This window comes from Ranitomeya imitator, chromosome 6, assembly GCF_032444005.1.
Source record: "Ranitomeya imitator isolate aRanImi1 chromosome 6, aRanImi1.pri, whole genome shotgun sequence".
Taxonomy (NCBI): Eukaryota; Metazoa; Chordata; class Amphibia; order Anura; family Dendrobatidae; genus Ranitomeya; species Ranitomeya imitator.
Genome location: NC_091287.1, coordinates 39,825,193 through 40,312,779, shown reverse-complemented (window position 1 = coordinate 40,312,779; position 487,587 = coordinate 39,825,193). Strand labels below are relative to the sequence as shown.

Genomic DNA, 487,587 nt, shown 5'->3' with positions numbered 1-487,587 from the left:
CAAAAACAATAGGACGAGCTCTGAGACGTGGAATCTCTGTAGACTGCAGTACCTGATCTATCCTCACACAACTATAAGCAGCAGTGGATTGCGCCTAACAACTACTGCAATACCACTTGTGACCACAGAAGTGAACTCAGCCACAGAATTCACAACAGTGTGCATGAGGCTTAACATTACTATCATTTCCATTGACAGCTTTGGTTTATTTACATATATTGTTATGAAGTATGAGCGACCGATACTATCAGATATTCACACAGCGGTAGATTTATCTCACTTCCTTTACACTTGTACAGTTTATTTTCTGCAGATTCTTTTTAATCACACTGAAATTTTTGGCACAATTTCTATAGTAAATAATTGTGAGCGGAGTTTTTGTCGCTGCAGAACGACTAAATGGATGGCTGCCCGGAAGCCCTTGCTTTGTCTCCGTGCTGGTATCTGGTTGGCGACTTCATCATGTAAGCTCGGTACTTCTCGCTGCTATCGGCTGTGCATCAGGGATGCTGTAACTCATCGTTTCACAAATGGGATTGTTAATTCTTGGCTGTAGCTTACAGACTGCATTACAAACTGAGTGGCGCGTCACAGCAGGGAACAAATGTTCGTTTGCTGACAGCTACATGTGTACATGACTTTTTGGACAGTACTTTAAATAAAATGTTACAAGGGTGTTATATTTTAAGAAGGGAGCATTCTCCATGCGGCCACTGTGTAAACAACCAGTCAGTAATAGTTAGAAATAGCTTTGGCTTTTAGCCTATTAACTTGAAAAACGATAAAGGTTTGCACCATGATTTACCAAGAATGATTTCTCTAGAACATTGAAACTGTATTACTGCCATAGAAAATGGGAAAAAATAAAAAATAGACCACTATTTAATGTATACATGAAATATTCATCTGCAAAATTGCTATGAAAAATACAGTAAACAAAAAGGTACTAATATATGTGAGCCCAACTGCCACGTCATGGCGTCCTTCAAAAGTTGGGTCCCTGTCCTGATATGTCACCTATCCTGGGCAAAAAAACCTACAAAAAAAGCATATCACTTGAAAAATGATAAACAATCTATGTGCCAAGCACATTCTTTTGCTGTATTTTCCATAGTTATTTTCCAGATTAGTATTTCATATATGCATTATATAGCATTTTTTTTTTACTTATTCCTATTTTCTATGGCAGTAATGCAGTTTCAATGTTCTAGAGTAATCATTCTTGGTAAATCTTGGTGCAACCTTTATCATTTTTCATGTTATATGCTTTTTGTGGTTGACACCTATTCACACTAGCTTGGATGTCTTTTTCTCTATTTGTATCAAACCCTTTTTGGACATGTGCACTCCCACTCCCATCAGCCACAGGTGATATTAAGTAGTTAGCTGGTCCATTCCTGCCCCATAAATTGTGGGCTTTTTTTCCCAGGAGAGGTGACATATCAGGACCCAACTTTTGAAAAACTCCTTGACGTGGCAGTTGGGCTCACATATATTGGCCAATCTGTGTGCTAAGTATCTTATTGTCTACTGTATTTTTCATAGCAATTTTGCAGATGAATATTTCATATAGACATTAAATAGCGCTTTTTTTTTTCTTTTTTCCTATTTTCTATGGCAGCTATTAGCCTATTGCCAGGTTAAACTGTGCATATTTCACAGTTCGTATATGTTCCACAATGCCCGCTCTGACAGTGGGTCTCCAAACCCAAACCTTCAGCCACGTAGACCCCTATAAGGCTGGAATTTGAGGTTGGGATGCAGTCCGTCTACTGACCATGAAATATGCTCGCGTTAATCCAGCATTTAAGTTGACAGGATGGGGAAATGTGAGAACTACTAAGGATCCAAACAATTAGTTTCATTCATCCTAGGATTCCTATGCATTAAAAACATTTGTAACTTTGCAACTAGTCTTTACTTTTAAAATATGTCATCATATGGCAACAGAATAGATAACACAACATGCAACACAGGTCAGTGCGTTATATTACAATGAGATCTTCAAGGGAGGGAGTCAACGCTCAACAGCTCCTCTACAGGGACTAGGCCCCAGCAATGTCATTCACATGATGTAACACCTACTGACTATGCCTCATGCAATGACATGACATTGCGAGGCCTTATGATCAGTGGTCTTTGGAAGGAAACTTATACAAACATGGCGAGAACATACAAACTCTTTGTAGATGTTGTTCTTGGTGGGATTTGAACCCAGGACTCCAGCGCTGCAAATCAACAGTGCTAACCACTGAGTCACTGTGCTAACCCATATTAAATGTTAAATTCGACAAGTCAAATAGATAATTGGCGGTCCTTTAGCGCTCCTTGTTGGTTATTGTAAACCTAGGATTATTCTGAAATATTTAGTTGCTGCTGTGTGTGGGAAAGGGAGGGAGACTGTTCCGGCATAGACCATAGACAGACTGTCAGTATCATGGATGATCTGATTACTGATCCCATTATTAAGGCTCGGAAAACATGAGGGGTCATCATCAGAACACAAATGAAGACCCTCCGATTATTTTGTAGCAGCAGGCACAGAGCTGGGGATGCTTCGGTGGGGCAGCACGGTGGCTCAGTGGTTAGCACTGTAGCCTTGCAGCGTTGGGGTCTTGAGTTAAAATCCCAACTGCAAGGAGTTTGTATGTTCTCCCTGTGTTCCCGTGGGTTTCCTCCAGGTTCTCTGGTTTCCTCCCGCATTCCAAAGACATACTGATAGGGAATCTAGATTGTGAGCCCCATCGGGGACAGCGATGATAATGTGTGCAAACTCTAAAGCGCTGCGGAATATGTTAACGCCATATAAAAATAAGAACATCTAAGCCAGTAATGACACTCCTTCTACTGTAGAGCTGAGCTCCGGAATAATAGAAAAGTATAGACAAAGGCTACAAGGTTGAAAATGGCATAAAAATGTATTTGTACAGGTAACATTATGGTTGGGAATAACGCACAGGGATAATCGGTGCAGTGCTTCTGAATGGGGAAAACATATCCGCCAGGAATTCTGCTTCGACGGAAGCCGACCTCAGTACTAGCTGAAAACTATCGATGAAGCCTGTAAAAGGGGAAATCTGCATACAAAAAAAGTATTAGTAAATACAGAGATAATGACATCATATGCAATCTGGGGATAGGATGGCAAGGAAAAAGGGCACAACAATAAAGCCCAAAGGTAACCCCCAATATTCGTATGGACAATTACAGGTCAAACTGCATGACTCAATAAGAAAAAAATCAAAAGCACCAACAGTTTTTTTGTCCAAAATATCAAAAATACTTTATTATCATGAAAATATTAAACAGATTCAGGGAGAGCATAGGGGGACATGCAGCAATGCGGCACGGAAATGCCCAATGAAAGCAGTGGACAGCGCATAAATCATGTATGTAAACCAAGGGTTCCATCATAAATAGCCATAGTATGGCTGGTACACCGCTCAGCCATTACCAAATATATACCCATAGTTAAATATTCAGGTGACAATCTATATATAACAACACAGGCATAACACAGGGAAAAATATGGCTAAAAACATACCGAGATGTGCACACCAGTCACCGTGCCGTCCACAGCTGACCCCGACGCGCGTTTCGGATTGAAACCTTCCTCAGGAGGTGTATAAAAGTATTATACAGGTAATAATGTGGTAATAAGGCATACTGTATAGGAATACATCAGTGCAGTGCTTCTGAGTTTGGAAAAAAATCTAAGCCAGTAATGCTGCTCCTTCCAAAGCTGTGCTCAGGAATAACTGAAAATTATAGAGGAAGTCTGCAAAAGGAAAATCTGCATAAAAAATATTCCAAACAGGTAACGTTATTGTTGGGAATAATGTACAAGAATACGATGGCGCAGTGCTTCTGAGCGCGGGACAACATCTGAGCCAGGAATTCTGCTTCTTCCAGAGATGACCTCAACCTGAAAATTAAGTATGGTGCAAAATTGCTCTAAAAATGTATAATACGGGTCACACTGTTGTCGGGAATACTATAGAAAAATACAAGGGTGCAGCGCTTCCGAGTGTGGCTTCAAGAAACCCAAACCACACATGAAGGTTTACATAAGATTTATTTATTACAGCCTGTGCCATACCAATCCAATATCAACCATGTATAGAAATATAATAAAGGGAGATGAATTTCTTCCATGTGGTAATGTTTGGCCCCGAGAATATCTGCCAGTAACACATGCACTCACTGATGCCGGTGGCGTGTACTAATATCCGCCGCGCAGAAACCATTTATTACCTACTTTGTCTGTCTGGAACAGCAGGTGGTATTTACATTAACAATCGCCGGAGCTGTAAATGATATTATAATTTATCTCTCGGAAATTTCGACACGGAACGAGATGACGGTGACATGAAAATTACAGGTTTCCTTCTTTTTTGCCGTATAGAGGGTTGGAGAATGAGCAGGCCTTCACCTCTTTCCGAGAATCCTAGGAAATACAAGATATGAATAGAAAGAAGACATTTTCGTTAGAATGTCATACAAATAATATCTACAGTATATGAAAAGAGCGAACGGTGTATGATTAGATACTAGGAAAAAAAATAGCGCTGGTATTTCAGTAGTATTTGTCCTACTTAAGGAAATATTTATATTCCTAATCAAAATAATTCTTTAGTATTTTGTTCCTGTGCTATTCCTCCTGGAAATGTATTAATAAATTCAAAACCAGGGGTGAGGAGTGTATATTAATGTGAAAAATGAACTTTTTTTGAATTTACCAAATGGCTGCAATGAAACAAAGAGTGAAAAATGTAAAGAGTTCTGAATACTTTCCGCACCCACTGTATGTACGAACACGCTTTTTTTGCCCAGTTGTCAGTGTATTATTGCATTTCCAGGAGGAACACCAGAGGAATGTCACAAGTTCTAAGAAAATATACTGCAAAATAGATACAAGAATGCAAAAATATATTGAAACAGGCATGTCGTTTCAGGAATGGGGTCACCATGCCTTCCTTCAGCGAGTGCAGTGAAGCCGGAAACGTTCTCCCCAACTTCTACGGTGCATGGCCAGAAAGGCATAATGAAGCCATTCCAGAGATTACGTGGCCAAGACGTCGCTCATGGCTCAGTGGGCATGATTACAGCATCTGAAACCAGACTAGTTTGAGTTAAGTGACATTTACCCAGACTATTCCTAGCCAACACGACCGGTTCCCTTTAATGATCCCTGGAGGTCTGACTTCTAGGACTCCCACCGATCCTGAAGGTGAAGGGTCCACAGTGCTGTTTCATTGCACTTCACACGTTTTCCTAGGCACAAGAGCACTTACCCCACGGCAGCACCGCTCCATTAAAGGTTATGTGCTGCTGATTCCTGCACAGCCAGGATGCCGGTAGTGCCGCTGCGCAGGAAAAAACTATAAGGCTGCTTCCACATTGCGCTTTTTTCCACATTTGTGAGTCTGAGCTTGCGTCCTAACCCCTCTGCAAAATGGGATTCGGACATATGTGCCAACATCGACAGGGTTGTAGACTATAATGGTGCCAGCATCATTTTCGGCCATGTACACCTACTAGAGGCTGGCACCCAGATGAAGTCTACAATGAATGCGTGTCCACCTCCAGTAGGCGTGTACGCCAAAAAATGATGAGCGCACACTGGCTCTACCGGCACCCAATAGTCTATAGCCCCGTTGGCACATACGTCACGTGGTGGTTTGACATGTGTCACATACAGACCCGTGGAAGCGCAGAGAGAGCGCGAAACGGCCATCGTCCATACATTGCTCGCAGAGCTCCTTGTTCAATCTCCCGGCCATGATGTTTTAATGAACATTCAATAAAGACAAGTCAAGTTCCAGTTCAGTGAGTGCCTTCCACTCCTTTTTTCTCTTGCAACAAACATCTGCAGGATATTAATTTTTTTGGGGGAAATTTGCTGCTCATTTTCAACGCAAACTTCACCCTTTGCAAAAGCTGAGGTGGGATTCAGATCGTGCTGAGGATTGGCCTTACTCATTGCCCTTTGCATTGCAATAGATGGAAATTAAAGCAAATTTATAGCGAATATGCAAATCAAAATTCTCAACATATTTTCAGAAAAAAACGCACTAGAAGTGACTTGGATTTGCATATTATAATCGTACAGATACATGAGCACAAATGTGTATTTAGAGACTATAAAGAAGAGAACTGCCGGTGAAGAAGGACCCATGTCACTGCCCTGGGAATGGAGAGGTGGCTGTGCATGTGCGGCTCAGAAAATTGTTGCGCAAGCGAGAAACCTACATTTACGGCTCATCCTATATGTCAGAGTTTAAAAAAAAAATACTGCTTTTCTGTTTGTAGCAAAGATTAAATGAGTAACAAGAATGGATGTGGCTATGGAGTCGTTGCATCTATGAGTGGCTGATACAGTACAGCGAGGTGACCATAAGTATCACTCCTCTCCAGATAAGTTCTCACCATCATATCATTCCCTCAGGTTCATCATCTTAATCTGAGCACTGGGAACAGTCCCTGGGATACTTTGTCAATTACAATGTAAATGTAGCGGCTCCTCATGCAAACAGATGCTGCAGTAAAAGGGACGAGACGAGGACGTCCGTGTGTCACTGATCATGTTCTGACCCTATGGGAATGGGAGCGCGCAGAAAAGCATCCAGGGTTTGTATTCTGTAAATTGCAATTTTTACAGTGTGAAATTGGAGGAAACCTCCGTTTTAGTGTTCAAGACACAATAATGAGAAAATATAAGTCAGTGCATTTCAATGGTTTGTTTTCCCAGCTTAGCAAGACAGGTTTAGATGATTGCTCTCTGTTTCCCAGTGGCTAGTACCACTTAACCCCTCAACAACTGCCATATAGTGTCACGATTCCCCTGACCGCTGTCACCAAGTGGTCAGGATTCACACCGTGACCGTCACCCCTACGTCACGGGTCGGGGTGACTTTAGGCCAACAGACAACTATTACATGTGCAGGGGGGCTTATCTTAGTTATCCCTCCACTGCTAACAATGTGATGAGAAAACACACACAAGGCTATTGACCTCTTAGTTTACAGCAGGGGCTTATTTTAGGTATCCCACTGCTTTTCTATATACCACGAACTGCAGGGATTTATTTATATCCCGCTTACAGTTCCACTTAACACTTGCAGCTCTCTGGCGCCCCCCTTTACTCTCAGGTCAGATTAGCTACTGCACCCTGGGTAATTAGGCGCCAGAAAGGCTGCCTGCTATGTACTGGCTATTGGGCACGCTGCAGCGACGCGATAACTACTCCCACACAGGCAGGAACAATAATTATGAACCCCGCAGTCACTGCAGCATCACTCAACAGTCTGCACACGGTATTGCCGCCACCAGCTTCGATTAAACGGGTCCGAAGCTAACCCAACATAACAGTAGAGTATTTTCCCTTCAAGAGACTTAGGGTACGGTTTAGAACAGGAGAACGAACTAATATATAATAGTATATCCCATTAAAAATAATTAGGCAGTGCTTTATCAAAAATATTTTATAAAGAAGTTACAAATGAGACAATTGCAAATATGTACAAGGGTAATTATAACATAAAGGGAATAAATGAGAAAAGATAACACTCACATGTTAAAAGCAGTGCAGTGTCTTTTTGATGATGTCTGATGGGTTTATGGCTTTAGAGGAAGATCAGAGAGGTAAGTATTGTCAAGTCTCAATTCTCTGTCACTAACAGTCTTTGGAATTAAGTGATGATGATTGTTTACCCCAGGGGCGAGAAACCTACAGCCTGTGGGCCGTTTATGGCCCATGAAGTCATTTGCTTTGGCATTCCGGAAGAAGGGGTGGAGTGCTGGGGTCAACAGCACAGTTTTTCCAACCACCAGCCCTTTAATTCTTCCCTAGAGAGAGCTAGCATTCACTACTGAACTGCACACCTTCACTGACCATAAGAGCTTACATTCTATAGGAGAAAGATAGGACCCCACTGAATATAAGAGCTTACACTCTACAGGAGAGAGAGAGGATCCCACTGACCATAAAAGCTTATACTCTACAGGAGAGAGAGGACCCTGCTGACCATAAGAGCTTACACTCTACAGGACAGAGAGGACCCCACTGACTATAAGAGCTAACACTCTACAGGAAAGAGAGGACCCCACTGATCATAAGAGCTTACACTCTACAGGAGAGAGAGGACCCCGCTGACCATAAGAGCTAACACTCTACAGGAGAGAGAGGACTCCACTGACCATAAGAGCTAACACTCTACAGGAGAGAGAGGACCCCACTGACCATAAGAGCTTACACTCTACAGGAAAGAGAGGACCCCACTGATCATAAGAGCTTACACTCTACAGGAGAGAGAGGACCCCGCTGACCATAAGAGCTAACACTCTACAGGAGAGAGAGGACTCCACTGACCATAAGAGCTTACACTCTACAGGAGAGAGAGAGGACCCCACTGACCATAAGAGCTTACACTCTACAGGAGATATAGGATCCCACTGACCATAAGAGCTTACACTCTACAGGATAGAGAGATGACCCCACTGGCCATAAGAGCTTACACTCTACAAGAGAGAGAGGACCCCACTGACCATAAGAGCTTACACTCTACAGGAGAGAGAGAGGACCCCGCTGACCATAAGAACTTACACTCTACAGGAGAGAGAGGACCCCGCTGACCATAAGAGCTTACACTCTACAGGAGAGAGAGAGGACCCCGCTGACCATAAGAACTTACACTCTACAGGAGAGAGAGGACCCCGCTGACCATAAGAGCTAACACTCTACAGGAGAGAGAGGACCCCACTGACCATAAGAGCTTACACTCTACAGGAGATATAGGATCCCACTGACCATAAGAGCTTACACTCTACAGGAGAGAGAGGACCCCACTGACCATAAGAGCTTTTATTCTACAGGAGAGAGAGGACCCCACTGACCATGAGAGCTTACACTCTACAGGAGAGAGAGAGGACCCCACTGACCATAAGAGCTTACACTCTACAGGGGAGAGAGGACCCCGCTGACCATAAGAGCTTACACTCTACAGAAGAGAGATGACCCCACTGACCATAAGAGCTTACACTCTACAGGAGAGAGAGGACCCTGCTGACCATAAGAGCTTACACTCTACAGGAGAGAGAGGACCCCGCTGACCATAAGAGCTTACACTCTACAGGAGAGAGAGGACCCCGCTGACCATAAGAGCTTACACTCTACAGGAGAGAGAGAGAGGACCCCACTGACTATAAGAGCTTACACTCTACAGGAGAGAGAGGACCCCGCTGACCATAAGAGCTTACACTCTACAGGAGAGAGAGGACCCCGCTGACCATAAGAGCTTACACTCTACAGGAGAGAGAGGACCCCACTGACCATAAGAGCTTACACTCTACAGGAGAGAGAGGACCCCGCTGACCATAAGAGCTTACACTCTACAGGAGAGAGGACCCCACTGACCATAAGAGCTTACACTCTACAGGATAGAGAGGATCCCACTGACCATAAGAGCTTACACTCTACAGGAGAGAGAGGACCCCACTGACCATAAGAGCTTACACTCTACAGGATAGAGAGGATCCCACTGACCATAAGAGCTTACATTCTACAGGAGAGAGAGGACCCCACTGACCATAAGAGCTTACACTCTACAGGAGAGAGAGAGGACCCCACTGACCATAAGAGCTTACACTCTACAGGAGAGAGAGGACCCCACTGACCATAAGAGCTTACACTCTACAGGAGAGAGAGGACCCCACTGACCATAAGAGCTTACACTCTACAGGATAGAGAGGATCCCACTGACCATAAGAGCTTACACTCTACAGGATAGAGAGGACCCCGCTGACCATAAGAGCTTACACTCTACAGCAGAGGTCCCCAACGTTTCTGACCTTGAGAGCCACATTCAACTCTGAGAGGGGGTCGCGAGCCACATCCAGACTTGAGAGAGGGACGCGAGCCACATTCAGGTCCCTCACAATAATGGTAACCAAAGTTTTTCCACAAAAATCAATCACCCTAAAGCAGTATACAAAGATCCATGGGTTCCTACAATACCCCCATTTAGTATTCTCCTATAAAGCACTCTCAAGACACTGTCACATCCAGCTTCAAACATCTCCTCTGACAGGTGGTCATCTTGTCTCCAGCGTACCATACTTAAATCATCTCAAAACCCCTAAGACCAGTATATGTGCATCCAGATCTGCTCTTTTGTTCAGGGCTGCTCACAAAATTCACCATTTTCAGATGTGCTCTTCATAACTGTTTGCTACAACTGGAGTTAATGCACCAAGCTTACAGACAGCCGCGATCCACAATTCATGGGACCGCGAGCCACATGTGGCTCCCGAGCTACAGGTTGGGGACCCCTGCTCTACAGGATAGAGAGGACCCCGCTGACCATAAGAGCTTACACTCTACAGGAGAGAGAGAGGACCCCGCTGACCATAAGAGCTTACACTCTACAGGAGAGAAAGGACCCCGCTGACCATAAGAGCTTACACTCTACAGGAGAGAGAGGACCCCACTGACCATAAGAGCTTACACTCTACAGGAGAGAGAGGACCCCGCTGACCATAAGAGCTTACACTCTACAGGAGAGAGGACCCCACTGACCATAAGAGCTTACACTCTACAGGATAGAGAGGATCCCACTGACCATAAGAGCTTACACTCTACAGGAGAGAGAGGACCCCACTGACCATAAGAGCTTACACTCTACAGGATAGAGAGGATCCCACTGACCATAAGAGCTTACATTCTACAGGAGAGAGAGGACCCCACTGACCATAAGAGCTTACACTCTACAGGAGAGAGAGAGGACCCCACTGACCATAAGAGCTTACACTCTACAGGAGAGAGAGGACCCCACTGACCATAAGAGCTTACACTCTACAGGAGAGAGAGGACCCCACTGACCATAAGAGCTTACACTCTACAGGATAGAGAGGATCCCACTGACCATAAGAGCTTACACTCTACAGGATAGAGAGGACCCCGCTGACCATAAGAGCTTACACTCTACAGGATAGAGAGGACCCCGCTGACCATAAGAGCTTACACTCTACAGGAGAGAGAGAGGACCCCGCTGACCATAAGAGCTTACACTCTACAGGATAGAGAGGACCCCGCTGACCATAAGAGCTTACACTCTACAGGAGAGAGAGAGGACCCCACTGACCATAAGAGCTTACACTCTACAGGAGAGAGAGGACCCCACTGACCATAAGAGCTTACACTCTACAGGAGAGAGAGGACTCCGCTGACCATAAGAGCTTACACTCTACAGGAGAGAGAGGATCCCACTGACCATAAGAGCTTACACTCTACAGGAGAGAGAGAGGACCCCGCTGACCAAAAGAGCTTACACTCTACATGATAGAGAGGACCCCGCTGACCATAAGAGCTTACACTCTACAGGAGAGAGAGGATCCCACTGACCATAAGAGCTTACACTCTACAGGAGAGAGAGAGGACTCCGCTGACCATAAGAGCTAACACTCTACAGGAGCGAGTGGACCCCACTGACCATAAGAGCTTACACTCTACAGGAGAGAGAGGACCCCACTGACCATAAGAGCTTACACTCTACAGGAGAGAGAGAGAGGACCCCACTGACCATAAGAGCTTACACTCTACAGGAGAGAGAGGACCCCACTGACCATAAGAGCTTACACTCTACAGGAGAGAGAGGACCCCACTTACCATAAGAGCTTACACTCTACAGGAGAGGATCCCACTGACCATAAGAGCTTACACTCTACAGGAGAGAGAGAGGACTCCGCTGACCATAAGAGCTTATACTCTACAGGAGAGAGAGGATCCCACTGACCATAAGAGCTTACACTCTACAGGAGAGAGAGAGGACCCCGCTGACCAAAAGAGCTTACACTCTACATGATAGAGAGGACCCCGCTGACCATAAGAGCTTACACTCTACAGGAGAGAGAGGACCCCACTGACCATAAGAGCTTACACTCTACAGGAGAGAGAGGACCCCACTGACCATAAGAGCTTACACTCTACAGGATAGAGAGGACCCTGCTGACCATAAGACCTTACACTCTACAGGAGAGAGAGAGGACCCCACTGACCATAAGAGCTTACACTCTACAGGAGCGAGTGGACCCCACTGACCATAAGAGCTTACACTCTACAGGAGAGAGAGGATCCCACTGACCATAAGAGCTTACACTCTACAGGAGAGAGAGAGGACCCCGCTGACCAAAAGAGCTTACACTCTACATGATAGAGAGGACCCCGCTGACCATAAGAGCTTACACTCTACAGGAGAGAGAGGACCCCACTGACCATAAGAGCTTACACTCTACAGGAGAGAGAGAGAGGACCCCACTGACCATAAGAGCTTACACTCTACAGGAGAGAGAGGACCCCACTGACCATAAGAGCTTACACTCTACAGGAGAGAGAGAGAGGACCCCACTGACCATAAGAGCTTACACTCTACAGGAGAGAGAGGACCCCACTGACCATAAGAGCTTACACTCTACATGAGAGAGAGGACCCCACTGACCATAAGAGCTTACACTCTACAGGAGAGAGAGGACCCCACTGACCATAAGAGCTTACACTCTACAGCAGAGAGAGGACCCCACTGACCATAAGAGCTTACACTCTACAGGAGAGAGAGGACCCCACTGACCATAAGAGCTTACACTCTACAGGAGAGAGAGGACCCCACTGACCATAAGAGCTTACACTCTACAGGAGAGAGGACCCTGCTGACCATAAGAGCTTACACTCTACAGGATAGAGAGGACCCTGCTGACCATAAGACCTTACACTCTACAGGAGAGAGAGAGGACCCCACTGACCATAAGAGCTTACACTCTACAGGAGAGAGAGGACCCCACTGACCATAAGAGCTTACACTCTACAAGAGAGAGAGGACCCCACTGACCATAAGAGCTTACACTCTACCGGAGAGAGAAGACCCCGCTGACCATAAGAGCTTACACTCTACAGGAGAGAGGACCCTGCTGACCATAAGAGCTTACACTCTACAGCAGAGAGAGGACCCCACTGACCATAAGAGCTTACACTCTACAGGAGAGAGAGAGGACCCCACTGACCATAAGAGCTTACACTCTACAGGAGAGAGAGGACCCCGCTGACCATAAGAGCTTACACTCTACAGGAGAGAGAGGACCCCACTTACCATAAGATCTTACACTCTACAGGAGAGGATCCCACTGACCATAAGAGCTTACACTCTACAGGAGAGAGAGAGGACCCCACTGACCATAAGAGCTTACACTCTACAGGAGAGAGAGGACTCCACTGACCATAATAGCTTACACTCTACAATAGAGAGAGGACCTCGCTGACCATAAGAGCTTACACTCTACAGGAGAGAGAGGACCCCACTGACCATAAGAGCTTACACTCTACCGGAGAGAGAAGACCCCGCTGACCATAAGAGCTTACACTCTACAATAGAGAGAGGACCTCGCTGACCATAAGAGCTTACACTCTACAGGAGAGAGAGGACCCCACTGACCATAAGAGCTTACACTCTACAGGAGAGAGAGGACCCCACTGACCATAATAGCTTACACTCTACAATAGAGAGAGGACCTCGCTGACCATAAGAGCTTACACTCTACAGGAGAGAGAGGATCCCACTGATCATAAGAGCTTACACTCTACAGGAGAGAGTGGACCCCACTGACCAAAAGAGATTACACTCAACAGGAGAGAGAGGACCCCACTGAACATAAGAGCTTACACTCTACAGGAGAGAGAGGACCCCACTGAACATAAGAGCTTACACTCTACAGGAGAGACTTACTGAGTGACTCTGGAAATGGAAAACAACTCTGCCGCACATACTGTGCTCCACTGGGAACTGCTGATTTTTGTATTGACCACCACTGTACAAAATATGATAATCTGCTAGATGTCATAGCTGCAGGGCATCATGGGGAAATCCACACGTATTATAAAGTGACATTAGCCCGCTCTCTGGAGGTTCAGCAGTGAGGGAAATGGCGCCGGTCAGGTTATTTTAATGAATCTCAATGTTCGAATTCGACCTCTGCTAATATAAGTGATGGCATTTCCAAGTCTTATGTCATATTATGGTAAACTTATTAAGGCTTTATTATGATAGGACAATCCTTGTAAAAAATATATATATTTTCTACAGGAGATTCCATTTGACTGAAATAAAACAGGCTTCATTTTATCATTAACAATATACACTTCAATAATCACACGTACCTGGTGGCCTAATTTCCAGGGAAAAACACTGACTTGGACATTAGGATGCATCGTTTCAGAAAACTAAAAGGTGAGAAAAACAGTAAAGAAATGAATATAAAATATATGCAAATAATCTTCTTTGTATAAATTTAAAGGGAAAATGTCATCATGGATTCAGTATACCTTGTAATTTATTCATTGAAATCTGTGGTGTTTGTCTGTATAGGGGTCCAGTGGGCGGTCCTACTCATTGACTGACATCTCTGTTTTTCATTGACATTAATGAATTAGTCAATCACTGGTTAGGACCACCTCCTTGACTCTCAAGCGCAAAGTTATCAGTAATTTTAACGAATAGAATAAAAATTATACTGAATCTTTTCCAAAAAAAAACTATATAACACAATTTCCTCATCTCCTCCTGCTCTATAACATGATGCTGGCAGACACATTGTACGTGCAGTCTGATCTGTGGACAACATGGTATAGAGCAGGACAAGATACTGGTGAGATGAATTACATCCTAAAGTACCGATATTCAAGAAGTATCGTTTCTCCTTGTGGAGATTGACATGCTAAGCATGCCGAGATGAGGAGACTTAAAGCTGCAATGCTCCTCTGGGAAATATGCTAATTATGCAAATTGTCTTTTCAGAGAGGAAGAGAACTAGAACTCTAGTGCCACCTATTGGAAGTAGCAATCCTACAAGTCAATGTTGACCCTTTAACAGAGAAAATTGCGGAACCACTAGCCAGAATCTTTGAAAATTCCTGGAGAACAGGAGAAGTCCCAGAACATTGTAGAAGGACAAATGTTGTCTGTTGTCCCTATATTCAAAAAAGGGAAGAAGATGGAGCCAGGAAATTGCAGGCCAGTGAGCCTTACTTCTATGCCAGGAAAAATCTTTGAATAAATTGTTATAGTATGCAGGTACTGAGTATGTCACCACGGAACAGACAGACCAACAGATGCGGGGTTTAATAACAGGAATCAGGTTCTCTTCGCAGGGAGAAAGCAATGAAAAATAACTAGCAAAAATATGGGAGTCAAACAGTGTAACAGAAGTAAGCAAGATTTCTTGAGAAAAGAACACTTATCAGTCTGATGAGGACTTGCTTGAAGGGTCGTCTTCTCCAACGTAGGCGCCGAGAAACAGCGGCACTTGTCGTCCCTCTGTTGTCCGTGGGCTGAGTAGTCTCTAGGAGCCCGCTGCCTGGGGTTTTGGGAGTTAATGTGATATGCTCAGGCTTTGAGTCTTTAGCTTTTGCAGCACAGCCTATCCCGGGAAAACGATGGTCAGTCTATTATTAAGTCTCTCTCCAGGAATCAGGGTCTCTGCACTGTTAAGTCTCTCACCAGGAATCAGGAGCTCTGCACTGATACCGTGGGTACCAGGGGTCACAGTCTCTGTACTGATACCGTGGGTACCAGGGGGTCGCAGTCTCTGCAAGGGCTAATGTCTCTGCACGGGTCTCAAAGCGCCCCTCTCCAGTCACAGCAGAGTCCGCTTTCATGTACTCACAAAATGCAGTCTTTCTGGGCAATCTCCCTGTATTTGTCCTCTGACCGGGAGCTCTCTCTCTCTCCTGGAGCGCAGCTGCACCCTGCTCTGACCGCTGCTCACGCTGCTCTCTACCTTGCGCGCGTGCCTTTCCCGCTCTCTGGATGGCTTCCTTCCTTTCCCAGTCTCTAAGTCTGCCCCCTCGGGAACCTGTAGCACAGCTCAATGGTTCCAGGCACAGAGCCGAGAAGGTAACCGCCCCCGGACTCTTCTTGTGCTTCACCTCCTTACAAAATTATTATATTATTAACCAGCATGTATGTAAGGTGGTGCTAATCAGCGGTGGGTGCGGGGTTACACAGAACTCATGAATATGAGGACTACATGGAAGCAGGTTTGCTTGTCCTCTAGTGATAACCTCTTGCTGATAAAACTGCGATTTTACAAAAACTACAGCAGGCAGCCCAGTAAGTGATACATCCCTGGAATCAGGATCTGTTCCCCTACGTTATGCTGCTCTCAGATTAGGTGACATATTGACTTTAACATATATATGGACATTAGCTCCAATATATTTTGTATCTATCTGTTTTTCATTCTTTATATTCCCGAGGGTCCAGGCTTGACCAGATGGTGTTTTTAGCTGCCAAATCTTGAAGCGCTCCACCCGATTATTTTGTGTTATTATATGCTAGTGCATAACCAAACAACAGGATAAATCAGCCATAGGGAATTCATAGAAAGAAGTATCCCATATTTACCAAGGGGGGGAACATTTATCAGGTGGGTGTCTGTCTCTGCGTACACTAACATAGTCTACTTCACTAGTCCATACCGTGGATAAATAAGTATGCCGATGAACAGCAGATGCCAGAAGTACACACTTTGGGCATATACAGGTAATACTCAAAAAATTAGCATATAGTGTTAAATTTCATTATTTACCATAATGTAATGATTACAATTAAACTTTCATATATTATAGATTCATTATCCACCAACTGAAATTTGTCAGGTCTTTTATTGTTTTAATACTGATGATTTTGGCATACAACTCCTGATAACCCAAAAAACCTGTCTCAATAAATTAGCATATTTCACCCATCCAATCAAATAAAAGTGTTTTTTAATAACAAACAAAAAAACCATCAAATAATAATGTTCAGTTATGCACTCAATACTTGGTCGGGAATCCTTTGGCAGAAATGACTGCTTCAATGCGGCGTGGCATGGAGGCAATCAGCCTGTGACACTGCTGAGATGTTATGGAGGCCCAGGATGCTTCAATAGCGGCCTTAAGCTCATCCAGAGTGTTGGGTCTTGCGTCTTTCAACTTTCTCTTCACAATATCCCACAGATTCTCTATGGGGTTCATGTCAGGAGAGTTGGCAGGCCAATTGAGCACAGTAATACCATGGTCAGTAAACCATTTACCAGTGGTTTTGGCACTGTGAGCAGGTGCCAGGTCGTGCTGAAAAATGAAATCTTCATCTCCATAAAGCATTTCAGCCGATGGAAGCATGAAGTGCTCCAAAATCTCCTGATAGCTAGCTGCATTGACCCTGCCCTTGATGAAACACAGTGGACCAACACCAGCAGCTGACATGGCACCCCACACCATCACTGACTGTGGGTACTTGACACTGGACTTCAGGTATTTTGGCATTTCCTTCTCCCCAGTCTTCCTCCAGACTCTGGCACCTTGATTTCCGAATGACATGCAAAATTTGCTTTCATCAGAAAAAAGTACTTGGGACCACTTAGCAACAGTCCAGTGCTGCTTCTCTGTAGCCCAGGTCAGGCGCCTCTGCCGCTGTTTATGGTTCAAAAGTGGCTTTACCTGGGGAATGCGGCACCTGTAGCCCATTTCCTGCACACGCCTGTGCACGGTGGCTCTGGATGTTTCCACACCAGACTCAGTCCACTGCTTCCTCAGGTTCCCCAAGGTCTGGAATCGGTCCTTCTCCACAATCTTCCTCAGGGTCCGGTCTCCTCTTCTCGTTGTACAGCGTTTTCTGCCACATTGTTTCCTTCCAACAGACTTACCATTGAGGTGCCTTGATACAGCACTCTGGGAACAGCCTATTTGTTGAGAAATTTCTTTCTGGGTCTTACCCTCTTGCTTGAGGGTGTCAATGATGGCCTTCTTGACATCTGTCAGGTCGCTAGTCTTACCCATGATGGGGGTTTTGAGTAATGAACCAGGCAGGGAGTTTATAAAAGCCTCAGGTATCTTTTGCATGTGTTTAGAGTTAATTAGTTGATTCAGAAGATTAGGGTAATAGGTCGTTTAGAGAACCTTTTCTTGATATGCTAATTTATTGAGACAGGTTTTTTGGGTTATCAGGAGTTGTATGCCAAAATCATCAGTATTAAAACAATAAAAGACCTGACAAATTTCAGTTGGTGGATAATGAATCTATAATATATGAAAGTTTAATTGTAATCATTACATTATGGTAAATAATGAAATTTAACACTATATGCTAATTTTTTGAGAAGGACCTGTATGTGGTCAATGGTTCAACATCAGCACAACACCCATAATCTTCAATGGGGAGAGCCACGTGCATGGTCTCCTCTATTCTGGAGTGCTAGGCGGGGAGAAGAGGAACCCCATTTTCCCAATAGGTGGGAGTCTTAAAAGTGGAATTGGACCCTGCCAGGTATTTATGGCATGTGGTCAATGGTGGAGATTCATATAATGACTGGTAAGCACAGACGTTATTCTTGATAGACACTTTTATGGCCACGTTAGATGGTGTATCAGTTATTTAAAATAAATTAATAAATACATAATTAAATAAATATGGAGATCAGACGTTTCAGATATTTTGTTCCCAAACATCAAAACCAAAAATGACTTTAGGCATAACGAAGATGTAAAAGCATTTTACATTCTGCTAATCTGACGTGTGACCCCCTGGGCAGAGATTGATATATAGTATTATACACCCGTATGAACAGAATGTTGCCCTCAGACCCGGGGAACGCGGCTTGTTTGCTAAACAAAGAACGCATTTCATAAAAGAATAAAGTATGTGAATAAAGACCCGCGTTCCTCCATGGCTCAAAGCAAAGGCGCTGTAATGGTTGATAAAGATTTTATGCACCTCGTTCAGTGAAGTCGTGCTGCTGCCTGCATAATTTGGATTGGAGAACCCACTGGTGATTTTGCCTTTATGTTTCCTGTTGGAGAATAAAATGAAAGGAAGCATTAATTTTAATCATGAGATCATGAAGTTTTAAAGGGAGAGGCATCTAAATGTACGAGAACATAACAGCAAAATGTTATTTTCTTACTACTCACATATACAAGCGAAAATGAATGACAAAAAAAAAAAGAGTGCAAGACCGAAAGAGACTTTTTAGAAAAGCAAAACGGTATAAGAAATAATGTCCAGTCTGTGGCCGATGTAGAACTATAGATATACACTGTTCAAAAAAAATAAAAGGAACACCCAAATAACACATCCTAGATCTGAATAAATGAAATATTCTCATTGAATACTTTGGTCTGTAAAAAGTTGAATGTGCTGACAACAAAATCACACACAAATAATCAATGGAAATCAAATTTATTAACGAATGGAGGCTTAGATTTGGAACGATACTCAAAATCAAAGTGGAAAATCAAATTACAGGCTGATCCAACTTCAGTGGAACTGCCTCAAAACAAGGAAATGATGTAGTGTGTGTGGCCTGTATGACCTCCCTACATTGCCTGGGCATGCTCCTGATGAGGCGGCGGATGGTCTCCTGAGGGATCTCCTCCCAGACCTGGACTAAAGCATCTGCCAACTACTGGACAGTCCGTGGTGCAACGTGACATTGGTGGATGGAGCGAGACATGATGTCTCAGATGTGCTCAATCGGATTCAGGTCTGGGGAACTGGCAGGCCAGTCCATAGCATCAATCCCTTCATCTTGCAGGAACTCCTGACACTCCAGCCACATGAGGTCTGGCATTGTCATGCATCAGAAGGAACCCGGGACCAACCGTTTGTGCAGACACATGCACATTTGTGGCCTGCTGGAGGTCATTTTGCAGGGCTCTAGCAGTGCTCCTCCTGTTCCTCCTTGCACAAAGGTGGAGGTAGCGGTCCTGCTGCTGGGTTGTTGCCCTCCTACGGCCCCCTCCACGTCGCCTGGTGTACTAGCCTGTCTCCTGGTAGCGCCTCCAGCCTCTGGACACTACGCTGACAGACACAGCAAACCTTCTTGCCACAGCTCACATTGATGTGCCATCCTGGATGAGCTGCACTACCTGAGCCACTTGTGTGGGTTGTAGAGTCAGTCTCATGCTACCACGAGTGCGAAAGCACAACCAACATTCAAAAGTGACCAAAACATCAGCCAGAAAGCGTTGGTACTGAGATGACGTCTGTGGTCCCCACCTGCAGAACCACTCCTTTATAGGGGGTGTCTTCATAATTGCCAATAATTTCCATCTGTTGTCTATTCCATTTGCACAACAGCAAGTGAAATTGATTGTCAATCAGTGTTGTTTCCTAAGTGGACAGTCTGATTTCACAGAAGTTTGATTTACTTGGAGTTATATTCTGTTGTTTAAGTGTTCCCTTTATTATTTTGAGCAGTGTACAATAGAAGGAATTGGTCTACAGGTTTTTTTGCCACCTAATCTGAGAGCAGCATGCTGGAGAGACAGAGACCCTGATTCTTGCCATGTGTCACTTACTGGCCTACCTGCTGTAGTATTGATACAAATCAGTGTTTTATTGTCAGAAGATTATCACTGCAGGACTCCAAAGCCTGCTGCCAGCTAGTCCAACCCTGCCCCCCAGTGATAGTCAGCTTTATGTGTACACTGTGCATAGGCAGAAAGCTGAAATCAGTGGTGTGTGCAGGGTTATTCAGGGCTCAGTATTCAGTGAACTGGTAAATCAGCAGCAGATAAAATAGTGATTTTATCAAAACTGCAGCAAGTAGCCCAGTAAGTGATATATCCCTGAAATCAAGGTCTCTTCCCCTACTCCATGCTATTCTCAGATGGGGTAGCAATGAAGGGAAAATCAAGTTTATTTTGTAAGTTAGCTGGACAAGTGCCCCAAGAATAGTCTTAGGCTCATTCCAGCTCTCCACACTGGACCCGATGGCCTTAAAGGGGTTTTCCAGTTTTGGAAAACCCCTCTCACCCCTCTGAATTTTGTTTTAAATGTCAAAACTGTGCTTTATTCACCTTCTCCAGGTCCAGTGCTGGGTCTCCGCTGCTGCTCCATGTGCTTGCTTTTCTCCACAGCACTGTTGTCACATTCACTGTGCTGCATCCAATAACTGAACTCAGAGGCTTGTGTCGTCAACTCAGACAGCGCCGCTCTGAGCTTAGTTACAGGCTTCAACTCCGTCAATGTGATGTCAGCGCTGCAGACAATAACGGACACCATGAGCTACAGCAGAGACTCAGCGCTGGACCCCGGGAAGAGTGAGTAAAGAACAGTTTGGTTTTTTAAAACAAACTGTAACCAGGGATCAAGTGTTTTCTGAAACCAGATATCTAATTTAATGGACACCTGCCCGCTTGCAACAGCATTGTCATCTGTATTAAAATCCTGCTCATCTGGTTTGCTAGATGTTCTGCACAGTCTCACTATTGGGGTTCATGCACATAGTAGTATTTTTGGCTCGAGGACGATCCAACAAAAGATCGGATTGCACTCAGACCAATGTTATTCTATGGGGCTGTGCACATGTCTGAGTCACATGTCAAATGTCTGAGCCAGTTGGAGGCAAAAAATCCCAGCCTACTTGATTTTCATCCGATATTCGGACTGCACTCGGCCGCGCAAGTCAATGAATGGTTGGCAAAAAATCAGACAGATTAGGATAATCAGCCCAATTCTCTTAGATGGAAGACAATATGGTGGTGTGACCCTAGCCTCATGCTGCGCATGTCAGGTGCTGAACCAGTTCTTCCTTCCAAAGTCTAATGGTATCCGTGTCCTTGGTTACACTCATTGTACACAACTGTTTTAGGAGCTGGTAACATTCCATTGTTATATTCGTAAATGTTTTTATTCAACCTTCTCCCTTCTTGAGAAAGTCAAAGACCCTTGATCACCACCATGAGATAGAACAGCAGAGGAGTACCTGCCTTTTGCTGTAGCGTGTTGGAAAAGCCCCATATTTACGTCAGATGTTTTGATCAATGGCTGGGATTGGGTGGATAGACTCATTTTTTAAATGAAGGAATAGAAATGTGAATGTCCTCCGAAACTTAAGAGGGGCTCAATAGAAATGATATGAGTCCATCTTTAGCGTTGGAGAAGAACAGTGCTTGGCTGAGCACTTCTGCTCCTCATAGTACTCAGTGAGAACCTCAGCACCCACCGATCACAACTTCTAACTTATCTTTATGACAAGTCAAAAGTTTTCCGAAAGTGAGGTTCTACAGCTAATTAACAAAATCTGAAAGATTTACTAAGCCGCCACTGCTTTGGTTCTGATTTCTCTTCAACTCCCAGCAGCTTTCAATAGGCCACCTAGTCAGAAGATCATTAGCTGGCTGTAGTGCTCATGTGGCTACACAACCTCAAATCTGCTAAATGCAGATATAGAGACTGGCGAGGAACCAGGAGACATCAGAAAAACAGTGGCAAGGGATTGGCAAGGTGAGTATTTTATTTTATACCATTCTAAACTGTTTTCAGAGATGTTTTTATGACCGGACATCTCTCTGACCTTTTTTTTGTCCTGTATTTGAATATCTGGCATTCATTTAGGCCCCTGGCAAAAGTGCTAGCACAAAAGCAGTATGAATCGAAGTGGCTATATTGGTCTCCACTAGTGATGAGCCAGTGTACTCGTTGCTCAGGTTTTCCAGAGCACTCTCGGGTGACATCCGAGTATCTGTGACTGCTCGGACATTTAGTTTTCCTTGCCGCAGCTGCATTATTTGTGGCCTATAGACAGCTTGATTGCATGAGGGGATTCCCTAGCAACCAGGCAACCCCCACATGTACTCAGGCTGGCTAGCTGCTGTAAATCATCCAGCTGCAGCAACAAAAACTAAATCTCCAAGCAGTCACGAATACTCAGAGACCATCCTAGCATGCTCGGGAAATCCCGAGCAACAAGTACACTCGCTCATCACTAGTCTCCACCAGAGCATAAAGATCCTCCAAGAGCAACTGAGCCTTTTTTGGTTGCTTCTTCAAGGCCCACCAAACATGTAATATTGAAAAAAATGCTACAGCTTACAGTAGATTTGTCTGCTTCTCAGATTCCCTTAATAACTATTATTAAGATTAAATTATAATCTACCTGAACTTGTCGCCACAGGAAGTTTGGGAGTCTCGTAAGGTCCAGATGAAGGACCATTTATGGCTCCAGGACATGAAACTTACTAGTTTCATAGTGTTTAGCAGTTTTATAACATGGTGGGTGCTTTTATTTGTTTGCGCTTGTGAAACCAATTCTGAGCTGTAACCCTTGTGCCATATTTTAAGGGGCACATTCGGGCTAAGAATGAAAGTTGTATACTATTGATTTTTATACGTTCTCATAAAGAACATTTTGTGTTTGAAGTAAAAGCATCCATGGAGGCAAAGACACGCTGAACTCTTCAAGAATTAATCTTTTTTGTTTCCACATGTTTCTACTTCCAGATTATTTGTATTTTTTTCTTCAAAATTTTATACCACGTGTTGTAAATTAATGGTCCCTGAATGTCAATGTACGCGTAAAAGATAGAGGAGATATATTCTAGTTTATTCTAATATTTCATTATTGTCTACCTATTGTGATAAGGTCACTGGCAAAGTACTAGAGGAGAGATATGTATCACCGAGATAATTAGTTTCAGTGATATGCACATAGAAAAATGCTCCAGCACACGATGGGGTTAATGGACAATGTTTAGGGCTAAGTTTAGTGAACAGCTGAAGAGTGGGTGGGAGGCTGTTCACCAGGGTGGAGTCCAGAGGTCAAAATACACAGCCTTCTAGCTCATTGTGTGTTGGGTGTGCCTGGAGATGGGAGCTCCAGAGTTTTGTTTGAGAATAAATGAAGCAGAATCTTTTTTTGTTTGTTTCCTGATCGGGCGGATCCCCGCAGCAACACGGACTGTGCCATTTGTACATCTTTTGTTTTTCAGCTAGGCAAGAAAGGCTGTGTTTGTGTTGCTAACCCTGCCCTGGTTTATGTTGTACCTAAATAAACCAGTGGAAAATTTAAAGAGACAGCGTTCCTGTGTCTACCTCTATGAGCAGCTGTGTAGCCAATCTACAACACCATCTAGAAAACAACTGCAAAGCAACAGCAATTCAGTAAAGTGAGGGGCAAGTTCCTGGGCCACCGGACAACAAGATACTAAACACAAAAGTGGAAGTGCTGCATCTTTTTTATTTCTTGGGGTTATTTTGCACCTACTGTATGTAATTATATATATTAATATGTCTATATCCTTCTCTTTGTCTGTATGTCTGTCTATCTAAGGCTTTATTCACACACCAGTATTTCATTAGTCTTTGTATGCCACAATCAGGAGAGTCTCCAAAACACAGAACAGGTGTCAATCTTTCAATTATAGTTTTTCTCCATAAGTTCCACTCCTGATTTGTTCATACAAGTGAAAAATGCTGACTAAATACCAAAGTGTGAATAAGCCCTAATACAGAAATGTAGTCATCACTCCAAGCAACTTTTTAAATTAAAAAGTTCAAAAGCTTTTTATTGGCCATGTGTACAGTGGCTACATTTTTGCTTTTCTCATGTAGTCACAACCTGTGGACTGGCACCACCTACTCATTTGATAGGCTAGAGCATCTTATTTTTTAATTTTTTTTAAATCTATCTATGGAAGTCCTTCTCCTGATGGGAGGTAAACATCATGTAGAGTAGCAGGATCCCTTTAGTCTTCATTAAAGGTACATTAATAACTTGGTGTTTCATTGATTTGGGGGGAAACCAGTAGTACGACCATTCCTTCAAAGTATTCCAGAAGTAGTTTTTCATCACAACACCAGACCACATGTTACTTGTGCTACTGTGAACAGTCTCCATGGCTGAAACGTGCTACCATGGCCTGCAGCATCTCCAGACTTGTCTCCCAATGAGCACATCTGGGACGTCATTGGTCGGCAATTACAAAAGGAGCTGTCAACAGTCGATCTTGATGATTTGCCCAAGTCCATTAAGCGTGGAAGAATATTCTTCAGGCGAGGCGACCATAAATAACCTTAATTTTTCCATAATTTGCAGATCAGTAACGTGTCTATCCATCCTGTGATTTCCATCATCCCATGACATTTCCTTCTTGGTGGTGCCATTTCAATGTTGAGTATATATTCCACACTTTATACCTCCCTAATACGGCATACAATAAACCATGCCACAATTTTCCATCTTTCCATTTTTAGCTCAATAAGTATGACACATTTCCTGTTAAATAACCCTGTAAAACTGAGAACATTTTCTTACCTTTTATTGAAGTAACATGTGTAGACAATGATAACTTCTATCAGTAGAAACGTTAATCCAATGCTAATACCAATCCACAGACCTGTATGGAAAGAAGGCAGATGGCTCAATTTTAGTATCTATCAGTAGCAACAAAAAATTATTGATGCTATTAAAGGGGTTGTCCGCCTTTCAGTACATTTTCTGGGAGGATAAAAATCAATTTTGCAATAGGATTTCATTAAACATTTTGCACAATTTGCCTTCTACGGTCTCTTTTTTACACAAAAATGGCTCCACTAAAAATAATTATCCGTCAGAACTCTATGACAAACTGATAGAGATTTGTAACTCTTTATCTGTCTTTTTCTGAGCTCCTCTCAGCTGATATATGTGGAGCGCCCCGTCAGGGCAGTGGGGTACTCGGTACAAGGTCCGGTCGACTCAAAGGGGGATGTCACGGTGGCTGACCCGGTCTGTGGCCCTGGGACGTCCGTATAAAAGGGAAAGGTCTTTAAAGGGTTAAAGTTTATGTTCGTGACGCCACCTGTGGTATTCGGTCAGGGTGACCGACGCTGCTTTAAAGGGTCCGCTGGGGTGATGTTATGGCAACTAGGTTGTATACCTTCCCACAGGTGAAGTATGTCCCCAGGGCTTCCCAGAGTGTAGATGATGGATAGTGTGAGGCGAAGAGAAGAACGAGGACACAAGGTTGCAGTCTCTTTACCTTTACTGAAGACTTCAGCATCCACAGTCCAGAGCACCAGATTACAGGGCAGGCAGAGTCCAGCCGGTTTGGAGGCAAGTCCAGAGTCCCCTTGTCCAGGTGGAGAATAAAAGCCTTTCTTCTAGCGCCATGGTGGTGTTGTCCCTTACTGCTAAGCATCTCATAAGGTCCTCACAGATGTTATCTCTCTCTGTCCCCGAGATTGGATAGGACATACCCGTATGACTGGTGACTTGTGGCGGTTTATAGGGACTCTAGCATGCCCCAGCCTCTAAGGTTGTCACCGTGCCTCCTGGGTGTTAGGTTGGACAGATAACGTAGAGTTCAGCTGTCCTGCCGGTCTCTGATGTAAGTCATAGAGGTCCTTACAACCTCGGTGTTCCGGCTACCGGTCTCTGCGCCTCAGAAGGAGGCGGCCTGCTCGGGGCTGGTCCCCTTCTGATATCCTCTTCTGTGCTTCTTCACCTGCACGCTCGCTGCAAACAATTTGGCCTTCAAAATGTCTCTTTCTGGGAGCTGCAGCTCTTAGGACATGCACAGCTCCGTGAACCCTCTCCTCTGTCCTCTGACAGGAATTCGCTCCTATCAGGAACAGCTTCCCCGAAGGACTGACTAACTTTCCTTAGACTACCAGTTATATATATATGGGGAGTCACCTAGTAAATAGGATTAGAAGCTCCCCCTGGTGGCCTGGAGTGTGAAGTGTTGCATGTTTGTGGTACCTGGATGCAGTTATCCTTCCTTGCCTCCAAACGTAGCATCACTCTCCCTGCGAGCAAAGCAATACTACTGTAATGACCAGGACCCTGGGGCGCCACATAATTCCAAAGACTACATGTGCAAAGAGCCCGTAAAAACAAATTGGTGCAAAATGTCCAATGATACAAAACTGCAAAAATGATTTAAAATGTTCTAGTAGGTGGAAAACCTCTTTAAAGAGGTATTTTGATCTTATAATGTGATGGCATGTTGCTAGGATAGTTTTTTCGTTTACAATAAAGTATTTATCTAATTACTGTACAAGCTCATGTTAGAGTGCTGCTCGGAGACAAAGGGTTAAAGCTTCTTACTACCACTGTCAGCCATTTAGGAGATGGCAGAGAACTGATTTTGGCCAGTCGATAATCATTGCTCTGCCCTTTCCCTCCTGTCTATGTGGTATCACACAAAGTGTCCAACTCCATGGGATACTGGATGTATAGTGCATTCCATGAAAATATTGTGATTTGTGTGTAAACTATACGCTGTAACATATTGTGAGATTCATATTGGAAGGATTTCTATAGCATCTCTAAGAGGAAAAGTTACTTCAGAAGAGAAGCTCAACTTAGACCTAAGTAAGGTATACTGACTGAGAAACACCAGACTGGCAGCTGAGAATGAGTGAATTGAGTTGATAAGACAAATATCCCACAGAGATCTGCCTGTCTGCGTGTTTGGGTCAATTTTCAGATGTGATTGTAAACTTTATCACCAATTACCTACTATTTGACCCTAAGCACACAGCTAAAATAACAAAGGAGTGGCTTCAGAACAACTCTGTGACCATTCTTGACCGGCCCAGCCAGAGCCCTGACCTAAACCCAATTGAGCATCTCTGGAGAGACCAGAAAATGGCTGTCCACCAATGTTCACCATCCAACCTGACGAACTGGAGAGGATCTGCAAGAAAGAATGGCAGAGGATCCCCAAATCCAGGGGTGAAAAACTTGTTGCATCATTCCCAAGAAGACTCATGGCTGTACTAGCTCAAAAGGTGCTTCTACTCAATACTGAGCAGAGGGTCTGAATACTTATGACCATGTGATATTTTATTTTTTCTTATTTATTGAATTTGCAAAAATTTCTACATTTCTGTTTTTCAGTCAAGATGGGGTGCAGAGTGTACATTAATGAGAAAAAAAATGAACTTTTTTGAATTTACCAAATGGCTGCAAAAAAAAAAAGAGTGAAAAATGTAATGGGGTCTGAATACTTTCCGTACCCACTGTAAATACATTTCTTTACTGGCTGGCACAAGATTGTATTGAATTGGTATCATGAGAAATTGTATAACCTGTATATTGGGTGTATACATCTGGCTGTTATGAGCCCGAGGTGCCATCCCGTTTACTACTAGGTGGCAAATACTTGTGCAGGTCTCCATTCTCCAGGAACAGAGCAAACAAACGGTTTGTGCATTGGCCCACAGGTCACTAAAAATGTGTAAGGGGAAACAAACACCAAGAATGATAAATATCTAGCACCATACGGGGCCCCTTTATGATATTTCCATAGGTGCTCCATCAATTATGTCCATACTCCAAAGACATTAAAAATAGCAGCTAAAGCTGAGCGACGTAGCAGAGATCATCTCCTGTTAACCTTTGTGCATTTGTTCTTACCGGCAGTATCAGGTTCTGACTTGTGAGGAGATATTTCTGGAGACTTGAGATGACATCTTGTCCCCTGCCATTTACCATTGCATCTGAAAACAAGGTCGTGAGAAAAGCTACCGGTCAGAGATTGTACATACCGTAAATGGGGATTAAATATGTCAGATAATATGTCAGATATTTTGGACTCATTTCCTACCCTATATTTCTATTTACTACCTTATACCCGATAAACTGACTCCTGGATAGATCTTCACACACGCAACAACCAAAATATTGACACATGCTGCCTAATGTGCATAAGCCAAGTGCCCACTCTGGCTGATAGAGGCATGGATTCCACAAGACCTCCGATGTGTTCTGTGGTATCTGTCACCAAGATGTTGGTGTCAGACCCTTCATGTCCTTTAAGTTGTAAAGGTACCTTCACACTAAGCGAGGTCGCTAGCGAGATCGCTGCTGAGTAACAAGTTTTGTGACGCAACAGCGACCTCAGTAGCGATCTCGCTATGTTTGACACGTAGCAGCGACCAGGCCCCTGCTTTTTTTGATTGTTGAGGTCCCGCTGGGTAGCACACATCGCTGTGTTTGACACCTTACCAACGACCTCGTTGACGACTCAGACACCGACACATAGGCGTGCATTTGCGTTGCCTTTTCCGCACCCCTCCGCTCCGATTGGTGGTTGCTACTGTGTTCTGATTGGCGGTCATGCCTTCAACAGAAGGCGACATAGTAGCGCTTCCATCCTTTGTTCCTGACCGCGTGGTGGTTTGCAGATCGTTGTAGAGTTCTCCGGCCTGCGACTCCTCTTCGATTTATCTATTCTTCAACGGTTCTTCTGACACCTTTTGTGCACGGTAGGTATCGTTTGGGGTCTCAAATGCGTTCCCACCGAAGGGCTATTGTGTCGCCTCATAAGGCAAGGCCGCCACCAATCAGAACGCAGTAGCAACCACCAATCGGAACTGAATGGGCGTGGAAAAGGCAACGCAAATGCACGCCTGTGTGACTACAACGTCACACAGGACGTCCCTCATCGAGGTCTGAATCGTCATAATTGCTGCCATGTGACAGGGTCACAACGACTAACGACATCGTTGTACAGGTCGCTACAGGTCGCCGCATCGCTGCTGCGTCGTTGGGAAGATCTCACTGTTTGACATCTCACCAGCGACCACATAGCGACGCAGCAACGATCCCTGACAGGTCGTATCGTTGTCGGGATCGCTTTAGCGTCGCTAAGTGTGACGGGGCCTTAAGGTGCAACCTTCATGGATCAGACTTGTTTTTCCAGCTCTTCACAGAACATTGAACAGATTTGGATCTGGGAAATTCAGTGACAAGTCATCACCTTGATCTCTTTGTCATGTCCTTCACACTATTCGTGAACAACTTTTCGCAGTGTGGCAAGGGCTTCATCTACTGAAAGAAACCACAACCATTACGGAATCCCACAGCCATGAAGGTGTTCCTTGGTTTATATAACATTTAAATATGTGTCACATCCATCTGATGCCAAGACCTAAGGTTCTCCAGCAGGACATGAAGAAGATCACATTGCCTATCCCGGCTTGACTTCTTCCAATAGTGCATCGTGGTGCCATTTCCTCCCGAGGTAACTGATGCACATGTACTCAGACGTCCATATGGTGTAAAAGAAAATGTGATTTATCAGGCCAGGCTGCCCTCTTCCATTGCTCCATGATCCAGTTTGAGTGTTCAGGACCATGTAAGGAGCTTTTGGTGATGGCGAGAGAGATCAGTTTAGTCACTCATACGCTAGAATGGTTTGTGGCTACAAGTAGCTCCAAGTCTACACGGTATACTTGAGCTCTATATCAATTAAAAAATTAACAAAGTGATGCAAATAAAAAAAAACCTCATATAAATATACAGACATACTGCAAAATGGGCTTAAAGGGAATCTGTCGGTAGGGTCAGCCCTCCTAAGCTGTCTACATGGGCATGCAGGTCATAGGAAGTTGAATAAAATAAGACCTTGATATCTGTGATCTGATGAGTAAGGCTGGCTTCACACTAGCGATCGGCAGGGCTGCGGAAAGCAGCCTTCTTCTTCCGTGAAGCCCTGCCCACTGCTGCGCCTCTTCCTCCAGCTCCACCTACATCTGCATGCGTTCTGCGTACCTTATCTTTAACATTGGGTATGCAGGCGATGCGGATGTATGCGGATGCCTCTGCATGCGTCGTTTTGAAGCTGTGCCGACTGCAAAATCCTAACATGTTGCGTTTGACCCAGGTCAGCGCAGTGTCAAGACGATGCATGCGGAGGCAGCCGCATACATCCGCATGGCCTGTTTACCTGATGTTAAAGATAGGGTACGTAGAATGCATGCTGACATAGGCGGAACTGAAGGAAGATGCGCGGCAGTGGGCAGGGCTTCACGGAGGAACTACGCAGCCCTCCGCAAAGCCATCATCCGCAAATGTGAAACCAGCCTTATTCCAGAGAAATATACACTTTTCTTAATATGTGAATCAGCTCTTAAGATCTATGGGCTGGACATAGATCTCCATAAGAATCTGCCTCCAGAGCTTATTAAAAAATGAAAGGGGGAGTTACCAGTGTGAGACATGTAGATCAGGAGAGGAGACTGTCAGTCATTACATGTCTCACACTGGTAACTCTCCCTTTCATGTAAAATAAGCTCTGGAGAAAGATTCTCACTGAGATTTATGTCCAGATCAGAGATCTTAACAGCTCATTTACATATTAATTAAAACAAGAATTTCACTGAAATAAGTCATCGGAACGCAGATACCAAGCTATCATATTATTCAACTGCATGACCCGTATGCTCATATAGATGGCTAATGGGGTTGATCCTACTGACAGATGCCCTTTAATTAAAAAGGTGAAAATTTACACTAAAAGGCCTGTCCACCTTGGGAGGCATTTAAAAAAAAATCATGTATTTGGGGCTAAAAATCATTTTTGCAATTAGTTTTCATACAACATTTTGCACCGTTCAGCCCTTACAAGCTTTTTATTTTCCTACACAGTCAACTTGGATGTGGTCTGTGGTCATGAGTCAGCTGAGAAGAGATCAGAAAAAAACTAAAGAAAGAGTTACAAACTCCTGTCAGATCAATCATCGTAGGATTATTGTCAGATGAAAAGTAACCATCGTTTTCATTTTTATTTCATAATTCAATAGTAGATTTGAAATAAGGAATTTTGTAATATATCTGATCAGAGAAATCTGCTTCTTTCTCCTCCTGGACTAAACTTTCACTCTTGGTTCGGGGGTAAAATCTGTATAATCTGTATTCAGTATAGAAATATTGTTCCAATACTGAGATAAGAGATGATTAGTGCTTTTAAAATTCTATAGAATTCCATATTGAAGTTCTTCTGAAACAACAGTGACAGTTCTCCATAGAACTTTATGAGCACTAACTGTCATCTTCTAACTCAGTAATGGGAAATTTGTATTCAGTGAAGGCAGATTTTACATGAATTAAACATTTTGAGAATAGATGATCAGTCCAGGAGGAGAAAGAAACAGATTTCTCTAAAAATATATATTACAAAGTTTCTTATTTTCACATATAGAATTGATTAATGCAATAAATAAATAAATAGAACTATGGTTACTCCCATTCTGCAGCCAGCAATAAACAGTACAACATAGAGGCTATGGAAGACAGACAGTGCAAAATGTTTAATGAAACCCAAATGCAAAAAAAATGTTTTTGGTCCCAATTACTAAAATGTAAGTAAAACATTGTCCTCTTAAAGTTGGACAACCTCCTTTTCACTAGGCTTCATACTTGCTCAGTTAAACTCCCCCATACAAACACTTTTCAGCATTTTCATCCCATGAACTTGTTTAAATGACTGGGAAACACAGAACCGGAGATGTGCTGACTCTTCATGCTGCAGATCCCAGATGCAATACTAAATGAATTTGCCAATGGATGCGCCATGAGTTTATTTCTATTCTAGTGATGATGGATAAGTCATTAGACAAGCGCCAGGGGGCCTATAGGTAGGCTCATCTCAAGTGAAACAATTCAATGAGCAATACTCGGAAAGGTCAAATAGAAGACTTGTTGTAGGCAGCAATTCTATAAAGAGGAAAACAATACACAGTGCAAATGAGATGGAAAAGTAGGCGATGGTTATAGAAAGTGCTGGAAACATCGTAGAAGCTACCAAGCATTCTGAATTGTGTGAGGTTTGAGCTCCAACACATTTTTTGCATTTGTTTGTGCAATTAATACACACAGATTAGTTATTAGTCAGTGTGTGCAAGGTCAATCGTCGTGCAACAGATCTTAAAGGCACCAACGTATGTCTCAATGACTTACCAGTAACCTATTGGGGATTCATTGTGGTTTCAAGTGTTTGTGAGTGATCCAGCTCTGCTACATCAATCTCTAGCTCCATTGTTCCAACTCTGCTGTATCAGTCCTTATCCACTGGTCTAGCTCTGCTGCATCAGTTCTTATCCAATGATGCAGCTCTGCTGCATCAGTCTTCATCTCCACCACAACTCCACTTTACAGCTCTGCTACATCAGTCTCCTACTCAACTGTTCCAGCTTTGCAGCATGAATCTTTATCCATTGCTACATCTCTGCTGCATTAGTCCTTATCCACTCTTCCAGCCCTGCTGTATCAGTCCTTATCCACTGTTCCATCTCTGTTGCATGAGTCCTTATCCATTATTACAGCTCTGATGCATCAGTCCTTATCCACTGTTGCAGCTCTGCTGTATCAATCTTTAACTCCACAACTCCACTTTACAGCTCTGCTACATCAGTCTCCAACTCCACTACAACTGTGCTTTTCAACCCAATTGTCACAATTCCTCCATTTAGTGAGCAATTGTTATGCTGTCCTATGGAAACTGGGTCATGCTGAATAGCTAGTGTTTTGATTGACAGCTCAGCTGTCCAATCTTGTGATGGGTGTGCTGAGCTGTAAGTTCTTTGATTGACAGCTTGGATGTCCAAGCTGTGACTTGGAGATGCGGGACTTTCTCCGGGTGTTCTGTGTTCTGGAGATTGCCCAAGCTATTTAACTGAGCTGTCAGCCACTGATCCTTTCCAGATGTAGTTTGTGCCTCCTGGTGAATGTTTGCCTGATTCTGTTGTTCTGCATTCTGATTTTCTGCTGCCTGACCCTTTAGACCTTGTTTTGACTATCCCTTTATATTGTCCTTTTTCTTTGATCTGTTATCTCCTTGTATTTTGACCCTTGGACCATGACCAGACTTACACCTTTGTCATTTTCCCTTGGTTATCTACATGCCCTCTTGGTACTGACCCTGGAACATCTGACTTCTCTGCCTCACGGTCTGTCCGTGAGTAGTGACTAGCGTTACACCAACCACATCAATTACCCACTCGACTACAACTCCATTGTTCCAGCTCTGCTACATCAGTCTCCAACTCCCCTACAACTCTGCATTCCAGCCCAACCAAATTAATTTCATATTCGACTTTAACTTTGCTGTTCCAGCTCTGCTATATTAGTCATGTATTCAATAAGAAAAGTGAGAGAGACACAAAAGAGGTTAGTTTCCAGGCAGAATTGTCAAAAGGAGGGTAAAGGAAGACTCAGAGTGCAGTATGTACCATAATGGAAGCTCTTGCGGCTCTTACAGTGGGGCAAAAAAGTATTTAGTCAGTCAGCAATAGTGCAAGTTCCACCACTTAAAAAGAAGAGAGGCGTCTGTAATTTACATCATAGGTAGACCTCAACTATGGGAGACAAACTGAGAAAAAAAAATCCAGAAAATCACATTGTCTGTTTTTTTAACATTTTATTTGCATATTATGGTGGAAAATAAGTATTTGGTCAGAAACAAAATTTCATCTCAATACTTTGTAATATATCCTTTGTTGGCAATGACAGAGGTCAAACGTTTTCTGTAAGTCTTCACAAGGTTGCCACACACTGTTGTTGGTATGTTGGCCCATTCCTCCATGCAGATCTCCTCTAGAGCAGTGATGTTTTTGGCTTTTCGCTTGGCAACACGGACTTTCAACTCCCTCCAAAGGTTTTCTATAGGGTTGAGATCTGGAGACTGGCTAGGCCACTCCAGGACCTTGAAATGCTTCTTACGAAGCCACTCCTTCGTTGCCCTGGTGGTGTGCTTTGGATCATTGTCATATTGAAAGACCCAGCCACGTTTCATCTTCAATGCCCTTGCTGATGGAAGGAGGTTTGCACTCAAAATCTCACGATACATGGCCCCATTCATTCTTTCATGTACCCGGATCAGTCATCCTGGCCCCTTTGCAGAGAAACAGCCCCAAAGCATGATGTTTCCACCACCATGCTTTACAGTAGGTATGGTGTATGATGGATGCAACTCAGTATTCTTTTTCCTCCAAACACGACAAGTTGTGTTTCTACCAAACAGTTCCAGTTTGGTTTCATCAGACCATAGGACATTCTCCCAAAACTCCTCTGGATCATCCAAATGCTCTCTAGCAAACTTCAGACGGGCCCGGACATGTACTGGCTTAAGCAGTGGGACACGTCTGGCACTGCAGGATCTGAGTCCATGGTGGCGTAGTGTGTTACTTATGGTAGGCCTTGTTACATTGGTCCCAGCTCTCTGCAGTTCATTCACTAGGTCCCCTCGCGTGGTTCTGGGAGTTTTGCTCACCGTTCTTGTGATCATTCTGACCCCACGGGGTGGGATTTTGCGTGGAGCCCCAGATCGAGGGAGATTATCAGTGGTCTTGTATGTCTTCCATTTTCTAATTATTGCTCCCACTGTTGATTTCTTCACTCCAACCTGGTTGGCTATTGCAGATTCAGTCTTCCCAGCCTGGTGCAGGGCTACAATTTTGTTTCTGGTGTCCTTTGACAGCTCTTTGGTCTTCACCATAGTGGAGTTTGGAGTCAGACTGTTTGAGGGTGTGCACAGGTGTCTTTTTGTACTGATAAGTTTAAACAGGTGCCATTACTACAGGTAATGAGTGGAGGAAAGAGGAGACTCTTAAAGAAGAAGTTACAGGTCTGTGAGAGCCAGAAATCTTGATTGTTTGTTTCTGACCAAATACTTATTTTCCACCATAATATGCAAATAAAATGTTAAAAAAACAGACAATGTGATTTTCTGGATTTTTTTTCTCAGTTTGTCTCCCATAGTTGAGGTCTACCTATGATGTAAATTACAGACGCCTCTCATCTTTTTAAGTGGTGGAACTTGCACTATTGCTGACTGACTAAATACTTTTTTGCCCCACTGTATATGGACTCAGCAGAGAGGAAAGTCATTAATGGCGGATCGATGGGGTCTGACACCCGGCACTCCCATGATCAGCTGTTTATAGTTGCCATTGATACAAAATGAACACAGTGTACAGAGCTGGCACAGCACAGTTCCATACATTGTGTAGTAACCGTTTTGGGAACTTAAACTCAGCTACTATTGACTTCAATAGGAACTGAGCTGCAGTATCCAAGAACAGTCACTGCACAGTGTTTTATCCATGCTGTTCCGGCTCGGTACACTGTACATTTGACCATAGTGGGAGCTGCAAACTGCTGGTTATTTGTGGTCATCATGAGTGTTAGATCCCCACTAATGTAACATAGAGGACCTATGGTAATATTGGGAATCAATATATAATTGACGGGAAGAAAAACATTAGACTCGAACAAAGACGACCCAGGAAAACATACTCAGAAGGGAGGTAAGAACATTTCTAAAACAATCCACAGTGAGGAGATTGGAACAAAACAAAATCCTCTAAACTGCATGCTCGCAAACGCCAGAAGCCTGACAAACAAGATGGAAGAACTAGAAGCAGAAATATCTACAGGTAACTTTGACATAGTGGGAATAACCGAGACATGGTTAGATGAAAGCTATGACTGGGCAGTCAACTTACAGGGTTACAGTCTGTTTAGAAAGGATCGTAAAAATCGGAGAGGAGGAGGGGTTTGTCTCTATGTAAAGTCTTGTCTAAAGTCCACTTTAAGGGAGGATATTAGCGAAGGGAATGAGGATGTCGAGTCCATATGGGTTGAAATTCATGGAGGGAAAAATGGTAACAAAATTCTCATTGGGGTCTGTTACAAACCCCCAAATATAACAGAAAGCATGGAAAGTCTACTTCTAAAGCAGATAGATGAAGCTGCAACCCATAATGAGGTCCTGGTTATGGGGGACTTTAACTACCCGGATATTAACTGGGAAACAGAAACCTGTGAAACCCATAAAGGCAACAGGTTTCTGCTAATAACCAAGAAAAATTATCTTTCACAATTGGTGCAGAATCCAACCAGAGGAGCAGCACTTTTAGACCTAATACTATCTAATAGACCTGACAGAATAACAAATCTGCAGGTGGTTGGGCATTTAGGAAATAGCGACCACAATATTGTGCAGTTTCACCTGTCTTTCACTAGGGGGACTTGTCAGGGAGTCACAAAAACATTGAACTTTAGGAAGGCAAAGTTTGAACAGCTTAGAGATGCCCTTAATCTGGTAGACTGGGACAATATCCTCAGAAATGAGAATACAGATAATAAATGGGAAATGTTTAAGAACATCCTAAATAGGCAGTGTAAGCGGTTTATACCTTGTGGGAATAAAAGGACTAGAAATAGGAAAAACCCAATGTGGCTAAACAAAGAAGTAAGACAGGCAATTAACAGTAAAAAGAAAGCATTTGCACTACTAAAGCAGGATGGCACCATTGAAGCTCTAAAAAACTATAGGGAGAAAAATACTTTATCTAAAAAACTAATTAAAGCTGCAAAAAAGGAAACAGAGAAGCACATTGCTAAGGAGAGTAAAACTAATCCCAAACTGTTCTTCAACTATATCAATAGTAAAAGAATAAAAACTGAAAATGTAGGCCCCTTAAAAAATAGTGAGGAAAGAATGGTTGTAGATGACGAGGAAAAAGCTAACATATTAAACACCTTCTTCTCCACGGTATTCACGGTGGAAAATGAAATGCTAGGTGAAATCCCAAGAAACAATGAAAACCCTATATTAAGGGTCACCAATCTAACCCAAGAAGAGGTGCGAAACCGGCTAAATAAGATTAAAATAGATAAATCTCCGGGTCCGGATGGCATACACCCACGAGTACTAAGAGAACTAAGTAATGTAATAGATAAACCATTATTTCTTATTTTTAGTGACTCTATAGCGACAGGGTCTGTTCCGCAGGACTGGCGCATAGCAAATGTGGTGCCAATATTCAAAAAGGGCTCTAAAAGTGAACCTGGAAATTATAGGCCAGTAAGTCTAACCTCTATTGTTGGTAAAATATTTGAAGGGTTTCTGAGGGATGTTATTCTGGATTATCTCAATGAGAATAACTGTTTAACTCCATATCAGCATGGGTTTATGAGAAATCGCTCCTGTCAAACCAATCTAATCAGTTTTTATGAAGAGGTAAGCTATAGACTGGACCACGGTGAGTCATTGGACGTGGTATATCTCGATTTTTCCAAAGCGTTTGATACCGTGCCGCACAAGAGGTTGGTACACAAAATGAGAATGCTTGGTCTGGGGGAAAATGTGTGTAAATGGGTTAGTAACTGGCTTAGTGATAGAAAGCAGAGGGTGGTTATAAATGGTATAGTCTCTAACTGGGTCGCTGTGACCAGTGGGGTACCGCAGGGGTCAGTATTGGGACCTGTTCTCTTCAACATATTCATTAATGATCTGGTAGAAGGTTTACACAGTAAAATATCGATATTTGCAGATGATACAAAACTATGTAAAGCAGTTAATACAAGAGAAGATAGTATTCTGCTACAGATGGATCTGGATAAGTTGGAAACTTGGGCTGGAAGGTGGCAGATGAGGTTTAACAATGATAAATGTAAGGTTATACACATGGGAAGAAGGAATCAATATCACCATTACACACTGAACGGGAAACCACTGGGTAAATCTGACAGGGAGAAGGACTTGGGGATCCTAGTTAATGATAAACTTACCTGGAGCAGCCAGTGCCAGGCAGCAGCTGCCAAGGCAAACAGGATCATGGGGTGCATTAAAAGAGGTCTGGATACACATGATGAGAGCATTATACTGCCTCTGTACAAATCCCTAGTTAGACCGCACATGGAGTACTGTGTCCAGTTTTGGGCACCGGTGCTCAGGAAGGATATAATGGAACTAGAGAGAGTACAAAGGAGGGCAACAAAATTAATAAAGGGGATGGGAGAACTACAATACCCAGATAGATTAGCGAAATTAGGATTATTTAGTCTAGAAAAAAGACGACTGAGGGGCGATCTAATAACCATGTATAAGTATATAAGGGGACAATACAAATATCTCGCTGAGGATCTGTTTATACCAAGGAAGGTGACGGGCACAAGGGGGCATTCTTTGCGTCTGGAGGAGAGAAGGTTTTTCCACCAACATAGAAGAGGATTCTTTACTGTTAGGGCAGTGAGAATCTGGAATTGCTTGCCTGAGGAGGTGGTGATGGCGAACTCAGTCGAGGGGTTCAAGAGAGGCCTGGATGTCTTCCTGGAGCAGAACAATATTGTATCATACAATTATTAGGTTCTGTAGAAGGACGTAGATCTGGGTATTTATTATGATGGAATATAGGCTGAACTGGATGGACAAATGTCTTTTTTCGGCCTTACTAACTATGTTACTATGTTACTATGTTACTAATTCCAGCACAACCTCTTTAATGAGCTGTCGGAACCTCCACAGGATCAGAAGCTTCTATCACCGGCGGTAAGGATTGTGATCGTGTGAAGAAGGGATCTTGTTTATATTTATACTATGAGGCCCTTCATCCAAAAATGTAAAACATTGGGCTAATAGAGGGGGTTTGTGAAATTGAACCCTTCCACGATCCGTGTTAGCACCAGATTTTTGCGTTTTTTTGTCTTTGAATGCGTTTTTCAGGCATTTTTCCCATTCATTAAAATGGGTGAAAAATGCAAAAAAAATTTAACTGCTTCAAATCAGCAAGGAAAAAATAAGCAACATGTGCATGAGACTAGAAAATCCTTCAGTTTTTGTGACAAATCTGCACAGAAAAACAGCAACAAAAACACAGCAAATACTGAACGTGTGCACACACCATGGTGTATTATGCTGAATTTTTCCTACTACCACATCAGTATTTTCGTGCTGCAAATACTGAACGTGTGCACGTACCCTAAATGAGCAGCCAGGAGGATCCAAATGTGTCATGCCACATTTCCCCTGTGGAGGTGCTGCAGAAGAATTGATAACCTTCTGCTGGGTTCCCCTAAAGATCACAACTGATTGCTGGGGGTCCCAGCAACAGAACCTTCTACCTTACAAAGCAAAATAAAAAATACTGAAAGTGAGGAACATGTTTCTTCTGCAAAGTATTGGAGGACATGAGCACAAGCAACTGAAAGATATATTCTCATACATTACATGGGCTGAAGAATCAGGAGAGGAGCGCTGCCATTTAAATCTGATCGTACTGGGAATATTGCCAAAGTAGGAAAAATATTACAGGCATCGCACATTGGATGTGGCAAATAGCAAACTGAGAAGAGAGAAAAGACAGGGAGCGGAACGAGCCAAACGTATTGTTAAAAATGGAGACGTGATATCTGAGGAAGAAGGTACCTTCGAGCAAACCTCAGACTGCAGCAGATGCAATGTGCCTGACTTTCTGCCTAAAGCAAAGACCACACAGAGAGATAACACAATGTATCAGAAATTCTTCATGCCTGACTCAACCGATCCGCCAACGCAGGCAAGAACAAGACTAGATATTCTTATACAAACCTGGCAAAGTACCCACCGCCCAGCGAGGAAGCCCTCCTACCATCCAAGGGCTGCTACACTTAGAAAATCCAATCTATTATTATTTATTATTAAGAAAATGGCCGTGATGTTTATTTAGGGTAACCAAATAGACTTTATAATATGCAATAAACTAATAGCTAACATAGCAATAGAATAAACCTCAAATAATCCAATCCACCAAGAGGTGATGGGCGATTTTCCCTCAAATAAAAACATCACGACAAACCAAAAAGTAACCAAAAATCCAGACCTTTTATACATAAAATTTTCACTTTTTTTATGAAGCAGCCAATCAAAATCCATAAAAAGTGTGGCGGGAAAAGCAACTGACCAGAGCTGGAATAAACCTTAAATAGGGTCTGTGTTCCAATGAGACCGCCCTATATTTCTTTTCGGGGGGCTACCATTAACATCAAACTGATCTGTCATTACAGCCAGACAGATGTTGAGCTCTTGGATACTCACATCTTCAAGGGGGTGGATGGATTACTACATGCTGAAATACATAGGATAGACAAGGCAGCTATTATTATTTATTATTATTATAGCGCCATTTATTACATGACGCTTTACATGTGAGGAGGGGTATACATAATAAAAATAAGTACAATAATCTTGAACAATACAAGTCACAACTGGTACAAGAGGACCCTGCCCGCGAGGGCTCACAATCTACAAGGGATGGGTGAGGATACAGTAGGCGAGGGTAGAGCTGGCCGTGTAGCGGTTTGGTGGTTACCGCAGTTAATGCCCCTCTTCCTATTACCCGCTTATTCCTGCCGGCCAATTTCTTCAAACAATTCGTATCTGCTCCGATGACTTCTCGTTTAACGGGCAAGCCAAGGACCTCTTGACTAGTTATAAACAACGTAGTTAATTGAAACATATCATCAGAAGGGATTGGAGAAGGACTACCAAATCCATGAGGGATGATCTACTACATTTAATGAGAAATGAATACCACCAAAGGAACCAATGGGTTTGTATAATCTCTAAAATGTTTAGACTGGGCCTGGGTCTTAGTGATACTTGGGAACTTGCAGATCCCTCTGGTTCTTGCACCACCTATATGTGACAGAGGGAGATGCTTTAGTGTACTTCGACAAAAAAAGAATCATTTTGGAGAATGGGCCAGTATTTGTGAAGAGCACGTCTCACGTACTGCTGGCATTTCTCATTAAACACTACCAACACTGAAACTGCTGATTATGAAATTTCACTATTTTAGTCTTCTGAGCAGCCCCACAGTCACTCTGGATCCAGTTGTAGAAGTTCATTGCGATTAGCTCTGCATGCACCTTCTTGATTTGTATAGCTCTGTTATGGAGTGATATCCTTCTCCCTTTAGGATTTAACAGTTACCTCCACCTTCTGCTGATAATTAACACACATTTGCTGAGGATTCAAATACCTTCAGTGTCTTCAGCTAGATACTGGTGTGTTAGCTAAATTTTCTTCTATCTGGTTGGAAGAACTAGCAGTCGGCTTGTGTCTCCTTGGAGTACTCTTGAAGGATTGCTAGCATGAGATCTCGCTGTTCTTCTCAAGCTAAGTGTATCTCCTTGTTTGTCCACCCTCTCTGTCTTTAGTTGTAGTGGGGGCCGACTCACGTCATCCTGTCTCCTCCCTAGCCAGGGCATATTGCTAGGGTCAGGCCGATATTAGGTTCCTGCTCGGCGATAGGTGCGGAACCTATTTAGGGATATCATGCAAGACAGGGTGTGGTTAGATCTGCCTAGGAGTCTCCACTCCTCCCTTCCCTAGTGTTTGGTTCTCCCTTTTCCCGTTGTTGTGCACCTTCCTTCTCCCTCACCCAGCGTGACACCTATCTAACATCTTAAACTTGTGTTTTTCAGTCATGGTCACTTTTATGAAGCTTTATATTTCACAGATCTATATTTTCAATGTTACAGCAGCTTTAGTAGGAGAAGGATGTTCTACATAATGATTCATTGCTTAAATCCATCTGCAATTACACAAAGTCATTAGTCTGTGCCGGCTGATAGGGCGAGGATGCAATGTCAGCAAAACCACGGTCACATTTGGTCTCTCGTCATCTAACCATTTATCAACATCCTGTTCATGACGGCAGCGGCAAACGGCTGTTGTCTACTTACAATACAGGGAATATAGTCTGTACATGAGGCGGTTATTATTACATGGACTGATCCATGTCCCGCTGGCACTCAGTATTCACCATTGGCCAAGGACAATAGTGTCGGTAATGAGCGAGCATTAATTGGATTAACATCATCATAAAACAGCTCATCTGCATGCACATAAAGCGCGGTGTGATCTCCAATATTATCTGCCACATGTTTCGGCAATTCATAAAATGAACTTATGAATTATTTCCTGGCGCAATATCGTTGTTTTTTTTTGTTTGTTATTGTTTTTGTTTTACAAATGACTATTAAATAGTAATGAGTGGACAATACCGACACGTTACATACTGATCGGAAAATGATCTCATTCATTTTAGTGTTAAAAAATAAAAAAAAAAGTTCAAAAGATTTAAAATGCAGCCCCCGATATCCCTTACTTCCTTAAGTTTAGTGTGATCGTTGTTTCATTTAAAGAAGTTTATTGTTTTTATACAAATTTTTTTAAAATAAATAATAAAAAAGCTGAATTACTCCATGATGAATGAGGGATTATTTTATTGTGGCATGACTTGTAATTTTAATAGCACCATTTTGGGGGACAAATAATGCGAAAAACTTTTATTTATTTTTTATGTTAAAGAATGGAAAGAAAATAATTCTACAATAACGTTCAGTTTGTTTTTTGTGGATTTCCTTATTTTTGCATTCACCATGCTGTCGCATGTACTGATACTAATTGTAGTTTTTTTAATGCCTTTTTTTTTATTTGAGTAACAGTGAATTTTTTTCAGATTTTTGTTAACATTTTATTAAACATTTTTAGTCTCACTAGCAGCCTTTAATCTGGTTGACCCGCTCGCTCATATGATACAGTTCTTACAATACTTCTGTATTACAATGTATGCTGCCAGTTAGTGTAACGCAAAAAGGCATGCCATTAGACCCGGGTTTATATTAGTACTTCTAGGACAATCATGGGGGCCATTGCTAAGCCCTGTCTGCCATGATGACACATTGACACCCCTCAAACTCGTCCCATCTGATCCTGTAAATGCCCCAGTCACCATTGTGTGCAGGGGTTAAAATAAGGGGATCAGACTACTCATGAATCCTCGCAGTTATTACTGGAGGTTGGCCATGCCTGCTACACCACCCAGAATATAGACTGATACTTTGTAACGGTATTTATCTCACAGAGCATTGTCTAGACTCAATATAACAGTATCCGATTCTCACCTGAAAGCAGAATGAGCGTTCACGGGTTTGTAGATTTATGTTAAAAGGAATCTGTCATGAAGATCAACCCCCTTAAACTGCAAATATGGAAATGCAGATTTTTTAAATCTAAATCCATTGACACCTTTACATCTTTTATCTGTTGCTGCATTCTCAAGTAATTAGTTTTTTTGGGTTCATATGTAATTGAGATGTTAAGTGCTCCGACCGTGTCAGGAAACTTCCTGATCCTCTGGCTCCCTAGTTTGTTTTCCCGCCCTGTACCAGCCTCTTTAGCTTGATTGATGGTTCACTGTCAGATTTCCTTGCCTGGTGCCTGATGTCACATAGGCAGTGAGCTATCAATCTGTCAGTAATATGGAGTGCAGGTTTTTGAAATCTACAGTAAATCCATCAGCACCTTTATATCTTCAATATGTTGCTGCATTTTCAAATAATTAGTTTTTTAATTCTTATGCAAATGAGGTGTTAAGTGCCCTAGGCCTGGTAGGCAACTCACTGAGCTTCTGACTCCTAAGGTTGTTTCCTTGTCCAATACCAGCCTAAAAAGTGCTCTGTCACACCCAGAGGACTTACCACCTCATTTGTGTGTGAACTAAACTTAAATTAGACCTGCATCTCCATGTATTGAGGAGGGGGAGTGGGGAATGATAATACTGACTGATCCCCTTCAAATGCTCTCAATAGTTTAACAGCAAACAAAAATGTTGAAAATAGTAAGAAATTGAAACACAAAGTATAGAGTACGGATTGTTTGTCCTTTTTCTATAATTTCATTAAGGACTCCAGTTTATCATGAAAAATATTTAGTACAAAATCGTAACATTCTAGCAAAATCCTTGACATGCTGCAATTCACATCACTATTACTGGACGGTCACATATTTGCACATACAACCCCTGGCAAAAATTATGGAATCACCGGCCTTGGAGGATGTTCATTCAGTTGTTTAATTTTGTAGAAAAAAAGCAGATCACAGACATGACACAAAACTAAAGTAATTTCAAATGGCAACTTTCTGGCTTTAATACACACTAGAAGAAATCAAGAACAAAAAATGTGGTAGTCAGTAATGGTTACTTTTTTAGATCAAGCAGACGGGAAAAATTATGGACTCATAAAAAACAAACAAACAAACAAAAACACTCCAAAACACCACTACTATTTTGTTGCACCACCTCTGGCTTTTATTACAGCTTGCAGTCTCTGAGGCCTGGACTTAATGAGGGTCACACAGGACTCGTCATCAATCTGGCTCCAACTTTCTCTGATTGCTGTTTCCAGATCAGCTTTGCAGGTTGGATTCTTGTCATGGACCATTTTCTTCAACTTCCACCAAAGATTTTCAATTGGATTGAGATCCGGACTATTTGCTGACCATGACATTGACCTTATGTGTCTTTTTCAAGGAATGTTTGCACAGTTTTTGCTCTATGGTAGGATGCATTATCATCTTGAAAAATGATTTCATCATCCCCAAACATCCTTTCAATTGATGGGATAAGAAACGTGTCCAAAATATCAACGTAAACTTGTGCGTATATTGAAGATGCAATGACAGGCATCTCCCCAGTGCCTTTACCTGACATGCAGCCCCATATCATCAATGACTGTGGAAATTTGCATGTTCTCTTCAGGCAGCCATCTTTATAAATTTCATTGGAACGGCACCAAACAAAAGTTCCAGCATCATCACCTTGCCCAATGCAAATTCCTGATTCATCACTGAATATGACTTTCATTCAGTCATCCACAGTCACGATTGCTTTTCCTTAGCCCATTGTAACCTTGTTTTTTTTATGTCTAGGTGTTAATGATGGCTTTCGTTTAGCTTTTCTGTATGTAAGTCCCATTTCCTTTAGGCGGTTTCTTACAGTTCGGTCACAGACGTTGACTCCAGTTTCCACCCATTCGTTCCTTATTTGTTTTACTTGTGCATTTCCTGTTTTGGAGACATATTGCTTTAAGTTTCCGGTCTTGACGCTTTGATGTCTTCCTTGGTTTACCAGTATGTTTGCCTTTAACAACCTTCCCATGTTGTTTGTATTTGGTCCAGATTTTAGACACAGCTGACTGTGAACAACCAACATATTTTGCAACATTGGGTGATGATTTACCCTCTTTTAAGAGTTTGATAATCCTCTTCTTTGTTTCAATTGACATCTCTCGTGTTGGAGCCATGATTCATGTCAGTCCACTTGGTGCAACAGCTCTCCAAGGTGTGATCACTTCTTTTTAGATGCAGAATAACGAGCAGATCTAATTTGATGCAGGTGTTAGTTTTGGGAATTGAAATTTAGAGGGTGATTCCATAATTTTTTCCCACATAATTGAGTGAGTCCATAATTTTTCCCCTCTGCTTGTTCTAAAAAAGTAACCATTACTGACTACCACATTTTTTGTTCTTGATTTCTTTTAGTGTTTATTAAAGCCAAAAAACTACTGTTCTTTCTACTCAGAAATGTGTGACCCCCGGTGTCTCCATATGAAATTGTTGGACAATCCGTGTCCGTAGGTGCATGCATGGGCACTGAATGAAAGGATTCTTCTAATTACTAACCTTTTCATCAAACATTATCTCATAATTTTGTATCAGCTGGAAACAATGGGGCTTAACAACTATAAATAAATGTTTAATTACATTTGGCAGCGTTCCTTTAGAAACTAAATCGCCTTTGTGGCTGCAGCTGTTGTGTCGATTTTGCGGTTTGAGGCAAACAACGCATTTCTGAAAGTATAAAAACCATATTAAGGTAAAACTTTATGTAGTGCTAGAGGTAGATGCCTATGACTTAGTCGTAATGAGGGTGAATAATGATGCGCCATCACCATTGTGTAGGGGTTATATGTCAGAGGTACCTTCGAGGTATTGAGCCCAGGGGAGTGTTCATCGGTTCCACCTAGGTAGAAGGAACTTATTGGATTACTAAATGTAAATAAGGTTCTTCTGATCAGTCAGCAAACCAATACCACGGTGGTTCAATGGCCAACGGAGGAGTACGGTGCACTGCCAGGTATTTCATTGAATGGTACGGTATTCTGATCCGGCTCTCTACTACTCTTCCGAACAACTGATTGGATGTCATATTTGACTTGATTCCAGACTGTTTGACACCTGCTCATCTCTGTCTGACCATCTGAACATGACCATATTCTTTTCCCCTGACTACTTCCCTGGTCTCTACTTCTTTGATATCTCATTGCTAATACCAGGAGTTACTCTGTGTACGCAACCTTGGGGCTTGTGTTTCAAAGGTGCTTCAAAGGCCACATCTTTTTATAGGGGTGGACCTGTTAAATATAGTCACTTATACCAAATCTGGGATATAACTGCCAATATTGGGTTGAAAGTTTTGATTACTCTATAAAAAAAAAATAAGATTTGAGAGTCCTCAGTGGTTGATACCTTTTTAATGGCTAACTGAAAAGATGGTAACAAATTCCAGCTTTTGAGAATCCTCAGGTCTCTTCATCAGGCATAGAATAACACAAAATATGAAGAGACACATATTTATGCGCAAGAGGACACAGGAATAACACAATAGATAAGACAAGTGACAGGAAGAGGAACTATCAGTATAGGAAAGGGAGAAACATTTCTAGCAGTAAATATTGGAACAATTCATAGATAAGGAGTGTGAAAGTTTTATTGTCCTGTAATTGAGGTCTGGTCCATTGTTGTGATGACCCCAAATGGTCTGAAGAAGACATTCCTTAGTTGATGTACAAAGACATAAATCCATGCTACAGGAAAGATATATATCTTGGTACCGTGTTAGCCAGTAGATAGAAAAATATTTAGAATTGAGAGTCCTCAGTGGTTGATACCTTTTAATGGCTAACTGAAAAGATGGTAACAAATTGCAAGCTTTTGAGACTACGCAGGTCCCTTCATCAGGCATAGACTAATACAAATACTGAAAAAACACATATTTATGCACAATACAGCCCAGAAAAAAATGCCATAGATAAGACAGGTGACATGAAGCAGAACTACCATTATGTTGGAGTGCTAAAATGTTTATGTCCATAAATATTGGAACACTTCATAGATAAGGAGTGTGAATGGTTTATTGTCCTCTGATTGGGGTCTGGTTCTGTGTTATGATGCCCCCACACGGTCTGAGGAGCAAATTCCTAAATTGATGTAAAAAGACATAAATCCATGTGACACATTCATTCTTGCACTGAGTGTGTCAAAGGTCGTCATCAGCTTATACTCCCAGTTTTCAAAGTTTTCCCAGTTTTTCAGACTGACTGACCTTCATTTCTTAACGTAATGATGGCCACTCGTTTTTCTTTACTTAGCTGCTTTTTTCTTGCCATAATACAAATTCTAATAGTCTATTCAGTAGAACTAAGAGTTGTGTATCCACCAGACTTCTGCACAACACAACTGATTGTCCCAACCCCATTTACAAGGCAAAAAATCCCACTTATTAAATCTGACAGGGCACATCTGTGAAGTGAAAACCATTCCCGGTGACTACCTCTTGAAGCTCATCAAGAGAATGCCAAGAGTGTGCAAAACAGTCATCAAAGCAAAAGGTGGGTACTTTGAAGAACCTAGAATATAAGACATAATTTCAGTTGTTTCACACTTTTTTGTTAAGTATATAATTCCACATGTGATAATTCATAGTTTTGATGCCTTCAGTGTGAATGTACAATTTTCATAGTCATGAAAATACAGAAAAATCTTTAAATGAGAAGGTGTGTCCAAACTTTTGGTCTGTACAGTATATTCTGTAGAATGTAAGCCTGCAAGGGCAGGGTCCTCGCCCCTCTGTATCAGTCTGTCATTGTTAGTTTGTTTACTGTAAGTGATATTTGTATTTTCATGTAACCCCGTCTAATGTACAGCATCATGGAATTAATGGTGCTATATAAATAATAATAATAATAATAAATAAAATATTCACCCCTTTTCCTATGAAGCCCCCAAAAAATGTTGTGCAAGAAATTTCCTTCATAAGCCACTTGCTTAGTGAAATGAAGCGTCACATGTCTGTCAGTATATACATTTTACCTTTTCTGAAAGGCCACAGAGGCTGCAACACCATTAACAAGAGGTATCACTAACCAAACACCATGAAGGCCAAGGAGATCTCCAAACACCACAATGAAGACCAAGGAGATCTCCAAACACCACCATGAAGGCCAAGGAGATCTCCAAACACCACCATGAAGGCCAAGGAGATCTCCAAACACCACCATGAAGGCCAAGGAGATCTCCAAACAAGTAAGGGACAAAGGTTTTGCGAAGTAAAAGTCAGGGTTGGGTTATAAAAAAAATCCAATCTCTTATGATTCCCAGAGCACCATCAAATCCATTATCAACAAATGCAAAGAACAAGGTACCACAACAAACCTGCCATAAGCGGGTCATCCACCAAAACTCAGCCTTGGCAAGGCAGGCATTAATCAAAGAGGCAGCACAGAGACCAAAGGTAACCCTGATGGAGCTGCAGAGTTCCCAAGCAGAGACTGGAGTATCTGTCCATACGACCACAATAAGCCATCCACTCCATAGAGGTGGCCTTTATGGAATAATGGGCAGAGAAAGCCTTTATTTACACACAAAAATTGTATGGCTCATTTTGAGTTTGCCAAAAGACATATGAAAGACTCCCCAAATGTTTGCAGGAAGGTGCTGTGGTCAGATGAGACCAAAATTTTACTTTTTGGCCACCAAAGTAAAAGCTTTATCTGGTGCCAAACCAACACAGCTCATCACCCCAAGAACACCATACCCACAATGAAACATGGTGGTGGCAGCTTCATGCTGCGAGATGTTTTTCAGTAGCAGGCACAGGAAAAATGGTCTAAGTTGAGGGAAAGATGGATGGTGCAAAATACAGGGATATTTTTAAGCAAAACCTGTTTCAGTCTGTCAGTGTTTTGAGACTGGGATGGAGATTCACCTTCCAAGAAGACAATGACCCAAAGCATACTGCTAAAGCAACACTTCAATGGTTTAAGGGGAAACGTGTAAATGTTTTGGAGGGGCCTAGTTAAAGCACAGATCTTAATCCAATTCAGAATATGTGGTCAGACGTGAAGATTGATGTTCACCATGGAAAACCATCTAACTTGAAGGAGCTGGAGCAGTTTTGCCTTGAGGAATGAGGAAAAATCCCAGTGGCAAGATGTGGAAAGCTCATAAAGACTTATCCAAAGCAACTGGCAGCTGTACTTTCCGCAAAGGAAGACTCTACAGCGTACTGAGTTTAGGGGTGAATAGTTATGCACACTGAAGTTTTCAGTTACTCATTGTTTGCTTCATAATAAAAAGAAAACCAAATGTTTACAATTGTAAGCGTGTCCTTTACATGAACTGATGCAAACCCTTAAAAAAAACATGCTTTCCGATAGCAAAGCATGAAAAATGCCAAGGGGTGAATATTTTTGCAAGCCACTATATATATATATATATATATATATATATATATATATATATATATATATATATATTATGTCTCTTTTCACTATAATGGGAGCTAAGGTGTAATACGCAAGAATGGCCACTACACAGCTGTACAGCCCCATATACTGTGAACTTCTGGTGGACACTAAAGACGGTAATAGCTGAGAAGCTGGCCCACGACCCCGCCGATCTAATAGTGATGATCTTAAGGATAAGTCATGAATATTTTGGTCCTGGACAACCCCTTTAATATGAAAATAGGTTCGGTCCTCAAGAGGTTAATATCAGGCAATATTGAGCATGCCTTAGCCAAACAAATACTGACTATGATATATTTTGCACTCTTTGAGCTCTAAAGATTAAATCTGTTCTGCAAAACAGGATGCTGGGGATATGCTATTATTATTTAACAGGCTCCAGATACATCTCCCTTAACCCATGATTGTCTATGTGCCTCGCGCTTCTCTTTGCTTCTGCTTTGTGTATTATAGCGCAGTTTCTGGATTGTTATAAATCATTTTGTCATTTCCAGACAATCAAAAATTCATCTTTCCCCACAGGAGCCAACATTAAATCATAATCCTTAGCTCAGTTTCCAATGTATAATGTCGAAGTTGGGGGCAGAAGAGAAGCTGCAATCTACATCACGAGTATGTAATTTATTTTTTAGTAAACTTGCATTCAATGTGCAGTTCTGCCAATATTCCTCCATTTATTTATGAGTTTTATGCAGCATCTAGGAGTGAAAACAAAGGGAGAGATGAGAAATGGCTGGACGTGCGCACTGAATGAATATCGCAAAGATTTGACAGGTATCCAAAAAAAAAAAGGAATTTATAAAAGGGACCTTCTTACATCACGAGAAGTCTCCGAATCTTCTGCCAGGTAGATCAGACTGTATTGCATGGGCACATACAGTGAAAATAAAAAGTCAACACATCCCTGTTAACATGCCAGATTTTCATCATGTAAAAAAATAAGAAGAATTTCAGAACTTTTTCCACCTTTAATAAAGAATTAAAATAATGTGGTTGCATTAATATGCACACTCTTAAACTAATACTTTGTGGAAATACCCTTTAAATTTGTGACCGCATTCAATCTTTTTGAGTTGGGGCCTATCTGTTTGCCACGTCTAGAATTGGAAATCTTTGCTCACTCTTCCTTGCAGTAACTTCAAATCTTTCTGATCGAAAGGGTATCTCCAGTGTACAACGTCGTCTTTAGGTCACCCCCAAATTTTCATTTGGATTCAAAGCTATGTTCTGGCTGGGTCAATCCAAAACTTTAATATTCTTCTGGTGAAGCCATTCTTTGGAGGTTACTTAGGGTCTTTGTTGTTCTGAAAGGTTAAATTCCTCTTTAAAAAGTTAAAGAAGTCCAAACGGCGCTTTGGGCAGATTAAGGTGTGCACATACAGTATAAGATGACGCCGGTGTTCAGATGAGGTCCTTAGTAGATAGTCGCCTAAGTAATTGCTCAGTAGATTGGTATAACAGGTGTCATTCATGCATAATATATGTAAATATGTGTAACAAGATAATCTTCGGAAAGGAAGGTTTTTCACCTGCTGTTAAGTGACTGCATAGAAGTTGTGAGAGAAAGTGCCGTGATGCTCTAGTCCTGCTGTTGGGTCACTCTATGGGAGATGCCTGAAGCCCGTTTTCCCCGATCCTGGGAGCAGCGGGAGAAGGTGCCATGGTACACAGATCCTGTTGTTGGATACCAGCCCATTTACGAGATACTAAACACATCCTGCAACAATTAAATCACTTCCAATGGAAGGAAAACTACATCATAGGAACCCTGGATGTAACCTCACTCTATGTTATCATCGAACAGAAGAAAGGATACGAGGCCTCAAAATTCTTTTTAAACACTTTCAAAACAATTCCTACTGATCAGGTTACTTTAATTGGAAACAGTATGGAGTTTATTTTAACTCACAATTTTTTTTTTAATATGAAAACAGGTACTACTTACAACAGTGAGGTACAGCCATGGGGACCAGATGTGTGCCCAGCTACGCCAACCTATATGTGGGTAGGTCGGAACACCACCACATTTATCTTCAGGGCAACCTTGTCCTATGGAAATGTTTAATTGATGACGTGTTTTTTATCTGGTCAGGTGGTCCATTCTCCCTGTCCACTTTTTTAGATGGTATCAATTAAAATTATTTTTTATTTAGATTTCACCTCCACTTCTAGCAGGGAATCCAATAACTTTTTAGATCTAACTCTTTTTATCCACGAAGGACGAATATGCACTTGCACAAAACCCACTGACAGTAACAGTTACATAGCCCTAAATAGCTGCCACTTACCGCAATGGTTGCTTAATGGAGTGAAGGGACAATTTATTCAACTTCAAAGAATGACACCTGTTATACCAATCTACTGAGCAATTACTTATGCGACTATCTACTAGGGACCTTGGCTGAACACCGATCTCAACTTATACCTTAATCTGCCCGAAGCACCGTTTGGACTTTTGTACTTTTTATACACTTTTCAAGCAACGATTGGTAGTTGTTTACCAAATTAGGCAGCTGTGTGGTTTTTCATCATGTCTGGCGCCATTGTCTCATTAACTCTTTTTTATCCAAACACACCTTTTGGAATTATGGACAAAAAGTTCCGCCTTGGTCTTATCAGACAATAACACGATTTCCCACATGCTGTTGGCAGATTTAATTTAGGTTTTGCCAAAAAATAACCGAGCTTGGATGTGTTTCTTTGTAAGAAAATGCTTCCATCTTGCCACCCTGCCCCACAGGTCAGATAAACGAAGGATATCGGAGATTGTTGTTACATACATGTTACTGCTTGCTAGAGATGGGGTGCACCTTACGAACACTGGAAAACATGTATTTGGAAGTCGCCTTGCTACACTCATCAGGAGAGCTTTAAACTAGAACAATGTGGGAAGGGAAGCAAATGGCCAGAAATAGCCATACACCTGACAAATACTATTGAGAACTCTGGAATTAGAAGTGGATAGGAAGAACAAAGACAAAAAACCTAAATAATAAAAATATTGGAAGAAGAGAAAACAATCACGAACTAAAATGTTTCTATACAAATGCACAAAGCATGGGCAGCAAACAAGGAGAATTAGAACTACTAACACAGGAGAAGAAATATGATGTCATTGGAATCATTAAAACTTGGTGGGATGATACACATGATTGGAATACAAGACTAGAAGGATACAACTTATTTGCTATAAACAGACATGATAAACGAGGAGGAGGTGTCGCATTGTATGTTAGAAAAGCATATATCTGCACAGAGAATGAAGCTTCAGAGACTGGGAGTTCTGTGGAAACTGGGTAAGAATACAAGGGTAGAACAACGGAAAGGACATCATTGTAGGCATTACAGGCTGCCTGTGCAAGCTGAAGATATGGAGGAACTCTTTATGCATCAAATGGCCAAGTTCTCCAAAAAATATGACATAGTTGTCAGGGGAGAATTCAACTATCCAGACATTTGTTGGGAATCTCTCTCAAGCAAAACTAACAGATCAAGCCAAATTCTTATCCTCTCTTGCTTACAAGTTTATTTTCCAAAAGGTGGGGAGAAAACAAGGGGATCTGCTACCTTGGATCTAATCCTTATAAACAGGGAGGAAATGGTTGAGGAGGTAAGAGTGGCTGGGACCCTAGGTGGTAGCGACCATGCTATTTTAGAACTTTGGATAACTAGAGGAGGAAGACCTGTGAAGACTCAGACTTCATGGTTAGATTTCAGAAAGGCAGATTTTAAGGGACTCAGAAAGAGAATCGGAGGGATCCAATGGCTGGATATCCTTAAGGACAAAAATGTCCAGGAAGGTTGGGAAACCTTGAAAAATGAGATTCTCAAAGCACAATCATTAACAATTCCAAAAAGAGGGAAGAATACAAAGCATTTAAGGAAACCAGGATGGATGAACAGACAGCTTAAACACTTGCTAAAAAGGAAGAAAGAAATGTTTATCAAATGGAAAGAGGGATGCATATCTAAAGAAGAATATAATGCTGTCTGCAGAACCTGCAGGGCACAAATCAGATTACTAAAGCTGACAATGAAATAAGACTTCCAAGAGACTTCAAAAGCAGTAAAAAAGGATTTTGGGGATATGTCAAAAGTAAAAGAAAAGTCAAAGATGCTCTAGGATTTTTACAGGATGAAAATGATGAAATGGTAAGAAAGGATGTTAAGAAGGCCAAACTTTTAAATTCCTATTTTGCATCTGTTTTCTCTCAGAAAGGAAATGTATCATCAACTGATATTCACTGTCCTATTAAAGGAGTAGAAGAATCCAGGATATCTATAAACAGAAAGATAGGGAGGAAACACTTAGCTAACATAAATGAATTCAAGTCTCCAGGTAAAGGTGAATTACACCAAAAAGTACTGAAGGAGATAGCAGAAGAAATTTTTGAACCACTCTCCATAATCTTTGAAAATTATTGGAGAACAGGAGACGTTCCAGAAGACTGGAGAAGAGCAAATGTCGTTTCTATCTTCAAAAAGTGGAAGAAGGTGGACCCAGGGAACTATAGGCTGGTAGGTCTGACTTCCATACCAGGAAAGATCTTTGAACAAATTATTAAGCAACATGTATGTAAGTACCTGGATAAGAATAAAGTGATTAACCAGAGTCAGCATGGCTTTGTAACTAATAAGTCATATCAAATTAACTGGATCAGGGAAATGCTGTAGAGATAGTATATCTTGACTTCAGCAAAGCATTTGACAAAGTATCTCACACCATCCTTGTTGAAAAAATGACTAAGTATGGAATGGACAAGGCAACTATTAGGTGGTTTCATAACTGGCTTAGTGATCGGACCCAAAGAGTGGTCATAAATGGCTGCATATCCAGTTGGAAGAACATCCTGTCCTGGGCCCTGCATTGTTCAACATCTTTAGCAATGATTTAGATGAAGGAATTGAGGGTACACTGATTAGATTTGCTGATGACACAAAGCTAGGAGGGATAGCTAGTACTATAGAAGAGAGAGAGGATTCAAAAATATATAAATAAACTGGAGCAGTGGGCAGCAACTAACAGAATGTTTTTTAACAAGGAAAAATGCAAAGTACTACATCTGGGCAATAAAAATGAAAAAAGCATTTACAGAATGGGAGGAATAGGGCTAAACAACAGCACATGTGAAAAAGACTTGGGTATACTAATAGATCATAAACTGAACTTGAGTCAACAGTGTGATGCAGCAGCAAAAACGGCAAATGCAATTCTGGGATGCATTAACAGAAGCATACAGTCTATCACGTGAAGTGATTATTGCCCTCTACTCCTCTTTGGTCAGACCTCAACTGGAATATGTCCAGTTTTGGGCACCACATTTTAAAAAAGACATCAACAAACTGAAGCAAATTCAGAGAAGAGCGACCAGAATGGTGACCGCCGGTCTGCAAACCATGTCCTATGAGGAATGGTTGCAGGATTTGGGAATGTTTAGCTTGCCGAAAAGAAGACCGAGAGGAGACATAATAGCTGTCTACAAATATCTCAAGGGCTGTCACATTGTAGAAGGATCATCTTTATTCTCATTTGCACAAGGAAAGACTAGAAGCAATGGGATAAAACTAAATGGGAGGAGACACAGATTAGATATTAGAAACACTTTTTGACAGTTAGGGTGATCAATGAGTGGAACAGGCTGCAACGAGAGATGGTGAGTTCTCCTTCAATGGAAGTCTTCAAACATAGGCTGGACAGACATCTGTCTGGGATGATTTAGTGAATCCTGCTTTGAGCAAGGGGTGGACCAGATGACCCAGGAGGTCCCTTCCAACTCTATCATTCTATGCAGTAAACAACCAGTACTTGCCAGAAAATCATGCAGCTCCATTAATGTTGCTGTAAACTTCTTGACAGCCTCTCAAAGCAACTTTCTTTTTTTGTTTTTTCATTCTGACTAAGCAGGTGCAATTCCGAAAAGAGTCGTCAATATAACCTTCTTTTCTGTATCTTTCTGGATACATCATATTCTGGACTTGTCAGTGTTCGACATTACCACATTTCTTCTTTGTTTTCCATGGCAATGTTATGAGGGCACTGACTGAGAATGATAATATTACGAGGGCACTGACTTGCCTCACAGTGCAATGACTGTGGCTAAAATTGATTTAGAAGATGGCTGAGGAAAGCAGTGAAGGCACTGACTGTAGTTGGCAAACACACGTGGGCTTCAGAACCACTTTACTAAATATTTTCAGAATGCAAATTGCAATTTGTGACAATTTAGGTAAAACATCTTATTAGCAGGACTGTGGAGTTGGTAAGCCAAACCTCCGACTCCAACTCCTCAATTTCCATGACACGGACTCCGACTCCACCAAAATGGGCTCCGACTCCAACTCCACAGCCCTGCCTATTATCACCTAATGCTACATGTACTGGTCAATTGGGCATATCTACGTGGAGATCTGGGTAAATACTTAGATATTTATTATGAATTATGAAACTTTTGCAGTTCTGACATGTAGTATATATGACTTTTAGTGATGAGTTGCCCTTATTTCCTGTATCCCCACCTGCTCACAGAGAGCCGCCATATAATTCTCTACAGATAGACTAATATTCACATCAGGCTCCTAAGCCGCCTGCTGCCAGGAGGAAGGATTAATGACTGCAGGAAAGAAAGGATTGCACAGAGAAAGAGACGGGATAATTATATATGAAACCCATGTATAATCATTGCCACCAAGCAACCTTTAGTAAGCTAACAGTGCTCATTTTTCATAGCACGCCATTAAACACCTGCAAATCTGGATACAATGGTGGCTGAAAAACATGGAACAGCGAGAACCAAGAAATAAAGCATTGCGGATTTACTAAAGATAGCTAAAATATTACAGCTCATGTAAATCAATGGTGGGATGGTCATAATGGGGTCCAAGAATTGATTGCTTATCAGTCACTCCATGTGATTGGGAAGGAGGCATCATAGGACAATAATGGAGCTGTAGATGTTGAACTAAAACATTTAATGCTGATAGTACAGTAATCTGAGCCCGAAAAACTGCATACAACAAAACCAGAAAGATGTCGGGCATGATTCTTCATATGTGTTTATTAAGTCACTTTTTTTTGGCCTTGTGGCATTCGCAGATGTAGTTTCATGCCAAACTTATCAAAATGGTGCATGGATTTCATACATTTCGCACAGTCCATTTTTCGGTCTTTAACCATTCTTGTAACTTTCAAGTTGTACGTTTTGGAAAAATGGTACAAATATTCAGAAAAAATTACTGGCGTACATAAAATCCCTCCAATCCCTCCAAGGGAGATTGAAGCACATGAGACAAATTTTGCAACTATTTGAAAAGTCGAAAATTAAGAATTAGGCGAACACTTAATCACATCCACAGTGACAAACTAAATTAAAAAGGAAAATAGGCAAACAGATATATAAAAAAGTCTCAAACTGAAAGAGTTGGTGTCTCTAGGTTCAGCACCTGTTCACACTTAGTCTATGTTTGGATGTGATGGTCAGGTTTTTTGACGTTTTCAAACTAAAAGAGAAACCTGGTGCAAAAGGAGCAAAACACTAAAAACTCATTAAAATAAATAGGTGCAAATGCAAAAATGAATTAGGCCTCTGATGTTTTAATTTATCACCCAATATCATATTAGTAAAGTTCTAAGATTAAAAATTCAGCAGAAAGAGTATTTTAATGTTATTGGAAGTTAAGCCTTTCTACGCAGTCTATGAGCTTCAGTCTCGGCCAAATCCCGTCTCGAGACAAACGGCCCGATTCATTAAGGCCGGTGTTGGGCACACCAGTATTAAGGATCGGCGGGGAGTGAGATGCACCTAATTCAATACTAATCTCTAATTGATTTTGCATTTGATTGCATAAACGGGTTCTTTCATCTCATATATTCATGGCACATCCACAGGACAGGTGATAAATGTGGTTCCTACTAACCAGTTTGGGAGCTGCAAAAATTGCCCTGTGCATTTGGTTGACAGTTTTCAGACACTGTTACAAATTAATAGACTGATATGTGCATGCAAGGTCAACTCTCAGTTTTAGGATGGCACATGGCCCCATTTTTGTAGCATTTCTATTTAAATGCACAATATGGAAATTCCCAGTTAAGGCCCTACCATGAACTTTACAAAAAGCATAACTGATTTTCTATTACCCTTTTACATAGAATATTGTTATAGTTTTCATTTCAGCCTTCTTTCGATAGCCGGCGGAGTATAACTTGGGTTGACATCGGCACTAGAGATAATAAAACATTCAAGCATCAAACCGGAATTTAATTAGATGACAGATTGAAGAAGTTCAGGAATATGATTATTTCAACCCAATGTATTTCAGCACCTTTAGCGTTGGGTTGTCTAGTCATGATCATTGAGCCTCAAGCCAAACATCACAACAGCTACACGTAATATTCACGGGGGATCAGGAATGTGCTCGGAGGAGAAGATTTTATCAATCACGAGTTGTGCAACAAACCCTGCTGGAATATGGAGAACGCCCACGTATCGGCACTCCCTATACTCTTCACCTTTTATTCTTGATCTAAGAACTAATATCTTGACTTATCCTGCTATTATCAACCTCGTCAGTGCATCCAGATCTTCATATCTATTCTCGTGACTTTATGGCAAAAGAGGGTGAAGACTTTGCAGATTGCGGGTTGTTTGCTCTTCCTCAGTATTAGGCTTGGGTCACAAGAGCGTATATTCTCTCATTCGAGAGTATCGGGCCAATTATGCTAATCACGCTCTGATCACTCGGAGTGATATCACAGTGTGACCCAATTTTCACAGATGAGAAGAAGATGAAGAAAAATAAAACCTCCATCTTCTCCATTCTGTCAGATATCATCCAAGCGCAGTCTGATGTTTTCCATGGACTCATTAACTTTCATGGCAGAGTGCGATCGGATCAAACTCAGGCATGCTGTGATCGGAGACATGTGCATGGCCTCATAGAATAATATTCGCCAATCGCACTTGGGTCGAAAATACAGAATACAGTCGTCTGCATCTGCCATAATGCAAACTCTTTCTGACGCCCTTGAGGTAGCGTGGAAGAGGTAATGGTTCTCCTAAAAGAGACCACCTAAGTACAAAGTCTTCCAGGCAATGCATTATGGGAGAAAAACATGCAAATTAGCCAATCAGCATCTGCCTTCACTGATGAAGAGCTAACAGCTGACCCTTTGTTTTCCAAAGATAGATTTCTTTGTATGGAGATGTATATAGCCACTGTATTTCTCTGGCCTTCCATTAACCTGCATACCTTGTTATGACCGTGTTGGGTGTCGTAGCTGTCAGCCAACTATGTATATTTCCAGCATTGCAGAGTCTACCATATATCATGGCCTGGGGTATAATAATAATTGCTAGAAGTCATGCGACCATGCCCAGACCGATGGGGTTAGGGCCCTTCACAAGTGCTCAGCCACCGGGAAATACAGCAGCAATTCCGAGTCTTGCCTCACTCCCATGAGCATGCAAAGTACAGGCCCATGCCTAGGAGTGTGATGGCTACTAATTTAGGAGTAAGCCATGTAGGTGGGTGTGTAACATTGCATGTCCCATCTCATCAGAAGCACATAGTACCCATCGCACACTTGTGTCAACTCAGGCACGCCAAGTTTTCAGCACCTGCCTTGTTTAAATGAAATCTGTCCACCAGATTGTTGTCTCCTAATGTGAAAGCAGCATGATATAGGGACAGAGACCCTGAATGCAGTGATGTATACTTACTGGGCTGCTTGCTGCAGTTTTGATCAAATCCCTGATTTATCAGCAAGAAATTATCAAGAGAGGACTAGTAAACCTGCTGCCATGTAGTCCTCCATATTCATGAGCTATGTATAACCCAGCCCCCACCATTGATTGGTAGCTTTCCTGCCTATGCACAGTGGACACAGAAAGCCGTTAATCAGTGGTGTGGGCGGGGTTATACAAGGCTTAACATTCAGAGAACAGCTAGATCTGCAGGAAAGAAAACTGTGATTTTATCAAATCCCGGTCTCTGCCCCTACCTTATGCTGCTCTCAGATGGGTAGCAAAAACCTGATGACAGATTCCCTTTAAGACATGATGGCTGCCTAGACCAGCTGGGTGATAACTCGGGGTTATCAAGGGTGCGGATATAGTTATAAAATGACTACTGCAACAACCTTTTCTGCAGCCTCCCTGCTAACACCCTTGCACCTCTCCAGTCCATCCTTAACTCTGCTGCCCGACTAATCCATCTCTCTCCTCGCTACTCCTCCGCTTCCCCCCTCTGCAAATCTCTTCAGTGGCTCCCATTCCCTCACCGTATCCAGTTCAAATGACTAATACCGACCTACAAAGCCATCCACAACCTGTCTCCTCCATATATCTCTGAACTAATCTCCCGATATCTTCCCTCACGCAATCTCCGGTCCTCCCAAGACCTCCTTCTCTCCTCCACACTTATCCGCTCCTCATCCAATCGCCTCCAAGACTTCTCCCGAATATCCCCCATCCTATGGAATTCTCTGCCCCAACACGTCCGAATATCAACCACATTCGGATCCTTCAGACGGAACCTGAAAACTCATCTCTTCAGGAAAGCCTACAGCCTGCACTGACCCCGCTGCCTCCTCATCACTATCGAAGCTACCGCCTCACCAACACCGGAGCTACCGCCTCACCAACACCAGAGCTACCGCCTCACCAACACAGGAGCTCCCGCCTCATCAACACCGGAGCTACCGCCTCACCAACACCGGAGCTACCGCCTCACCAACACCGGAGCTACCGCCTCACCAACACCGGAGCTACCGCCTCACCAACACCGGAGCTCCCGCCTCACCAACACCGGAGCTACCGCCTCACCAACACCGGAGCTACCGCCTCACCAACACCGGAGCTACCGCCTCACCAACACCGGAGCTCCTGCAACCCTCAACCTACTGTCTCCTCCCCCATAATCCTGTAGAATGTAAGCCTGCAAGGGCAGGGTCCTCGCCCCTCTGTATCAGTCCGTCATTGTTAGTTTGTTTACTGTATGTGATATTTGTAACTTGTATGTAACCCCTTCTCATGTACAGCACCATGGAATCAATGGTGCTATATAAATAAATAATAATAATAATAATAAAATATGCTCAAGTTGGTGAAAGTATATTGTCCATGGGGGTGAGAGAGACCAATGCTAAATTTCTTAAGAATTAGAACACTTGTATTTTTAATCTTTTTACGTATTTTATTTCTCCCCAATAAATTCAGATTCAATACCTAAATGCTACAGGGATCGGCATGAGGTTTCAATAAAACACTTTTTTTCCAATACTCTGGTCACCCACACAGCAAAAAAGGAAGTTAAACTGTTTGCAGACATGTCTCTTGTGGCTTGGATGGACGCCTATTGTCTTGACGTCGTTGCCAAAACCTGACGGGAAGAGACAGATAATATATTGAGGCGGATTGTTTCAGTGCAAATCAGGAGCCACAGACTGAGCGTGAATTCTGTGGTGGCTGCAGGCCGACCGCAGCTGTGGGATCGTAATGAATACTTGTAGGCATCACAATCCCAGGCTTTCACTGGAGACACTAACGTTGTGGTTGCCCTGTAACAGAACCAGGCACTGTCTAAGCTAATCAGGGATATGGATGAAAGTTGGACGTTTCTTATAATAATCGACGTGAAAAGCCATCCAGAGTCCAAAAACTTGGCTCCACATGGACAATTACAAAAAGCGTTATTTTATTTCTATTGTTATTAGTTCTGAATGTAATAACAGCTCATAAATGAGGCTAACAGACCACGTGATCATTGCCCGCGCCGTGTATAATCATTAATGGTTGCTGGTAAACATTTCTTTATCTTGGAATATACAGAAAACTTTTTTAGCAATTGTGATCTGGAAAATGTATCAACCCAAATCTAAACTTTTCTACTTTAGCAAGCATCCAACAAAAACTCATAAAAGTTTCCTTTTATTGTTATGTCTTATGTCAGGAAAAGCTTCACTCACTGGATGTAAATTGGACGCTCGTAAAGAAAAAACAAAATCGTGTGTGGTCGAATCTCAAGTTGTCTTTATCCGAAGAGGAGCGGTGTCCAGGACTTGTTCTTGCCTCTTATTTTCACACCATATTTGCTAAATAAATGGAAAATATCGCAATGTAGATGCAGAATATGTCCCTAAGGTGCAGTGGATCTAACATATGCAAAGAATGTATCTTATAATAACATATGTTTTGGCTGTAATTTTATGCATAGTCCACTTGGGTGAGTCAATAAACAAGCTATAGATGTAGCAAATGTCAAACGGTTATCCTCCCCCCCCCAAAAAAAAAACCAACAAGTTTTATAAATTGGATAGGGAATAACTTGCTGGTCTCTGGGAATCCAACTGCTGTGACCCCCAGAGATCTCTAGAATGAGACTCTGCAGCCCTATCTTGCATAGAACGGAGGCTGACATGCTTGTTCTCTGCTATATTCATTGACTATGGCACTGCTGGAGAAAGCTCAGCACTGTATTTGTTTTTCTCCATCAGTACCACTGACCAATATATGATCCATATAAATATATACTGTATATATACAGTACAGACCAAAAGTTTGGACACACCTTCTCATTTAAAGATTTTTCTGTATTTTTATGACTTTGAACATTGTACATTCACACTGAAGGCATCAAAACTATGAATTAACACATGTGGAATTATATACTTAACAAAAAAGTGCAAAACAACTGAAAGTATATCTTATATTCTAGGTTCTTCAAAGTAGCCACCTTTTGCTTTGATGACTGCTTTGCACACTCTTGGCATTCCCTTGATGAGCTTCAAGAGGTAGTCACCGGGAATGGTTTTCACTTCACAGGTGTGCCCTGTCAGGTTTAATAAGTGGGATTTCTTGCCTTATAAATGGGGTTGAGACCATCAGTTGTGTTGTGCAGAAGTCTGGTGGATACACAGCTGATAGTCCTACTGAATAGACTGTTAGAATTTGTATTATGGCAAGAAAAAAGCAGATAAGTAAAGAAAAACAAGTGGCCATCATTACTTTAAGAAATGAAGGTCAGTCAGTCAGAAAAATTGGGAAAACTTTGAAAGTGTCCCCAAGTGCAGTGGCAAAAACCAACAAGCGGTACAAAGAAAATGGCTCACATGAGGACCGCCCCAGGAAAGGAAGACCAAGAGTCACCTCTGCTTCTGAGGATATGTTTATCCTAGTTACCAGCCTCAGAAATCGCAGGTTAACAGCAGCTCAGATTAGAGACCAGGTCAATGCCACACAGAGTTCTAGCAGCAGACACATCTCTACAACAACTGTTAAGAGGAGACTTTGTGCAGCAGGCCTTCATCGTAAAATAGCTGCTAGGAAACCACTGCTAAGGACAGGCAACAAGAAGAAGAGACTTGTTTGGGCTAAAGAACACAAGGAATGGACATTAGACCATTGGAAATCTGTGCTTTGGTCTGATGAGTCCAAATTTGAGATCTTTGGTTCCAACCACCGTGTCTTTGTGCGACGCAGAAAAGGTGAACGGATGGACTCTACATGCCTTGTTCCCACCGTGAAGCATGGAGGAGGAGGTGTGATGGTGTGGGGGTGCTTTGCTGGTGACACTGTTGGGGATTTATTCAAAATTGAAGGCATACTGAACCAGCATGGCTACCACAGCATCTTGCAGCGGCATGCTATTCCATCCAGTTTGCGTTTAGTTGGACCATCATTTATTTTTCAACAGGACAATGACCCCAAACACACCTCCAGGCTGTGTAAGGGCTATTTGACCAAGAAGGAGAGTGATAAGGTGCTATGCCAGGTGACCTGGCCTCCACAGTCACCAGACCTGAACCCAATCGAGATGGTTTGGGGTGAGCTGGACCGCAGAGTGAAGGCAAAAGGGCCAACAAGTGCTAAGCATCTCTGGGAACCCCTTCAAGATTGTTGGAAAACCATTCCCGGTGACTACCCCTTGAAGCTCATCAAGAGAATGCCAAGAGTGTGCAAAGCAGTCATCAAAGCAAAAGGTGGCTACTTTGAAGAACCTTGAATATAAGACATAATTTCAGTTGTTTCACACTTTTTTGTAAAGTATATAATTCCACATGTGTTAATTCATAGTTTTAAAGGGAACCTGTCACCCCGTTTTTTCAAGATGAGCCACAAATAGCGTTAAATAGGGGCAGAGCTGTGCTTTACATTAGTGTATTTTGTGAGCCTTTATTCCCCACCTATGCTGCCGAAATACCTTTGTAAAGTCGCCGTTTTGGGCTGTCATTCACGCTGGTCAGGTCATATGGGCGTGGTGACAGCGCTGTTTCTCCCCAGATCTTCGTTGGTGGCGTAGTGGTGTGCGCATGTCCAAATGTGCAGCTTGAAGGAAAATAGTGCAATCTGCGCTATTCAGCCGTTTATCGGTGGGCGCGGCCATCTTTGTGAGGCCGCGCGTGCGCAGATGGTTCTTCTCGGCGGCCATTTTCCTGAAGCCGAGATCGCCATCTGCGCACGCGCGGCATCCCGCGGCCATTTTCCTAAAGCCCCGGGAAGCCGAGAAGAACCATCTGCGCACGCGCTGCCTCACAAAGATGGCCGCGCCCACCAATAAACGGCTGAATAGCGCAGATCGCGCTATTTTCCTTCAAGCTGCACAGTGGATTCGCCAGTTGGACATGCGCACACCACTACGCCACCAACGGAGATCTGGGGGAGAAACAGCGCTGTCACCACGCCCATATGACCTGACCAGCGTGAGTGACAGCCCAAAATGGTGACTTTACAAAGGTATTTCGGCAGCATAGGTGCAGAATAAAGGCTCACAAAATACACTAATGTAAAGCACAGCTCTGCCCCTATTTAACGCTATTTTTAGCTCATCTTGAAAAAACGGGGTGACAGGTTCCCTTTAAAGCCTTCAGTGTGAATGTACAATTTTCATAGTCATCAAAATACAGAAAAATCTTTAAATGAGAAGGTGTGTCCAAACTTTTGGTCTGTACTGTATGTATATACAGTGCTCATCATCATCAATGAGCACACCCCCTTAGAATTAATATTTCACTGAATACAAAAATGATATCCAAAATTTTGACAAAACTCAGATTCATAGAACATTTTTAAACTCATAACATGAAAGTAAGGTTAATAATATAACTCAGTTTACAATGTCATTTTTACTCAATTTTGTTGTTGCAAAAGTGAATATAACCTACATCAAAAACTACTACATCTCATATTTTGTTTATCCCTGACACCAGCAGGGCTAATGCGGCCCCACACGAGGATGTTACCACCACCATGTCTAACTGTAGGCACCATGCACTTAGAAAAATGCATGGTGCATACAGCAAAACATGGTGGTGGCCGTGTCCTCATGTGGGGTCACATGATTGCGGTTCATGCTGGGAGCTACATCTCATTGATGGGCTTATGAATTCAAAGATGCACTGTTCAATATTGAAAGAGAAGATGCTTGTCATCACTCCGTGCCCTTGGTAGACATGCACTTTTCCAACATGAGAATGGTCAAAAACACACATATGTTGAATTCCTGATGACAAATGGGTTGAAAGTGATTGAGTGCCTAAGTGTCTCCTGATCTCACGCCAACCAAACAACTTTGGGGAATTCTGAAAAGACAAGTTATCACTGTCCATCCAGCATCCAGGCTCTGACAGAGGTTGTTCTTGAAGAATGGAAAACGGGAGATGTTGTATTATGTTGCCAAGTTGTTCATTCCAGGCCTAGAAGACTTGGTTTTCTCCTTAAAAACCATGGAGATCATACAAAATACTAGACATAGTACTTTTTCATGAGGGGGTGTATTCATTTTTGCATCAACTAATCTGGGTCAAACTGAAGATTTTATAATGAAAGTTCTATAACTAACCTTACTTTCATGTTATGAGTTAAAAAAATGTTCTATGAAACTCAGTCGTGTCAAAACTTTGCAGTCCATGCTTCTCTGGTGTTTTATGTTTCTGAGATACATGCACTCAAGCTAAGGGTGGTACAGCCAAACTGCCATTTATAGTAGGTAAGGTCAACAGGGAGCAGCTTGCTCTAGATTTACGCAAGGTGCAAGAATATAACTAATGGTTCTGGAACTCCTGAAAATGATTCTAGAACGATTCGGCAGCTCATCCCTTAAATACAAGTCAGAAAAATAAAGATGAATGTGCGATGGAGTATTAAAAAAGTGAAAGTGGAATATCTACTTAATGGAGGTCACATCGCCAGTGTCTTCTGCAACTCCAAAACAAATATTCTCTTGGACTTCCAAATTATTGGACTTCTAGCTTTGATCTGGTGACTGATGGTCACTAGTGATGAGCGAGTGTGCTCATTACTCAAGATTTCTGAGCATGCTTGCAGTATCTTGGGCGTGCTCGTATATTATGTTTGTGTCCCCGCAGCTGCATGATTTGCAGCTGCTAGACAGCCTGAATACATGTGGGGATTCCCTAACAAACAGGCAATACCTGCATGTGTTCAGGTTGTCTAGCAGCCACAAATCATGCAGCTGCGGGGGACACAAACATAATTTACGAGCACGCCCAAAATACTCGGAGAACACCTGAGCATGCTAGCAAAACTCGAGTAACGAGCACACACGCTCATCACTAACGGTCACCAATGTGCGTGCCTTTAAACCCATGTGTACATCAAGAGCTTATGGTCTACCTATTTCTCGTCATTTACACCATATACAGCCAAATTTTCAAAATATTGGCCTAGAATTCAAGTCACGTCAGGCATGAAAATTCTAAAAACTTATAAAACAAATGAATAACCCTGTTCATTAAAGCAGCAATTTTTTTTACCTATATTTTATTCTAATTTGCTATAAATCTGCTAATGTGTAAATGCAAAACAAGCAGGATAATTATCTTAAATAAATGGAAATTCTGCTGGTTATCACTATTAAAACTTCCCGAAAGTCATAAAAGTCATGAATAAAGCTGTTCTTTGCTGACAGGTTTGGATATTAATTGCATTCATTTTCATTTGTGTCAGCGCCGTGTGAATTAAAAGAGAGGAATGGCTATAGTCAAGATATATATCTAATTTACAAGAGAACAATAGGTATAATGAAACATTCTCCGCCGACGCTCGCTACGCCAACATCTAGTTAATAGAACGCTCTGTGAAGTTTAGTAATCCTATTATCTTTCATCTTCTCAAACAATGGAAATAAAATATATTCACAGACTTAAACTTATAAAAAAAAATGGACGAACCAGAAAGATCTCCAACTTGTTAAAGGGACTGTGTATCTTAAAGGGTAAGTTCTCTTTTAATAATTTGTTAAAGGGGTTCTCCAGGTTCCTGATTTTGTATAATCTTTTCTAAGAATAGTGAATTAATGTCAGATTGGTGGAGGTCTGACACCCAGCACCTCAACTGATCAGCTGTTATTAGCTCCACAGACGGTCGGATGTAATAGTTAATGGAGCTGTATTGTTGTATATCTATCTCTTGACTTACAGCTAGCATCTGGCAACAGGGTTCTAATTCTTAACCCCCGCCCCCCAAAAAAATTGGCAAAAAAATGAAGGACAAATTTCCAACAAAAATTTGAAAAATTTGGCTTTAAAAAAAAATGTGAAGAAGGTACAAATTTAAAAATAATTTCCGGCCAAACTAAATAAATGGCTAGATATTAAAATATCATGAAATCAGTGCATCAGTTAAGTGTGACAATTATATTTTAGATACATATACTTCCGAAGAAACTATGGAGTCTATTTTGTTTTGTGGCTACTTTTTTTTCTAATGTGTCAATAGAAAGTGTGGAATCATTTTGTTTCCTCGAAATCTGAGAAGTTTTGTCCACATTTTCCATAAGCTGCATCAGTTTCTAAGCAACCTCCTGTCCGTGTAATAAAAGGGATTCTCTGAGAAGCTATCCCAAATGGCCGTCATCTATTTGAGGCTATAATTTGCGCTAAGCAGGGGTTGGACGGGATGCTTGGAGAATCAGTGCACGAGTCGAACAAAGATGACCCAGGAAAACATACTCAGAAGGGAGGTAAGAACATTTCTAAAACAATCCACAGTGAGGAGATTGGAACAAAACAAAATCCTCTAAACTGCATGCTCGCAAACGCCAGAAGCCTGACAAACAAGATGGAAGAACTAGAAGCAGAAATATCTACAGGTAACTTTGACATAGTGGGAATAACCGAGACATGGTTAGATGAAAGCTATGACTGGGCAGTTAACTTACAGGGTTACAGTCTGTTTAGAAAGGATCGTAAAAATCGGAGAGGAGGAGGGGTTTGTCTCTATGTAAAGTCTTGTCTAAAGTCCACTTTAAGGGAGGATATTAGCGAAGGGAATGAGGATGTCGAGTCCATATGGGTTGAAATTCATGGAGGGAAAAATGGTAACAAAATTCTCATTGGGGTCTGTTACAAACCCCCAAATATAACAGAAAGCATGGAAAGTCTACTTCTAAAGCAGATAGATGAAGCTGCAACCCATAATGAGGTCCTGGTTATGGGGGACTTTAACTACCCGGATATTAACTGGGAAACAGAAACCTGTGAAACCCATAAAGGCAACAGGTTTCTGCTAATAACCAAGAAAAATTATCTTTCACAATTGGTGCAGAATCCAACCAGAGAAGCAGCACTTTTAGACCTAATACTATCTAATAGACCTGACAGAATAACAAATCTGCAGGTTGTTGGGCATTTAGGAAATAGCGACCACAATATTGTGCAGTTTCACCTGTCTTTCACTAGGGGGACTTGTCAGGGAGTCACAAAAACATTGAACTTTAGGAAGGCAAAGTTTGAACAGCTTAGAGATGCCCTTAATCTGGTAGACTGGGACAATATCCTCAGAAATGAGAATACAGATAATAAATGGGAAATGTTTAAGAACATCCTAAATAGGCAGTGTAAGCGGTTTATACCTTGTGGGAATAAAAGGACTAGAAATAGGAAAAACCCAATGTGGCTAAACAAAGAAGTAAGACAGGCAATTAACAGTAAAAAGAAAGCATTTGCACTATTAAAGCAGGATGGCACCATTGAAGCTCTAAAAAACTATAGGGAGAAAAATACTTTATCTAAAAAACTAATTAAAGCTGCCAAAAAGGAAACAGAGAAGCACATTGCTAAGGAGAGTAAAACTAATCCCAAACTGTTCTTCAACTATATCAATAGTAAAAGAATAAAAACTGAAAATGTAGGCCCCTTAAAAAATAGTGAGGAAAGAATGGTTGTAGATGACGAGGAAAAAGCTAACATATTAAACACCTTCTTCTCCACGGTATTCACGGTGGAAAATGAAATGCTAGGTGAAATCCCAAGAAACAATGAAAACCCTATATTAAGGGTCACCAATCTAACCCAAGAAGAGGTGCGAAACCGGCTAAATAAGATTAAAATAGATAAATCTCCGGGTCCGGATGGCATACACCCACGAGTACTAAGAGAACTAAGTAATGTAATAGATAAACCATTATTTCTTATTTTTAGGGACTCTATAGAGACAGGGTCTGTTCCGCAGGATTGGCGCATAGCAAATGTGGTGCCAATATTCAAAAAGCTCTAAAAGTGAACCTGGAAATTATAGGCCAGTAAGTCTAACCTCTATTGTTGGTAAAATATTTGAAGGGTTTCTGAGGGATGTTATTCTGGATTATCTCAATGAGAATAACTGTTTAACTCCATATCAGCATGGGTTTATGAGAAATCGCTCCTGTCAAACCAATCTAATCAGTTTTTATGAAGAGGTAAGCTATAGACTGGACCACGGTGAGTCATTGGACGTGGTATATCTCGATTTTTCCAAAGCGTTTGATACCGTGCCGCACAAGAGGTTGGTACACAAAATGAGAATGCTTGGTCTGGGGGAAAATGTGTGTAAATGGGTTAGTAACTGGCTTAGTGATAGAAAGCAGAGGGTGGTTATAAATGGTATAGTCTCTAACTGGGTCGCTGTGACCAGTGGGGTACCGCAGGGGTCAGTATTGGGACCTGTTCTCTTCAACATATTCATTAATGATCTGGTAGAAGGTTTACACAGTAAAATATCGATATTTGCAGATGATACAAAACTATGTAAAGCAGTTAATACAAGAGAAGATAGTATTCTGCTACAGATGGATCTGGATAAGTTGGAAACTTGGGCTGAAAGGTGGCAGATGAGGTTTAACAATGATAAATGTAAGGTTATACACATGGGAAGAGGGAATCAATATCACCATTACACACTGAACGGGAAACCACTGGGTAAATCTGACAGGGAGAAGGACTTGGGGATCCTAGTTAATGATAAACTTACCTGGAGCAGCCAGTGCCAGGCAGCAGCTGCCAAGGCAAACAGGATCATGGGGTGCATTAAAAGAGGTCTGGATACACATGATGAGAGCATTATACTGCCTCTGTACAAATCCCTAGTTAGACCGCACATGGAGTACTGTGTCCAGTTTTGGGCACCGGTGCTCAGGAAGGATATAATGGAACTAGAGAGAGTACAAAGGAGGGCAACAAAATTAATAAAGGGGATGGGAGAACTACAATACCCAGATAGATTAGCGAAATTAGGATTATTTAGTCTAGAAAAAAGACGACTGAGGGGCGATCTAATAACCATGTATAAGTATATAAGGGGACAATACAAATATCTCGCTGAGGATCTGTTTATACCAAGGAAGGTGACGGGCACAAGGGGGCATTCTTTGCGTCTGGAGGAGAGAAGGTTTTTCCACCAACATAGAAGAGGATTCTTTACTGTTAGGGCAGTGAGAATCTGGAATTGCTTGCCTGAGGAGGTGGTGATGGCGAACTCAGTCGAGGGGTTCAAGAGAGGCCTGGATGTCTTCCTGGAGCAGAACAATATTGTATCATACAATTATTAGGTTCTGTAGAAGGACGTAGATCTGGGTATTTATTATGATGGAATATAGGCTGAACTGGATGGACAAATGTCTTTTTTCGGCCTTACTAACTATGTTACTATGTATGTTACTATGTATGAGTCAGATATATCTGAGCAATGTTAGAGCAAGATCTTCTCAGGCTGAGGAGCAACATTGTGAATAAATATATCTGATCTGCTACCTCATCCTGGACAAGGAGCAGAAAGAAAAAAAGCCTTTTCTGCTCAGTCAACCGAGGAGTTCCTGTTCTCCTACTTTAGCCCTTCTCTGTGCTTAGAACCTATTGCCGTTTGAAATATGTGATGGTGGCCATTCTGGTCAACTTCCCAGAGAACTTCTTTGATATAGGTATTTTGTTTAGGCCTCATATACATGGAATAACTTGGAGGTTGGAGCATATGGAGTTCCTATGGAGTCATAGGCACTCTGTGAGCCTCTATATGGTTTCCTTTGTACCTTTGAAGAGCAATACACCTTATTATAGAATTTTGGGGGAGATTCTAAAAAACTGCCTAAATGACAAATGGTCTCTATATCCAGAAGGAATAAATCACAGCTCACCTTTTATTTTTCAAGAACAGAAAAAAAAAGTTAGGCTGTGATTTTCTGATATGGGCAGAAAATACTTTTTTTTTTAGACAGTTTCTGAAATCTTCCCTATTCTCTTCTATAAGCTACTAGATGGTGGCCCGATTCTAACGCATCGGGTAAATCTAGAATATGTATGTATGTATGTCGCGCTTAGCACAGCCACGTAGTATATGACACAGCCACGTAGTATATAAGACAGCCACGTAGTATATAGCACAGCCACACAGTATATAGCACAGCCACGTAGTATATAGCACAGCCACATAGTGTATAGCACAGCCACGTAGTATATAGCATAGCCACATAGTATATAGCAGCCACATAGTATATAGCAGCCACATAGTATACAGCACAACCCACGTAACACAGACAGCCACATAGTATATAGCAGCCACATAGTATAGAGCAGCCACGTGGTATATAACACAGCCAATGTAATATGTAGCACAGCCCATGTAATATATAGCACAGCCCACGCAATATATAACACAGGACACGTAGTTTATAACACAGCCCATGCAGTATATAACACAGCCCAAGCAGTATATAACACTGCCCACTCAGTATATAACACTGCCCACGTAGTATATAGCACAGCCCTAGTAACAAAGACAGCCACGTAGTATATAACACAGCCCATGTAATATATAGCACAGCCTACGTAATATATAGCACAGCCCACGCAGTATATAACACAGGCCACGTAGTATATAACACAGCCCATGCAGTATATAACACAGCCCATGCAGTATATAACACAGGCCGCCACGTAGTATATAACACAGCCCATGCAGTATATAACACAGCCCACATAGTATATAGCAGTGTGGGCACCATATCCCTGTTAAAAAAAATAAATAAAAAATAGTTATATACTCACACTCCGGCATCCAGCGAAACTGTGCCGATGAGCGCGATGCTGCCGCCAGCTTCCGTTCCCAGTGATGCATTGCAAAATTACCCAGATGACTTAGCGGTAATTTCGCAATGCATCACTAGGAACGGAAGCTGGTTGGCAGCATTGCGCGCATCGGTGGACATCGGAAGGTGAGAATAACACAATTTTTTATTATTTTTAACATTATATCTTTTTACTATTGATGCTGCATGGGCAGTATCAATAGTAAAAAGTTGTTCCGGGATGGGGCGACACACTAGCGCTGACTGGAGGGGAGTAGGGAGGGGGCAACAACAGGAGGAGAGTAGGGAGGGGCCAATTCGCGGCGGGACTAAGCCTGTCGCTGATTGGTCGCGGTCGGCAGGATCAGTGACGAAGGATTTCCGTTACAGACAGACAGACGGAAGAACCCCTTAGACGATTATATAGATAGATGGTCATAGGTGAGAATACTCTAATAATACAGCAACTAAAGGAATGGGGTGGAACATTGCATTCATGACATCATGAGTTCCAGCTCATTTATTTGGTTTTGTTTTAGTTTTTTTGTACTTTGTACGTAGAGGGGCGTGGCATCCCTCTTTTTGGGCTGGGCATCTTGTATCTATAACTTTTGACAGGCAGGTGAAAAATAGTCAGGTCTGGGTCCTGCTAGCCTTTAACCATTTTGAGATCTGGGGACATATAGAGAGGTGAATTACAAGAGTTAGGGACCATTGTGATTGGGTACACCTTGTCGCGGTGGGATGACTTTTACGCTTTTTGGATCAAAATAGTGTCAATTAAGTACCTATGTTATTTACGTGTACTATTATTACTATTTACTTTTTGCACGGTATTTGCTCATTATGTTTTTATGGAATATAAAAATGACAAAACAATTAAGCCCCTTTTATCATGGAAAAAGGTACAAAAATCAAGTGAGTATGGAGACGTTAAAATCGCTTGTATAATAAAGTTCAAGTTCCCTAGTGGGACTAAAATAAAAAGTCAGAATAAATATCATAAAATATTTTTAAATATAAAAAAAAAAGTTCTTCCCATTAAAATTCTTTATAATGAAAAAAATATAAAAACATTAAAAATTGTGCACATCACCGGCATCGCAGTCGTCATAGGGACTCGACTTACTCAATTACTGTATAATTTAACAAAATACAAAATGAAAAACAATTCCACAATTGGTGTTTTTGGTATTCGCACCTCTCAAAAAACTATAAAAAAATCTCAAATGAAAAAAATCCTATGACACATGAAAATACTACAGCTTGTTTTGCATGTTAGGGGTGAATAAAGAAATATAAATATATATATAAAATATGAACTGATTAAAACATACAGCAAAAATTTCTAATTACCGTATATATGTATTTTTTTATTTTCATTATAAATAATAAAATATATAATAAGAAAGAAAAAGTTCCAAATTCTTTGTAGATAAAATGTTGGACATTCCATGAAGGTATAATCATGTTTGTATGGATTACATAAAAAAATAAGAGCACTGGTGTAGTAATAAAAACAACTTTTTATTTAAAATCCTTCACGCTTTATTCGTTTCCTGGGATATAAACCTCCCCAGGGTTCTGCTTTGATTTCTGCAAGTAGAAAGAAATGCAGACAAAAAGATGCTGCACTTAAATCTCCCTAGCACCGAGACATAGCATAATCCTCAAAAGATAAACACTGTAATCTATGAGCACACAGACAATGATGCAACCGAGGTTTACACTTCTCCAGTCATCGCTTTAAGAAAAGTCCCATGTTTTATTCATTTGACCGTAGAATTTTTTCCCCCCCAAGAAGCACCAAGATTTACTAAAAACCTAAGCAAAATCTAAAAAAATATATAGTAAAATCCCTTAAAGTGGTATTCCCTGTCATGATTCCAATGGCAGGGAATCACAAAAGGACAAGCACCAACGAGCTCTAGGGTGATGGAACCTGAGCTGACCGCGACCCTAAACCTGAACACACAAATAACAATAGCCGGGGAACGTGCCTACGTTGATCCTAAACGTCTCGCACCAGCCGAAGATCTAACTTCCCCTATTAGAAGAAACACAGACCTCTCTTGCCTCCAGAGAAATACCCCACAGAAATAGCAGCCCCCCACATATAATGACGGTGAAATGAGAGGAAGGCACATACACAGTATGAAAACAGATTCAGCAAAATGAGGCCCGCTAAAACTAGATAGCAGAGGATACAAAAGTAAACTGTGCGGTCAGCAAAAAACCCTTCAAAAAACCATCCTGTAATTACTTGAACTCATGTTCCAACTCATGGAACATGAGGAGCAATTACAGCACACTAAAGCAACCAGCAGCAAAGAGACAATTATATGCAAGCTGGACAAGACAAAAATAAAGCAAAACGTGGAACAAGAAAATCAAAACTTAGCTTGTCCTGAAGATTACTGAAGCCAGAAGCTGAGGTAACAAAACACTCTGATAACCTTGATAGCCGGCGGGGAAATGACAAGAAAGCCCGGTTAAATAGGAAACTCCCAAATCCTAATAGAACAGGTGGACACCAGAGACAGCAGAACACAAATCACCCAGTACCATCAGTAACCACCAGAGGGAGCCCAAAAACAGAACTCACAACAGTACCCCCCCCCTTGAGGAGGGGTCACCGAACCCTCACGAGAACCACCAGGGCGACCAGGATGAGCCCTATGAAAAGCGCGGACCAAATCATCAGCATGAACATCAGAGGCAACCACCCAAGAATTATCCTCCTGACCATAACCCTTCCACTTGACCAAATATTGGAGTTTCCGTCTGGAAACACGAGAATCCAAGATCTTCTCCACAACATACTCCAATTCTCCCTCCACCAGCACCGGAGCAGGAGGCTCAAGCGAAGGAACAACAGGTACCTCATACCTCCGCAACAACGACCGATGGAACACATTATGAATAGCAAACGATGCCGGGAGATCCAAACGAAACGACACAGGGTTAAGAATTTCCAAGATCCTATAAGGACCGATGAACCGAGGCTTGAACTTAGGAGAAGAGACCTTCATAGGAACAAAACGAGAAGACAACCACACCAAGTCCCCAACACGAAGTCGAGGACCCACGCGGCGACGGCGATTAGCAAACTGCTGAGCCTTCTCCTGGGACAACTTCAAATTGTCCACCACATGACTCCAAATCCGATGCAACCCATCCACCACCATGTCCACTCCAGGATAATCAGAAGGCTCCACCTGACCAGAGGAAAAACGAGGATGAAACCCCGAATTACAAAAGAAAGGAGAAACCAAGGTAGCAGAACTAGCCCGATTATTAAGGGCAAACTCGGCCAGCGGCAAAAAGGTAACCCAGTCATCCTGATCAGCAGAAACAAAACACCTCAAATAAGTTTCCAAGGTCTGATTAGTTCGCTCCGTCTGGCCATTCGTCTGAGGATGGAATGCAGACGATAAGGACAAATCAATGCCCATCTTAGCACAGAACGTCCGCCAAAATCTAGACACAAACTGGGATCCCCTGTCAGAAACGATGTTCTCCGGAATCCCATGCAAACGAACCACGTTCTGGAAAAACAGAGGGACCAACTCAGAGGAGGAAGGCAACTTAGGCAAGGGTACAAGATGAACCATTTTAGAAAAGCGGTCACACACAACCCAGATGACAGACATTTTTTGAGAGACAGGGAGATCCGAAATAAAGTCCATGGAAATGTGCGTCCAAGGCCTCTTCGGGATAGGCAAAGGTGACAACAATCCACTGGCTCGAGAACAGCAAGGCTTAGCCCGAGCACAAACCTCACAAGACTGCACAAAAGAACGCACATCCCTCGACAAGGAAGGCCACCAAAAAGACCTGGCCACCAAGTCTCTAGTACCAAATATTCCAGGATGACCTGCCAACGCAGAAGAATGGACCTCGCAGATGACTCTACTGGTCCAACTATCCGGAACAAATAGTCTCTCAGGCGGACAACGATCAGGTTTACCCGCCTGAAACTCCTGCAAAGCACGTCGCAAGTCTGGGAAGACGGCCGACAAAATCACCCCATCCCTAAGGATACCAGAGGGCTCAGAATTTCTAGGGGAGTCAGGCACAAAACTCCTAGAAAGAGCATCCGCCTTCACATTTTTTGAACCTGGCAGGTATGAAACCACAAAATTGAAACGAGAGAAAAACAGTGACCAACGAGCCTGTCTAGGATTCAGACGCCTGGCAGACTCAAGGTAAATCAGATTTTTGTGATCAGTCAAGACCACCACACGATGTCTAGCACCCTCCAGCCAATGACGCCACTCCTCAAATGCCCACTTCATGGCCAAAAGTTCCCGATTACCCACATCATAATTCCGCTCAGCGGGCGAAAATTTTCTAGAAAAGAACGCACATGGCTTCATCACCGAGCAATCGGAGCTTCTCTGTGACAAAACCGCCCCCGCTCCAATCTCGGAAGCATCAACCTCAACTTGGAAAGGAAGCGAAACATCAGGCTGACGCAACACAGGAGCAGAAGAAAACCGGTGTTTAAGTTCCCGAAAGGCCTCCACAGCCGCAGGAGACCAATCAGCAACATCAGCACCCTTCTTAGTCAAATCCGTCAAAGGCTTAACAACACTAGAAAAATTAGTTATAAAACGACGATAGAAATTAGCAAAGCCTAAGAACTTCTGCAGACTCTTAAGAGATGCAGGCTGCGTCCAGTCACAAATAGCCCGAACCTTGACGGGATCCATCTCAATAGTAGAAGGGGAAAAAATATACCCCAAGAAAGAAATCTTCTGGACTCCAAAGAGACACTTTGAGCCCTTTACAAACAAGGAATTAGCCAGCAGGACCTGAAACACCTTCCTGACCTGCTGAACATGAGACTCCCAGTCATCAGAAAAAACCAAAATATCATCCAAATACACAATCATAAATTTATCCAGATATTCACGGAAAATATCATGCATAAAGGACTGGAAGACTGAAGGAGCATTAGAAAGTCCGAAAGGCATTACCAAATACTCAAAATGGCCCTCAGGCGTATTAAATGCGGTTTTCCACTCATCACCTTGCTTTATTCGTATAAGATTATACGCACCCCGAAGATCAATCTTAGTGAACCATTTAGCCCCCTTAATGCGAGCAAACAAATCAGTCAACAAAGGCAAAGGATACTGATATTTTACGGTAATCTTATTCAAAAGACGATAATCTATACAAGGCCTCAAGGACCCATCTTTTTTGGCCACGAAAAAAAAACCTGCTCCCAAAGGGGACGAAGATGGACGGATATGTCCCTTTTCCAAGGACTCCTTAACATAATCCCGCATAGCAATATGCTCTGGCACTGACAGATTGAACAAACGACCTTTAGGAAATTTACTACCAGGAATTAAATCTATAGCACAATCGCAATCCCTGTGAGGAGGAAGCGAACTGAGCTTAGGCTCCTCAAAAACATCCCGATAATCAGACAAAAATACAGGAACCTCAGAAGGAGTAGATGAAGCGATAGAAATCGGAGGTGCATCATCATGAACCCCCTGACATCCCCAGCTTAACACAGACATTGTTTTCCAGTCAAGGACTGGATTATGATTTTGTAACCATGGCAGACCAAGTACTAGAACATCATGTAAATTATACAATACCAGGAAGCGAATCACCTCCTGATGAACGGGAGTCATACGCATGGTCACTTGTGTCCAGTACTGAGGTTTATTCATAGCTAAAGTTGTAGAGTCAATTCCCTTCAAAGGAATAGGGACTTCCAGAGGCTCAAGACTAAACCCACATCGCTTGGCAAATGACCAATCCATAAGACTCAGGGCAGCGCCTGAATCTACATAGGCATCGACGGAAATGGATGATAATGAGCAAATCAGAGTCACAGACAGAATGAACTTAGACTGTAACGTACTAATGGCAACAGACTTATCAACCTTTTTTGTGCGTTTAGAGCATGCTGATATAACATGAGCTGAATCACCACAATAAAAGCACAACCCATTTTTCCGCCTGTAGTTTTGCCGTTCACTTCTAGACTGAACTCTATCACATTGCATTGTCTCAAGTGCCTGTTCAGAAGACACCGCCAAATGGTGCACAGGTTTGCGCTCCCATAAACGCCGATCAATCTGAATAGCCATAGTCATAGACTCATTCAGACCCGTAGGCGCAGGGAACCCCACCATAACATCTTTAATGGCCTCAGAAAGGCCATCTCTGAACTTTGCAGCCAGGGCGCACTCATTCCACTGAGTAAGCACTGACCATTTCCGAAATTTTTGACAATATATTTCTGCTTCATCTTGCCCCTGAGAGAGAGCTAATAAAGCTTTTTCAGCCTGAATCTCCTGGTTAGGTTCCTCATAGAGCAAACCCAATGCCAGAAAAAACGCATCCACATTAAGCAACGCAGGATCCCCTGGTGCCAATGCAAATGTCCAATTTTGAGGGTCACCCCGCAGGAAAGATATAATAATCTTAACCTGCTGAGCAGGGTCTCCAGAAGAGCGAGATTTCAAAGAAAGGAACAGCTTGCAATTGTTCCTAAAATTCAGAAAACTAGATCTATCTCCAGCAAAGAACTCTGGAATAGGAATTCTAGGTTCAGACATAGGAGCATGTACAACAAAATCTTGTATATTTTGAACCTTAGCAGCAAGATTATTCAAGCTGGAAGCTAAACTCTGGACGTCCATGATAAACAGCTAAGGTCAGAGCCATTCAAGGATTAAGAGGAGGAAAAAAAAAAAAAAAATCAGCCTGGCTGCAATTAAGGCTAGGCAGCAACCTCAGAGGAGAGAAAAAAAAAAAAAACTGCAATTAAGGCTAGGCAGCAACCTCAGAGGAGAGAAAAAAAAAAAAAAAAAACTTCCTCAGACTACTTTTCCTCCTACTTCAGCCCAAACATTCTGGCCGGCTATACTGTCATGATTCCAATGGCAGGGAATCACAAAAGGACAAGCACCAACGAGCTCTAGGGTGATGGAACCTGAGCTGACTGCGACCCTAAACCTGAACACACAAATAACAATAGCCGGGGAACGTGCCTACGTTGATCCTAGACGTCTCGCACCAGCCGAAGATCTAACTTCCCCTATTAGAAGAAACACAGACCTCTCTTGCCTCCAGAGAAATACCCCACAGAAATAGCAGCCCCCCACATATAATGACGGTGAAATGAGAGGAAGGCACATACACAGTATGAAAACAGATTCAGCAAAATGAGGCCCGCTAAAACTAGATAGCAGAGGATACAAAAGTAAACTGCGCGGTCAGCAAAAAACCCTTCAAAAAACCATCCTGTAATTACTTGAACTCATGTTCCAACTCATGGAACATAAGGAGCAATTACAGCCCACTAATGCAACCAGCAGCAAAGAGACAATTATATGCAAGCTGGACAAGACAAAAATAAAGCAAAACGTGGAACAAGAAAATCAAAACTTAGCTTGTCCTGAAGATTACTGAAGCCAGAAGCTGAGGTAACAAAACACTCTGATAACCTTGATAGCCGGCGGGGAAATGACAAGAAAGCCCGGTTAAATAGGAAACTCCCAAATCCTAATAGAACAGGTGGACACCAGAGACAGCAGAACACAAATCACCCAGTACCATCAGTAACCACCAGAGGGAGCCCAAAAACAGAACTCACAACAATTCCCATCTTCAAGATCCTATCCCAATATGTAGTAGATGTAATAATATTAGCAAACACCTCCAATTAGAAATGTAGGATAGTTTTTCTGATTAGCTATTTCTCTTTCTCCGTGTGCAGACATTGCAGGACCTTAGGTATCCATAGTTACAACCACTAGCAACTAGCTGTCACTATATCAGTGGTCGTATCTATGGATACCCAAGGTCCTGCAATGCCTGCACATGATGAAAGTGACATAACGAATCAGAAAAACTATACTACATTTCTAAATGGAGGAATTTGCTAATATTATTATTATTACACCTATTACATATTGAGATACGATTTGGGGGATGGAATACCCCTTTAAATCAAGCTCCATTGGGAGTTGATAGGTAGCAGATTTTGAGATATTCTGGATTTACAGTCATAAAAAGCAAAGTATAAAACTTGAAAAAAAAGTATAACGTCCAATGTAGGACATTTTTCAGAAAGAAAAATTTACCATGGCCTCAGGTTACAATATACAGTAGTCCACATACAATGGCCTTACCTGGGAAACTGTCATTTGTAGCCACACTCAGCATCACGGTAAGTCTGGATCAATAATGATGACCACAAATCCAACCAATCAGTATCAATATTTTACTGACAAAACTCCCTTTAGTACTGTGGAGCATTTATTTGGCTGCATAGTAGCGCCTTTCAGCAGTACAGTGCGGTACTACACGTCTACGTGTCCTGAACTGCCCTCTATTTGTGTCAAGATAAGCTGCCCATCTGGTACACTGCCTGCATGTGACCTTAAACTGGTAATGACCTGACCGATTCCCCCCATTCCTGGCAAGGCACATTTTCGAGTTTTATTATTCAAGCGCTAATTTTTGTACCCTTTTCCATGATAAAAGGGGCTTAATTATTTTGTCATATTTATATTCTGTTTTTTATTTTGCAGATAATCAGGGGAGAAAGTAAAGAAAAATAGAAAACAAGTGTGTATTTTTTACTTTTTTTTAGCCACAAATGACTAAATACATATTTTAAATTGCGTTACCCTTTCCGTAGAAATTATTTTAATAAATTGGACATATTTTTTTAATCAAGGAGGGGTGTGGCTGAAAATAGCAATTCAGACTGGCAATTTTTGTTTTTTTATTTTATTTACACACTGTGCCCCCTCATAAAGCCTTAAAAGATTTTTACATATTAATGCCTTTATTTATCTATTGCTGATTTCCCCTGTAACTGGGGCTGCTATGTTAGCTCCAGTTACAGGAGAAATTCAACCTCCTTCCTGCATAACAGAGCTGACTGGATCTCCTAGGATCCAGCTGTCCAGTTAATATTGTAACTTGAAGGACCACGATATATGTTAAATTCTTTCAGAGAATGGTAAATAGAATTCTCTGCTTTTTTACGGATTCTGAGGAATCTCAGTAAAGTGCTGTAATTCTGGGCTGCATTGAACAATAAGATCCCTGTAATTAGTATTATGCATAGTTTTGGTAATGTTGATGCCCCTGCTGTACCAGTGCTGCCTTCCAGATTATTCCTGGTGTTCCTTGTTCATAGAGCTATGGTTAGGCTGTCAAATCTACAACGATCACTGCTGTCAGCAGTCATCCCAAGGTAGACAGCACAAGACCACTGAATTTAGTACAGGAGTCACATGTTGTAGGTGTAATGTCACAACCGCTGCCCTCGTGTGATGGCAGGGCCATGAAGAAGTAAGTCATGCTTAGTTGTTGTTTTTTTTTAACAAATAATTGCATTATTATGAGTTTGCAAATGTATTTCTTAACTGCAATCTAAGGGGTAATGTCTCTCCTTGTGGAGAGTGACATCCCTAACATGCCAGCGTAAGGAGACTTATAGGCAATGCAATGTTCCTCTTGGAAATTAAATATGCAAATTGCCACTTCACAGAGGACAAGAGCAGGAACTTTAGAGCCGCCTACTAGAACTAACAATCCTATAAGTCAATAAAGGCACAGATGATTGGCCTCGGGGAGACCAAAACATCCAACACCGCGGAGACACCATCACGTGTTTCTCAACGCAGTGATACCAGAACACTGCCCCCATCCCTTATGGGAAATATGCAGACGCATGTAAAGAAGCTGCGGAGACACCATCACGTGTTTCTCGACACAAGCAGTGAATAGCCAGGCCTTTCCCCGGGAAGGAACAACCACGGGAAGGGCAGCATCCTATGAAGGAAAGCCACCTATGCCAAGCATGGTATCCATCCACAGACAGCTGTTTCGGGGTTTTTGCCCCTCATCAGTGTGGAGTAGGAATCTGGCTATTAGGAGCAGTGCCTAGTAAAAAGGCTATAAAGGCACAGATGATTGGCCTCGGGGAGACCAAAACATCCAACACCGCGGAGACACCATCACGTGTTTCTCAACGCAGTAAGTCAATATTGATCCTTTAATGAGCCTTGTCACATGACATAGGAAAGAGGAGCATTGCAAGGCCTATAAGTCTCCTTACACTAGTATGAAACTCACACCTCTTGCTTTAACTCACACCTCCTGCTTTAAACTGATGAAGGGTAAACATCCTGGAAAATGTGTCTGCAAATAGAGTATCAGGTTTGGCTTTTATACAAAGTCATGTAGGCTTGTTAGAGAGTCGATATTGACTTTTAGGTTGGTTGCTTCCAGTAGGTGGTACTAGAGATCCTGTTTTCTTCCTCTCTGCATATTTTCTAAACTGGAAAATCCTTTAAAATGCCATATTCTATACAGTACTAATCACTTATGGGATGCCCTATATATTAAACCCATGTATATCATATGGTAAATGTACCATTAAATAAACAATGATTCACTATATTGGTTACCACTAGTCAATAATGATCCCCAACAAATTTTTGGTACTAAAATAAATAATTTTATTGTTGTAGCTTTAAAATAAATGCTTAAAAAATTATGATAACAACAGTAGAAATTCAATTGTAAACAGGGATCGTTATCCCGAAGAAGCACAGCAAAACGCGCGTCGGGGCGAGGGACGCCAGAGGATTAACATACGGCCATACAGGTAACATACCTCATTGCTAAATCTAGTGTTATATAGTCATTGAAATTGAAGATACTAGGATTCAGAGGGGAACTTCTATCCCAACACCATACATATTATTATTCCATGACTATTATCACAGGCTTAACGCATAGGGAGACATTCAATGTTGCACTGTGGATCGGACATTTTCCTTAAGTAGGCACACTTGTTTTTGCAGCCTTTTTGGATTGAATTTCCTTGTGTATTGAATGGATCACGTTATTGTGTTTTAACTTTCTTGTTGTTTGGCCGTCATGCACAATTAGTTTTCCCCATGGCATAACGATCCCTACAATTGAATCCAACACCTTTGTCTAATGCTGTTATAATAATTTTTTAAGCATTTATTTTAAAAGGTACAACAATAAAATTATTTATTTTAGTATCATTATTGACTTGTGGTCACCAATATAGTGAATCATTCTATATATATATACTATGCCTGAAGCTGAAGTCTGGGCTACACTAAGGATAATCCTGGCTTATATTCAGAAACGGTTTTCTTCTTTACTGCTGAAAATAAGAAAAAGTGACAGAACACGCTTTCTAATTTACGGAATCGCTGTATAATGCTCCTAAACTGGGGAACATTATTAATATCTGGGAGAAGAACATTCAGATCATGCGGCACAGTCTACTGCCGGCCCGGTGCACAACAGGCCCATGTTTTCTATATCACATAACTGTCATAATGGCCACTGATTAGTTTAATAAATCAATGCACGTTGCCCTGAACCTCATACAATTTTCATACTCGGCCGCAGCGTTACATTATATTCTAGAGAGGGTTATTATGGAAAAACTGTGAATTATCTTGCAGTGTGAACGCATTGATGTCTACTAAGTAATCTATTTGAGTTCTGCTCTTCGGAGAGATGACATGTTCGGTTCCATAACTGCTAAAATTTCCACCTGGGATCTTAGGAATCAGGTCCATGAAATCGCATATGGCATCTCAGACAGGCCATTGCCGAGTGATTAATGACTACACTGCGCGGCAAAAAGTAGGTTGTAAAATATCATAAAAATTTTGAGATTCAGAATCGTGGACTGTCATATGCAGGAAGAAATGTGATATCTCCAGCTAAACACTGTGGTTTATCGCTGAACTAATGAATGAATGCATGTTGTTGAGAAATTATTATTTGTATGTTCTACTACAAAAATAAAGCAATTCTGTCAAATCTCCCATAGGAGGGTAGCAGGTGATGGAGGAGTAGGCACTAAGCTTATTTCATGTTAGTAATGATTAATGATGTGTCCATCTATTGCTTTGCTTAAGCAAAAGGCAAGCCAGCAAATTCCTTGGTAGACTGCAACTCACATTACAACCACTAGGTGGCTACCCAGTACATATCTAGCATAGACAACTCCAGACGGAGTAACACAAAATCGTGTTTTTTTACAAAGGTGGTCAACTAGTGCCTCATGTTTTAGGATATATTCATGCCAGAAAGGATACAGCTGTAGAAGAATGATTTCAAGACTCGTAGAGAAAGCCGGTGAGTTCTGCTTTCACTGCTTATACACATTGATTGGACAGTTAATACTGTTTACAAACTCATACAACAAAAGGTGTGAAAAGCTGTATGCCACAAATGGAAGTGACGATCCAGCTAGGGCAAGTAAAAAATGAAAATGTCTTTATTAGATCAATTGAAAATCATTGGCATTGTTGTGACGCACCAGTTAGTTGTAGTTGGAGTATAGAAGGAGCATGAAAATTACCTAACGCATTTCAACCACAGTACATGTTCTTAAACTGGGTCAGGACTGCATTCCTAGGCTTTCTCCTGAGAGTGGGCAGGGTAAGCAGCACTCATAGGCTTTGTCCTGTAAATGGGTGGGTGAGGCAGCACTTGCAGGCTTTCTCCTGAGAGTGGGCAGGGAAGTGGCACTCCTATACTTTCTCCTGTGAGTGGGCGAGGGAAACGGCGCTTGCAGGCTTTCAACTGTGAGTGGGTGGGTGAGGCAGCACTTACAGGCTTTCTCCTGTGAGTGGGCAGTGAAGTGGCACTCCTAGGCTTTCTTCTGTGAGTGGGCGGCGGAATCAGCACTCATAGGCTTTCTCCTGTAAATGGGTGGGTGAGGCAGCACTTGCAGGCTTTCTCCTGTGAGTGGGCAGTGAAGTGGCACTCCTATGCTTTCTTCTGTGAGTGGACGGCGGAATCAGCACTCACAGGCTTTTTACTGTGAGTGGGTGAGGGAAGTGGCTCTCCTAGGCTTTCTCTTGTGAGCTGGCTGGGGAAGCAGCAATCACAGACTTTTTCTGAGTGGATGGCTGAAGTAGCACTGGCAAGCTTTCTCATGTGAGTGGGTGTGGGGAACTGTACTCCTAGGCATTCTCCTGTGATTGGGCAGGGGACTCAGCACTTGCAGGCTTTCTTCTGTGAGTGGATGATGGAAGCAGCACTCGCAGGCTTTCTTCTGTGAGTGGATGATGGAAGCAGCACTCGCAGGCTTTCTTCTGTGAGTTGGTGAGGTAAGTAGCATTCTCAGGCTTTTTCAGTGAGTTGGTGGGGGAAGCGGCACTCACAGGCTTTTCAACGAGTATTGGCCTCATTTACTGCACAACGTTTTACATTAAAATCCTGAATCACATTATAGGCAACTATACATTCCTAAACTCAGTATCTTTCACTGTGAGTGGGAGGGGGAAGCAACACTTGCAGACTTTCTTCTGTGAGTGGGTGAGGGAAGCTGCACTCACAGACCTTTTTCTGAGTGGATGGAGGAAGCAGCACTTGCGGCAGGCTTTCTCCTGTAAGTGAGTGCGGAAGCAGCACTCACAAGATTTCTTCTATGTATGGGGAAGCAGCTTTTGCAAGGTTTTCCTGTGAGTAAGTGGGGGAAGCGGCACTCACAGGCTTTTTCTTATGAGTTGGTGGGGGAAGCGCCACTCACAGGCTTTTCCTATGAGTAGGTGGGGGAAGCGGCACTCACAGGCTTTTCCTATGAGTAGGTGGGGGAAGCGGCACTCACAGGCTTTTCCTGTGAATAAGTGGGAGAAACGACACGCACAGGCTTTTTCTGTGAGTAAGTGGGGAAGCGGCACTCATGGGCTTTTTCTTGTGAGTTGGAGGGGGAAGCGGCACTCACAGGCTTTTTCTTGTGAGTTGGTGGGGGAAGCGGCACTCACAGGCTTTTCCTGTGAGTAAGTGGGGGAAGCGGCACTCACAGGCTTTTCCTGTGAGTAAGTGGGAGAAGCGACACTCACAGGCTTTTTCTGTGAGTAAGTGGGGAAGCGGCACTCACGGGCTTTTTCTTGTGAGTTGGTGGGGGAAGCAGCACTCACAGGCTTTTTCTTGTGAGTTGGAGGGGGAAGCGGCACTCACAGGCTTTTTCTTGTGACTTGGTGGGGGAAGCAGCACTCACAGGCTTTTTCTTGTGAGTTGGAGGGGGAAGCGGCACTCACAGGCTTTTTCTTGTGACTTGGTGGGGGAAGCGGCACTCACAGGCTTTTTCTTGTGACTTGGTGGGGGAAGCGGCACTCACAGGCTTTTCCTGTGAGTAAGTGGGGGAAGCGGCACTCACAGGCTTTTCCTGTGAGTAAGTGGGAGAAGCGACACTCACGGGCTTTTTCTTGTGAGTTGGAGGGGGAAGCGGCACTCACAGGCTTTTCAACAAGTGCTGGACTCATTTACTGTATAAAGTTTTACATTAAAATCCTGAATCCCATAAAAGGCAACTATACATTCTTAAACTCAGTATATTTCCTTCTTTCCAATTCTACCCCTGGACAGGAGATATAATGGAGATTCTTTAAGGCACACTTCTTACTTCTAACAGGTTGCGCAAAGAGAAAGTCTTACAGTGTGCTCTCTATTCATTGTTCTCAAACCTCCTCTTCCTACCATTCAACACATCGATTTTTTTGTAGTGTAATATTGGATATCATTATTATTATAATATAAATATGAGTAGTAGTAAATTCTAAATCAAGAACATTTTTCAATATGGGCCAAGAGGCTGGAGTAGATTGGAACCTCAGCTGTCCGAGTACAAATAATCAAAGCTTAGATACCACTGAGGACTCTCAGTTTTTATTATTTTTTCTATCTACTGGCAAGCATGGTACAAAGATATATTTTTCTGAAGTACAAATATAAATGCGTCGTGGTATCCATTCTGCGGTGAGGATATGGTACTGCCAAGAAACACCAGTATTTGTGGTTTATGTGTTTGAATATCTCTACAACATTTCCACTATCAGTACTATGGATAAGCATATCTAGCGAGGCTCGATTTGGCCAGGCATGCAACATACAGTACATACTGTACTTTGGATACAATATATGGTAATTCTGCATTTTAAGCCATGATGGTTTATTTGACCATTACCTGCATATTGGAACTTTATTTTCTAGGAAACATTTTCCTCCATTTCTGCAGTATCTATCTGGACATTCTGGAAAATATCAAAGTGGTATAATGTGTAAATTTATACGTGGTGTTCAATTGATCCAGGACTTTTCTGTAGAGTCTGGTATTCTCTATTAGAAGCGAGCCCTTTAGTTGAGAATGCAGAACACCCATAATTAGGGATAATGTAGGAGGTGTTAAATCACAATGGACATTTATTACCTATCTACACTCTGATTACTTAGGACCCAACCATGGGAATAAGCACAATCATTAGTACATAGATCTGTAGCCAATGCATAATTGAATTGAAGGTTAATTAATTGGAGCGGCGGTCAAGCATGCCGCTCTAATTAATGTCCGTAGGGCTTACAGATATAACCAAATGTGGCTGTTTAACTGACGAAGAACTGGGGGTAAGGGGTAAGCAATGGGGCCGTTGTTTTTGCAATTGATGGGGTCTACAGAGATCAGACATTTATCTCCATCAGCTAACTGTGGATAGATGGAAATGTTAGTTGTGGGCAACAATTTTAATACCAGATGCCTCCTTAAAAAGTTGGCACATGCAAGAGTAGTATGGGATCACAACATGGATCCGTAAATTGTGGCTGTATTCTAGAGAGCTAAGTAATCCCTAAAAAGACATCATGACTTAGGATGTTCACCTAAACCAACACTACCATAGAAAAATACGTGTCCCAAGAAAACAGACACATTACCGTCTTCGCCTCATTCATTTCTGGCAGTGGCTGCCCCCATCCCATGCTACGTCTCTAGTAGGAGACAAAGATGGCCATCTCCAAGTCAAAAACAGAAGAAATCAGAAAGAAATTTTACCTGTGTAATTCCTACAAAATTTATACAGAAAATCCTACAGACTAAATTCTGGTTTTCAGCATGGCCTTTGACGGAGTATTTCCATCTCAGACGTATATGGCATATCCATAGCATAAGGGTTAGTAGCATAACCACATATTGGACCACAATTTTTTTGAGGGGTGTTCTGATTTAGTTTGTTGTACTTTGTACAAACAGTGGTATGGCTCCTCTTTCTTCAGCTGTTCATTTTGTTTATATACCGTAGCATTCCCCGGACAGGTGTCTGAACAGTCGAGACCCGGGTCCTACTCCGCCCTTACGTAATTTTACGTCTGCTAACTACAAGAGTTGGGTGCTGTCCCGATTTGGGAACACCTTGTCGTGGTGGTATGGCTTTTACGTTATTTTTTAATCAAAACATTAATTTATTTACATTCATTATTACTATTTATTTATTTATTACAGGGGATTTGCTCATTTTGTTTTTATTTTTGGATCCACAAATTTGGCCACTATGGCATTCTCTTGTTTTCTAAGTATCAATAGCTCTACAGTCTGAAGGCTCCATCTTGGTACCAAAATTATGGTTGTTCCAAAAGTACATCGGCTCTCTACACAAACGTTATCATTTTTATTAGGGGACAAGCAACTATAAAGCCATTAATCCATTGTGCTGACAGGTTCCCTGTTAAAAAAATGTATTTGTATTTATTACTGTATATTTAATTTAACCTTAGTACCTGAACAGCCGGACTCGTCAATAAGGTCACGGCAATCTGCTGATCCATCGCATCGCTTTTCAATAGTCACCCAGGTGTTTGAGGGAATGCAAAACACAGAGCCATTGACAACCATATGTGTGGCTAAAATAAAACAGACAGAACTATTACTTGGCTGAGAAAAAAATCTTGTACTTTAATTTATCATTACCTATTCAAGTACAACCTGTGTTAAAGGAAATCTGTCGGCAGGATTTCAACTTCGAAACTATTTATATGCAAATGTTACTCTTTCAACGATGAGGTCAGCAATATCTTTACATAGATCCTCCCCTACTGAGAAATCAGTATTTACAACTATATGCAAATGAGGCTGAAGAGTTATGGTAGATCTGAAGCCTCTGTCACTCCAGCTCTAAATCCCGCCCTGTGCAGCCCCCTCCTGCTTGATTGACAGCCTCTTCTTGTGACTTCAGGCAAAGGAGTCATCAGTAAAGTAGGGAAATAGAGCTGGAGTGACCAAGGCTTCAGATCTACCATAGTCATTTAGCCTCATTTGCATACAAATTCAAACATTAATTTCTCAGTAAGGGAGGAACGGACTGGCCATGTAAAGGTATTGCTGGACTTGTCTTTGAAAGAGCTAACATGCTCATACAGTTTGTGGTGTGAAATTCTGCTGACATTCCCTTTAAGGCAACATTCAAAGTGAGAGACCTGTGCAGTCCTATAAGATGCATTGTCTGCCACTGTTGAAGGACTGCCATAGATCACTCTTGTGATAAGCAAACCAGTAACATATCAATGTCACGCGAGCAGTGGGATATGCAGCACTGACTAGTCCGCGAGGTCAGTATATCATGATTTTATTTTACATGGGGTCTTTTTGTATTTTATATGTTGTTGTCCAATTATTGGACAACCCTTTAAGAATCATTATTTCAATATTATCTATATTTTATTTACTCTATTGAATTTCTATCTGGTCAATGTACACTGGTCAAATCAAAATTAATATCCCATGGAGGTCTGCATTTGGAATGATACTCAAAATCAAAGTGGAAAATCAAATTACAGGCTGATCCAACTTCAGTGGAAATGCCTCATGACAAGGAAAAGATGCTCAGTATTGTTTGTGGCCTCCACGTGCCTGTATGACCTCCCTATTGTACAACACCTGGGCATGCTCCTGATGAGGCGGCGGATGTTCTCCTGAGGGATCTCCTCCCAGACTGGACTAAAGCATCCGCCAACTCCTGGACAATCTGTGGTGCAACGTGCCGTTGGTGGATGGAGCAAGAAAGACATGATGTCCCAGATGAGCTCAATCGGATTCAGGTCTGGGGAACGCGCGGGCCAGTCCATAGCTTCAATGCCTTCATCTTGCAATAACTGCTGACACACTCCAGCCACATGAGGTCTGGCATTGTCCTGCATTAGGAGGAACCCAGGGCCAACCGCACCTATGGTCTCACAAGGGGTCTGAGGATCTCATCTTGGTACCTAATGGTAGTCAGGCTACCTCTGGCGAGCACATGGAGGGCTGTGCGGCCCTCCAAAGAAATGCCACCCCATTTGGGGGGGGGGGGAAATGGATGGTTTAAACTTTTATGCTTTAGGTTTTTTAAAATATATTTTATGTTTTGTGTTTTTTAGAGTTCTTGAACCTGTAATTATTTGATCACCTATTCAAATGCAGTGCAATACTACAGAATTGCTATTTATTTTGAAATTGAAGCTTTGATATGACAGTTATAGGAGTCATCACTAGGCCTTATGATTCGCCCGCCAGGGCCGTGGGGTTCTCGGTACTGGGTCCTGTGTTCACAGGGGGATGTCACGGTGGCTGTGACATGGTCCGTGGCCCTGGGTACCCATGTAAAAGGGAAAGGTCTTTAAAGGGATAAAGATTATGTTCGTGACGCCACCTGTGGTATTCGCTCAGTGGGGATCGATGCTGCTATAAGGGGTCCGCTGGGGTTATGTTATGGCTGCTAGATGGTATAACTTCCCACAGGTGAAGTATATCCCCAGGGCTCCCGGTGTGTAGATGGTGGTATGGTGAGAGCTGCAGAGAAGAACAAGGACACAGGATTGCAGTCTCTTTACCTCATTTACTGTTGGTTTCAGCAGCCACAGTCCAGGGCACCAGACCACAGGGCAGGCAGAGATGTCCGGGCAGTCCAGAGACAAGCAGGTTCCCCTGGGTAAGTCAGGTGGGAGCCTACCACTCTGCGCTTTCTGTCTCTAAGTCCCTGCTGCCAATAAGTGCCTCAACAAGGCCTTTAATCGTCCTGCTGTCCTAGGACAAGTATCTGTATGGCAGGCAGCTCAAGCCGTGTGAACTGGGGTCTGTTCTCAGTGACTCCAGGCTCCTAGGTGCTGCTGTGCCATAGGTAATTAAGGGCAAAGTCCTTGTAGAACAATACCCTCCAGTTCTACTCTGTGTTTTATAATCCACAAAAGCCTCGGGCTCCCGGTACCCGGATTCTTGCGCTGTAACTCTTCAGAGGCCTGCTCGTGGCCTCCTGGAGCTCTCACTTTCCCCTGTGCTCCACTCCTGTCTGTCCTCGCACACAGACTTCTACTACAAACTGAGCTGTCTCCGCCTCCAAACCAGGATCTTTATTAAGGGAAGCTGCCCAAAAACAGGGCTTGGAGCTCCCCCTCCTGGCCTGGAAGTGGAAAGTGTTGTGTGAGTGTAAACCTACCAAAGGAAACCTCACTTGTCTCTGGACATAGCACTATCCTACCCGTGAGAAAGACAGCACTACTGTGGTACCCGAACTCCTGGGGTGCCACACTTCCAGCAGCCGATGATGGTCAGAGCTAATGGCCGCCATGTTTGAAGTTTTTTAATTCCATTATCGTGCTTGACAGTAATATTTAAGAGGTTGAATTGATTAGATCAGAGCTATCTATGACGGCATTAGTTATTGTTGTGTGCTGTGTAATACAGCCAGCACCCGCACTCCATGATGCAGCCTCAGCTCCTGAGCCTTATCCAGAAAGTAGTAGCATGCGGACACTGCAAATATACTGCAATTGTTGCTAAAGGGTAAATGTATGGGTTACTAAATGGATTAAATGACCTTCACCAAACTGATGTTCATGGCCTATCTTAAGTTCGGGTGCACACCAGCGTCTATTCTCTCAAGAATATCACACTCTGATCAGATTTTCTCAGATGAGGAGAAGATGGAGAGAAAAGGTAGTTCTTCTTCTCCATTCGGTCAGTCCGTAGAAATTGGACTGCACTCAGATGACATCCAAACGCAGTGTGATGGTTTCCACACACTTATTAACTTGCATTGCCGAATGTAATCCAAATATCAGATCAAACTTAGCGATGCAGCAATTTTTTCCTCGGACATGTATACGACCCCATAGCATAACATTAATCCGAGTGCGATCCGATGTTTTGACTGATTCCACTCGACACAGAAATACCGTTGTCTGCACCTGCCCTAAAGGTGAACCATCAATTCCTTGTGGTCAAGTATGCTACAATGCTATGCCAACTTTGCTGCCTTTGGTCCAGTTTCACTACTCCAGCGGCCATTGTTACAGCTTGCCACATCTTCCACCGCTGTTCTAACTAGACTGCCTTGCTGCATCAGCACCTCTAGTCTGTGCTGCATTAAAACTGCTCATCTAGATCAAGGGCTCCAAGGTTCCATTGATCCAGGAGAGACAGAATGGATCCATTCCCATTTTTGGATAACAATAAACCTGATACTAACTGCATCAAAAAAAAGTATGAACTGGGTCTTAGAAGTAAATTTCGTATGAAAGATATATTCTGCTTTTATGCTCATGCACATGGATAATTGTAAAAAAAATGTTTTTTTTTTATGATAGATTTCATAAAACGGAATTAATCAGCTACAAGCATTTAGCCAACTGTTTGTACCATAAGGCTTTATAGAAATGCACCCTTGTTAGCCATCTAATGTGCTCCATTAAACAGCAGGGTGAACTATCAGCAGCGAGATCTCTAATGTGCAAAATCGAGTGGGAATGTGCCGCTCTCCACTCGCCAGACGGTACACGCAGGGGTGAATGCTGGAAATGGATTTTTAGGCTACAAATTGTGAAGAATAGTGCTTCTAAAATATAGATTGGAGAATTTCCTAAACTATTAAAGTGAGTTTTCTTGTAAGTTATTGCCGCATTGTAAAAGATACAAAGAGTTCAGTTAATGGCGGTAAAATTGGCATCGTCCCCAAGAAGCAATAATGGCAAAAGAGTCTTATCTCCAAGATAAGAAATGTCCTGAAATATTACATCTGGGACATTTATGACATATCCAGAATGGATTACAACGGATTAACATTCAATTGTACGGGAGTTCCAAAAAACTGAGAAGCACAACTGTTTGGCAATTTTCAGAACTCACATAGAAGTGAAAGGAGAGACCTGCAAAATTTGTGGCACTGGCCACCTCTCCATTCTCAGTGGTGAACAATGGGAGCCCCTTTCTAGAGATAGTTGTGGAACCTGTGGATGTGTCACAAAAGTCCCAGATAGGAAAAAATCCTTGTTATACTCTGTTGGAAAGGTTGATGTTAAATGCGGCGGTGTTTGTGGAAATTACGACGTCTCATTGTTTTGTTAGCACATCTCCTTAAGGTATTAAGATTGTATCATGCAAATTGTCTCTTCATAGAGGAAGAGGACTAGAATTCTAGTGCCACCTATTGGAAGTAGCAATCCTAACAGTCAATGTCGACCCTTTAACGAGCCTTGTCACATGACTTAGGATAATAGCCAAACCAGAATCGAGCACTAGAGTTCTAGTCCTCTTCCTCTCTGAAGAGACAATTTGCATATTTCCCAGATGAGCATTGCGGCTTTAAGTCTCCTCACCTCGACAAGCTTAACATGTCAGTCTCTACAAGGAGAAACGATACTTCTTGGATCCCGGTCAGACGCTTCTCAATCAGCCAAACCAGATCTCCGCTTTGCACTGACGAGGGGCAGTACCCCGAAACACAGTGTCTGCAAATTGAGATTCTGGTTTGGCTATTATCCTAAGTCATGTGACAAGGCTCGTTAAAGGGTCGACATTGACTGTTAGGATTGCTACTTCCAATAGGTGGCATTAGAGTTCTAGTCCTCTTCCTCTCTGAAGAGACAATTTGCATATTTCCCAGAGGAGCATTGCGGCTTTAAGTCTCCTCACCTCGACATGCTTATCATGTCACTCTCCGCGAGGAGAAACGATACTTCGAAGATTGTATCGTGAAATATTAGAAGTCTTGAATGTACATTTCTACAGGTAAATCAGAGAATGATATCCAGGGAGAAACAAGAAGGCTACTGTGTGTGATAGACATGGTGAGAAGAGCAAGACAATTCTCTGCTTTATCTCATATTAGGATTCAACTCTTTTTAAAGCCAGACGTGACTTCAGGTTTGTCCTATTTCATTTCCGGAAAAGACTATTGGTGCATTTACAATTTACAATCGGTAAATTTGTGTTTTCAGAAGTTATTCTTGCCATATTATAACTGTATTAGTGTATCAGGACAGTATTAGTTATTGTTAATAGTGCATTGAGGGCTCAAAATTGGTACATCTAACTTCACCATAAAGCTGACCATACATATTAGAGAACTATCGTTCGGCCGACAGCTGTCTCTACCGGCACCCACATACACTATAACACTCATCCAAGCATTTCTGGTTTTTCTATGGAGAGAGTAATTTATCTGCCTTGGTGGGGAGCGACTCTCTGGCAGATACTTCGGTATGCAAAGGCACAAAGTTCTTATGTCAAGCAGTTTGACTCGAGGAAAACAGTCCAAGATCACAACACAAAACAATCTTTTCTCGGCCAAACTAGTAAACAACAGAATAAACCGTCCATATAAAGACACATGCGGGCTCACCCATTCAGATAAATGTCCAGCTCTTAGTCTCTGGCGAAGACTAAACAATACAACAAATTCCTTCCCTCCTTCCACACACAGACAACTTCTCATGGAACTGAGCTGCCTTAAATAGCCTGTTGAGACATGGGAACAGCCAGTCCCACCCAACTTTTCTGCCTGCTCCTAAGTCCAGGCCCATTAAAAAAAAATGCTCAGAAACTTCTTTGCTGGAGCCTTCTCTCCGGGCTTCACATCACCAAGGCTAACCGACTCAGTGACACATATCTCCCATTCAGGACTTTGCCAACTGCATCCTCACAGCTTTTAAAGCAAAAGAAATAAGCAACAGGAGAGTCGGGATGTCCCTATACACATCAGATGGTCAGCCCATCCTGCTAAAACTCGTAGAGTTCGCTTACTTTTATGCATTGTATATGGAGGTTTAAACGCTCGAAACAATTTGACTCTTCAGATGGAAATAAGGTCCTGCCCACTTCAGCGGAGCTGTAAGCAGACAGCTGTGCCTTTTTGATGACACCGTATTAGAAAGTTATTTTTTCAAAGAACTGATCCTTGTGAATGCCATGTGAGGTTCAAATCATACAAGTAGATTTTAGTGCAATAGCCTTGGATTCTTCCATGAATTCCACTGCAAATACATGTCATTGCAATCTACACTGGAATTGGATCATGCAAGAAGAAGTATATGCACTTCTTTAATATTTCCTTTACGTTTTCAATCATGTATGAATTTAAATGTAAATATAAAAATTGTTTTTTTAGACTTTTTGGAGGCACAGCAAGTTATTTTGAAATTACTGTGTATAATGTTCATTCTTTTGTAGCACTTTTTTAGGTGAAATCCATTGTGTTTACATAACTTAATACATCATACTTTGGATTTCACATGAATATACAAGGCACCTTCGGTAGAACTGATATTACTATACGTGCCTCATTACAGCTCCATACATACTTCTCCAGAGTTATGATTTTGCAGGCATAATAATGAAAAATAGACTTCCATAGGGATGGTGCTTAACAAAACTACACTTAAAATGGGCATTCTTGGACTTTTTGGGGGCATTTTTGGAGGATTTCATGGTTTCATGAGAGCGGTGTTTATAAGTAATGAATTTTATGTACCGTAAATGTTGCTAAGTAACTCTATACAACTCTGGAGTTGTGCAGAGGATCAATATGGTCGTGTGCATGAGACTTAGATTAATATTTGTGTTTATTTTTCTTATTCTTGATGTAAAGTAGTCGAGTAGGAGCCACATAGTAAACTTAAGGAACACGTACACGAAAATCCAACTCTAAAATCCCGGATAAATTTCAGATCTCCGAGTCTCGTTAGAAACTTTATAGAATTATTTTTCCATCAGATTTCTAAGTGTATTTTATGTCTTTGTCCGTCTTTCAAGACTTATATTTTATCTCTGAAAAACAGATTTTTTTTTTTCAGATATTTCATCACCTACAAAGATTAATTTATCAGGAAAGTGTATGTGCAACTACAAAGTGAAGGCAGCATTTGTTGCTCTGTGATTATATTTCAAAGTAAATGAAATCATTAGAACAAAACTTTTGTGTTCTTTCAGCAAACGTGTTAGTACAATAGTTTCTATTCTATTAATTTTAGAAAAAAAGGGAAAAAAGGACTTTGTTAGAATCAGAACCCTTAAAAGATATTCCAAGGTTAGGTAGGGATAAGGTTAGGAGAATATCGACGCCTTCAGTGATCTCATTAACAACACTACATTTTCCCTGTAATACAGGGGTCGCAAACTCGGCAGGGTAAATGAGCACAGAAAAAAATTGAAGTTGAAAGGAGTTAGGCTGTGTTCACACGCTGCGGATTCTGCGGGTCCGCAGCAGTTTTCCATGCGTGTACAGTACAATGTAAACCTATGGGAAATGCAATCCGCAGTGCCCATGCTGTGGAAAAAAATGCGCGGAAATGCAGCGGTTTACATTCTGCAGCATGTCAATTCTTTGTGCGGAATCCGCAGCGGTTTTACACCTGCTCCATAATAGAAAACCGCAGGTGTAAAACCGCAGTGGAATCCGCACAAAAACTGTGGTAAATCCGCTGTAAATCCACAGGAAAAACGCAGTGTTTTTTTCCTGCGGATTTATCAAATCCGCTGTGGAAAATTCCGCAGTGGACCATTCTGCGTGTGCACATACCCTAATATTTCCTTCTTTTCTGAGTACGGCTTTTTAAATCACATTTTTGCAATTTTTTGTGTGTCAGTGTGATGACAAAAGCTACATTTTTTGTGTTTTTTTTCTATATACTAGTATATATATATATATTTATTTAATGGTGCTGCTGATCATATGAGTTATGGTACAGTTTTATAGCTTGACTTGTTACGAATGCGGCAATACCAAATGTGTACTTTTTTGCTTCATTTTTTCATAAAATAGAGATAAATTCTTGTTTTCTCATTTTTTTATTCATTTTTATTTATTTATTTTTATTTATTATTTATTTTATTGTTTTAAAACCTTAGCCAAAATGTATAGGTGCTTCTCACAAGATTAGAATATTATCAAAAAGTTAATTTATTTCAGTTCTTCAATACAAAAAGTGAAACTCATGTATTATATAGAGTCATTACACACAGAGTGATGTATTTCATGTGTTTATTTCTGTTAATGTTGATTACGGCTTACAGCCAATGAAAACCCAAAAGTCATTACCTCAGTAAATTAGATTAATTAATTAAAAAAACCTGCAAAGGCTTCCTAAGTGTTTAAAAAGGTCCCTTAGGCTGTTTCAGTAGCTCCACAATCATGGGGAAGACTGCTGACGTGACAGATATCCAGAAGGCAGTCATTGACACACTCCACAAGGAGGGTAAGCCACATAAGGTCATTGCTAAAGACGCCAGCTGTTCACAGAGTGCTGTATCCAAGCATGTTAATCAAAAGTTGAGTGAAAGGAAAAAGTGTGGTCGAAAAAGGTGCGCAAGCAACCGGGATAACCACAGCCTTAAAAGGATTGTTAAGGAAAGGCCACTCAAAAATTGGGGGGAAATTCACAAGGAGTGGCCTGCTGCTGGAGTCATTGCTTCAAGAGCCACCACACACAGACGTATCCAGGACATGGTCTACAAGTGTCACATTCCTTGTGTCAAGCCACTCATGACCAATAGACAACGCCAGAAGCATCTTACCTGGGCCAAGGAGAAGAAGACCTGGACTGTTGCTCAGTGGTCCAAGGTGTTGTTTTCAGATGAAAGTAAATTTTGCATTTAATTTGGAAATCAAGGTCCCAGAGTCTGGAGGAAGAGAGGAGAGGCCACAATCCAAGCTGCTTGAGGTCTAGTGTGAAGTTTCCACAATCAGTGATGGTTTGGGGGGCCATGTCATCTGCCGGTGTAGGTCCACTGTGTTTTATCAAGACCAAAGTCAGCGCAGCCGTCTACCAGGAAATTTTAGAGCACTTCATGCTTCCCTCTGCCGACAAGCTTTTTGGAGATGGGAATTTCATTCTCCAGCAGGACTTGGCACCTGTCCACACTGCCAAAAGTACCAATACCTGGTGTAAAAACTACAGTATCACTGTGCTTGATTGGCAGCAAACTCGCCTGACCTTAACCCCATAGAGAATCTATGGGGTATTGTCAAGAGGAAGATGAGAGACACCAGACCCAGCAATACAGACGAGCTGTAGGCTGCTATCAAAGCAACCTGGGCTTAAATAACACCTCAGCAGTGCCACAGGCTGATCACCTCCATGCCACGCCGCATTGATGCAGAAATTGATGCAAAAGGAGCCCCGACCAAGTATTGAGTGCATTAACTGAACATACATTTCAGTAGACCAACATTTCAAATTTTAAAATAATTTTTCAAGCTGGTGTTGTAAAGTATTCTAATTTACTGAAATAATGACTTTTGGGTTTTCATTGGCTGTAAGCGAGAATCATCAACATTAACAGAAATAAACACATGAAGTAGATCACTCTGTTTGTAATGACTCTATCTAATATGAGTTTCACTATTTGTATTGAAGAACTGAAATAAATTAACTTTTTGATGATATTCTAATTTTGTGAGACACACCTGTTGTATTTTAACTTTTACTTGTTTAATCGTTGATCTCCAATAGTTATCCTACAATAATTCTGCACTGCAGGATATTTGATCTGTCAGTTTTACACTAGCACTTCATTAATTAGACCCTGATTACTTCAAAGCCTAACAGACCACAGTAGGTGGCTGACTTGACCTAAAGGCCACTAAGTTGCCTTGGGTTGCCAATGCAACTTCAGGCACCCCAGGATAGGTGTTGATAGGCTTGAAGTGTGAACCACCTCCCTCAACCATCTAGATACCGCTGTCACTATTGACTGTTGACTAAAGGGTTAAAGTCATTACTGCTATATATATTCTACTTAATAACTTAAGCATTTTGTTTTGAAGAAATCATCCCCTTAAAGATGGTCTTGAAAAATAATGCAATAATGCAATTTTTACTAATACTTCCTATAAATAAAATAATAAAATAAAAGAAGAAGAAGAAGAATAACATGCCTACTGGATACTCATCACTCCTCTGTACCACTGCTGATGTCCCTTATCTATCTCCTGACTTCCTCATCTTTCGGGGGGAATCAGGTGACCACTCTAACCTATCAGCAGCCACTGATTGGCTGCAGTGGTCACATTGCACCTGAGCCAGAAGAAACCATCACCTGGAAGAAGAGAAGAGACTGTTTCTTCTGGACCAGACTAAATATGACTGCTGCAGCCAATCAGCAACACTCCTGGAAGAGTAAGCTAAGAGGTATCACTACCACTGATTAGTAGACATGACCGCCACTGATTGATGTTCCTCACTGGAAGAGGAAGTCATGAGACTGGTGGGAGACACCAGCAGAAGGATGGAGGAGTTGGAGAGGTCCAGAGGATCAGTCTTGTAACATCACTAAACCAGGACACAGTCACTTCCACTAAAAGTAAATTGCAGCAGGCAGAAATCTTTAAAAGTTGAAGAATTAAAATAATTAATTGGAAAATTACCATATATAACTCTTCCCAATTCACAGAATAACATTTGCTGAAATGAAATTACCCACGTAGGACATTTTCCCAATTGACCTTTCCACTGCAGACCGCCCATAGCAGAAAATCCCCACTGAAATCTGCAGTGGCAAATACCGCCGTGCATTTTGTTGCAGAAGAGTGCCAGATTTCCCTCACATTCACACTGTGCAGTGCTAAGAGTTTAATCTTGAGGAAGATTTACAGCATGAATTGATATGCTAGATTTTTGTCAATAAGTTTCATGAAAACTTGGGAATGCTTACACAAAGATTTTTATATCTCAAAATCTACGTAAAAGAAATGCTTCAAATCAGCCTGCAACAAGCTTTCCATTCATCTGCATGAGAAAACCCAACTATAGTGCACAAATCATGTTTTTTTTTTGCATATTTTAAAATGTCGCGTCAATTCTTTGATGTGTAAATCGCAAGAAAAGCTACATTTTTACGTGGGTTTATTGTGTTTTTTTGTGCAGTTTTTGGCAAGTTTTTTGCTACGGAAATTCACTAAAAACCACACCGTATTTATAAAAACCATATTATAATTAAAAAATGCATAAATAGAACACTTTAAAAAAGTACCAAAAATTGCATCAAGAGAGCAATAAAAATGAAAATCCATACAAAACTGCACCAAAAGGTACGTGATTTTTAGAATGAGTTTCTACACGTGGATTATTCTGGTTGACTGTACTATTTCTGCAAAACTGTGTTGCCATGAACAATAAGCAAACCAGGATCCTACCTTCCCATATGCATGTAGACTTCAGTCTAAGAGAAAATCCACATTAGGCAGGTCCCAGCAACGGGAATCGCCTTATCACGGCTGCTGGGTACATATGAATTGGCCAATTTATGAGCTACGTATTCTCAATTTTTCATAATTTCTAGAGCAGTAATGCACTTCAAACATCATATATTTCATGTTTGGATACTATAGTGCTACAGAGTGCTGCTTTATTTGTTGGTTATATATTGAGATGGCTACTCTTAGTAAGCACCAGTTCACACCTGATTTCTGTTTGGAAGTAACAGTCAGTCTTTTGATATTCATTTCAATAAGCAAACCATGTCAGATCATGTAAAATGCCTACTGCTGGGAGTCCCACCACTGATGATGAGATTTGCCCGCTCCTCTTTGGACTTCAGGAGGTCTCTCCGTTTCTCAGGAGTCCTCTGGATGTTTCGAGAGAATTGACAAGTAAAATGAACATTATGATGTAATGATGGTGTCAGATGCCAAACAAACTTTGCATACTAAAATATTGGGATCCTAGCAAGAAATTTGCACTAAATGGGAGCTACTCACTGCAGGCTTTTTCATCCTCCTCAAACAGACAATCTGTCACTCCATCGCACTGCATAATCAATGGGATGCATTTATCAGAGCACCGGTACTCGGTAGCACCGCACTGTGGTCCAGGGCTGGCGGGTGCTGATGGAGTAGGGCAGTAGATTTCATCTGTACCATCCCTACATTCTGCTGTCCCATTACATCTTGCTGATAAGGGGACACATTGCTTTCCATATATACAGGTGAACAAATCCTGGGAGCAGGAAGGTTGTGGTATAGATGGTCCTGAAAAAAACAAAAGATAAAGCAGCTGAAAATATTACCGGGAACATCAGTAAAAATTAAAGAACGTGAATACATGAAAAAATATACACCAAAACATATTTACTAGTTTAAATATTTGCCTTATGATTATGGCGTGACAATTTTGCCTGAGCTGCTTCAATGGCAGATTGAAATGTTTGCTTTACTGCAGCCATCTGGATATAGCAATGGCAGAAAACAACTCATTGATTTCTATGCAAGAGAGTTTTTGGTATACTTCGTGGCATGTGCATGTTTCTCAATAGTCCAGGATCCAACAGGACAGTCCTAGATGCAACAAGAGAGCCCTGCATCAAACAGGATACTCATGGGTTCAACAGGTGAGTCCAGGATCCAAAAGGATAATCCTAGATCCAACAGGAAAGTTCTGGATCCAACAAAAGAGTCTTGGATCCATCAGGACAGTCCTGGATCCAACAGGAGATTCCTGCATCAAAAAGGAGAGTTCTGGATTTAACAAGAAAGTCATGATCCAACAGGACAGTCCTGGATCCAACAGGACAGTCCTAGATCCAACAAAAGAGTCCTGGATCCATCAGGACACTCCTTGGTCTATCAGGACAGTTTTGAATCCAACAAAGGAGTCCTGGATCCAACAATTGAGTCCTAGATCCAACAATAGAATCCTGGATCCAACAATAGAGTCCTGGATCCAACAGCAGAGTCCTAGATCCAACAGGACAGTCCTGGAACCCACAGGACAGTCTTGGATTTGGGAAGCTGTTCGCTGTCTCGGGAGGTCAGTGGCAAGTCTCGCTTTTAACTGTAAATGCACCCATAGGATGCTGGTGGAGCAAGAACCATTAGTTTCCCATTCCACAATATAATCTTTATTTTTTATAATAATAATCTTTATTTTTATATAGCGCTAACATATTCCGCAGCGCTTTACAGTTTTGCACACATTATCATCGCTGTCCCCGATGGGGCTCACAATCTAGAAATAATTTGCTCACTGAAGTCTAAAACAAGGCAAAACCTAGATGAGTAATAGAAAGATGGTCCTCACAATATGATGCTCAAGGTCAAATTCTTCTTTGCATCATGATAGACGAGACCTCACAGCTACGCCTAACAATGGATCACACAGTTCAAGTCATAACAACAAGGTACAACCAGTATAGTCATGCTTTCATAACCAAACCTGTAATAACATAGAATACTAAGGTTCCCACAAGGAGTATTTGGTGAGTTTTTGATGTAGCAGACGTTCTGTACCTTTAATCTAAATTAGGTTACTTGTGATTTTTGTTGTTGCATTTTTGAGTGTGTTTCTTTACGTGAGTGTTATGCTATGATTTTTGTCCCCTTTTATTATGTCATGTTGTAAATAAACTAATTTGTTTTGTTGCTTCCTATTTCTTTGGTTTGATAAAACTTTAGGGTGCTTTCACATTGTGTTTTGTAACACGTTTAGTGAACCTGTCAGGGCTTACGTTCAAACCTTCCCGCAAAATTGGATTTGAGCATAAGCACCGTAGACTGTAATGGTGGCAACAGAGTGAACGTACGCTCTGTTGTGTATCATTTTTGAGCTTATACGTCTACTGGAGGTGGATACTCAGACATAGTAGACTGCTGTACTGTGGCACATAGAGTCGGTCAGTGAAAAAAATTGCTCGTCTGTACTTCACCATTGAATAGCATTGGTCTAAGTGCTGTCCGTTTTTTACAAACAGCACTCGGACTGAAAATAGAGTTGCGTACATGAGCCCTGGAAGTCTGGATTTTATACTAGTGCCATAGTTCACTCAGTTGATGCAAACCTGTAATAATATATTGCAAATAAACATTATTGCCTATTAATAATAAAATTAAATACTATGAGAGGTCCATGGGTGGAGGAGGTGATGGCACCCCGCTCCTATTACAATGGCACACGAGTATGGAGTCTCATTCATAACTTCTGATGCCAAACGACAGCTCCCTAAGACTACGTTCCCACGATGAGATTTTGGTGATTTTTTTATGATGCATATTTTCGAAAAAAATGGAAGTGACCTATTTTACTTAAAGGGTGCAGAAAATCTGCAACATCGAAAACTCACCAAAAGCTCATCGTGGGAACGTAGGCTTAAATTCGGAGCTTGAATAGAAGCATTATACAGTTTTGCACATGAGCTCATAGTTTGTACATAACTATTATCATATGTTCTGGCCTAAATTTTCTTAACAACATGAAATTGAATGGCCGTGCATTTCCAGATCAGCACATTTTTGTCAGTTGCGGTGTATCAATGACTTCCATCCAATAGACTAATGCATGAGAATCTAATTAGTTTTATAATTGCCTGTTCCCTTCTCTGACACTTGGCGTCTCCCACAATTATCGGTCAGGGGAGTTCACAGATGAAGTCCATTATTCATACATTGTCTTTGGAATGTTAACAAATTTTAAAAAAAAAATGACCAAAAAAAAAAGTGAACAACAAAGAGGCACATCCACAGGACTCCCGTTCTGCCGTTTCACTAAGCCCACTGTCAACATGAGATTATTATGCTGCTCTTCTAAAATTTGCTCGAGACAAATAAATTCCATTAAACTCCGAGTGGGAACTCGGGAACGTTTGGTGACATTAAAATCTACAGTTCAGCAGCAATTTGAGCATGTTCAACAAATAATTTGTAGAATATTCTCATTAATCTGCACGTCGCCCCTTTCACCTCCTTGTAGTATTTTCTGTTTGGGCGAGCATGCCTGGCATTTAAATGCATGACTTTATCATTGGGAACTCTTATTACAGCAGTGTGACGGTCTATGTATATTGAATTTCATCTTCCTTCTGATTGCCTCTCGGAGATTAGCATAACATATTGGGAGATCATTGATTTTTCCATGAGAGATTGGTAGAAAATGAATATGGCCGTTTGCATGACATGACATGGTGAAATTGATAAGCGTACAGTGACAGATTAGCGGCGTCTAATGGACTGTGCAACAAATATTGCGCAGAGCAAAAGAGATGAGGTGATAACAGAAAAAAAGATAGGAGGAAGACGAAAAGAAAGATGTAAGTGAGAAAAAAGTGATAAAATAATGGATCGGTGAGATACGGATTAAACATAACAGGAATTAAATAGATTTCAGGGAAAGAAGATCAAAAAATGTTGAAAAAAAATCATCAAACTGGTTACATAAATGACTACATATTAGACTAATACCATACTATAAGGATGCAAATAACCACTTTTGAGAGGAAAAGAACTAGAACTCTATTGCCACCTATTGGAGTTTATTGCGGCACGACTTATTAATGGGTGGTCCGGAGGTAATATTATAAACTCCTCTCTTTTCTAATATACTTTAATTTAAAATGACATTTGTGGGGGCAGCGCTGGTCTCTGCTTATCGTACATGCCGAGTATTCATGTTACAATGTGTACTAACAGTGCACTCGCTTGCTGGCTCCTTACTTTTGGTCAGATTCGGTGAAGGAGTGCACTGTCACTGTGCATGTTATATAGCAACAAGAATTTAGGATTAAAATAAATTTTAGTTCTAGACCACCCCTTTAAAGAGTCGCTATTGACTTTTAGGATTGCTATCCTCAGTAGGTAACACTAGAGTTCTAGTCCTTTTCCTCTCTAAAGAGGTTATTTGACTATTTAAATTCCCAGAAAAGCATTGCATGGCCTCTAAGTCTCCTTTCCCTAACTTGTTTCTCTCCACAAGGAGAAACATTTTTCTTTATCGCCATGTTAGAAGCCTCTCATCTTGCCAAATCAGACCACTTGCTATGCACTGCTGAGGAGCAAACACTGTGAAACATGTGGCTGCAAATAGAGTGCATGAGCAGTGAATTTGTTGAGGCTGAGATGTATACACTTTGGTTCACTGCGCATGCATAAGGCGTTCTGAGCCAAGATCATGAAAGTGTATGTGTAAGGAGAATTATAAGTTTAGAAGATGCACACAGTTAATGCCTAACACAGTGGTTGCAAGTGAACACCGTCATCTGCTGGTCAAAGACAATAGAGAAAGTGAAAGAAGAAAGAATTGAATTAGTAGGAACCCAAGAGTGAAGTGCATGTTCCTTCGGGGAATGGTTTAGAGAAGACACTAGGTCAGGTGATAGCTGTGGCGCAGTTAGTAATTATAAAAGGCCCAGGAGGGCAGTGAAGAGGAGGCACTGATGCCTGGATCTGTTGCAGGATGGACGTGCACTACAGCAAGCTGGCCTGTAGCTGCCATCATAAAAGACCAGATCCAAGTGAAGACTAAGAGAGACCAGACCTAAGTGACGACCTGAAAGGGACGACCTGAGTGAAGACCCAGGAAAGACCAGACCCAAGTAAAAGATTTGAGCGAGACCAGAGCTGGGAGAGCTGAGCCGAATAAGCAGAGTCAGAGCCGAGAGAAAGACGACTCGGTCGCAGTGGAGGAATGTTCGTGTGAGTGTTTGCTTCCAGTGTAGTGTAGATGTACGGTACAAAGTGGGGATCGGGACTGTGCTTTAGGGAATGATGGTGGCCAGTGTGACGAGTGGGTCATGTAACTCACCAAGCTGGGACTTGCGGCCTAGCGGGTAGCATCGTCAACCCTCATTGGGGCCTGTGTGAGGATTTGTGTTGCCAAGAGAGTGACAGTGGTGACGGGCCCTAAGACATCACTGGCGATTACAGTCATTTAATGGTAATAATAGAATGATAATGTGTAAATAGCATTTTGTCAATATCTTGTTAATCTGAATTACCGCATTCTTCTTGTAACATAACTGGTTTCATTGTCAGCATTTGTGCTATCCACTGATATTTTGCCAAAGGCACCCCTTTGATTGCGTCAATTGAATAAATAGTTGTTGGTTTAAGTACCACGGTCTTCTCATTGTCTGTGCTGTTACATCAGCGCATCTTTTAACACATGTGCTGGATTTCAAAGAGCTCTGCACTGGCGTCATCAAAAACTAAAGCAATAAATCAAAGACAATGGGCTTATTTTTAAAAGAGGACTTGGCCAGGGTACCGTACTACCCTGATGACTCGGGCAAATGATTTTACATGCACAGGGGCACATTTTTAAATTTATAACAATAGCAAAACCACAAAATACATATTTTATCTACAATCAGCATTGTAGTGATCATGTAATTGCCTGCAGTTGCATAGAGTTTAGGCTAATAGATGATTTCTGGATAGCAAGTTCCTTTTGAGTAACAAAATTTGCTCCAAAAATGTGTCCATATACTCTAAAGTGCCACAGGTAGTTGAGGCACTTGTATATACTCGTACATCAATGTGATTTCCTTGGCACTGCCATTGTTATTCCTTAATAACTAGTAGGAGGACAGCTTTGCTGCACAGCCATACTCCTGCACCAGTGGATACCTGTGCAACTGCCCTTCCAAACGGAATGGTGCACTGTATAAGAGGTTGAGACTTGGTAGCCTTGATCGCCAGTCCAATGCCAGTACTACAAAGAGCCAGAGTCACCATGCAAGAGTCTGGACCTGGATAAAATATCCCCAGATTCGACATTTGCCAAGCATGTTGGGGCATTGTATGCATTTTTTTTTAATGTGCACTTTCCTACATTTTTTACGAACAAGCTTGCAATTATATTGCAATTAGCACATTATAATCATCCATTTATGGTAGTAAAAATACAAAAATAGAATTAAAGGGGTTGTCCAAAACTGAAAAAAAAATCAACCATTAACCTTTTTAAAATAAAAAATTAAGACATATTCACTTACCAAAAGCCATTCATGTGATTGTCTGCAGTGGTCATCATAGAAACATCTAATCATATACTCTTCTAGTCGCCTGACCACTGCAGACAATCACCAGTTTCATAGATAATATGACTTCCTTAGCCAGTGCAGACTTCTCTATCGGCGTGCTCTGGATCCACAGGGCTGATAGTATATGAATATTCTTCCATTTTTTACTTTTAAAGTATTAATGCTTAAAAAAAACAACAATTTTTCTGCGTCACACAACCTTTAAAGTATTTTACAAAAATGTATATTTTTTAATCGCAAAACACACCTTTGGTATTCATATAACTGTTGAAAAATAAAGAACAAAAATGTTGTGTGTGCGCTGTCTCTCCAACATCAAAGTACCGTAATTAGAAAGATAACATAATGGCACATATAGAAACTACAAAAGATCCTGAAAAAATTAAGACCCCCATATTGCTGTGAGGATGAAAAAATTATTACTTTATGAACGGAGAAATTAAATATCTAAAAAATTGTGTGTGGTTCTGAATGCCAAAAACGGCCAGGTTTCTAAGGGGTAAGTCTTGGAGAAACCATTTAACAGCCAAGGAAAAAGAAAACCACAATAACCTTAGTTGACAAAGGAATTGTAACATAAGATGCACATGAATTATTAAGATGCCTGTGAGAATGAAATCTTCCCCCCTGAATTGCGGCGTGGATTGTTTTATCTCCGCAGTGGTCGGAATGTTCACAATTCCCAAAAGAAATAAGTTATTTTCACTGGAGACGGCCATCTATGGGAAGTGTTGGTTGAGTTTCTGTGTGGCTTCTGCTGAATTTTATAGATGTTCTTCATGCTAAAAACATTTTTTACCACTGTTAATAACTTCACAAGGATTCAGAGCCGCCATGTAAACATAAAAATGGAATGAGATTGAGAATTGATGCCTGAGGACGAAGCAGAGATTTCACTTCATTTTATACCCTGAGAAGTCCTTATTCCTGGTCTTGAATCGATGTCACCCCCTGTGGTGTAATGTTTTTTGTATGCCCTATAATAATAATAATTTTATTTCTATAACGCCAACATATTCCATAGAACTTTACATTTTAGAGGGGACTTGTACAGACAATAAATACATTACAGAATAATAATAATCACATACAGTAAATCAACAGACACCAAAAGCAATGAGCGCCCTGCTCGCAAGCTTACAATCTATGAGGAAAAGGGGAGACACGAGAGGTAGATGGTAACAATTGCTTTCGTTGCTCGGACCAGCCATAATGTAAGTGTGACGCCCAGGAGACCAGGATACCCAGCACCGGCCAATGGGGTCTGTCTCTTGAGGGGGATGTCACGGGTGGCTTGACCCGGTGCTGTGGCCTCAGGCAATGCACAGTGTAAGGGGTATCGTGAGGGGACAGGCACTTACTTGATCAGCAGCAGGTTCTCCCAGCGGTGACGATCCCGATCCTGGATAGATGGCTATTGTCCAAATGAAAGACTGAGGCACTTAAACGTTTAACCAGTTTACTTTAACATAAAAGGATTTACAACCAGTCCTGTCACCGGAGTCTGTATGGGAACTCTGAGTTACTTTGACCCTGCCGGGGTCTTCGCCTCTTATTGTGCGCAATTTCTGTGTGGCCCTGCTGCTGTATGTGAACTGGCTGCCGGCCCAATCTGTCCCCTCCGGGTCCTGGTTCGACGGGCAACCCGAGTCCTTTTATCGGCTTACCCCCTCCGGGAGTACCACTGAACTCTGTGTCTGTTGCTGCGTCCGGCCCTAGTGAAGCTGATATCACCTCACGTTTTTCCGGTTGCTGTATTATATATAATGAATACAGCCACGGATCCGGTATCCGTCTTTGCGCCTGTTCTGGGTAGTGATTAATGCTACCCGGTTCTCACAATGTCCCTTTTCTCTGTCCCTCTTCTCCTCAGGCCGGTGATTTGGGCCTGGAAACCGTCATAGGGCTGTTAGAAATTCAGCTGTATGACCTCTCACTTTCAGCTCCTTAGCCCAACTGCCATTTCTTCTCTCAGACCAGAATGGATTAAGGAGAGTCTCTGGAGGTGGTAGTGCAGTTTTGCTATTTTAGTATTTGTGTTTAGTGTCAGTAACTATTTTTGTGGCAAATACCCCTAGGGGTGCCACATTAGCAATCGGGTGTTTATGTAATGCTGCATGAACCGGTTATCAGCCTGAATATGTAAAAGTACAGACACAGATGCATAAAGCGTGTGAGAACATGATACAAGGAACCTGGTTACTAAGAAAATTTTGAATGAGCAACACAGGGATGGTTAGATAAATGTGTTGAGGTGGTAGGCCAGTCTGAAGAAATGTGTTTTTAGGGCACGCTTAAAATTGTAGGTATTGGGGATTAATAGAATTATCCTGGGTAGTGCATTCCAAAGAATTGGCACAGCACATGAGAAGTCTTGGAGACAGGAGTGGGATTTTCAGATTCTGATGAGGATGTCAATTTTAGCTCATTAGCATTTAATGGAGGGCATGGGTAGGGTGGTAGACTGAGGCAAGGAAAGAGATTTAGGGTAGTGTGAACCATGGAGTGCTTTGTGGGTGAGAGTGATAAGTTTATGTTGAACTCTGGAGTGGATGGGTAACCAGTGTAATGACTGGCACAGGGTAGAGGCAGCGGTGTAACTGATGGTGAGGAATATGATCCTGGCTGCAGAATTCAAGACAGATTGGAGAGTGGAGACTTTGGTAAGAGGGAGAACAATTAGTAGAGAGTTACAATAGTCCAGACAAGAATGAATAAGAGCAACAGTCACAGTTTTTGCAGAGTCAAAAGTAAGAAAAGGCCGAATTCTAGAAATGTTTTGGAGGTGTAGATAACAAGAGTGAGCCAGTGATCGGATGTGGGGGGGGGGAATGAAGATCTGAATCAAGTTTGACCCCAAGAAAGAGGGTATGTTGCTTGGGAGTAATGGTAGAACCACACACGGAAATGGCAATGTCAGGCATAGGTAGGTTAGTGAAGGGAGGAAACAGAAGAAGTTCTATTACTACAAAGGTAGTTGAGAAAAGACAACTGCTCTGAGCACATTTCTGTTGGGCTATTGTTGCCAATATTGCTAACACTGCCCTCTATGAATAAAAAATGCAAATGAGCTGTGCAACATTTTTATATCGAAATTAGGGATCTGCAAATGATTTGTAATGGATGTAATGTGGCACGGGGCAGTTGCCGTGCGTGAGGTACTCTTATTTTATGCCCCAGCATGTTATATGATAGTGGGGGTCTTGGCTGGGTGTATGGACTTCTGCTGTGAGGGCCTTACACCCATGCAGGCCACATGTAACCGGTCTTGCTGGTTTGCCAGGACCAAATGTTTTACAGTTCAATGAGGGAGGCATTTAACCCCTCAACCCCTGGGCCATTTTCCATTTTTGCATTTTCGTTTTTTGCTTCTCTTCTTCAGAGCTATCATTTTTTTATGTCAATATGGCCATGTGAGGTCTTGTTTTTTGCAGGACAAGTTTTGATTTTAACATATCATGTACTGGAAAACGGAAAAAAAATTCCAAGTGCAATGAAATTGCAAAAAAGTGCCATTCCACAATTGTATTTTGTTTTTTGGTTATTTTTTTATTAATGCTAAAAATGACCTGCTATTATGATTCTCCAGGTCATTACGAGTTCGTAGATACCAAACATGTCTAGGTTGTTTCTTATTTAAGTGCTGAAAAAAAATCCCAAATTTGTTATTAAAAAATGGCACCATTTTCAGAGACCGGTAGCGTCTCCATTTTTCATGATCTGGGGATGGCTAAGGGGTTATTTTCTGGGCACCGAGCTGACATTTTAATTGATACAATTTTGGTGTGCATACAATGTTTTGATCGCCTGTTCTGCATTATATTGCAATGTAGCGGCGACCAAAAAAACTGGTGTTTTGAATTTTTTCTTGTTACACCGTTTAGCGATCGGACTATTTCTTTTTATATTCGTGCGATTCTGAATGTGGCGATACGAAGTATGTGTACATTTGATTTTTTTTATTGTTTTATTTTGAATGGGGTGAAAGAGGATGATTTCAATTTTTATTATTTATATTTTTTTCAATGTTTTTAAAAACTTGTTTTACTTTTTGCATGCTTCAATAGTCTCCATGGGAGACTAGAAGCTGCAGTACTTTGATCGCCTCTTTTGATCCTCAGATCGCCTGTGTGTAGCAGAAATGCTCATTGGGTTGGTGCTCATAGCAATCAGGCAATGACAACAACACAGGTCTGCTGCAGACTTCTGATTGTCATGCCGCTCCATCAGTGACCCGCGATCATGTGATGGGGTCACTGATGGATGGAGCCAGTGACGCGCTTTCTGTAAGCATGAGTTAAATGCCGTTATCAGAGATTGACAGCGGCATTTAACTGGTTAACAGCCTCGGGTGGATCGCGATTGGGCACATGTCATGCTCACCAAAAACTAATACCTTTGAAATATACCTTTTAAATTTAACCAATAAAAACAGACACAGCAAACAAACCAACTATAGTACGTCTTTCCAGGCTAGAAAAAAAGGTAAAAAATCAATACAATGGTATGCTATGGGAACCACGATAAAAACTAGTTAACCCTGAAAATTAATAATACGTCCCTACCTTACCATGGAGTTTGGCACCCTACCTTGAACGCAAATTGGGACCCCTGCTCAATGATGGCTACCCCGAGATTCAACCTGTAATTCCCTTTCTGTTTAAGGATGTACCAAAAGAGCTATCCAAGATAGCCAGAGACAACGTCTGGTTTTTCACCAGAGCTAAACTGACATTGGAAACCAGTACATGAATAGAAACAGGGTGATAGGGACACAAACAAATGAGGGGTGGGGGTACGGTAGGAAGAACTGTGTTATGCCGCAGTGTAACACAGTCCGTTTAATGGACTGCTAAAACGCTATGTGGACGCTGACTGGAGGGGAGTATGGAGAGGGCACTGACTGGAGGGGAGTAGGGAGGGATCAATTTGTGGCCGGACTGTGCCTGTCGCTGATTGGTCGCGCCCAGCCGCGAAAAATCAGCAACGCGGGATTTCCGTTACAGACAGATAAACAGACAAACAGATGGAAGTGGACCTTAGACAATTATATATATACAGTTAAGTTCATATATATTTGGACAGAGACAACATTTTTCTAATTTTGGTTATAGACATTACCACAATGAATTTTAAACAAAACAATTCAGATGCAGTTGAAGTTCAGACTTTCAGCTTTCATTTGAGGGTATCCACATTAAAATTGGATGAAAGGTTTAGGAGTTTCAGCTCCTTAACATGTGCCACCCTGTTTTTAAAGGACCAAAAGTAATTGGACAATTGACTCCAAGGCTATTTCATGGACAGGTGTGGACAATCCCTTCGTTATGTCATTCTCAATTAAGCAGATAAAAGGACTGGAGTTGATTTGCGGTGTGGTGCAGCATTTGGAAGGTTTTGCTGTGAAGTAAACATGCGGTTAAAGGAGCTCTCTATGCAGGTGAAACAAGCCATCCTTAAGCTGCGAAAACAGAAAAAACCCATCCGAGAAATTGCTACAATATTAGGAGTGGCAAAATCTACAGTTTGGTCCATCCTGAGAAAGAAAGCACTGGTGAACTCATCAATGCAAAAAGACCTGGGCGCCCACGGAAGACAACAGTGGTGGATGATCGCAGAATAATCTCCATGGTGAAGAGAAACCCCTTCACAACAGCCAACCAAGTGACCAACACTCTCCAGGAGGTCGGCGTATCAATATCCAAATCTACCGTAAAGAGAAGACTGCAGGAAAGTAACTACAGAGGGTTCACTGCACGGTGCAGCCACTCATAAGCATCAAGAATAAAAAGGCTAGACTGGACTTTGCTAAAAAAGCCAGCACAGTTCTGGAGGAACATTCTTTGGACAGATGAAGCCAAGGTCAACCTCTACCAGAATGATGGAAAGAGAAAAGTATGGTGAAGGCGTGGTACAGCTCATGATCCAAAGCATACCACATCATCTGTAAAACACGGTGGAGGCAGTGTGATGGCTTGGGCATGCATGGCTGCCAGTGGCACTGGGTCACTAGTGTTTATTGATGATGTGACACAGGACAGAAACGGCCGAATGAATTCTGAGGTATTCAGAGCCGCCATACTGTGTGCTCAGATCCAGCCAAATGCAGCCAAACTGATTGGTCGTCGTTTCATACTACAGATGGACAATGACCCAAAACATAAAGCCAAAACAACCCAGGAGTTTATTAAAGCAAAGAAGAGGAATATTCTTGAATGACCAAGTCAGTCACCTGATCTCAACCCAATTGAGCAGCATTTCACTTGTTAAAGACTAAACTTCAGACAGAAAGACCCACAAACAAACAACAACTGAAAACCACCGTAGTGAAGGCCTGGCAGAGCATCAAAAAGGAGGAAACACAGCGTCTGGTGATGTCCATGAGTTCAAGACTTCAGGCAGTCATTGCCAACAAAGGGTTTTCAACCAAGTACTAGAAATGAACATTTTATTTAAAATTATTTAATCTGTCCAATTACTTTTGGTCCCTTTAAAAACAGGGTGGTACATGTTAAGGAGCTGAAACTCCTAAACACTTCATCCAATTTCAATGTGGATACCCTCAAATGAAAGCTGAAAGTCTGAACTTCAACTGCATCTGAATTGTTTTGTTTAAAATTCATTGTGGTAATGTCTATAACCAAAATTAGAAAAATGTGGTCTCTGTCCAAATATATATGGACTTAAGTGTAGATAGAGAATATCACCTAAATACCATATGAGCGACCAGAAGGCAGAATCCTGCCAAAAAGAAATGTAATAAACAAACAGTAAGCAAATGAAATCATTTCTGGCATTACCAATGGGGCTTTAAACTAGCATAGCTAGCCATCAGGTGTCCCTAATCAGTTGTCCCTACCTTGCTGCGGAGGTTTGCACCCCAACCTGTACGCAATATGGAACCATCTCAATGGTGGCTCACCCTCACTTCCTCTGTATACTCTCCCTTCAACTGTCTGTTAAATCAAGGAAGCAAGGGGAGTAGGGAAAAGAAAAAGGGTGAGAGAGCCATACAAGACATGGTGTATGGGAAAATAATTGTGATAAAAAGTGCAAAAGTGCATATATGATCCAATAAGGCGGCCTTGTGGTCATTTAACTTGGCTATGAAATTGCACTAAGCCCTAAAGTGCCAAAAGCCTGAAATTGTGGTAATTAGCATCTATGTTATATATGGCTTTGCTACCACATGGCAACAGCCATTTTAGCCTATGCTTATATATCCTATAGGAAGGGTTTTCAAAGTCAGACAAACAACCAGGCTGCCTTTGGTTTCTGATGTCTTGAATCTTCTGACACTGATTGTTCCATTTGCCTCTTGATGAACTCTTACCATGGGAGGGAAACGTGTAGAGGCTATTGCAGCATCTTTATGAAATAACAGATAAGCTTCATTTGACATGGTTTTTCTCCTGGGCATAGTGCAATAAGTTGTGTGTTTTGGTTTGACTTTGAAAACCCTTCCTATAGAATATATAATGCCTATATAATGATAGGCTGTTAAAATGGCAGTTGCCATGTGGTAACAAAGCTATATATAACATTGATGCTAATGAACGCAATTTCAGGCTTTTGGCACTATAGGGCATAGTGCAAAGTTCTCGGAAAGATGCGGGCTCAGCACCAAACAGGGGGGAATCTGACATGTGCATATTATTAGGGCACATGTCGGAAAGAGGTTAAAAATAAACTTTTTACTCAATGGAACTTGGTAGGGAAGACATAGTGAGTACACAGTCTTATGGAGAGCTATGGTGCTAGTATGCAGGTACTTATCTTCTTTAATGCTGATGCTCCAGAACTCCTGCCTGGGACACTGTATGTGTTTCATGCACTCAGTCATGTCTAGGCTTGTTACACAGGATTTAAAGTATAAATTCTGGGCCATACTGCTAGGCGTCCTTTTCTAGTACCCGTCTGCAGAAAATTACTCTGTCTCTCAGTCACTTCTGCTCAGGATCACTTTATCTCTTCCCTTCGGTCTCCTCTCACTTTATGGACACTTAATGATGCTGCACTGCTCACACTGGGCCTTAGGTCCTTTCTTTATGCCTTCCTGACAGGAACTGTCTCTTGTCCCTTCCAGCTCCAAACTTAATTCTAACTGTTCCTGTTACCTATCTGTTGCTGGGCAGAATTCAGCCTAATCACTAACAATACCGATTATTACACTTACAAACATCATAACATTGCAACATGTTCAAGGGGGAGCATGGGCAGCATTTCCATCTACTTACATGGATTCTATTTGGTGTCAAGGAGTGACAAACATTATTGATGTGCGTTGTGACGCATGTGGTCGTGTGGGGAGCGACACATGTCATGGACGTTAGTGACGTGCATTGCTCCCCACTGGATGGTGGGAGGCTTTGTGAAGAATTGCAGCACCACAAGCTAAGAAAGACAAGAAGCCAGTGGATAGAAGATGAAAAAGAGAAGATGGAAGATAGAGGAGTTGAGTGGAAGACCGGCGGTAGCAAGAAACTTATGGGGGGGGGGGGCTGATTCCCAGCTGATTCGATTCATGGCATTTATTTGAAGCAAACTTAATTTCCCATCTGGATTCTAGCAAATTTGAATATTGTTTGTTATGCTCAAATGTAATCAAAATAATTTTTGTGCTTTATTTTTTCATTATACTTTATTGTATTGAGTCTCCTGAATCAATAGTCCATGTATTATGCCATATTTTCCATCTTAACTATAGGAGGTGCAGAGGTGGCATTTAACTTGAGTCCTAGTGCTAGAGAAGAGCCATAGGCTCAGCACTGAGGAAAATGAGAGTGAGTGATTGCCAAACATATAGCACATCCTATCCACAACATACAGGAAAAATATTAGACTACATATAAAACAACTTTAAGAACACCTGCCATTTGCCATGTATCTTTGTTTTTTATTTGCCTGGTGCAAATGTCTTTGTTCTCCTGAATATGGCATTGTTTTTCTTTTATCTCAGTACCACTCTTTTCCTGAAATATTGTCCTTTTTCCCTGTATGTAAATCTTATATTTTTATCCAAGAGGGTGTGATCATCAGCTCTTCCTTTTGGGTGTCCTCTTGAGGTGTCCTCTTATACACAGGAAAGAGGAAGCCATATCTCAGGAACAGAGAAGCGCAGGAACAAAAGAAAATGTCAGAATCAGGAGAACAGAGGCATTTACATCAGGTAAAAATTAATATTTATAACAAAGGACAGATCCTGGTTTTACAATCCCTAATGTTATTACTAATCAGGACATTAATAAAAGTATCTGCCCCCTGCAGAAAATGATGCTTCTGTCCCTCACACAAGCATGAAGTGGTATTTTAGAGACAATTGCGTCCCTCCTTCCTTGTCTTCGCCTTGATGAGAGTCAGCGTACTGGTAGTTTTGACAGGCCGAATTCCCATTTACAAAGAACAATCTGGGAATAACTTCAAAGGTTTGTGATTGTGTGCTGCTGGCTGAAATGTTATAGATAAGCATATGTGATCTCCGGGATCGTCTGACATAATGCTGGCCTCAATGAGGAAACATATCATGCATGTAAACTTTCTGATCTAACTACTAAAGCACACAGTATAAAGCTACAAAGATCCTAAGCCGTTCATTCCGGGCATAAAAAGCATTCATCATCACCCACTCATGAGCAAATCCTTTCTATATGATAGCTTTAGAGTCTGGCCAGAATGCCCCAACTCAGCACCAGATGGCCACGCATTAATTTAACATGTGCTACCTGGAGGCAAAAACATATTAATGCAGTATGCTGGCAGTGTGATACCGTTGTTTTATACGAGCCTATAAACCTGGCAGCTTCAACATTCAAAATGATCCTCCTAATAAATATACTGCTGAATTATAATTTGTGCATTTATTTGTACTATTAAAGGTGCTGTAAAATATAAAAAATATATATTGTTTACTAAAACGTTTTCTAAAATACTTTTTTTTTAGCTTTTAGTTTAGTTTTCCCTATTTTAAGATTACCTTGCTGGCAGAGAATGAAAACACTCTTCTTTACCTCAAGGAGTTCTAAACAGATGTAACCTTGCTTACAGATGAAAGGCGGATCCAATTGCGTCCAGTCATGGCAAGCATTTGACCACATGTATTAATACTGTTGTGCCAAGTAGTCAACTACAGTGTATCCTGTGCCGTATATGCTGTATTTTTACATTTTTGCATACCGTATAAGGAAGGGGTTCATGCCTTCAGGCCTGCCAAATCTCACAGGGTGCGGTAATTATCATCAGAATTATTAGACTAGGGTCACAAGAGCTCATCTCAGAAAATTGGGTCGATTATGCAAATTACATTGTGATCAAACTTTGATCAGTGTGATCGTAGTGTGATCCCATCCTATTGGATGGGAAGAAGATGGAGAAAAAAAATTCTCCCATCTTCTCCTTTCTGTCAGTCCGTAGAAATCGCACTGCATGCAGATGCCATCTAAGTGTGGTCTGACTTTTTCTATGGACTTGCATGGTCGAATACTGGAACCAACTCTGGCATGCTCGGATTTTTTCCTCGAATCAGCTCTGTCTGAGGAAAAAAGTAGACATGTGCAGGGCCCCAAAGAATAACATTGGTCCAAGTGCAACCTCATGTTTTGCTGGATCGCACTGGGACCAATAATACAGTCATTTGCACAAGCCCTTCAAGAAAAGAACTGATGAGAGAGGTGTGACTAAGCTGGGTGCGCACAGGAAGTGTCATTTACTAATTATGCAGCTCTGAATAATGCTGGTAGTTATTATATATGAATGCTTATATTCCTAAAGGGTATAAAATACACGAACACTCCGGTAAATCTTGGAGATTGTTGGAAATACATGCGGTATGTGTTATTTTCTCCTGTTCGCAAAGACCTGAAATTGGAGTGAGATCGATACTGAGAAAAATCATATAACTTTTACATTATAAAACATAGAGTAATCAGTTATAGGAAATCATAGTACATTTTTATTGTGCAGCGAATACCTCTGCAAACATCTGATGTTTTATGTATAAATTCCTTCTAATTGATTTCTACTTGAAGCCATTGAAAGCATTTGAGAGACCATATCCATCAATCAGCCAAAAACCAAGCAACCAGATATCAATGTAATACAAATATATTGGCCACGCCACATTGGCTATTAAAGGTCCTCCTATCTTTTTGTGTATCTTTGAGTACATACATATATATATATATATATATATATATTTATATTACACACTGTATACCTTTATTATCATATGTAAACTTTTTGTATCTTGGGCTGCAGTCCTATGTAAAACTACTGATAACGCATCATGATATGGCATTTGATGACACACTCTGTTGCTCTTAATCACCCGCTGTTCTTTTGCGAAAGTGTAGGAATTATTTCAGCATCTGTTGCCGTCCTTTATATTTATTAAGTGACTCCAGGGGATATACTGTTCCAATCTCTCTGCTCATTGTACTAGTGTTGCTTACATTTGGAATAGAAAAGTGGATGAGACATGTTTTCTAGGTATTTCAATGCTTTAAAGGAGATTTTCATGCTCAGGAAAGGGGGTCCCAAACTGTGAAAAATGCATAAAATAACAAACGCAACAGGTGATCTGATCACCCCCCCGGGTTCAGCACCTATTTCCCTCCGCTGCACCGATGCTTTGATTACAGCGGTAACGTCACATCAGCAGCGTGAATCACCGCTCTACCCAGTCACTGGTCCCAGCAACCTCAGTGCACGAGCTCTGGGCTCAATGACTGGCTAGACTGGTGGCACCCGCTGTTTGCATGATGTCACCGCTGTAGTCAAAGCATCGGGGCAGGACAATCTGCAGGGAGCCAGCGCTGCACTCATGGAGGGTGAACACCTGCTGAGTTTGTCATTTTTTGTTATTTACACCGTTTCCTAAAAGTGAACATCAACTTTAATGTTTCAGATTCAAATAAAGTTTTGCCCCAAAATGCAAGTGCGCAGTCATGAAATCAGCTTCACGTATGCAACATCAGTCACACTTTAATTTTTGATAATTGGGAGTCCTGCATTTATTTGGAGTCTATTGGAAACGTAGGACCATAGTAGGCAAACCTTGTGCTACTCTCACCTAGAGTAAGATTACTCTATAAGTCAAAGTTTGACTGATTAACGAGCCTTGCAAAATAATCAGGGATATTCGTGAAGCCGGACACGTATCTAAAGACTTCTGTTTCTGGGTACTTGCTCCTCATCAGTGTAGAGTATAGTTTGCCTGCCTGAATTAAATGCCCTTAAAGTTGTTTTTTGGGAAGGACCGTCTCCTTAAAGGTGTTGTCCAGTCAAAATCAATAAGCCTGCAGTCACTCTGTGTGACTGAAGACTTATGAATCCCCCCAGTGCACTAACTCGGGATAGGATGATATGTAAGAGTTATACATACTTTTGGCGAGTGGTTGTGGCCTCACTCCATACGTCCAGTGGGTGTGGCCGACTAGAGTGCACGAGCTCACTCCATACGAGTGTATGGAAGCAAGGCCACGCCCACTGGACAGGCTCTGGCCAGGAGTATACAGTATATAACTCAAACTTATGCTCCAGTCCTGGACCAAAGCAGGTGAATCTCTGCAGCATACAGTGCGTGCACTGGGGGGATTCATAAGTCTGCAGTAACACAGAGTAACTGCAAGCTTATTGATTTGGACCGGACAACCCCTTTAAGGAGATTAGTGCTGTAGAGTTTTATTGGCAATGCATCATGGGAACAAAAGGGGCAATCATTATATGATGAGAGGAATTTTCAAAGTCAGTTTTTCCTTTAACTGCATTGCATTTATCTATAACAAATTTTTCAAAGCGTCGCACAATTTTTGTAAATTTGGTGCACATCTTAAGATGTTACACTTTTTTTGAAATATGTTACTTCACTGTTTACCACGTATACAGGCGAGAAAAAGTTCTGAGGCACCAGGGTACGATATGGTTATTGGCCTCCTGTACCTTCATTGTGGATGCCATGAGCATAACAGGGTTAATGGTGGTGTTCAGCTTAGATCCAGGAAAATTAGCATACAGCAAAGTTAGAAGACTGGCTCTCACCAACTCCTTTTCTTAAAAGTCCTTTATTCCAACGAGTGGGACATACTCGCGTTACGCAGGGGGTATGTGCGGGAGAGAGTGAGCGACAGATGTTTTGTTAAAAAAAAAATTGGGGGTAAAAAATTAGGTGCACCGCAATTTGCAATTTTTTTCATGTTAGAAAACTGACACACGAAAAATTAAACAATTTCCCAAAAGTATGAAAATTATGCCACTCCCAGAATGAAAGAAAACATTCTCACTAGTGCCATCTAGGATTAGACATAGAGTAACTATGTGGAAATATATTTAGAACTGAGAGTCCTCAGTGGTTGATACCTTTTAATGGCTAACTGAAAAGATGGTAACAAATTGCAACCTTTCGAGACTACTCGGGTCCGTTCATCAGGTCCTGATGAAGGGACCCGAGTAGTCTCGAAAGCTTGCAATTTGTTACCATCTTTTTAGTTAGCCATTAAAAGGTATCAACCACTGAGGACTCTCAGTTCTACATATTTTTCTATCTACTGGCTAACACGGTACCAAGATATATATCTTTCCTATATGTGGAAATAATATGATGGTAAGAGATAATTACAGCGTGGCTATACACTAGATATTTTTATTTTAAGAGAAAGATCATTTACACATTTTTCCACATGGAGCATTGCTATTAAGACTCCATTCACAACTGGTCTCCTTAAGGATAGCCGGTCCCCCTGCCCAAAGATAAGTGGAAAGAGAAGATATCTACCACCAGTAGAATACATGCACCATTCGAGGTGCCCTCAATGGAAAATGTAGAGAAGCAAGTGATGGCTATCATGACAGGTCTTATCAATAAGTAGTAGCGGTATATAGTTGTGACGAAAAGTTTTGAGACTGACACAAATTTTAGAGTTCACAAAGTTTGCCGTTTCAGTGTTTGCAGATCTTTTAAGGGGTAACGTCTCTTCTTGTCGAGAATGTCATGCCTGACATACACTGACATACTAGTGTAAGGAGACTCATAGGCCATGCAATGCTCCTCTGAGAAATTAAATAAGCAAATTGCCTCTTCAGAGAAGAGGAGGTCTAGAACTCTAGTGCCATCTATTAGAAGAAGCCATCCTAAAATTCAATATTAACCCTTTAATGAGCCTTGCCGGAGGACTTAGGTGGTTTTTGCAACTAAGTTAATTTTCATGGCAAGGAATGACTTTGCAATTCATCTGATCACTCTGCATAACAAACCTGAGTTCATGCAATTAGTAACTATAAAAACTGAAGCACAAAAGTGTAAAAACCAAAATTTGTGTCCGTCTCAAAAATTTTGACGAGTAATGCAGTACTGGGGTGAGCAGATGTTAAAAAATGGTAATTTGTGGCTCCTGAGTCGTGACATTTCCTATCTCTCTTACACTTTTAACCTTCATTACAAAACCATAGTCGCAGAATATGCGTCATTCCCATCCGACATACATCGCTGCTAAGATGTATCTAGTTTACCAGTAAACCAATTAAAGAATGTGATAAAACCACTCACCATCTCCTTGGCAGGCCAATGTAAATGATATATCATCCAATGCAATGTGAATTTTATTGTTCCGTCCTACTTGAGCTTCGAAGGCCACCCGGAAAGGACTGTGGCTGGCCAGAATGACACTGTTGTACATCCACCTTGGCTCCATGCTCTCGGTCGCTGACCACAGAAGAATATTCAGCCCATATTCAGTGACTATATATACCTGTAAAAGCAGCATATAAAACACAGAACATTAAATATTGCGTGTTATTAACTTATGGTAAAACCTCCATTAATCACAATTTACGGGATTTAGACTGATCTCCAGCGCCGCGGATGGTACGTGCTGATTGATGGTATAGACAGCGTCACCCAGACAGCAATTTATGCCGATGATAAAACCAATCAGTCTTGCTTTAAAGGACTCTGCGCATGATGCATGCAAGCCTATCATAAAAAGTGAATGACTTTGAAAAGCGGCAAAAGGCAAATGTCTAAATAATCAATTTTGTCTCATATTCCACTGACACAATACGGTGATGTGAAACAGGAAATACATGCATAAACAGGGCAATATGCAAAAAGTCCTGTTTATTCTATGCAGATGAGAGAAGCGGGAAAAGGTGACATTCAGGAATTTGTTTACTACACGGAAGCGAGAAGCATGAAGCTCTGACATTCACTGCAGCCATTGGAAAGAAATTGGACTGCGTTACCTTGTTGAATATTTGCTGAGATTGGAATATTAAAGATGTTGTCTGTCCTGAACAATCCATTTTTTGTTTAAAGGCTCCACCAATAATTAGCCGATCACTGGGTGCAATCCTTGTAAAGCCACCCCAGTGATCTCCAGTAATCTGTACACGCAAGGACTCGGTGAAGCGCTAATAGGCACAAAATGGCCGTCATCCACAACATGTATTTCATTCACTCTTGCAACCTGTTGTTTTAATGTTGTGTCAATAAAGAGAAGACGGGACGGTGAGTGCGGCCTCATTACCTCTACTTTGTATGCACTCACAGTCTGAAGTTCTGGTAGCCCTCGGAAATCCTTTTGTTTGGTATCTCCTGTTAGTCCAAAGTGTTGGGAAATCATTGGTTTTCAGATAGTGCTGGTATGTCTTGTTTGGTGGGAAACGTCCAATTTGCATTATACAGTGCCCACTGACTGCCTCTCTAAGGCTGGTTTCACATTTGCGCTTTTTGCCACTGCGTTTTAGCGCAAAAAAAATACATGCATTTTTTTCCCAAACTTAACATTAAAAACGCATGCTTTTTTTGCATGTGTTTTGCCGCGTTTTGACGACGCATGCGTCATTTCTATGCTTGCGTTTTGTTGCGGAAATGCAACATGTAGTAATTTCTAGAGCAGGTTTTTTGCGGCAAAAAAACGCATGCTTTTTTTGCGGCAAAAAAAATATTGCTGTCTATGTAAACGCATGCGTTTTTAAGCACATGCGTTTGCATGCGTTTTTAAACGCATGCGTTTCAATAGAAAAACACAAGAATACACACTGATAAGCCACCCCGAACCCTATCCCTAACCCTAAGCCTAACCCTAACCCTAAAGGGATCCTAACCCTAACCCTAGGGATCCTAACCCTAACCCTAACCCTAGGGATCCAAACCCTAACCCTAACCCTAGGGATCCTAACCCTAACCCTAACCCTAGGGATCCTAACCCTAAGCCTAACCCTAGGGATCCTAACCCTAACCCTAGGGGTCCTAACCCTAACCCTAACGCTAACCCTAGCTATTTCTGTTTATAGTGGGTTTTCTAGTTGATTTTGATGATTGGCAGCTGTCACACACTTCTCATCATGCGTTTCAAAAACGCAAACGCAGGAAAAACCGCATGTAAATGCGTCAAAACGCCGCGTTTTTTTACTACATGCAAAAACGCATGCGTCTAAAAAACGAAGAGTTTGCACGCGTTTACATGCATTTTTTTCACCACCTGCGTTTGCATTTAAAACGCTGCGTTTTTAAACGCAAATGTGAAACTAGCCTAAAGGCGCATATACACAACCAATTTTCGCTTGGGGCTTTTGTACATCTACTATTCTTTTCCAAGGACTGAATGATCTGCAGAAAAAAATCAGAAACATGTCCGATATTAATCGGAACGTGGGATCAAAATCGGCAATGCAAGTGCATGAGTCCATGATAAAAATCAGGCCACACCTGGATGAAATCCGAGTGTGGTCCGATTTTCACAGACTGACAGTGGAAGAAGGTGGAAAATCCTTTTTTTTTCCTCTCCGGGTCTAAGAAAAAATAATGTCCCTGTGATCAAACTCTGATCAAACTCTGTTCAGAGTCTAGCTAGGATAATTGGACTGTTTTTCTTGGATGTAGACAAATCGATCATGTGAACCTTCCCTAAGGACATGTGCACATGACGTCTTTCCAGGGTGAAATAAACCAACCAGGTTTTCATGTGGAAGCCAATGCAAGAAACATCGGCATTTCTTCTCTTGAAGCATCTTTTTGCACATTTTTTCAGTGTTTCCTTTAGCGGTTTGGAAACGTTTTTTCTTGGTCCTTTTCATAAGTGATTTGTGTAGTGTCTTTTTTAGCATTTTTTGCAGTTTTCTTTGGGGAGATTTTCAAGCATTTTTTAAAGGGAGTCTGTCTCCACATTTGACCTATCTAAACTATTAAGGCTTCTTTTACATTTGCCGTGTCTTTTGCGGGCCGTATTTACGCAATTTTCACGGTCTGCTGCAAAAACGGGCCGCAATAATCTTGCGGATCACTGTTTTTCTGGTTTCGAATACTATGGAAAAAGTATTGAAAAAGAAAAAGGGTGTTCTGCAAAAATGGTATTCCCGGTGATTGATTTTCAATGGGGACCGTGTCCGTAAGCCATGAAAAATATTGAGCAGGCTTGATATTATTTCACGACCGTAAACATGGCCATACGACGTATGGTGCTCCATTGAATTATTGCGGCCCGTTTTTGCGGTCCCACAGAAATCTATTGGGGCCGCAAAAACAGGACGCAAAAACACGGCAAGTGTAAAAGAAGCCTAACATGGGCAAACAGGTTATAGACTGCTCAAAAAAGTCATATCAGATGCCTTGTGGAAAAATTTTAAAAAATATCTTTTATTACATTGTGTAAATTAGTTTTTCCAGGCTATGGGGAGGACACTGCCTGGAAGGTAACTCTCCACACTCTCATTATCGTATGTATCGCCTGCCACAGCGTCACTGTGTCCCTCTGACATTGGGTTTTTGTCCTGTAATCTCATGCCTGCGCATTCCCACTACCATTGTTCCTCTTCAGTGGTTTGCTCTTCCATGGGCATTGGCTTCACGTTGCTTCTGTGCAGTGGAGTTCCAATGACTCGCCGGCGACTGAGCAGAATTTACGTGAAACCAATGCCCATAGGAGGAGATGTGTTGTTCACTACGGCCACCACAGATTGCATCAGTCACATGATGTCCCTGTAAAGAATAAGACCTAATGCAACACACAAGAGGCACAAGATGGACTCAAGAAACAAGTTATTTCTATCCGATATAGCGGGAATTCACAGTGGCTAGGAAACAGTTAATATAAAATAATGTAATAGCAGTAAACCATATGACAATAAACATATGATGAATTGAAGAATAGAATTTTAATAACTGAAATGTTTCTCAAGAACTATATTTGTGTCTTTCCTACAAGGGTGGTACACCCAATCCTAGGAGCTACTATGTTAGCTCTTCCTGCAACAATGACCCTAGCGGGGTCACCGGGTTTTCCCACTAGGCTACAAGTCCTTCTGAAAAAGTTTATCAAGTAACGTTGAGTTCTTGTGCACCAACCAGCCTAAACCTCACTTGTTGTCCTAAACCTCGCTGACCCCTGTATCATATATAATAGCTAGAAGTGACAGCCCAACTCACTCTTATTGTCCTGTTGTCTTATCGCTGATCTTCGGTGCTTGACTGACTGCTGGTGTCTCCTAGGCTTGCGGAAGCATGGGGTGGGTCCCAGCTCTTGATGGGTGTTATCTGCGCTCTGGATCTTGATCGGCGTAGGGCGAAAGTTCTGACCTTGACTGGCGCAATCTGGGCTCTTGGTCCTGACCGTCGCAGGTCGTGTCTTGGAGTCTTAACTGGCATGGTCTGGTCTTTTGATTTCAAGGGGCATCTTACCGGCCTTGTCTGACAGCACCCAGCACACTGCTGATGCCCACTTTCGGCTGAGGCCTGTCACACTGGATTCAGCGTCATCTCTAGCCTACGTCCGCGCCGCTCCTCTGCTTGGTACCAAATTCCACCACAGTTTGGGGAACAGGAGTTTTACATCTGAGACCTCCACACATGAACTGGTTCCCCTTGCAACTGTACTGGTGCCAGTTGACTCCTCCTGGTTTCAATCAGCCAGCAGATAGCAATCTAGTGGAAGACTTCTACATCCAGGTCCCAGCAGCATTATAGAGGGAACTAAGTAGGTGGGTGTATATATGTGTATATATATATATATCTATAATATAACGCTGGGAGCGTCACTCTGTCCGAAGCCTTTATAGACTGCGCAAGCGCAAGCGCCGGCGCAGTCTGGGCCTCACAGAGTGACGCTCCCAGGAGATCGCAGTATGCGTAAACACTGAACGCACACCGCGATCTCCACCGGATAGCAGGGACCGCCAGGAGGGTGAGTATATTCACCTGTCCCCCGTTCCAGCGCTGCGTGCGGCTCCGTCTCCCGGGTCCTCTGCTGTGACGTTCCCAGTTCAGAGGGCGCGATGACGCGCTTAATGCGCGCCGGCGCCGCCCTCTGACTGAACAGTCACAGCCAGAGGATCTGGAAGATGGCGGCGCGCAGCGCTGGAACGGGACAGACAGGAGAGTATAGCAAGTGCTGGGGGCCTGAGCCGCCAGGCCTCGACCAATCAGCGACGGGCACAGCGACGATGATGTCATAAAGGACGTAGAAATCCCACGTTTCTGATTCAGCGATGGGCACAGTATCGACGCAGATGTCATAATGGTTGCCATGGCGACGATGATGTCATAAAGGTTGCCTCGACCAATCAGCGACTGGCACAGTCTGCCGCGAATTCTGGAATCTACTACGGGGACATGCATATTCTAGAATATCCGATGCGTTAAAATCGGGCCACAATCTTCTATATATATAATTGTCTAAGGGTTTTTCCATCTGCCAGGCCTCGACCAATCAGCGACGGGCACAGCAACGATGATGTCATAAAGGATGTAGAAATCCCACGTTTCTGATTCAGCGACGGGCACAGTATCAACGTAGATGTCATAATGGTTGCCATGGCGACAATGATGTCATAAAGGTTGCCTGGACCAATCAGCGACGGGCACAGTCTGCCGCGAATTCTGGAATCATCATTGTCCATATACTACGGGGACATGTATATTCTAGAATACCCGATGCGTTAGAATCGGGCCACAATCTAGTCTATATACAGTATATATATGTATGGGCGGCACGGTGGCGCAGTGGTTAGCACAGCAGCCTTGCAGCGCTGGAGTCCTGGGTTCTAATCCCACTCAGGATCTGCAAAGAGTTTGTATGTTCTCTCCGTGTTTGCGTGGGTTTCCTCCGGGCACTCCGGTTTCCTCCCACATTCCAAAGACATACTGATAGGGAATTTAGATTGTGAGCCCCATCGGGGACAGTGATGATAATGTGTGCAAACTGTAAAGCGCTGCGGAATATGTTAGCGCTATATAAAAATAAAGATTATTATTATTATTATTTATATCCCCTTAGTGACCGAGCCAAATTTTTGAAATCTGACCAGTGTCACTTTATGTGGTAATAACTCTGCAACACTTCAACAAATCCCAGTGATTTTGAGATTGTTTTTTCGTGACACATTATACTTTATGATAATGGTAAATTTAGTTCAACATTTTTTGTGTTTATTTATAAAAAATATAAAAAATTTGAGAAAAATGTTAAAAAATTAGCAATTTTCTAAATTTGAATGATTATCCCTTTAATCCAAATAGTCATACAACAGCAAACCATTAATAAATAACATTTCCCACATGTCGGCTTTACATCAGCACCATTTGTAAAATGTTATTTTATTTTGTTAGCATTTTAGGAGGTTTAAAAATGTAGCAGCAATTTTTCATTTTTTCAAAGAAATTTACCACATTTATTTTTTTAGGGACTTATCCATGTTTAAAGTGACTTTAGGGGTCCCATATATTGGGAAACCCCCAAACGTGATACCATTTTAAAAACAGCACCCCTAAACATATTGAAAACTGCTGTCAGGTAGTTTATTAACCCTTCAGGTGCTTTACAGGAATTAATGCAAAATGGCATGACAGAAATGAAAATGTGTATTTTTACCACCTAAATGTTGCTAACTTCTAAACAGATTACTATAGCCGGCAGACTCTAAGGCCGCTATTTGGTCATGAATTGCCATCGCAAACATCAGGACAACAAAATCATGATCTGAGGGCACCAATTGGGATAAAGAAGAAGCCCCCACACTCTGTTAACCATTTATAATGATGTAGTCACTATTGACAGCAGCATCTAAGGGGTTAAACAGATTTAGAAGGCGCAGATACTGATCGTGGCTGGTACATCAAGTTGTCAGCTATAGTGTACAACCAACAGATGCTGCATTGTCATCTGTATGGGGAGGCTATTCTCTTATATCTCAGGTCAGTTAAAAGACGTATTGGCGGTCATTAAGGGGTTACATATATATATGTATATATATATATATATGTGTGTATATATATATATATATATATATATATATATACAGTACAGACCAAAAGTTTTGACAGACCAAAAGTTGGACAATCCTTCTCATTTAAAGATTTTTCTGTATTTATGTATTATGACTATGAAAATTGTAAATTCACACTGAAGGCATCAAAACTATGAATTAACACATGTGGAATTATATACTTAACAAAAAAGTGTGAAACAACTGAAAATATGTCTTATATTCTAGGTTCTTCAAAGTAGCCACCTTTTGCTTTGATGACTGTTTTGCAAACTCTTGGCATTCTCTTGATGAGCTTCAAGAGGTAGTCACCGGAAATGGTTTTCACTTCATAGGTGTGCCCTGTCAGGTTTAATAAGTGGAATTTCTTGCTTTATAAATGGGGTTGGGACCATCAGTTGTGTTGAGCAGAAGTCTGGTGGATACACAGGTGATAGTCCTACTGAATAGACTGTTAGAATTTGTATTATGGAAAGAAAAAGCAGCTAAGTAAAGAAAAACGAGTGGCCATCATTACTTTAAGAAATGAAGGTCAGTCAGTCCGAAATATTGGGAAAACTTTGAAAGTGTCCCCAAGTGCAGTTGCAAAAACCATCAAGTGCTACAAAGAAACTGGCTCACATGAGGACCGCCCCAGGAAAGGAAGACCAAGAGTCACCTCTGCTTCTGAGGATAAGTTTATCCGAGTCACCAACCTCAGAAATCGCAGGTTAACAGCAGCTCAGATTAGAGACCAGGTCAATGACACACAGGTTTCTAGCAGCAGACACATCTCTACAACATCTGTTAAGAGGAGACTTTGTGCAGCAGGCCTTCATGGTAAAATACTTGCTAGGAAACCACTGCTAAGGACAGGCAACAAGCAGAAGAGACTTGGTTGGGCTAAAGAACACAAGGAATGGACATTAGACCAGTGGAAATCTGTGGTTTGGTCTGATGAGTCCAAATTTGAGATCTTTGGTTCCAACCACCGTGTCTTAGTGCGACGCAGAAAAGGTGAACGGATGGACTCTACATGCCTGGTTCCCACCGTGAAGCATGGAGAAGGAGGTGTGATGGTGTGGGGGGCTTTGCTGGTGACACTGTTGGGGATTTATTCAAAATTGAAGGCATACTGAACCAGCACGGCTACCACAGCATCTTACAGCGGCATGCTATTCCATCCGATTTGCGTTTAGTTGGACCATCATTTATTTTTCAACAGGACAATGACCCCAAACACACCTCCAGGCTGTGTAAGGACTGTTTGACAAAGAACGAGAGTGATGGAGTGCTACGCCAGATGACCTGGCCTCCACAGTCACCAGACCTGAACCCAATCGAGATGGCTTGGGGTGAGCTGGACCGCAGAGTGAAGGCAAGAGGGCCAACAAGAGCTAAGCATCTCTGGGAACTCCTTCAAGATTGTTGGAAGACCATTTCCGATGACTACCTCTTGAAGCTCATCAAGAGAATGCCAAGAGTGTGCAAAGCAGTCATCAAAGCAAAAGGTGGCTACTTTGAAGAACCTAGAATATAAGACATAATTTCAGTTGTTTCACACTTTTTTGTTAAGTATATAATTCCACATGTGCTAATTTATAGTTTTGATGTCTTCAGTGTGAATGTACAATTTTCATGACTACAGACAATACAGAAAAATCTTTAAATGAGAAGGTGTGTCCAAACTTTTGGTCTGTACTGTATATATATATATATATATTTATTTTTTTTATTTATTTTTTTTTTAAATGGCCATGCAGGAACGATTTTTGGGGAGAAAAAGGTACTGAACAATTTCTTTACTACTTAATAACCAGGGCTTTAATGATTTGCTAAATTTTTTTGTTTCTACCGTGACCTTTTTTTCTGACATGGTTATTTGAGCCAAGAAAAGTGTAATTATTATTTTGAGCTCTCATACATTACTGTGTAATTTATATACATTTTTTTCTGTTTATCATTTTTTTGTATAATAATATTTTACATAAATTGCCCTGGTAAATTATGACTTCAGGTTATTATAGTTGTGGGAACATCTAATAAGTGTAAGTTTTTTATTTTGTATGTAATGTTTGAAAAAAAGTGTTTTATATTAATATTTAGCCTAAATATGTATGCTAGTGCAGCGCCCCAGAGATCTGGTCGTTGCAGTAGTATCGCTCTGCCACTAAGGGGAGTGATGGTACGTCTGATAGCACTAAAGGAGTTCATCTGACCAGGTATCACCAGCACACAGTACACTTCACACTCCGGCCACTAGGGGGAGCAAAAGGTTTTATTTATTAGGCCACTCCTCACACTGGTAAAACTAGGGGTTGGATAGGAAGTTAGGGAGAAGCTGACTGGGTTTGTCCAGGCAACATCCCGTGGCAGGGGGTGTTGCGGGGGAAGATTCAGGGGGGTACCTAGCGACGCAGGTACCTAGCGACAAGAACAGAACTTACGGAGCCGCGCCCGCGCTATCTGCGGCGGTATCCTTAAAAAGGACACGAAGCGATGGATATTGTGGACAGTGAGAAATGAGATCAAAGCACAAAGGAGAGCCAGTAGGAGTCATGCCCAGAGAACGGCAACATCTTACTGAGGCGCGTAGCCGGTGCCCGGAACACCAAGGAAGTAACTGACTTTATGCCTTACTTCAAATACCGCAGGACAGTTAATTATAGGTTGGCTGTCTACCTTACATCACCTAAGCAGACATAGGGGGCAACGCATGGAGAGGGGCGTCTCTAGCGTCCCGAAGAGCTCCGAGCCTTCCCGTCAAACGGGTGCGTCCTAGCCATAACAAACCTGGGGGACGAAGAATAGAAAGAACTAGAAACAACTGGAACGAACGAGAACAGAAGTTGTGAGGACTATCCCGAATGCTCAGCAGGGTAGGACTACAACACACAGGCGCTAGTGGTAGGCAACGATTTCCACCTGCAAAGGGAACTCTGGAAGTGCCCATCGGAGTGGCCTGTCTCAGAAAGCCCTGTTAACTGTGCTCTGGATTGAGGATCCTGAAGTCTTCAGTAAAGAGGTAAAGAGACTGCATCCCTGTGTCCTCGTTATTGCCTGCACCTCACACCATTACCATCCACCTTACTGGGAAGCCCTGGGGACATACTTCACCTGTGGGAAGGTATACCATCCAGCTGCCATCACATCACCCCAGTGGTCCCCAAGCAGCGTCGGTCACCCTGACCGAACACCACAGGTGGCGTCACAAAACCTTGACAAACTTACATCACCTTTATTGGACGCCCCTTAGCAGGGTCACGGACCGGGTCCAGCCACCGTGACAACCCCAGGATTGAGCCAGAAAGGCCCGGTACCGAGTAACCCACAGCCCTGCGTCTGGGGGCGCTCCACTTATATTTTGGAATATTATGTGCCACATACAGGTTGTCTTACTAGCACAGCGAACAAAAAAAACAGTTGCTCGATGGAACTTATAGAACAAGGAGTCCCAGCTGGGGCTGGCACTTTATTTCCAAAGTTTTCATGTTTTCCAATAATGCTGTATATATTAACCCTAGATGTCCCTGTGGCATAGCTTTTATGGGTGTATAGCATTGAACAGTACATACTGTACAGCACTTAGCAGAACATTGCACAGCTCACTTTCTATTGCACGTGTACATGGTGCCTAGGTTTTGGAAAATGATAATGATGTAAGGTAAAACCATCATTAAAAAGTTACTTTATCAACTAAAGGAAATGAATAAGTCTAAATTTCAGTTTTATTTTTACCTTTAACATCCCAGACTGTGGAGGTCCGTACATGTAATACCAAAATCGGACTCGGCACTTCTCATCGGTGGCTGGAAAAACTTTGCTGGTAAATATCCGTGCAGAATCTCCATCTTTTGGTTTGTCTGCATTGGCATAGAGAAAGAATCTTCCTTTACCTTTTAATGGAGAAATAAATAGTAATTAGTCTCACTGAATGAAGCAATGCATCACACCATTATCCCACAGGCATCTTAAAATTCTTTCCAGCTATGGTATACTAGATGGTGGCCCGATTCTAACGCATCGGTTATTCTAGAATATGCATGTCCACGTAGTATATTGCCCAGTCACGTAGTATATTGCCCAGCCACATAGTATATTGCCCAGTCACGTAGTATATTGCCCAGCCACGTAGTATATTGCCCAGCCACATAGTATATTGCCCAGTCACGTAGTATATTGCCCAGTCACGTAGTATATTGCCCAGCGACGTAGTATATTGCCCAGACACGTAGTATATTGCCCAGTCACGTAGTATATTGCCCAGACACGTAGTATATTGCCCAGTCACGTAGTATATTGCCCAGACACGTAGTATATTGCCCAGACACGTAGTATATTGCCCAGTCACGTAGTATATTGCCCAGACACGTAGTATATTGCCCAGCCACGTAGTATATTGCCCAGACACGTAGTATATTGCCCAGCCACATAGTATATTGCCCAGTCACGTAGTATATTGCCCAGACACGTAGTATATTGCCCAGCCACGTAGTATATTGCCCAGTGATGTAGTATATTGCCCAGCCACGTAGTATATTGCCCAGCCACGTAGTATATTGCCCAGACACGTAGTATATTGCCCAGCTACGTAGTATATTGCCCAGTGATGTAGTATATTGCCCAGCCACGTAGTATATTGCCCAGCCACGTAGTATATTGCCCAGCCACGTAGTATATTGGCCAGTCACGTAGTATATTGCCCAGCCACGTAGTATATTGCCCAGACACGTAGTATATTGCCCAGCTACGTAGTATATTGCCCAGTGATGTAGTATATTGCCCAGCCACGTAGTATATTGCCCAGCCACGTAGTATATTGCCCAGCCACGTAGTATATTGGCCAGTCACGTAGTATATTGCCCAGTGACGTAGTATATTGCCCAGACACGTAGTATATTGCCCAGCTACGTAGTATATTGCCCAGTGATGTAGTATATTGCCCAGCCACGTAGTATATTGCCCAGCCACGTAGTATATTGCCCAGCCATGTAGTATATTGGCCAGTCACGTAGTATATTGCCCAGCCACGTAGTATATTGCCCAGACACGTAGTATATTGCCCAGCTACGTAGTATATTGCCCAGTGATGTAGTATATTGCCCAGCCACGTAGTATATTGCCCAGCCACGTAGTATATTGCCCAGCCACGTAGTATATTGCCCAGCCACGTAGTATATTGCCCAGTGACGTAGTATATTGCCCAGCCACATAGTATATTGCCCAGTGACATAGTATATTGCCCAGCCACGTAGTATATTGCCCAGTGACGTAGTATATTGTCCAGCCACATAGTATATTGCCCAGTTACGTGGTATATTGCCTAGTGAAGTAGTATATTGCGCAGCCACGTAGTATATTGCCCAGTGACGTAGTATACAGCACAGAGCCACGTAGTATATTGCCCAGTTACGTAGTATATTGTCCAGTGACGTAGTATATTGCCCAGTGATGTAGTATACAGCACAGAGCCACGTAGTATATTGCACAGCGACGTAGTATACAGCACAGAGCCACGTAGTATATTGGCCAGTCACATAGTATATTGCCCAGTTACGTAGTATATTGCACAGTGACGTAGTATACAGCACAGAGCCACGTAGTATATTGCACAGCGAAGTAGTATACAGCACAGAGCCACATAGTATATTGGCCAGTCACGTAGTATATTGTCCAGCCAGGTTTGTCACAGGTTAAAAAATAAAAAATAAACATATACTCACCTTTCTGAGGGCCCCTTGTAGTCCACGGCAGCTTCCGGTCCCAGGGTTGGTATGAGCGCAGATCCTGCGATGACGTCGTGGTCACATGACCGTGACGTCATGGCAGGTCCTTCTCCCATACGATCTTTGCCACCGGAACCTGCAACGGAAGATGGCGGCCGGCGCGAACGACTACGGAGGGTGAGTATAGCAGGTTTTTTTTTTGTTATTATTTTTAACATTTATAACATTACATTTTTTTACTATTGATGCCACACAGGCAGCGTCCATAGTAAAAAGTTGGGGACACACAGGGTTAATAGCGGCGGTAACGGAGTGCGTTACCCGCGGCATAACGCGGTCCGTTACCGCCGGCAGTAACCCTGTGTTAGCGGTGACCGGAGGGGAGTATGCGAGTGACAGGCACTTACTGCAGGGAGTAAGGAGCGGCCATTTTCTTCCGGACTGTGCCCGTCGCTGATTGGTTGTGGCAGCCATGACAGGCAGCTGGCGAGACCAATCAGCGAATGAATAACCGTGACAGAAGGACAGACAGATGGAAGTGACCTTTAGACAATTATATAGTAGATAGTGAAAATTACCGTGCACTACTTTACAACCTGTATTTGGGGTAATTTACTAAGACTGTGGGTGCCAATCTAACAGGAGAAGACAGGTATGTGCTCAATGTTAGGCCGGGGTCAGACTAGCGATAAAACATCGCATAGCACTCCGACCAGTATTCATCTATGGGGCAGCTCACATCAGCGTTTTTTTCTTGGCCGTTTTCAACGTGCAAGTGAAATCGCAGCATGTGTAATTGTCACGGATACTCGGCTGAGTCTCGGCTCACTCGCACCCATATAAGTCTATGGAGCGAGTGACACAATGCACAGCACTCGGATATCATCTGAGTGATGTGCGATATACGCTGACCCCAGCAATGGAGGAGATGGAGAAATGTATCTCTCTGCCTCCTCTGCAGCTGTGCTCCTATTCTCTCTGTGCGAGAGGCTCGGAGCCAAGGGTCATTAGCTCTCGCATCGGATACCATACGCTAGTCTGACCCCGGCCATATAGGGAAAATTACGTGATCGTTTAAAACAAGATTTTATGTTAAATGTATTTTTTCCATTTATAATTTTTTTTTAATATCAGTATCTACATAAAACAATCTGAAGTATTACAATTTTAACACTAACCACTAGGTCTGATATTAACTAAACTCACATTTCCTGTCCACTGACTATAACACTGTAACTCTATATACAGTAGATAACACAGGATCCACCATTCACAATAGCTGATGTCACAGCTCACCTCCTCCTCCTGTACAATGACTGATAACACCTCTATATACAGTAGATAACACAGGATCCACCATTCACAATAGGTGATGTCACAGCTCACCTCCTCCTCCTGTACAATGACTGATAACACCTCTATATACAGTAGATAACACAGGATCCACCATTCACAATAGGTGATGTCACAGCTCACCTCCTCCTCCTGCACAATGACTGATAACACCTCTATATACAGTAGATAACACAGGATCCACCACTCACAATAGGTGATGTCACAGGTCACCTCCTCCTCCTGTACAATGACTGATAACACCTCTACATACAGTAGATAACACAGGATCCACCACTCACAATAGGTGATATCACAGCTCACCTCCTCCTCCTGTACAATGACTGATAATACCTCTATATACAGTAGATAACAAAGGATCCACCATTCACAATAGGTGATGTCACAGCTCACCTCCTCCTGTACACTGACTGATATCACCTCTATATACAGTAGATAACACAGGATCCACCATTCACAATAGGTGATGTCACAGCTCACCTCCTCCTCCTGTACAATGACTGATAACACCTCTATATACAGTAGATAACACAGGATCCACCACTCACAATAGGTGATATCACAGCTCACCTCCTCCTCCTGTACAATGACTGATAACACCTCTATATACAGTAGATAACACAGGATCCACCACTCACAATAGGTGATGTCACAGCTCACCTCCTCCTCCTGCACAATGACTGATAACACCTCTATATACAGTAGATAACACAGGATCCACCACTCACAATAGGTGATGTCACAGCTCACCTCCTCCTCCTGTACAATGACTGATAACACCTCTATATACAGTAGATAACAAAGGATCCACCACTCACAATAGGTGATATCACAGCTCACCTCCTCCTCCTGTACAATGACTGATAACACCTCTATATACAGTAGATAACACAGGATCCACCATTCACAATAGGTGATGTCACAGCTCACCTCCTCCTCCTGTACAATGACTGATAATACCTCTACATAGGGTAGATAACACAGGATCCACCATTCACAATAGGTGATGTCACAGCTCACCTCCTCCTCCTGTACAATGACTGATAATACCTCTACATAGGGTAGATAACACAGGATCCACCATTCACAATAGGTGATGTCACAGCTCACCTCCTCCTCCTGTACAATGACTGATAACACCTCTATATACAGTAGATAACACAGGATCCACCATTCACAATAGGTGATGTCACAGCTCACCTCCTCCTCCTGTACAATGACTGATAATACCTCTACATAGGGTAGATAACACAGGATCCACCATTCACAATAGGTGATGTCACAGCTCACCTCCTCCTCCTGTACAATGACTGATAACATGGAGCAGTGGAGAGGTGGGTAACTATCCCTTGTATTACTGTAACCTAGTGCTGACCGATAGGCTGATTACCCCTATTCCCGTAAAGTGATATTCTGGATGTGTTTCCAATATAGTCATTGCAATGAAAGACTAATGCAATCGTATACATCTCCAATTACAAGTCCGTTTATTGATTTGATCATCGCACTGTAGTTTACGGTGACAGTTGCCATGTTGCATTTATAAACCCCATTCATCAATACATCCAATACAGATTTTTTTTCCATTCTAAATCAATTTTTCCTTTGTGTTGTTTTCTTCTTTATACTTCAAAGAGAAGTAATCCTTTTATGGACAATTTACAATTATCTTGATAACATGGTGACATTGACTCCGGTACATTGTGAAAGTAGACAATTATTTTCTTTTCATGTCTCTTCATTGCAAACTGTAAAACAAAATGGTTTTCCTACATTCCCTAACTTAGTCTAAATAACTGCCCTATATTTGTTTCTAGATAGATAGATCGATGATAGATAGGAGCTAGATGATAGATAGATTAACTGTTTGTATTAGGCCGCCATCACACTACCGTAGAATACGGGCAAGTGCTATGCAAGAAAACATCGCATAGCACTCGGCCCAGTGTTAATATATGGGGCAGTTAATATCACCATTTATTTTCTAGGGCATATTCAGCGTGCATGTAAAATTACAGCATGCTGCGATTTGTCACCGAGACTCGGCCAAAACTCGCCGATGCAAGCCTATGGATGCGAGAAAAAAAAAATCGCACAGCACTCGGACCATGCGAGTGCTGTCTGATTTTTACGCATCGATGTCCTTTGAAAAGGACAGGTTATAATAGAATAGATAGAATAGATATATACACATAGAATACATATATATAGATGTCAGTGGCACACACACATATATATATACTTGTATTTAAATTACATAGCTAGAATAAAAGCCTGCAATTCATGTGATGTGCTGTAAAATCACTTCAGGAGCCGACAGCATAGAAGAGATGGATTACATACAGTGTGTACAAACAGAATAGGTAGATATATAGCTGTCAGTGATAAATACAATTAGTACAGTGTGTATGCAGCTTACTGTACATGTATTTAATAAAAGATTATTTTTCTGAAAAAAATGGTGTGGGCTCCTGTGCAATTTCCGTAACCAGCAGAGGGAAAGCTGAATGCTGAGGGGCAGATGTTTATAGCCTTGGAAGGGGGTAATACCCATCGAGCCTCCCAGGCTATTAATATCATCTCACAACTGTATACTTAGTCTTTACTGGCTAATAAAATGGGGGACCCTAAAAAAATGATGTAGGGTCCCCCTATAATTAATAACTAGCAAAGGCTGTGCAGACAGCTGTTGGCTGATATTAATATACAATATACAACAAAAGGTTGCACTCTATAGTGCCAAAACACGTCAAATATGAAATACATGAAATATGAATAGCAAAATGGCTTTTTGAACATTAGGAAAACATTTTTTTGAGACGCTTAGCACAGAATTTGGCCAAATAGTAATTAATAGCCTAGGAAGGGGCATCAGCTTTCAGCCGCCCCAGAAAAGATGCATCTCTAAGATGTGCCAATTCTGTCACTTAGCCTCGTTCTTCCCAATTGCCTTGTAGTGGTGGCAAGTGGGGTGATATTTGGGGGGTTGATGTCACCTTTGTATTGTCAGGCGACATCAAGCCCCGAGGTTAGTAATGGAGAGGCGTCAATAAGATGCCCCCATTACTAACTCCATAGCCACATTGTAAGAAAACAAAGACACCCAGAAAAAAGTCCTTTAATTGAAAGACACAGAGTCCTTTAATAATCTTAATTAAACCATACTTATGACCTCGCCCATTCCCTCGATGCCCTCATCATCAACTGGGTGGAGTTTTTGTAACTCCTGTTAGTGATGAGCGAGTGTACTCAGCACTTGGGTTTTCCAAGCATGGTCGGGTGTTCTCCGAGTATTTCGGCGTGCTCGAAGATTATGTTTGAGTCTACGCAGCTGCATGATTTGCGGCAGCTAGACTGCCTAAATATATGTGGGGATTCCCTAACAAACAGGCAACAGTACCGAGTACACTCGCTCATCAGTAATGCCTACACATTACCTTTGATAGATTTTATGTATTCCCGGGGTGTGGTGGAGTCAGAACACAGCTGAACTCTCTGAAGAGAGGCGCCTGTGCTGTGAATTTTTTTGTGTTCTCTTCCCTTTATAAGACTAGACAGGGCCACAGTTGCTGACCGTCTAGTTTCCAAAAGTGTTAATCTCAGTCACGTGTCTACGTCACTGTTATATTGCTAAAGTATTAGCCATTTTCCCCTAATGACACTAAGTAGGGGGGGGGAAATCGGCATCTTCTGCAGATGCACTCTTCTGCAACTCTTCCGCCTCTTCTGATAGCATTACTGGCATCACGCAAGTGGAGAACTAGAAGATGGAGAAGGTCCGTTTTCTCATGACTCTTGAAGTGACTGTGGGGTGTAGTCCTGTTCTGGATTCCTCTGTAAACCAAGCATTGGAATTCATGTATGTTGGGATATTGACATATTATCTCATATGGAGGTTTTGCATGTTTCTTACAATATTACAAGAGTTACATGACACTTTTGCATATTATATTTGATTGTAACATCATAAGTCTATATTGCGAGTAGCACTGATGGAATCAAACCGACACCTTCCATAAATGCTAATAATGATGCGGTGTTTTGAAGCAGAATACGTAGAGTTCTGAGCCCCTGGCTGACTTTTCGGAAAGGGAATAGATAGTCCCGGCTTCCTAAAGCTTACGTGGCTTACAATCGTCTCTACCTAATTAGTTCTCAAGGACAAACATGCTAAGCGCCAAAGGTCTGACACCAGTATGTGATCCAAATGCAGAAAATAAATAGAAGGACGCAATGTTCTCCTTTTTTCGGAATCTTCTGTTCTCCATTCATTAAGTGGTCAGAAAACTAATTATAAGCCAAGAATAGACAGAGGTACAACGAGTCAATGTATAATGCTCTGATTCAGCCACAACTCTCAACTTAAGAATGTAGAAATCCTGAATAAATACCATGACAACCTTTTACTCACCCGAAATACTATAAAATGATGGTTGTCATAAGGGTTAGTCTGGGGTAAAAGCGTTTTGCTTTCCTTTTTTAATTTAACTCTTCTGCCCATTGGTTGTATCTTTTATTGCAGCTCCGTCCCATTCAATACCAGACACAAGCAATGAATAAGTGTGGTGCAGTTTCTAAAAGAAAAGTTTTTATTAAATCCTGGCCCTTTCCAAGTTGTGTCTTTCCAACAAAGTCATTTAAAGGGGATGGTTACTTTATCTTTACAAGGATGAAGGGTCTAATCAACACTGATGATTCCAAGAGCTGGAGGGAGATACTGAGGAACTGGAGTCAGGACACACCAGACCAAAAAAACAAACAAACACCAATGTAGACCTGCGGTGGGGACAGGACAGATGAGGACCGAGTATTTTTTTTTCATTTTTATCCCCTTCCTGACACTATATGATTCCAGCAAAATAGCAACCAGTTTGCCACTATTTTTCTAGAGAGAATAATAAAAAATTAAAGTTTGACATTTTTCCATATTCAAGTTTTGTTTTTTTATAAGGCAAATTTGATTTGCCTTATTTTCTTATCTCTACTCACTAATTTGCATGTATTACAGGTTCTCCTTCTTCCTCAAGTCTCCAAAGCTTTTCTGGTCTAAAAATGGCTTCTGATGGACAGGTCTGATCGCCTGCTTCTCCATCTGCCCCCTCCAATTATTAAACTTATTTCCTATCTGCATTATTTTAGAGGACCCTGATGGACAGGTCTCGTCAGGTGCTACTTTATCAGCAATCATTCCGACGACAGGAGCCGTGCGGTCCGTGATGAAAGCAGCACTAACAAGTTTTGGAGGAGAGCCTGTAACACTTATAGTAAGTGCTACAAAAGCATGTCCCCAACATATTTGTAAAGATAAAGTGGACAGTCCCTTTATGGCTTGACTAGGACTAGGATCTACCTTCATGCTTTTCCTGGATGCAACCAGCTTGGTAGTTAAAACAACGGTCATTGGATATCTACTCTCATTTAGATGGAAAAACCTCTTTAATGACACGTAAAGTTTCTAATTAGCAAAATATACACTGCTCAAAAAAATAAACTTATGTGAAATCAAACTGTCCACTTATGAAGCAACACTGATTGACAATCAATTTCACATGCTGTTTTGCAAATGGGATAGACAACAGATGGAAATTATTGGCAATTATCAAGACACCGTCAATAAAGGAGTGGTTCTGCAGGTGGGGACCACAGACCACATCTCAGTACCAATGCTTCCTGGCTGATGTTTTGGTCACTTTTGAATGTTGGTTGTGCTTTCACACTCGTGGTAGCATGAGACGGACTCTACAACCCACACAAGTGGCTCAGGTAGTGCAGCTCACCCAGGATGGCACATCAATGTGAGCTGTGGCAAGAAGGTTTGCTGTGTCTGTCAGCGTAGTGTCCAGAGGCTGGAGGCGCTACCAGGAGACAGGCCAGTACACCAGGAGACGTGGAGGCGGCTGTAGGAGGGAAACAACCCAGCAGCAGGACCGCTACCTCAGCCTTTGTGCAAGGAGGAACAGGAGGAGCACTGCCAGAGCCCTGCAAAATGACCTCCAGCAGGCCACAAATGTGCATGTGTCTGCACAAACGCTTAGAACCCGACTCTATGAGGATGGTCTGAGTGTCTGACGTCCACAGATGGAGGTTGTACTCACAGCCCAACACCGTGCAGGATGCTTGGCATTTGCCACAGAACACCAGGATTGGCAAATTCGCCACTGGCGCTTTGTGCTCTTCCCAGATGAAAGCAGGTTCACACTGAGCACATGTGACAGATGTGACAGAGTCTGGAGACGCCATGGAGAGGGATCTGCTGCCTGCAACATCCTTCAGAATGACCGGTTTGGCAGTGGGTCAGTAATGGTGTGGGGTGGCATTTCTTTAGAGGGCCACACAGCCCTCCATGTGCTCGCCAGAGGTAGCCTGACTGCCATTATGTACCGAGATGAGATTCTCAGACCCTTTGTGAGACCATATGCTGGTGCGGTTGGCCCTGGGTTCCCCCTAATGCAGAACAATGCCAGACTTCATGTGGCTGGAGTGTGTCAGCAGTTCCTGCAAGATGAAGGCATTGTATCTATGGACTGGCCCGCCCGTTCCCCAGACCTGAATCCGATTGAACACATCTGGGACACCATGTCTCACTCCATCCACCAATGTCACGTTGCACCACGGACTGTCCAGGAGTTGGCGGATGCTTTAGTCCAGGTCTGGGAGGAGATCCCTCAGGAGACCATCCGCCGCCTCATCAGGAACATGCCCAGGCATTGTAGGGAGGTCATACAGGCACATGGAGGCCACACACAAGACTGAGCATCTTTTTCTTGTCATGAGGCATTTCCACTGAAGTTGGATCAGCCTGTAATTTGATTTTCCACTTTGATTTTGAGTATCATTCCAAATCCAGACCACCATGGGATAAATCATTTTGATTTACATTGATAATTGTTATGTTTTATTGTTCTGAACACATTCCACTATGCAATGCAATTCAGACATATCTAGGATGTGGTATTTTAGTGTTCCCTTTGTTTTTTTGAGCAGTGTATATCGTAGAAGTGGTTGGCAAGTAGTCAGCCCACAGTGCTCAATCTGCAGCCTGACTTCCGTTTAATTACTCTACATGATCAGCATTCCTCTCATCCACTTTGCAATCATTCATTGACTTTTGTCATAACAAATGGGTCCTGTGTCCCCTAATCTGCAGAGGATATTATTATTATTAGTCATTTATATAGCACCATTAATTCCATGGTGCTGTACATGAGAAAGGGGTTACATACAGAGTTATAGATATTGTTTACAGTAAACAAGTTTACAGATGCGACAGTATATGTGGCCATACATGCACAGACACCATCCGGAGTGGACCAGAGATATGCACCCAAGGGCATAGACATAGGAGGGCTTGTTTATTTTGCAGGATGAGTTGTACTTTTGAATGACACCATTAATTTTATAGCAGAATGAACTGGAAATGGTGAAAAAAAATTCCAAGAGGGGAGAAATTGTGAAAAAAACCCACAATTCTGGCATTGTTTTTTGGGAATTGTTTTTACATTGGGTGGTAAAAATGAACTCGAAATGATTATCCTCATCAGTACGATTATGGTGATAACCAACAAGTTCAGTTTTTTTATTATTTTAATGGTGAAAAAAAAAATTGAAGTTTGTCAAAAATAATGTGCTGGTTGTCTCTCTATTTTTCAGTCAATGGAGCTGTGTGATGATTTCTTTTTGAAGGGTAAGACATAGATGTGACATTTTGATCACTTGTTACAGCATTTTTTATGGCATCGCAGTAATAAAAAACCATAATTTTGTCATACTTGAATTTTCTCAGTTTACGGTGTTTATTAATTGGGTTCATTATTTTTATATTTTGATAGATCAGAGTTTTCATATTTTTTAAAACTATTTTTTTTTTACTTTTCACAGTACTTGTTAGTCCCCTTAGGGGACTATAATCTGCAAACATCTGACAACTTTTGCCACATATAGAAATACTGCAGCATTGCTGCATATAGTAAAAATCACGGTCTCTCTCACGGGGCTACCGCGACAGAGAGGTTCCAGAGAACCACAGCGCTCTGGGCCTCGTTCACACACGATGAACAGAAGCTCTTCTCCTGAATTCTGGCCTGGCTGTCTAGTGCCAGCAGGGCATGAGTTAAACCTTGTTACTGAAGTTATTGAGAGCTATGTCTCTCAGCTGATTTGGTTTTGGTAATCTCCGCTCCTATATAGACTCAGCTTCGTCTACAACTGTTGTCAGTGATCAGTTCTGCTGCCTGACTTGGAGTGAGAAGGAGCGTGATATTAGGAGCTTGGAGGTTTATTTACAGAGATTGGTGTCTGCTGTTTAGGTTGTATGTTAAACCTGTTTTCCTTCCTAGTTTTTTCCTTCTCTTCCCTTCTCTGTGTTTCCTCTGTGGTTTTGTGAGCATTTGGTGAGTTTGAGACTTTTAGTTACCTTGTCTGTATACCCTGTTTAATTGTCGTATTTATACACTGGTGCAGTCCACCTTCCTTGGGGGGAGAGGGGGCCACTGATAGGGCCTGCACAGGAGACAGGGATACGCTGGCGGCTCAGGCCTCCTAACCATTATAGGTACCCCTGAGATAAGGGAAAGCCAGGGCCCCATTATAGTGGCAGGGACAGGTGCGGGTCCCGGTACGCCGTCCTGCCCCTTTATCGCCGTAAACGGCGTGACAGTCTCCTTTGAAGCCCGGTCAGAAGAGGTCTTCAGGATATCCCCAGATGTCAAAGCAACCCATCGGCAACCAGTGATCACAGTCCGGGTGTGCAGATAGGTATATGGATTGATGCACCCCATGTGGAAACACTAGGGTTAGTGGGAGCTCTCGTCCGCTGGCCTGGCTGTCTTTACAAAGACCACATGGGCCGGGACTCGTCCCACTATATGCAAATTTGCGTGCAAATCCTATGAGCATTGAATCCCTAGTCCCCTGTTATATGCAGTATACCATATGCAATCTGTCTGAAGAAAGTCCTTTCGACCGAATCGTCAATGTTTTTTAATTGCTTTTATAATAAATCTGTTATTATTTTCTGCACCTCGATAAGTGCTGGATTCTTTCTTCATTGAGTATATGGCGTGGTTTCCTATCCTGACACCCCATTTTTATACATAGTGACATACATTCTATCTATACCAATGGGTTTTAGAGTCAGGTCATGGCTGCAATACACAGCCATAACCTGCCGAGCACGGGGAAAGCTCTCCCTGTGAGCCTGCTCCATACATCCACTTCCGCTATACATGTGCGGCAGATGTCGTGGATGGGTTAAGTTTGACAATGGGGGACCTAGGACCCTATTATTGTGCTATTTTTTTTATTTTTTTTGGTATAGGGTTTATTTTACAAAAACTCCTTTTCTGGCGAGCACTAGAGGACATTCCAATATTTTAGAAGTTAAACTCGCCTATTCCAACACTCAATGATGCCAACCTTTGTTAGAAACAATGGAAGTCACTCTAAGGTATCGGGTTCCTACATAATTTTTAGGGAATTTTTTGTGACCTAAGGATTGATAACGTAGATGGCTACTTACCTGGAGTGTGGTCTGTATGTAGGTGATCGGCGACTTTGTGTTCTACCGTCCAGATAAAATCATTTGTGTCGTCTTGAGAGAGATCACATCCAAAATGGGTCCCATCTGAATTCTCGAAATTACAGCTCCCAGGAATATTGGTGTACTCACCTATGTATTTTGGAAATAAAGTTATTTTTTTTAATGGAAAAGCACATGGGAGAAGTTCGCTCAATATGTTCTCAGAGATTCACGCAAAAAATCACTTTACTATGAAAGCAGAAAGATGAATGCATAATTTACTTAAATCAACGCCTGCTTTGCCCTTCTCTCCAGCTTCTCCATCTTCTGCTGCTGGAACTATGGACGATTTCCTATAAGTCTATTAAGGGATTAGCTCATCCTGGCTTAATTTATTTACTTAATTTCACAAAGGAATTCCTACTCTTCTTATCAGTACTTGCTTCAGCGCCATTTAACCGAGTGTGAAAATTGTAACTCAGATCATTTACATTTCCAATTAAATATATCCCTGACACTGAAACCAGTAAACTTGACACACAATATGGTTGTTATGATGAGGACTTTTTCTTTATTTCTTATTTCAAATAAATTCATATAACAATATGGCAGATTTAATGTCAAATAATAGCGGCAGACCACAAGGTCGCTATGGCCCAGCACCCCATCCGCGCCCGACATCATACATTCAACTGTATCTGCATCCTGGATCAACTATACTGTTTAGAGGGCTACGTTGGGACCATTACAGAGGGGCCATTATACGGTGGGCGAACCATTATACAGTGTGGAGGTTTGTGTGGGGTCCATGAGACTGTGTGGAGAATTGTGTGGGGGCCATCATACTGTGTGTGTGGGGATTGTGGGGGCCATCATACTGTATCGAGGTCACTATGGGGGCATGACATTGTGTTGGAACCACTGTGGGAGTATCATACTTTGAGGGGGTACAGTGAGGTCATCATACTGTGTGTATGGAGGGTACTGTGGAGGTACTCACTGTAGAGGCATCATACTGTATTTGGGGAGCACTTTTGTTGGTGTAGTACTTTATGGGGGCCATGAAAGAGGTATTTTAGTGAGTGGGAACACTAAGGGGCTTCAAAAGGAGCAAAATTACTTAGTAAAGCTTGCAAAGTTGTAAGATAAGCTCTTCTGCGACACCGCTGAATATATATATATATATTTTGTGTTGTGGCCCAATTAGGACTTGTACTATGGGGCTCCATGATTTTTATGTACACCCCTAATGACAGTGCTGTGAGATGAGAGCTGTAGTGTGTGAGAAGCAGGTCACATACAGTGCTCGGCCTCTATCCCAAGTACCATGGCACCGGCAGTGAGCTATAGTTTGCAAATGGCATGTGACAAACTCTTGTGTCCGGAATTGATGCAGAACATTGTGTGTTACAAGTGCTGCTCTCACACTACGCCTGTCATTTCACAGTCTGACAGTGCTGTGAGATGAGAGCTCTAGAATGTGACCAGCACTTGTCATCTATCCCAGGAACAGGGGCATTATTCCCCGATACCTATGATAGATGCAGAGCAGTGCTTCTAATGCCACACAATTCTGCTCTCCTTTGCCTGCACCGTAATCACCGATCACCGGCAGTTAGATCTATGTGACCTACATAGAAATGACTGTTACCCCTATAGCCAGGGTTAGATGAGCATGTGTTCTCTCATGCAAGAAAATCAGCTCAATTATGTTAATGACACTCATTTCAAATTCTGTTCCGAGTTTGAACCGAGTATCATCTCAGTGTGATGTGATTCTCTCGCACAGGTGTTGAGAAGATGGAGAGCTTAATTTCTCCATCTTCTCCATTGTCTGAGTCTGCGGGTGTCGGACTGCACCCATATGACATCTGTGTGCAGTCTGATGTTTCACACGCACCCATAGAGTTATATGGGTGCGAGTGACCCAGATTGCAAAGCCACTCGCAACATGTTGCAATTGTTTTCTCATTCCAAATCAACACGGGAAAAAACCCAGCAGATCCGCACTGCCTCATACAACACTGGGCCGAGTACTATGCGATAAAACAACGGATAGAACTCATCCGATGAATAGAGCGAGCCCTTACACACAGAAAAGCTGCATCTTACATTCTCAAAATGGCATTTACCTTTTTCTCTCCTTATGATTAGGCAACACCATGATGGACTGGTCATTGAAAAATAAGTGACCTGTCAATCAGAGACTGGGGCAGGCAGCAAGAAAAGTGAGAGCGCAGGTAAACTGTAAGTGCAATGCCCCTCCCTGTTGCACTTGCATCTCATTAGCGTCAAATTTCATGTATAGACTTCTCTAAGGCTACGTTCACATTTGCGTTGTGCGGTGCTGCGTCGGCGACGCAACGCACAACGCAAATGTAAACGCATGCACAACGCAGCGTTTTGTGACGCATGCGTTCACTTTTTCATGGTTTTTGGCGCAGAAAAAACTGCATCATGCAGCGTCCTCTGCGCCCTGACGCATGCGCTGCAGTGACGCATGCGTCACAAAACGCAAGTGCAACGCATGTCCATGCGCTCCCCATGTTAAATATAGGGGCGCATGATGCATGCGTCGCCGCGGCTGCGCCCAACGCAACGCAAATGTGAACGTTGTCTAACAGCTCACTCACATGTCAATTGTTCTCATTTTTCTCATATGCGTGCTAGCTGTGTTTTTCATGGATGGGGTAGTTCACATGTCTGATTCTTTCCTCGGACCGAGTGGTCCGCACAAAAGCACAGAAACCGATTCGATATTGATCCGAGTGTCGGATCAAACTGCCCAATGCAAGTCTATAGATCTGTACTACTCCAATGTCTTCCGTCTGCTGTGTGTTTATCATGGTTTGTTTGATAGGAGAAGCTCGAGAAAACTTCCATCATTTTTATTTTTCATCTGTGAAAAACTGATGAAATTCTGACCAAATTCCGATGTCTAAGCTAGAACTCTGATGACACTGATCAAAAAAACTAATGAAACTCAGGTCTTTTTTCGCATACGAGAAAAATCACTGACATCTGAGTGGGCCCTAAGACAGTTAAAGGGATTCCTACAAGAAAAGTAACGATGTACCGTAATCAGCATTAAGGAATCTTTACATAAATGCCATTATTTTGGGTAAAAAAACCCGAAACTAATGTATATACTGATGTTACAATATATTATGGAGATGCTGGAGATACAATAGTTACAGGACAAATATACTCAGGCAATAAGTGCCACAACAAATATCTCAGCACATAGGTAGAGTAAAATAGTAATAAAAAATAACAAAGTAGTAATAGTTACTTTGGTAAAGTTAGAAGACGAGATTTACTTACTGCAGTCAGCTTCATCTGACGAGTCCTCACAGTCAGGCTTGTAGTCACAGACAAGGTTGGATTCAATACATTTTTGGTTTTTGCATATAAAATCTGTGTCTTCAGGGCATTTTCCAGGCTCCTCTCCAACTGCAACCAACAAGACATGAAAATCAATACTCAGCCGAATCGATGTATGCTCCATTTCATTTGTTGATTTAAGTTTAGTAACACGTTGTTTCCATTAACATCGTGTCATCTCTTTACCATTACTTGTACTGGTTTTAATACATGGCTTTTCTGTTCTAATTTAAGAATTAAAGGAGAACTTAATGGAGACAGCAGCTCATGAAATGAGAGACAATAGCTCAGGGCCCATACTGTATACTGTACATCATTCATAAGAGTATGTAAGAGGTGCATGTAGTAACGTTGTAGGATATAACCTTGTGAAACATTCAGGAGGGGCACAGGTTGGAGATTCCCTTTCAGGGTGCTATGTAGAAACCCCCCCCCCAAATTGCATAAATTGGTTTGCAGATCTTTGAAATTAAAATCCATCAATACCTTTATATCTTCTATCTGTCGCTGCACTCCTGAAAAATCAGCATTGTAAATCAAATGCAAATGAGACATTAATTGACACAAATGAGGCACAGATTAGATATTAGAAACAACTTTTTGACAGGGTGATCAATGAGTGGTGAGTTCTCCTTCAATGGAAGTCTTCAAAAGAGGCTGGACAGACATCCGTCTGGGATGATTTAGTGAATCGATGACCCAGGAGGTCCCTTCCAACTTTACCATTCTATGATTAAGTGCTCTGGATGGGCTCAGTGGTTAGCACTGCAGCCTTGCAGTGGTGGAGTCCTGGGTTCAAATCCCACCAAGGACAACATCTCCTAGGAGTTTGTATGTTCTCCCCGTGTGTGCGTGGGTTTCCTCCGGGTTCTCTGGTTTCCTCCCACATTCCAAAGACATACTGATAGGGAATCTAGATTGTGAACCCCATTGGAGACAGCAATGAAGCGCTGCGGAATATGTTAGCGCTATATAAAAATAAAGATTATTATTTATTTATTATTCCTCTGCCTCCGGAAGATGTTTTTCCACAAAGCATCAGACTTTTTTTTGGCCTGATCAATAGCTGACTGTCTATGTGCCATCAGGAACCATGCACAGAAATCAGACACTGAACTATCAATAAAGCTAAGGAGGCTGGTGCTAGGCGGGGAAACGCCCTCAAGGAGCAGAGGCTTGGAAAGTCCTCTGCCACACCAAAAGCATTTATGTCCTCATTTGAATATGAATTAAAACACTGTTTTTTTCAGGAATGCAGCAACAAATAAAAGATATAAAGTTGTCGATTGATATAGCTTTTAAAAACAACATATATTATATGCTGTTTGGGGTGGTTGATATTACTGACTTTGACTCTTCATAAATTAAACTTATTTTGCTCTAGCTAGTATTAATAAATGTGTAAAATCAAGGCGAGGAACATTACCTGGATTATACTTTAAGCCACATTGCAGAAGTAAAGTATGGGTCAGAGGAGAAAGATGGTTAGTATATCTGCATATATTTATTGGTTAAAAAAATTATGATTGAATAATGAGGCAGTTGTGCAGGGATGTAGCTATAGGAGATGCGGAGGTGGCATTCAGACCAAGGATCTGCTGCCTCAGGGGCTTGAAGGTCCCACAGCCACTATAGAGGTAGTTGGGGGCCCAAGAGCTTCAAGTTACAAATCTGTAAGGTTCGTTTTATTTTCCGTGTATATATAGAGGTAAAAGGGTGCACACATCGCCCTCTTCAATGACATATGGTCGACATAAATGTTTTCGGCAGGTTATAAAAGCCCAATATTTACTGCGTCAGTCAGCGATATAAGTCTCATTGGTTTTCAGTTACGGAACAAGGTCAGGAGAAAATGAAGACACAAGGAAGCTACAAGGTGTCTTCTATCTGTTCATCAGATTCAGGACAAGTCAGTTTCATCTATTTACCCAGAAGTCAGAAGCCTGAAGGTGAATTGAAATGAGCATTGCGGGGTCATTTGCCCGATGATAGTCTCATTACTTTAGTGACCTCTTACGTGTGCTTCAAAGTCAAACTCTCCGCTCTTCTGCCGCTCTCTCCACCATTCTTTAAAGTATTTTTGTAAACGGCATTAAAAGTTTTGTGCAACTCAAAGGAAAGGTACAAAGTTTATGGGAAGGACACGATTCAATTCTGTCTTCATATGTTACTTAAGGGATGATTTTATAGTTTTACCTTTTTTTATAACTAAAGGTTTAGGATTAGACTTATATTTAGGGTTAGAATTAGGGCTAATAATTGGCTTAGAGTTAAGCTAAGGGCTATGGTTAGTCTCAGGTTTAGGCGTAGAGCTAGAGTAAGAGAAATTGCTGCATAAAAAAATAATATATTACTTTTGATTTGTAAAATTTCAGTAAAAAGGAGAAAAGAAAGTAGGACTACAAAGCGCTGACTATGATTACATCAGCATTTTCAAAAACTACATATGCTTTCGAAAAATGGGGTTCAGTAGTGGACTGGTGGAGGGAACTCTGGGAGCGTTAATAGATCACAAGCTAGGTAGCCCAAAATACTTGCCTTGTCCCAAGCTCTGGCAGCCCACGCTACGCCACTTACAGGATGTCTCTGGCATTGCAACTCCGCTCCATTGAAGTGACTGGACTGAATTGTAATACTACTACATAACCTGGGAACTAACACACCACGTAGCCAAGCAAAAAAAAAAAAACACATTAAACAATGATGCTTTTTTGGAAAGGAATATATATACATACTGTACATATTGTGGGAATTTACTTTCTCAGGTAGGCATTAGGCAGTGTTCACACAGGCCATACAGTTTGGTCCAAACAGGTGCAGTTTTAGTGCTTTCATAAAACTCCAAGGGATTCAAAACCAAAAACAGCGTCTTCTCGGCAGAAGGGTATAATAGCAACAAAACAGTCCATTCAACAGGTCACCTATGTCAGTACGGGCTCACCCAAACATGTTACAGTCCTTTATCCCATAGTAAACTTCATACACAGAAGAGGCTTGATCCCACCATGTCTCAGTATCCCCTTCAGCCTCAGCTCCAGCACCCTCCAGCGCCAAACAGAAGCATTCAACTCCATTCACAGTTCACATTGAACAGGCTGCAGCTTCCACATGTTATTCTGTAACTCCAACACACAGACTGCTCAGCTTTCCTAGATGACCCATGCAGTCTCCATGTAGATCCTGGTATGTCTCTCAGCTATAGGTCACATTTTGACTGGACACTCACCAGCAGCACACTTGACTCTGCTCCATCCTACAGACTGATTCTAGGCCCTGGTTCTAGCAAAAAGCTAGGCAGATGCATCTAATTAAGACCTGCAGTCTTAACTAAGTGATCCAAAGAACAAACATATGGATTTCTATGTACTGTAAAAATTATTATTTATATAGCATCATTAATTCCATGGTGCTGTACATGAGAAAGGGGTTACATACAGGGTTATAGATATCATTTACAGTACACAAATTTATGATGACAGACTGGTACAGAGGGGAGAGGACCCTGTCCTTGCAAACTTACATTCTACTGGATACTGGGGAAAGACAGAACGTCGGGGATGCGGCAGCTCTGCTGGTGGTGAGGCGGCAGAATGGTTATTGCAGGCTGTAGGCTTTCCTGAAGAGATGGATTTTGAGGTTCTGTCTGAAGGATCTGAGGGTGGTGAATAATCGGATGTGTTGAGGCAAAGAATTCCAGAGGATGGGGGATATTCGAGAGGTTGTGTGAGGAACGAATAAGTGCGGAGGAGAGTAGGAGGTCTTGGGAGGATTGAAGATTGCGTGAGGGAAGATAGTGGGAGATTAGTTCAGAGACATAGAGAGGGGACAGGTTGTGGATGGTTTTGTAGATCAGTGTTAGTAGTTTGAACTGGATTCGTTGGGGAATTGGGAGCCAGTGGAGGGATTTGCAGAGGGGAGAAGCAGGGGAGTAGCGAGGAGAGAGGTGGATTAACTGGGCAGCAGAGTTGAGGACAGACTGGAGTGGTGCAAGGGAGTTAGCGGGGAGGCCAAAGAGGAGGGTGTTGCAGTAATGGAGGCGGGAGATGATGAGGGCATGCACAAGAGTTTTAGCAGATTATGGGGTTAGGAAGGGATGGATTCTGGCAATATTTTTGAGCTGGAGGCGGCAAGAGGTGGCAAGACTTTGGACGTGCGGTTTGAAGGACAGGGCAGAGTCGAGAGTTACCCCGAGGCAGCGGATTTCAGGTGCGGGAGAGAGCGTGGTGCTGTTTACCATAATAGATAGATCAGGTAGGGGGATACGCGAGATAGGGGAAAGATGATGAGTTCGGTTTTCTCTACATTGAGTTTTAGGAAGCAAGAGTTGAAGAAGGAGGATATGGTTGATAGACACTCGAGGATTCTGGACAGCCACAGGTACATTTGAACAGTCTCCTAACCTGCAATACCCACTGCACCCCTGAATCCATGCACCTCTCCCCCTCTGTTTCTACCTGGTACATTTGAACGATCTCCTAACCTGGAATACCCACTGCACCCCTGAATCCATGCACCTCTCCCCCTCTGTTTCTACCTGGTACGTTTGAACGGTCTCCTAACCTGGAATACTCACTGCACCCCTGAATCTATGCACCTCTCCCCCTCTGTTTCTACCTGGTACGTTTGAACGGTCTCCTAACCTGGAATACTCACTGCACCCCTGAATCTATGCACCTCTCCCCCTCTGTTTCTACCTGGTACGTTTGAACGGTCTCCTAACCTGGAATACTCACTGCACCCCTGAATCTATGCACCTCTCCCCCTCTGTTTCTACCTGGTAAGTTGCAAAAATGACTTGCTATGCATATGTTCAGTCTTTTGAGCTTCTTTTAACCACTTCAGGTTTAACAAGATACCAAACGGCTAAAGAAAAGTCTTCCACTCTTAAGATGCTCTATCTTATACAATTCATGTCAATAGGAAGGCTCAAAAATGCCCAGAAGACTCATGGCTGCCTTTTTGAGCATTTTTTCATAGTTTTTGCTTTCAAAATCAAAATATGTTTCTGCATTGTTGAATGGAAATGAGGAAACCACCCAGAAAATACCAGTACAAAAGATGACCCAAAAATAATGGAAAAATGCTAAAAAAAAAAAACCTTCAAAGTGGTCAAAAATGATGAGCAAGAACTAAGAAAATGACCAAATAGAAGCAAAAACAGATTCTTCAAGACAAAAAAAAACACTGACGTGTCCTGAAGCTTCATACTCTTGGAAAACTAGGTGGGTTCGCACTTGTGTAAATGAGGTCCTGTGCACACATACGCTAAAACAGTTTTTATGTGAAATCTATTACCTATAGACATAACCGGAGACTCAAGGGTCCAAAGTAAAATCTGTAATAAATCCCCCCACCAACCCGCAATCCACTATGTGCAGCACAGTATTCTGTGACAAAGGGGCTTTTGGCCCCATCATGCTCCAGGACAGCTATCTCTGTTATAGCAATACCCTTGTGGATTGAAATTTTAGTAAAACTATAAGTAAATAATTTTATACCAGCAACAACCTTGCAGCATTGCTCTTTCTCTTCCAACAGTTCTAAAACGATGCAGGTTTTTTAGGTTAGGAAGGAAAGTTAGAGGACATCGAATGCAAATGTTGAGAGTCAGACGTAAAATTTGATGCTGGCACTTGGGTTTTGAATCCTTCCATTAACACATTTTGGCTCTTATTGTCTAACCGCTCGTCTTCCATTGCGTTGTCTCGGGATACTTCTCATTGACATTGTAAATGTTAATCCTGCTGGAGTTCAACCTTCTGCTCCTTCTCTCTAATGCGATATTCTGCGCTTTGCTCCAAATTATATTTCCATAAAATTGTAACCTTATATAAATAAGTCATCTTACGGACCATCTTCACTTACTATTGTCTTCCTGCACTCAATTCCCCTTTATTAACAGCGTTAGAACTTCTGGTTTTTCCTTTCTGTAAAATTCTAAATCCGTGTTATATTTTTCAAAATCTATTTTTAGTCTATTTTTTTGGAAGAAGTAGGGAGGCGTGCATGACCTTATATAACCACAATACTATTTTATAGTTTGGGGGTTTTTTGACAATTTTTTTACTTAATTGAACTGCGATTTACAGTTATTCAAAGTGCCACCGTCATGGTCCTTTCAATCAAGGTACTGCACAATTTTTCTTCTTAAAAATTGAATTCGAGGCTGGTACTTTTTGGATAACCATATCATTAGATGACCATCCTTAAAATATGCTGAAAGCCGGGAACGGTAATGAAACATTGAAAGAATCTGAGCTCAACAATTTATTATCCTCCCGTTTCGGCACTGCATCTCCTGCCCTCTTGGCGGTCTGTGGTTTACTTGGCTATAGCAATGACGTCCCATGTTCTCCACGTTATTCTGCAGCCAATCACAAATCTTAGCGGTAAATAGCAAAACCACTGAGGCCAGTAAATGCACCGATCACTAGGGAAATACATTAGTAATGCAACTTTTTTGGTATTTTCTTACTATTTCTGGCTATGGGTGCATTTTCCTTCATATGTTGGGAAATCAATATAAATAAAGTGCTATTTTATGAGACAGTGAGGGGTTCAAAAAGGTCATTGATCCGATGCTTATGAATTGGAAAGCAAATTAGAGTTTGGGTGGGTGAGGAGTTTGCAGTTCTGATCAGAAAAGGATTATTTGGATAACATATTAAGAGGTCAGTAATTGGTTCTCACAAATCCGTGTTAAGTTCCTGGCAACACCATCTGGAGGAGTTTTGCCAAATGAAATAGTTTTCCACCAATGCAGCACCATTTGTAATATAATTTTTAGGAAGGGTATATATACAGGAGATTAATGCTGCATCCGTTTTAATCAGGAGTGCTCAACTCCAGTCCTCAAGAGTCACCAACAGTGCATGTTTTAAGGACTTCCCTAGCATTGCACAAAGTGTTGGAATCATCACCTGTGCAGGTGATTAAATTATCACCTGTGCAATATTAAGGAAATCCAGAAAACATGCACTGTTAGTGACCCTTGAGGGCTGGAGTTGTGAACCCCTGATTTAAACGAAGACCATCAGAAGGACTAGAGCCATGGATGCAGCAGTGGGAAAACTAATTGGTCTATACGGCTTCATTTGATATTTTTTATCATTTCAGGAGATAGTCTGAAAATCCTTTTAAGAAGTCCTTGGGTAGGTACCTTCCTTGGTCAACACAGATGAATTGAACATAAAAATGGATGACTGGACCCAGTAATTAGAATTTTTGTTGTTATGAATTTAAAATAATCCAAAAAAGTTATGTGTCTGTGATGCATTTTTAGTTTCATTGCCTACTGGAATTTGTTGAACTCTGCCATAAAAACTCAAAGTTGCTTCAACTGAAGTTGGCCCCAGTCTTGTCACCATACACTTGAAGTAAAACATTTCCTATTGTGGGAAGGCAATAGAACCCAACCTTCTCTCTTTCATTGACCAAAACTACTACTAAAGGGCTGGGACCATTTTAGCTAAATTAAAGGTGTCGTCCACTACTCGGACAAGACTTTCTCAGTCAGCAGTGTCGGCATTAGCTCTCCAGGGGATCATGTCACATTGTTATGTCCTGGCATCTTTGTGCCCAATCAATGCTAACTTCACTCTCCCCACCTTCGGAAGAATTGGACATGAAGAGGAAGTCAGAGCTGTGGTTTGCTCTCTTCCTCATGATGTCTGTTACATCCGAGGGTGGGGAGGGAGAAGTTAGCACTGATTGGGTTTAAGGATCGCGTGACATAACAATGTCACAAGATGCACGGAGAGCGAGTCCTGATTAAAAAGAGTTGGTTGGGCAGTGGACAACCCCTGGAAGATGACCAACCCTACATCCCTCTCTGCGATTGTTCCACCACCAACTGGAGAAATACTATAGGTTTGCTAAGTCTATTGAAAGTCAAATCAGGGAATCACTGGTCAAAATAAATTGATACAGTAATTTTCATCTCTTCTTAGACACCATAGGCCCAATTCATTATCGCATTGGCGCCTTTTTTGTCCAATTTTTGGCATTTTTCAACAGTTTTTCATGTTCTCCTTACTCTCCTTTCAGTTTGCTCTGACCTTTTTAAAGTCTGGTTTGCATGTCTGCTCCTGTATTTTTGTATGTTTGCCATTGTGCGTCTAATAAAAGTCACAAAATTTGTTGCAAATATACTCCCCCTCCAGTCGGCCCCCCATCTTCTCTCCCTGGAATGATTTTATGTATGCCTGAGGATTGCTGCTCAATTTTTGCAACGTTTTGCGACATTTTGAGATAAAGTTTCACTATAAAAGGTTAATTGCCCAAAATTCTTGAATCGTGCCGACATTTTGAAGCATTTGGTGCAAAAAAAAAAGTCAACAAATTCCACAGGAAAAAAAGGGAATCTGTCCGCAGGTTCTTGCTACCCCACCTGAGAGCTGCATTTTGTAGGGGCAGAGTAATATATATCACTTTTTGGGCTGCATGTTGTGTTTTTATAAAAATCATTCTTTTATTTGCTGCAGATATAGCAGTTCTCTGAATGTTGAACCCCGTATTGGTCGCTTTCTGTGCACACTGGATACACAAAAAGCTGTCAATCAATGGTGGAGACAGAGTTATGTCCAGCTCTTGAATATGGAGGACTACATGGCTGTAAGTGTACTAGTCCTCTATTGATAATCTCCTGATGATAAAACAATGATTTTATTAAAACTATAGCAAGCAGTCCAGTAAGTGACACACTGCTGCAATCAGAGTATACAGTATGTCTCTGAGATTACGTGGAAAAAACCTGGTGACAGAATCCCTTTAAAAAAAGAAAAAAAGCAAATGATGAATCGGAGCCTTTGTGTATTGTCATCAGGTTGTTCACTTTTATTCTGACAGCAGAAAAGAAGAATTGACTGGATAAAAATACGGGATGGTTACCGGCACCGAGTGATGTATACATCTTAGTCTAGACTGAAGACATGTCCGGTATGTCAGTTCACTACGTGGACGCCTTGTCCGGACAAGGTCAAGTCAAGGCAAGTTGAGATGAAAATGATGGATAGCTCTAGACGGCAGACGATAGAGTGTGTACTCAGTGTCAAGGAAAACGCACTACAGACAAACAAAAATATGTTTTTCGGTCTTATTGATCACTCAGGACCATTTTTGCATTCTGTGCTTGGTATGTACTGTCAAGGAGCCCGGCCGAACATCATCAGGTCAGCTGAATTGTAATCTAAGCCTTCAATTTTCCAAATCCGGTTTGATGTACATGAAGTATACAGAATATTAAATATCAAGATCTGGTATCTTTTTCCAGAAGTAAATATTACTGACAGAAATGGAACAAATAGAAAGTTTAACGTAAAGTGGAATGTCATAGAGACACGAATTCGCCCTTCATGATCGGATGGAATCATTAGGAGCCTCTGCATCTGAACTTTATGGAGAAATAATATAATCCTAAATGTCTAAAATCAAAGTCCAGGCAACATTTGTAGCAAAAAGGAATGTAGAATAACATAAAATAGGGGAATAAATATTTAGGATATGTTCGCATGGGGTGGTGTATCCATAGTACAGTATGAGCAAATTGGGCCTTTGCCACACTTAATGGCCGCAGTGCTAACCAGTTAAATGCGAGTAGCAATCACTGATGGCAGCATTTAAGATGCGCCGGCAGGAAGCGCGTCATTGACCCGGCTATCAGCGTGGCCATCATGTGATCGTGGAGTTCCGATGGGTTGGTATGACAGTTAGCATGTGCTGAAGACCTCTGCGCCAGTCATCACGATCCTTTGGTGAACGTTTTCAAATATATATATTAAAGGGAACCTGTCACCCGCAAAATCGAGGGTGAGGTAAGCCCACCAGCATCAGGAGCTTATGAATGCTGTAGATAAGCCCCCGATGCATCCTAAAAGATGAGAAAAAGAGGTTAGATTATACTCACCCAGGGGCGGTCCTGATTCCGGTCCGATGGGCGTCACGGTCCAGTCCGGGGCCTCCCATCTTCTTACGATGACGTTCTCTTCTGGTCTTCACGCTGTGGCTCCGGCGCAGGCGTACTTTATCTGTCCTGTTGAGGGCAGAACAAAGTACTGCAGTGCGAAGGCGCTGAGCCCCTTTGACCTTTCCCGATGCCTGCGCACTGCAGAACTTTGCTCTGCCCTCAACAGGGCAGACAAAGTACGCCTGCGCCGGAGCCGCAGCGTGAAGACAAGAAGAGGACGTCATCCTATGAAGATGGGAGGCCCCGGACTGGACCACGATGCTCATTGGATCGGACCGCCTGCCCAGTTGAGTATAATCTAATCTCTTTTTCTCATCTTTTAGGTTACATCGGGGGCTTATCTACAGCATTATAGAATGCTGTAGATAAGCCCCTGATGCCGGTGGCCTTAGCTCATCTTCGATTTTGGGGGTGACCGGTTCCCTTTAAAAAAAAAAAAAATTAAAATCACCCCCCCATTGTGACTTTTTATGCAGTTGCACATTTTTTGCACAACTGAACTCTAGTCTCCTACTGGAGTGATCTTTTTTGCACAAATGTTAAGAGACACATGTAACATTTTAACAGATCATACAGTTTTACTTATTTTGTGCAAATATGGAAACCTATGTGCACCATTTTAAAGAATTTATGCAAAAACTAGTAGATAAAAAAGTGACCAAAATGTAAAATGCAATTGGGCAAAGCCCCTAAATTAGGAAAGTTTAGGTCAACTTTCAAATGTGATGCTTTGTCCACTGCGTGTTTCATGTCTGCAGGTGTCCATAGCAAAATACGCAATCTGCTGTGATTCCATTTTTGATATGTTTTTGCTGCTTTTTTAAGGCTTTTCCGCTTATGAGATTTCATACAGTGTTTCCTAATTTAGTTTTTATTTTTGATGCAGAAACACAGGGATTTTTTAGGCTTCCCTAAGAACTCTATGGGGAATAATCATACCAAAAATGCACAGTTCAAAAGCGCCTTTAAATGCACAGTGGACATGAGTTTTCCTCAAATCATGTCTTCTTTGCTTAAAGGGAATCCGTCAGCAGTTTTTTTCCCTGTGTAATCTGAGAGCATCATCATATAGGGCAAAAGACCCTGATTCCAGTGATATATCACTTACTGGTCTACTTGCTGTAGTCTTGATAGAATACCTGTTTTCTCTGCTGTAGATGTCGCAGTGCTCAGAATGCTGAGATCTGCATAACCCCGCCCACATACCTGATTGGCAGCTTCCTGTGTACAAGTTGCCAATCAGTGGTGGAGGCGGGGTTGCACAGATTAATCTGACTGGTCTGCACATGACACCTAGCCCTGTAGTGATAATTTTCTCCTGATGAAGCACTGATTGTATTGAAACTACAATACAGAGCCTAGTAAGTGACACATCACTGGAATCAGGTTTTCTTGCTCTATATTATGCTGCTCTCAGAATAGATAGCAAAAACCTGCTGACCGATTCATTTTAAATTATTAAATTCAGCAGATTTTCATGCACAAAAAAAATCCAGCAGAAAATTTGCAGTATTTATGCTATGTGGGAACACAGGCTTACAAATTTTATGCTCTAAAAATAATAATAAAAAAGCAAAAACAGTAATAGTAAGAAAAAAAAAGAAAAAAAAAAAAAAAACGGTCCCAGCTACAGACTTCCCACGAAAGTACAATGCTGAAGGCCCTATGTAATAGTAAAGATAAACTACTTAAAAGTACAATCACCGTGCGGGTTCACACACTTCTATAGATACTGACAACAGATAAAAGATGGGTTCTTTACACATTGCTGACCTGGAGGTTAACTGAACAGTACGTGACCTGAAAACATTCCCAGTAACGATACAATAAGCCGAACTGCGGCCGTATCCTGCGAAATGCAAATCATCTCACAACACGTCCTGAGTCGCATTTACATAGTGTAACCTTGAATAAGCCCATTAGTTGTGTTGTGGGAGAAGACGTTGCCCGAGAAGTTGTCTGCCTATATGATGGTAACGGAATATTACAACAGTTAACGTATTATCAATCAATCTGAGCATCTGTGGGAAAAGCATCTATGGGATCTCGTGTAAAATGACATATTAGGCCGGATGGAATGGTTGGAACCTACCTCGGACTTTTTTTATCAAGTAAATGATACAAAAGCTGATAATCTTGTTGTTATAATATGTATTTGGGCCCGATATTCCCCTTCTCAGGCAAAGTAGGAATAGGATCACCAGCACTGATAAAAAGAGAGTTTATACTGGAATACGGACTCTAACGGGACTCTGCCAGAGGATTTCACCCAACTAAAGAAATCATAGTGTCCAGTTACCTGATTGTAGACTTAAATACTAGTTAAACATACTTGTTATACACCTGTCCCGGGTATCCCAGGCTCTACTTCCTTCACCTCGGTCCGCTGCCCTGTGTTGTGCTCCGCGTCATCTTTTGCAGGTTGCCCGTCGTGGATCAATAACATCATCTCCCCAATCCTAATTAAGGCCCATTAGGACACAATCTTGTGTCTTAGGATAGAGACACCAGACCTCTATGTTTGGCTACTCCACTTTAGTGGACACTGCACCCAAGATTCCTAAGTGTGCCAAGTCCTCCCTTCCTACGTGCCTTCCTGCTTGTCGCACCAACGCCCGGAATCTGTGCGCCCATCCAGACTTGAGGCTTGGAGTATCCACCTCACCTTTCTTGGTATGGACAAGCAGAGCAAAGTACCCTATATTCTCTAGGCAAATTAGCAGAGGGCATTTCCAAGCCAGGTAGCTGAGTCTTGTAAGTGAGCCCTCCCTGATCCATATCCCTTCATGTTAACTGATGGATCCAGTCTTTGTTTGCAGTACTGAAATCCTCTTCCTGTCACTCGAGTGAGAGTTGACTTTGCAAGCTGTGGGAAACATCTTAAAGGCAATCTGCCACCATGATTTCACCCCTTAAACTATTTGTATCTGCCTATATCTCTCTCACAGACATGTTCAGTAATACCTTTACATGGCCGGTCCGTTCTTCCGAGAAATCCGCATTTGAATTGATATATAAATGACTATGGAAGATCTGAAGCCTCTGTCACTCCAGCTCTATATGCTGTGTGACTTCAAGCAAAGGAGCCATCAGTCAAGCCGTAGGAGGCGGTGCTAGGTGGGGAATAGAGCTGGAGTGACAGAGGCTTCAGATCTACAAATAGCTCTTCAGCTTTATTTGTATATCCATTCTCCTGCCGATTTCTCAGTAAGAGAGGAACAGACTGGCCACGTAAAGGTATTGTTGGACTTGTCTTTGAAACAGCTATATGCACATATAAATAATTTGGGGGGGGAAAGCCTGTTGACAGATTCACTTTATGTCATATATTGGTATGATATACGAAATGCATCATCAATTTTTTTAACAATGAAAACCAGACAGTGGTAAATATTTATTTTTATCAACAGTTTTTTCCTATATGATGGTAGTTTTTTATTTATTTTATATTACCGTAATTTATTTTCTATACATAATTACGGCCACAACTATATTGCTAGAGCTGCTAATAACAGTGTTCAGAGCTCAGCAGCCACAAGGACATAAGAAACTGGTGTCTAAAAATGTCCATTGACTTATATGTGAGAACATTGTAGGCATGCTCTGTGAGCTGCGCAGAGGTCATTGTGCAGGGAGGGGAGGAGGTAAGCTGTGCTCATCATCTATTATCAATGGTGGATCCTGGGATATCTTTTATATTACCTGTCATTGTGATCCTGTCTGTGATGATAACGAGTAGGGATGAGTGAACCGATAGAAGTTCGGGTTTTGTAACCGGAACCATACCGAACTTGAATCTGAAACCGAACCCCATTGAAAACAATGGGGACCCAAACTTTGCAGCTGGAAAATATTTTCTTTGTCTGGGCTCAGAGTGAAAACTGCAAGATTGCAGTGATTTTTTTTTTTTTTTAAATTGTAGTTTGTAGTGACAGAAAATAAAAAAAATTCCAAAATGTAGACAAATACTTTGTGTTAATTATATGTTGCATTTTTCATATAGAGAATTAAGAAAAATAAAATAAAAATAAAAATCTCTATATTTTGCATTTAGTCCCATTCTTGAGGCTGCGGTTAATGTGTGATACTTTTCTACACACGTGCACAGCGATAAGAGAGGACTGAGTGAAAAAAAAGGAACAGAAAATATTTAATTAATGAAAAGTGGAGATTCCTACAAGGGACGTCATATCTCACAAAGATGAAATATCTTAAAGGGCTGTGATGCAGAACTCAGGGCCTGGCTTGCATTGTTGTCCTTTCCCCTATAACTGCAGGATATTTTCCAATATCTTGTAGCCGCTGAGGTTGATCCCGGCCCGACGTGTTTTATCTCTGCAGGTTTTTCATTTCATTCTGAGCTTTTCGCCTACATCTAGAACAGCAGAGCTGATACCTTTCCCTCCAACGCATGCACTGGAATGAAGTTACAATATTAAAAAAAAAGAATAAATAAATATTTTATATCCCGGGCTCTTTGATGTGTCTGGGTCCTCGATCTCTTTAACCCTCTTCTGCTCTAGTTGAAATAAGTATATGTTTTTCTGCCACCATGAAGAGTAATGACTGAGAGGTATTTTCATCGCAGACATTTAGACCATGTTCACACCTTCAGTATTTGGTCAGTATTTTACATCAGTATTTGTAAGCCAAAATTAGAAGAGGAAAAATCAGAGGAAAAGTATAATAGAAGCATCTGCACCACTTCTGCATTTATCACCCACTCCTGGTTTTGGCTTACAAATACTGATGTAAAATACTGACCAAATACTGAACGTGGACTTCCAGGGTATCCACAAGATGTGAGTCTCAATCATGGGAATTGCATCTGCCTCCGACTTCCATTTTGCAGCTGTTGTAAATTGAGGTTCAAATAACTTTTGACCACTTTTTTTCTGGACCAAAAGAGCTCAAGTCTCGCCCGCAATTAGGCGTGCCCACTATACAAACCTCAAACTGAGAATGACACACACAGAACCTAAAGTTTATTATCTGGCTATCAGATTAGGACAGATATGGTGTATGCAGTACTTAAATGGGCTATCCACAAGTTATATATAGATGATATCGGTCACGCCGCAAGCGGCGTTAAAGGGGCAGGACGGCGTACTGGAACCCGCACCTGTCCCAACCACTTAATGGGCCCCTGGCTTTCCCTTATCTCGGGGTACCTATGATGGTTAGGAGGCCCGAGCCGCCAGCATATCCCTGTCTCCTGTGCAGGCCCTAGAAGTGGCCCCCTCTCCCCCCAGGGAGAAGGACTGCACCAGTGTATAACACAACAATAAACAGGGTATACAGACAAGGTAACTAAAAGTCTCAAACTCACCAAATACTCACACAACCACAGAGGGTACACATAGAAGGGAAGAGAAGGAGAAATCTAGGAAGGAAAACAGGTTTAACAAACACCCAAACTGCAGACACCAATCTCTGTAATAAACTTCCAGCCCCAAATATCACTCTCCTTCAACCTCCAAGCCAGGCAGCAGAACTGATCACTGACACTAGCTGAATTCAGGACTGGGTCTATATAGAGGAGGAGATTACAAAAATCCACTTCAGCTGAGATACCCAGCTCACAGCAACTCAGCAAATAAGGTTAACTCCTGCACTGCTGGCACAAAGCAGCCAGGTCAAAATACAGGAGAAGAGCTTCTGTTCACTGTGTGTGAACGAGACCCAGAGCGCTGCGGTTCTCTGGAACCTCTCTGTCGCGGTAGCCCCGTGACAATATCTCATTAGCTTTGGTCTGACTCATGGCACCCCCAACAATTAGCTGCTTGCAGCACCAGTGGCAGAAGCATATACTTCATTAGGAGCCGAGGTTTCTTGATTAGGAGCTGAGCCTCCGCACCTGAGAATGATGACTACACAACATTCCATGTTCCAGCTCTATACCCTGTGTAAATCTAATCACTACGGCAACTGCAAACAGTTGATCTGTGGGCGTCTGACATCATATTTGGTTGACCTATCCTAATGATCGGTCACATAATATATAAATCCTTAACAATCCCATGTCACACTAAAATGTTTAATCTGTCAGCCACATGTCTGAGACGATTCATATATAATTTATTGATCTTAATGCCTACTGATATTTTTCCTTAGAAGTCCAGTGGGCGGGACTACTTGATGATTAACAGTCTTTCCAGTATAAGCAGAAATATTGTTCTGTTAGTTAATGTTTTGCAAAGACTTTCAGCTATTACAGGACATTATCTAATGTTTATGGTTTAATTCTATCATCTATTGTATTTGTGCACTTTGCTGCCATCTACTGGCTGTTGTTATCTTATGATGTTCATGTATTATTATTGTGCTTAACCCATGATACCTTTCTTTCTGCAACTCTTCCTATCTTTATGTCACTTCCTTCTTGTGGTCAGTGCCATCTTGGAAAACACATGCTTCAGGATTGGAGAAAGGATTCTCTTCTTACCTCTAACTTTGTGCTTCTAATACCAGCTCTAACCTGCAGCACTAACTTCTACCTCATCTTCATCCCTTCATCATCCCTGATATCTCACCTCATCGCATCAAGGTACTGTAAATAAAACCTGTTGAATTCATCACTGAATCATCCTTCTGGACTAGTCACGTGCAGTTCATCAGGAATAGGGGCACAAGTTAGTGAGTAACGCTATCTGCCATTGCTTATACAGAGAACCATGTTCACATCCCTCAGACCCATCTCACCCATGTAAATCGGTGGCAGAATAAATGTCAATCCCCGAAGTATCCCGCCCATTGGACTTTAAAGAAAACATTTAGCAGGAATTTAGAACAATGATTTACAAGGTTTCATAAACTTTTTGTGTCAGTTTAGCTATGATGAATTCCCCATCACAGATGGAGAGAAGCTATGATGGCTAATTTCTTGGTGGTAATAAGTAAAATTTTGGAATATAGACAAATTTTCTGAGAAGATAAATTTAAGAGCTATTGAATATATTCCTTACCTGGAGAACAGTTTATAAATTCAATGTCATCAATGGCCGCTCCTCCTCCAAAGTCTTTTATCCGTACACCTTCGAATATGACTTCAAAGTTTCTCAACTTCCCCAATTGAATTTCCACTTCATTCCATTTCCCGTCTTGATTTTCGGATTCTCCCCATACTTTCGTTAAGTCGTTCTCCGTCTAAATATAAAATAACATAAATGTTAAAGCATACTTGTCGTTTTAGGTAACAAGCTGTCCTGTATGTGCACATGAGAAATATCACCATTTGTTACAATTATACGATGTATAGCCTTCATTTTCATTATAGGGAATTACCTGTTAGGGAATCCCCACATGTATTCAGACTGTCTAGCAGCCACAAATCATGCAGCTGCGTCCACAAAACCTAAATCTCTGAGCACGCCAAAATACTCGGAGGCCACCTAAGCATGCTCGGAGAAACTCGAGTAATGAGCATACTCGCTCATCACTAGGTCTATAGTATTCCAGTTAAATACATCTTGTATATCACCTTACATTATACATGACAACGCTTCTAAAACTTCGGGGAGCATCTTGGGAAAAGTTGGAAACCTCTTGGATACCTGAACAAGTTGACAAATTTCCTGAGCACCACAGAAGCTTCCTGATAACCTGAGCTCCGTGAAGGTTTTCTGTGCATGTCATATACATTGAGCTTGATCCATTATTATTTTTCTTTGATAATTGTCAATAAAACCATGATGATGGGTTTTCATTGACTGTAAGCCATAATCATCAACATTAACAGAAATAAACACTTGAAATAGATCATTATGTTTGTAATGACTCTATATAATATATGAGTTTCACTATTTGTATTGAAGAACTGAAATAAATTAACTATTTGATGATATTCTAATTTTGTGAGAAGCACCTGTATATGAATATGGAATGGGGGCGTTAGGTGTTACATTTACTGTGGGTGGCAGCATTAGATGACAACGGAATGGCAGTGTAGAGCATTAATTATACTTTGGATAGTAGTATTTGTCATAGTAGCATTAAATGAGGATGGATTGGTGTTGTAGAGCATTAATTGTATTGTCAATTGTAACTGTAAATGAGGCTGGAATGGCAGTATAGAGGGTTGTATTGTAGTTAATAACATTAAATGAGCATTAATGCATTAATTGGACACTGCATTGATGATCATTTATTAATAAATGTGCAGATAAATATTAATTGTGCACTAGGTGCTAAGTAGACACTAAGTGTTAATATTAATTGAGAAAACCTGAAGCTATATATTGACTAATGAATGACATCAACTTTTTTATGCATTTTTAGGTCAACTGTAAAATTTATACTTGAAATTTGCACTAACAACACTGCACCTAGAGGAGCTTGTCATGCATGTGGCACATGTGGTTCATGGACCCACTATGTGCTGCAGGGCCGAGCTTGCCTAGCAGGGCCATAGCTAAGTGGCTACCTGGTGTACACTGGAGCTCCTGTGTACACCAGGGGTTCGGGTTCAGGACCTAGCCACACAAGGATCACTGGACCTAACAACTCACTACTAGCACACTTTGCTCACTAATGCCACAATGTTGCTTAGGCTAGGTCCACATTGCGTTAGTGCCATCCGTTTAACGGATCCGTTAAACAGATGCGCTAATGCTGATGGCCCAAATCTCTTTTTTCTACAATCGTGCTAACGCATGCTCTAACACAAGGTATTATTGCGTTGGCATGCGTTAGCAATAGAGGTCTATGCACAGCGAACACGTCCGTTCACTGTGCCTTAGAACTAACGTTCCCAAAAACGAGCTAGACCGCGTTCGAGGGTTAGACACAAAGTAACGCATCATCGCTATCGCATGCCGATTGTGACAAGCGTTAGGATGCGTTACGATAATGTATGGCAATGGGTGCGTTAACGGATCCGTTACATAGCGTTAGTGCCGTTTAGTAACGGATCTGTTAAACAGATCGCCCTAACGCGATGTGAACCTAGCCTTAGGCACCTCCAAATTGGGGGGGGGGGGTGCCTTTTATACAAGATGCCTTCCAGCTATTAGCATTGGGCAACTTAGCAGGTACCCCTCTAAGAACAGGGGAGTGTGGGAGGGCACTAGGCTCGACGCCGGGAGACAGAGGCAGTAAGGAGAACCCCGGAGAACATGCCTTGCAGCTGGGGCAATGAGTATGACAGCATCAATCAGTGGAACAGGCTGCCACGAGAGATGGTGAATTCTCCTTCAATGGAAGTCTACAAACAGGACAGACATCTGTCTGGGATGATTTAGTGCCTCCTGCTTTGAGCAGGGGCTTGGACCAGATGACCCAGGAGGTCCCATCCAACTCTACCATTCTATAATTCTCTGATTCTATGATCCTTGCATGGAGGGAGAAGGAAAACTATGTACGGGTGCCAGCATAGGTGACACAGAGCTCTCTTATTTATTCATCTACTATTTTTCAGCTTTTCTAGCTTTTTCTATTTGAAAAAATATTAAATTAAAGTAATTTTAGCAAATTCTTTTTTTTTATAATTTAGAGTTACATACATGAGACATTCCCTTTCAATAAAGTTTTCACCAGCTTTAATAACAGTACGGATTCAACAAGAAAAGTCTTTTTACTTGTACCTTCGGTGGAGGACATATATTGCACATTGTCCCTGTCTGGTGCTAAATGCTATACTTTATATACCTGACCACCCTCACAATGCATTTTCCCTGTATTTTCTCTGCATATATAAAACATAATGTCCTGAGCAGTTACATCTGCTGCATCATTAATCCTCAGATGAGCAGATTTTGAGTGATGTTAATTAATTTGTCCTTTCATGTTAGTTACAGAAACGGCTAATATGGTTTCTACTGGTCAATTTATTATGTGGAAGGTATCTCAAGGATCGGAGGTCAAGCAATAGATAGTCTGTACGGACAAATTGTACATTAAACTATGCAAGATGTACCCTGTTATTATGCCTTGTTAAACTTCTCAACGTATCAAAGAAATGCACAGCATTAATGTTCTTAAGCTCAGGAAATTCAATGTGACTTTCCACAAAGTTAAGATAGAAATATACAGCTCTGGCAAAAAATAAGAAACCACTGCAACAAAACCCTGTCATGGGCAGCCCAATCTCCAGACCTGAACCCCATTGAAAACCTCTGGAATGTAATCAGGAGGATGATGGATCGTCACAAGCCATCAAACAAAGAAGAACGGCTTACATTTCTGCCCCAGAAGTAGTGTGAAAGACTGGTGGAAAGCATGCCAAGACGCATGAAAGCTGAGATTAAAAATCATGGTTATTCCACAAAATATTGATTTTTGAACTTTTCCTGAGTTAAAACATTAGTATTGTTGTTTCTAAATGATTATGAACTTGTTTTCTTTGAATTATTTGAGGTCTGAAAGCACTGGGTTGTTTTTTTAAATTTTGACCATTTCTCCTTTTCAGAAAAAAAAATACAAAATGTATTGCTTGGAAATTTGGAGACATGTTGTCAGAAGTTTATAGAATAAAAGAACAGTTTCTCAGAAATATACCTATAAAGAGAAAAATCAGACAAACTAAACATTTTGCAGTGGCCTCTTGTATCTGTTTTGATGGACAACTGAGATTGTCGTTGCAGTGGAAAGAGATGTGCACTTTGGACAATCTCTTTTTGTTAAGTTGGTTAAAGGTATATTCCACTGAATTGATAGTCAATGTTTGATCGGAGGGGTGTCCTACTTCTAAGGACAATTTCCTGAATCAGGAGACCTTCGTATGTTTTCAATAAAATGTGGCAATAGAGTACCTGATTCACAACAACTCAATCCAAATTCTCCTTTGCTGTGGTTATGTATTTACAGAGGTTTGGAGATCAAATTTTCTTGTTCGAGAGAATCAGTTGAGGTCCCATTGGTCAGGACAGCAATGATCTTGCATTTATCACATGTCCCCTGGATAGGTATTAGATGTCTGTGGCTAAAACACCCTTTAAAGGTGTTTAAAGGTTGTCCCATTGCTAGAAACCCAAGTTGTGAGAGAGCCAAAGAACAAAAATTTGGTTCTCCCACACATTACAAAAGACGAATTATGTAATTTTTTACTAAATTTAATGCATAGCGCACATTAGGGCCTCCAAAGCTAGAAACGCTCTTGTATGGCAACTCTTGGCTTTGACTAATAGGTGAGGGTCCTTCGAATCCTTTAATAGGCATTTTGAATTTTTTTTTCATTTTTAAATCAATTTTCTTAAGTGGTAGTCCATGGTTCAAAAATTTCAAAAAGATCTGTCCATAAGCCTGTGACATTTTATACGCATACCGCACATTAAGATGGAATCAAGCAGAACAACTAATAGACTCAAACCCTATTCCTGGTGGAAATTGGCCTTTCAGTGCCTACTGGTTACTCCATCAGGCATGATATTGATTGAGAAACAATTATTTTCAGTTTTGAAACCTTGGGCAAAAATTGACGAGGAGGAGTGGTTCACAATGCTTTACATTTTTTTCTACTATTTTATATCTTTTCTGTAATTGGTTGCAATGGGCATTATCTTCACATACTCATTTTCACCAGTTTTGTGAATAAGTCTTGTGATCTCCAGCAGTATAATCCACGGAGTATAATTGATTGGATAATTGGTATTTGATGCAAATAACTTCTTTGGTTATTATTTAAAGATTTTTTTTTCCTTTTTCCTCTGTGGCTAATATGTAGATATTCTTTCTCAAAGTTTACTGAGTGACAGGCTCATCCTGATGTGGTGCTGGAGAGCTGTGTCCTCTGATGAATTAGATGTTTCCTCTCTGCAGCTCCCTCTCCCCTCTCACAGCATGAGTCTCACAGGAAGAGAGGTTCTAAGTTACAAAAGGCTTCTTCCCTGGAGTTTCTGGTGACTGTGGAAGATACTGAAAATATACGGCTATCCTGCTTACTGCTGAAAGACAAGGAAGATTCCACTTCTCCCTAATAAGCTGTGTTATAAAGTTTCATGTATTCAAATATATTACTGATATATGCAAAACAAAAAGAGTAAATTAAATAGATACACTCAAAAGTCTTGTCCAGGACTCTTCTGTTGATGTCCTCTCCTTGGGAGAGGTGGGGCTACAACAACCAACATCTCCGCAAATCACCAGTCCCTAGTGCCGGCAGCAAAGCATAGCTCTGTGAAGCAACTAGTAGCTGTGCCCGGGTACTGCACATTCATTCTCTATTCAACGCAATAGGGGGAGGATGTGCAGTACCTGAACGCGGCCATCATACCATTGGTGGAGCTGTGCAGCTTTTTGAGTTAAAGCGAGGGTTAAAAATTGGATTAATTTAATTTTTTTTCTATCAATGGCAATAATCTGCTGGATTGAGTAGAGGAACGAGATGAGAGATAGAGAAGTCATGCAACAGATCTTCTTTAAAACCCCAAGCCTTTAATTATTATATATTTTATATATAATTTATATACCGTTTCATTGACCCATGCCTAACAAGACATGACTAATTCCGTCTCGTAAAATATAAATTGCCTTGGATTTTCATACATTCTTCTGACTTCCCCAAATTGTTTAATCCAAGCTGAAAAAAGGAATTAAGATTAATGGAGGAATCGCAAGAAAGAGTTTAGTTACAAAGGTTCTCCATAGAACAGCTGCAATGAAAACCTTGAAAGTTAACAAAAATGTATTTTAGAACTCGGGTCAGATAGAGCCATGAAATTAACATAAAATCCCATTAGCAGTTTTCTTTTGAATACCAACGAGGTATTTTTTTTATCTGCATAGATAGCCCAGTATTCCTTCTATCGAAGATGGTAAATTTATCTCTTCACTAGAGTCTGCATCGAGGCTTCTTATAATTCAAACTGTATTTTTCATTAAATTGTAATTCAGATGATCTATATTGTTACTACGGAAGTTAATCTGTTCGCAAAAGATGGCAGAGATTGCAGAATCTCCTGATGGCGATCCTAAATTAATTAAATGTGCTGCACATGAAAATTTCACTTAACATCATCTATAAATATGAGTTGTGAGACTCTAGTGTATGTGACCATTTGGTTCGATCGGACACATTTTTATTCAGTGGTTCTAGATTATCACACACTGATACGAGAAAAGGTTAATTACCTTTAAAGTTTAATTTGCCTTAATATGAGGATTAAAAATAGGAAGGGCAAATGGCACCGTTGTAATTATCTCAAATTATGGTAAACTAAAAAATATATCTTAGAATTAAAACATAATTTTTTTAAATCCTTTTATTACCAAAGTATGCGTAAAATGAAAAATGTCGAACTATGGAATGGCTTCTTCAGTCATTACTGGTGCTGCTGTGATCACAGGAATTTGTTAGCTACCAAGTTACATACACACAGATAGTTTTTAAACACCAGATAAAATGAGAATTAATTTAGGCTAGGCTTTCCTTCTCTCATTTAATCTTTATCTGTTTATAGACATTGTTGGCCTGATATCAAAATAAATGAAGTGTTCAACATACAAGGGAATTAAAGACAACCTATTATTTATTTTTTATGTTAAACCCCCTAACACCGGAGTCTTGAGACCCCTACGGAGCACTGAAAAGGCTGTTCAGAAATACACAGATGCTCAAGCAGAAGAACTGAGGTCCAGTCTGGGCAAATGCTTCTGTTTGCAGAGCTGCATGTTTCTGAGGGATCATAGCTGTTTCAGGACATGCAAGGGGTTTTAACTTACAAAAAATAAATAAATTAGAGAGCTACATTTTAACCCCTATCTGACCTCGGACGGGATAGTACGTCCGAGGTCAGATCCCCTGCTTTGATGTGGGCTCCGGCGGTGAGCCCGCATCAAAGCCGGGACATGTCAGCTGTTTTGAACAGCTGACATGTGCCCGCAATAGGCGCGGGCAGAATCGCTATGTGCCCGCGCCTATTAACTAGTTAAATGCCACTGTCAAACACAGACAGCAGCATTTAACTACCGCTTCCGGCCGGGCAGCCGGAAATGATCGCATCGCCGACCCCCGTCACATGATCGGAGGTCGGCGATGCTTCTGAATAGTAACCATAGAGGTCCTTGAGACCTCTATGGTTACTGATCACCGGTGGCTGTGAGCGCCACCCTGTGGTCGGCGCTCACAGCACACCTGATTTTCTGCTACATAGCAGCGAACATAAGATCGCTGCTATGTAGCAGAGGCGATCACGTTGTGCCTGCTTCTAGCCTCCCATGGAGGCTATTGAAGCACGGCAAAAGTAAAAAAAAAAAAGTAAAAAAAAAATGTGAAAAAATAAAAAAAATATAAAAGTTTAAATCACCCCCCCCCCCTTTCGCCCCACTCAAAATAAATCAATTTAAAAAAATCGAACCTACACATATTTGGTATCGCCGCCTTCAGAATCGCCCGATCTATCAATAAAAAAAAGCATTCACCTGATCGCTAAATGGTGTAGCGAGAAAAAAATTCAAAACGCCAGAATTACGTTTTTTTGGTCGCCGCGACATTGAATTCAAATGCAATAACGGGCGATTAAAAGAATGTATCTGCACCGAAATGCTATCATTAAAAACATCATCTCGGCTCGCAGAAAATAAGCCCTCACCCGACCCCAGATCACGAAAAATGAAGACGCTACGAATATCGGAAAATGGCACAATTTTTTTTTTTAGCAAAGTTTGGAATTTTTTTTCACCACTTAGATAAAAAAATAACCTAGTCATGTTTAGTGTCTATGAACTCGTAATGACCTGGAGAATCATAATTGCAGGTCAGTTTTAGCATTTAGTGAACCTAGCAAAAAAGCCAAACAAAAAACAAGTGTGGGATTGCACTTTTTTTGCAATTTCACCGCACTTGGAATTTTTTCCCGTTTTCTAGTACACGACATGGTAAATCCAATGATGTCGTTCAAAAGTACAACTCATCCCGCAAAAAATAAGCCCTCACATGGCCAAATTGACGGAAAAATAAAAACGTTATGGCTCTGGGAAGGAGGGGAGCGAAAAACGAACACGGAAAAACAGAAAATCTCAAGGTCATGAAGGGGTTAAGCTGACCAAAAAAAAAAACCACCTGATACCCAAAACCAACAGAAACAAAGATAACAGAAATAAAACACTCAAAGAAAAGGTGTATCTGCGGCTCATCGTAAAAGAGACACCGACCACAGAACACAGAATCAAGGGTTGGAATCCAGAACCATGACAGTACTCCCCTTCAAGAAGGGGCCACTGGACCCACCAAGATCCTCAACTGCTGAGGCCGCAGATAGAACTCCTTCACTAGGCGATCGGCATGCAGATATTTAGCATCCACCCAGGAGTTGTCCTCCAGACCGTAACTCTTCCATTTAACAAGAAACTGAAGTTGCCGTCACACACATTTGGATTTCAAATAGAAAACAGGGGGAACAGCATCCAATCCAGGTGAAAAAATATAAAAAAAACTTTATTCCGCCATCATACAACATTTCGACCAGTATTTGTCTTTATCAAGTAACTTATAAGCCGCAAATAACAGTCTGTGAATCCTTAATGTTTTTGATCAGAGTCTCATCACAGCTTGGCCTGTGTGACTTTTTCACAGACCCATAGACTTGCATTGGCGAGTTTGATTCAACACTTGGATCAATATCTGACAAGCCTCCGTGCCTTTGTGCAGACCACTCAGTCCGCGGAACAAAATTCGAATATATGAACTACTGACATAGACTGTCATATGTATCAGTGCTATTCATGAAAAACACAGATAGCATTTGTACAAGAAACGATGACATCTGAATGAAAAGACAAATTGAGGCATTAAACCACTTCTAGAGTGAGCAGCTTTTAATTTTTGTGTTTTAATTTTTTTTCTCTTCCTTGAAGGAACATAATTTTGGTTATTTTCTCGCCTGCATAGCCATATGAGAAGTTGTTTTTTGCGGGATGAGTTGTAGTTTAGAATGATACCGTTAAATTATCAAATGTCCTGAAAAACAGGACAAAAATCCCAAATTGGTTGAAATGGTTAAAAAAAAAACACAGACAATTCCACTTTTTTTGTTTAACACACATGTGGTAAAAATAACATGTCACCAGAATTCTCCAGGTCAGTACAATTACAGCAAATCCAATTTGGAATAGTTTTTTTTAATTTGAAGGTGTTTGCCGATACTCAGACAACCCCTTCTCAATCACTATATTCAACCATGTAAAATAAAACAACCTGTACTGACCTTAGCCAGTGGTGTTTTACCATCATTAGTGTCGAAACTCCCAGGGATCTCATAACGCTGTTATGTCACATGAGCCCTGCAGCCAATCAGCAGCCTCTGAAGGACCATTTTGCTCTGACTTCCTTTGGATGAAACTGACATCCAGAGGAAGTAAGATATGCTGCTGCTTCCACTGACATCGCCAGAACAGCGGAGCTACCAGAGGGGAGTACAGGCTTTTTTTTTTATTTTACATAGGTGCTGTCTACGTAGTGGACAACCTCTTTGAGAAGTGACTAAATAAAACCATTTGTCACACTTAGGTGGCACAATTGTTCTGCAATGTGTGCATATTAGGGTAGGGTATGATGTTGAATGTGGGCTGGTAGGGTTTGTTTGCCAGGGCTGGTTTTTAAGTATCAGCCTGGCCCTTGTGGTTGGATTTGCGTGAACAGAATTTCCAAAATAATTTCTGGCGAATCTAAATTTTTCAGGGACTCTTAACGTAACATGTAACGTAAAAATAGAGATTTTTAAATTTTGAAGGTTCAGCTACTGCATTTGACAGGGAGCAGCTCAGATGACAGACAGTGACGGTTATGGTTTATAGGTAGAGCTTATGAGATCTGAGACTCTTCTAACAAAAGAATAGTATTTTTTATGATATGAAGATGTCCGTCTGCTCACTCATGGCGTCTTAAATCCTGTAATCAGCCAACAGCTTGGCTATGAGTACTCTGAGGATTTATAGTGCTTTATAGATTCTTCTATTACTTGAAGGCCCATCGTAATTGCCACCTTAGTTTAAATACAATTGTGTTACTTTTCTAAAAAGTTCCTTGAAGACAACTTGAAATTTAGTTTCTCTATTCAGTTATTGATCCGCATCACTCATATTCCTGGCAGAGTAATATCATAACATGTTGGGCCGGCAGAGCAAAAATCTAGCTTCTAGTTTCTTTATTGAAAAATCTATCTTGATCTGGGAGTGAGTCTTTAAGTAATGCTAATTCAAGATTTGCAGCTCGAAAAACTGCACAATGCTTTAGTAACATAATTAGAAGACAAAGAAGAAGACTTTATGTTTTATCACATGTGATGTACTGCGGTTTTGGCTTCAGCTAGAGAAAGATTATCGATTGCATGAACATATCAAAGAAGATCTGTGCTGGGGGATATGAAAGTTTCATATTTATAGTCTACACACTGGCTGAAAAATATGAGTGTATAATGAGTAGAGAAGAGCGAATATTTCAATGTTCGGTTCGGATTACAATCGCTGAATTTGCAATTTTCGCCAGTTTATTCGTCAATTACTCACTGAACATAACAGAACGCCATTCAAGGCAATGGGAGGAAAAAACAAACGCATGCACAACACCTTATAACGGCCCCAAATGCTGCCAAAAGACATCAAATTAGGGGCAGGCAACAGGAAAGCGGCCTCAGTTCACCCACAGTGCTAATTGCAGCATGGCATTGCAGCAATCAGCCAGGCATGAGGTATCAGGGGCTGGGACAGCTAGACAGCACTTACAGCTTTCAACTGAACGTTACAGTAAGATGAGGTAGATGAGGGATCAGTGTAGGCCTCCTGTGCTGGGAGCCCTGATACTACATGCATTAGTTCAACCTGTTTTCATGCTCAGTCACATTCAGGTGGCACAAATATCATATAAATTTCATAGACTACTATTGTCAGAAAAATCTAAGGATAGTAACATGGATAGTTGACTCCAAGGAAGTGGAGGCCTGACGATCTCGGAGGCCTACTGCTACAGGCAACACGCATGAGAGACCCAACCAGGAGTCTACACATTTACAAAAATTAGTGGCAGACACCAACAAAGTGGCATCAATTTCACCACAGTAAAGATAGTATAATATGGATAGACACCCAATCCAGTAGATGGACACTCAACCAGGAGTTTTCACAATTTCCAAAAATTATTGGCAGACACCACCAAAGTGGAATCAATTTCACCACAGTAGAAATAGTATAATAGGGGCCGACAGGTTTTCCACTATGCCCAATTCAGCAGATGGATACCCAACCAAGATGGTTCACATTTCCAAAATTTAGTGGCAGATACCACCAAAGTGGCATCAATTTCACCACAGTAGAAATAGTATAATAGGGACCGACAGGTCCTCCACTACACCAAACTCAGCAGATGGACACCCAGCCAGGAATGTTCACATTTCCAAAAATTATTGGCAGAAACCACCAAAGTGGCATCAATTTCACCACAGTACAAATGGTATATAGGGTCTGACAGTTCTTCTACTATGATGGACACCCACTCAGGAGTGTTCACATTTAAACAAATGAGGGCATGACACCACCAAAGTGGCATAAATTTCACGAGAATAGAAAAAGTATAATTGGGACAGACACGTCTTCCACTACAACCAACCCAGCAAATGTAGACCAACCATGACTGCTCACATTTCCACAAATTTGTGTTAACATCTGCAGCAGCATCAGCAGCAGCAACAGCATGCACAGAACCACACTAAAGATATTACAGAATGCAGTTATGCAACATTAATGCAGCATACTAAAAAATACACTATCACCTAGTCTGTACAGTCTGCGATTGGAGTGCAAAAGTCCTTGGAAATCCATGACTTGTTCATCTTGATGAAAGTTAAGCGGTCTACACTTTCAAGGGACACTCAGCTGCGTTTATGCATCAGGACACCACCAGCAGTGCTGAAGACACGTTCTTAGAGAATGCTGGCTGCCAGGCATAATAAAACCTCCACGGTATGTGAGGCGAGCTCAGGCCACCCATCCATTTTGGAAGACCAAAATGTGAAAGTATCCAAACCCTCCCTGATGACATTGATATTCAGTTCTAGATACTCCTGCACTATCCTCTCCATTCGTTCACCACGTGTAAGACTTGGACTCTGTTGTGCTGGTGCACGAGCTGGTGTAATAAAGTGTCCAAAGACTCACAGAAATTGCTTCTTCCTCTTACACTACTGCTGCTGCTGCTGATGCTAATGTTATGGCATTGAGGAATTGAAGTGCCGGAGGTTGGAAGTCTAGAGCAGCGATGCAAACTATGCTACACTGCTGTCTTGAGGAAAATCTCTCTTAAGGTTGTGCAAAAACGTGTTTCGATGCTCCAGCATTCGCGGGTCCCTTTCCAGATCGGGAAGCATCTGGCAAAATTTGATTTTATAATGTGGATCTAACAGAGTGGCAACCCAGTAGTCAGCACTATTTCTAATCATAACTATACGGGGATCATGTTGCAGATAGTGCAGCGAGAAGGCACTCATATGTTGGGCTCTACCATGAGGCCCAAGCCCATGCTGTGTTGGTGGCTGGGTAACACTGATGCTTGTTTCCTCCATCCCCTCCCGCAAACCACAAACAACAGTAAGGGAAGGACTATCCGCATCATCTCCTGACAGTTGCTTGCCCATCACCTCTTCCTCCTCCATTTGTTCCTCAGATCTTGCAGCTTCACTAACGGTTGGTCTGTTATCACCAGCCCCCTTGTTAGCAGTAATCCACCCTGCCTTAGCACCCACCTGTGTGACGACAGTCTGGAACTTAGAGACAATGTTATCCATTCCGCATCCTCCTCTGCTTCCTCCTCTTCTTCTGGGACCACCATCTCCTCATGCAGGCTATTTAGTGTCTGCTCCAGCATATAGATGACCCGAATAGTGATGCTGATGAGGATGTTGTCAGCGTTTACCATCTTAGAAGCTATTTTGAAACTGTGCAGAACGGTGCAGAGTTCCTTAATCTGTGCCCACTCCTAAAACGTGATATGTGCCTTGTCCGTACTGCATTGGCCCAGGCTATATGACATGGCATACTGCGTCAGGGCTCGTTGCTGCTGCACAGTCGATGCAACATGTGTAGAGTGGAATTCCACCTTGTCAACACATTGCATATCAACCTATTAACTGGCATGGACAAAGACCTCTGTATCGATGCAAGTCAATGACCTGAGGGGTGCGAAAGGTGGAAATGACCATACAGCTTCTGTGCTTTCTGTAGCAGCTCACACAGGCCAGGATAGTGGCTGAGAAAATGCTGTACCACCAGGGTGAGGACGTGAGCCATGCAAGGCACGTGTAAAGGCATAAAGGTTGTGTTCACAATACAAAGCCAGAAACAAATTATATGGAATGTTGTGCATACACCCTTGAAGGCAACAAGTGGATGGCTTCATAAAAAAATTAACAAAGCGTAGTTGATGTATTTCTACACTCATAAAGGCTTTGCACAAAGGTCCAAGCCAGGAAAAATTATAAGGAAGGCCATCCATACACCCTTGAATACAACAACTGGAGGGCCTCAAATATTGAACATTAAAAACACTATGTGCATCTGTCATCTGGTGGTGTGGAAAAGTGGGGGCTAACCCAGGCTTTGTTCATTTTTTCAGGGTGAGCCTGTCAGCATTCTCTGTCGACAGGTGAAGGCGCCTGTCAGTTATGACCCCTCCCACGCTCAGACAAGACGCTAGCAGCAGTGCAGCACAACACCTCCAAGGCATAGAGTGAAAGCTCATGCCAGGTGTCCAGCTTTGAGACCCAATAGTTGAAGGTCACAAAGGAGTTAGGGAGTATGCTGGTTTGGTCGGCCATGTATTGCTTGACCATCTTTAAAAACTTTTCTCTCCTTGTCAAAAATACCCAGTCATTAGGCCTTGGACTCTGAAATGTTATCATGAAATTGGCCCAGACCTTTGACAGTGTACTTATGCCTCTGCTATGTGACTCCCTCAACTCTCCTCCTTGGTTTGGCAAGGAAGCATGTCCCTGCCGCTAGTGTTGTATGATGGGAATTTTTTCAACATATTTTCCACAATGGACTTCTGATATAACACAATTTTAGAAGACTTCTCCACATCAGGAAAGAGAGCTGCAAAGTTCTCCTTGTAGCATTGGTCTAGCAGGGTAAACAACATTACTCTTTTTTGGACAAGATAAATATAATGTGAGGATCACGGGAAAGGCAGTGGTACATAAACTCAACCATATGTGCCAAGCTTTCTACAGCAAACACTTCCCTGATTCCACCATGATGACGACTCTCCATGACCTCCTCCTTCTCGCTCTCTTCTTCCTCCCCCACAATCCATTTACATAGAGACAGAACGATGGTTGTGTGAGTACTAGCCTCTGTTGCGCTAGCAATCAGCTCCTGTTCCTCCTCCTCCACTACATCATTGTAACCCAATCTGCGCTGAGCAGATGAGATGAAGCTGGTCTTGGTAGTATCTCCCTGTCTCATGTCTTCCTCCATCTTCACCTAGTCCACATGCATAGCTTCATGTTTAACTGTGAGCAGTGACTGTTTAAGTAAGCACAGAAGCAGGATTGTTGCTCTGACTATGGCATCATCATCACCACTCATCATCTTGGAGTCCTCAAAGTCTTTGAGAACAGCACAAATGGCAGACATCCATGCCCACTCTACTGTTGTTATATGTGGAGGCTGACCAAAATATCGACGGTTGTGTTGGTGGTGGTATCTTCTTCTCATATGGGACTCGACCCCAGCCTCCACAATGTTCACCCAGTGTGCCATCAATGAAATGTAGCATCCCTATCCAAAAGTGCTTGTCCACGTGTCGCTCTTAGGGTATGTGCACACGTTCAGATTTGTTCACGTTTTTTCACGTTATTTCACAATAAAAATGCGATTAAAACGCATTAGAAAACGCCTGCATATGCATCCTATCATTTAGAATGCATTCTGCAATTTTTGCGCACATGATGCGCTTTTAACCGCAAAAAAAACGCATTGCGGTAAAAAAAGCAGCATGTTCATTAATTTTGCGGATTTTTCATGTTTTTCCCGCTATTCTATGCATTTGGAAAAAACGCAAGAAAAAACGCACAAAAAACGCACAAAAAACACGTCAAAAACGCATAAAAATCGCAAAAAAAACGCATGTGGATTTCTGGCAGAAATGTCCGGTTTTTGTCAGGAAATTTCTGCTAAAAAATCCTGACATGTGCACATACCCTTAATTGGACAATCCCGGTAAGTGCATTGGTAATGGCACAGGTGATGTTCCTGAACACATGCTAGAACAAGGCAGGGACATCACACTGATGCAATGAGTAGGCGTAAATCCTCTGTGTTAACAAACACTATCAGCAACATGTCCATGGTAAGCAGCCTGTAAATATGCCTGTTTAATGTTTGGGCTTGTGGGTGGATGGAAACTTTATCTTTTGTTACAAGGTCTAGGGTAGAGACAGCTGAACACTGTACTGGGACAATGATTTGGAAGTGCCTGATGATGGTGTATCAGAAAATGCAAGCACAGGTGCAGGGCGGAAGGCATCTGTGCCAATAAAGGGGATTGGGAAGCACCTAGCACAAAGGAAAAGGCAGTGGTGTCACTTGTTGGCACCAGTCGTGGACTCAGGCGTTCAGCCCAGCAAGCCAGGTGATTAGATGACGTGTGCCTGATCATGCTGATGGTGGTTAGGCTTTTAGTGGTCAGGCCTCTGCTGATCTTGGCATGGCACAGTTTTGTCTCAGAACTCTTTGTAAAAAAGTCCCAAACTGGGGAACACCTTACTCTTTGATGAAGTAATTCATGAGTGTCTGTGGTCTGCGGAACAGATGCCTTCCTTTTCCCTCTGGTCACCCCACTGCCTCTTCCTGCTTGTTTTGATGCTGCTGATCTCTCGCTCTCAGTGCTGCTGGCTCTGCATGCCACCTTTCCAGGTATGGTCAGAGACTTTGTCATCCACCACCTCATCTTCCACCGCCACACCATGGTCCTCCTGACATGGTGACTTATCAACAACTTGACTTATCGGCAACTGTGTTTCATCATCATCTTCCTCCTTAGACAAAATTTGCCGTTCACCACCATCATCTTCTTGTGGCTGCTCTAAGTTTTGTGCATCACTAAACATCACCTTCTCATGTCCTTCTTGGACTATGCAGGGTGAGAGGCCACAATCAAGAAATTATGTTGCAAAGAGCTTCTCGATGTAGACTAATATGTGACCAATAGTCTCATGGAAAGCAACACGGTGAGAGGAAGGAGGATTATGGTGAAGATTAAGTGATCCAGACTCTTGGCTGGTGAGACTGGATTTTGTGGAAGACTGAGTGGTGCTGCCAAACATGCTGGAAGCATTATCTGCTATCCAACAGACCAACTGTATGCCCTGGTGTGGCTTCAGAAGTGGTGTATCACGCCTTGCTGCAAAATGGGACACAAACCTTTTTGTCGTGGTTGGGAGTGTTTCTTGTGCTCCAGCAACATGAAAAACAAAGCACGTAATACTCTATGGATGATAATGTATAATGTAGTAAATTATTTCAAGCAAAAAGAAAATGAATGTGGTCACATGAAGCAGCTATATATTTAGCAGCGGACTGCAAAGCCTTAAGCCCTGCCTAGTATTCTGCCACTTTTCCTGCAATTGTCCCCTAGGCTACATGCAGAATGTATCTGATACAAACAGCAAAGCACAAGATTAGCCCTTAGAAGGACTCTTCGTAAGATGGTTCAGAATCAGCACCAATATCAACATTAGAGGACTCTGATTAGTTTAACTGTGCACACAGAGGCATGGATAACTGCTCTCTCTCTCCAATCAGAACTGTCCCTGAGCTGTATAATGGGGTCAGTGAACCGAGCACTGCAGTGCCAGTCATTTTATTACCACTGAGGTAATACAGCCAATCACATTAATGCCGCTACCAAGATGGCTGCGGCATTACAGTGACTGGAAGGCAATCCCCAGGGTGGAGATTCAAGCTTTGAATCCAACCATTAATAATAATAATAATAATTTTTATTTACATAGCGCCAACATATTCCGCAGCATTTTACAATTAAGCGGGGACATGGACAGACAATAAATTCGGTACGAGTTAAGACAATTTAAACAGTGACATTAGGGGTGACGTCCCTGCTCGCAAGCTTACAATCTACAAGGAAATGGGGGGACACAATAGGTGAAAAGTGCTTGTTATTTCAGGTCTGGCAATTATAATAAATAGGGATTTTCATATAAAGCTGCATGATCCGGTCATCAGCCCGTGTGTTTAAGTGCAATAGTCAAGTATCAAGTGCAGTTATCATGTGCATGGAGGGTGTGGGGACAGATGAATAGTAGGGTGCAGATTCAGAGTAATATTTGGAAGGAGGGAACAGAGCAAAGTTAGTTTACTGAGTAGTTGATGTGGTAGGCTTGTTTGAAGAAATGGGTTTTGAGCGCGCTTAAATAGGTCGGGGCTAGGTATCAGTCTGATCATCTGGGGAAATGCATTCCAGAGAGCTGGCACAGCACGAGAGAAGTCTTGGAGGCGGAGGTGCGAGGTTCGGATTACGGGGGATGTTAGTCTTAGGTCATTTGTACAACGGAGGGAACGTGTAGGGCGATAGACGGAGATGAGAGAGGAGATATAAGGCGGTGCAGAACTGTGGAGAGCTTTGTGGGTGAGAGAGATGAGTTTATACTGGACCCTGTAGCGAATGGGTAACCTGTGTAATGACTGGCACAAGATGGAGGCATCGGTGAAGCGGCTGGACAGAAATATGACCCTGGCTGCAGCATTCAAGATGGATTGGAGAGGAGAAAGTTTGGTAAGAGGGAGACCGATCAGAAGAGAGTTGCAGTAGTCCAGACGGGAATGAATAAGAGCGACAGTAAGAGTCTTAGCCAATGCTAAGAGCCAATGCTCATCGAGTATCAAGCAGATCTGACCACCTAGATACTCGAGTGATATCCAAGTATCACTGAGCATGTTTGCTCATCCCTAAAAAGCACCCTATCCTATTTAGCTGCCCTAATCGCCTTTTCTCAACACATAATGCAGATAATGAATTACTCCTGGTACTTTGGAAGGTTTTTGGAAAGATTAAGTCATTTGCCAGTCCTTTGTATTGACCACACATATATTTATAAATATAAATGAGATCTCCTCAGAGACGTCTTTTTTCTAAGCTAAACGAGCCCTACTTTTCCAACCTTTCATCATATGAGAGGTCTTCTATCCCTTGTAATAATCTAGCTACCCACCTTTGCACTCACCATACTTCCCAAAAGCCCAAAACTGGTGCAGCCAAATGAAAAAAAAAGAAACATTGAAAGTAAGATACAAAGTGAAAAAAGTGTGATAAACAGGTTCAGTATTTTCCAAAACAAATACCCCCAAAATATAATCTGATTAAAGTACACCCATTTACAATTACTGCACGTATCAAATGACCGGGATAAAGACAGTGTGAGTACAATTTGGACTTAAACACAGGTACACCTTCACCCATGACACAAACGAATCTTGAAATTAAGACGAAACTTTGAAATATTGTTAAATTATAGTTTGATCTCATTCCAATATTTAAATGCCGTGATTAAATATTACTTGATGTGGAGATGCTTCAGATAATAAACTTAAGTTTTTTTGTGCAAAATTCAATACCCTTGAGTCATTATTTATATGTTAGATAGGCTCTCTATAACCATTGGTGGTGATACCTGCATTTCTATCGTTGAGGGCAAATGCACAGTAGGGTGTGTTTCATATACTATGTTCTTCAGCAAATCAATTATTTGCCCTTACAGTGAATTAAAATCAAGCTATTGTGTCTGATCCCCCAGTGTGAGTGTAGAGGTAGGGAGGCCTAAGGCTCTGTGCATGTGATGGGAATACCAATATCCATTTATTACGGAAAAAAATAGTGAAATGTATCTCTTACATTTATAAGAACCCGTATTTGTCCAGTAGCTTTTGATGACATGTAGTACCAAAACGTCAGCATACAATTCCTTGACGACTCTTTCCACTTGGAGCTTTTCAGGTGGGCTTTTTCACCACGTAATCCAACATAAGATGTCTCAAGGTACAAAAAGTGACCTATTGTGTCAATCACATGGAGCATAAAGAATGGTTATAGAAGACATTGTAGTTAATAACACTGTTGTCAAAAGTAAAACATTTGCGTTTCATGCAAAAAATCATTATGCAACTCCATAAAACCACAATAATAGATGTCTTATAGCCAATACTGTGTTGAAAAACTTCCAATGTTATGTCCTTCAGATTCCATAGGATCGCAGGATACTCAATGAAGTATCTGCTATAGGTGATCGATGAATTGGAAATAAAAAAAATTGACAACTGTGTAAAATTCTTCAAAAAATTCAATTCACAGAGAATCGACTCACCGACAATCGCATGCACATCAAAGCCTCCATTTGCCCTGAAAACATTTGTGCCACACTCTGAGGTCTCCTCGAACTGAACTGAACATTTTAAGCTCCTTAGTAATGTTAAAGTATTATTAAAATATACATATATGGGCAAATGGATGTTTTTCAGTGATGTGCCGTCATGCACACTAGTTGTAAAGTTTACTCAGTGTTTTAAAGTCTTCTCTCCCTAACTTTTGGGCTCAGCTGTGTGTTCTCACATTCCAGATTCACAATAAAAATGTCTGCTGCATTCCCTGCCTCTGCTTTTATATAGGCTCTGATAGTCTCTCATTATTGGTTGTGTTATACAAGGTCATGTGAGCCCTTTTCTGGCTCATGCAATCTTCTGTTTTGTTTAAAATGGTAGTGGGTAGTTTTTGTTGATTCAGGCAAATTAAATTGAAAATTGTGTGAATTTGCCAGCTTCAGAAAATTTTCTAAAAATCATCACAAATTCGATTTGCAAGAGGAACCATATAAAGGCACAAACAGTAGGTTTTTGAAAAGGGAGCATTAATACTTTTTTAAAGTGTTTTTTCATGCAACGACAATCATTAAATGGTTTGCTATTCATCTTTTTTTAACCCAGCCTAGAATACTCTAAAAGAAATAAAAATGTTACCTGCTATTCTTTGTCCATTAATCGGTCCTAATTATGTATGTAAGTGTATTATAAAACTAACCAAATGCCATTTCCCCGTCTCCAGGTCCTCTTTTGGCTCAAGTGACCTGAATTCAGTCTAGCCGGCTCACATAGGGGTTTATGTGTGGGCCAGAAGTTTCTTTGTTAATGTAAGTCTATGGAGTCATGTTCATAGTCTCCTAAACTTACAATGGGAAAGCAGAACAGCCTGACACAGTAAATGTGGTGTGAGTCGGCAAAGATGCAGAGCAGTCACATGGGACCACAGTGGGGTTGGAAACCGGAGTAGATGGCAATTTGTCAAAGCTTCAGTGCAATCATGTGAGACCAGAGTGGTGATGGAAACCAGAGAAAACAATGATTATTACGTTTTTTTGCTACGCTTACACACCAATTATGAGGTTGGATTACAGAATACAAATTTTGATGATAATAAGACTTTGAGAACTGTGCGCCAACAGTGATGGGATCAATTAGTACCAGTCAATTCCAAGAATTGCCACGTCAGCAAAAAGGTTGTTCTCAAGTACTTCGAAAAATGTTGTTCACATAAAGGATTGCACATTGGAGGACAACCATTTGGATGATGCAAGTCAATGAAAGCTGATTTATCAATTTTTACGAACGGTAAATTATAATTTATACTTATACTTATAATTAACAAAGTTTGTTCCACTCCTCAAGAAAAAATTAGGAGTTACATTTTACAATAGTTTGTTCAAAAAGTTGTGCTTAGACAATTTATATTTTCAAAAGAATTACCTCAACTTGAGGCATGGAGATGTCAAGTAACATTTTCAATAAATCTATACATCTATACATATTACAGAATAATGAAGAGAAAAAGATAATACGCACTACATAGACAAAACAGAAACAAATAGGTAGGCAGCGAGAGGCCAAAGGTCTCTCATGGAGAAGGTGCCCAGTTGTAATGATCCTTCCAGCGTGGACATTGAGAGGTGAAATAAGTGTACCTATCAAACTCATAGAATAACTTAAATAAGCCAGCAGAATTACAGGAATTTAAAATGTAGTCAAGGCCTAGAAATATTAAAGGGGTTGTCCACTTTCAGAAATTTTTTTAAGTGCTTTACTCACTCAGCTTGGGTGCTGTAATGAGTCTTCACTGCATCTGCTAGTGTTTGCAGTGTTGATATCTTGTCGTCAGTGCTGAAGACAATAACTGAGCTCAGTGGCTCTACCGATGTTGACAGCATGAACCTCTAAGAGTCACTGAGCTCAACAGCATGCCAGCCAATCGGTAATCTCCGCAGTCCTGAGTGATTCGTGCCATCTACATTAGCAAACCTGCTGAGTTCAGTAATTGTCAAAACACACCGGAAGCATTCCAAGTGCTGCGTCACTCGAAACGGGTTAATACCATTGCTACCGGAGTCATTGCCAAAATGAAAATTGTGGTTTCAACCCTCTGTATGCACAGATGTGAATAAAATGGCATAATAAAACACCAGTATTATGGTGGTACACGTTCTCTAAGGGCAATGTTACAGATTTTGTATTGGGGCTCAGTAGCTGTAATTTATCACTCTGCTGGCAAATGTTTCAAACACCAAGTTTCGCACTGCACCGTTTTTCTCTCATTTACGACTGATATAGGAGTATCAACGGAGTTATCAATTTTTTTGGCTTCATAAATATTAATTCTTTGAGAACCTGAGCCTCATGAATATAAAAACCTTATAAATATTAGTCAGGAAGATCTTCAAAGGCTCCTGACATTCTTGAAAAGTCAATAGTATAAATCCCTTTCCCGTGTTTAGGTGACAGGTCAACTTTAATGACAGCAAGTTTGTACAAGGTTAATACATGAGAAGCTTTAACCTGGCTCCATCCTTTGCACTCCAGAATATAAATTACTCCCAATTACCCTAAGTTATAGACCACTACATGAAGGGAATACATATGTCCATGAACTTTATAACACATGAAAATAGAGAACATTGCGGATGTGTTCAGTCTCTCGTGTACAGTAGATGTCTTTGGTTTGACATAATGCCAGCTACGAGCTTGTTGATTTATGTACTAGATTTGCCCACGTCATCAAAATGTGTCATAAAATGTCATTGTTTTCACTTGATAAATGACAAATGATGGAAATGGCAAAAATCACCACTAATTCTCAGTTTCCAAATAATAATGCCTTTGACATAGATATTTGACATCACTAATCATTCTTTTAATTAAATAGGTTAAAGGTTTAAAGGGTTTATATAATGGAGACAAACCCAACCCATATAGGGAAACCTCTACTATCTACTATTTTCAGAACAAAGAACCAGTCTGTAAGAGCTGATCCACTCTGGTAGACCCGTTCCATCAATGTGCTGCAACAACTACGACTTCAAGTGACATGTCAGGCTTTAAAGGGAACCTGTCAGCAGGATTGTGCACAGTAACCTACAGACATTGTCAGGTCGGCATCGTTATACTGATTAAATTGATATCTGGGTGATGAAATCCATCTGGTGGTTGTTCTTTAATCTTTATTTTCAGTTTTAAGTTAATTGTATGCTTGTGCTCCTCGGTGGGCATGTCGGTGGGGTCTTCATGTGGTGATCCGATTAGGTATTCATCAGTATGGCTTCCAACAGGTCACTGATCCCTCAGTGACCTGCCTTCTAGTGGCCAAAAAACAGCTGACATCAACCCCAACCCTATTACCCCACTTGCCATCGCACCAGGGCAAGTGGGAAGAGCGAGGTTAATAGCCAGATGTGGCACATCTTATAGATGCAACATTTCTGGGGCAGCTGAAGGATGATGTTCTTAGCTTGGGTGGGGGCCAATATCCCTGGCCCCTTCCCAGCCTATTAATATGAGCCCACACCTTTCTGTTTAGCCTTTGCTGGTTAGAATTTATAGAGGGACCCTAAGCCATTTTTTTCCTGGGGTCCCCGGTAAACTAACCAGTAAAGGCTAAGCAAGCAGCTGTGAGCTGTTATTAATAGCATGGGAACCTTGAGGGATATTGTCCCCTTTCCCAGATTATTAACAACAGCCCCCAACCGAGGCCTTTTAGGGTATGTGCACACGTCAGGATTGCATCAGGATTTTGTCAGGATTTTGTCAGGATTTTTCATCAGTATTTGTAGCCAAATCCAGGAGTGGAACAATTAGAGGAAAAGTATAATAGAAACATATGCACCACTTCTGCATTTATCACCCACTCCTGGTTTTGGCTACAAATACTGATGAAAAATCCTGACAAAATCCTGACAAAATCCTGATGCAATCCTGACGTGTGCACATACCCTTACTCTGCTAGTTATGAAAATTAAATCGGACCCTACACCACTCGTTTTTAAATTATTTATTTTACACACGATGCAGACAGTGGGTGCTGAATACAACTTCCATCATTGCTGCCTGGTCGCGCTGATCTCAGGTAGACCAGGCGACAATGACCCGAGCTACCTTCAGCTCCTGGTGCCTGGGAACAGCACAAACTCTACCTCTTTTTCCGAGGCACTGGTATATATCACACTTATGTCATTCGTGTGTCACTATTGTGCACATAGGTGGGACGTTTGCGGTCTGTGCTGCTGATAAAAAAATTGACAAGTCAGGGTGTTTTGACCATGGACACACGGTCAGTGGAAACACAATGACAATGTGGGCAGACCAATTCATTTGAATGGGTTTATGTGTGCGTCTCCAACACATGAGAAAATAGTCACCACTCACCACACGTACCGGAGACACTGATGTGTGAAGAAGCCCTAAGAAAATTTCGGGAAAACACTAATAGGACAGCTAAACTTTGTATGGGGGTAATCAGAATCACTGTAAATGATGGTCGCTGTGTCCTGACTATTATTATACATGAGTGTAAGTGTGATTTGTTGATTCTGAACACAACGACATCCCCAATTAAAAGAGGGAGCTCACACTTATGCAAGCATATTATTTCAGTTTTGTTATATTTATTTCTTCCCTTGGAAAAAAGTTCGGAAATAATTATTCTTGTTATTATTTTTTCTATTAAAAAAACTGGCATTTTAACAAGGGTGTGTGGACTTTTTATATCCATGTATTGAGGGGATTTTTTCCAACAAACTATCAAGGATGCCAATAATTTTTGCTACTACTGTTTCTCATCATCAGTGATTGCTATGTACCGTATATACTCGAGTATAAGCCGACCCGAGTATAAGCCGACCCCCCTAATTTTGCCACAAAAAACTGGGAAAACTTATTGACTCGAGTATAAGCCTAAGGTGGGAAATGCAGCAGCTACCGGTGAATTTCAAAAATAAAAATAGATGCTCCATACCATTCATTATTGCCCCATAGCTGTGCCATATAGTGCTCTGCACCGTTCATTATTGCCCCATAGATGTACCATAGAAAGGTGTGCCATATAGTGCTCTGCACCATTCATTATTGCCCCATAGCTGTGCCATATAGTGCTCTGCACTGTTCATTATTGCCCCATAGCTGTGCCATATAGTGCTCTGCACCGTTCATTATTGCCCCATAGATGTACCATAGAAAGGTGTGCCATATAGTGCTCTGCACCATTCATTATTGCCCCATAGCTGTGCCATATAGTGCTCTGCACTGTTCATTATTGCCCCATAGCTGTGCCATATAGTGCTCTGCACCGTTCATTATTGCCCCATAGATGTACCATAGAAAGCTGTGCCATTGCTGCTGCTGCTGCAATAATAAAAAATAAAATAATAAAAAATAAAAAAATGCCATACTCACCTCTCTTGCTTGCAGCTCCTCAGCGTCCCGTCTCGGCGTCTCTCCGCACTGACTGATCAGGCAGAGGGCGGCGCGCACACTATATGCATCATTGCGCCCTCTGACCTGAACAGTCACTGCAAGAGGACGCGAAGACAGAGCGGCGCCCGGCGGGTGGAACGTGGACAGGTGAATATAAAATACTTACCTGCTCCCGGCGTCCCGCTCCTTCTCCCGGACAGCTGGTTTTCGGTGCCGCAGCCTCTTCCTCTATCAGCAGCCGGTCACCATTACCGCTCATTAGAGAAATTAATATGCGGCTCCACCCCTATGGGAGTGGAGTCCATATTCATTTCTCTAATGAGCGGTCCCACGTGACCGCTGTACAGGGGAAGAGCTGCGGCTCCCGGAGACCGTGGGATGGGTAGAGGGAGTGCCAGGAGCCCCGGAAGCAGGTAAGTATGCCTCAGCGCCCTCTCCCCCTCACCCGCCGACCCTGCCGCCGACCGTGACTCAAATATAAGCCGAGAGGGGCACTTTCAGCCCAAAAATTTGGGCTGAAAATCTCGGCTTATACTCGAGTATATACGGTAAATGCATTTTTTCACTTTCAAAATTGACCTGTTTCACAAGGTGCCCCAAATGAAGTTTTGCTTTAAATGTAGTGAACATAATCATCTAGACAAAGTAAAAGATGTAATATATTATCCACCAGATTGCTTGAACTAAACATGTTTTAAGTTCTGGCAGCCAATCTTTCCTGTTGCTTACCATTAGTCAGTTAAACCTGAGACTGATAATGTGACTGAATGTTAGGCCTGACTCAGCTGACCAAAATGTACTATGGTAAAGGAATGGCTTCAACCTTGGGCAACATACAAAACTATTTTTTTTACCAGAAATACAGTGGGGAAAATAAGTATTTGATACACTCAAGATTTTGCCTGTTTCCCCTCTAACAAAGGATGGAGAGGTCTGTAATTTTTATCCTAGGTACACTTCACCTGTGAGAGACAGAATCTTAAAAAAAATTCCACAAAATCACATTGTATGATTTTTTAATAATGAAATAGCATTTCATTACATTAAATAAGTATTTGATCCCCTAGCAAGCAGAAATAATTCTGGCTTTCACAGAATTGATAGTCTTTAAGAAGCCTCCTACTCTGAACTCATTACCTGTAGTAATTGCCCCTGTTTGAACTCTTTATCTGTATAAATGACACCTGTCCTCAAACTCAGTCAATCACACTCCAACATCTCCTCCATGGTCAAGACCAAAGAGCTGTCTAAGGACACCAGGGACAAAATTGTAGACCTGCACAAGGCTGGGATGGTCTACAGCAGGGGTGTCAAACTGCATTCCTCGAGGGCCACAAACCATGCGTGTTTTCCTTAGCATTGCACAAGGTGCTGCAATCATTATGTGTGTAGGTGATTAAATTATCACCTGTGCAGTACAAGGAAATCCTGAAAACATGACCTGTCTGCAGCCCTTGAGGAATGCAGTTTGACACCTCTGGTCTACAGGATAATAGGCAAGCAGCTTGGTGAGGAGGCAACGATTGTTGGCACAATTATAAGAAAATCGAAGAAATAGAAGATGACTGTCAATCTTCCTCAGTCTGGGGGCTCCATGCAAGTTGTCGTCTCGTGGGGTAAGGATGATTCTGTAAAAGGTCAGGAATCAGCCAAGAACTACATGGGAGGACCTGGTCAATGACCTGAAGAGAGCTGGGACCACAGTCTCAAACATTACAGTTAAAAACACACTACGCCTTCATGGTTTAAACTACTGCAGGGAATGCAAGGTCCCCCTGCTCATGCGAGTACATGTCCAGGTCCTTTTGACATTCGCCAATGACCATCTGGATGATCTAGAGGAGGCATGAGAGAAGATCATGTGGTCAGATGAGACCAAAAGAGAACTTTTTGGTATTACTTTCACTCACTGTGTTTGGAGGAATAAGAAGGTTGAGTATAACCCTAAGAACACTGTCCCAACTGTGAAGCTTGGTGGAGAAACATCATATTTAGGGGTGCTTTTCTTAAAGGGGGACAAGACGACTGCACCATACTGAAGGGAGGATGGACGAAGTCAAGTATTGCAAGATTTTGGCCAACAACCTCCTTCCCTCAGTAAGAGCATTGAAGATGGATCATGGATGGGTCTTCCAGGATGACAATGACACAAAACACCCAGCCAGGACAACTAAGGAGTGGCTCTGTAAGAATCATTTCAAGGTCCTAGAGTTGCCTAGCCAGTCTCCAGACCTGAACCCAATAGAAAATCTTTAGAGGGAGCTGAAACTCAATGTTGCCAAGTGACAGCCCCAAAACCTGAAAGATCTAGAGAAGATCTATATGGAGGAGGGGGCCAAAATCCCTGCTGCAGTGTGTGCGAACTTGATCAAGAAATACAGGAAACATCTGACCTCTGTAATTGTAAACAAAGGTTTCTGTACCAAATATTAAGTTCTGTTTTTCTATTGTTTCAAATACTTATTTCATGCAATAAAATGCAAATTAACTTTGTAAGAATACAATGTGATTTTCTATTTTTTTATTTTTAGATACTGTCCCTCACATTTGAAATGTACTTAAGATAAAATTACAGACCTCTCCATTCTTTGTTTGGTGGGAAAACTTGAAAACTCAGCAGTGTATCAAATACTTATTTTCCCCACTGTACATCTACCCCATCAACCATTATGATCCCGAACACCTTTTTTGCTGTTATAGCCCTATATATGCTGACTCATAATGGATATGGTACATCTTACCATTTTTATTTCCAAATGTGTGGTCCATAGAAGGTCTCAGAGACTGAGATGAATATCCTCCTAAAATCCAGTCAAAATTGTCGGCGATTGAGTTTTTCCACCCACACATGCCATTTTCAAACGTACATGAGGTCCCACATTCTATTTCATCTGTATTATCCCCGCAGTCATCAATAAAGTTGCACAACTTTTCTGGTCTGAAGCATTTTTTATTGTCACATTCCAAAAATCCTACTGGACAATTATCTGGGAGAAAACAAAATGTGGCATTAGGTACCCACTTTACTACAAGCAAATCTAGCCAAATAGGCTTATCTTATAGCTGGTAGAGAATAAAACTACTAATATTTGACATCCCTGCTAATCAGATCAGACAAGTCAAGACATTTGAAGTTATGAAGTCCTACCTTTCCCAGGTCTGTACTTTGGAGGACTTTGGGTTACTGCCGAGGATGGAAAACACTCATTTGTGAGAACAATGTCATCCAGAGCTAAATCTGCTTTTTGATTTCGGCCAATTTTCCCTTCGAAAGTGATGTAGAAATCTTCTTCCAGACTATTGAGTGGTAGCTCTTTTCTCTGCCAGAAATTTCCTTGATCCCTAGTCAAATTTAAAAGAAGATCCTGACGACCACTCACTGTTACCTGAGATATGGTCAGTGATCCAATACCTTCACCATACATGTGAAAGTAAAAGAAGATCTGTGGAAAAGAAGACAACGACTGTGCTGAGAGAAGAACAAGTTAAAAGGTACTATTCAATGTTTCTTAGAGATAAACAAATTGTAATTGTAAGTTATCCCCTATTTACTGATTGCAGGGGGTCCATCTACTGGGATCCCCACGGATTGCGCGGGAGCAATTAGAAGGTCCTGAAAGAACCATGTCAATAGAAATAATGAAAAAGTTATGGTTCTTGGAAGAAGGAGAATAAAAAGCTAAAGCGCAAAATTGAAAACTGTCTGCAATGGGAAATAGAATTTTGTCTATTTCTCCTAAAATTTAGATTTTTGATTTCAGAATTCTAGCTCAGCTCAGAAAATCACAAATTTGTTATAGTGTGTGTCTTCAGGGGTAGTGGTGCCTGAAGACATATATAACATATTCCAATTAATATGTATTGTTTTTATTGCTTTACTAACTCAACATGTGTATCACTTAAAAAAAAATGTGGAGAATAAATGGCATATCCATTGTCCTAAAATCAATCTTTTTCTTTGTTTTTTTCATGATAAATTGTGCATAATAAAAGTCCCTGAGATGATAAATTCACTAATGCGTTGTTGACGTTTTGACCTCCGAATTTGTTTTTTTAAATTGCGAGTTGAAGGTACACAACAGAAATGGCGCTGCTCTTCCTTCTCCTAGATGAGTAAATCATAAAGAATGTTCTCATCTTTGGATAAAGATCACGGGCATGATAATCCCAATTACAGTTTCTGTGTATCCTTGTACCATGCATAATTCAGTAGAGTTGTGATAGATCAAAACTTTTTATAGATTTTAATTTTCACTTTGTCTTGGAAGTTGATGATCTCCCAGAGGTCAAACATACCGTGCAGTTCCTGCTCCACTTGCTTATCATTGGTCCAGAAAGCCTAGCACTCTGTCCAGGTAAATGTGGAAATGATCCTTCTATAAAAATATAGAACCCAAATGGGTTCTGCAAAGTGTGATCAGTCACTGGACCAGTGCCAACAGTTGGGGTACTTCCAGCTCGAATGCTCCAGTCAAAATCATCGGTACCATTCTGCTTCCAATCACAAAGATCAAACTCAAAATTACAACGTCCAAAATAGGAGTCTAGAGAGTACACACAAATACAAAGTGAATCAGTGACATTCACTAGTGTAGCTGTAAGAGAAATTATAACATCTGTCAAATAACATTAGTGAAAGTCCACACATCACAACTCTATGTAGTCTTATTACAGGAACGCAGAACCATGGAAGTTTTCACTTTATTCACGGAAATGTCCATCAGAATGTTGAAAAATGATTGCAATCAGCTTATATTTATCATTTAAACGATTTTCCACTGTAAACAGGGCATCCGTAGGAGATACCACCACCAGCGGATATTGCCGCCGGTGGTGACATCACTCATCAGCATTTATTAATTGCACTTATGATAAAAGTTATCTTTCCTCTAGGCATTTTTCGTAGGGGAGAATATGATGGTTATGTACTGGTTCATTATTGACCTGAAGCCAGTATTGTTGAGTAGTTTAGTCCTCAAAGAAATGTGAAGAGTTCAGAAATCGTCAGCTTCCTTTTACACAATGGCCTTGGAAGTAACATCTGCTGTATTCAATGAGTCATTTAACAAATAAAAAATAACATTATCCAGCTGAGCAAAATAAAGAGATATAATAGGTAGCCCCAGATAAGTATGGCTATGGAGACCCTATTATGGATTCATACAACTTGTAATGTGGCTGCATGCATGACTCCTCACTGTGGTAATGTCTCGCCTTGTTATTACAGTTCTGTTGCGGTAACCTAGTTATGTACTTCAGTGAAAAAAAGTTTCGCATTTTCATAAGACGACAGCAGGAAATGACACAATATACTGTTTGTGCTGGAAATCAATCTGTTCTCCTGTGCTTTATTGTAATATGTCAATCCTGTGCTGTATAATGTGGACTACTAGTCAATCTGCTCTGCGGTGCTATTTTATTACTTACGAACGATCCAATCCCCAAAAAATATGATGATAAGCAAAAATATGATTTCCTCTCTAAAGGGATGTAACATGGACTGCAGGGAAAATGAAGACTTTTTGCATAGTCCTGTTGGGTATTTCTGTATGCAACCCTGGGAATTATGGGTTAGGTCACTGTCACTTAGTTAGATCTATTATGAGGAGGACATCTGGCCGGATATTAAAATCACAGTGTCCAGAATACTAAATATGTGAGGAATATACGTATTGAGGATTAAAATATAATGTAGATCCATGTGTATAGAATTATTGGATGCTTAAAACTTAACTATAGTCTGTTAGGTCCTGCATTATGGAGTCACATGTACTCTATACATTACCCATTACACCAAATTATGAAAGTATTCTTTGTTAAAACCAAACTCCTCAATACAGCATCAGATGGAAAATGGGAAAATATTTGTTTCTGTCCAACTTCAGAGGAACCACAAAAATAGCCTCTCTACGACTCAGTATGTCATCAGAGGAAAAGAGAGGTACAGTATTGAGCTATAACTTTCTAAAGCTGCTGTATTAAAGATCCCTAATTAGTGTTCCTTTTAGTGGGTGCAAAATAGGAAATTATCTTTGGACCCTCTTTTCCAAGGGCTTCCAATAAACATAACTCCAGGAGCAAAGTAAAGCTATATAAATAAGCTAAAAAGAACGCACTGCCTACAGTGAAGCTTGGTGGAGGCTGTGTAATGCCTACAGAGAAGCATGATAGAGGCCAGCTAATGCCTTCAGTCAAAAATGAAGGTAACTCATTGATGCATACGGTGAAGCATGGCAGAGGGTTGGTCATGCTTTAGGGATGCTTTGCTTCCTCAGGAACTGGAAACCTGTAGCATGTGGAGGACAAGATGATATCAAGTATCAGAAAAACAGAAAAGAAAATGTTATACGTTCTGTGAGCAAGAAAGGCCTCCAAAATGTTGGTAAGGGGCCCTACTTTATGAAGAATAGAATAGGAAAAAAACCTGAATACAACTTTATTAAAATATTTTAAAACACTCATTTACATTCTTATATATCATTAAATGTAACAGAATAGCCTTCTATAAATCATAGTGTTACATTTAGTGATATGTGAGGATGCCATTAACCATTTTTAAAAAAATATTTTTGATAAATTAAGCTGATATCTGGGAGTCGGAGCTTTATTTTCAAAAGGTAGAGGAGAAAACAAAGCGATCTGCTACCTTGGATCTAATCCTTATAAACAGGGAGGAAATGGTTGAGGAGGTGAGGGTGGCTGGAACCCAAGGAGGCAGGAATCATGCTATCATAGAATTTTGGATAACTAGAATAAGATCTGTGAAAACTCAGACTTCAAGGTTGGATTTCAGAAAGACAGATTTTTAAGGGACTCAGAAAGATGATAGGAGGGATTCAATGTCCTTAAGGACAGAAATAACCAGGAAGGATGGGGAATTTTGAAAAATGAGTTTCTCAAAGCACAATCGTTAACAATCTCTAAAAGAGGGGAGAATAGGAAGCTTTTAAGGAAACCAGTATGGATGAACACAGAACTTAAATTCATGCTAAAAAGGAAGAAAGAAATGTTTATCAAATGGGAAGAGGGAGGCATATCTAAAGAAGAATATAATGCTGTCTGCAGTGCATGGATCAGATTATCTAAAGCTGATAATGAATTAAGGCTTGAAAGAGATGAAAAAACCAATAAAAAGGGATTTTGGGGGTATGTCAAAACTCGAGTATAAGCTGACCCAAGTATAAGGCGAGACCCCTAATTTTGCCACAAAAAAACTGGGAAAACTTATTGACTCGAGTATAAGCCTAGGGTGCGAAAGGCAGCAGCTACTGGTAAAATTCAAAAATAAAAATAGATACCAATAAAAGTAAAATTAATTGAGACATCCGTAGGTTAAATGTTTTTGAATATCCATATTGAATCAGGAGCCCCCATATAATGCTGTATAAAGTTCATGATGGGCCCCATAAGATGCTCAATAGAATAATATGCCCCATATAATGCTCCACAAAGGTTGATGTCCCCATAAGATGCTCCATAGAATATTATGCCCCATATAATGCTGCACAAAGGTTGATGGCCCCATAAGATGCTCCATATAGTACTAAGCCCCATATAATGCTGCTGCTGCAATAAAAAATGCCATACTCACCTCTCATCGCTGGGGGTCTGGTGCCAGTGTCCTGAGCAGGCGGGGACACGGCATGCTATGGGGGCCAAGTGTGGGAGTCACAGCTGGCTCAGGACACCGGCACTTGCAGTATTCACCTGTCCACGTTCCACCGCCATGCACTGCTGTGTCTTCCGGGTCTCTGCAGTGACTGTTCAGACAGAGTGCGCGCACAAACCACTTCATCGCACCCTCTAACCTTAAAGTCACAGTGAGAGGACGCGGAAGACACAGTGTGGTGGTGGAACGGAGACAGGTGAATATTGCATGGCTCACCCTCCCCCATTATACTCACCCTCCAGGCGTGGTCTCTACTTCTCCGATGGTCTCTGGCACCAGCAGCTTGATTCTGTGTTCAGCCGTCACATACTACCGCTCACTAAAATAATGAATATGCACTCCACGCCTATGGGAGTGGAGTCGCGTCCATATTCATTACTTTAATGAGCCGTACCACGTGACCATTGAACACAGGAAGAGCTGCGGGCGCCGGAGACCATTGGAGAAGCAGGGATGTGCAGAGACCGGGCCGGAAGCAGGTGAATGTGATGTGACAGCCACCACTCCTGCCACCCCCCCCTTCCCCGCAGACCTCCTGGGACAATGACTTGAATACAAGCCGAGAGGGGCACTTTTAACCTAAAAAGTGGGCTGAAAATCTTGGCTTACACTCGAGAATATACGGTAAAAGAAAAATCAAAGACGCTATAGGATTTTTGCATACTGAAAATGGTGCAATGATAAAAAATGATGTTGAGAAGGCCAAACTTTTAAATTCTTATTTGGCATCTGTTCTCTCAGAAAGTAAATGTAACATCAACTGATATTCACTGTAACATTGAAGTAATAAAATAATCCCCACTATCTATAAACAGAGAGATAGTGAGGGAATACTTAGCTAACATAAATGAATTCAAGTCTCCAGGTCCAGACGAATTACATGCTAGGGTACTCAAGAAGTATCATTTCTCCTTGCAGACATTGACATGCTAAGCGTGCAGAGATGAGGAGACTTAGGGTACCGTCACACAGTGCAATTTTGATCGCTACGATGGCACGATTCGTGACGTTCGAGCGATATAGTTACGATATCAATACCACCAGAATGTGAGCAATGGAAAAACAAGGGACCCAAAGAAGCAAATAGGTGATATTTAAAATTCAAAGTTTATTTCAATAAAGATATGGTAAGCAATAATCCACAATAAAAAATATAATATTAAAAATATATATATATCTCACATAAAAATACAAACTACGCACGTATGCTGGACCGAAGAAAACGTGCCAACTACATCAATATATATATAGGCAAGATTTTTAATACAAGAGAACCCCTGGAAAAATAATAAATATAATATAATTCATAAAAAAGTATATTTTTATATATATATGCTGTGTAAAAAGGATAAAGGAGGACAAAAAAAGTGTGTATAAAAAGTTTAATATACAGTAGGGTGAGGACTAAAAAAATATATATGTAAGTAAGAAAATATAAAAATTCATAAGCCTCACAAAGTGCACAGTGACAATTATTCCTCAAATATTGCAAAAAAGTGAAGGTCCGCTGACCCAGAACAGAGGGCGTTACACCTCAAACTATACCTTCCAGGGGTTAATAGGTCCAGTATTACGTGCGCCCCGACGCGCGTTTCGGAACGAGTCCTTCATCAGGGGGTACGTATACTGTCCCAAATAGCCGTTTTTATAGTAATAATAATTAGCGCCAATGTCTAGCGTCCGGGTGTGTGTGGCGCATCCGCCGCCAGGAGGTCCCGGAAGTCCGTGACGTGCACGTCATGTGATCGGACGCACGGCACTGTGGGCCGGCGTTGCCTAGATCACACAGACACGGTGAGTCAGGGCTGTGAGACACAAGCGGCGCATGCGCACCACCAAGGACCCGACATTGGACGCTAGAAGGTAAATGAAGATACGAAGGGAACATGAGCAGTTCCATACAGAACCATGATGCTATAATGAGAACTCCATGCAATTACAACAGTTACATAAACAATCTGGACCATATAATAAGAGAGAATATATGTAAATATACAATATGAAAAAATATATCATACATAAATAGTATCCAAATTAATAATACATATTCTAAGTACATACATAATCAATAATTACATATACATGATCAAATAAATATATATTACTGTATATAGCTAATATCAAATTACATATATCTCAATAACATGTGATGTAAATATCCAAGAAATATAATGAAAAATAATAAATAAAATAATAATAATAAAAATAAAAATAAAGAAAAATAAAAAATAAAAAAATAAAAAAATTATAAATAAAAATAAATGTCCCTTCTTTTTTATCTAATTTAAAACCCCCGTCTGGTTGTAGAGCTTGTGGCAAATGCGTAGCCTGCCCCAATATAGTGAGGAGTCAGAATTTTTGTAATTCAATGGGGACAACAACTTTTAATATTAAACATGCCATAACTTGTACTTCAAAGGCTGTAATATATTATGCCACATGTCCCTGCCTATTGATCTATGTCGGAATGACTACTCGTCAATTAAAAATCAGAGTACGAGAGCATGTCCTAGGGATAGAAGCAGCAAAGGATATTGAGGATATTACCCAATTGAAGACTATCCCTAAACATTTTAAATTATATCATGGGTGTGACTCTTCACTTTTGAAAGTGATGGGGATTGATATGGTTGAGCCAAATGAACGTGGCGGGAGAATTAGTACACAGTTACTGCAGAAGGAGACCAAATGGATTTGGACGTTGGACACTGTTTTCCCTAGAGGATTAAATGAAAATTTGAGCTTTGCCCCTTTCCTCTAATATATGTGACTTGCCCGTGTGTTTTTAACCACCTTTTATATCCATTTATTTTTTATATATCTTTTATATTTTTTATACTGTTCTTTTAACCTGGTTTTTATTATTCATTGTAGGTTATTCATATACATGAATTCATCGTTATAAGGTTCCAAGATGAAGGGAATATTATGTGGATCTAACTGTTGAATCTTGGATACCTCAATTTGGACTATTTATCAGCAGCTAAATAATACTATATACATGTTTATATTTATTTTTTATTATTTTTTGTTTTTTATTTTTTTATTTTATTTATTTTTTATTAATTATTATTTCTTATTTCATTATTTATATTCAAATTTATCTTTATTTATTTATTTTTATATTTTTTATTTTTATTTTTATTATTATTATTTTATTTATTATTTTTCATTATATTTCTTGGATATTTACATCACATGTTATTGAGATATATGTAATTTGATATTAGCTATATACAGTAATATATATTTATTTGATCATGTATATGTAATTATTGATTATGTATGTACTTAGAATATGTATTATTAATTTGGATACTATTTATGTATGATATATTTTTTCATATTGTATATTTACATATATTCTCTCTTATTATATGGTCCAGATTGTTTATGTAACTGTTGTAATTGCATGGAGTTCTCATTATAGCATCATGGTTCTGTATGGAACTGCTCATGTTCCCTTCGTATCTTCATTTACCTTCTAGCGTCCAATGTCGGGTCCTTGGTGGTGCGCATGCGCCGCTTGTGTCTCACAGCCCTGACTCACCGCGTCTGTGTGATCTAGGCAACGCCGGCCCACAGTGCCGTGCGTCCGATCACATGACGTGCACGTCACGGACTTCCGGGACCTCCTGGCGGCGGATGCGCCACACACACCCGGACGCTAGACATTGGCGCTAATTATTATTACTATAAAAACGGCTATTTAGGACAGTATACCTTTTCCCTGACGAAGGACTCGTTCCGAAACGCGCGTCGGGGCGCACGTTATACTGGACCTATTAACCCCTGGAAGGTATAGTTTATTAATGTGTAAACGTTCCCTTTTTTTCTTTATATGCACTGTTCACTTTACTTGGCTCTGAGGTGTAACGGCCCTCACCCTCTGTTCTGGGTCAGCGGACCTTCACTTTTTTGCAATATTTGAGGAATAATTGTCACTGTGCACTTTGTGAGGCTTATGAATTTTTATATTTTCTTAACTACATATATATTTTTTTAGTCCTCACCCTACTGTATATTAAACTTTTTATACACACTTTTTTTGTCCTCCTTTATCCTTTTTACACAGCATATATATATAAAAAATATACTTTTTTATGAATTATATTATATTTATTATTTTTCCAGGGGTTCTCTTGTATTAAAAATCTTGCCTATATATATATTGATGTAGTTGGCACGTTTTCTTCGGTCCAGCATACGTGCGTAGTTTGTATTTTTATGTGAGATATATATATATTTTTAATATTATATTTTTTATTGTGGATTATTGCTTACCATATCTTTATTGAAATAAACTTTGAATTTTAAATATCACCTATTTGCTTGTTTGGGTCCCTTGTTTTTCCATTGCTCACATTCTGGTGGTGTCAATATATACTGAGTGGGTTCCACTTCTTTCTTTTCTTCCTTTGGCACAATAGACGAGATATATGTGAATATATGTGGGTATATATGTGTATGTACCTAGTGGTATATATATATATATATACAGTTAGGGCCAGAAATATTTGGACAGTGACACAATTTTCGCGAGTTGGGCTCTGCATGCCACCACATTGGATTTGAAATGAAACCTCTACAACAGAATTCAAGTGCAGATTGTAACGTTTAATTTGAAGGGTTGAACAAAAATATCTGATAAAAAATGTAGGAATTGTACACATTTCTTTACAAACACTCCACATTTTAGGAGGTCAAAAGTAATTGGACAAATAAACATAACCCAAACAAAAAATTTTTATTTTCAATATTTTGTTGCAAATCCTTTGGAGGCAATCACTGCCTTAAGTCTGGAACCCATGGACATCACCAAACGCTGGGTTTCCTCCTTCTTAATGCTTTGCCAGGCCTTTACAGCCGCAGCCTTCAGGTCTTGCTTGTTTGTGGGTCTTTCCGTCTTAAGTCTGGATTTGAGCAAGTGAAATGCATGCTCAATTGGGTTTAGATCTGGAGATTGACTTGGCCATTGCAGAATGTTCCACTTTTTGGCACTCATGAACTCCTGGGTAGCTTTGGCTGTATGCTTGGGGTCATTGTCCATCTGTACTATGAAGCGCCGTCCAATCAACTTTGCAGCATTTGGCTGAATCTGGGCTGAAAGTATATCCCGGTACACTTCAGAATTCATCCGGCTACTCTTGTCTGCTCTTATGTCATCAATAAACACAAGTGACCCAGTGCCATTGAAAGCCATGCATGCCCATGCCATCACGTTGCCTCCACCATGTTTTACAGGGGATGTGGTGTGCCTTGGATCATGTGCCGTTCCCTTTCTTCTCCAAACTTTTTTCTTCCCATCATTCTGGTACAGGTTGATCTTTGTCTCATCTGTCCATAGAATACTTTTCCAGAACTGAGCTGGCTTCTTGAGGTGTTTTTCTGCACATTTAACTCTGACCTGTCTATTTTTGGTATTGATGAATGGTTTGCATCTAGATGTGAACCCTTTGTATTTACGGTCATGGAGTCTTCTCTTTACTGTTGACTTAGAGACAGATACACCTACTGAGAGTGTTCTGGACTTCAGTTAATGTTGTGAACGTGTTCTTCTTCACCAAATTAAGTATGCGGCGATCATCCACCACTGTTGTCATCCGTGGACGCCCAGGCCTTTTTGAGTTCCCAAGCTCACCAGTCAATTCCTTTTTTCTCAGAATGTACCCAACTGTTGATTTTGCTACTCCAAGCATGTGTGCTATCTCTCTGATGGATTTTTTCTTTTTTTTCAGCCTCAGGATGTTCTGCTTCACCTCAATTGAGAGTTCCTTTGACCGCATGTTGTCTGCTCACAGCAACAGCTTCCAAATGCAAAACCACACACCTGGAATCCACCCCTGACCTTTTAACTACTTCATTGATTACAGGTTAACGAGGGAGATGCCTTCAGAGTTAATTGCAGCCCTTAGAGTCCATTGTCCAATTACTTTTGGTCCCTTGAAAAAGAGGACGCTATGCATTACAGAGCTATGATTCCTAAACCCTTTCTCCGATTTGGATGTGGAAACTATCATATTGCAGCTGGGAGTGTGCACTTTCAGCCCATATTATATATATAATTGTATTTCTGAACATATTTTTGTAAACAGCTAAAATAACAAAACTTGTGTAACTGTCCAAATATTTCTGGCCCTAACTGTATATATATATATATATATATATATATATATATATATATATATGCCGAAATCCTTTTTAATATAATAAGTGATTATTGTGCCTTGTTGAGTGTTCTTATAGTTACAATATCGCAGTGTCTGACACGCTCCTGCGATCAGGGACCCCGCTGAGAAACGTACGTCGTAGCAGATCGTTTGAAACTTTCTTTCATCGTCTAGTGTCCCGCTGTGGCGGCATGATCGCATGGTGTAACATAAATCGTATACGATGTGCGCATAGTAACCAACGGCTTCTACATCGCACATACGTCATGAAATTATCGCTCCAGCGTCGTACATTGCAAAGTGTGACAGCAGTCTACGATGCTGGAGCGATATTGTTACGATGCTGGAGCGTCACGAATCGTGCCGTCGTAGCGATCAAAATTGCACTGTGTGACGGTACCCTTAAAGCCGCAATGCTCCTCTGGGAAATATGCTAATTATGCAAATTGTCTCTTCAGAGAGGAAGAGAACTAGAACTCTAGTTCCACCTATTGGATGGTAGCAATCGTACAAGTCAATGTCAACCATTTAATGAGCCTTATCACATGACTTAGGATAACAGCCAAACCAGAATCTCCTTTTGCAGACACTGTGTTTCGGGGTACTGCCCCACATCAGTGCAAAGTGGAGATCTTGTTTGCCTGTGTGAGAGGCGTCCGACCGATATCTAAGAAGTATAGTTTCTCCTTGCAGAGATTGACATGCTAAGCATGCCGAGATGAGGAGACTTAAAGCTGCAATTCTCCTCTGGGAAATATGCTAATTATGCAAAGTGTCTCTTCAGAGAGGAAGAGAACTAGAATTCTAGTGCCACCTATTGGAAGGTAGCAATCCTACAAGTCAATGTCGACCCTTTAACAAACCTTGCCACTTGACTTGGGATAATAACCAAACCAGAATCTCAATTTGAAGAAAAGAAAGGAAAGATCTTTGAGCAAATTATTAAACAACATTTATGCAAGTACCTAGATGAGAATAAAGTGATTAACCAGAGCCAGCATGGGTTTTTAACTAATAAGTCATGTCAGACTAACTTAATTTCCTTCTATGACAGAATTACTGACTGAGTGGATCAGGTAAACGTAGCAAATATAGTACAGGTCCTTCTCAAAAAATTAGCATATAGTGTTAAATTTCATTATTTACCATAATGTAATGATTACAATTAAACTTTCATATATTATAGATTCATTATCCACCAACTGAAATTTGTCAGGTCTTTTATTGTTTTAATACTGATGATTTTGGCATACAACTCCTGATAACCCAAAAAACCTGTCTCAATAAATTAGCATATTTCACCCATCCAATCAAATAAAAGTGTTTTTTAATAACAAACAAAAAAAACATCAAATAATAATGTTCAGTTATGCACTCAATACTTGGTTGGGAATCCTTTGGCAGAAATGACTGCTTCAATGCGGCGTGGCATGGAGGCAATCAGCCTGTGACACTGCTGAGATGTTATGGAGGCCCAGGATGCTTCAATAGCGGCCTTAAGCTCATCCAGAGTGTTGCGTCTTGCGTCTCTCAACTTTCTCTTCACAATATCCCACAGATTCTCTATGGGGTTCAGGTCAGGAGAGTTGGCAGGCCAATTGAGCACAGTAATACCATGGTCAGTAAACCATTTACCAGTGGTTTTGGCACTGTGAGCAGGTGCCAGGTCGTGCTGAAAAATGAAATCTTCATCTCCATAAAGCATTTCAGCCGATGGAAGCATGAAGTGCTCCAAAATCTCCTGATAGCTAGCTGCATTGACCCTGCCCTTGATGAAACACAGTGGACCAACACCAGCAGCTGACATCGCACCCCACACCATCACTGACTGTGGGTACTTGACACTGGACTTCAGGCATTTTGGCATTTCCTTCTCCCCAGTCTTCCTCCAGACTCTGGCACCTTGATTTCCGAATGACATGCAAAATTTGCTTTCATCAGAAAAAAGTACTTGGGACCACTTAGCAACAGTCCAGTGCTGCTTCTCTGTAGCTCAAAAGTGGCTTTACCTGGGGAATGCGGCACCTGTAGCCCATTTCCTGCACACGCCTGTGCACGGTGGCTCTGGATGTTTCCACACCAGACTCAGTCCACTGCTTCCTCAGGTTCCCCAAGGTCTGGAATCGGTCCTTCTCCACAATCTTCCTCAGGGTCCGGTCTCCTCTTCTCGTTGTACAGCGTTTTCTGCCACATTGTTTCCTTCCAACAGACTTACCATTGAGGTGCCTTGATACAGCACTCTGGGAACAGCCTATTTGTTGAGAAATTTCTTTCTGGGTCTTACCCTCTTGCTTGAGGGTGTCAATGATGGCCTTCTTGACATCTGTCAGGTCGCTAGTCTTACCCATGATGGGGGTTTTGAGTAATGAACCAGGCAGGGAGTTTATAAAAGCCTCAGGTATCTTTTGCATGTGTTTAGAGTTAATTAGTTGATTCAGAAGATTAGGGTAATAGGTCGTTTAGAGAACCTTTTCTTGATATGTTAATTTATTGAGACAAGTTTTTTGGGTTAATCAGGAGTTGTATGCCAAAATCATCAGTATTAAAACAATAAAAGACCTGACAAATTTCAGTTGGTGGATAATGAATCTATAATATATGAAAGTTTAATTGTAATCATTACATTATGGTAAATAATGAAATTTAACACTATATGCTAATTTTTTGAGAAGGACCTGTATATCTTGACTTCAGCAAAACATTTGACAAAGTATCTCATACTATTCATATTGAAAAAATGACAAAGCATGGAATGGACAAGGCAACTGATAGGTGGATTCATAACTAGTTAGTGATTGGACCCAAAGAGTGGTCATAAATGGCTGCACATCCAGTTGGAAGAATGTCTCAAGTGGGGTACCACAGGGATCTGTCCTGGGCCCAGTGTTGTTCAACACCATTATCTATGATTTAGATGAAGTAATTGAGACTAAAGTGATCAAATTTGCTAATTACACAAAGCTAGGAGGGATAGCTAATACTAGAGAATAGAGAGTGGATTCAAAAAGATCTAATAAACTGGAACTGTGGGCAGCAAGTAACAGAATGATTTTTAGCAGGCAGAATACAAAGACCTACATCTGGGCAAGAAAAATGAAAAAAGCATGTAAAGAATGGGAGGAATAGGGCTAAGCAACATCACATGTGAAAAAGACTGGGGTATACTAATAGATCACAGACTAAACATTAGTCAACAGTGTGATGCAGTTGCAAAAAAGGAAAACACAATTCTGGGTTGAATTAGCAGAAGCATAGAGTTTAGATCATGCGAAGCAATTATTTCTCTCTACTCCTTCTTGGTCAGGCCTCATCTGGAACACTGGGTCTAGTTCTGGGAACCACATTTAAAAAAAAGATATGAACAAACTGGAGCAAGTTCAGAGAGTAGTGACCAGAATGGTGACTAGTTGCAAACAATGTCCTATGAGGAACAGTTAAAGAACTTGGGAATGTTTAGTTTACAAAAGAGAAGACTGAGAGGAGACTTAATAGCTGTCTACAAATATCTGAAGGTCTGTCACACTTTAGCAGGATCAGCTTTATTCTCATTGGCACAAGGAAAACCTATAATCAATGGGATGAAACTGAATGGGAGGAAACACAGATTAAATATTAGAAAAAACTTTTTGACAGCAAGGGTGATCAATGAGTGGAACAGGCTGCCACGAGAGGTGGTGATTTCTACATCAATGTATGTCTTCAAACAGAGGCTGTCCAGGATGATTTACTGAATCGTGCATTGAGCAGGGGGTTGGACACAATAACGCTTGAAGTCCTGTTCAACTCTAACATTCTATGATCCTATGAGTTATGACGTCCAATGTTATTATTACCAATATTATTGAACTGGAGGTCCTTGCCCATAAGAATTGGGCTAAGATTCCTCAGGAACGCTGTTGCTTAATGTGGGCCTAAACAGGAACATTGTCCAAAAATAGCAAATTGAAGGCTCTACACTGGTGGACCAGAATACTTTTCTGTGAAACTGGTCCTGGCTGTATAATGTTTGTGCATATGAGGCCTGAGCAATAAAATGCGTAAAAATGTGAATAAAAATGTACGAATGATCTGCATTAAATCTAATTATTGTCATTCGATTGCCCAGTTTGTAGTCACTTACCACACAAGTGCTGGTCCTCGTCAGAGTTATCTGAGCAGTCATTGACAAAGTCACACATGTTATTCTTGGGAATGCAATATTTATTGGAGCACCTGAACTCCTCGGGTGTACATTGCTTGTCCATTACTAGTACTGGCGAACAGTCCTCAAAAGAAATATCATCCACGCTGACATCTCCCACATAACTGACACCACGTTTAGCCTGGAGGACAATCTAAAAAATAAATGTTACTGAAAATGAAATATTGCAGGATACTTGCATTCAGTATGGTATTCCCTTTAATGAAGAAATAACATCAACGGCTGTCCTGCTTCTGGGACACTCAATATGAGGAGAAATCCAGCAGCAAGTATTTAATTTTCCTACAGTGGCTCCTCAGGGGAGTGAAGAATTAAACAGTGTCCAATGAAATCAATGATACTGATTGTTTGTTGTGCTGGGTAAAAAAGAGTGAATCTTATGAAATTCATTTTGGGCAGATTTGCTCTGGCCCAAAGAAAATTGGATTAAATAGGTTATTATTTCAGTCTTTCCAGATCCCACGTTTAATAAGCATAGGTCATACTCACCTGTCCTACTCCACCCTTCATCTGTCCCGCTGACTCCTCTCTCTTTCCAGCCTCCGCTTCCTTTGGAACAGTTTTTGGTCCACATCTTTCAGTACTGACTAGACTTCACGAGGTCATGACAATAACATGTGTCGCCCAACGCACGTTCACATGCGGACAATGAGGCCTCATCAGCATTGGACCAAGGACTGATCCAAAGACCAAAGAGGAGAACAAAAAGTTGTAAAAAATATGATAAATCCCCCTCCCTTAGCATTTTTGGACAGCTTTTATTTATGGCATCTACCATGAATATGCTATTTCTTTCTGATTAGTATGGTCTGACCGCAGAGACCCCCATGATCACAAGAGATACATCTTGGTGTTTATACTATATATTCCCACCTTGGTTCAGTGTTGTGCTAGCTAAGGTTTTATTATCCACGCATTTTCTAATGTAGTCTAACTCTTCTAAACTTTGGAGCCAATAACAAAATCTTATGCTAAAAATATCTGCTCTTGTCACAGATTGCTTCATTACCTAAGCAAGCGGCAATCTCCTATTTAACATTTGATAGATTATTATCTTCCAAGACCTACTGTAAGTGAAACATGATATTCAAACGCAAATACATATCAGTTTAATTATTTGGCAAGGAGACACAATGTGGAGCATATGGTATGTCCAATTAATTACCTTGCCGCTGACATTGTTTATGGCACTATCTTTCAATTTCACTCCAGTAAATTAGACATTCTGTTAAACTCCATGGGGAATATTGTGGAGGCAACAGAATGGCAAATGTATTACCAAGCAGTCATTGTTTGCAGACTACTTTATATGTCAGCTCTTTGCACCAAAACCAATGAGAGATGACAAGATGAGATTTGTTTACAAGATGCCCATGAAGAGTTAAAGGAGTCATCTGGGCATAGGTATTTGATGACCTATCTACAAGATTGGTCATCAATAGTAGATCAGTGGGGTTCCTGCACCTGGTGCCCCCACTAATCAGCTATGTAAACACAATGTGCCGGATTCATCAAAGCTTTCAAGCCAGAATTCTGATTTAAAAGCTTTGAAAAGTTGCAAACTTTAGGAGCAACTCTGAGTTTTGCCAACATTTTGTGACTTTTGACGTTTTCATACCAGTATCCATTTTTGGCGGAACAGGAGCTGTCTGGGGTTGCGGCTGGGGTGTGATGTCACGGTTCCTCTAATTCATGATGAGCTGTGGTGTTCCTTATGCTAGAAATGTCACTTCAGTCCCTGACTGGAGTGAGATTTCTGACATAGTGCAAGGTGGTACTTCATAAACAGGCATGAACCTCTTCAAGAATCAAGAGCATCTGACTCCAGCATTCCCCCTCATCAAGACCGACGTGAATAACATGCCTTCTCCTGTCTCTTTTAATTCTGCTATCTGGAACTCACGGTCAGCGTGCAACAAACTTATTCCTTTTTATTTCCCTTCAAGAGGTTGTCCATTACTGTTGCATTGAAGATGTATGCTTAAGATATGTCACCAATGTCTGATAGGCCAGGGTCCGACACCCAGCACCCCTGCCATTCAGCTGTTATCAGTGTCAGCAGCTGCTTGAAGTACTCACTTGCCGATCAGCTCTGTCTTCTGACAGTGGCTGAATCAGGGTACTACACATCGGCTTCCTATTCAAATCAATAGGAGGTGGATAGTCAGTACCCTGCAGTGGCAACAGTCAGAAGACGGCCTGCTTTGTAAGTGAGTACTTCAGGCCAGCGGCCGCCACTGATAACCCTGACCTAAGGATAGGCTGTCAATGTATAAGTAGTGGACATTACAACCTTTTTCACCTTCCGTCTCTCACTGAAACATGGATCTAGCAGTTGGACACCACCACCACTGCTGCTCTATTTTTATGATGGTTTACAATTTTCACATACTCCCAGACCTCAGAGCAGACAAGGTGGAGGTGTTGGTTTGCTCCATTCAACACAATGTGCTTTTCAGGTAATCCCCCACTAACCACTAAATAATAAAAGTATAGTCCTATTTTGTTTTGTTTCAGCGACCCACGCAGCTTCTGCCCTTACTGTACCAGTAATGATGTATCGTCATGAATATGTGATCCCTCCAGCCAACCATTGCCTGCAGCGGTAACCTTGGTGGGGCTGACGCGTCAGTGATTAATTGTAGTGGTTATATTTCAATGTCGATGCCGCATCACTGGAGCAGAAAGATCAGAAATCTATGAAGCTCTTTAGAAAGTCATAAAGGAAGCAGTGAGGAGTTAGGAAGATTAAGAATGATTTTTTTTTATTATTTGATCATTTTTAGCTTTTGAAAATATTTAGATAGCAGGACAACCCCTATAAAATCATGACAATTGTCTACTGGAATAGCATTTCGGGGGCCTACATACTGCAGACGGTGCTGTGTTGATTGTTACAGCTTGTTGACATGTGTGTATGTCCTCACTAGACTGTATCGTGTGACCTCTCTCGTTGGTTTGTGTCAGTTCTTTCCTGAATCGCCCATGTTGAAAATTAAGATGACAAAAGTAAAACAGCTTATTTTTCCTCGAGTGTTTATAATTCTGCTGGAAACTGAAATCTGCGACACCAAGATTTGAATTATAGCCCAACAGCCCAATTAGCAGAGCAATCATTGCATCTAAGTATTGGCAGTAAGTTCAGGGGTTCAGGGCCAGGACAAAGGGTAGACAGGGTAGTCACCCGCTTAGGGCGCTATCTCTTGCCTTTCCGAGGGGGGCACACTTTGAAAAAAAACCTATTGCTGAATCTCTTCAGCATGTAGCTCCTACCTCTGGCCCGTGACCCTCCAAGTCTCTGAATCATTCATTTGCTTTGGGGCTATGGGTTCAGCAAGGGTTGGGGGGTGCCATCAGCTTCAACTGCCTAGGGCACTAAAATACCTTGTCTCGGCCCTGGAAGGGTTCATTCTCCAGTGAATCACCTGCACAATCGGATAATCCCCACCAATCAATCGCTGACAATGTGTGCTAAGGACAGACCGTAGATGCTTCAATATTGGAAAACCTCTCAATTATGTAACACAATTATACAAACCTGAAAGTCCGACAATGTCCCCAAATAAACCTCTGCCCTCCTCCATTTAGCTCCTTGTTTCCCACTTTGGAACCAAACTTCATAAGTCACATTGACGAGTCTAATAAGGACCTGCAATATCAAAGATAGACGTAGTGTTAAACTATAAGAATAAAAACGTGCATAGACATCTCATTTTGAATTACAACTTCACACAATATATAGATTTTCTATAACACATTTCTGCATTTGTAACTTGTACAGCCAATTTTAAAATAAAAAACAATACTTTCATAGCAGGCATTGATGAGATCCAGATATTTTATTCCGAAGTGGAATTTTCTAAAGATTGTTGACCATCTGTCTATTTTTCGCTTGCCACGTCCCGGCTCTTTTTTACAATCGATGAAAAACAGTAACGGTCTAAAATATAAAAATAAGTATTTCTCTTCTGCCTTGTGTTAGCTTAGCATTCATCAGACAGAATAGTAGATATGATTGACATGTTCTCTTACAAAGTTACATGGTTTATATGGGTTGTAAAAAACACAAGTCCATCAAGTTCAACCTTTCTCCACGAGTTCTACATTCTCTATCACTAGATTATTTATAACTAATAATACCATTTGTTGTGAAAAAAACATCCTGCCCTTTTATAAAAAGCTGTTATAGTGTCGGCCATTACTACCTCTGGTGGTCGGCATTCCACAGTCTGACTGCTCCAACTGTAAAGAATCCTTTCCTGTTTAGCTGTTCGAATCACCTTTCCACCACAGGTAATGTATGCGCGCTAGGTTTTTATAAGGTCCTTGTAAGGAATAAGTCAAGTGCCAGTCCTTTGTACTGACCACACATATATTTAATTATACATGTAAATAAGTTCTCTGAGGCTCTCATCATATGAGAGGCCTTCAAACCCATGTAATCATATAGTGACCGCCTTTGAACTGACTCTAACTTCTGAATATCCTTTTTAAAATTTGGAACCTAAAATTGGATCTCATTTTCAAGATGTAGCCTGATAAATGATTTATAGAGGGGTAAAAATAAGCTGGGATCACTTTATCTCTCTTTTTATACACCCTAAAAAATTGTTTGAGTTTTGGGGCTGCTACTTGACATTGAGTACTGCTGCTCAGCTTACTTATAACTAGAATACCCAAAGTCCTTCTCCTGTTCTGTAAGGCTACTTTCACACTAGCGTCGGACTCGGCCCGTCGCAGTGCGTTGGGCCGAGGTTCCGACGCTAGCAGTGAATGTGCCGCACAACGACGGCAGCGGATGCATTTTTCCTGCGCATCCGCTACCCCATTGTAAGGTGCGGGAGGTGGGGGCGGAGTTCCGGCCGCGCATGCGTGGTCAGAAAAAGCGGTCCGTCGGCAGCAAAAAATGTTACATGTAACATTTTTTGCTCCCGGCGGTCCGCCACAACACGGCACAACCGTCGCACGACGGTTGCGACATGTGTCAATGCGTCGCAATGCGTCGCTAATGTTAATCTATGGGGCAAAAACGCATCCTGCAAACAACTTTGCAGGAGGCGTTTTTTCCCATAAACGACGCATTGTGACGTATTGCAAAAAACGCTAGTGTGAAAGTAGCCTAATCTCGAGTATACTCCCATTTAATGTAACAATAGGTTTTATCAACATTAAACCTCATCTATCATGTGACTGCAGACATCTTATCCAGATCATTATGTAATATTACACAATATCGCTCAGTTTTTATTATCCTACATAGCTTTGTGTCATGGTCGAAGACTGACACTTTACTCTCAGTCCCATCCACAAGGTCATTCTCTCAGACATTTTTTACTTAGATGGATGAAGGATTCCTGGATTACAGTGGCTGCTTTACAAAGGAGTCATGTGGTGGATAAATTGTTTTTAAAAATTCCAAAAAATATATATATATACAGTCATGGCCAAAAGTATTGACACCCCTGCAATTATGTCAGATAATACTCAGTTTCTTCCTGAAAATGATTGCAATCACAAATTCTTGGGTATTATTGTCTTCATTTAATTTGTCTTAAATGAAAAAACACAAAAGAGAATAAAGCAAAAAGCAAAACATTGATCATTTCACACAAAACTCCAAAAATGGGCCAGACAAAAGTATTGGCACCCTCAGCCTAATACTTGGTTGCACAACCTTTAGCCAAAATAACTGCGACCAACCACTTCCGGTAACCAGCAATGAGTTTCTTACAATGCTCTGCTGGAATTTTCGACCATTCTTCTTTGGCAAACTGCTCCAGGTCCCTGATATTTGAAGGGTGCCTTCTCCAAACTGCCATTTTTAGATTTCTCCACAGGTGTTCTATGGGATTCAGGTCTGGACTCATTGCTGGCCACCTTAGAAGTCTCCAGTGCTTTCTCTCAAACCATTTTCTAGTGCTTTTTGAAGTGTGTTTTGGGTCATTGTCCTGCTGTAAGACCCATGACCTCTGAGGGAGACCCAGCTTTCTCACACTGGGCCCTACATTATGCTGCAAAATTTGTTGGTAGTCTTCAGACTTCCTAATGCCATGCACATGGTCAAGCAGTCCAGTGCCAGAGGCAGCAAAGCAACCCCAAAACATCAGGGAACCTCCGCCATGTTTGACTGTAGGGACCGTGTTCTTTACTTTGAATGCCTCTTTTTTTCTCCTGTAAACTCTATGTTGATGCCTTTGCCCAAAAAGCTCTACTTTTGTCTCATCTGACCAGAGAACATTCTTCCAAAACATTTTAGGCTTTTTCAGGTAAGTTTTGGCAAACTCCAGCCTGGCTTTTTTATTTCTCGGGGTAAGAAGTGGGGTCTTCCTGGGTCTCCTACCATACAGTCCCTTTTCATTCAGACGCCGACGGATAATACGGGTTGACACTGTTGTACCCTCGGACTGCAGGGCAGCTTGAACTTGTTTAGATGTTAAGGTACCTTCACACTAAACGATATCGCTAGCGATCCGTGACGTTGCAGCGTCCTGGCTAGCGATATCGTTTAGTTTGACACGCAGCAACGATCAGAATCCTGCTGTGATGTCGTTGGTCGGGGCTAGAAGGCCAGAACTTTCTTTGGTCGCTGGCTCTCCCGCTGACATCGCTGAATCGGCGTGTGTGTGTTGTGAATTCTGTTGTCGGGCTCCCTCCTGTGGTCATGAATGGTACTTCGGCTGGTTCTGTCCATGGACTTCCTCTGGTGGGTGTTTCTGAGTTTCACAGGTGACTAGGTTAATTCGTTAGCTGCTGCTCTATTTAACTCCACTTAGATCTTTGCTCTATGCCACCTGTCAATGTTCCAGTATTGGTCTAGTTCACTCCTGGATCGTTCTTGTGACCTGTCTTCCCATCAGAAGCTAAGTTCCAGCTTGTATTTCTTTGGTTTTCTATTTTTCTGTCCAGCTTGCTATTTAATTTGTTGTCTTGCTTGCTGGAAGCTCTGGGAGGCAGAGGGAGCGCCTCTGCACCATGAGTTGGTGCGGAGGGTCTTTTTGCGCCCTCTGCGTGGTCTTTTGTAGGTTTTTGTGCTGACCGCAAAGTAACCTTTCCTATCCTCGGTCTGTTCAGTAAGTCGGGCCTCACTTTGCTAAATCTATTTCATCTCTGTGTTTGTATTTTCATCTTTACTCACAGTCATTATATGTGGGGGGCTGCCTATTCCATTGGGGAATTTCTCTGAGGCAAGGTAGGCTTTATTTTTCTATCTTCAGGGCTAGCTAGTTTCTTAGGCTGTGCCGAGTTGCATAGGGAGCGTTAGGCGCAATCCACGGCTATTTCTAGTGTGTTTGATAGGTTTAGGGATTGCGGTCAGCAGAGTTCCCACGTCCCAGAGCTCGTCCTTATTATCAGTAACTATCAGGTCATTCCGTGTGCTCTTAACCACCAGGTCCATTATTGTCCTGACCACCAGGTCATAACAGTACAGGTGGCCCAAAGTACTAATGCATCTCAATAGAGGGATAAGAGAAGTTCTGAGACCATTTTTTTTTTCTTTGCAGTGTGTTTTGTCTCTATTTTCCCCTTTACCTCTGGGTGGTTCAGGACACTGGTGTAAACATGGACATTCAAGGTCTGTCCTCTTGGATGGATATTCTCACTACAAGGAAACAAAACATTCAAGATTTTGTGGTTCAGAATCCGATGTCAGAGCCTAGGATTCCAATTCCTGATTTGTTTTTTGGTGATAGATCTAAGTTCTTGAATTTCAAAAATAATTGTAAATTGTTTCTTGCCTTGAAACCTCGCTCCTCAGGTGACCCTGTTCAACAAGTAAAGATCATTATTTCTTTGTTACGTGGTGACCCTCAAGACTGGGCATTTTCCCTTGCGCCAGGAGATCCGGCATTGCGTGATGTTGATGCGTTTTTCCTGGCGCTTGGATTGCTTTATGACGAAGCTAATTCAGTGGATCAGGCAGAGAAAATCTTGCTGGCTCTGTGTCAGAGTCAGGATGAAGCGGAGATATATTGTCAGAAGTTTAGAAAGTGGTCTGTGCTCACTCAGTGGAATGAATGTGCCCAGGCAGCAATCTTCAGAAAGGGTCTCTCTGAAGCCCTTAAGGATGTCATGGTGGGGTTTCCCATGCCTGCTGGTCTGAATGAGTCTATGTCCTTGGCCATTCAGATCGATCGACGCTTGCGTGAGCCTAAAGCTGTGCACCATTTGGCGGTACTATCTGAGCATGGGCCTGAGTCTATGCAATGTGATAGGACTTTGACCAGAGCTGAACGGCAAGAACACAGACGTCGGAATGGGCTATGTTTTTACTGTGGTGATTCCACTCATGCTAGGTCCGATTGTCCTAAGCGCACTAAGCGGTTCGCTAGGTCTGCCACCATTGGTACGGTACAGTCTAAATTTCTATTGTCTGTTACTCTGATTTGCTCTTTGTCATCCTATTCTGTTATGGCATTTGTGGATTCAGGCGCTGCCCTGAATTTGATGGACTTGGAGTATGCTAGGCTCTGTGGTTTTTTCTTGGAGCCCTTGCAGTATCCTATTCCATTGAGAGGAATTGATGCTACGCCTTTGGCCAAGAATAAGCCTCAGTATTGGACCCAATTGACCATGTGCATGGCTCCTGCACATCAGGAGGATATCCGCTTTCTGGTGTTGCATAATCTGCATGATGTGTGTTGTGAATTCTGTGGCAGAGTTCACTCCTGTGGTCACAAGTGGTACTTCGGCTGATTCTCTCTGGGAGCTTCCGTTTGTGGAGGAAAGTGGTACTGCAGCTTCTGAGTTTCCTCCCTCAGGTGATCTGGTGAGGTCGTTAGCTGCTTCTCTACTTAACTCCACCTGATGCTTTGATCCATGCTTCCTGTCAATGTTCCAGTGTTGGACTTGTGTTTCTCTGGATCATTCCTGTGGCCTGCTGCTCTGCATAGCTAAGTGCTTCTTTGCTATTTGTTGCTATTTTTTCTGTCCAGCTTGTCTATTTGTTTTGCTGGAAGCTCTGGGACGCAAAGGGTGTACCTCCGTGCCGTTAGTTCGGTACGGAGGGTCTTTTTGCCCCTTTGCGTGGTTTTCTTTAGGGTTTTGTGTAGACCGCAAAGTTATCTTTCATATCCTCGTTCTGTCTAGAATATCGTGCCTCACTTTGCTGAATCTATTTCATCCCTACGTTTGTCTTTTCATCTTTACTCACAGTCATTATATGTGGGGGGCTGCCTTTTCCTTTGGGGTATTTCTCTGAGGCAAGGTAGGCTTATTTTTCTATCTTCAGGCTAGTTAGTTTCTCAGGCTGTGCCGAGTTGCATAGGGAGCGTTAGGCGCAATCCACAGCTGCCTCTAGTTGTGTTTGGAGAGGATCAGGATTTGCGGTCTACAGAGTTTCCACGTCTCAGAGCTCGTTCTATTATTTTTGGGTTATTGTCAGATCACTGTGTGTGCTCTGATCGCTATGTACATTGTGTTACTGAATTGCCTATCATAACAGTACAGGAAGCCAAAAGTACTAATGATTCTCAATAGAGGGAAAAAAGAAGTTCTGAGACCATTTTTTTTCTTTTTTGCACTGTGATTTGTCTTTTTTTTCCCCTAGATATTTGGGTGGTTCAGGACACAGGTGTTACAATGGACATTAAAGGTCTGTCTTCATGTGTAGATCAGCTCACGGCAAGAGTTCAAGATATTCAAAATTTTGTGGTTCAGAATTCTTTGTTAGGACCGAGAATTCCTATTCCAGATTTGTTTTTTGGAGATAGAACTAAATTTCTGAGTTTCAAGAATAATTGTAAACTGTTTCTGGCTTTGAAACCTCGCTCCTCTGGTGACCCAGCGCAACAGGTTAGGATCGTCATTTCTTTTTTGCGTGGCGACCCTCAGGACTGGGCATTTTCTCTTGCGTCAGGAGATCCTGCATTGAGTGATATCGATGCGTTTTTCCTGGCGCTTGGATTGCTGTACGATGAGCCTAATTCAGTAGATCAGGCAGAAAAAAATTTGCTGGCTCTTTGTCAGGCTCAGGATGAGATAGAGCTATATTGCCAGAAATTTAGAAAATGGTCCGTGCTCACTCAATGGAATGAATCTGCGCTTGCAGCCATTTTCAGAAAGGGTCTCTCTGAAGCCATTAAGGATATCATGGTGGGATTTCCTATGCCCGCTGGTTTGAATGAGTCTATGTCTTTGGCCATTCAGATCGGTCGACGCTTGCGTGAGCGTAAATCTGTGTACCATTTGGCGGTATTACCTGAGATTAAACCTGAGCCTATGCAGTGCGATAGGACTATGACCAGAGTTGAACGGCAAGAACACAGACGTCTGAATGGGCTGTGTTTCTACTGTGGTGATTCCACTCATGCTATCTCTGATTGTCCTAAGCGCACTAAGTGGTTCGCTAGGTCTGCCGCCATTGGTACTGTACAGTCAAAATTTCTTCTGTCCGTTACCTTGATATGCTCCTTGTCGTCGTATTCTGTCATGGCGTTTGTGGATTCAGGCGCTGCCCTGAATTTGATGGACTTGGATTATGCTAAACGTTGTGGGTTTTTATTGGAGCCCTTGCAGTGTCCTATTCCATTGAGAGGAATTGATGCTACACCTTTGGCCAAGAATAAGCCTCAATACTGGACCCAGCTGACCATGTGCATGGCTCCTGCACATCAGGAGGTAATTCGCTTTCTGGTGTTGCATAATCTGCATGATGTGGTCGTGTTGGGGTTGCCATGGCTACAAGCCCATAATCCGGTATTGGATTGGAATTCCATGTTGGTGTCCAGCTGGGGTTGTCAGGGGGTACATGGTGATGTTCCATTTCTGTCAATTTCGTCATCCACCCCTTCTGAGGTTCCAGAGTTCTTGTCTGATTACCGGGATGTATTTGATGAGCCCAAGTCCGATGCCCTGCCTCCGCATAGGGATTGTGATTGTGCTATCAATTTGATTCCTGGTAGTAAATTCCCAAAAGGTCGACTGATTAATTTATCCGTGCCTGAGCACACCGCTATGCGCAGTTATGTGAAGGAATCCCTGGAGAAGGGACATATTCGCCCGTCATCGTCGCCATTAGGAGCAGGGTTCTTTTTTGTAGCCAAGAAGGATGGTTCGCTGAGACCGTGTATAGATTACCGCCTTCTTAATAAGATCACTGTTAAATTTCAGTACCCCTTGCCATTGTTATCTGATTTGTTTGCTCGGATTAAGGGGGCTAGTTGGTTCACTAAGATAGATCTTCGTGGTGCGTATAATCTGGTGAGAATCAGGCAAGGCGATGAATGGAAAACTGCATTTAATACGCCCGAGGGTCATTTTGAGTATCTAGTGATGCCGTTTGGACTTGCCAATGCTCCATCAGTGTTTCAATCCTTTATGCATGACATCTTCCGTGAGTACCTGGATAAATTCCTGATTGTGTACTTGGATGACATTTTGATCTTCTCGGATGATTGGGAGTCTCATGTGAAGCAGGTCAGAATGGTTTTTCAGGTCCTGCGTGCTAATTCTTTGTTTGTGAAGGGATCAAAGTGTCTCTTTGGTGTGCAGAAGGTTTCATTTTTGGGGTTCATCTTTTCCCCTTCTACTATCGAGATGGATCCGGTTAAGGTCCAAGCCATCCATGATTGGACTCAGCCGACATCTCTGAAAAGTCTGCAAAAGTTCCTGGGCTTTGCTAATTTTTATCGTCGCTTCATCTGCAATTTCTAGTGTTGCCAAACCATTGACCGATTTGACCAAGAAGGGTGCTGATTTGGTCAATTGGTCTTCTGCTGCTGTGGAAGCTTTTCAATAGTTGAAGCGTCGTTTTTCTTCTGCCCCTGTGTTGTGTCAACCAGATGTTTCTCTTCCGTTCCAGGTCGAGGTTGATGCTTCTGAGATTGGAGCAGGGGCTGTTTTGTCACAGAGAGGTTCTGGTTGCTCAGTGATGAAACCATGCGCTTTCTTTTCCAGGAAGTTTTCGCCTGCTGAGCGAAATTATGATGTGGGCAACCGAGAGTTGCTGGCCATGAAGTGGGCATTCGAGGAGTGGCGTCATTGGCTTGAAGGAGCTAAGCATCGCGTGGTGGTATTGACTGATCATAAGAACTTGACTTATCTCGAGTCTGCCAAGCGCTTGAATCCTAGACAAGCTCGTTGGTCATTGTTTTTTGCCCGTTTTGACTTTGTGATTTCGTACCTTCCGGGCTCTAAAAATGTGAAGGCGGATGCTCTGTCTAGGAGTTTTGTGCCCGACTCTCCGGGTTTATCTGAGCCGGCGGGTATCCTCAAGGAAGGAGTAATTGTGTCTGCCATCTCCCCTGATTTGCGGCGGGTGCTGCAAAAATTTCAGGCTAATAAACCTGATCGTTGCCCAGCGGAGAAACTGTTTGTCCCTGATAGGTGGACGAATAGAGTTATCTCTGAACTTCATTGTTCGGTGTTGGCTGGTCATCCTGGAATCTTTGGTACCAGAGAGTTAGTGGCTAGATCCTTTTGGTGGCCCTCTCTGTCGCGGGATGTGCGTACTTTTGTGCAGTCCTGTGGGATTTGTGCTCGGGCTAAGCCCTGCTGTTCTCGTGCCAGTGGGTTGCTTTTGCCCTTGCCGGTCCCGAAGAGGCCTTGGACACATATCTCTATGGATTTTATTTCTGACCTTCCCGTTTCTCAAAAGATGTCAGTCATTTGGGTGGTCTGTGATCGCTTTTCTAAGCTGGTCCATCTGGTACCCTTGTCTAAATTGCCTTCCTCCTCTGATTTGGTGCCTTTGTTCTTCCAGCATGTGGTTCGTTTGCATGGCATTCCAGAGAATATTGTTTCTGACAGAGGTTCCCAGTTTGTTTCGAGGTTTTGGCGAGCCTTTTGTGGTAGGATGGGCATTGACTTGTCTTTTTCCTCGGCTTTCCATCCTCAGACTAATGGCCAGACCGAACGAACCAATCAGACCTTGGAAACATATCTGAGATGCTTTGTTTCTGCTGATCAGGATGACTGGGTGTCCTTTTTGCCTTTGGCTGAGTTCGCCCTTAATAATCGGGCCAGCTCGGCTACCTTGGTTACGCCATTTTCTGCAATTCTGGGTTCCATCCTCGTTTCTCTTCAGGACAGATTGAGTCTTCGGACTGTCCTGGTGTGGATACTGTGGTGGACAGGTTGCAGCAGATTTGGACTCAGGTAGTGGACAATTTGACCTTGTCCCAGGAGAAGGCTCAACTTTTCGCTAATCGCAGACGCCGTGTGGGTCCCCGACTTCGTGTTGGGGATCTGGTTTGGTTATCTTCTCGTCATATTCCTATGAAGGTTTCCTCTCCTAAGTTTAAACCTCGTTTTATTGGTCCGTATAGGATTTCTGAGGTTCTTAATCCTGTGTCTTTTCGTCTGACCCTTCCAGATTCTTTTTCCATACATAACGTATTCCATAGGTCATTGTTGCGGAGATACGTGGCACCTATGGTCCCATCTGTTGAGCCTCCTGCCTCGGTTTTGGTGGAGGGGGAATTGGAGTATATTGTGGAGAAGATTTTGGATTCTCGTGTTTCAAGATGGAAACTCCAGTATCTGGTTAAATGGAAGGGTTATGCTCAGGAAGATAATTCCTGGGTTTTTGCCTCTGATGTCCATGCTCCCGATCTTGTTCGTGCCTTTCATGTGGCTCATCCTGGTCGGCCTGGGGGCTCTGGTGAGGGTTCGGTGACCCCTCCTCAAGGGGGGGGTACTGTTGTGAATTCTGTGGCAGAGTTCACTCCTGTGGTCACAAGTGGTACTTCGGCTGATTCTCTCTGGGAGCTTCCGTTTGTGGAGGAAAGTGGTACTGCAGATTCTGAGTTTCCTCCCTCAGGTGATCTGGTGAGGTCGTTAGCTGCTTCTCTACTTAACTCCACCTGATGCTTTGATCCATGCTTCCTGTCAATGTTCCAGTGTTGGACTTGTGTTTCTCTGGATCATTCCTGTGGCCTGCTGCTCTGCATAGCTAAGTGCTTCTTTGCTATTTGTTGCTATTTTTTCTGTCCAGCTTGTCTATTTGTTTTGCTGGAAGCTCTGGGACGCAAAGGGTGTACCTCCGTGCCGTTAGTTCGGTACGGAGGGTCTTTTTGCCCCTTTGTGTGGTTTTCTTTAGGGTTTTGTGTAGACCGCAAAGTTATCTTTCATATCCTCGTTCTGTCTAGAATATCGTGCCTCACTTTGCTGAATCTATTTCATCCCTACGTTTGTCTTTTCATCTTTACTCACAGTCATTATATGTGGGGGGCTGCCTTTTCCTTTGGGGTATTTCTCTGAGGCAAGGTAGGCTTATTTTTCTATCTTCAGGCTAGTTAGTTTCTCAGGCTGTGCCGAGTTGCATAGGGAGCGTTAGGCGCAATCCACAGCTGCCTCTAGTTGTGTTTGGAGAGGATCAGGATTTGCGGTCTACAGAGTTTCCACGTTTCAGAGCTCGTTCTATTATTTTGGGTTATTGTCAGATCACTGTATGTGCTCTGATTGCTATGTACATTGTGTTACTGAATTGCCTATCATAACAGATGTGGTCGTTTGGGGGTTGCCATGGCTACAGGTTCATAATCCAGTACTGGACTGGAAATCTATCTCTGTGTCCAGCTGGGGTTGCCAGGGGGTACATGGTGATGTTCCATTTTTGTCTATTTCGTCTTCCACTCCTTCTGAAGTTCCAGAGTTTTTGTCGGATTATCGGGATGTATTTGATGAGCCCAAAGCCAGTGCCCTACCTCCTCATAGGGATTGCGATTGTGCAATTAATTTGATTCCTGGTAGTAAGTTTCCTAAGGGCCGATTATTCAATTTATCTGTGCCAGAACACGCCGCTATGCGGAGTTATATAAAGGAATCCTTGGAGAAAGGCCATATTCGCCCGTCGTCATCACCGTTAGGAGCAGGGTTCTTTTTTGTGGCCAAGAAGGATGGTTCTTTGAGACCTTGTATTGATTACCGCCTTCTTAATAAAATTACAGTCAAATTTCAGTATCCTTTGCTGCTGCTGTCTGATTTGTTTGCTCGGATTAAGGGGGCTAGTTGGTTCACCAAGATAGATCTTCGAGGGGCGTATAATCTTGTGCGTATTAAACAAGGTGATGAATGGAAAACTGCATTTAATACGCCCGAGGCCCATTTTGAGTACCTGGTTATGCCATTCGGGCTTTCCAATGCTCCATCAGTATTTCAGTCCTTTATGCATGACATCTTCCGAGAGTACCTGGATAAATTCCTGATTGTGTATTTGGATGATATTTTGGTCTTTTCGGATGATTGGGAGTCTCATGTGAAGCAGGTAAGAATGGTGTTCCAGGTCCTTCGTGCAAATTCCTTGTTTGTGAAGGGGTCAAAGTGTCTCTTTGGAGCTCAGAAGGTTTCATTTGTGGGGTTCATTTTTTCCCCTTCTACTATCGAGATGGACCCTGTTAAAGTCCAGGCCATTTACGATTGGACTCAGCCGACATCTGTGAAGAGCCTGCAAAAGTTCCTGGGCTTTGCTAATTTTTATCGGCGCTTCATCGCTAATTTTTCTACTGTTGCTAAACCGTTGACTGATTTGACCAAGAAGGGTGCTGATGTGGTCAATTGGTCTTCTGCGGCTGTAGAGGCTTTTCAGGAGTTGAAGCGTCGTTTTTCTTCTGCCCCTGTGTTGTGCCAGCCAGATGTTTCGCTTCCGTTTCAGGTTGAGGTTGATGCTTCTGAGATTGGAGCTGGGGCTGTTTTGTCGCAAAGAAGTTCTGATGGTTTGGTGATGAAGCCATGTGCTTTCTTTTCTAGAAAGTTTTTGCCTGCTGAGCGTAACTCTGATGTTGGTAATCGTGAATTGTTGGCCATGAAGTGGGCATTCGAGGAGTGGCGTCATTGGCTGCAAGGAGCCAAGCATCGCGTGGTGGTCTTGACAGATCACAAGAATTTGACTTATCTTGAGTCTGCCAAACGGTTGAATCCGAGACAGGCTCGATGGTCGTTATTTTTCTCCCGTTTTGATTTTGTGGTTTCGTACCTTCCGGGCTCTAAGAATGTGAAGGCTGATGCCCTGTCAAGGAGTTTTGTGCCTGACTCTCCGGGTGTTCCTGAGCCAGCGGGTATTCTCAAAGAGGGGGTAATTTTGTCTGCCATCTCCCCTGATTTGCGGCGGGTGCTGCAAAAATTTCAGGCTGATAGACCTGACCGTTGCCCAGCGGAGAAACTGTTTGTCCCTGATAGATGGACTAGTAGAGTTATCTCTGTGATTCATTGCTCAGTGTTGGCTGGGCATCCTGGAATCTTTGGTACCAGAGATTTGGTGGCTAGATCCTTCTGGTGGCCGTCTTTGTCACGGGATGTGCGTTCTTTTGTGCAGTCCTGTGGGACTTGTGCTCGGGCTAAGCCCTGCTGTTCTCGTGCCAGTGGGTTGCTTTTGCCCTTGCCGGTCCCGAAGAGGCCCTGGACGCATATTTCTATGGATTTTATTTCGGATCTCCCCGTCTCTCAAAAGATGTCGGTCATTTGGGTGGTTTGTGATCGCTTTTCTAAGATGGTCCATTTGGTACCTTTGTCTAAATTGCCTTCCTCCTCTGATTTGGTGCCATTATTTTTCCAGCATGTGGTTCGTTTACATGGTGTCCCGGAGAACATCGTTTCTGACAGAGGTTCCCAGTTTGTTTCAAGGTTTTGGCGATCCTTTTGTGCTAGGATGGGCATTGATTTGTCTTTTTCCTCGGCTTTCCATCCTCAGACTAATGGCCAAACCGAACGAACTAATCAAACTTTGGAAACATATCTGAGATGCTTTGTTTCTGCTGATCAGGATGATTGGGTGTCCTTTTTGCCGTTGGCTGAGTTCGCTCTTAATAATCGGGCCAGCTCGGCTACTTTGATTTCGCCGTTTTTCTGCAATTCTGGTTTCCATCCTCGTTTCTCTTCAGGGCAGGTTGAGTCGTCAGACTGTCCTGGTGTAGATACTGTGGTGGATAGGTTGCAGCAGATTTGGACTCATGTGGTGGACAATTTGACATTGTCCCAGGAGAAGGCTCAACGTTTCGTTAACCGCCAGCGCTGTGTGGGACCCCGACTTCGTGTTGGGGATTTGGTTTGGTTGTCGTCTCGTTATGTTCCTATGAAGGTTTCCTCTCCTACGTTTAAGCCTCGTTTCATTGGTCTGTATAAGATTTCTGAGGTTATCAATCATGTGTCATTTCGTTTGGCCCTTCCTGCTTCTTTTGCCATCCATAATGTGTTCCATAGGTCGTTATTGCGGAGATACGTGGCGCCTGTGGTTCCATCCGTTGATCCAGCTGCCCCGGTGTTAGTTGAGGGGGAGTTGGAGTATGTGGTGGAGAAGATTTTGGATTCTCGTGTTTCGAGACGGAAACTCCAGTACCTGGTCAAGTGGAAGGGTTATGGTCAGGAAGATAATTCCTGGGTTTTTGCCTCTGATGTTCATGCTGCCGATCTGGTTCGTGCCTTTCATTTGGCTCATCCTGGTCGGCCTGGGGGCTCTGATGAGGGTTCGGTGACCCCTCCTCAAGGGGGGGGTACTGTTGTGAATTCTGTTGTCGGGCTCCCTCCTGTGGTCATGAATGGTACTTCGGCTGGTTCTGTCCATGGACTTCCTCTGGTGGGTGTTTCTGAGTTTCACAGGTGACTAGGTTAATTCGTTAGCTGCTGCTCTATTTAACTCCACTTAGATCTTTGCTCTATGCCACCTGTCAATGTTCCAGTATTGGTCTAGTTCACTCCTGGATCGTTCTTGTGACCTGTCTTCCCATCAGAAGCTAAGTTCCAGCTTGTATTTCTTTGGTTTTCTATTTTTCTGTCCAGCTTGCTATTTAATTTGTTGTCTTGCTTGCTGGAAGCTCTGGGACGCAGAGGGAGCGCCTCTGCACCATGAGTCGGTGCGGAGGGTCTTTTTGCGCCCTCTGCGTGGTCTTTTGTAGGTTTTTGTGCTGACCGCAAAGTAACCTTTCCTATCCTCGGTCTGTTCAGTAAGTCGGGCCTCACTTTGCTAAATCTATTTCATCTCTGTGTTTGTATTTTCATCTTTACTCACAGTCATTATATGTGGGGGGCTGCCTTTTCCTTTGGGGAATTTCTCTGAGGCAAGGTAGGCTTTATTTTTCTATCTTCAGGGCTAGCTAGTTTCTTAGGCTGTGCCGAGTTGCATAGGGAGCGTTAGGCGCAATCCACGGCTATTTCTAGTGTTTGATAGGTTTAGGGATTGCGGTCAGCAGAGTTCCCACGTCCCAGAGCTCGTCCTTATTATCAGTAACTATCAGGTCATTCCGTGTGCTCTTAACCACCAGGTCCATTATTGTCCTGACCACCAGGTCATAACAGTGTGACACCGATTCAGCGATGTCTTCGCTGGTAACCAGGGTAACCCGATGTTTACCCTGGTTACCATCCTAAAAGTAAAAAAAACAAACGCTTCATACTTACCTTCCGCTGTCTGTCCCCGGCGCTGTGCTTTCCTGCACTCACTGTGAGCACAGCGGCCGGAAAGCAGAGCGGTGATGTCACCGCTCTGCTTTCCGGCCGCTGTGCTCACAGCCAGTACAGAGAAGCAGAGCGCCGGGGAGAGACAGTGGAAGGTAAGTATGAAGCGTTTGTTTTTTTTACTTTTAGGATGGTAACCAGGGTAAACATCGGGTTACTAAGCGCGGCCCTGCGCTTAGTAACCCGATGTTTACCCTGGTTACCGGCATCGTTGGTCACTGGAGAGCGGTCTGTGTGACAGCTCTCCAGCGACCAAACAGCGACGCTGCAGCGATCCGGATCGTTGTCTGGATCGCTGCAGCCTCGTTTAGTGTGAAGGTACCTTAAGTCAAGGTTCTTTATCCAACATCCGCACAATCTTGTGTTGAAATCTCTTGTCAATTTTTATTTTCCGTCCACATCTAGGGAGGTTAGCCACAGTGCCATGGGCTTTAAACTTCTTGATGACACAGCGCCCGGTAGACACAGGAACATTCAGGTCTTTGGAGATGGACTTGTAGCCTTGAGATTGCTCATGCTTCCTCACAATTTGGTTTCTCAAGTCCTCAGACAGTTCTTTGGTGTTCTTTCTTTTCTCCCTGCTCAATTTGGTACACACAAGGACACAGGACAGAGGTTGAGTCAACTTTAATCCATGTCAACTGGCTGCAAGTGTGATTTAGTTATTGCCAATACCTGTTAGGTGCCACAGGTAAGTTACAGGTGCTGTTAATTACACAAATTAGAGAAGCATCACATGATTTTTCGAACAGTGCCAATACTTTTGTCCACCCCCCTTTTTATGTTTGGTGTGGAATTATATCCAATTTGGCTTTAGGACAATTCTTTTTGTGTTTTTTTCATTTAAGACAAATTAAATGAAGATAATAATACCAAACAATTTGTGTTTGCAATCATTTTCAGGAAGAAAATGAGTATTATATGACAGAATTGCAGGGGTGTCAATACTTTTGGCCATGACTGTATATATATACCCTACCAATCTCCTCAGATTTTGTTCAGATTGGAACTGTTACCCCTTAAACCTTCGACCTCAGTCAGAGGTCTCTCATACAGTCAAATTATATCTCTTGCTTTGCACTGCTGAGGGGCAACACCCCAAACATGTATCTGCAAATTAAGATTCTGGTTTGGCTTTTATCCGAAGTCATATGGCAAGGCTTGTTAAAATTGATTTTTAGTTTGGGTGACACTAGAGTTCAAGTCCTCTTCCTCTCTGAATGTCTGCATATTTGACTTGTACTGAAATTCGGGGGCCTCTTCCTGTAACAAACCAGAACCCACAAGAAAATCCCCCAAAATCCTCACTTGCTTTAAGGCCAATTATTTCATTCCACAAATGACTTATTCAGTGGTAGGATATTTGACTAATGGCTCCTATGTAAAATATATTATATTCTAAACCACTGTTATTACTCTTTTTTATCAGTGCACTGATATAAAATGTACCCTGTAAAATATTAAAAGGAGTAACTTGGAGCCAATCCTCTGCCACGCCGGGCGAGGGTAATCATTCATGTTAATACTGTGAGATTAGCATTACGGGGGATATTTCTGTGCCTTTTCTTAACAAAGAGTAATCTCTCTCGATAATATTTCGATCTTAATTGAAATGAGAATTATAGAAAAAGTTTCTAGTAGAATCTTGTAATGAAATTTTCTAGTGATGTATCGGCCTAGAGAAACAATTGATCTGTGTGACTTTGAAGATATATTTTGTTGGGGTATATCTTGTGAATATTGTTTGCGTTTGATGAATAGGACAAAAGAATGGGGGAAGAAAATATCCAATTCCTGCGTAAGTTACATCAGGAGATGCGAGTATACTATTTATGCTTTCACGGGAACTGGTATGGGGCAACTTTGGCCATATTTAGAGAGATGCTGAGGTCAAATTACCTGGAAGGGAAATAGGACCTATGGATGTCACTAACATGAGCATAACTAGACTGGGTGAAGTAGTTGCAGCTGACTCGAGCCCTTAGGTCCCTTAGATCCCTATGAAAAGGTCAAAGTTAATGGATCAGTGATGAAAATAAATTGTACGTGGATGCCATCGTCATTGCATCCGTGTCTGATCCGATTGCTAAGAAACTTTTTGGGAATCTCCATCAGTTTTTTTTTTTGCATACAAGAAAAATAGACAAATGAACGGTAAAAGAAGACACATCATACAGAAATAGATCCAGCACGTTGCTTAAAAACTGGTCAATTTTTTTTGCACAAGAGGAAATAAAACTGACACGTCTCGGAAAATGTCTTGGGGACAGTGTGCTGCAACTTGTCTCACATTAGTACTAGTACCGATGGGTATGGCAGGGTGAACAACACATAAGAATCAATATGCAATAACCTAAAAAAAGTAGAAATGGACCCGTCAATATCTTACACAGTCTTAACAGGGTTGATTTAGTCCAGTTATGGCTGTTCCCACAGTAGCGCTGTTATGGAGCACTCTGGTCATCTTTGTAAAGGTGCGTTAAATGTCTTAATGAATATACTACAGCTGGAATTTTGTGCAGTGCTATGAAATGCAATGGAATAGGGGCACGGTAGAAAACCACTATGACTTTACTATAATCACCCTTTAATTAATTTGGTCCATCTATGGCTGTCCGTGAATCAGAATGTCAAATCTATGCCATCAACGTCGTAATTTACGGTATGCCAATTTCTATTGTACAATAATAGCATATTTATTGCACAACAAATCCTGTAAATTTTCTGCATTGGCAAGAGCAACAACAAAAAAATTTTAAATAAGTCAAAACCTTTCACGTAAAAGAGGGAGTGCAGAAAGACGTGCAACTTTTTTGGGCAACAATTTTATGTACAAGTATAAAAGGGATAGTCCCACTAAAGGATTGCTTCACTGCTCATTTCGATAACTAAGCCAGCCATGTATTTTTTACATATCCATTGCATGATTAACAAAGGAACTGTCTTGGTCTTGTACATTTTTTTACTTGTATAAAAAAAATGGACACACGGATGCCACACAGATTAAAAATTGTCCATTTTTTTCTGAATGTAAAATGGCCGATTTTTTTTTTAAAGCCCATCTGATCCTAGTGTAACGCAATGGCCACACATTGAAACATTACAAAAATGAGTGTGTGAAAGGTTCCATTAAAATTCTATGGGTCAGTTTTGAAACTTAAACAGTTCACAGATTGAGAAAAAAATTGAAGTGTGAATGAAGCCTAAATGCTTATGAGAAATAAATGAAATCGTAAGCGCACTGCAACCATCAATACAGAAGAACATTTTCCGTGAACCTCTCTCAGCCTATTTTACGGTTGTAATTGCCACCACCTTGCTCTAATGTAACATATGCGCGGTAGCATTTATGGCATAATTAGTGTTTTTTTTTCCCTTTAATCATTAGGTTGTTCCGCTCTTGTTATGTATTGATTGCTTTCCAGTTTTTTGTGTTTCTAGATGATACCTGGCATACTTTATTAAAGATCAAGCTCAATACTCCACTTGTCTTTCCATCAGATACAGCTGCGGTAGCATGGCGGGGACCTGGCTCCTTGTTAAATGTTCACCTACTGTTAGCTGCCAAACGGGCTTGCTACAAAAACACTGCAGGGAATGAACCGCGCAGACTTTTTATCCAGCACAATATTCATTTTGGACCAAAAGCGATAGGTAGTACGTGCCCTTTCTCATGTTAACAGCTTGACAAACTGAGCCAAAGTAGTAGACAGGGATTATACCATAAATCTAGGCAAGCAGCAATATCCATGCCCGAAGTTGCAGCTGCCAGCCACAGACAACTACATTTAATACCGTACACTGTGCAGTGATTATTATGGCATCTTGCAGCATTGGGGTCCTAAAGTCAATCTAAGCGCTCATTCAGATGTCGGAAACTTTCTTGTACGAGAAAATCTGTCCGATTTATTATTATTATTATTTATTTTAAAGCACCACTGATTCCATGATGCTGTACGTGTGAAAAAAGGGTTACATACAAGATAGAAAGGTAAGTTACAATGAACAAACTAACAAGGACAGACCAGTACAGAGGGAAGAGGGCTCGGCCCTTGCGGACTCACAGTCTACAGGATAATGGGGAAACAGACAGTAGATTGGGGGGTTGCGGAAGCGCCGGTGGTGTTGAGGTGGAGGTGGGTTCATTACAGGCTGTAAGCTTTCTTGAAGAGATGGGTTTTCAAGTTCTGTCTGAAAGTTCCGAGTGTGGTGGATAATAAGACACGTTGGGTCACAGAATTCCAGACGATGGGGGATACGTGGGAGAAGTATTGGAAGCTATTGGGTGAGGAACGTAAGAGTGTTGAGGAGGGAAGAAGGTCTTGGGAAGAACGGAGATGATGTGTGAGAAGATATCAGATTAGTTTGGAGACATATGAAAGAGACAGACTATACCAGGCTTTGTAGGTCAATACATAACAGTAATAAACGGACAGTACTCGGATGGCATCTGAGGGCTGTATAATTTTTTTGCTGACACACAGAAGAGCATTGCTGATTTTGATCTGACGCTCGGATCATAATTGGACGCGTCTCCATAATTTTGCAAAGACCACTTGTATGAGTGAAATCCATGAAAAACAACGCGTAGGAGAAAAATTGAGGCCTAAGGCTAAATTCCCATGGTGCAAAAACACAGAGAATTTTCTGCTGCTTTTTTGCTTGCGGAAAACTCACTGCATTTTACAGTGCCCGCAAGAGGCATGTGATTTCAAGAAATCTCATGCGCAAGTTACGAAATATATCGGCACTGTAACCTTGATAGGAGCTGTGGGTTTGAGATCCACAGAATATAAATGTAGGCTGTGACATACAGTAGATACGAGTTTCACACTACTTTGCAAAGGATGAAATTTGCAGCTTCCCAGCACCTTTTTTTGGAATAATACTCACTGCGGTAAATATCATTGGGGAATCACTGTATGGACCTATCTGCCAGAAGTCCACATTAAATATATGTGAGACCATCATCATGGTGTTTGTATGTTCTCCTTGTGTTGATGTAGATTTCCTCCGTGTACTCCAGTTTCCTTACATACTCCAAAACATACTAATAGATAGGGGCAAACCTTCCCATTGGCCAGTGCCTATGAGTGGCCCCTGGAAGAAAGGGCACCTTGTGAAGGGATAATATGCATATAATAAAACTAAGTACGTTTTTTTTATGTCAAATGAGTTTTACCAAGATCCCACAAGATGGGTGATAACTTATTGAATGCCTCATGCATTCTGAGCACTGGGCCCCACCAATCAGAACAAGGCTCTCCTCAAAACAAAAAGGCGGTCTAGCAGGCGCTCCGTTCAAAACCATTCAATTTGCTAAAAATCGATGGGGATCCAAAAGCACAAATTTAAGGAGTACTGAATAATTCCACATAAAACAATGAATAAGGTAGCATTTGTACTGAAATCATCCCGGTCTCTTTCTTCCATTGACAAGTGTTTGCTGCCATTGCTTACCATGGAGACATGCAATATGGGAACAATGATTTCTTATCTTAAGGTGTTCTATTAAATATCCATATGCATGAGTCCTTATTTTTTTCCATTATTTTACCTACCTGCAGTGATCCCACAGTTGCTCCATTCATGTAAGTCCAGAATGTGAGCTTGCACTTGGGTCCAGTATGGGATATGACAGGAGTCATGATATGAGCAGTATGACCAAATTCTCCATTAGAGCTGTCCGCATATAAATACCAGCCTTCTTCTGTGGACCTATGAAGTCAATGTTGTATGGTCATTTATGGTACTATTTTATATTACTGTAGGTGTTTCTATGGTTATGGTCTTCTGACTATAATGGACGGTCATGTATTTTTAGCATTTTTTGTTTTGTGAAGACAAAATACGTTCTCTGGTGAGCAGAGGAACATGTTGCATCAATTATTAAAAGATGGCTCCAGAACTTGAGAGAAGTGGCCAGTATAGACACCCAATCAATCGTTAAGGTGTGTACTTACCTACAGTTTGTCCCCAGTAAAAACATCAATCATCTGCCTTATTCCAGGCAAAAGTGGAAGTTTTACATTTTGACCTTTAGACCACCATGCTACAGTATATTTGAAGATGTAATTTACATAAAAATTCAGTAATTTTATGAATAAATAACATTTTTTAACTTATTTTAATTAGTTAGTTCTGCATGCTAATTAGACCAGCTATTACCATGACTGGTCGAGGCGCATCACTTGGTGGCGGTATTTGTGGGACAATAGAGATGAAGGCCAATGGCATAACTTGAAAGTACTAAACCCAATGCAGAGACTGTAACCGGGCCCGTTCTACAGTATCATGTGCCATTTATAATAATGGTACCTCATTCCAGCGGTGAGTCCCTGCGAATGGCTGCAGCTCGTACACCTCCGCCTCTGCAGTAATGACTCTCTGCTTCCTTCCATCGACTACTTCAAGCTTTTTTGGATAGTAACTATGTCAGGCCTGATAGCCTTTTCAAAATGGAAGCTGCCATGGATTCTTTGGCTTCTCTCTAAGCGAAGGTATGATTTGGTTGGCTATTTTCCGTCTTGCTATTTGATTCTTTTTTTTGTCTGTGATCCTGGCCCTACTTTCTATCTTGGCCATGTTCTTAGAATACACTCCAGTCTCATCCAAATTTTGGATTTGCTTCATGTTCCACCTTGCCTCATTATGACCGTTTATCAGCTGATGAACCCTTGCTATGTTCATGACTTTACTATATTTTTTCCGGTTATTAAGTTTGATACTGCAAATTTAACCTACGAAGTTTACATATCTTTTTTGAAGTTAAGGGTGAACAACTAAGTGATTCCTTAGATTTAATGCCTTGATCTAGCCAGCTTAGGCGATTCAACTCTCTATTAAAAAAAGAAACACTTCTTTACTCTTAAACAACAGTTCTGATTTTGGGGGAACAATTCCTTAAACTAGATTGCAAGACAGTGGGGTTAGCAAATTTACACTGAAACTAAAGGTAACGTTACACTAAGCAACGCTGCAGCAATATAGACAACAAGCCGATCGCTGCAGCGTCGCTGTTTAGGTCGCTAGGAGACGTCAAACACCGGCAACAGCAGAACGATGCAGGAGCGATCCAGTGACGTAACGGCGACTCACTTATCGTTCTCGCTGGTTGTTAGCTCCATGTAAAACATTGCTGGCATCGTTGCTTTTGCTGTCAAACATGACGATACACGCCGACCTGACGAACAAATAAAGTTCTGGACTTCTAGCTCCGACCAGCGATGTCACAGCGGGATCCTGATCGCTGCTGCGTGTCAAACACAACGAGATCGCTATCCAGGACGCTGCAACGTCACAGATCGTTGTCATTCTCATTGTAAAGTTGCTCAGTGTGAAGGTACCTTAAGAATTTGGGGGCATTTTTGGAGTTCTTGGTGGCTGGCCTTAAGACTTTTTCCCCATCTCAACATATGTTCAGCTACTTATTGGAAAGCAACCTAACTTTTTCTTATTCTCCTTGAATCCAGCACCCCTTGGTCTAAATCACTGCCCAGGCTCTGGTGTTTGGCTGCAACTGGAGACATCAAATCATCCGTGCTGCAGCCAATGACTAAGTTCATCTGCTCTACTGATGTAGATGGCACCAGGTGCTGAGATCAATGACTGGCTTCATCACTGTCAGTGTGATGTCATTAACAGAAACCATGGCAGTGATGAAGACACTGTTGTGGACCCAGAGAATATAAGTAAAGCTTAAGTCAGCCATACACATTAGATGATTGTGGGACGAACAATGCTTCGGCCGATCATTCGGCCAGCAGTCATCTTAGCTGGTTCTCTCATATAAATGAGCACTTGTTCGGCTCAGAGCTTCTATGTGCTGTATAGGAAAGCTGCTGACAGACATCTCAGCTGGCAGCTAATCTCTGGGAGAACAAAGTGATTAACAGTCCGAAATCCGGCATGTGAGATCGACATCTTCCCCGACACCCAGATACAAATTAGATTGTTGGTTCAACAGGTCAATATCATTAAATTCTGTCCACATTAGTCTATTGTGTATGGTGGGCTTTAGTTTGTTTTTTACAGGTAGCATTTGGCCAAAAGTAACTTGAAAGTGGACAATATTTACAAATGTCCCAAATCTGAAGTTCTGAATTAAAGTTTATTTTGTATGTGGCAGAAGGTCCCAAGGCTCCAATTCTGTGTTTAAATTCTACCCCTGAGCAAAGATGGATGTACATAGTGATCCTCTTTATCAAATATAGATAGAATTTAATGCGACCTTCCTCGTCTGACATTTTGGCTTGACTGCACCTTGCTAGGACCTGGTATTATAACATTCCTTTATACCTATCAGTAAGTTTAAGTTTTGAAAATAATCCCATTGTCTCTTTAAGGCCACCATACACATTAAACTTTCGTTGGCTGAACGCACCAATATCGACAAGCTCTGCCGACAGTCCAATGTGTATGGAGTCCGCAGCAGAAGGCGTCTGGTGAGATAAGGATCCAGCTTTTTTGTTATTGGACTGTCTATACTTTTGGTCTCTGTGAGATTGGCCAATGCAAGATATGTTTGGCAACGGTTCACAAAGCGTTCACAGAAGCACTCAACCGAGCAAGCACTCATATGTATCAAAGAATTGAGCAAGATAGCTGTGGGCCAAATCATCGGCCAAATCATCGTTTGCTGTGCATTTTTTTAATATTCATTGAGTGCTTTTTCAGGCGGGGATCAAGTGGAATCCACCAGATAAAGACGCGGTGTGCACGTACCCAAATAAGTGACGAACTTTCTTACTTTCCTCAAGGAGTTTTTCTAAACTTCTTTTCTTAAGAAAAAAAAGCAACTCATATGGAAAGCAAAGCGGATCTGCCATAAAAATGAATTGGAAAAGATTTGCAAGAGAATTTTGAGGAAGATTTGGGATATTTTCCACTCCAAAATTTCCTGATAAAAAAAGATAAAAAAAACATACATGGCTTTCAGACGACTTTTTAGGAGCAGATTTGCTTCAAAATCATCCTCAATAACTTCTTCAAAAACTCTGCATGTATGTTTGGCTCAATGTTCAAACATTCTCTAAAACCTGCCATGGACTGAGCCACCCAGGTCAAATAAGCCGGCCCCCAGCGGGTTCTACCCATCTGCTACCAAGGACTCACAGGTGTCACACAGCGAGAGACCCATCACTCAAGGTGAGCTGGCGGGGAAAAGACACCGGGAACCCACCTGTCCGACTAGTCACCGGTGCAGCTCAGTTCCTGGTGACTTTTAGAGTAAAATAGAAAAAATTGGAGTCTGGCACAAGAAGACTGGATTTTCCTTTTCTTTTTCTTTTCAAAAGAAAATATAGTGCATGCAAAAGAAAAATTTACATGGCAGACATAACCCAGACATGACCCAGTCGACGCGTTTCGACTGCACTGAGTAAGACTGCCTAGTGCAGTCGAGACGCGTAGACTGGGTCATGTCGACCATGTACATTTTTCTTTTTTATGCACTATATTTTCTTTTGAAAATCAAAAGAAAAGAAAATCCAGTCCTGTTGAGCCGTACTCCAATTGTTTTCTATTTTCCTTGATGTGAGGCCGGTGTCTGAGCCCCAGGTGGACGAACATAGAGCAACTGGGTGAGCTGGAATTAAGTTTTTATGACTTTTAAAGGTATCTTTCTCTCTGAAACGCTGCAATGTTGATCGGGTAGCATGGTTCCACTTTCAGGTTCCCGTTAACATGTCATTTATAGCACACTATGAAAGTTTAAAAAAAGTTTCCCACAATTTTTATGTTATAAACCCCAAATAATGCGATAAAAAATTGTACCTTCAGGGTCAAAATACTTTAAGGAAATGATAGTGGAATTTTAGGTTAATTACAATATCTTGCTAAATTGTGGGTGCTATAGTCCAGAAAATACAGTTTATTGTTACTTATGTATGTGTATTTGCTTTTTAGTTATTAATTTTTTTGCATCGCAATACTTAATTCCAGTAAATGGTAGCTAGAAGTTTTGTAAAGTTTTATTACCATGTCCTCCCCACTTATTAATCTGCCGGCCAAGCTGTTATTGCTTCTTTTAGTAATTGCCTCCTAGTTCAAGAAACAAATTGTATTGAAGCCACAGATTATAAATTAGATTGATACAATCTGCCTACATCAGTGTTTTATTTGCATATTCCCTTTTGGAGCCAAGACCTGCAAATGAAAGGAATGAACGCTCTCACCAATATCTGACACAGTAAGGTAAACAGCTATTTCCATCTGCCTGGCTGCAAGGCAAAAAAAAGCAATAAAGCAGAAATTGCAAATGATTCACTAAACAACCTAAAGTCAAATGGTAACTTAAAATACAATTACCTGAAATAATATTCCCATTTGTTAATGTTGTTTTTAGGTAAACACAAAATGGGTGCAAATAGCTCTAGCTTTTACTAGAGGATATTTCAGGTTTTAATTATTTGTAAATGCACCATCTTGCATACAAAACTAGTTGCATTGCAGGGTTATTACTACTCCTTGGTCAAATAAAGTTTAGTTGCTTGTCATAAAGAAATGTCAAGGTTCGATCCGTGGGGGTCTGGGTGCTGAGATCCCAACTGATAGCTAAAACCCAGGAAGAAGGGCTCAATAAAAAAGTCTATGTACTCTGTCTACAACCTTGGACCTTCCGCTCCTTCATCTTAGCAATCGGTGGGGGTTTCCGCACCAAGATCTCCACTGATGAGAACTTCCAAAACACGTCTCTACATGTCAAATGTTTTCTGAAATGACTTTTACCTGTTAAAGGGAATCCGACAGCAGGTTTTTGCTATGTAATCTGACAGCAGCACGATGTAGGGACTTAAAGCCTTAGGAACATTTTATTTAAACACATCCAATTGCGGAACTTATTATTATTCCAAAACCTATCAGTTAAACTTAACCTTTGTTTGTGGGGAAAACCCCTTTAAGCGTTGTAATAAAATTGAACTTACACGCCATATTTTTTTCCACTTTATGGTTTCTCTTTTGAAGGCATTGTTCTTCCATGAGTTTATGTGGTTTTATAAGCACTTTTCATAAGATGTGAAGGATATTTTTTATCTTTAAATAGGTCTCTAAGTACAAGAGCTTATAGCAGATAATAATAATCTTTACTATAATTCTTTATAATTCTCTGATACTGGTCATAGGAGATATTGTTTAGCCATTTAGTGTAGAGTTCACTTTTAAAGTGTATGTAGGTATTTGAATCGACTTTATTACAAAAAAAAGTTCTGGTAGCTATTTGGTTAATTTGATGAAAAATCGAGATGTCCAAAAAAAATCAATATTTGAATTATGAATATTAGGTGTAAATGAAATCCTTCCATTATTGTCATTTAACTCAGTCATTACTAAATCGGGTTGCATCATCGGCACTGCCCTTTCTGATGAAAAACAAATCATTGATAAATCTCTTATATGGGTTTATATTATTAGTGAATTTAGAGTGATAGACCCTCAAATATACCCATAAATATAGTGGCGTACTTAGGGGCCACCCATGTTCCCATTGCCGTACCCTTTACCTAGTGGTAAATTACATTTTGGAACGTTGAACATTTTCTGCATCTGTTGTTGTTTTTCTTTTGCTCCTCTTCTCCATTCCTGAGATATGGCCGCCTCTTCCCATTATAATAAACTATTTTTAATAGCCAAGTGGGCATTATTTTCAGCTCTGATTCAAAGGTATCCCCTTGCGGAGAACACCAACTTCACCAACAAGACTAGACTAATATACAAATAGATGGTGGCCATATCTCGGGAATCGAGAGGCGCAGGAACAACAGAAAAACAACGCCAGACTTGGGAGAACAGCGGCATTTACGCCAGGTAAAAAAAAAAGCTGGGAGGCAGAAGAGCGATGTGCTCCTGAAGATAGAAAATTATAACAATCCTTTAAAATATAGTATAATCATTTAAAATCAAAACATTCAGGATCCCAGAGGTAATGAAAATGGCATCAAATTGCTAATTTTGGTGCTTGTAAAATTGTCTCACCTATACAAAGTGGTAGCAAATGATATCAAAATTATCAATAAGGAAGTCCATGTAGAGAAATCCCAAAGTTAGCGTATTTACTCACATGGTATGGTCCGTGAGAGGCCTGTGACTTTCTTCACCTGGATGAATGGTCATTCCTTGACCCACAGTCCACTGAAAGTCAGTGTCCCGATGAATGGAAGTTGTCCGAGGCTGGAACCACTTACATAAAGTCTCGTTTTCGAAGTTACAGTACTCTGAAACTAAGAGATTATGAAGATTACAGTTAATGTTGTGGTTTCATACTACGAGCATGGAGAACAAATATTCAAGAGTTAATTATGTGGTACTTAAATCATAACTAAACTTTTAGAACTTTTCTTAAGCATTGGAGGTTCTCACACACCCTACTGGAGGTCATGGTAAATTAAATCCTTCATTTTCTGATCACTCAGACTACTGTGCAGAAGTAATCATCTACTACTTGAGTGTATGCACAGTGATAGACATACTCATATACTCTTTATTGAGGCCCTACACTGGGGTATGAGTTAATCCCTCTGGTAAGACTCCCAGCAATCCAGAGAGCAGGACTCTGGAAGCCAAAAAATGAAGATTACAGAGACCTACTGTATCTTGAATGGAGTGGAGTTGCACATTGATTGTCAATGGGACTGCTGCAAGGAGCTGATGTAAGGGTCCATTAGTGGTGAAGCTTGCTTTGCGATCCCAAAGCACCTGGTTAGAGTACCCCTGACTTTATGTATGAGATGTTGGGGGTTGCTGACCACCCCTATACAGGCCATAAGTGGTTAGATGGTCCAAGGACCTTGAGAACACGAAACAAATCAGTGAGACCAGATTCCATTGTAAAATGCTGAAAACTACTGGAATTTCTTAATTATAGCGGTACCAAGCGATAGAAGGTACAATGCTTCTTTCACACATCTTCTGTATCATACAGAGGCTTTCTTCTTATGCATAACACACATGGCATTTCAATCATAGGTGGAATACGTGAGTGTCAGAATACTTCACAAGCTTCCTAGTTCTGTTCTAACTTTCTATTTTCTTCACTAGAGGAGTACCTTCGTGTCCCTTCCTAGTCAGAATAGGAATTCCCAAATCCTCCAGGACCGGCTAATGTGGTGCCATTTTTTGTAGCCCACTCCTTCTAGCTGCTTTGGGGAATTATGCCTCAGCTCTGTTATGTTACGACTGTACTCACTACATGTGAAAGATACCTTCCTATTACTCTTCTGCAACCTCTGCGCCCAGGGCAAAAAGAAATGTCAATTGCTGCTGGAGCTTGCTCTAGAACTTGCTATCTATAAATCTTAAACACACTCACTCACTTGTGGCCTTAACAACAAGACTTCTTTCAGAAGGTGCTCTAAAATCTTAAAAGCAGGACCATGTAACTTCTCACACTACGGGCTGGCTCCTAAAAATTAACCCTATCCACAGGCTAAATAAGTGCATGCCCCAAAATAGGTAAAACGCACAGTTAAAAGGTGAAAGTGTTACATTTAATTCACGGTTGACAGAAGATTTTCATTAGGGGTGCTGACAGTTGTTCCGCTCCTTTACATTGAGCATTAGCTGTCACTCTATGACTTACCACAGTTGTCTTCATCAGAGCCATCTAGACAGTCTTCTCTGAAATCACACAGCTTTGTGATTGGTATACAATGCCCTGTTGACCTGCAGACATGTTCATCTAGTGAGCAGTTGTGGACAGGAAGAGTTGTCTTAGTAGTTGTTTCCAAGGGAATTGGTGACCAAGTTGGCAAAGTACCTATAGACAGATACAGTCATAGCTTGGTTAGTTTATGGGACAACTAACTCACAAGACAAATTACTCCATTGTCATTTGCTCTGCATAATGATAGCCTTTAAGGCTGGTTTCACACTTGCGTTTCAAAACGCATGCGTTTAAAAAAAAAACGTATGGTGAAAAAACGCATGTGTGACAGCTGCCAATCATCAAAATAAAGTAAAAAACCCACTATAAACAGAAATAGTTAGGGTTAGGGTTAGGGGTAGGGTTAGGGGTAGGGATCATAACCCTAACCCTAACCCTAAAGGGATCCTAACCCTAACCCTAACCCTAACCTTAAGCCTAAAGGGATCCTAGCCCTAACCCTAAAGGGATTAGGGTTAGGGTTAGGGGTAGCGTTAGGATCCCTTTAGGGTTAGGGGTAGGGTTAGGGTTAGGGTTAGGATCTTTTTAGGGTTAGGGTTAGGGGTAGGGTTAGGGATAGGGATAGGGTTAGGGATAGGGTTAGGATCCCTTTAGGGTTAGGGTTAGGATCCCTTTAGGGTTAGGGTTAGGATCCCTTTATCACCTTTATGGTGGGGGGTGGCATATTAGTGTGTTTTCTGCTTTTTTTAAATAAAAACGCATGCGTTTTTAACGCAAACAAATGCATGTGCTTAAAAACGCATGCGTTTCCATAGACATCAATAGGTTTTTTTGCCGCGAAAAAACGCATGCGTTTTTTTGCGGCAAAAAAAAACGCCGTAAAAATTACTACATGTTGCATTTCTGAAAATGAACGCATGCTGAAAAAAACGCATGCGTTCATAAACGTGACCAAACGCGTATACAAAAAAAGCATGCATTTTTAATGTTAAAGATAGGGAAAAAAACGCATGCTTTTTTTGCATAAAAACGCTGCAGAAGAAAACGCAAGTGTGAAACCAGCCTAAGTGTTGTGGTTTGAGGTCAAAGAAGCACTTGTAGCAGAATGTCTGTCTCATAGCCTAATATCACACACATACCTTCTGATGGTTTGTATAGAAACTGTCTGATACCTGAGATTTGGTATGTGACATCCAATTTCACTTGCAGAACAGAATGGATCATCATGCAACATTCTTCTAATCTGACGAAAACTCGTGGGCAGCTTCATGAAAATAGTTCTACTCCTGGGATTATGGTGTGGTGTTGCATAATGTACAGAAGCCAAAACCCTTTAGTCTCCATTCTAGATACATAAACAGCTCAACATTACATTAATTTGGTCATGGAATCCGTAATGCGGCCGTTTCCTTAAAGTGTCCCAGGAGCTATTTCCCAGCACGACAATGCCGGTCCTTATGTTGCTTGAGCAACTGTGAGCAGCCTGCATTGCCTAAATGTGCTACCATGGCCTGCAGCATTTCATGATTTGTCTTCCATCGAGCACATCTGGGACGTCACACACAGGAGCTGCCAGAAGTGGATCTTGATGATTTGGCCAAGTACATTCAGTGCAGCAGAACATTCCTCAGTCAACCATTAATAATCTCTGTGCTGTGGAGACTGTGACTATTTATCACTGCATAACTGGAAGAACTCATGAGGGAGCAAGAAAATAGTAGTTGAAATTAGGAGAACCCAATGATCTGCTGGAAAAGGATTTTATTTGATAATTGGTAAAGCCTCATTCAGATGTCGTATTTTTCACGTACGCAAAAAAATGGTACATGTGTCATTAGCGTTTGGTCAGTGTGTCATTAGTGTTTAGTGAGTGTCTCACACCTGAAATTAGATTAAAAAGGGGAGAAGTTGACTCAATCTTGCATTTTCTGTATGTGTGTGCCACACTAAGCATGAAGAACAGAAAGAAGAAGAGAACTTTCTTGAGAACCCAAATTGTTGAACAATATCAACAATCTCAAAGTTACATGTCCATCTCCAGAGATCTTGATGTTGCTTTGATCACAGTGCGCAGCATAATCAAGAAGCTTACAACCCATGGCAATATAGCTAATCTCCCTTGATGAGGATGGCAGAGCAAAATTGATGAAAGGTTGCAATGCAGGATAGTCTGCATGGTCGATAGACAGCCTTAATCAAGTTCCAAAGAAATTGAAGCTGTCCTGCTGGCCCAGGGTTCATCAGTGTCAGCGAGAACTATCCATTGACATTTGAATGAAATTAAATACTATGGTAGTAGACTCAGGAGGACCCCACGGCTGACACAGAGACGTAAAAACCTAGACTGCAGTTTGCCTAAATGAACATGGTTAAGCCAAAATCATTCTAAGAATGCATCTTGTGGACAGATGAGACCAAGATACAGCTTTTTTGGTAAAGCACATCATTGTTTACCAAAAATGGAATGAAGCTTGCAAAGATAAGAGCACAGTACCTACAGTCAAATATGGTGGAGGTTCAAAGATTTTTTTGGGTTGCTTTGCTGCCTCTGGCAATGGGTGCCTTTACTGTGTGCAGGGAATCATGAAATCTGAAGATTACCAGATTTTGGATCACGATGTAGTGCCCAGTGTCAGAAACCTGGGTTTGCGTCCTAGGTATCGGTTTCCAGCAGGATAATGACCCCAAACATACTTGAACAAACAGCCAGACATAGATGGAAACAAAGTGCTGGAGAGTTCTGAAGTGGCAGCAATGAGTCCGGATTTAAATCCCATTGAACACCTGTGGAGAGATCTTAAAATGCTGTTGGGAGAAGGCGCCCATCACATATGTGAGAACTGGAGCAATTTACAAAAGAAAAATGGCCCAAAATTCCAGTTGAGACGTGGAAGAAGCTTGTTGATGGTTATAGTAAGTGATTGAATGCAGTTATTTATTCCAAAAGGTGTGCAATCAAATATTAAGTCTAGGATGCCAACAATTTGGTTTTGCCCATTTTGGATTGTTTGTGTCAAATTATGTCCAATTTTTCTTTTTTTGCCAGTTTTTTTGTGTAGTTCCAGTATGCACACAGAAAATAAACATGTGTAATTGCAATCATTTTCTGAGAGAAATACTTCATTTTCTGGAACAATTTCAAATTTGCCAACTTTTTTGCTACGAATGCATGTTGGTAAACTATGGAGAGTATAACTTTAATACATTAAAGATCTCTGTGGAGAGTGAGGATCATTCCGAGTTTTCGTTTGGGGCACTATGATTTCTGCGCGCGTCCCTAGGGCGTCGTTTCCTGCTCACATTTGTTAGACTGTATACTCTGGAGTCTTTAACTTCATGGGAAAGTTTTACTTATATGATAGATCTACCTCCATGATGAACAGAAGTAAATTGATTTCCAGGATGGAGTTTTATTTGTTACATAAGAGAGTTGGATACACAAAAAAAAGAAAGCTGAATGTAATAGAATTCTTGACAAACGTCTGTAATTGCCATCTGTGGTCGGATAAATTCTTTTAAGATCAATTTCATAGGGATTGGAGAAAAAAACGTTCTAGTACAGCAGATGGTGAGTTACGACCAGAAGATACAATATGAGAGGAGACGTTTGTACCAAGCATCTTGTGCGATACGTATACAGAGAATGTAATCCCCATCTGCCATATATAGGATGCAGTAATAAGCACAGGTACATCACCAACAATGGCCGCATATGGAGAACATTGAGGGTTCCTGGCTTAAACTTCCAACTCAATACATCATTATACACTCTTCAACAGTGAAATTGCAACCCCAATAATGAAAAGTTGTGGAATTCTAGAAATTACAGGATGAGTAAATGTATTAATGATCTGCAAATCATGAAAAAATTGAAACAAAAATCTTCAAAACATCTTGATTTATTCAGTATGGAGTATGAGACATGTGCAGAAATCCCCGCACTCATGCAGAAGTCCCCGCACTTGTGTAAAAGTCCCCGCACTTGCTATCAATGGAGGTTATTATGAGGAATGTTCTGCCATTGGGCAAATCATCAAGATCCACTGCTGGCAGCTCCCTGTGCAATTGCCAACCAATGATGTCCCAGATGTGCTCGACGGGAGACAAGTCTGGAGACCCTGCAGCCATCGTAGCACGTTTACACCATCATGGCTGCTCACAGTAGTACAAGCAACATGCAGTCTGACGTTATCATGTTGAAAAACGGCTCCTGGGACATTTTGAAGAATGGGGTGGAATAGGGACAATTCTGGTGATTAATGGGGGTCTCAGCAAACATTCAGATTTCTACCCAACTAGTATTTATCACCAAACCAGTGGATCAATAATAAAAGCTTCAAGCTGGAATACCCCTTTAATTGTAATGTCCATCATTCTATTTCACATTATTTAATGACTAATTTTATAATATATCAGTATAGGAAAACTATTTTTCTTACTTCATATACTGTGTCATTCTTACTTCCTGCAGCCACCACTAGGAGGTGCTAACTGCATCTGGATTTACACAGTTAGTATTCAGCTCAATATATGATGTCTACATCTGTCTGCAGTGGGTGCAGTGGGCTCCCCCTGGTGGTGGCTGAATGTAGCTGTTATGACAGTGTTACATATTCCCACCATGGGTTCCACATCAGCCTCGTTCCCTGTCTCTATATTAAACTTCTAATGGAAAAGGAAATATCTTATCTTCTAACAGGATACAAGTAAATAGAGAATCAGATGTTTTAAACTAATTTCTGATATTATATCAATGTGTAAATCTTACCTTGATGCAATGTACAATTAAAGAAGGAAATGTCATCGATTGCAATGTCCCCGGTGAATCCATCGCCTACCATGCCTGCGACTAACAGCTGAAATGCAGAAAACAATATAATACTACAGTCTCATGATATTGTATAAAACTGATATCAGAAACATCACATGCAAAACTGATCCCAAACAGTCGCAATATGTAGGTCTGTGATTTACAGAATTCTCCGAATACTTGGCAGTATACACGTTAGGATACAAAAAAGCAGCTGGGCTGAGTTCACACTACTTTAACCTACTAACGGACAGCAGCAAGCTATAGGTTGTTCCATGGTGAACTGTAGTCCTCATCCCATTAGTATTCTATTGACTGGTGAAAAGAAGGTAACAATGCTATTAGTGATGAGCGAAATCAAACTTAAACCTTTGGGGTTCAGACAGAGAGTGATAAATGCCAAAAACGGAGTTCTCCCGGCAGTCCGTTGCAATGTTCGGAGTTTTGGGGGAGGTCCGTTTCAGAGAGAAGGAGAGGAGAGAAGAAAGAGAGAGGGGAGAGGGAGAGAAAAGAGAAGAAAGAGAGAGGAAAAAGAGAGGGGAGAGAGCGAGGAGAGAAGAAAGAGGAGAGAGCGGAAAGAGAGAGGAGAGAGAGGAAAGCGAGGGGAGAGGAAAGAGAGAGGGGGAGAGAGGAGAGTGGAGGGAGGAGAGAAAGATGGGAGCAGAAAAAGAGAAGGGAGAGAGCGAGGAGAGAAGAAAAAGGAGAGAGCGGAAAGAGAGAGGGGATGGAGAGGAGGGAGGAGAGAGATGAGAGCGGAAAGAGAGAGAGGAGAGAAGAAAGAGAGAAGAGAAGAAAGAGACCATCACAAAGCCTTCCCACACCAGGAAGTCCCAGGAAGCCTCCCAACAAAAAGTACCCAAAGCCAATCTGACCAAGCCATCAACCTACATGGCCTGACAAAAGGTGAAATCCAGAAGATGGTACACAAAGTCAAAGAGGAATATCTCAGCATCTGGAGGAACGACATAAACAAATCCCAGAGACTGACGATATACCAGAACCTACAGAGGGAGTACAAACTGGCCCCATATCTAGAGATACTAGAAAACCCCAAAGAGCGACAGATCCTGAGCCGGTACAGACTGAGCGCCCACAGCCTACTCATCGAATTCCGGGCAGCACCGACAGAACTACAAGCCTCGAGAGAGCAGACTCTGCCAGCAGTGCGCCCAGGAGGCTGTGGAGGATGAGGCCCACTTCCTGCTGAGGTGCCCCAAATACTCCGCAGTGAGGGACACTCACCTCAAAAGACTGTCTGATCTCCTCCCAGACTTCACCTCCATGGAGGAGGAAGAGAAACTACCAATAATACTTCCACAGACTAAGAGGAGCCTGATATGTCATGGACCTCTATACCCCACCCTGGACATGTCCTTATCCCCCGACTAAAAAGCCTGATATGCCATGGACTCCTATGCCCCACCATAGACATGTCCCCTATCCTCTAAAAAGAGCCTAATATATCCTGGACCTCTATATGCCTCCCTACCCCACCCCCCTATCCCCCTATTATTACCATATACTCTGGCAATGCTAACATGTACTTAGTCCTGCCAATAAAGGTCATTGAATTGAATTGAAGAGAGAGAGAGGAAAGAGAGAGGAGAGAGAGGGGACAGGAGCGAGGAGAGAGATGAGAGAGGAAAGAGAGAGGGGAGAGAGAAGAAAGAGAGAGGGGAGAAGAAATAGAGAGGGGACAGAGAGGAAAGAGAGAGGAGAGAAAGAGAGGAGAGTGAGGAACAAAAGAGGGGAGAGAGAGAGGAAAGAGAGGAGATAGAGAGGATAAAGGGAAGAGAGAGGTGAGAGAGGAGAGAAGAAAGAGAGGATAGAGAGGAAAGAGGAGATAGAGAGGAGAGAGGAGGGAGAGAGATGATAGAGGAAAGAGAGGAGATAGAGGGGAGAGAGAGGAAAGAGAGAGAGAGGAGAGAGAGGGAAGAGAGAGTAGAGAGGGAGGAACCAAGGGAGAGCGAGGAGAGAGGGGGAGAAACAAAGGAGAGGGAGGGGAGAAAGAAAGGAGAGAGGAGAGAAATATTTTTTCTAGCTGCAGAAGTTCGGGTCCCCATTGTTTTCAATGGGGTTCGGGTTCTGGTTCAAGTTGGGGTACAGTTCTGGTAACCAAACCAAACTTTGGAATAAAGTTCTGGTTGGGTATCAGAACCTGAATTTTCACAAGTCCGCTTATCTCTAAATGCTACTTCTTTTATCACTTATTATACCACCCCCAGTGGCCGACAGGAGCAATTGCATTGATATCAGTATTTTAGGGAATGACTCTTTTTGCAATTGCTCAACCCCTTTCTGACCTCGGACGGGATAGTACGTCCGAGGTCAGATCCCCTGCTTTGATGCAGGGCTCCGCGGTGAGCCCGCATCAAAGCCGGGACATGTCAGCTGTTTTGAACAGCTGACATGTGCCTGTAATAGGCGCGGGCAGAATCGCGATCTGCCCGCACCTATTAACTAGTTAAATGCCGCTGTCAAACGCAGACAGCGGCATTTAACTACCGCTTCCGGCCGGGCGGCCGGAAATGACGTCATCGCCGACCCCCGTCACATGATTTGGGGTCGGCGATGCATCAGGATGGTAACCATAGAGGTCCTAGAGACCTCTATGGTTATTGATCACCGGTGGCTGTGAGCGCCACCCTGTGGTCGGCGCTCACAGCACACCTCCATTTCTGCTACATAGCAGCGATCAGCAGATCGCTGCTATGTAGCAGAGGCGATCGAGTTGTGCCTGCTTCTAGCCTCCCATAGAGGCTATTGAAGCATGGCAAAAGTAAAAAAAAAAAGTTAAAAAAAATGAGAAAAAAATAAAAAAAATATAAAAGTTTAAATCACCCCCCTTTCGCCCCAATCAAAATAAATCAATAAAAAAAAATCAAATCTACACATATTTGGTATCAAAATCGCCCAATCTATCAACTAAAAAAAAGCATTAACCTGATCGCTAAACGGCGTAGCGAGAAAAAAAATTAAAACGCCAGAATTACGTTTTTTAGGTCACCGCGACATTGCATTAAAATGCTATAACGGGCGATCAAAAGAATGTATCTACACCAAAATGCTATCATTAAAAACGTCATCTCGGCTCGCAAAAAATAAGCCCTCAACCGACCCCAGATCACGAAAAATGGAGACGCTACGAGTATCGGAATATGGCACAATTTTTTTTTATTTTTTTTTAGCAAAGTTTGGAATTTTTTTTCACCACTTAGATAAAAAATAACCTAGTCATGTTAGGTGTCTATGAACTCGTACTGACCTGGAGAATCATAATGGAAGGTCAGTTTTAGCATTTAGTGAACCTAGCAAAAATGCCAAACAAAAAACAAGTGTGGGATTGCACTTTTTTTGCAATTTCACCGCACTTGGAATTTTTTTCCCGTTTTCTAGTACACGACATGCTAAAACCAATGATGTCGTTCGAAATACAACTCATCCTGCAAAAAATAAGCCCTCACATGGCCAAATTGACGGAAAAATAAAAAAGTTATGGCTCTGGGAAGGAGGGGAGTGAAAAACGAACACGGAAAAACGAAAAATCCCAAGGTCATGAAGGGGTTAATAAGGCATATACAGTACATTATGTAAAGCAGAGTATCTCAATCTTTTCAACACAAGAACCCCCCTAAATAGACAAATTTTTAATTAAAAGGCTTTTTTCTTACTACTATCAAATAGTCTGCTGGGAACCTCGATTGCAGATTTTGACAGATATGACGGGAAGAACAGGGCAGCACATAGTGCGAGTCTTTCTATCGAACGACAGAACCCATGGGAAAGTCTAGTCGCCACTCACCATTGGTGTATGTTGTCTAACATACCCGGCTGGGCATTGTGGTTGCTGTTCATAAAATACAAGAAAAATATTTCCTTACGCACATTTATTTCGAAAATTTTGAAAAACATATAAAACACATGACAACCTCCAGCAGAATCCAAAATGAATACTGCTTTAAAATTATATATACACCCCAGGCCAAACCCCTTGTTATGTAGATCTCAAGCTAGACCCTTTGTTTGAACAGACCCAAGACCAGGACCCCCCTATACACAGAAGCCCCCTTATCCATTGCCTAGAGCAGACCTATGTATACAGACCGCAAGATCAGACCATCTAAAAATTACAGACCTCATATCCGGCAGCGGCCGGCCAGGCACAGAGCAAACTAATAAGGAGAGGACAGCTGACTTCCTAAAAAGACTGGATTTTTTTTACTCTTATCTTAAAATGCAGAGGACAACCTCACAAAATATGAGCACCTTCTCCAAGAGAATGCCCTTTTTTTAACACGTTTTTTCATATATTTAAATGGTTATTCTCATCTTTATATATTATTGTTGGACAGTGCTTGTAAAAATGAGCACTTGTGCAATTTACTACTTATTAAAATTTGCAGCCGGTCTTAAGATATTAACTCTTTTCTTTTGTTTACAGCTCGTTGCCCAGGAAACCGACCACTGCTGCAGTCTAGCTTGTAAGCATTGCGTTAGAGCTGGCTGGGATCTTGATCTGCAGTAAAAACAATGCCCGTGAAGAAAGCAGATGTGATAAGCTTTAGATATTTTTATGGTCATTAAATATGAACAATAATATGTTGGTTACTGGCGGTCACCACAAGAGGGAGTAAAGAAGTTGACTGTATGCTGTTATTCCTTAAAACAGACCGGTCGTTTGTTCAACAGAATTTAATCAAATAGATTTTATAAATCCCAGAGCTCTTCTTATTCTGCCATTTTTTCTTTTTTGCACTCTTTTGCAAAGATAGTTACATGTCTTGCTTTTGAAGCACATTATGTGAAATTTCTGCTTGCAGTCCAGCTGGACACATCTTCAGTGTATTTTTTGGGGGGCGTGCCATTTCATTTCTGTCTCCTGCAAGCTGCCAATCACAACTTGGTAGTGTCTGAGACTGATACCTGCTGAGCTATGATTGACGACGTGTGGGAGGGATGAAAGCACACTCCCTCCAGAGAAGACTCTGAAGAAAGGTCAAGTTGGATTGCAAAGTGGAGATTTCACATACTGCGCTCCAAAAGCAACAAATGTGAATATCTCTGCAATGAAACGACGCAGCGCAAATCCGAAAAAAGTGTCAAAATCAGGGGAGCGCAGGGATTTTTTTTTAGCATTTTGTTTATTAATTATTTTTTAGCAAATGACCAGATTCTCTTCAAACACAATAATAACTCTACATGCAGTAAACTCCCTCTAGTGGCGGCTGCTGGTAGCCAACATGTTATCTATTAAATCTATATCTCTGCAGGGGATTTGCAGATCAGTATCGAAAAGTAAAGCATCAGACGCTTTAATCTTAGGTCCAAAATGTAATCAGCACAAAGACTCAGTCTGAAAAATCAAATGATGGTGGAAGTTTGGAGAAATGCATAAAATAAAGTTTTAGATTTTTTTTTTTTTTTTACTAGTCTTATTATTTATTATTTACGGCCATACAAACACACAAAGCTAAAGCCAATAATTTAATATGTGCCAGGGCTGCAGCTGCTCTGACTTAATCCTTTTATATCCTACATTTCAATATTTTATTATCAATTCATGGTAATATTGGAAAAATATGACTACGTTGTAAATAATGCAAACAGAAAGACTCTGTGATCCGGCTAGTTAAATAAATAATATTCTTTTTTATCTTTTTTCTGGCAGACAATTGCCTGCAACGCTCAGAATAGTACTTCGAGGACACAAGCCAAAATTTACTCTGCCTTAATATAGGAAAGAAACTTACATAAGAAAGCGTCGGCGGGCTGATCTTTGCAGTTCAGCAACACTGAATCTGTCTGCGAATTTAGCAGCCGGGTCAATTTCCCATCTAGTTTTTTTTCACCCTCTCAGTAAATCTGTGTAATTGGATTTCAAAGGTATAAATGTGTTGACCACCATTCAATGAAATGCCATTTCCAAGAAAACTGGCATGTGAATGTAAAGCCTCCTCCGGGGAGCGCAGCCACCGTGAAGATAATTTTACAACTCATTTATAATGTGAATTAGGACAAACAGCACTACATCTTCTTTACATGGGAGAAAAGAACCTTGTACGGCCGCTCGTCCAATGTTATAACCAATTGCCAGTAACTACCCATAGTCTGCAGGCCGCACCTTCCCCAAAATGACATTGTATGGATTTTATCCACCAAGTCATTCAGACAATTAAACACATTTCTCACCTGGAGATAAGATGGCTATTTATCATGAATATAAGAAGATACTACAACGGATCGATGGAAGGAAAAATTATGGATGGATGAATGGATAGATGGTTATATATGAAAGAGAGAGAAAGAAAGAGAGAGAGAAAGACATGAGGATAGATAGATATGGGATATATAGATAGATAGATAGATAGATAGATAGATAGATAGATAGATAGATAGATAGATAGATAGATAGATAATAGATAGATAGATACTAGATAGATAGATAGATGATAGGTAGATAATAGATAGATAGATAGATAGATAGATAGATAGATAGATAGATAGATAGATAGATAGATAGATAGATAATAGATGATAGATGATAGATAGATAGATACTAGATAGATAGATAATAGATAGATAGATAGATGATAGATACTAGATAGATAGATAGATAGATAGATAGATAGATAGATAGATAGATAATAGATAGATAGATAATAGATAGATAGATAATAGATAGATAGATAATAGATGATGGATGATAGATAGATAGATAGATAGATAGATAGATAGATAGATAGATAGATAGATAGATAGATACTAGATAGATAGATAATAGATAGATAGATGATAGATACTAGATAGATAGATAGATGATAGATACTAGATAGATAGATAGATAGATAGATAGATAGATAGATAGATAGATAGATAGAGAGATAGAGAGATAGATAAATAATAGATAGAATAGATAGATAGATGGATAAATAAATAGGTAGATAGATATGCATGCAATGTCTAATTTGGGCAGAAGGATGTTTAGTGACTTAGAAAGAGGGTCAGGGATTGTGGAATGGGTCATATCTGTTTACAACAGCTAGTCTAATTTAATGGACGAGTTCGTCACCAGATTTTTGTTACCTAATCTGAGAGCAGTATGATGTACAGACAGAGACTCTGATTCCAGTGATTTGACACTTACTAGGTTACCCCCTTTAGTTTTGCTACAGTCGCAGTTTTATCAGCAGGAGATTATCGCTAGAGGACTACTTGATCTGCCGCCATTTGCACTGAAGTTGTTCCATCCAGCATGTCCACATGTATATTTTTTCTCTCTGAACCCTGCTTATACAGGTACTATAGAGATGATCAGGTTTTTAAATACATCAGATAGGGATTATATACATTAGATAGGACTGCTCTATTATGGGTATACCTTGGCGATTGGTGGAGCAGCTTAATACACATTTTTTTGCAAAAAAAGTATTAACTAAATACCCTGCATTTTTTTCATTTTCTGACTAGCACTTGCTTATTTACTGTGACTTCTTTACAACAGAGTATTTTTGACCTCGCTGTGCTCTTTTTGTGTCTTCAGGTAGTTCAACTCCGCCACCACCACTAAATAGCAGCTTTTTGCCAATGCACAGTACACAGAAAGCTGCCAATCAGTGGTGTGGGCGGGGTTACACAGAGCTCAGTGTGCAGACAACAGCTGGATCTGCAACAGATAAAACTGTTTTTAATCAAAACTGCAGCAAGTAGCCCAGTATGTGACAGATCACTGGAATCAGGGTATCTGTCTCTAAATCATGCTGCTCTCAGAACGGAGCATAAACTTAATGATAGATTCCCTTTAAGATGGCTAGGAAGAGATTATTTGAAGTTTGTAACTAAAGAGATGGCAGTAGATGAAGACATCATCACCTACCCAGCCCATTTGGGTACACAGTGTTAGCTGGTGAAGGTCTGTCTTGCTCTTGGGTACACTGGATGCTAGTTATATGTTCATAGGTTTGGCCTATGGGTGGGGAAGGAAGAGTTTTGGATGGGTCATGACAAGTTTAAGACTGACAAGTTATACTTATCAAATTAAGTTATTTGTGAATTCCCCCCAAAAATGGACCTTAGTGGTAAACGGTTGGCTCCAAGTTCTCCTTCAAATATTGGTCTTCTTCTACTGGTTCCTTACAGCCTGGGCTCACTGGAGAGATTGCTGATACTGTGATGGGTCAAACCTTTCCTGCACCAAGGGGTTCAAATTTGTTTGACACTTGTGCCCAAAATGGAGTCAGAGCCTACTATAGGTCTGTGGAGGATCTTCTGATAGTCTAGTAGGTCAATCCAACCTTGTGTGCACATGTTCTGTACTGATGTAGGGTGGTTCCTCAAAATGGCTTTCTCTGTTGGGCCCCAACAACCTCAGTCTATCACTGATGAAGTGTATATGTCTGCACTTGAAAATAAAGTTACTTTCTGATATATAGTAGTTAGTATTCCATAAAATGCTCTACATTCATCCTTATAGAAGCTCAATATCAAGAATAATTTCTCTACGAGGTACAAAACTAATCTTTACCTTCAAGGGCAATTACAAATAAATTGCATTACATACTGCACAATTGGGAACCTTTATTCTAATTTTTTCCCTGTGACCCCTAAAATGTTGGATTTTCTGTTTAGATACATTCCGAGAACTGAAGCATAACTCACAAAAAGATCAATCGCAGAGAATATAGAACCTTTTTATACCTAAATATTGCTATAAATAAAGAAGGTGTACGACAGAATCAATACTAGAGGTTGGGTTCATATATTAAGTCTTTTTTGCAAACAGAAATTTAGGATGAGCATGATAGCAAAAAATACAAAAATGTTGCAGTACCACAGGGCCCTTGTAGCGGAATTACTTAGAAAAGAGAACGCTGGGAGCAGACGTCAGAGTTTGCTGTACAACCAAGGAGTCCAAGCGAGAGAGACAGCAGTACAATCCAGCTCAGGCAGGGGAACAATGGCCAAGTTCTGGGACAGTTTTCTCAGATCCTCCCATCGTGGCGACACAGAGGCAAGGGGTGCTGTCACAAGAAGTGCAATGTTTGAGAAGATGGTGAGGGAGTACCTTGCAGATCGTACAAACGTCCTCCATGATTCCTCTGTGCCTTTTAATTATTGGGTACCCAAGCTGGACCCGTGGCATGAACTGTCTCTCTATGCCTTGGAGGTCTTGGCCTGCCCTGCTGCTAGCGATCTGTCAGAGTGGGTTTTTAGTGCCACTGGTGGAATTATCACAGATAAGCGCATCCGCCTGTCAACTGAAAATGCTGACAGGCTGACTCTTATATAAATGAACAAGGCCTGGATTGGGAAAGACTTCTGTACACCACCAAGTGAAACCAGCTAAACATAACCTCAAATACATTCTCTCTTTTTGGATAGGTGTATTCTCATGCACCTTTTCACAACCACACATGGGTATACGCTTCCACATTTGGTCTGTTTGTTGTTCTCCTCCTTATCCTCATCCTCATCGTCCAGAACCACTAGATGACCAGTGTGAATGTGCTCAGTACTGTTATAGGCCGGTGATTTTTGGGCACGGGGGCTATGAAAGCACTATTTTATTTTGTAAAAACAGGAACCCACGTTAAGGAATTGGGCATTGCATCACATTGGTCCTACTTCACTTGGTACTACTTAAGTCTGTCTCCTGCAATGTGTCCTTTATCTGCCCCTAGATGACCAAGGCGCACATGCTCAGTACTGTTATAGGCCAGTGATTTGGGGGCATGGGGGCTGTGAAGGCACTATTTTATTTTGTAAAAACAGGACCCCACAATGGGGAATTGGGCATTACATTACATTGGGCCTACTTCTTAAGTCTGTCTCCTGCAATGTGTCCTTTAACTGCTACTAGATGACCAGGGTGCACGTGCTCAGTACTGTTATAGGCCGGTGAATTTTGGGCAAGTGGGCTATGATGGCACTATATTTTTAAGTCCAAAAAGGACAACACATTGGGGAATTGGGCATGACATTTCTTTGGGCCTACTTCTTAACTCGGTCTCCTGCAATCTGTCCTGTACCTGCCATTAGTTCACCAGGGTCAACGTGCTCTGTGCAGTGTATTTTGGCCAAGAGGGCTGTCATGCCACTCTTATTTTTTTTTAAAAAAGATTTTACATTGGGGAATTGGGCATGACATTACTTTGGGCCTACTTCTTAACTCGGTCTCCTGCAATGTGTCCTGTACCTGCCACTAGATCACCAGGGTCAACGTGGTCTGTACTGTTATAGGCCATTGAATTTTGGGCAAGTGGGCTGTGATGGCACTATACTTTTAATTCCAAAAAGGACAACACATTGGGGAACTGGGCATGACATTTCTTTGGGATCACCAGGGTCAACGTGCTCTGTACGGTGCATTTTGGCCAAGGGGGCTGTAATGGCACTATTTTAATCAGTCCAAAAAGAACAACACATTGGGGAATTGGGCATGGCATTCCATTGGGCCTATTCCTGCAATCTGTCCTATACCTGCCACTAGTTCACCAGGGTGAATGTGCTCTGTACGGTGCATTTTGGCCAAGGGGGCTGTCATGCCACTCTTTTATTTAAAAAAAAAAGGATTTTACATTGGGGAATTGGGCATGACATTTCTTTGGGCCTACTTCTAAACTCGGTCTCCTGCAATCTGTCCTGTACCTGCCACTAGATCACCAGGGTCAACATGCTCTGTACTGTGCATTTTGACCAAGGAGGCTGTTATGTCACTCTTTCATTTTTTAAAAAAAGGAGTTTACATTGGGGAATTGGGCATGACATTACTTTGGGCCTACTTCTTAACTCGGTCTCCTGTAATCTGTCCTGTTCTTGCCAGTAGATCACCAGGGTGAACATGGTCTGTACGGTGGATTTAGGGCTAGGGGGCTGTGATGGCACTATTTTTATCACCAAAAGAGAATTCCAAGGATACCATAAAAGGTATGGCCAGTAAATATTTGGCAAGTGGGCTGTGATGGCACTATATTTTTAAGTCCAAAAATGACAACACATTGGGATAATTGGGCATGACATTACTTTGGGCCTACTTCTTAACTCGGTCTTCTGCAATGTGTCCTGTACCTGCCACTAGATCACCAGGGTGAACATGGTCTGTACTGTTATAGGCCAGTGAATTTTGAGCAAGTGGGCTGTGATGGCACTATATTTTTAAATCCAAAAAGGACAACACTGTTATGGACCTGGTGGTTAGGAGCACCCGGAACGACCTGATGGTTAAACTCACACAGGACAAGCTCTGGGAAGTGGGAGCTCTGCTGACCGCAACCCCTAATCCTATCACACAACTAGAAATAGCCGTGGAGCGTACCTAACACGACCTACATGCCTCTTCACAGCCTAAGAGCTAACTAGCCCTAAAGATAGAAAATAAAGCCTACCTTGCCTCAGAGAAATTCCCCAAAGGAAAAGGCAGCCCCCCACATATATTGACTGTGAGTTAAGATGAAAGTCACAAACACAGAAACAAACAGGTTTCAGCAAAGGGAGGCCAGACTTACTAAACAGACTGAGGATAGGAAAGGTATCTTTGCGGTCAGCACAAAAAACTACAAAAAGACCACGCAGAGTGTGCAAAAAGACCTCCGCACCGACTCACGGTGCGGAGGTGCCACTCTGCATCCCAGAGCTTCCAGCTAGCAAGGAAAAATCATGATAGCCAGCTGGACAAGGAAACAATGAACAAATAATTAACTAGCAGGGACTTAGCTTCTGCTGGAGTAGACAGGTCACCAGAAAGATCCAAGAGCGAACTGAACCAGTACAAGAACATTGACAGCTGGCATGGAGTAACGATCTGAGTGGAGTTAAATAGAGCAGCCAGCCAAAGAATAACCTACGTCACCTGTGGAAGGAACCTCAGAAGCAGCAGCTCCACTCACAGCCACAAGAGGGAGTCCATGGACAGAACTCGCCGACGTACCATTCATGACCACAGGAGGGAGTTCGATAACAGAATTCACAACACAACACATTGGGAAATTGGGCATGATATTACTTTGGGCCTACTTCTTAACTCGGTCTCCTGCAATCTGTCCTGTTCCTGCCAGCAGATAACCAGGGTGAACGTGGTCTGTAAGGTGCATTTAGGGCTAGGGGGCTGTGATGGCACTACTTTAATCAGTCCAAAAAAGACCCCACATTGGGGAATTGCGCATGGCATTCCATTAGGCCTACTTTTTAACTCTGTCTCCTGCAGTGTCTCTTGTTTAACTGCCACTAGATCACCAGGGTGAACATGCTTTGTACTGTTATAGGCTGGTGAAGTTTGGTTAAGGGGGGCTGTGATGGCACTAGTCTATTTTTCCAAAAAGGTACCCCACATTGGTGAAACCACATCCTTGTTGGCAAACACTTCATAACATTTGTGCACCCTAAAGAGCTCACTTGAAAAGCTCCTTTTTGTGCTGTCTGGTTGCTAACATTGGACACAATACACTTCATATAAATTTGGTCAAGCAATGCTGTTACTTTGCCTCAGTAGTTCATTAAAAATATAGCTTTGTCCACAATATTTGTTTCTCTACTTGAGAGCCTTAACTTTGTCTGCCTCAAATGTACAAATGGAGAATAACAAGAACAAGATTGAAATACTGTATACCGAATGCATTCAGACAATCACATTGCTGCATTTCTTGTAAAACATTTAGAGATGTGACAGACAATGCTCATAGTGACACAATCTTGATAAATGTTTGTTTATTCACTTCACAAACAGTTCTAAGCCTCTATATGTTTGCTGTTTGCCATTGTAAAACATTAACCCCTTCCCGACCTCCGCCGTACTAGTACTGCGCTGCGGGAGGTGCATTTCTGACCAGCGCAGTACTAGTACGGCGCCGCCATTTTCTGGTCACCACGTGGCATTGCGCGGTGACCAGGTTCCCATGGCTGCTGTCCATGACAGCCGGCATCACTGTTTGGTGACGCCCCCTTTCCCATCCCCCTTCCATGTTCCAGTACCCCCTCCCCCACCTCCAATTGAATTTTTAGCGCACTTTTTTGCGCTTTTTTGTGTGTGCTGAGTCCTGCGCAGAGCATTTGTGCTCTTCCTGTGTCTGCAGCGCTCTGAGCAGTATCGCTGCTGATCAGAGACTGCGCCACAGGGATTGTTCTCTTTTTAGCTAGTTAGCGTAGGGACATCACAGTCTAAATGACATCCGATTTTTTTTTTTTAGAAAACAAAATCGTATAGAGTAGTTTTATAGGTAGTGTATTAGGTCTAATACAATAAAATTATGTACCTCAGTACATATAGGTGCGGCCGGCAGCCGCTAGTCTGGAGTTTTACCCTCAATTCTTACCTGGAATTCATCGGAACTACAGCGGCAGCATCGCGGCTTCCCACTTCACCGAGGACGTGTGACTTGTGACTGGAGGTAGGAATGCCTATGAACAGTATTCATCCTACTGACTATTGGTGTTATAATAGACATTGGTGACTATACTAAGAAGCTGCACTTTTCACCTATCACCAATATGGGCCACTCCACTCCTTTATTTATTTATTATTGAGTCTCTATGGGCTATTATCTAGCGCGTACCTGTATGTACTTAGCTACATAATTTTATTGTATTATATATTCACTACCAACTGGGTGTGGAAGTTGGTTTGGTATCGCAGCAAGGATTAATGGTTTTTTAACATTTTTGCGCCACCATTCACATACATTTTAGCAAGTGTATTAGGTCTAGCTGGCGTCAGTGTTTGGTGACGTCCGATCTTGTTGTAGGGAAAAAAAAATCGCACAGAATAGTTTTATAGGTAGTGTGTTAGGTTTTGCCGGCGTCATTGTTTGTTGCTATCGTCGGGTAATTTCTAGTGCACTAGGGGAGCATCGTCACATTGTTGCTGACGTCCGTTTTTCTTTTGTAAAAAAAAAGAATTAGTTGCGTCGATTAACTTTTTAGCGAGTGCATTAGGGGAGCATACGTCACATTGTTGCTGACGTTCATTTTTCTTTTGAAAAAAAAAAAGAATTAGTTGTGTCGATTAACATTTTAGCCGTTTTTCTTTTGTAAAAAAGAATTATTTGCAGCGGGTAAATTTATAGGGAGGGCATTAGTGTAGTGAACATCTAATTATTTTTTACAGACTTTTTTTTTTAACATCTGATTTTTCTTTTCATTTTTTCATTTCTACATTTTATCTCTCTACTTTTTTTTCTCTGTTTTGTTATAATAAAGAGTACCCTATTACACAAGCCCCACACATTACATGTGTAAAAGCACCACTTACACACACATCCCAGCAAGGCGCCACAGGACCCAGGCAACTCCTGCAGCAATCGATCCTGTATGGATTGCACCCTCTGAAAATTTTCAGCCCGACATTTCGGATTTCAGCAGCAGCTCAGGAATCCAGTTTGACACCACAGGCCTCACTGAAATTGACTTCTTCAAATTCTCTTTCAGTGATGAAATAATAAATCGTATGGTGGCCCAGACGAACCTGTATGCCTAACAATTTTTCACCCAAAATCCCACGTCATCATATGCCAGATGGACCCCCTTAAATGCAGCAGAGATCGTCAATACTGGAGTACTAATATTCTCTACAGTACACCGGTATTCCGCATGGCCATGACAAGGAAACGTGTTGAAGGGATCCATAAATTTTTGCATTATAATGATAATGCTCAGTGTCCTTTGATTGTCTATATAAAATTCGGCCAGTGGTTGAACACTTCAGCAGAAAATTTGCTGAGGCGTACACACCCCAGAGGGACATCGCTATTGATGAATCTCTTGTTCACTTCAAAGGGAGGCCAAAAATCCGACAATACCTGCCCAGTAAGAGGTCCAGGTACGGAATAAAGCCGTACTAACTGTGCGAGAGTACCTCAGGGTACACCCACAGATTTAGGGTCTACGAGGGGAAGGACACCCAAATTAACCCCCCTGAATGCTCCCCTCCCCCCCGTCCTTGGGGTGAGTGCGAAAATTGTGTGGGAATTGCTGCACCCACTGCTGAAAAAATCAGCGAGTCCAATGCAGCGACAACATGCTGGTGGTCAAGTATAAGGACAAAAGGGATGTCCTTATCCTGACCACCATACACCGTGACAACAGGACCCTTGTCACTGTTCGTGGGACCACAACACAAGTCCCAAAGCCAGATTGTATCTTGGATTACAATGGGTACATGGGGGGTGTGGATCGTTCAGATCAGGTCCTCCAACCATGCAGTGCCATGCGAAAAGCCAAAATATGGTACAAAAATTTGGCTGTGCGCATTGTACAGATGGCAATGTACAATGCTTTTGTTCTGTTCCGATCTGCAGGCAATATGGGGACCTTCCTTCAGTTTCAGGAGGTAGTCATCGAGGCCCTAATGTTTGGCACTCAGGGAGGTGAGGGTCCCAGTACTTCTGAATCTGATAGTGCCCGTATTGTCCCAGGTCAACATTTCCCAGGACAGGTTCCCCAAACAGCGAGGACAGGACGAAAAAAAAAAACGGTGCAGAGTATGCTCCAAGAGGGGAATCCGAAAGGACACAATTTACCATTGTGAAACCTGCCCTGAGAAACATGGCCTTTGCATTATGGATTGCTTCAAAGCATACCACACGTCCACAAATTAATAAAATTTGTTTTTACCCTTTTGACACAACACACTTTTATAAATCTGATGTACCCCACACATCTTACATATAACACCACATTATAAATTCATACAACAGTAAAACAAAAAGCATTATAATCAATACTCTAAAACTATGCCTCTAGATAAGTTCATTCAGGGGTGTAGATTCCAAAATGGGGTCACTTGTTCGGGATTTCCACTGTTGAGGCACATCAGGGGCTCTGCAAACGCAACATGAAGCCTGCAGACCATTCCATCAAAATCTGCAATCCAAAACGTCACTCCTTCCATTCCGAGCCCAGCCATGCGCCCAAACAGTGGTTTTCCCCCACATATGGGGTATCAGCGTACTCAGAAGAAATTGCACAACAACTTTTGTGGTCCATTTTCTCCTTTTACACTTGTGAAAATAAAAAAATCGTTGCTGAAAAATCATTTTTGTGGAAAAAATGTGATTTTTTTTTTCACGGCTCTACATTCTAAACTACTGTGAAGCACTTGGGAGTTTAAAGTGCTCACCATGCAGCTAGATAAGTTCCTTGAAGGGTCTAGTTTTCAAAATGGGGTCACTTGTGGGGGTTTTCCAATGTTTAGGCACATCAGGGGCTCTTCAAACGTGACATGGCGTCCGCTATCAATTCCAACCAAATTTGCATTCAAAAAGTCAAAAGGTACTCCTTCCCTTCCGAGCCCTGCCGTGTGCCTAAACATTGGTTTTCTCCCACATATGGGGTATCGGTGTACTCAGAAGAAATTGCACAACAACTTTTGAGGTCCATTTTCTCCTTTTACACTTGTGAAAATAAAAAAAATCGATGCTGAAAAATCATTTTTGTGGAAAAAATGTGATTTTTTTTTTTTTTTTAAAGGCTCAACGTTCTAAACTACTGTGAAGCACCTGGGGGTTCAAAGTGCTTACCACAAAGCTAGATATGTTCCTTGAAGGGTCTAGTTTTCAAAATGGGGTCACTTGTAGGTGTTTTCCAATGTTTAGGCACATCAGGGGCTCTTCAAACCCGACATGGCGTCCGTTATCAATTCCAACCAATTTTGCGTTCAAAAAGTCAAAAGGTGCTCCTTCCCTTCCGAGCCCTGCCGTGCACCCAAACAGTGGTTTTCCCCCACATATGGGGTATCAGCGTACTCAGGAGAAATTGCACAATAATGTTTGGGGTCCATTTCCTCCTTAAAAAAATTGCTGCTGAAAGATCATTTTTGTGACTAAAAAGTTAAATGTTCATTTTTTCCTGCCACGTTCCTTTAGCTGCTGTGAAGCACTTGAAGGGTTAATAAACTTCTTGAATGTGGTTTTGATCAGCTTGAGGAGTGCAGTTTTTAGAATGGTGTCACTTTTGGTATTTTCTTTCATATTGACCCCTCAAAGTGACTTCAAATGTGATGTGGTCCCTAAAAAATGGTTTTGTAAAAGTAAAATTTGTTGAAAAAATTAGAAATCGCTGGTCAATTTTTAACCCTTATAACTTTCTAAAGAAAAAAAATTTTGGTTCCAAAATTGTGCTGATGTAAAGTAGACATGTGGGAAATATTATTTATTAACTATTTTGTGTGATATGACTCTGATTTTAGGGCATAAAAATTAAAACTTTGAAAATTGCAAAATTTTCTAAATTTTTGCTAAATTTCCATTTTTTTCACAAATAAACGCAAGTCAAATCAAATAAATTTTACGACTCTCATGATATGTCACAAGAAAACATTGTCAGAAACATCAGGATCCGTTGAAGCATTCCAGAGTTATTACCTCATAAAGTGACAGTGGTCAGAAGTGTAAAAATTGGCAGGGTCAGAAAGCATCACCAAACCAGGGATTCAAGCTTCAGGAGGCTAATTTGCATATTCCAGGTGCCTTCTGGGAGAAGCGAAGTCTCCCTAAGCTAGAAGATCGTTGGGTACAGCCGGGACCAGCTGCTTCGAAAGCATCACCAAACCAGGGATTCAAGCTTCAGGAGGCTAATTTGCATATTCCAGGTGCCTTCTGGGAGAAGCGAAGTCTCCCTAAGCTAGAAGATCGTTGGGTACAGCCGGGACCAGCTGCTTCGAAAGCATCACCAAACCAGGGATTCAAGCTTCAGGAGGCTAATTTGCATATTCCAGGTGCCTTCTGGGAGAAGCGAAGTCTCCCTAAGCTAGAAGATCGTTGGGTACAGCCGGGACCAGCTGCTTCGAAAGCATCACCAAACCAGGGATTCAAGCTTCAGGAGGCTAATTTGCATATTCCAGGTGCCTTCTGGGAGAAGCGAAGTCTCCCTAAGCTAGAAGATCGTTGGGTACAGCCGGGACCAGCTGCTTCGAAAGCATCACCAAACCAGGGATTCAAGCTTCAGGAGGCTAATTTGCATATTCCAGGTGCCTTCTGGGAGAAGCGAAGTCTCCCTAAGCTAGAAGATCGTTGGGTACAGCCGGGACCAGCTGCTTCGAAAGCATCACCAAACCAGGGATTCAAGCTTCAGGAGGCTAATTTGCATATTCCAGGTGCCTTCTGGGAGAAGCGAAGTCTCCCTAAGCTAGAAGATCGTTGGGTACAGCCGGGACCAGCTGCTTCGAAAGCATCACCAAACCAGGGATTCAAGCTTCAGGAGGCTAATTTGCATATTCCAGGTGCCTTCTGGGAGAAGCGAAGTCTCCCTAAGCTAGAAGATCGTTGGGTACAGCCGGGACCAGCTGCTTCGAAAGCATCACCAAACCAGGGATTCAAGCTTCAGGAGGCTAATTTGCATATTCCAGGTGCCTTCTGGGAGAAGCGAAGTCTCCCTAAGCTAGAAGATCGTTGGGTACAGCCGGGACCAGCTGCTTCGAAAGCATCACCAAACCAGGGATTCAAGCTTCAGGAGGCTAATTTGCATATTCCAGGTGCCTTCTGGGAGAAGCGAAGTCTCCCTAAGCTAGAAGATCGTTGGGTACAGCCGGGACCAGCTGCTTCGAAAGCATCACCAAACCAGGGATTCAAGCTTCAGGAGGCTAATTTGCATATTCCAGGTGCCTTCTGGGAGAAGCGAAGTCTCCCTAAGCTAGAAGATCGTTGGGTACAGCCGGGACCAGCTGCTTCGAAAGCATCACCAAACCAGGGATTCAAGCTTCAGGAGGCTAATTTGCATATTCCAGGTGCCTTCTGGGAGAAGCGAAGTCTCCCTAAGCTAGAAGATCGTTGGGTACAGCCGGGACCAGCTGCTTCGAAAGCATCACCAAACCAGGGATTCAAGCTTCAGGAGGCTAATTTGCATATTCCAGGTGCCTTCTGGGAGAAGCGAAGTCTCCCTAAGCTAGAAGATCGTTGGGTACAGCCGGGACCAGCTGCTTCGAAAGCATCACCAAACCAGGGATTCAAGCTTCAGGAGGCTAATTTGCATATTCCAGGTGCCTTCTGGGAGAAGCGAAGTCTCCCTAAGCTAGAAGATCGTTGGGTACAGCCGGGACCAGCTGCTTCGAAAGCATCACCAAACCAGGGATTCAAGCTTCAGGAGGCTAATTTGCATATTCCAGGTGCCTTCTGGGAGAAGCGAAGTCTCCCTAAGCTAGAAGATCGTTGGGTACAGCCGGGACCAGCTGCTTCGAAAGCATCACCAAACCAGGGATTCAAGCTTCAGGAGGCTAATTTGCATATTCCAGGTGCCTTCTGGGAGAAGCGAAGTCTCCCTAAGCTAGAAGATCGTTGGGTACAGCCGGGACCAGCTGCTTCGAAAGCATCACCAAACCAGGGATTCAAGCTTCAGGAGGCTAATTTGCATATTCCAGGTGCCTTCTGGGAGAAGCGAAGTCTCCCTAAGCTAGAAGATCGTTGGGTACAGCCGGGACCAGCTGATTGGAAAGCATCACCAAACCGCGCGCCTTACGGCGCGTGAATTTTTGCCTGTAGGACATTATTGCAAGAGAGCTTGGCTGAGTAGATTACACAAGAAGGAAAACACACAGCAAGTCAGCAGGATCTAGGAGCAACATGGCAGATGTGACAACCTACATGGTGAGCTGCAGCATGTGCTACATGTTCACAGATCGACCACAAGAAGAATCCAATTTCACCTGTCAGAAGTGTAGACTAGTGGCCCTTTTAGAAGAAAAGGTGCGGGGTCTGGAAGAAAGAATAGCAACTTTGAAACTCATCAAAGAGAATGAAGACTTTCTAGACAGAACAGAAGCATCTCTACTGGTCACAGAAGGTGCAAAAAGTGTCAGAGAACCTCCAAAAGCAGATGAGTGGAAGCATGTGACCAAAAGAAGCAAGAAGACCATGGAGAAATCACCAACCACACAACTGAAGAACCGATATCAAATCTTTGTAGAGGATGAAGATGGCACACCTAAGAATGAAGCAATACCAGCAAGCAAAAAAGAAAAGGGCACACAGCAACAAGTGACAGCTAAAAGTACAGCCAAGAAGCAACGAAGAGTGGTGGTGGTGGGAGACTCACTACTGAGAGGCACAGAAGCAGCCATCTGCAGACCGGACATAACTGCAAGAGAAGTATGCTGCCTTCCAGGTGCGATGATCGAGGATGTGACCGATAGGATACCAAAGCTCTTCAGCTCCAAGGACGTCCACCCATTTCTTCTGATACATGTTGGCACCAATGACACGGCAAGGAAGGACCTACCGACAATCTGCAAGGACTTTGAAGAGTTGGGGAAGAAAGTAAAGGAACTGGATGCACAGGTAGTTTTTTCTTCTATCCTTCCAGTAGAAGGGCATGGCACCAGGAGATGGAACAGGATCCTTGATGCAAACAACTGGCTAAGACGATGGTGCAGACAACAAGGATTTGGATTCCTGGACCACGGTGTGAATTACTGGTATGATGGACTCCTCGCCAGAGACGGACTACACCTCAACAAACCTGGGAAACACACATTCGCCAGAAGACTCGCTACACTCATCAGGAGGGCGTTAAACTAGAAGAAGAGGGGACGGGAAGAAAAACATTAGACTCGAACAAAGACGACCCAGGAAAACATACTCAGAAGGGAGGTAAGAACATTTCTAAAACAATCCACAGTGAGGAGATTGGAACAAAACAAAATCCTCTAAACTGCATGCTCGCAAACGCCAGAAGTCTGACAAACAAGATGGAAGAACTAGAAGCAGAAATATCTACAGGTAACTTTGACATAGTGGGAATAACCGAGACATGGTTAGATGAAAGCTATGACTGGGCAGTTAACTTACAGGGTTACAGTCTGTTTAGAAAGGATCGTAAAAATCGGAGAGGAGGAGGGGTTTGTCTCTATGTAAAGTCTTGTCTAAAGTCCACTTTAAGGGAGGATATTAGCGAAGGGAATGAGGATGTCGAGTCCATATGGGTTGAAATTCATGGAGGGAAAAATGGTAACAAAATTCTCATTGGGGTCTGTTACAAACCCCCAAATATAACAGAAAGCATGGAAAGTCTACTTCTAAAGCAGATAGATGAAGCTGCAACCCATAATGAGGTCCTGGTTATGGGGGACTTTAACTACCCGGATATTAACTGGGAAACAGAAACCTGTGAAACCCATAAAGGCAACAGGTTTCTGCTAATAACCAAGAAAAATTATCTTTCACAATTGGTGCAGAATCCAACCAGAGGAGCAGCACTTTTAGACCTAATACTATCTAATAGACCTGACAGAATAACAAATCTGCAGGTGGTTGGGCATTTAGGAAATAGCGACCACAATATTGTGCAGTTTCACCTGTCTTTCACTAGGGGGACTTGTCAGGGAGTCACAAAAACATTGAACTTTAGGAAGGCAAAGTTTGAACAGCTTAGAGATGCCCTTAATCTGGTAGACTGGGACAATATCCTCAGAAATGAGAATACAGATAATAAATGGGAAATGTTTAAGAACATCCTAAATAGGCAGTGTAAGCGGTTTATACCTTGTGGGAATAAAAGGACTAGAAATAGGAAAAACCCAATGTGGCTAAACAAAGAAGTAAGACAGGCAATTAACAGTAAAAAGAAAGCATTTGCACTACTAAAGCAGGATGGCACCATTGAAGCTCTAAAAAACTATAGGGAGAAAAATACTTTATCTAAAAAACTAATTAAAGCTGCCAAAAAGGAAACAGAGAAGCACATTGCTAAGGAGAGTAAAACTAATCCCAAACTGTTCTTCAACTATATCAATAGTAAAAGAATAAAAACTGAAAATGTAGGCCCCTTAAAAAATAGTGAGGAAAGAATGGTTGTAGATGACGAGGAAAAAGCTAACATATTAAACACCTTCTTCTCCACGGTATTCACGGTGGAAAATGAAATGCTAGGTGAAATCCCAAGAAACAATGAAAACCCTATATTAAGGGTCACCAATCTAACCCAAGAAGAGGTGCGAAACCGGCTAAATAAGATTAAAATAGATAAATCTCCGGGTCCAGATGGCATACACCCACGAGTACTAAGAGAACTAAGTAATGTAATAGATAAACCATTATTTCTTATTTTTAGGGACTCTATAGCGACAGGGTCTGTTCCGCAGGACTGGCGCATAGCAAATGTGGTGCCAATATTCAAAAAGGGCTCTAAAAGTGAACCTGGAAATTATAGGCCAGTAAGTCTAACCTCTATTGTTGGTAAAATATTTGAAGGGTTTCTGAGGGATGTTATTCTGGATTATCTCAATGAGAATAACTGTTTAACTCCATATCAGCATGGGTTTATGAGAAATCGCTCCTGTCAAACCAATCTAATCAGTTTTTATGAAGAGGTAAGCTATAGACTGGACCACGGTGAGTCATTGGACGTGGTATATCTCGATTTTTCCAAAGCGTTTGATACCGTGCCGCACAAGAGGTTGGTACACAAAATGAGAATGCTTGGTCTGGGGGAAAATGTGTGTAAATGGGTTAGTAACTGGCTTAGTGATAGAAAGCAGAGGGTGGTTATAAATGGTATAGTCTCTAACTGGGTCGCTGTGACCAGTGGGGTACCGCAGGGGTCAGTATTGGGACCTGTTCTCTTCAACATATTCATTAATGATCTGGTAGAAGGTTTACACAGTAAAATATCGATATTTGCAGATGATACAAAACTATGTAAAGCAGTTAATACAAGAGAAGATAGTATTCTGCTACAGATGGATCTGGATAAGTTGGAAACTTGGGCTGAAAGGTGGCAGATGAGGTTTAACAATGATAAATGTAAGGTTATACACATGGGAAGAGGGAATCAATATCACCATTACACACTGAACGGGAAACCACTGGGTAAATCTGACAGGGAGAAGGACTTGGGGATCCTAGTTAATGATAAACTTACCTGGAGCAGCCAGTGCCAGGCAGCAGCTGCCAAGGCAAACAGGATCATGGGATGCATTAAAAGAGGTCTGGATACACATGATGAGAGCATTATACTGCCTCTGTACAAATCCCTAGTTAGACCGCACATGGAGTACTGTGTCCAGTTTTGGGCACCGGTGCTCAGGAAGGATATAATGGAACTAGAGAGAGTACAAAGGAGGGCAACAAAATTAATAAAGGGGATGGGAGAACTTCAATACCCAGATAGATTAGCGAAATTAGGATTATTTAGTCTAGAAAAAAGACGACTGAGGGGCGATCTAATAACCATGTATAAGTATATAAGGGGACAATACAAATATCTCGCTGAGGATCTGTTTATACCAAGGAAGGTGACGGGCACAAGGGGGCATTCTTTGCGTCTGGAGGAGAGAAGGTTTTTCCACCAACATAGAAGAGGATTCTTTACTGTTAGGGCAGTGAGAATCTGGAATTGCTTGCCTGAGGAGGTGGTGATGGCGAACTCAGTCGAGGGGTTCAAGAGAGGCCTGGATGTCTTCCTGGAGCAGAACAATATTGTATCATACAATTATTAGGTTCTGTAGAAGGACGTAGATCTGGGTATTTATTATGATGGAATATAGGCTGAACTGGATGGACAAATGTCTTTTTTCGGCCTTACTAACTATGTTACTATGTAAAGGTGAAAACAGGCTGAGTCTTGAAGGGGTTAAGGTTTACTGAAACTATGCCGGTGGTGGTTTGATCTAAATCCTTGTGGCTTTTATTTTCTATGTGTTTATGGCCCTTCGTCTGATGACTCCATGATATCTCATCAGTTTCATCGAACCTTGAAAAGTGGCCACTTGAAGGTGTGGGTGAAACTAGAGTTACTACATAGTGTTATTCACTATATAAGACCAGAGAAACATGACTAAGACAGATGCCAAAACTGGGGTACCTGTACATGTACAGTGTGCTGATACCTGCATAATTGGGGACGCCCATGCAGTGTAGGTAATCTCCCAGGGGTTCTCTGTCTTGGTGTTGCTTCTCTGACATTCCAGACGGATGATGTTTAAAAGCCTCTTGGTGATGATCTAAGTATACTGTATGTTGTTAATCTTCATATATATACATAATCACTATATTTATTTAATCCTTATATGTACTTATTAACCTGTGAATGTTAACACATACAAAAGTGTACGCACTCATACTATTCAATCATACTATTCCTTGAATTTTGTAGTTTGCAATAAAATTGCCTTGTATTGCAAGTATTAGCCTGTTATAAAGCCGAATATGAATCTTAGTGTTAAAAACATGTCAAATAAAATTGCCAAATTCTCCTGTTAATAATTGTGCAAAGAGGGAACCATCATACCATTAAAAAATACAAGTGAATTTTCCTGGGCCCATCCAGTATATGGGTTCCAAGGCGTAATGGGATGCTTATGACTATACAGCAAGGCTCGCCTTCCTGCCAATGTATAAAACCAAACAGTATTGAGCACAAAATGCATATTGTGAAGTGGATTTCAATGGGCCCATCCAGTATGTGGGTTCCATGGCTTATTGGGGTGCATATGACTATGCAGCAGGGCTGGCCTTGCTGCCAATGTGTAAAACAAAGGAGTACAGGAGTACAAAATGCTTATTGTGAAATGGATTTTCATGGGCCCATCCAGTATGTGGGTTCCATGTCTTATTGGGGTGCATATGACTATGCAGCTGGGCTGGCCTTCCTGCCAATGTATAAAACAAAGGAGTATGGAGCATAAAGTGCATATTGTGAAGTGGATAGCACGGTACCAAGATATATTTCTTTCCTGTATTGTGAAGTGGATTTTCATCGGCCCATCCAGTATGTGGGTTCCAAGGCCTAATGGGGTGCATATGACTGACTATGCAGCAGGGCAGGCCTTGCTGCCAATGTGTAAAACAAAGGAGTACGGGAGTACAAAATATATATTGTGAAGTGGATTTTAATGGGCCCATCCATTATGTGGGTTCCAAGGCTTAATTGGGTGCATATGACTATGCAGCAGGGCTCGCCTTCCTGCCAATGTATAAAACAAAGGAGTATGGAGCATAAAGTGCATATTGTGAAGTGGATTTTCATCGACCCATCCAGTATGTGGGTTCCAAGGCCTAATGGGGTGCATATATACCAAACAACAATGCTCAAAAAGAGCAACACACGCTTTTGGGTCCATATAATATATATGTTGTGCAATGATAGTACATAACACTATTATCGTGTCAAGTCTATATAGTACACTTTATTATATATATATATAAGAAATAAAACAGGAATACAAAAAGAGGTATCAATGGTCAGGTACAGCTAAAAGATAATTGACACCATGATGACAATGTATGGTGCCATAAAAGTCAGAGAGAAAAAAGAAAAAGCACATGTCTCAATAAACGCAGCCACACTTAATATCCAGAGCAATAGACCAAATAAGTAACCTCCAATTGGAGACCTGTCTTTACATGGTTAAATTAGTATAATCAGCTAAGTTAGTAAGAACTGACATCCAGCCAATATCCTGAAGTAATAGGCTGTAATGTCAGATAATAGCCTGCTGCAATGTAATGATGGCAATAGTTATAACCTGACAGTTATGGCGGACTAAAGCTCTAGAACCAGGTAATAGGTTATAATAACATACCTTGGGACATGGTGCTCCTTAAGTGCAGCTGTGTGTATGAGACGCGCTAGCCTCGACGCGCGTTTCACCACCTACGGCTTCGTCAGGTGTTGCTCTTTTTTAGCATTGTTGTTTGGTATATATGATTGGCCTTAGGGGTTAATTTTCCGTTTTGGCCACGAAAATCTCTTTGTAGGTTCTAATGGGGTGCATATGACTGACTATGCAGCAGGGCAGGCCTTGCTGCCAATGTGTAAAACAAAGGAGTACGGGAGTACAAAATATATATTGTGAAGTGGAGTTTGCTGGGCCCATCCACTATGTGGGTTCCAAGGCCTGATCGGGTGCATATGACTATGCAGCAGGGCTGGCCTTGCCGCCAATGTGTAAAACAAAGGAATACGGAGTACAAAATGCATATTGTGAAATGGATTTTCATGGGCCCATCCAGTATGTGGGTTCCAAGGCGTAAGGGGTGCATATGAATTGGTAGCAGGGCAGGCCTTGCATTCAATGCAACATTTTTTCAGGAGGCCCTCCTGGATATCTTATGATAGCGGCATTGTGGTGCATCATAATTCTTGGTAGCCCATCCACTCACAGCATAGGCTACAACAGCTTAGGAGACCCACTCTTTCATAATGGCCCTTTAAGAAGATTAATGCCGCCTGATGCACCAGTAAAAATAGGCTCTGTGACTTTAAGAGTCCCTCCTTCGTACATGAAACAAGATGGGTCTGCTTATGTGTCACACACCACATGGCCAGCTAGGGGTGTTAAATGTTACAATGACATTTCCCAGTGAACGCATTTGTAGTGGTTGAAAGCAATGTTAAAGTTGAAAAACGTTTCAAAAACGCAGTGTCTGATCTAAGCCTAAGTGGGAGAGGAAATTTTCAGTCTGGGGTTAAATATTTGGCCTTACCAGGCAAGTCATTAACCTGCAAAGGATGTACCTTGACATATTTCCAAGCAAAACCCGTTTTGGTTTCGCTTTCATGTGTTTTTTGTGGCACCGGGAAAAATGGCATGAATCTCGGAAAAAAAATGATTAAAGCTGTGAACTAGGAGTCAGGAAGGGCGATCCCCATGATGTCCCTGTGTCATTTCAGCAGTGTTTCCATCATTTTCAGACGTTTTTAGACCTTATAAGGACCCCCCGGGGGGATCGCGGTAAAAATACTCAGGTCTCCCATAGACTTACATTGGGCTCGTTGTTCTGGCCGAGTACCCGAGTATTCCAATTTGCTTGACCCGAGCATTTTAGTGCTCGCCCATCACTAATAAAAATATATATTTGCACCAGGCATTGCATTAAAAGAACTAAGAACTAAAACTGAGCTGAGACATCATAGCTCAAAGTGCCACAATGCACAAATGTACATACTAGGGTAATTCTAAACACCAAAAAAAGCTCCTGAGTCCTAACACTAGTCCGTGTGGATTCTGGCTCCATTCATTTCCCCGAGCCTTACTTTGTAGATTAAATTCTACTGTAAAATCCTTTTGTAGCTAGGATTATATTTCATCTTTACTATGATTCTTGTTATTCCAAATGAAGATCAGTTCAAAGAAAGTTCAGTTTAGTTCATAACTATTCCGCTTGAGTCCAGATTTCCACATACTTAGTGATCCTTGTGTTTCATGGTCGTACTTACTGAATCACATGAGGAAATATATTCTTGTGGGTGGCTGGGCTTGATCTCAAGTAATATGCCTCTGTAATTATTAGAATACATGGCTTTATAATAAAAATCAATTAAAACCACTTCGTACAGTTCTACTTGCAAGGAAATCTAACACAAAGGAGGAAGAAGTAAGCAGAATTGACTTTAGCTTTTATAATGCCATGAGGGGGAATGAGCGGTGTACATACTGGGTGCCCAGGTCATCATTGTAAGTGTCGCCCTCTTTAGTGAGGACAAGTATTGTGCCCTGAGTGACTACACATTTCAAGGCCACCACTAGATGTAAGGTAATTGCTCCTAGGAAAAATATATAGAAGACGGCTGTCCTCCAGATGGAAGAAGCTACTCAGGATGTTGATAGTTGATCCTTCAACTACGAATTCATTATGAGCAAAACCAGCAACACCCAACTATAGAGTTGTTTCATTGCTGTTCATAGTAGCCACTTACAGGTAATAGTTGCCAACTCTCTCAAAATGTCCTGGTGAGTTCTGTAAAAAGCAGGAACATCTCAAGCTTCTAGAGGAGTTGGAAAATCTCATGGGCTTCGCAAATGTCTCTAGAAAAGTTACTCTTTTCCAGAAGTTTTTTTTGCCATAAAGCCAAGCCCCATCATCCAGAGACACAATTCGTGGTTGGGAAGGAGACATTGATGGGACATGAATTGTTGGAAAAGGGACGTAGTTATTAAAATATACATTCCCCAATCTTCTTGGGGGAAAATGAATGTGACTCTGTCAGGTAATTTTATATAAAAATCTCTTTAAGTACTGCCAGGACTCAGAGAAAATGTGAGTCTTATGTTCCCCGACCACAATGTGATTGACAGCTTTACCTATATTAGTTGTTATAATCACAAAACCTAAATCTATGACCAAATACATTTTTTTATCTCCAAAATTTTCTTTTCCAGGTCCAATTTTATCTGTAGACATCTATCTTCCCCCTCTTCTTACTTCCCAGCTGTTGCCCCTTGCGATTTATTCACTTTTGATATTCCTGCCTGCAGCTTCTGCCTTCTGCTAATCACATAAAGCAAGAAATTCCAAGTTTTGCAGTAACACAGTCCGATTGTTTAAGTAAAAAAATGAAAACTCTATGGGACTCTGATGACCAGTAACACTCGTGACTAGGGTTGAGCGACCTTGACTTTTTTAGGGTCGAGCCGGGTTTCGCAAAACCCGACTATCTCAAAAGTCGAGTCGAGTGAAATCGGCCGATTATGGCGAAAAGTCGAGGATCGACCGAAACACGAAACCCAATGCAAAGCCAATGGGAATTTTTTTTTTCTTTTTTTTCTCTCTCTCTCTCTCCTCCGTCCGTCCCTGAACTGAAAAGCTGGTGTTACACAGTGCAAATCGCTACAGCGCACAAGTGACAACATGGCGATAGGCGTCCACGCCCCTAAGACCTATGTCATCACTCTACCCACGCCCCTTCATTGGCTGAAAAAAATGGCGCCAAGCGCGTCATACGAAACGCGACTTTGGCGCGAAAGTCGCGTACCGCATGGCCGACCCCACACAGGGATCGGGTCGGGTTTCATGAAACCCGACTTTGCCAAAAGTCGGCGACTTTTGAAAATGAACGATCCGTTTCGCTCAACCCTACTCGTGACCTAAAAGATCTAATTACTAATGTAAAGGTAATCTAAACTCAAAACGGGCTTGCACAGCAGGACTTAGCCCTAGCCACCGTGCTTGCTTAACAGTTTCTAAGGAGCTCTCTGGTTTTCACTCTTTAGCCTGTATATAGTGATCTAGAAAGGGCTCCCAGGTTTTATCTGTGGAGTAGTTGCTGACTGGTGGAGAGAGCTGTAAGAGAGCTGTGAAACCAGCCAGAGTCAGAACCAAGTCTGCAGAATCTAAAATCAAGGTCAGAAACAGTTGAGTTACCAGGCAAATGGAAGGTCAAGCAGGTCAAGATCAAAGAGTTAGCCAAAGATCAAAAAGTATAGCCAGGTCACTACACAGAAGTAACATCCAATGTAGCAGAAAAGGTAGTACAAAACACAATAATTGCCATAGGGCATACACATTAAGATATTTAATATGGTCCTGTGGTAGCTGGTTGGTTCTTTATTGGTTGGTCAGTCAGACCTTTTCATAGTCCAGATTGTTGGGAGGTCGGAGAGGCGAGGTGGTACATTACACAAAATATGTTGGAATCAATGGTCTCCAAAAAGTCATACAGCTATGGAGATACTTTGCTGTAACCCAAAAATATTGGCCGATGCAATAATTTTTTTGTGCAAAGTACCCAAAAATATTAAAAGTGAATTAAATATTATTAATAAATTATCCGATTTCTTACCTGAAATGGTAGAGAGCTGTTTATGAAGAGTATTTTTTTGAACCATCGGTTTCCTTTATTCCCAAACGATTGCCACAGTAATTGGCCTCTGGTGTTCCTCATGGTCCTTTTATAGACTGCCACGGAGTAAATTTGCCTTCCAAACATGTGGTAATGGAAGCGGAAAATGCAAGTTTTATTCTCATTATTAACTGTAGCTTCTATTTCAGGACTTAGTAAAATGGCTTGATTTTTGTACTGAGGTTCTGAGGTCTCGATGAAGAGGTAATGTCCTTTGGCTGTTCCCAGGGTATGGTCTTTCATGGGTCCTGTGTCAAGAGTTGGCGTCTGACCTTGGTGTCTCGTCCAATCAAAGTCATCAACGGAGTCTTGAATCCAGTTACATAATCCATCTTCAAAGTCACATTGTAACTCAGAAGCTGCAATGAATCGTAGGAATAGTCATATAATTTACTAACCTCTGCATATAAATTATCATGTGTCTATACAATAGTAAGGATGTTGCAAAACTAACCATCCATTATCTGATTTGGAAATCCCTAGCACTACGGCTGCAGTAAAAAGAAGATACAACAAATTAAAGGCAATTGCACGCTTATTACATAGTGGTGATACATGCATACAAACACATACTTACAGCAGACAGGCACAGAGGTGTACCCACGGGGCACACTACTTTCATATAGGCATGCTCATTTATCCACACGCATTGAAGGAGCACAGGGGAACTGACGCATCGCAGGTGCACAGGGGCACTGAAGTATTGGAGGAGCACAGGGGCACTGAAGTATTGGAGGAGCACAGGGGCACTGAAGTATTGGAGGAGCACAGGGGCACTGAAGCATTGGAGGAGCACAGGGAAGTTGAAACATTTTTAGAAGCACAGGGGAGCTGAAGTATTGGAGGAGCACAGGGGCACTGAAGCATCGAAATAGCACAGGGGCACTGAAGCATCTGAGGAGCACAGAGGCACTGAAGTGTCATAGGAGCACAGGGGCACTGAAGCATCTGAGGAGCACAGAGGCACTGAAGTGTCATAGGAGCACAGGGGCACTGAAGCATCTGATGAACACAGGACCACTGAAGCATCTGATGAACACAGGGGTACTGAAGCATCGGAGGAGTACAGGGGCACTGAAGCATCGGAGGAGTACAGGGGCACTGGAGCATCTGATGAACACAGGGGCTACTAAAGCATCTCATGAACACAGGGGTACTGAAGCATCGGAGGAGTACAGGGGCACTGAAGCATCGGAGGAGCACAGGGGCACTGAAGCATCTGATGAACACAGGGGTACTGAAGCATCGGAGGAGTACAGGGGCACTGAAGCATCGGAGGAGTACAGGGGCACTGGAGCATCTGATGAACACAGGACCACTGAAGCATCTGATGAACACAGGGGCACTGAAGCATTTGATGAACACAGAGGCACTGAACGATCGGAGGAGTACAGGGGCACTGGAGCATCTGATGAACACAGGGGCACTGAAGCATCAGAGGAGCACAGGGGCATTGGAGCATCGAAGGAGCACAGGGGCACTGAAGTGTCGTAGAAGCATTGGGGCACTGAAGCATTGGAGGAGCACAGGGGAACTGAAGCATTGGAGGAGCACAGGGGCATTGAAGCATTGAAGGAGCACAGGGGAGCTAACGCATCACAGGTACACAGGGGCGCTGAAGCATCTGAGGAGCACAGGGGAGTTGAAGCATTTTTAGGTGCACAGGGGAGTTGAAGCATTGGAGGAGCACAGAGACACTGAAGGATCTAAGGAGCACAGGGCACTGAAGCATCAGAGGAGCATAGAGGCACTGAAGTATGGTAGGAGCATAGGGGCACTGAACCTTCAGAAGATCACAAGCGCACTGAAGCATCAGAGAAGCACTGGGTAGCTGAAGCATTTGAGGAGCACAGGGGCACTGAAGCATCAGAGAAGCACTGGGTAGCTGAAGCATCGGAGGAGCACAGGGGCACTGAAGCATCGGAGGAGCACAGGGGCACTGAAGCATCGGAGGAGCACAGGGGCACTGAAGCATCGGAGGAGCACAGGGGCACTGAAGCATCGGAGGAGAACAGGGGCACTGAAGCATCGGAGGAGCACAGGGGCACTGAAGCATTTGAGGAGCGCAAAGGCACTGAAGCTGTCTAGATCCAGCGAACTGGACAGCTTTACAGCGGTGCCTGTAAGCTCTCTACTAAACAGCTTGCATACACATGCTCTTGGCTTGGGAAACTTGTCACCTTTTTTGCAATAATCAAACTATAAAATTTTTTTAAAATAAAACCTTCCTTGAAAACAGAATAGATTTATAAAAACAAGTTAAATGCAAAGTTTCTTGTAGTTACAAGCACTTAGCAATTTTATCTATTTAAGAAATTGTGAATAACCCTTTTGAGGTTTTATGATAATTTACATGTTAGAAACATGATTGTCAAGACCTGTATAAAGACTTCAAAAGCAGATTTTTAGATTTTTTATTTCAAATGCACAGGGAAAACTTAGCATCATCATATTTATCAAAGGACACAGAAAATAATCCCAACTCTGTAATAGGGGAAAATGATGTAGAGATTTTTCAGAAAGCCCATTCCTAATATAAAATAAATAATGCTTCATATATTACAGCACAAAAATTGTATAATTAAAGTAAATTACATTAAAATATTCCCTTTTTGGAGCCACTTACAGTAGAAGCTGTCAAACCCGCATAAAAAAAATCTTCAGTAAAAACTGCAAGGAAATAGCTTGTAGCTTCACACAAATAAGAACAGACAAGCTGTCTTGGCATCAATTAACCCATGCGCTGCCAAAGGTTAATGACATGTGCTACCATTATTACAAAGCGTTAGAATGTAATGTAAACGCATATACACCGTAAAATTACTTTAATTCAGCTTTAATGAGACCTGATGGGTGCCAAAATATTAAATATATACTGAATTCCTGAGCCGCTATTGAAAAACGCTTATTTTTAAGTACAGTAATCAATGAGTCCAAAATCAAAGACTGAAAAATGAATGTTACTAAAAGGGATACTCTCCCATCTCCTAGATCTTGTCCCAATATGTATAATAATAATAATAATATTAGCAAATACCTCCAATTAGACATATTGTATAGTTTTTCTTATTCACTATGTCTCTTTCCTTATGTGCAAGCATTGCAGGACCTTAGGTATCCATGGTTACGACCACTGATATAGTGACAGTTAACTAGCTGTTAGTGGTCGTAACCATGGATACAAAAGGTCCTGCAATGCCTGCACATGAGGAAAGAGACAGTGAATCAGAAAAACTATGCTACATTTCTAATATTTCCCTATAGAAAGCCCTGACGTATGCTTCTGTATAGGTATACAGTGACATAGGGTCCCATTGCACACGGACATACACTGCCTGGTATAATTTTTTAACAATTACTGATTAATGTCCTATATCACAAATGGCACTTCTGAATAACAACTCCAACGCAGAAAGGGGCGGTAAAATAAACCATCACTTAAATGAAGCGAACCATCACTATTAAAATTAATGATTTATTATAGAAAAGGTTTGAAAAAAACATTTTTTTTTTTTTAAAAAAGCCACATATCCATCATTACACCAAACTATACCCCAAGGAGGGCAACACTGGCACATCAATTAATGACAATCAATTATATTGAGGTAAGAGTCTATGCTTTCAGATAATCCCTTATAAGATACAGACTAAGCAACTACATGTTGAATATAATATCAATCCATTTACCAAGTGCTAAAAAGCATCTTCTTTATTAGTTAGTAAATAATCCATGTATTCACATGTATGCAAATACTGCATCCTAATATTAATAATACAAAAACCTAACCCCCAAACAAGGGGGAAAAAAATAAGTTGAACTTATTCAAGGGAAATCATATTGAAAGTGCATGGGTAACATTACCTCCATAATTGCTGAAATAATGGTGTCCCCGGAAGAAGCAAAAGGGCGCAACGCGCATCGGGGCGCGGAGGGTCACTGGCGGACACAAGACACCTTTATTTCAGCAATTACAGAGGTAATGTTACCCATGCACTTTCAATATGATTTTCCTTGAATAAGTTCAACATTTTTTTCCCCTTGTTTGGGGGCTTAGGTTTTTGTATTATTAATATTAAGATCCAGCGTTTGCATACATGTGAATACATGGATTATTTACTAACTAATAAAGACGATGCTTTTTTAGCACTTGGTAAATGGATTGATATTATATTCTACATGTAGTTGCTCAGTCTGTATCTTATACGGGATTATCTGAAAGCATAGACTCTTACCTCAATATAATTGATTGTCATTAATTGATGTGCCAGTGTTGCCCTCCTTGAGGTATAGTTTGGTGTAATGTTGGATATGTGGCTTTTTTTTTTTTTTAAAAAAGTTGTTTTTTTAAAACCTTTTCAGTAAATAATAATTAATATTAATAGTGATGGTTCGCTTCATTTAAGTGACAATTTATTTTACCGCCCCTTTCTGCGTTGGAGCTGGTATAATTTTTAACCTTTTGATACGGAATGGGCAGTGTGTACCCTAATACCCCTCCTATGGTAGAAGATAACTAGAAATGAAACTCTTTGATAAACTCCTCTCTGGTCTGCCCAGCTCTGATTTGACACTTGTTTTATTACACTACAACTTCTATTATATTATTATATTATATTTTGCACTTTAATCTAATCCATCAATTAAACAAACAGGAGGCAAAATAAGATGGCACTTACTGCAATTAATCTCATCTGAACCATCTCCACAGTCATCAGTTAGATCACACACCAGTAAGGTACTGATACAAGCCTTTGTATCTTTACACCAGAAAAGGTCGGGTCCGCGGCAGCTCGGGACAGCGGAGGGAAGAGAACAGTTCTCAAACACAATATCATCAAGGGCCGCTACACCTTCATAGTAGCCCATGTTGAATTTATTCACCGACAGCTGGAATGGATGGCGCAAGCGGTCGAGCTGAATGAATCCCTTTAACCACTGATTCCCTTGGTTGAAGTAGGTACTCCACAGCACAGTGGGTGCCCTCTCATTTTTAATATGTAGGAGTATCACTGCCGTTCCCACTGCTGATCCGTAGTTATAATACCTGAAAAATTAAGTACATTCAATGGTAAGATCAGCGGATCTCATCCAGCGGCACAGTTAGACTCTTATTTAGGTCCTGTCTAAAACTATTTTTCATGGCATTTCATGTATTTTTTTACTCTGCTGATTGTAGAGGATTAAAACTATAGGGCCAATACAGCAAAGTGTTTTTTGAGGTTTTTGGCTTAAAACATTTTGAAAAGTTGCAAAATTTAGTGCAAAATGAAGATGTGCAAAAATTTGGTGACTTTTTTGGCGCTTTCACGCCAGTCTTGGACAGCTCCCGCAACATGGGTGGAGCTGGGGCGGGACAGACCATGGCAACGCTCGACCGTCTAATTTATTACTAGACGTGGCAGATCCTACTTTGAATGATTATCCCTTTAATAAATTTAGTCACACCACAGAAAACACATTAATAACATTTCCCTCCTGTCTGCTTTACATCAGCACCATTTGTAAAATGTTATTTTATTTTTTCAACCTTTAAGAAGGCTTTAAAATGGAGCAGTAGTTTTCCATTTTTTTCAAGAAAATTTACAAAAATTATTTTTTTTTAAGCACCTATTAAGGTTTGAGGTGACTTTAGGGTTCCTATATATTGCAAAACCTCCAAAAGTGATACCATTTTAAAAACAGCATGCCCTCACATATTGAAAAATTCTGTCAGGTAGTTTATTAACCCTTCAGGTGATTTTCAGGAATTACTGCAAGGTGGCATAACAGGAATGAAACCTAAATGTTGCTAACTTCTGAACAGGCCACTGTAGTCGGCAGACTCTAAGGACGCTATTTGGCATGGCAAACATCGGGACCACATAATCATGATCTGAGGGCGCCGAAAGGGTTAAAGAGTAAGCCCCCACACTATGTTAACTATTTATATAATGTAGTCACTATTGACAGCAGCATCTAAAGGGTTAAACAGATATGGACGGTGCCAACACTGATCGTGGCTCATACAGACTCTCACCTACCATCGAAACCTTCAAAAAGAACCTGAAGACCCACCTCTTCCGACAAGCCTACAACCTGCAGTAACCACCGATCGACCAAACCACTGCATGACCAGCTCTATCCTCACCTACTGTATCCTCACCCATCCCTTGTAGATTGTGAGCCCTCGCGGGCAGGGTCCTCTCTCCTCCTGTACCAGTTGTGACTTGTATTGTTCAAGATTATTGTACTTGTTTTTATTATGTATACCCCTCCTCACATGTAAAGCGCCATAGAATAAATGGCGCTATAATAATACATAATAATAATACAGCAAGTTGTCAGCTATCGCATACAGCTGCTGGATTGTCACCTGTGTGGGGATGCTATTCCTTTATATCTCAGGTCAGTAAAAAGACGTATTGATGGTCATTAAGGGGTTAATGCAAAAGCCTCCAAATTATCATTTTTTTACAAATGATGGAGCCTGATATGCTTCTAAAACATAAAAAAAGTGTTTATAAAATTATTAATGCCATTAAATAATCATGTATCTTGGCTTTTTAAGCCGATACACACAGCATGTGATAGAGAAATAAGAGAACTTCTTATTAATGCATAAAAGATAAGAGATTAAAGTCTTCTCACCAGAAGGTCATAGAGCAGCCATGTCCGGCCTGACTGAACCACGGACTCCGAAGTTCTGCGATCTGTGTGAAATTACTATCCTTCTTCTGAATAAACATGAAATGACCTAATAAATAAGGACATAAATAAGTAAGTGCACACATAAAGCCTGTTATCCCCGTGCACTTTTAATATCTTTGAACGCTGCCGGTGATTGATCAGATTCTACAACATCATTAATGTTTTATCTTGTTTATCATCGAATGCACTTTGTACAAAACCCCGGGAAGTCAGGACTGGTTTCCGATTTCGAGTTCAAACAGATTTTACTGGAAAGTCGACGCAGAAAAAAATAAATTCTTGTTAAGAATCTTGATTAATTTTAAACATAAATGTTCTATCTTAAAGAGTTTCATCCAAAGATACAGAGGAGGAGTAGACCAGAACAGGCCAAAAAAGGTTACTCTCATTTCAGTCATTACTAGCCGAGACAGAAGTAATCCATCCAGTCACCAACCACAAGAGGTGAGGTGACGGAAACAGGTGAGCACAGTTCAACAACGCTGTTTCCGTAAGTCCTATACAAATGAGTGGTGGTTTGAAAGCAACAGTGAACACTTTGCGAACTGCTAATTGTGAAGAGACCCACCCAACAAATAGTGAGCTACATGAAACTAATTAACACAGAACGGTTTTAACATTACCCCTTTGCCAACAGATCTAATTGTGGAACAATGAGAGTTGGTATTTAACTGCAAAAGGTTGAACATTTGAAAAGACAACTTTAGGCTTAAATAAAGCCTTCAGGGCTGTCCTGAAATAGTTTCAGATAGGTCAAACCTAACAAGTGTGGTTACATGTCTATTCCAATGCAATATATTAAAAAAATTAAAAAAAACTTCCCGTATGGGACAAAACTTGATGAAAAAAAAATTTGATAAAATAACAGAATAAAAAAAAAAGTTGAAACCAGAAGTTTACATACACTATATAAAAAGACCAGGGATGAGCGAATATACTCGTTACTCGAGATTTCCTGAGCATGCTCGGGTGCCCTCCGAGTATTTTTTAGTGCTCAGAGATTTATTTTTTATTGCCGCAGCTGAATGATTTACATCTGTTAGCCAGCTTGATTACATGTGGGGATCCCTAGCAACCAGGCAACCCCCACATGTACTTATGCTGGCTAAGAGATGTACTGTAAATCATTCAGCTGCGGCAATAAAAAAATAAATCTCCGAGCACTAAAAAATACTCGGAGGACACCCAAGCGTGCTCAGGAAATATCGAATAACGAGTATATTCGCTCATCACTAAAAAAGACACATCTGCATGCTGTTCTCAATATCTGACATGAAATCAGAATAAACCTTTCCTGTTTTAGGTCGATTAGAATTACCATAATTATTAATATTTGCCAAATGCCAGAATAATGTGAGAGAGAGAATGTTTTAAGGCATTTTTATTACTTACTGCAAAGTCAAAAGTTTACATACACTAAGATTACTATGACCAGTAAGAGGGCCCGGTACAGAATTGAAATGCACAAGCTGTGCGTGAGAACCTCAAAGTACACACACAGATTTAAGGTTTATGAAGTGAGGGACACCCAGATTGAACCCTCATGAATGTTGTGCTATCAACTAATCTAATTTATTATTTTATTTGATATTTTTTTTATACTTTTTAAGAAAAAAGAAAAAAAATAGAGTCGGATGCCGTGCATCACTGATCAGCGATCAACGGTTGCAGGATGCATGCCCAGAGGTGGTGCAAGGGGGGAAATGGAAAGGGAAAAAAGTCCTGGCCAAAAGCGAGCATGGATGCTTATTAGTGATGTGCATTACTGATCAGCACTAGATGGTTGCAGGACACATGCATGGGGATGGTGCAAAAGAAAATGCAGAAAATGCAGCAATCAAATACTGATCAGCGCTCAGCAGCAGAAGGGGCTGAGGAAGAGGTTAGGGAGAGGGGATAAAAATGGGAAAGGGGGAGAGAGGGATTATGGTGGATTAGAAAAAACAGGGGACAGGACACAGGACAGGAACATCACTCAGGTCAGGAAGGTCTTCTTATTTCTGATCTTCAGGTCTTCAAGCACCAGCAGCAGCCGAAGTGGTGCCACAGGCTAAAGTAGTGAGTGACACCACAAGGCCCAGCATATCAGCAGCAGAATGACACAGTGACCACTCTACACATGTCTTCAAGATGGAATGAGGCTGTGCAGAGTGGTCATCAAGAGGTCAGACTGCCCTCCTGATCACTGATTGGTACGATCAGATGTAATAGTACGATTGCACCAATCAAAGCTGGGGCTGCTAATTCTGCAGTTTCCTGGCACCAGGCTATGATTGATGCCGTTATAACTGGACATAAATATTTTAGGCAATTTAATTTGCCAAAACATTGAAATCATTGAAAACATCGATCATAGTTGCGAGAAGGGCAGCGAAACCCACCTCGTGGTGACGAGTCCCGAGTCTGAAGACCCGGTAACCAGAGGTTCCCATGACATAATTTTTTGTCAATTTGCAGGAACCACTTCACTACCATGATGTAAATTTACATCAAATGTCGTGAAGGGATTAAAGAGGTTGTCTGGCATAGAATGATAAGTCTACAGTCACTCTGTGTGACTGCAGACTTGTGAATCCTCCCAGCGCACACAACGTGAGCTGCAAGGATTCGCCGGTGTTTGCATTGGGAACGACTGTCAAGTGTGCAATATGCATACTTTCAGCCAGTGAATTGAGTGAGGCTGTGCCCACTAGAAGGATTCTGGCAGAGAGTATGCATGTTGCATACTTGACCGCCGTTCCTGGAGCAGACACATGCGAATCCTCGCAGCGCCCAGTCATGAGTCTAGTCACACAGACTGACTGCAGAATTGTCATTCTACACCGGCCAACCCCTTTAAAGACCCTGTAAATATTTTCTTCTTGTACTTTTAGTTTTTTCCTCTTTCTCTTCCAAGAGATAGCATTTTTTTCATTCTTCTGTCAACATAGCCATACATATTTTGTAATTTGTGGGACAAGTGTAGGTTGTAGAGTTTGTTGGTGCATTTTGAGACACATTTTTGATCTCTTTGTCTTTTAATTTTTTGAGGAAAGTGACAAGACAAAAAAATAGTGATTCTACCATCTTGATTTGATTTTCCATTTTGGTGTTCACAATATTGGATGCAATTTGCATTATGGGAAAAGAGGGGTGAAGGTTTAAAATGTGTGTTTTTTTATATTTTTTAATTTTAATAAATTTTTGTTACATATTTTAGAATTCTCTACTGGGAACGTAATACTTGAACTTTCGATCTCTTAATCACCTATACAATACACTCCAGTACTGTGGTATTGCAGGTTTTAATATAAATACTGGTGTCCTATGAATTCCGGTCATTACGTGGCATACGCAGCGGCAATCAGTAGCACGCAACCGCCATCACAAACCAACGGCACCCAGTGGTTGCAGCGAGGGGGATGGTAGGTGTCAGAAGCAAACCTTATACTGTTCCTCACCTTATAAATACTATCAGGATCAACAGCAGCATCAAAAACATAAATATCCTGTTCTGTTCGGAGCTAGCGCCAAATACTGCTGCGTTGACAGCAAAAATTACAAAGCTATGATTCTTGGAAGGCTTGGATAAAAGGAAAAGTCAATGAAAAATTGCTGTGTATGCAAGGGGTTGATACAGTTTTTTACAACTATGTTGTATGATATCCCACAGCACCATCGATAAAATAAAAAAAAAGATATTGGCTCATGGGACGAGATTGCTGTTCCACCAAGCAAAACAATTTTCTAACACACATTGTTGATCAATGTTCCATAGTTTTGGATATTTGTGCTTGCTGCTATTTAGCGGAAATGTCTTCTGGTCAGGCGAAGCTCGTTACAAGACATAGTTTTGATAACTCTTAACGAGACACTAACGACGATACTTTTTATTCCCTGGGAGAAAACAGCAAGCTTGAAAACCACCAGGAAGTTAAAACAAAAAGTAAATCATTTAGAAAGATGACAAACTTTTATGCTAACAAGGACAGTTTTTTGAAGCGGACTGGTGATTAGAGGAATGTTACCTTCCGTTGAATTTGTGGTGTGGTCCTGGGGTGGTGTTTGGGAGAGATACTCCGGCTCCACGTTGCTGTTGGAGTCTCTGACCCAGTCAAAGTAATCAAAGTGACGCGTCTCGCGCCAGCCACAGTCGTCTGATTCAAAGTCACATTTAGCAGCTGAAGAAGGAAAAGGATCGAAAAAGCCATAAAAGTAGATATAGAAGAGATGTAGGAAATGTAGCTAATAGCAAAATAACATATTCTTTTTTATATGTACAAAACCATTCAAATTTCATGAACCAGTGCCTTTTAGCACTTAACTCAAGCTAGCAATATATAAATTCATGTATTTGTCCATAATCTATACTGTGCATACATTCTTCCCAAAATTTCCATGTGCCTCCAATTTTATACAGAGGTGCTCTCGGCATTTTTCTTACAGTCTGCATACAGATCCGTGAAAAATTATGTCCATTGGCATGCCATACTGTGGAGATATTTTCAATGCTTCTATGAGAGAATATAATGCCTCACTTAAAAGGGTTCTCCGAGAATAGAAAAAAACTAACTAAAGAAAATGTAATTGCTAAGGTCCTACATAATTTCGGAACTTTTAGCAATTCGTACTACCATTAAAATGGTTGTCATTTTGTTGTGCTGATTAAAACTTGTAAAAAACCTTGTAAATTATTTTTATTTACTTCTTTATTTCTATGGTGATTACCTCCATAGACACAATGATTATGAATTGCTAATTCAATGTATTTTGTAATTTATAATTACATTTCTTTTCATCTCCTTTAACACTTTTTAAACATGCTATATGGAACCACTTGGACTCTGTATACTGCCATGCAAGGTCTATGTAAATGATTTTTACAAATGTGCTGGCGCCCGTAGTAATAGTGAACTGGAGTTTGTAGCCTCCCATGGCTTCCATTGGCATAAATCCTCTGTATGTTATGCAAATAATAAATAAACATAAGAAAATTATAATCCTAAATATACTATTTATACAGAGAAGTATCTCCTGAATCAAAGCCAGTGGTCTCCAACCTCCGGTTCTCCCGCCATTGCAAGTCTGCAGATATGTGGAAATCCATAACTTCTACTTATTGGAGATTTCAGTTGATAGACCTGGGGCAATAACCTGCTCATCAGTAGATTTCCATTTAGAAAACGGATTGCCCACCAAGGAGAATTGATTTGACTTAGGCACGTGTCCAAGCAACTAGATGATTGCTTTGAATAAGAACTAGTGATTATTGATACACCTCTTCCGTGTGGAAGATCCATAATTACCCAACATTGATCGGACAATTTGCTGCTGTGTAAGAATATCTAATATCATATGAGGCTTCACTATATGAGATCAACATGGGATCTTTTCAGTGCAAATTTGCTACATGGCGCGATTATCCATCCCATGATGTCAAAAATTATGCTGTAGTTCATGTTACTGTTAATAAAGCCCAATTGTTAATTTTTCTATGGTGCGAAAAGATAAATCTAGACTGAAAGAATTTCCACTTATGTAACTAAATCATTCTCAAAATGATCCCAAGTGCACTAAATATTCAGTAAGAAGTGACTTACGACATATCTTTTCATCAATGCCATTTACGCAGTCTTTTGTAAAATCACACCGCTTTTTCCATGGTATGCAGTTACCATTTCCACACGAAAAGCCAGATGGACAGTGATGAAATATTGTCTCTTTTGATTGGCCTGTTGATGGAAATAATGTAATCCATAGACGATAATTCCCCAAGATCTGTATGATACCTCAGTAAAGCTTTCAGAGCAAAATATTTCGAAAACAACCTCTCCAACACGGAGCTTTTGACATTCTTCATTTGGATATAACCTTTATTAGACAAGATTCTTCTCCAAATTATTGAGTCGATTTTCCAAAATATTATAAAGCCCCAATGGTTTACATGTGATCTCTACTTTTTAAAACATTCTCATAAGGTTATAAAATATATTTGTGGAGCAAATTTTTTAGGAACCGTTACTATTGCTTATGATACAGAACACGAAGCAATCTAACAACCACTATGGAGGATCTCAGAAATTGATTGCTAAGTGTTGCCAATTACATAGCGTGCCATACCTAACAAGGCAGAACTAAATTCATGGGACCTTTTATCCAAATCTATGTTGAAAATTCTGTGCTTAGTTTTAGTAGTGTTCTATACCTCATGTGCAATAATGTAGCTCTGTAGATCCAGCCTAAAAGAAATTGCCGCGATTTCAGCCTGGGAGAATACTTCATAGAGTCACCCCAATGTATGACTGGTCTTTCTGTGGGACGTGGCTTATGTTATGTTATGGTGTTAGAGGTGAGTGAATCCTGCGAAATCTTTCGAAATTCAAATTTGCCAACTTCGCAGAATTTTCATAAAAATTCAAAAGTACTGCAAAATCCTCCAATTGCCCTGAATAGTCCTAAATTTCAACCCAAGATATCACAGGACTATATCTAACCCTGCAGTAACCACCGATCGACCAAACCGCTGCATGACCATCTCTACCCTCACCTACTGTATCCTCACCCATCCCTTGTAGATTGTGAGCCTTCGCGGGCAGGGTCCTCATTCCTCCTGTACCAGTTATGACTTGTATTGTTTAAGATTACTGTACTTGTTTTTATTATGTATACCCCTCCTCACATGTAAAGCGCCATGGAATAAATGGCGCTATAACAATAAATAATAATAATAATAATAACCCCTTACAAGCTCTTAAATGCAAACAATGCCTTAGAAACTTCAAAGTGACCTCAACATATATGACTATGGGTAAACAGATAGTAACTGGTAGCCAATAGCCTGTGCTTCACAAACTAATCTTCTTAACTACCGTATATTATACACCTATATGTACAGTTTATTCAGTGTTTTATGTCTATTTCTCCTCATTTCTATGGCTAATCTGTGAGCTGTGACGTCCTCTCATGATCCAGATTCACCACAGAATGGTTGCTGTATTCTCTGCCTCTGCTTTTACACAGGCTATGATAGTCCCTTCTGATTGGTTGTACTATACCGTGTGATGTGATAGCTGCAAGATATTATGGCATATCCTGGCCCGCTGCTCTCATTGCCATGTGATATTTATGTGGCTGATGCAAACTTCTGCAATGTGTAAAATTGCAGCAGGCATTTTAGTGAACTCACGCAAAGCTTCTCACAAATTGTTTGAATTAATTGACTTTAGCAACTTTCTAAAGATTCAACACAAATTTGATTCGCATCATATTGATTTTCTCTTCTCTAGTGGCTAAAGATGTTCAGTCCCTACTAAAGTAATATCAAATCCCTGACCAGACTTCAACCAAGACTCCTAAAGTATTGTAAGACCCCCGATTAGATTGACTAATGTACACTCAAAACCTCCATATTAAATACCAGACTATAGCCCTATATTAATATCATATGCTGTAAATATATGTTCCGAAACTTAATTCAGATCCCCTTCAAAAATATATTTAGATCACAAATCAGACTATAAATCAACCCACATTTTCTCCTGTTCAACTCCAGGAGCCACTGCATTGGATCGTGATGCTGGTCAGTTCCCATTCTTTTCTGAATCATAAAAGGTGGTAATGTTCAGAGTAGAAATGATTGACTAAATAATTTCTAATCTTACCTGAAAGTGCGTTATTAGCGACACAATGTATGGACAAACCAATGTCATCAATAGCAACCAAAGCCTGATTTGAGTAATATGTGGCCTCTAAAATGATCTGCAATTGAAAAGAATATGAAAATTACATCATAATGTTGGAATAAAATTATATAAAGCTCGGTTCATGTAGGAGTCATGGGTTCCATTCAGATTTGGGTTTTGAGTCTTTGAAATGACAGATCCAAAGAACATGTGGCAGAATTGTATGAGGTTCAGCCAAGATCCCATGGTCTTGACAGCAAAAATGGTGTAAGTGCTGCACTATACTCAATGTTAAAACTGATGGAGCTGACAATATTACAACTGATAAATGTGCCGAGTGGAAGTGTGCATGTGAGCAGGTTGCGGGATGCAGTGACGAACAGGAGCTAGAGCAAGGGTTAACAAATTTTACTGTAACATGTGAGTACTACATGCAGGGAGATAAGGAGTTAAACAGGGATGATGCCAGGATTAGGTAATAAAAGTATGCAGTATGGGAAAATACAGGGGACAACAACGGTGAAGTTCTTAGGGTATGACTTAGGCAATCCAATGTCTTCCTGACTGCAGAGTCTACGAAATAGATGGTGGCGCTAACAACAGTCAGCGTGGGGTTAATCCAGTGTAGTCCTGAAGACAACGATGAGCTGAGTCTTTCTGGCAGCGATGAGTCTCTGATACCTCCTGCGGGACCCAAAGCCCAGCGGGTGCTGTGGAGAGTATGGCAGTGGCCACAGCAATGTCGTAGCCCAACAAATAATCACCGGGGGGGGTCAGAGTTCAGTTCACGGTCACACACCCGGTCCTTCTTGGACGGCATGTGTGTGGTGCTCACGAACCCGGATCGTTTGGCAGCTTGCTTAGCAGGGGCCAGCGGGCACACAGTACATCTCTACTCACAATCTCTACAAGTGGCAGCGGGGATGCTGGAGCGTTGGCCTGCTCTGCTACGGTGCTCGAGGGACGGAGCACTCACTTCCCCCTGCTGTGCGCTGTCGGTCCCCGCCAAGTCTGCTTGTTTCCAGGTGCACTTTTTAGCCTGAGACATGCCCCCTGCTGCCAAGTGCCAAGGTTGGTCCGGTTCTATATGCTTTCCCTCAGACAACAGAGGAGACAGCCCCGAGAGTTCCAGACCCGGCACAAGAAAGGTACCCCCAGCCCTGTCCTTCTTACTTGCTTACATGCTCATAGCCCACTATCACATTTACAGGGAGTTAATAATGCTAGCTGCTTTCTCTAAGAGAGCACAGGAGCACTCGTCACAGCGAGCGCTCCTGTGTATGGTGGAAAAGTCAGAGCAGATAGCTGTAAGCTGAATGTTCTACCAAACCTATTGTGCAGCCAAAAGCTACCTAAAACGTGTGGTTGTCTTAAGTAGATGAACAGAGCCACCCCATCCACTCCCAGAGTTCCAGTTTCTAAAGCTAGCTTTGCAAATTGCTTCTTCAAAGAAGAAGAGGACTTAAATTCTAGTGTCACCTACTGGAGGAAGTGAAAGCCATTAAGGACTCTTTTAGGAACCTTTTCACATGACTTAGGATAACAGCCAAACCAGAATCTCTATTTAGAGACACGTGTTTCAGAGTGTTGCCCCTCCTCAGTTCAAAGCAAGAGATCTTATTTGGCTAGTTGAGTGGTCTCTGACTGGTAATCTAAGGGGTATCTTTCCTCCAATGTAAAGTGACATGCCTGTGTAAGGAGAGTTAAAGGCCATACAATGCTCCTCTAAGAAATTAAATATGCAAATTGTCTCATCAGAGAAGAAGAGGGCTTGATAGTGTCTGTAGAAGGGAAGTGCCCAAAAATGTATATCTTTATATTGAGATGTGTTTAATGCATGTTTTGTTTATATACACCCCCACATGGAGGAGCGAAGCCATCCTCCAGCCTGCAGTATTGCAAAGTAGGTCTGCCATGAGCTGGTAAGATAGGTTATTGAGGGGATGTACATTTGCCAGTGGACAATAGACATGTGACCTTATCCCCACACACCTGGGACTGAACACACCTCTTCTTGGCTGGACAGAAAAGGGACAACACATGTGCTTGGAGGGTCTCTTTTGCCTCTTTGGTTTTGGCTGGAATGATCATGAAACCACATCGTGGATAAGTATACTCTGTATCCCCTTTTCTTACTAGGCCCTGTAACCTCTTAGGCCTTAGGGTTAGTAAGCTATAGATTAGGAGGGCTGATATTGTCCGTGTGAGTTGGGTAATCGGGCAATTAATTGTGGGTTTTTATATTGTGGTGATATTGTTGTGATATTAGTGGATATTGTGGGTTATTACTGTGTGATACTGTTGGGATATCACTGTATACTGTAGTGATATTACTGTATTAGAGTTGTAATATCCATATATTTATATATATATATATATATTTATAGTTGCCATCTTGGGTATAATATATATGTATGTTATAGACTGCAGACATGTGTGTGTGTAATAAATATCCTTTATTGTTACACTGTTTTGTCTCAGTTAGTATATAGTATAAGGAAAAGATAACGTTGAGGCGTATCTAGTGGATACTAATTATTAATATTCAAGTTTGGCGTTAATAGTTAATATCGGACCTCAAGAGAAGTGTTAGGAGGGTTCCCTTTTTGGTAACTATAAGTTTAGTAATTGGGGGAGGAAATCCTGTCCTTTTACAGTGTCACCTATGAAAAGTAGCTGGCTATACACCTTAGATAGCTGTTAGCCAAACTATCATTTTGTGTTGCATACTGTATATTTGATATCACTCTTCTTACAGTATTGTTTCTGGTAATCATATTATCAATTATCAGTTGATCTTGTATCGTAATTAGTGATACATCACATACAACTTTGATGAATTAAAAATATAGACGTAAGATTTAGCTATTCGATAAATATTATGTCAGCCATATGGACAGATATTATCTTGAGCTGAGAACAACCATTTAGTATATTTCCAATTATATCAGAAAAGATGAAATACTAAGAAAGAGGAATGTGCATTAAGATATCCCTCCCCAGAGTCCAGCTTTTATTTCTTAATCACTCCCAAATTTCCGCTTTTGCAATATTGATACTCCCCTTCTTCCAAGAGCCATAACATTTTTATTTTTCCACTGACAGCAATATGAGAGCCTGATTTTCTCCCATAAGACAAGTTATAACTGTATTGAAAGATGAGTAAAATCCAACCATTGTTTGTTAGGTTTAATTTTTACCACGTTCATTTTGCTGTAAAAATAACCTGGTAATGTAATTATTCAGGTCTATATAACTAAAACAATACCAAAGTTTAGTTTTAATATTATTTCAGTGGCTTAAAAAATTCTGAACTGAAAAAAAAAATTGGTTTGCATCACCAGTTTACAAAACCTATAACATTTTTATTTTTCTTACAATGCACCTGTAAAAGGGCTTGTTTTTGGAGTCCAAAGCTGTAGTTTGTGCATGTTACCATTTTAGAGTATATCTAACATTTTGATCACTTTGTATTGCATTTTTTTTTTGGGGGGGGGAGGGGGAGTGAATTAAATAGAAAGCACAAATTCTTGCCTTTCCTTTCTTTACGTCGATTGCTGTATGGAATAATCAATTTTAAATTTTGATAAATTGGATTTGCATGCAAGGAAACTCAATATGCTTTTTTATTTCCTTATTTTTGGATGAGGAAATCTTGGGTGATTCAAACTGTTGTTTCCTTTCTCTTTTTTTTACATTTTTTTAACCCCTTCATGACCCAGCCTATTTTGACCTTAAAGACCTTGCCGTTTTTTGCAATTCTGACCAGTGTCTCTTTATGAGGTAATAACTCAGGAACGCTTCAACGGATCCTAGCGTTTCTGAGATTGTTTTTTCGTGACATATTGGGCTTCATGATAGTGGTAAATTTAGGTCAATAAATTCTGCGTTTATTTGTGATAAAAACGGAAATTTGGCGAAAATTTAGAAAATTTTGCAATTTTCACATTTTGAATTTTTATTCTGTTAAACCAGAGAGTTATGTGACACAAAATAGTTAATAAATAACATTTCCCACATGTATACTTTACATAAGCACAATTTTGGAAACAAAATTTTTTTTTGCTAGGAAGTTATAAGGGTTAAAATTTGACCAGCGATTTCTCATTTTTACAACGAAATTTACAAAACCATTTTTTTTAGGGACCACCTCACATTTGAAGTCAGTTTGAGAGGTCTATATGGCTGAAAATACCCAAAAGTGACACCATTCTAAAAAATGAACCCCTCAAGGTACTACTCAAATCCACATTCAAGAAGTTTATTAACCCTTCAGGTACTTCACAGCAGCAGAAGCAACATGGAAGGAAAAAATGAACATTTAACTTTTTAGTCACAAAAATTATCTTTTAGCAACAATTTTTTTATTTTCCCAATGGTAAAAGGAGAAACTGAACCACGAAAGTTGTTGTCCAATTTGTCCTGAGTACACTGATACCTCATATGTTGGGGTAAACCACTGTTTGGGCGCACGGCAGGGCTTGGAAGGGAAGGAGCGCCATTTGACTTTTTGAATGAAAAATTGGCTCCACTCTTTAGCGGACACCATGTCACATTTGGAGAGCCCCCGTGTGCCTAAAAATTGGAGCTCCCCCACAAGTGACCCCATTTTTGAAACTAGACGCCCCAAGGAACTTATCTAGATGCCTAGTGAGCACTTTGAACCCCCAGGTGCTTCACAAATTGATCTGTAAAAATCAAAAAGTACTTTTTTTTCACAAAAAAATTCTTTTAGCCTCAATTTGTTCATTTTCACATGGGCAACAGGATAAAATGGATCCTAAAATTTGTTGGGCAATTTCTCCTGAGTACACCAATACCTCACATGTGGGGGTAAACCACTGTTTGGGCACATGGTAAGGCTCGGAAGGGAAGGAGCGCCATTTGACTTTTTGAATGAAAAATTATCTCCATCGTTAGCGGACACCATGTCGCGTTTGGAGAGCCCCTGTGTGCCTAAACATTGGAGCTCCCCCACAAGTGACCCCATTTTGGAAACTAGACCCCCCAAGGAACTTATCTAGATGCCTAGTGAGCACTTTAAACCCCCAGGTGCTTCACAAATTGATCTGTAAAAATGAAAAAGTACTTTTTTTCACAAAAAAATTATTTTCACCTCAATTTTTTCATTTTCACATGGGCAATAGGATAAAATGGATCATAAAATTTGTTGGGCAATTTCTCCCGAGTACGCCGATACCTCATATGTGGGGGTAAACCACTGTTTGGGCACACGGCAGGGCTCGGAAGGGAAGGCGCGCCATTTGACTTTTTGAATGGAAAATTAGCTCCAATTGTTAGCGGACACCATGTCGCGTTTGGAGAGCCCCTTTGGGCCTAAACATTGGAGCTCCCCCACAAGTGACCCCATTTTGGAAACTAGACCCCCCAAGGAACTTATCTAGATGCATATTGAGCACTTTAAACCCCCAGGTGCTTCACAGAAGTTTATAACGCAGAGCCATGAAAATAAAAAATAATTTTTCTTTCCTCAAAAATGATTTTTTAGCCTAGAATTTCCTATTTTGCCAAGGGTAATAGGAGAAATTGGACCCCAAATGTTCTTGTCCAGTTTGTCCTGAGTATGCTGATACCCCATATGTGGGGGTAAACCACTGTTTGGGCGCACGGCAGGGCTCGGAATGGAAGACACGCCATTTGGCTTTTAAATGGAAAATTAGCTCCAATCATTAGCGGACACCATGTCACGTTTGGAGAGCCCCTGTATGCCTAAACATTGGAGATCCCCCACAAATGACCCCATTTTGGAAACTAGACCCCCAAAGGAACTAATCTAGATGTGTGGTGAGGACTTTGAACCCCCAAGTGCTTCACAGAAGTTTACAACGCAGAGCCGTGAAAATAATAAATACATTTTCTTTCCTCAAAAATAATTATTTAGCCCAGAATTTTTTATTTTCCCAAGGGTTACAGGAGAAATTGGACCCCAAAAGTTGTTGTCCAGTTTCTCCTGAGTACGCTGATACCCCATATGTGGGGGTAAACCACTGTTTGGGCACACGTCGGGGCTCAGAAGGGAAGTAGTGACTTTTGAAATGCAGACTTTGATGGAATGGCCTGCGGGCGTCACGTTGCGTTTGCAGTGCCCCTGGTGTGCCTACACAGTAGAAACCCCCCACAAGTGACCCCATTTTAGAAACTAGACCCCCCAAGGAACTTATCTAGATATGTGGTGAGCACTTTGAACCCCCAAGTGCTTCACAGACATTTACAACACAGAGCCGTGAAAATAAAAAATCATTTTTCTTTCCTCAAAAATGATGTTTTAGCAAGCATTTTTTTATTTTCACAAGGGTAACAGGAGAAATTGGACCCCAATAATTGTTGCGCAGTTTATCCTGAGTATGCTGGTACCCCATATGTGGGGGTAAACCACTGTTTGGGCACACGTCGGGGCTCGGAATTGAGGGAGCACCATTTGACTTTTTGAATACAAGATTGGCTGGAATCAATGGTGGTGCCATGTTGCGTTTGGAGACCCCTGATGTGCCTAAACAGTGGAAACCCCTCAAATCTAATTCCAACACTAACCCCCCCACACCCGTAACCCTAATCCCAACTGTAGCCATAACCCTAATCACAACCCTAACCCCAACCCTAACCCTAAGGCTATGTGCCCACGTTGCGGATTCGTGTGAGATTTTTCAGCATCATTTTTGAAAAATCCACGGGTAAAAGGCACTGCGTTTTACCTGCGGATTTTCCGCGGATTTCCAGTGTTTTTTGTGCGGATTTCATCTGCGGATTCCGCACGGTATTTTCCGCACCATGGGCACAGTGGATTTGGTTTTCCATAGGTTTACTTGGTACTGTAAACCTGATGGAACACTGCTGCGAATGCGCAGCGGCCAATCCGCTGCGGATCCGCAGCCAAATCCGCACCGTGTGCACATGGCCTAATTCTAAAGGTATGTGCACACGCTCCGGAAAACGCTGCGGATCCGCAGCAGTTTCCCATGAGTTTACAGTTCAATGTAAACCTATGGGAAACAAAAATCGCTGTACACATGCTGCAGAAAAACTGCACGGAAGCGCAGCGTTTTACATTCCGCAGCATGTCTCTTCTTTCTGCGGATTCCGCAGCGGTTTTACAACTGCTCCAATAGAAAACCGCAGTTGTAAAACCGCAGTGAAATGCGCAGAAAAAACATGGTAAATCCGCCATAAATCCGCAGCGGTTTAGCACTGCGGATTTATCAAATCCGCAGCGGAAAAATCCGCAGAGGACCAGAATACGTGTGCACATACCAAAACCCTAACCCTAGCTCTAACCCTAGCTCTAACCCTAACCCTAGCTCTAACCCTAACCCTAACCCTAGCCCTAACCCTAGCCCTAACCCTAGCCCTAACCCTAACCCTACCCCTAACCCTAACCCTAACCCTAGCCCTAACCCTACCCCTAACCCTACCCCTACCCCTAACCCTAACCCTATTCTAACAGTGAAAAAAAAAATTCTATATTTTTTTATTGTCCCTACCTATGGGGGTGACAAAGGGGGGGTCATTTATCATTTTTTTATTTTGATCACTGGGATAGATTATATCTCAGTGATCAAAATGCACTTTGAACGAATCTGCCGGCCGGCAGATTCGGCGGGCGCACTGCGCATGCGCCCGCCATTTTGGAAGATGGCGGCGCCCAGGGAGAAGACAGACGGACCCCGGCAGGATTGGTAAGTATGATGGGGTGGAGGGAGAGCACGGGGGGGGATCGGAGCATGGGGGGTGGATCGGAACGCGGGAGGGGTGGAACGGAGCACGGGGGGGTGGAACGGAGCACGGGGGGTGGAACGGAGCACGGGGGGGTGGATCGGAGTGCGGGGGGGTGATTGGAGCACGGGGGGGTGATTGGAGCACGGGGGTGAGCAGACAAGAGCACGGGGGAGGCGGAGCACAGGACGGAGGGGAGCGGGGCAGTGTACCGGGCAGATCGGAGGGCTGGGGGGGGGGGGCGATCGGTGGGGTGGGGTGGGGGCACATTAGTATTTCCAGCCATGGCCGATGATATTGCAGCATCGGCCGTGGCTGGATTGTAATATTTCACCCGTTATAATAGGTGAAATATTACAAATCGCTCTGATTGGCAGTTTCACTTTCAACAGCCAATCAGAGCGATCGTAGCCACGGGGGGGTGAAGCCACCCCCCCTGGGCTAAACTACCACTCCCCCTGTCCCTGCAGATCGGGTGAAATGGGAGTTAACCCTTTCACCCGATCTGCAGGGACACGATCTTTCCATGACGCCACATAGGCGTCATGGGTCGGATTGGCACCGACTTTCATGACGCCTACGTGGCGTCATGGGTCGGGAAGGGGTTAATTACTTTTCTCTAAGGGGATTTGAACCTGCAATCATTTGATCATACAATAAACGACAATACTGCTTCTTAACTGTATGAAGATGGCAGTGACAGTGCGCCTAAAACTGGCTTAGTAATCCACTGGAACCCATAATGTTGTATGGGTGCTGGGCCAAGGAAAACTGGAGCGGATGCCACACTGGAGTTTCACTGCTGACATATTAGAGCAGCATTTAAAAAAGCACTCCCATCCCATCAAAATTTTTGTTCCCTTAACATATTGCAATCATCATATTATATAGTACTGTTTACTTACAATTGCTCATTTTTCCTTTCTGCCCAGCTAATTCTTCTCTTTTTTATTAGGTCTATGTTAAAAAAAGACTAGCTAAATCCTTCTAAGCTCTATGTAGAAACAGGAAGTCTCTTTTACTTGTATGAGTCATCATCACTGCAAAAGTCCCTGGCAGAGGGGAGGAGAGGAGTAGATGGGCCAGGAATTGAAAAGGGGAATGATTCTTGCAGGGACAAGAGACATCTTGTTTCTACATAGAGCAGAACAAAAGAGAATAATTAGCTGGGTAGAAGGCCAAAATGAGCAATTGTAAGTACACAGTGCTTTACGATATGATGTTTGCAATACATTAAGAACTTTGATGAGAGTGCTTCTTTAAGGGATTAAAAGAGCAGTGAGTGCAGCAAACTGTACTTTGTCTCGCCTGACTCCTTAAAACAGCTGAGTAGTAATACTGCACAAATAGACTCTATAGGCTCTACGGAATCTTTGTATTGCTCTGATTTCATATGAAATACACAGATTATTTTGAGACCTGGGCAAAAAAAAGTTGTAGTTTATAAATGGGGTCTCTAGGTGTCAGACCTCTGTCGATCTGATACTGATGACCTATATTGAGGATCAACCATCAGTATCAAAGTTCTGGATTATTCCTGTAAATTCAACACCAATTCACAAAAAGTGTAAGACCAGTATCATCCCACCTCTATGTGGGATTATGTTATCATGCAGTGTGGACAATCCTTACCTGAGCAGTATCCAGTGAAATACTCTTGATAGGTAAAGAAACCTTTGTCCAGTTGTCTCCAGTAGAGTCAGTGATCTCGTGCAGTAGTTCCAATTCTTGATTAAATGTTTTTATGAATATTGATATTTTGGAGGATCCCCACATCTGGTACCAAAACTGAATCTGGAATATAATGAAACAGTTAGAGCAAAATAACCATTATGCCATGAAATAATGCACTTCTGACGTTCACCTAGAAGAGGGAATGAAGCACACGCGCTAGTTTTAGTTATTTACTATAGAAATTTTCAATGATAAATTCCTAGTTCTATCTTTCTATAGAATTGTTTAGGGTCTTTTGACAATAAGCTAATGACATAGTGCCCCCCTTTTGAGGACCCCTGTGATCTATGGAAAAAAATCTTGCTGGAAGTGTTTAATTTCCTTTCAGAACCATCACAGGGAAAGTAAAGTATTGCACATTGCCCATTGTGTTGTGCACCTGTCTCATTTTCCCCTATGGCCGTCACCCTTTGTTGTGTTCTATGTCAGGTCTTACAAGTAGACTGGGGTTCCTCAGTGACATCATCTCCAAAGGCCTTTTAAGACCATCTAGAACACACCCCTTTGTCAAAGAATTAATACTGTATTGATCTCAGGGCTGTTTGCAGTTTGCGACCATCCAGTGTCTTCTGTTGCTCTCATCTCCTCAGATGCATGTGATTTCGGCAATTGACAACTTCTGGTCACCAAGACCCATTGGATAACCCATTGTTTTCAGTAAACTTTATGAACTGATATTTAGAGAGTGCACTGCATTCATCTTTGAAAACTGTGATTTCTAAAAGCTCTCCAACTTTCTGGTTAGCCTTCCTCTTGCTTTCTACAGATTAACCTATCGTTTGCTGTGAACATCACAGACCGTTCACATAGCGTTATTATCTGCTCTGGATCCTTGTTCCTATATTTGTATGTTACTTCAGATCTGATATTTTCCTCGTAATGTGTCCCCCTGAGTTGTATGGCTTCTGGTGTGTTCTATCCTGCTCTTCTGTCAGCCATTTAAGGGCCTGTTGTTCGAGCCTTTACAGTTCCACATGCCTTCCAGACAGTTGTGCCAACACCGTGGGTCTGTGTGTCCATGGCCTGTGGATTTGTGAATTCTCCTCACCAGGTGAGCCTAACACATTCAGATCAATGGGTTGTCTGTGTATTGCTGGACAGGGCAGGGCCTCCAGAAAGAGATGCTTTTTGTAATGTTTTTTTATTAGGACAAGGGCACATCAGGTCATGACGCCAGAGTTTGTCTAATTCATGACGAGCTATAGCGTTCCGTACGTAGGTGCCCGCCACTCATCAGATGCTCCTGATTCATTAAGAGGCCTGTACTTCTTAATGAATGTGAACTGTCTGACTCCAACGCGATCCCTCATCAAGACCGGCAAGAAAATCGCCAGTCTTGATGAATCAGGGCCTTTTTGGAAACCAGAAGCATTTATCGGACCCACAAAAGCCTGAACATATGAACAGCAAGTTGGTTCTGCATAGAAATTAAAAGGAACATTTTTGGAGTGTTTTGTGAGCGCTTTTCTGGCGTTTTTCCAAGAAAAGAGTTGGAAAAATTAGTGTGTACAAACCCTTACTGTTCCGGTTTGTTCAGAGCTGTAATAGGTCTATCCTATTCTAACAATTAGGCGGGAAAAAAATATTTGCGGCTTGCTTCATCAGACTGCATTGTTTCTGGGGGAGAAAATTTCAATACAAAGTCAAAAGTCCTGTACCATGCCTGTGTCTATTTTCCTTCTAATAAGTGAAAAATCATATTTAGTTTTGTCTGTAAATCAATTCTCAGAACTTTATATTTAATCAGAGCATAATAAATCACAGTATGAAAAGATACCAGCATCCATCAAACTGGAATAGTTTCTGCGAATCTAACTACGAGCGAGCATGACGGGATTGAGCAATTTAAATAAACAGTAAGGATTTCCTTGCTCGGTCAAGAATTCGGTGATGAATATTTTCAATTACCGTATTCATTCTGAAATAAAGAAGTTACATTTATTCTCAGGAGCTGCAAATCTACATGAGCCTCCCTTCCCAGTCCTGCTACTTTACATTTTCATTGAAATCAGTTTTTCCAGCGCAGGATTGAGCCTCCCTAATTCACAATGCAGCCACATCTCCAGTTCTTTAAAATGTATTAAAAACAATAATGGCAGAAAAGATTCCCAGCAGTGATTACTAAACATAGAACAGTTGCCTTTAATCACTGCATGGACTTTAATCACTCCATAGTGAGAGACTTCTGAGAACTCCATTTAATAGAAGTAAATTATGATACCACGCAGCTGCAGGTTTTGTTGTGTTTCCTTGGGTGTTTGTATTACTTTTATAATATCTTTAGATGATCCTTATGGTTGGGATCAAAATTATTCGTCACTGTTGCTCTTCAGTGGTTGCACCAGTGACTACAAACCTACTATCACATACATTACAATGCGATATTATAGCACTCCTTCCTAATAACATGTATGTGAAAATGCAGAATGAGATTAGTGTACATTTGTTTGATACATTAACTTTATGGTGTGGGCCCGTACAATACCAGCATGTATACTGTAGAATATTGGGGTTTTCTTTTATTTTATTTTCGCAGATTCTCCCCTCTTTGATCTTTCCTGAGTGTTTGAGCCAGGATCATATTCCTCTCCAACCGCTACACTAGTGTCTCTACCCTGTGCCAGCCATTGCACTGGTTATCCATTGGCTACAGAATACATTTTTAACTTATCACTGTCACCCACAAAGCACTCCACAGTTCTGCACCATCCTACATCTCTTCCCTCATTTCTGTCTATCACCATAGCCGTGCTCTCGGTTCCACTAATTACCTAAGACTAACTTCCTATCTAATTTAAACCTGCCAGTTTTATCTCCAGGATTTCTCTCATGCTGCAGCTGTTTTCTGGCATGCACTACTTCAGACAATCCGGCTAATTGTCAGTATCCACAGTTTCAAGCTTGCCCTAAAAATACATTTCTTTAGACTAGCATAACACCACATCTCACTAATGTAGCTAACTATCTCTTTCCCACGCACTTAGTAGCACTTTGTACATGTACTTGTACAGATACTGGCTGGTATCTGGCTCATGCAGTATGACATCAGTATAATAAATAGGGGCATTCAAAAAGTGCCGCATGAACCAGTTACCAGTTACAACTTCGGATCAGACTGGGACTAATGTTAGTCTATGGGGCCGTGCACATGCCTGATATTTTGCTCGGACACATACTGTCCAAGGAAAAAACAAACGCTGCATTGAGTTTGATCCAAGATTCTGATGGCACTCGGAATGGAGAAGATTGAGACTTTTTTTTCCTCCATCTTCGCTTCATCTGAGAGAATCGGATCACTCTATGCAGACACTCTGATCAGAGTTTGATCAGAGTGGCATTTACATAATTGATCAAATTTTCTCACATGACAAAAAATACGCTCGTCTGCACCTGCTCTAGGAGAGACTGCCACAAGAGAAGGTTTTATGTACACTGGAGTGGGAAGGGGAGGCTTTCGTATGTGCGATGGTGACGTGAGTTCAGGCTATCCCTCGGATAAGTGAAAAAGATGTATCCACAACAAGACTATATCCAAACAGACTGCAATATTCGGTTTTGGATGAAGAAGGAATTGTTCTTCTCGTTCGAAACCTTACAAGGACTCCTCATGATGTCCTACAAGGTACCAACAGAAAGGTATTATCGTGAAGCTGATGGCATCTGGTATATTTGGCCCTTCTCTTCCTAACCTCACTAGTTCCCCTTATGGGTAAATTGAAAATATTCTAAAACTTCTGAATTCTTGATTATTTGGAATTTATTAGCAGCTCCTATTGATGCTTTGCCAAGTTGATTTGATCACATACAGACCTCTACAATCTATATAGTAGAAGAAGCAAAGAACTGAAGGTAAGAATCTCGCTGGTCCTTGGCTTCTTCACTGTTTAATAGATGAAGAGACCAGAGAAAATAAATTATCTCAGATATTCTAGGAAAACCTGAGGCACTAATTTATCAAGAGTTTTACTGCATCTCGAGTGAGATAATGATCTCTTTAGGTGATGCTATTTTATGGGGGTGGTTCATCATGTCATACGTCATCCTGGACACATTCATAAATCAACCTGGTGGAACGGTATTGGGTAGCGATAAGTGATCTTTTATGAGGTGATGTAATCATTGTGATTGATAAAATCCTAAGTGAACGCAATAGTGTCTGTATCCATGGGCCCTGTAAAGTATATGCAAAAGATACATAGCACTACAGCTCTGGCAAAAATTAAGAGACCACTGCAAAATGTTCAGTTTGTCTGATTTTTCTCTTTATAGGTATTTTTTTGAGTAAAATATAAATTGTTCTTTTATTCACTAATCTTCTGTCAACAGGTCTCCGAATTTCTAAGCTATAAATTTTGTATTTTTTTTCTGAAAAAGAAAAATGGTCAAAATTACCAAAGAAACCCCAGTGCTTTCAGACCTCAAATAATGCAAAGATAGCAAGTTCTTAATCATTTAGAAACAACAATACTAATGTTTTAACTCAGGAAGAGTTTAGAAATCAATATTTTGTGGAATAATCACGATTGTTAATCACAGCTTTCATGCGTCTTGGCATGCTTTCCACCAGTCTATCACACGGCTTCTGGTGCAAAAATGTAAGCAGTTCTTCTTTGTGTGATGGCTTGTGACCATCCAACATCCTCTTGATTAAATTCCAGAGGTTTTTAAATGGGTTCAGGTCTGGAGATTGGGCTGCCCATGACAGGGTTTTGTCAGAGCTGTATATATAAGTAGCATAAATCAATAAATCATGATATTAAATAAATAAATACCCCCATAAAAGAAACCCATGGGCATGGCTAGAGGAGAAGGAAAGGTCCAGGAGTTTTTATGAATGGCTCCTATCCTGGTGCTTTCAAGCCAAATCATGCATTCCATCATCGATTTAAATTGCCAACAGATGAGATAACCTCCTTAAGAGAGCTCCAATAAGGACCCCATGATTAAAAATTGGGCGTACTCACAAAAAAAAATGACAAAATTGCGCCAAATAACTAGAATACATATAATTACTCCAAGGGAGGGGACTGGAGTACATTTTCTAAAAATATTGAGACATTTCAAAAAGTTGCAAATGATGAGTAAAACAAAACCATCGGAAAACCCCAAACTTTGCCCACATTGGTGAATTTAATAAAAAGAAAAAAATATAACAAGCAAACACCTACAGTGGGGAAAATAAATGTTTGATACACTGCAGCAATTTTTCCCACCTACTAAGAATGGAGAGGTCTGTAATTTTTATTGTAGGTATGCTTCAACTGTGAGAGACAGAATCTAAAAATAACAGAAAATCACATTGTATGATTTTTACATAATTAAATTGCATTTCATTGCATGAAATAAGTAATTGATCACCTAACTCCTACGCTGCACTCGTTACCTGTACTAAGTGTTTGAACTCCTTACCAGTAGGGTTGAGCGAAACGGATCGTTCATTTTCAAAAGTCGCCGACTTTTAGCAAAGTCGGGTTTCATGAAACCCGACCCGATCCCTGTGTGGGGTCGGCCATGCGGTACGCGACTTTCGCGCCAAAGTCGTGTTTCGTATGACGCGCTTGGCGCCATTTTTTTCAGCCAATGAAGGGGCGTGGGCAGAGTGATGACATAGGTCTTAGGGGCGTGGACACCTATCGCCATGTTGTCACTTGTGCGCTGTAGCGATTTGCACTGTGTAACACCAGCTTTTCAGTTCAGGGACGGACGGAGGGGGGAGAGAGAGAGAGAGAGAGAGAGAGAGAGAGAGAGAAAGAAAAAAAAAAAATTCCCATTGGCTTTGCATTGGGTTTCGTGTTTCGGTCGATCCTCGACTTTTCGCCATAATCGGCCGATTTCACTCGACTCGACTTTTGAGATAGTCGGGTTTCGCGAAACCCGGCTCGACCCTAAAAAAGTCAAGGTCGCTCAACCCTACTTACCAGTATAAAAGACGCCTGTCCACACACTCACTCAATCACAATCCAGCCTCTCCACCATGGCCGCAACCAAAGAGCTGTCTATAAAAACTGTTGTAGGAAATAGTGCAAAAAATAGGGTTTTATCTGAGACATATATGGTTAATGCAAAGGATTGCACTCACCAAACATAGCTGAAGTCAAGCATTGGGAAGATTCGCTGCAGCAGATCCACGGGTTCAATAAGGACCGGCCGTTAAGTATAAAATTAGGTAAAACATGGTCCTGTTCTTCCCTGCTGAATCACTGAAGTCCATAAGTATTAATATTTGTGTTTTTTATTCAACGCTCTGAGGAGAGCTGGGACCACAGTCTCAAACATGAAGGTTAGCAATACACTACACCATCAAGAATTAAAATCCTGGCATGCAAGGTCCCTCTGCTCACGCCAACACATGTCCAGGCCTGTATGAAGTTTGTCAGGGACCATCTGGATGATCCAGAGGAGATATGGGAGAAGGTCATGTGGCCAGATGAGAGCAAAATAGAACTTTTTGGTATCAACTACACTCGCCGTGTTTGGAGGATGACGAAGGAAGAGTAGAATCATAGAATCATAGAATATTAGATTTGACAGGGACCTCAAGGATCATCATGTCCAACGTTCTGCTCAATGCAGCACAGGATTCACTAAACCATCTCAGACAGATGTCTGTCCAGCCTGTTTGAAGACTTTCAAAGAACACAGTCCCAACTGTGAACCATGGTGTGTGAAACATCAGATTTTGGGGGTGCTTTCTGCAAAGGAGACAGGACAACTGCTCCATATTGAAGGGAGGATGTATCGTGAAATTTTGGCCAACAACCTCCTTCCCACAGTAAGAGCATTGAAGATGGGTTGTGGCTGGGTCTTCCAGCATGACAATGACCTAAAACACACAGCCAGGGCAACTAAGGAGTAGCTACGTAAGAAGCATTTCAAGGTCCTGGAGTGTCCTACCCAGACTCCAGACCAGAACCCAAAAGAAAATCTTTGGAGGAAGCAGAAACTCAGTGTTGCCCAGTGACAGCCCTGTAACCTGGAAGATCTGTATGGAGGAGTGGGCCAAAATCCCTGCTGCGGTGTGTGCAAACTTGATGAAGAACTACAGGAAATGTCTGACCTCTGTAATTGCACACAAAGGTTACTGTACCAAATATTAAGTTCTGATTTTCTATTGTATTGAATACTTATTTCATGCAAGAAAATGCTAATTAATTATGTAAAAATCATACAAAATGATTTTCTGGATTTTTTTTAAAGATTCTGTCTCTCACAGTTGAAGCATACCTACAATTAAAATTACAGACCTCTCAATTTTTTGTAGGTGGAAAAACTTGCAAATCGGCAGTATATCAAATATTATTTTTCCCACTGCATAAGATGGAAAGTGGAATGTTGAATAAGGTACAAATAAAAAAGACGCAAAAACACTAAAAACACCACAAAAAACAGAAGCAAGTTCAATAATGAATCAGGCCCTAAGTATTTTTTGCCATGTTGAAGGCTGTATCCCACAATATTCTCTTTTAGAAGATAGGAAGAGCTTCAGCGCAAAGAAAGGGACATATTTGCAATATATGTCCTACGTTCCAAGTGTTGAACATGTTCACATCATTTTTTATGAGAAGTTGGGAAAATATGCTTAGAAATTAACATAAAAAAGGTGAAAACGCACCTATAACAATAGTGGTGCTGTCACGGGACTACCGCGACAGAGAGGTTCCAGAGAACCGCAACGCTCTGGGCCTCATTCACACACAGTGAACAGAAGCTCTTCACCTGTATTCTGACCTGGCTGCTTTGTGCCAGCAGTGCAGGAGTTAACCCTATTGCTGAGAGCTGGGTCTCTCTCAGCTTAAGTGGATTTTGTAATCTGATCCTCTATATAGACCCAGTCCTGACTACAACTAGTGTCAGTGATCAGTTCTACTGCCTGGCTTGGAGGTTGAAGGAGCGTGGTGTTGGTGTTGGAGGTTTATTTACAGAGATTGGTGTCTGCTGTTTTGGTTGCTTGTTAAACCCGTTTTCTTCCCTAAGTTTATTCCTTCTCTTCCCTTCTCTGTGTTCCTCTGTGGTTGTGTGAGCATTTGGTGAATTTGAGTCTTTTAGTTACCTTGTCTGTATACCCTGTTATTTGTTGTATTATTACACTGGTGCAGTCCACCTCCTTTGGGGGGAGAGGGGGCCACAGATAGGGCCTGCACAGGAGACAGGGATACGCTAGCGGCTCGGGCCTCCTAACCATCATAGGTACCCCCGTGAAAAGGGAAAGCCAGAGCCACATTAAAGTGGTAGGGACAGGTGCGGCTCCCAGTATGCCTCCCTGCCCCTTTATCGCCGCTCACGGCGTGACAGGTGCTGTTTTATTTTTTCCACTTCTTGTTTTTTTCTCCAGAGTGGAAAAAAACAACATATCAACTCTTGTTGCATTTTTGTCTGAAAAAAAGTAATGAACCTGAAGCAGAAGAAATACCCTATAAAACTGTACAAAGTATCATAAAAAGGCACAAAAAAGCAAAGAAAAATACACATTTAAGCAACTTTGGGTTAAAGATGGACCCTTCTTTACCTTTCCTTTTGTTTAAAATATCCCATAGAGATCGAGATGACTAATTTTGAAAAAAAAAAAACTTTTGTATTACTCTTGGGAGTAATGAAAAAATAGTTTGTTTTTATTCTAGTAATTTCACAACCTAAGGCTTTTTGGTATATCGACAGTACACATAAGGGAAAAGTAAGAAAGTATCTAACGTGGCACAGGCGGTAGCCATGGGTGTGGTTCTCGAGTTCTATGACCCAGAATGATGAGGCTGTGGCTCCAGCCTTGCAGGCCGCATGATGCCGGTGACCAGATGTTGATATGTTCCATGATGGAGACCACCACTTAAAAAGGAACTGATTTTTACTGAACAATAACTTGGTGGGAATAATATATGCATGTGCATAACTTCATGAACGTTTCTCTTAATACATGTGCAATGCCCACCAAGGCCGTAGTGTACTCGGAACCGAGTCAGACAGTTCTTTGGGGAAGTCAAGGGGCCGTGACCCGACTCCGTGGCCCTGGGCGTGCAATAAAAATGCAAGGGGAAAAGTTATATGGGATTGATTCGTGACGCCACCCATGGTGTTCGGAAGGGATGGCAGACGCTGCGGTTCAGGTCCACTGGGGCCGATGGTGATGCAGCAAAGATGGTACAGCTCCCTACGGGTAGAGCGGGGCCCCCAGGCAGATTTAACAGTCGGTTCAGGTGGCGGTTAACGTTGGGGAGAAGAGAATAAGCAAGGGACACAGAAAAGTGCTGTTTTCTTTACCTTTACTTCTTGGTAGGCGAACATGCAGTCCGGGGTACCAGTTACAGAGAACAGTGGGAGTCCGGCTAGCCTGGAAGCATTCAGGGAGTCCACCTTGCCAGGTGGGGTTGGAAGCCTTCCTGCTGCGCTCTATTTTCGGGTCCCTGCTGCCTGTAGCGAGCTGTGGCCCTATCCTGTGTGTTGGCTTCGACCTGTATGGCAGACAGCGCAAGCCTATCATGGGCACTGCCTGTTCAGTAGCAGCCTAGGGCTCTTGGTCTGCTGCGGTGCCTCCGGGTGTTTGGGGGGCCAGGGAGCTTGCAATCCCCTGCCATCCAGATTCAGCTGTTGGGGAGTACAGCACCCGCACAGCCAAGGACTCTGGCATTCTTCTTGTCAGCGCTCCACTCCGGGGTCAGCTCTGACACAGCTGCAATTCCCCAGAGCCCTTGTCTCCACTCTCTCTCCTTCCCTCACTCACTTCCTAACAGCCTAAAAACTGACTCCTCCTCCCAACCAGAGAGAGCAGCTCCCCTAAAGTCGGGTCTAGAGCTCCCCTTTCTGGCCTGGAGCCAGAATTGTGTTGCATGCTGTGTATTACCTGGCATGGGGACCTCTTCCTGCTTCCAGGCATGACATCAACCTTCAGAGGAAGGCAATGTCACCGTGGCAACCGGACTCTGGGGTGCCACACATGGAACATCTTCATACACATTTTCTGTATCCTTCCTTACATAGTTCATCACGGTATTTCAGGAACTTTGCTCATCCCCAACAACGGTACTCCAGTCAGTAAGGGAGATTCCTGTACTTCAACTACATCCTTTTCCCCTTTAGGGGGCCTACTTGGCCATTATGGCTGTTACTCAACTTCTCTGCTGACTGACGCCTTGGAACTACCACCCTGGGCCCTTTCTTCATCTCATGTTCCCTGCTCTGATTCGTCCCATTACCTCCAGGACTTGCAAGCTCACTTCCTCTTGCCTCTTTCCTGGATCTCGCTATCCATTAACTCGGTCTCCACTCACTCCAGGGACACATACCTCATGCTACTCTGCTTAGTTATCAGACCATAGGTCTGCTTCTGCTGCAGGCTGAGTCCTATCAGACCTCCTGACATGATATTGTCTCTGCCCCTTACTTTTGCCCCTCCCTCTCTGGGCTAGTCCCAATTCTTAACTTTAACTCTTCCTACTGTTGGACAGAATACCACGCTGTCACTAATAACGCATGTCAGTAAACACATCACACGTTTAAATACATCACCACAATGTACGTACCTTTAAGGGGAAACGTAGGCAAAACATCCATCTTCTTACAAGTACACACTTGTGGGATGTGTGAATTAGAAGAAAAAGGTTTGAAGCATGTGTGCAATTCTTCCATGAAAAATTAAGTTATAAATCATCAAAAGATCTTAAAGGGATGGATCACTTTATCTTTGACTTCAACAAATATGTTGGGGAAAACCTTTATTTGGCATTATATATAATTCATAATTACTACCTGGCACTGAGCTTCCTCAGAAGGCTTCACCAGAAAGCTACTCTTCAGCTGTGACGAGGCGGTGCTCCCTCCATTTATAGAGTTCGCTCTAAAATATATGAAGTGTCCTAAGAGGTAAAAAGAAATCATTAGTATGCACATGTATATACTGAGCATGTGGATGCTACGGGGTTCTTGGATAAAGGGGTCCTAGGGCCTTTGTATTACCAAGCACCAGTGTAGGAACTGCACTGTTAGCAACATACATGGTGGAGAAAATTCGGCAGAGGGTCATGGAAAGGGGGAGGGTGGGAGAATAATAAAAATAAAACACCAGTCCATTTTGTGGCTAAACCGGACACCATAACATGGGACGATTTTGCCCCATGGTTTGGGGCCTCATCTCATCTGTATAATTCACTGACTCACTCACTACAGGTGCATCTCACAAAATTAAAATATAATCAAAATGTTCATTTATTTCAATTCTTCAATACAAAAAGTGAAGCTCATATATTACCTAGAGTCATTACAAACAGAGTGATCTATTTCAAGTGTTTATTTCTGTTAATGTTGATGATTATGGCTTACAGCCAATGAAAACCTAAAAGTCATTATATCAGTAAAGTAGAATACTTTATAACACCAGCTTGAAAAAGTGATTTTAAAATCCGAAATGTTGGCCTACTGAAATGTATGTTCAGTAAATGCACTCAATACTTGGTCGAAGCTACTTTTGCATTAATTACTACATCAATGCGGCATGGCATGTGTTGTGAATTCTGTGGCAGAGCTCCCTCCTGTGGTCACAAGTGGTACTTCGGCTGATTCTCTCTGTGAGCTTCCGTTGGTGGAGGAAAGTGGTACTGCGGCTTCTGAGTTTCCTTCCTCAGGTGATGTGGTGAAGTCGTTAGGTGCTGCTCTATTTAACTCCACCTAGTGCTTTGATCCTGGCCTCCAGTCAATGTTCTAGTTTTGGACCTGTTTCCTCCTGGATCGTTCCTGTGGCCTGCTGCTCTGCATAGCTAAGTTCTGCTTTGCTATTTTGTTTGCTGTTTTTTCTGTCCAGCTTGTCTATTTGTTTTTTCCTTCTTGCTGGAAGCTCTGGGACGCAGAGGGTGTACCTCCGTGCCGTTAGTTCGGTACGGAGGGTCTTTTTGCCCCCTTTGCGTGGTTTTTGTAGGGTTTTGTGTTGACCGCAAAGTTACCTTTCCTATCCTCGCTCTGTTCAGAAAGTCGGGCCTCACTTTGCTAAATCTATTTCATCTCTACGTTTGTCTTTTCATCTTAACTCACAGTCATTATATGTGGGGGCTGCCTTTTCCTTTGGGGTATTTCTCTGAGGCAAGGTAGGCTTATTTTCTATCTTCAGGCTAGCTAGTTTCTCAGGTTGTGCCGAGTTGCATAGGGAGCGTTAGGCGCAATCCACGGCTGCCTCTAGTGTGGTTGGAGAGGATTAGGGATTGCGGTCAGCAGAGTTCCCACGTCTCAGAGCTCGTTCAATGTTTTTGGGTTATTGTCAGGTCACTGTATGTGCTCTGACCTCTATGTCCATTGTGGTACTGAATTACCTTATCATAACAGTACTGGAGGCCCAAAGTACTAATGATTCTCAATAGAGGGAAAAAAGAAGTTCTGAGACCTTTTTTTTTTCTCTGCACTGTGTTTTGCCTTTTTTTTCCCCTAGACATTTGGGTGGTTCAGGACACAGGTGTTACAATGGACATTAAAGGTCTGTCTTCATGTGTAGATCAGCTCACGGCAAGAGTACAAAATATTCAAGACTTTGTGGTTCAGAATTCTATGTTAGAACCGAGAATTCCTATTCCTGATTTGTTTTTTTGGAGATAGAACTAAATTTCTGAGTTTCAAAAATAATTGTAAACTATTTCTTGCTTAGAAACCTGCTCCTCTGGTGACCCAGTTCAACAAGTTAAGATCATTATTTCTCTTTTACGTGGCGACCCTCAGGACTGGGCATTTTCCCTTGCGTCAGGAGATCCTGCATTAAGTAATATCGATGCGTTTTTCCTGGCTCTCGGATTGCTGTACGATGAACCTAATTCAGTGGATCAGGCAGAGAAAAATTTGCTGGCTCTGTGTCAGGGTCAGGATGAGATAGAGGTATATTGTCAGAAATTTAGAAAGTGGTCAGTGCTCACTCAATGGAATGAAGGTGCGCTCGCAGCTATTTTCAGAAAGGGTCTCTCTGAAGCCCTTAAGGATGTCATGGTGGGATTTCCTATACCTGCTGGTCTGAATGAGTCTATGTCTTTGGCCATTCACATCGGTCGACGCTTGCGTGAGCGTAAATCTGTGCACCATTTGGCGGTATTACCTGAGCTTAAACCTGAGCCTATGCAGTGCAATAGGACTTTGACCAGAGTTGAACGGCAAGAAAACAGACGTCTGAATGGGCTGTGTTTCTACTGTGGTGATTCCACTCATGCTATCTCTGATTGTCCTAAGCGCACTAAGCGGTTCGCTAGGTCTGCCACCATTGGTACGGTACAGTCAAAATTTCTTCTGTCCGTTACCTTGATCTGCTCTTTGTCATCGTATTCTGTCATGGAATTTGTGGATTCAGGCGCTGCCCTGAATTTGATGGACTTGGAGTATGCTAGGCGCTGTGGGTTTTTCTTGGAGCCCTTGCAGTGTCCTATTCCATTGAGAGGAATTGATGCTACGCCTTTGGCCAAGAATAAGCCTCAGTACTGGACCCAGCTGACCATGTGCATGGCTCCTGCACATCAGGAAGTTATTCGCTTTCTGGTGTTTCATAATCTGCATGATGTGGTCGTGTTGGGGTTGCCATGGCTGCAAGTCCATAATCCAGTATTAGATTGGAAATCCATGTCTGTGTCCAGTTGGGGTTGTCTGGGGGTACATGGTGATGTCCCATTTCTGACTATTTCGTCATCCACCCCTTCTGAGGTCCCAGAGTTCTTGTCTGATTACCGGGATGTATTTGATGAGCCCAAGTCCGATACCCTACCTCCGCATAGGGATTGTGATTGTGCTATCGATTTGATTCCTGGTAGTAAATTCCCAAAAGGTCGACTGTTTAATTTATCTGTGCCTGAGCACGCCGCTATGCGGAGTTATGTGAAGGAGTCCTTGGAGAAGGGGCATATTCGCCCGTCATCGTCGCCATTAGGAGCAGGGTTCTTTTTTGTAGCCAAGAAGGATGGTTTGCTGAGACCTTGTATAGATTACCGCCTTCTAAATAAGATCACGGTTAAATTTCAGTACCCCTTGCCGTTGTTATCTGATTTGTTTGCTCGGATTAAGGGGGCTAGTTGGTTCACCAAGATAGATCTTCGTGGTGCGTATAATCTTGTGCGTATTAAGCGAGGCGATGAATGGAAAACTGCATTTAATACGCCCGAGGGCCATTTTGAGTATCTAGTAATGCCATTCGGACTTGCCAATGCTCCATCAGTGTTTCAGTCCTTTATGCATGACATCTTCCGAGAGTACCTGGATAAATTCCTGATTGTGTACTTGGATGACATTTTGATCTTCTCGGATGATTGGGAGTCTCATGTGAAGCAGGTCAGAACTGTGTTTCAGGTCCTGCGTGCCAATTCTTTGTTTGTGAAGGGATCAAAGTGTCTCTTTGGTGTTCAGAAGGTTTCATTTTTGGGGTTCATCTTTTCCCCTTCTACTATCGAGATGGACCCTGTTAAGGTCCAAGCCATCCATGATTGGACTCAGCCGACATCTCTGAAGAGTCTGCAAAAGTTCCTGGGCTTTGCTAATTTTTATCGTCGCTTCATCTGCAATTTTTCTAGTATTGCTTATCCATTGACTGATTTGACCAAGAAGGGTGCTGATGTGGTCAATTGGTCTTCTGCTGCTGTGGAAGCTTTTCAAGAGTTGAAGCGTCGTTTTTCTTCTGCCCCTGTGTTGTGTCAACCAGATGTTTCGCTTCCATTCCAGGTCGAGGTTGATGCTTCTGAGATTGGAGCAGGGGCTGTTTTGTCGCAGAGAAGTTCTGATTGCTCGGTGATGAAACCATGCGCCTTCTTTTCCAGGAAGTTTTCGCCTGCTGAGCGAAATTATGATGTGGGCAATCGAGAGTTGCTGGCCATGAAGTGGGCATTCGAGGAGTGGCGTCATTGGCTTGAAGGAGCTAAGCATCGCGTGGTGGTCTTGACTGATAATAAGAACTTGACTTATCTCGAGCCTGCCAAGCGGTTGAATCCTAGACAGGCTCGTTGGTCGCTGTTTTTTGCCCGTTTTGACTTTGTGATTTCGTACCTTCCGGGCTCTAAAAATGTGAAGGCGGATGCACTGTCTAGGAGTTTTGTGCCCGACTCTCCGGGTTTATCTGAGCCGGCGGGTATCCTCAAAGAGGGAGTAATTGTTTCTGCCATCTCCCCTGATTTGCGGCGGGTGCTGCAAAAATTTCAGGCTAATAAACCTGATCGTTGCCCAGCGGAGAAACTGTTTGTCCCTGATAGGTGGACGAATAAAGTTATCTCTGAGGTTCATTGTTCGGTGTTGGCTAGTCATCCTGGAATCTTTGGTACCAGAGAGTTAGTGGCTAGATCCTTTTGGTGGCCATCTCTGTCGCGGGATGTGCGTTCTTTTGTGCAGTCCTGTGGGATTTGTGCTCGGGCTAAGCCCTGCTGTTCTCGTGCCAGTGGGTTGCTTTTGCCCTTGCCGGTCCCGAAGAGGCCTTGGACACATATCTCTATGGATTTTATTTCAGATCTTCCCGTCTCTCAAAAGATGTCAGTCATTTGGGTGGTCTGTGATCGCTTCTCTAAGATGGTCCATTTGGTACCCTTGTCTAAATTACCTTCCTCCTCTGATTTGGTGCCATTGTTCTTCCAGCATGTGGTTCGTTTACATGGCATTCCAGAGAATATCGTTTCTGACAGAGGTTCCCAGTTTGTTTCGAGGTTTTGGCGAGCCTTTTGTGGTAGGATGGGCATTGACTTATCTTTTTCCTCGGCTTTCCATCCTCAGACTAATGGCCAGACCGAACGAACCAATCAGACCTTGGAAACATATCTGAGATGCTTTGTTTCTGCTGATCAGGATGACTGGGTGTCCTTTTTGCCTTTGGCTGAGTTTGCCCTTAATAATCGGGCCAGCTCGGCTACCTTGGTTTCGCCGTTTTTCTGCAACTCTAGGTTCCATCCTCGTTTCTCTTCAGGGCAGGTTGAGTCTTCGGACTGTCCTGGTGTGGATACTGTGGTGGACAGGTTGCAGCAGATTTGGACTCATGTAGTGGACAATTTGACCTTGTCCCAGGAGAAGGCTCAACGTTTCGCTAATCGCAGACGCTGTGTGGGTCCCCGACTTCGTGTTGGGGATTTGGTTTGGTTATCTTCTCGTCATATTCCTATGAAGGTTTCCTCTCCTAAGTTTAAACCTCGTTTCATTGGTCCGTATAGGATTTCTGAGGTTCTTAATCCTGTGTCTTTTCGTCTGACACTTCCAGATTCTTTTTCCATACATAACGTATTCCATAGGTCATTGTTGCGGAGATACGTGGCACCTATGGTTCCATCTGTTGATCCTCCTTCCCCCGGTTTTGGTGGAGGGGGAGTTGGAGTATATTGTGGAGAAGATTTTGGATTCTTGTGTTTCAAGACGGAAACTCCAGTATCTGGTTAAGTGGAAGGGTTATGCTCAGGAAGATAATTCCTGGGTCTTTGCCTCTGATGTCCATGCTCCCGATCTTGTTCGTGCCTTTCATATGGCTCATCCTGGTCGTCCTGGGGGCTCTGGTGAGGGTTCGGTGACCCCTCCTCAAGGGGGGGTACTGTTGTGAATTCTGTGGCAGAGCTCCCTCCTGTGGTCACAAGTGGTACTTCGGCTGATTCTCTCTGTGAGCTTCCGTTGGTGGAGGAAAGTGGTACTGCGGCTTCTGAGTTTCCTTCCTCAGGTGATGTGGTGAAGTCGTTAGGTGCTGCTCTATTTAACTCCACCTAGTGCTTTGATCCTGGCCTCCAGTCAATGTTCTAGTTTTGGACCTGTTTCCTCCTGGATCGTTCCTGTGGCCTGCTGCTCTGCATAGCTAAGTTCTGCTTTGCTATTTTGTTTGCTGTTTTTTTCTGTCCAGCTTGTCTATTTGTTTTTTCCTGCTTGCTGGAAGCTCTGGGACGCAGAGGGTGTACCTCTGTGCCGTTAGTTCGGTACGGAGGGTCTTTTTGCCCCCTTTGAGTGGTTTTTGTAGGGTTTTGTGTTCACCGCAAAGTTACCTTTCCTATCCTCGCTCTGTTCAGAAAGTCGGGCCTCACTTTGCTAAATCTATTTCATCTCTACGTTTGTCTTTTCATCTTAACTCACAGTCATTATATGTGGGGGCTGCCTTTTCCTTTGGGGTATTTCTCTGAGGCAAGGTAGGCTTATTTTCTATCTTCAGGCTAGCTAGTTTCTCAGGCTGTGCCGAGTTGCATAGGGAGCATTAGGCGCAATCCACGGTTGCCTCTAGTGTGTTTGGAGAGGATTAGGGATTGCGGTCAGCAGAGTTCCCACGTCTCAGAGCTCGTTCAATGTTTTTGGGTTATTGTCAGGTCACTGTATGTGCTCTGACCTCTATGTCCATTGTGGTACTGAATTACCTTATCATAACAGGCATGGAGGCGATCATCCTGTGGCACTGCTGAGGGGTTATGGAAGCCCAGGTTGCTTTGATAGCAGCCTTCAGCTCATCTGCATTGTTGGGTCTGGTGTCTCTCATCTTCCTCTTGACAATACTCCATAGATTCTCTATGGGGTTAAGGTCAGGTGAGTTTTCTGCCAATCAAGCACAGTGATACTGTTGTTTTTAAAACAGGTATTGGTACTTTTGGCAGTGTGGACAGGTGCCAAGTCCTGCTGGAGAATGAAATTTCCATCTCCAACAAACTTGTTGGCAGAGGGAAGCATTAAGTGCTCTAAAATTTCCTGGTAGATGGCTGCACTGACTTTGATCTTCATAAAGCACAGTGGACCAACACCAGCAGATGACATGGCTCCTGAAACCATCACTGGCTATAGGAGCAAGTAAGTAAAATTTACGGAAAGGTAAGAGTGGATATATCTGAATCTCTTCCAATGACAGTCTCTGGAAAAACAGATAAGCTTTGGTGAAGACAGATAATATGAGTTTTGAGACAATGCCAAAAATAAAACTATCTGTATCCTGACACTTGGGATACAGTTACGTCGGCTGTTGCCGAATAATAAGATCCATAAGCTGCACTTGGTATCCGGAGCCACACTTCAAACAGAGAATTGTCTTGGATTATACAAAAAAGTTGGATACAAATCTATTTTTTCTCCTTTGGAGAAGTTTGATTTTTTTTTCAGTTACTGCCTCTGATAACAGAATGTTTTGTGAGTTTCTCCAATATTAAATTGTCCTGTGTATTCTGCTGGCTTTTGGTCTTCTGTGCTGTATTATTTATAGCCATTTGCTTTTACCTTTCTGAGCCATTCCTGACTTGCATAACCCGTTCCCCAGGATCATAAATAAATGAGAATTCATCTATGGCAACAACAGAATGAATAATCCTAACAGATCCCCTACAGTAATATCTAATTTATTGGACAAGTTACCCTCAGATAATATTTCTATTCCATATCACTCGCACAGTGAGATATTGATGAACAATATGGTTTATTTTAAGACAGGTGACTTAATTCTAAGTGTCGGAGAGTAATAGTTGCCAAATTTATTGAAGCTCACACCTCTTGTTAACTTTGGTGCATCTTGGGCCATTCCAAATACAGAAATTAAAACCCAGGCTTACTATGAGCCCATTTAAAGTTGCAATATAAACTGATCAAATGGTCACCTCGCTTCCTCAGACAGGTGTTTCATACAGTAGACTTAATCCTAAGTGTCGGAGAGTAAAGCGTGCCAAATTTATTGAAGCTCACACCTCTTGTTGAGTTTGGGGCATCTTGGGCCAAAGGCAGAAATTAAAGCCCAGGCTTACTATGAGCCCGTGTAAATTTACAATATGAATTGAGCACATTTCTGAAATTAGTTTTAGGTCAGATGGTCACCTCGCTTCCTCTCCCTTAAACCCACTGATATTTGTAACCACTTTTCAAAAGAGAGATGTGAAAAATTTAAAAATTTTGTTGTAAAGGGATGTTCAAAAATTTTGCAACTCGCTATTCTAGAGGCAAAAAAAATCATAAATTCTGCCCCATTTGATTTTTTTTATACTTGTAAATTTCCCTTTCCCTGGTTAAAATATAGCTTTACAAGGAATATATTACTGTGTAGGTGAATACATGAAAGTCTAGGAGATGCATGTAGAGATCCCAATTTGGACCATCGTTGTGAGGTCCACATATTTCTATGTACGTCCCTACACTTATATATGCCAAAAGGATATGTATTAATCAAGGAAACAATAAATCAATCAGGTTCCAGGCTCCAATTGGTGTGACCATTTAGATGTCTTCTAAGGCGAATAAACTGCTACGATTGGAGATAACTTCAGTCGCGGAAGTTACTCACAGGCATCTGCTGTGTAAAACAGCCAGCACCCAACAAGTATAGAGTGTGCTCAGAGCAAAAATTTCTATCTTTGCCTCATTGTTATCTATTATTTTTTTTATTGCAACTCTTCTTCTAAATAAATATATTTTTATTCAAATTACCTGTGAAGACCAGATCTTTGTTAGGAGCGTATAATTTCTGTGTCAGTATCAAACACTCATCTATTTTTATAAATCTTCTTTGTGATATTCCTGTATTATTTTTCCCAGAAATGTATTATAAAATTAGAATCTGGGTATTATTAATTGATGGGGGAGGGGTGTCCTTTTAGCCTAGCATTGCCCAATCATTGCTGCCAGTGTAACTGAACACACCCCCTTGGAGAATGGTACCAATAAGTTGTCAATTATTTACTCTTTTCTCAGAGGAACAACAGAGGAATGGCACAGTGCAGAATTCAACTTGAAAATGCTCTGGAATGTATTACAAGAAGAATACAAGCATGTACTAAAACAGATGTGTTGGTAGAGCTAACAGCTTTTAAGGGAATATATAATCAGAAAATTAACAATTTTTTACCTCTGATTTTTGGGTTAAATATATTTTTTTTTATAAATTTCAGCAAAGTTTTTTTTATATCACAATCTGTAATTTAAAAAATATATATATTTTGATAGTGTAGCAACTCGCTCAGGAAAATAACACCCTGAAAATTGCAACTGACCCTGTCCGTTCTTGTACAGACTACAGATCATGACCCCATAGTCTCTAGTGGTTTCTGCATGAGCAGAGATAGCTTTAGTCAGAGACTAGACAATGGTAACTCCAACCTATGCTGCCTGAAAGGCCATCGAGTAATTCATGTTTCTCCTGAAGAATCAGAGGGCAGAGCAGAGTGCAAATTACCTACAGAAGGGAAACTGTGCTGAAAAAGAAAGATCCCAGAGTGAGTAAAACAAACCACAAAATAGAGGATTAAGTATGTACTGTTAGAGAATATGACACCTACTTCCTAAAAAGAAACATAAGATAGGTGCAGGGTAAAGAACACAAAGAACAGAGAGATAAACCCTAGCTGGTCTTTAACTGACTGTCTGATCTACAGCAGTATGGTTGGATATCCAAATGAGACTATCACCAGCAGAAAATACCAGCAGGGGAAAGTATATAAAGCTGCACCCAAACGGTGATAGTGCAGACAAATAAGTAAATGAAAACAACTGTTACTTTAAAAAGACTGAAACATAGATAACAGAAACTAAACACCCAGATAAAGCGTGTATCTGCTGTGGTCCAGCGAACAAGGTAACAGGTGTTTTCATTTACTCATTTGTCTGCACTATCACCTTGTGCATACAGCATCATATACTCTCCCCGCTGGTATTTTCTGCTGGTGATAGTCTCATTTGGATATCCAACCATAATGCTGTAGTTTAAGTCAGATGCAAGACAATTTTACAATTTTCAAACTGGCCAGTTGAGCAATTTTTAGAATCATACTTCCTGTTTTTTAGTGAAAACGTTTCAGAATTCTCTTTATCATCAGAGGCAGGGTTACAATTACAGGTATCACCTTTATGCACAGGTGAAAACACATGATCCACCAATCACAGGAGGTGATGTAAAAGCCCCCTGTGCTCCCCCTTCATTCAAAAAGACTTTTACACACAGTCATTAAAGCTAATGTACATATGAATTTCCCAAAAAAAAAGGAAGTATGAACCTGGAATAACCCCAGAGGTCAAAGTGAAAATTCCAAGAATTTTGGGGGGTTTAATGCAGATTGTGATATTAATATATATATATGTATATCTAATATATAATTGCCTAGAATACTACTTCCTGCAATTTGTGCCAACTTCCTGTCCGGAGCTAATGTCCGGAGCTAATGTCCGGAGCTAATGTCCGGAGATAAGTGACGTCAACAGTGTCCAGTGTCTGATTGGTTGCCGCCTGCTGCGAGCGACCAATCAGAAACGTGCCGTACTGTGACACACTCCGCCCGCCATTTTGGTGTGATATTTGAATTTTTACCTCACAGCAAGTTTCTACTGCGTGGAGGCGGGCCCAGTGACGTTGCTCTTCAAGCTCCTGCCGAATTTCATCAAAAAAATGATAATACCATTTACCAAAACTATATATATTTAGTTGTGAAGTGGTTCAGTGACATTTTCACACCAATTTTGAACTTTTGTTTGGTGTTTTCTCCATATACTGCCTATTATTTTTGTTCTTTCTTACTATTATTTATTAATTGTATTATTCTTACATTTGAATAAATAAAGTATATATGGATTCTAGACTCCCGATTCTTTAGAATCGGGCTGCCATCTAGTATATATATATATATATATATATATATATATATATATATATATATATATACAATTCCATTTTTTTGGAAGATGTGTATAAGATAAGATCCTAATTTAGATATTAGGGCACTTTCTGATTATACATTTCCTAAAAGTGTGCATATATAAGATCAATATTGGATGTATTATTTACCGTATTCTCCATTGGTTGTATGGTCTTTACTAATATCATTGTATGTGTTTCCAGTTGTTATTTTCCAATCCAAACCATTGGAATTTAGTGATTCCCAATCACAAAAACCCATCTCAAAGTCACATGTGTTCAGATTTTCTACGGAAATTAAAAAAAATATGAAGAATTGAGTTTTAGTGTTATTGTATGTTACATTTGTCAGTTTTCAGATGCTAATGCCTGGACCGCTGGAATAATACGAGTCACTTATAGCCTGCTGGTGACACCCTATCGAAATCAGAGCGTATTATTAAAGTTATTACAGGATTATACACAATAGTGTGCAGATTTCGTTTGCCAAATTTCCTATCCATTTCGTTCACTCTCACATAATCCAGGCTTTGGCAGATAAATGCCATTAAATCAATGTGTGGCTTTGCAGCTGATAGACTGATTCTGCGCTAAATCTAAAGCAACTGTCAGTCTTTCCTATGGATTCTTGTAGAAATGATGGCAAGTTCAACTTCAATAAATTAAATGACTCCAAATAGCAAATACAGTTAGCGTACAGAATATTTGCAGGCACAGTCGCCTCTGGCGTCTAGCAAAATGAAGGATTTCTCCCATTAGGCTACCCCTACTCCAATCAGCCCGTAGTGTCCCTTAGATCTTGATTTTATATGTCATGAATATATAGTTTGATTTTTTTTTACAGGGTAACTACTGTTAGTTAAAGTAACATTTCAGAATTAGCGGTCATGAGGAACAGCACTATTTCTGACCATTGCGTGGTTTGTAGCCGGCATAGTAGCCAGTTTTCCCCTCTGCAAATTCTGAAAATTAGTGGGGGGTGGCGGCTCATCATGTCAAATTCTTAAAACTGCAAAGTATTTGCAAAAAAACAACTTACCTCTTCCTAAAAATCCTCTAACTTCCAAAGAACAGAGCGATTTTTAATTCTATTCTGTATTGCTCATTGACTAAGTTACCAGCCACTGCGGCAATCTATCAGCAGCAGTCTGTCACCTAGGCAAACTTAGGAGCTTGCAAGTGCTGCACTGAAGCTGGCCCAATCTCTGGATTGGGAGAGCTTCAGTTTCCCTGCGCTCTTCCGATGCTGCAGAGGGAAAATTCCTCTGTTTTCAGCATGGGAAAGTGCACAGTTTGGGCCAACAGCTTAATTATGCCGCTCTTCCGAACTGCCAGTCTTCAGGAGTGCACTGCTTTCCAGCAAGAATCCTGGAAGTATTTATATATTGCAATTGAATGTGAGCTGGTGGGAGGAGATAAATTGCTATAACTATGACTATGTCTCCCATACACATTATGGCACACAAGGATTCTTGCTTTTTATTCTTTAGTTTGCATACAGACTGAATCAGCAGCATCATGGAGGACATTATACACCAGTACTTAGAAGAGTGCATGTGAATCCAGCTTTGGGGTTAGATAAAAGACTTGTTAGAAAGCTCAGCATAATCTTTCTGTGTCTCTCTCTGCTTGTTTTCCAACTCTGCTGCTCCCCTTTCTCTTTCCATCTGGTATAATAGAAGCTTGACACCTCATTCTACAAACAGTCTGTCTTTTGTTAAGCAGTAAAATACTAACCAGCCGCCATCTTCTGCTCTTCCCGATGCTACTCCACTCCCGATCTCCCATGTGATGGCCACAGCTCCTGACCTACTGGAAGTCAGAGGCAACAGTCACAAGCTCTCAATGTAAGTCTATGAGAACCTCGTTCTGTCTCTCGTAGACTTACATTGAGATGTGACTTCCTGTCTGCCCAGTAAAGACTGGAGGGGTCCAGCAGGTCACAACTAGCAGAATAGGACTGGAGCTGCGCCGAGGGAAGGAGATGGCGGCCAGCGAGAATACTAGGCAAGGCATATATATTAGTGATACCTCTCTGGTGCTCAAGTAAAAATAAATACCAGAGTGCTTTAAGAGCAGGACATTATCGTTAAAGATCCATTTTACAATTACCCTAAAAGGTGGAAAAATATTATTGAAAAATATGCTTAGGTACACGTACATTAGAGGGGTTATCCAACTTTCCATTCCCATGGTGCTCCAGTGCAACAGCTCCCACTGACTCCCCATGAAGCCTGCATGTGGCAGCTGCAGCCAATCAGTGGCCTTATATCTCTGGTGTCACTGATCAGCGACAGGAGCCATGTTACCAGTACTACGGCACATGACCACGTAGGCCACTAACTGTCTACAGCACTTACATGGCAACCTCCACACTGGATCATTAAGAATTCAGAGAACAGTATAGTTCTTTATGGAATTTTTAAACATTTTCTGCTGTTTTTATTTAATTTTTATTCAAAGATTTGTTATCTTCCATAATTTGTAATTTATAACATGTACGTGAGATACAAATGACTACAAAAAATCTGACCCCGGTGACTTACGACCATCAGGAATCCTAAATATATAGTAGTTTTATATAGACATTGTAAAGCACTGTTATGTAATTACTTTATGTATTGAGTTGTTATGTGGTCATTATATTTTGGTATTATACCAGCACTGTATGGTGATTTTTACAGAAAAGGAAAACAGGGAAAGTAAGCAGGTGGTCATATTGCTTTGCTGAATTAATCAATGTGGAGAAAACGAGGAGTTCCAGCGTCTGGTAAAATATCAAATATTGTTTTTATTCCAACAAAGTAAAAAAAAAAAAATCAAAGACAGGATGGTCAGCAAGCAACGCGTTTCGAACATGGTTGTTCTTTGTCAAGGTTGACAAAGAACAACCGTGTTCGAAACGCGTTGCTTGCTGACCATCCTGTCTTTGATTCTTTTTAACTTTGATGTACTAAAGACAACATTTGATATTTTACCAGAAGCTGGAACTCCTTCTCCTTTTTCTACATTGCCAACAAAAGTGGTCGGTTCATGGTTCCGTGCACACTGGATCCTTATTTACTTCAGTGGTGAGCCGGCATTACCTTCTTTTTCTTGTCTGAATGTATCAATGCCTGGTCGCCTGCTTTGTTCATGAATAAGACTAGGCAGATTCTAACTATTTCTTAGAATCTGTGAATTTTGAGAATATTCTACGTGAATTTGTTTAGAATCGATTTGCTCATCTCTACATGTGGAGTTACAATACACTTCTCTACAGTCATAACTCCATGAATTAAAAGGTTATTGCGAACTTAGCAAGATTCTGAGATAGGTCAACACTTGGGGTCCCACCACTCCATTCCAAGGAGGCGTCTCAAAACCCAATTCTCAAGATTCAAGGAGGTTTCAGCAATGGGACCCTTAATGATCAGCAAGTTATAACATATCCAGTGCATGAGTGATAACTTGCTGAGATGGGAATATCATTCTTTAATGTCATTCTCGTTTGAATTACAGATTATTGATGATCAAGATTGGTAGCTCTTCTTCGTTATCCTCACCGTAGGCGTTTGGAAGGTCAATTAATGATTCACCGGGGAAGCATGGTTCATTGGTAGAACTTGGAATTCCAGAATATTCTTTGCAACCAGTGCATTTAAATCCATCCAAGGCGACAAACCCATTGATGTTTCTTATCATTCCTTCAAAAGTAAGCTTTAGATTATACCGTAGATATGTTAATTATCGTCATAGTCTTTTCTGCATTTATGTCTATTTTATTTACAGCATGCAATAGCTAATGCAAAAAATATAAGACATTTTTCAGCCATATTCTTTATTTACTCTTCTTTAAAAAAAACTTCCACCCATAGAACACACTGAGCAAAAAAGCAATTAAATAACTTTGCCGTTACGTGTCAAACACATGAAAAAAAATCACCTGAATAAATCTAAATATTTAATTAGGGAATTTATTTAATTTATTGAGACACATAATAAAATATATGTAAAAAAGCTAAATTACTTAATGGCATTTTCTAGAATATTTTCTAGAATAGTGAATTGTTTGCTCAGAATAAGACCCTGAAAAATCCACAATGATCTACAAAATAATTGAGCAGCAGCTCTTTTTTCAGAACAGTAGTCCTTTAGTTACACGGCTCAGCAAAGCCTTCTCTTGACTTGGACAAAATGAGAAGGCTGCAACTGTTCAGAAACTGCTGATTGGCTGCAGCGGTCACTTGATGCCTTGAATCATGTTGATGCCAGCAGTTGGGAGGAAATGCACTTGCAATAAAAAGTGCTTCTTAGGGTATTACTGTGTACAGAGGTTTTTTTAATTGCATTTTTCCCTTCTAGGGAAATCCCTTTAATATTTTAGACCAATGGAATTGATATATTGTAAGCTTGTCAGCCACCCTAGCGGTGCTTGCCCAAAAATTCTTTTTAGCTCTAAGGTCAAAGATATACATAAAGTCTAACTGCCCTTTAAAGAGGACCTTTCAATTAATTTCTCATATCGAAATGGACACATGATGTAATAGTGATTACAGAGCAGAAAAAAAATGTTTACTTCTTAAATTTCGCCTTTCCATTTCGGAGATGTTAGGAATCAATTTATTTGACGCCTAATTAGTTAACTTTTGCTGAGTCCAAAAGGGTGTTATCAGATAGTTTTCACTGGAGGCGTGTACTTCTTCTCCCTTTGTGAGCTGCCCAATCATAAGCAGGCAATAACACAGCAGAAAAAGAACACGCCCCCAACATAGCTAAGGTTTCTCAGTGTGTGCAATGTAACAATGAAGCTCCAGGAGTACGCCCCCAGTGAAAACTCTGATAACATTAACTTGAATTTAACAAGATTATATAATTAGGTGCCTAATACACTTTGATTGCTAATATCTCCAATATATCTCTGCAACGAAGAGGCAAAATAACAAAACAAAGTTTTACTCAACTCTCCAATCACTATTACATCATGCGTCCAGTTCAACATAAAACAAATTTGATGAAAGGCCCTCTTTAAGTTAAAGTTTCAGGACAAACGTTCTTGTGTGTACATGAAGAATAACACAATATTTGGTCAATATAGGACTTGTTCTGTATATTTTTTAAGCTCTTTTCCCCTCAACAGTTTCTCATTGTATATACTGTCTGTCGACCTTCCCCCAATCTCTGTAGACTTTTATAGCCAGTGAGGGATAAAATTACAGCTGCCTATAAAAGTCTATGGAGATTGGACCAGAAAAGTAGTACTCATAGGCTTTCTCTTTGACTCATCTACTCAGTTAAGCTGCTTTTTACATAAACTCAAAGAAATTCCAGTATATATCCTTCATATAAGCATCACCCCCTCTCTCCTATACTTCCTTCTTGTCGGGGATTTGACAGATTGACTTTAAAGGGGCAGATTATTATTGGCAACTGGAATATACATAACTAAGACATCAATAAATAAACAGACCCATATTTCCTAAATCATTTTTGATGATGTTACATTTGATGTTTAAACACTCAATACCTGCAAGTCTTCTGAGCTCTCCGGCAGACAGACTTCTCCTTCCACCCATTGGCCTTCAGTTGACACATATTCTTCAAAAAGTATCATTTCATTCTAAAAAGACAAAAATGTGTTGGAATGAAATATAAATGTTATTAACATACATGCCAATCAAAAATATCTGGGCGCTAGGTGGACAATTGTTTAGGAACCCTGAACTACTTATTATTTTCATGGTGTTCCTCTTGTACACCATTGTTTGGCATTTAATGGACATCTGATTGACGCTGTTATATATCCGGTTGAGCATAGCAACCCAATAATTTTAGAAAGAAGAGAAATAATATGATCTTTACGCTGCTTTTGAAGACCGCAAGATATATGTGTCCTATATATTTGCTTTTCTGTAAAAAAAATAAAAGGGCACCATAATGGGAACCCAGTTTGTCCATAAGACCCATGCAGTGACTAGCCAGTAGCAGGTAGGTGGTAGCTGAAAAGAAAGCTTTGATTCCTTATGTGCATGGGCGCCGACATTGGTACCATCGGTATTGCCCTTTTGATAACCATGAACCCATGTACACCATTTTGCTATGCAGACACAAGTCTTTTCTTGCGTTACATGACTTTCTCGGCGCTGTCGTCTATGTAGATGAAATCAATAGACAGCCGAACTTGTTGAATATGGACATGGCGAATTTATAGAAACACTCAGAATAAATTAAGACTGAGGACTTTAACAAGGAGCAATCAAGCTCTGTTCATTATGAGCTGAAGCTTCATGTCAGTAAACAATCACAACTTGAAACACAAAGTGATGAGAGTTGTAATGAGAGCTTCTTCGAGTGGGGTGTTAAATAAATGTAACATCGACAGGTGGTGAGGATTACATAAGTGATCCATCAAATGGATTCCACTCAAAACTTGTAAATCAGGTTTCCAAAAGAGTGAAGGAAACAAATCCCAAAATATGCTAATTTCATCAAGTAACTCTGAAGTACCGGTATGTGACAAGTGGTGAACTTGTATGGAGCGGGCTCTGGAGCTGAGCCTGCTCCATGGCCGGTAAGATGCCAACTGAGTTATACAGATCTCATGTTCTTCTAAAAATATCGATCAAATCTAGCTCTGGTTAAACAATTTAGATCTGTCAATTATTGATAATGGTATATAATTGGCACCCATCACTCCCTTTCCCCTGCACAAAGAAATTGTGGTGTGCCAATAGAAAATTAATTTGCGATTGTTGAATTTGGCCTTCACGCTGGGATTTATAGAAAAACATCAGTTTCAATATAAACTGCAATACTTGAGGACTGCATTATATAGTACAAGTGATCAAATGATCGCAGGTTCAAGTCCCCTATAGGGATTACAAAATGAAGAAAAAATTAATGAAAATGTTTTTTTTAAAAATGAGAAAAAAAATGACACTTTGAATCGCCTCCCTTTTTTACTTTACAATTAATGAAATAACAAAAATAAATAAATTTGGTATTGAAGCATTTGTAAAAGTCCCTGTTATAAAAATATACAATTATCCAAAACTGAAATCGGTGTAAAAAAATGTAAACGTCAGAATTGCCATTTTATCGTCATACAACCTCCATCAAAAAATGCCTTAAAAGGTCTAGAGAGATGTTTTCAGATGTCAGGCAACCTGCAGAGCCCAATGTGGAGCACAACTGAGGGTAGCGACAGCAACTTTCCCCGCTCCAATCTGTCCTGAATGCTGCTGCCAGGATCATATTCCTCACCAACTGTTACACCGATGCCTCTACCTTGTGCCAGTCATTACACTGGTTATCCATCCACTCCAGAATCCAGCACAAAACTACTACCCTCATCCACAAAGCACTCCATGGCTCAGCACCACCCTACATCTCCTCTCTGATCTCAGTCTACCACCCTACCCGTGCCCTCCGCTCCGCTAATGACCTCAGGTTAGCATCCTCAATAATCAGAACCTCCCACTCCCGTCTCCAAGACTTTACACGTGCTGCGCCGATTCTTTGGAATGCACTACCTAGGTTAATACGATTAATCCCCAATCCCCACAGTTTTAAGCGTACCCTAAAAACTCATTTGTTCAGACTGGCCTACCGCCTCAATGCATTAACCTAACGATCCCTGTGTGGCCTATATAAAAAAAAAAACAAAAAAAACAGGTTCCTCGCATTATGTTCTCATTCACTTTATGCAGTTAATAGCCCTCTGTGTCTGTACTGCTACATACTTAGGCAGTTAACTGGTTCATGCAGCTTTACATGAACACCCGAGCCTTACACTATGGCCGGTCCGAATAACTAAAGCAATTGTTACCATCCACCTCTCGTGTCTCCCCTTTTCCCCATAGTTTGTAAGCTTGCGAGCAGCAGGGCCCTCATTCCTCCTGGTATCTGTCTTGAACTGTATTTCTGTTATGCTGTAATGTCTATTGTCTGTACAAGTCCCCTCTATAATTTGTAAAGCGCTGCGGAATATGTTGGCGCTATATAAATAAAAATTATTATTATTATAGTGGACGGAGGTGAAGGAGGCAGAGCCCGGACCTGTGAAAGGTATGTAACATATCCATAGTATAAGAGGTAACTTGCTGTCTGGTGGGATCTGACTCCCAGCGCCCCCCTCAATCTCAGGTATAGGGCTCTAAAATGACCCATTGGAGTCCATGGGACTGCCCATGACGGTACAATGTACTTTTCTATTTCTGGCTGTCCATTGACAATGAATGGAGTGGAGGCATGCATGCAAGACCACTGATCCTTTCTGATGTGGCTTTTCAGTGCCTCTTTCTTGGAATCAGTTGCGGTTCCAATCATCAGTCCCCCACCAATAAGCAACTTGTCACCTTCCCTGTAAATAGATCATGACTTGCAATTTTGGGAAAAACTGAGTCTCTCCAGCACAGCCCTTTTACATTATAAAGGACGTTTGATCAGAGAATGTTCTGCACCACCACCAGTCCACCACTTTTTTGACACCACCTTTATAATTCAGGCAGGAACCCCATTCAGCAAAAAAATAAAGTTCTGCTTTAACGGACACACGTCATCAGAAAATAACTGAGTTAAACATTTTAGTTATGAAAAAAACAAAAAAAACACATTTTTTAAGAACCTTTTGCTATATTTCTATGTTTGAATAAGAAAAAAATTCACTCCACTGAGCCCTCATAGGTTTATACTTGTTCTATAGAAATAACTTCTTAGCAGTTGTAACACCTCTGCCTGCGTCCCTTCCCCGCCATGCAGGGACACTGACATAACACCCAAGGCCATGCAGTGAGCTCCTTTTCCTCTGCTTGCTGTGCATGTTTCCTGGCAGCATGCTTAGGGCACACGCACATGCACTTCATGGTTCTTAAAGAGACACGGTGCATTCCTAATGTGTCCTCAGCCAATTGCTGGGAGCCACTTTGTACTTAAGGTACCTTCACCTATTGGGAGGTTCCTGGGTGACATGTTTACTTTAGTGTTGGTGCAACTAGTAAGTTGCCAGGTTCTGTCTCTATACCTGTGTGAATCTGGGTATTTGAATCCTTCAATGTCTGAATCAGAATCAATTTTCAAACATGCTGGGTCAGAAGCATACCTTTCCTAAAACAGCTGTGTCTGAATTTGTACCTATCTCTAATCTGTTGTTGCTGGGCAACATTAGTGATCAGTGTGTACACTTGCTACTTCATTGTAGGTACCCTGTGTGATTCTGACTCTGCCATTCCTGTGTGTCCCTGTTCTTGTATTTGTCCTGAATGAACCTGGTCCTATCTGTTTTATGTGAACCTGCTCCTGTCTGACCTGTGGGAACCTGTAGTTCTTTGCCTGTCCACATCTGTGGTTTCCTGCCTTTCCGCATCTGCGGTTTCCTGCTTTTCCACATCTGTGGTTCCCTGCCTGTCCGTATCTGCGGTTCCCTGCTTGGCCTCACCTGCAGACTTGAACCTCTCCTGTCAGTAACCTGTAGCTGTTCTGCCCTGTCCTGTCTGAATTGGGTTTTATATGTTCATGTTGCCTGCATGCATACTAGTCTTACTTGCCAGTGCCTACCAACACCTTCCTGCTGACACCTGCCTTTTTGTATATCAGCCATGCCTACCAGCACATTCCTGCCTATATGAGCTGTGCCAGCACCTGCCTGCCTGTATATCAGCCATGCCCACCAGCACCTTCCTGCCTGTATACGAGCTGTGCCCGCCAGCACCTGCCTGCCTGTATATGAGCAGTGCCCATCAGCTGCTTCCTGCCTGTATAATAGCTGTGCCCACCAACACCTGTTGCTCCTGCATACCAGCCGTTCCTGCCAGCACCTGCTGTTCCTGTATACTGGCCAAACCTGCCAGTGCCTGCATACGTCCTTGAGGGTCAGCTGCTTTATGTCTGAGGCCTGCCCTGGAGTAGCTTCTGTTGTCCAACAGGAGCCAAGTCTAAACCTACCATTAAGGGCTCTCGCGAACATTCGAGCTTTCGCTTAGCCACGTCCATCCAGGATCTCCTTTGTCCATGGCACAGTGGGTCCATGAAACACGTGCGCCACCTGCTGGCGCAACAGCAGTCATTGCGTTATGATTGCAAACAGGACTGCAATGATAGATAACATTTACATATAGAAACTACAGCATCCACCATTCATGATAGGTGATGTCACAGCTCACCTCCCCCTCCTTGCACTGTGGCGTCTGCACAGATCACAGAGCATGTCTGCAACACTCTATCGCAGAAGTCAATTAACAGCTCCAGAGTATTGTTTCATATGATCCATGTGGCTGCGGTAAAGTATGTTTTTGAATGTTAATACCAGCAGCTTAGAGAACATAAATAGTCCATTAATCATGTACAGAGTATAGAATAAAAACGCCTATAATCAAAAAATAAAAACAGATTAAGCCTACAGTATGTGCACACAGCGTTCGTCAAGAAGATTTTGGAGATCTGAGTTTCCATTCAGTTTCTGCTCCAAAAACTCAGAAGACTCTGTGTGCCTAATAAAAAAATAATATTTTTCAGTATTCGGTTTCAGTTAATAAATAATTACAGGCCAAACACTAGGCTGCTTGATGCAGTTTTGATAGAATCTCTGTTTTCTCTGTTGTAGATGTGGGCGGCAGCCAGAGCCGTAGTCATGGCCCGCATAGATGTCTGTCTAGCACGCCCTGGCCACCCGCACCACGTACACACAGTCCCACTGTCTCACATGCCTGGCTCTCCAAGGCCTCCCTTAGACACAGAGACACTCCTTCCTTTGATCCGGCACAAAAAGAGAAAGAGTCCAATTCCAACTTTAGGCCATGTGCACACGTTCAGTATTTTTCGCGTTTTTTTCGCGTTTTTTCGCTATAAACGCTTACATATGCCTCCTATTAATTACAGTGTATTCCGCATTTCTAGTGCAAATGTTGCTTTTTTTCAGCGAAAAAATCGCATTGCGGAAAAAAAAGCAACATGTTCATTAAAAATGCGGAATTGCGGGGATTCCGCACACCTAGGAGTGCATTGATCTGCTTACTTTCCGCACGGGGCTGTGCACACCATGCGGGAAGTAAGCAAATTATGTGCGGTTGGTACCCAGGGTGGAGGAGAGGAGACTCTCCTCCACGGACTGGGCACCATATAATTAGTAAAAAAAAAAAGAATTAAAATAAAAAATAGTGATATACTCACCCTCTGATGGCCCCGGTGTCTTCCCGCCTCTCCGGTGCATGCTGCCGCTTCTGTTCCTATAGATGGTCTGTGTGAAGGACCTGCGATGACGTCGCCGTCTTGTGATTGGTCGCGTGACCGCTCACGTGACCGCGACGTCATCGAAGGTCCTGCACACACACACCATCTATAGGAATGGACGCCGCTGAGGAGATCGGCTGTCTGCAGGTGAGTATAACCATTTTTTTTATTATTTTTAAACATTCTATCTTTTACCATAGATGCGGCATAGGCTGCATCTATAGTAAAAAGTTGGTCACACTTGTCAAACACTATGTTTGACAAGTGTGACCAACCTGTCAGTCAGTTTTCCAAGTGATGCTACAGATCGCTTGGAAAACTTTAGCATTCTGCAAGCTAATTACGCTTGCAAAATGCTAAAATAAACGCGAAAAAAATGCAAAAAAAAAAAAAATGCGGATTTCTTGCAGAAAATTTCCGGTTTTCTTCAGGAAATTTCTGCAAGAAATCCTGACATGTGCAAATACCCTTAAACTTTTACTTTTACTTCCAACTTGTTTTCAATCGCAGAATGTCCACAGCAGTTACAGCATCAACACAGATTTCTATACCATTCACATCCTTCACTTTCCCTGTGCTCCTCCCTATGTCCTATAATTTGTACCCAGTTCGTCCCATCTCAACCAGTACCGCAGCGTCCTCCCTGTTCAGCTTCACTACGTTCAGGAGTTCCCTTGCCTGTTTTGGACCAGACATGAGGTCATCTGCCCATGTAGAAAGCTGCCACATCTTGGAGATACCTGTTTACTTATTCTGCTGCACTTCTAGCCCACTGGCCCTGGGCTCTTTGCTTGCAACGTTATGGAGCTGACCGCCCTGACTGGGCTCTATGGCCCCTACTGACTAATAAGAGGAAATCCCTCTATCTTATCTACGGTTGGCTCCTCCTATGTAAACTATATACACTGTTGTACCCCCATCTAGTGTCCATCTTGAGGTACTGTACTTTCCTTATCTACACAACATATAAATACAGTGGGGCAAAAAAGTATTTAGTCAGTCAGCAATAGTGCAAGTTCCACCACTTAAAAAGATGAGAGGCGTCTGTAATTTACATCATAGGTAGACCTCAACTATGGGAGACAAACTGAGAAAAAAAAATCCAGAAAATCACATTGTCTGTTTTTTTTATCATTTTTTTTTGCATATTATGGTGGAAAATAAGTATTTGGTCAGAAACAAACAATCAAGATTTCTGGCTCTCACAGACCTGTAACTTCTTCTATAAGAATCTCCTCTTTCCTCCACTCATTACCTGTAGTAATGGCACCTGTTTAAACTTGTTATCAGTATAAAAAGACACCTGTGCACACCCTCAAACAGTCTGACTCCAAACTCCACTATGGTGAAGACCAAAGAGCTGTCAAAGGACACCAGAAACAAAATTGTAGCCCTGCACCAGGCTGGGAAGACTGAATCTGCAATAGCCAACCAGCTTGGAGTGAAGAAATCAACAGTGGGAGCAATAATTAGAAAATGGAAGACATACAAGACCACTGATAATCTCCCTCGATCTGGGGCTCCATGCAAAATCCCACCCCGTGGGGTCAGAATGATCACAAGAACAGTGAGCAAAAATCCCAGAACCACGCGGGGGGACCTAGTGAATGAACTGCAGAGAGCTGGGACCAATGTAACAAGGCCTACCATAAGTAACACACTAGGCCACCATGGACTCAGATCCTGCAGTGCCAGACGTGTCCCACTGCTTAAGCCAGTACATGTCCGGGCCCGTCTGAAGTTTGCTAGAGAGCATTTGGATGATCCAGAGGAGTTTTGGGAGAATGTCCTATGGTCTGATGAAACCAAACTGGAACTGTTTGGTAGAAACACAACTTGTCGTGTTTGGAGGAAAAAGAATACTGAGTTGCATCCATCAAACACCATACCTACTGTAAAGCATGGTGGTGGAAACATCATGCTTTGGGGCTGTTTCTCTGCAAAGGGGCCAGGACGACTGATCCGGGTACATGAAAGAATGAATGGGGCCATGTATCGTGAGATTTTGAGTGCAAACCTCCTTCCATCAGCAAGGGCATTGAAGATGAAACGTGGCTGGGTCTTTCAACATGACAATGATCCAAAGCACACCGCCAGGGCAACGAAGGAGTGGCTTCGTAAGAAGCATTTCAAGGTCCTGGAGTGGCCTAGCCAGTCTCCAGATCTCAACCCTATAGAAAACCTTTGGAGGGAGTTGAAAGTCCGTGTTGCCAAGCGAAAAGCCAAAAACATCACTGCTCTAGAGGAGATCTGCATGGAGGAATGGGCCAACATACCAACAACAGTGTGTGGCAACCTTGTGAAGACTTACAGAAAACGTTTGACCTCTGTCATTGCCAACAAAGGATATATTACAAAGTATTGAGATGAAATTTTGTTTCTGACCAAATACTTATTTTCCACCATAATATGCAAATAAAATGTTAAAAAAACAGACAATGTGATTTTCTGGATTTTTTTTTCTCAGTTTGTCTCCCATAGTTGAGGTCTACCTATGATGTAAATTACAGACGCCTCTCATCTTTTTAAGTGGTGGAACTTGCACTATTGCTGACTGACTAAATACTTTTTTGCCCCACTGTATATGTACATAACAGCATCAGGAATATTACATATATATAATTATTTTCAACACCAACATGAGGAAAGGGGGTGGAGCATCACACGGTCCCGGTACACCCCTTACATAGATGTAGCAGTGATCAGAATGTTGAGCTGTGTATAACCCCGCCCACACCTCTGATTGGTAGCTTCCTGTGTACACTGTCAGTAATCTACCAATCAGTGCTGGGGTGCAGGGGTTACACACATTAGCCTGACTGCCTGGCATGTGAGACCTAGTCCTCTAGTGATAATCTCCTGTTGATGAAACACTGATTACATTGAAACTACAGCACATAGACATAGCCCAATAAGTGATACATTACTGAAATCAGTTTCTCAGCCCCTACATTATGCTGCTCTGAGATTAAATGGTAAAAATCTGCTGACTTATCCCCTTTAAGTATCGTGCTTCTATATGTTTATAATTTATCTGCACCTAAAGTTTGATATTTTTACGATGAAAATTGCACATGAAGCCCAAAGTATTCAGCAGCATTTTAAAACAACTGCATTAATAGAAAGTTTCAGATTGTTCTTGTGCTCAAAGACTTGGTTTCAAATTTTTTTTTTTTTCACGCAAGTTTTAAAGCAAACGAATGCTGTCGGCAAAGAAACCATTTAATATTTGTATAATTTGAAATGTTTTAATGCCATTTCCCTGCTATAACAGTAAACTCCGGCTGAGTAGAAGCGCCTAGGAGTGCACGGCACTTAATGGAGTCTTACCTCATCCGAGTAGAGCAGAAGTCTCAGACTGTTGTCTTTCTCAATCATGTAATGGAAGTTAAAGCGACAGATCTTGCCTTTGCTCCTGTGAATCAGTGAGCTTTTTAAATAAGCCCTTTTCTGCAAATTGCTGGGGTTCCCATCAACAAACAGAAAATGTCCTGCGGTGATAAACAAAGTAGTTAGATGTCAGGAATTGAAAAACATGAAGCCCTGGAAGGCCTGCTGCTATAGACGGCAGGCAAATGTTGTTTCATCTCTTCTCATTCAGATTCCTTTGTAACTGCCTAATACATTTATTCCAAGACCTAAAAATGTAGAATTATATGATCTCCCAATGGAAACCCCTAAATATCAGCTGAACCGGAGGCTGAATTATGGCCGTTATTGACGTCTGTGGATCCTAGAAGTTAGGAGGACCCACCACCACCGTTCTGTGCTTTGCAAATGTGACACCCAATCTTGGAATGGGGCAAACCTTGCCTGGCTTAGATCTGCACCAGAAGAAACGAATTTGTCAGATGCTGTAGTATTGCATGAATGATCTCCCAATGGAGACCCCTAAATATCAGCTGAACTGAGGGCTCAATTATGGCCATTAATGATGTCTGTGGATCCTAGAAGTTAGGAGGACCCACCATCACCGTTCTGTGCTTTGCAAATGTGACACCCAATCTTGGAATGGAGGCAAACCTTGCATGGCTTAGATCTGCACCAGAAGAAACAAAGTTGTCAGATACTGTAGTTTGGATGGATGAGGATAACTGTTATGACCTGGTGGTAAGGACAATAATGGACCTGGTGGTTAAGAGCACACGGAATGACGTGATAGTTACTAAGAATACAGGACAAGCTCTGGGACGTGGGAACTCTGCTGACCGCAATCCCTAATCCTATCACACACACTAGAAATAGCCGTGGATTGCTCCTAACGCTCCCTATGCAACTCGTCACAGCCTAAGGAACTAGCTAGCCCTAAAGATAGAAAAATAAAGCCTACCTTGCCTCAGAGAAATTCCCCAAAGGAAATGGCAGCCCCCCACATATAATGACTGTGAGTTAAGATGAAAATTACAAACACAGAGATGAAATAGATTAAGCAAAGTGAGGCCCGACTTACTGAACAGACAGAGGATAGGAAAGGTAACTTTGCGGTCAGCACAAAAACTACAAAAAGACCACGCAGAGGGCGCAAAAAGACCCTCCGCACCGACTCACGGTGCGGAGGCGCCCCTCTGCATCCCAGAGCTTCCAGCAAGCAAGACAAAAATCAAAATAGCAAGCTGGACAGAAAAATAGCAAACAAGAGAAAAACAAGCAGGAACTTAGCTTCTGCTGGGAAGACAGGTCACAAGAACGATCCAGGAGCGAACTAGACCAATACTGGAACATTGACAGGTGGCATGGAGCAAAGATCTAAGTGGAGTTAAATAGAGCAGCCAGCTAACGAATTAACCTCGTCACCTGTGGAAGGAAACTCAGAAGCCGCAGCCCCACTCACAACCACCAGAGGAAGCCCATGGACAGAACCAGCCGAAGTACCATTCATGACCACAGGAGGGAGCTTGACAACAGAATTCACAACAGATAACACGTACTTCCTCTTCCATCAGTAGTCCTTCACTCAGGAGCTTGTTACCAGCTTCGTTCAAGGAGAAGCTCAGTTGGGATGGACAGAAGAGAGATGGAGTTTGCAGAAAGAGAAGATGTGTCCTATACTCTCTGCAGCTCTATTTGTTTGGAGTAATCTGTGTGCATATATTAGAAATGTGTATGATTAAATATGTGTTATGTATGTGTGGCGCCCCTGAGGTCCGGTCGCCACAGAGGTACTGCACCTCATCTAGAGGGGTGGGACTCCGCTCTCGGGTAAGGAGGGGGCACTATCCAGGACCCACACACTTGCATTCAACATCACATCACCTTAGCCTGGCAAGTTAGGCAGACTCTACAAAAGGGGCAGGATCTCACTCAGGCAAGAAGGGTGGTGACAGTTGGAGGGGAGTGTGTAGTCAATCTGGGGAGGAGGAGAGCAGAGCAGACGTGAGAGTCTGTAAGAGGAAGTAGATGGAGTGAGACATGAAGAAAGGAGCTCCGAGAGAGAGGGAGCTAGAGAAAGGTGAAGCTACAGAAAGAGGAAAAGAAGGGGTCCTAGGGGCACAGGTAGTGAGGAATCCACACGTGGGGCCAGCATCCATGCTGACCATCGCCAAGTGGAGGGACCAGGTCGCAGTGGAGGAACCAGCCCCCCAAGACTAGTGGAGAACTACAAGGCTCGCAAGCTAGCAAGCCGGAGGTTGTGGTATCTGTATGTGCCACAGCCACATCCACACACATTCACTGAAAAGGCAGCCACACAGGACCAAGTGTACTAGAGAGACAGGTTGACCTAGATGGACTTAAAGTCTTCCTTCAACCTTAATAACTATGTTACTATGTTGTGTTTTTCTGCCTATGAGTCCAGTGGGTGGTCCTAATCAGTGACTGACAGCAATCTCCATATATAGTCATACAGGAAAGACTGCCAATCACTGGATAGGACCGCCCACTGGACTCATTTGCATACAAACACCAGGGAGATTCAATGAATAAAATACAAGTTATGCTGAAACTTTTCCTAAAATGTCTTTCAATCTGATCAGCTCCTCTTGCTCCAGAACATCCTGCCCAGGCTCAGACTGGCCTGTAGGGGAACAGGGGAATCCCCCGGTGGGCCCCTGTGCAGATCTGGGCTCCAAACACCACTGTATGGGCAGTACTTGGCATAATTTACTTGATTCAGTCTGTACAGAAAAAAGCAGCATCTCATCATTCATAAACTAAAGTACCCAGTTTATTATCAGATAGAGATATAGGTAAATTCATGAACGAGGGTAGTGTAATATTTGTATGCAGGTGAAAAGTGCCCCCCAAAGTCAATGTTACTGGTGGGCCCTTAGCACCCCAGTCCGACACTGATCCTGCCTGCAGATTAAATGCCATTTTCAAGATGAACAAGAGGAGCTTTATTTTTTCAGCTGGCTAACACGGTACCAAACCCCTTTTTTTTTATTTTCAAGATGTACACATATTTTTACATTTACATATGGAGCTCCCTCCAGAGCCGTGGGGTACTCGGGCCGGGTCGGGATTTCAATAAATAAAATACAGGTTATTCTTAAACTTTTCCAACAAGTCTATATATCATTCTGCTCACTCAGCTCCTCCTGCTCTATACCGTGCTGTCCGCAGATCAGACTGCAGGCACGAAGTGACAGGTTCCCTTTAAGGTCTGGAGCTTCTACTAACTGAATGTCGGTCAGTATATAAAGTAAATGCACCATAAGGGTATTATCCTTGTAACCATTTACAATGAAAAAAAAAATGTTTTATGAGATCGACTCATTTTATATCTAAACAGAAATGGAGTATTTGTGTCTCCTTCAGTTCTCATTCCTGAGGCTGTAACTCTCTCTTTATCTGGAGGTGCAGGTTTTATCGCTGCTCTTTATTCAGTCTTGCCTGGCAATCATGGCTGTTTTCATAGGAATCCTTTTTTTTTATTTTACTTTTAAAGAATAAAAATCATCCTGACAGCTCCCATTCACCCAGCTCCTCGGTGTGCTATCTCCGGCCGCAGACCGCTGGCTGGTCCTGTCTTCCAATCTGTCAGCCGCCCAGTTTTTTCCCATCCGCAGCGCATGACATAACGGGACTCAATCGTGACCTGTGACCTTTTCTAACAAGGCCCACTGAAAGATAATTTGACACCTTATACTTTTGTGCCGAAATTTCCCATTACAGCTCCAACATCTGTCTCTTCCAAGATGTTCAGAGCCTCAGTCAGTATTGGCTTCTGATACCGGGAACAGAAAATAGGAGCGTGACTTATGCAGCTGTCAGTCCCTCCAGCTCTCCGAGAAACCCAGCGCCGTGGCGGAGCTCACACCGATTCGCACAGTTAACCGGATATTTAACCGTTTTTTATGGTTTGATGGTCTGTCTGCGGGGATGTCACATTAGCAACGCTCTTACTGTAACTATGAGATATAGATTCTCTCTGAGGGTCGGATTTATGATTTAATGCTTGGGATAGTTAGACATTGAAATAAGAACTAATACCATATAATACATATACGGTCCCTTATGTGTGATATCGAAGCAGTCGATGTGACTAATTTACAGACATAAGATTAACAAATTGAAAATTGCTCACTAAGGATCTGCGAACCCTCCAGACTCGTTGCACCGTAGCTGTCTACTCTATGAATGGTATAATAGACCTATAATCTATGTATGAGCAGGCTTGGACTGGCTCATCGGAGAGCAGGGGAATCTTCCGGTGGGCCCCATCCTCTTATATGAGCAGTACTTGACACTACAAACTATATCTACATAGTATTATATACACTATATGTTATTCATTTAACAATCTACCCAGTTCATTGTTATATACATTTGTGATGGAGGATAATGTCACATTTGCTTGTAGCTTAAAAAGTGGGGCTTTGGACTTGGTTACTGGTGGACCTTTGACACCCCAGTCTGACACTGTGTATGAGGATCTAGGAAGCATGTAAGTTATAAGAACCCGAGAAGTGGACCCTCTGGGTCGCGGCTTCAGAGCCCCCGAGGGCAAGCAGACCAGATAGTGCCACCCCTTATACAGGGAGTGTTTGGGACAGGCCTAAGGAGGATGGAGCCGCAACTGCCGGAGCCAAAGGGGCGACTGAAGGCTGGGCCAAAGATGGTACTGAGGACAGGAGTGAGACGGGACCACAGAGGAGACCAGAATGGAGAAGGCATCGGGTGGGCAGGGACGGCAAGGCACAGTACTGACCGGTATGGTGGAGACACACGATAGACTGAGAACAACAGGAACACAGGACTGGCAGGAACACAGCACTGGCAGAGACGTCAGGAACACAGGACTGGCAGAGATGGCAAGAACACAGGACTGGAAGAGAAGGCAGGAATACAGGACTGGCAGAGACGGCAGGAATACAGGACTGGCAGAGACGGCAGGAACACAGGACTGGCGGAGACGGCAGGAACACAGGACTGGCAGAGACGGCAGGAACACCGGACTGGCAGAGACGGCAGGAACACAGGACTGGCAGGGACGGCAGGAACACAAGACTGGCAGGTACGGCAGGAACACAGGACTGACGGAGACGGCAGGAACACAGGACTGGCAGGGATGGCAGGAACACAGGACTGGCAGGGATGGCAGGAACACAGGACTGGCAGAGACGGCAGGAACACAGGACTGACAGGGATGACAGGAACACAGGACCGGCAGGGATGGCAGAGAAATGACAATAAGTAACAAGCCACATCTGAGTCTAAGCGTGGAGAGCAGAGACTGGAGCCAAGGAACCTAAGGAGACACCAGCAAGAAGCTGGAGTAAGCAATAGACGCAAAGGCATCTTACCTGGAGAGATGCAGGGAAGAAATACCCGACGGGCGCCGCCATATTGGGAGCGGAGCCACCGGGTCACGACCTCCCAGAAGCCCCAGCGGACCGCCGAAGGGACAAGCACCACAGAATCCAGATGGAGAGGAGCGAGGAGGAGCGTCGGGAGCACGCCGGCCGGAAAGGTAAGTATGAGGCGGCATATTAGGCGGCGTAACAGAAGTGCATATAGTTAGCTACAGGTTAATTATGGTACCCATATTAAAGGTGTTGTCCAGCACTTTAAGATTGATGGCCAATCATTAGGACAGGTCATCAATGTCTGATCAGTGATGGTGCAACACCCTGTACCCCCGCCGATCAGCTGTTCCGGGGGTTGGTGGCAGCCAGAACTGCTCAGTTCCAGAGCTGCAGAGCACAGCTCTGTCAACGGTATAGTGGCCGCAGCAGGGTACTGCACATGCTCCTCCTATTGATTTGAATAGGGGACGGATCTGCAGTACCCAGCCGTGGCCAGCTGAACATGCACGTAGTATTAGGGAATATCCCCCAAAGACCTGTGGGGAGGCCACATCTCCATGTAACTGAATTCTCAGGAGGTGAAGCATAAACATAGTCTGGACCCTTGAACAAATAAAATGATCCAAAGCAATGGTCGGTTCCTGATGGATGTCCAACTGTAGTGAAAATCCAACTTTCAGCATCATTTTATGATTTTTACAAAGGGGGCATGGCTCATAGAATCCTCGTCTTTAGGCTTATTTGTGTTAGTACCCTTTGATCCACTCCCCTTTGTAAATACCAGAAAAATTAGCACCAAACAAAAGGCCCGTATCTCTGAAAGAGTATAGCGGATTTAAAGAATACCAAAAAATCAGAATACTTAGAAGAGTGGTGGGAAAATAATGATGACAAAAACGGACCACTTTTGACCTTGTGATAGGTGCCCTTTAAAGTATGCCCATTCAGGATCTACTGATATTACTGAGAATAGCCATCAACGAATCTTGGTGATCCAAAGATCTCTTAAGGAAATATTCAAAGTGTCTCTCCCCCCTGCACTAACAAGTGGCTATATATTTATCATGTATAGTCACCTGACATAATGCCTTCCATTTACCCCATTACCTCCTGATGCATCCCAGATGCTTGCTGCCAGTGCCTACCACTGTGCTTCCTATAACATTGTGGATGCCATGAAATTATCCACATCCTTATAGGATTAAGCACACAAGGAGTTTTCGTGAGGCGGTCAAATATTTTATGTTATTTTTAGGTGTTTTTGGAGGAGTTTTTCTTTTTCTGAAGCAATTTCGAAGAGATTTTGAGGTGTTTTTGGACAGTTCTTTTTCTAGAAGCGTTTTTTTCAGCATTTTGATTGGACAATGCCTCACAAGGAGTGAATTCCACCAAGAGATGCTTCAAAGAAGTGACATGTACTCTTTTTTTTTAGCACTAATTGTTCTCCCAAACCTGAAGTGCAAACCAAAAAGCTGTTCAATAGATTGAACTTATGAACAGCAAAGTGGTTTTACACTAGAAATAAAAAGTCTTTCAAGGATTGTTTCAGTGATTTTTCAGGCTGTTTTTTAACACACACCTGCTGAAAAAAAAACTCTCTGTGCGTATAGACTAACAACCAGAGATCCACAGTTTGAAGACCATTTATCAAAAGTAAGTGCGTCGATGTCTCAATGGTTTCAGTAAGAAGATCTATCAGCATAGATCACAGATAAAAATACTGATGAGTTGATCGATGGAGGATCTAGCAACTAGATGAGAGCAAAAAAATTGCTAGATTCTAGTCCAGCAGCCACATCAAAATATTCCGTGGATGCCGGACTGGAGAATTGCAAATTACATTCAATATGACGGAATTGCCAATGCGTCTTCTGATTTGTAGGCGCAGCATCGTCATTATGGCACCAGGGATTCCGGTGGAACAGGTAGCTCACGGGTTTCCTGACCTGGCCGTTAGGTCAAGATTCTGACAATTGATTGGAATAGAACATTGAAGAAGTTTTCCACTACTAGGACAACCCCTTCTCATTTTCCATGCTTGGCCCCGATAAAATAAAAAAAGCCGATACTCACCTCCCATGCCGGCGCCATTCCTGCTGTGTCGGCACTTGCAGTCTCGGGGCCCTAATCGTTGTGACACGCGAGCATGGTGCCCATTTAATACTGGCAACACTATCTCCACCTTCATATGGATTGAAGAGGAAGTCCAGGCTGCAGCTGATCTCTGACTTCCTCTTCATGTTCAATTCATATGAAGGCGGGGTCAGTGATGTCAGTGCGAGAGCCCCGGAGAGGGCGAGTGCCGACACAGCAGGGATGGCACTGGAACGAGAAGTGAATATTTTTTATTTTATCGAGCAATGAGAAGGGGTTGTCCAAGTAGTGGACAACCCTTTTAAAGGTGCTACCGGATGGCTTCTTCCTGCACCTCTCTCGTTGATTGACAGGCCTCTTCCAAGAGTGTACATAGGGAGAGAATTTCTATTCATCCAGAACAGTGCGGGGAGAAGATGGCTGGGGATGGTGCCAGACTAGCCCTGCCTCTCTGTATAGTCCCTGGCCTAAACTTCTGAGTTCAGAGAAAAACTTACCTGGCTGCAATCATTCAACCAGGCTCTTATTCATGCTGCCTGTGTTTTTGGCAGTATGAATGGACCGACAGGTTCCCTATGAAGGGAATCTGTCCACAACAGGTCATTACTATGTAATCTAACAGGTAGGAGCTGAGACCCTGATTCCAGCAATGTATCACTTAGTTTACTGGGTTCAGCAGTTGTGACACAATCACAGTTTTCTCTGCTGCAGATCTAACAGAGCTCAGTTGCTGAGCTGAGCTGTATATAACCCCGCCCACAAAAAGCTACCAATCAGTGGTGGAGGTGTGGTTGGACTACTCTGCAAATGCCAATTAGTCCTGTAGTGATAATATCCTGCTGATAAAATGTTGCTTGTAATGAAACAGCAAAACACAGTCCAGTAAGTGACACATCGCTGGAAACAGGGTCTCAGCTCCGACATCGCACTGCTCTCAGATTACATAGCAAAAATCTGGTAACAGATTCCCTTTAAATCATCGCACTACAAGCTAAATTAAGCCATTTTTTGACAACACAGTAAAACAGGGTTAAATCTCAATATCGGCTTTTGTCTGCTGTGCTATCATACTCAGCAAGAAAAATGGTTTCAGGAGTAGAAGCATTATCTTATGGCCGTCTCGGCAGCAGATAAGCTTTAAAGGCACGATGATTAACATTTTGGAAATGTTATTGGCCTGATTATGCATCAGACTGCTTATTTTTTCCAATCCATTCAGGCCTGTGCGCACTTTCAAAGATCATTTAGCCCCTTTTAAATTACAATTCATTTTTCTTCCTGACTACGTCCCTACCGCAGCATTTGCCAACAATCTATCAATGGTTTGGCTTTCCAGTCTTCTTGATGCATATGCAAAAGAAATTAGTAATGTAAAGCGACTAAACAGTGGTATAGATTAGAGGACTGATCGGAATGCATGTCATTACCATTCTTCGTTTTCCTGCCGTATGTAGCTGAGCCGAGTGTGCGCTTTCTTATTGTTCGAACACTATAAATAATTCTATATTTAAATTCCTCATGAATATGATAATTGGTGCATACTAATATTGCTCTTGGAAGGTACTCCGATGCATTGCTTCAGTCTCAGGTTAAGGTTTGCCTGTCATCATTATGAATTTCAGAGTGATTTGTATTTCTAAAATAAATGTGAACTTTTTTTTTCATGGCAGTAAAGTATTGGGGCTATTAGCACGTCATGTCTTTTGATGTCTTTCTTGAGAAGATAATGACTAAGGTTATACTGTAATGTAGCAGCATAATAGAATACTAAAAGGATTCAGGAAAGGAATAGTATGAGATTACGTTTTTGTTTTCTTGTTACAGCTCCACCCTGGGCCATAGCCATAGTCTGGAACTGCAATTTAGTCACATTTAACAGTGAACTATTTACTAAATGTGTACAGGTTAGTGAAGTTCAGAAGCAGATCCGGGGATTTATTCTATTCCATGTGAGGATACTAACCAGGGATTCAAGCTTGAGGGGGGCTAATTTGCATATTCCAGGTGCCTTCTGGGAAAAGCGAAGAGTCTCCCTAAGCTAGAAGATCGTTGGGTACAGCCGGGACCAGCTGATTGGAAAGCATCACCAAACCAGGGATTCAAGCTTGAGGGGGGCTAATTTGCATATTCCAGGTGCCTTCTGGGAAAAGCGAAGAGTCTCCCTAAGCTAGAAGATCGTTGGGTACAGCCGGGACCAGCTGATTGGAAAGCATCACCAAACCGCGCGCCTTACGGCGCGTGAATTTTTGCCTGTAGGACATTATTGCAAGAGAGCTTGGCTGAGTAGATTACACAAGAAGGAAAACACACAGCAAGTCAGCAGGATCTAGGAGCAACATAGCAGATGTGACAACCTACATGGTGAGCTGCAGCATGTGCTACATGTTCACAGATCGACCAGAAGAAGAATCCAATTTCACCTGTCAGAAGTGTAGACTAGTGGCCCTTTTAGAAGAAAAGGTGCGGGGTCTGGAAGAAAGAATAGCAACTTTGAAACTCATCAAAGAGAATGAAGACTTTCTAGACAGAACAGAAGCATCTCTACTGGTCACAGAAGGTGAAAAAAGTGTCAGAGAACCTCCAAAAGCAGATGAGTGGAAGCATGTGACCAAAAGAAGCAAGAAGACCATGGAGAAATCACCAACCACACAACTGAAGAACCGATATCAAATCTTTGTAGAGGATGAAGATGGCACACCTAAGGATGAAGCAATACCAGCAAGCAAAAAAGAAAAGGGCACACAGCAACAAGTGACAGCAAAAAGTACAGCCAAGAAGCAACGAAGAGTGGTGGTGGTGGGAGACTCACTACTGAGAGGCACAGAAGCAGCCATCTGCAGACCGGACATAACTGCAAGAGAAGTATGCTGCCTTCCAGGTGCGATGATCAAGGATGTGACCGATAGGATACCAAAGCTCTTTAGCTCCAAGGACGTCCACCCATTTCTTCTGATACATGTTGGCACCAATGACACGGCAAGGAAGGACCTACCGACAATCTGCAAAGACTTTGAAGAGTTGGGGAAGAAAGTAAAGGAACTGGATGCACAGGTAGTTTTTTCTTCTATCCTTCCAGTAGACGGGCATGGCACCAGGAGATGGAACAGGATCCTTGATGCAAACAACTGGCTAAGACGATGGTGCAGACAACAAGGATTCGGATTCCTGGACCACGGTGTGAATTACTTGTACGATGGACTCCTCGCCAGAGACGGACTACACCTCAACAAACCTGGGAAACACACATTCGCCAGAAGACTCGCTACACTCATCAGGAGGGCGTTAAACTAGAAGAAGAGGGGACGGGAAGAAAAACATTAGACTTGAACAAAGAAGATCCAGGAAAACATACTCAGAAGGGAGGTAAGAACATTTCTAAAACAATCCACAGCGAGGAGATTGGAACAAAACAAAATCCTCTAAACTGCATGCTCGCAAACGCCAGAAGCCTGACAAACAAGATGGAAGAACTAGAAGCAGAAATATCTACAGGTAACTTTGACATAGTGGGAATAACCGAGACATGGTTAGATGAAAGCTATGACTGGGCAGTTAACTTACAGGGTTACAGTCTGTTTAGAAAGGATCGTAAAAATCGGAGAGGAGGAGGGGTTTGTCTCTATGTAAAGTCTTGTCTAAAGTCCACTTTAAGGGAGGATATTAGCGAAGGAAATGAGGATGTCGAGTCCATATGGGTCGAAATTCATGGAGGGAAAAATGGTAACAAAATTCTCATTGGGGTCTGTTACAAACCCCCAAATATAACAGAAACCATGGAAAGTCTACTTCTAAAGCAGATAGATGAAGCTGCAACCCATAATGAGGTCCTGGTTATGGGGGACTTTAACTACCCGGATATTAACTGGGAAACAGAAACCTGTGAAACCCATAAAGGCAACAGGTTTCTGCTAATAACCAAGAAAAATTATCTTTCACAATTGGTGCAGAATCCAACCAGAGGAGCAGCACTTTTAGACCTAATACTATCTAATAGACCTGACAGAATAACAAATCTGCAGGTGGTTGGGCATCTAGGAAATAGCGACCACAATATTGTGCAGTTTCACCTGTCTTTCACTAGGGGGACTTGTCAGGGAGTCACAAAAACACTGAACTTTAGGAAGGCAAAGTTTGACCAGCTTAGAGATGCCCTTAATCTGGTAGACTGGGACAATATCCTCCGAAATAAGAATACAGATAATAAATGGGAAATGTTTAAGAACATCCTAAATAGGCAGTGTAAGCGGTTTATACCTTGTGGGAATAAAAGGACTAGAAATAGGAAAAACCCAATGTGGCTAAACAAAGAAGTAAGACAGGCAATTAACAGTAAAAAGAAAGCATTTGCACTACTAAAGCAGGACCATTGAAGCTCTAAAAAACTATAGGGAGAAAAATACTTTATCTAAAAAACTAATTAAAGCTGCCAAAAAGGAAACAGAGAAGCACATTGCTAAGGAGAGTAAAACTAATCCCAAACTGTTCTTCAACTATATCAATAGTAAAAGAATAAAAACTGAAAATGTAGGCCCCTTAAAAAATAGTGAGGAAAGAATGGTTGTAGATGACGAGGAAAAAGCTAACATATTAAACACCTTCTTCTCCACGGTATTCACAGTGGAAAATGAAATGCTAGGTGAAATCCCAAGAAACAATGAAAACCCTATATTAAGGGTCACCAATCTAACCCAAGAAGAGGTGCGAAACCGGCTAAATAAGATTAAAATAGATAAATCTCCAGGTCCGGATGGCATACACCCACGAGTACTAAGAGAACTAAGTAATGTAATAGATAAACCATTATTTCTTATTTTTAGGGACTCTATAGCGACAGGGTCTGTTCCGCAGGACTGGCGCATAGCAAATGTGGTGCCAATATTCAAAAAGGGCTCTAAAAGTGAACCTGGAAATAATAGGCCAGTAAGTCTAACCTCTATTGTTGGTAAAATATTTGAAGGGTTTCTGAGGGATGTTATTCTGGATTATCTCAATGAGAATAACTGTTTAACTCCATATCAGCATGGGTTTATGAGAAATCGCTCCTGTCAAACCAATCTAATCAGTTTTTATGAAGAGGTAAGCTATAGGCTGGACCACGGTGAGTCATTGGACGTGGTATATCTCGATTTTTCCAAAGCGTTTGATACCGTGCCACACAAGAGGTTGGTACACAAAATGAGAATGCTTGGTCTGGGGGAAAATGTGTGTAAATGGGTTAGTAACTGGCTTAGTGATAGAAAGCAGAGGGTGGTTATAAATGGTATAGTCTCTAACTGGGTCGCTGTGACCAGTGGGGTACCGCAGGGGTCAGTATTGGGACCTGTTCTCTTCAACATATTCATTAATGATCTGGTAGAAGGTTTACACAGTAAAATATCGATATTTGCAGATGATACAAAACTATGTAAAGCAGTTAATACAAGAGAAGATAGTATTCTGCTACAGATGGATCTGGATAAGTTGGAAACTTGGGCTGAAAGGTGGCAGATGAGGTTTAACAATGATAAATGTAAGGTTATACACATGGGAAGAAGGAATCAATATCACCATTACACACTGAATGGGAAACCACTGGGTAAATCTGACAGGGAGAAGGACTTGGGGATCCTAGTTAATGATAAACTTACCTGGAGCAGCCAGTGCCAGGCAGAAGCTGCCAAGGCAAACAGGATCATGGGGTGCATTAAAAGAGGTCTGGATACACATGATGAGAGCATTATACTGCCTCTGTACAAATCCCTAGTTAGACCGCACATGGAGTACTGTGTCCAGTTTTGGGCACCGGTGCTCAAGAAGATCTGTTTATACCAAGGAAGGTGACGGGCACAAGGGGGCATTCTTTGCGTCTGGAGGAGAGAAGGTTTTTCCACCAACATAGAAGAGGATTCTTTACTGTTAGGGCAGTGAGAATCTGGAATTGCTTGCCTGAGGAGGTGGTGATGGCGAACTCAGTCGAGGGGTTCAAGAGAGGCCTGGATGTCTTCCTGGAGCAGAACAATATTGTATCATACAATTAGGTTCTGTAAAAGGACGTAGATCTGGGGATTTATTATGATGGAATATAGGCTGAACTGGATGGACAAATGTCTTTTTTCGGCCTTACTAACTATGTTACTATGTTACTATGTTACTATGTTAGACAGGCTACGTTTTCAGCCACCACCCACCACCGATACGTACTCCCTGGTGTATCCTCACAGGGATCCCCATACAGTTTCTACACCTCTGAGTACTACTACTCACTTAGGACAGCCTGTCCTGATATACCGGTACTCACCTAACATACAAGATACAGGAGAAATCCTTCTAAAGCTACTTTCACACTGGCGTTTTTTCAATACGTCACAATGTGTCGTTTAGGGGAAAAAATGCATCCTGCAAAGTTGTCTGCAGGATGCGTTTTTGCCCCATAGACTAACATTAGCGACGCATTGCGACGCATTGCGACGCATTGACACACGTCGCAACCATCGTGCAATGGTTGCACCGTGTTGTGGCGGACCGCCGGGAGCAAAAAACGTTACATGTAACGTTTTTTGCTTCCGACGGTCCGCCATTTCCGACCGCGCATGCGCGGCCGGAACTCCTCCCTCTCCTCCCTGCACCTCACAATGGGGTAGCGGATGCGCTGGAAAAATGCATCCGCTGCCCCCGTTGTGCAGTGCATTCCCGGCTAGCGCCGGTAACCTCGGCCCAACGCATTGCGACGGGCCGAGCCCGACGCTATTGTGAAAGTAGCCTTACTGGGACTTTATGACCTCATTCTGGGTATATGATCCTATACTATTAGTTGTTTGATGTTTTGGATCTTTATAAAGACATCACTCCAGCAGTCGATATACTGAAGAAGGTCAATGCTGACCGAAATGTTTATTAACATTGGACTGCAATAAAAATTCTTCACCGTACCTACATAAGTTGAGTGCCAACTTTTATCTCTAAGTACACTCTTGGTCTGGGAACCTATTTGAGCACCAACACAGCTGTGCCACGATATACTTTCTACTAATCTCCTGAATTTGACACCGTTTTTCTCTTGTTTCTGCGCCCCTCTGTTCTTGATGTGTTGACCCCTCTTCCCGGTATATAAAATTAGTGTTTTATCCAAATGGACGTAGTCCTCATGAAGACTACAATAGAGAAGATTTGAGGATCACGTCCACTTTGACTACAAAGGCCATATCTCAGGAATGGAGAGTAGAGGAGCTCTTCCGCACAACCTTTCCTTATCTGTTATTAATGACTTAAGGATCATTAGACAATTAATTAAAACTTTCACAAATTTTGATGTGAGCGCGGTCTGATTTTCATAGACTGACAGAATGGAGAAAGTGAGTACATTTTTTTTTCTTTACTCCTTCAAGAGAAATTGATGCCGCTCTGATCAAAGACTGATCAGAGTAATCGGACTGTTTTTCTCTTGCGCAACGACCCTACGGCTACTTTCCCACGATGAGATTTTGGTTCGATTTTGCTGAATTTCTGCCCCATTTCCTCATTTATAATTTAAATTAGTTTTCTTGCGTTTTTTTTCATTGCTTTTTTGTGTGCGCTTTTTTTCAAGTGGTTTTATCGCGTTTTTGATGCTGTGCTTTTCGTCTCATTTGGTATGTCATTCTTTAAATAAAGCTGCTTTGTTTTTGATACTTCCTGTTTTTGTGCTTTGACAAAACTTTATTGCTATACCTAGGTATGCTTTACATAGGTTTTTGATGCTTCTTGTTGTTTTGCTGTCTTGATAGACTTAGGTGCTCATTACATGCCTTTTTGATGCGCTTCCACTGCGGAAATGTACTAAATCCACATGTGCGACTTTTACCTGCAGAATGTCCCCACCTAATGCAAGTCTATGGGGAAATTCTGCACAGAAAAAACTCAGCGTCCCCGCAAGAGATATTGACGTGCTGGGGATTCGAAAGGTCAGTTTAAAATAATCCAAAAAAGAGAAGAAATGCCGCACAGCTCAATATTTATTTCATACACCATAACATGGACATGGTTACAAGGGGCAGGATGACTGCAGAACAAGCCAGCAACAGTGAAGGACTACGGCCGTTTCACGCTTGACCTTGTCACTCTTCAATGGGTCCTAGTAGTCCTTCACTTGTACCGGCTTGTTCTGCAGTCGTCCTGCCCCTTGTAACCATGTCCATGTTACGGTGTATGAAATAAAGGACAAAGGTTTTTTACCACACGGAGGATTGAGCTGTGTGGCGTTTCTTCTCTTTTTTTGGATTATTGCACATGCGTCTTCAAGCAAGCACGCCCAATACCATGGATCGACAGTTTAAGGTGTTGTCGACCCAGTTGTTACCTTCGCCACCAGTGAGTATATACCTCATTCTTAGTGCCATTCGGTTTTCCTTCTGTTTTTTGCATATATTCAGTTTAAAATAAAACCACAGAGGACACGAGATTCCTATAAATCCCATCTACTTTGCTAGAAATTAGTGATGAGCGACTATACTCATTACTCGAGATTTCCTGAGCACGCTCGAGTGTCCTCCGAGTATTTTTTAGTGCTCGGAGATTTAGTTTTTCTTGCTGCTGCTGAATGATTTACATCTGTTAGCCAGCTTGATTACATGTGGGGATTCCCTAGCAACTTGGCAACCCCCACATGTACTTATGCTGGCTAACAGATGTAAATCATGCAGCTGTGACAATAAAAACTAAATCTCCGAGCACTAAAAAATACTCGGAGGACACCCGAGAGTGCTCGAGAAATCTCGAGTAACGAGTATATTCGCTCATCACTGCTAGTAATGTAAGATGCTTACACAGCAAAAACATGCAGCGCCAAAAACACACCAAGATCTCATTTTAATGTAGCTGCACACTCCGGTCCCGAGTGCCGGCGCCAGTGCCGGTTATTGATGCGAGAGACTCGCACGAGTTTCTCGCATTGCATTCGCAAGTGTGACCCCGGCCTAACTGAAAGAAAACTGATGTTTCTCTAATTGTGTAACATTTCTTTAGCTTTATATTATAAGTGTTTTTGTCACCATTGTGCTTATTTTTTTTTACTAAAGAACTGAAAAATAAGAGGTGGAATATGGGAAAGGATAAACGTACATAATTGCTCATTTTATTTACTCCGTGCCGTCAGGAGAATTTCAAAAAGCTGCAAATGACGAAATTGTTTCTCTTAGTTCAGGTGATTTTTCTGCATTTACAAAAGATCCTTTCAAACCCGTCTGTTCACAGCGTACCACGTAACGAGCATCAAAAGACATCACTGACAAGCGCAGACAGAAGCTTCACAAGTCACAGACTTAGAATGTATGGCACTAAGAAAATCATGTGCTGCGCCTTTGGTTTAGTGTCTCGGGGCATTTCTATACATTTCTATGATATTGCTGTTTAGACCACGTTCACACATTCAGTATTTGGTCAGCATTTTACATCAGCATTTGTGTACTTACAATTGCTCATTTTGCTTTTCTATCCAGATAATTCTTCTCTTTTCCATTAGGTCTATGACATCACGTGATTAAAAACTGACTAGCTGAACTCTTCAAAGCTCATTGAAGAAACAGGAGGTCAATTTTCCCTGTATGTGTCATGAGTCACCGCAGAAGTCCCTGGCAGGGTGAGGAGTGGAGCAGCTGGGTCAGGAGTTGAAGAGGGGGATGACTCATGCAGGGAAACGAGACTTCCTGTTTTTACAAAGAGCAGAGAAAAGAGAAGAATTTGTTGGGTAGAAAGGCAAAATGAGCAATTGTAACTACACAGTGTTGTATATTATAATGATTGCAATATACTAAGAGGATAAAAAACTTCGATGGGAGGGCTTCTTTAACCAGTTCAAGATTGGACCTTTTACCCTCGTTCGTGACCAGGCACATTATATTCATACATGCGATTTAAAGCTCTATAAAAAAAAATTCTCGTTTGTACATTCCAGTAATTTCTCCGTCTTTTTTTTTTTTGTGATACATTTGGCTTAATTCTTTTTTTACTGTTATATTCTTTTTTCTTTTTTTTTTGGTAATATCGGGTGATATCAGAGGGGAAATAAGGAAAATCGGTGTGTTTTCTTGCTTTTTATGACTGCAAGGCATCACTAAAATACATTTCAAAATGTGTTCCCAACAAATAATGAAATGGTAACACGACATGAATATTAAGTAGACCTAAAACTGTGCGTAATTTATAAAAGAAGATGGAATTATAAAGGGAATGTTACACAAAGTAACTGACCTGACATAAAAAACAAAAGACTGACCGTCATTTCCAAACAGAAACCAGGTATGTACATATACGAACTAAGGCTACTTTCACACTAGCGTCAGATTCGGCCCTTCGCATTGCGTCGGGCCGAGATTCCGACGCTAGCGTTTGATGCGCCGCACAATGGGTGCAGCGGATGCATTTCTCCGGCGCATCCGCTGCCCCATTGTGAAGTGCGGGGAGTTGGGGGCGGAGTTCCGGCCGCGCATGCGTGGTCAGAAAAAGCGGTCCGTCGGCAGCAAAAAATGTTACATTTACCTTTTTTGCTCCCAGCGGTCCGTCACAACACGGCGCAACCATCGTACGACGGTTGCGACGTGTGTCAATACGTCGCAATGCGTCGGTAATGTTACTCTATGGGGCAAAAACGCATCCTGCAGACAACTTTGCAGGATGCGTTTTTTCCCCTAAACGACGCATTGCGACGTATTGAAAAAAACGCCAGTGTGAAAGTAGCGTAATAGTAGCCAAAAAAAGTGACCACGGTTTGTAAATGGAAAGCTCCCTAAAGAGTTCATGTAGAATAAAGATTATAAGAGGTCTAAATAAAAATGTGGGATAAGTACTAACCCAGACAGCAAAATTAATGGGAACCTATCTCCAGGTTTTTCCAATTTAAGGTACGGCCACCAACATTAGAGCCTTTTTCACAGCATATTGGAATGCCGTAAAAAAGTCCTCAATCCAGTCAGCAGATCCCAAAAAAGACCTTTTATTATACCCACAGACCTCGTCTCTTCTTGCGATCGCCATCCTCCTTCCCTGAGTTATGTGGCTGATATGTCCTACGTCATTCACACTTTATCCCCCATCACACTGGCTTTACTTCCAGATCAGCTGCACGCTTTGGTCTTTCCTGGCCAAGCGCACTAAACTACTTTGCTCAGCCCTCAGCATAGCAGAAATATGTATGGTAAGTTTGCGCAGGAGTTTGATGGTGGACACTGTGTGGATGATGTGTCCTACTCAGGAAAGGAGGACGCCGATCACAAGAACAGAGCATGCACCGGATCAAGACTAGAGACGACCATCGGACTGGACCGCATCTTCTGTGAGGATAATAAATGCTCTTTTTTGGGATCTTCAGGCTGGATTGGGGACGTTTTTACTACATTCCAGGATTCTGTAAAAAAAAAAGACCCTAATGGTGATGGCCGTACTTTATATGGGGAAAACCTGATGACAGGTTCCCTTTAAAGTACCACTCCAGTGTTTTATATTGTAGAGCTGGAGTGGTCCACCTAATCTAAGTTCCCTGCCCCTAGTCTTATTCTTACCAGCCGTTGTCGTCTCCGGTTACCGGCACCACTCCGGTCATCTTCTGCACGTTGTGACCTTCCGTATGCCTCCAATGTTTGCTGGGCAAACCAGAAGTCACTACTCAATGTAAGCCTATGAGAGCCAGAAAGAGATCAGGACGAGGTTTCCATAGACTTACACTGAGAACTTGTAATCGTTACCTCTGACTTCCGGTCAGTAAAAAGTTGCAGGCACAAGATGGCGGCGCAGGAGCAGACAGGCGCCAGGAAGAGCAAAAGATGGCGGAGGATGAATGTTACAGGCAGGAAACTTAGATTAGTTGCACCACTACAGTGCTGAAATTAAAAAAAATGCTGGAGTGGGGCTTTAAGGTTTAGTACTTAATAAACGTTGTTATTATTTTATGATCTACTTATTCTACAGTATTTTTTGTTATTTTTGGTATGCATTAATAAACATGCTATGTCCCCATTTGTTTGACATGTACTGTCGCCAATTTTACCAAGAAAATCTGTTGATATTTATCAGTACATGTCCATTGATTTTAATGACCACGATGTCAGCTAAAGAGGTGACTTTATGGAATCATGTACAATTTCAGACAAAATGAAGATATGTCTGAAAATACAAATATGAAAATATCAGACTGAGCAGTCTAGTACAGCTAAGCGGTGACGGCTTTTGGAGCTTTTCTGGAAGACATATACAAGCATTTGGTGACATTTTACTTCACTACAAATACTTTTTAATAAAATGTATTATAACAAAAAGGTTAAAACTCGAGGGATGAAACCTCCCATTTCCGTTGTGTCACTCTCTTCCTCCCCCAAACCACAGGACACGGAGTTTCACGGATAATAAATATTGATCCAAGATTTGGCTTCATCGCTCGTCTATCAGGGGATGGGATCTATAATTATTTCTTGTATGCTAAAGGTCTATTCCAAAATCATAAACCAGAAACCTAGACAATGACTTGTTGATGTTTTCCAAGCATTTGGAATGTAAATGATAGCTTTAATTATATTCTTCCTGCCAAGTTATAATCAGATACTACATTTGCTAAAGATGAGGATGCCTTGAATTTAACTTGCATCTTCGGGGATATGTCTTTGAGTCGATGTTATAAAGCTGTGTTTTTCCTTTTGACTCTGCGTATGACCACACGGATTACAGCTCTGTGCCAATGAGTTGTGCGGAGTTATAACGTGCAGCTATAATATCCTACAAAGGTTTCTGTAACGACATGTGATGCTCTATTCTGGTGTAAGGGTGGTGGACTGTGCTATAGCGTTCCTGCCCCTGAAGACACTAATCCTGTTATGTGTTCTATTGTAGTGTGAATAATGTCTTGCGCCTTTTGTATATATAGTGTAACATTAATTGTAATGTAATGTGATATGGTTACTTATAGTGTGAAGTAATGTTAGTAATGTATAGTTTAGGATGTACTGTATAGTGTAAAGTATAGTGTCAAAGGACAGGTCGTATAGAGATGTAGATAGTTGACTGTAGCATAGGTAGTTACAATAGGGTAAGATCTGCTCAGTGCATCACATAAGTGCATCATAGAAGTGTGAGCTATGAATTAATCCAGAATGATGTATACAGACTGTACCCTGCCATCTGCCACCATGGCACTCTAAACAGAATGTCCATTTATCTATTCTCCCTTCACGTACGTCACCCAACTTTCCAAACTCAATTTTCCCTACTTCTGCTCCTTGCATCCACTCAGTACGTCACCCAACTTTCCACGCTAAATTTTCCCTACTTCGGCTCCTCGCATCATCTGTGTTTTTCGAATAACTCCTGCTATACCCCCAATGTTATTTATTACCTTGTATACTCTGCCTTGATCATTCTGCATCTGGCTCACTCTTATTTATCTGACCAAGATGATCACAGACCACTCCCTTCAGCTCCACACCTGAATGCATTTTCTAGCAAATATATTGCAAACCATACGTCTGTAAGACGTCAGCCTGCCCATTGCATCACATAAGTGCATCATAGAAGTATGAGCTATGAATTAAGCCATAATTTAACCAGAAGGCAATTGAAGGTAACTGGATACATAGTTACTGTAAACAATGTTTCTGATTGTTTTCACTCTCACCCCTATAATCCGTCACTTTCTACTAACTCCCATAATCCCTGCACCTAGTAATGAACTGGTCATCTCTCCCTCCATCCTCCCCATGCATCTCACCTCCTCCTCAGATCTGTTCCTCAACATACAATCCTCTGTCTACAAACACAGACAGCCACCTCCTGCCCTCTCCTGCTCCCACGTGTTAACACTTTCTCTGCTCCTTCTCACTGCTGGTGATATCTCTCCAAATCCTGGTCCTCCTCACCACATATCCACAGTCATTTCTAACTCCCAACCACGCTCTATCACAAATTTCAGTAACCTCTCTAACCTTATACCTAGTTACCCAGCCCCCACTTCTCCAGTCCCACTAACAGGAGCTCTATTGTACGCTCACTCTGTCTGCAACAAGCGTTCCTACATCCATGATCTTTTTATTACTAGCAAACTTTCCTTCCTCGCTATCACCAAAACCTGGCTTACCCCCTCTGACACAGCCTCTCCTGCTGAACTTTCTTATTGTGGACTTCATCTTTCTCAAACACCCTGCTCCAGCAACACGCATGGCAGAGGAGTTGGTTTTCTCCTGTTCGATAACTGCTCCATCAAAATCCCACTGCCACCCACTGTTACCCTCCCTTCCTTTGAGGTGCATTCTGTGCACATCTATTCCCCCTCCAACCTCCAACTGGTTGTCATTTACCACCCCCCAGGGCCAGCCACAACCTTCTTTGGCCACTTCACTACCTGGCTACTTAATGTCCTCCCCACTATCATTATGGCCAACTTCAACATCCCCATTGACACTTCCCTCACAGCTGTCACTAAACTTCTATCTCTCACTTCCTTCTATATCCTCGCTCAATAGTCTTCTGCAGCCACTCACAAAGATGGCCACACATTGGACCTCATCTTCACCCACCTCTGCTCCCTATCTAACCTCTCTAACTCGCAGCTCCCTCTTACTGATCACAACCTACTTACATTTTCTTCCCTCTCCTCTCCTTATTCACAATCCCCACTCCACAAACTAGCACACCCTTGCAGAAATCTCAAACACCTCAATCCACACTCACGCTCTGAATCCCTTCCACGTCTTACAGATGTAAGTTCCTTACACAATGTGGACACTGCTGCCGCTTTATATAACACCACAATAGATGTAGCCTTGGAATCGGTTACCCCTCTCACACATACCAAAGCTCGCAAAATCAACAGACAGCCCTGGCACACCAGCCTGACCAAAGAACTGAGACAGACTTCAAGGGTTGCAGAGCAGAGATGGAAAAGATCCCACTCCAGCGAGCACTTCATTGCATTCAAACAGCCTCTCACTACTTTCAAGGCCACACTTGCTGCAGTAAAACAAACCTAATTCTCATCTCTCATATCTTCCTTGTCTCACAACCCTAAACAGCAATTCAACACTTTCAATTCTCTCCTCCGTACCCAAGATTGCCTTGCGCAGGCGTGTACTTCGGAGGACACAGCATGAACTTCAACTTGTAGGATTGCTAGAGAGGCAAATGAGAACCCCCGCTTGACTGTAAAAGACCTTCAAAAACTCAAGATTTAGCAGACTCTGGAGTTGTGGTGCATTGTTCTACTGATAGGAGACACCTGCACAAATATGTCCGTCATAGAAGAGTCATCAGAAGAAAACCTCGCCTGCTTCCTCACCATAAAATTCAGAATCAGAAATATGCAAAAGAACATCTAAACAAGCCTGATGCATTTTGGAAACAAATCCTGTGGATCGATGAGGTTAAAAAAGATCTCTTTGGCCGCAATGATCAAAGGTATGTGTGGAGAAAAAAGGGCACAGAATTTCAGAAAAAGAACATCTCGCCAACCATTACACATGGTGGTGCATCAATCATGCTCTGTGGTTGTGTTGCAGCCAATGGCTCGGGGGAACATTTCACAGGTAGAAGGAAGAATGGATTCAATGAAATTTAAAGAAATTCTTGATCCAAATATAGCACCATCTGTAAAAAACTGAAATTGAAAAGAGAATGGCTTCTACAAATGGATAATGTTCCTAAACACACGTCAAAATCCACAATAGACAATCTCAAAAGGCCCAAGCGGAAGGTTTTTCAATGGCCCTCACAGTCCCCTGATCTGTACATCATTGAAAATCTGTGGCTAGATGTCAAAATAGCGGTACATGCAAGACGACCAGGGAATCCCACAGAACTGGAAGAATTCTCCAAGGAAGAATGGATGAAAATCGTCCAAACAAAAATTGAAAGACTCTTGTCTGGCTACAAAAAGCGTTTATAAGCTGTGATACTTGCAAGAGAGGATGCTACTACGTAGTAACTATGGAAACAGGGACACATGGGCTACTTGCACAGTGAACAAGTCTGTAGGAACATGCTCACACACCACCAAGAAACTTGAAGACACAAAAGAGCATAGTAAAACCAAAAACACTCAGTTTAAAAAAAATCACAATTTTGATTTTTTGAAACTGAGTGTTTTTGGTTTTACTATGCTCTTTTGTGTCTTTTTAGGTAGTAACTATGCATGGTTCCCAAACTTTTGCATCGGCCCAATTTCCTTTTTGCAATTTTCAAAATATAAAAGATGACTATAGCTGAATTTTTTTACTGAAATACAATGGAAATGTGTCATCTTTAATTTTAGGTCTTTTAGAGATTTCATTTTCAACTTGCTTAGCTGTTAACAATAACAGTAATTATGATCAGGGGTGCCCTGACGTTTACATGCCACTGTAAACAAGTTTATTGGAACACCAATATAGCGAGTAAAATATGTTATTGACTATGGACCAAATGTTCGAGGTTGGATCCAATAAAGCCTCCATTACAGTCCTTTCTACACATTGTTCTCCTCTTGCTGTTTTTCGGATAAATTTAAGTGCACAGAGGTATAGAGACAACTATGTCACATTTCTCTGTATTACCCTTGAGTCACATTAACGTCACATTTCCCCGGCGGTTCTCAGGAGACACATGTCAGCCCTCCTTTGTCCCAGAGATGTCGCAGTTTTCAGAGATGTGAGAGGGCTGCATATTTAGACCCAGAGGCTGGAAGTAAATAGCAAGTCTTTTCTGTCTCCGCTTTAGGCTATGCCAGCTTTTTCGTCTCACTTTACACTCCAATGACATTCTGTGCAGCTTGTGATTTGCCGCGTTGCCCTGCACCCAGACACTGATGACTGCACCGCCAGGAATAGAGGAAATCTAACGCAAACCATATTCTTCTATCACTGTCAGCAAACGGCTTACTTATCAAAGCATTCACAAAAAGATCAGTCTCGTGTGAAGAAGAATTGCCGCTATAGCAAGCATAGTGGCTGACATGTTGATAGCAAACCAAGAGAGTCTGGACTAAAGCTAACAACTCTCACAAAATTGCAAAAAAAAACCATAAATATAACTGTTCAGAGTCCAAACATTCTGCAAGCAGTACCGCTGATGTTAACGAGGTTGTCCAACTTCTGGGACAATTTTCTTTTTTTTTACTTAAATGTATGTATTAAGTAAATCATTTTTTGCAATTGAGTTTCATTAATAATGTTCCCTCTTTGCCGTCTATAGCCTCCGTCTTGTGCTGTCTATTGCCGGCTGCCAAATGAGTCAATTTAGAATCCATCAGTGAGCTTGTTTTGATGGTCTGAAAACAGAATTTGTAATTCTTTTATTTGTCTTTCTCAGACGTTTTCTTAGCTGATTTATTATCTAAGAAGTTGAATATGCAGAGAAAGCCTCTAAAACCCAATCTATTCCAATTTTTTTATGAAAACCAAGTGCAAAAATTATTTTTAGCCCAGAATACATACAGTTAAGCGACAAAAATTGTTCCCAAAGCTGGACAACCCCTTTTATTTATGCTTCTTGCCACCTCTGAAATGTCCAACCCTTCGATCACCTTAGAAAGCCTTTAAAGAAGCCCACCCACCAAAGTTTTTATGCTCTTAATATATTTCAATCATCATATTATATGACAATGTGTACTTACAATTGCTCATTTTACCTTTGTACCCAGCTAATTCTTCTCTTTTCCATTAGGCCTATGACATCACGTGATTAGAAACTGACTAGCTGAATCCTTCTAAGCTCTGTGTAGAAACAGTAGGTCAATTTTCCCTGTATTAGCCGTCCCCAGCTGCTCCCTCTTCCCCTTGCAAGGGACTTTTGCAGTGACTGATGACTCGTGCAGGGAAAATTGACCTCCTGTTTCTACATAGAGCTTAGAAGTCATAAACCTAATGGAAAACAGAAGAATTTAGAGGGAAGAAAGCAAAATGAGCAATTGTACGTACACAGTGCTGTATAATATGATGATTGCAATATATTAAGAAGATAAAAACTTTGATGGGAGGGCTTCTTTAAACATGACAGCCTGAGCGCAACTTTAACCTCTGCTCCTGGTTTTGCACTCACATCATGTCCACAGAATTACATAGACATCAGAATACATGATACAAAAAACAAGAACCGACAGCACTCAGATACTTGGGATGCACGCTCCACAATCCATAGACCCCATTGGACAAGTACTCACAACTGAAGAGAAAGAGGGCAGCATCCAATCCAGGTGAAAAGAGTAAAAAGCCTTTATTCTGCCATCAAGTCATACAACGTTTCGATCGAGCATGGTCTTTGTCAAGTATACAATATGGTTCAAATGGCCACCTTAAATAGTGTGGAGCTACAGTAAGCGCCAATCACCATCAAGGGGCGGCCTTTATTAAATACATATAAACAACATAAAAAAATAATAATGTGTACAAAACATATTTGATATTATCGCTATATCAATTTAAAAGACAATTCTATACAAGAATTATTAATCAAACACACAGTGCACTAACACAGGACACAACCCCTATATGTATACCCCAATCATATTAGGGCTATCTAGTTGTCATGGTTTCGCTCAACCAACCGGCAGATCCTCCTTTGTAAACAATCGCCTTACCCAATCACAGATGAATAATAAATTGGCGCTCTAAGATAAGTAGCTCAATCCCCACGCTCCTTAAGGTATATACCTCACAATGTCCACCGGCCGCCAGGCGACCACCAGCGCATGCGCACAAGCCACATCCGGCGCGCGGCCACGTACAATCACATGATCACATCACCGGGCAATGTACACAGTGTTATGTTTTTTTTTTGTTGTTGTTTATATGTATTTAATAAAGGCCGTCCCTTGATGGTGATTGGCGCTTACTCTAGCTCCACACTATTTAAGGTGGCCATTTGTACCATATTGTATACTTGACAAAGACCATGCTCGGTTGAAACGTTGTATGACTTGATGGCGGAATAAAGACTTTTGACTCTTTTCACCTGGATTGGATGCTGCCCTCTTTCTCTTCAATCAGAATACATGATGTCAGGTATAGGACTACATCAGAAGCAGAATTACCTGAATGCCTACCACAGGTAAAAAAAAAAGTGTATCCCCGTTCTAAATATCAGTCGGGGGCATCCTGAATGACCCAGCTGCCAGGATTAGGGTAAACTTTCTTGGTGCCCAAGGTACATTTCTAAAATACATGCCCCTTGGGTCTTCCCTTCCAGAAATACAACCTTACAAATGTTTCGGCTTGTGTAGGCCATAAAAAGTGCCCCTTCCTCAAAGAGTCATTTGTCCCAACTGGGCTCCCAGTAGTAAAGTTGGATCACTAATGAATACTAGTTATGTCTCTGTTGCAAAGTAACAATATAGTAATAGAAAAAAAAAGACAAAAAGCTTTGTAAACATTTAATCATTTGCCTATATAAGAATTCTGCGTTTCCTCTTGGGATAAAGGAGATTTTACTCTGTAATACATTATCATGAGAAATGCCAAAGAAAACAAACTCCCAATCTCCGTGGCCAGACCTTTGTGTTCTGCTTAATGCAATGATTCCAGTTCTAGAAATGTCAAAGATCAGTCTTCAGCCTTTTCTCTCTGAATTCTGACATTTATGGGGAGATTATACTTCTTTTTCTCTGGTGCGCAGGTCCCAACAGTAATGTGAAATTACATACTATGCTAATAGAAATAACCTTTAGCTGATAGCGCTGCAAAAAACTGCATCCTAGGATGAAATGCTGAATAAAATGACCGCCGAGACAAAGTCCATTATTTAGAATGAAGCTTTCTGACCCATCTTGTCACAGTGACAATCAATAGTGCATATAGTATGGTACCCGTGGTAGAAGGGGCAGATTAACCACCACCCGGCAGGAACTACTTCTATCAATCTGCTGCGAAGTTCTTCTTCCTGCCCTTGACGTCTTTGGGATTTGACAGTGATGAGTCGCTCTAACTTTTAGTGAAGAAAGTCTATAATTACGGTATATATGTAATCAATAAATATAAAATAAACCTATGATGATTTATCGAGAAGTCAGTACGTGATATTTCATCACCCTTAAATATTCCAGCGTCAGCTATGAGTAGTATCATTGAGAAGTAGAAGGAACTGCAGCAACTCAGCCACAAAGTGAAGACCTCGTAAAGTTACAGAACGGGGTCACCAAGTGGTGAGGAGCAGAAGATGATGAAAAGTTTGTATGTCCTACACTGTGCCGTGGTTTCCGGGTGTCATAGCGCCCATGCGCATGCGTTCAAGAGGTCATCGGAAACTAAGAGAAGGAGAGTGGAGCAGGTAGTGGAATCTGTGGAGCACGTGAACCATGTGCATGCTAGTCAACTCTACTAAACTGTCCTGTAGGCTCCTGGAAAATGTTGAGACTTTCTCGAGATCTGAAGAATTTGGCAAGTCTTCCAGGTGCCTCCAAAACCTTCTGAAACTTTCTGAAAGCAAGGTCCAATTTTGGGAGGCTTTGGTGGCACCCCAATGGACATTCAGTGAGTGTTTAGGGGTATGCACAGAGGTAGAGAGTGTAGAACTGGGAAAAGGGACATTGCCTTTCAACACCATGAACAACTTCCTCCCAAACGATAGCCCTAAAAGTTTACTCCCTTGTACGCTCTCTTTAATTACCCCTTTGCCTAGACATGAGGTGATAAGTGCATGGAAAGATGGGCGTAAATCCTATGAAAACTGTACATGGGTTTACGTTAGTTGTACTTAAATGTGACTTATGGCTGCCGAGAATAGAACAAATCTTGGAGTCGATATACTTTATTGTTAGTAAACTGCAAATTCTAATTGCAAAAACATTGCACAGATTTAATTTTGCTCTACGTTCCCCCTGCAGTACACATAAACAATCACCACACACATAAAGTAAATGAAACAAAATAGAATACGTGGAAGGGAAAATTACAATGAAATTTAGTATACTTCTCGGCAGTAAGTTTCTCTCCTGCGACCAGAGCTGCTGCAGGTGTTATGCAAATATAATTAGATATTTTTGCATGTTCCTATTAGGCAATTAATTCTACATTCAAAAATGCATTATTTCATCTGGCAAATTGTAGGAACAGCTACAACCACCATATTCGTTGCCTTAAAAAAAAGCAATCATTTTCATGTGTCCTGATGGCCCATTGCAAATTATGTATTTCTGCAGATGTTTTATTCATGCTTTATTACTTTTGTAATTACCTCGGAGGTTTTGCAGAGACATCATATCTGTAGTGTTCGCTTCATTCGTGTGTCTCCAGGGGATGTGTCCAAATGACGGTTTTGAGGTCCACGTGCAAGTGTCCGCACTGAACTCACAAGACAGGGTCATTTCTGGGAAAATAAAAGCAACAAATTCACAGTTCTTACAAGTAAAGGCACAATACAGTGCCAGTAGCTAGCCATACCATACATCTGTGTGACTAAAATCATGGAAACTATGACATGGCAGTGACAGGGCTTTTGACCTCTTATTGGGTCCCCTTTTTGCCAGAATTGTTTCTGAAAAATCAGAACAGTTCCTGGCAAATGTGAGACTGTTGTCTATAGGTACATTAAAGGGCTTGCCCACTACTCGGACAACTAGGACAACCCCTTCTTGATCAAAATGTTTGGCCCCGATAACATATTAAAGCTGACCTCCTGTGGTGGCACCGTTCCCGTGATGTCGGCTCTTTCTCTCCCCAGGACTCTTGCGGGTGTTGTGACACATGACGCTAGTGCCCAATCAGTGCCAATGTTACTGCCTCCGCCTTTGGACAAATCAAACATGAAGATGACGCCAGTGATCAGCTGCAGCCCGGTCTTCCTCTTCATGATTGATGACTCGGCGTCACGAGTCACAGCACCGCACGAGACCCCAGGGGAGAACCTGCCCAGGAGGTGAGTATAAGCTTTAGTATGTTATCGGGGCCAAGCGCGGGGCATGAGAAGTTGTCAAAGTAGTAGACAACTTCTTTAAAGCTATGTTCTCATGATCAGCTTTTGGTGAGTTTTTCATATTGCAGATTTTCTGCTCCCATTAAGTAAAATAAGTTACTTGCATTTATTTGAAATAGACAGTGTAAAAAACTCACAAAAAACTCATTGTGGGAACATTTCCTCATGGTTTTTACTTCCTATCTTTATGATAGGCCATCTATATCTGGTTGATAGTTGGTCTGACTTTCTGCTACTGATTGCCGCTAAGTCCCATTTAAGCAAGCCCCACTACTCTTAGACTGATAGCCAATCCTGACACCAGGTCATCGATATTATAACCATAGAGGACCCCATTAACAAGAATGTGAGGTTGATTACCACAACTCAAACATTTTTTGCAAAAACAAGTATTCCCATGCAATTTTGCCACAATCATATTGCATTTGTCGAAGAGACTCCTTAATAGTTGTCATCAACATTATTGGCACCCCTGAAAATCAAACTGGCTTTCCATGATGAGATGTCTTCTCCCCGAAGCGTTGCAGATGCTGAAAATAAGAAACATAGGTGGTAGTCACCCTCCCTGGGTCTAGTGCTGTCTCTCGGCTGCTGCCTTGGTGTCTTCATTCTGGTTTCAGCAGTGACGTAATGACTACAATGTATACGGCACAATGTATACAGTATAAGCCGCAGGGCTAAATGATTGGCTGCAGTGGTCATGTGCACTGTACTCATAACCTCACCAAAAAAACTCATGTATTTGAAATTCGTCCCCTACCTTGTCAGTGTTCACATTATTTTAATTATCAAGTAAATTATGGCTTTGAAGCTTAAAAAGATCAGTTTTAATCCATGTTCCTCGCTCATGATGGCAAAGAGCAGACCATTAATTCTTTGGTCGCCAAGCAGAAGCCGTCTAAAGAGTACAAGTTTGTCTCTAAGCACATTATTGGCTTCAAGAGTTCAAAATGTTAACAAGAAGTTTGTTGCTTATGGAACAGTCAAAAAACATCTAGGATGTGGTGGAAAGTGGAAAATTGATGAGATAACCCTATGAAAAAAGGTTTAAGAATATGTCAAAGAAACCACGTGAAACACCCAAAGAACTTTAGTTGGAGCTGAAGACATCTAGAGTGAAGGTTTCAACCTGCACCATATGCTGTATACCGAAGAAGACAATGATCTTTGGGCAAAAGCAAAAGATTGTCATGCTGCATAAAGTAAACCATAAAAATCCTCCTGTGAAAGTGTTGCATGAACAGATGTAAAAATTAGAGCTGGGAATGAATACCAGGTAGACATGAGTAAATGAACTTGAGTGGATTTGAAATCTACTCAAATTTTACAACAATTAGCATTCACCAAAATGTAGATTTTTGATCATTCGATTCTACGTGGATTCAGCAAAAGGCGCCAGCGGTCACCATTTTTCGGAATCTTGAAGAGCCATCCAAAGATTAAAAGGTGACTTGTCTGGTCCTAGTTGCACCTTCTGATCCCTGCTTCTCACTTGGGGAGGACGTTACTGTATTTGCACAGAACCTGCCTGGGCATCAGCAGAGCTGGAGGTCCCTTCTCACAATGAGAGGCTCAGAGATTTCAGAGCTCAAGGAGGAGACCAGAAAATGCAACGAGCAGTGAGAGCTGTGTGGTTAAGAGAGTATAAGGATTTTGTATTTTTTTTAATATATACTGTATATATAACGTTTATTATGCACTAGGGTCTGTAGAGATCCCAGAGCGTAATTAGGGACATTACTTTTGCGGAGAAAAAATGCTCTGCAAATTGAATTTCCAGGGAAATTACATGTTAACTGGCAAATTTGAATTTTGCCTGATACGCTCATCAATAATGCCAAAGCCATATTTATAGATGATGAAATGAATCTTATAAAGAAAAGTCTACTCTAACTACAGTGAAACATGGCAGAACATTTTTTTTATCCTCTTAATAGATTACATTCACCATATTATAAAGTACTGTGTATTTACAATTGCTCATTTTGTCTTTCTACCCAGCTAATTCTTCTCTTTTCTCTGTGCTATGTATAAAAAGGAAGTTTATTTTCCCTGCAAAAATCATGCTCTTCTTCAGCTCCTGACCCAACTGCTCCTCTCGTCCCCTTTGCCAGGGACTTTTGCAGTGACTTATGACTCATATAGGGAAAACTGACCTCCTGTTTCTACACAGAGCTTAGAAGGATTCATCTAGTCAGTTTTTAATCATGTGTTAGATAAACACTGTAGGGAAACACAGCAAACCATAGGGTGATACCTTTCAAGGTTATGAGGTACACTATCCGGAATGGTGATCCTCAATCCAGTATATAAAAAAGCGTTTTTTAATCCACAATGTGTTTCCACGCCTGACTGGTGTCTTTCTCAAGCATAAAAACCATTGGTTGGATCAAGGATAATGATTTTGGTTAGCGCAACCCAAAGCCGTGAATTGTCTTTTCCTTTAATCATTGGAAAGACAAGAATTAACTGGGTAAGAGATCAAAATGAGCAATTGTAACTACACAGTGCTATATAATATGATGAAAGCAATATATTAACAGGATAAGAACTTTGATGTGAGGAGGAGGAGGAGTGCTTGTTTAATGTGAGATAATGTTCTTCTCTGTGCAATAAACATCTATTAATACAATGCGAATGTAACATGATTGAAGTGAATTTTAGCAGAGTATGCATTAACAAGACAAGAGTTAAATGCATTTTGCCAAAATCCTCACAAAATTATTATTATGTTGCTTGTATTGTTCCTGCAAATACAGGTTCAGTCCTGCTAAACTCAGCGGCCATGAGACCATTAAGTCTTGAATATGGAACAAAGAAGCAATATGGCCAGTGATACTTTGACTTATTTAACAAAAGTTTGGGAAGGAGGGAACAAAGTGAAATTATTATGATGAAATCTATATCATATCTATATATCCACTATTTATCTATTATCTATCTACAGTATCTATCTAAAAACTTACTCTAATGTTCTGCCTGCCAAGTACAACAATCTAGTTCTTCTTGAGTATATCAATGTCATCAGGCTGTCGTTATCTTGTTAGATCTGAAACTCATCATACAAAGCCTATTATCCCTGCACACAGTGAACTCTAGTGGTCTGGCAAAATCCACATATCTTCTGTATATTTTAAAACTATTCTGGTACATGATGAACCACTGGAGTTCAGTTTGAAACAAAGGGCAGAATGATGACAGTGGGATTGTCAGTAACTGATTCCTTTACTAAAAGTCCATCAGAAGCCAAGCTTCACCCCACCATAAGGGGCTCTAGTGAAGGGTGCTCGCCTAATCACGCCCCTCCAGGCTCTCCTCTGACCACGCACTGTGGTTCCACCATTCCCGTTACATAATGCCTCCATATATTGCTCCATACAGCATATAATGGCCCCATATATTGTTCCATACAGTATAATGGCCCTACATAGTGCGCCACACACTATAATGGACCCCATATAATTCTACAAAAAAAAATAATCAAATACTCACCTCTGCCGTTCCCCGCTGCTTTGTTCTCTTTTGACTCTTTGCACTGCTGAGCACAGAGGGTGTGCTGTAGTGACGTCATAGTGTTCTCTGCCCTGAGACGTCACAGAGAGTAAGAAGATGCTGGCGAGACCGGAGCAGCGGTAAACAGGGAGAGGTGAATATTTGAGGGGGAGCAGCAAGCAGTTAAAGTCAGCATTAGTGATGAGCGAATATACTCGATGCTCGGGTTTTCCCAAACACGCTCGGGTGATCTCCAAGTATTTGTTAGTGTTCCGAGATTACGTTTTCATCTCCTCTGCTGAATGATTTACAGCTACTAGCCAGGCTGAGTACATGTGGGGGTTGCCTGGTTGCTAGGGAATCCCCACATGAAATCAAGCTGGCTAATAACTGTAAATCAATCAGCTGCCGTGATGAAAACTTAATCTCCGAACACTAACAAATACTCGGAGGTCACCCGAGCGTGCTAGGGAAAACCCGAGCAATGAGTATACTCGCTCATCACTAGTCACCAACCATGTCAAATACAATTGATGTGGCCAATGTGGCGATTCACTCTACTAGACAAATGCAGGGACGTAGTAAAAAGGCACACTGAGTTATTTATTCACATTAACCACAGAAAACAAATACAGTTTTACTTCGGACAAAAATCCAGCTTGTTTCCACAGCATAAGTTCCCGTCCTGGAGGTGCCACCCTGTTCGGGTCTGATGTTGCCACAAAACATCCCTCAGCTCTTTCCCACCCACCAACACACACTGAGGAGTTCTGGCTGTCTTAAGCCCTGCAGCTGTGGAATACGGGCATTGCCACAAAAACTCAGTATGGCTGAGAAGATCCAGGCTGGGGCATACCTTCTTCCCTGTTGTTCACCACTACGACAAGCGCTTGCTGACAGGAATATATGTCCCATCCAACACTATACCCATCACTAGCAAAGCTATCTGTGCTTACAGCATGGGAAAGCACAAGGTTTGGACTGGCACGACAGCTAACACAGCAATGTCACAGCTCCAAACTTTCAATCTTCAAGAGCTAACCTTCCTCCGGCAACCAGGAGACCATGAGGCAGGGAAGCGGTGTTCTTCTGGAGACTGAAGAAGACGTGAGGCAGCACGGTGGCTCAGTGGATAGCACAGCAGCCTTGCAGGGCTGGGGTCCTGGGTTCAAACCCCACCAAGGAAAACATCTGCAAGGAGTTTGTATGTTCTCCCCGTGTTTGCGTGGGTTTCCTCCAGGTTCTCTGGTTTCCTCCCACATTCCAAAAACATACTGATAGGGAATTTAGATTGTGAGCCCCCTCGGGGACAGTGATGATAATGTGTGCAAAACTGTAAAGCACTGCGGAATATGTTAGCGCTGTATAAAAATAAAGATTATTATTGTAAGACAATAACCCTTTAAATGGATTTTCTGGCTTGGTTAAAAAAATGGTGGCAGCAAGCCATGTTGATAAAAGAATATATACTCACTATGGGAATTTGCTCTCTGCTCCAGTGTTGCCATTCCAATGCTCTCCAATAGACCAGCAGCGATGAAGTTCTGTCCACCCAACTACTGATCCTGCAGCCAATCAATAACCGCACTGGTCACTTGACTGGTGGTCATGAGTCAGGACATCATCATTAGCGATACAGAGGAGACTGTGTTACGTGAACCCACTAAGCCCCATGTCCGGGTGAGCCCACAGAACCCGGGGGTTGGTGCAGCTGGTAGCATGTAGGGAGCGAGGACATGGCACACACAGGAAATTTGGGAGCAGCAGGACAGATTAAATAACATCAGCAAGAAAAGACGTGCGGGGAGCACAGAAGGTGGAGTAAACCAAACTAGAGTCTTGAGTCATCACCATCCAAAATGACAGGTGTGTGTACTAATAGGCCTTAAACGAGATCATGGAGATGACTACACTGAGCCATGCCGGGCAACCTGTAAAACCTGCCGTGGATCACAACAGAGGGCAGTGGTCCGAAGTAAACCAAGACATGTCTGGGATACCTGCAACAGGCGTGTAACAGACTGTCAGACCGGCGGTGCTGCAGCAGGGTGACGGATTACCGGGTGAGTATAACTTATTTTCTTCTTTTATCCTCATGACTTGACGCTGTCAGTGTTTTAAACAAACCATAATACCCGTTTAATGTTGCCACCTTTCTCGAATACAATTGATGCTGCCACCTAGCTTCACTACAATTGATATCACCATATAAACCCAGTACAATTAGTGCTTCCACTCACAATTAGTATAATTAATGCTGCCAACCACCTCCAGTACAATTAGTAAAACCGCCTACCCCAATCAAAGGAATTCCACCACCCAACTAAAAATGATTAAACATTAATCAACCTATCCTTTTCCATTCCTTGATTGAATTGATTGAGATTTACCTTTTTTAAACAGTACACGTGACAAGTTAGAACAATACATAATTCCTTAAACCTCTGCAATACCGTGAGAAGAATAAAAATGGAATGTAGGGATACAAAAATGGTAAAAAGCCAAGAAGAATCAATCGTCCAAATATGGAAATGGATGGCTAGTTTCTTTATGTGTAAAGTCATCCATATAGAATTATTGCATGTTTTGAATCATTCAGGATGTTATCTTATCTTTCAGTAATGTATAGAAATTGTAAAATTAAATGGGGGTTGTTGACATCTCCCTGGTTAGACAAAAGCCAAGATAAACATCCCATAAATGCAGCTTATCGGCCAAGAGACCTTTCAAACACAATAAACTGCAGAGACTTAAGGTGAGAAAAATGGTGGAAAATGTCATCTTGGCTTTTCAGGTTGCTCGGAATGATTGAAAACTCAGACATTTAGAAATTTCAGGATTTTCTGGTCTTTATGTAGGAGTCTAATATTCTCTTCCACTAGTGTGTTTCTTTTATGTCAAATTTAATTTTTAAATTCGTTATTTTTTTTCTTAAAAATACCGTACTGCTGAAAATTTTGATAAACTGGCTGCTTCCCCATCTATAGGCATTGCAGACGTTAGCTTAGAAAAATCAGAGTTATCTCAAAAAATGGCATCTTGCTTCTATTTCGAGCTAAGAAGATTTTTTACCTAACTTTTGGGAAGTGTCTGTGTCATAAGTATTTGCGAAAAACAATTTCTTCTATAGCTTTTCTTCTATTACACACCATGCAAAATAATGCACAAATCAGTTGTGCCTTATGCCACCGGGTTACTCATTGACACCAAGTCTTGGTGGTCCATGTGCCGTCCTCTGATCTCTGTCCCATCCACTGGGGTAGCGTGAGATGCCAATCCCTAGTATATGGCGAATATTTTGCAACAATAAACCCATGAACCGTTAGTTCTCCCAGAGTGCCTTCCACCAGTCCAGTATTGAACCCCTAAGGCTGCCGTCACACTATCAGTATTTGGTCAGTATTTTACATCAGTATTTGTAGCCAAAACCAGGAGTGGGTGATAAATGCAGAAGTGGTGCATATGTTTCTATTATACTTTTCCTCTAATTGTTCCACTCCTGGTTTTGGCTTACAAATACTCATGTAAAATACTGACCAAATACTGATCGTGTGACGGCAGCCTTATTCCCCACTTAAATGTACTGTAATTTGAGGAAAATACTGATGTACCGTAATTATAGTTTTGATTTTGACCTCCCTAATTTTTTTTCAGTTTTTTTTATTTTTGGCTAAAATCAAAGTTATGCTTTTTATTGGTTTTAATTTTTTACTACATTTTGTTTTTAATGTAACAATTTGATTACTTTAGCCCTATCCCTAAGGCTAAGTCTAAACATAAATCTAACCATAGCCCTAAGCCTAGCCTTAACTCAATCTCTAGTCCTAAGGCTAAACTTATCCCTAGTCTTAAGTCCCAACCTAAGCCAAAGCCTAAACCTAAACCACTCCATAATAATAAACCTAGTTAGGATTAGAAAATGTGTAAAAATATAACAGCAGATCTTAGTAATGAATTAAGACATTATTGAATCATGTGAACTGCACTAGATACTAGATACTTCATTTCTACGTGCTATTCTTCTCCCTTCTCCCTTGCTGTTTATACAAAGCACAGCAGTGCAGATGAGATTTTCATCAGCTGCTGCACTCTGCATAGGCTACAACCAAGCGCACAAAGTTCACATCAATATGCTGAGCTTTGTCATTTCGGTCACTGCCTATGCAGAGTGCCGCTTCCCATGACAATCTCATCTCCAATGCTGCGCTCTGCAGAGGCATTTCCATGCAACACTCACAGTGCGCTTGCAGACATGGTCACTTCACAGTTCAGATGGAGTGAGAAAGGAGTGGGGGAGAGCGAAATGTTGTGCCCCCGTAATTCTCCACTTATTTGGCAACCAACTACCCTGCCCGCACCCACAATACACCTCCGGTCCCATAGAATTATTCCATCTGCCCATTATGAGGTTCAATTATGATCTGTGCAGCGGATCAAGGTCAGTGCAAACCACGGAGGACCGTTGAAATCACATATTTAAGAGACTATTAGTCAACAAGAACTGGCCCTGCAGGAATACATTTGGATGGCACATAGTTACAGTCATCTGCAAATTAAAGGGTTTTGTTATGTTCAGAAACCCCATTGTAATAATATCCTATTCGAAAACTCTCTTTTAATAGAGGACGTCCCACTGTTCAGAATGCAGAAGTAGTAAATAAAAGCAAAATATTTTTTTTTTTTAAGTGAAAAAAGCAAAAGTTAAAAAAAAAAGTTAAAAAACGTATAAAAAAAAGTACGTAAAAGTATAAAAGTAGTAAATATGAACATCTTCAACAGTGGAGGACCTATCCTGTCCTGCATTGTACTGTATACCGTACAACATATACAGTTAGGTCCATATATATTTGGACAGAGACCACATTTTTCTAATTTTGGTTATAGACATTACCACATTGAATTTTAAACAAAACAATTCAGATGCAGTTTAAGTTCAGACTTTCAGCTTTCATTTGAGGGTATCCACATTAAAATTGGATGAAGGGTTTAGGAGTTTCGGCTCCTTAACATGTGCCACCCTGTTTTTAAAGGGGCCAAAAGTAATTGGACAGATTCAATAATTTTAAATAAAATGTTCATTTTTAGTACTTGGCTGAAAACCCTTTGTTGGCAATGACTGCCTGAAGTCTTGAACTCATCGACCTCACCAGACGCTGTGTTTCCTCCTTTTCGATGCTCTGCCAGGCCTTCACTGCGGTGGTTTTCAGTTGCTGGTTGTTTGTGGCCTTTCTGTCTGACGTTTAGTCTTTAACAAGTGAAATGCTGCTCAATTGGGTTGGGATCAGGTGACTGACTTGGCCATTCAAAAATATTCCACTTCTTTGCTTTAATAAACTCCTGGGTTGCTTTGGCTTTATATTTTGGGTCATTGTCCATCTGTAGTATGAAATGACAACCAATCAGTTTGGCTGCATTTGGCTGGATCTGAGCACACAGTATGGCGGCTCTGAATACCTCAGAATTCATTCGGCTGCTTCTGTCCTGTGTCACATCATCAATAAACACTAGTGACCCAGTGCCACTGGCAGCCATGCATGCCCGCGCCATCACACTGCCTCCGCTGTGTGTTACAGATGATGTGGTATGCTTTGGATCATGATCTGTACCATGCCTTCACCATACTTTTCTCTTTCCATCATTCTGGTAGAGGTTGATCTTGGTTTCATCTGTCCAAAGAATGTTCTTCCAGAACTGTGCTGGCTTTTTTAGATGTTTTTTAGCAAAGTCCAGTCTAGCCTTTCTATTCTTGATGCTTATGAGTGGCTGCACCGTGCAGTGAACCCTCTGTATTTACATTCATGCAGTCTTCTCTTTATGGTAGATTTGGATATTGATACGCCGACCTCCTGGAGAGTGTTGTTCACTTGGTCGGCTGTTGTGAAGGGGTTTCTCTTCACCATGGAGATTATTCTGTGATCATCCACCACTGTTGTCTTCCGTGGGCGCCCAGGTCTTTTGCATTGATGAGTTCACCAATGCTTTCTTTCTTTCTCAGGATGTACCAAACCGTAGATTTTGCCACTCCAAATATTGTAGCAGTTTCTCGGATGGGTTTTTTCTGTTTTCGCAGCTTAACCCCTTAAGCCCCGAGGGTGGTTTGCACGTTAATGACCGGGCCAATTTTTACAATTCTGACCACTGTCCCTTTATGAGGTTATAACTCTGGAACGCTTCAACGGATCTTGGCGATTCTGACATTGTTTTCTCGTGACATATTGTACTTCATTTTAGTAGTAACATTTATTCGATATAACTTGCGTTTATTTGTGAAAAAAACGGAAATTTGGCGAAAATTTAGAAAATTTCGCAATTTTCCAACTTTAAATTTTTATGCCCTTAAATCACAGAGATATATCACGCAAAATACTTAATAAGTAACATTTCCCACATGTCTACTTTACATTAGCACAATTTTGGAACCAAAATTTTTTTTTGTTAGGGAGTTATAAGGGTTAAAAGTTGACCAGCAATTTCTCATTTTTACAACACCATTTGTTTTTAGGGACCACATCTCATTTGATGTCATTTTGAGGGGTCTATATGATAGAAAATACCCAAGTGTGACACCATTCTAAAAACTGCACCCCTCAAGGTGCTCAAAACCACATTCAAAAAGTTTATTAACCCTTCAGGGGTTTCACAGGAATTTTTGGAATGTTTAAATAAAAATGAATATTTAACTTTTTTTCACACAAAATTTATTTCAGCTCCAATTTGTTTTATTTTACCAAGGGTAATAGGATAAAATGGATGCCAAACATTGTTGTACAATCTGTACTGAGTACGTTGATACCCCATATGTGGGTGTAAACCATTGTTTGGGTGTATGGCAGAGCTCGGAAGGGAAGGAGCGCCATTTTACTTTTCAATGCAAAATTGACTGGAATTGAGATGGGATGCCATGTTGCGTTTGGAGAGCCCCTGATGTGCCTAAACATTGAAATCCCCACAAGTGACACCATTTTGGAAAGTAGACCCCTTAAGGAACTTATCTAGAGGTGTGGTGAGCACTTTGACCCAACAAGTGCTTCACAGAAGTTTATAATGCAGAGCCGTAAAAATAAAAAATCATATTTTTTCACAAAAATAATCTTTTCGCCACCAATTTTTTATTTTCCCAAGGGTAAGAGAAGAAATTAGACCACAAAAGTTGTTGTGCAATTTGTCCTGAGTGCGACGATACCCCATATGTGGGGGTAAACCACTGTTTGGGCGCATGGCAGAGCTCGGAAGGAAAGGAGCGCCATTTGACTTTTCAATGCAAAATTGACTGGAATTGAGATGGGACGCCATGTTGCGTTTGGAGAGCCCCTGATGTGCCTAAACATTGGAACCCCTCACAAGTGACACCATTTTGAAAAGTAGACCCCTTAAGGAACTTATCTAGATGTGTGGTGAGCACTTTGACCCAACAAGTGCTTCACAGAAGTTTATAATGCAGAGCGGTAAAAATAAAAAATCTTATTTTTTCACAAAAATGATCTTTTCGCCCCCAATTTTTTATTTTCCCAAGGGTAAGAGAAGAAATTAGACCACAAAAGTTGTTGTCCAATTTGTCCTGAGTACGATGATACCCCATATGTGGGGGTAAACCACTTTTTGGGTGCATAGCAGAGCTCGGAAGGGAAGGAGCGCCATTTGACTTTTCAATGCAAAATTGACTGGAATTAAGATGGGACGCCATGTTGGTTTGGAGAGCCCCTGATGTGCCTAAACATTAAAACCCCCCACAAGTGACACCATTTTGGAAACTAGACCCCCTAAGGAACTTATCTAGATGTGTTTTGAGAGCTTTGAACCCCCAAGTGTTTCACTACAGTTTATAACGCAGAGCCGTTAAAATAATTTTTTTTTTTTCGCAAAAATTATTTTTTAGCCCCCAGTTTTGTATTTTCACAAGGGTAACCTAATAAATTGGACCCCAAGTTGTTGTCCAATTTGTCCTGAGTACGCTGATACCCCATATGTGGGGGGGAACCACTGTTTGGGCGCATGGCAGAGCTCGGAAGGGAAGGAGCGCCATTTGGAATGCAGACTAAGATGGATTGGTCTGCAGGAGTCACGTTGCATTTGCAGAGCCCCTGATGTACCCAAACAGTACAAACCCCCCACAAGTGACCCCATATTAGAAACTAGACCTCCCAAGGAACTTATCTAGATGTGTTGTGAGAACTTTGAACTCCTAAGTGTTTCACTACAGTTTATAACGCAGAGCCGTGAAAATAAAAATTCTTTTTTTTTTCACAAAAATGATTTTTTAGCCCCCAGCTTTGTATTTTTACAAGGGTAACAGAATAAATTGGACCCCAAAAGTTGTTGTCCAATTTGTCCTGAGTACGCTGATACCCCATATGTGGGGGGGAACCACTGTTTGGGCGCATGGCAGAGCTCGGAAGGGAAGGAGCGCCATTTGGAATGCAGACTTAGATGGATTGGTCTGCAGGCGTCACGTTGCATTTGCAGAGCCCCTGATGTACCCAAACAGTAGAAACCACCCACAAGTGACCTCATATTGGAAACTAGACCTCCCACGGAACTTATCTAGATGTGTTGTGAAAACTTTGAACCCCCAAGTGTTTCACTACAGTTTACAACGCAGAGCCGTGAAAATAAAAAATCCTTTTTTTCCCACAAAAATGATTTTTAGCCCCCCAAATTTTTATTTTCCCAAGGATAACAAGAGAACTTGGACCCAAAAAGTTGTTGTCCAATTTGTCTCGAGTACGATGATACCCCATATGTTGGGGTAAACCCCTGTTTGGGCGCACGGGAGAGCTCGGAAGTGAAGGAGCACTGTTTTACTTTTTCAATGCAGAATTGGCTGGAATTGAGATCGGACACCATGTCGCGTTTGGAGAGCCCCTGATGTGTCTAAACAGTGGAAACCCCCCCAATTATAAATGAAACCCTAATCCAAACGCACCCCTAACCCTAATCCCAACTGTAACCCTAACCACACACCTAACCCTGACACACCCCTAATTCTAATCCCAACCCTAATCCCAACCATAAATGTAATCCAAACCCTAACCCTAGCCCTAACCCTAGCCCTAACCCTAACCCTAATGGGAAAATGGAAATAAATACATTTTTTTTAATTTTATTATTTTTCCCTAAGGCTAGGTTCACATTGCGTTAGGGAAATCCGTTTAGCACTAGCGGATTGCGCTAACGCAATGTCTTTTTAGGTGTCGTGTTTAGTGGTCGCGTTAACGTCCCCGGTCTGGAAGATCGGGGATCGGACCTCGGGCGCACCGCGGACGCTGCAAGCAGCGTCTGAGGCGCGCCACAAAAGAATGGCACCTTGCTAGCGCGAGCCGAAAATGGCACGCTCTAGCGATGCGCTACACCAGAAAATCACATTGCTGTCAATGGTTGTGCTAACGGACCCGTTGCACGGCGTTAATTGTGACATTTTCGCCGTGCAACGCTGTCCGTTAGCGTTAACCCATTAACGCAATGTGAACCTAGCCTAACTAAGGGGGTGATGAAGGGGGGTTTGATTTACTTTTATAGCGTTTTTTATATCGGATTTTTATGATTGGCAGCCGTCACACACTAAAAGACGCTTTTTATAGCAAAAAAGTTTTTGCGTCTCCACATTTTGAGACCTATAATTTTTCCATATTTTGGTCCACAGAGTCATGTGAGGTCTTGTTTTTTGCGGGACGAGTTGACGTTTTTATCGGTTACATTTTCGGACATGTGACAGTTTTTGATCGCTTTTTATTCTGATTTTTTGTGAGGCAGAATGACCAAAAAACAGCTATTCATGATTTTCTTTTGGGGGAGGCGTTTATACCGTTCCGCGTTTGGTAAAATTGATGAAGCAGTTTTATTCTTCGGGTCAGTACGATTACAGCGATACCTCATTTATATCATTTTTTTTATGTTTTGGCGCTTTTATACGATAAAAGCTATTTTATAGAAAAAATAATTATTTTGGCATCGCTTTATTCTGCGGACAATAACTTTTTTATTTTTTTGGTTATGATGCTATATGGCAGCTCGTTTTTTGCGGGACAAGATGACGTTTTCAGAGGTACCATGGTTATTTATATGCGTCTTTTTGATCGCGTGTTATTCCACTTTTTGTTCAGCGTTATGATAATAAAGCGTTGTTTTTTGGCTCGTTTTTTTTTTTTTTTTCTTACGGTGTTCACTGAAGGGGTTAACTAGTGGGCCAGTTTTATAGGTCGGGTCGTTACAGACGCGGCGATACTAAATATGTGTACTTTTATTGTTTTTTATTTATGTAAAGAAATGTATTTATGGGAATAATATTTTTTTTTTTTCTGCTTTATTTAGGAATTTTTTTTTTATTTTTTTTTTACAAGTGTGGAAATTTTTTTTTTTACTTTTTCACTTTGTCCCAGGGGGGGACAATACAGATCACCGATCTGACAGTGTGCACAGCACTCTGTTAGATCGGTGATCTGACATACAGCCGGGCAGGATTAGAGCTGCAGCTGCAGCCTGATCCTGACCCGGAAGTGCTCCCTGCAGGACCCGGATGCAGCCCGGCGGCCATTTTGGATCCGGGGACTGCAGGGAGAAGACGCTCGGTACACGGTGAGCACATCACCGTGCACCGATCGTCTCAGGGAAGCCCGCAGGGAGCCCCCTCCCTGCGCGATGCTTCCCTGCACCGCCGGCACACCGCGATCATCTTTGATCGCGGTGTGCCGGGGGTTAATGTGCCGAGAGCGGTCCGTGACCGCTCCTGGCACATAGTGCCGGATGTCAGCTGCGATAGGCAGCTGACACCCGGCCGCGATCGGCCGCGCTCCCCCCGTGAGCGCAGCCGATCGCATATGACGTACTATCCCGTCCCTGGGAATTAAGTCCCAGGTCACCTGGACGGGATAGTACGTCATATGGGATTAAGGGGTTAAGGATGGCTTGTTTCACCTGCATGGAGAGCTCCTTTGACCGCATGTTTACTTCACAGCAAAACCTTCCAAATGCAAGCACCACACCTCAAATCAACTCCAGGCCTTTTATCTGCTTAATTGAGAACTACATAACGAAGGGATTGCCCACACTTGTCCATGAAATAGCCTTGAAGTCACTTGTCCAATTACTTTTGGTCCCTTTAAAAACAGGGTGGCACATGTTAAGGAGCTGAAACTCCTAAACCCTTCATCCAATTTTAATGTGGATACCCTCAAATGAAAGCTGAAAGTCTGAACTTCAACTGCATCTGAATTGTTTTGTTTAAAATTCATCGTGGTAATGTCTATAACCAAAATTAGAAAAATGTTGTCTCTGTCCAAATATATATGGACCTAACTGTATATATATATATATATATATATATATATATATATATACACACATATACCTACCATATATACATTTATATATGTATGCATAAAAAGAATAAACATTTTACATTTTTTGATGACACATTCCTTTTTATAATCATATTGTGTGTACTGCAAAAAGAAAACAGGAATAACAGATGGCCCAAATAACAGATAAATAACAGATAAATAACAGATGGCCTAAAATAAGTTTAAACCTTTATATCAATATATAATGAATTAGCACAAAGCCAGACAGAAATATTAAAAAAATACTGAAAAAAACCTGAGAATTGAACCCCTATGAACCTGATATAGATGGCCTCTCCTACTGATCCTAGGGAGCCGTTAGATAAGGATAAACTCTCAGCTACATTACAGGGGTTTGGTTTGGGCATTTTTTGGATCAATGCTCGGAGAAAGGTAATCAAAACGGTAGAATTCAATGTGTTTGTCCATTTTGGACATTTCTAAGACTTACATAAAAGGACATAAATTAACATCACAAAACGAAGAATGCTAATTATGCAAATTGTCTCTTCAGAGAAGAAGAGAACTAGAACTCTAGTGCCACCTATTGGAAGGTAGCAATCCTACAAAACTATGTCAACCCTTTAACGAGCCGTGTCACATGACTCAGGATAATAGCCAAACCAGAATCTCAATTTGCAGACACTGTGTTTCGGGGGGTCCTGCCCTTCGTCAGTGCAAAGCGGAGATCTGGTTTGTCTATGTGAGAGGCGTCCGACCGTTATCCAAGAAGTATTGTTTCTCCTTGCGGAGATGGACATGCTGAGCATGCCGAAATGAGGAGCATGCTTAGCAGGTCGATCTCCGCAAGGAGAAATTATACTTTTTGGAAAACAAAGAATTACTCACCATTAGCTGGTTTACATCCTTCACTGAAAGAAATGTCATCGATTGCAATAGACTCAGATGTGCCGTTCCCCAACGTAACAGCTCTGATGATGATCTGAAAAATAAAAAGAAACATTATTAGAAATGCTAGAAAATATTTGTGTCCCTATACTTTCAGGCGACTTGATCTAATGTGATACGGTAAGTAATTTGATAACCAGGTAATCTACTAATCATTGTTAAAAAAAATTTGCTAGAAAGTAAAGGAAAACAGGCCCTGCACCTATTGTGCTGGCAGAATGTTTATGAAATGGAACCACCAGTCAAAACAGTATGAGAATCAGGACAGTTCCTGGACATATTAGACTGGTATATGCACCAAAAGCATTTTTAACTTGTTGTGAGGAATAAAGGAGGCAAATCTTGGTTTTCTACAGGCTTTGTGTAAAAGGGGGAATAGTTATAGGGCACGAAGGTAGCAGAGCCACTCAAGCCCTGGAGCTTTTCAGCCATATGTGAAGTTACCAATGCAAGTGGCACATATTAGTTAAAATACTGTTATAGATGTTGCATATAGATGTTGCATAAGGAGGAAATCTGTTATCAGGCTTTAGCTACCTCATCTGAGAGCAGCATAATATAGAGAAAGAGACCCTGAATCCAACAATGTATCACTTATATATGATCATAGTTTTTAGATGTAGCATGGAGCAGAGCTCAGAACGCTGCCTCCGCCCACCCCAGGCTCTCCATGTACATTGTATACAGACAGGAAGCTGCTTATCAGTGGTGAGAGTATGGTTAGACCAAGCCTCACACTGGCACCTGTCCGGGCAGTGATAATCTACTGCTGATAAAATATTGAAACGACAGCACACATCCTAATAAGTGACACATCACTGAAATCAGCGTCTCAGCCCTTACCTCATGCTGCCCTCAGTTTACACAGCAAAAACCTGCTGCTCTATTCCCTTTAAATTGCACCTCTGCTTCACAATTTGTCAGCTTTCTGGACCCTGATGAGTTGGATTTTCAGAAAATTTTATTCTTTACCTAAATTTTCAGATTTAAGGTTGTGTTAAAGGGGGGGGTCTAATGTTTTTTTTTTTTTCTGGTGTGAACCGCTCTTCTGTCTTCCCAGGATATTGCAGAATTTTGAAGGTTCACAATTTAGGCTGGTTTCACATTTGCGTTTGGTGAAAAAACGCATGTAAACGCGTTTAAATGCAGCGTTTTTTAGACGCATGCGTTTTTGCATGTGTTAAAACAAACGCGGCGTTTTGATGTGTTTACATGCGTTTTTTCCTGCGTTTGCATTTTTGAAACGCATGATGAGAAGTGTGTGACAGCTGCCAATCATCAAAATCAACTAGAAAACCCACTATAAACAGAAATAGCTAGGATTAGGGTTAGGGTTAGGATCCCTAGTAACCCTAGGGATCTTAACCCTAACCCTAGGGACCCTAACCCTAGGGACCCTAACCCTGACCCTAACCCTTAGGGTTAGGGTTAGGATCCCTTAGGATTAGGGTTAGGGTTGGGGGGTGGTTTATCAGTGTGTATTCTTGTGTTTTTCTATTGAAACGCATGCGTTTAAAAACGCATGCAAACTTAAAAACGCATACGTTTACATAGACAGCAATACGTTTTTTTTGCGGCAAAAAAACGCCGCTAGAAATTACTACATGTTGCATTTCTGAAACAAAACGCAAGCATAGAAACGACGCATGCGTCGTCAAAACGCGGCAAAACGCATGCAAAAAAATGCATGCATTTTTAATGTTAAGTATAGGGAAAAAAAGCATGCGTTTTTTTGCGCTAAAATGCAGCGGCAAAAAACGCAAATGTAAAACCGGCCTTAGACCAACAGCATGCTTTCATCTAACCAGTCCCAAAGTGTGGGATCTCAAATGCTGCAACCTGATCCAACATTCCAGCCGGCTTCGGAGCAGCGCCTGCAAGCTCTGGCACAAAGATCCTGCAAGCCCTGCGCTCCTTACCGAGGAAAAGTGGCCATCTCTTATACAGAGCAGACGTGGCCGGTAACCATCGCAAAGAGCAGCACGCTATAACATATAATGTTATATATAACATTCAGAACATACTAACATTTTAGGATTTTTAGGTTGTGTTATCACTAGTGTTGAGCGATACCGTCCGATACTTGAAAGTATCGGTATCGGATAGTATCGGCCGATACCCGAAAAATATCGGATATCGCCGATACCGATATCCGATACCAATACAAGTCAATGGGACATCAAGTATCGGAATGTATCCTCATGGATCCCAGGGTCTGAAGGAGAGGAAACTCTCCTTCAGGCCCTGGGATCCATATTAAAGTGTAAAATAAAGAATTAAAATAAAAAATATTGTTATATTCACCTCTCCGGCGGCCCCTGGACATCAGCGGGAGGATCCGGCGTCCGGCACGGCTTCTTTCTTCAAAATGCGCGCCTTCAGGACCTGTGGAATGACGTCCCGGCTTCTGATTGGTCGCGTGCCGCCCATGTGACCGCCACGCGACCAATCAGAAGCCGCAACGTCATTCCTCAGGTCCTAAAAGGCGCTTATTCTAGGACTTTAGCTGAGGAATGACGTCGCGACTTCTGATTGGTCGCGTGGCGGTCACATGGGCGGCACGCGACCAATCAGAAGCCGGGACGTCATACCACAGGTCCTGAAGGTGCGCATTTTGAAGAAAGAAGCCGTGCCGGACGCCGGATCCTCCCGCTGATGTCCAGGGGCCGCCGGAGAGGTGAATAACACAATATTTTTTATTTTAATTCTTTATTTTACACTTCCGATACCGATACCCGATATCACAAAAATATCGGATCTCGGTATCGGAATTCCGATACCGCAAGTATCGGCCGATACCCGATACTTGCGGTATCGGAATGCTCAACACTAGTTATCACTTATCAGTCTTTTACATTGATAATCCATGCCAGACCCTGGCAGCATCAAAACAACTGGGCGGCACAGAAATGGGCATGCCATTAAAAATGAAAGACAATGCCTCCATGGCTCAAAATGAAATATCCGGTAAACATTAAGACACTAAACATTAGGCACTTCTCTGAAAGTCCCAAGGGGACTCCTGTTCTTTACATTTGTAATCACTTTCACAAATAGCCCTGGCAGCATCAAAACTGTGCTGTGTAAGGCTGTGTGCACACGTTGCAGATTTCCTGCGGATCGGCAGTGTTTTTTTCCTCTCAGAACGCTGTAGATCCGCAAGTGATTTACAGTACAATATAAATCAATAGGAAAAAAATTGCTGTGCTAATGGTGCGGAAAATTCGGTGCGGAAAAGCTGCGGATTAAAAGAAGTAGCATGTCACTTCTTTTTTGCGGATCTGCAGCGTTTCTGTACCCATTCCATTATAGAAATCCGCAGGGGTAAAAAACGCAGCAAATCCGCACAAAAAAACGCGTCAAATCCGCACCTGCGTTTTCTGCCAAGAGATGCAGAATCAGCACCAGACAATTCCTGAGGCTAATCCGCAACGTGTGCACATAGCCTAAGATGATAAAAATGAAAGCCGATTACTTTTTTTGTTTGTTTAAATACTTTTTATTAAGGGTTTTTTTTTTTACATGAAAGGGGGAATAGACAAAAAAGAAGGAAGCATATTATGAATACACAATAATGTAGACATATATAAAAACATAATAAAAGTTTAAAAAAAATGCAAAATTTAAAGAGATTAAAAGGTAAAGGGGAAATGAAGAATGGAAAAGGTTCAGGATGAAAAAGGGAAAGGAAGAAAAAAAGGTTTGTTAAGACCAAAAGGATAAACTGGGAAAAACAAAACGAGAACACCCAGGCGAAGAGACAAGTATAAAGGTAAATGCCAACTTAAAATAATGTATTCTACTGTTTGATAAATAACAATGATCTCTTTATAGTAATCTGTATTGTAGAAAAAGAAAGAAAGAAAGGAAGGAAGGAAGGAAGGAAGGAAGGAAGGAAGGAAGGAAGGAAGGAAGGAAGGAAGGAAGGAAGGAAGGAAGGAAACAAAAAGAAAGAAAGAAATGAAGGAAAGAAAAAAAAAGAAAGGAAGGAAGGAAAGAAAGAAAGAAAGAAAGAAAGAAAGAAAGAAAGAAAGAAAGAAAGAAAGAAAGAAAGAAAGGACGGAAGGAAGGAAAGAAACAAAAAGAAAGAAAGAAAGGAAGGAAAGAAAAAGAAAGAAAGAAAGAAAGAAAGAAAGAAAGAAAGAAAGAAAGAAAGAAAGAAAGAAAGAAAGAAAGAAAAGAAAAGTGGTTACTTTTTGAGCATTGGTTGGAAGGAAGGAAGGTAGGAACAGAAGGAAGAACAGAAAGAAAAGAACAGAAGGAAGAACAGAAAGAAAAGAACAGAAGGAAGAACAGAAAGAAAAAGAAAGACAAACAGACAGACAGAAAGAAAGAGAAAAAGAAAGAAAGAAAGAAAGAAAGAAAGAAAGAAAGAAAGAAAGAAAAGTGGTTACTTTTTGAGCATTGGTTGGATTATTTGGGTATCATTCACATATAAATACATTTTATATTTTTCAGAAGTTTAGAAAATCCCTTACATTAACAGGATATGAATTGTGCACATCGCAGTCACCATTATATGAAGAGCAGCTGACGTATTTTTTCGCATTTTATTCTACACAGAGAAATGTTCTCCCGGTTACATGGAATTTCTTTCAAACCCGCAGCGTCACTCACATTCCAACATTTGTGTAGCTTCTACTTCTCGCCATTTTTCCTCTGCAGTTTATGTTAAACAACATTTGCAAATTGATTAAAAGCTGCAGCAGAAATCATTTAAACTTGTTATAGCGCACATTACCGGAAGAGGATGACATTGTAATAGTTTATTTTCTTTTATTTGGCACATTGCACTAAATAAATATTTCTTTAGCAATGGTTGATTTATGAATGTTCTTTTTTTTTGTTTTGCTTTTTCCATCAAAACATTTTGATATTAGTGAAATGTTTATATATTGCTGGGTACCTGCCAATGCTCTGCAAGCGTTTATCACAAAATATATACGCTTCTGTCAAATAAAACATACTGATGACAACGCGAGATGGTGTTTATTTCCGGACCAATCCTCCATGCCTGCAAAACACATCTGGGATGATCTGTGAACAACCACCCCAAACTCCGCTGGAACTTGTCAGCGACAGAGTCTCTTTTGGAAAAGCATAAAATTGGAAAATAACTTTGAGCGAATCATTCTGTTCTATCAGGAAGCATTATGTGACTTTACTATTTCAGAAACTAAAGTATAGAACATTTAAAAAAACTACTACTTAAAGGAACATTAAAGTTTTAAAAAGAATTGTTCAATTCATAAATTTATTTAAAAAATATAGGACTGAACACAATAAGTAAAAAAGCTGGTCATCAAATGGCACCATGTTTTATCTCTTGACAGATATGAATGTGACTGTACATCCGCACCAGGGTACGCATGTGAGGAGCTGGCTCAGGTTGTGAGCCCGCTCCACATACGTCAGATGCTGTGCTATGCAGCCAGCATCTGCCTGGAATAGCAGTAAACGGAGCTGCCTCAGATCGCTGCTATTAACCATTTAGATTCTGCTGTCAATCAAAATTTAAATGGAACATTGACTCCCACTGGACCCTCAGCTGGTAATGCTGGAGTGCTGATAATTTATCACAAGACACAAGCTGGGCTTCTAAGGAAATCATCATTTACCCTTTGTATTGTAGTATTGCAGTAAATAGAACAAAAAAACCATTGCAAGTTCAAGTCCCGTAAGGGGACTATATAATATATATACATATTAATTCTTTATTTTCAAACCGGAAAAAGGTATGTAATTGGAATGCCTGTTTTTTACTTTTCAATCTAAAAAAGAGGAAATAAAAAAACATAAGCATGCCAATTAACTTTTCCCAATAAAGAAATAAAAACATGTCTGGTATCACCAAGTTAATAAAAATCCAATCTATCTAAATACAAAAAGAATGAACTTATAAAGTAAGCACCAGAAATGTTATTTCTTGGTCACTGCACCATCTTGCCTATCTCATACATAAGTTTGACTTGAAACTATTTTGCATGCGATTAGTTATGTGTTATGAACTGGTGGTTTAGGAGCAACATGGGACCTCTGAAGGAGGTGGTACCTGTACTGACCACAGTCCCTAAGCTCAACACCACACAAGAAGTAGCCGTGGGATGCTCCCAACACTCCCTAGGCACCTCGTCACAGCCTGAGAACTAACTACCCCTAAAGATAGAAACAGGAAAACTATCTTGCCTCAGAGAAAATCCCCAAAGGATAGATAGCCCCCCACAAGTAATGACTGTGAGTGGAGAGGGAAAAGACATACACAGAATGAAACCAGGATGTAGCACAGGAGGCCAGTCTAGCTAGATAGATAGGACAGGATAGAATACTGTGCGGTCAGTATTAAAAACTACAAAAATCCACAGAGTTTACAAAAATCTCCACACCTGACTAAAGGTGGGGAGGGTAAATCTGCTTCCCAGAGCTTCCAGCTCAACTCAATTAATCCATACTGACAAGCTGGACAAAACATAGAATGCACAGAACAAATAAGTCCACAACATGTGGACAGAAAAGAGCAAAGCAAGGACTTAACTTTGCTGAACTGGTCAGGATATCAGGGAAATCCAAGAGAGATGTGAATCCAACCAGGAACCATTGACAAGTGGCACTGGCTGAAGAAAGAGCCAGGCATAAATAGCCGAGCAGAAAGACAATCAGTGGAAGCACCTGCAGACTGCTAAATCCAAGGAGCAGCCATTCCACTTAAATCCACCGGAGGGAGCCCAAGAGCAGAACTCACAAAAGTGCCACTTACAACCACCGGAGGGAGCCCAAGAGCGGAATTCACAACAGTTATGCATATTCTTGTCATGTCACTGCTTTGTTACTGTTTTGCTCCGAAAAGTCTAAATTTTATTTTTTATTATTTTGTAAATCCACCTGTGACTTGCAACACTGCGTGAATCCTTCTGAGCTGCTCTCTATCAGATTCAAGCATGTCTCCACTGAAAACTGATCCCAGATCGCTTCTATACGTTCCCATAGTTGGTGCATACTGGTCTCCTCACTTGGGTAAGTATACAGCCTTTTCTTCATCTCTACCCACAAGTGTTTAATTTTGTTGAGGTCTGGAGACTGTGAGGGCCAATCCAGCACCTGTACTTAATTGTCATTGAACCATTTCTTTGCCAATTTCAATGTATGCTTCAACTTGTTGTCCTGCTGGAACATTATGCTGTCCTTTTCATACCCATAGTACTCGTTATTTTGAAGTAACTTGTCTTGTAGGATAGTCACATATAGCTCAGCATTGAGACCACCATCCATCCTGGTCAAGCACCTAATGCCTTTGGCTGTAAAACAACTCCATATCATCAGGCTTCCTCCACCGAACTTGACAACGCCTTCAATTTCTTGATCCGCATGGGAATCGCATCACTTGCAGGCCCCTGGGGGTCCTGAGCGCTGTAAGACCACTGACCACTCATAAACGTCGCTGCTGCACAGAGCCCAGCTAGCCCTGACGTTTATGTACAGTCGTTGGTCTCGAAGTGGTTAAAGAATACATTTAGCATAAAATCTGATTTACACTGTAGGTCATTTTCTGAAGACACATTAATTTTAACTAAATTTAAGCCAGTATCTGTAACAATGGACACAGTTTGATAACCATTCAGCACCCTTTTAGCTTTCCGCTAAGGCCATGTTCACACCATCCTTTTTTTTAATGCGGAACCGCCGCGATTTTCCCACTGCGGGTCCGCAGCTGTTTTCCATGCAGGGTACATTACAATGTACCCTATGGAAAACAGGAACTGCTGTGCCCACATTGCGGAAAATCCAAAAAAAAGCCGCGCTGAATAGCTGCGGTAAAAAAGAAGTACCATGTCACTTCTTTTTGCGGAACTGCAGCGGTTCTGCACCCATTGACCTCCATTGTGAGGTCAAACCCGCAGTAAAACCCGCAGACGAAAAAAATATCTGAGGGTTTTCTGCAGTTTGTGATGCAGAACCGCTGCAGTGTGGCTGCCCCCGTGCTCCAATCCCACCCCCCTATGCTCCGATGCCACCCCCCCGTTCTCCGACACCCCCCCCCCGTGCCCTAATCTCCCCCCCTTATACTTACCGGGCCTCCCGGTGTCCGTCCGGCCATCTTCTCCCTGGGCGCCGCCATCTTCCAAAATGGCGGGCGCATGCACAGATTCGTTCCAGGCACATTTTGATCACTGTGATAACCTCACAGTGATCAAAATAAAAAAAAGTTAAATGCCCCTTTATCACCCCCATAGGTAGTAACAATAATAAACTAAAAAGATTTTTTTTTTCCCCCACTACAGTTAGAACTAGGGGTAGGGCTAGGGGTAGGGTTAGGGGTAGGGTTAGGGGTAGGGGTAGGGTTAGGGGTAGGGTTAGGGTTAGGGGTAGGGTTAGGGGTAGGGTTAGGGTTAGGGGTAGGGTTAGGGTTAGGGCTAGGGTTAGGGGTAGGGTATTTTCAGCCATTTTAACCCTAAAAAAACTTCCTAGAAAACACAGAAACTGCACTAAAAACCGCATCAAAAAACGCATCAAAAAACGCACCAAAAAGCACCAAAAAACGCACCTGCGTTTTCTGCCAAGAGCTGCGGTTTTTAGTGCAGAAAAAACAGCAGGGAAATCAGGAACGTGTGAACATTGCCTTACTCTTATTAAAATATATATAACTACTTGTGCCTAAGTGGTTACACAAACTCAATCTAAGGTAGTCTCAGAGAACTTGTCTATAAGCTATTTAAGCTTGTTTTAGATTACTATTAATAAAGCAAGCAACAGAATAAAAATAGAAGATTGCATCTTTAAAGGTGAAACTCTGGCAAGTCAAGGAGAAACCGTGATGAAATAATATCGGCCAAATCAGTGAGGGAGTGAGGGAGATGATTGAAAGCCATTCTAAATGGGTAAAATACACACTTGTCAGAGGTTGCTGTCAATTTTATCAGATCTCAAAAGAGGAGCAACATAATACAACATTCTTGCTGCCTGCTGTAAGTTGATGTGAACAGAGCCTAAAGGTGGCATGTAAAAGTTTGGGCATCCCTGGTCAAAATTACTGTTATTGTGAACAGTTCAGCAAGTTGAAGATTAAATGATCTCTAAAAGGCCTAAAGTTAAAGATGACACATTTCCTTTGTATTTTCGGCCAAAAACATATACGGTATATATTTTCATCTTTTACATTTTAAAAAGCACAAAAAGGAAAATTGGCCAATGCAAAGGTTTGGACACCCTGCATGGTTAGTACCTAGTAGCACCCCCTTTTGAAAGTATCACAGCTTGTAGACGCTTTTTGTAGCCTGTCGAGTGTCTTTCAGTTCTCGTTTGATGGAGATGGATTTTCATCCATTCTTCCATGGAAAATTCTTCCAGTTCTGTAAAACTCCTGGGTCGTCTTGCATGTACTGCTAGTCTGAGGTCTTGCCACAAATTTTCAATGATGTTCAGATCAGTGGACTGTGAGGGCCATTGTAAAACCTTCAACTTGGGTCTTTTGAGGTCATCTAGTGTGGATTTTGAGGTGTGTTTAGGATCATTATCCATTTGTAGAAGCCATCCTCTTTTCAACTTCAGCTTTTTTACAGATGGTGTTATGTTTGCATCAAGAATTTGCTGAAATTTCATTAAATCCATTCTTCCCTTTACTCATGATATGTTCCCTGTGCCATTGTCTGTAACTCAATCCCAAAATATGATTGATCCACCCCCATGCTTAATGGTTGGCGAGATATTCTTTTCCTGAAATCCCGTGTCCTTTTTTCTCCACAAATACCTTTGATTATTGGGGCCAAAGTGATCTATTTTAACCTCATTGATCCACAGCACTTGTTTCCAACAGTGTATTTTGCATACTTCTGCTGGCAAGGAAATAAAGAAAAGCAGCAGTGCACTCCTCTGAATTCTTTCATATCCTGTCCATGTCCAAAACTATGCAATAAAGGACCCTATTTTCATCGAAAGAGTGTGCCGCTTTCTTTTTTCTCTTGCCAGCAGTGTTCTACGAATGTTCTAATCTGAGCACTTTACACCAGTCGATAAGCCAACTGCAGCTCACAAATCTGGCTGTTACACAAATACATGAGCACTGAAGTCACTAGTGCCATGCTTTTCCTTCTTACTTCCTTTTGTATACTTCTGATGCTGAATTTTATGGTGAGGATGAAGGAGAGGTTTTCATCTGATGACTCTTCCATGAAGGTCATAGTTGTGCAGGTGTCTCTGAAAAGTAAAACCATGTACCACAGCTCCACAATCTGCTAAATCTTTCTGAAGGTCTTATGTAGTCAAGCAAGGGTTATGATTTGGCTCTCTTGGAACCCTACAAGCAGTTCTTACTGATATTTGGCTTGGTCTTCCAGACCTTATTTTGACCTTCACTGTTCCTGTTAACTGCCATTTCTTAATTATATTTTGAACAGAGGAAAGGGCTTCTTGAAAACGCTTATAGACTTCGCCTGCTTTGTGGGCCTCCACCATTTTAATTTTCAGAGTGCTAGACAGCTGCTTAGAAGAACCCATGCCTGTTTTTTTTTGCCACAAGGTTAGAGGAGCGAACAAGCCATAAACCAAACAGGCTACTTAACATCTGAAACCTTGGTCAAAGTTATCTGAGCACACAAATCTTTGTATTGGCCTATTTTCTTTTTTGTCAGTTTTAAATAAAACAAAAGACAATATATTTTTTAACCTAAAATATGAAGGAAATGTGTCATCTTTAACTCTAGAACTTTTAGAGATCATTTCATCTTCATTTTGCTTAACTGTTCACAATAACAGTAATTTTGATCAGGGGTGTCCAAACTTTTACATAACACTGTGTATATCAGACAAACAGAAGTCTTAAAAAAGCTTACCACATCACTAAATAAAGTCGATATGAACAATCGCTTATTATTATTATTATTTGGCTGCTAGATTTGTTGCAGACCGTCAAAACATCGTATTAAACTAGAATGAGTAAACATCACATCCATTTATAGAAAAAAAAGTGTCTTCTGAAGTGAAAATAAATTTATTATTTATAGTATTTAATAGTCTTTTGCTCAATTTCTAGCCGTGGTGAGTGACTTGATGAATGAACGTAGGAAGATGGATCTTGTGCAAGCCTAGATAAGACCACCATGGTCTTTTTCCCTCTTATCTGGATAATATCAAGCCAACAAGTTGCTGGTCTTCCTCTTTGCCTTGTTCCTTCTATTTTTCTGACCATGATGTCCTCCTCCAGTGATTGCTATCTTCATATGATGTGTCCAAAGAAGGCAAGTTATAGCTTGGTGATTCTTCTTTCGAGTGACATGTCTGGCTTGACTTGTTCCAAAATTGATTTGTTGGTTCTTCTTGCCATCCATGGAATTGATATAATCCTTCTCCAGCACTACATTTTCGAAGTCGCCATTTTTATTCTTTCTTGTTTCTTTATTGTTTAGATTTTGCATCCGTATGCTACCACAGAAAAAAACAAGCTTTGTACGAGCCAGTGAAACATTACTTTAAATGGTATAGAAAATATATTCACGCTTGGACACATGCTGTGTATGCATAACTATTATAGGTGCAGGGTTTACATTTGCACCAAGGCCAAGAAGCTTAGGGGGCACAAAAAAATCCCTTTGGCATATATAAAAAAAATGTTATTAAAAACTTGCAATAATTGAAGCTTTTGCATTGAGGTCCATGAGTTCATGGGTTCCTGGCTTCAAATCCTACCAAGGACAACATTTTCAAGGAGTTTAAAAGCAAAAGAAAAAAGTGAGCTGCACAGCCTTCCTTCTTTCGGCAGATCAGCAGCAGTGAGTGGTGACAGGCTGCCTTCAGTGCAGGGGGTGCTCACATGGAAGATAGATGCAAACATATGGATAGGAACAGAAAATGCGGCAGCACTCACCCATCTGTGGTCCAATTCTTTATTCAAAACATGAAAAAGTACAGCCTTGCGATCCGAGGGAGTGCAGATGGACGGGAGGTGAGCAGGTGAACGATGACGGCCGTTTCGCGCTGATCCAAGCGCTTCTACGGGACCCATCTGCACTCCCTCGGATCGCAAGGCTGTACTTTTTCATGTTTTGAATAAAGAATTGGACCACAGATGGGTGAGTGCTGCCGCATTTTCTGTTCCTATCCATATATTTTCAAGGAGTTTGTTTTCCTCGTTTTTGCGTGGGTTTCTTCCCACACTCCAAAAGCATATTGATAGGGAATCTAGGTTATACGCCCCCTTTGGGGACAACAATAATAATGTCTGTAAAGCGCTGTAGCATTAATGGAACTATTGTAACAAGGTGGCACGGGGTGGTAGTCATGGGCGAGTTCACTAAGCAACAGTCAGTGAGCACCCCGGCACCTTGTTCATAAAAAGATAAAGTCCCTTGTGCTGCATGTGCAGCATGCACCCCAGTACACCCACAGGCTCTGTCACATTCCCCTCAGCTGCTGCCATGTCAGCTCCTCATTCATGAGCTCCACAAATCACTTCAGAGACTAGGTCTTTTTCCAGCATATTCACCACATAGGCAGCACAGTTCAAACACAGAGACATGTCACATCTTATTTGCATTCTTCAAATCAGCAGCACAGATCACACGGGGCAATATTTTCTGTATTTTCTCTTCCCCTGCCATACGGGCAGACTCTAGTATCTCTAGCCAGACTCTGTCCTGTCTGCACTTTCCTTTCCTTTGCCATCCGGGCAGCATCTTTGCACAGTTTGTGTCCAATCTGTATCTTCAGCATCACCAGCTTCCTGTCAGCCTGTCCGGTTCCAATAGGGAATGGTGCCAGGAATGCCATCTCACTGCTCCCACCCCAGTCTTAGACCCCGGATCCTTCTTGGGGGTGGTCCTGTTGAGCTGGTGCCAGACTGCACTATTCTTCAGCTGGGGCCCCTTACTGCCATCTGCAGACTTATCCCCCACAGCCTGTAATTGTCTCACTGTATGCGTTCTGCCCCTTGGACAGGCTGCCCGGTGTCTGACAGAACCAGGAAATGACTGTCCTATATCTCCCTGCTCTGTGCTGCTCTGCTTTGTGCCCTCCCATCTACTTAACTCCTTGCTGCCTGTGCCTAAACTAATACTCTTATCTATCCTATTCTCTATCTCTAATGTGCCCCCTCTATAGTAATCCTCCTATGGTCCTACACTGTTCCTAAGCTTACACACAGTATATAACAAATGCATCACATTACAATACATGACACACATTAATGAACATTAGGGAATATGAATAACTGTCAGGGTGCTGCACGTGACACATGTCCTCAGTATTCAGGAGAGAGGAAGCACACGAGGGTCACTGCCACCTCCTTACACTATATTAGTGAGAAAAAGAAATCATCTAAGAGCGCTCTGTATGACAGAACCGTGTCAGTGTGTGGCCAATGGCGAATATATTTTTCTACCTTTTTTGTGGATTTTCAATAAAAAAAGTTATCATTTTTTATCTAAGTGGAGTTTTTGTTTACTCTTTATGAATTATATCAAACATCAGCTGAATCTATTCATTTTCAGTAAGACTGGCTAAACATCTATGATGTGTAGCAGTATCCTAACTTTACCCTGATAGTAGATATCGGGTAAAAGAAGGGTCCATGTTGGATTTTAATATACCTGATTCGTTGCTCTCATGAAAGCTACCTACTACACCAGGTGTCTAGCTGCAGATTATTCCATTCTCCATGTTGAGAACACAGGCGCACTCATCTGACCACAGTGGGCATGTGTATGGGAGTGAAGGTAGTATTAAAGGGGCGGTCCAAACCACTTTTGTGATTAACTTTTTTATTAAATGCTTCCTTTTTAGCTAATCCCTAAATATGCTTTTTTTTGCTGCACCTCCTCTGACATTTCATTTGAAAGGAGTCTCAAACAGGATGTCACAGGAGGCTGGGGCTGCACTCAATCCTGCAGCGTCCATCGCCCCTCGTGGAACAGGTTCTCACAGGGACAGCAATGCAGTTACTTACTACAGCTTCTTGCATCGCTACCCTTTGAAGATGTCTGGGATACATTATGATAGCTGCTTTGAGAGGTGAGTGCAGCGCCGGCAGTGTGCTTCTATCTCTGACACATCATCTAACTGTGAAATCATCAAGGTTCATAGATAGTAGCAGTGAGTGACACCAGCATTGCACCTGCTCACGATTCATTTGAGGGTGGTGCTAGAAGCTGTATCACTACCACCTGATAATTTCTTGTTGTATAGTTAGAAGATGTGGCCAAATCAATAAAATCAGAATCCGGGCGCTGCAATCACCTCTCCCACATCATCCACCTTCATGGATTCATGACATCTCCAGAGGATGGCGATGCAAGAAACTGTAATACTTAACTGTAATTCCTTCCCCGGATGACGTCATGTTCCAAGAGGGGTGATAAATGCTGCAGAGAAGTGAGTGCAGCCCCAGCCTCCTGTGATATCCTGTTTGAGGCTCCTTTCCAACATAATTTCACAGGAAGAGAAGTAAAAAATGCAAATTTAGGGATTAGCAGGTTAGAGATAAATATACAGCATTTTATAATAAATCTAATTACAAAAGTGATTGGGGTGTAAAGACAGATATTTAGAAAGGATATTTTAACTATAAGCGAATGACGGCCTAAGCTGCATAGTCAGTTAAAGAATAGGAGAGAAATACAATCTCAATCAAATCCTTGAAGGCGCTTCCTAAACAAATGGAGCACTGTTTCATGTTGACTATCCCAGAATTTGAAAGGGTGGGGTCAAGACATCGCTTTTAGATGTACTTACAAAATTGTCAGTTCCAGAAAAGAGATAATATGAGCCCATCTTTATGTAACTCCTAAGCCTATCTAGGGCATCCATGTTAGATGACCTGTTTTTCCAAGGTATCTGATGTGTATTCATGCCTAACTTGAGCAAGTGTACATGTATTTTTAATGTTGAGAGTGGAGTAGAGCCAATGTTAACTGGTAATTGCTTATGCCTGATAGTTTTCTCTTCTAATATCATCTGTCGACCAACTGATGGGAGTGAGAAGCCACATACACATTAGTTTGGCCAGTCTGGGTTAACTAAATTCTGTAGCTTCTACACACTTTACTCTAATGGGTATTATTGTGAATTTATGATCAATTTTTGAAACCTGCAAATCCTTCTATTTTGCTCTCTTTTTCCCTCCCTATGACCACAGCGGTAACAATACCTGAAGGACAATAGGCCAAACTTCCCACGCAGGCAGTGGACAAAACAGTTATTTCTTTCTTGAGTATTATTTACTCAGTTATGTTCAAGAGTTTTCCCGAGTTTAAATGTTGGATTTGGTCAGATTCCATTGTAAGTGTCAGGTTTTTATAGAGAAAGTCTCTTAAGGATGTTTTATTGTTCTGTGAACTCAGCTGCGCTCCGTCACCTGGCATTCTGTAATGTAAATTATTCTCAAAATGCTCTTAAGACATTTCCAAGTGCAAAAAGAAATCTTCTGTTCTCCTGAAGCTATTGTGAGTGAATAAATGAACACCGGTCTTCGTGTAGTTTTCTCTTTTGTAATTTAATTAGTTTATTTAATTACTAGCTAAATGCCAAATAAGTAAAACATGAAAAACATTCAGATGAAAATATTGTACCTTGTGTGCCAAAGCTGAAGGTTACCTGCTATCCTATAATTCAGCATAAAATATGAAAATAAGATTTTAATGAATATTGACAACAGATAGCACACCCAATATTCAAGAAATGTGCTAGGACAGGGTCAGTCCTGAACTAGCGTTTCCTGGAGGCCACCAGGGGTAACTATTCTGAAGGTCTAAACAAAATATGTGCATGTATGCTACTAATAACATTGTGTGAGGTCTAGTAGATTGCATTTAACCTACTCTATAATAAAAAAAAAAATCCAGAATCCGTCTTTTCCTCAACCCTCAATCTACTAACATGCTTGTGCATGCCCTCATCATCTCCCACCTCGACTACTGTAACATCCTTTTCTGTGGCCTCCCTGCTAACACCCTTGCACCTCTCCAGTCCATCCTTAACTCTGCTGCCCGACTAATTCATCTCTCTCCTCTCTACTCCTCCGCTTCCCCCCTCTGCAAATCTCTTCACTGGCTCCCATTCCTCAGCGTATCCAGTTCAAATTACGAATACTAACCTACAAAGCCATCCATAACCTGCCTCCTCCATATATCTCTGAACTAATCTCCCGATATCTTTCCTCACGTAATCTCTGGTCCTCCCAAGACCTCCTTCTCTCCTCCACACTTATTTGCTCCTCACCTAATCGCCTCCAAGACTTCTCCCGAATATCACCCATCCTCTGGAATTCTTTGCCCCAACAAGTACGACTATCAACCACATTCGGATCATTCAGACGGAACCTGAAAACCCATCTCTTCAGAAAAGCCTACAACCTCTATTTGCCACACTGCCACCTCACCAACACCGGAGCTACTGCAACCTCCCAACCGACTGTCTCCTTCCCTATAATCCTGTAGAATGTAAGCCCGCAAGGGCAGGGTCCTCGCCCCTCTGTATCAGTCCGTCATTGTTAGTTTGCTTACTGTAAGTGATATCTGTAATTTGTATGTAACCCCTTCTCATGTACAGCACCACGGAATCAATGGTGCTATATAAATAAATAATAATAATAATGATATATAGACTCAAGTGGTAAATATTGAGTCCTACGTCAGGTCCAGATAGAGCTGTCTTCTGCTGAACCTTCACTGGGTTTGAAGTAGAGGCTACCAGAAAAGAGTAGTATTTTCGTAGGCTAGTCCAACTACGGGAAGAATAATATTTTACTACCCTACTGCTCCAAAATTCCACCCTTAATGAAGCTAAAAATAACAATATATTTACTTGAACATTACCCAGGTTTGTTACTGTTATATAGGTTTACAGGCTGAAAAAAGTATTAGGTCCATCAAGTTCAACCTGTTTCCACCAGTTCTATATTCTCTATCGCTACATTATTTATAACTCACAATACCATTTGTTGTGACAAAAAAATCATATATTATTTAAAACACTAATGAAGAAAAAAATATTATAAAATGTATTCAATTAGTTCAACAATGCAACTACCGTAGCAGGGGATATCCCATGCCAATCAAGGAGAAAGGGGACGTCCTGACAATAGAGAGGCTGTCCAATGTTGGCTATCCAATCACACAGCGAGGCAGTGTACCATGTGACTTGTCAACAGCACAGCAAACGCTGGCGGAGTCACATGACTGCCAGGCGCGGCTCAAGCTTGCGACCAGGAGGATAAAACTAATGGAATAAAATTACAAAGTTTACCGGAATGCTGCTGCAGACACAATGACAGTTAAAGCACTAAAAAAGAATAACTCAGATAATAATAATGCTAATAATAGTAATGCCATTATTAATAATCCATCTACAACGGATAACTGCTATACATGGCTAGGTAAGATAACCTAACCCAGCTATGTTGAAAATGCTAGAAAAATAGGAGATATTTCACATCTGCTGGTAATGTACCCCTGTATTAAAATGCTGTAATAAAATCTTGATTTTGATTTAAAAAAAAAAAAAACTTTGCATCAATCAAAATATTACTTCTTTTCTTTGTTGACATTACCTCGGGTAAATTTGGGCTCGGTGATTTGGGAATGTAGAAGAATTGCCAATCAGATTATAGCATATACAAGAATGTTATTGGCATTATACTGAAAACGCAGCTAGAAAAAACAATATCTTGATCATTTGTACTCGCAGTATGGATTCTGAAAGCAGACTGGATATTTTTTTTAAGAATAAGGTGCTTATACAAGTAGAGATTTGTTTGCGATGAATTCACCTATGGCCTTTGTGGTATTCTCATAATATTTGCTGTTTTTATGGCTTTTTGTTATGTCTGACAATAAGATGATTATCATCAATCCTCTGTTGATTTAAAAAAAATGTATAAAGGCAAAAAATAATAATTTTGCAAAACTTTTCATACGTAAGAGCTTATGCACGCAGTCACATTATGGTAATGTGGCTTATATAAGGCTTCTTTTACACTTGCTGTATTTTTTGCCTCCCTCTTTTGCGGGCCGTATTGCCGTAATTTTCATGATTTGCCACAAAAACGGGCTGCAAAAATCTTCTCGGATCGCCGTTTTTCTGGTTTGGAATAGATTAGGAGTGTGCTGGTAAAAATACGGGGTTCCGCAAATACGGTCTTCACGGTGTACTGCAAAATCAACACACTGGGCAAGCTTCCGTTGTTTTTGCGGCCCCTTGATATCAATGGGGGCCACGTCCATAAGCCGTGAAAAATATCGAGCAGGCTCAATATTTTTTCACGGCCGTAAATACGGCCCTCGCAGCCATATGGCACACTGTGCTCCGACAAATTTTTACAGTCAGTTTTTGCGGCCCCGTAGAAATCTATTGGTTTTGCAAAAATGGCCCGCAAAAACACGGCAATTGTAAAAGAAGCCTTAAAAGAGCTGCAATAAAAATGCCTGATGCATCTACTGTACTTCTGTATGCTCGAGGTAGGTGTTTTGTCTATTTAATTAATCACAACTTTGCCTATATATACTGTATATGATTAATACTATAACATGCTCAATGAGACTCTTATGTATACTGTGAAACACTGACAGCAGTATTTAAGTCACTTGATCACAGGGGTAAGTCTTGGTGCCCATCTAACTCCCCATTACCATTACTTGCGCTGTAATCGTGGGGTGCCAATGAGTGGTGCTTGATACTTGGGTTTCATAAGGGACTGTGATTTTCATTATGTACTACAATACCCTTTTGGTCCTAGGTAGAAATGAGGAGATCAAGCAAAATTCGAGTTCGTCATTTCACACAGTTTTTCCTTGGAAATTAGATTTGTGGAGAAGTGATTCTCTGCAAATTTAATGTCTCTTGTTCTACTCTGAGATCCAGACCCCAGAGCTTAATAAACATAATATCTAAAGAAAGGTAAAAAAAATATATGCTATATGTCCTGCCCCTCCACTCCTCACCACCATTTGTCCGGCTCTTGTTGAATCTTCTTATCCCCCGCCACTTGCTCTGCAATCCCCGGGCCTCTCACGCTGGGTTGGCATTTTTCGGTTTTAAAGAGACTGGGAGGGTTCTTCACAAGTTCAAGGGTGGTCACAATGTCATCATGTCTGCGCTGTGACCTCCTGTGCTCCATGAAACCTGAAAGTGCCGGCCCAGCGTGAGAGGTCTGGGGATTCCATTGCACGTGTCGGGGATCAGAAGATGTGGTGGTGTGCCGTTGGGTAGTGTGGGGGCTTGAGAGATGAGAGGTAAGGTCAGTTATAAGGATTTTTTAAAAACTTTTTGATGTCCCTTAACGGTTCTGAAAAATGGCTCCATTTTTCTGAAGTGAACTATAAAAAAATCTGCTAGCAACATTTTTTGCAACAGCAAAGTAACGAACAACTTACGAAGATGAGTTGCCTTGTAGCCTTAGCCTCACTACTTGTATGGTTACATCACGGCTCACTTCAGTCTGTTCGGGGCAAGAAGGTAACAATTTCCCTCGAAATAATTCTAACAAGCTGAAAACACTGGAAATGACACGTGAATCCAGTCCTCCCAGTAAACACATCAATTTAATGATATCTATCTCCTCCAGATGCTGCTGCACCGTAATATCAGCTACATACAAGACAACCAATTACAAATTACCAGGCAGCAATACATCAGCCACAGGTGAAGAGACCGATAACTGCTGAGGACGTTCATCATCTGACCACCCCCGAGACTAAGACCTCATCGCTGCTCAGTTATCGTCATTAATTCACCATTATGGACTTCCGTAATAACCCAGATTAATGCAGTAATAGCGCTACCATATCGTATGCCGTCATTATCTTTTACGCGTCCAAGGTCCCTTCGAGATCCAAAGATCTAATTCATGCATTATAAGCACAAGAGCAGCAAATGGTCAGTTAATAACTCAGCAAATGTAATAATGAGCAAAAGGAATGAAATCCGTCAGATTTGCTCAAATTCGGACAGAAAATTAGATTTGCATTAAATTAAAACATTTTTTCAAGTACCCCTGATTGCCTTTAACCCCATCATGACATGGCGATTTTCCATTTGGTTTTTTTTTCCGTTTTCATTTTTTCCTCCACTTCTTCCAAGAGCAATAACTTTTTTAATTTTTTGTCAATATAGCCATATGAGGGCGTGAATTTTGCAAGACGGGTTGTACTTTTGAATAACACCATTCAATCTACTGTATAATGTACTAGAGAACAGGAAAATAATTCGAAATGCATTTAAATTGCAAAAAAAAAGTGGAATTTCACAATTTTTTTTGGGGGGGAGGGGTTTATTTACTACGTTTACAATATGGTGAAACTGACCTGGCAATATGATTATCCAGGTCAATATGATTACACAGATACCAAACCTGTACAGTTGTTAGTTTTTTTTTCACTTAAATAGTGAAAAAGAAAATATCAGAAATTTGTAAAAAAAAAAAATATTTTGCTTTTGTCACCATTTTCCGTTTTCTTACTATTACAAGTATTTTGCTGCTATCTCTTTAACTTTGCACAAACAAGGGGCATGGCTTCCATTTTTTAGCTAAATATTCCATTTATATAGCCTCCCATGAGTGGGGGTCTCCGTCGGGGGCCCTGTCCTGCTTTGCCTTTATTCACACTGACATTGTTTGGCATATGGTAAGGTGTCATGTTTTAATACTGATTTAATCTAATCAGTTTTTATGAAGAGGTAAGCTATAGACTGGACCACGGTGAGTCATTGGACGTGGTATATCTCGATTTTTCCAAAGCGTTTGATACCGTGCCGCACAAGAGGTTGGTACACAAAATGAGAATGCTTGGTCTGGGGGAAAATGTGTGTAAATGGGTTAGTAACTGGCTTAGTGATAGAAAGCAGAGGGTGGTTATAAATGGTATAGTCTCTAACTGGGTCGCTGTGACCAGTGGGGTACCGCAGGGGTCAGTATTGGGACCTGTTCTCTTCAACATATTCATTAATGATCTGGTAGAAGGTTTACACAGTAAAATATCGATATTTGCAGATGATACAAAACTATGTAAAGCAGTTAATACAAGAGAAGATAGTATTCTGCTACAGATGGATCTGGATAAGTTGGAAACTTGGGCTGAAAGGTGGCAGATGAGGTTTAACAATGATAAATGTAAGGTTATACACATGGGAAGAAGGAATCAATATCACCATTACACACTGAACGGGAAACCACTGGGTAAATCTGACAGGGAGAAGGACTTGGGGATCCTAGTTAATGATAAACTTACCTGGAGCAGCCAGTGCCAGGCAGCAGCTGCCAAGGCAAACAGGATCATGGGGTGCATTAAAAGAGGTCTGGATACACATGATGAGAGCATTATACTGCCTCTGTACAAATCCCTAGTTAGACCGCACATGGAGTACTGTGTCCAGTTTTGGGCACCGGTGCTCAGGAAGGATATAATGGAACTAGAGAGAGTACAAAGGAGGGCAACAAAATTAATAAAGGGGATGGGAGAACTACAATACCCAGATAGATTAGCGAAATTAGGATTATTTAGTCTAGAAAAAAGACGACTGAGGGGCGATCTAATAACCATGTATAAGTATATAAGGGGACAATACAAATATCTCGCTGAGGATCTGTTTATACCAAGGAAGGTGACGGGCACAAGGGGGCATTCTTTGCGTCTGGAGGAGAGAAGGTTTTTCCACCAACATAGAAGAGGATTCTTTACTGTTAGGGCAGTGAGAATCTGGAATTGCTTGCCTGAGGAGGTGGTGATGGCGAACTCAGTCGATGGGTTCAAGAGAGGCCTGGATGTCTTCCTGGAGCAGAACAATATTGTATCATACAATTATTAGGTTCTGTAGAAGGACGTAGATCTGGGGATTTATTATGATGGAATATAGGCTGAACTGGATGGACAAATGTCTTTTTTCGGCCTTACTAACTATGTTACTATGTATGTTAATACTAGAGACAGAATAAGACCGTCCCGATAGGTTCACCTTGTCACGGTGGGATCGCTTTCATGCTTTTTTTTTAATCAAAATAGTGTTAATGAAGTGCCCTATGTTATTTACATGCACTATTACTATTAACAGATTTATTTGCTGTTTTTTGCTCGTTTTTATTTTTTTGGTTCTTTTTCTTGGGTTTTGTCAAATAAACCATGTAGTCTGATTCTGCTAATCTCATCTAATTTTTCTTGTTTTCTACTGTCTGAAGGTCTGAAGGTTAAAAAGAAGAGGGACAGAGAGAGAAGAAATCTTTTTTTTTTTAATTCCAAAACCAAGGCCACTCTTTATTTGTTACAGTACCAGACACAACTTGCTGATAAACGTGACACTGTTAAATGAAAAAGTTCCAACATTTTTTTTTTCCTCGGAAACTGTCCTAATTACTGATGTAACGATGTGTAAGTGTATTGCTAGACTTACTAATTGGTGTCATGCAGCGCCCCAGAGTGCTGGTCGTTGTAGTAATGTCGCTCTGCCACTAAGGGGAGCGATGTTATGTCTGATTGCACTAAAAGAGTTCACTTGACCAGGTATCACAGTCACACACTACACTTCACACTCCGGCCACCAGGGGGAGCAAAAGGCACTATGTATTAGGCCACTCCTCACACTGGTAAAACTGGGGGTTGGATAGGAAGTTAGGTGAGAACACAGCCTGGGAGAGCTCCAGGGAGGACCTGTCAGAACTGGGAATCTGGCAGGTACCTAGCAGAAAGGACAGATTGTTACGGGACCGCACCTGCACTACCTTGCGGCGGTATCTCAAGGAAGGACATGATGAGAAGGATATTGTGGAGAAGTGATAAGTGGGATCATAGTACGAAGGAGATAGAACCAGAAAGAGTCGTGCCCCGAGATTGGCAACATCCTTCTGAGGCGCGTAGCTGGTGGCCGGAGCACCGAGGAAGTAACAGACTCCACGCATTACTTCAAACAGCGGCAGGACAGTTAATTACAGGTTGGCTGCCTACCATACATCACCTAAGAAGACATAGGAGGCAATCGTGGGAGAGGAGCGACACTAGGGTTCCAGAATAACTCCAGGCCTACCTGTCATAAAGGTGCGTCCTAGCCATATAAACTGGGGGACGGAGAGAGAGAAGGAACAGATACGACAGTTGTGAGGACTGTCCCGTGGTGCTCAGCAGGGAAGGACTACAACACACAGGCGCAAGAAGGTACACACTGATTCCCACCTGCAAAGGGAACTCTGGATGTGCCTTCGGACCGGCCGGACTCAGCCAGCCCCGTTAGCAGTGCTCTGGACTGCGGACCCTGAAGCCTTCAGTAAAGGTAAAGAGACTACAATCCTGTGTCCTCATTATTCCTCACACCTTGCACCACGCACCATCACCTTTCATTGGGCGCCCCTTAGCAGGATCATGGACCGGGTCTAGCCACCGTGACAACCCCAGCACCGAGACAGAAAGGACCGGTACCGAGTAACCTGTGGCCCTGTGTCTGGGGGCGCTCCATGTCATATCCGCTTTCCTGGGTCATTCTGGTCCCTCGTGAGTGCTTCTTTGCTTTGTCAACATGCAAAGTGATTGCTGTGTGAGTCAAAGCTACTTCCTTCAACGTAAGTCTATGGAACCTGAAAACGAAGCTCCATAGACTTCTACGGAGAAAGCGACTTCTGGCTCACACATAAACCCCTGTGTGAGCCACTTAGTCTACTTGCAAGTAATGTGGGAAAGAAGAGCACCGGAGCGGCACTGGAAACTGGGAAAGACCGCGATTGGTAAATCTATTAAGGCAGTTACACAGGTAATTAGGACAGTTTATGAAATAAAAATTTTGTTGGGACTTCTTTGGAACAAAAAAATGATCCTTTTTTCTAATTATTATTATTATTATTTATTATTATTTATTCCATGGGGCTTTACATGTGAGGAGGGGTATACATAATAAAAACAAGTTCAATAATCATAAGCAATACAAGTCACGACTGGTACAGGAGGAGAGAGGACCCTGCCCGCGAGGGCTCACAATCTACAAGGGATGGGTGAGGATACAGTAGGTGAGAGTAGAGCTGGTCGTGCAGCGGTTTGCTCGATCGGTGGTTACTGCAGGTTGTAGGCTTGTTGGAAGAGGTGGATCTTCAGGTTCGTTTTGAAGGTTTCCATGGTAGAAGAGAGTCTGATATGTTGGGGTAGAGAGTTTTAGAGAAGGGAGGATGCACGGGAGAAAGATGGTATGCGATTGTGGGAAGAGGGGATAAGCGGGGAGAAAAGAAGGAGGTCTCGTGAGGATCGGAGGTTGCGTGCAAGTAAGTAATGGGAGACGAGGTCACAGATGTATGGAGGACTCAGGCTGTGGATGGCTTGATGGATGTATTGACAGAGAGGAGAGGCCCGGAAATAGCGGGGGGGACAGGTGGATTAGTCGGGCAGCAGAGTTTAGGATAAATCTAATGTTCTAATCTCATCTACCACCTTTAATATCAGTTTTAAATCATAACAGAGCTTGTCTTTGCGTCGAAATTGCCAAAACTCGACCTATTTTTATTACGTGACCTCTATTTTAATATAAACTTCTATTATATTAGAATCATTACAGATCTTTAATGAGAAGAGAATTTCCACGTTGTTTCATCTGTCTTGCCTGATAACTGAAGGTGCAGTCATTTCAGCTTATTTCAGAGCTGGGTTAGGAGTTAATACATGTCACCGCAGGAAACGATCTCGGAGACGTTCTAAGTCGGAGCAAATGAAGCTTAATATTTTCTAATAGACCTTGTGTCACTTGTGTTCTGACAAACTTCAGGAGGTCATTTCAATACTACCCGATAGGAAGATTCCAGTAATTGTGGACTGTAACACGGACTGGAAACGTGTTAGTAAAAAATAATTTGCCCATTGGATAAAGTCTTTAGCAATTTTTTTTACAGAGATGTCACATGGCTTCCGAGAAATGTAAAAATGGATGTTGAATAAATAATGTAAGCACAGTGGCAGACTGTATAGTTAGGGGTGTAATATGGAATGGGCAATTCCTCCACATCCATCCCCATTACCACCATAAAAAGTTTTTGCTAGATTGTCCTAATAAACCGCTTGGTATGCACTGGTAGAGTCAGTGAACAAACTACAGGTTTTTGTTTTAGAAGTTTTTGTTTTTTTGTGTATATTTTTATTTTCTTTTTTGTTCAAAAATACCCCTGCCGATATGCATCATTTAGGCTCTTGTAGTTTTTGTAGTGTTTTACGGGACAGTGGAATTTTTTTTCTGGTGCTTTTCTCTTTAGTCTTTTCTATAAGACATCAAAAACAATTGGGAAATAAAATAACAAATAACTTCTTCCTTGTTGGGGGATTTTTTATTTTTGCAGTTTTATTTTTCTATCGTCTTGATAAAAGCCCTACCACTGTTACATTTCGGTTGATGGATGTATATCAGGGCCTGGCGAGTTGACATTTTTATTTATACCGTGTAGGCTGGAGTCACACTAGTGTATAGCATTGGATACTATATGCTAATGACTCTCGGCTCAAACTCTGCTGCGAGCGGGAGCCCAGTGCGCTCCGATCATATCATATGGGAAAATCACAGCCCTTGTGCGGAGGAGACGGAGAAAGTAATTTCTCCATCTCCTTCATTGCCTGTCTCGGTGTACATCAGACTGCATTGGGATGACATCCTAGTGCAGTCCGGTGTTTCACGTACACCCATAGACTTAGGGGTACAAATCTGGATCATTTTTTATTGCAATTTCCTGGGGAAGGTACAGGAAATGAAAAATGGCAATTTTGGCCTTTCAATTTTATTTCTATACGGCATTTAATGCATATGTTATATAATTGTCAATATTGCATTACCAAATTTGTTTATTTTTTAATAACTTTATATTTGACCCGGGAAAAAGGAGTGATTCAAACTTCTATATTTTTCCTTTTTTTTTTTCAGATTTTGAAAATATATTTTTTATTCTCACCATAATTTTTAGCTCCCCAACAGTACCCAAGCCTGCAGTAGTTTGATCATTTGTTCTATATACTGCAATGCCAGCAGGATCTCTGCTGCCATAAAAACCCATCTGTATCCCACAATTACATTGTGGGAATGGGTGATGGGCACCAGAAAGGGCGCTGCACCAGGATGAGGCCATGTAAAAATGCCGCTGTCAGGCTATAAAATAAATTGTCAGACCTTCATCCCAAAAAATGGACAATTTTTCACCCATATTATCATCCGTATGGCATCTTTTTTTTATACATCAGCAGTTTAAAAAAATGTACAAGACCAAATACAGTTTCCTATGTTCCAGAATTGCAATGTACCCGTAAAAATCGGATGATAGATTGTTGATCCGTCAGGGATCTTGTTTTTTTTCCCACCAATAGATTTGAATGGGCGAGTCTAATCCAAAATAAAGAAGTGAATAGCGCGATTTCTGGCGGGAAAATGACTTAGGCAGGTTCATATTTTTTTATTCTGAGCAGGATATTTTAGCCAAAAAGTTAGGGAATTCTATAAAATGACACTGTGAGCGATTCACGCGCCACTTAATAAATTCAGCACTTATTTGCAAAAACGTGAGCCACCAGAAATGCTTCTCCAAGAAGGGACTGGAGTAGCATTTCTTATTTAAGAAACACCAGCACTTTTGCTGAATTTTACAGACCTATCCATCCCCGCCTCCTACCGATCTTCCCCCTTTTATGTGGAACTGCGTCAAACTGGAGTGAAAATGTCCAAACTTTTCGTCTTTGATGACTTGGCCCCACTGTATCAGATTTTCTATGTAAGTATTATTCCTTAGATACCTTTAAATAATATAAATGTAATATAGTAAACCTTTTGGAAAGCTCAATTTTTCAAACTTTTTACTCCTTTTTCCTGCAGTTGTGATTACAAAATTTTTCTTGAACTCTTTCATGAGGACGGAAGCTACGATGCGATGCCACGGACGTGACCGTTGTTACAATTCGGAAAATCACTTGATATTTCCTTGTCTCCCGTTGGATCTTATGAAAACATTGTATCAAAGTCATTACTGAGAAAAGTGAAATTATACAGGACTAACCTGAAATGGCTCCGAGCTGCTGACGGCAATGACCCCTCTTCTCCATTCATTTTTATGGCTCGAGTCTTGTTTCCAAATGTCATTAACTTGATCTTGAGCCTGAATTTGTAGTCCCACCGTGAGCATCGAAGTAATGTCCGCAAAGTAGTAGTATATTCTCATCTTAAAGAGAAAAAATATGATACCACACATTAAAATCAAGCTTTTCAACATTTTCTGAAGTTCTCCTTATTGATTGATATATCTTTCTAGTGGCCGAAGTCCAAAATCCCTTGTGCAGACCTAAAGTTAAAAGAATTGTCCTCCACTTGGACACCCCCTTCTAAATCAGCATGTTTTCCCCCGAGTAGAATAATAATAACACTTATACTGACCTCCAGTGTAAGCACTGGTTCTCCCGGGGATTGTGTGACATTATTATGTCTGTCAAGCAAGCCCCGGGAGAGATAGTGCCGACACCGCTGGAATGGCGCAGGCACCAGAGGTGAAAACTGGGTATTTCCAGTTATGGCTGCACAGTTTCATGTGCCCAATCAGTGCGGACAGTGGTCAGCTGTGTAGTGATTCACAACTATGACAAGTGGAATGATAAAGGTCAATTGTCAATTTATCCACATATATTCAGGAGGAAAAGCAGAGGATAAACGATAAAATTGTTTCACTCTTACGGTAAGCATTTATAAAGTAAAATAAAAATATATAAAACTACCAGAACTGTAGTTTTTGGATTACTGCACTTCACCCATAAACACAATGCAAAGGGAATATAAAAAAAAATGATGGTGCTCTAAAAAAGAAGAGGAAAAAAATTTAGGCAAAAAAAGAAAATGGTCTCTGTCCTTAAAAGGGTTGATTACAACCCTTGCCGATGCCTTGGAACTACCGCCTGGGGTACTCTCTTCATTTTGCGTTCACTACTCTGATGCATCCTGTTACCTTTTTGGCTTACGATCTTGGGACCGCCCCACTACGCCTCCTGCCCCAATTTCTGTCTCCAGTTTATTGCTCACTCCGTTTATCACTTTTCCTCATCTCTACTTTGGATCTAGCTATCTGTCGCCTCGGTCTCCTCTCACTTCCTGGACACCCGCTTCATGCGGCTCTGCTCACTGGTCTGCTCTCACAGCGCACTGGACCCTAACTGCCTTCCTGACAGGAATCTGCCTCTGCCCCTTCGCTTCTGCCCCTCCCACTCTGGGCTAGTCCCAACTATTAACCGTAACTGTCCCTATTAACTTGCTGTGTCTCTAAACACAACACACATTCAAATACATTATAACAATAATTGTGTCTTCAAGGGGGAACGTGAGCATCATGTCCATCTACTTACATTAATGCCTGGATTGCTCTGTGGGGTAATTATAAGGTAATTAAACTTATTTAGTAGGCAGTACATTAGATAGAAATAGATTTAAATAATGATATAGTAATTATGATACATTTCAGACTTGATGTTCCTAATCTATTATTCCTTTAATCCCACAAGTTTGAAAACAAAAATATCTTGATAAAGTCGTACATTACCTGGCAAGAAATCTGATTATCAGTTGGAAGGAAATTTATGCTTCTTAAAACAGCTTGGGCACCAGGTGCATTTTCCGATGTGAACATCAAAAAATAAGCTATCGGAAGAATAAAAAAACAAAAGTGAGTTTCCTTTATAATTATTTTTTCAGAGCTTTCTATTAAACCGACTTGTGATCATTCATTTATTTAAAAACTTAATTTTTATTTCCTTTTTTGGCTATAAATTGGCCCTGTTATAAGGTATAAGATAACGTTAAGGCTACATTCCAACAATGAGGTTTTTTTGGCGAGTCTTTGGCGCTGGCATTTTCGCTGCGTCAAAACCGCAGTGTCTTACAGTTCCAGCAAAATGGCTGTTTGTGTGCACTTGTTGCAGAAATGTCTGCAATAAAAACACTGCACCAAAAACACTGCTGTGTACAATACCAGCAAAATGAATGCAGTTTCTGAAAGCTCATACACATGGTTCTTATTCTTCCCTTGCAGATTTAGAGCAGTTTCACACCTGCTGCATGTGAATTCAAATGAATAAGAGAAAAAAAACATCAAAAATACATTAAAAATTTGAGTACGGTACTTTAAATGGCGTTTTTCCTGCCAAGTGACGCATTTTGGGTGCAGAAGTTGTTGCTGCACATCGTCAACGTACCTGTTTGTCAGTCAATCCCTGCTTGTGTTACGGCTGTTGAACAGCTACGAGACATGCAGTTGCGGGGACTCCAACATAATATCAGAGCATGTCAAAGACCCTCGGTTAGCATCCGAGCATGCTCAGATAACACCTTATCCGAGCACGTTTGCTCATCACTACTACCAACCTGTACATATAAATATTACATGATTCCTAGTTAATCGAATTTGTTACAAATTTCTCGAAAATATTGAATTTGTCAAAATTAGAAATTTTGGGCTTTTGATAGGTACAAGTCCAGCACATCCAGCCAGCTGCCATTTTGTTGGATTGATTTAAGGGTAGGAAAATAGTTGAAACATTGGAAAAACATGGCTGCATTTTCCCCAAAAATGGAGCTACAATTCCAGGAGCCACCAACGATCATGTAGGATGCAGCTTTTTATAGCAGCCATGGTTTTCTCACCATGCACAGCCCCTTTAAAATATTTTCTTCGAAGCTCGTTCTTTGTTGTATTGATGACGTTTATTTTTTTTCGATCCACTGATTTTATATCAGTCTTTTAAAAATATATTCCTGTAATATTTTTTAAATCTATTTATTAATAAAAATGGATCATGTTCTAACGGGTTCTCTATTTTTCCATGAATTTTATAATTGACCTCATTGCCTTTTTAAGTTCACCAGACACTTGGAATTAACGATGAAACTTTGCATATGTCATTTTAACTATATTCTTTTAATGCGTCTTTAAGCAGCTAATAATGCAAATAATTACTTATACAAATCCATATAACTCAAAGTGAAATAAACCGGCAATTATCAGGCCTAAGTTAATGATTTAATAAATGAATATTTCTTGTAATAGAATCTGTTCTCAGGACTTTGTACCGGCGTGGAAGTTATGTTATTGAAACTAATCAAGATAGCATCAGGTCGTATAATGACGATACATAGTCAATGTATGAGTCTAGTACAACGGGATGCTTAAGGCTAAGGCTGTGTGCCCACGTTGCTGATTTTTTTGCGTTTTTTTCGCATTTTTTCCGCTATAAAAACGCGATAAAACCGCAAAAAAAAGCATACATCCTATCATTTAGAATGAATTCCGCAATTTTTGTGCACATTGCGGTAAAAAAAAAACGCAGCATGTTCATTAATTTTGCGGATTTTTTGCAGATTTCCCACTATATAATGCATTGGGAAATGTCCGGAAAAATCCGCAGAAAAAATGCACCAAAAACACGCAAAAAACACGCAAAAAACGCATGCAGATTTTTTTTGCAGATTTCTTGCAGAAAATTTCAGGTTTTTCTCAGGAAATTTCTGCAAGAAATCTTGAGCGTGTGCACATAGCCTTAAGGTTGGTTCTTTACATTATATAGACCTTTAAAGGATTTTAAAAAAAATTGAAGTTTTATTTCTTTTTTTTTTTTTTTTTTTTTCAGAAAATGCACCACTTTTTTCACTGGCTGTGTCTGGTATTGCAGCCCATTGCAGAAAATATAGATTTAGCTATATTATTATTGAACAACAGTGGTGCTCACCCTGGATAAAAATATATACACTCTTCTTAAAAGAGGTATCTACTTTGGACAATCCCTATTTGTTAGTATTGATCAGAGGGCGTTTTGCTGCTTGCACCAACCACATTCATCTAAACACTTTTAGGAAATCCATCAGCAGGTGATCACTTTTCCTGTAGTGCCACCACAGGAGAGAAAAAAAAGTATTAAACAGCATCCATAAAATATTAACGGGGTTGTCCAGACTTGGGGACTTTCCCGCGCCGGTCATGTGACTGCAGATATGTGATTTGTATACTTACAGCCACATTCCGACTAGACGTGTCTGGCCAAGCTCAATATACTTGTACTGTCACACGTCTAGTTGGCATGTGACTGCATGTATGCCAATCGCCTACTTGCGGTCCGCACTGGCATCGGAAAGTCCTGCCAGTGTACACACTGCGCGCTGTGAGGATTCACGAGTCTGCAGTCACTCTAATTCAACTCCTAAGGTGTAATGAACATATTACTAATACTGTCTGGGTGACTAGGTCTCAAAAACAATTACCCACTGGAATCAGCATCTAGGACTATAAAACATATTTTCCCAAGCACATGGGAATGGGCAGTAGTATGGAAATCCAGCGGCCATGGAGTTTGTGAAAGGGTCTCCTCTCCGCCAGCGGCCTTACTGCCCTCAGGGAAATGTCTCAAACTGTCGACCATAAAACTACAAAAAAAAATGGAAAGCATGATCTTACCTGTAATATTATTTTTAGCAGATAAGGCACTTCCAGCTTGTAAACCGTTGGTTCGGACCCATCCTTCTGATATCATGCTGCATAAATCGGTCTCAAAATCACATCTTTCATATCCGGAGCCTATAAAATGTAAGAGTAATAGGGAAAAATGTTGTTTCTCACCTACACAGAGCTACGCACTCCTATCACCATTATGCATAATGTTATTCATGGCACTGGAATACTACATTTTCATTGAGACATTATAGACATTTTTAATTTTTATTTTTATTTTTTTACAATTGATTGAGATTAAAGTAAATGGAAATAGTTAAGGAAAATTTATTAATATTATTATTATTATTTTTTTTTACTTTTAAATACATTTTTGCAATTGGTTTTCATTAAAGCACCACTCCAGCATTTTTTTTCAGTGCCGCCTGCCCCTGGTCATATTGTCACCCTCCGGCGTTGTCACGCTTTTTTAAGTGTCGTTCCCATCCCCCTTGCTCCATCTTGTGAGCACAGATTCTGATTGGCCGGAAGACGTGTTCTGATTGCAGTGTTCATGGATAGAACACATATCCATGTTGGTCCATGGCACCGTTCACATGTCCATGATTTTTTTGCAGACCTTGTTTCTTTTCCCCAAAAAAATTAGGGAAAAATGTAAATTTTTGATCCACGTCGAGGATGAAATTTACTACAACTCTTAACAGTATGAGGGTCTTGAGAACACCGATTCGATTAACAACGCAGCAGACAAGGCAGCCCACAATCAGTCAGGCCCTTCTGGCATTTTCCAGAATTGCCAGATGGCCAGTCCGGCCCTGCCAACGTGTAAGAGGGTTTTGCCTCCTGGTTGCCTATGGATATGTCCTGTAGTTTTTTCATGACAGGTCGCACGTGCTCAGTAGATGCCTGCTATTCTATAGTGTGTATCTCCGTACTTTGACGTGAAACGGCGCGTGTGTTATGGCATCGTCCTCACTGCATGGACACTGCGCCCTACAAGTGACTGGAAAAATACTCTACGTGGACGCTCTAAAAAAAAATGAAAGGAACATTAGGAGGCGTCATAATAACTATTTTATCACCTAATGCAGAATGATTATTTTTTATATTATCCTACATTTTAAACTGAGTAAATCCTCAGCCTTTGCACTTAATCTTTCCATGAGTACAGCACGCAGACTTCTTGATTCCGAGCCAATGTTCTCATACATCAGCATGTGTCATTGTTTTCCTCCATTTCTCCACAGGTCACCATGTTTGTTTCTTTGCCTTCATGCAGATAATGATATTTCAGACTTAGATGAAAGGATAACGGTGCATTTATCCCATACCAGATGTTCACTTATTTCTGATGAAAAAATCAGATTTAGAGCTGTAGTTTGGAAAATCTATTTATTAGTTAATAATATACCAATTTGTAGAGTTTGCATTCTGACATGTATTACTCTGGTGCCCAGGACTAGAATAGGATTTGCTGTAGAGGTGTTTGGTTTTACATCTTGAGTGTCAGGACCCATAATAGTACATAGAAGGAAAAGTACATTTGTTCACTAGGGACAGGTTATTTTTCCATGTAACAACAGCGGACCCCAAGAGTCACTGTTACTGGTGGGCCTTTGCCAATCCAGACCGACACTGATCAAGATGGATAAGTAACAAAACAATATTACAGTACTTAATTGAAAAGTCAATATTGCAGCCATGATGCTTTGGGACAATGTTGTATTAAAAAAATGAAGATGGTGGTTGGCAAATATAAGACGAGGTCCCGGGAAGTTAGATTGGCAGCTGCAATAAAAACAATCGCTTGGGTGGTGCTTTAACTTTGCTATCGATGTAATCGCACTGACGTCAAGAATTATGTTGTCAAGTGCTTTTTACTATATAATGAAATCCATAAAAACAAAAAAAAACTATGCTAGAATTGCAGTTTTCACCATCTCATCGCACTTGATGTTTTTATTCCTGCTTTTTAGTATATTGTAAGGTAAAATAAATGGTGTAATTCAAAACTACAAATTGTCCCTCAAAAAACAAACCCTCATATATTAATGGAAAAAAATAAGATGTTATGTCTCTTATATGAAGAGGAGGAAAAAATTAAATTGCAAAAATGAAAAAATGTCGGTGTCCTAAAGATGTTAAGACATTAGCTAAGTAATAAATTAGCCCTAATAAGTGTAATCATTAACTAGAAGTTGTATAACCAAACATCAAGAGCTCAGCTCATATTCACCATTAAAATAAACTGTGAGCTGTAAACCGATCTATTGGGTCATTATTTTGTCAAACTTCTAGAAAAGAAAGTGTGCGATAAAGCAAACAAATGCAATTAAATAGTATAAAAAATGAAGGGGGTGTACTTTTCTTCCAGCTGGTAAACACAAATCTTTCCACAGCTTTTTTCTACATATGCTCAGGTTATATCTTCTTATGAGCTAAAAAGTGAAATAGCTCAAAATACAGGGTGGGCCATTTATATGGATACACCTAAATAAAATGGGAATGGTTGGTGATATCAACTTCCTGTTTGCGGCACATTAGTATATGGGAGGGGGAATCCATGGCGGCCATTTTGAAGTCAGCCATTTTGAATCCAACGTAATTTTTTTCCAATGGGAAGAGGGTCATGTGACACATCAAAGTTATTGAGAATTTCACAAGAAAAACAATGGTGTGTTTGGTTTTAAGGTAACTTTATTCTTTCATGAGTTATTTAAAAGTTTATAGCCACTTATAAAATGTGTTCAAAGTGCTGCCCATTGTGTTGGATTGTCAAAGCAACCTTCTTCTCCCACCCTTGACACACTTATAGCAACACCGCAGAAGAAATGCTAGCACAGGCTTCCAGTATCCGTTGTTTCAGATGCTGCACATCTCGTATCTTCACAGCATGGAACCTTGGGTGCCATGGACTTCACTAATAAGTCAGATTGCCCTGACCGTGGTAGACAGACAATGGTAATAATGGTGACAAAAAGCCTATTTACGGCTCTGATACTTTCACGGTACTCATCTTATGCATCTGTCAGACAGATCGGTGTACGATCTTAGTTTTGGAGGTCCTTTAATATCATTTGTAAGTAATAGGGTACATGGAATAGGAAAGTTGAGAAACACTAGTCTTAATAATTAAGCATCCAGGACGCCAACTTTGCTTTATAAAATATGTGAACATGGACTTTTTTTAGGAGCCTTTTGGAGCTGATCCACTCTATAAAAAGCCTTAAAAATTGCTCACAAAATCCTTGAAAGACTCTTCTGTGTATTTCTATTATAAAATTACTTTGCTGCTCGTATGTTCAGCCTTCTCAGCATTTTTCTTCCATTTCAGGTTTAGAAAAAGCTGGTGGGAAAAAAAACAAAGTGCGCGTCACGTCTTTAGAGCGTCTCTTAAAAAAATGCTTAAAATAGGCAGTGTCTGATCGAATTACAATGGTAATTATACAGTTGAGTTTCTAATAGAGTTGAGCAAATATGTTCGGAATCGGTCGGCGAATCTGAATTTGCCATATTCGTGCCATATTCGTACCCTATCCGTGTCAAAATTCTGTTTTTCTGAATATTTTCACTCATTTCTACTCCCACTAACTCTAATGGCATTAGGCTATGCTCGGCAAATATTGCAAATACAATATTCGCCGGCAATCGCAATTAGAAATGAGTAAATTTGTTCGGATTTGGTTCCGAATACGATTGGACTCAAACATTGGTTTTGCAATGTTCGTTGATCACATCCGAACGTCAATAGAGTCAATGGGAGTAAACATTGCTGAATATGTTTGGAACCGATCATAAGACATACATTCGGCATGAACAGTGTTCGAATATGGCCCAATTATGTCAAAATCAGATTCAAGGCTAAAATCTAAACAAATTGGCAAATTTCTAATCGTAATCCGAACCAAATATTGAAAAATTCGCAAAACTCTGACCTGTTCTAATAATAGGCTTCTATAAGGGAATGTGCTGTATCTGACATTGTCCGATTGAAAGCCTGCAAAAAAAAAACACTGCAGGCAAAAAAAACTTCCCAAAATTACTTGAAAAACTAGGGACAAAGAAATGAAAAACTCCACACAATAATCCCTAAACAAGGAGCATTTCCTAGAACAGTTTCCCTTAGAAAACTCTTTGTATTTGACCACCTCGAAAAATAACCTTGAGCTCATTTAGTATTGTTTTTATTTCGTAGAATTATTTATGACGTTCTCCACTGTAAATGTTCTCAGCCAGATACTTTCTTAGGAACATAGCTGCTCAGTTCTTTCCATTGTATACATTTTGGCAAAGCTGATGAGCCCCTAAGGAGCTCGATGTGATTTTGCATTAGCTTAAAGTGCCCTTGAAACATGTAAGAACTGATAGCACAAAAGAGTTTGATGAATTCTCTGATAAATATCACATTTAGCATTTTGATAACTTCGGCAGATTTGCTTTTACGAACGATTTTTAAGATTTATCATAGCCAGGTTTTAGCCCCTGAGATTCGACAGTTCAGAAATCATTTTTAACTTTAGATTCACAAATATTTTAAATTAATGATGGTAAAACGAGAATTTAAACACACAAAAAAGAAAATTGAGGGCAATACAGATCGTTTTGTTATGGAAAACACTGAAATGTCACATTTTGGAAAAATTTTCTAACAAATGTTTTTTTATAGTGACCAAGATAGGAGTTCTATTGGATTGTACTTTTGTGCCATAGACTAGACATTAGAGAATGAATCTGTATAATTCATGCAAATATTTCACAATTTACCTAGATTTGATGTACTGTACTTATGATTACCCTTCAGAAAAACAAAATCTATAAAAAAAAAATTGCTGTAATCTCTAAGCTTGAAAGTTAATGCATTCTCCTCTATTGTGCAATAAAATAGTTTTTAGGTAAAAACGCTCACAATAAATTAAATATATCTTTCTAGTTAGAAAGTTAATTTCCTCCCGGGATTTGGGCTGGCAGTGACGATGCCAAATGGTGTCAGAACTCCATTATTCTGCATATTAACCCCAAATCTGCAGGTTAACAGCGTTATTTTACAAGACAGGTTCCCTTCGAAAGAGTTGTCTGCTTTCATCAAACGTTTGCTCATAAGCTCCGTTAAGTGTACAAGAAAACAAAAAGTTGAGTTTACTTTTCCTGCCTGGATCAAGTGCTAATTCTCCACCCCTGCTCTGGTTTCTGTTTTTCTGCAGTAGGGACATAATATTAATAGCACTGCAGTCAATCATTGAGCTTAGCGGCTTGTGTCGTATATATCTGTAGAGCTTAGGCTACTTTCACATTAGCGTCAGTACTTGGCCGTCGCGCTGCGTCGGCCCGACGTACCGACGCATACTGTGCAAGCACTGCACAACGGGGGCAGCAGATACATTTTTCCAGCACATTTGCTGCCCCATTCTGAGCTGCGGAGGGTGGGGGCGGAGTTCTGGCCGCGCATGCGCGGATGGAAATGGCGAACACAACGCAGCAAAAAACATTACATGTAACTTTTTTTCTGCCGACGGTCCGCCACAACACGGCGCAACCGTCGCACGACGGTTGCGACGTGTGGCAAAGCGTCACAATGCGTCGCTACTGTTAGTCAATGGAGAAAAAACGCATCCTGCAAGCAATTTTGCAGGATGCGTTTTTTCTCCTAAACGACGCATTGCGACGTGCAGTGCACGACACTAGTGTGAAAGTAGCCTTAGATAGAGCTTCTCCAGTAGGATCCTAAAGCTGTTGCATGCTCCAAGAATTGACAGCATTCCTGGCAAGCAGTGGTAGTGGTGTAACTTGAAGCTTAAAGGCCTTAATTAAAAATGTACTACTTTTACAGAGATTTAATAGTATGGGTCTTATAGGACAAGCGGATCTTTTGAGACCCTTTGTGACTGCAAGACCCAGGTGCAACTGAAACCCCTGCACCCACTATAGTTACAACCTAGAAGGCAGAGCTTAAAGGCCTCCATACAAATTAGGCAAATGTTGGCAGAACCCGCAAATATCGACAGGTATGACTGACAGTTTAATGTGTATGGGGGCATCACCAGACTGAGTGTTGGTGCAAAAGTCAATTGGGCATGTCAGATTTCGAACTGTGAAACGCATTGTTCTCCCGGAGATAACTTGCTGGCTGACATGTCAAGTCAGCTGCTTTGTCGCAGAGAAAATAGGAGCACTCTGCCAAATGAGCACACCTGTGTATGGGATAGTGAGCTGAAATGGCTGTCCACCAAATGATCGGCTGAAGCATCGTTTAGTCAACAGCCTGTCATGCTGTCTTCAGTAAGGAAGGGGGGCCTCAAACTGTCTCTAAAACTGGGACCCAAGCTAGCCCTGTCCCGGAGTTATTCTTGAAGATGAAGAGGCCTGAGTCTCCGAACTTACTATGCTCCTGTTAATTTCCTAAGCTGTTCCCTCCCCCTCACCCAGGAGGCCCGGGAAAGCTGTATTAGTGTATAAATATATAAGACAAATAGGGATAAAAATAAGCAACTTACATACAAAAACACTCACCAAGGGTAGAGCGGAATAAAGGAAAGGATCAAGTGGAAATAGGATAATGGAGAAAAACAAAAACAGCAGACAACAATCTCCAGCAGCAACTATGAACTTCAACTTCAGCACACCAACTCCAGCAAGCCAGGAAGTAAACTTTCACAGGCAGGGATGAGAAGGTGTGGCCAGGTTTTATATTGAGAGAAAATGAGCAGGCCAGGAGCAGCTGTGAGATGGAGTTGCATGTCTCTAACCAGCATACAAATAGTCATTAACTTCTTCAGCGCCAAATGAATTGAAGTCTATTTAATATGAGAAACAAAACACACAGGCTAAATGGAAGATCTGCGATTTACAGTACCTAAAGATCGCTTAACCCTAGATCTCCCAGGAGGACGCGACACAGCCATTTAATGCGTATGGCCAGCTTAAGTCTCCCTATTTTGCCACAACACCAATGTTGGTAAGTATGATTGTGGTACTCAAATTTATTATCTCATGGTTTTTCATCCACAGCGTCATGATAGTGACTATCAGTTATGGCGGCCAATACTTTGTTGCTTAATCCGTAGAACAAACTTTAGATTTATCTGTGAACATTTTTATGACAAAGGGTAGTAAGAAGCCGCAGGATGCTTATAAATACCCTGAGGAACATCCACTTTATTATTTTTCAACTCAAGTGCTTTATCTGCTATATTAGTAATGCCCTTACCCAACAACGCTGCACTTTGGAGTTATATCTCATCATTTATTAATAGTGCAGATCTTTTATACAGGTGTAATTATTTTATTGGAAGCGACTTCATAAATATAGCCTCCGAAGGCTAAAAGATCATGCATGGAACCATAAATTCTCGCCACTTGTCATAGATAAAGTGTATTAAGGCATCTTTATCATAATAAGATTCCTTATAAAGAGCGCTTGAACTGTGATACCTCTTTCAATAATTTTCTCCTTGAAAATACATATTAGACGGAGAAAGAGTCTGAAGTCCAAAAGCGGTGACTAACAGATGGGCGATGCTTTATGCTTAGGCTCATTTCAAAATCCATGCCTAAATCATTACTGGGAAACAATCCATTTGTATTATAATGTAGCATTGCATTAATGCAAACTTTATTTTCTACATGATTTATACAAATATGACTTTGCCAAACTCCTTTTAACCTATTTCTTGCATTATTCATTGATGTGTGATGCAAATTTTCAAAAACATTAAAGGGGTCGTCTCATCGTTCTCTCCGCAGGAAAAATGTAGAATTACATTGCAGCCTGATAGATGAATGGCTTTCAAAGTAGCTATCAGTCTCTCACCATATATTGATGGCTTTAGTCTGAACAATATAGAAGCTGCCGCTAAAGGGGAGATCTTTATGATGTCCAGATGTCCTAAGAAGTCAGATGGATGTCTTCATAACACAATTCCTTCATAAAGGTAAATCCTCTAGTTTTGGAGATCTAGAACTGTAGTCGTCAATGTTTTTGAGCTGAACGTGAAGAAATTAAAAATCAGGAACTTCTCAGGCTATCAGGAAAAAAGTGCTCAAGAACTATGAAATGACATTGCATCATTGCTGTGGTGCTTATATTACTGTTAGGGCATACTTGCAAAATTTCCTGGGGTACAGGGAAAATGTCCCGGACTTTAGGTTTGGCAAACCTGAAAGAGTGCAGCGCCAGCCGTCTGATAACGTTCTGTTCCAGGAACGGCGATAGACACTGCAGAGAAGTGAGTGTTTTGACACTGGTACTGGGTAGGAGGTAATTTTTATTTGTATATTCTGTAGCGTTCAATAGTGTGCTCACACATGCAGAGCAAGAAGATATTCAAGGACCAGCTGCCATCAAAACCCAACTGCCGACCTTGACAATGAGGTCCCCGGGAATCTGTCCAGGGGCAGAGAAAAGGTCAGGCCTGAGGTTCCCCACCACTATCTTAAAGACTCCTCTCAAAGGAAATTTCACAAGAAGATAAGTAAAAAAAAATCACACATAGGAAATAGCAGGATAGAGAGACATGTAGGGAATATAATAATAATAAAGCTAATTGCAAAAGTAGTAGTTAGGGCTTAAAAATAAGAATTTATAAAGTGCTTTATAAGTATCAGAAAACCCCTTTAAAACTAGAAGTCCCAGAGATGGGTCATTTAACATTTCTACCTTTGGAACCTTTGGAGCTCGAAATTTCTGGGACTTCTAGTGTTAAAACAAAACTTGTCTGCAACGTTTCAAGAAGTCTGTAAAAGAGGTGTAGTCTGGAATACTTTCTCTCATCCTCTAGACTAGGAGTCCCCATCCTGCGGCTTGGGATCCACATGTGGCTCCCGGGCCTTGAAAGTGTGGCTCGGAGTTGTCAGCAATTGTGCATTTAGCACCAGGTCTAGCAAACAGCTTGTAAGAGAAGGTCTCCAGATGGTGACTTTTGTGTAGGTCTGTACAAAGCACCAGAACAGATCTGGAAGCACACATACTGGGAGAGGCTATAAATATGGTAAACTAGAGGTGGGATGATACTGCCAATTAGAGGGGTGCTTGAAGCTGGATGCAATAGTGTGGTGGGAGTGCTTGATGTAAGGATCCAAATGGAGGTAAAATAGGAACCACCTGGATGGAAGTATTCTGCCTATGAGAGAGGGGGGTAAAAAGGTTTCTGTTTGATTTCTGTTGGGAAGCTTTGCCTGGCATTATTCTAGACACTGGGTGTCACTACTATGGGTCTGCGAGGGGAGGGGGGTCGCTGGATGTAACTGTTGACCAGTCAAAATTTAATGTGGTGGCTCTCAAGGAAAGATAGGTTTGAGACCACTGCTATAGACCATAGGGCATGGTCAGCAACTTCTGACACTCAAGCTGTAGCTGTAGGCCGCTTTATGGGCACTGGGAGCTGGTGTTTCACAACAGATGGAGTGCTGGACGTTGCCTATCCCATTTTGCAAAAATGATTTAGCTGTCAGTAAATGTGAACATCGTTGTTTATTTTTAAAGGCTACAAACTTGTCATGCCCAGTCTTGATCTCAGCTGATTAGTGGTGGGGCAAAGCAAGGTAGGCTGAGGTTAAATCCTAGCTCTACAGGATCTGATTAGGTGCCCCAGGCTAGGTGTTCACCTTAGTCAGCTGGGGAAAGCTGATCGGAGTGGATTGTATTGGAGCTGGAGAGAGAGACAAACCAGAATCTCTCTCAGGCCATGTGCACCAAACTGTGAGTATCAGTGGTTGCTATGGACAATAACCGTTTTCGTTGACCAAACTGGGAGTAACTCAGCCTGAGTAGCCAAGGAAAAGGCTAGGGACTTTATGTTTACAGTTTTGTTTTCGGTGCTCTGCAACCTGAGGAAATAGACACCATGTTGTTTTGACACAAGAATACAGTGCCTGTGTGAACTCTACCCAATGCCTACCTGAGAGCGTGAATCCCTACGGTTGATAGAATAGTATCTAGTCCTGACAATGCTCTTTTGAGCTAAATACATCTACGATTTATCAAACTGCAGCTCACAGATTGAGCTGGGCTTTACTCACCCTCCCCAAGTCCAGCCCTAAGTCTGTGCCACTGTTCTCTGTGTAATTGCAATTATCTGCACTGCAGCCACTTCAGGGAGCTCAGTGGTTCGAGCTGAGATATGTGCAGCAATGCTATAGACTTGATTTGAGCACTGTGTAATGCATCAGGCGAATGGATGCAACGCACAGAGGACACAAGGCAAGAACAGTCAGTGAACGATGTAATTTACATTAGTTATAAGACGATTGGTGACATTAAAGGGAACCTGTCACCTGAATTTGGCGGGACCAGTTTTGGGTCATATGGGCGGAGTTTTCAGGTGTTTGATTCACCCATTCCTTACCCGCTGGCTGCATGCTGGCCGCAATATTGGATTGAAGTTCATTCTCTGTCCTCCGTAGTACACACCTGTGCAAGGTAATCTTGCTTTGCGCAGGCGTGTACTACGGAGGACAGAGAATGAACTTCAATCCAATATTTCGGCCAGCATGCAGCCAGCGGGTAAGGAAAGGGTGAATCAAACACATGAAAACTCCGCCCATATGACCCAAAACTGGTCCCGCCAAATTCAGGTGACAGGTTCCCTTTAAACAATGCAAATCAATAATGAACCATATAACGATGCAATTGTAATAACAATGAAAGTTCTTCGATATATAACACTATAACACTAATGTTCTCTACACAAGGTGGCTACGCCTGTTCATGGGAGTTACCACATAATTTCTGCCTGCAATTCCTGCCCTAGCATGGGTCACATTGAGCCTCCCATGCACCAACCGGCCTCTTCTCCACCTTATGTCCTAGCCCAGGCCAGCCTGGATACCATATGTTATAACTGGAAGTAATGGCCCTGCTCACTCTCGTTGTCCCTCTGCAACCGCAGGCATGCTCCTACGGTCACCGTCCCCTCACAGGTGTTCAATTCTTGACTTTCGTCGGATGTCTCCTGGGCCTGGGGAGGGAAGGACTGGGTCTCAACTCTTGACTAGTGTTGTCTGGTCCCTGGAACTTGACCGGCGTAGAGCACAGGTTCTGGTCTTGCCAGGTGCAGTCTGGACTCTGGGTGTTGACTGGCGCAGTTCAGAACTTTGGATTTTGACAGTCACAGTCTGGACTCTGGGTCTCACCAGGCATCGTCTGGACCATTTCAGGCAATGAACTGCACTTTAGTGGCATATGTTTTTCACTGAGGCCTGTCACGCTGGCCTTGGTGCCATCCGTGGTCCTCATCTGCTTTGCTCTCATTCTTGGTGCCAGATCTCCCTGCAGTTTGGCATGCAGGGCTTTCATATCCACGAACTCTGCCATGAGGGATACCTGATCAGCTCCAGCACAAGAACTTGCTCCCTTCTGGTACAAATTGTTTCCACCTGGTTCTGCCCGGCCTGCAGATGGCGGTCTTTCCGCACTAATGTCACATCATGCAAGGGCTTTTCAGGGGTATCACTGCTTCCTCTTACAACTGTAAAAATAACAGATATTGGGAGCAGCGACAGAGACCCAACAATGAATCCAGGTACTGTGAGTATAGGACAGTTGTATTTTTTTAATTGATACAGGATTTTTTAAAAGAGAAAAGAAACTGTAAAACCATATCAGACAGGAAGCCTTCAGTTTCAGTTATTTGAAAGATACCTGTATACATTTTTCCCACATTGATGTGATACACAGGAGACTTTACACTGGATTGATGAAATCCGTACCCAGCATACAAAACGATTGGCCCAGTTGGGAAAGCCTGCCTACGACGTGGTCTCTGGTGTTTGGAAGAAGCCCTCTAATATCCGGGTTTGATTATCTTAATAGAATTGGAGCTGATTTTGGTGCTGGTCGTTTTCTTGACTTGGAGGAGCCATGTGGTGTTCATGCACAATTAATTGCAATACCTGGTCACAAGGGTGGACATACTATTGGTGAACTTTGTGCTGCCACACAGTGCCCCGTTAAGTAACGGGGCCACTTCCACCACCAAATGTTTAACCATTGGGCTCCAAAGAGCATACTGTTGTTGCACAGGAGCCCTCTTCTGTCTCTGTCCACCCCTGCCTGGTCACCATACTAATTTTTTTTAACACAATCGTTAACCTGAGGACATGGGTTCTCCGAAACCTAGAAAACCCTTTCAAGTGAGGGAACCCTGTTTATGGCAGGCATCGACACAAACAAGCGAATGTCATCCATTGAATAAGTTATTTATCCAGTAGACGGTCCCAATTGATTACTATTGAATCCGTTTTGTGTTAATTTTTTGGAATAGAAAAAAAAATCCTGCAACTATTCTTCTGTTCTAAAAACGAAACCCACACAAAATTCATATGCTCTATTAAGTCCTTTAAATAATTTAAAAAAAAGTTTATCACTGTACTTACATGAAGCTTCATCGCTACCATCCCCACACTGATCGGTGAAATCACATACGTAATCCAGAGGCACGGAGAACCCTTGGCTGCACTGAAATCCATCCCCAATACTTGGTCTTATGACAGCTTTGATATATAATAATATTAGAGGACCAAGCAGTCTGCAGTCTTTAATCATTTGTGTACAAAAAAAAATAAAAAGCTGAAATTTACAGTCAAGCGAAAAAAGTGAGACATCTAAGCTGATCCAGGACTAAATGGTGATACCTGCTGTCACATCCTCTCCTGTCACTAGAATAGGCAGGTGTGTCTTTAGACAATGTTTAACTTTTGCAGATTTATGGCCGGCTGCTTAGTGCTGTTGCTCCAGGATTATCAATTACTGTGCCTGGCAGAGAGATCTGATAACTTCTTTCAGATAAACAGTAAAGTTTCCAATGAAATTACCGTAAGTGCATGACTTATCTTAATGATTTTTTTTCTCTTGTTTTCTTGAAAATACACTTTGGATTGTATTATAGGGATGTGAACTAATGTCGTCAATGGTGAAAAAACAGCTGACTTTTCTATGATGTGCAAAAATAAATGCATATAAAGTGCAATAGGCAGCCACATATATAAAAATGATGTACAGTTGAAACCAGAAGTTTCCATCCACTATATGAAAAGACACATCTGCATGTTTTTCTTAATATCTGACCTGAAATCAGAATAAACCTTTCCAGTTTTAAGTCAATTAGGATTACCAAAAGTATTAATAATTGCCAAATGCCAGAATAATGAGAGAATGTTTTAAGGCATTTTCATTACTTACTGCAAAGTCAAAAGTTTACAAACACTAAGGTTACTATACCTTTAAACAATTCTGGAATACCATATGATGATGTTATGTGTATGGAAGCTTCTGATTCCGTTTTTTTGGCAACATATGAGTTAATTAGAGACACACCTGTGGATGCATTTTAATGCACACCTAGAACACACTGCTTCTTTTTGTATTATCATGGGAAAGTCTAGAAAAATTAGCTAAGATATCAGGAAGAGAATTGTGGACTTGCACAAGTCTGGCTCATCCTTGGGTACGATTTCAAGATATCTGAAGGTGCCTCGTTCATCTGTACAAACAATTATGCGAAAGTTCAAACAAGATGGGAATGTACAGCCATCATGCTGCTTAGGAAGGAGATAGGTGTTGTGTCCCAGAGACGAGCGTGCTTTGGTCCGACATGTGCATATGGACCCAAGGACAAAAGCAAAAGACCTTGTGAACATGATGACGGAAGCTGGTAAGATTGTGATTCAATATCCACAGTGAAACGAGTACTGTATCAACATGGGCTGAAAGGCCACTCGGCCAGGAAGAAGCCATTACATCAAAAGAAATATAAAAACCAAATTAATGTTTGCAAATGCACACAGGAACAAAGACTTTAAATTTTGGAGACATGTCCTGTGGTCTGATGAAACAAAAATTTAACTTTTTGGGCATAATGACCATCATTACATTTGGAGAAAAAAGGGAGAAGCTTGGAAACCTAAGAACACCATCCTAACAGTGAAACACGGTGGTGGCAGCATCATGTTGTGGGGTTGTTTTACTGCAGGAGGGACTGGTGCACTTCACAAAATAGATGGAATAATGAGAAAAGAAGATTATGTGGCAATACTGAAGCAACATCTCAAGACATCAGCCAGAAAGTTAAAGCTTGGGTGGAAATGGGTCTTCCAAATGGACAATGACCCGAAGCATTATGCCAAAATGGTAACAACGTGGCTTAAGGATAACAAAGTCAATGTTTTGGAGGGGCCACCATAAAGCCATGCTCTCAATCCTATTGAAAATTTATGGGTAAAGCTGAAAAGGCCGGTGCGAGAAAGGCGACCTACAAACCGGGATCAGTTACACCAGTTTTGTCAGGAGGAATGTGCCCAAATTCCGACCAATTATTGTGAGAAGCTTGTAGAAGGATATCCCAAATGTTTGAACCAAGAGATTCAGTTTAAGGGCAATGGTACCAAATACTAATGAAATGTATGTAAACTTTTGACTTTGCAGTAAGTAATAAAAATGCCTTAAAACATTCTCACTCTCCCATTATTCTTGCATTTGGCAATTATTAATAATGATGTTAATCCTAATTGACTTAAAACCGGAAAGGTTTATTCTGATTTCATGTCATATGTTGAGAAAAACATGCATATGTGTCTGTTTATATAGTGTATGTGAACTTTCAAATGTACATCCGTGTATTCATATTTATCAGGAGTATGTGCCATTCATATTTTTCTTGTAGGTATATGGACACTCTGTTCACAAAAAAATATGAACATGTGAACTCACAATAGACAGCAATGGGGTGAAAACCACAGATAGAAAATGTACTGTAAGCGAAAATTGAATGTCTTGATTGGCCTAAGGGTATATTCACATGTGTTACATTTGACAAAAATTTCAGAGCAGATTTTGCTCTTAAATCTGCATTACAGCCAAAGACAATAGACATATTATGCATGCAAATGGGCACATGCAATCAAAAATTTCTGCATTGATTTATGGCACCAATGCAAAAAAATATATGAATTAAATTATTAAAATCCACTACGCACAAAATGTATGTCACTTATTAAGCTGATTCTTCAGAGGAAAAGCATGTAATAGTCCCAACAGAATGTCTATATAACGCATTGGTTATACCCTTGGAGTGCTAGATCTGTGCCATATACCTAGTCCTGCTCTCAGCTGGAAAGTGGAAGCAAATCAATTGAATCTAGACCAGGGGTGGGCAATTCATTTTCGAAAGGGGCCACATGAGAGACCGTGACTGTTGTGGAGGGCCGAACCAATAGGTTGAAAATAATTCTGTTCAATATTAATATTAACATATTAATTATAATTATTTTATACTAGATGGTGGCCCGATTCTAACGTATCGGGTATTCTAGAATATGTATGTATATACAGTATGTACATCGCGCTTAGTACAGCCACGAAGTATATAGCACAGCCACGTAGTATATAACACAGACAGCCACGTAGTATGTAGCATACCCACAAAGTATATAGCACAGCCACATAGTATATAGCAGCCACATGGTATATAGCAGTCACATACTATATAGCACAGCCCATGTAACACAGACAGCCATGTAGTATATAGCACAGCCACGTAGTATATAGCAGCCACGTAGTATATAGCACAGCCCATGTAATATATAGCACAACCCACGCAGTATATAACACTGCCCACGTAGTATATAGCTGCCAGGCAGTATATAACACAGCCCACGTAATATATAGCACAGCCCACGCAGTATATAACACAGCCCACGTAGTATATAGCAATGTGGGCACCATATCCCTGTTAAAAAAAGAATTAAAATAAAAAATAGTTATATACTCACCCTCCGTCCTCCATCGAAGCTGTCCCAACGCGCGCGATGCGGCCGCCAGCTTCCGTTCCCAGAGATGCATTGCGAAATTACCCAGATGAATTAGCGGTCTTACAAGACCACTAAGTCATCTGCCGGTCGTGACCATATACAGCATGAGCCCCACATAGCCTCCCTATATAGAGGATGAGCCCCACATAGCATCCTCATATACGGCATGAGCCCCACATAGGCTCCCTATATATGGCATGAGCCCACATACAGTAGGCTCCCTAAATACAGCATGAGCTCCACATAGCCTCCCTATGTCCAGCCACACACCCCATGCACTTCAAAAAAGAACACCACATACTCATCTCTCTCCCACTCCCCCAGCGCTCTGCTCCTGTCTCCTGTGCACTGACTCTCCGCAATGCACAGCAGACGCAATGAAATTATGTAATCTCATCATCTGTTTCACAATGCATGCACTGCTGTCTGCATCCTGAGGAGGCTGGCAGAGGTGACAGCTGGAGAATGGTGGGGGAGGGCACTGTGCAGCTCGTGGGCCACAGTTTGCCCAGGTCTGATCTGGACAATGCTCTGTGAGCTAAATATATCAACTCTACAAGTTTCTAGTTTTATAAATTGTATCAGTCTAAAGTCCTGGAGGTTTAAGGTACCTTCACACTCAGCGACGCTGCAGCAATACCGACAACGATGTCGATCGCTGCAGCGTCGCTGTTTGGTCGTTGGAGAGCTGTCACACAGACCGCTCTCCAGCGACCAACGATGCCGGTAACCAGGGTAAACATCGGGTAACTAAGCGCAGGGCCGCGCTTAGTAACCCGATGTTTACCCTGGTTACCATCGTAAAAGTAAAAAAAACAAACACTACATACTTACTCCGCTGTCTGTCCCCGGCGCTCTGCTTTCCTGCACTGACTGTGAGCACAGCGGCCGGAAAGCAGAGCGGTGACGTCACCGCTCTGCTTTCTGGCTGACCGACGCTCACAGCCAGTGCAGGAGGAGTGCAGAGAAGCAGAGCGCCGGGGACAGACAGCGGTAGGTAAGTATGTAGTGTTTGTTTTTTTTACTTTTACGCTGGTAACCAGGGTAAACATCGGGTTACTAAGCGCGGCCCTGCTCTTAGTAACCCGATGTTTACCCTGGTTACCAGTGAAGACATCGCTGGATCGGTGTCACACACGCCGATCCAGCGATGTCTGCAGGGAGTCCAGCGACGAAATAAAGTTCTGGACTTTCCTCAGCGACCAACGATCTCCCAGCAGGGGCCTGATCGTTGGTCGCTGTCACACAGAACGATTTCCTTAACGATATCGTTGCTACGTCACAAAAAGCAACGATATCGTTAACGATATCGTTATGTGTGAAGGTACCTTAAGAGAGGATTCACATTAGGCAGGTTCCCAACAAACACAATCGCCTTATCGTGGCAGCTGGGAACATATGAATTGGCCAATTTATGCGCCAAGTATTCTCATTTTTTACTATTTTCTAGAGCAGTATAGCAATTCAAATTTCATATATGCCATGTTTTTATGCTATAGCGCTACAGAGTGCAACTTTATTTGTCAGTTATATATGGAAATGGATACTCTTAATATGAACTTATACACAATTGTTTTCTGTTTAGAAGTGACGGTCAGTCTTTTATTATTTGCATATTGTATGATGGTCACAACAGCTCTTTATACAGTATAATTGCCCCCACATCTCCCCTATATATAATGCTGCCCCACCACAGCCCCTTATACGGTATGATGCCTCCCTTAGCCCCTTATGCAACATGATGGCCCTCACAGTATTCTCATTTTGATTGCCAAAATAAAAATGTACTCACCTAACCCCATTCCCTAGCTGCTCCTGTCTGTGCTATACGGAGACTGGGGCTCTGCATGCTAAACACGATGTAATAATATCAGATGCACAGGCTGATTGATGGAACAGGAAGCTGATGGCTCTCTGTCCTATCATTATATTCAATTGAACCTTCCTTTATATACCATTGACATAGGATGCCCAGTGGACGTAATGGCTGCGTGGCTTGTCACTATGGGTGGTACGCAACTGAGGCTGTATTCAGTGTCTCACTATTCTGCTAGGCTCGTTTTTATCCAGGATGCAGCTGCCCAGTTTATAGTATTTTAACTATGGTCATTTACCCTTAAGATGCAGTGTCGGACTGGGATGCCAAGGGCCCACCAGTAACATTGACTTTAGGGGGGCACACTTTTCACCTGAATACAATATTACAGTACCTTCATTCACCAGTTTACTTATATCTCAATATAATTATACACTGGGTAGTTTGGTTAATGAATGATGAGATGGTGCTTTTTTTCTGCACAGAGTGAATCAAGTGAATTATACCAAGTACTGCCCATACAGTGGGGTTGGGGGCCCATATCTCCACAGGGGCCCACCGGAGGAGTCCCCTGTTACCCTGTGGGCCAGTCCAAGCATGTTTAGATGCCATGGTCACTGAAGCTACTCTTCTAACGGTAGGTGCAGGTGTCTATCTATCAGTCATTTATGGTGCAATTAGAGATGAGTGAATATGTTTCGGTTCCCTCTTATCCGAATAAGCTGCAGCGGGAATCCGGCTTCCTGAATTGCGCCGGCCGATAAGCTGATCGATGCCGCAGCTGCATGGGTCGCGGCTGTGTGACAGTCATGACACAGGCATGGAGAGCCTATTTGTTGGGTTCTCCATGCATGTTGTTGTGAATTCCGTTCTTGGGCTCCCTCCGGTGGTTGTAAATGGCACTTTTGTGAATTCTGCACTTGGGCTCCCTCTGGTGGTTTTGAGTGGGTTTAGCTTTAGCAGCTGCTTTCACTAATCGTCTCTCCTGGCTCTGCTATTTAACCTGGCTCTAGTCTTCAGCCTATGCCACTTGTCAATGTTCTGTGGCTGGATTCACATCTCTGCTTGGATTCTCCTGGTTTCCTGACCAGTTCTGCAAAGATAAGTTCTGGCTTTGCTCATTTCAGTCCACATGTTGTGGACTTATTGTTCTGTGCATTCTATTTTTGTCCAGCTTGTCATTATGGATTTTTTCTGTTAGCTGGAAGCTCTGGGAAGCAGATTTACCCTCCACACCTTTAGTCAGGTGTGGAGATTTTGTAAACTCTGTGTGGATTGTTTTGTAGTTTTTATACTGACCGCACAGTATCCTTTCCTGTCCTATCTATCAAGCTAGACTGGCCTCCTATGCTAAAATCTGATTTCATCTCTGCGTATGTTATTTTCCCCTCCTCTCACCGTCAATATTTGTGGGGGGCTATCTTTCCTGTGGGGATTTTCTCTGAGGCAAGATAGGTTTCCTGTTTCCATCTTTAGGGGAAGTTAGATCTTAGGCTGTGCCGAGGGGTCTAGGGAGCGTCAGGTACCCCCCACGGCTATTTCTAGTTGCGCTGCTAGGTTCAGGGTCTGCGGTCAGTACAGATACCACCTCCTTCAGAGCTTGTCTCATGTTGTTCCTAAACCACCAGATCATAACAGCATGTGTCATGACTGTGACACAGCCACGACACATGCAGCCATGGCGCCGATCATCTTATTGGCCGGTGCAATCCAGGAAGCTGGATTCCCGCTGCAGCTTATTCGGCAAGCTATAGGGCTTGCCGAATAAGAGGCAACCCGAACATATTCGCTCATCTCTAGATGCGATATCCTGCAGAAAGAAAACCAGTAAACTTCCCTTAGACAGTTTTCATCCATGTGATCTCTAATATCTATCTTTAATATATGTAATATCTATAATATATCAGAAGATCATTCAACTGGGTTTTCCAGTTCCAGTTAGGAAATGGTGCTGCTGAGAATTTCTTCACTACTTAATTAGAATATAAAAGGCAATTGCTTATTATACGAAAACGAATAAGATCCAAAGTAATATGAAATATACACTCGCCGCAGATCTAGAACTAAAGACCTGGAGGCAAATAATCATCTCGGAGGCTGGCCCACGGCACTCTGCAGATTCATTTCTATAATTCAAGCAGGGAACGTTTTACATTCTGTCCACATTACTTTGTGCTGTAAGATATTTCCTTTATTTATTGTCTTGTCGCCTCTACAGAAATGCATTACCCACTGTCCCACAAAAAAGTTTTAGAAACTTTGAAATGTATATTTTAATGTCTAGAACATTTCAGAACGTCCCCCTGTACGTGAGAATTAGGGCTATGAGACTGAGCATCTGAGCACGTGTGACCACCAGTACTGGATTCATTAGATAGACACTCTGAGAGGGAATCAATAGAACAGCAGGGGGCGCCATAACAAGTGACAGCAATGTAATGGCAATATCTAGACACAAGAACATTAGGCTTAAAAGATTCCAACTGGAAATTTTCATTTTGTCTAATCTAACAGAGTAAAACAATATTTACTATACCTTTAGGAATCTGCATTTTTGTGGGGTCTTCCTTTTTTGTTTTGTTTTTCAGCATAATCCAAAAGTTAAAATTTTTTATTTTTATATCAACATAGTTTTTGGGAGGGATTTTTTTTTCACAGGACATGTTGTAGTTTTTATTGCATCGTTTTAAAATATGTAACTAATATTATTATTATTATTATTTATTTATATAGCACCATTAATTCCATGGTGCTGTACAAGAGAAAGGAGTTACATACAGGGTTATAGATTTCGATTACAGTAAGCAGGTTTACATTGACAGACTGGTACAGAGGGGAGAGGACCCTGTCCTTGCGGACTTACATTCTATGGGATAGTGGGGAAGAGACAGAAGGTAGGGGCAAGGCGGCGGCTCTGGCGGCGGTGAGGCGGTGGCTCTGGTGATGGTGAGGCAGCAGAATGGTTATTGCAGGCTGTAGGCTTTCTTGAAGAGATGGGTTTTCAGGTTCCGTCTGAAGGATCCGAGGATGGTGGATAGTCGGACGTGTTGAGGCATGGAATTCCAGAGGATGGGGGATATTCTGGAGAAATCTTGGAGGTGGTTGTGTGAGGAACGAATAAGTGTGGAGGAGAGTAGGAGGTCTTGGGAGGATCGGAGATTACGTGAGGGAAGATATTGGGAGATTAGTTCAGAGATATATGGAGGAGACAGGTTGTGGATGGCTCTGTAAATCAGTGTTAGTAGTTTGAACTGGATTCGTTGGGGAATTGGGAGCCAGTGGAGGGATTTGTAGAGGGGAGAAGCAGGGGAGTAGCGAGGAGAGAGGTGGATTAGCCGGGCAGCAGAGTTGAGGACAGACTGGAGTGGTACAAGAGAGTTAGCGGGGAGGCCACAGAGGACGGTGTTGCAGTAGTCGAGGCGGGAGATGATGAGGGCATGCACAAGAGTTTTGGTAGATTGTGGGCTGAGGAAGGAATGGATTCTGGCAATATTTTTGAGTTGGAGGCGACAGGAGGTGGCAAGAGTTTGGATGTGATGTGAGTTTGGATGAGTCGAGAGTTACCCTGAGGCAGCGGAGGCTAATAAAAAACAAACTTGTTTTGTGCACCATATTCTGGGTGGCATACACTGATGAACAAAAAGGTAACAATGTTTTGACTTTCAGGCTCCATATCTCATCATCCCCCACTGCTTTGAATGTGAGGCTACCATGATTTTATAGAGAATCATCTTGGCTATGCCATACATAAATCTGACTTGCAACTATTTAGCATATGATTAGATATGCAGATTCTTGTGTTGTCAATGAATTGTTACTATTTTGCTCCTGGTGGTGGAAAAATCCTTTTCTTCCTGTATACCACAACTTGCAACCTGTTCTCACATTTCCTACTAGCTGTGTGTTATTAGGATGATTCCCAAGTGAAAGGTCACTGGTTCGAATTGAGGAGCAGCCATGAAAACAATTTCCCAAGAAAAGAGAAACAGCATCATCCAGCTTATCAATAGCCAAGAAAATTGTCAAACTGCATCATGTGATCGTCTAGAGAGTTGGAAGAATATGAAATGAAGTCCGTCCATCCATTTGAAAACCCAGAGGTGGACGTCCAGGCAAAATATAAGAGTCAACAAGTCGGCTCATTACAAGATCTATAAGTGGAGGTGACTCGCATGCTTTGTAATAGTGAGATCACAGACATTCATGCAAGCACGGTGCGACGCACGTTACACAAGTCTGGAATGGTGGCCCGAAAAAAGGTGAAGAAGCTTCAACTTTAACATCATTGGCCCATCAGGACGACTGCACCGTATTGAAGGGAGGATGGATGGGTTCATGTATCGTGAGATTTTGACCAACAACCTCCTTCCCTCAGTAAGAGAATTGAAGATGGGTCATGGTTGCGTCTTCTGGCATGACAATGACCTGAAACACACAGCCAGGGAAACTAAGGAGTGGCTCCATAAGAAGCATTTCAAGACCATGGAGTGGCCTAGCCAGTCTCCAGACCTGAACCCAATAGAAAATCTTTGGAGGGAGCTGAAACTCAATGTTGTCCAGCGACAGACCCGAAACCTGAAATATCTGGAGAAGATCTGTACGGAGGAGTGGGCCAAAATCCCTGCTGCATTATGGGCAAAATTGATCTGGAACTACAGGAAACGTCTGACCTCTGTAATTGCAAACAAAGGTTTCTGTACCAAATATTAAGTTATGTTTTAATATTTTATCAAATACTTATTTCATGCTATAAAATGCTAACTAATTATGTAAAAATCATACAATGTGATTTTCTGGATTTTTATTTTTAGGTTCTGTCTCTCACAGGTGAAGAGTATCTACAAAAAAAAATTATGGACCTCTCCATTCTTTAACCACAGACAATTGGAATACATAACCAGTCTATAGTAACATCAATTACATTCCTCTTTTATATGTAAATACACAAAATAATATATATGACTGGATAGGACCATATCCGACCAACTGCATATTCACTAGGAACAAAGCATGCAACAAAACGTAGTCAAAAAGTCAAAAAATAGAGTAATGTACAAAAATACTTTATTAATATCAACAGGTAAGAAATCCAGCTGCCAGAATCCAGCATACACAAAAAAGGAAGAAGACAAGCAGGGACATGTGTAGCACAGCTTCTATAAAGCACCCATGTTATAATGACAGAATTATAGGCGCAAATAAAGCCTAAAGTACTAAGGTCATATTAGACCAATATAATGGGCACTATACGGCATACAATTAATTACAAGTGTATAAAGTATACATACCGAAGCAGATTTTCAAGCCACACACGCCCGCACAATTCCTGTCCACCCCAACGCGCGTTTAGGCAAATACCTTCCTCAGGGGGTGTGTCTATCCTCAGATGGGCTGTGATTAAATAGAGATGGAGCCGGAAATAGCAGCGCTTCCATAGATGATCGCTATGACAACCGGACGCCGGATCGCAAGGCGTGCGGCATGGAAAACCATGGGGCCCCATGCCATCCATAGCTGCCAGCACCGCGATAGTCGGGACCGGAAGTGACGTAACTGAGCAAGCGCAGAAAGTACCGCGCAGCCATCTTGGTGCAGGGCATGTAATCGGTACTTACCTGGCAACCTAGCCATACTACTTAAGAGCATCTGGTAAGTAAATATACCGCTAACCACAAACAAGAAACATTAATAAAAACAGTGTGTATTAAAACCACCACTAACCCACCATCATGATTATGGATGAACATTTATTTACCACCTACAAAATATCCCTCTCACCAAAAGTAACATAATATTACATCTGGTGGCACTTAAAGGCACTATATAGCAGCACTCCTATTTTAGGAACTAAGGGCTAGAGATAGAGGGAAAAGGTGGACAATTCTAGCACCAATAGTCCGCCTAATTACACCATCCACTGATATCTATAGCACATCCAATTCACATTTACACAATGGACAAACGTAAACTATAATCAATTGCGAAATATATCTATCATCATATCATATGCTGTCAAAAAATATATACAGTATTACATATGCTCAGCTTTATGGCAGCATTATTTTCCCAACATATTACATAAGTATATAAGAAAAGAACAGGAAATATAGTAAGGACATCTATGCTGCCAACATAATTGTCCAATAGAAGTAGAAATATTGATATGCGAGCCGTAAGTGTCCATATTAATTACCGTATATTCTTTGTAGGATCCGGAGTCCACGTACGATGTACCATAGAGAGCTGCCATAAGGTGGAACGCACCATAATCAGGAATAAACTAAAGGTACCTTCACATTTAGCGATGCTGCAGCGATCTAGACAACGATCCCGATCGCTGCAGCGTCGCTGTTTGGTCGCTGGAGAGCTGTCACACAGACAGCTCTCCAGCGACCAACTATGCGAAGTCCCCTGGTAACCAGGGTAAACATTGGGTTACTAAGCGCAGGGCGGCGCTTAGTAACCCAATGTTTACCCTGGTTACCAGCGTAAACGTAAAAAAAACCAAACACTACATACTTACATTCCTGTGTCTGTCCCCCGGCGCTGTGCTTCTCTGCACTGTGTGAGCGCCGGCTAGCCGTAAAGCAGAGCGGTGACGTCACCGCTCTGCTTTACGGCTGGCCGGCGCTGACAGTACAGAGAAGCACAGCGCCAGGGGACAGACACCGGAATGTAAGTACAGCGGGGCAAAAAAGTATTTAGTCAGTCAGCAATAGTGCAAGTTCCACCACTTAAAAAGATGAGAGGCGTCTGTAATTTACATCATAGGTAGACCTCAACTATGGGAGACAAACTGAGAAAAAAAAATCCAGAAAATCACATTGTCTGTTTTTTTAACATTTTATTTGCATATTATGGTGGAAAATAAGTATTTGGTCTGAAACAAAATTTCATCTCAATACTTTGTAATATATCCTTTGTTGGCAATGACAGAGGTCAAACGTTTTCTGTAAGTCTTCACAAGGTTGCCACACACTGTTGTTGGTATGTTGGCCCATTCCTCCATGCAGATCTCCTCTAAAGCAGTGATGTTTTTGGCTTTTCGCTTGGCAACACGGACTTTCAACTCCCTCCAAAGGTTTTCTATAGGGTTGAGATCTGGAGACTGGCTAGGCCACTCCAGGACCTTGAAATGCTTCTTACGAAGCCACTCCTTCGTTGCCCTGGCGGTGTGCTTTGGATCATTGTCATGTTGAAAGACCCAGCCACGTTTCATCTTCAATGCCCTTGCTGATGGAAGGAGGTTTGCACTCAAAATCTCCCGATACATGGCCCCATTCATTCTTTCATGTACCTGGATCAGTCGTCCTGGCCTCTTTGCAGAGAAACAGCCCCAAAGCATGATGTTTCCACCACCATGCTTTACAGTAGGTATGGTGTTTGATGGATGCAACTCAGTATTCTTTTTCCTCCAAACACGACAAGTTGTGTTTCTACCAAACAGTTCCAGTTTGGTTTCATCAGACCATAGGACATTCTCCCAAAACTCCTCTGGATCATCCAAATGCTCTCTAGCAAACTTCAGACGGGCCCGGACATGTACTGGCTTAAGCAGTGGGACATGTCTGGCACTGCAGGATCTGAGTCCATGGTGGCGTAGTGTGTTACTTATGGTAGGCCTTGTTACATTGGTCCCAGCTCTCTGCAGTTCATTCACTAGGTCCCCCCGCGTGGTTCTGGGATTTTTGCTCACCGTTCTTGTGATCATTCTGACCCCACGGGGTGGGATTTTGCGTGGAGCCCCAGATCGAGGGAGATTATCAGTGGTCTTGTATGTCTTCCATTTTCTAATTATTGCTCCCACTGTTGATTTCTTCACTCCAAGCTGGTTGGCTATTGCAGATTCAGTCTTCCCAGCCTGGTGCAGGGCTACAATTTTGTTTCTGGTGTCCTTTGACAGCTCTTTGGTCTTCACCATAGTGGAGTTAGGAGTCAGACTGTTTGAGGGTGTGCACAGGTGTCTTTTTATACTGATGACAAGTTTAAACAGGTGCCATTACTACAGGTAATAAGTGGAGGAAAGAGGAGACTCTTAAAGAAGAAGTTACAGGTCTGTGAGAGCCAGAAATCTTGATTGTTTGTTTCTGACCAAATACTTATTTTCCACCATAATATGCAAATAAAATGTTAAAAAAACAGACAATGTGTTTTTCTGGATTTTTTTTTCTCAGTTTGTCTCCCATAGTTGAGGTCTACCTATGATGTAAATTAACCCGATGTTTACCCTGGTTACCAGTGAAGACATCGCTGAATCGGCGTCACACACGCCGATTCAGCGATGTCTGCAGGAGATCCAGCGACAAAATAAAGTGCTGGCCTTCTAGCTCCGACCAGCGATCTCCCAGCAGGATCCAGATCGCTGCTGCGTGTCAAACACAACGATATCGCTAGCCAGGACGCTGCAACGTCACGGATTGCTAGCGATATCATTGTGAAGTTGTTTAGTGTGAAGGTACCTTAAAATTAAAGAAAGAATAAAACCAATTAAAATCCATCCAAATAAGTGTATGCGGAAACATAGGCATAGAGAAAATACACAACAGCCAGACAACTACAGAAGCGGGGCAAAAAAGAGATTCTCATTAAGTCTGTCTGGACTAAACAGTCTGGAGACGCCATATCCAACATGTCTCAAGCCTTCCTAATCATTTGGACAACTGGCCCCCTAATATTAATCTTCAAGGCATCAATGCCCCTAACCCTTAGGAGTGTTGCATCACATCAATGTTAGGCCTTAAAGTGTCTCAGCAGTGTCTTCAAAGTTGTCTCATCTGTGTGGCTGGAGGCCGCCTGTATCCCAAGGACATGTTCCCTGATCCGGACTTTTAGTTGGTGAGTGGTAAGGCCAACATATATTAGTCCACAGGGACATGTAGCATGATAAATTACAAATCTCGTGGTACATGTTATATGTTGTCTAATCATAAAAGATCTAGTATTACTCGAATTGGAGAAAGAATGACATCTTTCCACATTGGGACAGGCGACACACCGGCCACACGGAACACAGCCAGGCCTAGGTACAAACGTATCCAAAAAGGTCACTGGATGTTGAGCAGTGTAATGGCTACGGACTAAATAGTCTTTTAGGTTTTTGGCTGGTCTGAATGTTAGGAAGGGCCAGTCCGGAAGGAACTTCTTAATAGTAGGATCCACTCTAAGGATGGGCCAAGTCTTCTTGAGTATCGTTCGTACCTGGTTTGATTTTGAATTGTATGTGGTAATAAAACTTATTTTATTATCCCTATGAGATTCCTGTAAAGAGTGACTCTTATATAGAAGACTATGGCGAGAATAATGTTTAGCTCTTTGGTAAGCTTTTTTAATGGACCTTCTGCTATAGCCACGAGATAGAAAACGCATCTTCAGTTCATGAGCTCTTTTTTCAAAATCACTGTCAGTTGAACAGATCCGACGAATACAAAGGAACTATCCCACCGGAATTCATTTAATCATATGACAGGGATGACCCGAGGATGCGTGAAACAAGGTGTTACTAGATGGTTCTTTACGGAAAATATCCGTATGTAACATACCTGATGGGTCTCTCTTAATAGTCACATCCAGGAAATTGATGGACTCACCGTTCCATACAAACGAGAGATGGATATTCAAACTATTGCTGTTCAGGAGGGATATATATACTGCCCAAGGTCGACGGATGTGCCCTGCCAGACGAAGAAGATGTCATCAATGTACCGTGTCCAAAAAGGGACACGGTCCATTTATCCCTGTTCACCTGACAGGAGAAGGTCCCTCTCTCACAGCCCCAGGAAGAGATTTGCATAGGAGGGCGCATAGGCCGCTCCCATCGCAGTCCCCTGGAGTTGTAGGTAGAATGACCCCTTGAAAACAAAAAAATTGTGGGTGAGGGTGAACTCCAGAAGTTCCAGCAGAAGTGCTCTCACACCCATCGATAGTGTAGAGGTCTCCAAAAAATATCGTACAGCACAGAGGCCATCCTTATGCCTAATGTTGGTATACAGAGATTCAACGTCCACTGAAACCAATAGAGTATCACCCTCAAGACACAATCCATCGACCCTGCACAGCAAATCCCCTGTATCTTTAAGGAATGATGGAAGATTGGCAACCAGTGGTTGAAGATGGAAATCTATCCACCTGTTCACATGCTCCAGCAGGTTCCCCCTCCCAGAAATAATTGGTCTGCCCAGCAGTGACAACATATTTTTATGAATCTTAGGGAGTAGATAAAATGTAGGAATTGTTGGTTCTGTTACTGTCAGAGCTCCCACAAGATCTTTGGTGATAACGTCGTTCTGCAATGCCCGTTGGATAATAGAATCCAATTGTGCACTAAATATCGAGAGAGGGTTATATGTCAGTTTCTTGTAACAGATATTATTGTTCAGCTGTCGATAAGCCTCCCTCTCGTACATTTCTTTGGGCCACAGAACCACCTATGTCTGCTGGTTTTAATACTACATTGGGTAGATCTTGTTTAAACCACAATATCTCCCTCTCTTCCTTAGTTAAATTGTCCTGTCTAAAGGAACTAGAAATATTCGAGAGATCTTCCGTCACAACTCGAACAAACAGATCAATACTGGCACATGAAGAAAGAGGGGTAAACCTACTGGAGCAAGAGCGGATAGATGGAGGAACCTTACCTCCCTTGTGTCTATGTTCCACTGCCAATTCTTCGAATATTCTCAATGCATCCTGCTCCTCTTCTGTAGGGAACAGCAAATGTAATTCACAATTATAATGATATCTTTTGAACAGCAAAGATCTGGCAAACAAATGGAGATCCTTAATGTTTGTAAACATATCAAATCTGGATGTGGGTGAAAAAGAGAGACCCTTCAACAGTTGAAGGTCCATATCGGACAATGTATAATGACTCAAATTAATCACCTTGTTGTCTTTTTTGGATGTAGCAGAAGGTATATTTCCTCTCCTATAGGGATGGTACGAATGATCACGCAATCTACTATTTTCCATAGCCCCAGTCGTAGATACCGATGTAGAAGAACGATCCGAACGACCACTCAATGACGACAGAGAGATATTAGATGATGCTCTATGAAGACGTTGGCTTTCTTTATTCTTCCAAAGATACACCCTTTTGGATTGATAATCCTTAATATCCCTGCCAAATTTAGACATTTGGTTCTCTTGAATTTTTTTGACCAAAGTGTCCATCGATTTATCTAAATCTATGTCAAACTGCTGGATTTTATCAATTGGACAGCCTGCCCGTACTTCCACCTGTGTGGCATCAATCAATCTGTCCAACTCCATGATGTTAGTGGTATTAAAATCAATCAGGAGTTGCTTAACCCCTTAGCGACCGCCGATACGCCTTTTAACGGCGGCCGCTAAGGGTACTTAAACCACAGCGCCGTTAATTAACGGCGCTGTGGAAAAAGTGTATAGCGCCCCCCAAAGGCCGAATTTCTCTGGGGTCTCGGCTGCCGGGGGTAGCCGAGACCCCAGAGAACATGATTCGGGGGTTTTTTTACCCACCCCGCATTTGCAATCGCCGGTAATTAACCGTTTACCGGCGATCGCAAAAAAAAAAAAAAAACGCGATTTGCGTTGTGTTTCTCTCCCCTCTAATGTGATCGGACATTAGAGGGGAGAGAAATAGGGTCCCCCGAGCCCCCCACGGTACCTAATGTACCGGTGAAGGTGTCCCCCCGGTCCCCGACCCTCCTCCTTCCGGTGCGGGCTCTAAAATGGCGGGCGCAAGTGCAGATGCACCCGCCAAAACCTAGCTTCCCCCGGTGTATTGGGGTCGGTTTTTACCGACCCCTGGAGCGATCGCAATCCCAGGGGTCTTTACAGACCCCCGGGGTTGCGATCGCTGCATATAGTTTGTGGAAAAAAAAATGCTTTGCATTTCTCTCCCCTCTGATGTGATTGCACATCAGAAGGGAGAGAAATAGAGCCCCCGAGCCCCCTACCATACCGCCTGCACATCAGTGCTCCTGTCCCCGGTCCTCAGTCCATGGTCCCCGGTCCTCAGCCCACGGCTCCTGGCCCCCCTTCTTCTCTGCTGGAAGAAAATGGCGGGCGCATGCGCAGTGCGCCTGCCATGATCTGCCAGCAGAGACCCAGCAACCTATGAGAATTTTCTCATTGGCTGCTGGGTTTTGATTACTGTAATATGTCCAATTACAGTGATCAAAACCCCTAATATTTGATAAACATAATAATAATAATAATAATAATTTTATTTATATAGCGCCAACATATTCCGCAGCGCTTTACAAATTATAGAGGGGACTTGTACAGACAATAGACATTACAGCATAACAGAAATACAGTTCAAAACAGATACCAGGAGGAGTGAGGGCCCTGCTCGCAAGCTTACAAACTATGGGGAAAAGGGGAGACACGAGAGGTGGATGGTAACAATTGCTTTAGTTATTCGGACCAGCTATAGTGTAAGGCTCAGGTGTTCATGTAAAGCTGCATGAACCAGTTACCTGCCTAAGTATGTAGCAGTACAGACACAGAGGGCTAATACTGCATAAAGTGTATGAGAACATGATGCGAGGAACCTTTTTTTTTTTTTTTTTTTTTTTTTATTATAAATAGGCCACACAGGGATCGTTAGGTTAATGCATTGAGGCGGTAGGCCAGTCTGAACAAATGAGTTTTTAGGGCACGCTTAAAACTGTGGGGATTGGGGATTAATCGTATTAACCTAGGTAGTGCATTCCAAAGAATCGGCGCAGCACGTGTAAAGTCTTGGAGACGGGAGTGGGAGGTTCTGATTATTGAGGATGCTAACCTGAGGTCATTAGCGGAGCGGAGGGCACGGGTAGGGTGGTAGACTGATACCAGGGAGGAGATGTAGGGTGGTGCTGAGCCATGGAGTGCTTTGTGGATGAGGGTAGTAGTTTTGTACTGGATTCTGGAGTGGATGGGTAGCCAGTGTAATGACTGGCACAGGGTAGAGGCATCGGTGTAACGGTTGGTGAGGAATATGATCCTGGCTGCAGCATTCAGGACAGATTGGAGCGGGGAGAGTTTTGCAAGAGGGAGGCCGATTAGTAGAGAGTTACAATAGTCCAGACGAGAATGAATAAGTGAAACAGTCAGAGTTTTTGCAGAGTCGAAATTAAGAAAAGGGCGAATTCTAGAAATGTTTTTGAGATGCAGGTAAGAAGAGCGAGCCAGTGATCGGATGTAGGGGGTGAATGAAAGGTCAGAATCAAGGATGACCCCAAGGCAGCGGGCATGTTGCTTTGGAGTAATGGTGGAACCGCACACGGAGATGGCAATGTCAGGCAAAGGTAGGTTAGTAGAGGGAGAGAACACGAGGAGTTCAGTTTTTGACAGGTTTAGTTTCAGATAGAGGGAGGACATGATGTTAGAGACAGCGGTAAGACAATCACTGGTGTTTTCTAAAAAGGTCGGTGTGATATCGGGAGCAGAAGTGTATAATTGGGTGTCGTCAGCATAGAGATGGTACTGGAAACCAAATCTACTGATTGTTTGTCCAATAGGGGCAGTATACAACGAGAAGAGTAGGGGGCCTAGGACTGATCCTTGAGGAACCCCAACAGTAAGGGGAAGGTGAGAGGAGGAGGAACCAGCAAAACATACAGTGAAGGATCGGTCAGAGAGATAGGAGGAGAACCAGGAGAGAACGGTGTCCTTGAGGCCAATGGAGCGGAGCATAGTGAGGAGGAGCTGATGATCCACAGTGTCGAATGCTGCAGAGAGATCCAAGAGAATTAGCATGGAGTAGTGACCATTAGATTTAGCTGTTAGTAGGTCATTAGAGACTTTAATGAGGGCAGTTTCAGTAGAGTGTAAAGAGCGGAAGCCAGATTGAAGAGGGTCGAGAAGAGAGTTATCTGAGAGATAGCGGGTAAGACGGGAGTGGACCAGGCGTTCGAGGAGTTTAGAGATGAAGGGAAGATTAGAGACAGGTCTATAATTAGCGGCACAGTTTTGATCGAGGGATGGTTTTTTAAGTAATGGATGTATGATGGCATGCTTAAATGAGGAGGGAAAAATACCGGAAGTGAGGGAAAGGTTGAATATTTTTGTTAGGTGAGAGGTGATAGCCGGGGAAAGGGACTGGAGGAGATGTGACGGAATGGGGTCACTGGTGCAAGTGGTCGGGCGAGAAGATGCAAGGAGCCTGCTTACTTCTTCTTCTGTAACTGCTTCAAAGTCAGAGAGTGAACTAGATGCAGTGGGGGAGGGAGGACAGTGCATGGTATGAAGAGATTGGGAGATGATTTCCTGTCGAATGTGGTCAATTTTTTCTTTGAAGTAATTGGCCAGATCGTCAGCACGGAGATCCGTGGTTGGGGCCTGCTCTCTTGGGTTGAGTAGGGACTGGAACGTGTCAAAGAGACGTTTAGGGTTATTGGACAGGGAGGTGATGAGGGTGTTGAAGTAGGTTTGTTTGGAGAGGTGAAGGGCAGAATTGTATGTCTTTAGCATGAACTTATAATGGATGAAATCTTCGGGTAGATTAGATTTTCTCCACAGACGTTCTGCGCACCTGGAGCACCGCTGCAGGAAACGTGTTTGCAGCGTGTGCCACGGTTGTTGCCGTCTGTGCCGAGTTGTTTTATGTATAGGAGGAGCAGCTTCATCCAGAGCACTTTGCAGGGTTTCATTGTAATGCTTCAATGCAGAATCAGGACATGAGATGGAGGAAATAGGGGCCAATGAGGACTGCAAGTTCATCATAAGTTTCTGGGTGTTAATGGCCTGTATGTTTCTATAGGTGTGGAAAGTGGGGGTGACCTGAGCGGGATGGCAGTTCTTGATAGAGAATGAAAGAAGGTTGTGGTCAGAGAGTGGGAGAGGGGAGTTTGTGAAGTCATCCACTGAGCAAAGTCGGGAGAAGACCAAGTCAAGGGAGTTTCCATCTTCATGTGTTGGAGAGTTAGTATGCTGCGAGAGGCCAAAAGAGGAGGATAGAGATAAAAGGTGAGAAGCAGATGGGGAGAGGGGAGAGGCAATGGGGATGTTGAAATCACCCATGATAAGGGTGGGGGTGTCACAGGAGAGAAAGTGTGGAAGCCAGGTGGCAAAGTGATCCAGGAACTGATGAGAGGGGCCGGGAGGACGATACACCACCGCCACTCGCATGGAGAAGGGGACGTAGAGTCTGACCACATCGACCTCAAAGGAAGGGAAGACAAGTGAGGGTACTTGGGGGATAACTTGGAAAGTACATTTGGGTGAAAGGAGCAGACCAACGCCTCCACCTGCTCTGTTGTCTGATCTTGGGGTATGAGAAAAGTGTAGTCCACCATATGAAAGAGCAGCAGCAGCGGTGGTGTCTGACTGCTGGATCCAGGTTTCAGTAAGAGCCAGGAGATTAAGAGAATTAGAAAGGAAGAAGTCATGAATGAAGGAGAGTTTATTACACACAGAGCGAGAATTCCAAAGGGCACAATTGAAAGAGACAGCAGGCATGCAGGGAATATTAATAAGGTTAGAGGGGTTTCTGGGTGTAGCAATTGGGAGGTTTGACTGGCTATAACATGGGGGGCCGGGGTTTGGAGAGATGTCTCCAGCGACTAGGAGAAGGAGGATCGAAAGAGTGAGCAGATGGTTAAGTGATTTGTGAGAGCGTCTCTTGTGTTGGATGTTGGGACTGAATGGATCTGTGCTGTTAAGCAATGTGAATAGAGCATGAGTGCTATACATAGGAGAGGCAAGGACAGAGGGGCCGATATGGATGGAGTGTAGAGAGTTAATGCGAGGGCGGTGAATGTGAGTGAATGCAGCAGCCAGAATATAGATTATACAAATAAATATGGTGAGTATTTGTGCTGTTTCAAGTGAATATGGATTAGATTTAGTTTTTCTTACCTGTCTCCTGCCCTGTCTAACTGCCATGTTATAACTGCCGAGTACTTAGAAAAAAAAGTACTTTGAATAAAAAATACACGAATAACAGTGCACGAATGCACCCCTGCACGAATGCATCCCCAAGCTACATCTACATTTATAGAAGGCTAGCCCTTAGATCTCTTTTTTTTTTTTGTGTTAAAGCTCGTTAGCAATCAATCTAACTCAGTTGAGACAACAGGACACAATAAATGTAGTGATCAGATAAACAAATGTCCAGGTCTACATGGATCATAAAGCACTTTGAAACAGTTATGTGATCTCTCTGAGTAAGGACATGCAAAAGTGAGTTAAATATCTATAAACACAAACAAACGCATAATAGGATGACTAACATATATAGATACATGCAGGATTCAATGCCGAAGATAGAATGACTCAGATACCATCCAAGCTGCTTGCTGTCAGGGACTGGAGCAATAGACATGCAGGATATTTCAGCTCAGAGAATGAATCATATGTTTACCATCCAAGCTGCTTGCTGTCAGGGACTGGAGCAATAGACATGCAGGATATTTCAGCTCAGAGAATGAATGATATGTTTACCTGTATGAAGAGAGAAGAGATGCTTGATTATATTCTGCCATGTTATAACTGCCGAGTACTTAGAAAAAAAAGTACTTTGAATAAAAAATACACGAATAACAGTGCACGAATGCATGGCAGCACTTGGGCTGTACCTCTATCTTCTCTCCTTGTAGTTGTTCTAGGAGAGAAGAGAGAGAGACTACAGTTCAAGTGCTGCCCTGTCAGTTACAAAAAACATAATATCTGCCTCCGCCAGCATCCAATTTACCCACCCCCGTTCTCCGTAATCCCTGCATCATCAGCAGAGGATTATAAAAAAAAAAGAAAAAAAAAATTATAATTTTTTTTTTAGGGTTAGGGTTAGGGTTAGGGTTAGGGGAGGAATTAGATAAAATGGCCCGCAGAACTTTTAGCGCGGAGCAAGCTTACAGCCTGCTTTGCTCCGGCAGCTCCGGCAGCGAAACAGATTCTGCCCCTGAAGTTGAGCAGTTTTCAGACAGTGATGACGACTCTTCCTCCACGGGATCCCCCAGCCCGGTGGTAGCGGAGTCGGTCGTCACTGCTGAAGCTTCAGAGGCAGGACCAAGTACCGCAGTCCCCCCACCGCTGTGGTATAATGACACCTCATTTTCCCCTCAAATTCCCCCTTTTTCTGCAGTCCCTGGAATAAAAGTAGATGTCGCCAATTTTACCCCCATTGATTTTTTTGAAATTTTCATTAGCCCCGAAGTCCTGCAATTAATCGTCCACCAAACAAATCTATATGCCCGGCAATATATTTCCCAAAAACCCACTGCCTTTCATTCCCGTTCCTGGATCCCCACAAATGTCCCTGAAATAAAAAAATTCTTAGGCCTCACCCTGAATATGGGTATAGTAAAAAAACCCACTCTCCGCACTTACTGGGCAACAAAAGCTGTCCACTGCACCCCTGTATTTGCAGCCATCATGTCCCGAGCCCGTTACGAAGCCCTGATGAGATTCCTCCACTTCAGTGACAATGCCCAAGCTCTCCCAAGAACTGACCCCAACTACGATCGGCTAAATAAATTAAGACCCCTAATTTCCCTCCTAAAAACTTCCTTTCTAAATTCCTATACCCCAGAGCAAAATATGGCAGTCGACGAGTCCTTGATGAGCTACAAGGGCCGTCTGTTATTCCGCCAATTTATTCCCTCCAAGAGAGCCAAATACGGCGTAAAATTATATAAAGCTTGCGAGAGCTCATCAGGGTACACGTCCACCTTCCTAATTTATGAAGGTAGGGACCGCCAAATAAACCCCCCAAACTGCCCCCAGACAATTGGTATCCCAGGCAAAATTGTCTGGGAGCTAATGACGCCCTTTCTCAATCAAGGGTACCACGTGTATACCGATAACTATTACACGAGTATCCCCCTATACAAATCCCTCCATGCTGCAAATACAGGGGCCTGTGGGACAGTGAGGAAAAACAGAGTGGGGTTTCCGTCACAGTTGGTGTCCAGACGTTTGGAGAGGGGGGCGTCATTTTCACTTGCAAGCGACCAACTTCTTGCAGTGAAGTGGAAAGACAGGAAGGACGTCTATATGCTTTCCACACTGCATACGGACACCACTGTGACGGTCAGAGAGAGGGGTGCCACCAGGGACAAAGAAAAACCAGTCTGCGTCACATACTATAACAGACAAATGGGTGGCGTAGACCTGTCAGACCAGGTTCTGCAACCATACCTGGTCAAGAGGAAGACCAGGGCGTGGTATAAAAAGGTGGGAATCTATCTAATTCAGACTGCCACTTACAACAGCTTTGTCCTATATAAAAAATCTCAAGGACCGCTAACTTTCCTGCACTTTCAGGAAAAAGTAGTAGAGAGCCTCATATTTGAGTCCATGGCACCGGGGGAAGCCTTCGACTCTGAGGATTCCCGGAGACTGTCAGAACGCCATTTTCCTCACCCTGTCCCTGTCACTCCCACCCAAAGGTATCCTCAAAAAAGGTGCCGAGTTTGCAGAAAGCATGGCAGGCGGAGTGATTCCCGATTCTATTGCCCCACATGCCCATCCCAACCAGGCCTTTGTATCTCCCCCTGTTTTGAGACCTACCACACCACCTACAATTATTAGTTTGCTTTTTTTCAATAATTTTTATTTTCTGCTTAGTGGCCCCAGTAGTACAATTTGGAACAATTAATAAATAATATTTTAATTAGTAGATCCCATTTTACCCCATTTCACAATTAATTCCAGAACTTGATCAATCCCATACCAAACTACTATCCCAACAAATTCTCGTCCACGTACCCACGTCTGTACGCTCTAGAGTGTGGACCCCACAAATGTTCTTTCAAAGTCAGGTCATCTGAAAATTCTACGACTCGATCAATCCCATACCAAACTACTATCCCAACAAATTCTCATCCACGTACCCACGTCTGTACGCTCTAGAGTGTGGACCCCACAAATGTTCTTGCAAAGTCAGGTCATCTGAAAATTCTACGACTCGATCAATCCCATACCAAACTACTATCCCAACAAATTCTCATCCACGTACCCACGTCTGTACGCTCTAGAGTGTGGACCCCACAAATGTTCTTGCAAAGTCAGGTCATCTGAAAATTCTACGACTCGATCAATCCCATACCAAACTACTATCCCAACAAATTCTCATCCACGTACCCACGTCTGTACGCTCTAGAGTGTGGACCCCACAAATGTTCTTGCAAAGTCAGGTCATCTGAAAATTCTACGACTCGATCAATCCCATACCAAACTACTATTCCAACAAATTCTCGTCCACGTACCTATGTCAATAAGCGTTAGAATGTGGACCCCAGAAATGATCTTGAAAAGTGAAATCATCTGAAAATGAATTCTAGGACTTGATTACTCACAAACATTTTTGACCATTTATCTAACTTTGACTGCTTTATGACTCTTGCTACACAAAACTTTGGCGTCCATTTATATTACTTATATTTATGTTGATGATACGGGCATGATCATTTTATTGTAGGATTTCTAAAAAAATTAGGAAGTTCCGTACTTATACACTATGGGCTTTACTTTATGGTTCTTGCCGAACCTCTGGTACCAGACAATACTTTCTATAGAGAACTGGTTGTTTTGTGCATATAGCGGTTCTGACCTTGGCGGGTGGGAGCTTGCTATGGTGTACCACGTCTATTGGCACATTCGTCTCTCATATAGGGATTGATGGAGCTAAAAGGACGTTGTACGACCAGTCTCTGAAAGTGTCTGCCATTCTAGCCCTGATGGTGTTCTTTCATCTTTGGAACAAACTCCTCTTTGCCACATAGTTGGCTGCATTTTCCTACACATTTTGCCCTTCATTCCAGTACAGTTTATTCTTCCTGCTACAATATACGCAAATGCGGGACAACTGTTTTGTTAGCAAGACCAATTTTATAGTCAGCCATTGTGTTTTAGGAGCATGCCTCCCTCTATGAGTAATAATTCCTGGAAGGATTTTCTTTTTTGCTCAATGTCTCTAGAAGCTTTGAATGGGTCCTGGATCTTCAATTTCAAATAAAGCCAAATTTGTCACATTGTGCCCCTTTCTGTCCAAGCCCTGCCATTTGTCCAAACAGAACTTTTTGACTACATATGGGATATCGCTGCGCTCATAATAAAGTGGGTAACGAATTGTGGGGTCCACTTTTTGATGTTATTTCTGAAAAAGTGAGACATTCAGGTCTAAAACAAGATTCTCGTGGAAAAAAATGAATTTTTTCAATATGACGACCTAATGTTATCAAACTCTGTATCATACATGTGGGTTGTTCAAATTGCTCAATATACCCCTGATTAAAATCTTTGAGGGGTGTAGTTTCCAAAACGGGGTCAGTTGTGGGGGCTTTCTGCTGTTAGTCAAATGGCGCTCCTTCCCTTCTGAGCTCTACTGTGCACCCAAACAGAAGTTTACCCCCACATACGGGGTATCGACATACTCAGGACAAATTGCACAACAACTTTTGGGGACCAATTTCTCTTGCTACCCTTAGGAAAATAAAAAATTGGGGGTGAAAAGATCATTTTTGTGAAAAAAAAATGATTTTTAATTTTTTTCGGCTCTACGTTATAAACTTGTGTGAAGCACTTGGGTGTTCAAAGTGTTGACCACACACCTAGATAAGTTTTTTAGGGGGTCTAGTTTCCAAAATGGTGTCACTTGTGGGGGGTTTCCACTGTTTAGGCACATCAGCGGCTCTCCAAACGCGACATGGTGTCCGATCTCAATTCCAGAGAATTCTATGTTGAAAAAGTCAAATGGCGCTCCTTCCCTTCTGAGCTCTACTGTGCACCCAGAGGTTTACCCCCACATACGGGGTATCGACATACTCAGGACAAATTGCACAACAACTTTTGGGGTCCAATTTGTCTTGCTACCCTTGGGAAAATAAAAAATTGGGGGTGAAAAGATCATTTTTGTGAAAAAAAAATGATTTTTAATTTTTTCGGCTCTACGTTATAAACTTGTGTGAAGCACTTGGGTGTTCAAAGTGTTGACCACACACCTAGATAAGTTCCTTAGGGGGTCTAGTTTCCATAATGGTGTCACTTGTGGGGGGTTTCCACTGTTTAGGCACATCAGCGGCTCTCCAAACGCGACATGGTGTCCGATCTCAATTCCAGGGAATTCTATGTTGAAAAAGCCAAATGGCGCTCCTTCCCTTCTGAGCTCTACTGTGCACCCAAACAGTGGTCCTTCCCCACATATGGGGTATCGGCATTCTCCGGACAAATTGCACAACAAATTATGTGGTTCATTTTCTTTTTTTACACTTGTGAAAATAAAAAAAATTGGTTCTGAAGTAAAATGTTTGTGAAAAAAAGTAAAATGTTCATTTTTTCCTTCCACATTGCTTCAGTTCCTGTGCAGCAACTGAAGGGTTAATAAACTTCTTGAATGTGGTTTTGCGCACCTTGAGGGGTACAGTTTTTAGAATGGTGTCAATTTTGGGCATTTTCTGCCACATAGACCCCTCAAACTGACTTCAAATGTGAGGTGGTCCCTAAAAAAATGGTTTTGTAAATTTTGCTGTAAAAATAAAAAATTGCTGGTCAAATTTTAACCCTTATAACTAGGGTTGAGCGAAACGGGTCGAACATTTTCAAAAGTCGCCGACTTTTGGCTAAGTCGGGGTTTCATGAAACCCGATCCGACCCCTGTGCGGGGTCGGCCATGCGGTACGCGACTTTCGCGCCAAAGTCGCGTTTCAATGACGCGAAAAGCGCCATTTCTCAGCCAATGAAGGTAAACGCAGAGTGTGGGCAGCGTGATGACATAGGTCCTGGTCCCCACCATCTTAGAGAAGGGCATTGCAGTGATTGGCTTGCTGTCTGCGACGTCACAGGGGCTATAAAGAGGCGTTCCCGCCGACCGCCATCTTACTGCTGCTGATCTGAGCTTAGGGAGAGGTTGCTGCCGCTTCGTCAGAAGCAGGGATAGCGTTAGGCAGGGTCCATTAACCACAAAACCGCTTGTGCTGCAGCGATTTGCACTGTCCAACACCACCCTCGGTGTGCAGGGACAGTGGAAGTTATTTTTTTTTTTTTTCCCCTCAGCGCTGTAGATCATTGGGCTGCCCTAGAAGGCTCCCTGATAGCTGCATTGCTGTGTGTACGCCGCTGTGCAAACCAACTGCTTTTTTCAAAGCACAAATCCTCTTGTTCCTTCCTTTCTGCACAGCTATCTTTTTTGTTTGTCCACACTTTTTATTTCATTTGTGCATCAGTCCACTCCTTATTGCTGCCTGCCATACCTGGCTGAGATTACTGCAGGCAGGGAGATAGTAGCTGCCTGCCATACCTGGCTGAGATTACTGCAGGCAGGGAGATAGTAATTGTAGGACATTCCCTTTTTTTTTTTTTTTTTTGGTGGGAGATTAAGATTGGCAATTTGGCATTTCTGCTAGAGTGCCATCCCTGTGTGTGCCATCTCTCTCACATAGTGGGCCATAGAAAGCCTTTTCATTTTTCTGTATTTTTTTTTGTGGGGTGTATAAATTCTCCCTGATAAAAATACAGTGGGAGATTAATATTGGCCTTTGGGCTTGTGTGCCAGTCCTGAGTGTGCCATCTCTCTCACAAATAGTGGGCCATAGAAAACCTATTTTATTTTTTTTTGGGTTTTATAAATTCTCCCTGAAAAAAAGGGAGATTAATATTGGCCTCTGGGCTTGTGTGCCAGTCCTGAGCGTGCCATCTGTGCCAGCCCTGAGCGTGCCATCTCTCTCACAAATAGTGGGCCATAGAAAGCCTATTTAATTTTTTTTTTGGTTTTATAAATTCTCCCTGAAAAAAAGGGAGATTAATATTGGCCTCTGGGCTTGTGTGCCAGTTGTGAGCGTGCCATCTGTGCCAGTCCTGAGCGTGCCATCTCTCTCACAAATAGTGGGCCATAGAAAGCCTATTTAATTTTTTTTTTGGTTTTATAAATTTTCCCTGAAAAAAGGGAGATTAATATTGGCCTCTGGGCTTGTGTGCCAGTTGTGAGCGTGCCATCTGTGCCAGTCCTGAGCGTGCCATCTCTCTCACAAATAGTGGGCCATAGAAAGCCTATTTAATTTTTTTTTTGGTTTTATAAATTCTCCCTGAAAAAAAGGGAGATTAATATTGGCCTCTGGGCTTGTGTGCCAGTTGTGAGCGTGCCATCTGTGCCAGTCCTGAGCGTGCCATCTCTCTCACAAATAGTGGGCCATAGAGAGCCTATTTAAATATTTTTTTGGTTTTATAAATTCTCCCAGAAAAAAAGGGAGATTAATATTGGCCTCTGGGCTTCTGTGCCAGTCCTGAGCGTGCCATCTGTGCCAGTCCTGAGCGTCCCATCTCTCTCACAAATAGTGGGCCATAGAAAGCCTATTTTTTTTTTTTTTTGGGTTTTAGAAATTCTCCCTGAAAAAAAAAGGGAGATTAATATTGCCCTTTGGGCTTGTGTGCCAGTACTAAGCGTGCCATCTCTCTCTCTCTCTCAGTCAGTGGGCCATAGAACGCCTATTTTTGGTTTTATTTGTTTTCTAAATTCTCCCTGAAAAAATCATTTTATTTTATTTGGTTTCTAAATTCTTCCTGATAAAATCATATTTTTTTTATTATTTTTTTTTCTAAAGTCTCCCTGAAAAAAAAAAAAAAAAAAAAAAAAAAAAAAAACAGTGGATTAATATTGGCCTTTCTGCTTGTGTGCCAGTCTTGACTCCTGTGTGCGTCATCTCTCAGTCAGTGGGCCATAGAACGCCTATTTTTGGTTTTATTTGTTTTCTAAATTCTCCCTGAAAAAATCATTTTATTTTATTTGGTTTCTAAATTCTTCCTGATAAAATCATATTTTTTTTATTATTCTTTTTTCTAAAGTCTCCCTGGAAAAAAAAAAAAAAAAAAAAAAAAACAGTGGGAGATTAATATTGGCCTTTCTGCTTGTGTGCCAGTCTTGACTCCTGGGTGTGCCATCTCTCTCTCTCTCTCTCTCTCTCTCCAATTGTGGTCCATAGAAAGCCTATATTTTTTTTCCTTGATTTGGGTTCCAAAATCTACCAGAGAAAATAACTACATCAATCATTGGTAGAAAAATATTGGCCTCTGGGCTTGTGTGCCACTCCTGACTCCTGTGTGCGTCATCTCTCAGTCAGTGGGCCATAGAACGCCTATTTTTGTTTTTATTTGTTTTATAAATTCTCCCTGAAAAAATATTTTTATTTTATTTGGTTTCTAAATTCTTCCTGATAAAATCATATTTTTTTTATTATTTTTTTTTCTAAAGTCTCCCTGAAAAAAACAAAACAAAAAAACAAACAAACAAAAAAAACAGTGGGGGATTAATATTGGCCTTTCTGCTTGTGTGCCAGTCTTGACTCCTGTGTGCGTCATCTCTCACTCAGTGGGCCATAGAACGCCTATTTTTTGTTTTATTAGTTTTATAAATTCTCCCTGAAAAAATCATTTTATTTTATTTGGTTTCTAAATTCTTCCTGATAAAATCATATTTTTTTTATTATTTTTTTTTCTAAAGTCTCCCTGAAAAAAAAAAAAAAAAAAAAACAGTGGGAGATTAATATTGGCCTTTCTGCTTGTGTGCCAGTCTTGACTCCTGTGTGCGTCATCTCTCAGTCAGTGGGCCATAGAACGCCTATTTTTGGTTTTATTTGTTTTCTAAATTCTCCCTGAAAAAATCATTTTATTTTATTTGGTTTCTAAATTCTTCCTGATAAAATCATATTTTTTTTATTATTTTTTTTTCTAAAGTCTCCCTGAAAAAAAAAAAAAAAAAAAAAAAAAAAAAAAAAAAAACAGTGGGAGATTAATATTGGCCTTTCTGCTTGTGTGCCAGTCTTGACTCCTGGGTGTGCCATCTCTCTCTCTCTCTCTCTCTCTCTCTCTCCAATTGTGGTCCATAGAAAGCCTATATTTTTTTTCCTTGATTTGGGTTCCAAAATCTACCAGAGAAAATAACTACATCAATCATTGGTAGAAAAATATTGGCCTCTGGGCTTGTGTGCCACTCCTGACTCCTGTGTGCGTCATCTCTCAGTCAGTGGGCCATAGAACGCCTATTTTTGTTTTTATTTGTTTTATAAATTCTCCCTGAAAAAATAATTTTATTTTATTTGGTTTCTAAATTCTTCCTGATAAAATCATATTTTTTTTATTATTTTTTTTTCTAAAGTCTCCCTGAAAAAAAAAAAAAAAAAATAAAAAAAAAAAAAATGGGAGATTAATATTGGCCTTTCTGCTTGTGTGCCAGTCTTGACTCCTGGGTGTGCCATCTCTCTCTCTCTCTCTCTCTCTCTCTCTCTCTCTCTCCAATTGTGGTCCATAGAAAGCCTAAATTTTTTTTTTCCTTGATTTGGGTTCCAAAATCTACCAGAGAAAATAACTCCATCAATCATTGGTAGAAAAATATTGGCCTCTGGGCTTGTGTGCCACTCCTGATTCCTGTGTGCGTCATCTCTCACTCAGTGGCCCATAGAAAGCATATAGTTTGTTACATTTGTTTTCTAAATTCTCCCTGCAAAAATCTATTTTTTTTTTGGGGGGGGGTTTCTAAAGTGTTCCTGAAAAAAATAAAAATAAAAAAAAAATAATAGTGTGACATTAATATTAACATTTGTGCTTCAGTGACAGTCCTGCGTGTGGGGCATCTCTCTAATTTGCAGCCACCAAAAACAGAGTGTGTAACATTGGGCCTGATTTTCGTTGTGGTCTCACTCACCTGTAAAGGGGTAGCTAAATCATACTGAAGTTATAGCTCACCGTGTAAGTTGTGTGACTGCAACAAATAACGTTAGTTTGGTTACGTTTTTAAAACAATGAGGAAGTCTAGTGGAAGAGGTCGTGGCCGGGGGCGTTCATTGTCAGCTGGTAATGAGGGTAGTGGTAGTGGTGGAGCATCAGGTGGTCGTGGGGAAAAAAATATTGCACCTAAGTCTGGAGCTGTGGAGCCAGGTTCGTCGTCCGGCTACACAAGGCCTCGAACGCTCCCTTTTCTGGGATTAGGAAAACCGCTTTTAAAGCCGGAGCAGCAAGAGCAAGTTTTGGCTTATCTTGCTGACTCAGCCTCTAGCTCTTTTGCCTCCTCTCGTGAAACTGGTAAAAGTAAAAGCAGCGCGTCGTTAGTGGATGTTCACGGTCAGGGACAAGTCACTTCCTTGTCCTCTTCAGCAAAAACAACAACAGAGAAGAATGCAGCAGGCGACACAACGGGTTACTCCATGGAGCTCTTTACACATACCGTCCCTGGCTTAGAAAGTGAAGCAGTTAACAGTCCATGCCCATTACAAGTTGAATCTGACATGGAGTGCACTGACGCACAGCCACAGCCAGACTACTATGCTGGTCCTTTGACTCAGACCACAACATTGCCCTCGCAGGGTGCTGATCAAGAATCAGACCCTGATGAGACTATGTTGCCCCATCACGAACGCTATACCACCGAACGACACGGTGACACAGACGAAGTTGCGCAGGAGGTACAAGAAGAGTTATTAGATGACCCAGTTCTTGACCCCGATTGGCAGCCATTGGGGGAACAGGGTGCAGGCGGCAGCAGTTCTGAAGCAGAGGAGGAGGAGGGGCCGCAGCAGGCATCAACATCGCCACAGGTTCCATCTGCCGGGCCCGTATCTTGCTCAAAACGCGTGGCAAACCCAAAACCTGGTGGAGGACAGCGTGGCCATCCGGTTAAAGCTCAGTCTGCAATGCCTGAAAAGGTATCCGATGCTAGAAAGAGTGCAGTCTGGCATTTTTTTAAACAACATCCAATTGATCAGCGCAAAGTCATCTGTCAAAAATGTTCTACTTCCTTAAGCAGAGGTCAGAATCTGAAAAGTCTCAATACTAGTTGCATGCATAGACATTTAACCACCATGCATTTGAAAGCTTGGACTAACTACCAAACGTCCCTTAAGGTTGTTGCACCCTCGGCCAATGAAGCTAGTCATCAACGCAACATCCCTTCCGGCAGTGTAGGACCACCATTTAGCGCACCACCTGCTGTATCTGTGCAGGTATCTTTGCCAGGCCAAAGCAGTCAGGGTCAGGGAATCACCAGTTTCGTAGTAGGAAACACTGCATCTAGGGCACCGGCGGCAACAATACCATCTCCCACCGTCTCTCAGTCTGCCATGTCCACCGGCACCCCCGCTAGTTCCACGATCTCCAGCTCTCCAGTCCAGCTCACCCTACATGAGACTATGGTTAGAAAAAGGAAATACTTAGCCTCGCATCCGCGTACACAGGGTTTGAACGCCCACATAGCTAGACTAATCTCGTTAGAGATGATGCCCTACCGGTTAGTTGAAAGCGAAGCTTTCAAAGACCTGATGGACTACGCTGTACCACGCTACGAGCTACCCAGTCGACACTTTTTTTCCAGAAAAGCCATCCCAGCCCTCCACCAGCATGTTAAAGAGCGCATCGTCCATGCACTCAGGCAATCTGTGAGCACAAAGGTGCACCTGACAACAGATGCATGGACCAGTAGGCATGGCCAGGGACGTTACGTGTCCATCACGGCACACTGGGTAAATGTGGTGGATTCAGGGTCCACAGGGGACAGCAAGTTTGGGACAGTTCTGCCTAGCCCACGGTCTAGTAAACAGTTGGCTGTAGCCGTTCGCACCCCCTCCTCCTCCTCCTCCTCCTCCTCCTCCTGCAGAAGCAAGAGCTCGTCCACAGACCGCAGTCGCACAAACACTCCATCCGCACCTGCCACTGTTGCACACCAGGTCTCCCATTATGGGGCAGCTACTGGCAAACGTCAGCAGGCTGTATTGGCTATGAAGTGTTTGGGCGACAATAGACACACCGCGGAAGTTCTGTCCGAGTTCTTGCAGCAAGAAACGCAGTCGTGGCTGGGCACTGTAGATCTTGAGGCAGGCAAGGTAGTGAGTGATAACGGAAGGAATTTCATGGCTGCCATCTCCCTTTCCCAACTGAAACACATTCCTTGCCTGGCTCACACATTAAACCTGGTGGTGCAGTGCTTCCTGAAAAGTTATCCGGGGTTATCCGACCTGCTCCTCAAAGTGCGTGGACTTTGCGCACATATCCGCCGTTCGCCTGTACACTCCAGCCGTATGCAGACCTATCAGCGTTCTTTGAACCTTCCCCAGCATCGCCTAATCATAGACGTTGCAACAAGGTGGAACTCAACACTGCACATGCTTCAGAGACTGTGCGAACAGAGGCAGGCTGTTATGTTTTTGTGGGAGGATACACATACACGGGCAGGCAGTAGGATGGCAGACATGGAGTTGTCAGGTGTGCAGTGGTCAAAGATTCAAGACATGTGTCAAGTCCTTCAGTGTTTTGAGGAATGCACACGGCTGGTTAGTGCAGACAACGCCATAATAAGCATGAGCATCCCCCTAATGCGTCTGCTGATGCAAAGTTTGACGCACATAAAGGATCAGGCGTCTGCACCAGAGGAAGAGGAAAGCCTTGATGACAGTCAGCCATTGTCTGGTCAGGGCAGTGTACATGACGAGGTACCGGGCGAAGAGGAGGTGGAGGATGAGGAGGATGATGGGGATGAGTATATTTTTAATGAGGAAGCTTTCCCGGGGGCACGGGAAATTGGTGGCGTGGCAAGGCCGGGTCCTGGTTTTTTGAGGGACACAAGTGACGTAGATTTGCCTGCAATTGCCCCTCAACCAAGCACAACCGCAGATTTGACAACGGGAACTTTGGCCCACATGGCAGATTATGCCTTGCGTATCCTCAAAAGGGACACACGCATTACAAAAATGATGAACGATGACGATTACTGGTTGGCCTGCCTCCTTGATCCTCGCTATAAAGGCAAATTGCAAAATATTATGCCACATGAGAACTTGGAACTAATATTAGCAACAAAACAATCAACTCTTGTTGACCGTTTGCTTCTGGCATTCCCTGCACACAGCGCCCGTGATCGTTCACACACGAGCTCCAGGGGCCAGCAGACCAGAGGTGTTAGAGGGGCAGAAATCAGAAGTGGCGTTGGCCAGAGGGGTTTTCTGACCAGGTTGTGGAGTGATTTTTCTATGACCGCAGACAGGACAGGTACTGCAGCATCAATTCAAAGTGACAGGAGACAACATTTGTCCAGTATGGTTACAAACTATTTTTCATCCCTTATCGACGTTCTCCCTCAACCGTCATTCCCATTTGATTACTGGGCATCCAAATTAGACACCTGGCCAGAATTGGCAGAATATGCATTGCAGGAGCTTGCTTGCCCGGCAGCTAGTGTCCTATCAGAAAGAGTATTCAGTGCTGCAGGTTCAATACTAACAGAAAAAAGGACTCGTCTGGCTACCCAAAATGTAGATGATCTAACCTTCATTAAAATGAACCACAACTGGATTTCAAAATCTTTTGCCCCACCCTGCCCGGCTGACACCTAGCTTTCCTATGAAAAGGTCTTGCCTGTGGACTATTCTGAATGACTTTTCCAATCTCGTAATTTTCTTCACCTGATTGTCCAGCATACGACATGTTTCCACCTCACGAAATGGCCAAACTCCCCACACGGGGCCGTGGTATCGCCACTTTGCGCTTGGACCCTTGAGAGTGCTGTTTGTCTGAAGAGGTGGGTGTGGCCGCCTTTGGTCGACGGCACTGCCACTGGGTCCCTCATAGTACAATAAAGTGTCTCTGGCGGTGGTGGTGCGCACCCAACGTCAGACACACCGTTGTAATATGAGGGGCCCTGTGCCTGTACCGCCGGCCACAAGACAGTTCAAACAGTGCTCTACCACTAGCAAAATTATCTCTCACAGCTTCACCAATGTGTAGTCTAGGCGCTGACATCCTTCAATGCCTGGCACTGACAATACCATTGTTTTGACATTTTTGTTATGTTAGGCCTTCGAAGCCTGTCTGCGGTCCCTTCTTTCTACAACTACTACACTGACCAGGCCACTGCTGGCCGTGTTACCCTGGAACCAATTTAAAAGTGCCTACAGTCAGCCCAATTTTGTTATGTTAGGCCTTCGAAGCCTGTCTGCCGTCACTCCTTCCACTAGACTTCCACTGACCATACACTGCTGCCCATGTACCCCTGGAACCAATTTAAAAGTGCCTACAGCCAGCCCAATTTTGTTATGTTAGGCCTTCGAAGCCTGTCTGCGGTCACTCCTTCCACTAGACTTCCACTGACCAGACCACTGCTGCCCGTGTACCCCTGGAACCAATTTAAAAGTGCCTACAGCCAGCCCAAGTTTGTTATGTTAGGCCTTCGAAGCCTGTCTGCCGTCACTCCTTCCACTAGACTTCCACTGACCATACACTGCTGCCCATGTACCCCTGGAACCAATTTAAAAGTGCCTACAGCCAGCCCAAGTTTGTTATGTTAGGCCTTCGAAGCCTGTCTGCCGTCACTCCTTCCACTAGACTTCCACTGACCATACACTGCTGCCCATGTACCCCTGGAACCAATTTAAAAGTGCCTACAGCCAGCCCAATTTTGTTATGTTAGGCCTTCGAAGCCTGTCTGCCGTCACTCCTTCCACTAGACTTCCACTGACCATACACTGCTGCCCATGTACCCCTGGAACCAATTTAAAAGTGCCTACAGCCAGCCCAATTTTGTTATGTTAGGCCTTCGAAGCCTGTCTGCGGTCACTCCTTCCACTAGACTTCCACTGACCAGACCACTGCTGCCCGTGTACCCCTGGAACCAATTTAAAAGTGCCTACAGCCAGCCCAAGTTTGTTATGTTAGGCCTTCGAAGCCTGTCTGCCGTCACTCCTTCCACTAGACTTCCACTGACCATACACTGCTGCCCATGTACCCCTGGAACCAATTTAAAAGTGCCTACAGCCAGCCCAATTTTGTTATGTTAGGCCTTCGAAGCCTGTCTGCCGTCACTCCTTCCACTAGACTTCCACTGACCATACACTGCTGCCCATGTACCCCTGGAACCAATTTAAAAGTGCCTACAGCCAGCCCAATTTTGTTATGTTAGGCCTTCGAAGCCTGTCTGCGGTCACTCCTTCCACTAGACTTCCACTGACCAGACCACTGCTGCCCGTGTACCCCTGGAACCAATTTAAAAGTGCCTACAGCCAGCCCAAGTTTGTTATGTTAGGCCTTCGAAGCCTGTCTGCCGTCACTCCTTCCACTAGACTTCCACTGACCATACACTGCTGCCCATGTACCCCTGGAACAAATTTAAAAGTGCCTACAGCCAGCCCAAGTTTGTTATGTTAGGCCTTCGAAGCCTGTCTGCGTCCCGTTCTTTCAACTACAACTACACTGACCAGGCCACTGATGGCCGTGTTCCCCTGGAACCAATTTTAACTTGCCTACAGCCAGCCCTATGTTATTATGTTAGGCCTTCGAAGCCTGTCTGCGTCCCGTTCTTTCAACTACAACTACACTGACCAGGCCACTGATGGCCGTGTTCCCCTGGAACCAATTTTAACTTGCCTACAGCCAGCCCAATGTTAGGCCTTTGATGCCTGTCTGCCGTCACTCCTTCCACTAGGCCTCCACTGACCTGTCTATTGCTGCCCGTGTACCCCTTGAACCAACATCATTAAATATAAAAAAAATTAATTTGATTATAAAAAATAAGATCGTGTTGAGATCTCAAATGCAGACATTTTAACAATAAAAACAAACACACAACAAAAATCTGGAACTGTTCTAAAAAGGTCCAACAGCTACAATTACTTTCTCCTGCAAGAAGTTAACTGAAAGTTTTTTGGAGTTGTTAACACAGATATGGCATCCACCGAGTGTTGTCCTGTCGCGTCTCCTTTAAATTATTTCCAATAAGATGTTAAACTATTAATTTAATAAAATCAATAATTAAAAAAATAATTGAGTAAGTCAAAAGCACATTGCAAATAAACATTAATTACAAATCAAGAAGCATGGCGCGTCCGAGGGTGAGTAGATACCGAATAAGAATATAATCACCCTCGGACGCGCAATGCTTATTTACAACAGCCTTCCTTCCTAAGAATCAGCCCTTTCGTGGTGTAGAGAGAGGTTGTGTTACACTCCAAGGTGTTCCCCGGGTTGCCTTTCATGAGCTTCGATCTTCCGGCTCTCGTTTAGTAGTTGGTGGAAACTACGCTGCATTAGGCCTACAAATTTGGTATGGGGTGTAGAGACAGGTTGTGTTACACTCCAAGGTTTTCACCAGGTTGCCTTTCCTGAGCTTCGATCTTCATGCTCTCGTTTAGTAGTTGTAGAAAAGTACGCTGCATTAGGCCTACAAAATGGGTATGGGGTGGAGAGAGATGGTGTGTTACACTCCAAGGTGTTCCCCAGGTTGCCTTTCCTGAGCTTCGATCTTCATGCTCTCGTTTAGTAGGTGTCGGAAAGTAGGCTGCATTAGGCCTAAAAAATGGGGAATGGGGTGGAGAGAGATGGTGTGTTACACTCCAAGGTGTTCCCCAGGTTTCCTTGCCATTGCTTCGGTCTTCCGACTCTCGTTTAGTAGTTGTAGAAAAGTACACTGCATTAGGCCTAAAAAATGGGTATGGGGTGGAGAGAGATGGTGTGTTACACTCCAAGGTGTTCCCCAGGTTGCCTTTCCTGAGCTTCGATCTTCATGCTCTCGTTTAGTAGGTGTCGGAAAGTAGGCTGCATTAGGCCTACAAATTGGGTATGGGGTGGAGAGAGATGGTGTGTTACACTCCAAGGTGTTCCCCAGGTTTCCTTGCCATTGCTTCGGTCTTCCGACTCTCGTTTAGTAGTTGTAGAAAAGTACACAGCATTAGGCCTACAAAATGGGTATGGGGTGGAGAGAGATGGTGTGTTACACTCCAAGGTGTTCCCCAGGTTGCCTTTCCTGAGCTTCTATCTTCAGGCTCTCATTAAATTGTGGTTAAATGGAACAACTGCATTTGGCGTACTAGTTGGTTTGGGGCCTACTATCGGTGTCTGCCACTCCTTGCTGTTCTCCTGGTTTCCTGTCCTGAAATTCCATTTTCAGCCTCTCGTTAAGTAGTTGTTAATGTTAGACTGCATTTGGCCTACTAGTTGGGTTGGGGCCTACTATCGGTGTCTGCCACTCCTTGCTGTTCTCCTCCACTGAACAAAGCTGTGCCGCCTGTTTACTACGGTTGCCAATTTTGAACTGCATTTCGACTACTTACTGATTTGGCCCTACTCTCTGTGTCAGCCTCTCATTCCAGTTGTCCTCCACTGCAATGCCCCCTGGTTATTCCTGTGTTACCAATTTTGAACTGCATTTAGCCCACTTTCTTCTTTGGGCCTATATCTGTGTTGCCACTTCATCGTGCCCATTGCCCAGCCAGTGATAGATGAGTCTGCTGGTACATTGACCCATAACGCAACATTCCCCGTGCACGCTACACAACAACATTGTGACCCTGCTGAAAGTCAGGTTGCTCTTCCCGCATACCATACCACCTTACACGGGGACAAAGAGGAAGGTGCAGATGAAAGTGCAGGTTCCTTCATCAGGTGGGGGGAGGAATACTAGTTGGCGACGTCACTGGCACAGGGCCTCTCATAGTACGCAAAAGTGTTGCTGCCGGTGGGAGGCGCCCCCGCCGTGCAAACACACCGCTGTACTTTGAGGGGCCCTGTGCCAGTGCCAATGCCAACGAGTGGGCCCCCCCTGCTTGCTCAGGTTCACAGCACTTGCAAAGTTGAAATACTTACCTCTCCCTGCTCCACTGCCGTGACGTGGTCCAGATTTCCTGGGCCCACTAATTACTTGAACCAGCCCTACCCCCCACAACTTTAGCCAAATGACCCCCAATTTCAAATGCCTTCCAATTATTATAAGGTAAATTACGCTTGACAAGCTTCATTAAGAAGAATGGATGGTTTTGACATTAAAATGGGCACTCTAGGTGTTTTCCTGGCCCCCACTCACTGCCGACTATGCTGCCCCATTGACTTGCATTGGGTTTCGTGTTTCGGTCGATCCCGACTTTACGTCATAATCGGCCGATTTCACTCGACCCGACTTTGGACATAGTCGGGTTTCGCAAAACCCGGCTCGACTCTAAAAAGGTCAAGGTCGCTCAACTCTACTTATAACTCCCTAATAAAAAAAAAATTTTATTCCAAAATTGTGCTGATGTAAAGTAGACATATGGGAAATGTTATTTATTGACCATTTTGTGTGACATATCTCTTTGATGTAAGGGAATAAAAATTCAAATTTTGAAAATTGCTAAATTTTCTAAATTTTCGCCATATTTCCGTTATTTTAATAAATAATCGCAAGTAATATCGAAGAAATGTTACCACTATCATGAAGTACAATATGTCACGAAAAAACAATCTCAGAATCAGCGGGATCCGTTGAAGCGTTCCAGAGTTATAACCTCATAAAGTGACAGTGGTCAGAATTGCAAAAATCGGCTTGGTCATTAAGTACCAAATTGGCTCTGTCACTAAGGGGATAAACGTAAAAGAGCAAAGAGTGCAGGCTTCCTCCCATTGTGTTATAAATGATGTATTATCAACTGGGAATAATGGTATAACACAGACCCTAAGCCCCCTTGGGACCATTTTACTGTTAACATATTTTTCAAGGAACATTCTGTTCCACCAAAAACGCGGCCGTTTTAATAACATAGTCTTAATGGACAATAATTTGTCCTCCCACTTAGAGTCGCTCGGCTGTTGTGCATCAGTGCCACCACTGCTGAACACCTGATCCACTTGATTGAGCCAGATTTTCTCTTTGTCTCTCCATTCTTTGTAGGTGGGAAAATTTGCAAAATCGGCAGTGAATCAAATACCTATTTTCCCCACTGTAAATAAAACATGTATGTGCAATTCGGACGTCTGAATGAGGCCTTGTACTTTAAATCTGTGGGTATATTCAGGTGGCATAAATTGGCTGCTTAATTTTTCATTTAAATTCTGAAGATTTTGCTGTGGATGCCGCTCTAGATTTACTGCCAAATTCAACTTTTCATTTTTCTGAATATCCGCAGCAAAATTTACGAATTTCCAAAGTTTTTCAATCTACTCGGGAGCTTTTCATCGTAGCGTGTGGATGAGTGTTCCAAAAATGTCAACCATTAAGCTAGTACAGTAATACAAAGTAGGTATGCGATCTGAAAATATCAGAAAAATATCAGAAAAATATGTCCTGTGTGAACAAGCCCAATTGGCTGTAAACCAAATCTCTACAACTGCAATTCAGGAAAAAGGACTGCCCACGTAATCCCCAAAAGTGTTGAGGATTAATGTTTGTCTTTTATACCAACAAAAAATATATTTCCTTCCAGGTCCATTTTTATCATCTGTTGTCTTAAAGTGAATCTGCAGCCAGATTTTCAATACAAACTGTATCCATAAATTAATAAATAGATCTCATAAACCTAATGAGGCTAATGTACTTACTATGAAAATCCAAGTCAGGATGGCTGTATGATCCTGTTATTAAGATAACAATTTTATTAATACAGCTTAAGAGGGACTCATACAATAGGTATCTTATTGTCAGGACCCAATAGAATAATACAAACATTCTGGCATGGATTTTCAAAGTAAGTACAGCATCCCCATCGGGTCTAAGAGTTCTATTTAATTTGGTCTGCAGTTTTTATTTTGAAATCTGGTAATAAATCCCCTTTTAAATTAGCAAAATGTTACATAGAAAGTAAGTCAATTTTGCAGATAGCAACAGTGATGTATCATAATCCTTGACGAGTCCAAGAACAAAAAATATGACAATAGCAATAAATGTAATTGAATCTATTGCTGTTGTTACTATGTTTATAATACCACATTAATAATGAGCCTAATTTATAAACTTAACTTTTGGGAATTAATGGATTAAAATAAATCTTCTATATTTGTTGTCAATAATACCCTGCTGTTTTGCAGTATAAATCTGTCAATGCGACAGGCATTCCCGGCTATGATTAATGTACAATTAAATCACTGTAGTTGCTTTGCCTCGTTTTTAATCAAGGCGCTCATTATATTTAACTTAAAACTTTTGTGGACTGACAGGCTTATGACAAATGAGTTATTTATTCTCATCCTTAAAGAATTTATTTAAATATGCAAATAACAACCAATGTGCGGATTAAATTGTCCTAACACAGTCCACATAGTCGAGCATTCTCCTTATTGAGGGGAGGAGGACATATAGCAATTATATTGTATATCAAAAGTATATTCTTACATAACATATTAACACAATATTATTATATTCTTAACAGATTCTTATAACAGTTTGTGATGCTTACAGCAAACGATGGGTTAACAATTACGGTCACAGAAACAGCAAATACAAATCAAAGAATCCACATTAGATTGCAAAGTTGGGGAATAGAGTAAATGGGTTATAAACTTTAGCTAAAAACTGCTAATTTTTATTAGAGGTCCATGATGAAGAAGCTCCATGCCCCCAATAATGTAAAGTGGAGAAATGTGAAAGAAGTGACAACACCCTAAGGAGCCACCATGATCCATTAATGGTCATACGTGGGAATTATTCTGCCTCATTTGATGGATCATGTCATTTCCTAATTACTCTGTATGAAATTGAAGGCATTTGGAGGTACCGTAAGACCTCACGCACCTCTATGGGTATTCTATTAATTTGAATGTGTCACAAACATGACTTAATGTTTAAATCAGGACTTTATGTTGAATGAGTTTTAAAAAAAATAATTTTCTTTATTACTTTCTACATAAAAAATTTAAATCTTTAAATCGTTTATATTCATTAACCTGAGATAAGTGTTAATTTGTGTTAGGCACCTGCCTCATTTTCAGGCCTGAACTCCATTCCCCAATGGCTGCTGCCAAGGGATGTGCACATAAATCATGGGGCCCTCTAAGCAGAAATTCTAATTACCCTCCCCAACAAGAAAACAAATAATTGATATTCGGTAGGGTCACAGAAGAGCATATCTCACAACTTTGCACCCACAAAGTATGATGCAAACAAAAGTGCCTCCACAGTACCCTTTACATGCACAGTATGATGACCTTACTGTACCCAACCTCAATTCCAGCAGTGAAGTATGGTGACCCAAACACAGTATGATCCTCAAACTGTGACCCCCCACACGGCCCTCCATGCAGTATAATGGGCCTACGTACAGTACAATGGCCCTACACCTCACTGTATAATGGCCCCCACAAGCCCTCCACACAGTATAATGCCCCCCATAAAGCTCTACTCACAGTATGAAGAATCCCACACAAACCTTCACACTGTATAATTGCTTGAATAAAGTATAATAGCTCCACGTAGCCCTCTATATAGTATAAAGGCTCCCACATAGCACTTCAAATATTATAATGGCCCCTACATAACGCTCCCAATATTATAATAGCCCCCACATAGACTTCCATATATTATAATAGCCCCCCACATAGCCCTCCTTATAGTATAATGGGGCTCATAGTTTTCCATATAGTATATTGCAACCCATAGTCCTCCATATAGTATACTACAATCCCAATAGTTTTCTATATAGTATAACGCACTTCCCATTGTCCTCCATATAGTATAATGCACTCCTCATAGTCATCCATAGAGTATAATGCACTACCCTTAGTCCTCCATAGAGTATAATGCATCTCCACATAGTATAATGAACTCCCCATAGTCATCCATTATGGTACAATGCAACCAATAGTCATCCATACAGTATAATGCACTACTCATAGCCTGGTTAAGGCTAAGTTCAAACTTGTGTATAGGGGCTTTGCGATCGGCTGCATACTTCCTCCCTGAAGCTCTGCCCACTCCGCACTACTTTCATTTAGGTCCACCTACTTCTGCATGTGTCCTGGGTACTTATCTTTAACATTGGGTATGCAGGACTTGCGGTTGTATGCGGATGTATGCGGATGCGTCATTTTGACATGCCCACCAACTGCGCGAGGATGCAACAAGTTGCCTTCTCGTGCGGTTGGCGGGCACGTCAAAACAACGCATCCGCATACATCCGCATGTTCTGCGTACCCAATGTTAAAGATAGGTACACAGGACGCATGCAGCAGTAGGCGGACGTAAACGGATTAAGTGTTGAAGTGGGCTGAGCTTTATGGAGGAAGTACGCAGCCATCCGCAAAGCCCCAGTACGCAAGTGTGAAACCAGCCTAACCCATCATTTGCTGTAATCATCACAAACTGTTATTCAAGACAGTTCACATTACACTACAATTCTGATATCTACATCTGAGCACCGCTTCAGGCCTGATATTTTACTCTTCATCTGTCCTTTTTGGTTTGGTAGATTTTGCTGTGTCCTGCCTTGCATGTTTTTCTGAAGTGCAATATAGCCTGTTGCCTGGGTCCTTACTGTTCCACATACTTTCTATTTTGCAATACCAACACCCTAGGTTCTTGTGTTCACCCTGACCTGAGAGCTTTGTGAATCCACCTCATCAGCTGAGCACTAACAACTTATTTATCCAACATGTTGCTCTCCTGTCTGCCCTTTATAGGTCCTCTTGGCTGTGTGTTAATGTGTTTGCCATGGGGAATGCAGAATAAGCTGCCAAAACCTAAACCATCAAATCCTTACTTCCACTTAACAACATTATTTAGTGGAAAGTTGGGAGGCACAACATACTCTTTGGGTAGTTGACCAAAACCTATGAATTTGGCAGGTTTGGCTGACATTGAACTCAACTGTAGGATAGCCTACATTTCAGAAACCAGATGAGTGTTGGCAGAGTTCACTAGCCCATTTTTCCAAATTTTATGTTGTATTTTAAAGATACATAATCTATATAATATGTCCATGGAACATACGGTGTCATCATAATTCCAACCTTACATAATACAGAAGTATTAGTATATAGTAAACGTGTTTTTCTTATTAAAAGGAAAATCTTTGTATTAACCTCAGAAATGTTTCTGAGCGGTGATAAAAAAAAAATAATCTTATAATGCCTTGAACTGATGAGGTAGGTGCTGCCTGTATCTTCCCCAAGTCTCCTATCTCCTGACAGCACTCTTGGACAGTCTAATCTTATTCACACAAGCAATGATGATATAATGACATTGCTCACTACCGAGAAAGCCTTTCACTGAACGAATTGGAAATCACTGAAGATAATGCAGAGAAATGCTTTGTTAGGTGCAGGCTTTTTAAACTGCAAATTAAACTTCATAACTGCTCTTTTACGAAACTCACATTTATGGAATCTTAAACCTTTTCGATGTTCAATGGCACACATCGCAACGAGTTGGGTCGTAAGCCGCGCTTTCATAATGACACAAGATGTACAAAAGCTAATATTTCTTGAGTGAGATTACAAAATAAAGGTCACAAATGAACAATGGTACCACATGATATTTTCTTGAAAAATAATTGTTGTTATTACAATTTTCAATGAATTTATCGGTCTGAGACTGGCACAATAGGGTCTTATCCAGTGGAGAAATTGGCCTAGGTAAGAAGTATAGGAATTGCTCACCTTTTGCAATTGTTTAACCCACAACTAAGGAATCAAGGTATGACAGCTTCTGTGGTACCCTCAGATCATGAGATCCCGCCATGTAGAACAATTCTTAGGAGGATAGGAGTAGAAATCTGGAGGACGTAGTGAGGGATTAGATAATGCTATCTATTCTCAATGTGTTTCGAAGTTGAACGAATTTCTTCACCAGGAGAATCAAAATATCCAGAATCAAATTGAAAAACATTTTGATTCAAATTTTTTTGTGAAATAATAAATAATAATAATAATTTTATTTATATAGCGCCAACATATTCCGCAGCGCTTTACAAATTATAGAGGGGACTTGTACAGACAATAGACATTACAGCATAACAGAAATCACAGTTCAAAATAGATACCAAGAGGAGTGAGGGCCCTGCTGCTCGCAAGCTTACAAACTATGAGGAAAAGGGGAGACACGAGAGGTGGATGGTAACAATTGCTTTAGTTATTCGGACCAGCCATAGTGTAAGGATCGGGTGTTCATGTAAAGCTGCATGAACCAGTTAACTGCCTAATTATGTAGCAGTAAAGACACAGAGGGCTATTAACTGCATAAAGTGTATGAGAACATGTTGCGAGGAACCTGATTATAGTTTAAGTTTTTTTTCTTTTTGAATGGGCCACATAGGGATAGTTAGGGTAATGCATTGAGGTGGTAGGCCAATCTGAACAAATGAGTTTTTAGGGTACGCTTAAAACTGTGGGGATTGGGGATTAATCGTATTAATCTGTGTAGTGCATTCCAAAGAATCGGCGCAGCACGTGTAAAGTCTAGGAGACGGGAGTGGGAGGTTCTGATTATTGAGGATTAGTGTTGAGCGATACCTTCCGATATTCAAAAGTATCGGTATCGGATTGGATCGGCTGATATCCAAAAAATATTGGATATCGCCGATACCGATACCCGATACCAATGCAAGTTAATGGGACACAAATATCGGAATGTATCCTGGATGGTTCCCAGGGTCTGAGGGAAAGGAAACTCTCCTTCAGGCCCTGGGATCCATATTCATGTAAAAAATAAAGAATAAAAATAAAAAATATGGATATACTCACCCCTCCGACGAACCCTGGCTGTCACCGCTGCAAGTGTCTGCCTCCGTTCCTAAGAATGCAGAGAGTGAAGGACCTTCGATGACGTCACAGTCATGTGAGCGGGCAGGTGAGCGGTCACCTGACCGCGACGTAATTGAAGGTGGGTCCCTGGGAACCATACGCACCGCACACGCCGAAGATGACTGGGAACTTATAGGAACTTCCGATTCCGATTTCCGACATCACAAAAATATCGGAACTCGGTATCGGAATTCTGATACAGCAAATATCGGCCGATACCCGATATTTGCAGTATCGGAATGTTCAACACTATTGAGGATGCTAACCTCAGGTCATTAGCAGAACGGAGGACACGGGTAGGGTGGTAGACTGAGACCAGAGAGGAGATGTAGGGTGGTGCTGAGCCATGGAGTGCTTTGTGGATGAGGGTAGTAGTTTTGTACTGGATTCTTGAGTGGATGGGTAACCAGTGTAATGACTGGCACAAGGTAGAGGCATCAGTGTAACGGTTGGTGAGGAATATGATCCTGGCTGCAGCATTCAGGACAGATTGGAGCGGGGAGCGTTTGGTAAAGGTACCGTCACACTAAGCGACGCTGCAGCGATTCCGACAACGATCCGGATCGCTGCAGCGTCGCTGTTTGGTCGCTGGAGAGCTGTCACACAGACACCTCTCCAGCGACCAACGATGTCGGTAACCAGGGTAAACATCGGGTTACTAAGCGCAGGGCCGCGCTTAGTAACCCAATGTTTACCCTGGTTACCATCGTTAAAGTGAAAAAACAACCACTACATACTTACCTACCGCTGTCTGTCCTCGGCGCTCTGCTTCTCTGGTCTGGCTGTGAGCACAGCGGCCGGAAAGCAGAGCTGTGACGTCACCGCTCTGCTTTCCGGCTGCCCGGCGCTCACAGCCAGACCAGAGAAGCACAGCACCGAGGACAGACAGCGGTAGGTAAGTATGTAGTGGTTGTTTTTTTACTTTAACGATGGTAACCAGGGTAAACATCGGGTTACTAAGCGCGGCCCTGCGCTTAGTAACCCGATGTTTACCCTGGTCACCAGCGAAGACATCGCTGAATCGGCGTCACACACGCCGATTCAGCGATGTCAGCGGGAGATCCAGCGACGAAATAAAGTTCTGGACTTTCTTCCCCGACCAGCGATATCACAGCAGGGGCCTGATCGCTGCTGCCTGTCACACTGGACGATATCGCTAGCCAGGACGCTGCAACGTCACGGATCGCTAGCGATATCGTCTAGTGTGACGGTACCTTAAGAGGGAGGCTGATTAGTAGAGAGTTACAATAGTCCAGACGAGAATGAATAAGTGAAACAGTAAGAGTTTTTGCAGAGTCGAAAGTAAGAAAAGGGCGAATTCTAGAAATGTTTTTGAGATGCAGATAAGAAGAGCGAGCCAGTGATCGGATGTGAGGGGTGAATGAAAGCTCGGAATCAAGTATGACCCCAAGGTAGTGGGCATATTGCTTTGGAAGAATGGTGGAACCACACACGGAGATGGCAATGTCAGGCAGAGGTATGTTAATAGAGGGAGAAAACACGAGGAGTTCAGTTTTTGACAGGTTCAGTTTCAGATTGAGGGAGGACATGATGTTAAAGACAGCGGTAAGACAATCACTGGTGTTTTCTAAAAAGGCCGGCGTGATATCAGGAGAAGAAGTGTATAATTGTGTGTCGTCAGCATAGAGATGGTACTGGAACCCAAATCTACTGATTGTTTGTCCAATAGGGGCAGAATACAAAGAGAAGAGGAGGGGGCCTAGGACTGATCCTTGAGGAACCCCAACAGTAAGGGGAAGGTGAGAGGAGGAGGAACCAGCAAAAGATACAGTGAAAGATCGGTCAGAGAGATAGGAGGAGAACCAGGAGAGAACGGTGTCCTTGAGGCCGATGGAGCGGAGCATAGTGAGGAGGAGCTGATGATCCACAGTGTTGAATGCTGCGGAGAGATCCAAGAGAATTAGCATGGAGTAGTGACCATTAGATTTAGCTGTTAGTAGGTCATTAGAGACTTTAGTGAGGGCAGTTTCAGTAGAGTGTAAAGAGCGGAAACCAGATTGAAGAGGGTCGAGAAGAGAGTTATCTGAGCAATAACGGGTAAGACGGGAGTGGACCAGGCGTTCCAGGAGTTTAGAGATGAGGGGAAGATTAGAGACAGGTCTATAATTAGTGGCACAGTTTTAAATAATGAGGAAAACTAAATTTTGATCAAAACAATTTGCTCATCTTTATGTCTTACAAGATGAATTATGTAAAATAGTTTAACATTTCTCAAGTACTTGAGTGAATGTTTGCGATACTTTCCATGTACTGATGGAAAGTGTCTCCAGCCACACTACAGCCAATTATGCATTACTTAAACGAGCTTTGGCTGTCTCGGGAGCTTTGTCTTCATTTAGATGTGTTCCGGAGCGCGCCATCTGTATGTATCTGAAATACTTCATGTAGCAGTTTAGTACAAACAAGACATTAAGATATAATTTCCACTTAACTAAGAAAACATGCTGTTAAATTATATCGACATAGTTGAGAGTTGAGGGAAGGTATGAAACTGTGAACCATGAGATCATTTTATACAACAGATGCGGCTCATTCCATTCGTAAGTGAGAACGAGAAGGCAAAATAGTCATTTGTGGAAGTTGGTAAAGTCTGAAATCTTTGGCCAATATGGGACATTTTTAGCAGTGAATGAACTCTGTGTTTCATATTTCAATTTTTCCACAAAATTTAAAAAAACTCTATGGTACCTATTATTACCAAAATTTTCCAATCACTTCCGGAAGAGTCAATTTAGGGTCCTTTACCTTCAGTCCATTACCTGTCCCAAAAAATGTTTTTCCATTATCAGAACTGTGCTGTTTCCTTTGAGCCAATCACCTCTCCCCATTATTCTCCACCATCCCACTCATGCAGCGACTACGTTCAGACTGTCACTCGATTCCCCATCTTCGCTCTTACAGTCTGCAGCTGCATCTCCCTTCTCCCTGTCAAATTCTGTGAAAAAGTATGTTGAAACTTTGAGCCCCCATAAAAATTAAAAGCCCAAATTAGTTTACCTTTGGTTGCATTTGATAAAGGTTAGCATTAATTAATTAAATTTAAGTATTATTTATTGCTGCGTTCATTTTCAGACCCTCTGGTATATAATTTACGGTCTGATTCAAGTTTCAATTTTTTCTCAAGTGGGAGCATCACTTGCAGTAATATAGGCTGGATACGAGGTCTGTGTGTATCCAGAGTACTACTGTTTTCATTAACTCATGCATCAGAACAGCTTCTTATTTCCTCCTCCTGTGCTTTTCTCTTTTTTCAGAGCCAGTTTTCTCCATCCTCCCGGAGACTGTAGATACTTTCTCCTCTTTCCACACTATGTGGATCCATCTACACCCACCCCCCCTATTCCTGCTGCTATCTCTAACACTAAGAGAAGACAGGAGGAAAGCTAAGAGAGTCATAAGACCCAGGAGCAGGAGCTCTGATGAATTTATTACATTTTTGAAGATCACTCAGCTAGATAAATGATTTAGTGCAGCTGAATTGTGGAACATTTTTATTGAAGACTATTTAGAAAATGGTTAAGTTTGAATATGGGAAGCAAATAGACAATTGAAAAAAAGAAAAGTGTGTAAAGGTGTAAATTCCACTGAATCTGCCTTTAGGTAAGACGAGTCCTCCATTTAATGTGTAATAGAGCTGTCTATGATGTTAAGAGAAAAAAGGATCAGGATTTTGAACTTAAACATCTAATCATTTTTTATTCTCTGAAGACTAGACACTAGCAATGGTGTCTAGCAGCAGTTAGTTCTCTCCAGTCAGATAATTTGGGTCCAGTATGTGTATCGGGTGAGGGTTGGGAGATAAAGCTGTAGGCCAACTGCTACACTATCTTGCCTTTACAGTGAGTTTCTAAGCAAAATAAGGTACATTCTAGGCCACCAAAAGGTGTAGAAGATGGCACCTATCCACTTACCCCAAACATACATTAGAATTTTTCATATATTAACATGAAATACTGAGGCTCAAGTTGAAATGTTAAAACCCAATTCTGTCATAATTAACTTAAAAAATAGCATTGCATGTAATACTATCTTTTCAGTCAAAATAAAAGAACCAATAGGGTCCATTGAAAACTAGGTGTCTCCACCATGCAATGGATCTGGCAAAGCTTGATATTTTGGGAATAACCTTTTAAATAACTTTGCTAATATTCTCGTTTACCCAAGAATCATACTTGGAGGGGAATGTAGCAGAAAGTTTCGTACGTTTTGTACGTCTGATTTTTTTTACATACAATAAAAACGGACCGATTATTCTGAGTACGAGTGTCATCCGATTTTCTCATACGTGGAGACATTTAAAAAAAAAAAAACTCTCCACCTTCTCAATTCTAAGAGTCCATGAAAATTGGACCGCATTCGGATTATAGTGCAGTCCAATTTTTTTTCATGGACCCATTGACTTGCATTGTCAGTTTTGATCCAACCCTCGGACATTTGAATGGCTCCATAGACTATATCACAGGTGCGAGTGTCATCAGTGAAAATCACATATACTTGGGCGTGGCTTCGGTCTCTGGCTATGTGAGACGTGCGATCAGAGAGCTCCTGAGGTAAAAACCTCCAATCCAACTCTAATCTCAACTTTCACAAACCATCAACACAATTCCACATGGATGATTGATATAGCCTTTCCCCAGGCTTACTTTTCGGCCAAAAGAACCAAAATTGGCCCTTCACTCAGGAAGATTCACCGACCGCATAGTTTGAGGCCTACTAAAGCCTGAATTGAGGCCTTCCTCCTGAAGACTGGGCCTTATCCCGGCCCCCTCTACAATACATTCCACCTCATCTGGGGGACTTTGAGAAAACTTGACACCCGCTCACGCAGAAGGATTGTGGACTTTTTATCCTTCCCTCCCTCATTACTGGACCGTCCTCCTGCGACACAGAAATCCCAGCTGACGCCCTACAGCACAAGGAGAGACAGTGGACCCAGAGCGGCATTGGGACTAACACCAGCGCTACAGCTCCGACGGGACCGCAGCTATCAACGCTGCCGCCGGCTTCAGAACATTCGCCCGCAGCCCACAACGCAGAAACTGTGGTAGCCAAACACCCGGACCTACCACCAGAGGAACAGCGACACTGGAAAACACTCTCCGGGACTCAGGAAGACAACCAACGCAACAGCACGGTGGGACCATCACCGCCGCTGCACCTCCGGAAAGGCGCCGCTCACCAGCACCCGCGGCGGCAGCAGTCAGAACCACACAGCGGAGGAGCCTGGGACGTGACTTCGGCGTCGCTACAGAGGATCTGGCAAGAGAAGCGGACACACGCCGAGACAGCTACAGGTACCGCACGGCACCTCAGGATCATCCAACGGCGTCATCGCTGCTCCCAACCGCCGGACCCGGTGTCCCCACCAGACCACCCGCAGAGAGATCGCTCCAGACACCGGACATCAACACCAACGCTGTGGTGAGGTGAGAACTTGTGGCGGTTTTTCCCCCCCTACAACCAGCGGAACAGCGTTGCCGGCAGCTACAAAAACAGAGAGGACCCTCCACATTTTCCTGCCTCACAACCAACCCAGGTACACTCAGCTGCATTGCGGTAGTGGGAGGTCGATGCTAGTCTTATTGCTGCAGCTGTAATCCGCCCCTTGCACCCGGTTTCAGAGTTCACACTGGTGATGCTATTAACTCATCATACCCTCCTGGGGCTGTGGGCTGACAATTCTGACAAAGGAGATATATTATATTATATGCATATTATATGTTACAATAGCAGCACTTCTCAGGGCATGCTGTGCCTTATGGTCCCCCCTTCAGCTTGCTAACTCTACCCTAGCAGTGTACTAATCCGAAATAGTTGTTACACTACAGCAGCATCTCTCAGGACTAGGGTTGAGCGAAACGGGTCGGCCATTTTCAGAAGTCGCCGACTTTTGGCAAAGTCGGGTTTCATGAAACCCGACCCGACCCCTGTGTGGGGTCGGTCATGAAGTCGGCGATCTTCTGAATCTGGTATCGGAATTCCGATCCCGAGTTCCGATATGTTTGCAATATCGAAAATCGGTATCGGAATCCATATTTAAGTGTAAAATAAAGAATTAAAATAAAAAATATCGCTATACTTACCCTCTGACGCGCCCTGGTACTAACCGGCAGCCTTCCTTCCTAAGAATCAGCGCTTGCAGGACCTTGCGGTGACGTCGCGGCTTGTGATTGGTCACCGCAACGTCACCGCAAGGTCCTGCAAGCGCTGATTCGAAGGAAGGAAGGTTCCCGGTTAGTACCAGGGCGCGTCCGAGGATGAGTATAGCGATATTTTTTATTTTAATTCTTTATTTTACACTTAAATATGGATCGCAGGGCCTGAAGGAGAGTTTCCTCTCCTTCAGACCCTGGGAACCATTGGAAACCCAATGCACTGCATTGGGTTTCGAGTTTCGGCTGACCCCGACTTTTTTATAGGATCGGCCGATTTCACTCGACCCGACTTTTGAAAAAGTCGGGTTTCGTGAAACCCGACCCGATCCTATAAAAGTAAAAGTCGCTCAACCCTAATCAGGACTTGCTGCGTCCTGTGGTACCCCATCTTCCATAGTCTGCATTCTAATGTATCCTAGTATATCCTTCTAACAAAGGAACTGGATATCTGCTGTACTAAATCTCCTTGGGGCTGTGGGAAAGCAAATACCCCAACACCCCCCCCCCACACACACACACACCCCTGTTACAGAAACACTATAAGCAGACCCTAGCAAGGCCTTTGGTATCAGGCCACACGTTCCAACACCTACTTCCGCCAAGGGTTGCTGTGACTTATAGTCCCATCACAATTAGCTCACTCATCCTACCCTTAGTGACTACTTTCAATAGAGAGGGTGGTTTTGGTTCTGATAACACAACATAACAAGAAGTTCTGAACCATGAATTTCATCTCAGACTAGAGAATTTCTCTCCCCCTATCAGGGCCGTATTTAGAGTTTCTGCTGCCCTAGGCACTTTTAGTGCTGCCTCCCCCATTGGTGAGTATGACACTATCGGCAGTGACTTTGGCAAGAATCGCTGATGTGAAAGTACCCTTTTGCAGAAGATCGGGCAGTTTTTCTGCATCTAGTTTTTCTGCAGTCCTGGTCGGGAGGTGACCCAGGACTTTAAAAAAAAACAAAAAAAACCTTGCTTAGGTGCCGCCCCCGCATCGTACCCGCCCTAGGCACGTGCCCTCAAGTGCCTAGTGGCAAATACGGCCCTGCTCCCTACTCTCTTTACAAGCTCCCGCCCCTAACCTCTGGAGCGGAAGAATACTGCTGGATATACTTGCTTAAAATCTTGTTTATATTAGCTGCAATATATTTCTTCCCTCCTGACAGGATTTGATAAGAACTAATTGTCATAAAAAACTATCGGTACTTTGCTCTTTCTCGACAGGTTTAAATATCTGTGTAAGCTTTGTAAGCATATTTGATATTTATTATTGACGAATATACTCTGCATACCATCACAACCATGGAGAAGAAAGAGGGAACCATTCCTAAATCTAATATTCCTCAACCCTCTAAGCAAACCAAAACACAAGGAGGGGAAAGAATACATTATCATTGTTACCCTCCTAGGGACAAAGTTAACACTTTGAGCCCTGAAAAATCTAGATCTAGATCGCCCCAAAAAGATGAGAGGACAACTTACAATGATTCCCAAAAAAACATAAAATTTAATCCTCCAAAGATATCTCAGATAGAGGATCAACCTGAAAGTATGGACTCATCTCAGTCCAACAAAAGAAAAATACGAGAAGAAGGGGGACAAAAAACCTCCACACCATCTCACGGAACAGAACAACAAGAAGAGGAAGATTACTCCAGCTTTAGTGACTCTTCCCCTAACATAAGTCCACTAAAAACTAAACTCAGAATAGACAATGACCAAGATACAACATCACCGAATTTATTGGCTACAAATCCTAGTCAAATTACCTCCCTCAACAACAACACTAGTACTGAGGCATTTATGCTTAATCTAGCTAACAAGATAAACGAAAATATGTTAAAAAACATTGACATTCAAGCAGTGGCGTAGGAAGGAGGGTGCGGGGGGGGGGGGGCGCGCCGCCCCGGGCGGCACAATGCGGGGGGCGGCCGGCGCTGCAGGAGGAGGAAGAAAAAAAAAAAAAAAAAAAAAAAGACGCGGGCACTTTAAATCTTCGGGCGGCGCCGTCCGCCGCCAAGACCAGGCTCCCCCGGCCCCCGCTCTAAGGGCCCCTTTTCACTTGTGTGAGAAAAAAACGGTCCGATTTACGGACCGAAAAAACTGATGTAACGTCTGCGAGTGCCATGCGAGTGTCATGCGAGTGTCATGCGATTTTTTTATCGCAACATCCGTATGACATCCGTATTGCTGTCCGATTTTTACGCACGGGTCTCCTTTGAAAAGCCGGCAATTCAGCGCAGAGTACAGTAAAATCACAGTGACAGGTTAGATTAGAGTAGATATATACACATAGAATAGGTATATATACATATATATATGTCAGGGAGACACCTATATATATATATTTATATTTAATGCAGCGCGAGACAGCTTAAAAGCTGGTAATTCAATTACCGGCTTTTGCTTTCTCCTTCACAAACCCGACATGATATGAGACCTGGTTTACATACAGTAAACCATGTCTTCTCTCCATTTTTTTTGCATATTCCACACTACTAATGTTAGTAGTGTGTATATGCAATATTTGGGCGTTCTAGCTATTATATTTAAGGGTTAAATGGCGGAAAAAATTGGCGTGGGCTCCCGCACAATTTTCTCCGCCAGAGTAGTAAAGCCAGTGACTGAGGGCAGATATTAATAGCCTGGAGAGGGTCCACGGTTATTGGCCCCCCCCTGGCTAAAAACACCTGCCCCCAGCCACCCCAGAAAAGGCACATCTGGAAGATGCGCCTATTCTGGCACTTGGCCACTCTCTTCCCATTCCCGTGTAGCGGTGGGATATGGGGTAATGAAGGGTTAATGCCACCTTGCTATTGTAAGGTGACATTAAGCCTAATTAATAATGGAGAGGCGTCAATTATGACACCTATCCATTATTAATCCAATTGAAAGAAAGGGTTAAAAAAAATACACACACACATTATTAAAAATTATTTTAATGAAATAAAAACAAAGGTTGTTGTAATTTTTTATTTAACGCCCAATCCACTCAGTGAAGACCCTCGTTCTGTGACAAAAAAAAAAAAATAAACCAACAATATACTTACCTTCCACAGATCTGTAAAGTCCAACGATGTAAATCCTTCTGAAGGGGTTAAATCATTTTGCAGCCAGGAGCTTTGCTAATGCAATGCTACTCCTCGCTGCAAAACCCCGGGGAATGAGTCTAAATATAGATCAATGAGCTATATTTAGCTTCATTTGCGGTGAGGCGCCCTCTGCTGGCTGTTTATAGATCGTGGGAACTTGCCTAGAAAGCCTGGGAGCTTTCAAGGAAAGTTCCCATGATCTATGAACATCCAGCAGAGGGCGCCTCACCGCAAATGAAGCTAAATATAGCTCATTGATCTATATTTAGACTCATTCCCCTTTCTTTCAATTGGATTAATAATGGATAGGTGTCATAATTGACGCCTCTCCATTATTAATTAGGCTTAATGTCACCTTACAATAGCAAGGTGGCATTAACCCTTCATTACCCCATATCCCACCGCTACACGGGAATGGGAAGAGAGTGGCCAAGTGCCAGAATAGGCGCATCTTCCAGATATGCCTTTTCTGGGGTGGCTGGGGGCAGGTGTTTTTAGCCAGGGGGGGGCCAATAACCATGGACCCTCTCCAGGCTATTAATATCTGCCCTCAGTCACTGGCTTTACTACTCTGGCGGAGAAAATTGTGCGGGAGCCCACGCCAATTTTTTCCGCCATTTAACCCTTAAATATAATAGCTAGAACGCCCAAATTTTGCATATACACACTACTAACATTAGTAGTGTGGAATATGCAAAAAAAAATGGTGATATGAGATGGTTTACTGTATGTAAACCAGGTCTCATATCATGTCGGGTTTGTGAAGGAGAAAGCAAAAGCCGGTAATTGAATTACCAGCTTTAAAGCTATCTCGCGCTGCATTAAATATAAATATATATATATAGGTGTCTCCCTGACATATATATATGTATATATACCTATTCTATGTGTATATATCTACTCTCATCTAACCTGTCAGTGTGATTTTACTGTACTCTGTGCTGAATTGCCGGCTTTTCTAAGGACACGGGTGCGTAAAAATCGGACAGCACTCGCATGGTGCGAGTGCTGTGCGTTTTTTTTCTCGCACCCATTGACTTGCATTGGCGAGTCTCGTCCGAGAATCTCAGCAATACGCAGCATGCTGCGATTTTTTTCTCAGCCGACACAGATTTTTCTCAGTCCGATTTCGGCTGGGAAAAAAATCGCAAATGGAGTGTCACATATTGATTAACATTGGTCCGAGTGCAATCCGATTTTTTATCGGATTGCACTCGTCCGTTTTCCTCACAAGTGGAAAGGGGCCCTAATACTCACCTCTCCTGGTTCCTGCAGCAGCTGCAGCATCTTCAGCGCCCTCTGACTCTGCGACGTCTCAGGGCAGAGGGCGCGATGACGTCATCACTGTGCGCGCCGCTCAGCCTCTCTGTCCTGAGCGTTGCAGAGTCGGAGAGACGCTGACTGGCTGCACCGGACCTGCGCTAGGAACGGGAGAGGTGAGGATTTTTTTTTTTCTTTATGTCTGACTCTGGGGGCAATGCTGGAGACACTGGGGCAATACTGGAGACCATGGGGCAGATTGCTGGACACACTGGGGCAATACTGGAGACCATGGGGCAGATTGCTGGACACACTGGGGCAATACTGGAGACCATGGGGCAGAATGCTGGACACACTGGGGCAATACTGAAGACCATGGGGCAGAATGCTGGACACACTGGGGCAATACTGGAGACCATGGGGCAGAATGCTGGACACACTGGGGCAATACAGGAGACCATGGGGCAGATTGCTGGACACACTGGGGCAATACTGGAGACCCTGGGGCAGATTTCTGGACACATTGAGGCAATGCTGGAGACCCTGGGGCAGACTTCTGGACACACTGGGGCAGATTTCTGGACATACTGGGGCAATGCTGGAGACCCTGGGGCAGATTTCTGGACACTGGGGCAGATTGCTGGACATGCTGGGGCAATGCTGTGCACGCTGGGGCAGATTGCTGTGCACGCTGGGGCAGATAGCTGTGCACGCTGGGGCAGATTACTGTGCACGCTGGGGCAGATTGCTGTGCACGCTGGGGCAGATTGCTGTGCACGCTGGGGCAGATTGCTGTGCACACTGGGGCAGATTGCTGTGCACACTGGGGGCAATGCTGGACACACTGGGGCAATGCTGGACACTGGGGCAGATTGCTGGACACTGGGGCAGATTGCTGGACACACTGGGGGCAATGCTGGACACACTGGGGCAATGCTGGACACACTGGGGCAATACTGGAGACGCTGGGGCAGATTTCTGGACACATTGAGGCAATGCTGGAGACCCTGGGGCAGATTTCTGGACACACTGGGGCAAATTTTTTGGATATACTGGGGCAATGCTGGAGACCCTGGGGCAGATTTCTGGACACTGGGGCAATACTGGACACTGGGGCAGATTGCTGGACACGCTGGGGCAATGCTGGACACTGGGGCAGATTGCTGTGCACACTGGGGCAATGCTGGAGACCCTGGGGCAGATTTCTGGACACACTGGGGGTAATATGCTGGACACACTGGGGCAATGCTGGACAACATGGGGGTAATATGCTGGACACACTGGGGGCAGGACTTGAGGCATGGGCAGAATGTAGATACGGGGCATGATTGGAGACACGGGGCAGGATTGGATCATGGGGCAGGATTGGATCATGGGGCAGGACGGATACGGTGGAGGCTGGTGGGGTAGGATGGGGAGATCATATGGGGTAGAATGGATACTCATGAGGGCAGGATGCGAGAACATATGGCTGGAGCCAGGAATGAGATAAACGGGGCCAGGGTGGGGAATATTATTACCATAGGGGGTAATTAAGGGATATTATTACTGCAGTGATGTACTTATTTTATTTTTTGAGTATACTGTTTTAAATGGGGGAGTGCTCCTGTTACTGTGCAGAGTGACACTATGTCACCTTTTTTTCTTCATGTGGTGTAATGTAGAAGTTGTGAAAAATTAAGTAATGTGTTCTGCAAGCGGAGCTCGAGATAACTGTGTTATTTCCTGCAGAAACGAGTCCTGGCTGGAAGGAATGATGGCGGTCTGTGCTGGATGAAAGATGAAGGACTTCACCTAGAGACGTCACTGGTGAGTCAGTGTTACCTATACACTGACACTATACACTGTATACTATATACAGCGGTCCTGTGTACAATGTCACCAGTGATCACTGTATTATCTATACATTATATACAGAGTTCCTGTTTATAATACCACCAGTGATCTCTGTATTACCTCTACACAGACACTGCATACTAAGTACAGATCTCCTGTGGTGAATACTAGCACTTATGGTGATAGTATTGTGTTTTTTTTTTTTATTACTGATCAGTATTGTAGTATTCAGTCACTATGTGGTGGTAATATGTGGTCTGGAAATGGTGCGGTGGTATTTGTCCCTTGTATGTAGTATTATTCGGTCACTATGTGGTCTGGTCATGGTGTGGTGGTATTAAGTCACAGGTGTGGCATGTGGGGGTGACACCATTAGGCCCAGTTTAAGTTCTACAAAACAGGAAAACCATTTTTGGTAACCTTTGTGTGTATTGAGCCGGGGGAGGGAGGGGGGGGGCGCCAAACTCGGGAACAGCCCCGGGCGGCAAAAGCTCTAGCTACGCCTCTGCATTCAAGCCAAACGACTTGAAGACATTTTTTAACAAATTAACATAAAAATCTCGGATCACAAAATGAGAATTGGTGCAGTAGAAAAAATTATTACAAAATCCTCTAATATTATTCAAGATCTGTCCTCAGAGGTCAAAAGGCTAAAAAACAAACTGGCTGACCTGGAGGACCGAAATCGCAGGAATAGCTTAAAAATTCAAGGTATCCCGGAAAATATCCAAACAGACAACCTCTCAAACCACGTAAAAACCATCTTTAAGAAAGCCATTCCTTCTCTCTCAGATTCAGACCTAATCATAGATCGAATCCACAGGCTCCCAAAACCCCCAAAAGTTTCACCAGATGTTCCCAGGGACATAATTCTCAGAATCCATTTTTACAACACCAAGGAAAAAATACTGCAATACTTAAAAAACGAAAACACCTTTCCAGAACCTTATAACAACCTCAAAATATTTGCTGACCTGTCCAAGGAGACACTGGACTCCAGAAAGACATTCAATACTATTACTTCCTCACTCAGAGATAACAACATCCCATATAGATGGGGATTTCCTCTCAAACTTAGTCTTTTCGAACGTAAAAATCATCCCAATCTTCACATTTGAGGAAGGCCAAAAATATATTGCCTCATTAAAAGACAACCCCTCACATAGGGGAAATCGTTAAAAATACATAAGTCATGATCATGATCTTTGTTAAAGGGACTCTGTCACCTGAATTTGGCGGGACTGGTTTTGGGTCATATGGGCGGAGTTTTCGGGTGTTTGATTTACCCTTTCCTTACCCGCTGGCTGCATGCTGGCTGTAATATTGGATTGAAGTTCATTCTCTGTCCTCCATAGTACATGCCTGCGCAAAGCAATCTTGCCTTGTGCAGGCGTGTACTATGGAGGACAGAGAATGCGTTTGGAGGAAAAAAGGTTTAAGCATAATAACAGACGTGGATTCTTTACTGTAAGAGCAGTGAGACTATGGAACTCTCTGCCGTATGATGTTGTAATGAGTGATTCATTACTTAAATTTAAGAGGGGACTGGATACCTTTCTGGAAAAGTATAATGTTACAGGATATATACACTAGATTACTTGATAGGGCGTTGATCCAGGGAACTAGTCTGATTGCCGTATGTGGAGTCGGGAAGGAATTTTTTTTCCCCAATGTGGAGCTTACTCTTTGCCACATGGGTTTGTTTTGCCTTCCTCTGGATCAACATATTACGGCATGTTGGGTTAGGCTATGGGTTGAACTAGATGGACTTATAGTCTTCCTTCAACCTTAATAACTATGTAACTATGTATGATACCGAAATAGGTAGAGGAATGGAACTCAGTGTGTATAAAATCTTAAGTAGCGTAAAGATTTTTATTGTAAGGACTTTACCCCACCAGGAGAGGAATTTGTCCCCGAAGGCGTTAAGTGTCATTATTTCTAGTTTTAATTAAGGCGTTAATATTACTTATTACTATGTTGTTTAGATTATTAGTGATCTTAATCCCTAGATAGGTACCGTATATACTCGAGTATAAGCCGAGATTTTCAGCCCAAAATTTTGGGCTGAAAGTGCCCCTCTCGGCTTATACTCGAGTCAAGGTGGGTGGCAGGGTCGGCGGGTGAGGGGGTGAGGGCGCTGAGGCATACTTACCTAGTCCCAGCGATCCTGGCGCTCCCCCTGCCGTCCCACGGGCTTCTGTGCTGCAGCTTCTTCCCCTCTTCAGCAGTCACGTGGGACCGCTCATTACAGAAATGAATAAGCGGCTCCACCTCCCATAGGGGCGGAGCCGCTTATTCATTCCTCTAATCAGCGGTGCCGGTGACCGCTGATAGAGAAAGAAGCTGCGGCACCGAAGACCAGGCAGAGGGACAGCGCGAGGATCGCCAGGACTAGGTAAGTATAGCATATTCACCTGTCCTCGTTCCAGCCGCCGAGCGTCGCTCCATCTTCCCGGCCGGCGCCTCCATCTTCCCGGCGTCTGCGCTCTGACTGTTCAGGCAGAGGGCGCGATGACGCATATAGTGTGCGCGGCGCCCTCTGCCTGATCAGTCAGAGCAGAGACGCCGGGAAGATGGAGGCGCGGGAACGAGACGCCGGGAGCTGCAATCAAGGGAGGTGAGTATGTGTTTTTTTTTTTATTGCAGCAGCAGCAGCAGCGGCGGCGGCAGAGATTTATGTGGAGCATCTATGGGGCACAGTGAACGGTGCAGAGCACCGTATATGGCACAGCACAGCTATGGGGCACAATGAACGGTGCAGAGCACCGTATATGGCACATCTATGGGGCACAGTGAACGGTGCAGAGCACCGTATATGGCACATCTATGGGGCACAGTGAACGGTGCAGAGCACCGTATATGGCACAGCTATGGGGCACAGTGAACGGTGCAGGGCACCGTATATGGCACATCTATGGGGCACAGTGAACGGTGCAGAGCACTGTATATGGCACATCTATGGGGCACAGTGAACGGTGCAGAGCACCGTATATGGCACATCTATGGGGCACAGTGAACGGTGCAGAGCACCGTATATGGCACAGCTATGGGGCACAGTGAACGGTGCAGAGCACTGTATATGGCACATCTATGGGGCACAGTGAACGGTGCAGAGCACCGTATATGGCACATCTATGGGGCACAGTGAACGGTGCAGAGCACCGTATATGGCACAGCTATGGGGCACAGTGAACGGTGCAGAGCACCGTATATGGCACATCTATGGGGCACAGTGAACGGTGCAGAGCACCGTATATGGCACAGCTATGGGGCACAGTGAACGGTGCAGGGCACCGTATATGGCACATCTATGGGGCACAGTGAACGGTGCAGAGCACTGTATATGGCACATCTATGGGGCACAGTGAACGGTGCAGAGCACCGTATATGGCACATCTATGGGGCACAGTGAACGGTGCAGAGCACCGTATATGGCACAGCTATGGGACACAGTGAACGGTGCAGGGCACCGTATATGGCACATCTATGGGGCACAGTGAACGGTGCAGAGCACTATATGGGGCACATCTATGGGGCACAGTGAACGGTGCAGAGCACCGTATAAGGCACATCTATGGGGCACAGTGAACGGTGCGGAGCACCGTATATGGCACATCTATGGGGCACAGTGAACGGTGCAGAGCACTGTATGGCACATCTATGGGGCACAGTGAACGGTGCGGAGCACCGTATATGGCACATCTATGGGGCACAGTGAACGGTGCGGAGCACCGTATATGGCACATCTATGGGGCACAGTGAACGGTGCAGAGCACCGTATATGGCACATCTATGGGGCACAGTGAACGGTGCAGAGCACCGTATATGGCACATCTATGGGGCACAGTGAACGGTGCAGAGCACCGTATATGGCACATCTATGGGGCACAGTGAACGGTGCAGAGCACCGTATATGGCACATCTATGGGGCACAGTGAACGGTGCAGAGCACCGTATAAGGCACAGCTAGGGGGCACAATGAACGGTGCAGAGCACCGTATATGGCACATCTATGGGGCACAGTGAACGGTGCAGAGCACCGTATATGGCACATCTATGGGGCACAGTGAACGGTGCAGGGCACCGTATATGGCACATCTATGGGGCACAATGAACGGTGCAGAGCACCGTATATGGCACAGCTATGGGGCACAGTGAACGGTGCAGAGCACCGTATATGGCACATCTATGGGGCACAGTGAACGGTGCAGAGCACCGTATATGGCACATCTATGGGGCACAGTGAACGGTGCAGAGCACCGTATATGGCACATCTATGGGGCACAGTGAACGGTGCAGAGCACCGTATATGGCACATCTATGGGGCACAGTGAACGGTGCAGAGCACCGTATATGGCACAGCTATGGGGCACAGTGAACGGTGCAGGGCACCGTATATGGCACAGCTATGGGGCACAGTGAACGGTGCAGAGCACCGTATATGGCACAGCTATGGGGCACAGTGAACGGTGCAGGGCACCGTATATGGCACATCTATGGGGCACAGTGAACGGTGCAGAGCACTGTATATGGCACATCTATGGGGCACAGTGAACGGTGCAGAGCACCGTATATGGCACATCTATGGGGCACAGTGAACGGTGCAGAGCACCGTATATGGCACATCTATGGGGCACAGTGAACGGTGCAGAGCACCGTATATGGCACAGCTATGGGGCACAGTGAACGGTGCAGAGCACTGTATATGGCACATCTATGGGGCACAGTGAACGGTGCAGAGCACCGTATATGGCACATCTATGGGGCACAGTGAACGGTGCAGAGCACCGTATATGGCACAGCTATGGGGCACAGTGAACGGTGCAGAGCACCGTATATGGCACATCTATGGGGCACAGTGAACGGTGCAGAGCACCGTATATGGCACAGCTATGGGGCACAGTGAACGGTGCAGGGCACCGTATATGGCACATCTATGGGGCACAGTGAACGGTGCAGAGCACTGTATATGGCACATCTATGGGGCACAGTGAACGGTGCAGAGCACCGTATATGGCACATCTATGGGGCACAGTGAACGGTGCAGAGCACCGTATATGGCACAGCTATGGGACACAGTGAACGGTGCAGGGCACCGTATATGGCACATCTATGGGGCACAGTGAACGGTGCGGAGCACCGTATATGGCACATCTATGGGGCACAGTGAACGGTGCAGAGCACTGTATGGCACATCTATGGGGCACAGTGAACGGTGCGGAGCACCGTATATGGCACATCTATGGGGCACAGTGAACGGTGCGGAGCACCGTATATGGCACATCTATGGGGCACAGTGAACGGTGCAGAGCACCGTATATGGCACATCTATGGGGCACAGTGAACGGTGCAGAGCACCGTATATGGCACATCTATGGGGCACAGTGAACGGTGCAGAGCACCGTATATGGCACATCTATGGGGCACAGTGAACGGTGCAGAGCACCGTATATGGCACATCTATGGGGCACAGTGAACGGTGCAGAGCACCGTATAAGGCACAGCTAGGGGGCACAATGAACGGTGCAGAGCACCGTATATGGCACATCTATGGGGCACAGTGAACGGTGCAGAGCACCGTATATGGCACATCTATGGGGCACAGTGAACGGTGCAGGGCACCGTATATGGCACATCTATGGGGCACAATGAACGGTGCAGAGCACCGTATATGGCACAGCTATGGGGCACAGTGAACGGTGCAGAGCACCGTATATGGCACATCTATGGGGCACAGTGAACGGTGCAGAGCACCGTATATGGCACATCTATGGGGCACAGTGAACGGTGCAGAGCACCGTATATGGCACATCTATGGGGCACAGTGAACGGTGCAGAGCACCGTATATGGCACATCTATGGGGCACAGTGAACGGTGCAGAGCACCGTATATGGCACATCTATGGGGCACAGTGAACGGTGCAGGGCACCGTATATGGCACAACTATGGGGCACAGTGAACGGTGCAGAGCACCGTATATGGCACATCTATGGGGCACAGTGAACGGTGCAGGGCACCGTATATGGCACATCTATGGGGCACAGTGAACGGTGCAGGGCACCGTATATGGCACATCTATGGGGCACAGTGAACGGTGCAGGGCACCGTATATGGCACATCTATGGGGCACAGTGAACGGTGCAGAGCACTGTATATGGCACATCTATGGGGCACAGTGAACGGTGCAGAGCACCGTATATGGCACATCTATGGGGCACAGTGAACGGTGCAGAGCACTGTATATGGCACATCTATGGGGCACAGTGAACGGTGCAGAGCACCGTATATGGCACATCTATGGGGCACAATGAACGGTGCAGAGCACCGTATATGGCACATCTATGGGGCACAGTGAACGGTGCAGAGCACTGTATATGGGGCACAGCTATGGGGCACAATGAACGGTGCAGAGCACCGTATATGGCACATCTATGGGGCACAGTGAACGGTGCAGAGCACCGTATATGGCACATCTATGGGGCACAGTGAACGGTGCAGAGCACTGTATATGGGGCACAGCTATGGGGCA

At 42.0% G+C, this 487,587-nt stretch overlaps 1 protein-coding gene across 2 annotated transcripts; it reads right to left on the bottom strand.

Annotated features, from left to right (window-relative positions):
- Positions 1-4,060: 4,060 nt before the first annotated feature.
- On the bottom strand, positions 4,061-423,301 carry MALRD1 (MAM and LDL receptor class A domain containing 1). 2 transcript variants are annotated; one of them, XM_069729529.1, is made up of 41 exons: positions 423,033-423,301; positions 410,670-410,789; positions 407,766-407,863; positions 406,242-406,403; positions 379,214-379,307; positions 362,799-362,930; positions 334,156-334,316; positions 325,127-325,219; positions 323,166-323,319; positions 319,771-319,908; positions 308,826-308,932; positions 297,987-298,148; positions 288,603-288,699; positions 286,542-286,673; positions 284,970-285,122; positions 280,903-281,008; positions 278,952-279,319; positions 274,215-274,633; positions 244,695-244,782; positions 239,903-240,079; positions 238,385-238,544; positions 231,888-232,044; positions 211,478-211,588; positions 207,859-208,072; positions 194,196-194,443; positions 193,048-193,342; positions 192,641-192,886; positions 184,006-184,163; positions 165,137-165,317; positions 148,148-148,276; positions 144,824-144,973; positions 131,966-132,123; positions 121,536-121,737; positions 100,947-101,216; positions 88,720-88,842; positions 87,137-87,203; positions 28,216-28,298; positions 25,126-25,207; positions 18,801-18,876; positions 14,204-14,266; positions 4,061-4,447 (listed from the first exon to the last, which is right to left on the bottom strand). In XM_069729529.1, exons 1-41 carry the CDS (start codon positions 423,199-423,201, stop codon positions 4,376-4,378), a joined length of 6,375 nt encoding a protein of 2,124 aa, XP_069585630.1. In that variant the 5' UTR covers positions 423,202-423,301; the 3' UTR covers positions 4,061-4,375. The 2 variants fall into 2 exon arrangements, with proteins under 2 accessions (XP_069585630.1, XP_069585631.1); XM_069729530.1 differs by lacking the exon at positions 319,771-319,908.
- Between the last annotated feature and the right edge of the window lie 64,286 nt (positions 423,302-487,587).

Coding starts and splice junctions, on each gene's coding strand:
- MALRD1 (XM_069729529.1), bottom strand. CDS start 423,201: ATGATTAAAGACTGCAGACTGCTTGGTCCTCTAATATTATTATATATC. Junction 194,444..207,858: donor CGAGGACCAGCACTTGTGTG/GTAAGTGACTAC, acceptor TGTACTCTCTAG/ACTCCTATTTTGGACGTTGT. Junction 14,267..18,800: donor GCACGACTTCACTGAACGAG/GTGCATAAAATC, acceptor CTCACCTTTTAG/TTTTCTGAAACGATGCATCC.